The sequence below is a fragment of the Schistocerca nitens genome, chromosome 4 (genome assembly GCF_023898315.1).
Source record: "Schistocerca nitens isolate TAMUIC-IGC-003100 chromosome 4, iqSchNite1.1, whole genome shotgun sequence".
Classification (NCBI taxonomy): domain Eukaryota; kingdom Metazoa; phylum Arthropoda; class Insecta; order Orthoptera; family Acrididae; genus Schistocerca; species Schistocerca nitens.
This window is the reverse complement of record NC_064617.1, coordinates 867,237,041-867,813,756: the sequence shown is the minus strand read 5'-3', so window position 1 is coordinate 867,813,756 and position 576,716 is coordinate 867,237,041. Positions and strand designations below refer to the sequence as shown.

General features: G+C 43.2%; 2 protein-coding genes and 3 non-coding genes across 5 annotated transcripts in view; 3 read left to right on the top strand and 2 right to left on the bottom strand.

Moving 5' to 3' along the window:
* LOC126253339 (sensory neuron membrane protein 2-like) overlaps positions 1-17,325 on the top strand; it is a 379,467-nt gene extending 362,142 nt beyond the window's left edge. The window contains exons 8-10 of the mRNA XM_049954605.1: positions 4,593-4,718; positions 6,456-6,635; positions 14,739-17,325. Coding sequence (XP_049810562.1) covers positions 4,593-4,718; positions 6,456-6,635; positions 14,739-14,873 — 441 coding nt within the window. The 3' untranslated portion in view covers positions 14,874-17,325. The remainder of the gene's footprint in view (positions 1-4,592; positions 4,719-6,455; positions 6,636-14,738) is intronic.
* Positions 17,326-62,911: 45,586 nt separating this feature from the next.
* On the bottom strand, positions 62,912-62,986 carry Trnap-cgg (transfer RNA proline (anticodon CGG)). The gene has a single exon. It is a non-coding gene; the product is annotated as a tRNA-Pro (tRNA).
* Positions 62,987-63,275: 289 nt separating this feature from the next.
* On the top strand, positions 63,276-63,350 carry Trnap-cgg (transfer RNA proline (anticodon CGG)). Its single transcript has one exon. It is a non-coding gene; the product is annotated as a tRNA-Pro (tRNA).
* Positions 63,351-137,748: 74,398 nt separating this feature from the next.
* LOC126251946 (corticotropin-releasing factor receptor 1-like) lies at positions 137,749-556,679 on the top strand. Its single transcript, XM_049952707.1, has 11 exons — positions 137,749-137,835; positions 364,798-365,016; positions 391,209-391,356; positions 397,174-397,293; positions 427,976-428,144; positions 439,014-439,128; positions 474,165-474,321; positions 494,740-494,876; positions 505,756-505,841; positions 551,677-551,857; positions 554,974-556,679. Exons 1-11 carry the CDS (start codon positions 137,815-137,817, stop codon positions 555,106-555,108), a joined length of 1,488 nt encoding a protein of 495 aa, XP_049808664.1. The 5' UTR covers positions 137,749-137,814; the 3' UTR covers positions 555,109-556,679.
* Trnaw-cca (transfer RNA tryptophan (anticodon CCA)) lies at positions 546,328-546,402 on the bottom strand. Its single transcript has one exon. It is a non-coding gene; the product is annotated as a tRNA-Trp (tRNA).
* Positions 556,680-576,716: the final 20,037 nt, after the last annotated feature.

Sequence of the window (576,716 nt, the reverse complement as noted above, 5' to 3'; positions counted from 1 at the left end):
GAAATAGCCCTCTTCTTGTTGTAGGTTTATGCTTACCAATTAATAGTACTACCTCTGATCGGCGTATCCACCTACAACATCTTGACCGTGTCCGTGTTGCGTCAATCGGATCTTCGTGAATTTTCCGAAGTACACACCTGGGCTTCAGTTCCTTTTATTACAGTACTACTTGAAATAATAACTCATACACTCTATCAGTTGATAAAAAATGCTATATTCTTCTGTTCGATGCACACTGAAAATACAAACTCTTCACTTATTCTCATCGCCCAAAATGGCTACCTCCGTTCACTAGCAGAGAGCAAGTCCTTCCTCCTACTGAGGGACGGGAAAAACATCTTATGTTTTTTAACATTTGAAAATAAAAAATACATGACGGTAGGCACTGGCTCTACGCTGGGCTACCGCTTCACCTTTTCTCTTTGCCTTTACAGAAAACGAAAATATAAAAGAAAGAAATGCAAAAGGTTCATCATAAATGCCAGGATAGTTTTGGCCCCGCTGATTGTAAGAAACACGGTATTCTCCAAGACACAAAATGATCCAAACACACCGTCGCGATCAAGAACTCGTCAGCGACGATGTAGCCACAAGACTGAAGCCGTAAACAAGAAGATAGTCCACATCATCCCACATACCGACACGTGCTGGAGTGATGGCGTACTGCAAGGCATAAACTTTTCTCAATATCACCATATAAGTGAGTGTACATTGTCAGAATCAAAATATACTTTATCAACACCAATCAAAATCACTGACTGCCTGACTGTACTTGATTACAAACCATAGAGCTGGAACTGCAGACCGGCGCATGTCCAACCTCTTCCAGCGCCCAGAGCGTTCTCTCTGAGCAATGGCTCACTGCTAACTTTTCTGACCTGAAGTGACATCAAACAATCCACTTCAGGATGGTTAATCCTTCTCGTAATCTAATGGACTAACTCTGTTCCAGTGGAGGCGCTCTCAGAAAACTACTGGAAGTAATTTTTGCTATCTCTTAACTCTGACAATACGTAATTTTATGGTGGGCTGTTTTTCCTTTGTCTGCTGCACGGCCTTGGACTATACCACCTGGTCGTAGCTGAATGGGTGTCAGCCCCTGCTAACTGCTCCAGATTTTTATTTTTGCCCCTGCTGGTATTCATCCGCCCGTCCTCCAAACTTCCCAGCGCCACAATCAGAGCTTCCGCCGCGATGATTTGCGCTTTTGGTGCGCGCCTTCTCCCTACTTCATGACAATGGCTTCTCACTGCTGCCAACTACTGTCAATTCTGATCACAAAGCTCAAACAAAATTAAAATATCTCATGATCCCAAGATCGGATCACGATGCAGTTACTGCCAATCTCACATTAATAAAAATTTACATCCACCCACGTAGGTTGATTCCTCATCTCAATCATTACTTACTCTCCAAATTAAGTAACTCTGAAATGAGCGTCCGCAGTGAGGTTGCATACCAGTGTAAAGTCATTGTTAGCAGAGATTTATACGAACATCTGTGTTGTTGCCATAGTACACAGTAGCTTTTCTTGTTTGAATATGTCTCGCCAGCCTGCAGTGGCAGAAGATGTTTCGCGTTATATATGAAGGGCTTATTTCAATAGTGGTACAAGTCCATTTTTGTTCATTGTGAGATACAGAGTCCTAAAGTGAAATGAGCTCTGAAAAATCTGCAGTTGAGATGCCAGAAATAGTCAAGCATATGGCTTCTTGCTAGAAATGACCCTTTCTTTCTGTTTGTTTGGATGATTAATTTCAGAAGCATTATAGGCAGAAAAGTGGAGGTAATGGTCTTGTACCACTATTGAAATAAGCCCTTCATATAGAATATGACCTACCACTGAACTTATAGATTAAATTTTTCTATTTTGGCGCAAGTCACAAGAGGTGATAGGAATTTTCGGTGACCAAACGGACGCATTCGTGTCGTGATCCACCCGGTACTGCTCTGCAAACAGAAATATATGGAAGCGTGAGTAGTGCTTTAAAATGGTTCAGATTGTATTTAAGAGATAGAAGGCAAATGATTGTTGTAACACAACGTACAAGAAATTATTGCTTAGTATAAAAATTATTTCGCAGGACTCACAGAAGTTTCCATTTTAGGTCTAATCCATTTTCATTATTCACTGAAGCTCCAAAGAAACTGGTATAGTCATGCGTATTCTAATACAGAGATATGTAAGCAGACATAACTGCCTTGCGCAGTTGTTACATCGGTTACTGCTGCTACAATTGCAGGTTATCGAGACTTAAGTGGGTTTGAACGTGGTGTTATAGTTGGCGCACGAGCGATGGGATACTGTATCTCGAAGGAAGCGATGAAGTGAAGATTTTCCCGTACGACCATTTCACGGGTGTACCGTGAATAACAGGAATACAGTAAAACATGAAATTTCCGACATCGCTGCAGCCGGAAAAGATCCTGCAACGACGGGACCAACGACGACTGAAGAGAGTCGTTCAACGTTACACAAGTGCAACCCTTCCGTAAATTGTTGCAAATTTCAGTGCTGGGCCATCAACAAGTGTCAGCGTGCGAACCATTCAACGAAACATCATCGAAATGGGCTTTGAGATCCGAAGGCCCACTCGTGTAACCTTGATGACTGCACGACACAAAGCTTTACTCCTCGACTGGGCCCGTCATGCCCACATTGGACTGTTGATGACTGGAAATATATTGCCCGTACGGACGAGTCTCGTTTCAAATTGTATCGAGCGGCTGGACGTGTACGGATATGGAGACAACTTCATGAATCCATGAACCCTGAATGTCAGCAGGGGACTGTTCAGAGTGAGGGACGCTCTGTAATGGTGTAGGACGTGTGCAGCTGGAGTGATATGGGTCCAGTGATAAGTCTAGACACGGCTCTGACAGGTGACAGGTACGTAAGCATCCTGTCTGATCACCTGCATCCATTCATCTCCATTGCGCATTCCGACGGACTTGGGCAATTCCCGCAGAACAATGCGACACGCCACACGTGCAGAATTGCTACAAAGTGGCTCCAGGAACACTCTTCTGTGTGTAAACGCATCCACTGGCCACCACACTTCCCAGACATGAACATTATTGAGCATATCTGGGATGCCTTGCTACGTGCTGCTCAGAAGAGATCTCCACCCCCACGTACTGTTACGAATTTATGGACAGCCCTGCAGAATTCATTGCGTCAGTTCGATTCAGCACTACTTCAGACATTAGTCGAGTCCGTGCCTTGATGTGTTGCGGAACATCTGCGTGCTTGCGGGGGCCCTACACGATTTCAGGCTGGTGTAGCAGTTTCCATGGCTCTTCAGTGTATGTAAGATACACTACTGGCCATTAAAATTGCTACACCACGAAGATGACGTGCTACAGACGCGAAATTTAATCAACAGGAAGAAGATGCTGTGATATGCAAATGATTAGCTTTTCAGAGCATTCACACAAGGTTGGCGCCGGTGGCGACATCTACAACGTGCAGACATGAGGAAAGTTTCCAACCGATTTCTCATACACAAACAGCAGTTGACCGGCGTTCCCTGGTGAAACGTTGTTGTGATGCCTCGTGTAAGGAGAAGAAATGCGTACCATCACGTTTCCGACTGTTGATAAAAGTCCGATTGTAGCCTACCACGATAGCCGTTTATCGTATCGAGACATTGCTGCTCGTGTTGGTCGATATCCAATGACTGTTAGCAGAATATGGAATCGGTGGGTTCAGGAGGGTAATACGGAACGCCGTGCTGGATCCCAACGGCCTCGTATCACTAGCAGTCGAGATGACAGGTATCTTACCCGCATGGCTGTGACGCATCGTGCAGCCACGTCTCGATCCCTGAGACAACAGATGGGGACGTTTGTAAGACAACAACCATCTGTACGACCAGTTCGACAACTTTTTCAGCAGCAGAGAGTATCAGCTCGGAGACCACGGCTGTGATTACCCTTGACGCTGCATCACAGATAGGAGCGCCTACGATGGTGTACTCAACGACGAACCTGGGTGCACGAATGACAAAACGTCATTTTTTCGAATAAATCGAGGTTCTGTTTACAGCATCATGATGGTCGCATCCGTGTTTGGCGACACCGCGGTGAACGCACATTGGAAGCGTGTATTCGTCATCGCCATACTGGCGTATCACCCGGCGTGATGGTAGGGGTTGCCATTGGTTACACGTCTCGGTCACCTCTTGTTCGCATTGACGGCGCTTTGAACAATGGACGTTACATTTCAGATGTGTTAATGCTGCATGGGCAGCTGTACCTGTACACGCCATCCGAGCTCTGTTTGACTCAATGCCCAGGCGTATCAAGGCCGTTATTACGACCAGAGGTGGCTGTTCTCGGTACCGATTTCTCAGGATCTATGCACTCAGACTGCGTGAAAATGTAATCACATGTCAGTTCTAGTGTAATATATTTGTCCAATGAATACCCGATTATCATCTGCATTTCTTCTTGGTGTAGCAATTTTAATGGGCTGTAGTCTATTTGACCCTAAATGGATCTTACCATTCGGTTTTATTTCAAGATAATAAATATGCAGTTACTGAAAGTGAAACAGCAGAATACATTCCGTGTGGTGTTCGATGTTTCAGGAGACTGGCACGCCGCTGGTGGGGGCGAAGCGGCTGCAGTTCAGCATGAAGGCGGCGCGGGTGGCGCAGGTGCCGGCCCTCCGCAACGTCAGTGAGGGCCTGTTCCCACTGCTCTGGGTCGAGGAGGTCAGTAGCCACAATCGTTTCTTGCCCTTCAGAGATTTGTCCCGCACACTTTGGTTGGCAAACAAAAACATCTACACTTGGACGCTTGCCACAACTTCATTTAAGTGCAAAACGTGGACAAATTCCTTTGTGGAAAGAGTCATCATGAGTGACGAGTCTTACTGTTATCAATTGAAACCAGCCGCAAAGCGACAAAGTGCGAAAATTCGCATGAAGGTTCAGTGCTTTAACGACATAACATTCAAACCATTTTGTCGCGTGGGTCGGAAAACATCCCAGTGAGGGACTTCTACGATTGCTTCACTTGGTTATATGAACGTTCTGTGGGTTGTACTCAAGTGGTGGAGACTATGTAAAACACGTCAAAGCATTAAAGCCACCATCTTAACTTCTCTATTTTTTTATGAATGCAGTCATCGAATGTTTCTGGACTCACAAGGTATGTATTCACTAACAAAGATGAATGAAAATTTAAAAAGAACAATCACAGAAAGACAGATAAAAATTAATGGTACGAAGCATTTTATGGAGCTGAAACAAGAGACTGTGGTGATGCTGGGTCCTGGGATCTAAGTAATGCTCAAGGTGTTCCACTGGATTCGGGCTGGGAATATGGGCAAATCAGTTCATTTCTGGAAATTTAATGTTCGCAAACCGTTGCATCCAAATGCAGCTTGATGACAAAGTGGACTGTCATGCTGATACGAGCAGTCATCGTCTCCGAACTCTTCTTAAACGCACTGGAAGACCAACCCTAACCACTAAAAACATCCTATTACTATAATACCACCTCCACGCACTTCCCTGTTGGTGCTGTATGTGATGACAGCTCACGTTCTCCAGACATTCGCCGAACCCAAAGCCTTTCATGTGATCGCCGCAGGGCATAGCGTGAGTCATCGCTCCAAATCATACATTTGCAATCATCCAGCATACAGTGACGTCGCTCTTTACACCACCCGAAGTGACGTTTAGCACTGGACTGCAGAAGTATGTGCCTTATGAAGAACTGGTTCACTCCCAACACACAGTCAATGTGGCTAGCTACACTGTTGGTAGCACATTGGAATTCACGAGCCGTTCTTTCCACTGATTCCAAGCGACTGTTTGCAACCATCCACTACAGTTCTCGACGGTCTCTGTCCATCAACATATTAGGTCTGCCTTGTCTCGGTTTTACTCTGGTTGTTCGTTCATGATTCCACTTCAGTCACATCACCAGCAGTCGACTTGGGCAGCTCCAGGAGGGCTGAAAAGTCACTGACGTACTCGTTACGCAGATGACAACCAGTGATTAGTCCACATTCGTAGTCACTTAGCGGTCCTGACCGATCAATTCTATTGTTACTGAATCTCTACTGACAACACAACACTCCTCGACTTCTTTAAAACAGATGGGTCGCCTCTCGTAACGTCAAGTGGTCAGCTCCGCGTTACAAAAATTGGTTCGAGTGGCTCTAAGCACTATGGGACTTAACATTTGAGGTCATCGTTCCCCTAGACTTAGAACTACTTAAACCTAACTAACCTATGGACAACACACACATCCATGCCCGAGGCAGGATTCGAACCTGCACCGTAACAGCAGCGGGGTTCCGGACTGAAGTGCTTAGAACCACTCGGCCAAAGCGGCCGTCAGCTCCGCGTTACACAGGGGTGTCTGGACACTTTTGATCAGGTAGTGTAAACACTGAGAATATAGTTGATGTTGCTTACGCAATGTGGGTGTGTTTTCAGGGCGTGGAGCTGGAGGAGAAGCAGCTATCGCAGGTGCGCGCGCTGTACGTGGCGCGGGCGTCGATGGGGGGCGTGGCGTGGGCGGTGCTCGCGGTGGGCGTGGCCGCGCTCCTCTTCTGCGCCGTCCGGCTGGCCAAGGCCAGAGTAGCTGAGCGCAACAGGTCGCTCTCCCTGGACAAGGTGCGTACGAACGCTGTCTGCTGGGGAGAGCTCTTGCACTGGAGCACCAAACCAAAGTGTCTTCACAAGTCAACGGCCAATGGCACGAGCTGTCTAGCTGACCAAGGCCAGGGTGGTCGAGCGCAACAGGTCGCTCTCCCTGGACAAGGTGCGTACATCCGCTGTCTGCCAGGGACGGCTCTTACACTGGGGCAGCAAACCAAAGTGTCTTCACAAGCCATTGGCACGAGCAACTAATCATTTGGTGCGCCGAAGATCAGGGTCCATTCAGGTTCTGTGGATGGTGTACAACGAGGTACAATCAGGTCAACTCCCTCGGAGTCTCAGTTAGTGTTCAGAATGTCCACCGAGGGTACCACCGTGGGTACTGCAGGGAACGACTTGATGTGGTAGAATCAAGGAGTCTTTGTGTTTGGGAGGGTCAATGTCATATTTATGACGAATTCATGAGTATCAATACCCCAGAAAGTATCACGGCAATACCGTGCAACAGCTCCTGTAGGCTTGATAAAACTAAACTTAACTAAACTAACCTCCTCCCAAACACATCATGTAGGCCCAATGGTATCTACAGGCTGCCATGTGATCCTCAGCTCACAGACGTCACTGGATGCGTATATGGATGGGCATGTGGTCAGCACACCGCTCTTCCGGCCGTAAGTCAGTTTAGGAGACCGAAGCCGCTACTTCTCAATCAAGTAGACCCTCAGTTTGCCTCACAAGGTCTGTGTGCACCCCACTTGCCAACAGTGCTCGGCAGACCGGATGGTCACCCATCCAAGTGGTCCTGTAGGCTTGATAACGGCACCAAATCGTCGAGAAAGACCGTCCATATGTTTCTTCATGTATGCCACATTTCAACGACCTTGCCGCAATGGTAAGACCGGTTCCCGTCCGATCACCAAAGTTACGCGCTGTCGATGTATCAAATTCCTGATGTTTTCAAAATCAGTCCTAGCACCTACCATGGAAGTCAATCCACGAGTCTCTACTAATGGCGTTTTGCACTCGTTATAGAGGTGACTGTCGATATCCGCTTAGGATATGCAGCGATATTACAGTATCCTTAAAGCTTTTCTAACCCACATCTGGCCACCCAGCTCTAGGTTTTGCGTGGTTGCTGAAAGTCGTTTACGTTGACTGCCCAAATGGTCCGCTTCTGTAGCTCAGTGTGTCTGGCTGGTATGCGGAGGAAGAGCAGCTGGGTTCGATTTCCGATACTGCCAACGAATTTTTCTCTTTAGGAGGATTGGAATTGGGTGTACTTAACCTTTTGATAACAACTGAGGAACTATTTGATCGTATAGATCTTATAATTAAATTTTCCTTAAGACATTTAGGTCTCATCTTTATCTACGATAATTGTGTGAGCTGAAGAAATGAATGAAAATTTCTTCAACAGCCGGGACTTGAACCCGGGTCTCCTTGCTTAGTGGGCAAGAATGCTGACCATTACACCACCGCAGCTCTATGGCTGATATCACTGCACGCACTACACGAGTCCAGTGCCCTCCCCACCACAATCTTCTATTCATATCTTCAGCTCATTTTCCCCCTAAGTCGTTACTATTGCCAGTGCTCTCCAGCATTGGACATAATGGGGAAATCTTGATGAGTAGTGACTCCGAGGTCTGCAAAGCCGACAACGGCCGGGAAAGTGGTGTGATGTCTCCCACGCCCTTCCATACCGCATCCAACATGGCCTTTGGCAGATGATGACACGGCTGTCGGCCGGTCTCGACTGGCCCTTCGAGGGCCGGAGCGCGGAGCTTTGCTTGAGGAATATCAAGACGGTTTCCCTGAAAGGGCGCGGCGGATTTCCTTTCTCATACTTTTATAACCGGAATTTATGCTACGTCTCTAATGACCTCATCGCCGATTGGACTTTAAACCCTGTTCTTCTGTCCTCCCTTCCGTCCTTTCTTTAGAATGTGCGCAAAATCTATTTTTTATTCATAACTGCTGTTTTTAAGCAACTTTGGTACATTTTTCAGCATAAAATCAGTCGTCAGTTGCAAACACAATTTTATTTCGCTTTGCCAGTGCTTACAAAGAAACCTAGAGAAGCCTACAAAATTAGGGATTTTAAAAATCTTTAGACCTTGACTATACAGAAAGTTACTTACTATTCTTTTAGCAGATGTCAATATCTTCTCCAAACTCTGTCCGATCAGGCCTCCATCTCTAATGGTCGTAATTTTTGAGAACATTTCGTTTGCAGAACATCGTTTTTTTTATTACTTATAAATGCACAGGAACCATCACAATCGCAAGAAACTTCTTTTTTATGAGGTTATCGGTTTCGGTCTGTTTTAGACCATCTTCGGACCTACCACCATAATGGTAGACGTTAGCAGTAAACGGTGCAGGCCAAGTGCGCTAACTGAGCAGTTACCTACCATCATGGTGGTAGGTCTGAAAATGGTTTGAAACAGGCCTAAACCGATAACCACATAATAAAGAAGTTTCTTGCGGTTGTGACTGTTCCTGTGAATTTTTATCTAATGATCGCGCTATCGACGGGACGTTAAACACTAATCTCAGAGTCACCACAAGGCGGTGATGTTCCAGAGAGCATTCTGATCGGACGAGACTGTTACTGTCCAACGTGAATCCACACTACGTCCTGAGCACGGGACCACCTCACCTGCCACATCTACCAAAACAAAGTCATTCATCTCCGCTCCAGAAGCCGTTAAGGCCTTCATTCGTAACCGTGTTCTGGAGTCCTTACCAGGTAATATAGACAGCAAATGCACTTGCCTCTGATATCTAGTTCGCTGAAGCACACCTGGACACTGGCGCTCGATTTGGAGGTACGCGGTTCGAATCATACTTATGCCAGAAAGTTTCAATGTTAGTGTTTGTCTACTACGGGGGGAGGGGGGGGCAGGTAACGGTTTAAAGTTGCCTATCACCAGACTTTGCGTCAGAGTACTAGGTTAAATTACCCACTCCTCCAAGGTGTCTCCTGGGTTGAAGGCATGTTACGCTGGTGATGGTGATCCGTTCGACAGATGGATAACGGTCCTCTTGGTACTAATCGAGAAGAGTTGATTATATGATGCCACTGAGTTCATCATTTCCTGTGTCTCATATGGTAGATACGTGTCACCACACTCAACACACATCCATTAGACTCACCTAACACTAAGACACAATCCTCACATACTGCAACGAGAGGGGCCATTATGCGCAGTGAAACGAAGAATTTTCTGAGTAGGTGAACTGCAACAGCTCCGCGGTTTCTCTCAGTTATCGCTGCCATACATTTCCTCTTTGCCTGGGACGCGTGTAGGCACGGCAGCAATCCCTGGGCAGTGCTGCTTCTGTACAGGACTTCACTTTCTGCTTGCTAATAGGGTAGTACATATAGAATCTTGGAAAGAAAGGCGTAGTAATTGAGTTAATACCAATAAAATGTTTCTGTTGGAAAAACGTCACATTTTTCATACGCTGCTCTTGAATAAAATCTGTTTAATGACCACCAGTTCCGTCAGACAGATAGTCATGAGGTCCATAAAACCAAGCCAGTGTGAGAAGAATAGATAATAGTACGACATCAGCAATAACCTGTAATCTTGGTAGCTCGCGTGTAATCACATCCTCTTAACGTTGCCTAATGTTATAAGGGTCAGTCAAATGAAAACGAGACTGGTGGAAAAACGCAAGTAAACTGTTTATTATTTCAAAAATAGTCGCCATAATGCTAAATAAATTTATCCCACTGTGAGACAAGACGGTTAATGCCTTCAAGGAAAATTGTGTGCAGTTGCCTACGGAGCCACGATTGTACCCATCAAAGTTCTTCTTCGTCCGAAGCAAATTGACAGCAACGAATCTCTATTCTTCAGGGCTCCAAAAATATGGGAACCGCCCGGGGAGAGATCGGTAAGGTATGGAGGACGTGCAAGGGCTTCCCAGCGAAACGTCTGCAGCTTAGTTGAAACAACTGTGCCAACATGTGGGGTGGGGGAGGGGGGGGGAGGGAGGGAGGGTGAAATAAACTCACAGCAGAATGATGCCGTTTGTCAACATTTCGGGGCCTTTGAACTTCATGGCACGCTTCAATTTTTTCAAAGTCTCCACGTTCTGCTGTGAAAGACATTCGTGGTCGTCGATTTGCTTCGGACGAAGAGGTACCCGCTTGGGTACAGTGATGGGTCCATAGGCAGCCACAAACATTTTCGCATACAACCATTGACCGTCTTCTCTCACAATGAGATAATCGTATTAACAGTTATGGTGATTACTTGCGAAATAATGAATAGTTTACTTCCTTTTTTCTATCAGTTTTGTTTGACTGCCCCTTATAATAATAACACCCTGTTTAATGTTGAGAGTCATCTTCGATACCAAATTTTACACGCTGCAGCGGAGTGGCCGCTGTTTTGAAACTTCCTGGCCAATTAAAACTACGCGGGACAGGGTCTTACGAGGGTAGTTCAGTAAGTAATGCCCCACATTTTTTTAAAGAGCCATTAATATACACAGACAAACGTCTGTTTTGGTGCTTCACATCTGATGTTTATTCTGTGCGCCGGTGAAGTTTCGAACCGTCCTGGCAGGTGGCAGAGCCGTAGTACAGCGTCAAAATGGCGTCAACATACGACTCGCGTTACAAGCAGCGTGCTGTTATTGAATTCGTGTGTGCAGAAAAAGACACCGTGGTGAACGCCCATAAATGTTTGTATGCAACGTATTGAGATGCTGCAGTTGATAGGAAAACAGTTGGACGATGGGTAAAGAAAGTTACAGCCTCAGGAAATGCAGAAACAGAGCTCCATGATCAGCCACACTCGGGACGTCCTGTCACAGCCACTGCTCCAGACATCCTGAATCGTGCAGACGCCATTATTCGTGCAGACCGGCGCATCACAACTAGACAGTTGTCGGTCAATATTGGAACGAGGTGCACACGATGGGTTCCACGAATGTTCACAGCGGACCACAAGATTCAAAGAAAGGTCGTTTTGTCTGAATTGTTGGTGCGTTTTGAGACCGACGGAGAGGTCTTTTCGTCACGGATCGTTACGGGGGACGAAAGCTGGGTGCACCACTTTGCGCCGGAAACAAAAAGCCCATGGAGTGATAACATCCTCATTCACCACAAAAGAAAAAATTCAAGACAACCCCCTCTGCCGGAAAAGTCATGGTGACAGTCTTCTGGGATTGTGATGGTGTCATTCTCATGGATTTGATGCTAAGAGGACCAACCAGCAATTCAGAGGCATACTTGAATACTCTGAATAAACTCGAGAACCGTTTTCGACGTGTTAGATCGGACAGGAATCCAGCAGAAATCTTGCTCCAACACGATAATGCACTCCCACACACAAGTCAGAGAATCCGGGAACTCATCGCCAAATTGGTTTGGACATCATTGCCTCATCGACTCTACAGTCCAGACCTGGCACCCTCGGACTTCCATCTCTTTGGGTCACTTAGAGATTCTCCATGGGGAACACACTTTGAAGATGACGAGAATGTCAGTCATGCAATGAAAACATAGCTACGCCTACAGAAGAAGAGCGTTTACCAGCACGGAATACATGCTCACCCACAACGTTTTCGTACGGCCATAGAACGTGATGGAGACTACGTAGAAAAATAGGACATGGACAAGACATGCTGATATACATTGACACCATATTCTGACTCTTAACAATAAAGATATTGTGAGAAAAAAAATGTGGGGCATCACTTATTGAACGACCCTCGTAAATTTGGAACCTTGCCTTTCGCAGAGAATACCAGCAAGATTTAACACTCTGGCTTCTTTCTGCCCTATTTAGTCATACTCACAACGTACAGGAGGGTGCTTCTGATTAACATCACATTCTGTTAAAATGCATTAAGTCTTCTACACGTGCACGTACACGTGTACTCTGCAAGCACCGTATGGTGAATAGTAGAGGGTACTTTGTACCATTAATAGTCATTTCCTTTCCTGCCCCCCTTGTAAACAGAGTGAGAGGAGGACGGATTGTCTATACGCCTCCGTACGAGGCATCCCATCCATAGTACTCCAGCAGTCCTTACGCGAAATGTATGTTGGCGGCAGTAGGCTCGCTGCGGTCTGATTCAAATGACTGGTCTCGAAATTTTCTCACTGGTGTTTCGCGTGAAGAAAGTCGCCTTCTCTCCAGGAATTTCCACTTGATTTCCCTAAATATTTCTGTAATACTCGTGTGTTCATTGGATATGCCGATAAGAAACCTAACAGCACGCCTCTGAATTGCTTCGATCTCTTCCTTCAATCTGACCTGTTGGGGGGTTCCAAACACACGAGCAGTACTCAAGAATGGGTGCCACAGTGTTTTATATGCGGTCTGCTTTATAGACGAGTTAGTTTCCCAGAATTCTCCCAGTAAACCAAATTCGACTTGCACTAACGCCGTTGCGAGCTCGCTCTATTTCAAACTGCTTTACAGCAATTTGATTGTGAAAGAGTACTAGAGACTGACTTTTATTATTGATATTATACTAAATATTTGGCCCAAATACCTTCCCCGCTCCTAATTTCGTCCCTCTAGGAATTTTCGGTTTCCGCACTTAGTAACAATAGCTGTATGTACTTGCGTGACCCCTGTCGATTGTATCGTTGGGAGGGGTTGTTGTGTGGAGCACGTGTAGCTAGCGTGTACGAAGGAATCAATTTTTTTTTCACGCTGAGGTGAATTAGTGCTGCAGTGAAATTAACAGCCTGCAGTTCCTGCATTGATCACTGATTTGTGTTCAAATACTGGGTTGTATTTCAGTCGTGTTTTCTAGTTTCTGGTATGTAATCGCTATAGCCAAGAGTGTAGTCTATGTTGCTCTAGCGGCCAATATACTAAATCTGGTGATGTTCGTGCTTTTATCCCCTGGGCATTTCTATTTTCGTTCCTTTGAAATTTGGAAATGTTATTAAACACTGATTTTATTTGCTATCTTTAAAGATTACTTTACTTTTTTGATATAGAAGAAAGCAGGGGGAGAGAAATGAATTAGTTGCACGATATGTTTAGTTTTTTTTATCACGAAACATGCTGTTTATCTACACGGACATACAAACTCTTATCGTACACATCTTTGCAAGGCTCAAAAAACTTGAAAAGATCGTTCATTCATGACATCAAAGCGATTCGTAGTAGTGAAACTGCGTGGCAGTGTTAGACAGCAAAAATACGTTTAAATTAATTGTACTTTAGAGAATTTTTCTGGGGGACGATATAACGAACACTATTTTTGTAATTCTGCTTTTTACTGTTAATATTTATGTCAAATACTGGCTTCAGTATCTTACAGCAATTTGTTTGTTAACTTGCCTTTAAGTGGAGCATGAATCCTGGAATATACGTAGCTGTTTGTAGCCTTTTCCGTAACATTTCAGGAATTATAGAGGTTCTAACGTGTTAAGGTGGCGGAATTTGGACCCCATACCGTATTATATATGCCGAGGAGTTGTCGTTTTGTGGCATCTGCACGTGCATTTTCCAATTATACTGCTCGATTTTTATGGGAGAGCCTTTTCAAAACATGTATTATATTGTTGTTTTGCCAAGCAGCTACTTATTCTGGTGATCACGAGATGTTTTAATATGCAGAAGCTGTGAGGCGCTACATAATTGAAAGGTTTTGTTAGAATTTTTCTACTTTTAAAGTTTGAGTACGTGGTTATTCGTAAGGGGTTTCTGATGACGATTGCCTGAAATCTACAAGGCATATACAAAATAGATACTTGTCAGTGGATGGAGCAACTCTTCAAGTTTGTAACTCAAACTAAAGATTCTCAGTACGGCCACTGTCTGTAATGCGCCAAAGGCCAGTACGTGCATGCAGTCCATTGGAGTCACTGATAAGGATTGTCTAAGCAACGGTGACAGCAATACAATGCGGCAGCGTGGACAGGCTGACTTGTCTACATGTTCTGACAGCTGTCTTCCGCTGCAACTACGCCTCTTCCGAAACCCCAGAGGAACATTTTTTTGTACTTTCCTATTGACTAAGTAGGAGAAACGTACGAATAACCCTGTGTTTTTATGCCGCTATGACTTATTGTAACGGCGAACTGTAGCCTGTGGTAGCGTCGGTGAACAAACCAGTGGCTGTTTGTGGCAGGGTGTGACTGCCGGGGGTAAGCTGTCGGTTCCGACGCTGGGCGCCGCCTACCCGGAGTCCGCGACCAAACGGCCGTCGCCTCCCGCCGCCGCCCCCGCCGCCCCCACCGGCCCTGTGGACGCGACGCATTTCTGACGCCGCCCCCAGCTCCCGGCAGAGGCGGTAATCATCGGGGGACCGATCTGGTGCGGCCCCCACCCACAACGTGACGTCACGGCGTCCACTCCGACATGCGTCCCGTCTTGCCTCCCTGGTCACCACGGCTGGACAAACCGCGGCGGCGTACGTCACAGTGCCAGGACTAGCTGTCTGAGTGCCGAGTTGTGGACGAAAACAGTATTGCGGCACGTGGAATCTGCCGACGCTGTATGAACTCTAATCAAACCATCTGTTGTGTTTAACTCTTTTGGGTACCTTGGCAGTCCTGTAAGTAAGGTACACATTGTGAGTGTTCAGGCTACGCCAGCGGGTCTGTTCAGTATATGCCAACTGCTCTACATCGTCTGCTGCTTACTTCTGGCAAGTAGTAACTTCTGTTGTCTGCACTTTGTCTTTTTGTGAAGACTCGTTCGAAACTCGTGCGTGCATGACCGCGTTGATCCCAGACAGTTGATGATAGCGTGTCCAGAGCCTCCTATCGGGAATTGAGTAGAAGGCTCTGAACCCCTTTAGCGTCACCCGTCTGGTGGCAATTTGGTCGCGCACCCTCGACCTTAGTACGAGGCCTCCGTAAGCAGTGTGGGCACCGGCAATTGCGCGTTGCTGGGAGTAACCACCATCCATCACGTGACGATGTCGAGAACACGCCTCGAAGAAATTTTGTGGGTTTTGCACTACATGATCCACCGGCAAACGAAGGGCCATACATTGAATATACAACACTGTTTACTATCGATGTGAAAAATCTGATGCACGTAACATGAACACCGCGCATTAGAGGTTATTGTGTACTCACATACGTCCCAAAGATATGGTTTTTAGGGGAGTGATATCGTCTTTAGCGGAGATCAATACGTTATACGTTTCCCGGTGTCCAACCAGATTTATCTTCTTTTTTTTCACAATTCTTCTCAAGTCTGACCCAATCGTCAGCGATTGGTCTTGATGACCATATTATTAGACATTCTCGCCACACAGATAGCGAAATATTACACAGACGAATGAAACTGTTAATCCAACTGAACATCCAGATTTATAAGCCGCATCATAAAAGACGTAATACACTGTAATTTCCTGATATCCAAACGAGGATTTTGGCAAATGATACGCGGCCAACTACTTAATTTTGTATGAACCTAGATATTCCAACAACATTTTTACCCTTAGTGTAACGCTATGCTTTTTAAATGGCATTCGAGAGGTCTTTTAAGACCATGACACTGGTTGACCGCTTGTTAATGCACGCGCTAAAATATTTTGCAAAAGTGTTCGAGGAATGTACTCAAATTCAGGAGCAAAGTACCCAGAATCCTCTGTTGTGGAGTAAACATCATCAACAGTGGCCCACATGCCTTTATATGCTGCAAGGAGGGGAGAAGTGTTTACATCGCATAGCGGATTCCAGCCACCTTACCTATCAATTTCAGCACATTTCCAAGACACAGCTGAAACATTTTTCGGCGCAATCATTAACAAGCGTAAATAACAGTAGTGGTATTTTCAATACCTTTCGAATTCCATTCAAGGAAAAGCCATCGTTCTGTTTTAAAGAAATAGCGTCTACATTTCGTATGATAAAAGCGATCTTCTACCGTTCAAGAAATGAAATGGTGTATTAGTGTTCTATCTCTTTTTTCTTGTAAAATAGGCGATATGTGGTCTTCAGACACAGGAAAATGACTTGTCTGCGGTGCATAAAGATATATGACAATGAATTCGCAAAATTCTTCGTGACGTCAAACTTGCGGAAGATTATTTGTACAGCTAATCATCGACCCGAAGCATTCTGCGGAAATCTGCACCCTACCGTGCCTTCGTTCACCTTCATATATTTCCATAGCTTACATACTTCCTCCTCGTCGTTCATACTCTGGATGAACTCCAAAGGTATCTAACCAAGCACCACACAAGTAGCAACGAACCACCGAACGAAGCCCTTGTTCAAAAAATACGTAGCCGGACATGACACAAGGTGGTGTGCGTTCTATGCCAAAGACATTCATAGAAATTCTGCACAACAGAGGTATTCATATAAACTGTTAACAGACTTTTTTATTGAGAGTTTTGTGGACTTCGCTGGACGTTTATGCCCAGACCTGAAGCGTATCATAGATAGAGTGCAGCCACTTGCTGCTCCACTTTTCTGTACTGAGACGGCGTTATTTTCAAAGGAATCACACAAAGAGGGTCTACCCATGCAGTAAACTATTTTATGAAGTTAAACACTTTTTACAGGAAATGTATTGCAAAGTCGGTCATGCAACACACACAGGGAGAACGAGTGTGCATCACATGAACATATCTACTACGAAATATGTAATATAGTGTTGTTGAGTTATGTGCTCGTAATGTGTTGCTCCATACGACACTGCGAGTCAGTGACAATTTTAAAACACTGTTGAAATAAAAATCAAATATTCTGAACTTATTTACTTGTGTTTTCCTGTGTTGATGTTCCCTATGTTTCTGCCTTTGCAGACTTTGGCTTTGCTGAATTTAATGAATTTATTTTAAAATGTTATTAATAAAGTTCAAAGGTGTGTTGGCGATGATGAGTGGTAAGATGATGTTCTTCATGGGTAGATGAAGCGATGATGATGGTGTTCCGCTCATTGTGGTTGTGTTGACGATTCTGATGACTTGATATAAATGCAGGGTTATTATGAAGATGAAACTAATTTAATTAATTCTGTTGCATGAAATGTAAATTGGATATGAATAGCCTATATACACACGAGTACACTGGTTATGAATGTTCAGTGTGAACCTCTCCATCCACAAGACTAAGATCTAATCGGCAGACGAGCCCGTTCCACAAGCTGTCTTACCGTGGATGTGATGCGCTTCCACAGGTAGGAGACAACTTCTGGCAGAGGTGGAACGTAAACTGCCTCTTTCGCAAAGTCCTGCAAGAAAGACACAAGCTGTAAGATCTGGACATCTAAGCGACAGAAGAGGAAGACCCAGGTCTTCTTTTCCCATGGTTGAAGAAGGGATCGATTCTAAAACGCTCGTACATCAGCTAGCCGAGGCTGTGCTCCATTCTGTTGGAAAACAAGTCTTATGAGTCTTTGACAAGTGAAGGAAAAGGCCATTGCTCTGTTACCTCTACATACATTTTTAAAGTAACAGTGTCCTCTGCAAAAAAGAATAGCCCATAAACATGGTTTTTCGTTGAGGGACAAAACAAGTTTAGCTTCGCTGATATAACTATAAATGGTCTTTTTCGTATCTGAACTTAACACACACAGAAGAGAGATAACAGTCCTTAATATTAATTATATTTGACATTTTACAAATTTTGCTTTTTTATGTGCTTGGGCAAGGAATCTTTGTCCGTTATGTTAATTATGACCGCGCTTTTGCAGATTCACCTTTTATCTTTTATATACATATATATATCGGACTTCGTGTTTGAGATCAGCACCCGAAGACGTTGATGGTTCGTGCTGGACGACTATCTTTTCAAATTACGGATCCTTTCTTTGCCAAGCCCAGACATTCGACAATCTTACAAATAACTAGTGACACAAAATAAAACATACAGGGATTAGTAATAATTATATTCTGAGATAGAAACATAGTTTAAAAACACACTTACATCATGTGATTACGAGTGCCGGTGATTGCAACTCGTGAATAACATATTGAAATATGTTGTTGCTGTGGTCTTCGGTCCTGAGACTGGTTTGATGCAGCTCTCCATGCTACTCTATCCTGTGCAAGCTTCTTCATCTCCCAGTACCTACTGCAGCCTACATCCTTCTGAATCTGCTTAGTGTATTCATCTCTTGGTCTCCCTCTACGATTTTTACCCTCCACGCTGCCCTCCAATACTAAATTGGTGATCCCTTGATGCCTCAGAACATGTCCTACCAACCGATCCCTTCTTCTAGTCAAGTTGTGCCACAAACTCCTCTTCTCCCCAATTCTATTCAATACCTCCTCATTAGTTATGTGATCAACCCATCTAATCTTCAGCATTCTTCTGTAGCACCACATTTCGAAAGCTTCTATTCTCTTCTTGTCCAAGCTATTTATCGTCCACGTTTCACTTCCATACATGGCTACACTCCATACAAATACTTTCAGAAACGACTTCCTGACATTTAAATCTATACTCGATGTTAACAAATTTTTCTTCTTCAGAAACGCTTTCCTTGCCATTGCCAGTTTACATTTTATATCCTCTCTACTTCGACCATCATCAGTTATTTTGCTCCCCAAATAGCAAACCTCCTTTACTACTTTAAGTGTCTCATTTCCTAATCTAATTCCCTCAGCATCACCCGAGTTAACTCGACTACATTCCATTATCCTCGTTTTGCTTTTGTTGATGTTCATCTTATATCCTCCTTTCAAGACACTATCCATTCCATTCAACTGCTCTTCCAAGTCCTTTGCTGTTTCTGACAGAATTACAATGTCATCGGCGAACCTCAAAGTTTTTATTTCTTCTCCATGGATTTTAATACCTACTCCAAACTTTTCATTTATTTCCTTTACTGCTTGCTCAATATACACATTGAATAACATCGGGGATAGGCTACAACTCTTTCTCACTCCCTTCCCAACCACTGCTTTCCTTTCATACCCCTCGACTCTTATAACTGCCATCTGCTTTCTGTACAAATTGTAAATAGCCTTTCGCTCTCTGTATTTTACCCCTGCCACCTTTAGAATTTGAAAGAGAGTATTCCAATCTACATTGTCAAGAGCTTTCTCTAAGTCTACAAATGCTAGAAACGTAGGTTTGCCTTTCCTTCATCTTTCTTCTAAGATAAGTCGTAGGGTCAGTATTGCCTCACGTGTTCCAACATTTCTACGGAATCCAAACTGATATCCCCCGAGGTCGGCTTCTATCAGTTTTTCCATTCGTATGTAAAGAATTCGCGTTAGTATTTTGCAGCTGTGACTTATTAAACTGATAGTTCGGTAATTTTCACATCTGTTAACACCTGCTTTCTTTGGGATTGGAATTATTATATTCTTCTTGAAGTCAGAGGGTATTTCGCCTGTCTCATACATCTTGTTCACCAGATGGTAGAGTTTCGTCAGGACTGGCTCTCCCAAGGTTGTCAGTAGTTCTAATGGAATGTTGTCTACTCCGGGGGCCTTGTTTCGACTCAGGTCTTTCAGTGCTCTGTCAAACTCTTCACGCAATATCATATCTTCCATTTCATCATCTACATCCTCTTCCATTTCCATAATATTGTCCTCAAGTACATCGCCCTTGTATAGGCCCTCTATATACTCCTTCCACCTTTCTGCTTTCCCTTCTTTGCTTAGAACTGGGTTTCCATCAAAGCTCTTGATATTCATGCAAGTGGTTCTCCTTTCTCCAAAGTTCACTTTAATTTTCCTGTAGGCAGTATCTATCTTACCTCTAGTGAGATAAGCCTCTACATCCTTACATTTGTCCTCTAGCCATCCATGCTTAGCCATTTTGCGCTTCCTATCGAAATCATTTTTGAGACGTTTGTATTCCTTTTTGCCTGCTTCATTTACTGCATTTTTATATTTTCTCCTTTCATGAATTAAATTCAATATTTCTTCTGTTACCCAAGGGTTTCTACTAGCCCTCGTCTTTTTACCTACTTGATCCTCTGCTGCCTTCACTATTTCATCCCTCAAAGCTACCCATTCTTCTTCTACTGTATTTTTTTCCCCCATTCCTGTCAATTGTTCCCTTATGCTCTCCCTGAAACTCTGTACAATCTCTGGTTCTTTCAGTTTATCCAGGTCCCATCTCCTTAAATTCCCACCGTTTTGCAGTTTCTTCAGTTTTAATCTACAGTTCATAACGAATAGATTGTGGTCAGAGTCCACATCTGCCCCTGGAAATGTCTTACAATTTAAAACCTGGTTCCTAAATCTCTGTCTTACCATTATATAATCTATCTGATACCTTTTAGTATCTCCAGGGTTCTTCCATGTATACAGCCTTCTTTCATGATTCTTAAACCAAGTATTAGCTATGATTAAGTTATGCTCTGCGCGAAATTCTACCAGGTGGCTTCCTCTTTCATTTCTTAGCCCCAATCTATATTCACCTACTATGTTTCCTTCTCTCCCTTTTCCTACTGACGAATTTCAGTCACCCATGACTATTAAATTTTCGTCTCCCTTCACTACCTGAATAATTTCTTTTATCTCATCATACATTTCATTAATTTCTTCATCATCTGCAGAGCTAGTTGGCATATAAACTTGTACCACTGTAATAAGCGTGTGCTTCGTGTCTATCTTGGCCACAATAATGCGTTCACTATGCTGTTTGTAGTAGCTTATCCGTACACCTATTTTTTTATTCATTATTAAACCTACTCCTGCATTACCCCTATTTGATTTTGTTTTTATAACCCTGTATTCACCTGACTAGAAGTCTTGTTCCTCCTGCCACCGAACTTCACTAATTCCCACTATATCTAACTTTAACCTACCCATTTCCCTTTTTAAATTTTCTAACCTACCTGCCCGATTAAGGGATCTGACATTCCACGTATATTGAAATAATACAATGTTAATGGCGGTCTGCCACACACGTACGATCTGTACAGGACCTATCCAACAAAAATTAACCTATACTTTCGTCATATGGCGATCGTAATTCTTACTCTGTTTTCCAGCGGCTGCAGGCAGTGCTTTCACAGCCGTGGATTTCATCTGTGGTTTTTTAATATATCTTTATTTTTCATCTTATAACTACGACTTTTTCCTAAATAACCGCTCAGTGTGCAAATGTGCCTTTAAACTGAGTCTGTCTTACATTACAATGTTTCATAGGACTTCGTAACCCCATATGCGAACGTTACTGAAGATAGTAGGGCTAAAATACAAGAAGCGAAAGGTTGTTTACTACTTGTACAGAAACCAGACATCATTTATAAAGAGTCGAACGGCATGAAAAGGAAGCAGTGGTTGATAAGGGAGTGAGACATGGTTGTAGCCTATCCCTGAAGTTATTCAGTCTGTTCATTCAGCAAGCAGTAAAGGAAACCGAAGAAAAATTTGGGGCAGGACTTTAAGTGCAGGAAGAAGAAACAAAAGCTTTCAGATTTTTCGATGACATTGTAATTCTGTCTGAGACACCAAAGGAGTTGGAAGAGCAGAATAACGGAATATACAGTGTCTTGAAAAAAGGATGTAATGTGAAGTTTAACAAAAACAAAGGATATTGGATTGTAGTTGAATCATATCAGACGATGCTGGGGGAATTAGATTAGGAAATGGGACACTCGGAGTAGTAAATGGGGCAGTAAAGTAACGGATGGTAGTCGAAGTAGAGAGGATATAAAACGTAGAACGGCAACTGCAAGAAAAACTTTTCGGAAGAAGAGAAATTTGTAAACGTCGAATATAAATTTAAGTGTTAGGCAAGCTGTTCTGTAGGTATTTGTCTGATATGTAGCCTTTTATGGAAGCGAAACGTGTGCGATAAATAGTTTAGACGAGAAGAGAATAGAAGTTCTCGAAATGTGGTGCTGGAGAGGGATGCTGAAGATAAGATGCGTAAATCATGTAACTAATGAGAAGGTACTGAACAGAATTGGGGAGAAAAGAAATTTCTGGCACAACCCGACTAGAAGAAGGGCTCGATTGATAGGACCCATTCTGAGACACCAGGAAATCGTCAGTTTAGCACTGAAAGGAAGTGTAGGGGTTAAAAATTGCAGAGGCGGACCAAGAGACAAGTACAGTAAATATGTTGAATGTATGTGGGTTGCAGAAGTTGTTCGGAGCTTTGTCTTCACAGAGTACAGTAGCACAACAGCCGCATCAAACCAGGCTTTGGACTGAAGGGTAAACAATAATAACCTGCAAACTTTCGGTCTATTCGACTTGGATGTTGTGTGCTAAAGATCACTTTCATTTTTACCTGCAATTGTGATTTTCTTTGAATCACGAAACAGTCTTTGTAGTATTGGGCACAGATATCTTCTTTGAGGATAACACAGAATGAGGTCATGTTTCGTAATCAGGAAGCTGATTACAGGATCGATGCATTATGCACTCAGTTTTATCAACCTCTCCTGCACTTAAACAGTCTATTGCTTTACAGCAAGACGTTTAGAGAGAACATTCAGCTCTTGGCTGTAATAGAGCATCGATTCATGTCAAGTGTACTAAGAACCATTTGCAGTCTACATTATACGTTTAGTTAATTTGAAGTCAACATAGAATCTGAACCATTCACTAATTCATGCACGCAAAATAGCCGCTCGCTTTAAGTGAAGTCATACTGTCACCGGTCCTCCTTTGTCTCTTCGATGATTATACACTGTTACGTACAGCCAAACAGTTAACCGTATATAACTCTCCCATTTCACTAATAAAAAAATATCTCGCTCTTTGCACGAGTGATTCCAGATACAGAAAGGTAAGTTTGAATCCAGTTTTTGGAATGCAGACTGCTGTGGCAGATTTTACAGTGTAGTTATTCAAATGATGACTAGATGTTTTGTCTAGCGCATGGTGGTGATGCGATCTCCCATTTTCAGTCTCATGTGCAGAGTTGGTCTTTGAACTACGTACTGATTGTAGGTTAGACATGGTGCTGCTGTGATGGTCTGCCTCTACTTTTTCGAACCCCAATTCCGTAATTACAGTCAGCAAGATCCATCGTTATTGTGTAGTGTTCGGCTACAACGTGAACCTATGTACACTATACAGGGTGTTACAAAAAGGTACGGCCAAACTTTCAGGAAACATTCCTCACACACAAAGAAAGAAAATATGTTATGTGGACCTGCGTCCGGAAATGCTTACTTTCCATGTTAGAGCTCATTTTATTACTTCTCTTCAAACCACATTAATCATGGAATGGAAACACACAGCAACAGAACGTACCAGCGTGACTTCAAACACTTTGTTACAGGAAATGTTCAAAATGTCCTCCGTTAGCGAGGATACATGCATCCACCCTCCGTCGCATGGAATCCCTGATGCGCTGATGCAGCCCTGGGGATTGTCGTATTGTATCACAGCCGTCCACAATACGAGCACGAAGAGTCTCTACATTTGGTACCGGGGTTGCGTAGACATGAGCTTTCAAATGCCCCCATAAATGAAAGTCAAGAGGGTTGAGGTCAGGAGAGCGTGGAGGCCATGGAATTGGTCCGCCTCTACCAATCCATCGGTCACCGAATCTGTTGTTGAGAAGCGTACGAACACTTCGACTGAAATGTGCAGGAGCTCCATCGTGCATGAACCACATGTTGTGTCGTACTTGTAAAGGCACATGTTCTAGCAGCACAGGTAGAGCATCCCTTATGAAATCATGGCGGTGAATCGAGGAAGTACAGTACATACTGACGAAACCAAAATGATCTCTAACATGGAAATTAAGCGTTTCCGGACACATGTCCACATAACACCTTTTCTTTATTTGTGTGTGAGGAATGTTTCCTGACAGTTTGGCCGTACCTTTTTGTAACACCCTGTATAATTTAGGTAGGATATTGTGATTACCTGCTGATTGATGTACAATTACGTAAGCGACACATATCTGTTTTCCTTTACATAGATTTACATAAGTGAGTATTTACTGTGAAATTCCTTTACTTACTTGTGGTCAGATAGTGTTTACAAATCGAATAATGCGTCATGCACGTTCATATAATAGAGCTTCATAGATTAGGACTTACACTAACTATTTCTGACAGTATATCAGTTCTCACCCCAGTACATGCCACTTACAAACTGTCCACTAAGATGAAATGTCTCTTCTAGATACTTAACAGTTGAGGGGCTGGGACAAAAGTACTTGAATTATATACGTAACAAGTTACGCTCTCTCCAAAGACCGTATTTCTTACGCTTTCCCTGATGAAACAATGAATTAAATTCTTGTTGTTTCTTCAAGTGTTAGCCATTTTCCAGTTTGATCTGTTGTTCTGTGTTTGTTTTGTCTGTGATTAGGTACTACGTGAACTCTCCACCTCATTCTTCGTCTACATATTGATCTTTTCGCTATAGATCGATAATTAATTACAATTTTAGGCATTCTGTTTACATTCATTCTTTGGTATAATGTCTCCATATACACTATTGGCCATTAAAATTGCTACATCAAGAAGAAATGCAGATGATAAACGGGTATTCATTGGTCAAATATATTATACTAGAACTGACATGTGATTACATTTTCTCGCAGTTTGAGTGCATAGATCCTGAGAAATCAGTACCCAGAACAACCACCTCTGGCCGTAATAACGGCCTTGATACGCCTGGGCATTGAGTCAAACAGAGCTTGGATGGCGTGTACAGGTACAGCTGCCCATGCAGCTTCAATACGATACGACAGTTGATCAAGAGTAGTGACTGGCGTATTGTGACAAGCCAGTTGCTCGGCCACCATTGACCAGACGTTTTCAATTGGTGAGAGATCTGGAGAAGTGCTGGCTAGGGCAGCAGTCGAACATTTTCTGTATCCAGAAAGGCCCGCACAGGACCTGCAAAATGCGGACGTGCATTATATTACTGAAATGTATGGTTTCGCAGGGCTCGAATGAAGGGTAGAGCCATGGGTCGTAACACTTCTCAAATGTAACGTCCACTTTTCAAAGTGCCGTCAATGCGAACAAGAGGTGACCGAGACATGTAACCGATGGCACCCCATACCATCACGCCGGGTGATACGCCAGTATGGCGATGACGAATACGTGTATTCAATGTGCGTTCACCGCGATGTCGCCAAACACGGATGCGACCATCATGATGCTGTAAACAGAACCTTCATTCATCCAAAAAAAAAATGACGTTCTCCTGTTCGTGCACCCAGGTTCGTCGCTGAGTAAACCATCGCAGGCGCTCCTGTCTGTGATGCAGCATCAAGGGTAACCACACCCGTGGTCTCCGAGCTGATAGTCCATGCTGCTGCAAACGTCGTCGAACTGTTCGTACAGATGGTTGTTGTCTGTCAAACTTCCCCATCTGCTGACTCTGGGATCGAGACGTGGCTGCACGATCCGCTACAGCCATGCGGATAAGTTGCCTGTCATCTTGACTGCTAGTGATACGAGGCTCTTGGGATCCAGCACGGCGTTCCGTACTATCCTCGTGAACCCACCGATTCCATATTCTGCTAACAGTCATTGGATCTCGATCAATGCGAGCAGCAATGTCGCGATACGATAAACAGCAATGGCGATAGGCTACAATCCCACCTTTATCAAAGTCGGAAACGTGATGGTACGCATTTCTCCTCCTTACACGAGGCATCACAACAACGTTTCACCAGGCAACGCTGGTCAACTGCTGTTTGTGTATGAGAAATCGGTTGGTAACTTTCCTCATGTCAGCACGTTGTAGGTGTCGCCACCGGCGTCATCTTTGTGTGAATACTCCGAAAAGCTAATCATTTGCATATCACAGCAACTTCTTCCTGTCAGTTAAATTTCGCGTCTGTAGCACCTAATCTTCCTGGTGTAGCAATTTTAATGGCCAGTAGTGTATTTCTATCCTCGTAGATTTGTTCATTTATGCTTTCGAGTCCTAGAGTCCTGTCTCATATCAGATAGTCCATATCCAGCTGCTCTTCTTAAAAACCTCTTTTCCATAGATTGTAATCTTCGTTCATTTCCAGCAATTATTGCCCATGTGCGACTGCCATAAAGTATAAATAGTATTGCCATTGCTTTGAAGAACTTTATTAGTGTTACTGTCCTCACTTTTTTATTCAGTGTTTTGTGTATGTTCTCATTATTGTAACTGAAACTACAGAAAACATAATATAAATCTTTCAATTTTTTCTCTGGTAAGTATTTTTCTTTTGTGAAGGAGATGACATTAACCATTTCTGGTCGTTTATAACAACTTTGCATGTGCTCGGGTTTTGACCTTCCAAGGCCATGACTTTTATTTCTTGGATCGAAGCTGCTAACTTATTGCTACTGGCAGTAATATTTTATTTTCAAATGGCTCTTTGAAAGGTGTCCTCCCTATCATATGTAAGTCCAAAATGGTTCAAATGGCTCTGAGCACTATGGGACTTAACTTCTGAGGTCATCAGTCCCCTAGAACTTAGAACTACTTAAACCTAACTAACCCAAGGACATCACACACATCCATGCCCGAGCCACGAGTCGAACCTGCGACCGTAGCGGTCGCGCGGTTCCAGACTGTAGCGCCCAGAACCGCTCGGCCACTACGGCTAGCCATATGTAAGAAATTGGTAATCAGCAGACAGTGTTGTCATTGGATAATTTTGTTAGTTGAAATTACGGGTCTAAAACTCTGATTCTTTTAGACATTATGTCAACATTATTATCAACATAGATACTAAAAACTGTCGGAAACAAACTACATCATTGTCACAACCGTTAATTTACAAGAAATGTATTCACACTTGTGAATACGATGAAATTCCAGCTGCACAATTTATTTGCTTCGTATGAAAACTTGTGGCGGACCAGTAATCGAACCTCGGATTTCCCACTTTACATGAGCAGTGGTCTTAACTATTTCCTTAAGTGGTTAAGGCGATTGCTTGCGTAAGTGGGTAATCCGGGTTCGACTGCCGGTTCGGTACAAATTTTCATGTGGCGCAAATAAATTGAGCAGCTGGAGTCTAATCTTAATTGCAATTGCAAATACATTTCTTGTACTTCGTACAGCTGTAGATCGCAGCAGTGTCTGTTTCTAAAGGACGTTTCATAGTAGGTCATTAAACACACACTGAAAATATCACAGAATCCTAAACTTGCTGTAACTTTTATATTCTCCTTCGCGGCAATGGCTGTTTCGTAGTCTTGGTACATTTGCTGGATTTCTCTTAGTAAGTGGTATACTATGCCTCTCTGGCCTGTTATTTGCCACCTCATTCTCCTACCTACATTGTCAAAGACTTTCATGCTGTCAATAAATAGAATGCTTGTTTCACGATTGAATTCCATATTACAGTATTATCATGTGTCTGGTGAGAAACGTGTTATCTGAACATGACCTGAAAAAAATTTCTTCCGCCAGTAAGATGTTTTCTAAAATAACTGCGAGTCACACTTATTATTTTGAAAAATGTTTTATATTCAGTATTGTGTAAAGAAATGCCTGTGTAATCCTACCTCCTTCCTTAAATATACGTGTCACTAGGGTTGATTTCCAGCTGTTCGGAATTTTCTTCGTTGTCCAGCATTTGTTGATGAAGAGAAGAAACCTAGATTTCATAAGACGAGACGTATACTTGATCAGTTCAGTGTTTATGTTGTTGCTTCCTGGTGTATTCCTATTTTTCATTTTTCGTAACACATTCTCTAATTCTGTTATTTCTATTGTCTTCATCTAAATCTTGTTTTTCTTCAGGTGTTACAAATTGATCTACTAAGTTCCCATTTGCTTCATACTCTTGTCCACAGCTTCTTATAATAATCTTACACCTACATCTATATTATACTCCTCAAGCCACCTAAAAGTGTGTGGCAGAGCGTACTTCTGGTACCGCTAACTGATCCCCCTCTTTCCTGTTCCACTCGCGAATCTCGTGTTCGCAGAATGATTGTCGATAAGTTTCTATATTAGCTCTAATTTCTCGCACTTCCTCTTTGGGCTCATTTCGTGAGACGTACGTGGGAGCAAGTAATATGTTGTCCGACCCTTTCCGGAAACTATTCTCTCGAAATTTCGTTAGTAAACGTCCCTGTGATGCACAAAGTTTTTTTGACGAAACGCGCCCCTTTCGTTGGATCTTATCTGTCTCCTCTATAAGTCCTACCTGGTAGGGATTCCAGATGATGAACAGTACTCAACTATCTGTCGACAAAGCGCTTTTTATGCCACTTGCTTCCTGGATTAGTTACATTTCCTTAAGATTCTTGCTCTGAATCTGTCTGGCATCTGCATTCCCCACTATTTGTTTTATGTTGCCATTCCACTTGTGGTCGCTCTTGATAGTTAGATATTTAGTTAGGTATTTTACATTAGACACTGTTTTCAGAAATTTGTTATCAATAGTGTAGCTGTGCAGTAGAGGATTTCTTTTCCTACGTATGCTCAATATGTTGCATTTATTTACGTTCGGACTCAACTGCCAAGTCATTCTGCAAATCTGTACTGTTTTCTGGCGTTGCTACGTTCCTATAGGCAACGGAATGACCAGCAAACAGTCTCAAAGAGCTTTCGACGCTTCCTAATATTTTATTTATATACATTGTAAACAGTAACGGTCCTATCACATTTCCTTGGGGTACTCCCGAAATAATCTTTACATCTGTCGATTTTGTTGCGTTGAGAGCTACCTGTTGAATTCTGTCTGCAAGGAAGTCTGGAATCCTGTCGCAGACCTCGTCCGATATTCGATAAGCTCGTATTTCTTTCACCAACCGGCAGTGCAGGAAGGTGTCAAATGCCTTCCTGAAGTCAAGGAACACGGCATCAACCAGAGCGCCATTGTCTACGGCACTGGGGATATCACGGAAAAACAGAGCGTGCTGAGTTTCGCAGGATCCATGTTGTTTTGTTATAGAGGAGATTTATCTTCTCCAAGAACGTCATAATTCATGACCACAAAACGTGTTCCGTAATCCTACAACAGACCGACTGACGTCAGTGATACAGGCTGATTATTATGTGAATCTATCCTAAAACCTTTCTCGAAAACGGGAATGACCTGCGCTTTCTTCCAGTCGTTAAGCAGCGTTCGTGGTTCCAGCGATCTACGATAAATTACAGCTATAAGAAGAGCAAGTTCTTTCGAAAAATCTTTCTACCACCTTATAGGTATCTCATCTGGTTCTGAAACCTATCCACTACTAAGCAACTGTCGTTTTTTTATTCCACTGTCCGCTGTCTCAGTATCTGTCATTTCGGCAGTCATACGATGACTGAAAAGAGTGCCCGTTTTACGATATTCCGCAGTTTCGAAGCACCGGATTCAGTATTTTGGCCTTCTCTCTGTTGTCTTTTGTTTCGGTACCTGTATGGTCACTGAGTGAATGAATAGAGGATTTCGAGCTGCTCGCTGCTTTTACGTAAGACCAACCCCTCTTAGGACTTTTACTCATGTCGGATGACAAAATTCTTTCAAAGTAACTGAATATTTCCTATTGCTCTCCTTTACTCTCATTTTCGCTTCGTTCAACTTTTGTTTTTCAACTAGGATTTAACTTCTCTTGAAGCTGCGATGAACATCTATTTGTTTACGTAGCAGCTTTCTAACAACGCTATTAAAACAAGGGGTCCTTACCATACCTTAAGACTTTGCTCGGAATATTATTGTGTAAGGCATATTGGGCGATGCTTCAGAATTTTTCCCATTTTTGCCTCACATCCTCGGTTCTGAATATCCGATACTCACTATTCAGACACACTGAAATTTATATCCTGTCACTGTTCGAAGTAAAAATACGTTCCTGCCTTTCTTAATATTCCTCTTCCTCTACGTTAAGTGATTCGATAAGTTAAGGTCTGTTTGTTGCTAGGAGGTATAAGACGTTTCTTTCATGAGTTAGTTCTCTAATCATTTCTTCAAAGCAATTTTGGCACAAAACTTTTGAGTTAATGTCACATGAATCCCTGTCTCTGGCAGAAGTTTTGATGGGAAGACTCTCCCAATCAATACCTGGCAAGTTGAAGTCACATCGAATTACGACGGCATGATCAGGAACAGTATGACAGAGCACGTGGCCACGTCCCCTATTCGCGATTTCCTATAGATCAGAGAAGCGGACCCACCCATTATATTGGACTCCGGCTGTTTTAGTCTATGAAATATCACCTTTCCCGCTTTAATGTTTTAGTCATACGTTCACCTGAAAATGTGTCTTTAGTGCCACGAAACCAGTAGGACTAAATACATCTGAAGCGGTTTTTAATACCCCCTAAGCTACTCAAGATTATTAACATGCTCTGCGACTTCTCTCTGAAGCGGTCTACCACTGCAGCTCTTGGCCCAGGCGGTCTATAAAAGCATCCGACGACCATTTTTTATGGACCTTTGACGCTTAATCAATTATTCAAAATGACAGTCACAATTGCATTATTTATTTTGACGCCAACCGGTTTCAACCCGTGATGGGGCCATTCAAATGGTTAAAATGGCTCTGAGCACTACGGGACTTAACTTCTCAGGTCATCAGTCCCCTGGAACTTAGAACTACTTAAACCTAACTAACCTAAGGACATCACACACATCACTGCCCGATGCAGGATTTGAATCTGCGACCATAGCGGTCACGCGGTTCCAGACTGTAGCGCCTAGAACCGCTCGGCCACTCCGGCCAGCGATGGGGTCATCTTCAGGGCAATTTACACTATTTCGTCGCTCGCTGGAGTCGTCACCCTGCCTGTGCACGGTTACCAACCGGTTGGCGGCAAAATAAACAAAGCAATTGTGACTGTCATTTTGAATAATTGATTGTAAGTAAATTAATCGCTGTTTATCTCCATACAACTATGTTGTCAAAAAATTTGACGCTTAACTTGAGCCAGATTAATTCACATTCGGAATACATGATAACCTCGCTACATAGCAAAGCACTCCGTCGTCAGGCCACGAGAGGCCTACCGGGATCATCCGACCGCCGTGTCATCGTCAGAAGAGGATGCGGATAGGAGGGGCGTGGGGTCAGCACACCGCTCTCCCGGTCGTTATGATGGTATTCCTAACCAAAGCCGCCACTATTCGGTCGAGTAACTCTTCAATTGGCGTCACGAGGCTGAGTGCACCCCGAAAAATGGCAACAGCGCATGGCGGCTGGATGGTCACCCAACAGCGCTTAACTTCGGTGATCTCACGGGAATCGATCTATCCACTGCGGCAAGGCCGTTGCCAACCTCACTACACGGTATCTAATTTTTTTTCTGCAATAAATACGCCGCCGCCATTGGCGACTGACCTACCCTTGTTATAAATATTCACTAACGGTTTCAACTAACTTTCTATTCCTAATAATATGTGGGCGATTCTAATCCTGGCATCTTCCCTTAGACGCTCCTGCAGTCCACTAATATCATATTACCCTCGTGGCTGATGTAACTTAGATTTTGACAGGAAATTCGTCCCTGATCCCAAGGAGGGGTTTCTCTAACTTAAAAAACCTCCATGTGTTTGCCGCAAGTATTCCGCTAACCTTGTAGTCGCTTAGGGGAGCCATACAGTTCTACACCTGTCAGCGGAGGTGGAGACATTCGCTTGCAATAAAGTCGAAGAGTTGTCTGTGCCTCTGGTTTAACCCTTCCACTCTGCTCCAAACCAGAGGCTCTCGAGCAAATACGAACTGCTCAGACGTTGCGTATCATAAGACGCACGCTAACCATGGGATCCCAGCGGCAGTAAGCGCGTCGCACGGCTCGCTACAGGCGCCCTCATGGAGCCAGAAGCTTCTCAACTCTGACCAGCGCAGAATCCAGCTGATTACAGACAGTAGCCAGTTCTCCTTGTATCCACTCACAACAGGCACAGTCCTCACCCATATAGTTGTGTGTAAATAAAAAGTAGACAAAATATAAAAGAGAGGATAAAGAAAAACTGAAATCTGCTGTGCACAGTTCTCACTATAGCCTAAGATTGAAATATCCTCTTGTTTTACAACAGAAATAAATTTCTCCACTGAAAATGGGTGTGTCAACAGTTACATTTTACTAGAAACTCCGCTCACATAGGCTCTGCAGTCATGGACTGTGCGGCTGGTCCCGGCGGAGGTTCGAGTCCTCCCTCGGGCATGGGTGTGTGTGTTTGTCCTTAGGATAATTTAGGTTAAGTAGTATGTAGGCTTAGGGACTAATGACCTTAGCAGTTAAGTCCCATAAGATTTCACACACATTTGAACATTTTTACCGCTCACACGAAAGCTACTGCAAGAAATAAATACATTAACTCTAAAAACTGACCTAAAGTATACACTGCGTACTAATACGAGATTTCCAGGTAGTCACGTGACATGCCTCAGACAGCAAATCGGCTCACACAGATATGCACTAAGATTTAGCGAAAACCCCTAGTCTACACAGTACCATAAACAAGTAAAAATCACTTCGTTGCTGAAATACGTGCGAAAGAGAAACTAAATTACTATTATCAGACAGGTTGCACGGCTATATGGGTCCTTTCTGTTTTGCGACTGCGGCAACATTGAGCACTGTATGCAATGCACACGAGAGTTAAGCGGGGTCAAATGACCATTGGAAATTACTTATCGCTTCGATTCACACTTTTTTAGCCTTATTGACGTACTTCACTATTTTATATGCAAATTGTTGTCTTAAATGAATATAGTTTTATACTTCTGAAATGAATTTGTACAAGCTCTCCTGTTTAACTGACCTACAGAGTGGCTTCACTTTTATTGTTAGTCTCTTGTATTCATCTTTCCTTTCTTTTATCATGTTTTGTGACCATTTAAGGTATGCAACTTTCTTCTCTTTAACCAGTCTCTCTATATCATCATTTTAGTATTCTATTTTATTTTCATCCTTTGAGTACTGCAGCCAGTAGTTAGGGAGGAGACTTTCCTGTTACACTTTTGATGTTATGGCGTTATCTTTACAAATCTTTACTCTGCGTTACTTGGCCATAATATTTCTTCACCCGAATGTCGTTCAATTTTCTTTGAGGTACAACTCAGTGACGAAATGCATAAGCGAAAGCGTAAGTGTTCTCTCTTTTCCATTCAGAGAAATGTGAACCATGTTTTCAGTTGCCTCTGTACAGATAAACAGTCCAACCGTGAAAAGACTTCATTAAATATTTGGCTTACTCATGTAATGTTCAGAATGCTGAATCCTAAAATGATAACAAAAAATATTACCACTTATCATTTTATACAATAAACACTCAGTTTTTAAAAACGCATTTTCATTTGAAGTCAGAGAATCAGATTTCGTAAAGAAATTATACTTTTCATATCTTGAAACTAAAGTTGGTGATTATAGTAGGTCGTGGCCTCCAGTAAGGTGTGTTCCATGCGTGTTTAAGATCTTATAAAATGGTCAAAAAAGGAAAAGAAAACAATCCTTATGGTTTGATGTTGAAAATGTTTTTAACATCTTCTCGAGAATTTTTCCCAGTTACCGTAAGAGACAGCACGAATTCGGGAAAAATGAGAAGGAAGAATGAGAGAAGAGCAACATGGCTTCAGAACAGGAAGGTCCACGGTGGATCTAATTTTTGCTGTACGACAACTGCAGGAACAGCACTATGAATCTGGAATAGATCTACTAATCACCTTCCTGGACACTGAAAAAGGGTATGATATGATAGTGTACATAGAAGCAAAGTGTGGAAACCCCTGAAGAACAGAGGAGTAACAAAACAAATTATTTGAAGGATAAGGGAAATGTGCCATGGAAGTGTTAGATGTGAAAGTGGGAGGAGAGAGCTCAGCTTGGCTTGAACAGAAGAATGGCTTGAGGCAGGGAAGTGCACATTCACCATTACTCTTCATTGTAGTGATGGATGATATAATGAGTACAGTAGCACAAGTAATTGGTGAAAGGAAGATGAAAGTTATGGTGTTTGCAGATGATCTGATGATCTGGAGGAATAAGGAGAACGAAGTACAAGAGCAGATGGACGTATGGGAACGAAAAGTCCAAGAATATCGGATGAAATTTAGTATATGTAAGAGTGAGATGATTATCACAACAAGAAAGAAGGAGAGAGGAACAACGGGAATAACAATTGTGGACAACGATTGAGGAGAGTGGAGAGCTTGAAGTACCTAGGAAGCCTGATACAGGAAGATGGAACAAATGACAGAAATAAACGAGCGGGGGAGAAAAGCAGAAGCATTTCGGAAAAGTGTCAGAAGCCTGATATGGAGTAAGGATATACCCCAATATCAGATAAAAGGTTATATACAAGTCATACTATGTCCCGATCCTAACATATGCATCATAATCCTGGGTTATGAAAGGAAGAGAGAAAAGCAAAGTACAAGTTAGTGAGATGAAATTCTTGAGAAACAGTATTGGAGCGACAAAGATAGGTTAAGAAATGAGAGGATCAGAGAGTTAATGAAGGTGGAACCATTACAGGAGGAGATAGAGAAATCAATGCTGAGTTGATGTGCTCATGGTAAGAGAATGGCAGAGAAGTGGATACCCAGGAGGATACACGCGATGAAACTGGAAGGAAAGAGATCAAGAGGAAGACCGAGATACAGACGGCTGAAAGAGTAGAGGAATGCGTCCAGAAGAAAGGAGAAGACTGGACCAAGGTGAAGATGGAGAGATGGTGGCAAGACAGAAGACAGTGAAGAGGCCTATGTTCCATACAGACCCGGCCAGAGGCTGGAAACTGTCCAAGATGATGATGATGATGATGATGATCGTAAGGGATGTTTATCAGACCGGACACTCGAAAGATGATGTTCGATTCCTACTTAGAATGTGAGTGAGGAGGCTTGGGTATTATCAAAGAGGTTTCCAGAATGAGAGTTTCACACTGCAGTGGAGTGTGCGCTGATATGAAACTTCCTGGCAAATAAAACTATGTGCTGGACCGAGACTCGAAATCGGGACCTTTGCCTTTCGCGGGCAAGTGCTCTACCAACTTTTATTGTTTTTGTTCGTTGTTGATCGTTGTGTTTGGTCGTGACGGACGTCACGTGACATCCGTTCAAGTTCGTTGTTGATCCTTTCACTCAGCTTTTTTATTACAGAGGCCAACCAGCTCCCTGACCGAACACGCTGAGCTACCGTGCCGGCATCAGCTGAGCTACCCAAGCACGACTCACGCCCCGTCCTCACAGCTTCACTTCTGCCAGTACCTCGTCTCCTACCTTCCAAACTTTACATAAGCTCATTGCGAACCTTGCAGAACTAGGACTCCTGAAAGAAAGGATACTGCGGAGACATGGCTTAGCCACAGTCTGGAGGATGTTTACAGAATGAGATTTTCACTTTGCAGCGGAGTGTGTGCTGATATGAAACGCCAACCAGCTCCCTGACCGAACACGCTGAGCTACCGTGCCGGCATCAGCTGAGCTACCCAAGCACGACTCACGCCCCGTCCTCACAGCTTCACTTCTGCCAGTACCTCGTCTCCTACCTTCCAAACTTTACATAAGCTCTCTTGCGAACCTTGCAGAACTAGGACTCCTGAAAGAAAGGATACTGCGGAGACATGGCTTAGCCACAGTCTGGAGGATGTTTACAGAATGAGATTTTCACTTTGCAGCGGAGTGTGTGCTGATATGAAACAACCTTGCAGATTAAAACTGTGTGCCGGACTGATACTCGAACTCGGGACCTTTGCCTTTCGCGGGCAAAAATATTGGAAATTTGTGGTTAGTTCTATGGGACCAAACAGCTGAGGTGATCGGTCCCTAGGCTTACACACTACTTAATCTAACTTCAACTAACTTACGCTAAGGACAACACACGCACCCATGCCCAAGGGAGGACTCAAGCCTCCGACGGAGGGAGCCGCGCGAACCGTGGCAAGGCGCCTGAGACCGCACAGCTACCCAGCGCGGCTTGCCATTCGGCCATGCATGCATGCATGCATAGGAATTTTGCTTCGTAATTCAGAATAACGCAGTCACTGCAATATTGTATTTATCCGCCGACACCAGGCAAGGGGCTTTCATGTAAAATGTCTCATCTGTACGGGAATATACATAATGGATGTACGGGTACAGGTTGTAGACGCATGATTGACGTCATATGTGAGTTTGGGTCTAGCCGCAAGTCGTGCACGGATAGCCAAATGGAAGCCGGCACGGTAGCTCAGCATGTTCGGTCAGAGGGTTAGCTGCCCTCTGTAATAAAAAGAACTGATCAACGATGAACTTTTAACGTGTGTCATGGGACGTCCGTCCCGAACATACACAACGAACAGTTACGAACAAAATGAGATGAGAGAAAAAAATGGTAAGACGACCGATCACGATAAATTTAAGTCCGGGTTCGAGTTCTTACCCGGTACTAGTTGTCATTTTGGTAAACCTTCCGGGATGTAAGGTCGTGGTCCATGAAACTTCATGGACCACGACCTTACATCCCGGAAGGTTTACCAGAAGATATGTCATCCGGTCGTGAAAGCCTTCATACTATGACTAGTTGTCATTGTTGTTATTCCATTCTACAGCGGATGGTTTTCCATATTCGCAACTGCGAATACATTTAATGCATTTCATAATAGCTGTAGTCACCGCAGTGCATATCCAAGGGAACTTTGCATCTTAATTCAGAATAGCGCAGGCACTGAAATATCGTATGTAATTCATGAAGCCCTCACACATGAACACACAGTAATCAATAGTTTGTGTTTCTACGTTTTTCGCTGGGCTTCTGTGCTTTTGATCTTTATCTGTCTGGAGGTTTAAAAGGACCTCAAGTAACATCCAAAAAACGATGAACTTTTAACAGGTGTCATGGGACGTCCGTCCCGAACATATACAACGATCAATTACGAACAAAATGAGATGAGAGAAAAAATGGTAAGACGACCGATCGAGGTAAACGTTAAGTCCGGGTTCGAGTTCTTGCCCATCCACAAATTAAACAACCGTTTAAAAACACCCAGAATGCTCTGGACATAATAGTATTCAGGACAATATTGGTATAGCTACCTATTATACAGCACACTTTGTTTAATTTGTGACGTCATGTGTGCAGTGAGTCTCCTTCCCATTAAATTTCAAGGCATGGCACCATTTGCTATGGTGACATTATGACATCAAAAACCACCCCACTTTCTGCAATGTTTTAGTGGTATTACACCTTCCATAAAAACGAAACAGCCTATCACAGCCCGATATTGCACCAGGCATTAATGTGACACAGGCCACTCAGTAAATAGCTGTAATCTTTGTCATAATCAGAAGTATCCGAACCATCTGAAATATGTAACAAGATTAACAATACTGGTATAAGTTGGCACTAGTGACGTAACTTGCAGGTTAAGCAGACCTGTCATCGAATGTAGTTTGATCATTATACCATACTTGGTGTAAGATACAATGAATCCCCAAATGAAATATTTCCACATCCACATTATCTATATTATTCATCAAAAGTATATAGGCACATGCACATGTGCGCACGCACGCACACACACACACACACACACACACACACACACACACACACACACAATGTTCGTAACAAGTGTCATGATGTTAATTCCAGGTCTAAAACGTCTGGGAAAAAAGGTGTGTTCCAGTCTTACTATCAGGAGTTCATTAGTGGATGTTCTTACACTGCCTGTCTACTTTCACACACCAGATCCTGAAAACACAAAAATATTAATTCCAATCCAGGTGAGACCACCCACAATAATGTCCTGGTATAAACGCCAGTGAATGCACCATTGTTTACTAAAATGATGGCCCTGACAGATGATCTCCGTCTGACTATGTTATATTAAAGTTCATCCATCCCTGTAGACAATGTAAAAGTTGTAATTCTATAAGTGTTTCTGTGAAATCCAAAGAGTAACTGACACTCACTTTTTCTTGTAATTATTTTCAATTTAAATAAAATGTTCAATATATTAACTTCAAATCAGTAATCACACTGAAATACTTTCACACCAAACTACTTATTAAAACCAAAGGATATCTGCTGTAATGCATTTTTGATATATTCTTAATAAATCAGTATTATCCTCACTAAATGTGAATAATTCATTTCAGTTTAACACAAGACAATACGATTTTAGGCCTTGCACATAATTAAATAAATACATCAACCAATTAAGGACATATAATAGTGACTGACTGCACATCATTCTATATTATATCTCATGTTCAGCAACAGTGGCATCCCAAAGTACTTTGGTCGCCCTACTGTCATTATTCATGCAGCTGAATATCAGACACTTTCGCCTCCCCTGCACTTCCAAATATTGTGTGGCTCATTATAATATATAGCTTTCTGAAACATATTTTCACAAATATTAGCATGACATAGATCCCCCACTTCTAGCTCAGAAGTACTGACTGGTATGTGGGCATGTGTAAGAACTCCTTCCAGGCCACTGGACCTAAGTGGACCGAATCTGACACACAAACTCCTTGTCCTGAAAGGATCTACATAGTGGGTTTTATAACACTCTAGCTCTAATATTTATGGAGATGTTGACATGCATGTTTTCAAGTCCCTGAGATACAGGCTGCCCTGCATGACAGGTGTGATGTGTGGCAACAGTATCAACCTGTTTTAAAGAGCATGCTCATGAAAGGCGAGAAGCGGTGTTCCACCCTCTAAGGAGCACGCTGCCCAGCACAAAAGGCAGGATTTATTGAAGTAGATTCCTGCTTCATCAGCCTACATTGCGTGGCAGCCTAAACTTTATAGGAAAAAAAAAAGATTTCCTAGACTTTTGTGTGCTGCCCAAGAGGTGGGTTGTAGGAGTACTAAATTCAGCTTCATTAATCTCTTTTGCAGGGCCTACATGTGCAGCTGGACAAACCTGTGAGGAGGTTGAGATGGATAGAGGAGGAGGTGGATGTGTAAGAACTCCTCCCAGATCCTACCAAAGTGGCCCAAATCTGACACACAAACTCCTTGCCCCGAGAGTGCCAACATAGGGGGTTTACAGTGCTCTAGCTCTAATGGAGCTACAGACATTTGTGTTTTGCAAGCCCCTCCTGTACAGGCTGTCCTGCATAACAGGTGTGTTATGTGGGAACTATCGATCCGAGTTATCAACACACTTTGCAAAGCAGAGTACATGTCAAGGGCAAGAAAAAGTGTTACAGATCCTGTTGTGTAGGCTGAATGGCATAACAGGTGTGTTGTGGTGGAGTAGTATTGGCCTGCTTTATTAACCTGCTTTCCATGGCGGCCTACATGTGAAGGGAAAAAAGGGGTTTCCAAGCCCTTGTCATATAGGATGTGTTGCATGAGAGGTGCATTGTGGGAGCAGTAACAACCTGCCAGGTTGAGCTCTTTTGCAGGGGCATTGTGCATAGATGGGAATGCCTGGGGGATGATGGTTTATATGGAAAGAGGAAGGGATGGGCACTGAGAGGGGAGCAGGGGATGGTTGCAGACAGAGAGAGGCACAAGTGTATGGATAGTAAGGAAAGGTGCAGGAGAGGTGTACAGAGAGGGACAGGAAGGAGGCGAATAGAGAGAGAGAGAGAGAGAGAGAGAGAGAAAGAGAGAGTGGAGAAGATAGAGAGAGATGGAAGGAGGAGAGGCACCAGGAGATGTGCGCATTACATGTGACATACGTGTACACAGGTGAAACTGTGGTTTAGTATGTACATGAAGCTGAGCATAGATATGTATGCATAAGAACTCTACCAAGGCCAAATCTGACAAACAAACTAGCCCAAAGACGAGTAGCGAAGTGGCTTTTATAACGCTGTAGCTCTAATATTTACAGAGATAGAGATATGCGTGTTTCAGACCCCTACCATACATGCTGTTGCGGCGGCGCGGTTCCTTCCATCCCTTTACGACGAACCTGCACCTGCCTGTGAACATTGTCTCAGCATATCATCAGTAGGAAAGCCGAGTGAAACCTACTGTACTTCGACGTGAACCAGGTTGCAATTGAAGTCACTAATATACGTTTCGGGAGAAAGTTATCACACAAATGAAAGGTTGCAAATTTTTTCCTCAGTTAATATATTCTGAAACTTAGGTGAACAAGTATCACTGCCAAGCCCGTGCTAGTCTTAACAGAGTCACTCATAATCCCTTTCACTCACGTTAGCAAGTTTATGGTGTTGCATTTCCCGAAAACGTAATAACTACAAAAATACTGATTGTTTTAGATTGAGAATACTCGCCAGATATTAAGTCTGTCGGTACCAAATGCAGTCACAGTTTGTAGCCACCGACCTGCTCAATACGCCAAGTGGAATTTATGTCTTATCTCGTCACAAAATTCACTCAGAAATTCCGAAATTTCTACACACCCATCGGAATAATTATGCCGTCACTTTACAACACTTTTGATGTATGAAACACTGCTAGATCCGGCAACTTTTCGTTTCCATCGGAACTCCTACTACACACGTCCGAACTGTTTCATGCTAGGATCCCACTCCTCTCTAGAATACTCTAAGTCTTCTCTACCAGCAGAGAAATGCGCGCGAAGAATACTGCTTTACCATTGGTCAGTTTATTCAACAGCCAATACCAAACAACACTCTCCCGAGTCAATCCGCGCTTTTCATCAATAACCAATCGCAAAATAGTAAACCTAACGACTGCAGTTTTTACCGACATAATTATCTAATATGCTGAAGTTTTGATTATGCATAAAGTTATTTACTATTGTTATTTATACCTGAATTAACTTTCCCTTTACCATAAACTTACTTTACAAATCTATTCTACTAAAATCCCCTTTGTCCATGTCCATACTACTTCTAAATGTTCCCACACCAAATCCCATTATATAACTCGTTAAACAGTTACCTTCATATTAACCTTAAACCACACTCACGCATCATTCATACTGATAAAACACATTTATACACAAAAAGACATAATAACACTTTATGAAAATACTAGAACAGTTTATAAAAAACATTATATTACTTTAGTGCACTCTAGCGGGCACAATCGAAACTAAAATCACAGTCCCGCTATCCAATATTGTCCTGTATCGGATGATACATAAACTACGTGCGCGCCCAGTCTCGCGTCATCATCTGTCACTATCCAGCTCTGAGACACATCTCCCACTTAACCGCCTCCAAGGCAGGATCGGTATACGGCGCTACGCCTCACTGTCCTACAAGACAGGTGAGTAATGTGGGAGTAGTGATAGTACAAAAACAGACAGAGCAAGTACTATTTTTTGGAAAGAGGATAATGTATCAAGAAAATAATAAATAACTTTGTTTACTGACTAACATAACTTTATTTTTATTACTTTTGATGTTAAACATTCCTGTGGCTACATGATTACCCACTGACATTACACATCCTTTCACTTTAACGCAACAAACCAAACTAAAATGGTGAATTTTGACAAGATCTGTAATGCACTGTACTACTTAAAGTGTGTATGTTCGTAACGCAATGCTCCAAATACAAAATGTAAACACAACTTGATCAAAGACAATGGTGGATCAGGTTACACACAGAGAGGAGAGTTCAATACCTTATATATACGATATTTGCACAAAATAAAATTAATTATTAGAATAGATAAAAAGTTAGAGCATAGAACAGACATACGTTGCTTATTTTAATATGCAAGTAAAACGACAGGTCTTTGATCATAAATGAATATCCGACATTTGCAATAAAATGAATTGTCTGCAATATTTATCAAAGTACGTAAAGATTTCGGGGACAAAACACACATGGCACACTGTTATAGGTTAACTGTTTTGTAACATAAAAAATTACACATGGCTTACGTATTAGAACCAATAATATCACTTGCTAGTTAAAGCTGCACCTGTGACGGATGTTTTCTCCACTGTTAATTAATGCAGTATATGTTTAGTAACAGCACTTGCCCGCGAAAGGCAGAGGTCCCGAGTTAGAGTCTCGGTCCGACACACAGTTTTAATATGCCAGGAAGTTTCATTGTATCTAACATTGAATTAATATAACATTTGTCTCACTGACATTTTTTCCTATATATTGACGCGAATGTGAAGGTAATGTAATGTAAGTGTATGTACGTACGTATGTCATGTTTTATCTGATATGTGTGTGACGTCTGCGTTAAAGAAATTGCTTTAGTCTGAGAGGTGAAATTTAATATTTATAATTTTATTGCAACGAAATGGATAGCTGAAGGCAATGGGCTGAAGTGAAATGAGGGACTGGGAGGACATGTCAGGTTATTAGAGGAAAAAGGACCAAGGAATCGTTTTATAATCCATGCCATGTAGAACCGGTGCTGTATTGCGTTCGAATACGCTATTAAGAAGAAAGTGGTACAGTGTTCTCGCTGATCGATATATTTTTCTTGTATAGCAATGCTATTTATACAAATCCGAATGTTGTTTCCCCCTACCAGAACGTGTTCTCTTCAATCAAACGGACATTTCTATGTCTATACTTATACCGCTCGAGACACTGCTTGTGTACCAATTTTATACATCCCAGCCATGTACCCCTCTCTAGTGAAATAGGTAAGAACGACAGTTCAAATTCTCTGACTGGTTTTTTGGTCCCTCCTTATTGCGTGCTACATAGACGCTCTGCGTCACTTCACGGATCATGACATTCATTCTATACAGAAACTTTGTGACAGATGAAACTGTTCGTGTAGAGCATATTAAGAAATACTGCAGAATAGAATTCTCATTTGCGGCAACGTCACTCTGCGCCATAATGCACTGAGCCAATACGTATTAGGACCTAGAGTCGACGTTTTAACAGCAGCCAGATTTGCTGCTGACATTCATTACAACAGAATCTCTGACTGATGTGCTAGCCGATACAATCTGGCGTGTTTGCTTCACCAGTTATTCTAGTTAAAATTTTAATATTACAAAAAGTTTTCTTCTGTTGAGAACAATGATACTAATGCATCTTCTTTTCTTTTGTTTTCAAACATTTGACGCATTTGCAGAATAATTGGTGGCCACTGCCACTGATTAAAATGTCTGTCGGAAATTGTTGCATAAAACAATTCGCACATAGGAGTAACGATAAACTACACCAGTACTTCGTCAATATGCAAGATGCGGGAAGACCTGCAAGAGATCGACGATTAGTTCAGAGACTGGAAATTGAATCTCATCGTAATATATGTAGCGTACTCCTCACAAACAGGGGAAAAGATTCAACACTGTTCTATTGTCAGAGGGCGGAAGAGCTGTAACAAATATGTTTCAAAAGACCGTGCGCCAAATCGCGGTTTGGCTTTTTTTTTCTTTTTTGGCGTTCGATTCGTATTTAAGTTAGGGACACGGAGGAAAAAGGTTTGTGGTTTAGCCCGGACCAGTGGTCCTATGTGTAGGCATTCGGACATCTGTCTTACTTTATCCATGTTACGGTACATTAAGCAAGGTTTGAACGACGAACTGGAGCTGGTGCCCAGGTAAATTGAGCGAATGGATTAATTCCTTTTGCGAAAGATCTTAATTGAGCTGAAATCAATGCTCACTTATGTGCACTGTTCGGATTTTACATGCAAATACGTGCAAGAAAGCGTTTTTCTGGCAGGTTTTTGAAGCACTCCATATCTCAACTTCAAATTTGTACGAACAGGCTCAAACTTTGCATTAAGGTAATAAATGAGTGAACTCAAAAATATACTTTTTTTATCCAGTAATATTAATCCGTTGTCGAGATTCGATGGTTTAAATTCGGGGTAAAGTAATAAGTAAACATCATTCGTACGTGAATTCGATGCGCAGGAAGGGTTTAAAGTGATTCAGACAAATAAAAAGTGCATTCTTACGATAAAATTGAAAACTTGTTTTCAAATACCTAAATCCATTCGAATGTTACTTGCAAAAAACATGTTTTTTTGTGAGTTTTTTATGTACGCCACTTCTGTGTTTCAGACTTGTGCGAATCGATTCAAATTTTGTAAGAAGGCAGAGCAATGGTCGTCCTGTGGTTTTGTAAAACTTGTATTCGTTGCCGAGGCAACAAAAATCTACTTCGGCTGCCAAACTATGGTGGTCTTATGTCACAATCACGGTAGAGCAAGAGTTGAGAAACAGAATGAAGAATTACATCAGAATGAAAAATGCTCCTATTATAGCACAAAAAAGACGAATATGACCTGGACAGGGTTAGCGCTGTGAAAGAAGGAAACTAGCTTTTCGATTTATCTGGTATCTTCAACGACACTTAAATCGAAACATCTTGCAAAATTCGTGCAGTGAGCTCTTAGCTACAAGGTGTTGGCACACTTGAATCTTGCGATTTATAGCCTAAAGTCTCTGATTCTGTGTCCAAAACCTAGAAGATTTGCCAAACATGGTAAACAATAAACAAAATCGAAACTTCCTGGCAGATTAAAACTGTGTGCCCGACCGAGACTCGAACTCGGGACCTTTGCCTTTCGCGGGCAAGTGCTCTACCATCTGAGCTACCGAAGCACGACTCACACCCGGTACTCACAGCTTTACTTCTGCCAGTACCTCGTCTCCTACCTTCCAAACTTTACAGAAGCTCTCCTGCGAACCATGGTAGAGCACTTGCCCGCGAAAGGCAAAGGTCCCGAGTTCGAGTCTCGGTCGGGCACACAGTTTTAATCTGCCAGGAAGTTTCATATCAGCGCACACTCCGCTGCAGAGTGAAAATCTCATTCTGGAAACATCCCCCAGGCTGTGGCTAAGCCATGTCTCCGCTATATCCTTTCTTTCAGGAGTGCTAGTTCTGCAAGGTTCGCAGAAGAGCTTCTGTAAAGTTTGGAAGGTAGGAGACGAGATACTGGCAGAAGTAAAGCTGTGAGTACCGGGCGTGAGTCGTGCTTCGGTAGCTCAGATGGTAGAGCACTTGCCCGCGAAAGGCAAAGGTCCCGAGTTCGAGTCTCGGTCGGGCACACAGTTTTAATCTGCCAGGAAGTTTCATATCAGCGCACACTCCGCTGCAGAGTGAAAATCTCATTCTGGAAACATCCCCCAGGCTGTGGCTAAGCCATGTCTCCGCTATATCCTTTCTTTCAGGAGTGCTAGTTCTGCAAGGTTCGCAGAAGAGCTTCTGTAAAGTTTGGAAGGTAGGAGACGAGATACTGGCAGAAGTAAAGCTGTGAGTACCGGGCGTGAGTCGTGCTTCGGTAGCTCAGATGGTAGAGCACTTGCCCGCGAAAGGCAAAGGTCCCGAGTTCGAGTCTCGGTCGGGCACACAGTTTTAATCTGCCAGGAAGTTTCATATCAGCGCACACTCCGCTGCAGAGTGAAAATCTCATTCTGGAAACATCCCCCAGGCTGTGGCTAAGCCATGTCTCCGCTATATCCTTTCTTTCAGGAGTGCTAGTTCTGCAAGGTTCGCAGAAGAGCTTCTGTAAAGTTTGGAAGGTAGGAGACGAGATACTGGCAGAAGTAAAGCTGTGAGTACCGGGCGTGAGTCGTGCTTCGGTAGCTCAGATGGTAGAGCACTTGCCCGCGAAAGGCAAAGGTCCCGAGTTCGAGTCTCGGTCGGGCACACAGTTTTAATCTGCCAGGAAGTTTCATATCAGCGCACACTCCGCTGCAGAGTGAAAATCTCATTCTGGAAACATCCCCCAGGCTGTGGCTAAGCCATGTCTCCGCTATATCCTTTCTTTCAGGAGTGCTAGTTCTGCAAGGTTCGCAGAAGAGCTTCTGTAAAGTTTGGAAGGTAGGAGACGAGATACTGGCAGAAGTAAAGCTGTGAGTACCGGGCGTGAGTCGTGCTTCGGTAGCTCAGATGGTAGAGCACTTGCCCGCGAAAGGCAAAGGTCCCGAGTTCGAGTCTCGGTCGGGCACACAGTTTTAATCTGCCAGGAAGTTTCATATCAGCGCACACTCCGCTGCAGAGTGAAAATCTCATTCTGGAAACATCCCCCAGGCTGTGGCTAAGCCATGTCTCCGCTATATCCTTTCTTTCAGGAGTGCTAGTTCTGCAAGGTTCGCAGAAGAGCTTCTGTAAAGTTTGGAAGGTAGGAGACGAGATACTGGCAGAAGTAAAGCTGTGAGTACCGGGCGTGAGTCGTGCTTCGGTAGCTCAGATGGTAGAGCACTTGCCCGCGAAAGGCAAAGGTCCCGAGTTCGAGTCTCGGTCGGGCACACAGTTTTAATCTGCCAGGAAGTTTCATATCAGCGCACACTCCGCTGCAGAGTGAAAATCTCATTCTGGAAACATCCCCCAGGCTGTGGCTAAGCCATGTCTCCGCTATATCCTTTCTTTCAGGAGTGCTAGTTCTGCAAGGTTCGCAGAAGAGCTTCTGTAAAGTTTGGAAGGTAGGAGACGAGATACTGGCAGAAGTAAAGCTGTGAGTACCGGGCGTGAGTCGTGCTTCGGTAGCTCAGATGGTAGAGCACTTGCCCGCGAAAGGCAAAGGTCCCGAGTTCGAGTCTCGGTCGGGCACACAGTTTTAATCTGCCAGGAAGTTTCATATCAGCGCACACTCCGCTGCAGAGTGAAAATCTCATTCTGGAAACATCCCCCAGGCTGTGGCTAAGCCATGTCTCCGCTATATCCTTTCTTTCAGGAGTGCTAGTTCTGCAAGGTTCGCAGAAGAGCTTCTGTAAAGTTTGGAAGGTAGGAGACGAGATACTGGCAGAAGTAAAGCTGTGAGTACCGGGCGTGAGTCGTGCTTCGGTAGCTCAGATGGTAGAGCACTTGCCCGCGAAAGGCAAAGGTCCCGAGTTCGAGTCTCGGTCGGGCACACAGTTTTAATCTGCCAGGAAGTTTCATATCAGCGCACACTCCGCTGCAGAGTGAAAATCTCATTCTGGAAACATCCCCCAGGCTGTGGCTAAGCCATGTCTCCGCTATATCCTTTCTTTCAGGAGTGCTAGTTCTGCAAGGTTCGCAGAAGAGCTTCTGTAAAGTTTGGAAGGTAGGAGACGAGATACTGGCAGAAGTAAAGCTGTGAGTACCGGGCGTGAGTCGTGCTTCGGTAGCTCAGATGGTAGAGCACTTGCCCGCGAAAGGCAAAGGTCCCGAGTTCGAGTCTCGGTCGGGCACACAGTTTTAATCTGCCAGGAAGTTTCATATCAGCGCACACTCCGCTGCAGAGTGAAAATCTCATTCTGGAAACATCCCCCAGGCTGTGGCTAAGCCATGTCTCCGCTATATCCTTTCTTTCAGGAGTGCTAGTTCTGCAAGGTTCGCAGAAGAGCTTCTGTAAAGTTTGGAAGGTAGGAGACGAGATACTGGCAGAAGTAAAGCTGTGAGTACCGGGCGTGAGTCGTGCTTCGGTAGCTCAGATGGTAGAGCACTTGCCCGCGAAAGGCAAAGGTCCCGAGTTCGAGTCTCGGTCGGGCACACAGTTTTAATCTGCCAGGAAGTTTCATATCAGCGCACACTCCGCTGCAGAGTGAAAATCTCATTCTGGAAACATCCCCCAGGCTGTGGCTAAGCCATGTCTCCGCTATATCCTTTCTTTCAGGAGTGCTAGTTCTGCAAGGTTCGCAGAAGAGCTTCTGTAAAGTTTGGAAGGTAGGAGACGAGATACTGGCAGAAGTAAAGCTGTGAGTACCGGGCGTGAGTCGTGCTTCGGTAGCTCAGATGGTAGAGCACTTGCCCGCGAAAGGCAAAGGTCCCGAGTTCGAGTCTCGGTCGGGCACACAGTTTTAATCTGCCAGGAAGTTTCATATCAGCGCACACTCCGCTGCAGAGTGAAAATCTCATTCTGGAAACCACCCCCAGGCTGTGGCTAAGCCATGTCTCCGCTATATCCTTTCTTTCAGGAGTGCTAGTTCTGCAAGGTTCGCAGAAGAGCTTCTGTAAAGTTTGGAAGGTAGGAGACGAGATACTGGCAGAAGTAAAGCTGTGAGTACCGGGCGTGAGTCGTGCTTCGGTAGCTCAGATGGTAGAGCACTTGCCCGCGAAAGGCAAAGGTCCCGAGTTCGAGTCTCGGTCGGGCACACAGTTTTAATCTGCCAGGAAGTTTCATATCAGCGCACACTCCGCTGCAGAGTGAAAATCTCATTCTGGAAACATCCCCCAGGCTGTGGCTAAGCCATGTCTCCGCTATATCCTTTCTTTCAGGAGTGCTAGTTCTGCAAGGTTCGCAGAAGAGCTTCTGTAAAGTTTGGAAGGTAGGAGACGAGATACTGGCAGAAGTAAAGCTGTGAGTACCGGGCGTGAGTCGTGCTTCGGTAGCTCAGATGGTAGAGCACTTGCCCGCGAAAGGCAAAGGTCCCGAGTTCGAGTCTCGGTCGGGCACACAGTTTTAATCTGCCAGGAAGTTTCATATCAGCGCACACTCCGCTGCAGAGTGAAAATCTCATTCTGGAAACATCCCCCAGGCTGTGGCTAAGCCATGTCTCCGCTATATCCTTTCTTTCAGGAGTGCTAGTTCTGCAAGGTTCGCAGAAGAGCTTCTGTAAAGTTTGGAAGGTAGGAGACGAGATACTGGCAGAAGTAAAGCTGTGAGTACCGGGCGTGAGTCGTGCTTCGGTAGCTCAGATGGTAGAGCACTTGCCCGCGAAAGGCAAAGGTCCCGAGTTCGAGTCTCGGTCGGGCACACAGTTTTAATCTGCCAGGAAGTTTCATATCAGCGCACACTCCGCTGCAGAGTGAAAATCTCATTCTGGAAACATCCCCCAGGCTGTGGCTAAGCCATGTCTCCGCTATATCCTTTCTTTCAGGAGTGCTAGTTCTGCAAGGTTCGCAGAAGAGCTTCTGTAAAGTTTGGAAGGTAGGAGACGAGATACTGGCAGAAGTAAAGCTGTGAGTACCGGGCGTGAGTCGTGCTTCGGTAGCTCAGATGGTAGAGCACTTGCCCGCGAAAGGCAAAGGTCCCGAGTTCGAGTCTCGGTCGGGCACACAGTTTTAATCTGCCAGGAAGTTTCATATCAGCGCACACTCCGCTGCAGAGTGAAAATCTCATTCTGGAAACATCCCCCAGGCTGTGGCTAAGCCATGTCTCCGCTATATCCTTTCTTTCAGGAGTGCTAGTTCTGCAAGGTTCGCAGAAGAGCTTCTGTAAAGTTTGGAAGGTAGGAGACGAGATACTGGCAGAAGTAAAGCTGTGAGTACCGGGCGTGAGTCGTGCTTCGGTAGCTCAGATGGTAGAGCACTTGCCCGCGAAAGGCAAAGGTCCCGAGTTCGAGTCTCGGTCGGGCACACAGTTTTAATCTGCCAGGAAGTTTCATATCAGCGCACACTCCGCTGCAGAGTGAAAATCTCATTCTGGAAACATCCCCCAGGCTGTGGCTAAGCCATGTCTCCGCTATATCCTTTCTTTCAGGAGTGCTAGTTCTGCAAGGTTCGCAGAAGAGCTTCTGTAAAGTTTGGAAGGTAGGAGACGAGATACTGGCAGAAGTAAAGCTGTGAGTACCGGGCGTGAGTCGTGCTTCGGTAGCTCAGATGGTAGAGCACTTGCCCGCGAAAGGCAAAGGTCCCGAGTTCGAGTCTCGGTCGGGCACACAGTTTTAATCTGCCAGGAAGTTTCATATCAGCGCACACTCCGCTGCAGAGTGAAAATCTCATTCTGGAAACATCCCCCAGGCTGTGGCTAAGCCATGTCTCCGCTATATCCTTTCTTTCAGGAGTGCTAGTTCTGCAAGGTTCGCAGAAGAGCTTCTGTAAAGTTTGGAAGGTAGGAGACGAGATACTGGCAGAAGTAAAGCTGTGAGTACCGGGCGTGAGTCGTGCTTCGGTAGCTCAGATGGTAGAGCACTTGCCCGCGAAAGGCAAAGGTCCCGAGTTCGAGTCTCGGTCGGGCACACAGTTTTAATCTGCCAGGAAGTTTCATATCAGCGCACACTCCGCTGCAGAGTGAAAATCTCATTCTGGAAACATCCCCCAGGCTGTGGCTAAGCCATGTCTCCGCTATATCCTTTCTTTCAGGAGTGCTAGTTCTGCAAGGTTCGCAGAAGAGCTTCTGTAAAGTTTGGAAGGTAGGAGACGAGATACTGGCAGAAGTAAAGCTGTGAGTACCGGGCGTGAGTCGTGCTTCGGTAGCTCAGATGGTAGAGCACTTGCCCGCGAAAGGCAAAGGTCCCGAGTTCGAGTCTCGGTCGGGCACACAGTTTTAATCTGCCAGGAAGTTTCATATCAGCGCACACTCCGCTGCAGAGTGAAAATCTCATTCTGGAAACATCCCCCAGGCTGTGGCTAAGCCATGTCTCCGCTATATCCTTTCTTTCAGGAGTGCTAGTTCTGCAAGGTTCGCAGAAGAGCTTCTGTAAAGTTTGGAAGGTAGGAGACGAGATACTGGCAGAAGTAAAGCTGTGAGTACCGGGCGTGAGTCGTGCTTCGGTAGCTCAGATGGTAGAGCACTTGCCCGCGAAAGGCAAAGGTCCCGAGTTCGAGTCTCGGTCGGGCACACAGTTTTAATCTGCCAGGAAGTTTCATATCAGCGCACACTCCGCTGCAGAGTGAAAATCTCATTCTGGAAACATCCCCCAGGCTGTGGCTAAGCCATGTCTCCGCTATATCCTTTCTTTCAGGAGTGCTAGTTCTGCAAGGTTCGCAGAAGAGCTTCTGTAAAGTTTGGAAGGTAGGAGACGAGATACTGGCAGAAGTAAAGCTGTGAGTACCGGGCGTGAGTCGTGCTTCGGTAGCTCAGATGGTAGAGCACTTGCCCGCGAAAGGCAAATGGTCCCGAGTTCGAGTCTCGGTCGGGCACACAGTTTTAATCTGCCAGGAAGTTTCATATCAGCGCACACTCCGCTGCAGAGTGAAAATCTCATTCTGGAAACATCCCCCAGGCTGTGGCTAAGCCATGTCTCCGCTATATCCTTTCTTTCAGGAGTGCTAGTTCTGCAAGGTTCGCAGAAGAGCTTCTGTAAAGTTTGGAAGGTAGGAGACGAGATACTGGCAGAAGTAAAGCTGTGAGTACCGGGCGTGAGTCGTGCTTCGGTAGCTCAGATGGTAGAGCACTTGCCCGCGAAAGGCAAAGGTCCCGAGTTCGAGTCTCGGTCGGGCACACAGTTTTAATCTGCCAGGAAGTTTCATATCAGCGCACACTCCGCTGCAGAGTGAAAATCTCATTCTCAATAAACAAAATCGTATGGCTGAAGAGCATACATGTAATAGCTAGAAGTTTTCTTGATGGGATAAATTTCTAGGGTTGGATTTTTTCCTGGGCGGGTGATATCATGTATCATCTTACTTTACTTGACAAGAACCATTATATTGCATGACTAATACTAACACATCAAAAAGCTCGAATATTTCAAGAAGTGTTAGTTTAAATGTCTTTGAAGCTGTCAGGTAAGTCAAAAAGGTGGTTCCCTTCTTTTACATCACTAACGTTACCCAGGACATATTCGCCTTTTTTGTGCTGTGATAGGAACATTTTTCATTCTGGTTACACTATTGGCGAGAAATCACGGCAAGCAGTAACAACCGTAGCTATGAATAACCTTCCGGAGCAAATTAAAGTGGACTGATCACAAAAAAATTAACTGTAGAAAGAGCAGACGCCACGGTGAGATTCACTATACCACTGCTTACTATTATTGCGAACGAGGTTTCTTCCACTATTTAATTACGAAGTCAGTTTGTTGGAACTCTAACATTGATTACTCCTATATACATCCACTTCCCCATAAAAGAGTATTTCGAAACATTCATTTGTTACTAATAATGTGTGACACTAACTGACTCTGTAAACACGCGAAACGTTTTAGCGTCGTAACTCGACCATAGCTCTTCGAAGTCAGGTGCGTACTACTCTGATTGGTGAGCTTGCTACACAGCACTGGTGGCGTCGGCGATAATGGTAAGACTCATTTTTGAGTATTACTCGGTACTCTTGAACCATTACCAGGTTGAACCAATAGAAGACATTGGGAAGATCCAATGAAAAGCAGCGCGTTTCGTCACGGGATCATTTAGTAAGCACACATATTGAAGTGGCAGACGCTGGCGTAGAGACATCATGTGTCACTCAGAAGTCCAGTGTTGAAATTCCGAGAACATACGTTCGAAGTAGGGTCCGGTAACATATACTTCCAGGATGTCTCGCGAAATGACCACTTCAAGAAAATCAGAGAAATTAGAGCTCATGGGGTGATTCATCGACTGTTCTTCTTCCCACACACTATTCGCGAATGGAAGAAAGAAGAGAGTAAATAATGGTACCAGAAGTACCCTTCGCCACACACCATACTGATTGTGGAGTATACATGAAGATATGAATTGCAGGTGGATTATGGCTATACACGTTAGTGTTTATTTAATGCAGGGTTTCAGCCAACAGCTTTTGACTACTTGCGCGAAAAAATAAACGAAGAAGTGAATTTTCGTTCCACAGTTAAGGTTGCTTTAAAATTACCAAAATTTCACCAACAGATTTTTGAGACTAAGTTAATAGTTTAAGAGGTTGAAGCTAAGAAGTAATATCATTACTAAGCAGAAGCAAATGGTCTTCTCTTTATGAATATTTAATTGTGCCTAAATATTGCGAATTTATTGATAAATATTGTTATATATTGGTCTCACAACAGTACGACTACGTGCGGAAATTTATTGAATATAATCAGCAATATCTTGCTTTCTTTTACTGTCCATGATACGAACCACGACACTTCTCTTTAAGTAATTTCTAGAATAAAATCTGCTGTTATCAGAGAGTTAATAGTCAGTACACTTAGTTTAAAACTTCATTAACAGTATGTGATGTATAAACCTATAGATATTACGAGCTACAGTCAACTGGTATTGAAAATTAATGTACAAACCTGAAATTTATGTCCGTCTTCAGAGTCAAAACGCGATGAATGGTTTTCAACCAATAGAATGCTAATATTGCGAAATTTCGCCGAAATTACGTTAATTGTAATACTGTGTTAAACGTTAAACTAAAACACTAGGATCTTCAAACTATGGTGGTGAATGAAAACCTGTACCAAGACTGGGATTCGAACCTGGGTCTTCTGCTCACTAGGCAGATGCACTAACCACTACACCACCCTGGCACAGTGGCTTTGCACAACTGCAGGGACTACCCTAGCACACCTTCCTCCTCAATCTAAACCTCCATTCACGCTTCACGCCACTCGGTAATCCCCCACAACTTGAACAGCATTGCAGAGGCCCCCCAACTGTATTGGAATAGCACCTCAGCATCGGAAAAAAAACGGGGGATCCTGCCTGAAACACAGCTGTAGGTGCTTCAATCAAATGAAACTATATGGTTCCAGAGACCTTTTCAAGTCTCAGACATCTATGATCTATGTATGCAGACTGAAGCGATGAATGAAAATTTGTACCAAGGTACGACAGCTAACTCATTATTACTTGATTTGAACTATAAATGAGAAAATTTGTGACTGTCAGCTCCATTTCGTACTGCAATTAACGACAGGGATTAGGAAATTTTATTTTATCTGTCACGTGACTTTGATTTCGGTTTCAGTCAAAGATTCAACACTGTGTGAGGCAGAGATAGGGCCATATGCAGTCTACATTTATCTATGAGAGACCACGGTATTAAACTACAGAACGTTTCGTTCGATTTGCTCTTGTGGTCCAAATTGCGTCGTCAGGAAGTAATTATATTGCTTCATCCTTAGTCATTGCGTAGTATTAAAAAAAAAACGGACGAATTTCACTTAAATTTAAATGTGATCCGACAATTAGAGTATTAGTTTAAATTTTTTCCATTACTTTTTAGCAGCCATACAGGTTTACAGAGTGTACTATTCTTTTTCTTTCTTACTGCCAAGAAAAGATATAAATTCGTGGTTTATTAGCTACTTTCAGTAGTACTTTGAGCATAATTTCCTTACCTGAGATTTTTCTTTTGTACCCTATATTTATCTTAATTTGCACTTGGTCATGTGCTCCATTTTATGAGTGAAAATGCCCAGATAGTTCCATTTATTGTTAAGAATACTTTTTCGGTAACTAACTAAATACTAAAGATGTTTAATCAGGTGTTATTAAATTCTGAAAATATTAAGTTGTCGATTATTCATTTCGACCACTATTAGATGTTTCATGCTTTAGTTGTTACTGCTTTAGTCTTAGTACATACCTGTCTGAAATAACCAAGACAGATGGTCGTTCTTAGATTAATTATCCGATCACGTTTCAGTTAATTATACTGATACAAAAAATTAATTTAAATGATCCTAAGTAAAGTTATTTTACTGAAAGTGTGAATTTTATCCAGATTTGACTTCTTACAATTACTCGTCATTAATGATATTTTTTTCTTTGGTCGTTGAATCAGTAGATTTATTTACATACAAACTTTATGTTTGGACTGACCAATAGGAGATGTCTTAAGCTACTCAGCGTAAACTTCAAAACATTTCACCTTGATTATCCACAATTTTTACCATTTCAGGAAAACATAAAGAAATTAAGAGCTACAGCTGCCTCGACGATATCGATAAACTTGTTTTATTGATGCATATGTGATTAACAGAATGCGACTAACATTTTTTTTCAGATGTGTAACGGACTGACTCTTTGAATGTGATTATCAAATTTTCTAATGTGTTTCAGGGAAGAAGGTCTAAGTGTATTCTGGAGCGGATTTCCCTTGCACGTCTTTGATTTACATGTAGTGCTGGTGACTTATTTAAGAAAGTACAGAATGTATAGCACATTTCGTTTCTCGTTGCTGAGCGGACATTGCTTGGATGAGTTGCACAGTTAACATTGAAACAAGACACTGTGTACACACACATCTGAATACTAGCGATTATCAATACCTCAGTCAGTAGTATTTTGTCTAACGTATATAAGTGATCCACTACATGACTGACATTTACAGTCTTAGTGGCAGAGAGATACAATTATACATCTTGACTGAAACGGCTCTTTTATTCTCACAATGTTTGTGGTGGGCGGACAGCATGCTGTATGCGTTGTTCAATAATCATCATGCGGTTCTGACACACACGCGCAGATAAACATACACACACACAGACACACACAAACGGGCACACACAGTGCGAAGTTTCGACCGAATACCCAACAGGGACATTGTGCACTAATGGCCATTAAAATTGCTACACTACGAAGATGATGTGCTACAGACGCGACATTTCACCGACAGGAAGAAGATGCTATGGTATGGAAATGATTAGCTTTTCAAAGCATTCACACAAGGTTGGTGCCGGTGGCGACACCTACAACGTGCTGACATGAGGAAAGTATCCAACCGATTTCTCGTACACAAACAGCAGTTGTGCGGCGTTGCCTGGAGAAACGTTGTTGTGATGCCTCGTGTAAGGAGGGGCAATGCGTACCATCACGTTTCCGACTTTGATTAGGGGTGAATTGTAGCCTATCGCAATTGCGCTTTACCGTATCGTGGCATTGCTGCTCGCGTTGGTTGAGATCCAATGACTGTTAGCAGAATATGGAATCGGTGGGTTCAGGAAGGTAATACGGAACGCCGTGCTGGATCCCAACGGCCTCGTATCACTAGCAGTCGAGATGACAGGCATCTTATCCGCATGGCTGTAACGGAACCTGCATACATGTCTTGATCCCTGAGTCAACAGATGGGGGCGCTTGCAAGACAACAACCATCTGCACGAAAAGTTCGACGACGTTTGCAGCAGCATGGACTATCAGCTCGGAGACCATGTCTGCGCTTACCCTTGACGCTGCATCACAGACAGGAGCGCCTGCGATGGTGTACTCAACGACGAACCTGGGTGCACGAATGGCAAAACGTCATTTTTTCGGATGAGTCCAGGTTCTGTTTACAGCATCATGATGGTCGCATCCGTGTTTGGCTACGTCGCGGTGAAGGCACATTGGAAGCGTGTATTCGTCATCGCCACACTGGCGTATCACCCGGCGTGATGGTATGGGTTGCCATTGGTTACACGTCTCGGTTACCTCTTGTACGCATTGACGGCACTTTGAACAGTGGACGTTACATTTCAGATGTTTTACGACCCGTGGCTCTACTCTTCATTCGATCCCTCCCAAACCCTACATTTCAGCAGGATAATGCACGACCGCATGTTGCAGGTCCTGTACGGGCCTTTGTGGATACAGAAAATGTTCGACTGATGCCCTGGCCAGCACATTCTTCAGATCTCTCACCAATTGAAAACGTCTGTTCAATGGTGTCCGAGCAACTGGCTCGTCACAATACGCCAGTCTTGATGAACTGTGGTAACGTGTTGAAGCTGCATGGGCAGCTGTACCTGTACACACCATCCAAGCTCTGTTTGACTCAATTCTCAGGCGTATCAAGGCCGTTATTACGGCCAGAGGTGGTTGTTCTGGGTACTGATTTCTCAGGATGTATGCACCCAAACTGGGTGAAAATGTAATCACATGTCAGTTGTAGTATAATATATTTGTCCAATGAATACCCGTTTATGATCTGCATTTCTTCTTGGTGTAGCAATTTTAATGTCCAGTAGTGTATATTACCATGGAATGTGGCGAAGTGTTTGGCACACTGGACTGGTATTCGGGAGGATGACGGTTAAAATCCACGTCTGGCCATCCAGTTCCATGATTTTCCTAAATCTCTCCGAGCAAATGCCGGGATGGTTCCTTCGAAAAGGGCACGGCCGATTTCCTTCCTCATCGCTAGATAATCCGAAATTGTGCTCCGTCTCTAACGCTCACGCTGTCGGCGGGACGTTAACCTTTAATCTTCCTGCATTCCTTCATTGCAGTATCCAGAGTCCGAGAAGCAGTAGTCCAGAAAAGTGTGCTCCTGAGAAGTTTGCAAGAGATGGAAAGAAGTTCTGGCAAATTAAATTTGCGTTATGTTGAATGGCTAGACTGGAAAGACGGTTGGTGCAGGAAAGCAAATACGTGAGACATGGTTTTGATCCGTTACAAAAGTTCAGCATCGAGTATATTATCTTTTCAAGATATCTTCACTGAGACGAAATCAGATGCTTTGCATCTCCCATCATCATAAAGGCTCATCCTCGGCACAAGGTTTGTACAAATGTTTGTTCGGCAACCATTTACCGCGCCTCTTATTGTCCTCATTACCATCCTGTATGAGTTTTGTATGCGACCCACTTGAAAAATCTGGATCGCTTCGTATCAGAAGGATTTTTTCCGCCTATAGTCCTGGGTACGTTCAAATGGCTCTGAGCACTATGGGACTCAACTGCTGTGGTCATAAGTCCCGTAGAACTTAGAACTACTTAAACCTAACTAACCTAAGGACATCACACACATCCATGCCCGAGGCAGGATTCGAACCTGCGACCGTAGCGATCGCGCGGTTTCAGACTGAAGCGCCTAGAACCGCTCGGCCACACCGGCCGGCATAAGAGAAGTCAATTAAACTATAACATATCTACGAGATAAATCTACAGGTCACGTTATAATGTTTCTATGCCCACAAATCAATGGTAGAAAAATCTCAAAATACCAAAACCAACACCTAGAAGAGAACTGGAAATTGAACTAACGACCTTCTTAAAGATTCATTTTCATCCATTTGTTATTGAATAACATGCACCAACTAATAACTTCTTTGTTTTAACCATTTTTTGTTAGTTTTCCATGCATGAAGTTCAGGGGTTTGTAGTTCCACACATGTTGATCGTTGAGTACTTAAACTTTTATTTCAAGTATTTACCATTATTTCTGAAATACAACGTATGTGCAAGAAAGTGATTTGTGAATGTAAGCTTCTTTTTACACGAGAAGCACGACATCTTACTTACAATGTTTCTTGAGCGGAACCATTAATCATAGGTACAATATTAAAAAGCAACCTAAATAAATCCATCGTGAATTACGCACTCTTCCTGAGCAACTTCCTCTTTTGGTCAACTATTACAGATTGCATCCCTGGATTTCTTTTTGCCAGTTTCTGGTCTCTGCGTATGGCAGGCTTACCCTTCATTCTTTGTAATCACTTGAACGGATGGTATGGTCTATCATTCGTCCAGTCTATCTTTTTTTCATCTACAATGTTTCTGGACACTTCGGGATATTCGAAATTTATGTGTAGCCAATGTTCTCGTATGCATAGTGTAAAACAGAATACCGTCTACAAGTAATAACTCATAAAAAATTTTGAACTTATATGAATACGTGGTTCCTGATACGCCCATTTAGTTTCAAAAGGGAATCTTAGCCTTTAAATTTATTTATTTAAAAAAATGTGCGTAAGCTACAACACGTATGGGGAAAACGTAGGTTTCGTTATAGCTGGCGTCAGTACGTCATCCTCGGTTTTTCGTAATGACTTGAAGACTTATGCCCATTACTAAACACTAAAATAAAGATATTATATGCTGATAATTTTTTTTTCTTTGTTGTATTTCAATTCCCCATCGGGGCGGGCTGGCAGCAGCATATGCGCTGCTCTTCAGCCGAAAGACATAGAACAAACAATAGAAGACATTTAAAAATAACAGAGGAGAGAATATGGTGAACATAGATATAAAAAAGGGGAACATCATGGAAGGCAATAGACAAAAAACGGGGTGAGTGTAAAATGGAGATAAAAAAACTGTTTAAAGTAGCACACACAAAAAGCCACACACTGCGACAATTAAAAGAACACAAGGCACAGTATGACTGGAGCATAAAAGGTATCGACGGATGGCGTAGCACAGAACAAACACTGACGGCGAACCTCAAGGCAGTACACAATTAAAATCACACCTCTTGACGCACAGGAGAAACAGCACTAAACACAACACTGATGTGGCACACTGACGATGATCAAAACAGAGGATCTGCCAGGTGCAAGGAGATGAGGGAGACCGGAAGTAGGGAGGGAGGGGAAGAGATGGGGGAGAGGAGCGGGGGACGCGCTGAGGAGGGCCAGGTAGGGAGGGATGTGGGAAGGAAAGAGGCAAGTATGGGGTGCAAGGTCTCAGGGGAGGGGGCGAACGGAGGAAAATCCGCTCTGGGAGAAGGAGGAAAGAGGAAAAAGGGGGCCCTGGGGAGGGGGGGGGGAACAAGGCAAGTACGCTGATAAAATAATAAAGCTTATATCTGAAAGTATATTATTAGTTCACCGACGAGATTTTTTTCTGCGTAAACTACAATGAATCTTTTTCTTTTTGCAGTGCAGTACTCCGTTGTATATAGAGGAAGTAACGGTATTAACAAGACTACTTCTCATATCCAATCACAAAGCAAAATGAAAAATTCATAGGAATCTATGTAGCACGAAACTAAAACGTTTTTGACGGAGACAGTAATAAGACGAATAACAGAACGCGCTGGTGGTTCATTGCCCTGAGAACATCAGCTCTAAGTAGTTCCAGATTTTTCCGCCAGGGAGCAGCTCGGCGAGCTCCCGCTTCACGTACTAGATGGTGCCACTCGGCGTTCTCTTCGCAAGTGATGACAAACAGTGATGAGTGGGGCTTAGTGCACATCACAGGAAAGTAAGCAATCTGAGAGCCGTAATTTTAATGACATCAAGCTACTTTTCATTTAAAATTAACATTTTAATTACTAAGTAGCTAATGTTCTCCTCTTGGCGATCATTATTATCGCACAAGATTACATTGTATGTTTCTGTTTGTCTTCATATTACAAATACTTAAAACTTGTAGAATTTGTCTAGGTGTAACTACGTCCCATATTTCTATGGAGCGGAGGTTCATGTTGGTAAATTACACTTCGGTGTGTGTGTGTGTGTGTGTGTGTGTGTGTGTGTGTGTGTGTGGAGGGGGGGGAGGGGTGCTCTACATTGTATTCATATTTATACACGAAACATGTGATTTATACAATATTTAATATTTCGTGAACATGAGCAGTCAACAGTGTAACACAATGACAGGAATTTCGAAGTAAGTTACTTTATATTAATCCATTTCTAGCTTATAGACTTGATAGAGTTGTTTACATTGTTTTCATTCGTTATTAGACATATTTACTGTTAAACAGCCCATTTATCACATTATTTTTTGGTGTAGGGCGCCTCAACCCAAGGAATTTTCCCCGCTAGTGAAGAATAACAACTGGCAACTAACGTGAACAACAACAAATGTAATCTAAATGAGAACAGGCATCTGAAGACGAAGCTGTCGGCTCGAAACCGTTAACAGCACTGTTCGTCTAAATAAATAGCATTATTAACAGTGGCTGGTTGTCTTTTCCTTGCAAGAATCAACATGTATTCCACACTGGTATCTGGATCATCACACGCTGACAAATGAAAGTATGGAACGTATTTTTTGTGTGATGCTGCTTGATAATGTCCAAGGGGTCTAAATTAGCTAACCTCTCACGAAATGGTGTTTATTCAAACTTATTTCAGGAAATTTAAAACGGCTGTGGACTCAAGCATGTAGAAGTTGGCAGTCAGCTGGCTGTTTAAAAATACGCCATAAACTTGTGTTAAATAGAGATTTAGCAACAAAAATTAATTTGCATTTCGATTTAGGTATTATGTTACACAGATTTAGGCTTTATGAGTTTACACTTTTGTGAACTGTATTTTGCTGGATGACAAAATACGGTTTGTTACACTTTAAACTTTTACATTTTAAATGAATTAAACTTTGCAGGATGACAAAATACGATTTGTTACACCATTCTGACGGAGTATAATATTGCTAAATTGATGTGAATCGGAAGTCAACGTTCTCGTTCGTATAGGCAATTACGTTTTGTATTTTTCTGTTCTTAATGTACTCTAAACAGTACATTTTGGACGGGAAAAAATCCACAATAATTGCTACCAGCGGATAAATGTTGTTATTGGGCCACAAAAGAGGCGAATATGCTCCTGTTTATTAAGAGTCTGACTAAAAATTGTGGTTTAATAAGACACCTACAAAAACTATATATCATTTATCTTTCATCATTTAAGCACTAAAAGTGTTCAAAGAAAATTCTTCTTCATTCTACCTTCCTCAGCATCTTTAAAAATTATTCAAAAATTTTGGCATGCGAATATATTCACGCTCTTTTTAACATGTAACTCACCTCTCACTCCCACGAGCCCCCTAACTGAAATTCGCTCACACTTACTAGTCCGTCGCTCTAAGTCACTCATACTCATCCACTCCCACGTATCCATTCTCACTCACTCAGCCAAACTCGTTGTCATTATCTCTTTGTGTATCTCCAACTGTAACTAGGTCCTCTCACACAGCCACAGTCTCCTTCTTTCTGTCCCATTAAAGCTGTCTCTTCTCACTGCCTCCCTCTTGCTCTCTCTGACTGCTGCTGTCTCATTCATTCCTTACCGCTGCTGCAGTTTCTTCTCTGTCACTATCTCTCTCTTCCTCATTATCATTGACTCAGACTCTGTCTGTCATTATCACTGGCACTCATCCACTTCAATTTCCTCCTTCTCTTTGTTTCTCTCTTGCAGGCGTTGTCTCCTTCACTCTTTTCCAAGTAATTTTTTGTCACTGTCCACTATGTTTTACTGCCACTATGCTCCTCTCTTTCTGTTACACTGTCACTGTCTCCTTCGCTCTTTCTACACTACAACGACATCTACTGTCTTCCAGTATTTATTATTTTTCCGTCTGTTTCCCACTGCCGTTGTCTCCCTCACTCTTAACCAGTGGTTCTCAACCTTTCTGAGACTATTACCATTTAGTGCAATCAGATACTGGCTATTGTCCACCCCCCCCCCCCCCCCCATTCCACTACCATCGTCAAAATTACCGCCTAACTGAACCTTAGAATGAAAAACAATTTTCTTTGAACACTTTTAGTGTTTAAATGATGAAGATAAATGATATATAGTTTTCATAGGTGTCTTATTAAACCACAAAGTAATCAGTCATATTCCTGGTCTTTTCTCATCCCTTGGAATTCAGCAAAAAATTTCATTAGTGGAACTACCGTCCATTCGCTTGACTACATGTCCCAACATTTCATTATAGTAGTGATTGTTTTCTGCTCCAGTTTCTCGTGTTTTCCTGTTTTTACCGGTAATGGACACCATACACACCTTTATTGCTCACTGATCAACCCTCAGGTTTTCAGTCGTTTTCGCATTTAAAGTCGATATCATACTACCTTAATTCGAAACTGGTAATATGCAGTGATTTAAACTTTGATTTTCAGTCACACTGGAAAGTACGAGTTCAGCCTTTTAAAATTTTATTTTTATTATTTAACGCGTAGTGGAAAAAAATATTTTTGGGTGCGAGAGTTAATCCGAAAGTAAGGTCCGAATCTCTGTAGCTAATGGAACGTGGTGGGAACACTGAACGCACATGCGCACCGACTCCAAGCATGACTTGCTCGTCAAACGACGTCATTTGCATGGGTACTGTCGTAGTGTGCTATTTACAGTCTCAATTCAAATCGTTTAAAAAAATTGATCAGCCCGCCGACTGTGAAATAGGTCAGTTATTCGGTTTTTGAGAGTAAGGAAAAGTTGCAGTAGCGGAAATTCATCAACTAAGTGAGGTGTATGGCCTCAACGAGATGAGTGACAGCAGAAATGCATAATTGGGTGAGAGATTTCAAGGATGGAGTGGAAAATGCCCGTGGTGAATCGCGATCAGGCCGACTATCACTCATCTCAGAAGATTTCGTCAAAGTTGTGGACGAAAAGCTTCGCGAAAGCCGGCGACTGACAATGTCGTCTTTAGCGCTGGAATTTCCGACAATGTGTCAAACAACTTTGCATAAGAAACTTCCTGGCAGATTAAAACTGTGTGCCGGACCGAGACTCGAACTCGGGACCTTTGCCTTCCGCGGGCAAGTGCTCTACCAACTGAGCTACCCAAGCACGACTCACGCCCCGTCCTCACAGCCCTACTTCTGCCAGTATCTCGTCTCCTACCTTCCAAACTTTACAGAAGCTCTCCTGCGAACCCTGCAGAACAAGCACTCCTGAAAGAGAAAGGATACTGCAGAGACATGGCTTAGCCACAGCCTGGGGGATGTTTCCAGAATGAGATTTTCACTCTGCAGCGGAGTGCTTGTTCTGCAGGGTTCGCAGGAGAGCTTCTGTAAAGTTTGGAAGGTAGGAGATGAGATACTGGCAGAAGTATGGCTGTGAGGACGGGGCGTGAGTCGTGCTTGGGTAGCTCAGTTGGTAGAGCACTTGCCCGCGGAAGGCAAAGGTCCCGAGTTCGAGTCTCGGTCCGGCACACAGTTTTAATCTGCCAGGAAGTTTCATATCAGCGCACACTCCGCTGCAGAGTGAAAATCTCATTCTGGAAACTTTGCATAAAATTGTCTTTAAAAAGTTGATGTTTCGCTAATTGTGTGCATGTTGGTTTCCCAAGCTGCTTACTGAGAAACACGAAATGGAAAGAATGCATTGAACTCCAGGTTATTTGGACCGATATCATAAGGAATGTGATCAATTTTAGGAGAACATTGCCATAATGGGCGAAATGTGGGTTTCTCATATGCTTTCAGAGGCCAAACTTCAGGTATGAAATGGCGTCAAGTGACATCGCCATCAAAGCCAAGGCCAAGCAGATTGTCCCAACACGAGAGGTTTTGGCAAAACTTTGAGTCTTGTTAGTCGAGTTTATTCAGCAAGACACAACAATAAACGCAGCCCTTATTGCGCTACCTTAACTAAACTTCGACATGCAATACAGAATAAGCAAAGTGGTCTTCTGACATCTGGGATTTCGTTGCTGCATGATAATGCCAGACCCCATTGTGTCATTCTCACCCGAAATCTAATAACACTTTTTGGATGGAAACAGACTGTCCACCCACGATACAGTCTAGACTTGGCACCAAGCCATTTTCACTTATTCTGCTTCCTGAAGGAGTTTCTCGGCGGAAAGCCCTTCGCAACAGACGTCGAGATGAAAGAAGCAATTGAAGAATGGTTATCATCACAAGCGGCAGGCAAGGCATCTATGACTTATGTAAATAAAAGCTTGTAGAGCGTTATCACGTATGTTTAAATAAATATGGAAACTATGTAGAAAAATGGAGAAACGTCAAAAGAATTACCCAAAATGTTTTCAGAAAAAACTGTGATGTTTTATACCGGGTGCTTATAGTTAAACATTCCCTATTTAACACGTTATAACACGAAAAATATTTACTGTACCAGTACCAAAGTTGGTAGCATTAATGTCCAGAGTATGTGGCGCATGATTTTCATGTGTCACAGCGCCACCGTCCCGTTGCAACTATGGCCACCAGGCGCTGTGATCAGTCATCGAGATTCATAGTCTCACACTCCTGACCAGTCGCAATGCGCTAGTTGACGTGTCAACATAAGCTTGGACGAAAGGAGCAGGGTATTATAGGTTAAGCTCTATTATCAATACGACAGTAATGCTGCAGCTGCACTTCGATAATATCGGCAGCTGAAAGGATTACGGAAGGGTCCTCTTTCTCCACCTGCTGTGCGGAGCATGATGAAGAAGTTCGAATCAACTGGAGAACTGGGCGTCGCTCCGGGAAGAGGCCGATGACCGGGGGCACTACAGATGAGGAGCCATTGGTTGTGACGTGCGGTCATGGCCTGTAGTGATTCAGGAACTCTGACAGCATAACAGGCGTTCTCCACATGAGTTACCTCTCAAGCGACAGTATCTTGGTGTCACTTTTCACTGCTCATCTGTTACCTCCCGTGACGGTATAGTGGTGTCATTTTTCAGTGGTACAATGCTCCTCATTATGCTTCTCCTCATGAGTTACCTCAAGCAACAGTATTGTGGCGTCATTTTGGAATAGCACAATTCTTCTCCTCATGTTTCTCCTCACGAGTTACCTCTCATTACGCAGTATCGTGGTGTCATTTTTCATTAGGACAATGCTTGTCCACACACGACACGTGTTTCTGTGACCTGTTTGTGCAATGTTGAAATACTCACGTTGGCAGCAGCTTCCTCAGATCTGTTCCCGAAAGAACACATGTGGGACCAGTTCGGGTGTTAACACCACCGCATTGCCAGGGACCCACGATGTTCAAGATCAGTTTGAACCAGGGCCAGCCTTAGGCATGTGCAAATGGTGCAACTGCACAGGGTCCCGCGCTCCTAGAGGCCCTGCACAAAACGTTAGAAGGTAATTTGGAAACTGTCAGCCATAACTTTTTTACTGTAGATGAATTGAAAAAAAAGTAACCTGTTTCTGGAGCTACTTTTAATGCAATGTAATTCAATTATATACCCATTGTGACACGACTATGGCCACTGGAGTACGCCTCAGAAAATTATGCCCACATCAGAGTTGTGGGAACGCAGGGTAATGATGCTGTTGAGCTATAGGAATATCTATTGTCAACAGATGACTATCGCTCGTGCGTAAATTAATAGGTACGCGATTCATTGTTTCTCAGCGCTTCTCCGCGCCATTTCTACTCATTGTTGTGGCTTACAATCAAGAATTACTTTCTTCCATCATCAGGTGTCTCCCACAGAATAATTTGTTCATTGTTGTCAGTTTAAACATACCTTATTTTTCGAGTTGACGCCGTTTCAAGTGCTGCGTTTGCATTCTGTGTGAAGACAGTGTTTCTGTCTGTGCTGTGAAGTTCAAAGTGTCGACAGGGAAATGTCTCGTGAAAGGGACAGATTTAGAAAATGCGGTTCAGGTGCTCAAAAGATCAAGAGAAAGCTACAACATGAACAGTTTTTGAACTCACAAAAAGGCGCTTTCCAAAACATTTCTTCGGCCAACCATTTCAGACAGCGAGACTAAAGTATAGTTAAAGGACGATGGTATTACCAATAGCCTCTCATCCTGTAGTGCTTTAGATGCAAGTGAACTTGAAGCATTGGAATGCGGACCTCCTGCTATCTAACATTGAGGTGGGCCTAGTAGTAGCAGTTGTGAAGTAATCACAAATTCGGACGCAGGCACTTGGCCTAATACGTTAACATCCTCCAAGATAAATGAAATTGTACAGAAAGGCCCGACTAACATTGTAAATTTTGAAAATACCTTAAATGAGAACAGAAGAAAATTTTCAACTCATTTTTACATAAGAACTTTACCAAGTGGAGAGAAAGGGATAGTAAATGGCTTGTGTATTAGAAATCTACAGACGAAATTTTTTGTTTTTTTCATAAATATGCTGTCAAGTGATGGACTACGATTGGGTTCACTTAGGAAATCGGCTTCAAGAGCACGAACAATCATTTAACCAAATAAACTGTACACAAAATGGATAGAATGTCAGATACGTTTGAAAAAAAAGGTGTTATTTATCAAATTAACCTTGAACTACTGGAAAAAGGTGGAAGATTGGCGTCAGTCACCATCAGGTAATATCTCAACATAATATGACCCTGGAAACCAGCGACAAGCCCTATTAAAAAAAAAAAAAAAAAAAAAAAAAAAAAAAAAAAAAAGTAATTTTCCTGGTTTTGTCGAAATGACAGCAGAATTTGATCCTGTTTTGCAGGAACATTTAACTCAGGAAAAAACTCAAGAAATTCATGATCATTATCTAGAGAAAAACATTCAAAATAAACTCATAAATTTGCTTGTCAACAAAGTAAAACCCAGCGTTGTTAATGTTGTAAAAGAAAGTAAATATTTTTCTGTCATACTTGATTGTACTCCTGATACAATACACAATGAACAAATGACATTGACTGTTAGGTTTTAAATTTATCAGATGCAGTGACTGTGGATGAACACTTCCTCGACTTTCTGAACATCACTTCAACAACAGGAGAAAATTTGGCTGCAATCCTTTTGTCAAAACTACATCAACTAGGACTCAATATTCATGATTGCGGAGGCCAAAGTTACGGTAATAGCGAAAATATGAAAGGTTTTCGAAATGGTGTTCAAGCCAAAATCCAAGAGCATTTTATATGACATGTACAGATGCGGCAAAATCTACAGCAAAAGCACTCAAACTTTTTGAAGTAATTGAGAGAATAATTACTGGTTCAAATGGTTCAGAGCACTATGGGACTTAACATCTGCGGTCATCAGTCCCATAGACTTAGAACTACTTAAACCTAAGGACATCACACACATCCATGCCCGAGGCAGGATTCGAACCTGCGACCGTAGTGGTCGCGCGGTTCCGGACTGAAGCGCCTAGAACCGCTCGACCACCGTGGCCGGCAATAATTACTGTTTTCAGTGCATACACTCAGAGATGGGAAATCTTATGGAATAGAGTACCAAGTTTAACAGTTAAGAAGATTTAAATTACTCGATGAGAAACTAGGGTGGGGAGTGTGAAAGTTACAAGATTCCAGGCAAGAGAAGTCAGAGATGCCCTTCTTGAGGTGAGCAACGACACTGTTGAATAAAAAAAAGAGCGAAGCACACTCGCTTGCTGTGAACGAATTAGAAAGCTTTCAGTTGAAGGCGTTGTCACTAGGTATGACCTTCTTTTACCATTAACTCTGCAATTAAGGCAATTCAAGTAGAAAACAGGGATGTGAAAGTAGCAACTAAATCCCTCAAAAGTGTAGTGAGGCTTATTGAAAATTTCCGCGAAGAAGATTTTGTTAATGTTCAGATAACAGCGAAAGAGATAGCTGAAAGTTTACAGATTAAAGCAAACTTTGGAGAAAAGAGAAGCGGCAAGAAGGGGAAGCAATTTGATTATGAAGGTGACGCCATGGTTTGCAGAGCTCAACCTTCAGAGGAGAAACACAAATCGAGTTTTTATACCTTGTAATTGACGCAGTATTAAATAGTTTGAAAGAAACTTTCGGCCAGCTGACTAAGTATTACGAAATATTCGGCGTTTTGCTTTCTCCAGAAAGTTTAAATTTCATTCATGGCGAATAACTGAAAATGCTATGTAAAAATTTGTTGCATCAGACCTTTTGACAGAAATTAAAGTGTTAAGAGAAATGGTTTCCGAGAATGTAAAAACTATTCTGTAATACTGAAATACTTGTATGACATACTTTCTCTGCATAATTTTGCTAATCGTGCTAGTGACCGTCGCCTCCGCTGAAAGGAGCTTCTCGCGTTTAACGCTTATCAAGAGTTATTTCAAAATGTTGAAATATGTGTGAAACCTTATGGAACTTAACTGCTAAGGTCATCAGTCCCTAAGCTTACACACTACTTAACCTAAATTATCCTAACCATGCCCGAGGGGGGACTCGAACCTCCGCCGGGACCCAGCCGCACAGTCCATTAGTGCAAGGCCTCAGACCGCTCGGCTAATCCCGCGCGGCAGGTATTTCAGAAGAAGCATCTAACAAGAACGCCAGCTTTCGCCATGCTGTCAGTGGAACACGACGTAGTTTCAGAATTGAAACTCGAAAATATTATTGATGAATTTTGTCGTAAAAAAGCAAGGAATAGATTGTTTGGGCAACGTATGTAAAGCAGAAAACATTAGTGTTTATAACCCACAAGCCAATTCATTGTTTGTAAATATAGAGCACAGTCAAGTGATGAAAACCTTAACGTGTACATCGTGAACAACACTTGTGAAACTTATTTGATTTTGGATTTCATTAAATAGGAAGGATTCCCATAGCTAAGTTAGTTTTTATTACACTACTGGCCATTACAATTGCTACACCAAGAAGAAATGCAGATGATAAACGGGTATTCATTGGACAAATATATTATACTACAACTGACATGTGATTACATTTTCACGCAGTTTGGGTGCATAGATCCTGAGAAATCAGTACCCAGGACAACCACCTCTGGCCATAATAACGGCCTTGATACGCCTGGGAATTGAGTCAAACAGAGCTTGGATGGCGTGTACAGTTACAGCTGCCCATGCAGCTTCAACACGATACCACAGTTCATCAAGAGTAGTGACTGGCGTATTGTAACGAGCCAGTTGCTCGACCACCATTGACCAGACGTTTTCAGTTGGTGAGAGATCTGAAGAATGTGCTGGCCAGGGCAGCAGTCGAACATTTTCTGTATCCACAAAGGCCCGTACAGGACCTGCAACATGCGGTCGTGCATTATCCTGCTGAAATGTAGGGTTTTGGAGGGATCGAATGAAGAGTAGAGCCACAGGTCGTAACACATCTGAAATGTAACGTGCACTGTTCAAAGTGCCGTCAATGCGTACAAGAGGTAACCGAGACGTGTAACCAATGGCACCCCATACCATCAAGCCGGGTGACACGCCTATATGGCGATGACGAATACACGCTTCCAATGTGCGTTCACCGCTATGTCGCCAAACACGGATGCGACCATCATGATGCTCTAAACAGAACCTGGATTCATCCGAAAATATGACGTTTTGCCATTCGTGCACCCAGGTTCGTCGTTGAGTACACCATCACAGGCGCTCCTGTCTGTGATGCAACGTCAAGGGTAACCGCAGCCTTGGTCTCCGAGCTGATACTCCATGCTCCTGCAAACGTCGTCGAACTGTTCGTACAGATGGTTGTTGTCTTGCAAACGTCCCCATCTGTTGTCTCAGGGATCGAGACGTGGCTGCACGATCCGTTACAGCCATGCGGATAAGATGCCTGTCATCTCGACTGCTAGTGATACGAGGCCGTTGGGATCCAGCACGACGTTCCGTATTACCCTCCTGAACTCATGGATTCCATATTCTGCTAACAGTCATTGGATCTCGACCAACGCGAGCTGCAATGCCACGATACGATAAACCACAATCGCGATAGGCTTCAATCCGACCTTTATCAAAGTCGGAAACGTGATGGTACGCATTTCTCCTCCTTACACGAGGCATCACAACAACGTTTCACCAGGTAACGCCGATCAACTGCTTTTTGTGTATGAGAAATCGGTTGGAAACTTTCCTCATGTCAGCACGTTGTAGGTGTCGTCACCGGCGCGAACCTTGTGTGAATGCTGTGAAAAGCTAATCATTTGCATATAACTGCATCTTCTTCCTGTCGGTTAAATTTCGCGTCTGTAGCTCGTCATCTTCGTGGTGTAGCAATTTTAATTGCCAGTAGTGTATTAACATTTTGGTAGTTATCATACCTACTAAGATTCCCTCTTTGATTAATTATTTTCTTATTACAACTGTAGGTCTGCTATAGTAACAGTCTTTTGATGTATTGGTTGTAAGTCCATGACGAAACTTAGAATTCTGTTGAACGTGACGGCAGTGTATAATATATGTTGGAGGAGGGGCGGATGGACGGATTCGGGAAAGTCCCGGGCGGAAATTTTGCACATGGCTCCGCGCCAGCTAAGGGCGGCCTTGGTTACAATAGTTGTAGGACAGCTTACCTCAAGGGAGCATACAACGACTTTATGAGAACGTTCCCATACTAAACGGTGCATGCACCCAGGGCAGAGCGGGAGCGATGTTATCCTTATAAGTGGAGTCATAGCGGCATGGTCTTTGTAAATTTGACTCCGTTTTGTGATCACTCAAATAATCTGAGATACTCCCTCAAACAGTGAGGTTTAATTTTTTTCCTCCTCCCCTCTGGGTACTTCAACTTTTTTCAGGAAACATGTTTTCAGGCAATAAATCATGTCACAATGAACACTGATTGGAGTAACTCAATGCTTTTCTCTGACAAGTAGTCAACTATTTGGTGTGCACCGTGACAGGTGGCATTGTTCTAATAAAGAAAGCTGCAACGTTTCCCGCTGTTCTTACTTATATCATCGATGACTTGTGGTGAACAATTTGCTGTGAACTTTAACAGAAAAACCACGACGCACCACGGTGGAATTCCCGAATGGGACTGAAATCGGTAGAAATGATGTACGTAGACAGACTAGTAAACGATTACATCTTCAGAAAAATTGGAGGATTTATTCAAGAGAAAGAGCTTCACAAATTGAGCTACTCAGTAATGCGGTGGTAAACCTCTGGTACTTGTGCAGGCAATTATTCGGCTGCGCATTGATTGATATCCTGAGGGATATCGTGCCGAATTCTATCCAACTGGCATGTTAGATCGTCAAAATTCCGAGATGGTTGGAGGTCGCTGCCCATAATGCTCAAAACGTTATCAGTGGGGGAAGAGATCTGGTGATCTCCCTGATCAAGGTTGGGTTTGGCAAGCACAAGACAACGAGTAGAAACTTTAGTCGTCAGTGGGCAGGCATTATCTTGTTGAAACGCAAACCCAGGATGACTTGCTACGAAGAACGAAACTGGACGCAGAATATCGTCGACGTACAGCTGTGCTTTGAGGGTGCCACGGATGGCAACCAGAGGAGTCCTGCTATGAGGAGAAATGGCATACCAGCCTATCACTCCTGATTTTCGGGCAGTTTGGTGGGCGGCAGCCGTTTTGGTTCCCCATCGCTGTCCGAGGCGTCTCCAGAGACGTCTTTCCTGGTCCTCGGAGCTCGATTCAAAGCAGGTCTGATCACTGAATACAGTTCTACTCCGGTCAGTGAGATTGCAGGCCGAAACGTTACAGAAACGTTTTCGAAAATTATTCGCACTAAGCCCCCTCACAAAATAATTAAAGGAAGAAAGTTCATGGCTTATTAGGTTTTCGCTGTTGGCGCAGTAAAATTTCAGGATCAGGGCACGACGACTTAATTTATTACTTCTTTCCTACTAACTCTATTCGCATGACGGCAGACAGTACCCACATATGCCACTGAATATAACTGTAAACTCGTCATTGTACGACTCATAGTTCACTAGATATGACTTCATAAATGAGGTTGGAGTTTTGGCGGTTTTTCGTGTTCAAACGTATAGAAATTGCCTGCTTAACATGATGTATTTGACACATAAACTTATCTGTAAGGTAATGAGAAACTTGAAGCTGTTTTATACATGGTTTTCGATTCTTAAAAGAATCAGGGATGTGGTTAGTGGTTGAATGCTACTGTGTGCAAAATTTCTTGCCACTATTGCTTTCTTATTATACAGAGGGGTCCAAAAATGTATCCACTGTTTAAAAGTCCATAACTTGCAGACTAATTGACGGAGTTGTCTCATTTTTGGTGAAAGTGTGTCTTAAAGTCCAACTTAAAGATATAACTATAGGTGTTCGAAATGGTCACCATTAACATCCACACACAAACGATGCCGCCGAACTGCAGCACGAACTACTGAGTGAAACGTGTTCAGTTGAATATTTGCACGTGAATGTACGATGGATTCTCGAACTTCATCCAATGTGCGTGGCTTTTATCGATAAACGACGTCCTTTAGTGTTCCCCACAGGTCCAGAGGAGTTAGGTCTGGGGAACGTGGTGGATACTACACGGCACCTCTACGGCCTATTCATTTTCCTGGCAGATTTTCGTCGAGTAACGACCTAACACGATTTTGGTAGTGGGCTGGGGCACCATATTGTTGAAAGTAAACTCTTCCGTCTCCATACAAGTCTCAGATGGCAGGTAAAATGGATGTCTGAAGCTTCTGAAGGTACACCTCACCGGTAACTATGCCGTCAAAGAAGAATGGCCCAATCAAGCCCCGATAAGACAACCCACACCACACATTTACTCCTGGCAAATTCACAGGTTTGTCTACATGGACGTTCGGATTTTCGGCGGCCCAGTAGATGCAATTGTGGCGATTTACTGTACCATTGAGTTTGAACTGTGCCTCATCAGACCACACAATCATATCTGCAAACTCTTCATCGTTGCGCACCATGTTAGTAAACCACTCGCAGTACTCCATTCTACGAACTGGATCGTCCTCGTTCATTGCGTGTAGCAATCGTGGGATGTAGCACTTCCACTTTGCTTTCTTCAAAATTCGCCGAACACTTGAGCAATTCTCCCCAGTTTCACGGGCACCCTGTCTCACAGACCGCTGTGATGAGCGAGTGAATTGCTGTAACACACGACGGGAGTTAGCTGGACTTGTTACCGTTACAGGTCGTTCAGATCGTTGTTTGTGTACATCTTTAACACAGCCATCGGCTTCAAATTTGTCTCGAATGCGACGAATCGTTAAACGTGTCGATGGCTCTGTTTGATACTCATTTCGCCATTGCCATTGAACCTCATTAATGTTTTCGTACTTAAAATACCACTTCAAAACTGACTTCCTTTCATCAAATGTAAGCCTTGCGCCAACCATGTTTACTTGCGTAACTAGGCGCAACTAAGAGCAAAACACTGACTATCTGGCGGCTGTCATCTGACAAAACAAAACAATGCAATACAACGCTTGTGTGGCGATTGCCGGAACTACAAACTACTACACTACCAAAGATGAGACAACACCATCAATCAGTTTGCCAGTTATGGACTTTTAAACAGTGGATACATTTTTCTGGACCCCTCTGTATAAACATTCCAACATACTGTTACGAAATTTTAGTATCGTTTGTTGTTTATGTTCGGCTCTTTGGATACTGTTAATGTGTTTTTGTAGCTTTCTCTCCTTCTCTTGTGTCCCTTCATGTGTGTTTAATGACGCACACGCCAGAAATGAGGTAACTCAGCGTCGTGGCCAAACAGACCGCAGGCGTGCATACGCCACCACGGCCGCCTCTCCCCCCCCCCGTACAGGGAGTGGGCCCACCTGGCGCCTAAAACAACACGGTGCGCTACACAGTGTTGCAAACGTGTGTGTGCGTACGTGAGTGGGCGTGGTTACACAGAGGCCGCCCAGGATATCGCTTGTTTGCGTTGCGGCCTCACCGGCAGGGTCACGACGTGTCTACAGCCTCCTGCCTAAAGAGAAGGGCTTTGGGCGATGCAGTTAGCAGAGATCCGAAACGGAGCGAGTCCGAGTCCGATGTTGCGGGCTGCATACTTCACAAATCAAGGCGTCGCTCTTACATCGATGATAACGGGCTTCGTTCCCGCTGTAGTTCCGCTGGGTATGACAAGCCTGAGAACTTACTGAACGCCGGCATGGTAGCTCAGCGTGTTCGGTCAGAGGGTTAGCTGCCCTCTGTAATAAAAAAAAAAACTGAGTCAATCGATCAACAACGAACTTAAACGGATGTCTTACGACGTCCGCCCCGAGCAGATGCAACGAACGAAACCGAAAAAAATGAGATTAAAAAAAAATGTGTGCTGGAGTGTGAGGCTAGTCGTGACTTAATTTAGTAGGCAAAGTGGGTAGAAGACCTTGCTGCCGAAGGTAACACTGACAATGCGAAATTACCGACTGTCGGGATGAGATGGCCTTCAACGAAGCTATGTTGTGTGAGACTGTGAAGGGTGTAAGACGAAAATTAATTACAAAATTACACAATTGCGAATGCGTTCCATCACGGGAGGAGTAATATCTGGAATAAGGTTCGCGCTTTACTCCATTCTTCGGACGAAAAACGTTCAAATTTCGTTGAATGCAAACTAAAGGATTCTATTCTTGTTTATTTCAACTGCTCCACGAAAAAACATATAGGCTGCGTAAAACGTAAACTGGACACAGAGCAATATCATTGATATCTCCCTGCCGGGCGGAGTGGCCGAGGTGTTCTAGGCGCTGTAGTCTGGAACCGCGCGACCGCTACGGTCGCAGGTTCGAATCCTGCCTCGGGCATGGATGTGTGTGATGTCCTTAGGTTAGGTTTAAGTAGTTCTAAGTTCTAGGGGACTGATGACCTCAGAAGTTAAGTCCCATAGTGTTCAGAGCAATTTTGATATCTCCCTATGACAAAAAAGGCGAGCTATTTCTGTATTCATTTGGTAATGGCCACTTGCGTTTATGGGCTAAGAGCGAGTCGCGTAACTTACCATGCACCAGTGTAATTTATTTTAATAACTAATCACTTAGACGCTGCTCTTCATCCACATATAACGTTTCCTGGTACTCTCCCTACACACTTGATATCGCCTCGAAAGTGTGTATATCTGAAAGTAATAAAGTTGAGAGTTGGCAATACCCTCTTAGCATGTAAAGGTTGGCTATAGCGCGCGTACACAAGCTCTGGAATCTAAGATATTGTTGTCGCGCCTCGCAGCGCACGGATTAACTAGTGGCAGTTTGGAAACTGATATTTTTTATAATTTACAGCGCGCTTATTAATTTAAAGAAAAGGGTTTGTGTATGTGCGTAGCAGCAGACGGTAATTTTTATAATGATAGGAGTCGAATTCTTAAGGGAAACCATTGTTAGATTAAGTATTGATTTTTGTCATTGATTTCTTTTGTAATTGTCAGGGAATTGTTTCACTATGTATTCAATTGAGAAGTATTTCAGTCTGTCTTAAGAGTTTGATTAATTTGTAATATTGCTTTAATGCCACTTGAGGCAGATTTATGTACGAAGCGATTGTTCAAAGAGCTTCTAGCGTTTTGTTAACTGAATGAGAAAGAATCGCTTTCAGAATATCGTTTTTTGTTTGGGTTATCATTTATCGAGTTTAGATTTGACCAAACCCTTTCTCTTGAATTATTTGTAGTTGTAGTAAGCAGCAGCAGCCGCAGCAACAGCAGGAGCCGCCATACAGAACATGCATTGCACTCAGCATGAATAATAGGTTTCTTTCATATTTTTGTTAAATAACGGAATGCAGCAGCTCAAGCAGTGGCAGCAGAAAGATCAAGTACGTTATTTGTTTCTCACAGGACCAGTAAAAAAAAGTTTAGGCGATCTCTGCAATAGTAAAGTTAACAAGAGTACAAGCATGAGATTTTCAGTAGAAAACACGAGATAAGATGATAGAGCTCGCGACTATTACAGAGATCACCTAAACTTTTTTTTTATTGGTCCTGTGAGCAACAAATAACTTACTTGGTCTTTCTGCTGCCACTGTTTGATCTGCTGCATTCCATTATTTAACAAAAAACATAATAAAACCTATTATTCATGCTGAGTGCAATGCATGTTCTGTGTGGCGGCTCCTGCTGTTGGTGCGGCTGCTGCTACTTACTGCAACTACATATAATTCAAGAGAAAGGGTTTGGTCAAATCTAAACTCGATAGATGATAATCCAAACAAGTAATAAACTATATTCTGAAAGCGATTCTTTCTCATTCAATTAACAAAACGCTAGAAGCTCTTTGAACAATCGCTTCGTTTGCAAATCTGCCTCCAGTGGTATTAAAGCAATATTACAAATTAATCAAACTCTTGAGACAGACTGAAATACTTCTCAATTGAATACAGAGTGAAACAATTCCCTGACAATTACAAAAGAAATCAATGACAAAAATCAATACTTAATCTAACAATGGTTTCCCCTTAAGAATTAAACTCCTATCATTATCAAAATTACCGTCTGCTGCTACGCACATACACAAACCCTTTTCTTTAAATTAACAAGCGCGCTGCAAATTATAAAAAATATCAGCTAAATACCAAATCCTGTGTCGCTGCTGGCGGACACGGCGGTACGGCAGCTCGGCGACGACCCCTCGCCCAACACACGTGCGCACCCAGCAGGCGGGCTCCTACACTGGCTTCCAAACTGCCACTAGTTAATCCGTGCGCTGCGAGGCGCGACAACAATATCTTAGATTCCAGAGCTTGTGTAGCCAACCTTTACATCCTAAGAGAGTATTGCCAACTCTCACAGTGAAGCGCCAAATAAACTGACATAGGCATGCATATGCAGATACAGAGATATGTAAACAGGCAGAACACGGTGCTGCGGTCGGCTACGCCTATATAAGACAAGTGTCCAGCGCAGTTGCTAGATCGCTTACCGCTGCTACAATAGCAGGTTATCGTGATTTAAGTGAGTTTGAACGTGGTGTTGTAGTCTGCGACGAGCGATGGGACACAGCATCTCCTAAGTAGCGATGAAGTGGGGATTTTCCCGTACGACCATTTCACGAGTGTACCGTGAATATTAGGAATCCGGTAAAACATCAAATCTCTGACATCGCTGCGGCCGGAAAAAGATCCTGCAGGAACGGGACCGACGACGACCGAAGATAATTGTCCAACGTGACACAAGAGCAGCCCTTCCTCAGATTGCTGCAGATTTCAATGTTGGGACATCAACAAGTGTCAGCGTGCGAACCAAACAACGAAACTTCATCGATATCGGCTTTCGGAGCCGAAGGCGCACTCGTGTACCATTGATGACTGGACGACACAAAGCTTTACGCCTCGTCTGGGACCGTCACCACCGGTATTGGGCTGCTGGTGACTGGAAACAAGTTGCCTGGTCGGACGAGTCTCGTTTCAAATTCTGTTGAGCGGATAGATGTGTACGGCTATGGAGACACCTCATTACTCTATGGACCCTGCATGGCAGTAGGGTGCGGTTAAAGCTGGTGGAGGCTCTGTAGTGATGTGGGGCGCGTGTAGTTGGAGCGATATCGGACCCCTGATAAGTGTAGATACGACTCTGACAGGGGACACGTATGTAAGCATCCTATCTGATCACCTGCATCCATTCATCTCCATTCTGAATACCGACGTACTTGGGCAATTCCAGCAGGACCATGCGACACCCTATACGTCCAGAATTGCTACAGAGTGGCTCCAGCAGCAACACTCTTCTGACTTTAAACACTTCCTCTGGCCACCAAACTCCCCAGACATGAACATTATAGAGTACATCTGGGATGCCTTGCAACGTGCTGTTCAGAAGAGATCTGCACCCTGTCGTACTCTTACGTATTTATGGAAAGCCCTTCAGGATTCAAGGTGTCAGTTCCCTCCAGTACTACTTCAGACATTAGTCGAGTCCATGCCACATTGTGTTCCGACACTTATGCGTGCTCGTGGAGGCCCTACACGATATTAGGCAGGTGTACCAGCTTCTTTTGCTCTTCAGTTTATACACTATCCTGTGACCTGATTGCATTAGTGAGCATATGTGTTATGAAACAGCTGGTTGGTCTAAGTGATTTGATATTAGTAACTTTCCCACGTTGTACTGTTATCTTAGCATTAGCTGGCTCTTATTTAGTACGGAGTTCATATTTCAGAACTATCAGTTACTACTGTTGTTACCTTACTTTAGGTATTTTGCGCTTTACAGAGAGTTACTTTTAATCGACCATTACGTAAAGATTATCTGGGTGGATGATTACGGAATTGCTCATACTTCTAGTACTATTAAGTGGACTTACCCAGTTCCTTCTTGTAAGCCGAGGTCTTTGTGAACTAGCTGTTGACTTACTGAGTGCGTGTGGAGTACGAATAACTAGCTTAAACCGTTTTCATTGGTCAAATAGTTGCTTCTTACTTGCTGTGTTGCTTTGTTAAGTATCTATGAGAAGGAGCAATCATCCATTGGCTTAATTAACAGACGGCTAAATTAAAGGATTACAATTAAATTTATTTGTCGTGGTTAATGCCAAGGCCTTTGGAGAAAAGAGAACCACTTGTATGAATATCAAGAGCTCAGATGGAAACCCAGTTCTATGCAAAGAAGGGAAAGCAGATAGATGGAAGGTGTATATAGAGGGTCTATACAAGGGCGATGTTCTTGAGGATAATATTATGGAAATGGAAGAGGATGTAGATGAAGATGAAAAGGGAGATATGATACTGCGTGAAGAGTTTGACAGAGCACTGAAAGACCTAAGTCGAAACAAGGCCCCGGGAGTAGACAACATTCCATTAGAAGTACTAATAGCCTTGGGAGAGCCAGGCCTGACAAAACTACCATCTGGTGAGCAAGATGTATGAGACAGGCGAAATACCCTCAGACTTCAAGAAGAATATAATAATTACAATCCCAAAGAAAGCAGTTGTTGACAGATGTGAAAATTACCAACTATCAGTTTAATAAGCCATGACTGCAAAATACTAACACGAATTCTTTACAGACAATTGGAAAAACTGGTAGTAGCCGACCTCGGGGAACATCAGTTTGGATTCCGTAGAAATGTTGGAACACGTGAGCAATTTGACCCTACGATTTATCTTAGAAAATACACTCCTGGAAATTGAAATAAGAACACCGTGAATTCATTGTCCCAGGAAGGGGAAACTTTATTGACACATTCCTGGGGTCAGATACATCACATGATCACACTGACAGAACCACAGGCACATAGACACAGGCAACAGAGCATGCACAATGTCGGCACTAGTACAGTGTATATCCACCTTTCGCAGCAATGCAGGCTGCTATTCTCCCATGGAGACGATCGTAGAGATGCTGGATGTAGTCCTGTGGAACGGCTTGCCATGCCATTTCCACCTGGCGCCTCACTTGGACCAGCGTTCGTGCTGGACGTGCAGACCGCGTGAGACGACGCTTCATCCAGTCCCAAACATGCTCAATGGGGGACAGATCCGGAGATCTTGCTGGCCAGGGTAGTTGACTTACACCTTCTAGAGCACGTTGGGTGGCACGGGATACATGCGGACGTGCATTGTCCTGTTGGAACAGCAAGTTCCCTTGCCGGTCTAGGAATGGTAGAACGATAGGTTCGATGACGGTTTGGATGTACCGTGCACTATTCAGTGTCCCCTCTACGATCACCAGTGGTGTACGGCCAGTGTAGGAGATCGCTCCCCACACCATGATGCCGGGTGTTGGCCCTGTGTGCCTCGGTCGTATGCAGTCCTGATTGTGGCGCTCACCTGCACGGCGCCAAACACGCATACGACCATCATTGGCACCAAGGCAGAAGCGACTATCATCGCTGAAGACGACACGTCTCCATTCGTCCCTCCATTCACGCCTGTCGCGACACCACTGGAGGCGGGCTGCACGATGTTGGGGCGTGAGCGGAAGACGGCCTAACGGTGTGTGGGACCGTAGCCCAGCTTCATGGAGACGGTTGCGAATGGTCCTCGCCGATACCCCAGGAGCAACAGTGTCCCTAATTTGCTGGGAAGTGGCGGTGCGGTCCCCTACGGCACTGCGTAGGATCCTACGGTCTTGGCGTGCATCCGTGCGTCGCTGCAGTCCGGTCCCAGGTCGACGGGCACGTGCACCTTCCGCCGACCACTGGCGACAACATCGATGTACTGTGGAGACCTCACGCCCCACGTGTTGAGCAATTCGGCGGTACGTCCACCCGGCCTCCCGCATGCCCACTATACGCCCTCGCTCAAAGTCCGTCAACTGCACATACGGTTCACGTCCACGCTGTCGCGGCATGCTACCAGTGTTAAAGCCTGCGATGGAGCTCCGTATGCCACGGCAAACTGGCTGACACTGACGGCGGCGGTGCACAAATGCTGCGCAGCTAGCGCCATTCGACGGCCAACACCGCGGTTCCTGGTGTGTCCGCTGTGCAGTGTGTGTGATCATTGCTTGTACAGCCCTCTCGCAGTTTTCGGAGCAAGTATGGTGGGTCTGACACACCGGTGTCAATGTGTTCTTTTTTCCATTTCCAGGAGTGTAGATTAAGGTTGGTTGGTTGGTTGGTTTGGGGGATTAAAGATACCAGACTGCTACGGTCATCGGTCCCTATAGATTAAAGAAAGGCAAACCTACGTTTCTAGCATTTGTAGACTTAGAGAAAGCTTTTGACAATGTTGACTGGAACACTCTCTTTGAAATTCTGAAGGTGGCAGGGCTAAAATACAGGGAGCGAAAGGCTATTTACAATTTGTACAGAAACCAGATGACAGTTATAAGAGTCGAGGGGTATGAAAGGGAAGCAGTGGTTGGGAAGGGAGTGAGGCAGGGTTGTAGTCTAACCCCGATGTTATTGAATCTGTATATTGAGGAAGCAGTAAAGGAAAGAAAAGAAAAAATCGGAGTAGGAAATAAAATCCATGGAGAAGAAATAAAATCTTTGAGGTTCGCTGATGACATTGTAATTCTGTCAGAGACAGCAAAGGACTTGGAAGAGCAGTTGAACGGAATGGACACTGTCTTGAAGGGAGGATGTAAGATGAAGATCAACAAAAGCAAAACGAGGATAATGGAATGTAGTCGAGTTAAAACGGGTGATGCTGATGGAATAAGATTAGGAAATGAGACGTTTAAAGTAATAAATGAGTTTTGCTATTTGGGGAGCAAAGTAACTGATGATGGTCGAAGTAGAGAGGATATGAAATGTACACTGGCAATGGTAAAGAAAGCGTTTCTGAACAAGAGGAATTTGGTAAAAGCAAGTATAGATTTAAGTTTCAGGAAGTCGTTTCTGGAAAGTATGGCAACCACAACAACAAAAATGCCAAGGGATGCTTCTAATATTTGTAATTACTTTTCATTGAATATTTCGCGTGTGCGTGTGCTTGGGGCTACATATGTTTGTTGCCGTTTTCAAACATCTAAATTAAGGCTGTGACTTCTTGTCTATGTCTGGTGCTAACAGGTTAATGCTATAGGTATCATAAGTTATGATAACCAGAAAGGCCAAGATGTGGACTACTGTAAAGAGAAAGGTCAACAAGTACACTGAAGGACCTACCATTTGGTAAAACTAATACCAGTATTGTATCGCGTAATAGGAGAGATAGTGCCACAGACATGACACGTGAATTGGAGTGGCAATCATTAAAACAAAGGCGTTTTTCGTTGACAGCATCTTCTCATGAAATTTAAATCACCAGTTTTGTCCTCCGATTTCGAAAACATTCTATTGACATCTATTTACACAGGGAGAAATGATCATTACGACCATTTAAAAATTTAAGTGCTCGTTTTACCCGCGCACCGTTCGAGAGTGGAACGGTAGAGAGACAGTTTGATGGTGGTCCACTGAACCCTGTTCCACGCACAGTGTTGTGTATGTCTTGGTTGTCAATAGATTGCGACTGTAACTGTTGTTTAATCGATTGTCTTGATTGATTTCTGGACTCAGCCATTTGTGAAACTATGGGTTGTAATTATTTATTTTAAGCAGAACGGTCATACTTGCATATTGTTTATTGTCAATTTTATTTTACTGTCGGCATTCAGAGTTGTAAAGTTAATAATGTTCTTTAATGCGGGTTATTGCAGTTTGTTTAAAGTTCTCTGAAATGATTATCCGTGTTCAAGTGTTTAAAGTTTTGAAGAGATTAACAACAAATCTGTTTTTGAGGTACGTTTGTAAAGCGGGTTGGCACCTTACCACTCCTCTCCCGCTCCTACCATTCCACACACTACTCCTGTCAGCTCTCTTCTGGACTACTGCTGTGTGACCCGTATCAGATAGGACTGATGGGAGGACATCGAAGATGTTCAAAGGAGAGCAGCTGGATTTGTATTATGATGAAATAAGGGAGAGAGTGCCACGGATGTGATATACGAATTGGAGTGGCAGTCATTAAAGCTGCGGCAGAACCTTCTCGTGAAATTTCTATCACCAACTTTCTCCTGAGAGTGTGAAAATATTTCGTTGGTGCCCACCCACATAGAGAGAACTGATCATCGTGATGAAATAAGAGAAATCAGATCTCTCACGGAAAGATTTAAGTGTTCGGTTTTCCTGTCCGCTATTAGAGAGCGGAACGGTAGAGAAGTAACATGAAGGTGGTTTGATGAACCGTCTACCAGGCACTTAGTTGTGAATTGCAGAGTAATCATGTAGGTATAGATGTAGGTATCACTGACAAACAAGGTGAACTATAGTGGCACACTTGAAAGAAAATCGGATAACGAACTGAACAAAACATAATTATATTACTTCTCTGCAACTAAGCACTGGAGAACTCTGGTCCCTTACAGTAAAACTACGCACGAGGAGAGCACGCGGAGTGCCATAATACGACTTCCCAGAAACTGTACTCGTTGGAAGAGGGGTTCAAAATAAGCGAACACGTCGACTTATCCGTAGACACTATACCGGCCATGCAAAACGACGGTCAAAGTTTCCACGTAGTTTAGATGTCTTTTAACGCGGGATTTTTTTTTCATTAATCTGTCCATGAACGTTACAATAAGAACTTTTCTTGTCAAGTTAGGTGATACAAGGACGTTAATTAATTATAAAATTACATCTTGGTAGCAGAATGCCGGCCGAAGTGGCCGTGCGGTTAAAGGCGCTGCAGTCTGGAACCGCAAGACCGCTACGGTCGCAGGTTCGAATCCTGCCTCGGGCATGGATGTTTGTGATGTCCTTAGGTTAGTTAGGTTTAACTAGTTCTAAGTTCTAGGGGACTAATGACCTCAGCAGTTGAGTCCCATAGTGCTCAGAGCCATTTGAACCATTTGGTAGCAGAATAAGTGTCAAACATTTTTTTTCTATTTCTTATGTTTATTATTTTGGAAGGTTTGGTGCATTCTTTGAACGATAACGATCGTAGAAACATTCTAAACAGAAATTGCGAACACCATGAGCATCACACAAAGGCGGATTTGCCACAATCACGTTTCTTCGTATGAATCTCACTCGGGAAAGAATGTCGTGAGCATTATTCAAGATTTCATGCGTTGGCTATAATTTCGCTGAAAATCACGAATAACCGATCAATTTTCGAAAAGTAATGCTTGCAAATGATTGTGAATTAACGCATGGAGTTCTACTACGTCGCGTCAGTTGTGATATCCATTTGCTGTGCAATGAGCGTAGAACAGTTCTGCAGTTTTCGAATGAATTTGCGGTAAAAGTGTGCGACACGGGGTTGAGAGAGCGGTGTACACTTCGGAGGAATTACTTTCACAAACGGGTCGGCATTCCATCTCCATCCATGAATTTCTCGTCGTATCTTTTGTCAGCTTCCCGGATTTTGTGGCAGTTGCGTGCAAGTTTGGATGTTGTTCCAATCTGTTGGTTCACCTCGAGCATCGAATTGTCCGCTAACTTTCTTGAAGACAGGTGAAGACTTTTGGCAGGCGTTTCCAGGACGACATTATACTGTATTGGGCGATATATGAATGGTCATGTTGCGAGATAACGTCCCAAAGATGTTCGGGCTCACATACGTTTCCTCTTCGTCAAAATACCTTGGCTCAAATTCGTCTAGGGGTTGAACCGCACGTGTCGCATTACATGCCCTAAGTTAGACACTTGTGACCCTATGGTTAAATTTGTCTGGCTGATGGCAAGTTTTCGAAATACAAAGTTAACATAACATATAACAACAGTAATAATAAGAGCGGGAGCAAAATTATCGACCCGTAAATTATGTAGGCCACACAATTACCATTTGGCTAGAATAATGTTTATTCAGAAAGCAAACTAATAGCTAAAGTGGACGTATTTAGAGTAACTATTACACTCCAGCGCATATCCATTCGATCATTCACAATCTTATCGCAAAACCCAAGTGCAATACTCCACACCAGGCGCGCTGCTGCTCACCGATCAGAGACTAAGTCCCGCGATACCACACAACGCGAAATTTTCTACGTCGTTTCTCTTCCTAGCTGCCTAAAGACCGACTGTCCGCTTTCGCGTCTCAATCCGAACTGTCCCCTTTGGTGTCTCGACCAGAACTGCCCTCTGCCCGTCTCCGACCGCGTTTCCCGCGCGCCGAACATCTTCACTCAACTTACTAGCGCTGTTCCTTTTCTAAAGCCGTCCATCTGTTTGGCTACAGCTTATTTCACATTATTTAACATTTTAACATATTTAAATAATTAAAGATTGACCACTTTTACGTTCTAAATAAAATAACAATAATATTCATTACATAATAAACGTTAAATTCTTATACATAAAACCAATACAATTTCTTTCTTAACTTTGAATGTCACGTCCAGTTGCCTTGCACCAATGTGCTTTCTGATAAATAAATAAAGAACAAAAGTAACTATTATGCACTAAACTTTACAACAAATATTCTGTTATCTAATGATTCAATAAGGTGTCATGCTGTCATCCTTCAACGTGTTTTGTGTGGAGGAAATGATTCCAAGGTTCAAATGGCTCTGAGCACTATGGGACTTAACATCTTAGGTCATCAGTCCCCTAGAACTTAGAACTACTTAAACCTAACTAACCTAAGGACGTCACGCACATCCATGCCCGAGGCAGGATTCGAACCTGCGACCGTAGCGGTCGCGCGCTTCCAACTGAAGCGCCCAGAACCGCTCGGCCACAGCGGCCGGCGCTTTCCAAGGCCGATGCGACGAAACACGAAATGAGACTTTATTAGGTGGTGTTTGTTGGTAGTAGCGGGGAGGTGATGGTACGCTTGGGATCGCTCGGAGGTGGGTGTAATTACGTCTATCCGTCTGGCCGCCGCGGGGTGAGTGCCCCGGCCCAGCAGGTAGCGGTCGATGGCGGCAGGTAAACACGGCGCTGAGTGCTCGCTGCCCCTCCCTCAGCTCAAAGACCACGGCCTAATGCAGTCTAGGGTGCGGTGCTCTCGTACTGTGATAACAGGGAGGCACGTCCAGAAACCACTGCATCTAATGAAAGCTGCGCTATTGCTGGGCAATCTGCGAGCTCAAAACCGAGCAGACAGATTTCAACGTGTTCTCAGTGCGACAAGAGAACTGACGCATTGTTCGAATACCACAAGTCAATCCGGTTCACGTTCTGGATCGGTTCGTGTCAGCAGCACGCAGGTAGATGGGGGTGCGGTAACGGGTCTGTTTATTACACGACCGACAATCTGCTGCAAGGTCTGTCTACGTGACTTTCAGGTGTTTATAATCAAGTACTATTTTTACACTACTGGCCATTAAAATTGCTACACCACGAAGATGACATGCTACAGACGCGAAATTTAACCGACAGGAAGAAGATGCTGTGATATGCAAAAGGTTCGCGCCGGTGGCGACACCTACAATGTGCTGACACGAGGAAAGTTTCCAACCGATCTCTCATACACAAACAGCAATTGACCGGCTTTGCCAGGTGAAACGTTGTTGTGATGCCTCGTGTAGGGAGGAGAAACGCGTACCATCACGTTTCCGACTTTAATAAAGGTCGGATTGTACCCTATCGCGATTGCTGTATATCGTATCACGACATTGCTGCTCGCGTTGGTCGAGAACCAATGACTGTTAGCAGAATATGGAATCGGTGGGTTCAGGAGGGAAATACGGAACGCCGTGCTGGATCCCAACGGCCTCGTATCACTAGCAGTCGACAGGCATCTTATCTGCATGGCTCAAACGGATCGTGCAGCCACGTCTCGAACCCTGAGTCAACAGATGGGGACGTTTGCAAGACAACAACTGTGGTGTCACAGCCAGACACCACACTTGCTAGGTGGTAGCTTAAATCGGCCGCGGTCCATTAGTACATGTCGGACCCGCGTGTCGCCACTGTGTGATCGCAGACCGAGCGCCACCACACGGCAGGTCTCGAGAGACTTACGAGAACTCGCCCCAGTTGTACGACGACGTTGCTAGCGACTATACGGACGAAGCCTTTGCTCTCATTTGCCGAGAGACAGCTACGATTTAGCAAGGCGCCAATTGTATCAGTGCATGTATCTTACGAGTCTCATTTGTATAGTCAAGAGAGATGTACCAAAGGAAGCATTAAAAGTTAAGTATATTCCAAAGATACGTATTTTCTTTATCGTATTCAATACGTATCCTGTTCCAGACTTGACGCCAGTCGGCGTGTGTGTACGCGTGCCTTTCGGCTTCCTCCTCAGTGTGGCGTGACTAGCTTGTTACGCCACAACAACAACCATGTACACGAACAGATCGACGACGTTTGCAGCAGCATGGACTATCAGCTCGGAGACCAAGGCTGCGGTTACCCTTGACGCTGCTTCACAGACAGGAGCGCCTGCGATGGTGTACTCAACGACGAACCTGGGTGCACGAATGGCAAAACGTCATTTTTTCGGATGAATCCAGGTTGTGTTTACAGCATCATGATGGTCGCGCCCGTGTTTGGCGACATCGCGGTGCACGCACATTCGAGGCGTGTATTCGTCATCGCCATACTGGCGTATCACCCGGCGTGATGGTATGGGGTGCCATTGGTTACACGTCTCGGTCACCTCTTGTTCGCATTGACGGCACTTTGAACAGTGGACGTTACATTTCAGATGTGTTACGATCCGTGGCTCTACCCTTCATTCGAGCCCTGCGAAACCCTACATTTCAGCGGGATAATGCACGATCACATGTTGCAGGTCCTGTACGGGCCTTTGCGGATACAGAAAATGTTCCACTGCTGCCCTGGCCAGCATATTCTCCAGATCTCTCACCAATTGAAAACGTCTGGTCAACGGTGGCCGAGCAACTGGCTCGTGACAATACACCGGTCACTCCTCTTGATGAACTGTGGTATCGTGCTGAAGCTGCATGGGAAGCTGTACCTGTACACGCCATCCAAGCTGTGTGACTGAATGGCCAGGCGTATCAAGGCCGTTATTACGGCCAGATGTGGTTGTTCTGGGTACTGATTTCTCAGGATCTATGCACCCAAATTGCGAGAAAATGTAATAAAAAAATGGTTCAAATGGCTCTGAGCACTATGGGACTCAACTGCTGAGGTCATTAGTCCCCTAGAACTTAGAACTAGTTAAACCTAACTAACCTAAGGACATCACAAACATCCATGCCCGAGGCAGGATTCGAACCTGCGACCGTAGCGGTGAAAATGTAATCACATGTCAGATGTAATATAATATATCTGTCCAATGAATACCCGTTTATTATCTGCATTTCTTCTTGGTGCAGCAATTTTAATGGCCAGTAGTGTATTTCACTTGGTGCATTTATATAATGCAAACTGTAAGATAGGCACAGTTTTGAGTATAGTGTTAATATTTTTCTGCTTGCGTCTTTTATATTTGTATATTGTTCAACTTTTTACTTTTTAAAGTGCGCTACCAACACACTCTCGAAAACGGCATGTACTGTACGTTTTCTCACACTCCTCCATTTTCCTGCATTTTTCGTTTCTGTTTATCTTAGTGATATTGTTAAGTTCCTCACATATTCTGTAGTTACACTGATAATTCTTTCTTCTTGTGACTGATTTGTGTATAAGTCTCATCTTTTATATCTCCTGAAGTAACGCTGACAGGTTGTAACGCCGGAAATGCATATCCTCCTGTTTCCATCTACTGTACTATAATTTTTTTTCCTTATTTTATTACCTGAAGATGTGACATTTCTGTGTCTTTATATATTGTAACTGTTTTGCTATTTGTATACATATGCATTTATGTCGATGTATAATTGGTTTCTTTTGTAAATATTATTTGCATTTTTACGCTGGGTCTGGCCTACGGAAAACTATGCTATCGAACGATTACATCGATAGGTCGTGTGGAGAACCAAAGTGTTTAGGATCTTTGGTAGTGTGAACTCTGCCGCGCGGGCTGTCAGAGTCTGGCTGGAGTAGGGCGGCGGAGCAGGTGTGTTGTGTGACGCTCCCGCGAGTTGCCGCGCTTTCGGGGTTTGGCAGCATGTAATTGCGCTCGACTTGCTATGATAGTTTCTGACACGGTGTAGCGGACGGGAAGCATTAGCTGGCGCACATCAAGAGCCCGTTTCGCCTGGTGACCGTGTCGAGAAGAAGGCGCGCCAACATCCAGCTTCTGCAACAGCGTCGGCCGACAATGAGTGACTGTCGCCACCTCGTCGATCGACGACTTCAAATCTTCTATCAACCAACAAGGAAGACTGGAAGCACGTAAAGTTTTAGAACTGTATGGCAGAACTCAGCTTTTCAAACTGTTCAATTTGTCTCACAAAATTACAGCAATGTAGCATGAACCTTTGTTGCTCATTGTCCCAATTGAAATACCAAGCAGGGTCTCTTCCTTTTCCGGAATGAACCCGAGTGTCGTTGAAATTCAAACGCCAGCATTAAAGTAATATCATTCCATTTCACTGCTTTAATTTCAAAGTTCAGTTAAAGTATTCATAGCTGGCTACAATATTTAGATTACACAAGCAGAAATTAAGAGTGCGAGTTTTGTTACCATATTTTAGCTTACCTGTGACTGCAGCTCAGGTTGGTACGTACTATATTTTACTATTGTTAATTGTTCAGAATTATTTAATTCAAGTTCAAAGTTAAATCTCTTATTTCTAAATCGCGTAGATTCAAGTAGCTTTTGAAATGATTGTTGAGGTAGTCCAAGACTAACCTTATTTCATTGAATTTCGTAGTGCTTCAGAAACAAAGTTCACTATTAATTTCAGTCATTAAATTAACATTCAATTTTCCGGTTTTATTAATTATTTTGCTAAATTAAGTCAGAGTGTAGCGAAATTTATTACTTCTGACAAACATTCAGTTTTCACACAACACGTGTCAACCTTCAGTTGCTACGCTTTTAGTGTTAATTATATGTGCATTCATCTTTCATTTTCAGTTATTATAGTAGTTGTCCATAGGACTGGCGACCGCAATTTTCCCCAAATCTCAAATATCTAATTAACGCCAATTGATTGTTAACGTAACAACCGCACATTTACTTTCTTTATTAATTTTACCCTTTTCTCAAAATTAATTTCCACCAATTTCATTTGCATTTTTACTTTCATTTAGATGTAACCCTTTCCTCCCTCTTTACCGACAAATTAACTTCGGTGACGATTACTTTTCCAAAATTTCCATTAGGTGCACGTGGTTTAATTTTTCACTGTCATTGAGGTCGATAAGTGAGGGGGAGGTTATAAGGTACTAATTTTATTTTATTTTACTGATACTGTTTATTAATGTAAGGTATTTAGTAGGCTGGCTGCTCCAGTTTTGTATTAAAGTTTTTCCCTGTTCACTCCTTTTATACAGGTATTTATTTACTGTTCAACTTTCTACATTGCATTACCATCACACCGTCAAAGCTGTTATTTACCGTACGTTTCTTCTTCAGTATAGATTTGTAACTTCTTTTCCAACGTCGTTTAGAAAGACTGTAACTTCTTTGGCGTTTTTAGAACGCTTACTGCTGCTACAATGGCAGGTTATTGAGATGTAAGGGAGTTTGAACGTGGTGTTATAGTCGGCGCAGCAGCGATGGGATACAGGATCTCAGAGGTAGCGATGATGTGGTGATTTTCCCGTACGACTATTTCACGAGTGTACCGTGAATGATGACTGGGTGTTGTGTGATGTCCTTAGGTTAGTTAGGTTTAAGTAGTTCTAAGTTCTAGGGGACTGATGACCATAGATGTTAAGTCCCATAGTGCTCAGAGCCATTTAAACCATTTTTTTGTACCGTGAATATCAGGAATCCGGTAAAACATCACATTTCCGACATCGCTGCTGCCGGAAAAAGATCCTGCAAGAACGAGACCAACGACGACCGAAGAGAATCGTTCAATGTGTCAGAACTACTAACCTTCTGCAAATTGCTGCCGATTTCAATACTGGGCCATCAACAAGTGTCAGCGTGCGAAGCATTCAACGAAACGTCATCGATGTGGGATTTCGAAGGCCCAATCGTTTACTCTTAATGACTGCACGACACAAAGGTTTATACCTAGCCTGGGCCCGTCAACACCGACATTGGACTATTGATGACTAAAAACATGTTGCATGGTCGGACGAGTCTCGTTTAAAATTGCATCGATCAGATGTACGTTTTCTGCTATGGAGACCACCTCATGAATCCATGGATCCTGGATGTCAGCAGGGGAGTGTTGAAGGTGGTGGAGGCTCTGAAATAGTATGGGGAGTGTGCAGTTGGAATGATGTGGGACTCCTGATATGTCTAGATGCTACCCTGACAGGTGATAGGTACATCAGGATCCTGTCTGATCACCTGAATCCATTCATGTCCATTGTACATTCCGACGGACTTGGGCAATTGCAGTAGGACAGTGCGACACCCAACACGTCCAGAATTGTTAGAGAGTGGCTCCAGGAACACTCTTCTGAGTTTAAACACTTCCGCTAGCCACCAAACTCACCAGACATGAACATATGCTCAATAGAGCATATGTGGGATAATTTGCAACGTGCTGTTCACAAGAGATCTCCACCCCTTCGTACTCTTACGGATTTATGGACAGCCCTAAAGGATTCAATTCCCTCCAGCACTACTTCAGACGTTAGTCGAGTGCATGCCACGTAATGGTTCGGCACTTCTGCGTGCTCGGGGGGCCTTACACGATATTATGCATGTTACAAGTCTGTTTGGCTCTTGAGTGTAATTTCGGCTAAATAAACCGTGATGATCATCAATAAACATTTGTACTGTGTACAGCAATGATGTAGTTGATAGGAGTCCTGCCGGAGGGTAGGAGAAGAGAGTTAAAGTGTCAGGGAGGCCACAGATAGCCTCTTGATCGGCCATGTTCGGGACGTGCTGTCACATCTAATGCTCTCAACGCAATGCACCGCGCGACTGCCGTTATTCATACAGGCCGGTGCATCGCAACTCGGCAATTGGATCTGCAGGTATTGTTGAACATTGGATGCGCGTGTGCAGTTACTCAGACTCACGGATATTCAAAGATTTATTTAAGAAGTATGTTCACAACAGATGAGAAGATTCAAAGAGAAGCCATTTATCTGATCTGTTGGAGCAGTTTGAGTCCAATGAAGAGGCATTTCTATCGCGGATCGTTACAGATGGAAACAAAAGCAGTCACTCCAGTGAGAGCGTAACCACATTCACCAAAAATGAAGACATTCAAGGCAGCTCCAGCGTTTGTGAAAGTCATGATAACAGTCTTTTAGGATTCGCCAAAACGGCAAACCATTAAATCAGATGCGTATCTGAAGACTCTGAACAAACTCAACTACCGAAACTTCCTGGCAGATTGAAACTGTGTGGTGGAGCGAGACTCGAATCCTGGACCTTTGCCTTTCGCCGCCAACTGTTCTACTGGCTGAACTACACAATCCCGACTTATGACCTATGAGCTCAGCACTTACTGCAAAAGGGAGAGATCCCGAGTTCCAGTCTCTGTCCGGCACACAGTTTTAATCTGTCAGAAAGTTTTGTTATCAGCGCACACGTCAGTGTAGAGAGGATATTTCATTCTAGAAACACAATAAGCGTTTCCGACATGTTCTGTCTGACAGGAATCCAAAAGAAAACTTACTCCGACAACTCCGGCCACGAAATGCACACTCATACACAAGATTCAGATCTCGGGAACACATCGCCAAACTGTTGGACACCACTGCCTCATCCATTCTATGGCCCAGACTTGGGCCCCTCATGCTCGTAGTAGCATGTGTTTGGGCCACTTAAGGATGTAGGATGCTGCCAGCGTAATTCATACAGTGAAACTGGGGCTACTAACACAGGACAAAAGCTACATACAGGGACTACATGCTATTGAACAACGCTGGAGTAAGGCCACAATTCTGCTGTAGACTGCGTAGAAAAATGGTATATGTGAAAGCAATATTGCCAATATGCTCCAATTAAGGCTTGCTGGCTAATTTCAAGAGAGAATCACCGTGTTGACAATCGGAGTTTTGTGTAGCACAAGAAGAAGCCACTAGACTTCATTATTACATATTATGGTCATTTCATTTGAGAATGCCTACAACTCTTTGCTTCTTTTTTCACACTTTCAACATCCCTCTTTACAGCTTCATAAAAGTGTGCGTGAATAAAGTATGAATGTTTGGGTGACAGAAGGATGAGAATAACCAGGGATTGTTAGAAAATTGTTGTTTTGATAAAGGAAATCCGTGGGCAGCGCTAAGCATAGAGGTTATTTTGACAAATTATGTGATTGTAGTAAGTGTGTCATAACCGTTAGAACTTGGTCATTAGCTTAGCACCTCTGCATGTGAATATTAGTAATTAGAATCTGGTCATCTGAGAGAACGGACGATACAATGTATCGCAATGTACGGTTTTTGTGGATTTCATTTAATTTTTATGGTCGTTTCTGTGTGTCTTGGTGTAAAGCACACATTTGCGCCAAAGGTGTAACTGAGCCTTAAACAAATTGAAAATTTTGCGAGCATTTATCGATGTGATTGCTATAAGTAATAGACAATTTCTTAGGATGTTTTAATGGGATCATTTTCGGAATGCTGCGACATTCCTTTGTGGGTTGGTGATGAATACGACTTCGCGCCAATTGTGTAAGTGAGGTTTAACTCTCAGAAATTCATTATATTATGCGGAATTATCACTCTTGCTATAGGAAAAAATAGACGTGTCAAACTAATTTATTCGTGGCGTTTTGTGTATTTAGTGCCATTTCCTTTGTGCTTTCTCTGTGACCACATGTTTTGTGTCAGTTTCCGGAAGTAGCACTTAGAGATTAGTAATCAGACTTTGGCTTATGTTTTCTTAACGTAAAACAATTGCCAACGGAAACAGAGGTTCAATGAGCGTGGGTTTATTGATTTGTAATGAATATTTCAGTTGATTCCCTTGTGACTGATGGTGGAACCGCATGGCCTATCACGTGGGAATATGATTTCCTTGTACGTCCCTGAGAAGACGTGATAAATTGACTCAATGAATTTTAGAATGGCTGTAGTTGACTACGAAATCATTTGTGAGAGGATTTTTCCCTAATTTTAATTGGACAGGGGCTCAGTAAAATTTGATGATGTGGTGACACTTTGTGATTTGAATTGAAACATGAGTTTGTGCTAATTAATTTGGCAGGGCACTACAATAAATTCTTAACGGCCATCAGCCAGATTTGACTTAATAATTTTGATAATTTCAATCAATAGTAGTAAGAAAATGATCATACTTCATGACACCGATCGTACAACCATCATCCATATTAAAATGACTGATTTCACGTGTTTGCTTGAGAGTTAATTCATTCAGCTGTTCCTAATCCCAATGTGTAAAGTTTTCTATTGACTAACGCCTTCTATTTTTTCTTTATTTGAATGCTAACTGGCACACTAGCTGCTGAGTATGGCAAAGGTTTCATTAGACACCAGTCAGCGCATGGTTTTTACAGCCTCCTGCGTGTCCCTGCTAGGCTTTGCTTTGCTACAAGTAATCCAATATTCTTACAATGCAGCGGTTATCACGATCAGTGAGTACTTTGGCATGCTAGTGTGAATGCAATGTTATTTGCTGATATGAAGTCACATGCAATTAAACTTTCCATCTACCTTATAGTGTGACATGATTTGTTATGCCCGTGGGAGACCGAAAGTAATCCCAACTGGGAATCAGTACGGGTAATTATGCAGATTTATATGAATCATCAGAAAGTGTAAATGAACCTGATACAGAAATTGATAACTGTGTAATAAAAAAAAATTGTTAGGCTAAAGAGTCAAGTTCTGCTATCGAAATGGCAGAATAGTTTTCCCCTGGCCCAGTCAATGTATAAATTTTCAGTAACTAATATTAGGATAGAAAAAAAATTAACAGGTTAAAGAAAGCTAATTCAGAGTAATAATGGTACTTGCGTTGTTAGTAGTTAGCTTGCGGACTTGAACAAACCCCTACCCCCTCCGTAATGATAGCGATGGTCCATAACAACTTCAGAGAGTGTCATCCATTGCGTGTTTATTTGACAGATTATGAAACTAATTTTGTATCAGTAATTAATTAGTTCAAATCGGGCAAATTTTAATAAAATGCCCTGTTATCAAGGGCCCAGCAAGCAGTAAGAGGTTATCTTAAACAACAAAAGTTAACAATCATCATAAATTAGAAGGTAACTTGCTCAGAAAGAGTTGAGCCCGCTCATGCACCATAATCCCAACCAGACAATCAAGTAAGAGGCGGGGTTGCAATGTAAAAGAAATGTTGAACAATATCAACAAATTATATTTAACAATAAACGCGTTCTGAGAATAAAATCGTGTCTCATTATTTATCGAATGACCCTTGTAGGTGCTTCATTCACATATTTACTATCCGAACACCCTTCGTATTTATATCTAACGTAAATCTGGATCCCTTTTTGATAAATACACAGCGGTGCCCCCGCACCGTGATCAGCTGCAGTGACCAGGATGTAGGTCCACAGGCAGCGTGTTAAGCTGGACACTAGCTTCGATTTATTACACAGTTTGGCAGCTGCGAGCACATTATTTACTTTACCCATCCGGTGCCCGTTTATTAAACAGGCAGAGAATTTATAGAAACGGATGAGAGACCACGTCACGCCTAGATCCCTGCAATCCTCATCTCCCCGGCAGTCCCTCCTAGGAGTATAAACGGACACAGCAGCCTGCTAAGTTTCATGAAAGGATATCGCAAATGGATCGTTTAGAAGCCGTTGTCGAAGCCGTAGAACGGAGAAATGAGTTTGATTTATCTCTGTGACTAGAATCTACAGATACTGAAAAACTTTTTGACTCACTTTCTATGAAACATGTGTTGAGTGCTCTTGAGAAAGAAGCTACTGATTCACCCTCTGTTGGCATAGTGAAGAAAATACCAGGTATTTTTTCAAAAGAAAATATCCCATATTCTTACCGGATTTAGTAATGACCAAAATAGAAAATAATATATGTCCGGAATGGTCAGTGCTCTGCATACGGTCTGTCTTCCTGTTGAAGTCTATTCCTTAGGGGTTGTGTTTTACTCTGTACTTACTAGGTGTACAAGTATGAAACCGGAACTTCCCTATAGATGGTGCTAGCCGTCGGTGTAGGGCTTCGACCATAGATACTAGTTGCCTGGCCTTGCTGTGCAGAAGCTATAGGGCTGGTGTGGCTCCAACATAAACCATGGACTGTTGGCAAAACGTAGCGGGATTTCAAATCAGCGGTGTGTCATCCTATGTTTGTATCATATTTTCCCCATATTTCTCAATTGACTGCCAAACGCTTCCAACAAAAATTACTTTTTTATTTGCAAAAAATTATGCCAGAACTACATTTGACCTGGATTTATTCACAGTACCATTTATAAAATCTAACAAATACATCGAACGCCACTCTGGTGGGGAGCGGGACGAAATTACTATAAACTATCAATTAAAGTAAAATGTCGTTAAAATTCTTTTAAACAGTAAGAGTGGGCTCGTGTCAAAACTTTAAACATTGGATTCGCCGCGTTTTGAGCTCTAGTCACTTATAACAGAAAATGGGGTATGGGAATTATGTCAACTATAGGCGCCAAAATTGTCGACTTTAGGAGCAGGTCCATTTTAGAGTATCAATTTTAGGTGCACTTCAAAGGTTCAGTTCCCACTATTTTTACAAAAGTTTAAACCATCAGTTTAAAAAAAAAAACATAGCGTGCCACAGTTCTATTCTAATACAATATTTTAGTAACTCGCAGTTATCACACACATTCTAACAACATTCAGACTTACAGACATTGGAAGCACAATTTTCAGAAGACGAGGCATCATCTAACGAACGCCCTCTAGTGTGTGATTTACGGAGCTTATGCCTCTTCGATTTCATATGCTCCGGAAAATCAAAAAGTGGTGGGATAGCATCACTACTTAGCCAATTCCCTCCAGTCTTATCCCTATAAAAACATCAGGATTAAAATTGACAGGCTCTGTAAATATAAATTATAAATATAAATTGTAAATAATAACTAACCTATCAAAACACTTCTCCTCGAAGTGCTTCGAGCAAAGGCGCGTATGTGCAGATGGCTTAAAGTTGTTCCGTTTCAGGGCCTGTATCCAAAGCTGCCTTCGGTTTTCATCCTTAGGGAAACTATGAGTAGGAACGAGAAACAGTTATACTTACTTCTGTAACCGAATTATCATAGATACTTTCCAAAATGTAATATGAGTCTGACTTTACAGGCATCACTTTCAACACTTTAATTTACGTGATACTCTATTTCAAGTGTAAAAAAATATAAAAGTCACTTCTGCAGATTTCAATAAACACATCTGCACTACACAGAAACACTTACACGTGAAATATAATGCCATTTCCATCGACAAAACGCTGAGCACAGCCATAAGCGCAACACGAAACAGCCATATTTTGCCAACATTCACGTTACTTCAGCCCAGAGATGTTGGAGCCACGAAAATGACGTCAGGGCCAGTCTATTATATTTATGGTCGAAGGTGTAGGGTCTGTGAGATTGCGTCTCCAGCGCCATCTGCTTCCTGTAACGGCTGAAGAACGCCAACACACAGTAACCCAAGTTCCATACATCGGTATGTGTTTCAAACCCGTAAACATGTCGAGTTTTGCGCCTACGAACTACGATTTGCGGGCAGCATAGGTTTTCTGTTATCATTTGAAGAAAACTACTGCAGAATTGCATCGAATGCTCGTCAAAGCTTTCAGTGGACATGCTCTTGGGAAAACACAGTGTTTCGAGTAGTTCAAAAAATTCAAAAGTGGTGATTTTGACGTGAGAAATGACAAGCGCGGGAAACCACTGAAAATATTCGAAGACAACGAATTGCAGGTCTTATTGCATGAAGATGATACAACAACTCAACAGGAACTCGCGGAAAAATTGGATGTGTCGCAGAAAGCCGTTTCTCTTCGGTCGGAAGCTATTGGAAAGGTACAGAAAGTGCGAAAATGTCTTCCGCATGAACTGAATGAATGACAGCAAGCAAACCGAAAGGCCACTTGTGAAATGCTGCTCGCCAGATACAAAAGAACGTCTTTTTCCCATCGAATAGTGACAGGTGATGAAAAGTGGATATATTTTGAGAATCCTACGAGTCGTAAATCAAGAGTGAATCCAGGCAAACCATCAACATCCACTGCAAGATCAAATCCCTTTGGAAAGAAAACAATGCTTTGTGTTTGGTAGGATCAGAAGGGTGTCATCAATTATCAGCTGCTAAAACCTGGTGAAACAGTTAACACTGATCGCTACCAACAGAAAATGATCGATTTAAATCGATCATTGCGTGTAAAATGACCGGAATATGGAAAAAGGCAACACAGCCACATTGCTCCATGATAACGCCCCATCTCACTCTGCAAAACGGGTCATGGAAACTATAGAGGCGTTCATTTGGGAAATACCAGGGCATGTGGCTTATTCTCCAGACTTATCATCTATTTGCAGTACTGGGACACGATCTCGCTGAACAACGCACCAATTCGTATGAAAATGTACGAAAATGGCTCGCTGACTGGTTCGCTTCAAAAGAAGAACTGTGTTTTTGGCTTGGCATTCATAGTCTGCCGGAGAGATAGGAGAAATGTAGGAATAGCAATGGAGATTATTTGAATAAAATATTTTTATCAGTTTCAAAGACAGACGTATAATTATTGCCACGAAATTCCAGTTTCACTCTTCTAGACATGGTAGACGGCTGACTGTGATAGTTTTGTCAGATACAGCACTCTCAGATACTAAGGGAAGTAGCATCTAAACGAGTTTTAAGTTTTATTTGTAGAGCATAAGAGATTAGGGACGTACCATCAACTTCCGAAAAAAATATCGTCCACGCAATTCCGAACATTGCAGGCAGATACGTTCGAGAACTATTGCACATTCAGCTTAAAAGCTTATGCATCAAAGTTGGTGACAATGGTAATACGTAAAAGAACGAAAAACGAAATGAAAGGATCACTTATAAGACGATAAATTGACTTTCCGGAAGGTAAAGGCAAAGAGAGATAGTTCTGATGTTGCACCTGATAATACAAACAAGCCTGAAGAAAAATCAAGTCACTTTCATAGGACTTGTCGAACTGGAAAAAGCATTCGACAATGTAAATTGGTGCAATACGTTCGAAATTCTACAAACAATAGGAGGGAGGTGTAGGGACAGACTGTCAGACTGTCAATATACGATATGTACAAGAACCAACAGGGAAAAATAGGAATGGGAGACCAAGAACGATGTCCTCGCTTTACAAATTGTGTAAGGCAAGGGTGAAGACTTTCACACGTATTGTTCAGTGTACACACTGAAGAAGCAATGACGGAATTAAAAGAAAGGTTTAGGACTGGGATTAAAATTAATGGTGAAAGGAAATCATTGATGAGGTTCTCTGATGACATTGCTGTCCTCAATGAAATTGTAGATGAATTACAGGATCTGTTGAATGGAGTGAACAGTCTAATGAGTAAGTAATATCGATTTATAGTAAACCAGAAAAGGCAAAAGTAATGAGAAGTATTAGAAACCAGATTAGCGATAAACTTAATATAAAAATTAGAGACCACGAATTTTTCTACCTAGGAAGCAAAATAACACGTGACGGACGCAGCAACGAAGACATTAAAAGTGGAGTAGGACAGGCAAAGAGGGTATCACTGGTCAAGAGAAGTTTCCAAGTATCAGATGTCGGCCTTCATGTGAGGAAGAAATTTCTGAGAATGTACGTCTGTGTATTGTACAGTAGTGAATCATGGACTGTAGTAAAACTGGAGAAGAAGAGAATCGAGGCGTCTGGAATGTGGTGCTATAGAAGTATGTTGAAAATAAGGTGAACTGGTAATATAGGGAATCAGGTGGCCTTAGGCAGGATCGGCGAAGAAAAGAACATATGGAAAACACTGAGAAGAAGAAGAGGCTGGATGGTAGGACAGGTGTTAGGACTTGAGGGAATGATTTCCATGGTACTAGAGGGAGCTGTAGAGGGCAAAAATTGTAGAGGAAGACAGAGGCTGGAATACATCCAGCAAACAATTGAGGACGTAGGTTGCAAGTGCTACTCTGACATGAAGAGGTTGGAGCAGGAGAGGAATTCATTGCGGACCTCATAGACCCAGTCAGAAGACTAAGTACTTAATTCTGTCGCCAACATCAGTTATTGTGTACGTATCGTTTTGACCTTGTGTTGGCATCAGAACAAGATTAGCGTTTGCGTCGTGTATGAACGACGTTGACAAAGATATTGAGTCCCAAAATTCCGTACAAGAAGCGGCAATCATGGTATTCTGCTATGGTTTAGACAGAGGCTTTAATCTGCAGGTACATATGATGTACGCCGAACGACATCCTCAACAATCCTCAAACTCTAAGAACTAAACAGCAGGCTATGCTGGTGAGCTGCAGGCGGCGGGTCATTCAGAACAAGGGTTAGAGTGCACGGTAGAAGTATTCCTTTTCCCTGATGACAAAAAATTTATTTCTAAGGAACTATGCTGAGTACAGCTGGGCGATTTGTTGCAGATGATAGCTTAACTCAAAGATTTTTATGGGTACACTTCCACATGTTCCCCGTTTGTTGGCCGCAGGACGTCTAAGCGATACTCAACTTCTCTTCATGTCTTTGCCAACATTTCTTCATTCACTGCCAGTACAGCATCTTGTATTCCCGTGGTAAGAGTTTGCAGATCAGGGAAAGGTGAAATGAACACTTTATCCCCGAAAGAGTCAGAAGTGGTTATGTATGGTGAACGTGGTTACCATGATGCTGGGTCGTCTCTACCGACAGACCTGTCCAATAAGGTTTCATCCAAGAACTGACAAAAAAATAACCCCCAGTGTGGCGGTGTACTATCTTCTTGAAACACAACCCGTTATTGAAATTTCTGTGAATGAGGCGCAACGTGGAGTTCAAACATGTCCAGGTACTCGTAAACTGTAGCCATAATGGTAGGCTTAGTAAAAAAGAGCGGTCCACTAATTGTGTTGTGTTTGAAGCTACACCAAACGTTCACTTTCGGGCTATCCCTCATCTGTTGTTCCACGACATGGGGGTTCTCCGAAGCGCACATCCGGAAATTAGGCCGGGTATTTTCCTGGAGATATGGAAAGTCCCTTCATTGGAGAAAAACGTAATTGGAAATTGACCCTGAATATCGAAAAGGGTGACAACATCCACAAGAGTGCTAAAAGAAATCCGTTAAATTTAGATTACACGATAAATCAGTAAAATCCAAGGGCCATAAACTAAATAGCTAGGAATTACAATTACGAATAACTTAAATTGGAAGGAACACGTAGAAAATGTTGTGGGGAAGGTTAATCAAAGAGTGCATTTTATTGGCGGGACAATTTAGATTACACGATAAATCAGTATAATCCAAGGGCCATAAACTAAATAGCTAGGAATTACAATTACGAATAACTTAAATTGGAAGGAACACGTAGAAAATGTTGTGGGGAAGGTTAATCAAAGAGTGCATTTTATTGGGGGGACACTAAGAAAATAAAACAAATCTACTAAAGAGACTGCCTACACTACGCTTTTCCGTCCTGTTTTCGAATACTGCTGCGCGCTGTGGGATCCTTACCAGAGAGGATTGACGGAGTACACCGAGAAAGTTCATAGAAGGGCAGCACGTTTCGTATTACCGCGAAATAGGGGACAGAGTATCACTGAAATGATACTGGATTTGGGGTGTAAATCATTAAAACAAACGCGTTTCTGTTGTGGCGGAATCGTCTCACAAAATTTCTATCACCAACTTTCTCCTCCGAACGCGAAAATATTTTGTTGACGCCGACCTATGTAGGGAGAAACCATCATCATAATAAAATAAGGGAAATCAGAGAAATCAGAGCTCGCGCACACACACACACAAACAAACACACACACACACACACACACACACACACACACACACACACACACACATATATATATATATATATATATATATATATATATATATATATATGTGTGTGTGTGTGTGTGTGTGTGTGTGTGTGTGTGTGTGTTCCTTCCATCCGTTCGCTGTGCGGGAGTGGAATAACAGAATTATTGTGAAGGTCGTTCAACGAACCCTCTGCCAGGCACTTAAATTTGATTTGCATGGTATAGATGTAGAAGAGGCCTGGTTGATTCAGCAGCGGTTGACAAGTGGATGTTGCTGCTGCTGATGAAGATGGTCTTTCATTTATGAATAACCCTCGTACTAGTACTGTCAGTACATTAAAACTCGGAAGCGAATGAATTTTTTTATGATTTTAGACGTGAGCCTTCTGACTGGTTCGATGCAGCACGGCACGAATTTCTCTCTTGTGCCAACTTCAACATCTCAGGGTAGCACTTGCATCCAGCATTCTCAATTACTTGCTGGATCTGTTCCAGTCTCTGTCTTCCCTTACAGTTTTTACCCACAACAGCCTCCCTACTACCATGGAAGTTATCCCTGATGTCTTAACACATTCGCATCATCCTGTCCCTTATTCTGGTCAGTGTTTTACATATACTCCTTTCTTCGTCGAGACAGTGGAGAACCTCCTCATTGCTTACCTTACCGTCTACCTAATTGTCAACATCCGTATCTAGCAGTACATCAAAAGGCTTCGGTCCTCTTCTTTTCCAGTTTTCCCACAGCTCATGATACACTATTATACCATATGCTACGCTCAGGAATTTCGTCGTCATATTAACCCTTTGTTTCCTGACATAAGATAAAATTTACTTTTTAACATTTTCTTTGCAGAATTTATGCTATTGTGGCCTCAAATGATGGTAGGATTTTTTGTAAAATTTTATTTTATTTTTCACAACTTTTTTCTCTCCTGGTACTCAGAAGTACCGTCAGACTCCATGGACAGAATCACAACATGCGCAGAAAAATGCTCCAATTTTTATAACTTGAACTTTATGCCACATAAATATTAAATATTTTTACATTAGAAAATTAATTAACAGAAATATGATATTTCTGAATTTTTTTTTAAATTTCGCATAAATTTATTCTAGAGCAACTTCACAATACATAGTAACTTAGCTATACATTTTTGACAGTATATACGTATCACATATTTAGTGATACCTCATGAAATTGTAGGAAACTGTTCTTTTTCTCATTGCAGCACAAATACACTTTAGATGTACTACATTGAGAATTTGATCTCGACTGAATTTTATTTTTCTCACACATTTCGCATCGTCCTCTTTTACAACTGAACACTACAAAATGGTTCCCTCGGTTGCCAAGACGTACATCCTTCGGAACAGAAAAGCTATCCTTCCTTCTCTTTGGGAGAGTTATTTCATCTTTATCAGAGTTTCTCTTTTTGAGATTTGGCACTTGCTGTTCATTCATTAGCCCTAGTGCCACAGCACGCCTGAATTCCAGCAGTGGCAGTGCCCCATGTAGATCACTGAAAATGACGTAAGCATTGACAAAAGCAATTTCTATTACTCCCCAGAAGAGACGGTGCCACCATTTCTTTGATCGCTTGTCAAGACCATAAGTTGAACGTAATCTGTCTGCATGATCCACACCACCCATGTTCTTATTGTAATCACATACAATAACTGGACATGGTATAGTCATACTAGTTCCATCTTTCTGTTTTCTTGTCACTACGCTCTGTTCAGTGCCATGGAAGTTTGACGCAAAATACACTACTTTATTTTCCTTCCATTGAAATACTGTTAGGTCTAAAGATGACTCTCTGTGATTTGATTTAGACATTTTTCTTTAGGTAAATTCCCTGGCAAACCTTTCCTGTTTGTTCTAATTGTTCCACAGGCAAATGTATTTACGGATTTCTGTATGAGAAAAAGTGGACAGAACAACTAGTGAGAGGTAACGCATTGTTGTTACAATAAAGTGTTCGCACAACCTGACGGTACTAATAAGTCCGCCTTATATTTTCCACTTTATCTCATTCACTTGTAACGTAATGCTTCAAACTACACTCCTGGAAATTGAAATAAGAACACCGTGAATTCATTGTCCCAGGAAGGGGAAACTTTATTGACACATTCCTGGGGTCAGATACATCACATGATCACACTGACAGAACCACAGGCACATATACACAGGCAACAGAGCATGCACAATGTCGGCACTAGTACAGTGTATATCCACCTTTCGCAGCAATGCAGGCTGCTATTCTCCCATGGAGACGATCGTAGAGATGCTGGATGTAGTCCTGTGGAACGGCTTGCCATGCCATTTCCACCTGGCGCCTCAGTTGGACCAGCGTACGTGCTGGACGTGCAGACCGCGTGAGACGACGCTTCATCCAGTCCCAAACATGCTCAATGGAGGACAGATCCGGAGATCTTGCTGGCCAGGGTAGTTGACTTACACCTTCTAGAGCACGTTGGGTGGCACGGGATACATGCGGACGTGCATTGTCCTGTTGGAACAGCAAGTTCCCTTGCCGGTCTAGGAATGGTAGAACGATGGGTTCGATGACGGTTTGGATGTACCGTGCACTATTCAGTGTCCCCTCGACGATCACCAGTGGTGTACGGCCAGTGTAGGAGATCGCTCCCCACACCATGATGCCGGGTGTTGGCCCTGTGTGCCTCGGTCGTATGCAGTCCAGATTGTGGCGCTCACCTGCACGGCGCCAAACACGCATACGACCATCATTGGCACCAAGGCAGAAGCGACTCTCATCGCTGAAGACGACACGTCTCCATTCGTCCCTCCATTCACGCCTGTCGCGACACCACTGGAGGCGGGCTGCACGATGTTGGGGCGTGAGCGGAAGACGGCCTAACGGTGTGCGGGACCGTAGCCCAGCTTCATGGAGACGGTTGCGAATGGTCCTCGCCGATACCCCAGGAGCAACAGTGTCCCTAATTTGCTGGGAAGTGGCGGTGCGGTCCCCTACGGCACTGCGTAGGATCCTACGGTCTTGGCGTGCATCCGTGCGTCGCTGCGGTCCGGTCCCAGGTCGACGGGCACGTGCACCTTCCGCCGACCACTGGCGACAACATCGATGTACTGTGGAGACCTCACGCCCCACGTGTTGAGCAATTCGGCGGTACGTCCTCCCGGCCTCCCGCATGCCCACTATACGCCCTCGCTCAAAGTCCGTCAACTGCACATACGGTTCACGTCCACGCTGTCGCGGCATGCTACCAGTGTTAAAGACTGCGATGGAGCTCCGTGTGCCACGGCAAACTGGCTGACACTGACGGCGGCGGTGCACAAATGCTGCGCAGCTAGCGCCATTCGACGGCCAACACCGCGGTTCCTGGTGTGTCCGCTGTGCCGTGCGTGTGATCATTGCTTGTACAGCCCTCTCGCAGTGTCCGGAGCAAGTATGGTGGGTCTGACACACCGGTGTCAATGTGTTCTTTTTTGCATTTCCAGGAGTGAATTATAAGAAAACAAAGAAGGCAAGTACGTACAATGGAAAACTCAACGGAAGTTTCAATAAATTGCGCACAAATTCAGGCAACAACATGGAAACAAGCACATACAATCTTGTGTTTTCACAGCAGCGCGCGAAAAACAATTTCAAGCTCTGACCGCCAGAGAGGTCTATGTATTGTACAATAACATCTATGAAACAATAGAGCAGAGTTACTGTTACGTACCGACAGGCTCTCAGATCACGAAACTGCACCACGAGAAAATAATGAGAGTCAAAACTTACTGTTACTTTTAAGTACCGTCAGGCAACAAAGGGTTAAGGCCGATGTTTGATACTAGCAGACTGCGCTAATCTGCTTTTTATATCCTCCTTCCCCCAAGCGACAAATTGTGTTATTTTGCAACGTAATCAGCAGCGTAGGCAGTAAAAATATTCTCAGGTAATATAATAGGTAACTGGATTTTGAGGTTAAGAAAGAAAATGTCAAAAACTGTTCCGTGTGTTGGAGCAGTTGCCAAAGAGCGCCAGATTGAACAAGGAGATACGTAGCATACTCACGACGTAGCTTTTTATGAATATAGTACTCAAACATAACAATTTTGTCAATGCTTCTAGAATGAAATTTTCACTCTACAGCGGAGTGTGCGCTGATATGAAACTTCCTAGCAGATCCCGAGTTCGAGTCTCGGTCCGGCACACAGTTTTGATCTGCCAGGAAGTTTCAATTTTGTCAATGGTTTATATAAACGAGAGGTCAGTTCGCACACGTTAAACCGTAACTACATTGCAGCACAAAGGTTGTGTACTAGCATTTTCGACTAACAGTGACAGTGAACTCTCGTTTTCAGAGATAAGAATGCAGAATTTCGTCACTTACTGCTTATGGCGTGCTATTGCACCCGTATATGCACTAGCTGCCGGCCGTGACGTCACTGATGACCATGGTACCAACATATGCCGGCAAACGTTAACTCCGCATTCGACTTAAGGGCCTCCGGAACGCCCTATACTTGCAATGTTAAAACAACGCTTATAAATTACATCTTTCCTCACAAAGTATTTGAGGTAGGAAGTTGAACTTTTTACAGATTATTTATTCGAATATGGGCTACAACTTAACACAGGGATTTTACAAAATTTTAGTTCAGTTATTAAAGATGATTTTTTTTCAATTGTAATGAAAATTCACAACATTTTTTTGCAATTTTTTATTTATATATTCAAAAATATGCAGTTTTTTGGAAAAAGGCTGTGTTAAATTATGCAGAAGGTACTGTGTAACATTTACTGAAAGTTTGAAACAAATATGTTTGGAAGATCCTTAGAAAACATGTAATTAGTATGAGAAAATAAAAGTTTTGGGAATCGAGCGACAAAGATTGGATTAACTTTTTAGTGCATTCCAGGTCCATAGGATGGATTATCTTCATCCTCTGCAAACTCCTCCTCCAGCTTCGTCTTGTTCCTCCTCCTGTTTCCTCTTGCTTGTATTTCTAGACTCTTTACAGCCCTGTCTGCAGCCCGAAGGCGTTCCTTGTCTAAAGCAAGCATCGCTCGTACCATGTTAGAACCTATCTTCATTCCCATATTTCTAAATACCTTTGGCTTTCCAACATTTCTCCTTTTCTTAAAAGCCTTCAGAGGATTTCTAATAACTTTACTTTTACTCATTATTATACTTCAACAAAACAGAGACTCAAGAAACAGAATTAATTACGAATATTTTCGAGATAACGACAGAGTAAATAAACATGAAACAATCGACAATCACACCAGCGATATATATTGAACCATCACAGGTTAGCCACAACACATACTTTATCTCACATCACTAAAATGTACCTGATGAACACGGACGTTAATAATAACACCATTTGACAGCAGTTTAACAGCGCCACAGTGGGTCACGCCTATGTAGAACACATTTCAAAAAAAATTTAAAAATAGTTGTAGTCTTCGGAATTGAATAAATTATATATCTATTAAAAGGTAATAGTCTGCAGATTCAGAAAACGCAAAAAAGTAAAAATTGAACTTTTCATGATTTTGAGCCTTTCCGGAGCCCCTTAATTACTTATCGCAGTCGGGAACCGAAGAACACTTTCGTTTTGATAGTTTTAGCACACATTGCTCTTAAATTATAAGAGAACCTGACAGCACACTGTTGGTAGGTGCAACTCTGTTTCTCTGACATCCTGGCTCGGAATTCAGTTGAGATTCATAGTAATCGTTTCGCAGCGGTAGCATGACCCTTCGTTTCTTGAACAGCAGAAGAAAGGATCTGTTGCCAGGTAGAAATGAAGGTATCGATCAAGACTGCAGTGAAAATTTGAGGAATATAAACTGGTGTTGGCAGAAAGAGTAATGTTTAAACAAGTTCGAACTAGCGGAATTCCAACTTCTTGACGGTACTGGGGTAGTGCAACTGGTCACAGTCGAGCGTCATCGTTTAGAAAGCGGTAAACTGCGGGCCGTGAATGCGACCAGAGCCTAGAGCCATGCTTAAAGCTTTGATATTTCTGCAGAGGTCACTGAAGTGTGAGGACATAACGTCCGGTAGCGTTAATTAGAAACCACAACAGCTGTAAAAATCCAACAGCTAAGGTAATCGTTCACAGCGTATTCCAGATGAAGAGAAAACATCGAAAAATTGCAATACGAGGGCTATTCGGAAACTAAGGTCCGATCGAGCACGAAATTGAAACCACAGTGAAAATCCGATGAAGCTTTGCACAGATGTGTTGGGGAGTGTCTCTAACATGCCCGTCGATCGCGTCACGTCGCTCTTTTCAGTTCTGAGCGGACAGTGAGCACGTAAGGATGCCTGGAAAACAATATCTCTGGCCAAGTATGAGACCTGGTGAGAGATTACGCCTGATTTCATGCAACCCACATGACATAACTGTCATGCTGTTCCTTCCTCATGACAATTCTCGGCTGCACAATGCAGGGCCACTGAAGGGGCTTTTGGAGCGTTTTCGATGGGAAGTGTTTGATTACCCACCATACAGCCCGGACTTGGCTCCCCATGAGTTTTATCTCTCTCACATGGACTACTGGATATGAAGACAATATTTTGTCATAGACAACGAGATGACTACAAGCATGGAGAATTGGCAGAAAAGACAGGTGGCTGCCTTCTATAACGAGGATATTGGAAAGATGTCTATATCAGAGGGGTTACTATGTAGAGAAGTAACTGGACGGTGTAGCTAAAGGTCGCAAATAAAACATTTTCTTTATTTTCACAGTAGTTTTCATTTCCCAATCGATCAGACCTTACTTTCCGAATAGTCTTCGTAGTTTCGATGAATGGCGACTCTGGAATAGAAATGTAAAAGTAGAGGACCAAGCTAAGCAGGGATCTGCAAGAGAAACTCTTAAATATCAGAAAATGCAAGCAACTTTTATGATTCCCATACTCAGAAAGCAGCTGACTTCGAAGTGGCAAGGCGACTGGTCAAGAACATCTAAAAATCAAAGGCAGCCATTCCGCGTTAATTCATGCAATAATTTCAGCGATAACGCGGTTTCATAACATAAAAACATTGTGGACTTCTGGAACAGTTCAGCCACTGGAACTTCAAGAAACAACTTCATCAGATCAACCTCGGTAGCCCCTTCTGTATGTGGCGAGTAAGATGACCCAAACATTACTTTTGTAGCATATAAAAATAATTGCAAGAAATCTTGGAGAACTGAGCCTTTCAGATTCCAACTAGCCTACGAACTTCATTATCTTCTAACGATGCAGCAAGTTATAGACTGTGTTATGAGTTTGTAATTTACCCAAAAGTTTCAGTGTAGAACACTAATAAAACTTGATATGATATCCGCATTTTTAACATCTTTGAAGGAACAAGTATAATACTTTCCTGTAATTTTAGGCCGTCTATAATATACCATACTGGCCATTAAAATTGCTACTCCACGAAGATGACGTGCTACAGACGCGAAATTTAACCGACAGAAAGAAGATGCTGTGATATGCAAATGATTATCTTTTCAGAGCATTCACACAAGCTTGGCCCCGGTGGCGACACCTACAACGTGCTGACACGAGGAAAGTTTCCAACCGATTTCTCATACACAAACAGCAGTCGACCGGCGTTGCCTGGTGAAACGTTGTTGTGATGCCTCGTGTAAGGAGGAGAAATGCGTACCATCACGTTTCCGACTTTGATAAAGGTCGGATTGTAGCCTATCGCGATTGCGGTTTATCGTATCGCGACACGGCTGTTCGCGTTGGTCGAGATCCTATGACTGTTAGCAGAATATGGAATCGGTGGGTTCAGGAGGGTAATACGGAACGCCGTGCTGGATCCCAACGGCCTCGTATCAAGCAATCGAGATGACAGGCATCTTATCCGCATGGCTGTGACGCATCGTGCAGCCACGTCTCGAACCCTGAGTCAACAGATGGGGACGTTTCCAAGACAACCATCTGCACGAACACTTCGACGACGTTTGCAGCAGAATGGACTATCAGCTCGGAGACCATGGCTGCGGTTACCCTTGACGCTGCATCACAGACAGGAGCATCTGCGATGGTGTACTCGACGACGAACCTGGGTGCACGAATGGCAATATGTAATTTTTTCGGATGCATCCAGGTTCTGTTTACAGCGTCATGATGGTCGCATCCCTGTTTTGCGACATCATGGTGAACGCACATTGGAAGCGTGTATTCGTCATCGCCATACTGGCGTATCACCCGGCGTGATGGTATGGGGTGCCATTGGTTACACGTCTCGGTCACCTCTTGTTCACATTGACGGCACTTTGAACAGTGGACGTTACATTTCAGATGTGTTACGACCCGTGGCTCTACCCTTCATTCGATCCCTGCGAAACCATACATTTCAGCAGGATAATACACGACCGCATGTTGCAGGTCCTGTATGGGCCTTTCTGGATACAGAAAATGTCCGACTGCTGCCCTGGCCACAGCACATTCTCCAGATCTCTCACCAATTGAAAACTTCTGGTCAATGGTGGCCGAGCAAGTGGATTGTCACAATACGCCAGTCACTATTCTTGATGAACTGTTGTATCGTGTTGAAGCTACGTGGGCAGCTGTACCTGTACAGGCCATCCAAGCTCTGTTTGACTCAATGCCCAGGCGTATCAAGGCCGTTATTACGGCCAGAGGTGGTTGTTCTGGGTACTGATTTCTCAGGATCTATGCACCCAAATTGCGTGAAAATGTAATCACACGTCAGTTCTAGTATAATATATTTGTCCAATGAATACCCGTTGATCATCTGCATTTCTTCTTGGTATAGCAATTTTAATGGCCATTAGTATAGCCGGAGGGGGAAAAACTTGTAGCTGAGATTTTCTGTCCGAAGAGTGGACTGATGCAGCTATCCGAACTAATTTACTCTGTGCAAGCCTCTTCAATTCTTTATAATGACTAACGTGCTTGCTATAGTCAATTTTTGGTCTTCATCCAAAATTTATACCCCCCCCCCCACTTCCCTCCGTTATCAAACTGACAATTCCTTACAGGCTCTGGATGTGTCCAAGAAACCGATACCTTCTGTTAGTCAAGTTGTGACATAAGTATTGTCACTCTCCAATTCTATCCTCTGCGTCTCTATTATGAGAGGCGTTCAGTAAGTAATGCAACACTTTTCTTCTCGGCTAGTTTCAATTGGAAAAATGCGGAATTCGTTATGGGACATCGTGGAATATTCTCTCTTCAGCCCATATAGTATCATGACGTTTCCATAGATGGCGGCGTCTGTAATGGCGTCTGTAATGGAAGCGCGTTCCAAGCCGAGAGCTGTCTCTGAGTTTCGTCCAGGGGAAACCAGTGGATCGTAGATCTTTGTTGGCGCTTGCAGAATGTCTACGGAGACCTGGCATTGAACAAAAGCACGGTGAGTTGATGGACGAGGCGTCCGTCATCATCGCAACAAGATCGCGCCAACCTGTTCGATCTCCCGCGTGCTGCACGCCGCACACAGTTGTGACTCCTGGGAACGTGTGGACACTCTCATTTGAGGTGATCGACGAATCACAATCAGACACCTCGATCCTTAGCTGGACGTGTCTGTTGATAGCGCGGAGACAATCGGCCACCAGTTGGGCTACTCAAAAGAGTGTGCCCGCCTAACGGAAGACCACAAAGAGCAGCAAAGGACCATGTGTGCGGAACTGCTTGCGTGTTACGAGGCTGATTGTGACAATGTTTTGTCGAACATGGTCGCAGGCGATGATACATGGGTTCATGACTTCGAACTGTAAACAGAATGACAGTCCATGGAGTGGCACCAAGTCAAGTGTCCTCGGGAGTGAAAGTTCAGAGCAGCACCCCAGCCGTAGTCATGGGGACGGTCTTCAGGGGTTCTGAAGGGGTTGTTCTGTTTGATGTCCTCCCTCATGGTAAGATCAACTCGGAGTCGTATTGTACTACCCTCAAAAAAATGGCTCTGAGCACTATGGGACTTAACTTCTGAGTTCATCAGTCCCCTAGAACTTAGAACTACTTAAACCTAACTAACCTAAAGACATCACACACATCCATGCCCGAGGCAGGACTCGAACCTGCGACCGTAGCGGTCGTGCGGTTCCAGACTGTAGCGCCTAGAACGGCTCGGCCACTCCGTCCGGCCGCACTACCCTCTGGAAACAACTTCAGTGTGTTCGTATCTTGTTTGAACTCGCGGGAATTGCACCCCCCCCCCCCCCCCCCCCCCGACATCTGCCGAGAGGTAGCAGCAAAAAGTGAGAACAAAAAAAAAATCAGAAACTTCTGAAGCTCACTCCCTATATGGCTATCAACCAGCAAACCCACGACTAAAATCTGATTAAGAGCTTCCTCAGATCAACCGAGGCTCTAGCTGGGGCAACACAGCAATGCCGAATTGTAGTATGGCGTGCAAGGCTAACCAGTACTGTGGGATGGATTACACCAAGCGAAAGTCTACCACCCGGCTACACAGAGAATTGGAGTTCATGGAGATCCCTCAACAGACTACTCTCGGGTGTCACGAAATGTAAGAGCAATTTGCCTAAATAGGGTTTCCTAGAGAAGCCGCCACTCTGTGAGTGTGGAGCAACGCAGACGACCTTCCACCTGCTCCAGAGTACCCAATGTCGGGCAAGATGCGCAACAGAAGGCCTGCTACATGCAACACCAAATGCAATAGAGGTCACTAAGTTCTGGGCGGCAAAAGTGTAAAGAATTGTCTTGTAAATAGATAAACACACGACATGTAAATAATGTAAATTATTTTGTACATTGTAAATGCTTCTGACACAAATAAATAGTGTGCTAGTCGTAACAAAAATACATACAAATTTCTCCTTCTGAATGATAGTGCAGGGTGTCACAAATCTGCACACCCAAGAGGAGGTCCCAAAACTTCATTAGACTCTTTTTTCCTAATCCACCACGCCTTGCCACAGTTCGTCGGCTCTCCCCGTCGGAAGTTCGAGTCCTCTCTCTGGCATGGGTGTGTGTGTGTTGTCCTTAGCGTAAGTTTGACTAAGTAGTGTGTAAGCCTGGGGACCAATGACCTTAGCAGTTTGGTACCATAGGAGCTTAGCACCACCTCATACACTCTATAGCACGAATCTCGTACCTTCCTACTTCCGTCTGTCTGGCCCAATGAAATTTGCGTTTTGCGTGATGCAGTACATGGTTGTTGGGGAGGTTACTGGCGCAGCAAGACGTTGTGTAGGGAAGCAGCCTACTCACGCCGTAGTAAATTCACATCAGTCTTTTCATTGTGTGCCAGCCAGTCCGCTGTAACTAGCTCTGACGTCATAAATGTTGCGCAATACTTTTAAAATCAAGTAAATAACCTGAAACGGTTATAGCACGTCAGGAGTAATACTAAATTAATATGTGTTGAATATCAATTCGATAACTTTAACCATTTTCGAAATTTGGATGTTTTTCTGTAAAAATCATTGGCGCAACAGAAAAGAACTAGAGACTTAAAAATTTATATTTAGTTTCCTTTTTCATAATAATTTAATAGAAACAGTACTTTGGATCTCACAAGTTACGATTTTTGATGAAATTCATAATTTACTGGTTTTTGTCTTAAAAATTAAGGAAGCAAGATAGATTAAGTAGGCTAATAAATAAGGCTAGGATGTTTATATTTAAGTAGAATGGAGATCCGCTATAACCATAAAGATGTGAGAAGTTTCAACTGAATAACTATAAAACTATAGCGATAGCGTATCTCCAAAGGGCAAGTTCAGAGCTCGTCTACTGCGTGTAGTGTAATTAAATTAATTCTCTCGCCCAAAATATTTAACTTAGCCACGTCAAACTTTTATTATGATTACTTACCTGTGTGCTGAATGCACATTTAAATTGAGAGCTTCATCGGCCATCAGCAAAAGAAGCTATGATTTATTCGGTAACTTAAAGTGGTGCATTACTAGCCCAGCGGCTAGTTGGGAGAGCCGATTTGATCAGGCGTTCCCTTAGCCATCCGCACCGCGGCTTTATATATAAGAACGCTGCGCGAGGAAAAAAGGCCCCTGTTCTCTCCAGACGCTGAATAGCACAGCATCTGTGTCGGGAGTCGCGTCGCGTCGGTATCATTGCTATAAACAGCCTCGGATGCCGTATTAAGTTACTCGGGATACACGTAACCATGAGATCATTTTCGAGTGAAGTGTTAATTCTGGGATGACTTTAATTATCTATCTTCAGTTTGCGTATGTCGTATTTTCACGTGCCGTCGCGGGACAGACATTCTACCATTATTTAGCGTGGCGTTTGATGAACATTATCATCAAATTATGGCGAGCATTCACTTAAACATTTAATTTGGACAGTTATAGTTGCATCAGCGCATTAGACTCTGAACTGCTCTGTTAGTCAGATTGTGTGGATTCCTTTTTTTCATCTGTGACTTTCAGAATATAGCGAACGTTTTTTTTTTCACGATCGTTTTTGATTATGAATCCCAGACAATCTCCTAATTCCTCAGAGCAATAAGTTGTAGCTATAAGTGTATTTCTCAGATGAAGTGGGCACTAGGAATTCTAATTACAGGCTTCACGTTTTGCTAATCACTTTCTGGTTGCCAATATTGTAGTTAGAGGGCCAGTGTTGAGAACGGCAAAAGACAGCATAAATAATAGGAACATTTATATAAACAATAATTATACCCGCCACCCCACATATGGTTAAACGGCAGGGAAATGTTTCTACATTCAACATTACAATAAATAAACAACATCAATTTCAACCCGCCGCCCCACATATGGTGCATCGGCCGGGAAATGCATCTTTTCTACATCACAAAACATTTTATAAACAAATATTCCACCCGCCGCCCCACAGTTGGCTCCGATGTCGACCAGTAGAGTGGCACCACATGAGCATACAGGCCCTCAGGCCCTCCCAGTAAGGAGGCGTAAGGCTGTCGAATTGTTCGGAGGTTATGTTGAAAAATAGTGTATTGGAAACCTGACTAAAGCCATCCTGCTTACCGAAAAAAAAAAAAGCCAACCTGCTTCCAGGGTGGCTTGCGATGAAGTACAACAAAACGGGTCGTAGAATATCGTCGACGTACCGATGTGCTGTAAACAGGTCCTGTTACGAAAAGAAATATCGCCCCAGCCCATCATTCCTTGTTGTCGAAGAGTACGGCAAGCGAAAGTCAGGTTGGTATCCCACTGCACCGCTGTCTGAGGCATCTCCAGACATATCTTCGGGTTAGAATCTCATTAACTGGAGTAGAGCTGCATCCCGTGATGAGTCCCACTTCGAACTGATCCCCAGTGACCAGCGAAAACGTGACTGGATGTAACCTCCCCTTCCTAATCGGCCTATTGGACTGCCACATGAAGGACGGTGATCGCGTATGCCCAATTAAATTTTACAGTGAGTAAGGTTGTCGTTACCAAAGGAAAATAATACCGATTAGTACGAAGAAAGTGTACAACAGACCCCTGTGAGCGAAGAATCGATTCTACACCTCATCTTTTTCTTTTGGCTCATCAGTCTTCTGACTGATTGGATGGGAGTCCACCATGAATTCCTCTCCTGTGCCAACCTCTTCATCTCAGAGTAGCACTTGCAACCAACATCCTCAATTATTTACTGGATATATCCCTATCTCTGTCTTCCTCTACGGTTTTTGCCCTCTACAGCTCCCTCTAATATCATGGAAGTCATTCCCTGATGTCTTAACAGATGTCCCATCATCCTGTCATTTCTCCTAGTCAGCGTTTTCCACATATTCCTTTTCTCCCCGATTCTGAGCAGAACATCCTCATTCCTTACCTTATCAGTCCACCTAATTTGCAGCAGTCGTGTGTAGCACCACGTCTCAAATGCTCCGATTCTCTTCTGTTCCGGTTTTCCCACAGTCCATGTTTCACTACCATACGATGCTGTTCCCCAGACGTACATTCTCAGACATTTTTCTTCCTCAAATTAAGGCCTTTGTTTAATACTACTAGACTTCTCTTACCCAGAAATGTCTTTTTTGCCAGTTCTAGTCTGCTTCTGACGCCCTCCTTGCTCCGTTCGTCATTGGTTATTTTGTTGTCTGGGTAAAAGAATTTCTTAACTTCATCAACTTTGTGACCATCAATCCTGATGTTAATTTTATCGCTGTTCTCATTTCTGCCATTTCTCATTACTTTCGTCTTTCTTCGATTTACTCTCAGTCCATTCTCTGTACTCATTAGATTGTTCATTCCATTCAGCATATCATGTAATTCTTCGTCACTTTCACTCAGGATAGCAAATTCATCAGCGAATCGTGTCATTGATATCCTTTTACCCTGAATTTTAATTCCATTCCTGAAACTTCCTTTTATTTCCATCAGTACTTATTCGATGTACAGACTGAACAGTACGGGTGAAAGAATACACCCCTGTCTTACACCCTTTTTAATTCGAGGGCTTAGCTCTTGGTAGACCACTCTTATTATTCCCTATTGACTCTTGTACATACTGTGTATTACTCGTCCCTCCCCACAGCTTACCCCTATTTTTTCTCAGAATTTCGAAAATCTTGCACCATTTCACATTGTCGAACGCTTTTTCCAGTTGGACAAATCGTATGAACGTATCTTGATATTTCTTTAATCTTGCTTCCATTATCAACAGTAATGTCAGAATTACCTCTCATGTGCCTTTACCTTTCCCAAAGCCAAACTGGTCGTCATCTAGCACATCCTCAATTTTCTTTCCATTATTCTGTATATTATCCATGTTAGCAACTTGGATGCATGAGCTACTGAGTTGACTGTTTGATAATTCTCGCACTTGTCAGCTTTTGCACTCTTCGGAATTGTGTGGAAGATACATTTCCGAAATTCAGATGGTTTATTGCCAGATTCATACATTCTAAACACCAACGTGAAGAGTCATTTTGTTTCCACCCCTAATGAGTTTAGTAAGTCTGATGGAATGTTATCTACCCCTTCTCCCCTATTTGATCTTAATTTCTCCAATACCTCTTCTAAATCGACTCCCGTTTCTTCTTCTATTACGTCAAACAAATCTTACCCCTCATACAGGCCTTCAATGTACTCTTTCCACACATCCGCCCTTTCCTCTGCATTTAACAGTGGAGTCCCCGTTGCACTCTTCATTCTACCACCCTTGCTTTTAATGTCACCAAAAGTTGTTGTGACTTTTCTATAATCTGAGTCAGTCATTCATATAATCATCTCTTTTTCGATTTCTTCACATTTTTCATGCAGCCATTTCGTTCTCTGCACTTCCGATTTATTTCATTCCTCAGCGACTTATATTTCTGTATTCCTGAATATCCTTAAACATTTTTGCCTACATGCTTTTCGTATCGAATGAGAGGAGTGTTGCTGTGTCTGGGATTTTTATATATTTTATTTATTTTATTATCTGTGTAGTGTTTTTGATGGTTCTGTCTTGTACTTTGAAATTTTCAGACAATAATTTTAACATGTATCCTGCAAGCTTTTAGGTGGAGGATTTTCTAAAATCCAGTATTGGCCTCACAGGAGGATTCGGTTTGTGGATTTTTGGTTGGCTTCGGAGGATAGGTGCAGTGGGACTGATCTGTGTCAACTTTCTTTTCTCTGTGTTATCCGGTACGATATCTATATTTTTTCAGAGTGTTTTTTACTGTTGTCTGGAATCTGTTGGGTCTGATTGTAATTTTGTAATTTATTTTATGAGATGAATTCTTGTGTTTTGTCAATGTATTATTATTTATCTACCGGTACTAAAGTGATTTCCTTGTCTGCTTTTGAAATGATAGTACTTGCGTTTTCATATTTCCTCCTAAGTTTTGCGAGTATTGCAGATCCTGTCTTTTTGTTGTCTTTGTGTTGTTGTGTCTTTATACTGGTTATTATATTATGGATTTCTTTTTTTACTAGTTCTCTAGTTAGTCCAATGTTGACACTGCTGTTTTCATTCATATCTTCCCTTGTCAAAACACTTTCTATGTAATCTTCTATTTCCAAATTTACGTTGTATTTTAATCCTTTCTCCACCAACTGTCTTTCTTTACTATTTAACTATGTGTCTGCGAGGTTCACTACTCTTGGGTAGAATATGTGTGTTTTTCTTGGTTACGTGTAAGGTACTGCGTTGTGACTGTAGTTTTTGAGTTGCTTGATCTTGCTTCTACGAACTGTTTGCGTTCTTTGTACAGCAATTTTTGTGTACTTTTTGACCTTGTTGACCAGATGGTGGTTGATTATGTGTCCAAGTTGTATACGTGTCTTACATAACCCATTATTTAGCTCTTGTTTTTTAGAGAATAGGGATTTGATTTCGTATTTTAATCTCATTTTCTGAGCAACATGCATAGCTTTTTGGGCTCTGGGTGAACAATTTTTAATTTTTATATTGATATATTTAGGTAAAAGTTCGTTAAATTTCCATATGTTGTTGAATTTTACGTGTTGTATGGTTTTATGGACGTTCAGGTGAAATCTTCTGAATATCTTGTGTAGAACTCATGGAAATGCCTGGCTTGGCGTGAATAACAAGTGTGTTTGTGTGGGCATACACCACAGCAAGCACAGAAATACTTTCTTTGGTAAATAAAACCGCCTTTTCTTGCTGCAACTCAATTTATTTTTCCCGGACGCGTTCTGCCTTTTTCTTGCTGTAATGCATCGTCAGTGGGATCAACAGCGATGCAGTTTTGTTATTTTTAGATTATAGAACGGTTCAAAACGTGATTTTTTATGTAAACAAGTAATTACTGGAGTTTGCTGTGATCTGCGTTTTCTCTCATCTAGTCTGGAGGTTGCACTACCTCTTTATTACCGACACATAAGCACTATTTTGTATTCCGAACTTTTTGTCACTATTTACCATGTATCTCCTTTTTTGTGGTGCACTATTATCATTTTGCTACTCGATATAGCTATTTTTTCGGACGCCGTGCTTTTAACCACGCAAATATTGTAACTTCATTACGTGTTTCCTCTACTTTGGTTTGTTTACCTACATGTGGCCAACCTAACGAAGTGTATGTTCAAAACCAACTTGTATTCATGATTCCAGAATGAGATTTTCACTCTGCAGCGGAGTGTACGCTGATATGAAACTTCCTGGAAGATTAAAACTATGTGCCGGACCGAGACTCGAACTCGACACCTTTGCCTTTCGCAGGCAAGTGCTCTACCAATTGACCTACCCAAGCACGACAAACGCCCCGTCCTTACAGCTTTACTTCCGCCAGTATCTCGTCTCCTACCTTCCCAACTTTACAGAAGCTCTCCTGCGAACCTTGCAGAACTAGCACTCCTGAAAGAAAGGATATTGCGGAGACATGGCTTAGCCACAGCCTGGGGATGTTTTCAGAATGAGATTTTCACTCTGCAGCGGAGTTCTGCAAGGTTCGCAGGAGAGCTTCTGTAAAGTTTGGAAGGTAGGAGACGAGATACTGGCGGAAGTGAAGCTATGAGGACGGAGCGTGAGTCGTGCTTGGGTAGCTCAGTTGGTAGAGCACTTGCCCGCGAAAGGCAAAAGTCCCGAGTTCGAGTCTCGGTCCGGCACACAGTTTTAATCTGCCAGGAAGATTTATTCATGATGTTTATATTGGTGTGTGTGTGTTGGTGTGTGTGTGTGTGTGTGTGTGTGTGTGCTGGGGAGAGGGGGATGGTGGTTTGAGTTGTAATGTGTTGAGTATGATTGTACTAGCTGTTAACGAGTGGTTGAAAGCTTTGGTGATGACAGCTGATCTGACTTTTCGTTTCATTTTCTGTGGAGGGGTTCATGGATAAGCGAGGGTAAAGATGATGATTTTATTATTATTATTATTATTATTACAATAGGTGGTATTACTATATTAATCAACTTTGGGAGCATTCTTCTGTTTCTTTATCTATTAGTGTAAACAATAGATTGCTTGGCATGTGTACTTGATCATTCAACAGGGTTTTCCTTTCTGCTTTGGTTTTCTGTATGTAGTAATTTTCTTGCAGAGTTAGGAGGTGTTTTTTATTGTTGCTTCTAATTATTTTCATGTCTTCTTCTCTAGTGATCGGTTTGTGGTCATTTTCTCTTCGGTGTTCTGCAAATATGGAATGGTTTGTCCCATATTTCCAGTCTCTCATGTGTTCTTTGTATCTGACATCAAATGTTCTGCTTGTAGACAAAAGTAACAAACACTCTGAAAAATGTAGATACTGTACTGAATAACACAGAGAAAAGAAAGTTGACATGGTTCGATCACGCTGCACCTGTCCCCTGAAGCCAACGAAAGATGCAAAAACCAAATCTTCCTGTGAGACCAATGCTGGATTTCAGAAAATCTCCCACTTACAAGCTTGCAGGATACAAGTTAAAATTACTGTCTGAAAATTTCAAAGTGCAAGAAGACAGAGCCATTAAAAATATTACATAGCTAATACAATAAATAAAAGACAAAAATCCCAGATACAGCAACACTCCTCTTATTTGATACAAAAAGCATGTATCCCAAATACCAGTACCTGAAACAATAGAATTCGTAGATAAGAACCTGAAAACCTATATTCAACTCCCAGATGAACAGATTAAAGAAATATGCACATTAATGAAGCTCGTAACAGAAAAAATTACTTCCAATCTATAATTAATTTTATTTACAAGAAGATGGATTACCAATGGGGTCCCCAGTGTCAGGAGCCTTACCAAATATTTTTGTAAACCACATTGAACAGAAACTTCCTGGCAGATTAAGACTGTGTGCCGGACCGAGACTAGCACTCGGGACCTTTGCCTTTCGCGGCCAAGTTCTCTACCAAGGTTCGCAGGAGAGCGTCTAACACTGCAACTGCATTTACGTAGCTTATACAATCAAATACCAAGTTTGGCTTATTACGTACTATGCCCTAACAGAACAGACTAGTCCTGTCACGGAAAAGCCACGTATAACACTACCGTCTGCTACTGCTATACCATAACCTTAAAGTAGGAGGCAGGTCGTGGATGCAATTATGGTATAAGCAACAGAACAGTGTTATCCTCTGAGAGGAATTTTGCTAGGTTGACCGTGTTGTACCTAACGGAAATGGCTTATCGGAAATGAAAGTCAGAATTACGTAAATATTCAAACAGTAACAAACAATAATTTACTAATCCACACTGTTCGAAGAGTAAGGAAAACTTTCGCCAGCCTAATTAGGGAAGAGGATGATTGACTATCTTGTTCAAGAAATTAAGAATGAGTAACCTTAACCGACAAACACAACCTATATTTTACCACACGCGAGTGCAATGAACTCTGACACCTGCATATGTTAACGTTAAGGTTGGAACTAACACCTAGAGAAACACAAAATATTTGCATAAATATAACAAATAACGAAACACACTATTACTTTCAGTGCTTATTCAAACTGAATGGTCTTTGTAACATTATTATTACTATTCACTGCAGAATCATTAATTGGACATAGGTTCAGTACTATTGTTGAATTACTTTCCTAGCTAACATAAAATTATAAATGTAGTTCACTGCAAAATTATGAACTGGTCACAGGTTAAATATCTCTCAACTAAATATTATGCTATTTAGATTGAAAGTTAAATGGGATTCACTAACATATTATATTTCATTGTCTTTTGATTAAAGAAGTTACTGTTTTCATAAATAATGGTAAAGGATAACCTGTGGATCTTATTACACTATTAATATGCATTTTCAATACCCAAAAGAAACAAGTGCTTAGCAAGCAAATATAACTTTCCACAACTGCAATTCACGATTTTTGCTGCAGTGAGACACAATGTTGACAAATTTACAAGAAACTGACTCACCTTTTAAAATTTACTACAGGCAGCACTATGATCATTAACTAAGCAAAACTTTATAAGCCTCAGTTTTAAGAATTTTAATTTTTAAAAGAAACAGCAAATTGTCTTTATTACCAAAGTCTTCTACCTTCAAGTAAATGATTAAATAGGTGACTTTGAAACTTCGCAAAACCACATTTACTGCCTCCCACAATTTCACTAAATCCACAGTAAATCTGAATATTCTCTTCTCATCAAAGATCAAACAACATTATGTAATTAACTGTCTAACTTTGAGGCTTTCATTTTTTCCACAAAATAGGACACTCGGTAATCATAGTTCAAAAGGAGAGGAACCTGAGAGGTGTTGTGATAGGGAAAAAATCAAGGTAGGTAAATAAATTCAGTTATAAGTTACCTTATATTTGTGCACACTAAATCACCCAATAAGCTGATCCTTCACTGAACATTATTATAGTACTCCTTTACAGTGATAGCGCAATGTGGTGGCAACTGCATGTTGGTAGGCGGATTTGCAGACAGAATTGCTGGACTCTGGCCCCTCTTGGTGGCGATGATGAATACCAATTCCAGAATTATTCCAGCTATTTATCCATCCACCCGAGGCACTGGAAAGTAGCAGAAAAAGCCTCTCTCGGAACCAGCACAATATACAACTTTTACATGGCAGTGCTCAGTTTGGTAGCTCGTCCCCGACTGACTCTTGATCCACCTTTTCTACCTAGGCCAACCACAATTTGTGCGCGCTACACAGTTCCGTTCCCGAGGGGAACCACACTGTCTCTTACACGCAAGATAATTAAGAATTCTAAGTGAAGGTCAGCAGTTTACATAACAGCAGAAAATCATTTTACACAAAACATATCATTTGCACATATAGGTATTTCTAAACAAAATTATTTCAACAAACTGCAAATAGATACAGTAAGTTTTGTCTCCCTCCAATTGGGACAAAGAATTTAAATAACAGATATACTACATTGTACAGAATCAAACCATGACATCAGAGTTTTTACAAAGAAAGGAGTATACAATTTTGTGTTATCTATTCAATTAAACACATTTATAGAAGCTCAACGATGGAAAACAAAAGGCAAAATAAATCAGTAGAGCGTTAGAGCTGTGGTGCTACAAGCTTCTGTAAAGTTTGGAAGGTAGGAGACGAGGTACTGGCAGAAGTAAAGCTGTGAGGACAGGGCGTGAGTGGTGATTGGGTAGCTCACTTGGTAGAGCACTTGCCCGCGAAAGGCAAATGTCCCGAGTTCGAGTCTCGGTCCGGCACACAGTTTTAATCTCCCAGGAAGTTTCATATCAGCGCACACTCCGCAGCAGAGTAAAAATTTCATTCTGAAAACATCCCCCAAGCTGTGGCTAAGCTATGTCTCCGCAGGATCCTTTCTTTCAGGAGTGCTAGTTCTGCAAGGTTCGCAGGAGAGCTTCTGTAAAGTTTGGAAGGTAGGAGACGAGGTACTGGCAGAAGTAAAGCTGTAAGGACGGGGCGTGTGTCGTGCTTGGGTAGGTCAATTGGTAGAGCACTTGCCCGCGAAAGGCAAAGGTGTCGAGTTCGAGTCTCAGTCCGGCACACAGTTTTAATCTGCCAGGAAGTTTCATATCAGCGCACACTCCGCTGCAGAATGAAAATCTCATTCTGGGCACATTGAACAGATCATTTTCGCAAAAATAACGGCAAAATAATACAACATATTATATTGTTTCACGTATAAGGATGATATCCTTTGCTTAATAGATGAACCACAAACAAAAATTGGAAAACTACAAACTGACATCAACAATGTACGGAAAAACATAAAATTCACAAATGAAAGAGAACAGAATAACAAAATTAACTTTAGGGACATAATAATAAAAACAAAACAATAAGCATATGTTTAAAATTTACCATAAACCCACAGCAACAGATATTATCATTCCCCCAATCCACAAACCAACCACATTCACAAAAAAATGGCTCTGAGCACTATGGGACTTAACCTCTGAGGTCATCAGTCCCCTAGAAGTTAGAACTACTTAAACCTAACTAACCTAAGGACATCACACACATCCATGCCCGAGGCAGGATTCGAACCTGCGACCGTAGCAGTCGCGCGGTTCCGGACTGCGCGCCTAGAACCGCTAGACCACCGCAGCCGGCCACTCACAAAAGCAAGCAGCACTTTGACACATGCTTCATAGACTCAACACAGTGCCGCTCACCAAAGAAAGCTACCAAAAAACTGGATATAATCATTCAGATAGCACAAAACAATGGTTACAGTAGTAACATAGTCACAAAGATAAAAAAATTAAAAGAAAATAAAAGCAGAAAGTATCAAACCACAGACAACACCACAATGGAACCAAACACAAACACGCAGTCCCATAACAACTACACAGAATAATCAAAAAAGATGAAGGAAAACATAAGATGGTACACAATTGCATACAAACTGACACACAAAAATATCAACATTTTCAAAACACAGGGAATAAACATAGCATGCACAGCAGACAATTATATACAAAAATACAGCCCAGAACTGAAAAAAAACAGAGATATATACCAGAAAGTAGAAATATATCAAGTACAGGTAGAAAATTTGATGTCAGATACAGAGAACACATGAAAGCCTGGAAATGTGAGGCAAACCATTCAACATTTGCAGAACACCTAAGAGAAGAAGACACGAAAATAATTAGAAGCAACAATATAAAACACCTCCTAACCCTGCAGGAAAATTACCACATATAGAAAACCAAAGCAGAAAGGAAAACCCTGTTGAATGATCAAGTACACAAGCCAAGCAATTTAATGTTTACACTAATAGATAAAGTAATAGAAGAATGCTCCCAAAGAGGATTAATATAATAATAGCACCCAATGTAATAATACTAATAATAATAATACTCAACATTTTTACCCTCACTTATCCATGAACCCCTGCACAGAACACTGAAACGAAAAGTCAAATCAGCTGTCACCAAAGCTTTCAACCACTTCTTAACAGCTAGTATATTCATATTCAACACACTACAGCTCAAATCACCATTCCCCTCTCCCCAACACAAACATACACACTAAAAATCATATACACACTCTTCAACTATCTCTCTCTCTCTCTCTCTCTCTCTCTCTCTCCCTCTCTCCCTTCCTCCCTCCCTCTCTCGTACACACACACACACACACACACACACACACAATGTAAACATCATGAATAAAAGTTGGTTTTGAACATATACTTCGGTAGGTTGGCCACATGTAGGTAAACAAACCAAGGTGGAGGAAACATGTAATGAAGTTACAATATTTACGTTGTTAAAAGCACGTTGTCCGAAGAAAGTTATATCGAGTAGCAAAATGATAACAGTACACGACAACAAAGGTAGAGAAACGTGGTTAACAATGTGAACATTTTCGGAATACAAAATTGTGCTTATGTGTCGGTAATAAAGTGGCAGTGCAACCTCCAGACTAGATGAGAGAAAACGCAGATCACAGCAAACCGTAAGTAATTACTTATTTACATAAAAAATCGCGACGTGAACTGTCCCATAATTTAAAAATAACAACTGTATCCTTATGTCACAGATGATGCCTCAGTGCAAGAAAAAAGCGAAATGCGCCCGTGAAAAAGAAATAAAGTTGCAGCAAGAAGAGGTTTTATTTACAAAACAATTATTTCTGTGCTTGCTGCAGAGGATGGCCACGCAAACAAACTTGTTGCTGGTTAAATAAGTGACTGGCTGTAACTACACCTATTTTTCGTAAAAAAATGACTTTCAGTAGCCTCAGTGTAAAGTAATGCAAAATTAGGAAAAAGGCAAGTAATTCACTTTAATTATTGAAAGATTCAATCGAATTTACTTTATGCGAATGAGCAACTGATTCACTTTTAACGTAAGAACAATAAGATACGTAACAAGACAGGAGAAGTCACTCACTAAGCTAAAAACAGAATAAATGGAAGGGCGCACTGTTAATCTGTGCTGTATAGTACATTATTAGCTTTTCCAGTGAAATTTTACGTTAGTTTAAGTGACAAGTTAATACTCAAAATTGTAAATTAATTAAGGCTGTGTTATGCAGTACAAGATTGAACAGTTACTGAGGCAGCAAAATTTAAAGTGAAACTGGTCATTAGCAAACAAACAAAACTGGCAGTAAATAGTTAATCAACTTTCATAATTTTACGACGCTTGGTGGTTGCATGGAAAGGAAAGAGACCTTGCTTGCTAGTAATATCTGAAGACAGTGACAACAAAGGTACCCTACAAGTTCGAACTATTGCAGGTTATTATTCAAGAAAGTTAGGCGAAGCTTGTGAGAGTAATACCACTGGGTAATGCCTGTACAATATTAGCTATACTCTGTCAGTTAATAGCCTTACAATGTTGCAGCTGTGCGGACGACGAAGAATGTAACCGACGACAATGAAGAGCTGTTGCTTCTGCTGGTTGAGAACCCCGAGTCGTCTCCAGAGCCAAGGATAATTACGGGACAGGCAACAGTTGAAACTGTAGCTTCCTCCGCCTGTCCACTCCTGCCATGCTCCCAATACTCGCGGGTTAACGAGAATAGCTGCACACCGCTTCGGCTGGAGCGCCCAGCAAACACTTCCGCACTCTTTCATCACCCAAGCTGCTCTGCTTCCCCTCTGCTCCATCGCAAAGGTAAACAACGGCACATCTACCCTTTGTTTCGGAAAGATTCAAAGAATTTTTGGGCTCAGTGGAGTCACTGATATGTTAACTTGAAGTCCACATGAGAGTCAGTGGCTCATATGACACTTCAGCGTTGTGTGGTATGCATTTAATTAGTAATAAGGTAAGCGATGTTAAAGTAAAGATGTTAAATATTTTCTTATTTTTTTCTGCTGTTCTTTCTAATTTACGTTGTAGTACGCCGTTAGACAGTGACTTTTCGTAGCCCGCCCCGGTGCGTATCTTTATATTATGACATTAGTTTGAGAATTTTCTCTTGTAAATAATTTTCGCGAGACGCTTAGATTAGGTAGATAAAGATTTCACAGGCGACATTCACAAGGTCATCCTTACAAGCCTACAGCTGCTTGTAACCATCATGTACATGTCAAATCAATGTCAATGTTAGCTAAGGCTATACACATGGACAATATGGTCTATGGCTGTACAGACATCCAGAGGCACCTCCACCTGTTTTAAAAAGTAAATTTATTCTTATTTATGGTTCATCAGTCTTCTGATTGCTTTGAAAGGGCCCAAAACGACTTCCCCTCCTGTGTGAAACTCTAAATCTCAGAGTATCAATTATACCCAATGAATCCATTTAAAACTAAAGTAAATGATGTTCCGTTGCTACTTCCAGCGCCTTGGATATTTTCCAGTTTCTTTCCTCCCCCACAATATTATACCTCGCTTTAATACCATGGAAGCTACTTCCCGAGGTCTTAGCAGACCGCTTCATGTTACTGTTCCTTACTGTAGTGTGCGTTTTCTATACATTCATTTTCTCGCCGACTCTGCGGAGAACCTCCTAACTAATTAATTTATCCATTCACTTAATTTACAGCAACCTTACGTAACAACACATCTCATACGCTTCAGTTCCATTTTTGTCGGAATAATTATTAATAAGTTGTAACTATAACTAATAACATTGACTGATTTTTCCATCGGCGTTTATTAGAACATAATAATATGAAACAGGAAACACTACCTAATGGACTGTAAAATTAAAATGATGTGTGACTAACACATATTATTTACACAGAAGATACAGAAATGATGACGTGTAGAGTGTTTACACACGAAAGTATTACAATTTTTGTTATGCATAAATAATTACATTAACTATAAAACTTACAAAGTTTTTCACGTGCAGCTAAATTTACCAAATCATGAAAAATGAAGTTCAATTTACAATTTAAATTTAATATTTGTATCTAAAACTTTTTCTCGCCCGTTAAATTAAGATTTCGTTACAAACACTACTTTGAAATTCTAAAATCAAAATTATTTTTCCATCAGTTCTGAAATGTAGCTCCACATTAGAAACTTCCTTCCTTTTATAGTTACTTTAGCTGTTTCTGCGTTACTAAAACTGTAATACCCAAACACTCTACACGTCATGATTTTTGAATTTATTGTGTCTTCAGCGTAAATAAAATTCGTGTAAGTTGCACTTCGTTTTATCTGTCTCTTCTACATTCAATTGTAATCTGAAGATGGCCTAGAAGACACTATTCGGTTTATGACCAAATAAATATAATTATCAGTGCATTAGGACTTATTTCCTGTTTAATATTAAACACAATTAAAAATTTCTGCAAAAGTCATTTGGAATAGTTAAGCATAATGCTGATTCCTGATTATTAGTAACAAACAGTTTATATAGAAGAAGGAAATATATTAGCGTACATTGGAGGACAGTTGAGCTTCTGAAAAGAAGAAATTACTGGCGTCCCATGAGAATCGGCGCTGGACGGGGTAGGGTCTGGCAACATCATTAGTGGAGAGACAACTTCTGGTCTTAGCAGAAACGGACGAGCTCTGTCAAGAGACTGTAGCCATAAAACAGAAGGAAACCAGGTCCACAAAAAGAAATAGGTGGCTAAACGGAAGACAGTACAAGCTATGGGATTCGTTTTCCAGTAAGAAAGGGAAGAAATATAGTTCAATAAATAAAGAGCTAAGAATTTCAGTGAAGTATATATATTTATAGTTAGGGAACGGATTTTTATGTGCTAAAATCTTCAAAAAATTTTATTTTTTATGTATGAAATATATAAAAATATGCATAAAAATGTAAAAATATTTTGTTTCAGTATTACAAAACTGTAAACACGTCACAAATCATTCACTAATAATGAGGCAGTGGTGGTTTGAAAAAACTCGTTGTCGCAGTGAATCACGAAAACTTTCTCCATGTTTACCATCACAAACCGATGTTGGTTATACCGAAACAATGCACGATACCGGGAGAAGGACATTTCAATATCACATCATGACAGTATTGCGTAATTCATCACAGGAATGTCACTGGCATACACATTTTGAATTTCATCAACGTCTACTCCCTTTCCAAAACCTTTTGAATTTTACACATAGTGTGAAATCCACCCTTTTTTCGAACACATTTTTAAATTTCCGTTTAATAGCTCCCAGTTTTGGACATCTGAGTAAATTAATTTTTTTATCAATGTCATGCACCTCATCAACTATCTCAGTTAACACACTGATTGATGTTTCTAGTTTCTCGATAGAATTAAACAAAAAATCTAATTTACAGTTATGTGAGAAAGTTCATTTGTAGTGTACTGTTGTTGAGTAAGTTCTGAAGAATTTCATCTGAAGAAGTGTCATTCTTACTCAGTTCATCAAGCACCACTTTGAAACTTTCAAAATTGTTTGCTTAATACACTGCTGGTTCCAGCCATGTCGCCCAACGAGTAAATATAGGTCTAGGTGAAAGTGAACGATCTGGATTTTTTACTCTGAACAAATCAGTTCTTGTTGGCGCTTTCACACACACTTTTTTGCCATTTGAGATTAATTTGCCCACTTCAGGATACAATGTACGTATCTGCTCACATATTGTTTGTAATTCAGGTGAGAAACTTACAAAACGCCTTCGGCTGCCTTCATATATGGAGCGGCGTCCGTGAGTGAGAGTAAAACACCCCATTTGGCCATAACAACTGTAGAGATTCAGTGAACGAGCGAGCCATTATTATTTCATTTGATGCTGGTATTTCTTTACATGCTAGTTGAAAACACCAGTTGTAAACTATTTCCTCATTTTCTAGCACACCTATCACAACATTTACCACTTTCATATCGCTAGACTTTGGCTATTCGTCATGTTCAGTCAATTTTTTTTTCATTTCCACATTCTGCTCTGATATTTCTAAGCATTTCTTCGTAGCAGCCAGGCACATACGATTTTCTTAATGTTGGTTCTTCTGTTGTTTCAAAATTTGTGTATTTCGTAGACAGATCTCTGAGTGCTGAGCTTCTCAATTTATATAAATGAATATCACACGAAAGAGAAGTGTTGCAAAAATCGGCACAATATTCAGAACTCTTTGAAACTTGGGTCTGCGAAGAGGAAGTTGCTCCACCTAAAAGAACTTCTCTAGACGTTCAATGTGACGCGGCCATTCTATGTTTACTATCGGCTAAATGTTACAATATTTGAAACTGCTGGTCTGCATTTACTGTTATTACTCAAAATACGAAAATGCAAGCGAATTTTTGTTAAATTTAAAAACAATAAGAAAGAAAAGTGACAAATTATTTGTTCTAGCAAAGTTATTTAAAATATTTATTTTCAAAAAATTCTACTCGGGTTTCCGATATCAGTGCGTCTGGATAATTCAGCTCATAAATGTGCCTGAAATTTTACTTACGGACGTCGATCGTCCTATTATCTCCTCTGTAAAATTAGGTCTTGACTTGAGGTTTTTTTTAACCCTGTCCCTTCTTTTTGTCACTTTTTACCATTACTTCCTTCCCTCGCCGATTCTATCATTGATATCCTTTCACTATGAATTTTAATCCCGCTCTTGAACCTGTCTTTTATTTCTCGCATTACGTCTTCGATGTACAGATTGAATGTTGTTGTTGTTGTTGTTGTCTTCAGTCCTGAGACTGGTTTGATGCAGCTCTCCATGCTACTCTATCCTGTGCAAGCTTCTTCACCTCCCAGTAACTACTGCAACCTACATCCTTCTGAATCTGCTTAGTGTATGCATCTCTTGGTCTCCCTCTACGATGTTTACCCTCCACGCTGCCCTCCAATACTAAATTGTTGATCCCTTGATGCCTCAGAACATGTCCTACCAAACGATCCCTTCTTCTAGTCAAGTTGTGCCACAAATTTATCTTCTCCCTAATCCTATTCAATACCTCCTCATTAGTTATGAGATCTACCCATCTAATCTTCAGCATTCTTCTGTAGCACCACATTTCAAAAGCTTCTATTCTCTTCTTGTCCAAACTATTCATTATCCATGCTTCACTTCCAAACATTGCTACACTCCATACTTTCAGAAACGACTTCCTGACACTTAAATCTATACTCGATGTTAACAAATTTCTCTTCTTCAGAAACGCTTTCCTTGCCATTGCCAGTCTACATTTCATATCCTCTCTACTTCTACCATCATCAGTTAGTATGCTCCCCAAATAGCAAAACTCCTTTACTACTTTAAGTGTCTTATTTCCTAATCTAATTCCCTCAGCATCACCCGACTTAATTCGACTACATTCCATTATCCTCGTTTTGCTTTTGTTGATGTTCATCTTATATCCTCCTTTCAAGACACTGTCCATTCCGTTCAACTGCTCTTCCAAGTCCTTTGCTGTCTCTGACAGAATTACAATGTCATCGGCGAACCTAAGGTTTTTATTTGTTCTCCATGGATTTTAATACCTACTCCGAATTTTTCTTTTGTTTCCTTTACTGCTTGCTCAATATACAGATTGAATAACATCTGGGAGAGGCTACAACTCTGTCCCACTCCCTTCCCAACCACTGCTTCCCTTTCGTGTTCCTCGACTCTTATAACTGTCATCTGGTTTCTGTACAAATTATAAATAGCCTTTCGCTCCCTGTATTTTACCCCTGCCACCTTCAGAATTTGAAAGAGAGTATTCCAGTCAACATTGTCAAAAGCTTTCTCTAAGTCTACAAATGCTAGAAACGTATGTTTGCCTTTCCTTAATCTTTCTTCTAAGATAAGTCGTAAGGTCAGTATTGCCTCACGTGTTCCAACATTTCTACGGAATCCAAACTGATCTTCCCCGAGGTCGGCTTCTACCAGTTTTTCCATTCGTCTGTAAATAATTCGAGTTAGTATTTTGCAGCTGTGGCTTATTAAACTGATAGTTCGGTAATTTTCACATCTGTCGACACCGGCTTTCTTTGGGATTGGAATTATTATATTCTTCTTGAAATCTGAGGGTACTTCGCCTGTCTCGTACACCTTGCTCACCAGATGGTAGAGTTTTGTCAGGACTGGCTCTCCCAAGGCCGTCAGTAGTCCTAATGGAATGTTGTCTACTCCTGGGGACTTGTTTCGACTCAGGTCTTTCAGTGCTCTGTCAAACTCTTCCCGCAGTATCATATCTCCCATTTCATCTTCATCTACACCCTCTTCCATTTCAATAATATTGTCCTCAAGTACATCGCCCTTATATAGACCCTGTATTTTCCCCTTCCATCTTTCTGCTTTCCCTTCTTTGCTTAGAACTGGGTTTCCATCTGAGCTCTTGATATTCATACAAGTGGTTCTCCTTTCTCCAAAGGTCTCTTTAATTTTCCTGTAGGCAGTATCTATCTTACTCCTTGTGTGACAAGCCTCTACATCCCTACATTTGTCCTCTAGTCATGCCTGCTTAGCCATTTTGCACTTCCTGTCGATCTCATTTTTGAGACATTTGTATTCCTTTTTACCTACTTCATTTACTGCATTTTTATATTTTCTCCTTTCATCAATTAAGTTCAATATTTCTTCTGTTACCCAAGGATTTCTATTAGCCCTCGTCTTTTCACCTACTTGATCCTCTGCTGCCTTCACTACTTCATACCTCAAAGCTACCCAATCTTCTTCTACAGTTTCCAGAATGAAATTTTCACACTGCAGGAGAGCTTCTGTAAAGTTTGGAAGGTAGGAGACGAGATACTGGCAGAAGTAAAGCTGTGAGTACCGGGCGTAGTCGTGCTTCGGTAGCTCAGATGGTAGAGCACTTGCCCGCGAAAGGCAAAGGTCCCGAGTTCGAGTCTCGGTCGGGCACACAGTTTTAATCTGCCAGGAAGTTTCTTCTACAGTGTTTCTTTCCCCCATTTCTGTCAATTGTTCCCTTATGCTCTCCTTGAAACTCTGTACAACGTCTGGTTCTTTCTATTTCTCCAGGTCCCATCTCCTTAAATTCCCACCTTTTTGCAGTTACTTCAGTTGTAATCTACAGTTCATAACCAATAGATTGTGGTCAGAGTCCTCTTCTGCCCCTGGAAATGTCTTACAATTTAAAACGTTGTTCCTAAATCTCTGTCTTACAATTATATAATCTATCTGAAACCTGTCAGTATCTCCAGGCTTCTTCCATGTATACAACCCTTTTATGATTCTTGAAGCAAGTGTTAGCTATGATTAAGTTGTGCTCTGTGCAAAATTCTATCAGGCGGCTTCCTCTTTCATTTCTTCCCCCCAATCCATATTCACCTACTGCGTTTCCTTCTCTCCCTTTTCCTACTACCGAATTCCAGTTACCCATGTCTATTAAATTTTCGTCTTCCTTCACTATCTGAATAATTTCTTTTATTTCATCACACATTTCTTCAATTTCTTCGTCATCTGCAGAGCTAGCTGGCATATAAACTTGTACTACTGTGGTAGACATGGGCCTCGTGTCTATCTTGGCCACAATAATGCGTTCACTATGCTGTTTGTAGTAGCTTACCCGCACTCCTATTTTTTTATTAATTATTAAACCTACTCCTGGATTACCCCTATTTGATTTTGTATTTATAACCCTGTATTCGCCTGACCAAAAGTCTTGTTCCTCCTGCCACCGAACTTCACTAATTCCCACTATATCTAACTTTAACCTATCCATTTTCCTTTTTAAATTTTCTAACCTACCTGCCCGATTAAGGGATCTGACATTCCACGCTCCGATCCGTAGAACGCCAGTTTTCTTTCTCCTGATAACGGCTTCCTCCTGAGTAGTCCTCGCCCGGAGATCCGAATGGGGGACTATTTTACCTCCGTAATATTTTACCCAAGAGGATGCCATCATCATTTAACAATACAGTAAAGCTGCATGCCCTCGGGGAAAATTATGGCCGTAGTTTCCCCTTGCTTTCAGCCGTTCGCACTACCAGCACAGCAGGGCTATTTTGATTAATGTTACAAGGCCAGATCAGTCAATCATCCAGACTGTTGCCCCTGCAACTACTGAAAAGGCTGCTGCCCCTCTTCAGGAACCACATGTTTGTCTGGCCTCTCAACAGATACCCCTCCGTTGTGGTTGCACCTACGGTACGGCTATCTGTATCGCTGAGGCACGCAAGAGATTGAATAGTAAACGCGAAAGACTGCATCCCTGTCTTAGACCATTCTAAATCCGAGCTCTTCGTTCTTGGCATTCTACTCTTATTTCCTCTCTTGGTTCTTGTAAATACTGTATATTGTCCGCCTTTCCCCATAGCTTACCCCTATTTTTCTCAGAATTTCGAACATCTTGTACCATTTGCCAGTGCTGAACGCTTTTTCCAGGTACACAAATCCTGTGAACGTGTCTTGATTTTCCCTTAGTCTTGCTTCCATTATCAACCGCAACGTCAGAATTCCCTCTCTGGTATCTTTACTTTTCCTAAAGCCGGACTGATCCTCTAACACTTCCTGAATTTTCTTTTCCATTCTTCTGTACATTATTCTTGTCAGAAACTTGAATGCATGAGCTATTAAGCCGACTATGCGATAATTCTCGCACTTGTCGGCTCTTACTATCTTCGGAATTGTATGAATGATGTTCTTCCTAAAGTCTGATGGTATATCGCCCATCTCACACGTTCTACTCACGAACGTGAATTGTCGTTTTGTTGCAAGTTGCCTCAATTATTTTCGGAATTTCGATGGAACGCTATCTTTCACTTTTGATTTGTTTGTTCCTACGTCCTTCAAAGGTCTTTTAAATTCTTTTTCTAATATTCCCTATTTCTTCTCTGTCGACTTCTGTTTCTTCTTCTAAGACGTCTTCAGAAAAATCTTCCCGTCATAGAAGGCTTCAATGTACTCTTTCCTCCTATCCGCTCTCTCTTCTGCCTTTAACAGTGGAGTTCCTATTGAGCTCTTAACGTTACCGCTATTGCTTTTAATTTCACCGAGGGTTATTTCGACTTTCTTATATGCTGAATCCGTCCTTCCGACAATCATTCCTTTTTAGATTTCTTCACAGTTTTTTCATAAAGCTATTTTGTCTTAGCTTCCCCGCAGTTACTGCTTATTTCGTTCCTAAGTGACTTGTATTTCTGTGTTCCTGAACTTCCCAGGCGATTTTTTTGTTTCCTCCTTTCGTCGATCAGGTGAAGTATTTCATCTATTATCCATGGTTTCTTCACAGTTGTCTTCTTTGTTCCTACCGTTCTCCTACCAGCTTCTTTGATTGCACTCTTTCGATATGTCCAGTTCTCTTCAACTGTGCCGGCAACTGAGCTTGTCATTCTCGCAGTGTCTATAGCCTCAGAGGACTTCAAAAGTATCTCTTCATTTCTTAGTACTTCGCTATTCGACCTCTTGGCGAAGTAATTCTTCCTGACTAGTCTCTTAATTTCAGCCTTCTCTTCATCATTACTAAATTGTGATCTGAGCCTATATCTGCTTCTGGGCACGCTTTACAATCCAATATCTGATTTCGCAATCTCTGCCTGACATAGTATAATCTAGCTGAAATCTTCCCGTATCTCCCGGCCGTTCCAAGTGTACCACCTCCTCTTGTGATTCTTGAACAAAGTATTACCTAGCGATTTGGCACAGTGCTTAGCACGTTAGACTCGCATTAGGGAGGAGGATGGTTCAAACTCGCGTCCTGATTTAGGTTTCCCATGATTTCCCTAAATCGCTTCAGGCGAGGATTGTTCCTTTGAAATTTACGTATTATCCTGATCCTTGCAGATGTAATTTTTGTTCATAGTAGGGATTAACAAAAAATGGCGAAATTATAGGTATTTGAAAAGAAGATCATTTTTGGACCCCTGTTTTTAGGCCCAAAAAAATACTAAATATCAACATACAGAAAATCGGCTACGATGAACTGAAGAGAATTCAGTTTGCTTCAAGGGTCACCAAAAAGCATTAAAATCGGATGGAAATTGTAGCGTGGGCGACGACAACCATGCGGAAAGGTGGTTGTGAGAAGAACCCGTTTAAAGTTTGACAATATTTTTATACAATAAAAGAGAGACAAAATTTTAAACTTACGGGATATCATCGATCGCTGGTCCATAATAACTATCGCTCCGGCTAGCGGATGGCCGCTTTCAGCTACTTTGACCTGACGGGCCCTAATTTTCGTCTTCAAAGCCCTTTTCGTCTCTATCTTCACAGAATCGGTGTATTTCATCGCCGATTTTGATTTGAAGGGTATCTGCCACGTGAATTAATGCCGTGCAGCCTATATTGAATAAGCATAGGCCAAATTTGATGTTGACAATTTCGTTTCGGTTGGATGTTATTTCTGGAGCGTATTTCCGAATGAGCAACTGAAACTTCCGTTCACATTCTGAGTAAAGCCGGCCAAGCAACGCTCCAGCAAATCAGGCTTACTCATGACCGTAAGCACCTCGCGGACGCAACGAGTGGAGCGTGAGAGCGGGACCGGTTGTCTAACGCCGAGGCCTGCCGTGCACGCTCGGCTTCAAACGCTCACAGAATCGTTACTTTTTGGAGTTCGCGCATCATATTTTGGGGAACAATTCCTCAATATGTACACTGTAGTTCCATAATAAATAAAGTTTCGAGTTTTTCCGACCGTCACCCTGTCGTTCCCCTTTAAGAGCGCAGTTGCAGACGAAGCGACATTACCGTCATTAAAGGTTATCTCAGCGTCACAAACAACCAGAGATTTCATTCCTACAAGACTCATTCGGGTTTTGCGTTCGATCATGGAGACATTTGGCAAAATGGCCAGGATGAGCCAACACTCTTTTTATCGGTCTAATAGCTTCCATGGCCGGCCGCGGTGGTCTAGCGGTTCTGGCGCTGCAGTCCGGAACCGCGGGACTGCTACGGTCGCAGGTTCGAATCCTGCCTCGGGCATGGGTGTGTGTGATGTCCTTAGGTTAGTTAGGTTTAAGTAGTTCTAAGTTCTAGGGGACTTATGACCTAAGATGTTGAGTCCCATAGTGCTCAGAGCCATTTGAACCATTTTTTTGAACAGCTTCCATCACTGTAAATGGCACGGTACTTTTGTGTGTAAATTGTTCGTTAGCACCCTCTGCCTAAGCTATGCACTACTCGCACCATAAATCAGCACCAGGTGGGCGAATGCAAGTATAGATGTACACTACTGGCTGTTAAAATTGCTACACCACGAACATGACGTGCTACAGAAGCGAAATTTAAAAGACAGGAAGAAGATGCTGTGATATGCAAATGATTAGCTTTTCAGAGCATTCACACAAGGTTGACGCCAGTGGTGACACCTACAACGTGCTGACATGAGGAGGTTTCCAACCGATTTCTCATACAAAAACAGCAGTTGATCGGCGTATCGTGGCATTGCTGCTCGCGTTGGTCGAGATCCAATGACTGTTAGCAGAATATGGAATCGGTGGGTTCAGGATGGTAATACAGAACACCGTTCTGGATCCAAAAGGCCTCGTATCACTAGCAGTCGATGTGACAGACATCTTATCCGCATGGCTGTAACAGATCGTGCAGCCACGTCTCGATCTCTGAGATCGATGGGGACGTTACTAAGACAACAAATATCTGCACGAACAGTTCGACGACGTTTGCAACAGCACGGGCTATCAGCTCGGAGACCATGGCTGCGGTTACCCTTGACGCTGCATCACAGACAGGAGCGCCTGCGATGGTGTACTCAACGACGAACCTGGGTGCACGAATGACTAAACGTCATTTTTTCGGATGAATCCGGGTTCTGTTTACAGTATCATGGTGGTCGCATCCGTGTTTGGCGACATCGCGGTGAACGCACATTGGGAGCGTGTATTCGTCATCACCATACTGGCGTATCACTAGGCGTGATGGTATGGGGTGCCATTGGTTACACGTCTCGGTCACCTCTTGTTCGCACTGACGGCGCTTTGAACAGTGGACGTTACATTTCAGATGTGTTACGACCCGTGGCTCTACCCTTCATTAGATCCCTGCGAAACCCTACATTTCGGCAGGATAATGCACGACCGCATGTTGCAGGTCCTCTGTACGGGCCTTTCTGGATACAGAAAATGTTAGACTGCTGCCCTGGCCAGCACATTCTCCAGACCTCTCACCAATTGAAAACGTCTGGTGAATGGTGGCCGAGCAACTGGCTCGTCACAATACGCCAGTCACTACTGTTGTTGAACTGTGGTATCGTGTTGAAGCTGCATGGGCAGCTGTATCTGTACGCACCATCCAAGCTCTGTTTGACTCAATGTCCAGGCGTATCAAGGCCGTTATTACGGCCAGAGGTGGTTGTTCTGGGTACTGATTTTTCAGGATATATGCACCCAAATTGCGTGAAAATGTAATCACATGGCAGTTGTAGTATAATATATATGTCCAATGAATACCCGTTTATCATCTGCATTTCTTCTTGGTGTAGCAATTTTAATGGCCAGTAGTGTATCATCAGTGGATAATTCGTAGAAGAATGTAGCCCACACTGCTCTTTTTCATCCCTTGCAGGTCATCTGTATTGTTTCTTATTGCCATTCGATAATATTGCTGGAGCTCACCAGTGTTTTGTATGTAAGTCTTCCTTTGCCATTTATAGTCTTCACAAAATTAATGTGGAATAAAGCTGTTTCAGTTCTCACACACTGGACCCAGCCTCTTTATACAAGCATTGACATGAATCCAAGGAATAAACAGCAGAGAGCCACTGCCTTCTAGATTGAGTAGTTCCGGAGAGAGAGAGATTCTTAAGGAACTCAGTGCAGAATGCCTGGATTTTTTTTACACTTGCACTTAACTTTGAAATGATGAAAACACACTTCCAATTAGAATTAATCGATAAGTGGTGCATCAAATTATTCAGGAGAGATCAAATATTATTAAGGGATAATAACCGGAAAATGTCACTTTTCGACCAATTTCACCATACGTCCTCACCTGAAGATCGCAGCTGTTACACGAAATGAAAGCTCGCTGCGCGTTGGCGGGTTACAAGCATCAACCCGTGCGTCCATATGAGCGTCGCGGTGCGTGCGTCACTGCGCATGCGCGGCGCTGCTCAGCTCAGTTCCCTCCCCAAGCTGTTGGGCCGCCGTTAGACTACGGGCAGTCGGCGCCTGACTGCAGGAGCTACGGGTAGCCACCAGCAGCTGCTCCCGCTGACATCGCTGCTGACACGGACATGTCTCGGATGCTGACCGCGGTGAGTCGCAACGCCGGTCACGCCTCTCTGCGCTCACTGCTCCAGCCTTCTCTCTTTCATTCTTTCCTTCAAATGTTTGAGCGGATCGAAAGCAAGAGTCTCTACATACCGGGTGATCAAAAAGACAGAATAAATTTGAAAACTGAATAAATCACGGAATAATGTGAACAGAGAGGTACAAATTGACACACATGCTTGGAATGACATGGGGTTTTATTAGAACCAAAAAAATACAAACGTTCAAAAAATGTCCGACAGATAGCGCTTCATATGATCAGAACAGCAATAATTAGCATAACAAAGCAAAAAAGAAAAGATATTCTTTACACGAAATGCTCAATATGTCCACCATCATTCCTCAACAATAGCTGTAGTCGAGGAATAATGTTGTGAACAGCACTGTAAAGCATGTCCGGAGTTATGGTGAGGCATTGGCGTCGGATGTTGTCTTTCAGCATCCCTAGAGATATCGGTCGATCACGATACACTTGCGACCTCAGGTAACCCCAAAGCCAATAATCGCACGGATTGAGGTCTGGGGAATGGGAGGCCAAGCATGACGAAAGTGGCGGCTGAGCACACGATCATCACCAAACGACACGCGCAAGAGATCTTTCACGCGTCTAGCAATTTTTTTTGGTTCTAATAAAACCCCATGTCATTCCAAGCATGTGTGTCCATTTTTAACTCTCTATCTACATTATTCCGTGGTTTTATTATTATTATTTATTTTATGGCCTTCATTGGACCACTCTAGTCAAAAATACAAAGTTGTAAACAAGTTGTTACACAGGGATACAATTTGGCTCAACAGTAACTTAATATGATATTTAGGTAATATAATTAAGAGTCTATTCTTGCATGAAAGGTGTTTTGCTCTTCTTTCTGCCCAATATTTCTTCATTCTTTCAGATATTTTCTTTCTTTCTTCATCTGAGATCCCTCTTACTGTACTCCTTTTACTGATTTTCATTTGTAGTCTGGTTTGCGGGTCTTGCAGTATTCTGGTTTTCTCTGTCTTGTTTATTAGGTCATCTACTGTAATTTGGAGTTCTTTTATATCTTCCTTAATTTCTGTGATCCATTTAATGTCGCTCTTGCTATTCCACAAATTTTGTATTATTTTTTTACTAATTCTGTTTTCTGGAGTTCTCATCAGATGTCCAAAGAATGAGATGCGTTTCTTCCTGATCGTGCTCATGACTGGTTCTATTTTCTTATTTACTGTTTCATTTTATTCCGTGGTTTATTAAGTGTCCAAATTTATACTGACATTTTGATCACCCGGTATTACAGAATTGGTATGCGTCTGAATTTACAGAGCCAAACAAAGAGTGCGAAATGGACAAATGGGTTATCAAATTGATCAGGTTGAGGTCTGGTTTTGGCAAAGAAACAAAAGATTTATTTGCTTCAAAATAATTTTAGTAAATATGAAAAAGGTAGTGATTTGAGGAAATGTGAAGTATTTCACTAACAGCTGGTGCAGTCTACGTAAATGGAATGTCAAAAAGTTCATCTCTTCAGCATCTAGCTATTTTGTGCATAAAAAGTTACCTTGCTGTCTTATTTGAATATATTATATTTCCTCATTTCTGAACAAAACTGGACAAAAAAAAACTTCGTCAAATGTTACATGAAGTGAGTTGTCTGAAAGTAAGAAATAAAATAAGTTAGCCAAACACTATTTCTTTCAAAAGCTTTTTATGATACAATCGTAACCGGTTTCGGTATGCAAAGACCATTTTCAGACGCTAGGGGGAGTATTTGACGAACAAGTGTTCACGCATTGTCAACTCATGAACACTTGTTCACCAAATGTGGCCCATAGCATCTGGAGATGGCCTTTGAAGGCCGCAACCGATTATGACTGTATCATACGAAATAAGTCAACCATCGTCTGCGCAAGCTCTGAAATGGCTCTGAGTACTATGGGACTTAACTTCTGAGGTCATCAGTCCCCTAGAACTTAGAACTACTTAAACCTAACCAACCTAAGGATATCAAACACATCCATGCCCGAGGCAGAATTCGAACCTGCGACCGTAGCAGTCTCGCGGTTCCGGAATGAAGCGCCTAGAACTGCTCGGCCACAGCTGCCGACTCTCCGCAAATGGAATGTCGTTTCTGCCAATATTGTTACATAGTGCCATTTTGTACATTTTATGCACAATACACGTACACAATACGCACTACAATACTCTTCGTAGATATGTTTATTATGCCTTGAGTTTTTGGAGCTGCAATCCACTCCTCATGATTTCAAGCATGATGCAAAGGCGCGTCAAATGACCACAATCAAGATGCCGCACTCACTTACTCTGAAATGTCTAGTTTCAATTAAACGAATATCTTCAGTATGCCTATACAGATGCAGAAATATAATGGTCAACATTATCTTAAACGCTGTAGATGTAAGGTTTCGATGAAAGAACGTTCACGAAAGTTATAGTCACAGTAAACGACTATATGGAAGGTTACTCGGTGCAAAAAATAATTTAAAAAGAAATATAATTTTGTGTATTACGGAAGTTTGTCTTGTCTTCAGCGTGTTTGTTCGGCGTAGCAGAGTGAGCAGCTGCGAACGATGTCTCAGCAAACGTGTTCTTAGACTGCCCAGAACAGCATCGAAACTAACGGTAGGATCAGTCGACATCTGTCTACATAAAGAAGATCAGCGATTTTTCTCTGATCTTGTCGCTTGCGTAGTACGAGAAGATATGAGAACGTGATAAAGTAAATATTTTGTTGAGCAGAATAAAGACTATATCTTTCTATTTTGTTGAAATTTTAAACATTGTTATAGGCTGAAGACCAGCAACCGTTCGTTAACTTAATTACAGAATGTACGTATAGCCACCTCGGCTGCATAAAACTGTTGTCAAATTGACCATGGTTTCGACAGCGCTAAGGTGGTCTTCATCAGAATACAAATTATATAGGATTGCCTAGAGAATATAATGACATGGCTAAAAATTACAATATAATTAATAGGATTACTTCCATATACTGTACAAGCAGTGTACTTACATGTAATTACACCATAGGTGAAAAACATCTGAGCAAAACAGCTCGTGTCACAATGAAATAATCACAAGAATAAAAATTAAACTGTAAAAATATAACATATTTGTCAATTGGAATAAAATGTTCCATCAAAATACAATGGCAGACACGCGGTCGCTTAGAGCCAAACAACTGCACCAAACCGCCGCTACTTTCAGATTAGACTGCTAACAGGCCAAGGCAGCCACGAGTTGGACATGAAAACAGATTCGTGCCACCTAGCAATAAGTGATCGAATTACAGACAAGAGCAAATGAGGCACTGTATAGACAGTTTAACATTACAGGCATTAACAGAAATCAGCTGTTAAGTCCCATAGTGCTCAGAGCCATTTGAACCATTTTTTGAATAACAGAAATCAGTACATGAAAATTACAGCATACCATAACGGTCTTATTTTATAAATGAAATATAGTTCAAATGTATATAAAAAATGTAAAACTGGAAAGGAAAACGATGTTTAAGAGACTACATTGAGGAAAGTATCGCCACTCAGACCATTTTTAATTAGCGGCTCTATACCTTGAAAGAAGTTTTGCGTAATTGCAACTGTTCGTTCAGAATGAGACCGTCCTTCAGAGATAGGTGTTTAAAAATCTCTAACTCTTCTAACATGTTAAGCCTAAAGCCTTTTTTTTCTCCGACTGCAAGATCTGGACGTCTTTTACATCTTTAGGAGTATGCCGTGTGATTAACAAATGGTCAGCGAAAGTTGAATTGTGAACATTGGTGCCTTTTCTTTTTTGGCGACAAGGTTTTCATTAAATCTTGTCGCAATAGCTTGGTCAGTTTGGCCTATGTAATAGGCAGGACAATTGCCGCAAGTAATTTTATAGACACGAGAATTATGCAGAGGGGAAAGCGTAGGTTTCAAGTTATGTATGATATTACTTTTTAAAGAATTATTAGTGGAGAAGGCTACTCTACAGCTATATTTTTTTCGAAGTGATCGCTGTATTCTGTAGGAAAATGGACCCAGAAATGGTATGGAGAAAATTTTTTTCTTTTCATTAGGTTCGTTATTAGAAAGGCCTAGGGTAGTGACTCTCTTATTGGTTTTCCTACTAAAAATAGTATCTACTATAGAAGAATCATAGCCATTATTGGCAGCCACAGTTTTAACCAGATTGCTTTCAGATTTGAGATTTTCAGAAGAAAGGGGTGTGGAGGTGGCTCTATGAATAGCTGAATGAAAAAAGGCCGTCTTATGAGAATGCGGGTGTACTGAGGTGAATGGAATAATTTGATCAGAACTGGTTTCTTTGCGGAAGATATTGAAGCTAACTTTGTCATCTACTATCGTAAGAGTGAGATCTAAAAAATTCAATTGCCGGAACTCTTTTTGGCTTTCACAGCTGAAAGAAATATTTTCATGAAACTGGTTAGCCGGCCGTAGTGGCCGTGCGGTTCTAGGCGCTACATTCTGGAGCCGAGCGACCGCTACGGTCGCAGGTTCGAATCCTGCCTCGGGCATGGATGTATGTGATGTCCTTAGGTTAGTTAGGTTTAATTAGTTCTAAGTTCTAGGCGACTGATGACCTCAGAAGTTAAGTCGCATAGTGCTCAGAGCCATTTGAACCATTTTTGAAACTCGTTGAACATATTAAAAAGTTTATCAACACCTTTATTCGGCTTTTTGTATATGATAAAAATGTCATCGACGTACTTAGCATATGAAAGAATGCTTACAGTTGATGCTGAAAAAATACTGAAAAATTTTACTTCTAAAAAATTAAGACATCTGCAGGGAGTCCTGCTAAGGCGTTCCCCATTGCAAGGCCATTTAATTGCTGATATAGTTTTCCATTAAATTCAAAATAATTGTATTTTACTACAAGACGAAGTAAGTTCGTGAAGTCGGTGATTTGTTCATCAGGTAAATCTTTTTTGATAGAACGTAAGTTATTTTCTACTATGTCAATTGTACCGGCACATTTGTGTAAATATTTTTAATGTCAAAGGAAATTAATTTCCTATCTCTGTCAGAGTGAACGTCTTTAATTTTATTAACTAAATCTTAACTATTGGAAACAGAATAATTGCTATGGAAAACCAACGATTTTTCCAATATATCTTCAAATAATTTGGTTAAGCCGTGGTAAGCACTATTCATACTATTGGAAATTGGGCGGATCGGGTGGTGTTTGTTATGGATTTTAAAGTGAGTTCGTAACTTAGGCGGCTGCGGATTCATGTTGATTAATTGCTTTTTATGGAAAGGTTTAAGAAGATTTTTGGCATCGTTAATAGCAGTTCTGACTTTTTTCTGCAAAGTTGGCGTGGGGTCCTCATGAGAATGTCCTGTCTATAGCTCATTAGACATGAAAAGAAAGTAAGCAAAATGCAATGCCTTCTACCTGTAAAATCACGTAAACCAACTAGTTTTAAAAACGTGATAGTATATTCTATGACAGAGTTTTAAATAAGACTGGCATTAACTTTACAAAAGCGGAGATGTTGCTACTAGAGAAAGATTTAAGTATAATGTCATGCCTCAGGTATCCAGACAAAATGTAGTTGAAAAGTTTTTTGTTGATTTAAAATCAGGCCTAGACAGCGTAAAAATGGACAGTTTCCGTCAGACTAGAGTAGCACATGATGTTTGTAATATTGTGAGCAAAAACCTAACCAATTCTCGTAATATTGTTAATTCTGATAAAAACTAATTAACACCATAAATACCAAGCTTGTAGGAAAAGACGCTTTGGTAACGAAGGCTGATAAGGATAATACCATTGTCATTGCTAGTAAACAAGAATATGTTGCAAAAACTCTACAGTTCTTTCAGGAAAACGATATTTCCGAGCTACATGAGGACCCCAACTAAGTGAAGGGCAGTTTGTTTCTTACCATCGAGCTTCACTTCTTTTATTTGTAAAAGATCTTCAGTGGCCTGTAGTTCATGTTTCTTTTTATACATGGAATAAATGCATTATATAGTAGTTACAATAGGATACATTTTGATATACTTTTCTTTTGTTTTTCACATTAGAATTAACTTTTTAGCGCAAATTTTGTGAAGTGTTACGATTTCCAGTGCTGTTAGCCGATATGTGCGGTCCCGGAGACATGTTCACTAGCCCCCATGCTCCAGTAGGGTGAAACACAAGCATCAGTGTGCATCACAGTTTCAGGCAGTCAACACGGGTCCGGACAAGGTGAGCAGGGCTTTACTCGTAAAGCTGTTTTATTAAAACAGCAGTAGTGCTCCAGCCACATTAAAGAGTAAGGAGAGATCCTCTTTCCACACTGGGGTTGAAGAACATGTTTCGAATGTTGGAATTGGCTGGCTATTTGTGAACTGAGTCTGGGAGAGGCCAACGGCCAATAGTAACACAAATTATTGAAGAAGTCACTGTTACCATGGTTGAGAATGCTGAGCGCAACGTGCGGTGTTGAAGCACTGCACGAACTGTGTCACGACAGCTGAATATTCCATGGTGCACCGTTCGAAAAATGCTGCTACAGATTGTGAAATGGTGTCTAGTGCGGTTCCAGGCGCATGTGGATGCAGATGGTCGTCACACTGATGCAAAGTTTGCAACCTGGAAAGTAAACATGGCAGGCAATTAACAAGTGTGACCCCCTTATATGAAAATTAAAATGTGTTTCTTTCAACTGTTAATTCGTTATTTCTCTTTCGCATGTCCTAACAAACGTCTCCACAAAGCTTCGTTGACGTACGAACACTCGTTTTTCCTGGGGGTTCTCTCAAGTAGCGAAAGTTTAATTGTAACCACACTATACACGAGCGTCCTTGCCTGGCCTCTCCTGAGACCGTACCTCAACACTACCGAGTACATCTGGGACGGCATGGAGTGAGGTGTGTCCATCTCGGACGCACCGCTGACCAGTCTTAGTGAGCTATGGGCGGTAGTATAGATGTTTGCGCATCAGGTCGTCTCCGCAAAGCTTTCTACATCTACATCCATAATCCGCAAGCCACCTGACGGTGTGTGGCGGAGGGTACTTTGAGTACCTCTATCGGTTCTCCCTTTTATTCCAGTCTCGTATTGTCCGTGGAAAGAAAGATTGTCGGTATGCCTCTGTGTGGGCTCTAATCTTTCTGATTTTATCCTCATGGACTCTTCGCGAGATATACGTCGGAGGGAGCAATATACTGCTTGACTCCTCGGTGTAGGCATGTTCTCGAAACTTCAACGAAAGCCCGTACCGAGCTACTGAGCGTCTCTCCTGCAGAGTCTTCCAGTGGAGTTTATCTGTCATCTGTGTAACGCTTTCGCGATTACTAAATGATCCTGTAACGAAGCGCGCTGCTCTCCGTTGGATCTTCTCTATCTCTTCTATCAACCCTATCTGGTACGGATCCCACGCTGGTGAGCAATATTCAACCAGTGGGCGAACAAGTGTACTGTAACCTACTTTCTTTGTTTTCAGACTGTATTTCCTTAGGATTCTTCCAATGAATCTGTCTAGCATCTGCTTTACCGACGATCAGCTTTATATGATCATTCCTTTATAAATCACCCCAAACCCGTACTCCTACATAATTTATGGAATTAATTGCTTCCAGTTGTTGACCTGCTATATTGTAGCTAAATGATAAGGGATCTTTCTTTCTATGTATTCGCAGCACATTACACTTTTCTACATTGAGATTCAATTGTCATTCCCTGCACCATTGGTGTTTCGTGCAGCATTGGTATTACTCGCTGCCGCCAATAGAGCGAAAGGGGCTGCTAAAAGTTTGTAGACAGGTATCAGGTGCTGACATTTATCACAAAATGTTGTTCCTTATGCGTCGTCATAGTCTGTCGCACTCTGAAAGAAAGTAGAATAAGCGCCAAATATAATATAGTTTACTTTAGAACTTATCCGTTTATTTTTCAGTCTCAGTTGCACATTTTATGCAATATGATCTCCCTGGATCATCTTCAGATCTGTGTAGTTGCGTAAGCAACCCGTCTTATCTGTTTGGAACTACACATAAGATAACAGTATTCTGAAATGTAGTTCCATATAAACCTGAGGATTTCAGCTTTTCACGTCATAAAAATAAATATGCGACTGAGACGAGAAAATAAACGTCGAATTTTAAAAGCCAACAGTTGCGGAACCTCTTCCGACGAATGTGTCAGCATTAGGAGTAGTAACATACAGTAGTTTACCCTTGCTTCATAAAATACGTCGAGGAAATGTGTTTCTTATCTCGAAAATGACCAGACAAGAAATAGTAGAGTTTTGAGGGGAATTCAATGTTTTGAAAACGTTTTAGTAAATCCAGGACTATGCTTGAGTCTGTTCGTCATACATAGCAAAAGTTTGCGAATTACCCGCCTGACGGACGGTATTTCTCAGTTTTACTAGACAGAATGAATCACCTTAAACCCAAACTCTCTCCGTCCAAAAAGGCCTTGGAAGACCCAACGGCACCGACCGACCGCCGTATCAACCTCAGCCAATAGGTTTGCTGAATGAACATCTGGAGGGGGCATGTGGTCAGCACATCGCTCTTCTGGCCGTTACTAGTTTTCGTGACCGGAGCCGATACTTCTAAGTCAAGCAGCTCCTCAGTTGGCCTCACAGGGTATGAGCGCACCCCGCTTGCCAATGGCGCTCGACAGAGCCACACGGTCTCCCATCTAAGTGCTAACCAAGCCCGCCAACGCTTAACTTCGGTGATCTGACGGGAACCGGTTTCACAACTGCGGCAAGGTCGTAACCTAAAAGCTAGACACCTTTTCTTTCGTGACGAGTTCAAGATACCGAAACGAGACGCTCGCCCTGCGATAGTACGAGATGGATATGTAATTTTTTTTTTGCGCGCGTTTAGTCCACCAAACTCTTCCAACAACCAAGGTATTGAGTCTGGTACCGTTTTTTTTTAAACATGCAACGCTGTACTTATTTAACGGCATAGGAAAGAGCTTGAAAAGAAGAGTTTTATTTTTATTTATTGTATTTGCTGCCATTTACAGATGAGCTGATTATTACGACAGGTCGTATTTTCACAATGTTAAACTTATTTGATTATTATTATTTTTGATGAGGTTTAGCAATTTTGCAGCTTTAAATAATTTTAGACTTAAGAGTAACTAAGAAACGGAAAATCTTAAAATTAGCGATTTATGTGTGTAAGATAGAATTTTATGGAGATAGAAAAGAGGCTATGGCATATTATAACTTAATGAGATATTATCAGTTCGAAAAAATTTTCTAAAATAACCAGGTTCTTGCAGTTAAGTAGGAGAAATGAAACAAAATAGGAAAGTAAATTCATTTGTAATAGGAAGCCCATCACCTAGCTATCTGGGGTGTGAGGGCGGATGAAATAAGAGCCTGACATATTCTAGATGGCGTACAAAATATATCTTTATATTCACCTGAAAAATGTATGTGCACAGGCGTGTATTTGTTTAGTATTTGTGTTACTCTTTTATTACATACGTTAAAAGTTGTATGAGCATTTCACAGGGCATAATCGGTACATTATTTGTGTGTCTTTTAATTCTTTATTTCTACGTGTTGCGTGCATGGTGTTTGGGTTGTGGGTAACGTAAACTTTATATGAGCTTAATAACCAATCATATCAGTTTAATTGCAGATATTATGTTGTCTAAGCTAAACAAACAAAGATGAGTACAGAGATGTAACTCTTGTTACTGTTTATGCTGAAACTTTTCGAAAAAATATCGGAGAAATGCGCTAAACTTGAAAGGAAAGACAACCGAAATAGGCTGTCGCTATGTATACGCTGCGTAATGGGTCTCCCATCCAGGCACGGTTGCTGTATGCAGCAAGAAGGCGGGCCCACGCTGGTGAGGTTAAACGTATTTCCTCTGGGATCTTCCTCATACGACAAAGATACACTGTCACACAGGTCGTTGTAACTCGAACTTTATGATAACTTCTAGCATATCGCCACTATGGATCTGTTTCAAATGTGTAACACGTTCTCGCGGGCACCCGGAATTGTGTTTCTCGCTTTCGGGCGGTGCGCATATTCGTGGTTTCGTTCGTCTGACGGCGCTGCTTTTCCTGTTTCTCACTGTGCAGTAGCGGTCGTTAACGTCCTAGACCACTATTTTAATATACTGACGTTATATTTTGAAAATGGTGTGCATCCATTCTTTTAAAACACCGAGATATCGCAATTTTACTCTAAATTAACCACAAATAATGAGATATCTCATTTATTCAGAAAGATCTCTCTTTGATGGCCCACAAAAATCACATCGATTAGCCACAACGCTATGACCAGTTCCCACCGCGACAGTGGATGCCGCCTTGTGGCTTGGCGGGCACGTGACGCCGTAACGAAAGTATGTAACCGGAGCAGACACGGTCGGGGCTGAAAATGGGAAAATCCGCTGAAATAAGCGACTTTGACAAGGGGCACATTATTATTACGCAGAGCCAGTGAAAGAGTATCTAGAAAGTGGCGAAGTTGGTCGAATGTTCATATGCTACTGTCATCAGCATCTACTGAAAGAGGTAGGACAGTGAAACTACCACTAGGAGCTAAATGGTTGGACGTCCACGACTCTTCACAGAACGCGGGGTTCGGAGGCTCGTCTGCTCTGAAAAGTAGGATAGATGGTGGTCTGTGGCATTTGTACCGAAAAAGCACTATGCTGATGCACGCACAAGTGTTTCGGAGCACACCGCTCATCGTACCTTGTTAAGCAGTGAGCTCCACAGCAGACCACCCCTACGTGCTCGCTTGTTGACCCAACGACGTCGTCAACTACGATTGCAGTAGGCACGGCACCATCGGGATTCGACCGTCGATCAATGGAAGCGTGTCGGACCTTCGGATGAATCTCAGTTTTGCTACACTTGGTCGGTGGTCGTCTCGCCCTCATCGAAGTGAGTGGCAGCTCGAAACACGCAGCACGCCACGGACGCAGATTGGTGGGAGCAGTATGTTATCTGAGACATTATCCTGCGTTTGCATGGGAGCTGTGGAAGCAATCGAAGACACGCTGAAAGCTGCAAACCACCTGCATCCCTTCATGCTTGATGTCTTCTCCGACAGCCTATGTCACCTTTCAGTAGTTCAAAATGGTTCAAATGGCTCTGAGGACTATGGGACTTAACATCTGACGTCATCAGTCCGCTAGAACTTAGAACTACTTAAACCTAACCAACCTAAGGACATCACACACATCCATGCCCGAGGCAGGATTCGAACCTGCGACCGTAGAGGTCACGCGGTTCCAGACTGTAGCGACTAGAACTGCTCGGCCACCCCGGCCGGCCCTTTCAGTAGTATATCAATCTGTGTCTCGGAGGCAGAACCGTGCCACTGTGGTTCGAGAAGGGTTACAGTGAACTCACGTTGATGTCTGGGCGAGCAAATAGGCCTTGGTGCTAATCCACGGAACCCACTTGGGTAGCTATCGGGCGCCGTTATCACATATGCAAATCAGCGGCCCGTTATTTACGCGAATTACGTGAGCTGTGCGTTGACATCTAATGGTACATCTCTCCACAAACCTAGCAGCAAAGTGTCGGATCCTCGATACCCAGAAGATGTATTCCGTTCCAAAGGCGGACGAACAAGCTATTAAGCTGGTGATAATAATGTTTTGGCTCATCAGGTGTATGAACAGCTGTTTATTGCGCCTGGCTGATATGTAATACATCATACGATATTGTGTTGATGGTAGCATAACTTGTAGAGTCGAACGTGAGCCACAGGTGGTACACGCCACCCGATGGGAAGATCTAGCGCGAGCCACCGCTGGTACACGTCAGCATGAAAGTCTTGAATGAACAGCTTTAGGAAACCGGTAAAAGGTTGAAAGCTTTGATGCAACGATGGAGTCTAGCTTAAGACCACCACTTGGCGGTGTTTATACTCAGCTTTCAACTTTAGCACGCTTCTTGGATATTTTTTCGAAACTTTTCTAAGGCATCACTGAACTATTCAAATGATTTTGAATGCCGTACATAATAAAAGAATAAAGAAATAAAAATGAAAAAGCAGTGAACACACAGTGTGTAGTGGGGTAATCAATCTTTTGTATTCCCACGCCCGGGTTCCCGGATTCGATTCCCTGCGGGGTGAGGGATTTTCTCTGCCTCGTGATGACTGAGTGTTGTGTGATGTCCTTAGGTTAGTTAGGTTTAAGTAGTTCTAAGTTCTAGGGGACTGATGACCATAGATGTTAAGTCCCATAGTGCTCAGAGCCATTTTGAACTCTTTTGTAGAAATAATTCAAAAGCCAAGATCGCTTAAATACTGTTTGCTGGATAACCGGTTTCAACACGCTAAATGGGCCATCATCGGCTCTGAATGTAGCTTAACATTTATAAACTATTTTGATATAACGATACATGAAGTTGATATAAAATCATTGTCACAAAAATAAAAAACAACGACATTCTGTCAATAGAGTGCGTGATTGATTATTTTGTAAAAATTTATTTATAGACGCAATCAAATTCTTATGACACAGTCATAACCGGTTTCGGCCATACAATGACCATCTTCAGATTCTAAAACAATACAAAAGAAAATTTATATTAAAACCTAAAAATAAGAGCAATATTTAACCAATAATATTGGTAACATCGACGAACAGCTTCAAATTCTAGATGAAGTTACAAAAAGTAAACGATTAGACATTTTAGAACAACTGGAGATTTTTGTTACGAGACGCAGAGAACCTGACAAACTCCTCAATGAACAGAATGAATTTGCAACAGGCGCATACTTCAACATTTACGACGATCTGTTCAGCTGAGCGAATCGTTTTTACTACGTACGTGCTTCAGCTGAGGCTGGAGCCTTCCGGCGGTCGAGTATTGCACTGGCTAGTGCGCGCCGCAGCGTCAGATGCCATCCACCTGCAGCAGAGCACACACTCGTCGTCCTGCCCGGGTCGTCCGTGCCGTATCAATGGACAACGGCATAAACAGCTAATAGCCACAAATATAACGCCATCGGGCGTCAGAAATACACTCTACAATGTTTTCTATAGCAATGTTTTCTCCTTGTTCTGAAATGTTATTTCACTGCTTTAACGATCTGTTCTGTAATTTTAAATTTTATATACACTTGACCTAAATCTTAATACTAAATTTCTCATATTTTAGGCTTTTGAAAAATAAAGACTATCTTTTAGAGAACGCCCTCAGCTAGTGCAAAGAGGGTGACGAGGTACTGGCAGAAGTAAAGCTATGAGGACGGGGCGTGACTCGTGCTTGGGTATCTCAGTTGGTAGAGCACTTGCCCGTGAAAGGCAAAGGTCCCAAGTTCGAGTCTCGGACCGGCACACAGTTTCAATCTGCCAGGAAGTTTCAGTCCTCCCTTTGGTATTCACATTCATCAGCTGAAAAAGCTGTACTCATTGAGTATCGTCTCCTACCTTCCAAACTCCTGTAAAGTTGGGAAGTTAGAAGACGAGGTACTGGAGGAAGTAAAGCTGTGAGGACGGGGCGTGAGTCGTGATTGGGTAGCTCAGTTGGTAGAGCACTTGCCCGCGAAAGGCAAAGGTCCCAAGTTCGAGTCTCGGTCCGACACACAGTTTTAATCTGTCAGGAAGTTTCAAAATCTAACAAAATTTTTACATCTATATAATACCGGTGTTTCATATTTTATAGCTAGTTTGACAACGCATGAACCTGTGTTCAGTGTATGCCGCCTTTAGGTATGAACTAAATGTATTTCGCGCAAATTCAGTTAGATTATTAATAAACCTGGATAAATATTGCACTTATTTTTCGGTTTTAATATAAATTTTCTTTTGCATTGTTTTAGAATCTGATGATGGTCATTGTATGGCCGAAACCGGTTATGACTGTGTCATAAGAATGTGATTGCATCTATAAATAAACAAAAATGTTTTATAAAAAGAACTGCTCTCATGGTCATTCTTTCCCATCAGGTATGTAAAACCGAAGTCACAAGATAAAACTATTTGGTACGTGACCGCTGCTCGATTAACACCGGTCGGCATCACACTGCAATGTGAGGACTTCTGACAGGACGGTTCTAAAATATTTTAGGAGTGGCAGTCAGTCATTAACTGCAGGGTAGTTCCTAAATATCGTGAGACTTTACAAATATATTGGACGACAAAGGACTAAGTTCTACCTCACCTGCGCAAGGCATACGATGGTGACATTAGAAAATTCGCACAGTCGCCTTCGAATACCCAATTCTCCTAATCACCCAACAGTGTATCGAAATAACAGTGTCACCATTCTTCCAAATATTCTCATCCAACTCCCTCGAGCATGTCTGCCGTACTTTCGTATGGCCTGTACCGACCTTTTGCCGTAAAAGCAGCGCATCTCGTGTCCTTGTTGAGCCTTCTCAACGCTGGAGCATCACTCTGAAATTGGCAGCATTAGCATCTCGAATGCTATTTAATTTACAAATGCACCGCACTCTCCCAGAATTCCTCCAGTGAATCCAGTTCTTCTATCTTCCCTACCACTGATTTAACGTGTTCGTTTATTGTCGTACCGCTTCTTAGTTCCTAAATTCTCGAATGATTTGACTCACTCCAGATCTCACGGCTCATCTCGTAATCTGATACGATGCTGTTGTATGCCTCAGTTACCGCCATTATCTTGTATTAATCATCATTCAAAGAGAGCTATCATTCTTTACACCGAATGGAAATTTCGTGCAGTTTTTCCTGTATTTACGCACGATCGACCAACAGCAATATTTCCTTGTAGACCACAGCTTCGTCAGCGAACCGCCTGATTTTTCTTTTCTTTTTGGTCTTCAGTCTTCTGACTTAGCAGATGTCCTATCATCCTGTCCCTTCTTCTTGTCAGTGTTTTCCACACACTCCTTTCCTCTCCGATTCTGTGCAAAACCTCTTCATTCCTTACCTTATGAATCCACCCAATATTTAACATTCGTCTGTAGCATCACATCTCAAATGATTCGATTCTTTCCTGTTGCGGTTTTCCCACAGTGTATGTTTCACTATCATACAATGCTGCGCTCCAGTCGTACATTCTCAGAAATTTCTTCCTCAAATTAAGGTCTATGTTTGATACTAGTAGAGTTCTCTTGGCCAGGAATGGCCTTTTTTCCAGTGCTAGCCTTCTTTTGGTGTCCTCTTTGCTCGTTCCGTCAATGGCTATTTTGCTGCCCAGGTGGCAGAATTCCTTAACTTCATCTACTTCGTGACCATCAATCCCGGTGTTAAGTTTCTTGCTATTCTCATTTCTGCTACTTCTCATTACTTTCGTCTTTCTTTGATTTACTCTCAGTCCATATTCTGTACTCATTAGATTTTTCATTCCATTCATCAGAACATGTTATTCTTCTTCACTTTCACTCAGGATAGCTATGTCATCAGCGAATCTTATCATTGACACCCTACACCTTGAGTTTTAATTCTACTCCTGAAGCTTTCTTTTATTTCCATAATTGCTTCTTCGATTTACAGACTGAACAGTGGGGCGAAAGACTACATCCCTGTCTTACACCCTTTTTAATCCGAGCACTTCGTTTTGGGTCGTCCACTCTTATTATTCCCTCTTGGCTGTTGTGCATATTTTATATTATCCGTCTCTCCCTATAGCTTACCCCTATTTTTCTCAGAATTTCGAACATCTTGCGCCATTTTACATTGTCGAAGGCTTTTTCCAGGTCGACAAATCCAATGAACGTGTCTTTATTTTTCTTTAGTGTTACTTCCATTATCAACCGCAACGTAAGAATTGCCCCTGTGGTGCCTTTACCTTTCGTAAAACCAAACTGATCGCCCTCTTACAGCACCTTATGTTGCTGCTGATCCTATCCGGTGAATCGTGTGTGTGTATTTTGGAAGTTAAAACTGCCGTTAGACTGCCTAGGGTTATACCCAATTATCCTTCAGTCTCCATTGCACGCTCGCTGCCAACGCCGCTGTCATTATACATGGCCCGCCACTGTACGCCGTGGTAAAACGGCGATAACCGCGAAAACACGACAGCTTAGCCGCTCCAGCTTCCGAGCCACGCTGAGTAGCGGGAACTGTAAATACACTCCTGGAAATGGAAAAAAGAACACATTAACACCGGTGTGTCAGACCCACCATACTTGCTCCGGACACTGCGAGAGGGCTGTACAAGCAATGATCACACGCACGGCACAGCGGACACACCAGGAACCGCGGTGTTGGCCGTCGAATGGCGCTAGCTGCGCAACATTTGTGCACCGCCGCCGTCAGTGCAGCCAGTTTGACGTGGCATACGGAGCTCCATCGCAGTCTTTAACACTGGTAGCATGCCGCGACAGCGTGGACGTGAACCGTATGTGCAGTTGACGGACTTTGAGCGAGGGCGTATAGTAGGCATGCGGGAGGCCGGGTGGACGTACCGCCGAATTGCTCAACACGTGGGGCGTGAGGTCTCCACAGTACATCGATGTTGTCGCCAGTGGTCGGCGGAAGGTGCACGTGCCCGTCGACCTGGGACCGGACCGCAGCGACGCACAGATGCACGCCAAGACCGTAGGATCCTACGCAGTGCCGTAGGGGACCGCACCGCCACTTCCCAGCAAATTAGGGACACTGTTGCTCCTGGGGTATCGGCGAGGACCTTTCGCAACCGTCTCCATGAAACTGGGCTACGGTCCCGCACACCGTTAGGCCGTCTTCCGCTCACGCCCCAACATCGTGCAGTCCGCCTCCAGTGGTGTCGCGACAGGCGTGAATGGAGGGACGAATGGAGACGTGTCGTCTTCAGCGATGAGAGTCGCTTCGGCCTTGGTGCCAATGATGGTCGTATGCGTGTTTGGCGCCGTGCAGGTGAGCGCCACAATCAGGACTGCATACGACCGAGGCACACAGGGCCAACACCCGGCATCATGGTGTGGGGAGCGATCTCCTACACTGGCCGTACACCACTGGTGATCGTCGAGGGGACACTGAATAGTGCACGGTACATCCAAACCGTCATCGAACCCATCGTTCTACCATTCCTAGACCGGCAAGGGAACTTGCTGTTCCAACAGGACAATGCACGTCCGCATGTATCCCGTGCCACCCAACGTGCTCTAGAAGGTGTAAGTCAACTACCCTGGCCAGCAAGATCTCCGGATCTGTCCCCCATTGAGCATGTTTGGGACTGGATGAAGCGTCGTCTCACGCGGTCTGCACGTCCAGCACGAACGCTGGTCCAACTGAGGCGCCAGGTGGAAATGGCATGGCAAGCCGTTCCACAGGACTACATCCAGCATCTCTACGATCGTCTCCATGAGAGAATAGCAGCCTGCATTGCTGCGAAAGGTGGATATACACTGTACTAGTGCCGACATTGTGCATGCTCTGTTGCCTGTGTCTGTGTGCCTGTGGTTCTGTCAGTGTGATCATGTGATGTATCTGACCCCAGGAATGTGTCAATAAAGTTTCCCCTTCCTGGGACAATGAATTCACGGTGTTCTTATTTCAATTTCCAGGAGTGTAGTATGCCATCACTGTCAGACGGCAGCTGGTTACTGTCAGCGCCGAAACCGCCGTTTAACTGCCTGTCGAATAACAGGCGTGCGTCATGGGTGCAGAACTTGTGCCACGAAGCGATAATCGTGCTGAACCAAGTGGCAGGGTGAAGGATCTTCAAGCCTCTTTCTTGTCCAGATACCCACTGCGTATGACAAATTTAATGGGTCTACAGAGTTTCACTGTAGAAGAAGAAAGTGTGCAAATAATGTGTAGGTCATTTTACAACGATATTGTACATTTATTGGTGCTACAAGCGGAAAACAGCAACAAGAAAAGAAGTAATTTACATTCTTCCAGGTCTAGTCTCACAAGGATAGAACAGGTAGTCGGCCGCGGTCTCATGATGGAAACCATCCCAGTAGTCTATTCGCCGGAAGTAATTTAGACAAACCACGGGAAACCTAAATTAATTAGAATGACAGATGAGGCCTTGTGCATCCACCCTCCGGAATACATGGCCTGTTTGTTTAAAACATTGCTATCTCTTCCGGTTTATGCTTAGTGTGGAATACTGTTTTTGCAAATAAGTTATTTGATAAGATACGCACGCACACACACACACATTATATATAAATATGTATTGGAAATGGCTATGTCAAAGCTGAGCTGGGAAGGTAAGGGAATTAGAATTAATGGAAGAAGGCTTACCAACTTGAGATTTGCTGATTATATTGGCTTACTGGCCAAAGACTTCGCAGAGCTCCAAAACTTAGTTACAGATCTTGCATCGGAATGTCAGCTGGTTGGCTTGAACATGAACCTTTCCAAAACAAAAGTAATATACAACAAATGGGTCCCAGCTGGAGATGTGAAAGTCAAGGACAGTCTACTAGAAGAGGTCAGTGAATATGTCTACCTTGGCCAGATTATAAATATGAAGGGAGACATAAGGCCAGAAATCTATCGACGCATCAAGCTTGGCTGGCAAGCATTTGGGAAGAATTCAAAAGTATTCAGATCAAAAATGCCAGTAAATCTGAAGAAAGCAGTATTTGATCAATGCATTCTTCCTGTGATGACGTATGGCTGCGAGACATGGACACTGAACTCATTCACAAAAGGGAAACTTAGGACAGCACAGAGAACCATGGAGAGATCAATGCTGGGCTATACAAGAAAGGACAGGAAAAGGGCAGATGACATCCGGTCTGTGACGAAGGTTAATGACATCTTAGAGAGAGTAGGTTCCTTGAAATGGCAGTGGGCTGGCCACGTTGCAAGAAGAAAAGACAACAGATGGACGAAGCTAGTACTGGAGTGGAGTCCGAGAGAGCACCGGAGGCCTAGAGGAAGACCACCAGACAGATGGGACAAAGACATCAAGAAGTTCGCTGGTAACACCTGGCAGAGAACTGCACAAGACCGTCCCACTTGGAGAAGACTTCTGAAAGCCTACCTCAATCCACAACTCGAAGAGGCCACATCATCTAATGATTGAATTGGCTGATATATATATATATATACCAAATAACGCCAGGACCACAGCGGTGACCTCTGTTTTCCATTTTGTGCCTTCACTATATAGAATGTACTGCTGAATAGGTACTTTTAACTGCCATGTTAAGTAAGTTAGTTTTAGTAATATGTTTAATCACGTTATACAGCTTACTGTACAGTTTTATTTCTATGTAGCAAATGCTGCTTCGAGTTTTATGTTCATTCTTTTTTGATAAACGCTGCTCAAAAAGCATATCATCGCATTTAATCAGATGCGTGTTAAATAGGCTGAACAGGATCCCCCTAAACACTTGTAATTACCAGAAAGAGTTAGCCATTATAAAACAAATAGCATTAAAATGGACACAAAGACACTATGGTAAACAAACTAAACAAAAAAATGACAAATAACGAAAAAACTATTCAAACCACACTAACTTGTACAACTTGCACTACAACAAAAAATGGCATATAATGACATACCACAACAAATTCACACATAGAATAGGAAACAATTCAAAAAACAAGGCATAAACATTGCTTACAAAACATACAATTCCGTACAAAAGCACATCCCAAAACTGAAATCAAAAATAGACAGATACCAACAATGTGGTATCTATCAGCTCAGTTGCAGAGAGTGTGAGAATATATACATCGGAATGACTGGCTGGACATTCGACACAAGATATGAAGAACAAATCAGATCATTTAAATACGGTACAAATCATTCAACATTTGCAGATCATCTAAAGCAAGAAAACCATAGACCAAGCAATATTGAAAACGATATGAATTTTATATAAATCAGTAAAGATAGACACCTCCTCCCTTTCCAAGAAAATTTCCACACGCAAAAAGCATTAACACAAAATTAACAGTTGCTCAATGAGTAAATAAATATTGGAAACCAGATTCTATATATAGAATAATTGATGAAATTAGATGAGAAAGAAAAGAGCCTTTTCCATCCTTCACCACTTCCCACTTCCACTCCCACTCACAGTTTCATTTCACTTCCCACACTCCTCACCTTCTCCTCTAACTCACACTCCATTCCCCTGCTATATACTTATGTCCACTCATCAAGGTTTCCGCCTCCCCTAAAAAAATCCTCCCATCGCTATTCCTTCTCTAATATTACACAGTACATAAATACACAGAAACATAATTAAATAGAATTAGACACATACAATAAGCTAATTAAAAAATAAAAATGTTGTAGGTCAAAGACAAAGTAGTGGAGAGGTTATGTTGGCAACACTACAAAATAAAAACAACAACTCATACTTGAAGTATAAAAACAAACAGAATACAGTGGTGTGCATAAAAGTGTGTTGTGAAAAACATAAGAAATGCATAGCGCTGCAGAACATCTGAAAATTAGACCAAAAATTATCAGTGTCTAACACAGAAAAACAACGATGTGCTAGCAGACGGCATTTCCTGATGTAAGCGAGAAATCAACAGTAAATCACCGTACGTACAAATCAAAATGTAAATAAGTTAATTACAGACCACTGATGATGCTTTACCTCAATAAAGAGAAACGCGTCTGGTGAAAAAAAATCACATCACTGTGGCAGGCAGTATTACTTTTCTTATCTTCGAGAACAAATGAAATCTGTTTATATCTATAATGTCAGGTTTACACAAAATAAGCGTTTATATTTTATGACTTGCTTAATGCAGTACAAATACTGAAAAAATATGAAAAAACTTAGATTATAGTGAAAACTCTTGTTCTCTTAAAACCTCTAGTCTTTCACATGGTTTTAGGTCTTAAGACCAACATGCATCCTAAATTTATAACTCTCCGATGTATCTCAGCAAGAATTGTGAAATAGTACACTTTCACTACTGAGATTTTTGTCAGTTTGCCTAATCCGTATGGCGGTAATCAATACTCCTCGGAGCATGTAGTCTATGGAGGTAACTACTTCTTTCTCAAGTAAAAAGCACAAAATCTGATCTGAGGCTAAACTCATCAGTAAGGAGAACCTTCAGGGATGTAGAAAGACTCAAGATTTACATGAACGAAAGACAATCAAATATTAGACCTTACATCATATTAACATTAATCTACCGACCACAGCATTGCTTAGCCTAAATCAGCTAAATTTATTATTAAGAAATTAAAGAAAAGAAAATTGCTACTTTGAAACCAAGATGCTGCCTACACATTTAGTTGCTGTTTATCTCCAACTGGTAGCTTCTTAATACACTAATCAGCCATAACATAATGACCACCTACCTAATAGCCGGCATGTCCACCTTTGGCACGGATAACAGCGGTGACGCGTCGTGGCATGGAAGCAATGATGCGTTGGTAAGTCGCTGGAACGCGCTGGCACTACATCTGCACACACAAGTCACCTAATTCTCGTAAATATCCGGGAGAGGGCGATGAGCTCTGACGCCCCGTTCAATCACATTCCAGGTGTGTTCGATCGGGTTCAGATCTGGAGATCTGGATGGCCAGCACATCAACTGGAACTCGCCACCGCATTCCTAAAACCACTCAATCACACTGCTGGCTTTGTGACATGGTGCATTATCTTGTTAAAAAATGCCACTACCGTCGGGAAACATCGTCATGAAGGTCTGCAACCAGTGTACAATACACTTGCTACTTCGTGGTGTCTTGTACAAAGTCCACTGGACCAATGGATACCCACATGAATGTTCCCCAGAGCATAATGGAGCCACCACCACCTTGTCTCCGTCCTGCAGTATAGGTATCAAGGAGCCGCCCCCTGGAAGGCGACGGATTCGCACCCTCCCATCGGCTTGATGAAGAAGGCGTTCATCAGCCATTGCTCCAACGTCCAGTGCCGATGGTCACGTGGCCAGTTCATTCACAGTTGCCGATGTCGTGATGTTAACATTGGAACATGCATGGGTCATCGGCTGCGAAGACCCTTCGTTAAGAGTGTTCGGTGCACTGTGTGTTCAGACGCACTTGTACTCTGCCCAACATTGAAGTCTGATGTTAGTTCCGCCACAGTTCGGTGCCTATCCTGTTTTACCAGTCTGCCTAGCCTGCGACGTCCGAAATCTGTAATGAGAGGCGGCCGCCCAGCCCCACGACGTCTGGACGAGGTTTCACCCTGGTTTCGCCACGTGTTGAAAACACTCACCACAGCACTCGTTGAACACCCGACAAGTGCAACGTTTCCGAAATCTACACTCCTGGAAATTGAAATAAGAACACCGTGAATTCATTGTCCCAGGAAGGGGAAACTTTATTGACACATTCCTGGGGTCAGATACATCACATGATCACACTGACAGAACCACAGGCACATAGACACAGGCAACAGAGCATGCACAATGTCGGCACTAGTAAGTGTATATCCACCTTTCGCAGCAATGCAGGCTGCTATTCTCCCATGGAGACGATCGTAGAGATGCGGGATGTAGTCCTGTGGAACGGCTTGTCATGCCATTTCCATCTGGCGCCTCAGTTGGACCAGCGTTCGTGCAGGACGTACAGACCGCGTGAGACGACGCTTCATCCAGTCCCAAACATGCTCAATGGGGGACAGATCCGGAGATCTTGCTGGCCAGGGTAGTTGACTTACACCTTCTAGAGCACGTTGGGTGGCACGGGATACATGCGGACGTGCATTGTCCTGTTGGAACAGCAAGTTCCCTTGCCGGTCTAGGAATGGTAGAACGATGGGTTCGATGACGGTTTGGATGTACCGTGCACTATTCAGTGTCCCCTCGACGATCACCAGTGGTGTACGGCCAGTGTAGGAGATCGCTCCCCACTCCATGATGCCGGGTGTTGGCCCTGTGTGCCTCGGTCGTATGCAGTCCTGATTGTGGCGCTCACCTGCACGGCGCCAAACACGCATACGACCATCATTGGCACCAAGGCAGAAGCGACTCTCATCGCTGAAGACGACACGTCTCCATTCGTCCCTCCATTCACGCCTGTCGCGACACCACTGGAGGCGGGCTGCACGATGTTGGGGCGTGAGCGGAAGACGGCCTAACGGTGTGCGGGACCGTAGCCCAGCTTCATGGAGACGGTTGCGAATGGTCCTCGCCGATACCCCAGGAGCAACAGTGTCCCTAATTTGCTGGGAAGTCGCGGTGCGGTCCCCTACGGCACTGCGTAGGATCCTACGGTCTTGGCGTGCATCCGTGCGTCGCTGCGGTCCGGTCCCAGGTCGACGGGCACGTGCACCTTCCGCCGACCACTGGCGACAACATCGATGTACTGTGGAGACCTCACGCCCCACGTGTTGAGCAATTCGGCGGTACGTCCACCCGGCCTCCCGCATGCCCACTATACGCCCTCGCTCAAAGTCCGTCAACTGCACATACGGTTCACGTCCACGCTGTCGCGGCATGCTACCAGTGTTAAAGACTGCGATGGAGCTCCGTATGCCACGGCAAACTGGCTGACACTGACGGCGGCGGTGCACAAATGCTGCGCAGCTAGCGCCATTCGACGGCCAACACCGCGGTTCCTGGTGTGTCCGCTGTGCCGTGCGTGTGATCATTGCTTGTACAGCCCTCTCGCAGTGTCCGGAGCAAGTATGGTGGGTCTGACACACCGGTGTCAATGTGTTCTTTTTTCCATTTCCAGGAGTGTATTTTAGGCGGAACTCAGATAGATCGCGCGCCTTCCCCATTCTAAACACGGACAGCACGCTCACTGATACTACAAGCACCGTGCATGTGTCTGACTAGCAGCCATTCTTCGCCAAGTGACGCTGCTATTGCGTGGACGGGTTTATATCGATAGTAGTTGGGTGGTCATAATGTCACGACTGATCAGTGTATTTTCTCCACTACACACGTGTTATCAAACAAATAGTCTTCCATCTGTAAATGATGACTGCTGCTTACAATACATGACTACTTGACAAAGATTTACACTGAACACTCTTACCTACTAGAAATTTTTAATCCTTGAATCCAGATGCTCGGATACGTTTTAGATGCAGTGCCTAATTGAGCGAACTTTTTGTTTGAGTTGATAGGAATTCTCAATTTCTTGCTGTATATTAAATGAGAGCTCACTGGATATCGTGTCTTCGTAGCAGAATCAATAACTCCACTCTGAACCCTGGACAAAAAGGCAAAGAGTACATGAGGTATTTGGAATGTGATTGTGTATATCCCATTTCATCTGAAGCTTGCTTATCTTTGTCGTAACGAGAACTATTAAGGAGTACATGTATTGGAAAGTGACTGCAAAATTCCAAGGAGTTAAAAAGCATTCTGCCCATTTTATGGTTATCTGCTTTACACAATAATCTTGCTGTTCACTTCTGGTGAATATACACTATATTCATTTCAAGTACCCTGCCTCAAAAGATAACTGATCACCAGCCAAACAGCCTTCGTTTAACCTGTTTCATAGAAATGCATTAACTTCTTTATGATCTACAATAAACTATATGATTTGTGTCAGAGGATAAAAGCAGCTTCCTGTTCTGGTAAATTGTCAAGAGAAGTGGTTTCTGGTGACTGAAACTTTACAATTCCCGGCCTATTGCCAAAAAGTTAGAGAGATTCCTTAGATTAAAAAAGCTAATGGTAATAATACAAGCACTTAATTTATCAATATTTCTAACACAGAAAAACAGAATATATGCCAATCTTCATTCATGTAAGGTGGAAATTTATTACTGTACCACATAGTAACCGAAGTCTTTTAGAAACAGCTTCATTTAATCCAACCTTATGAAGCTGAGAAAACACTGCATGATGGGGAAGAAGGACAAGTAGTTCATTCGTCTTAAAAATTAAGATAACATAATTTTAACGCATAGAATTCTTAGAAAGTGATATTTTGAGTTACACAGTGAAACAAATATAAGGCATTCCTTTCTCTCATGTTTAGCAATTGAGTCTAAGAAAAATACAGAGGATGTTCAACGAATGGTACTCAAGTTTATTAATTTATTTCACAAAAAGTACTGTTCAGCTGTAAGTGTCTTGACTTCTGCAGTGTCGTCATATCTGTATGTAATTCTATTTTCAAACCAAACACAAAATTACTGGTTATTGAAAAAACTGTTTTTGATTGGAAACTACTAATCAGAGCGTGATACAGCTTCTCAATGTGCAGTCTCACTTCCTGATGCACCCTTACTTTAAGATACTTAATGAGTACAGCTTTTTCAGCTGATGAATGTGAATACCAAAGGGAGGAATGTTTGAAACACGTTCATTCAGCTGAAGCAAACTATCATTCCCTATGCACTGCAAAACAGATGAATTTCTTTAAAGGGGTTTTCGGTCTAAGGCGCTGCAGTCATGGACTGTGCGGCTGGTCCCGGCGGAGGTTCGAGTCCTCCCTCGGGCATGGGTGTGTGTTTGTCCTTAGGATAATTCAGATTAAGTAGTGTGTAAGCTTAGGGACTGATGACCTTAGCAGTTAAGTCCCATAAGACTTCACACACATTTGAACATTTTTAAAGGGGTTTTCACATTAAAAACGGAGATTTGTCTAATGGTTGCTGGCTCATTTTGCACAGGCAAACATTTTCACTGTATGTAGTTGACAAGATGCCTCTACTCTTTTCTGTTAAAATACCAATATTAGAACCATAAGAATATGGTACAATTTGCCAAAAGTGTCACCTCATTTTTCTGCTCAGTTTCTTAGCCAAATACGAAGTGAAAGAAACTGGATGAGCTATGCAATCAAAATCGTGGTATATTACAGTGGCAGTAATTATACCAGCCTGTATGTGTAAAAAAATCTCTTGAAAGCAGCTTCTCACTGCTGGATTTTCTGCTCCCCCCTACTCCCACGACTTCTCATAGCACTGAAAAACACTTGTAACTCACCTTGGCTGAGTTCATATGTCAGTACGAAAGTCATTCCTTGGGCAAATCTGTCTGTGAAAACGTCATACACAGCTAAATATAAATATCTTCGTACATCCATATTTAAAATGGATGATGGTGGGACATCAGCTGGTATAATTTTTATTAGAAATGGAACTCCTCCATCTGTACTTAAGTAACTGCCCGCCTTCCTTGTGGAGCACTTATTGGTCTCACCGCGGACTTCTAGTACTCAGCCACACACAATTGCTATCATCAAAGTGTACGGGCCTGAACATGGCGTTGACGCAACGTCGAAATTAGTAGCCAAATAAAAATGAAATCTTAAGTACTTCTGGAGGAGTTTCATTTTTAATTAAAAATATAAATATAGACTGTACCAATAAAACCAGCTCTTGTGGACTGAATCAGTAACGTTTCCCCCAACAGATTATTTTAATTTAAATAAACTATCGTTTGCTTCGTTTAGACATCAGTATCACTATATGTGACAACAGTCATAAAATAGAAATGTTTATTTTGTGTAATACGTGGATATTGTCGATACAGATGGGTTTCATTTGTTGTAAAAGCACAACAAATCTTTTCACACGTATTGTTGGGGAATCGTCAGAAAAGTACTGCTGCCTGTTGTTTCGTCTTCTACTCCAGTGGGAGTAGTGAACTTGAGGACTGGCAGTGGAACAAAAACAGGTATTCGCTGAAGAGCTGTTATTCTGTAGCTTGTAAAAAGAACTATCAGTACGTTTCACCTGGCCACAAGTAAAAACCGTGGCATTAATATTAGGAATTGTGTTTCACTGTGTGTAAGTCAACACTTCCTACGACAAGAGCCTTAGATCATGGGCTACTACACTTGACCTTTAATCTTCACACATGAAATGCTACGTTGCTACAGTCTTAAGCTATGATTGTGATTTTTTGTTCTTAAGATGAAAGTCTCATATGACAAGGGCCGATAGGTTTTATTCAGCGTACTTTATCACTTTTGGTGTAACAAGTGAGTACGCTTCTACACTTGTTGCTTCTTTGTATCGTTTAAAAAAATTTGTAACTACTAACGTAATCTTCAGGGTCTGCTACACCTTCTAAAGAAGGTAATTTTATTATTCTCCAAACCTAGGTCAGGGATGCTAATATACCTATATTTGCAAGTGGATAGCTGTTTTCTTTTTCAAACTCTCCGTGTTTACTGTCGTTGCTGAATTACAGCCATGTTTAAGATTTTAAAATGCCGCACGAGTTAATGTTTTCCTTTCCTGTCTGTGAAAGTATATTCCGATTTTAAAGTAGCAGGCGGCTATAATTCAACTACTCACAGAGTTCCAGTGAGAACTTTAACTATCATATGGAAGTTAAACTTGGTAGATATTGTATTGCGTTAATGCAGAACCGGTTTATACTGGAAAAATATTCAAAATGTTCAAATTTGTGTGAATTTCTAAGGGACCAAACTGCTGAGGTCATCGGTCCCTAAACTTACATGCTAGTTAAGCTAACTTATGTTAAGAACGACACACACACCCATGCTCGAGGGAGGACTCGCAATCCGTGACACGGCGCCTCAAACCACGAGGTCACTCTACGCGGGAGACAAATATTAGTTGCATTTTTGGCCATCAGGTGGAAATCTGGCGCTGTGAACGCACGGAAGATATACAGAAGTGTTTCCATATGAAATAGGAGCAGAACATAGGCAGAAAAGGTCGAACACGAGAGAAACCCATAATGTTGATTTTACACAACTGGCCATTAAAATTGCTACACTACGAAGATGATGTGCTACAGACACGAAATTTAACCGACAGGAAGAAGATGCTGTGATATGCAAATTATTAGCTTTTCAGAGCATTCACACAAGGTTGGCGCCGGTGGCGACACCTACAACGTGCTGACATGAGGAAAGTTTCCAACCGATTTCTCATACACAAACAGCAGTTGACCGACGTTGCCTGGTGAAACGTTGTAGTGATGCCTCGTGTAAGGAGGAGAAATGCGTACCATCACGTTTCCGACTTTGATGAAGATCGGATTTTAGCCTGTCACGATTGCGGTTTATCGTATCGCGACATTGCTGCTCGCGTTGGTCGAGATCCAATGACTGTTAGCAGAATATGGAATCGGTGGGTTCGGGAGGGTAATACGGAACGTCGCGCTGGATCCCAACGGCCTCGTATGACTAGCGGTCGAGATGACAGACATCTTATCAGCATGGCTGTAACGGATCGTGCAGCCACGTCTCGAATCCTGAGTCAACAAATGGGGACGTTTGCAAGACAACAACTATCTGCACGAACAGTTCGACGACGTTTGCAGCAGCATGGATTATCAGCTCGGATACCATGGCTGGGGTTACCCTTGACGCTGCATCACAGAGAGGAGCGCCTGCGATGGTGTACTCAATGGCGAACCTGGGTGCACGAATGGAAAACGTCATTTTTTCGGATGAATCCGTGTTCTGTTTACAGCACCATGATGGTCGCATCCGTATTTGGCGTCATCGCGGGGAACGCGCATACTGGAGTATCAACCGGCGTGACGGTATGGGGTGCCATTGGTTACACGTCTCTGTCATCTCTTGTTCGCACTGACGGCACTTTGAACAGTGGACGTTACATTTCAGATGTGTTACGACCCGTGGCTCTACCCTTCATTCGATCCCTGCGAAACCCTACATTTCAGCAGGATAATGCACGACCGCATGTTGCAGGTCCTGTACAGGCCTTTCTGGATAAAGAAAATGTTCGACTGCTGCCCTGGCCAGCACATTCTCCAGATCTCTCACCAATTGAAAACGTGTGGTCAACGGTGGCCGAGCAATTGGCACGTCACAATACGCCAGTCACTACTCTTGATGAACTGTGGTATCGTGTTGAAGCTGCATGGGCATCTGTACCTGTAGACGCCATCCAAGCTCTGTTTGACTCAATACCCAGGCGCATCAAGGCCGTTATTACGGCCAGAGGTGGTTGTTCAGAGTAGTGGTTTCTCAGGATCTATGCACCCAAATTTGCGTGAAAATGTAATCACACGTCAGTTCTAGTATAATATTTGTGCAATGAATACCCGTATATCATCTGCATCTCTTCTTGGTGTAGCAATTTTAATGGCCAGTAGTGTATTATTAACCACCGCTTACACAGTTTGTTCAGTAAGCGTAGAGGCGACTTCGACGAGATGCATTACAGCGCCAGATTTGCACTTGTGGGTAAAAATGGACCTAAACTTTTCCAGCGCAAATCGGTTCCTTATTAACACATTAGCGTATCTGGCAAGTTTCGCTGCCCATTTGATAATTACAGCCCCAGAATGGACCTCCGTCAGTAGCTGCACTTTAATTATAACAAGCTAGTATGTATACATCTGGCTTTTAGTAAAACGCAGTGAAACGACCTAAAAGGCGAGTGCTAGTTGACGACAGTCATTTACTGTATCACAGTACTTAAATAAGGGAAACGTTAGTTAAGTTCTATCACGAATTTGGTAAAAATTAACGTTTGCTTGATAAAAAATATTCCGTTTTCTATGTCACAGTATTTTTAAATAAATTTTATGACTGCACGAAGAAGAAGATTAATCACACATATGGTTATCGGAAGACGTTCGAGCCCATGGTAACAGGTGGCCTATCACAGATCACGTTTGTGACTGAATGATGGACGAGACGAAGTGACAGAGCGCCGTGGCAGCGAGGTGGGCTGTGGGATGGGCGATATTTGTGGCAGTCGCCGCGGAATTATAGCGAGCCCCGGCCGCCATGATGGATGGGCCGGATTCCAGCCGTCGGCGGAACTGGACGTGACGACACGGCGTTCCTCCTGGTCGCCAAGGGCGCGGAGAGCCCCACAAGTGCGCAGTACGCCCGGCCCGTGTGTACTCCGAGCCATTCATATCTCCGGATGACGTCACTGTTATACCAGCGAGCTGAGATCACCGTTTCCCTCGTAGATGAAGACCGTTATATAGACACTCTGTGACCAAAATGGTACTGAAACAGAGGATGACAAAGGCCGAAATACTAAATGTCTTTTTCCAAAGCTGTTTCACAGAGTAAGACTGCACTGTAGTTCCTTCTCTAGATTGTCGCACAGATGACAAAATGGTAGATATCGAAATAGACGACAGATGGATAGAGAAACAATTAAAATCGCTCAAAAGAGGAAACGCCGCTGGACCTGATGGGATACCAGTTCGATTTTACACAGAGTACGCGAAGGAAGTTGCCCCCCTTCTTGCATCGGTGTACCGTAGGTCTCTAGAAGAGCGTAGCGTTCCAAAGGACTGGAAAAGGGTACAGGTCATCCCAGTTTTCAAGAAGGGACGTCGAACAGATGTGCAGAACTATAGACCTATATCTCTAACATCGATCAGTTGTAGAATTTTGGAACACGTATTATGTTCTAGTATAATGACTTTTCTGGAGACTAGAAATCTACTGTGTAGGAATCAGCATGGGTTTCGAAAAAGACGGTCGTGTGAAACCCAGCTCGCGCTATTCGTCCACGATAGTCAGAGGGCCATAGACACGGGTTCCCAGGTAGAATTGTTTCTTGACTTCCGCAAGGCGTTCGATACAGTTCCCCACAGTCGTTTAATGAACAAAGTAAGAGCATATGGACTATCAGACTAATTGTGTGATTGGATTGAAGAGTTCCTAGATAACAGAACGCAGCATGTCATTCTCAATGGAGAGAAGTCTTCCGAAGTAAGAGTGATTTCAGGTGTACCGCAGGGGAGTGTGGTAGGACTGTTGCTATTCACAATATACATAAATTACCTCCTGGATGACATTCACTGAGACTTTTTGCGGATGATGCTGTGGTATATCGAGAGGATGTAACAAAGGAAAATTGTGCTGAATTGCAGGAGGATCTGCAGCCAATTGACGCATGGTGCAGGGAATGGCAATTGAATCTCAATGTAGACAAGTGTAATGTGCTGCGAATACATAGAAAGAAATATCCTTTATCATTTATCTACAATATAGCAGGTCAGCAACTGGAAGCAGTTAATTCCATAAATTATCTGGGAGTACGCATTAGGAGTGATTTAAAATGGAATGATCATATAAAGTTGATCGTCGGTAAAGCCCGCATCTCGTGGTCGTGCGGTAGCGTTCTCGCTTCCCACGCCCGGGTTCCCGGGTTCGATTCCCGGCGGGGTCAGGGATTTTCTCTGCCTCGTGATGGCTGGGTGTTGTGTGCTGTCCTTAGGTTAGTTAGGTTTAAGTAGTTCTAAGTTCTAGGGGACTGATGACCATAGATGTTAAGTCCCATAGTGCTCAGAGCCATTTGATCGTCGGTAAAGCAGATGCCAGACTGAGATTCAGTGGAAGAATCCTTAGGAAATGCAATCCGAAAACAAAGGAAGTAGGTTACAGTACGCTTGTTCGCCCACTGCTTGAATACTGCTCACCAGTGTGGGATCCGTACCAGATAGGGTTGATAGAAGAGATAGAGAAGATCCAACGGAGAGCAGTGCGCTTTATTACAGGATCATTTAGTAATCGCGAAAGCGTTACGGAGATGATAGATAAACTGCAGTGGAAGACTCTGCAAGAGAGACGCTCAGTAGTTCGATACGGGGTTTTGTTGAAGTTTCGAGAACATACCTTCACCGAGGAGTCAAGCAGTATATTGCTCCCTCCTACGTCTATCTCGTGAAGAGACCATGAGGATAAAATCAGAGAGATTAGAGCCCACACAGAGGCATCCCGACAATCCTTCTTTCCACGAACAATACGAGACTGGAATAGAAGGGAGAACCGATAGAGGTACTCAAGATATCCTCCGCCACACACTGTCAGGTGGCTTGCGGAGTATGGATGTAGATGTAGATGTAGACATGCAGGTCACTGTAGGCGCTTCTCTGCATTTACATCTATGTTTATGTCGATACTCTACAAACCAGTGTGAAGTGCGTGGCAGAGGGTATGTCCCATGAAGGGTGATACTGTGACTGCCTCTGTGGGTGCTGAAATTACCCTGCTTTGTCCTCATGATCCCTATGGGAGCTGTATACAGTGGGTTGCAGTATATTCTTAGAGTCATCATTCAAAACCGATTATTGAAACTTTGTAAGCAGGCTTTCTCTGGATAATTTCCGTCTATCTTCAAGAGCCTGCCCTTTCACTTTCTTCACCACCCCTGTGACACTCTCCAGAAGGTCAAACGAATCTGTCGCCATTCGTGCTGCCCTTCTCTGTACACATTCAACATGTTAGTCCTATTTGGTAGGAATCCCACACACTTGAGCGATATCTTAGGATGATTTGTAAGCAGTCTAGTTTCTAGACTGATATCATTTCCCTAGTATTCTAACAATAAACTGAAGTCTTCTACCCGCTCTATCCACAATGAAATCTACGCGATCACCCAATTTTAAATCTCTACAAAGTGTATTCGTATGGGTTGGCTGATTCCAACTGTGACTCATTGACGTTAAAATCACAGAATGCTAAGATTTTTTTGTTTTTTGAAGTGCATAATTTTACATTTCTGAACATTTAAAGCAGGTTGCCACTCTTTTAACGACTTCGCAAAATTATCAAGATCTGTCTGGATATTTGTGCAGTTTCTTCCAGACTGTTCTTCATTATGGATATGTGCATAATTTCCGAAAAGTCCGAGGTTACTATTAATATTGTCCACAAGGTCATTACAGTAGAACGTGAATAACAAGGGTCGCAACACATGTCCCTGGAGTACACCCGAAGTTACCCCAACATTTGTCGACGATTCTCCATCCAAGATAACTTGCTGCTTGCTCCATGCGCTACACGATCGTACTTTTGACAATAAGTGTAGGTGTGGTACCGATTAAAATACTTTTCGGAAACCGAGAAATAGTGCATCATCTCTCTGACTCCCTTCATCGATGTCTTTCAGGCAGCACGAAAAGCTAATGCTAAAAGACTACTACATACGGAGTTATCTGTAGATAATGTTTCTCAAAAATATTTTTCAGTATTTGATGAAAGTCATGTTGAAAAACGCAGTGACAGCTGCTAATTGCATCTCTCTACCGTGATCCGCACAACTCTACTTAACACACACCTGTACCATCACCATCAATTCAGTAATGTCTTCCTGTCTCAAGTTCAAAATAGGCAAGGTCAAACCTGATCCTCAATTTCTATATCTGAACTGTCAGACATGACCAAAACTACAGACTGAATGCTGTACTAAGCACCAGAGTGTGCGTTGCTCTAAAAATTCCTGGCAGATTAACGCCGTATGCTGGAGTGGTAATCGAACCCATAACTCAGCCACTGTAGAGTGAAAGTTTAATCCTGGAAACCGCCCCTTAGTCTTTGTGTAGTCCTAGTGCTTCGAATGAATCAATAGTATAACGACCCATCTATGGCACTATATGACGTTTCCGTTTATTCGGAGAGATGCGTATGGGGCCTGAAGATGCCATAGTGAAATGCTGAACCTGGTATCCTTCAAAATAAAATAAAATAACATCTTACGTTACACGGCTCTTGCAGAATTTCATTGACATTGACAGTTACTTAACCAGCCATGTGTCCTGTTCACGCACACTCCTTCATGACGATCATGTTTCCTGGCGGCAGTGGCAACTGGTGTCATGGTGCCACGTACGAGCTTCACTCGACCCATGGATGCCCACGTGAATGTTCCCCAGAGCATATTGGAGCCGCCGCCAGTTTGTCTCCGTCTCGCAGTACAGGCGTCGAGGAACTGCTCCCGTGGAAGACGACGGAACGCGCCCTCCCATCGGCATGATGAGGAAGGTATCCGGATTCATCAGACAACGCAACACTCTGCCATTGCGCCATAGTCCAGTGGCGATGGTCACGTGCCCATTTCAGTCGTAGTTGCCTATGTCGTGGTGTTAACATTTGCACATGTGTGGGTCGATAGCTGCCGAGACTCATCGTTAGGAGTGTTCGGTGCGCTGTGTGTTGAGACACACTCGTGTTCTGCCCAGCACTAAAGTCTGATGTCGGTTCCTCCACAGTTCGTCGCCTGTCCTGTTTTACCAGTCTGCCCTGCCTACGACGTACGACATCTGTAATGAGGGCTGGCCACCAAACCCCACGACGTGTGGACGTGTTTTCTCCTCCGTTTCCCCACGTGTTGAAGACAGTGACCACAGCATTCCTCGAACACCAAACAAGTCCTGCAATTTCCGAAATGCTCGTGCCGAGCTTCCGTGCCATCACAATCTGCTCTCGGTGAAACTCAGACAAATCGCGCGCCTTCCCCATTCTACACACGTACAGCACTTTCACCGATGCTACGTATTTCGCTACCGTACCACTCTTCAATAGCACGTGGGGAAAAACGAACACTTAAACCTTTCCGTGCGAGATCCGACTCTCTTATTTTATTACAATGATCATTTTTCCCTGTGTAGATGGGAGTCATAAAATATTTTCTGATTCAGAAGTGAAAGTTAGTGATTAAAATTAGGTGAAAAGAACTCGACGCAATGAGAAATGCCTTTGTTTTAATGATTGCCACCCCAACTCACACATCATATTCGCAACACTCTCTGCTTATTTCTGCATAACACAAAATGAGCTGCCCTTCTATGAATATTTCCGAATTTTTAATCATATCAAGGGTAGATTGCAGTGATCACCAACTATAACTATATGAGCCGGGGGACGAACACGTAAAATCCGTAGGAGGGCAGTTGAACTGAAGACACAGATTTCTTGGAACGGTTTCAGGAAAGAACAGTGTATTTTTTAAAGCAGATCGTTTACAGTTCACCAGTGCGATCAATTATACTGCTCGCAGATACTTAGGAACTTAAATAGGAATATTTAAGTCTATTTAACTCTATTGGTTAAATGTGGAGAAGACACATTAAAAGAATACAGTGTGACAATTCTGTTATCACCATCATACTTTGTGGGGCGGCGGATAGGAAAATATGTTGTTTATATAAAAATATGTTTGAATGGAGAAACACGACATTTCCCGGCCGATTAACCATATGTGGGGCGGCGGATAGAATTATTGTTATTAAATGTTCCTAGAATGTTACTTATGCTGTCTTTCGCCGTTCTCAACACTGGATCTCTAACTACAATATTGGCAACCAGAAAGTGATTAGCAAAACGTGAAGCCTGTAATTAGAATTGCTAGTGCCCACTTCGTCTGAGAATACACTTATAGTTATAGCTTATAGCTCTGAGGAATTTAGGAGATTGTCCGGGATTTATAATCAAAAACGATTTTCTAAAATAGTTGAGCATATTCTGAAAGTCACAGATGAAAAACAAAAGAGTCCACACAACCTAACTAACAGAGCAGTTCAGAGTCTAATGCGCTGATGCAACTATAACTGTCCAACTTAAAAGTTCAAATAAATGCTCGCCATAATTTGATGATAAGGTTCATCAAACGCCACGCTAAATAATTGGTAGAATGTCTGTCCCGCGGCGGCACGTGAAAATACGACAATACGCATACTGAAGATCGATAATTAAAGTCAACCCAGAATTAACCTTCACTCGAAAATGATTTCATGGTTACGCGTATTCCTAGTAACTTAATACGGCATCCGAGGCTGTTTGTAGCAATGATACCGACGCGACGCGACGCGACGCGACGCGACGCGACGCGACGCGACGCGACGCGACGCGACGCGACTCCCGACACAGATGACGTGCTATTCAGCGTCTGGAGAGAACTGGGGCCTTGCTTCCTCGCGCAGCGTTCTTATATATAAAGCCGCGGTGCGGACGGCTAAGGGAACGCCTGATCAAATCGGCTCTCCCGACTAGCCGCTGGGCTAGTAATGCACCACATTAAGTTACCGAATAAATCATAGCTTCTTAGCTTCTTTTGCTGATGGCCGATGAAGCTCTCAATTTAAATGTGCATTCAGCACGCAGGTAAGTATTGATAATAAAATTTTGACGTGGCTAAGTTAAATATTTTGGGCGAGAGAATTAATTTAATTACACTGCACGCAGTAGACGAGCTCTGAACTGGCCCTTTGGAGATACACTATCGCTATAGTTTTATAGGTATTCAAATGAAACTTCTCACATCCTTATGGTGATACCGGATCTCCATTCTACTTAAATATAAATATCCTAGGCTTATTTATTAGCCTACTTAATCTATCTTGCTTCCTTAAGTTTTAAGATGAAAACCAGAAAATATTGAATTTCAACTAAAATCTTAAATTGTGAGATCCAAAGTACCGTTTTTATTAAATTATTAAGAAAAATGAATCTAATTATAAAATTTTATTTCTCTAGCTCTTTTCTGTTGCGCCAATGATTACAGAAAAACGTCCAAATTCGAAAATGGTTAAAGTTATCGAACTGATATTCCACACATTAATTTAGTATTACTCCTGGCATGCTAGAAACATTTTAGGTTATTTGCTTGATTTTTAAAGTATTGCGCAACATTTATGACGTCAGAGCTAGTTACAACGGACTGGCTGGCACACAATTGAAAGACTGATGTGAATTTACTACGGCGTGAGTAGGCTGCTTCCCTACAACTTCTCGAGCAGAAATCAAGAGAGTGACTTAAGAGAAACTGGATTACGTAAACAGGGATACAAATGTTTTCCCTCTCTCTTCATGTGGGTCTGAAATACAACAGTAATGGACTGGCCTGCACAGGGTCCTGACCTGAATCCTACAGAACACATTTGGGATGTTTTTGAACGCCGACTTCGTGCCAGGCCTCACCGACCGACATCGATACATCTCCTCAGTGCAGCACTCCGTGAAGAATGGGCTGCCAGTCCCCAAGTAGCGGGGTCAGGGATTTTCTCTGCCTCGTGATGAAGGTGTTGTGTGATGTCCTTAGATTAGTTAGGTTTAAGTAGTTCTAAGTTCTAGGGGACTGATGACCATAGATGTTAAGTCCCATAGTGCTCAGAGCCATTTGAACCATTTGAGTCCCCAAGAAACTTTCCAGCACCTGACTGGACGCATGCCTGCGAGAGTGGAAACTCATCAAGGCTAAGGGTGGGCCAACACCATATTGAATTCCAGCATTACCGATGGAGGGCGTCACGAACTTGTAAGTCATATGCAGCCAGGTGTCTGGACACTTTTGATCACATAGTGTATGTGCACCGTGCGTTTTTCTGACTGGCAGTCATTCAGAGCCAGGCGATTTTTCTATCGGCTGGACGGTTTTATGTCGATAATAAGTGTGGCTGATCATTGTATACGGAGGGTGCGTCCAACACCAGTTCATACAAAACCTGACAATGGCTACTCGTCACATTGCAAAGGGAAAAAAGAAACAAATTTAGTCATCGCGGTATCAGTCTCTTTTGGAAAGCTTTCAGCGAACATTAAAATAAGTAGCTCCATCGGAGCACAAAAAACGAATATACTGCTCCTTAAAAGACTCTGACAGAAAAGTGGGGAACCAGCTGCCTAAATTCTCGAACATATTCGCTCTCTTTTAAGACAGAACATCCTAATTCCTTTTACCGAGTCTCTCTTTGTAGTGAAACCCTAATACTCAGGATCTGCCACTATCTATAAATGTCCCATTGATTTACAGTACATCCTAATGCCGCTATTCCTCTCTCACTTACACTGTCTTCTTTTGTCTTTCTGTCTCATTGCTACGGTGTCCACCGTACCTTGGCAGCTCAAAGCATTGGGGTCAATCTTATTTTCCCACTGTACACACGTGTTTAATAATTTCGGTCCAAATGCGCACTCCCATGTACCTACGTGCTAAATTTCGTCGATTTGAGGGGGGAGGAGGATGTTTCAGATCACCCAATGGTGTGTATGGTCTCCTGCCACCTCAGTTTTTCCTTCCCAGTGTCTTCTCTCACTTTTGCTCCCACTATTACCATCTCCATTTTTGTTTGACAAAATGCTGACTAAAAACAGTTTGGTGACCTCAGAGACTTTAGATGATGCAAGTGTTCACAACCTTAGTTTAAACTATTATACATTTACGTCTAAGACCACGTATTATGTGCACATTTTACTTACGTAACTTCGATAACTTTGAACCCCTGGCTCTCGGTACTGGATAACGATATCCAAAAAAATTTCAAGGCTCCCTGAAAACATCATATAAGAACGTATGGTTAAAATTTCTACCATTTGCCATCAATATAAACTACAGCCCCCCCCCCCAACCCATGAACCATGGATCGTGCCGTTGGTGGGGAGGCTTGCGTGCCTCAGCGATACAGATGGCCGTACCGTAGGTGCAACCACAACGGAGGGTATCTGTTGATAGGCCAGACAAACGTGTGGTTCCTGAAGAGGGGCAGCAGCCTTTTCAGTAGTTGCAGGGGCAACAGTCTGGATGATTGACTGATCTGGCCTTGTAACAAAACCAAAACGGCCTTGCTGTGATGGTACTGCGAACGGCTGAAAGGTCAGGTGAATACAGGGTTATAAATACAAAATCAAATAGGGGTAATGCTGGAGTAGGTTTAATAAAAATAGGAGTGCGGGTAAGCTACTACAACAAACATAGTGAACGCATTATTGTCGCCAAGATAGACACGAAACCCACGCCTTCTACAGTAGTACAAGTTTATATGTCAACTAGCTCTGCAGATGATGAAGAAATTGATGAAATGTATGATGAGATAAAAGAAATTATTCAGGTAGAGAAGGGAGATGAAAATTTAATAGTCATGGGTGACTGGAATTTCGACAGTAGGAAAAGGAAGAGAAGGAAACGTAGTAGGTGAATATGGATTGGGGCGAAGAAATGAAAGTGGAAGTCGCCTGGTAGAATTTTGCACAGAGCATAACTTAATCATAGCTAACACTTGCTTCAAGAATCGTGAAAGAAAGTTGTATACATGGAAGAACCCTGGAGATACTAAAAAGGTTTCAGATAGATTATATAATGGTAAGACAGAGATATAGGGACCAGATTTTACATTGTAAGACATATCCAGGGCAGATGTGGACTCTGACCTCAATGTATTGGTTATGAAACTGCAAAAAGGTGGGAATTTAAAGAGATGGGACCTGGACAAACTGAAAGAACCAGAGGTTGTACAGAGTTTCAGGGAGAGCATAAGGGAACAATTGACAGGAATGGGGGAAAGAAATACAGTAGAAGAAGAATGGGTAGCTTTGAGGAATGAAGTAGTGAAGGCAGCAGAGGATCAAGTAGGTAAAAAGACGAAGGCTAATAGAAATCCTTGGGTAACAGAAGAAATATTGAACTTAATTGATGAAAGGAGAAAATATAAAAATGCAGTAAATGAAGCAGGCAAAAAGGAATACGAAGGTCTCAAAAATGAGATCGACAGGAAGTGAAAAATGGCTAAGAGGGATGGCAAGAGGACAAATGTAAGGATGTAGAGGCGTATCTCACTAGGGGTAAGATAGATACTGCCTACAGAAAAATTAAAGAGACCTTTGGAAAAAAGAGAGCCACTTGTATGAATATCAAGAGCTCAGATGGAAACCCAGTTCTAAGCAAAGAAGGGAAAGCAGAAAAGTGGAAGGATTATATAGAGGTTCTTTACAAGGGCGATGTTCTTGAGGACAATATTATGGAAATGGAAGAGGATGTAGATGAAGATGAAATGGGAGATATGATACTGCGTGAAGAGTTTGACAGTGCACTGAAAGACCTAAGTCGAAACAAGGCCCCGGGAGTAGACAACATCCCATTAGAACTACTAATGGCTTTGGGTGAGCCACTCCTGACAAAACTATACCATCTTGTGAGCAGGATGTATGAGACAGGCGAAATACCCTCAGACTTCAAGAAGAATATAATAATTCCAATCCCAAAGAAAGCAGGTGTTGACAGATGTGAAAATTACCGAACTATCAGTTTAATAAGTCACGGCTGTAAAATACTAACGCGAATTCTTTACAGACGAATGGAAAAACTGGTAGAAGCCGACCTAGGGGAAGATCAGTTTGGATTCCGTAGAAATACTGGAACACGTGAGGCAATACTGACCCTACGACTTATCTTGGAAGCTAGATTAAGGAAAGGCAAACCTACGTTTCTAGCATTTGTAGACTTAGAGAAAGCTTTTGACAATGTTGACTGGAATATTCTCAAATTCTAAAGGTGGTAGGGGTAAAATACTGGGGGCGATAGGCTATTTACAATTTGTGCAGAAACCAGATGGCAGTTATAAGTGCCAAGAGGCATAAAAGGGAAGCAGTGTTTGGGAAGGGAGTGTGACAGGGTTGTAGCCTCTCCCCGATGTTATTCAATCTGTATATTGAGCAAGCAGTGAAGGAAACAAAAGACAAATTGGGAATAGGTATTAAAATCCATGGAGAAGAAATAAAAACTTTGAGGTTCACCGATGACATTGTAATTCTGTCAAAGACAACAAAGGACTTGGAAGAGTAGTTGAACGGATTGGATAGTGTCTTGAAAGGAGGATATAAAATGAACATCAACAAAAGCAAAACGAGGATAATGGAATGTAGGCGAGTTAAGTCAAGTGATGCTGAGGGAATTAGATTAGGAAATGAGACGTTTACAGTGGTAGATGAGTTTTGCTATTAGGGGAGCAAAATAACTGATGATGGTCGAAGTAAAGAGGATATAAAATGTAGACTGGCAATGGCAAGGAAAGCGTTTCAGAAGAAGAGAAATTTGTTAACATCGAGTATAGATTTAAGTGTAAGAAAGTCGTTTCTGAAAGTATTTGTATGGAGTGTAGCCATGTATGGAAGTGAAACATTGACGATAAATAGTTTGGACAAGAAGAGAATAGAAGCTTTCGAAATGTGGTGCTACAGAAGAATGCTGAAGATTAGATGGGTAGATCACATAACTAATGAGAAGGTATTGAATAGAATTGGGGAGAAGAGGAGTTTGTGGCACAACTTGACAAGAAGAAGGGACCGGTTGGTAGGACATGTTCTGAGGCATCAAGGGATCACCAAGTTAGCATTGGAGGGTAGCGTGGAGGGTAAAAATCGAAGGGGGAGACCAAGAGATGAATACACTAAGCAGATTGAGAAGGATGTAGGTTGCAGTAAGTACTGGGAGATGATGAAGCTTGCACAGGACAGAGTAGCATGGAGAGCTGCATCAAACCAGTCTCAGGACTGAAGACCACAACAAAAACATAAACTACAGAAGTGGCCAACCCCACAATTGGTACTTCCCATGACAAAAAACGATGTTTTTTTGCAATTTTCTCAGGAACCTACCATGAAAAAAATTATTATGCTTTTAGAAGGCGCCTAGACCACATCTAATGCATAAGAAGCAACCGTTTTCTCAATTTTTCAGAACTGCAGGAAGTTAGTGCTGTTTAAGTTTGGAGCCTGTACTGTAGGATAGCTACAGTATGCTTGTTCTTCCGATAGATATATAAATGAATCTTAGACCTAGGGCGCTCCGAAACACTTGACCGCATATTTCTGAGACCAATAGAACCAGAGATATGATACCCTGAAAAAGTGCGTTTTCGAGCGCAGCTTTTAGATCTTGGTGGCACAGTGCACTGTCATGCCCGAACCGATATTAAGTTTTTCTGTTCGTTATTAGCATCGTTTGTAACGTCATTGAAATGAAAATAGTTGAGTGTCCAGTGGATTTCGACCACATACCGCAAGTAGCAGCGGATGTAAACTTCTGGTTGTCTTGAGCTATATAGGAGGTGACCTGAGGTCGCTAATTTGGCCGGGGTAAGTCGTGAAGCAAGAGACACGCTTATTGCTGAGCCAATATTTACAGCGGATATCTGTTGCCCTTGCTACTGCTTACTGCTGTGTACCGTCTGAATGCGACCTAAGTACGTTTACTGTACTTCTGCGTAGTGGTACGCTTAAAGGCCAAAGAATATGACCTATATATAGTGTGCCGCAGCGGTTCTGTGCGAGCAAATCACTTCTCAGGCCTTCTATCCTGTTAACCGAGAAGGAGGAGGAGCAGGAGGAGAAATGTGTGTGAAATCTTATGGGACTTAACTGCTAAGGTCATCAGTCCCTAAGCTTACACGATACTTAACCTAAATTATCCCAAGGACAAACACACACACCCATGCCCGAGGGAGGACTCTAACCTCCGCCGGGACCAGCCGCACAGTCCATGACTGCAGCGCCCGAGACCGCTCGGCTGATCCAGTGCGGCCAGCAGGAGGAGAGTAATGTTCAACTTCTCATCGACAACGAGGTCATTAGAGACGGAGCACAAGCTCGGATTAGGGAAGGATGGGGAAGGAAATCAGCCGTGCCCTTTCAAAGGAACCCTCCCGGTATTTGCCTGAAGTAATCTAGGGAAATTACGGAAAACCTAAATCAGGATGGCCGGACGCGGGATTGAACCGTCGTCCTCCCTCTGTTAACCGAGGGAACAGTGTTTAAATAAACAGCGTTTGTTTGTCTCTGATGATGGTCTTCTTGAACTCCATAGCAAGATGGTTTGGTTTTTTGACAGCTATCCCTTGGTTTGATGTATGGTGGAACCGATGCGGAAGTCTCTGGAGATTGTAACACCCAACAACTACCCCTGCACATCCAGTTTAGCAAACACGTCAATTACCTCCCACCAGATTCAGTGGATTTTTATCAAGTCTTGGAACGCGGACATTAGTACATAAGAAATGTGTCCTGTAGCGCTATTGGAACATAGCGCCTTAGGTTTCGCGGTCACAATATCTTCATAGATCAACTAACGGGACAATTCAGATATCTGATTATGGTTTGAGTCAGATCCGAAAATTCCTGCATTTCCATCGTGGGTGAGGTCTTAGTGATCTATTATGAAGTGTTAAGTGTGTACCTGTGTCTTGTGGATTAGTAATGACTGCTTGTACGGTCTGGTGTTTCGAATGTCAGCAATGGGACCACCGAACACAACCTTTCTATGGAAGGGCGATCATCAACAGTGCCAACTATCCTCTCTCCAAGAGACACTGTGGAGGTGTTTGAATGTTAGCCCAGGACATGGCAACAAAGTCTGATGATGAAGTCCTGCATGCCGCCAAATCTCCTTCTCTCGCCTGCCAAAGATACTGTTAGTATTAGGTTTAGAACTGAGAGTAAAGTGTCACCCACAGACGTGCGTTAACGACCTCGCCTACGAAAGTTGGTCGGAGTTGATATAAAATATAATGAGACAAAAACGTTTAACTGATACAATACATCTACAGAAACTTTCAAAAGTAGTTCTCCAAAAAAAGGAAATGAATTTATTACTACTCGTAGGACTATAACATCATTTGTTAGAGACAAAATGTTTAGTCATGCTCCTCATTGACGATAGGTGTCATTTAGTATCCACTGGTCCTGAGGTGACGAGATTTCACTGAACTGGCAGGGCCTACTAACCTAGCCACACAGTATACTATCTACCCCATCAAACTGATGAATGATTTTCAACAAGGAAAGAATAAGAAGAGGAAGATATTTTAAATGCGATTCAGGAGCTTCACTTTTGCTGGACGTATCGTCTTTCAAACGGATCAGATGACTGAATGTTAGGGAACACACATTACGAACGACGCAGCGTGCCTACACCCTGTCGCCTCTCAGGGGCACGACCAGTCTTAAATGACGCTTGACGTCGCCAGGAAACATAGTGATCATTTGTCTCCCACAAAAGCTGTTTCCCAAGAAATGTGATCTATCATCCCTACATGGATGTCGCAAAGAATTTGAAACAACTTGTATATACTTTCTGATCAAAAGTTGCCAACCCAGTGAAGAAACGGTAAAAGGCAAAAGAAGTAGTTGAAGACGAAGAAAAAGAAGAAGAAGAGATTGTCTGCTCAAAAGTATCCGAACACCCCTGTGTAATGTGGAACTGAACACTACGTCTACATCCATACTCTGCAAGCCACCTGGCGGTGTGTGGCGGAGGGTACCTGGAGTACCTGTATCGGTTCGCCCTTCTATTCCAGTCTCGTATTGTTCGTGGAAAGAAAGATTGTCGGTATGCCTCTGTGTGGGCTCCAATCTCTCTGATTTTATCCTCATGGTCTCTTCGCGAGATAGACATAGGAGGGAGAAATATACTGCTTGAATCCTCGGTGAAGGTGTGTTCTCGAAACTTCAACAAAAGCCCGTACTGAGCTACTGAGCGTCTCTCTTGCAGAGTCTTCCACTGGAGTTTATCATCTCCGTAACGCTTTCGCGATTACTAAATGATCCTGTAACGAAGCGCGCTGCTGTCCGTTGGATCTTCTCTATCTCTTCCACCAACACTATCTGGTACGGATACCACACTGGTGAGCAGTATTCAAGCAGTGGGCGAACAAGCGTACTGTAACCGACTTTCTTTGTTTTCGGATTGCATTTCCTTAGGATTCTTCCAATGAATCTCAGTCTGGCATCTGCTTTACCGACGATTAATTTTATATGGTCATTCCATTTTAAATCACTCCTAATGCCTACTCCCAGATAATTTATGGAATTAACTGCTTCCAGTTGCTGACCTGCTATATTGTAGCTAAATGATAAAGGATCTTTCTTTCAATGTATTCGCAGCACATTACACTTGTCTACATTGAGATTCAACTGCCATTCCCTGCACCATGCGTCAATTCGTTGCAGATCCTCCTGCATTTCAGCACAATTTTCCATTGTTACAACCTCTCCATATACTACAGCATCATCCGCAAAAAGCCTCAGTGAACTTCCAATGTTATCCACAAGGTCATTTATATATAGTGAGAATAACAACGGTCCTACGACACTCCCCTGCGGCACACCTGAAATCAATCTTACTTCGGAAGACTTCTCTCCATTAAGAATGACATGCTGCGTTCTGTTATCTAGGACCTCTTCAGTCACACAATTGGTTTGATAGTCCATATTCTCCTACTTTGTTCATTAAACGACTGTGGGGAAGCGTATCAAACGGCATCTACTTGGGAACCCGTGCCTATGGCCCTCTAAGTCTCGTGGACGAATAGCGCGAGCTGGGGTTCACATGATCGTCTGTTTCGAAACCCATGCTGATTCATACAGAGTAGATTTCTAGTCTCTAGAAAAGTCATTATACTAGAACATAATACGTGTTCCAAAATTCTACAACAGATCGACGTTAGAGATATAGGTCTGTAGTTCTGCACATCTATTCGACGTACCTTCTTGAAAACGGGGATGACCTGTGCCCTTTTCCAATCCTTTGGAACGCTACGCTCTTCTAGAGACCTACGGTACACCGCTGCAAGAAGGGGGACAAGTTCGTTCGCGTACTCTTGTAAAATCGAACTGGTGCCCCATCAGGTCCAGTGGCATTTCCTCTTTTGAACGCTTTTAATTGTTTTTCTATCCCTCTGTCATGTATTTCGATATCTACCATTTTGCCATCTGTGTGACAATGTAGAGAAGGAACTACAGTGCAGTCTTCCTCTGTGAAACAGCTTTGGATGAAGACATTTAGTATTTCGGCCTTTAGTCTGCCATCCTCTGTTTCAGTACCATTTTGGTCACAGAGTGTCTGGACATTTTGTTTTGATCAACCTACCGCTTTGACATAAGACCAAAATTTCTTAGGATTTTCTGCCAAGTCAGTACATAGAACTTTACTTTCGAATTCACTTTCACTAGATGACAAGAGATGCAGACCTGCCAGTATAGAAGGAGGTGAGGAGTATTGTCTTGCAGTAGAGAATCAGCAGCAGCAATAATTGTCACTCACGACATCAGAGTTACTTCGAGCATCGATTGGTCATTAGGTGGCACCTGAGTAATATCAGGGACATTTCAACTTTTATAAAGCCCAAATTGGAGGAAGGGCAGCAGTCAGTGGAAAAATACGTAATTTATTGCAGATCTAGATTTCAACTATAGCGTATTCATCACTGGTACATTACCAAGATTTATGTCAGTTCCAACGAGTCAGAGCATAGCATATGACATCAGCGTTTATATGACAGACTCAAAACTTTTTAAAGCTGTCGAAGTCGAGTGCTGGTGATGTGATTATGAAATAGAAACGCGAAGGGGCAACCACAGCTATATCAAGACCAGCCAGGCCCCACGTATTGACAGGGTCGTTTTAGAAAATCGCATGAAATCAGCGGAAATCAGTCTTGAGTTTCATGGTGACACCAGCAGTCAAGAAAACACAATGCGTGTGCGTAGGGAATTAAAGAGATTGGGAATTCTCACACACCACACATTTCTGTAGAGAGTGTTAAGCGACACGGTATACCTTTTGGCAATGCGATGGAAGTGTCTGGGTTTGCCGAATGCATTGGGAACATTAGCAACCTCCATGTGAAGTACGAAGGAGGTGGCGTTAAGGTATGAGGGCGTTTTCCGTGTTTGGGGAGTGGTCTCCTTATTATCCCAAAACCGGACGAATATGAGCACGTTTACGGTATTATGTACTACGTGTAGTAGGGGAACAGTTTGAAGATGATGGTTGTGTATGCCAGCATGACAGTTATCCAAATCACAAAGCAACATCTGTCAGGCACTGGTTTGTGGAAAGTGACATTCCTGGACTGAAATGGCTTGCCCAGAGTCCATACTTGAACCCAATCGAACACTCTTTGGACGAGTTATGTTGAATTTGCTCCAGACCCTATCGATCATCACCACCACCTTCACTGTTTTCAGATCTTGATGTGCTGCTGTTCCTGCACAGACATCCTGACACCTCATTGAAAGTGCAGTAAGCAGAATTCAAGATGTCAAAGGTGGAAGGTGGACACACTGCATATCAATTTCCACTAATAGATGTCCGGATATTTTTAAACAGATGGTGCAACTGTGCACCTCAAAAGAAAGAGACGGGATACCCACTCCCCTATTTATTTATTTATTTATTTATTTACACATTTAGTTCCGTAGAACCAGATTGAGGAGCAAATCTCCAAGGTCTTGGAACGTGTCAGTACATGAAATTACAACATAAAAGTAATAACAGATAAAAAAATGTTTGTGAGCGCAAGAAGGACAAGCCATAAGTTTGTGTAAACTCAGTCAGCAGTATAACATAGAAATCAGCTTAATTTTTCAATGAACTCCTTGACAGAATAGGAGTGACCCATGGGGAAACTCCTTCAGCTTCGATTTGAATGCGCGTGGATTACTGCTCAGATTTTTGTAATCTTGTTGTAGCTTATTTAAAACGGATGCAGCGATGTGTACAAGATCAAGGAAGTGAGATCCAAATGCAGATTGGATTTATGCCAAAAATTAACTGAGTAAAATCTGCTAAATCTTAGGAATAAGCTGATATTGTTAATAAGAAACGACAGTAAAGAATATGTGTATTGAGAGGCCAATGTCGCAATAGCCAGACTAATGAACAGGGGTCAACAAGAGTTTCGCGAACTTACACCACCTAGTGGCCGAACCGCTTGTTTCTGATCCAAAAATATCCTTTGACAATAGGAGAGTTACCCCAAAATATAATACCATGTGACATAACCAAATGAAAGTATGTAAAGTGGACTACTTTCCATGTTGAACTATCGCTTATCGAATAGTACAAATGGCTGGTTCAGTCTTTGAACAAGGTCCTGAACATGGGCTTTTCACGACAGTTTACTATCTGAACACCAACAAATCTGAACTGTTCAGTTTCACTAATCATATGCCCATTCTGTGAAATTAAAACGTCGGGTTTTGCTGAAGTGTGTGTTAGACAATATAAAAACTGAGTCTTACTGTGACTTAGCGTTATTTTGTTTTAAACAAGCCTTGAATTTATGTCATCAACTCCACTATTTGAAACAGTGCCAGTGTTTCACACAACATCCTTTATTACCAAGCCAGTGTCATCAGCAAACAGAAATATTTTGGAATTACTTATAATACTAGAGAGCAAGTCAATTATATACACTCCTGGAAATGGAAAAAAGAACACATTGACACCGGTGTGTCAGACCCACCATACTTGCTCCGGACACTGCGAGAGGGCTGTACAAGCAATGATCACACGCACGGCACAGCGGACACACCAGGAACCGCGGTGTTGGCCGTCGAATGGCGCTAGCTGCGCAGCATTTGTGCACCGCCGCCGTCAGTGTCAGCCAGTTTGCCGTGGCATACGGAGCTCCATCGCAGTCTTTAACACTGGTAGCATGCCGCGACAGCGTGGACGTGAACCGTATGTGCAGTTGACGGACTTTGAGCGAGGGCGTATAGTGGGCATGCGGGAGGCCGGGTGGACGTACCGCCGAATTGCTCAACACGTGGGGCGTGAGGTCTCCACAGTACATCGATGTTGTCGCCAGTGGTCGGCGGAAGGTGCACGTGCCCGTCGACCTGGGACCGGACCGCAGCGACGCACGGATGCACGCCAAGACCATAGGATCCTACGCAGTGCCGTAGGGGACCGCACCGCCACTTCCCAGCAAATTAGGGACACTGTTGCTCCTGGGGTATCGGCGAGGACCATTCGCAACCGTCTCCATGAAGCTGGGCTACGGTCCCCACACCGTTAGGCCGTCTTCCGCTCACGCCCCAACATCGTGCAGCCCGCCTCCAGTGGTGTCGCGACAGGCGTGAATGGAGGGACGAATGGAGACGTGTCGTCTTCAGCGATGAGAGTCGCTTCTGCCTTGGTGCCAATGATGGTCGTATGCGTGTTTGGCGCCGTGCAGGTGAGCGCCACAGTCAGGACTGCATACGACCGAGGCACACAGGGCCAACACCCGGCATCATGGTGTGGGGAGCGATCTCCTACACTGGCCGTACACCACTGGTGATCGTCGAGGGGACACTGAATAGTGCACGGTACATCCAAACCGTCATCGAACCCATCGTTCTACCATTCCTAGACCGGCAAGGGAACTTGCTGTTCCAACAGGACAATGCACGTCCGCATGTATCCCGTGCCACCCAACGTGCTCTAGAAGGTGTAAGTCAACTACCCTGGCCAGCAAGATCTCCGGATCTGTCCCCCATTGAGTATGTTTGGGACTGGATGAAGCGTCGTCTCACGCGGTCTGCACGTCCAGCACGAACGCTGGTCCAACTGAGGCGCCAGGTGGAAATGGCATGGCAAGCCGTTCCACAGGACTACATCCAGCATCTCTACGATCGTCTCCATGGGAGAATAGCAGCCTGCATTACTGCGAAAGGTGGATATACACTGTACTAGTGCCGACATTGTGCATGCTCTCTTGCCTGTGTCTATGTGCCTGTGGTTCTGTCAGTGTGATCATGTGATGTATCTGACCCCAGGAATGTGTCAATAAAGTTTCCCCTTCCTGGGACAATGAATTCACGGTGTTCTTATTTCAATTTCCAGGAGTGTATATGTAAGGAACAGGAGTGGACCCAGCATTGATCCCTGGGGCACTCCCCATTTGACCATGCTCCACTCAGATTCCACATCACCGCCACTCTCTACACTATGGATAATGATCTTTTGCTGTTTGTTGTTAAAGTAAAAGCTGAACCAATTATGAGCTATTCCCTGTATTCCATAATGGTCCAACGTCTGGTTAAAATGGCTCTGAGCACTATGCGACTTAACTTCTGAGGTCATCAGTCGCCTAGAACTTAGAACTACTTAAACCTAACTAACCTAAGGACATCACACACATCCATGCCCGAGGCAGGATTCGAATCTGCGACTGTAGCGGTCGCTCGGTACCAGACTGTAGCGCCTAGAACCGCACGCCAACTTCTGGAGCAATATTTTGTGATCAACACAATCAAACGCCCTAGTTAAATCAAAAGAGATGTCTAGCATTCGAAATCTTTTGTTCAATCCATCCAGTACCTCAAAGAGAAAAAGAGAATATAACATTCAGTTGTTAAACCACTTCTAAAATTAAACTGTACATTTGTCAGCAAATTATTTGAAATGAAGTGATGAATTTTTCTTACATACACCTCTTTTCCCATAACTTTAGCAAACACCGATGATGTAGAAATTGATCTAAAATTAGTATCCCTTCTCCCTTGTTATGAAGCAGCTTTACTACTGAGTATTTTCATCCTTCAGGAAACTGACCTTACCTGAAAGAAAAATTACAAATATGGCTAAGTACAGAACTAACATGTTCAGCACAGTAATCTAATAGTCTGCTAGGCACTCCTTTATATCCATGAGAATGCTTAATGTTATTGACTCAATCTCTCCATTGTACCGAGCGAGGTGGCGCAGTGGTTAGACACTGGACTCGCATTCGGGAGGACGACGGTTCAATCCCGCGTTCGGCCATCCTGATTTAGGTTTTCCGTGATTTCCCTAAATCACTCCAGGCAAATGCCGGGATGGTTCCTCTGAAAGGGCACGGCCGACTTCCTTCCCCTTCCTTCCCTAATCCGATGAGACCGATGACCACGCTGTCTGGTCTCCTTCCCCAAAACCAACCATCTCCATTGTAAGTACCATAGAGGAGTATTTCAGACATCTGTCTCGGAAAGGCATTTTCCAAGAGAGTTATATGGTTCCCTGTGGAAAATAAGTTTTTATTTAATTCACCAGCAATTCTCAGAAAGTGATTGTTACATACTGTACATATATCTCACTTATCAGTAACAGAAATATTGTTACTACGAACTGACTTTATATCGTCGACCATATGCTGCTGACCAGACACTTCCTTCACGACTGGCCATATGGTTTTAATTTTGTTCTGTGAATTAGCTATTCTACTTTCGGACCATGTACTCTTTGCCTTCCTAATAACAGTTTTAAGCACATTACAATAGTGTTTGTAATGGGCTGCGGCAGCTTGATTGTGACTACTTCTAAGAATTTAGAATAGTTCCTGTTTTGTTCTAAATGATATTCTTATACCATTAGTCAGCCACCCAGGCTGCCTTTTACTGTTAGTACCCTGTGTGGAACTTTCTAATGGAAGGGAACTTCCAAAGATGATGAGAAATGTGTTAAGGAAGCTTTATATTTGTCATCTATGTTATCGGCACTGTAAACATCCCGCCACTCTTCTTCCTTAACGAGGTTTAAAAAATTCTCTATTACCGTTTGGATTACTACGTAGTTTGTAATTACCTGCCTGCAGGAACCTTCGCACTTGACTATCGCACGCTGTAGGAAAGCCGATAAATAAATTGGTAGCATTCCGCATATCTTTTAGTTACAACAGTTAATATGTAATTTATTTAGAAAGTAAGAGGGCAATAGTGGAATCTTTACTGATACTGACGTTACATATCTGCAACTGTATTTATGAAAAATTAACTTTCGGAAGGTAACAAGTGAACTTGACTAATGTAACGATTATCGGCAGAGTTAGAATCTGTTAGAGGTGGTAAGCAGGCAGTTTAGTTCGATTCTCAGTCATGTGAGCACTTAACTCGTTACTGTGTAACCTCCCACTATATTTGCTTCTGTCTGAAATTCAGCCCAGCTTCACAGAACCTAATACAGGGGATAGGCAAAACAATGTGAACAGTGGTTGTGTTTGATGGTCAACAACGCAGGTAAGGAACGTGTCGCAGTGGACTGTGCGTGTTCAGTACGGACTGAGCATCAGTGCAGGTTGTTTACGAGTAGTGCACACTTCGTATTTGGAGAGGCTGAAGTCGACGTGCAATGAAAGACCTAAGCGAGTTCCAAAGAGGGGAGATTGTGGGGGCCAGATTAACTGGAGCATCAGTAACCAAGACAGCCAACTTACTGAATGTTTAGAGAGCAATTGTTTCAACAGCCTACGCAAAACATGGAAAAACATCATCGTGTAAACGTAATAGTGGGCGCAAATCAAAACTGAATGACAGATCGTCGTACGCTAGCACGAATTGTGTCAAATCAAGACAAAGCTATGGCGGCTAAATTGACGGCAGAGATCAATAGCCATCTTCGAGACCCCGTATCTATCAACATTGTTCGCCGAGAACTCCATAAAGCGAATATTCATGAATGAGTTGCTGTACCGAAACCATTAGTGACGACAACCTACGCAAAGAAGCGTAAAACATGGTGTCAGAAGCATAAATCTTGGACGGCTGATCAGTGGAAACACGTCATATGGTCCGCCGAGTCAACATTTTCGTTATTTCCAACATCGTGCTGGGTTTACGTCCGGAGAACGCCAAAAGAAGCCTACAATCCTGACTGCTTGATTTTAGTGTTTAAGCATGGAGGTAACATGGTATTGTGATTGTCCCAACATTACTCTCATAGTCTGTGCTATAGCCAACAACTATGTGAATATTTTAGGTAACAGGTGCACCCCATGATTCAAGTGTTGTTCCCCATCAATGATGCCATATTTCAGGACGATAATGCATCCCTTCACACAGCCAGGACAATACAATCGTGGTACCAGGAGCCTTCAACTGAACTGCATTGTCTTCCCTGGCCAGCACAGTCCCCGGACTTGAACATTACGGAACCCTTGTGGGCGGCATTGGAGCGCAGACCCCGGAGCAGATTTCCACCTCCCCCATCACTACAGGAGTTAGAAGAGGTTCTGATCGAAGAGTGGCATAACATTCCACTGGATACTATACAACCATTATATGCCAGTATTCCAAGAAAAATCGCAGCTGTATTACGGGCAATTGGGGGTCCAATCCCTTATTAACGATCCATTCCTATGTAAGTACAGTGTTCACATTATTTTGCCTATCCCATGTTTGAACTGACTGTAACTGATCTGAATGCACCTTGACTTTGTATCAAGTGCGAAACGAAAGTAAAAAAAAATTCTTTGGCTCTAATCAAAATTTCCCCATACCTCCGGTCTTGACAACATTGTTGCAGATTTACCGAAAGCGCAACAGCAAACAGGAAGCAGGTAGCTGCTAAACTAGATTTTTGTTTCTAAATACATATTCCAACTATTGCATGTGGTAATGCGCAATGATACACAGTCGTGTGGGGAGAGTAACTATTCCTATGAAGTGACATTCCAAGAGAATGATTTTAGAATGAAATATATACATTCAAAAAGACAGAGTGAAACTTCGCGTTATCTTCAAGCATAACATGGATCTGAACAGGACTATGCTTAACAAAGTGAACAATGCAGAATGAGATTTTCACTCTGCAGCAGAGTGTGCGCTGATATGAAACTTCCTGGCAGATTAAAACTGTGTGCCCGACCGAGACTCGAACTCGGGACCTTTGCCTTTCGCGGGCAAGTGCTCCACCAACTGAGCTACCGAAGCACGACTCACGCCCGGTACTCACAGCTTTACTTCTGCCAGTACCTCGTCTCCTACCTTCCAAACTTTACAGAAGCTCTCCTGCGAACCTTGCAGAAGTAGCACCCCTGAAAGAAAGGATACAGCGGAGACATGGCTTAGCCACAGCCTGTGGGATGTTTCCAGAATGAGATTTTCACTCTGCAGCGGAGTGTGCGCTGATATGAAACTTCCTGGCAGATTAAAACTGTGTGCCCGACCGAGACTCGAACTCGGGACCTTTGCCTTTCGCGGGCAAGTGCTCTACCAACTGAGCTACCGAAGCACGACTCACGCCCGGTACTCACAGCTTTACTTCTGCCAGTACCTCGTCTCCCACCTTCCAATCTTTACAGAAGCTCTCCTGCGAACCCTGCAGAACAAGCACTCCGCTGCAGAGTGAAAATCTCATTCTGGAAACATCCCCCAGGCTGTGGCTAAGCCATGTCTCCGCTGTATCCTTTCTTTCAGGAGTGCTAGTTCTGCAAGGTTCGCAGGAGAGCTTCTGTAATGTTTGGAAGGTAGGAGACGAGGTACTGGCAGAAGTAAAGCTGTGAGTACCGGGCGTGAGTCGTGCTTCGGTACCTCAGTTGGTAGAGCACTTGCCCGCGAAAGGCAAAGGTCCCGAGTTCGAGTCTCGGTCGGGCACACAGTTTTAATCTGCCAGGAAGTTTCAAAGTGAACAATGTTTTAAAAAGGGTGCAATGTTAACAGAGAATTTCTATAAAAATCAAACAGCTTAATCAGTTAATGTGTTAATCCATGATTCTGGGAAGTGAGGTAGTCTTTCTCTCTGCTCTGAGCAAGTTAACTTGTTGACAATAATTATTACGACAAATTATGTGCGCTGTGCTGCAGTCTTACCTCAAACTTCTTCTCTTCAAAAAATAATAATTTCATTCAAAATATGGGGTCTAGTGAAGCAGGGGATACAACCCATCGGCTTTGACATAGATGAAAGAGCTGACAAGACTGTTCAGAAACAAAGGAATACGACAGACGAAAAATATAGTTGACATATATCAAGACAAGTAGTATTTTCACGTTAAGGATATCGCGTGTTTGTATTATTTCTGTGGAAAATGAAGGGGAAAAATGGATGGAAATATTGGTCCCATAGAATACGTACCTCACGTCACATATACAGGGTGTTTCAAAAATGACCGGTATATTTGAAACGGCAATAAAAACTAAACGAGCAGCGATAGAAATACACCGTTTGTTGCAATATGCTTGGGACAACAGTACATTTTCAGGCGGACAAACTTTCGAAATTACAGTAGTTACAATTTTCAACAACAGATGGCGCTGCAAGTGATGTGAAAGATATAGAAGACAACGCAGTCTGTGGGTGCGCCATTCTGTACGTCGTCTTTCTGCTGTAAGCGTGTGCTGTTCACAACGTGCAAGTGTGCTGTAGACAACATGGTTTATTCCTTAGAACAGAGGATTTTTCTGGTGTTGGAATTCCACCGCCTAGAACACAGTGTTGTTGCAACAAGACGAAGTTTTCAACGGAGGTTTAATGTAACCAAAGGACCGAAAAGCGATACAATAAAGGATCTGTTTGAAAAATTTCAACGGACTGGGAACGTGACGGATGAACGTGCTGGAAAGGTAGGGCAACCGCGTATGGCAACCACAGAGGGCAACGCGCAGCTAGTGCAGCAGGTGATCCAACAGCGGCCTCGGGTTTCCGTTCGCCGTGTTGCGGTCCAAATGACGCCAACGTCCACGTATCGTCTCATGCGCCAGAGTTTACACCTCTATCCATACAAAATTCAAACGCGGCAAACCCTCAGCACCGCTACCATTGCTGCACGAGAGACATTCGCTAACGATATAGTGCACAGGATTGATGACGGCGATATGCATGTGGGCAGCATTTGGTTTACTGACGAAGCTTATTTTTACCTGGACGGCTTCGTCAATAAACAGAACTGGCGCATATGGGGAACCGAAAAGCTCCATGTTGCAGTCCCATCGTCCCTGCCTCCTGAAAAAGTACTGGTCTGGGCCGCCATTTCCTCCAAAGGAATCATTGGTCCATTTTTCAGATCCGAAACGATTACTGCATCACGCTATCTGGACATTCTTCGTGAATTTGTGGCGGTACAAACTGCCTTAGACGACACTGCGAACACCTAGTGATTTATGCAAGATGGTGCCCGGCCACATCGCACGGCCGACGTCTTTAATTTCCTGAATGAATGTTTCGATGATCGTGTGATTGCTTTGGGCTATCCGAAACATACAGGAGGCGGCGTGGATTGGCCTCCCTATTCGCCAGACATGAACCCCTGTGACTTCTTTCTGTGGGGACACTGTGTACCGCCAGAATCCAGAAACAATTGAACAGCTGAAGCAGTATATCTCATCTGCATGTGAAGCCATTCCGCCAGACACGTTGTCAAAGGTTTCGGGTAATTTCATTCAGAGACTACGCCATATTATTGCTACGCATGGTGGATATGTGGAAAATATCGTACTATAGAGTTTCCCAGACCGCAGCGCCATCTGTTGTTGAAAATTGTAACTACTGTAATTTCGAAAGTTTGTCTGCCTGAAAATGTACTGTTGTCTCAAGCATATTGCAACAAACGGTGTATTTCTATCGCTGCTCGTTTAGTTTTTATTGCCGTTTCAAATATACCGGTCATTTTTGAAACACCCTGTATATGGGTTGTATCTCGAACCTCATTCGAACTGTCTTGGTTAACTGTAGTACGGGATACAAGTTTAGCGTACGTCGATTTCTTCGTTTTCGTTAGCATTAATTCTGTTGTTCAGTTAAACTATATAGGTCAACTGAAGCACGGGATACAAATTTTACATGTGTTGTTTATTTCGCCTCTGCTACCACTAATAGTCTGTTCTTACGCAGATAGTCGTATTACCGATGGCAGAAGGAGCTACGTACATAATATTTGTGACCCATACTACCGTTGACCTATATATATGTACACTGCTAACGAAAACGTGGAAATGGACGTACGTTACATTTTCAACCTGTACCTCAGTTGAACTACACGAAGAGGCAATAAGACGACACATACACAATTTGTATCCCGTACTTCACTATGCGGTACGGTTTTTTTCGCCTTTGATGGTAATAGTATCGACTGAAAGTTATAGTTTTGATGACAGCAGTGACAATAGTATCCCATTCTTTAGTTGAGCTGTATAGCTATACACAACATTTGTATCCTGCTCTTCCAGTTGACACGTATAGGTAAACCTCATCAATGTTATGTCGTTCTTTTCGAATAGGTAGTGTCAGTGTAAAGGTCAACTGAAGGACGGGCTACAAATTTTAGTTGTGTCGGGTGTTTCGCCTTTAATATTGCTAGTACAGATCAAGAAAAATCGTACTGATACTAGTGCTGGTAAACGAAAGAAGAACGACAGCTGCGAAATTTCTATTACGTACTGGAGTACACGAAAACATACGTAATTGCGTAATACAAAAATGAAATACGTCAAAATAGTCAAATGCAGTAAAAGAAAAAAATGGAAAACTGAACTTACCACACGGGAACTTCTTAAAAGAACCGAAGCTCGGCTCGCCTAGAAAGACGTCAACAAAAATGACATACTCACATACACAACAAGCAAAACATTACGAAAAAACACACACATACACACACACACAGGCATACACACACATTCACCCCACCCCCCATCCTAATGTGAAATTAGCTAACACATTTCGGGCGGTACATTTGCCCATCACGTTTAACAAAACATTTAAACGGGCAATATGTTTGGGGAATACTACACCTCCATGAATATTCGTCTAAGTGACTTTGAAGTGTGGAAATCCGGCGTTTCCCTTCCCTACAAGAGATTTCACAGCTGACCACTAACCCTCTATGCTATTTGTGCAAGCCCCTGTGGATAATGATCTGAACTCAATATTGTGATTAACTACGAGATGCTGATAACCCCTTTCCCCTAAATCCCTATAAGAAGAAAAACCATCTGAAATTACAGTGGAACTCTCTGCAACGTGATCTTAAATGAAGCTTACCAAAACTTCCTTCCTTCGATTGGGTACTACTTTAAACACTACATCGTCACATTCTTGACAAACTACAGCCCCTCAAACCCATAATCCCACCAGAGGTTCCCCCCTGCTGTACTTCCTTTTGCCAAAATGCGACTCGTCATTTTCGACCATAACACGCGCCCCCTCCCCCTCCCCCCCTCAACGGCCCCCTATATCTCGAGTATTCCCTGCAAAAAGAGTACCAATCCACAACTGTACGCTTACTCACACGACATTCATGGACACACCGCCACACAGGATATCTCAGACATCATCAGTAGGTAATTTTCATAACGTCTCTCAAGGCGCGCTTAGATTTTTCTAACCACGTCCCTCGTCTAATGGACCGCCACAACCGATCCTTCCTGTAGCGCCATACGAATAAGCCGTGAGTACGGCGACGAGATACACTTGTGAGAGGCATATGTTCGCCGCACTCATGACATCAAACATACTCGGCAACGAGACCACACATTTGTAAAAAACAAATCGTGGCCAACTTGTCTACGCCCATAGCCTCTCTCAAATTATCTATGTTCATCGGAACAGATAAATCAATGCCTACAACCGAAAATGAGATATTAAAAATAGTCCTAAAATAATAAACTAATATTCCAAATTACCTCAATATCACTAAGAATGAAATTAAGAACGGAATGAATTGCAAACAACCAATTATTTAAATAAATGCACACGAAGACTATTTTGAGCAATATGGAGTGATATCTTTTAAAAGCACATTCAATTATTTTAATGTACAATGATAGCGCTTATCCGGAACACAGAACTGTTTTATTATCTATGGCCGAAAGTGAAGACATTATTATCTATGAGTAATGTATGACGTCATTGGTCAAAGCCGACGGGTTGTATCCCCTGCTTCACTAGACCCAAAATATGTATTCCTTTCACCTTTCAATGTACATCATATTCATACTTGCTGTCCTTCCTTCACCTAACACACACAATAACAAGTCCACACAGCGCTACTGAATACATCCGTGACCTACCACACTTCAACTAAGAATGTATCAGACTGCGCAGAGGCAAAGACTGTACGACGACAAGACCAAAGATTGTTTAACAGTAACATAACTCGCTTTTCTCTCTGACGTGCATATCTATGACACACAAAAATAAAAATGACATGACCACATTACAACTGTAGGAATCGGTTGTAGGTGAGCTTTTGAAAGTGATGTAATAGTTAAAAGTGCCTCAACAACTTTTGAATCTATACCAAATTATTCTAAAGAAAATAGTTTTGGTGTTATGTGTCACGATCAGACTTCGTGATCGTTACATTGATTTATGGACTTCAGTTGGCCCTCACGCAGCATTTATTTTACCGTACCCATAGATATAAACGTTCCTTATTTCACTTAAACAGATAAATGACGTGGCATCGCTTTTTCGTAAGTTGAGCCATTCGCGTATGATTTTCAGCGAATAGATTTGTGACAGGAATATGAATTCTTTTACCGAATATCTTTGTTTCTCACATGTAAATGATTATTTACGAAACAAGAAATATTTGCTTGTCTCAAGAATTATAACAATATAATAATTCGTATACAGTTCAATTAATAATAGTACGCCATAAACTGTTTCTCAGTAATTAAAAATATTCTGGCTCAATTTAGTTGTGTTGTAAGGTATATCGTGAAATATTTCTCTACACAAAGAGAAACTTTGCATAACTGGTTTCCCTTACGATGCCCTAGTTCATGAACGTTACGCCTTCTTAACAGAGCATTTTTTTCAGAGTTGGCGTTATTTTCACTGGAAAATATCCCAGGCTTCTGGCTTTTTGCCTTACAAGAGTTTCTTTTTCTTACACTGGTCTCCAAAAACTGATTTGCTATAAATTCATTCACGACTTGACATTCTGTAGGATTTTGTCCCAGATGCTGTAGAACCGTTGCCTCTATTACAGATATTGCAGTGCAAGTACTAGTTTTAGGATGATTACGTACGTTGCCACAGTCCGGATAAATTGCATAGGAACATTCCATAGCATGCTTTGTTCTCGCACCGACACAGATTTCTTGCGTCTCTACTCTTTGTCGTGTACTTCCAGTTTCCCTGTCGTAGGAGCGCAACTGTTTCCAGCAGTTGATTATGTTTCACTTGCATTATGGTAGTCTGCATCATTACCCGAAACACTAAAATTGCTTTTTTTCCAATAAACACCGAATTCGTACGGTTCAGACACTTTGTCACTCGTTGAGCTTACGGAACACAGACTAAATGCATGTGAACTTGACTTCATGCCTCAATTACACGAACGCACAACTCGTGCCCTCTAAACACATGACTGCAGAAGTATAGACATCAAAAAAAAGCTTTGCATCACCTCGGTTCGGAGAGTTCAGGAACCTGTGCAGAAAATTGGAATAGAGATTAACATAAACATCATTTTCGCCCTTTTTATTGCTCATGAAAACCACACATTGCATGTTGTACCACCATACAGCGATACCTTCAGAGGTGGTGGTCCAGAATGCAGTACACACCGGTACCTCTAATACCCAGTAGGAAGTACTCATTCATTGATGCATGCTTGTATTCGTCGTGGCATATTATCCACAAGTTCATCAAGGCACTGTTGTTTCAGATTGTCCCACTCCCCAACGGCGATTCGACGTAGAAACCTCAGAGTGGTTGGTGGGTCACGTCGTCCATAAACAGACATTTTCAATCCATCCCAGGCATGTTCGATAGGGTTCATGTCTGGAGAACATGCTGGCCTTTCTAGTCGAGCGATGTTGTTATCCCGAAGGAAGTCATTCACAGGATGTGCACGATGGGGTGGCGAATTATCGTCCATGAAGACGAATGCCTCGCCAATATGCTGCCGATATGGTTGCACTATCCGTCGGAGGATGGCATTCACGTATCGTACAGCCTACTTTGCACAGTTTGAGTCGTAACACGACGTCCTGTGGCTGGCTCAACTTCATGGCATTGCTGTCAGTGTTCCTCCGAGTCATTATCCGTAAGTAGCCGTCATCCACTGAAGTAGTAGCTCTTGGGCGGCCTGAGTGAGACATGTCATCGACAGTTCCTGTCTCTCTGTATCTCCTCCACCTCCGAACAACATCGCTTTCGTCCACTCCGAGATGTCTGGACACTGCTGTTGCTGAGAGCCCTTCCTGGCACAAGGTAACAACGCGGACGCGATCGAAGCGCGGTATTTGAACTACAGACAATACAAGCCGTGTACCCCCTTCCTGATGGAATGACTGGAACTGATTGGCTGTCAGACCCCCTCCGTCTAATAGGCGCTGCTCATGCATGGTTGTTTACAATGCATGGTTGTTTACATCTCTAGACGGGTTTAGTGACACCTCTGAACGGTCAAAGGGACTGTGTCTGTGATACAGTATCCGGTGTGCGGACATTTGCTACGCCGGACATTTGCCACGGCGGACATTTGCCACGATTTTACCTGCTCCAAAAGGTTGGGTCCCTTGTCTCCCCCTCCTCCTGCACCTCCTCCTCCTCCTCCTCCTCCTCCTCACTCGCCACCCGACCAGCAGTAAAGGTACTTACTGAGGCTTTCCGTTGGTTTTCTTAACATAGGACCGGAATCTCTATGGATTTTCCGCCACATTTCTAGAGAGAGTTTCGTTGTGGAAACCATTAAATTCATCTCGCATTGAAATCCGCACCAAATTTCGAGCCACAGTAAAGCTTCGCCAATCTTGGAGATTTTACTGTCGTCTAAATTATACGTGCCTTTATCGGTGCTCCTGCAGCGACTTTCTGTCGTGTTTTGTGTACCATGGGAGATCAATTCCGTCTGATATTAATTTATTTGGTATGAATCCCTCGAGTGCTGTTGATACTATTTCTTCGCACTCTTAGAAGGACGTCAACCGAATTTTTAGTTGCTTTTATATATATATATATATATATATATATATATATATATATATATATATATATATCTCGTTTAGTTTTGGTGAATTTCTTTGTTACGGAATTGAGCCTCACTACGACTGTGTGTTCACTAATTCCTGTACCCATCGTGATGCTCAGGATTACTTGTGGCTAAGAGGTCAAGTGTGTTTTCGTAACCATTTACAATTTGAATGGCCTCGTGAACTAGTTGTTCAAAATAATTTTATAAAAAGCATTTAGAACAATTATGAAAGTTGTTTTCTATCTACAGTAGGGTCTGAAATATGTATTTTTGTCAACATACGGAATGCAGATTGAAGTCACTGCCAACTATAATTGTATGAGTTGGGTACCTATTTGTGATGAGACTCGAGTTTTCTTTGAAATCTTCAGCAACAGTTTCATCTGAGACCGGGGTTGGTAAAAGGAGCCAGTTATCAATTTATTCCGGTTGTCGAATATAACCTCTATCCATACTAAGTCACAGGAACTACCTGCTTCAATGTCGCAAGTGAGCTGGAACACACATTACATAATTTTTCCTTAAGTCGTGCTTCTTGTTTCTGTTGTAGTGGAGATCATTACAATTACGGCTTTTCCCTCCAAAACCTAGGATGCTTTCTCTGTGACCCTGTATAACAACAACGTACGGTGCAAGCATAGCATTCTGTATTACTTCATTTCCTTATTTCTAACATTTTAAAATTGTACATCGACTTTAGATGACATGGCAATCATAAATGTTCTTATCTCTGTTTATGAACGTACTTTCAGTGATGTTTTGAACATTGTCCCGCTACACTTTATTAACTAATGTTTCGCCGAAAGGGATATCGGATTTTAGAGAGTAAATTAATATGGAGTATGTCGTTCTTCTTTTCAAACACGCACATACCCATTTCTTCTTTCCTTATTACCTTTGGGCATGCAGTTGTAGTAATTAAAGTAGGCGCATATGCAGCGATCAAGAAGAAATGATTAGCGTACATTCGCATTCTGTTTACAGCTTTCCTTTCTTGTTGCTCCCATGGCGATGGACTGTTTCTGTCGCAATCAGTAAGCGTGAAAGGAAGCTACCGTACAGACAGAGGGATCTATATTTATACTTCGCAGAACTAATTACATTCTGACATAATCGTCGGAATTGCTTTCTTTTCCCAAAAGATACAAATATCTCGATTTCGGAAGAGAAGCTCTGTATTTCGCCAAGATGTCGAAGAAGAAGGTCCCTTACGTACTGGTTGTACCAAGTGAGATGTGGAGACGGTGGTTTTAAAGCAGACAGAAGAAGTACGAGGAAGGGCGTCCCTTACCTGGGGGATCGCTACCTGGCGAAGGGGAAAGTGTGGCAAATGTCCGGCGTGGCAAATGTCCGGCGTGGCAAATGTCCGGCGTGGCAAATGTCCGGCGTGGCAAATGTCAGGCATTCCAATATCCACAGTCAACGTCTATCCTCAGGAATTTTGGGAACAGGGGGCTGATGCAAAACTTTTTTTGACGTGTGTATTATGGAAGCCAGCGAGCTACAGAAGAGTCGCATGTTGCGTCTACATGGAGTGCGACTGGTGTACCCGTGTAAGTAGCGTGAATAAAAGGACGCTATGTGCAAGAAGCATGAAGCGCCCTTTGAATGTATCCTGATAGCTAAAAGAGCCACGCGCACTTTGAATAAGAAAATGCTATTTGACACTGAAATCAATATAAAAGATAGGGTCGCCACCAACTCTAGCCACACGACAAAGAAGAGATAGCACTGAGTCGGAAAATTACTTAATTTATTAATAAGGAAAACTCACAAAAGAACATTCATTGTAAAGTCATTGATAAAGAATGGGACGTAGTTATTAATATGATCCAGGCATTCTTCCCGTGAATCAAATATTGAGTAAAGTAAAGAGGGCGTGAACACCATGCGTAAGTGCAGCCTGCAGCAAGATTCGTGAAAACACGATCTAATCCAGAGCATTTGTTTCAGATAAAAAAGGGACACTAATCACTACACCTGTGCACATGGAAACGCTATAGGTGGGCCAACAAGGAAAACTACAAGGTAAATGGCGAAGGTAACGGCGACGTAACATCGGTACACAAGATAAGATTGAAGGCAAAATTATTTATTCCTTAAAACATTGATGTAGTGTATCTATAGACTGCTGTTGCATGCTAACTATGTACAATTGCTTGTGAAATACTATACGTTTCATAACAGACTCGCGTGCCCACTCGGTCCGCGGAGACAATTTCTATGGACCGTGGCCAAATTTTAATCACATGAGACAAAGAAAATTCACAAATACACAAAAATTACCAAGATCCGGAGAAGATTAGAAGCATACACACACAGTTGTAGGCACATAAACATTCACACTGAACCGAGGGCACTTCAACATATGCAACTCCTTTGTGCTGCGTTCCTCTCACGGATCAAAGTCAAGACTGCATTGGGAATCAAACTGAAAGTCTAAAAAAGCCTTGCATTCCCTGCTGCAACCCAGCAAATAAATCTTTATAAGACGAAATTCGAGACCAAAAGCTAAAAGCTCCCCTCTCTATGTGACAACGCGCCACGCGGTCGTCCAACTCACCCTTCTTCGACTGGAGCACAGCTGTGTACGCTTCCCGTACCGGCGGCAGACTGCCTCCCGCTTCTCCAGCCTCTTCCACGCTCCGCGTGGACCGGAAAACCCCAGGATGCCATTTCCGCCACCAACCTAACGCAGGTGGATTTGTCACAAGTAGCGGAAACCTCTTTGCCGACTTGACCACTACGAGAGTTGGCAATGAAAGGTGGCTACAGGACCCTTTCATCACCCCAAACGTCCCGGAGAAGACTGTGCCGCGAATTTTCTCGCCATGCTAGGAGATTCGCCAACAGTCTTCGAAACAAACTTACCATAACGAGTAACAATTGCAACATTAAACAGCAGCACAAAGGAGTTGATTAATCTCTTATATCCAAGTGAGCTTTATCTGACCTTAGTCAATAATTGTGACCTCATGCGGTCCGCAAAGCAAACAGAACAAATTAAATTAAGCGTGATATACTACGCTAACATCATGTCATCTGACCTACTACGACCACAACCATGAGATATTATTTTAAAATTGCTTTAACCAACTATCAAAAGTTAACATAGAGACATAGGTGAACAGGTACATAATATATATAAATATATAAACAAATACAATGATGCAAAATCATTATCACGAACCAAAGCAGTATCATCTGGTGCTGACATATATAAAAACATGCAAGTGAAAGTGCAAAATACAATATTCACAACAAATACAGTGATACAAAATCATTAATGAACCCAATGGTATGACAGCTGGTAAATAATCACCTATGGAAAATAAGACATGAGTACAAAAACACATCCAGAAATCAACTCGTTGACACGCTGTCATTTTTCAGTTTCGCCACATGGTTGTTTCACTGGGTATTCTCTTTAGGTGCTGGGGTGGGCGTCTCTTCCAAAGGCGACTTGGAGGATAAGCTACTAGGGGACCACAACACTGAACTGGGGAGTTCGCAGCGGCGTTGATTGTAACGTCCGTTGTAACCCAGGTTGTTCATCCTAGACAGCACCCCGCGACGTTGCCTCGTGCCCGTTTCCACCCTCTGCGTCCATACTGTGGGATGGTTCGGCGTTGCAGATTTGCAGGACATCGCCACTTGTGGGCCCTGCCTCATCATCGAGAAGGCGGCTTGGCGGTCGTCGTCCGTGTGTTGTGGAGGAATGTGTTTTACCGACACACGCCCCCGTCTCCTGTCGTGTCAATGGGGAGACACGCGCTCTTCTGCGTCGCATCGAGGTCGACGTAAACTCGTGCGGGTGTCGGGCTTGAGACCCGCTTATCACCTCTTTGCACCGTCTCAGCTGATGCGTCAGTGGTGGGACCCGCGTCCCTCCGGGCAGTGGGCGTTACCTCACCGCAGCAGCCGTCTGGACTAGCGGCGCTCAGGGATCGGCGGCCTCGCCTGGTGTGCGACATACTTTCCCTTTCGCTTGTCAGATGACTAGCGCATGGGGTGGAACGCCGGCCATCGGCTGGCGCTGCCGTGGTGACACGCCTGCGGGCTCCGGTGTGAGCCTGCGCCTGGGGGAAGACCAGCATCCCCTCCCCTCTGACGGGGAAACAGCTGTGACCGCTCGCCGCATCACTGCTTCACCGTTGATACCAGGGTTCGGCAACGCCTGCCGGTGGACCAAGCCTTGTGCTTTCTGATGCGGAGGCTCCCTAGGCGGCCTTGCACCCACTTAAGAACTGCGCTCACAGGGATCGTTACAAAATGTGTACAGATTACCACAAAATCTTCGGAGTTTCTCACTCCTGATCAATACATGGAATAGTGCCCAAAATTAACTTGACAAAAAGGGCCTTCTTAACATTACTAATTAAAAAAACAGTGAAGAAAATTAAATAACCAATATTCAAACAAACAAAAAATCCTTTTTATGAAATATATTTCCAGCATTACATCTGCTGTCAATCATTCAGGGTAGATCTTGTACAAGGTTTGGTCAGGATTTGGATAGGATTTGGCGCCGCTGCTAGCTACAGACACAAAACTCTACCTGCTCCTAACTACGCTCTCACACACAATCTACACAGCTCGTACTAGTCACCATCACCATATAGCCCGACTACAATTCCCACATCTAAACAAAATATTCCTTTCAACACCAATACCCATATCGTTGTTCATTGACTGCTCCTCCAAGGTTTGCAGAACATGTTTGCTGATCTGTGAAAAATTTCCGAGACTTCTTTTCTATGGACATTGCATAATAAAAGTTATGATTAATGAGACACAGAAGGTTCATTCAAGTCACATCTGGAATGGTAAATGTTTCAACATCTATTCATCAGACTAATGCAAAAGGTCAGTGGGCATAAAAATGAAAATAAAAATCATCCTATCCTATTAGCAAACACATAAACACTTCGTCCTATAAGTACATAAAAAAATACTGTCAAAAGAAATCCATTGTCCAGGGCCATGAGTACCCAACTTACTGCTATCATAAGATACTCATAATGATTACACACTTACTCACCACACGTCCCCAGGGGTCCTCACCTACCGTCATGTTATTTTAGCTTGGAGGTAGTCGCATTGATTCTCTATTAAATATCAAGCTGCTTGAGTTTATAAGCTGTTTCCATATACATCTTCTGGGGTTTCACACCCTGGTGTCCTCAACCGTACCTAGTAGTATGTGACGGCAAGTTACACTTTCCAAATATCTTATAAGATGGCAACTCTGAAAATCAAACACTATTAATCTCCCTTCATACACAAGTCCTTCACCTACAAGTCACCAAGTTGCTTCATTAACATCGCAGTACATTTGAAAAATCTCACTGAATCATGCTCACCTAAGGGGAATAAGAACACTAAAACTGTAATTTATCATCAAGAATTACCTTACGACCATTGACTCGCCACGCCAACACACCCGATACCTTTTTAGTCATCAAAGAACGAAAGCCATCTTACTGTAATAGGAAACGCTTCATATGAGCCTCATAATCATTCACATTCAGATGTTTTGAAACTGCACAACACTACTCCTTTCTGCTGACAAGAAGAAATAACTACACACATATTGGGGGACCCTTTACAATACACAGAAAATATACACTTTAATTTTAATCACACCAGTGTGAATCAAAACATTGGAAAATATGCACTGTAATTTTACTCACAAAAGAATGAGTGCGAAAAAGCATATGGGCAATACGTCATTCCGACCTCCGAGGGGCAAGAGCTTCTGCTTCTTATTCAATGTAAGGTTTTACGTTGGAGATGTGGTGCAGGCCCTTCGACTTTCGAGAGCGGAGTGTTTCTACTTCAAGCGCATTCGGATGTGGAATCCGCTTGATTCTGTACGGCCCGTTGAATAAGAAGAAGAACTTCTTTGACAACCCAGCCCGTTTATTAGAGAGCTTGTGCGAGCGTACAAGTACTTTCTGGCCCACGTGAAAAGTTATATTCCGCACCTTCTTTTTGTAGGTTCTTATCCGAGCCTCGGCGGCACTCTTTATATTTTTCAGGGCAAGCTCCACAATTGCAGATCTTCGTAACCTGGGTTCTACTGGCCAGGGAACCACCTCTTTTATTTTACTCGGAGGCTCCTTGTTTTTCAGGACCAGAATCGGTGGCAACGTCGTCGAGGAATTTGGCAACTCATTTAGTATGTTCTGGAAACCGGCTAGTTTCGTGTCCCACGTCCGGTGGTCACGGTGGCAGTATAACCTACACCATTTTCCAATCTCCTTCATCCACCTTTCACAAGGATTTGCTGAAGGGCAGAAAAGGGAGATAAAGATCGGTTTCACTCGCTTTCTCCGAAGCATATGCTCCCAGTGACGGACCTGAATTGTGGCCCGTTGTCCGAAATCACACGCTTCACAGTGCCAACCTCCCGTAAGAAGTGATTTGCGAACGCGGCAGCTACTGCCTTCCCGGTGGCCCTACGCAGCGGGGTGAGGCAGACGAATTTTGACGTCAGCTCTACTGCCACAAAAATGTACGCAAATCCGTTCCTAGAACGCACTAGCGGACCGAATAGATCTACTGCTGCGAGATCCCTGAGTTTATTGGGAACGATCGGGTGTATTAGTGCGGCAAACGACACAGTGGGCGGCTTGGCTTGCTGACAGGGCTTGCATACCCTAATTACTTTACGTATACGCCGAAGCATATTATTAAAGTAACAGGTTTCCCGCAGCTTCTCCAAGCATTTCCTCGCACCAAAGTGACCGTAGCTCAAATGCACGTACCACACGAGCTTGTTCACCAGTTCCTCCGGAATCGCTAACAGCCACCTGGAGTCATCCAGAGCTCGCCTCTTAAATAGGATGCCATTCCGGATAATATAATACTGCCTGATGGCCGCGTGGGATTTATCATGCCATTTCTCTTTGATGTCACGCAAGACTTCGTCCTTGTCTTGTTCCGCCCCGATATTGCCTAGTGACGTAGTGACATAATTCTCGAATGCCACATTTTGAAGGTATAACACACTGAAATTGTTTTCATCAATAGCGTTATCCTCAGCATGGGTGAGCCCGATAGGCATCCGAGATAGAGCATCAGCAATGCTGTTCTTGTGCCCCGGAATGTACTCTATCGTGAAGTGGTATTCCTGGAGGAACACCGTCCACCGTCCGAGTCTACCGTGATTGATTTTGGCGCTCATTAGGAATTGTAGTGCTCGGTGGTCACTGTACACCCTGGTCGTGCGCCCGAACAAATAGTAACGGAATTTCTTGAATGCCCAGACAATCGCCAGGGCTTCAAGCTCCGTGACAGAGTAGTTCCGTTCACTCCGCGAGAGCACACGGCTGGCGAACGAGATAGTTTTCCAGGTGGACGGGTCCTTTCCACCATCCGTCTGGAACAACACCGCTCCCAGCCCCGTCAGTGAACTATCTGTCATCAGGCAAAACTCCTGATTCAAATCCGGATGGGCGAGCAATGGAGCGTTAACGAGTGCATTCTTTAATTCGTCAAATTCGCTCTGTGCTTGTTCGTCCCACATCCAAACGGTGTTCTTACCCGTCAGTGCACATAAACGAGGGGTGGACAAAACATTGAGGTTTATAAATCTCTTGTAGAAATTGCAAAGCCCCAAATAACCCCTGAGCTGACGCTTTGACGTGGGCGTTGCGCACTCCGCAATTGCTGAAATTTTTTCGGGATCCGGATGAATTCCATCCGCCGACACAATATGATCCCGAACTGGGATTTGTCCAGATTCACGGTCACCCCCGCTTTCTCGAATACTTCGAGCAATCGATTTAGAACCCGGTTGTGTTCCTCCCATGACTTCTCTGCAATTAGAATGTCGTCCACATACACAGTTACGCGCGCTCTTAGGTCGTCAGGTAGTATGCTATTCAGGCCTCTTATGAAGGCGGCTGAAGAAACATTCAACCCGAAAGGGAGACGTTTAAACTGGTAGCAGCTCCCATAGCAGAGGAAGGCAGTGTATTGCCTGCAAGACGAATCGAGCATAATTTGCCAATAGCTGTTTCGGAGGTCAACGGATGACAAAACTTTCACGCCATGAAACCTTTGCAGCAGTTCCTCCAATCCTTCTGGCCTATCTGTCTCAGAGATGATTACCGTATTTATTTGTCGCGAGTCCAACACCAAACGCACGGACTTGTCCCGCTTTGGCACAACGAGTAATGGCGAGTTGTATGAACTCCTAGCTCGCTCTATTATACCCTGCTCCAGCATCCTACTTATGTCGGCTTCCACACTGTTCTTGTGCACCAGTGGGATGGGGTAGGGCCTAACAAAGAAAGGAAGATGCTCGCGCACCGTAAAGCGGTACAGAAATCCATCAATTGCCCCCGGTGAATCCGAAAATACTCGGGAATGGCTTCTCAGAACGCGACACAGTTCCATACGATTCGCTTCCGAGGCTCCCGCACCAGCAATACACCTTTTCACCGCGCTCGTGAAAACATCGTTCCTACCATACTCATTAGGTTGTGAATCTAGGTCACTAATCAGATTGACCAAAACCTCCTGCCCAGGTCGCGACTCAGTCCTAACGTGAAATTTCAGACAGCTCACCTCAGACTCCTTGCGCAAAACACATTCCTCGAAAATTAGACGGACAGGGTTGCTCCCGGCAATGATAGTCATAACACCGCCAGCCACGTCGATTACGGCGCGGTGGGCATTCATGAAGTCAGTCCCCAATATCATCGCCACGCTCATCAGCGGCATCACAAAAAAATTGAATTCAAACTCATGTCCTTGACAGACGAAGTTTACTCGAGTCTGAACTTTAATTTTAACACTTTTTCCATATATCGCGCCCCTGACTGTAGTTCCTCTCACCTGGAAAGTTGGCCAACTCCCCGTTTCCTCAGACTTCCGAAACGCCGCCTCACTAATCAGCGAAAAGGGGCTGCCTGTATCGAGTACACATCTAAGACTGACTCCCCGAATGTAAACAGACACGACTGGGTTTACCGCGGGCACACCAATACTGTGGTCCTCCCTCAACAAATCTTCCCTAATATCGTCTTCCTCTATCAAATGCACATCAATATCACTGGTCCTCATTAAGTTGTCGCCAACCGAGTCAGCCGCTAGTCATTGATCCCTTTGATTAGGGTCATGTGGCGGATTGTGACGCGGGTTTGCGGGACGAATTTCAACACCCAATGGCGGACCACCCGTACTGTTTACAGCACCCCTGTTGTTGCTTGTTCGATAATTATTCTGTGGTCGGTCACGACTACCGTTCCTAGGTCCGCTATAATTACTCCAATATCTCTGCTCATTACCATATCTTCTAAACTCCCGGGGGTGTCTTTGATTTACTCTCGGCGAATGATGACGATTGGCATCGTTCGTTCTGCCCGCGTTCCGTGAGGAATCGCGACGCTGCCAACGCTCGCGCGCCCTGTAACTCTGAGGCGACCCGTTACGTCTGGAGTGCCACCTGTCTCTATGGCTGCGGCTTCGCTCGCGCGGCCGCTGCTCGTAGGCGCTCTGACCGTAATTCTGCGTGGTGCCATTCGCATCGCACTCAAGCTCTAAAAGGAAATTGCGAAACCCCTCTACGTCATCCTTACATCGTCCTGCAAGGATAACGTGCCGCAACTGCATTGGAAACTTTCCCAGGCAAATACGAATAATTTCTGCAGGTCCATAAGGATCGTCAACATGTTCATTCGCCTGCAGCATGTGCTCGAACATCTGCACAGGGCTGGAGAATTTTGACCTGTTTAACTCTGGTAGCATAATGAGTCCGTGTTTTACACGACTTTGCGCTGCCACTGACCAATATATCGACAGGAAGTGTTGACGAAACTCCCCAACAGTGTAGCAATTGCGTGCAATTGACCTCATCCGCGCCGCTGGCTCACCTTCGAGGTAGCCGCACATATACTCTATTTTGTGCGCACTGGGCCACGTAGGAGGGAGGGAGAACTCAAACTGCTGTAACCAGGCCCGCGGTTGAATCCCCGAAGCCGAGTTAGGGAAGACCTCAAACTTCCTCACGGTCAGAAAATGTTTAAAGTCAAATTCGTGAGTTTCCCTTGGCGAACGTTCCTGAGGGGATCCGCGCCGTTCCCACCTGGTACGAGATCCATGATCATGACGATGATCAAATTCGCCATCGTTCCCGGAATCATCGTCGGAATAATGGCCCTTTCGTTCATTTCTTTCAACTTCATGGGCCTTTAACCCTTTCAGGTGAAGTTCTAAACGGGCCATGCGCTCACATATTCCCTCGGTAACACCTCTTTGTTGTATTTTTATTTCACACTGTCCACGCGGACATTTCGTTATCGACCGTATTTCGTCTGTATCCGCTGATGACGAGGTAATCGTTTCCCTATTATTGTCAGACTTACGCGCCACTGCGTCTGAGATCCTGGCTATTTCTTCTCGCATCTCTCGGTGGGCCGTGTCTTGTTTTGTTTGCGTAAGCCCTTGCTCTCGCTCGAGAGCTATTATCGCCTGGCTGAGGGTTTCTACCTGCGCGCTAAGGTGGACCGGGCACTTAGTCGCAGTGTCCTCTATTCGGGACACAAGAGCCGCGTGGTCACTCTGGCATTGTTCTGCTAACACGCGGAGATCCCTGGCGGAATTTCGTCCTACTCGGGACTCAAGAGCCGCTTGTTCACTCTGGCATTGTTCTGCTAGTATACGTATATTCCCAGCGAACCTTTCTTCTTGCTCCATCACCTGCTTGCTAATGACTTGGTGCCCCTCTTCTAAGGCGGAGATGAGTTGGTCAATGATCGCCAGTTTCTCCCCAACACCCTGTACTATTTCACTAGTCAATCTTTTATTCGCTTCCTCGATATGCCTCCTATTTTCTTCTGCTTGTTTTTTATTCACTTCCTCGATATGTCTCCTATTACTGTCTAGTAATTGTCGTAGCATAGCCTGTAATGAATTTGCATCCATCGAATGATTCGAAATCACTATGGCGGGCTCAGGATGGACAACACTTGTACTTGCGTTTTCCGCGTTTCGTTCCTGGTCGGACTCGACGTTTTGACCTCGTCCTTGTTCAGGGTTATTGTCTGGCAGGTTTTTCCGATCGCAGCTCCCTGAACAGCTACGCGTCTCCATCATAAGGATAGTTACTCTGCCGGCCGCGGTGGTCTCGGGGTTCTAGGCGTGCAGTCCGGAACCGTGGGACTTCTACGGTCGCAGGTTCGAATCCTGCCTCGGGCATGGATGTGTGTGATGTCCTTAGGTTAGTTAGGTTTAAGTAGTTCTAAGTTCTAGGGGACTGATAACCACAGCAGTTGAGTCCCATAGTGCTCAGAGCCATTTGAACCATTTTTGATAGTTACTCCGTGCTCCAAAATACAACAAGAATAATGCCAAAGTCTCCTAATGGACTCACAGTCCCCACAAAGCACCCAAGATTTACTATATGACACCGATACACGCCACAGGACAAGAGTCAACCCACACTTGTAACACAATTGAATACTAAATCACAATATCTGTACAGTAATACATATACAAGATAAAACATGTAAGAAAATGCACACCTATATCATAAATTCACGTAAATTCTGTATCACAGAAAGACAATATACCAATTAGCACATCCAACCGAAAATAACTAATCCTCACTGCGCATCAGAAGATCTCTGGTTTACCGCAATCCGTGAGCAGGGTAAGCCATGTGTAAGTAGCGTGAATAAAAGGACGCTATGTGCAAGAAGCATGAAGCGCCCTTTGAATGTATCCTGATAGCTAAAAGAGCCACGCGCACTTTGAATAAGAAAATGCTATTTGACACTGAAATGAATATAAGAGATAGGGTCGCCACCAACTCTAGCCACACGACAAAGAAGAGATAGCACTGAGTCGGAAAATTACTTAATTTATTAATAAGAAAAACTCACAAAAGAACATTCATTGTAAAGTCATTGATAGAGAAAGGGACGTAGTTATTAATATGATCCAGGCATTCTTCCCGTGAATCAAATATTGAGTAAAGTAAAGAGGGCGTGAACACCATGCGTAAGTGCAGCCTGCAGCAAGATTCGTGAAAACACGATCTATTCCAGAGCATTTGTTTCAGATAAAAAAAGGGACACTAATCACTGCACCTGTGCACATGGAAACGCTATAGGTGGGCCAACAAGGAAAACTACAAGGTAAATGGCGAAGGTAACGGCGACGTAACATCGGTACACAAGATAAGATTGAAGGCAAAATTATTTATTCCTTAAAACATTGATGTAGTGTATCTATAGACTGCTGTTGCATGCTAACTATGTACAATTGCTTGTGAAATACTATACGTTTCATAACAGACTCGCGTGCCCACTCGGTCCGCGGAGACAATTTCTATGGACCGTGGCCAAATTTTAATCACATGAGACAAAGAAAATTCACAAATACACAAAAATTACCAAGATCCGGAGAAGATTAGAAGCATACACACACAGTTGTAGGCACATAAACATTCACACTGAACCGAGGGCACTTCAACATATGCAACTCCTTTGTGCTGCGTTCCTCTCACGGATCAAAGTCAAGACTGCATTGGGAATCAAACTGAAAGTCTACAAAAGCCTTGCATTCCCTGCTGCAACCCAGCAAATAAATCTTTATAAGACGAAATTCGAGACCAAAAGCTAAAAGCTCCCCTCTCTATGTGACAACGCGCCACGCGGTCGTCCAACTCACCCTTCTTCGACTGGAGCACAGCTGTGTGCGCTTCCCGTACCGGCGGCAGACTGCCTCCCGCTTCTCCAGCCTCTTCCACGCTCCGCGTGGACCTGAAAACCCCAGGATGCCATTTCCGCCACCAACCTAACGCAGGTGGATTTGTCACAAGTAGCGGAAACCTCTTTGCCGACTTGACCACTACGAGAGTTGGCAATGAAAGGTGGCTACAGGACCCTTTCACCCGTCATTGAACCACAATACGCTGAGCTGAAATGAAAGCTGTAGCAGTCATTGTACGTGAATGGGTTAAAGTGTTTGAACATTATTGTAGTGACAAGTAATAGCGATCCCAACGACCACACCAAATTTTGCTGTTGCAACAAGTGTGTTGGAGAAATGTTGCAGACCCCTCGGGTCAGTGTTTCGGGTAATGGTGCAGACTATGACAATGCAATATACTATATTGCAGCACTTGTATTATTCTGTTATGTCCAAAGGAACAGATATTGTGGCAATCGCAGCGGTTACGAAACACGTCAAATGAACTCGCAATTGCGAATAAGGACTACCATCATCTGTAGAATGGAATGACGACAGTGAAAATTTGTGCCGGACCGGGGCTCGAACCCGGATTTATCGCGGGAAATCGGGGTTCGAGTCCCTGTCTGGCACGAAGTTTCGTCGTCATTCCATTCTACTGCGAAGTCATTTGATGTATGCAAGCGATACATAACCAAATGACGAAAACAGTAGCGTTCCGACAACAGGGGAAGTAGAAGTACACAGCAAAGAGTAGGGACGCAAGAAATGTGCGGCAGCGCGAGAACAAAAGGTGCTACGGACTATTCAAAGCCGATTCTTTGGGGCTGTGACAATGTAGGTAATCATCCAAAAACTAGTATTTGCATTGCGACATCTGAAATAGACGCAACGGCTCTGCAGCATCTGGAACAAAATCTTACAGAACTTCAAGTCGTGAATGAATTTCTAGCAAGACAGTTTTTTAAGTGCACTGCAAGAGAAACAAACTCTTGTGCAGCAAATAGCCAGAATCTAGGTAGATTTTCCAGCCAAAATAACACTGACTTCGAAGAAAACTGTTGCCTTGAGAAAGCGTAAAGTTTTTTTATGATATGGGGCGTCATGGAAAGCCAGTTTTGAATTTAACATAGTTATATGAAGTTGTCCTTTGCGTGGATAAATATTTCACAATATACCTAAGTTATACAACCAAACGGAACCAGAATATTTTTGACTAATGTAAAATACACTCCTGGAAATTGAAATAAGAACGCCGTGGATTCATTGGCCCAGGAAGGCGAAACTTTATTGACACATTCCTGGGGTCAGATACATCACATGATCACACTGACAGAACCACAGGCACATAGACACAGGCAACAGAGCATGCACAATGTCGGCACTAGTACAGTGTATATCCACCTTTCGCAGCAATGCAGGCTGCTATTCTCCTATGGAGACGATCGTAGAGATGCTGGATGTAGTCCTGTGGAACGGCTTGCCATGCCATTTCCACCTGGCGCCTCAGTTGGACCAGCGTTCGTGCCGGACGTGCAGACCGCGTGAGACGACGCTTCATCCAGTCCCAAACATGCTCAATGGGGGACAGATCCGGAGATCTTGCTGGCCAGGGTAGTTGACTTACACCTTCTAGAGCACGTTGGGTGGCACGGGATACATGCGGACGTGCATTGTCCTGTTGGAACAGCAAGTTCCCTTGCCGGTCTAGGAATGGTGGAACGATGGGTTCGATGACGGTTTGGATGTACCGTGCACTATTCAGTGTCCCCTCGACGATCACCAGTGGTGTACGGCCAGTGTAGGAGATCGCTCCCCACACCATGATGCCGGGTGTTGGCCCTGTGTGCCTCGGTCGTATGCAGTCCTGATTGTGGCGCTCACCTGCACGGCGCCAAACACGCATACGACCATCATTGGCACCAAGGCAGAAGCGACTCTCATCGCTGAAGACGACACGTCTCCATTCGTCCCTCCTTTCACGCCTGTCGCGACACCACTGGAGGCGGGCTGCACGATGTTGGGGCGTGAGCGGAAGACGGCCTAACGGTGTGCGGGACCGTAGCCCAGCTTCATGGAGACGGTTGCGAATGGTCCTCGCCGATACCCCAGGAGCAACAGTGTCCCTAATTTGCTGGGAAGTGGCGGTGCGGTCCCCTACGGCACTGCGTAGGATCCTACGGTCTTGGCGTGCATCCGTGCGTCGCTGGGGTCCGGTCCCAGGTCGACGGGCACGTGCACCTTCCGCCGACCACTGGCGACAACATCGATGTACTGTGGAGACCTCACGCCCCACGTGTTGAGCAATTCGGCGGTACGTCCACCCGGCCTCCCGCATGCCCACTATACGCCCTCGCTCAAAGTCCGTCAACTGCACATACGGTTCACGTCAACGCTGTCGCGGCATGCTACCAGTGTTAAAGACTGCGATGGAGCTCCGTATGCCACGGCAAACTGGCTGACACTGACGGCGGCGGTGCACAAATGCTGCGCAGCTAGCGCCATTCGACGGCCAACACCGCGGTTCCTGGTGTGTCCGCTGTGCCGTGCGTGTGATCAGTGCTTGTACAGCCCTCTCGCAGTGTCCGGAGCAAGTATGGTGGGTCTGACACACCGGTGTCAATGTGTTCTTTTTTCCATTTCCAGGAGTGTAGTTTGTTGTGTACCATAAGTAATAGAATTGTATGCGAATGATAATATTGTTAGAATTCTTTAGACGCGTATATTTATCTAGTTTCGTAAATAATCTACGAGAGATCTTCAGAACACGTACGGTAAGGATGCGTCTCCTCAATCAGCGAACCATCGAGACTTAAGATTTACTCTCGCAGTTTACCCAGCGTAGCCGTTCCATATGCTACGTCATATGAAGGACAAATTGCGGTGTTGGCTTTTTTAGATGCAGTAATGTATTGCGGCAGGAGGATTCCGCATTTCCTTTTAACACTCTTGTTACAGCGAGTAGCGACCACACACCTCGCCCCTATGGTCGCCTCCCTCATTATACAGAGTGTAGACGCGGAGATGGGCCAACACCTTTTGACGTCACGCTCCGTTGTCTGGCCAGTGGGAGGGGTGAAGCTGTTTACGGCTGTTCGGCGAGCAGCGCTGTAAAAAGGCCGCCCCCATCACGGCGGGGATCGTAAAGGGCTCCTCCTGCTACGCCTTGTCCCCTCCCGGTCACTTTCTTGGGAGGCGCGTTGTCAGTCCTGTCTCCCACACGTCGTGTTTGCAGTTTTATGTTCGTGCTCACGGACGACTCTGATAAAAGCCGATGTGGCAGTTTAATGTCGTGGGTAGCCTGAGATTAGGACTGGTGCTTATGGTCCTCCAGTCATTCAGAAGATCTGAAACGTAGCAGCAGGAAAAGATAAATCCTAAAACAGGGCGACGTATTATACTTCATGAACATCCATACATCATACTACGTGTGACCGCAGTAATTTTGATACAACTTTCTGAATAAAAGAGACAGATCAAGTGCGATGAGCGTGTGTAGCGCAGTATTATAGCCTAACACATACGCACAAAAAACCTGTTATCTAAATACGTATAACGATCATGTCGAACGTAATCTGATATGCAGCAAGTAGTCTCGGAGTCTCACCTTCTAAGCATCCAAAGAACAGGAAAAGATTTCTGCTGATAGCAGTTTTTTGAAAAGCTTCCATTTATTGCAGTTTTGCTTCGCATTGATCAATGTTCCAGCCGAAGGCAGAATTAGAAGTGAAGTTTGTGTTAGGATTAAGTGCACATTAGAAACTGAATATCAAGGCACGCATGCTGTCGCGTATTTGGACATGAATTTCGTAAATTACTCGGGAGTGAAAATAAATCGTAGAGGCTTTAGTTAAATTATTTATCATTAACACTGAATCCAAAGGCATTAATGCATGGAAGTTTATACTTGTGCTGTGATGGACCACGTGGCATATATGAAAGTACTGAAAAAAGAGATTCTGAACCCATTTAAGTTAGCGAGCGTCTGACGTAACCAGTTCACCTACTGTGCGGATGACAGAGTGAAAGAATGATACTGTACAATGGCTCTAAGCACTATGGGACTTACACTACCGGCCATTAAACTTGCTACACCAAGAAGAAATGCAGATGATAAACGGGTATTCATTGGACGAATATATTATACTAGAACTGACATGTGATTACATTTTCACGCAATTTGGGTGCATAGATCCTGAGAAATCAGTACCCAGAACAACCACCTCTGGCCGTAGTAACGGCCTCGATACGCCTGGGGTCCGCAGCTCTTGGTCGTGCAGTAGCGTTGTCGCTTCCCGTGCCCGGGTTCCCAGGTTCGATTCCCGGCGGGGTCAGGGATTTTCTCTGCCTCGTGATGATTGGGTGTTGTGTGCTGTCCTTAGGTTAGTTAGGTTTAAGTAGTTCTAAGTTCTAGGGGACTGATGACCATAGATGTTCAGTCCCATAGTGCTCAGAGCCATTTGAACCATTTGATACGCCTGGGCTGTGAGTCAGAGCTTTGCTGGCGAGTACAGTTACAGCTGCCCATGCAGATTCAACATGATACCACAGTTCATGAAGATTAGTGACTGGTGTATTGTCACGAGCCAGTTGCTCGGCCACCATTGACCAGACGTTTTCAGTTGGCGAGAGACCTGCGGAATGTGCTGGCCAGGGCACCAGTCGAACGTTTTCTGTATCCACAGGACCTGAAACATGCGGTCGTGCATTATCCTGCTGAAACGCAGGGTTTCGCTGGGATAGAATGAAGGGTAGAGCCACAGGTCGTAACACATCTGAAATGTAACGTCCACTGTTCAAAGTGCCGTCATTGTGAACAAGAGGTGACCGAGACGTGTAACCAATGGCACCCCATACCATCATGCCGGGTGATACGCCAGTATGGCGATGACGAAAACACGCTTCAAAGTGCGTTCACCGCGATGTCGCCAAACACGGATGTGACCATCATGATGCTGTAAACATAACCTGGATTCATCCGAAAAAATGACGTTTTGCCTTTCGTGCACCCAGGTGCACCCAGGCGCTCCTGTCTGTGATGCAGCGTCAAGGGTAACTGCAGCCACTGTCTCCGAGCTGATAGTCCAACTACTTCAAACGTCGTCGAACTGTTCGTGGAGATGGTTGTTGTCTTGCAAACGTCCCCATCTGTTGACTCAGTTCGCCAAGGAACGCCGGTCAACTGCTGTTTGTGTATGAGAAATCGGTTGGAAACTTTCCTCATGTCAGCACTTTGTAGGTGTCACCACCGGCGCCAACCTTGTGTGAATGCTCTGAAAAGCTAATCATTTGCATATGACAGCATCCTGTCGCTTAAATTTCGCGTCTGTGGCACGTCATCTTCGTGGTGTAGAAATTTTAATGGCCAGTAGTGTAACATCTGAGGTCATCAGTCCGCTAGACTTAGAACTACTTAAACCTAACTAACCTAGACACACCACACACACCCATTCCCGAGGCAGGATTCGAACCTGCGACCATAGCAGTCGCGTGGTTCCGGACTGAAGCGCCTAGAACCGCTCGGCCACAGTGGCCGCCTATACTGTACAACGTGCATTGACAGTTATGTACCTCTCTGAGGAACGGAAGTTTAGTCTGAACACAAGGTTGGTCTGAAGTAAAGACACATCTGAAGACCTGCAAATACGGCTGACAAATACTACGCCAAGCTGCAGAATGCATGCCGGAACCTCATCGTTCTTCTGATAGCTTGTTGCGAGAGAATAACCGGCAGAAAGTAACCACGACGCAGGTTACCACCGCACGTGTCGTTCGCAGCAAAAAGGCGGGAGGAGGATCCAAGAACACAGACGGAATCAGGGCAGCACACCAAAAGCGGGAAGGGAAGGCAGTGCGGAATCGCTTCATTCCTTGTTCAACGGTGCTCACAAACAATCTACTCTGCCCGTGCAGGCCTGTGGTTGGATCGCACTTACTACCTCCAAAGTACGTCCTAGTGCAAGTACTTCCACTCGACTTGTCAAAGACTGAAGTGTCTAAACCAATCGATCACCAACTGCAGAAAACCTTTGCAATGTGGCTACGATTAAGAAATCGCGGAATAATGAATAATTTGGAAATTGGCATTTTAAGGAAGAACTTCCATGCTGCCGTTGTGCTAACTTCCTCTTTCATTCGCGAATGGTGAGATGGAAGGAACGACTGTGAGTGAACCTCTATGTAGACTCTAAAGTCTCTCATTGTCCCATCATAATCATTTCACGAGTTATATATGGGAGGAAGCAATACGTTGCCTCTTTCTGCGTGGGACTTACGCTCTCGGATATTAAACTGTGATCTTCTCTTTGATACACAACGCCTCTCTTGCAGTGTCTGTCACTGGAGTTTGATGGCGTTGTTGGCAGGGGCACCCCATTTGCGGTTGCTCAATCCACCTGGTGCCAGTCTTTCAACACTATTGGCCATTAAAATTGCTGCACCAAGAAGAAATGCAGTTGATAAATGGGTATTCATTGGACAAATATATTATGCTAGAACTGACATGTGATTACATTTTCACGCAATTTGGGTGCATAGATCCTGAGAAATCAGTACCCAGAACCACCACCTCTGGCCGTAATAACGACCTTGATACGCCTGGACATTGAGTCAAACTGAGCTTGGATGTCGTGTACAGGTACAGCTGCCCATGCAGCTTCAATACGATACCACAGTTCATCAAGAGTAGTGATTGGCGTATTGTGACGAGCCAGTTGCTCGGCCACCATTGACCAGAGGTTTTCAATTGGTGAGAGATCTGAAGAATCTGCTGGCCAGAGCAGCAGTCGAACATTTTCTGTATCCAGAAAGGCACGTACAGGACTTGCAACATGCGGTCGTGCATTATCCTGCTGAAATGTAGGGTTTCACAGGGATCGAATGAAGGGTAGAGCCACGGGTCGTAACACATCTGAAATGTAACGTCCACTGTTCAAAGTGCCCTCAATGCGAGCAAGACGTGACCGAGACGTGTAACCAATGGCACCCCATACCATCACGCCGGGCGATACGCCAGTATGGCGATGACGAATACACGCTTCCAATGTGCGTTCACCGCGATGTCGCCAAACACGGATGCGACCATCATGATGCTGTAAACAGAACCTGGATTCATCCGAAAAACTGACGTTTTGCCATTCGTGCACCCAGGTTCGTCGTTGAGTACACCATCGTAGGCGCTCGTGTCTGTGATGCAGCGTCAAGGGTAACCGCAGCCATGGTCTCCGAGCTGATAGTCCATCCTGCTGCAAAATTCGTCGAACTGATCGTGCAGATGGTTGTTGTCTTGCCAACGTCCCCATCTGTTGACTCAGAGATCGAGAGGTGGCTGCACGATCCGTTTGAGCCATGCGGATAAGACTGCTAGTGATACGAGGCCGTTGGGATCCAGCACGGCGTTCCTTATTACCCTCCTGAACCCACCGATTCCGTACTATGCTAACAGTCATAGGATTTCGACGAACGCGAGCAGCAATGTCGTGATACGATAAACCGCAATCGCGATAGACTACAATCCGACCTTTATCAAAGTCGGAAACGTGATGGTACGCATTTCTCCTCCTTACACGAGGCATCACAACAAGGTTTCACCAGGCAACGCCGGTCAACTGCTGTTTGTGTACGAGAAATCGGTTGGAAACGTTCCTCGTGTTGGCACTTTGTAGGTGTCACCACCGGCGCCAACCTTGTGTGAATGCTCTGAAAAGCTAATCATTTGCATATCACAGCATTTTCTTCCTGTCGCTTAAATTTCGCGTCTGTAGCACGTCATTTTCGTGGTGTAGCAATTTTAATGTCCAGTAGTGTATTTGATGTTGCTTCTGCAAGTTTCGACTCTTTGTGATGAAGATGAGATTGAATGATTAGAACAACACAAACTCCTAGCGCCCAAGCGAGGAAACACCCATATCCGGCCGAGAACTGTACTCACGACCCTGTGATCTAGAGACGGCGACGCAACTGCTTGAAGCGGACACTGCATTTGATGAACAGCTACGGTGCTTAATAAACGAGCCTGGATATTTGGTGTCTCATCCATTAATCCTACCGTGTGCAAGTAGCCTCCTTGTATGTGTGTATGTTGGCACCGCGATAGACTGCATTAATAACTCTGACAGCGCTGTGGCCTTCTGTAAGAGACTTTGTGGCTGGATGGACTCGCAGTTTGGAGAGAATAGCCAGTAGCGATGGAGTTTGGAAGTTTATAGTTAGCAGAGATGGAGGTTAGAAGTCTGAAGAGTTAAAGGGAGAGGACGGCCTAGACGTGGTCGTCATAGAGATTTAAAATTATTGACGATTATATAATTTTTTGGAACTGGATGTCACGGACGATTATATAATTTTTTGAACTGGATGTCACACTATTACGGTAAAATTTGCTAAATACACTGTTTTCTCTGCAACAAAATCTTCCCTTTGCTAACCACATGGCTCTTAGTAGTTAGAGCCTACAGTAGTTAGAACCTTTTATTTAGCTGGTTTTATTGGTGCTTGCTGTATCCATGTAGTTAGCATAATGAAGATTTTTTGTGAGGTAAGTTTCTTAGGAAACGTATAGGTTATTGTTAGGATTTCTTCTAATTCACGGCCATTGTTTTGTGTTAATTATTTGAGCAGTCACATTGAGTTTGAGTTGTATTTGTCAGGAATAATTTTGTAGGTCAGATATGAAATGATAAAGACAAGCAAAGTGACTGTACGTTCAGTTTCTCTCAGCAAATTCAGAATTAAATTAAGAAGTTTCGCTGGTAAGGGTTCCAAACCGACCAACGATACTTAGGAATCTGTATAACGAGTGCTTTGTAAGCGTTCCTTGGACGAATTGTATGTCCTTCTGTTTCACTGGATCTGTCTGGCTTCTATTTTTCTAGGATTATTTTTATGTAATGATTGCACCTAAGATCGCTCTTGGTTGGTACTCCTCGATGTTTTATAGTTTCTTTCAGCCTGTTTACGCACAACATTTGTTTACGTTGAGTGCTGAACCAGTCTTCTGCAGTTCTTCTTGACGTTTGGTGCAAGTTACTTTACAGACAGGCGCGTGGTTCTACACTACTGGCCATTAAAATTGCTACACCACGAAGATGACGTGCTACAGACGCGAAATTTAACCGACAGGGAGAAGATGCTGTCATATGCAAATGATTAGTTTTTAAGAGCATTCACACAAGGCTGCCGCCGGTGGCGACACCTACAACGTGCTGACATGAGGAAAGTTTCCAACCGATTTCTCATACACAAACAGCAGTTGACCGGCGTTGCCTGGTGAAACGTTGTCGTGATGCCTCGTGTAAGGAGGATAAATGCGTACCATCACGATTCCGACTTTGATAAAGGTCGGAATGTAGCCTATCGCGATTGCGGTTTCTCGTATCGCGACATTGCTGCTGGCGTTCGTCGAGATCCAATGACTGTTAGCAGAATATGGAATCAGTGGGTTCAAGAGGGTAATACGGAACGCCGTGCTGGATCCCAAGGGCCTCGTATCACTAGCAGTCGAGATGACATAATGGAAGTGGGCTACTACATAACATGTATCATGTAATACAATGTCAAGTGATAAATTTGCTAATACTAATCCTGTTAATCCACCAATTGTGAACAGGAAAATAAATCCTAGAGCTCATAATAATGGTGGATTGATTGTGATTATTGCGTCTACTGAATCATCAAGTAAGTATAATAGTCGTAATGATGGAAGGGCAATAAAAATTAGGTTAATTGCTGGTAATGCTGTTCAGATTGTTTCAATTAAGTGTCCATGAAGTATGTTTTGGTTTGTATAGGCAATAAATAATATATAACTTAGGGCATAACCTACAATTACTGTAATTAATAGTAATACGACCATAGTATGATCATGAATTGCTCCATTAATGGTGAAGCTCCATCTTGAAGGGATAAATTTGATCATGTTGCCATTATGGATATTTTCTAATAAAAGGTCAAACCTTTATTTGTAGAGCTTAAATCTACTGCACTAATCTGCCATATTAGAATCTAGAAGTTAATGGTAATTCTGAGTGACTGTGTTCTGCAGGTGGATTATTTTGTAGCCATTCTGTTGATCTTCTTATATTAGCTCTAAATATAATTGCTCGGTTTGTAACCATTCTTTCTTATATAATTACAATGAATATAATAATTCATACAATAGAAATTGTAGTTCCAATTCTTGATACTACATTTCATGATGTATATGCATCTGGGTAGTCTGAATATCGTCGTGGTATTCCTGCTAATCCTAAGAAGTGTTGATTGAAGAATGTTAAGTTTACTCCAATGAATATAATTGTAAATCGAGTTTTTAATCATGTATTGTTTATAGTTAATCCTGTTAATAGTGGGTATCATTGAATAACACCTCCTATAATTGCGAATACTGCTCCTATAGATAGTACATAATGGAACTGGGTTACTACATAATATGTATAATGTAATACAATATCAAGTGATGAATTTGCTAATACTAATCCTGTTAATCCACCAATTGTGAATAGGAAAATAAATCCTAGAGCTCATAATAATGATGGATTAAACTTGAATTTAGTTCCATATAGTGTAGCTAGTCATCTGAATACCTTAATTCCTGTAGGTACGGCAATAATTATTGTTGCTGATGTAAAGTATGCCCGTGTGTCAACATCCATTCCTACTGTAAATATGTGATGTGCTCATACAATAAATCCTATTAATCCAATTGATAACATAGCATCAATTATACGTAATGTTTCAAATGATTCAATTTTTCCTCTTTCTTGACATACAATGTGTGAAATAATCCCAAATCCGGGTAGAATTAAAATGTAAACTTCTGGGTGCCCAAAGAATCAGAATAGGTGTTGATATAAAATTGGGTCCCCTCCTCCTGCAGCGTCAAAGAATGATGTATTTAAATTTCGGTCTGTTAATAGTATAGTAATAGCTCCTCCTAAAACTGGAAGTGAAAGAAGGAGGAGAAGGGCTGTAATGGCTACAGATCAAACAAATAAAGGTGTTTGATCTAATGTTATACTTTCTGATCGTATATAAATTGCTGTTGTAATGAAGTTTACTGCACCAAGAATAGATGATACGCCTGCTAAGTGGAGTGAAAAAATAGCCAGATCTACAGATGCACCCCCGTGTGCAATAGCTCCTGCTAGAGGAGGGTAAACTGTTCATCCTGTACCAGCACCGTTATCTACTATAGAAGATGTAAGAAGATGGGTTAATGAGGGTGTTAGTAATCAAAAACATATGTTATTTATTCGTGGGAATGCTATATCTGGTGTACCAATTATTAATGGTACAAGTCAATTACCAACTCCAACAATTATAATAGGTATTACTATAAAGAAAGTTATTACAAATGTGTGGGCTGTAATAATAACATTATAAATCTGGTCATCTCCAATTAGAGAGCCTGGTTGACCAAGTTCAGCACGAATAAGTATTCTTATTGATGTTCCTACTATTCCTGCTCATGCTCCAAATAGGAAGTATAAAGTACCAATGTCCTTATGGTTTGTTGAGAATAATCATTTTTGTGGTAAGATGGCTGAATTTTAGGTTGTAGACTGTAAATCTACTTATGAGATGTTTTCTCTCTTACCATATTTTGGTCTTATATTCAATTATGATTCTAGACTGCAATTCTAGAGGTGTAAAATTTGACTAAGGCCTAAAAGATTATTCTTGTGATTATAACTTTGAAGGTTATTAGTTTAATTAACTTAAGTATAATGAAATTAAGGTTGATGTTGAAATCAATCCTATTGTCGAAATTATCACTGTTATAGGAAGGATAATTCTTGATTTTTGAGACTTTATCTTTATAGATCATGAATTTTCTGTGTATGACATAATTAAGGCTGAGAATCTAATACGTATGTAATAATAAAGTGTAATTGTAGTTAATACAACTATAATGGTTATAATAGTTGTTATGTTGTTTTCTATTAATGATTGTATTACAATTCATTTTGGTACAAATCCAAGAAATGGCGGTAAACCACCTAGAGATAGGAGAGATAGAAATATTATGAATTTAATTACAGTTTTTATATTTCTGGCTGAATAAATTTGGTTTATGAAAAATAGATTTATTTGCTTAGATAATAAAACCATGATTAATCTTAGTAGTGAGTAAATAATAAAATATAGTTCTCAGATGTTTCCTCTGACTGTTAGTGATCTAATTATTCACCCTAAATGTCTAATTGAAGAGTATGCTAAAAGTTGGCATAGAGATGTTTGATTTAAACCTCCTATTGCTCCAATAATGATTCTTAAAATGATAATTGTTCAAATGAAAGTTCTTAGTTGAATATAATAGGATAATACCATTATTGGGGCAATTTTTGGTCATGTTATTAATGTTAGACAATTATTTCATCTCGAAGCTCCTATTACTTCTGGAAATCAGAAATGGAAAGGTGCAGCTCCAATCTTTAATAATAATCTAGATCTGATTATTATTGATGGAATAAACTCTGTTTCTCATCCTATTGGATACTTTATTTGAATCAACAAAATTGAAAATAATAGTATTGTTGATGCTATTGCTTGGACAATAAAATATTTAATTGATGACTCATTTATTATTATATTTTTATTTCTTCTTAGGAGTGGAATAAATGAAAGTAAGTTGATCTCAAGTCCTATTCAAACTCAAAATCAGGAATTTGATGAAATTGACAGGATCGTTCCTATCATTAATGTTGATAGGAAGAGAAGTTTTGTAGAGTTGTTGGTCATTAAAAAGGAGAGGATTGATACCTCTATACGTGGGGTATGAACCCATTAGATTGTTTAGCTTACCTTTTTACATTAAGGTGTATGATGCACGTTAGTTTTTGATACTAAAGGAGGTAGTTTAATTCTATCTTATGTAATTTTTTAATGAAGGTAATTTTTATTTACTTGATTTACCCTATCAAGGTAACCCTTTAATCAGGCACTTCATTTATTTAATATATAAATTAAAAGTTTTTTTTGAAATTTGGTTATGTATTATTTTGTTTATTCCTAATTGATTTATCTCGATTAGGTTAATTTATATATATATATATATATATATATATATATATATATATATATATATATATTTCATCTAATTAAATTTAAATACCTATAAGTTTATTTTATTATTATTAAGTGATTATTTTAATACATTTATTTACCATGGATTATAGCTACTTATGTTTTTAGCTTAAAATAGGTTATTATATTAAATATATAATAATATGTAAATTAATATTAAATATTATTATAATTGGATATAATAAATAAAATTAATAACTTTAAATATAAAATATTATATTAATATAATTAATTATATTAATTATAATAATATAATTTTAAAATTATCTATAATTAGATCATTTAACTATTAAATATTTAAGTTAACTTAATATAAACTGAATTTTGTAATAAAAACATATCACATTAATTTACACAATTGTGTAAAATATATTTATTATATTATTTAATCTTTCTTTATTATTAGTGAAAAGAAAGATTAAATAAGAAAGAGTATAATACATTTATTGGTATACATATTCCATATTAATCTTTATTTATATACAATAGAGAAGTTGTTGTGTTCATACGGGTGTGCGTTTCTTATTTTTGTTAGTGTTTGTGATTTTTTTCTTTTTCTTTCTTTGAATATTTGAATCTTTTATTTTTTCTTGATATGATAAATTTTCAAATTTCTTATTTTTTTGTTCTTAAAAGTTTTATTCTTGCTTGTTTATTCACTTTCTCTTTGTATTATATGTAAGTTTTGTTAAACTAAATGTTCTTTTTGCAGTAATTTGATATAATTATCAAGTGATTTTGGATTTAGCAATTGATTTAGTATCGGCATAATTCATGCCAGCAGCCGCGGTTATACGATTGATACAAGTGAATATTATTGGTTAAAACAGTTGTTTATATTATTAGGGTTAAAATATAAATTTGTAAGGTGAAATGTTAAAATTTATTTGTAGCTCTTCTTATGAATCTGTGAAATTTAAATAATAAACTAGGATTAGGTGCAGTATTATTTTAAATGTTAATTATATTTACCAGGGTACTATTAGTTAAGGTTTTTAAAACCAAAGAATTTGGTGGTATCTCATTCAATTCAGAGGAACCTACCCCATGATTGATAATACATGATTTACTCTACTTAATTTATTTGTTTGTATATCTCCGTTATCAGAGAATCATTTTAGAGATATAATTCTCAAGATTTATAATTATAAAATATTTCAGGTCAAGGTGCAGCTTATAGTTAAGAAGAGGTGGGTTACAATAGATTTTTGTTTACAACGGATTTGATGGTGAAATACTGTTAATGAAGGTGGATTTGATAGTAATTTAATTTATGTAATTTAACTGATATTGGCTCTGAGGTGTGTACACATCACCTGTCGCTCTCATTATTGATTATTCTATTTTATTATTTTAAAGTAGCTTCAATTTAGATGGGATAAGTCATAACATAGTAGATGTACTGGAAAGTGTATCTAGGAAGAGCTTCAAGATATAACTTATTAGTAAAGTGTTTCACTTACACTGAAAATTTTTCTGTGCAAATCAGGATATCTTGATTTTTTATTTTATTATATTTATTTTTTGTTTATTTAATTATTTAATATAAATAATTTTGTTGAATTTTGTCTTAGTATATTTTATAGAATTGATTTTTTAAATTATAGTTTATTGGAAATGTAAGTGTTTTATGAAATATTATTTTAAATTTTTTAAAGTAGATTTTATTTATTGTACCTTTTGTATCAGGGTTTATAAAAATTCTAGTATTTAATTTAATTGTCTTGATTTGGGTTGATTTATAAATAATTTATAGTTAATGTATCATAATTATTATTAAATTATTTATAGAAATGAGATGTTAATCGTTTCCTAAGATATCTAGTTCCTTAAGAAAAAATTTAATTTTTTGAAGTTAATTAATTTTATTTAATTTCTTAATTATAAGTATTAACTTATTTATTCTTTAAGGGATAAGCTTTCAAGTTAATAACCTATAATTTGTTTTATAAAAATGTAATAGTAAACTTTAAACTAGCTATTTTTAAGATTTCGTTTCAGTTCATTATTTTTTATTTTGATTTTATAAATATTTTAGGTTTTTATTAAGATTATTAATTTAATTTTAAAATTTTTGTAATAATGATAGAATTAGTATATTTATTTGTATAACATTTTTACCTTGTAAACTTATTATAAGGAACTAGACAAAATAGATTTCCGCCTGTTTATCAAAAACATGTCCTCTTGAAAATACTTTGAGGTCTGGCCTGCTCACTGAGCGGCATTTTAAAGAGCCACGGTATTTTGACCGTGCAAAGGTAGCATTATCATTAGTCTCTTAATTAGTAGCTGGAATGAATGGCTTGACGAGAAATCAACTGTCTCTTAATAAATTTTTGAATTTAACTTTTGAGTCAAAAGGCTTAAATTCTTCTTTAGGCTGTAACGGATCGTGCAGCCATGTCTCGATCCCTGGGCCAACAGATGGGGACGTTTGCAAGACAACAACCATCTCCACAAACAGTTCGACGACGTTGGCAGCAGCATGGACTATCATCTCGGAGACCATGGCTGCTGTTACCCTGCATCACAGACAGGAGCGCCTACGATGGTGTACTCGACGATGAACCTGGGTGCACGAATGGCAAAACGTGATTTTTCCGGATGAATCCAAGTTCTGTGTACAGCATCATGATGGTCGCATCCGTATTTGGCGACATCGCGGTGAACGCACATTGGAAGCGTGTATTCGTCATCGCCATACTGGTGTATCACCCGGTATGATGGTATGGGGTGCCATTGGTTACACGTCTCGGTCACCTCTTGTTCGCAATGACGGCACTTTGAACAGTGGACGTTACATTTCAGATGTGTTACGACCCAAGTCTCTACCCTTTATTCGATCCCTGTGAAACCCTACATTTCAGCTAGATAGTGCACGACCGCATGTTGCAGGTCCTGTACGGGCCTTTCTGGATACAGAAAATGTTCGACTGCTGCCCTGGCCAGCACATTCTCCAGATCTCTCATCAATTGAAAACGTTTGGTCATTGGTGGCCGAGCAATTGGCTCGTCACAATACGCCAGTCAGTACTCTTGATGAACTGTGGTCTCGTGTTGAAGCTCCATGGGCAGCTGTGCTTGTACACGCCATCCAAGCTCTGTTTGACTCACAGCCCAGGCGTATCAAGACCGTTATTACGGCCAGAGGTGGTTGTTCTGGGTACTGATTTCTCAGGATCTATGCACCCAAATTGCGTGAAAATGTAATCACATGTCAGTTCTAGTATAATATATTTGCCCAATGAATACCGTTTATCATCTGCATTTCTTCTTGGTGTAGCAATTTTAATGGCCAGTAGTGTACTTTCACCTGGGGCAGCCTTTCTCCTGGCGCCACCCAGTGACATATTCTGCCGGCTGAGCAGAAGGCAGCTGGGGGCGCTACGTCGGCGCACGCTCTCGCATGGCCGCTATCTGTCATCGCTCCCGCCAGTGTGTGCTGTGTGTCCCAAGGTCGCCCCTACTCTAAGGCGACGCCGCTGCTTTCAGCGGTGCGTGATACACTAGGGTTGAGCGGATGAGCAGGGTCTGATCATACACCAGCACACCTGCTGTAATAGGGGAAGGTGAAAAAGAGTTTGTTTCTTAAGTAAAAAGTTCACTACTTGTTTTTTATGTAGAAGTTTTTACAGGTCGATGAACTTTGAGACTGTTATCCTCCGTCTCCATCATACTGAAAGTTTCCACCAGGAGTGATGTACTTAGAAAACTGGTTGGATCACAGGGGGTAGTCAAGCCTAAACAATTCAAATTCCTGCAATGGAACTGTCTTATTCCGCTGAAGAATACGCCCATCCTGTGTCATATAACTCGTGTCACGCTATACTAGTGCATGTTGCTCTCAGTCACACATACAGACCTACAACAGGTTTTTGTTTCTCAGTTTGCTGGCTTTTTGGCCGATGTCCTTGTTTGTAAAATCTTGTGGGTTGTTGGGGCTGCGTCATATTTCTTCTATACGAACGTGATTTCTGCCCCTCATCGCTCCCGCCAGTGTGTGCCGGAAAAATCCCTTTCTATCCAATGACGATGGCTCACCAATGGTAGCCACAGGAAGTTTAGCCAATAACCCCATTTCTTCAGCATTAAAAAATGGATCTAAGCACAATGAGACTTAACATCTGAGATTATCAGTCCCCTAGACTTAGAACTAAAACCTAACTAACCTAAGGATATGACACATATCCATGCCCCAGGCAGGATTCGAACCTGCGACCGTAGCAGCAGCGCGGTTCAGGACTGAAGTGCCTACAACCGCTCGGCCATCTTCAGCATTATCGCGGGAAAACTTTACTGACTATCCAACGACAGTGCCCCGCCAATAGTAGCCACAGGAATCTTATCCAATAATACCATTTCTCCAGCATAAGCGCAAGTAAACTCCCTTTCACAAGAGAGCGCGATACTGGGCTTTGACAGTGTTCAGTCAACCGTGGACACCACTTCTGATGAAGATCCTAGCAGAGGCGTCGAAACGTCGATCGTATTGAAGAAATATGACGCGGCCTAACGATACAAAAGAATTTACCTTCAATTTATGACAAACTCCTTAAAATCTGTGCCAGCCATGTGAGTTTACGACTTGGCGGGAATAGCTTATAACGGGACATCCTCCTCTAGCGTTACGTTTCTTCAACAGTAGTTGTCGATACCAGTATTATTTTTCGATTTTTGGACAGGTCAGTATTATCTCAGTTGACTTTTTGAAAATTTTCATATAATTTTATACACAGCGTGTTATATTTGAAGATAAAATTTATGAAAATGAGTTACTTTATAAAATGTTTTAGTCTTGTTGTAATAATCGATAAGTACTAGTTCTGAATGTACATTTAAAATTATTTGTTTTGAAACATTCAAAATTACAATCTACTGGCACATTTAAAATTTCTATTATTATTTACACAATCCTGTACTGTTCGCTATGTTTATATCTGGATTCGTTTATGATATAATAATCGAAATAATTAATGCAACGGAAACTGTTAGAAATTCACTTGTTAAGAAAAATTGTAAACCCTTTGGAGCATTGTTGTTTCCGCGGATTGTGAGAGTCGTAAGCTTGCCTCTGATGTGATCGGACGCATTTTTGTATTTTTGTGCGAACTATGTACTTTTGGCTTTATTAAAGTGAAAAAACAAACTACTGTATGATATACTAAAAAGTGAGGAAATATATTTACGTGAAAAGAATTCTGCAACAACAATCTTCAAATTTATTTAGATCAAACTAACCGTGAGAACGTGATGCAAGATTTTCAGCTCCAAGAAGCAGACACATAGACAAGAAGAAGTGGAGCCGTCTCAACGTGACAAGCTAAGTGAACTAGAAAGTTCACTGTAATTTTCGCTCCTCTCAAATCTTCATAAAAGACTATGCTTATAAATTACTTGGATTGGACTTTGTTTAATGTGGATGATAGACAGAATTAGAAAGGACGGATGACATTACAAGCTCCACCTTATGTTCGAAGAGAATTTGCTGCCACCGAGGAAAGGAAGAGAATGAAACAGGAGCTAACTCTACCATTACACGGACATGAAATGCATGTGCAGCGACTGATATCCAGTGAGAGCTTTTTCAGAACATCAGACATAGTCACAATCACAGCTGAAACAGCCAGGTTACAATTGTGGAGCCCCTTTCCCTCGTTATAAAAGAATGTCTGAAACTCTACCGACCGTTTCTGACGGGGGATTCCTGACAGGGAGGTCGTTGAACAGATTCAGATCAAGAGTGGACAGATCGATGTTTAATATGGCAAGATGGGGCTGGGAGAAGGGAGACAATGTCAAGTGTGTGCAGAAGGACAGTTAAGTATATGCTTCAGTGTCTACTGTGCTCAAACGTCTGCGCGGAAAATTAATGCTATCGCGTCTCGGAGAACGCACTACAAGTGTTCAAGTTTTGGCAAACCTTATACAATGTAATTTCCTTTAAATGTGTAGATTTCTGACACGAGGGTAAAAATAACAATAATTAATTTTGAAAACCAGCTCAGACCGATGGCCTTTGTAGTCTGGCTCCTTCAGCTCCAAAACAAATCAAGCAAAACCAGCTCAAATCCTCAGTACCCCTTTATTTTCAATCCTTCACTCACACCAATGTGAACACTTATCTCTAACGTTCTTGGCTGCAGTCCGTGTTATCCAGCTACCGAACTGATGTAGAGTGGGGTCGGTAAAGATATTGCACAGGGAGTTACATTTTGAAATGAAATTGCACATAAGATATAAAGCACTTTAAATCAGAGAACTTTAGCTGTTCAATATATTGTCGACTGAAGATCCACAACACGATATGGTCACGTTTTGCCAATTTCATATCAAGCGTTTAATTCATAATTGTTTTCCATCACTCTACGCACATATGGATTAGTATAGAATGTGACTAATAATCTTACAGAGCACCTTCCGTCAAGCACTGTTTAGGGGTTTGCGTAGTGTATATGTAAAGGGTGTGAATAAAGTACCACTGTCATTTCAAAAAACATTAACATGGAAGTTATTAGAGATAGAGCATCATGATTTGTCGTAAAACATATGGAAATTATGAATGTTTTTTTCCTGTTTCGCCAGAACTTCACTGTGTGCCCCATTCGTTACTCGTAGAACGCCTAGGCGATATTCGACTTATACCCATGTATGGCCCCTTGACATAAACCTACAAAAAAGGTCTCGTGCTGTGACCCCGTGAGAATGCGGAGGTGATGCGATAGGACCATCCGCTACCCGTCCACTTCTCAGGAAATATCATTCGGCACATGCTGCAAGTTCAAACTCCCATGTACGGGTGCATCACTATGCTGGACGACGATCGATGGCTGCAAGTCTTCAATCTGTGGTAGCAAGAATTCTCGAACATGTCCATTTAAACAGTTCCTGTTATAGTTTTCTCTCCAAAGAAAGATGGGCCTATCACATTATCGTGCATTAACGCACATCGTAAATTAAGCTTCAGGCTACTCGGCAGTACCCGTTGTCACAGAATGGGATTCTGCATACCAGATGATACGTTGCACCTTCTCCTGGTTTGCCATAGTTCTGGCAAACTTCAAGCCAAATCTGCAACAAAGGACAAGAATTTGACAGTTACTAAAGGTTCTACAAGAAACCACCATGAAATGATAATTAAATGGACACCATAGCTGCAAATAGGCGTTGATATACTTCGTTGGGGACATGCTGAAAATGTGTGCCCCGACCGAGACTCGAACCCGGGATCTCCTACTTACATGGCAGACGCTCTGTCCATCTTTTTTTTTTTTGGTGTGCTCTGGCTGAAAGTATGTAGTGACGATCCTCGAGGCATAAGCGTATGTCGTAATCACAACGCGCTCTGTCCATGGGAAAGACATTGCATTGTGAAACACGGTTGTGAACATGAAGTAAAAAGATTTCCGTTGTCTTCTCATTTTCGGGTGCTCTACAATGGTTAATGATGTGGTTGCCTAGAATCCAAAAGTTGTAAGTAAGAAGATAGTAACAAATACAAATTAAAATTTATTGTAAACTGATTACCTTGCTCTTAAAAAAGTAATATATCGTGAGTTAGCTATCAAGTTAAGACACAAATCTGGTACATGGAACTCAGTTGTCTCACTGCAGGTTTTCGTAAAAATTGCTGTATTTTGGCTCCACGTATTTCGTCATGTTCAGTAGATCGCTTTTCTTCTCCATCGAAAACTGCTGCAACTGTCACAGGAATAATAGCTGCGACTTGAGAAATCTGCTGCTTGTACTTCCAATAGCTTCAAGTGCTGCATGCCTGTACATGTAGCACCAAGTGCCTCTTGATGCACGAAACAATAAATCGTAAAAATGAAATGAAATGTCATGTGACGAGGGCCTCCCGTCGGGTAGACCATTCGCCTGGTGCAAGTCTTTCGATTTGACGCCACTTCGACGACTTGCGCGTCGATGGGGATGAAATGATGATGATTAGGACAACACAACACCCAGTCCCTGAGCGGAGAAAATCTCCGATACAGCCGGGAATCGAACCCGGGCCCTTTGGATTGACAGTCTGTCGCGCTGACCACTTTTTTTTTTAACCTTTGCCTTTCGTGGGCAAGTGATCTACCAACTTTTTTTAAGTGCTCTACCATCTTGTTTTTCTTTTTTCAAGGGAACCACTTTTTTATTTTTTTATTTTATTTTATTTTATTTTATTTGATTTTTTTTTGTAACCAATGTCAGGCTTACCACCTTTGCTGACATACATTTTGTTGTACTATCGCACAAATAGTGTCTACAAAGTCCATATGTTAACAAATAGTGGCTAATTAGAAAATTAATTAATTAAGGAAATTAATAAAACTGAAAATGTCCAAATGAAAGACATGAAGACATTGCGGATAGTACAAATACAAAAAAAAAAAACATGCTCCTGTAGCAATGAAATGAAATTCATGTCGGGAGCGACACCTGCTCACGACCCGACGTTCGATAGAGCAAGAGAGCCATCTATCGACTCGTTCTCCAGACGTTGGTGTTAGACTGGGTCGTCTTCTCGAAATTAACTAAGGGTCCGTAAGTGTGATCGATGTCTATCTCGGCTTCTTCGTCTATCTCATCTCTCACCCGTCACACCCCATCTGGCCGGCGGGTCGGTAAATGTAAGTCGCAAGTAATTAGCGAAGTCTTGCCTAGATTTATTATGCTGTTGCAGCTTCGTGTGTCCATCCAGGAGAAAATGCCAAAAATCAATTTTGTCCTTTTCCGATTCGTTATACACGTAGCCCACCACCATTCCCCGCACCCATGTCACTGCATTGGTTTTTTGGACCGGGAAATAAGATTCTTGGGGGAAAAAAAGTGTGTCTGATGAAATTGTGTGAGGGGCGGAGCGTAACAGGAACGCCAATATCTGTTGTGCCAAGTGCCACACTGGAGCCGTCCCACTACATGCTAAACGATTTTCATCAGTGTCCACTGTTGCGCAGCCTAAACATAGTGGAGTGTCTGCCAAATGAATCGCGTGCCGCCGTTGATTCCTTGCGAACTTCCTATTTATCACCACATACCATGTTGAGCGTACCGACGTTGGGAGGTAAACGTTCCGTATAACGCGCCATATCTGTCGCCAGTTCTTGTCTGGGTACTTCTTTTCCAGGGTATTACTGGGGCACCGGCGCAGTAAGAGTTGGTACACGTCTCGCGTCGTCGGTAGTCGTGTTGTTGGGAAGGAATCTCTGACATAGCTAAGCTCCAAAAAAAAAAAAAAAAAAAAAAAAAACTTGAAATGTGACAGCTTCGGTGAAATATGGCCCACATTGACTGGGGGCAGCATTGAAGTGGGCGCTAGTACATCGGCCAACGCACCCGAGATGTTGCGAAATTGACCGCGCCACTGTCGGAAAATCGTACTGACGAATAACGCCCGTGCCTTTTCATATACGTTCACTAGACCAAGTCCACCCTCTCCAGGTGGTAGCGTAAGCGTTGTGTATCGGATCTTAAACAGGTGTCCCACACTCACGTAGGTTCCGAAAGTTGCTTGTATCCGTGATGCCATTGTGCGCGTTAAAGGCAGGACATGCGCTACGTGAGTGAGTCTCGGTGCTAGGTATACGTTAACATAGGTCACCCTCTGAATCATATCCAACGCTCTTAACTTCTTTAACAGCACCATTGTCCGCATCAGCTTCAATATGCGTCGGTAGTTATCCGCTGCTGTCCGCTGCACATCCGTGTGGAACGTAATACCTAGGCATTTTATGGTCTTAACTAAGATGAGCGGGCCTTCCTCCCCCGGTTGTAATCCTCGACCGACATTCATGCAGCGTGATTTTTGTAGATTAAGCACGCTTCCTGCCGCCATCCCGTATCGCTGTATCCATGCCAACGCCGTACGTACTTCTTCGCCTGTCCGTGCCACCAGCATCACATCGTCAGCATAAGCGCGGCAATGAAAGGTCAGTTGTGGCAACGGCACTCCCTCCAACCGTCTTCGGAGACCATATAGACAGGGTTCCAAAGCCATTGCATACAAAAATATCGAAAGGGGGCAACCTTGACGAACTGACCTTGAAATAACAATGTAGTCAGTGCCCCGCCCATTCACCGAGACCTTTGATTGTACGCCGTGTAACAGTCGCATGAGCACTAGGATGAAGGCCTGTGGGTTTCCCAATCTGCCAATCACCGCATGCAAAAAGGTATGATCCACTCTGTCGAACGCATGATCGAAGTCAGTAGCGACGAGTGCCCCACGCACTCGGCATGCCTCTGCTAATGCGATGATATCTCGGTAGTCACCGAGCGCCGTATGTACGTTACTCTTACCGCCGAGGCAAGTTTGATCTACGAGGAGTCTATCAGAAAGTGAAGACCGCAGGCGTGCCCCAAGGATGCGCGCGAAAATCTTATAGTCGCAGTTCAAGAGAGTGAGTGGTCTATAATCTCCTGGATTTCTGCCACCGCGTGGTTTGGGTATTGGGATGATGATACCCTCCGTGAATTCGGCAGGTATCGCAGTCTGCGGTAACAGGAGTTCGTTGTACATCTGAATCCAGGTCCGTCCCATGAGGTATGCAAAGGCGCGGTAAAATTCAATTGGGAAGCCGTCCTGGGGACTTATTCGGAGCCCCCCTGGCAATTGCGTCTGTCAGCTCGTCCTCTGTTATCGTTGTGATGAAAGTCTCTGCATCCAGTGGTGGTCCTCTATCTGGCATTTCCGAGATGACATCATGTAGTGTCTCGTGGTTCACATGTACAGGTCCATATAACTGGCGGAAATAGTCGGTAAACACATGCGCAATATCACGCTGGTGCACAACTTGCTGGCCAGTTTCAGAGATTAGTTCCCTGATCAATGTCCTGCGTCGTCGTTGGCGTTCACGTACCACGTGGTGCATGGAGGGGGTTTCGGCAGCAACTGTGTCCGCCAATCTCGCCCGGACCATTATACCTTCCTTTCTTAGTCTCGTCAGCTGTAATAACTTGGCTTTTATCCTGCGCATGGCCGTGTGCCTTTCCGGCGATGGTTGTTGGGTCATCAGCTCCCTCAGGGCTGTAAAATAAAAATCAGCCGTCGTGCGGTTCCACTGCGATTTGTCCTGCCCGTATCGTATCAACGTTCTCCGTAACGTTGGTTTTGCGCATTTAATCCACCACTGGAGAACCGAGGTGTATGCTCGTTGGCGGCGAACGCAGGTCTCCCAGGCCGCCTCTATCGACCGGTGACATTCAGTGTCACGTAAAAGTGCACAATTCATTTTCCAGTGACCCTTACTCCGCCATATCTTCTGACGCGTTAGTGAAATCGTACAGACGTACGCCATATGATCCGTAAAAGCCGCTGGCCAAATTTCGGCAACCAGTATCGCCGTCCGTAGAGCTCGTGTCACATACACTCTATCAAGTCTACTCGCCGAGTGTCCCGTGACAAACGTATAACCCGGTCTGTCACCATGCTGCAGTTCCCAGGTATCCAGAAGCGCCATTTTGGTAATCAACGCACGCAGTTGCATGCATGGCACATAATGAGGTACTTGGTCCTTTTTGTCGACGACACAATTAAAGTCGCCGCCCACTATATAGTTATAATAGCGTCCAGCGAACAACGGTGCCATCTCTTCGGTGTAAAAAGTCGCCCTTTCTCTTCGTTTTGTGGAGCCAGATGGTGCGTATAAATTGATGAAACGAACGCCGTCGACAGTGATCGCTATGCCATGTGCCGAAGGGAGAGACACGACGTCCTCCAGTCCTATTCCTTCCCTGGTGAGAATCGCCACACCGCATCCACTTTCATCTTGCACTGAATAATGTGCCTCGTAACCGTAGAACTCTGGCGGCGATGTGAAACGCACTTCTTGTAGGAGTACAATATCCACGTCCGCAGCGCGTAACATATCTTTCAGCATTTGAATTTTAAGCGGTGTCCGTATGCCATTAATGTTTATCGTGGCAATGCGGTACGCCTGGCTTGTGTTCATCAGTCTTAGGGCGGTGTCATTAAGCGTCTATCTGCACCCCCGGCGCTCCTCAACACACTAAGTTGTTCAACATTTCCCGACCCCTCCCGGCCTCTGGCCAGGACTATCCTCAATCGTCGCGTTCGTATTTTCATCCTGTTCCTGTTGGTCCATTTCTTGCGCCCAGTCCCCCAGCATATTTCCGGAACTGGTCGAAGGATGGGAGGCAACGTTGTCATCGCTCTGATGTTGGACAGTTGTCATCTCCACTTCCGCCTTCCGGTCACCAGAAGGAGAGTTCAAGTTATCGTCACTGTGTAGTTCCTGCATCGTCATCTCGGTATCGTTGAATCCACTGGTCTCAGGTCGATACTGTCGTTGTCGTCCACTGTCCCCTCGGGACTATGGCTATCGTCAGCAGAAGTCAGTCGACGCTTCTTTCTTCTCTTCGACGTTCGACGAACGCTGTTTCCGTTGCCTTGCTTCCGCATCGGCTGTTTGGGTTGCGTATCCTCCGTCTTGGTCCTGGCCTATCACGCTCTCGGTGGAAGCACTGGCAGCCACCACGGATGAGCCTGGAGCGGCCGTCAGCTGCATCTCTTGTGTGGTGTCCTGTGTCTGCTGTGGTGGAACCGGTGGTCGGAGTTCCAGTCCGTTGGTGTCCATGTTCTCTATAGGGGGCAGCTGCTGGTGCCCATCGGAAATCTCCCTCACGTCGCCTCTCAGGGCTTCCACAAAGGTCAACGGTAAGACAGTCTGTTGTGGCGCCTGAACGTCATCCCGTGGAGTTTGCACTAAACGACACTGGAGGCATTCCCATCGGACGTGACCTTCTTTCCCGCACCCCGAGCAAGTGCGAGGTTGCCCATCATAGATTATAATCGCTCGACAACCTCCTATATACAAATAAGAGGGGACGTGCTTTCGCAGTTCTATCCGTATTTGTCTCACCCCATTTAAAACGGGGTACGTGGTAAAACTCGTCCATTTTTCGGCCACATGGGATAGAACTGTACCGTATGGTCGAAAGGCGTCGGTAACAAGTTCAGACGGGACCTCAACGGGAGTTCGAAGACTCGTATAGTGCGGATCCCCATTCCCGCGTGATCGACTGTAACCGCACCAACATTCCCGTCGGCATGACAGAAACGATACCCGTTCGGTGATCGTTGTAGAAGTCTTTCGCAAGCAGCCTCGTCAACAAGCTTGACATAGACGACGCTTGAAACGAGCGATAAATTGATTCCCACGATTTCCTGTGGATCGATTTTTACCTCTTCTCTGAAGAAACGTTCAATCTCGTGTGCCTTTGGTCGTGTATAGTCGTTCGCAAAACTGAACTTCAAAGTCGTTTTTCTGTACGAGTGTGCCATCTCGTTCTAGACTCACAACACCACACACGCGAAGCTGCTCCGGCGTAAACAAACAGGCGCGCGCACCACAGCGCGGCCGGCAGGCAACACGGTCCGCACTGTGTCACTGCCGAAGGCAGACTGACTCCATCTGAGCCACCGAGGGCACAGAGGATAGTGCGCCTGTAGGGACTTCTCCCTTGCACGCTCCCCGTGAGACCCACATTCCCAACACGTCCACACCGTTACATTCGTAGTGCGCCTAATAGATGTTTGCCCATCACACTCATACGCACACGCTGTGCCCGAACTCGTACGGGACTTGGTAAATTAATCTTCCACGAGTAATGAGTCCGTTTTTCAACCTGCACCACGCAAGTAACGAGCAGCCCTTAGTGGCTCACCATCACAGTTTTCTTTATCTTAAATATCTTTGAGACTAATGATCTTTTGGCATATTTATTATTTTATAAATGACATATAAGTACTGTCAGTCTTTTACGATGATTCCGTACTTATACCCTATCATACGCGTTTAGTCATTATTCTGGGACCATGTTATAGAATATAGACCATTCTTTGTTTTAAATTCTGAAGAAGACACTCCTAGCGGTGTTGAAACCAGGTTAATTTGTTAAAAATAGTGACCGAGGACTGTTTTTCTTTCAATTGAATTTCAAGAAATATTCTAAAACTGAAAGCATGTCCACCGGCATCGGCCATTGCTTTATAAACACGCTGATGCTAGGCCGCGTCGTTGTATCAGGCCTTTCGGCTGTTTACTTGTCTGCATTGCAGAACTAGCAGAAACTGTGTCGTCTATCAAGAAGTCATTTCTGCTTCAACGTTCGCTGTATGCATCAATCAGGAGGTGTTAGATATGCTAATTTTGTACCGCGAATGTCCAACGAATGCTGTCGAATATGGTGTCATCCGAAAAACGAGGCTCCACGTCAGAGCTGGTACCTCACGAGGGCATCACAAGCAAGTCACTGCCTGACGCAGATATGGAAGAAAGACGTCGGTGTAAGACACGCCGTAAAGAGGTTCCATACACCCCCGCTGCCGGAAGATTACTTACGTCAAAGAGCAGCGCTGCTCAGCCTGCGGTCTGCAGTCATCGCTTACTACGAAGAGCATCGCCTTACTGCAGCTGCAGCGGCGCGAAAGTTGTATTAGCAGCGAGGATTGTATAGCCGCTTGTACACTACTGGCCATTAAAATTGCTACACCAACAAGAAATGCAGATGATAAACGGGTATTCAATGGACAAATATATTATACTAGAACTGACATGTGATTACATTTTCACGCAATTTTGGTGCATAGATCCTGAGAAATCAGTACCCAGAACAACCACCTCTGGCCGTAATAACGACCTTGATACGCCTGGGCATTGAGTCAAACAGAGCTTGGAAAGCGTGTACAGCTACAGCCACCCATGCAGCTTCAACACCATACCACGGTTCATCAAAAGTAGTGACTGGCGTATTGTGACGAGCCAGTTGCTCGGCCACCATTGACCAGACGTGTTCAATTGGTGAGGGATTTGGAGAATGTGCTGGCCAGGGCAGCAGTCGAACATTTTCTCTATCCAGAAAGGCCCGTACAAGACCTGCAACATGCGGTCGTGCATTATCGTGTGAAATGTAGGGTTTCGCAGGGATCGAATGAAGGGTAGAGCCACGGGTCGTAACACATCTGAAATGTAACGTCCAATGTTCAAAGTGCCGTCAATGCGAACAAGAGGTGACCGAGACGTGTAACCAATGACACCCCATACCATCCCACCGGGTGATACGCCAGTATGGCGATGACGAATACACGCTTCCAATGTGCATTCACCGCGATGTCGCCAAACACGGATGCGACCATCATGATGCTGTAAACAGAACCTGGATTCATCCGGAAAAATGACGTTTTGCATTCGTGCACCCAGGTTCGTCGTTGACTATACCAACGCAGGCGCTCCTGTCTGTGATGCAGCGTCAAGGGTAACCGCAGCCATGGTCTCCGAGCTAATGGTCCATGCTGCTGCAAACGTCGTCGAACTGTTCGTGGAGATGGTAGTTGTCTTGCAAACGTTCCCATCTGTTGACTCAGGGATCGAGACGTGGCTGCACGAACCGGTACAGCTATGCCGATAAGATGCCTGTCATCTCGACTGCTAGTGATACGGGGCCGTTGTGATCCAGCACGGCGTTCCGTATTACCCTCCTGAACCCACCGATTCTGCTAACAGTGATTGGATCTCGACCAACGCGTGCAGCAATGTCGCGATACGATAAACCGCAATCGTGATAGACTACAATCCGACCTTGATCAATGTCGGAAACGTGATTGTACGCATTTCTCCTGCTTACACGAGGCATCACAACAACGTTTCAGCAGGCAACGCCGGTCAACTGCTGTTTGTGTATGAGAAATCGGTTGGAAACTTTCCTCATGTCAGCACGTTGTAGGTGTCGCCACCGGCGCCAACCTTGTGTGAATGCTTTGAAAAGATAATCATTTGCATATCACAGCATTTTCCTCCTGTCGGTTAAACTTCACGCCTGTAGCACATCTTCGTTGTGTAGCAATTTTAATGAGCAGTAGTGTAAATTGAGATAAAACTACCATTCTGTTCTGTATGATGTGATAAGTTACAGTGTTCAGCGCTAGTAACAAATACAGACATTCCTGTGGACATGGATTGTTTCCAAGTTACGTATCTCAGATTATTAAAGTTTTAATAAAGTGAACTAATATTTTCTATGTATTGTAGTATATGCCTGACTACCTCCAGAAACAAATCTAGGCTTGCTAGGTCCAACTGCAGTGCCGACGCGAATGTCTCAAGTGTTTGTTCGTTCGGCGCTACATTGAAACGATAGGTCGGTATAGGAATGTCTGTCCTGATTGTCGCTGTTCGTCGCGTCAGGCTTTTTCACGAATTATTAGGTCATCACTGTGAACATGGATTATAGGAAAACGGGAACAGAAGAGAATCGAAGCATTTGAGATGTGGTGCTACAGACGAATGTTGAAAATTAGGGGGACTGATAAGGTAAGGAATGAGGAGGTTCCGGGCAGAATCGGAGAAGAAAAGAATATGAGGAAAACACTGGCAAGGAGATGGAACATTATGACAGAACATGTTTTACGACATCAGGGAATGACTTGCATGGTACTAGAGGGAGCTGCAGAGGGCGAAAATTGTGGAGGAAGACTGAGATCGGTATGCATCCAGCAAATAATTCAGAACATAGGTTGCAAGTGCTACTCAGAGATGGTTCAAATGGCTCTGAGCACTATGGGACTTAACATCTTAGGACATCACACACATCCATGCCCGAGGCAGGATTCGAACCTGCGACCGTAGCAGTCCCGCGGTTCCGGACTGCAGCGCCTAGAATACTCAGAGATGAAGAGGTTGGCAAGGAGAGGAATTCGTGGCGGGCCGCATCAAACCAGTCACAAGGCTGATGACCTCCCAAAAAAAGTGCGAACAAACAGCTTCAACGTCAAGCAGACGACGAGGAGGAAGACTGCAACCTACAGAACACATGAAGAAGCTGTTCTGGCCCCGACGGTTATCGATCAGCGTGTCGCAAGAGATATGTTGCCGAGGACTGTGAGATCAGCCAAACGAGTGTGACTCGCATCTTGCATCGACATAAATTCCACTCTTAGAGTCTGTCGCTACATCAGGCACTGTGAAGACGTGATTTGGAATGTCATGTAGAATTTTGTCAGTTTGCACTGTAGCGCCTGGGACACGACAGCACGTTTTCCCATCATGTGCTCTTCACCGACGAAGCAATGTTTACGAACCACGACAATGTAAATTTACGTAACATGGGCTACTGAGCAGCTGAAAATCCACGCTGACTTCGTCAGTACAACACCAACGACCATGGAGCGTAAAAATATGTTGCGGCGGCGTAGGAAATTACATTATGGTACCTTACTTCACCCCAGGAGTGTTAAATGGAAATTCATATGCGCACTTAATTATGATTCTTCTGTGTTTTTTTCTAGAAGAGATACCACCGGATAAGCGACAGTGTATGTGGTTCCAACACTACGGCTGTCCAGATCTCTCTTTCCGTGTTGCAAGGCAAATACTGAGTGAGAAGTTTCCTGGACGTTGAATTGGACGGAATGCTGCAGTACAGTGGCTGGCCAGGTCCCCTGATCTGGCTCCTCTTGATTTCTTTCCATGGGAAGGTGTGAAAGATGCAATCTGTCACGGAGATACAACTACATCAGACGATACACGCCGTCGAATCGCCACAGTATGCAGCGGCATACAATCCAAAGTACTTTCATCTGTTTCTCTATCGGCGATAGCAGATGTGCCTTGCGCTCGATGGAAAACAATTTGAGCACATGACTGAGTAAAGTGTGACACTACGTTTCGTTAAGAAAATAATTTATTTTGTGGGCGAAATGTAGTCAGTCTTTCTGAATAAAACGTTTAGATTAAATGAAGTGCGCTCCGTCTAATTACTATTTCGAGTAGTACCTGATGCCACATTTGTCCGACAGCAGGTATTTTGCCTTTGAGAAGCATTCGGCTATTTCCTGGAAAAGACAGGTCAGGTATCTTTTATTTCAGTTTATTTTGTTTTTCAAATCTTGGAAAGTTAATACGTTGGTCTCTTTTTCTGCGTGAGCAGTTCTGTTTATCATTATGAATGACCAGGGTTTATGTTTTGGTTTTGACAAGTACAGGGTGACAATTATTGAACTATATGTAACAAAATCGTCACAACTTCTGAATGGTTTGCATCAGGACGTTCAAACTGTACGGTTGGCCGCGGCGCATGAGGGGAATTAGTATGCGCATTGTGGTTTGGTTTAGCGACGAAGCCTACCTTCATTTGAATGGGTTCGTCAATAAACAAAATTGGCGCATTTGGGGGACTGAGAATCCGCATTTCGCGATCGAGAAGTCTCTTCATCCTCAACGGGTGACTGTGTGGTGTGCAATGTCCAGTAACGGAGTAATCTGTGCGATATTCCTTGATGCCACGGTGACTACCGAACGGTAAGTGAACGTTTTGGAAGATGGTTTCATCCCCATTATCCAAAGTGACCCTGATTTCGACAAGATGTGTTTCATGTAAGGCGGAGCCCGACCCTATTGAAGCAGGAGAGAGTTTTATATCATGGAGTAGCACTTTTGGGACCGCATTGTCGCTCTGCGTTACCGAGAGGTCACTGGCATGGCCTCGATTGGCCGCCATATTCTCCGGATCTAAACACATGCGACTCCTTTTTGTGGAGCTATATTTAAAGGCCACAATAACTCCAAAACCATTGCTGAGCTGAAAACAGCCATTCAGGAGGTCATCGACAGCATCGATGTTCCGACACTTCAGCGGGTCATGCAGAATTTCGCTATTCGTCTGCACCACATCATTGTCAATGATGGTAGGGACATCGAACACGTCATAACCTAAATACAAATATCTGTACTGCCGTTTACATGTTTAATAAAATGTTTACACGCCGTAGTTTGTAACTAACTTACGTTTCTTTTCATATAGTTCAATAATTGTCACCCAGTAAACAGTAACGATGTGCGTTTGAACTGAAAACTGACAAAACAGTAGTTGTGTCCAGAAAAACCTGGAAACGTTTAAGCATTTGTCCTAAGCCCCATTTTCTGCCCCAGAAGCTAGTAAATATATAAAAAATTACAGATGGCCCTGTCTGTACATCGTATAGGAGATGAGGTTTCATCTTAGTAGCACAGGTCTGTCTTGCTGCTTATAACGAAGGAGATTTCATGAGAGCACTGTTTGGCTCTGTTTGGCAGTGTTTATACCGCAGTATCCTAGCATGGTGGCGTTGCTTGCCAATATTTGTGCATACCTGCGATTCGTTTGCGGAAGGTTTCAACGTTGATATTAACAAGCGCTGTATCACAATACCTGTATTCCCGAGAGCTACTGACTGTAGGTATGAAAAGTACACTGGTCCATTTAAGGGGCTCCGGAACGCCCTATACTTGCAATGTTAAAATAACGCTTATAAATTACCTCTTTCCTCACAAAGTATTTGAGGTAGGAAGTTGAACTTTTTACAGATTATTTATTGGAATATGGGCTACAACTTAACACAGGGATTTTACAAAATTTTAGTTCAGTTATTAAAGATGATTTTTTTCAATTGTAATGAAAATTCACAACATTTTTTTGCAATTTTTTATTTATATATTCAAAAATATACAGTTTTTTGGAAAAAGGCTGTGTTAAATTATGCAGAAGGTACTGTGTAACATTTACTGAAAGTTTGAAACAAATATGTTTGGAAGATCCTTAGAAAAAATGTAATTAGTATGAGAAAATAAAAGTTTTGGGATTCGAGCGACAAAGATTGGATTAACTTTTTAGTGCATTCCAGGTCCATAGGATGGATTATCTTCATCCTCTGCAAACTCCTCCTCCAGCTTCCTCTTGTTCCTCCTCCTGTTTACTCTTGCTTGTATTTCTAGACTCTTTACAGCCCTGTCTGCAGCCCGAAGGCGTTCCTTGTCTAAAGCAAGCATCGCTCGTACCATGTTAGAACCTATCTTCATTCCCATATTTCTAAATACCTCGCACCTTACAATGTTGCCATCATTGAAAGTCGCAACAGCATCATACACACCAAAAATGGTTCAAATGGCTCTGAGCACAATGCGACTTAACTTCTGAGGTCATCAGTCGCCTAGAACTTAGAACTAATTAAACCTAACTAACCTAAGGACATCACACACATCCATGCCCGAGGCAGGATTCGAACCTGCGACCGTAGCGGTCACGCGGTTCCAGACTGCAGCGCCTTTAACCGCACGGCCACTCCGGCCGGCCATACACACCAAAGTGAAGTGTTTCTATTCCAACAAATACAGTCTTGGGGATTCTCGACCATATAACACTATTTACACTTTCATTGGGGTTTTGAGTTTTTCCGTGAATACACTTTTTCAACAGTTCAGGTGCTGCTAAGTCTCTGAAAATAGGTTTTATCACCTCCATTATTGCATGAGGCAGACTATGCTTATGAGTGTACACTTCACCAGTTAGCAATCCTTTGTTATATTTACACCAACTGTCTTCTTCTTTGGGACACAAGCTATGTTGGGCATTTTCATCGTCTTTATTGTTTACAGTAATAACACATACCTTTGGCTTTCCAACATTTCTCCTTTTCTTAAAAGCCTTCAGAGGATTTCTAATAACTTTACTTACTCATTATTATACTTCAACAAAACAGAGACTCAAGAAACAGAATTAATTACGAATATTTTCGAGATAACGACAGAGTAAATAAACATGAAACAATCGACAATCACACCAGCGATATATATTGAACCATCACAGGTTAGCCACAACACATACTTTATCTCACATCACTAAAATGTACCTGATGAACACGGACGTTAATTATAACACCATTTGACAGCAGTTTAACAGCGCCACAGTGGGTCACGCCCATGTAGAACACATTTCAAAAAAAATTTAAAAATATTTGTAGTCTTCGGAATTGAATAAATTATATATCTGCAGATTCAGAAAACGCAAAAAAGTAAAAATTGAACTTTTCATGATTTTGAGCCTTTCCGGAGCCCCTTAAAAAACTATACTTGTTTTAATATCCCGGTTGATTCCAAAGTTAGAGCATTATCAATAGAAAATATTACGTGCCCCTCAGCATGCTATCAATTGCGGAAAACCTCGCTTCGGTATCTGTAACCGTTCACGACATAAAATGGGTGTAGCGTCTTACGCAACTGTCACTTTCCCTCACTTGTATATGCTGAGATCAGTATTTAATTGTTAAAATACCTTCAGCGTGATAGCACAAAATGTACCCTTGTAGTACATAAACATTATTGCAGTTATGTGAAACCATGTTACGAGTCCAGCTGGTCAACCTGAGAGTTCCGACGTAAACGTTTGGGTCCAGCAGCCCTCTCCTGTTCAGTACAGAATAGCTTGGCAGAAGAAAATGCTAACCTCCAGTAGTGATTTTGAGTTCTTGGATGTTACGTGTATGGTTAAATTCAAAGAAAAGAACATACATACAATAACACAATGAAAAATGTGGGCAGTATTTGCCATGGCTACATACGGAGTTACGTATCATCATGAGGAGCATTCGAAAACCCAAGAGATAACGCTGATGAGACAAATCGTTATTAAATTACACCGACCTCTTCAGTTCTCTGGTTGAATCAATACAAAAGCCCATATTTTAGAATCTTTCGTATGCTCATGGCGTGGTACTGATATCGAAAGAGAGACAAGGAATTAAGTAGATCATGGAGCGTTTTAGAGAGGCGTTACAGAATTATGACTTATATGTAGAACCAAGACAGCATTCCTGCTGCGAAATTTCCACTTTGCTGAACAAAGACTGCAGTATATCCAGCTAAACGGAACCAAATATCTGGGTTCAGTAATACCAGGTGACGGAGCTGTAGACAGTTGTTATCCATCATATAAGCACACTTTAGTGCAGATAGTGAATGCACCTTGGAGTTCTGTGTGACGGGATAGTTCCTTTCGAACCTAAGGTAAATTACACAAAGTAGCCACTGAATCAGCTGTTCCCTACGACGATGAGTTATGGGCTGTGAATCAGACACACGAAAATAAAAAAAAAATTGCATTTGTGCGTATTTCGATAGTAATGTGGACTCACCCTTACTCGGAAAGAACGGAAGCGATGTAATCGGAAAGTAATGTATTCTGTAGATAACAGAATCCTTACTGAGATGGTAATCCCTCTCTTTTGCTGTCCAGATGACTATATCACGGGGAAAATTCTTTGTTTCGCAACAGATCAGATAGGAAAAAGTGGTCTTGAAGATGGATCTCGTCGTACAAGATACCTGCCAACGAAGCAAACAGCGCATTATTCTTAGGAAAGCTAACACTGTGTACGGTAACAGAAGTGTACAGGAGACGCACATGAAACCTCCCTGATTTGCAGGTGAAATTAAAAGAAAAAAACAGCTTTGAGACATGTTGTAGTTGTGGTCTTCAGTCCTGAGACTGGTTTGATGCAGCTCTCCATGCTACTCTATCCTGTGCAAGCTTCTTCATCTCCCAGTACCTACTGCAACCTACATCCTTCTGAATCTGCTTGGTGTATTCATCTCTTGGTCTCCCTCCATGATTTAACCCTCCACGCTGCCCTCCAATGCTAAATTGGTGATCCCTTGATGCCTCAGAACATGTTCTACCCATCGATCCCTTCTTCTAGTCAAGTTGTGCCACAAACTTCTCTTCTCCCCAATCCTGTTCAATATCTCCTCATTAGTTATGTGATCTACCCATCTAATCTTCAGCATTCTTCTGTAGCGCCACATATCGAAAGCTCCTATTCTCTTCTTGTCCAAACTATTTATCGTCCATGTTTCGCTTCCATACATGGCTACACTCCATACAAATACTTTCAGAAATGACTTCCTGACACTTAAATCTATACTCGATGTTAACAAATTTCTCTACTTCAGAAACGCTTTCCTTGCCATTGCCAGTCTACATTTTATATCATCTCTACTTCGACCATCATCAGTTATTTTGCTCCCCAAATAGCAAAACTCCTTTACTACTTTAAGTGTATCATTTCCTAATCTAATACCCTCAGCATCTCCCGACTTAATTCGACTACATTCCATGATGCTCGTTTTGCTTTTGTTGATGTTCATCTTATATCCTCCTTTCAAGACAATGTCCATTCCGTTCAACTGCTCTTCCAAGTCCTTTGCTGTCTCTGACAGAATTACAATGTCATCGGCGAACCTAAGGTTTTTATTTGTTCTCCATGGATTTTGATACCTACTCCGAATTTTTCTTTTGTTTCCTTCACCGCTTGCTCAATATACAGATTGAATAACATCGGGGAGAGACTACAACCCTGCCTCACTCCCTTCCCCACCACTGCTTCCCTTTCATGCCCACCGACTCTTGTAACTGCCATTTGGTTTTTGTACAAATTGTAAATAGCCTTTAGTTCCCTGTATTTTACCCCTGCCACCTTCAGAATCTGAAAGAGAGTATTCCAGTCAACATTGTCAAAAGCTTTCTCTAAGTCTACAAATGCTAGAAACGTAGGTTTGCCTTTCCTTAATCTAGCTTCCAAGATAAGTCGTAGGGTCAGTATTGCCTCACGTGTTCCAGTATTTCTACGGAATCCAAACTGATCTTCCCCTAGGTCGGCTTCTACCAGTTTTTCCATTCGTCTTATTAAACTGATAGTTCGGTAATTTTCACATCTGTCAACACCTGCTTTCTTTGGGATTGGAATTATTATATTCTTCTTGAAGTCTGAGGGTATTTCGCCTGTCTCATACATCTTGCTCACCAGATGGTAGAGTTTTGTCAGGACTGGCTCTCCCAAGGCCGTCAGTAGTTCCAATGGAATGTTGTCTACTCCCGGGGCCTTGTTTCGAATCATGTCTTTCAGTGCTCTGTCAAACTCTTCACGCAGTATCGTATCTCCCATTTCATCTTTATCTACATCCTCTTCCGTTTCCATAACATTGTCCTCAAGTAGATCGTCCTTGTATAGACCCTCCATATACTCCTTCCACCTTTCTGCTTTCCCTTCTATGCTCAGAACTGGGTTTCCATCTGAGCTCTTGATATTCGTACAAGTGGCTCTCTTTTCTCCAAAGGTCTCTTTAATTTTTCTGTAGGCAGTATCTATCTTACCCCTAGTGAGATAAGCCTCTACATCCTTACATTTGTCCTCTAGCCATCCCTGCTTAGCCATTTTGCACTTCCTGTCGATCTCATTTTTAAGACGTTTGTATTCCCTTTTGCCTGCTTCATTTACTGCGTTTTTATATTTTCTCCTTTCATCAATTAAATTTTTTCTGTTACCCAAGGATTTCTACTAGCCCTTGTCTTTTTAGCTACTTGATCCTCTGCTGCCTTCACTACTTCATCCCTCAGAGCTACCCATTCTTCTTCTACTGTATTTCTTTCCCCCATTCCTGTCAATTGTTCCCTTATGCTCTCCCTGAACCTCTGTACAACCTCTGGTTCTTTCAGTTTGTCCAGGTCCCATCTCTTTAAATTCCCACCTTTTTGCAGTTTCTTCAGTTTTAATCTACAGTTCATAACCAATACATTGTGGTCAGAGTTCACATCTGCCCTGGATATATCTTACAATTTAAAAGCTGGTTCCTAAATCTCTGTCTTACCTTTGTATAATCTATCTGAAACCTGTCAGTATCTCCCGTCTTCTTCCATGTATACAACCTTCTTTTATGATTCTTGAACCAAGTGTTAGCTATGATTAAGTTGTGCTCTGTGCAAAATTCTACCAGGCGGCTTCCTCTTTCATTTCTTACTCCCAATCCATATTCACCTACTCAGTTACCTTTTCTCCCTTTTCCTACTACCGAATTCCAGTCACCCATGACTATTAAATTTTCGTCTCCCTTCACTATCTGAATAATTTCTTTTATTTCATCATACATTTCTTCAATTTCTTCGTCATCTGCAGAGCTAGTTGGCATATAAACTTGTACTGCTGTAGTAGGCGTGGGCCTCGTGTCTATCTTGGCCACAATAATGCGTTCACTATTCTTGTTGTAGTAGCTTACCCGCATTCCTATTTTTTTATTCATTATTAAACCTACTCCTGCATTACCCCTATTTGACTTTGTATTTATAACCCTGTATTCACCTGACCAAAAGTCTTGTTCCTCCTGCCACCGAACGTCACTAATTCCCACTATATCTAACTTTAACCTATCCATTTCCCTTTTTAAATTTTCTAACTTACCTGCCCGATGAAGGGATCTGACATTCCACGCTCCGATCCGTAGAACGCCAGTTTTCTTTCTCATGATAACGACGTCCTCTTGAGTAGTCCCCGCCCGGAGATCCGAATGGGGGACTATTTTACCTCCGGAATATTTTACCCAAGAGAATGCCATCATCATTAACCATACAGTAGAGCTGCATGCCTTCGGGAAAAATTACGGCTGTAGTTTCCTCTTGCTTTCAACCGTTCGCAGTACCATCACAGCAAGGCCGTTTTGGTTATTGTTACAAGGCCAGATCAGTCAATCATCCAGACTGTTGCCCCTGCAACTACTGAAAAGGCTGCTGTCTCTCTTCAGGGACCACACGTTTGTCTGGCCTCTCAACAGATACCCCTCCGTTGTGGTTGCACCTACGGTACGGCTATCTGTATCGCTGAGGCACGCGAGCCTCCCCACCAACGGCAAGGTCCATGGTTCATGGGTGGCGGGCCGGATATTTGCTGTTGGCGACGTCATGTGAAATAACTTAGAAAGTTTTTTAGAAAAAAATAATGCACTTCTACATGGGCTGCTTTCGTAACCGGTGAAATGTCTACACGATACTGTATCTCTATCCTTTACCCATGTGCGCACAAGCATGTCTGGGGTGATGGGGACTATGTCGTCCACAATTACTCTGCGGACATCGCAGGAAGGTCATCACCTGCAGGCGAGAAACATACATTTCTTTCACATAACCCCCCAGGAAGAAGTACAGAGGGGTTATGTCCAGATATCGCAGTTGCCACTTTGTGATCCATCATGTCCTACGCATTGCTGTTGGAATGTTCGGTCCAGGAAGACACTAACGTGTAAACGCCTGTGTGGTGGTCCACTATCCTGCTGGAAGATCACGTTTGGCTGAAAGGGAAGAAGCTGAGCGACAGGAAACTGGTCAGATATATCTAGACAAATGGTTGCTGTTACTGTTTGCTTAATGAAGAAAAATAGTTAAACTGCGGTGTCTTTTGCCAGCGCACACCACACATCACCTTTTCACTGTGTGATATGTTCCCGAAAACAGGGGATTTTTTGAACCCCAGATGCGAATGTTGTGTCGATTAACCTTCCCACATGCGTAGAACATTGCTTCGTCAGAGAAAACGACATTTTGTATGTAGCTGGCACTTTACCCGAAACTGATCCAACATCTCAATAGTACATTCGTGACTTGGCAGTATGTCGTTTCGCTTCCATGCTCGCGCAATTTGCAAATTGTAGGCGTGCAAGCAAAGTCGATTATGCAGCTCTTTGGGAACTATTTAGGAGAGATACTGAACTCCCGTTATTCTCGGTGACCTGACTTTCTGCCAGTACGAGACTGCCTGTTTCCACTTCCAGTGGCTAGCATCTTGTCACCAAGCGTTAAATGTCTTAACGTCAACCGTCTTAATGTCTCGTGACTTCCTTCCAAATTCACGTCGAAACTTTTCTTAGAACAGAAATGGGGGTTTAACTTCTGCATACCATACGACACATTGGGCTCTCTCGTTATTGATTATCATTCCTGATAATTATTTAGCGCTAAAAAAACAAAAACAAAAAAACAAACAAAAGGACTCATTTAGAAAAAAATAAACACAAAACTTTGGGTTGCTTTACATGATGCCGCAAACTGCAAGTATCAGTGTCTCATAATTTCTTTAATTGCATTTGGAAATCATGGACGTTTTATGTGAACGCCCTGTTCTACAAAGAGAGAGAGAGAGAGAGAGAGAGAGAGAGAGAGAGAGAGAGAGTGAGAGTGAGATAGAGAGAAAAGATTATCTGCTCAGAAGGGTTATGAATGTACTGTTTTGATAGACTGAAAGCGTTTCTGCTGGTCGTGGCAAGTGAGAGTGCCCATAGTACTGCGTTTATTTCGCGATTAAAGTCCCTCCCCCGGGGCAAGTACGTTGTTTTCTCTTTCAAAGCCAAGCGTAAACAATAAATACGGACGAGATAACGGGTTACCGTAGCTGCATGTTATAAATTATAGAGCGAGAAGATTTGACTGTGCAGATTTGGAAATTCACGTTCATGTGTCTGACAGTGCTTTGCAGTATAGTGAGAGAGACTAACGGAAAAAGATAGCGTCAATATTTTGTCTGTGAACTCTAGTGGCGTGCGGAGAAAGTGAGGGTCAAAGTGCGCCCACTGAGGACATCCACAGAAATCTACCAAGAGGTGGCAAGATTCTAAAATTGCGGAGTTTCATACAACTGATGCAGTGATTTCGAGTGCGTGTCTAGAGCAGATAACTAAATTTCATAGGAGGCAGACCCAACGTATTGTATCTCAGTGAGAACATTGATAGTTGCGCAGGCACGCTACCAGGAAGCAGAATTTGTAATTCTATAACTGCTTGTTGAACTGTGTTTAACCTCGTGTGGATCGAAAAGGTGTCTATGTGTTGTCAAGACAATTTTCCGTCCTTTAAATCACACACTTCCTATTACCACCTCAGTGCTCCCGTCCCTTCGACAGCGAAAAATGAATTTTTTTCTTTCCGACTGATGTCTTTTGTTCAGAAAGAACAGTACACTTGTAGAGTAACATGGACGTAATTTTCAGTCTACTGCAATTTAACTGGTGTGCTAAGCTAAATGTAGTCTCAGCTAGCTGCCACAACTGTTGTTTGCGGCCAGACAGAACTGTTGTGTTGAGTGCCTTCTGCATACACACTTCAGCCAGGTACGCTGCAGCCACTTTTGTTGTAATAGTGAGAGAGGAATACGGAGGGAACTTGAATTGCTCTCCGTGCAACTGGGTGCTAGTCTGGTCCTTTTTATACAGCGAGATAACGCTCTGCACGACGAAACGTGACTTAAAAGTTTCGAAACGTACTCTTGGAATGTTGTGTTGCGGCGCACATATACCTTGGCTGCAGCGCATAGGCGAAACTGCCGTAGGGTGTCAAGAGACACGACACAATTTCCAGTCAAGTGTGTGTCAAACAAACAAAACTATTTACACAGTGATTGGTGACGCACCTGTGTTTCCGTCGCAGAAACCCTACATCTTTAGTTTAGTAACATAATGATCGTTTCTAGAAATGAGTAATCGGTTAAGTCTGTACACAACACATTCGTAGAGGGAGGTGGACGACGGGGGGAGGAGAAGAACCCATCATGCTGACGCCTACGACAAAGGAAACTGTTCGTTCATATGCGCTGTATTTGCACGGCAGTTGATGGATCGTTCGCACACTTTTCTGGAGGGTAGTTTCTCTACATGCGTTCATTTTCAGTGTTCGTGGGCAATGTCGTTACTGAGTTTGTGAGGTGCAGACAAGTGAAACAACTCGTAGAACTTTACTGAGAAAGGGAAGCCCTTAAGCCATTAACTGTCACGTAAAACAACCGAAGTAGGAACTTTGGCAAGTGGTATGGGTTGCAAAATGGACGAATTAAAAGACTAGACCACCTCGTTATTGTCTTATTTGGGTTCTGGCGAAGAGATGTGCACGTGTTCACAGCAACATACATTAGGCTGTGCAAGTGTTTCTGCCACCTGTCTTTCCCCATAATCCAGGTCGTTTCTGTCAGACCCCATGAAACTCCGTCATTTATTTATTCTCCCTCTGCAAAAAGCTCCCCATCTATCTTCCCCTTGTAATCCACCCCCTCCTTCCTAGTTGTAGCTATTGTCCAGTAAAGTCTATTCTGAAGATCTGAGAAGAGTAAGATTACAACTAACTTTTTAGTTTACTTATCTGTCCTTGTAGAGCTGGCTCCAGTTCTTCTTGTCTAGAGGTCTGATTCTTGAACCTGAAATTCTCACATTTTAGGTCCTCATAGTTGAATTGATCTAAATAATTTTGAACATTGCTGTTGCAGAATTTTTGTCTTTAAGTTAATTCATTTTGTCATGTTTTAGTATATCACACAGTCCTTTGAATTTTCACGTTTACAAAGCCGAAATTACATTGTTCGCCCAAAATACAAAAATACGTCCGATCACATCAGAGGCATGCATACTACTACCTCACTCTCCGGTAATAACAATATTCCAAAGGGTTTACAGTTTTTCTGAACAAATGAATTGCTATTGGTTTCGATTATTATTTCATAAATAAATCCAGAAATAAACATGACAAACAGTATTAGATTCCACAATTAATAATCAAACTTTAAGTGTGCCAAATAATTAGTAATTTCAGATGTTTCTACAAAAAATAATTTTAAATGTACATTCAGAACTACTATTTATGGGCTATAACATCCAAAATAATAATTCCTATTAAAAATTATTGCTTGAAGTACAACATTTTGTGTTTAAAATTGTACGAAATTTTTTGAGAAAAGCAGCTGAGATAATATTGACTTGTCCAAAATTCGAAAAATATTACTGGTATCGACTAATACTGTTGAGGAAAAGTAATGCTAGGGGAGGATGTCCCGTTACACCCTGTTGCCTATACTCAAAGACGTAGTATTACCCAGTCAGTCACACAGAACTCAGCTCCATTCTCATCAATGAAACCAAGAACCTATTCATCTCTATTATTTTGCAATATCTTTTTAATAATTTTGCACCTAACACAAGAACATATCGGGGTCAACAGCACCAACGTGTTTCGAGAATGAAAATATGGTCCAAGTAGACTGTATTCTTTTTCTTATCTGTGCGATCGGCCAATTTCAACGTCGGGTCATTTTCAAGCACGTATCTTAAGCTTTATTTAACTAACGTTTAAAGTCTTCCCATGATACCTGAATAATAAGGCTTCAACAAGTATCTAGTCTATTTTATGATGACGTATAGGGAGTGATGATTTTTCTCTTACTAATGGTGTAAATACAATGTAAATATCTATGTAATGAAAACGAAAATAAAACTTAAAAAAAAAACATATTTGTAAATACTAGTCCTGCAGGCAATGCTTTCCGTCTGTCAGAAGGATTTCTTCAAGATGCTTTACCTCAGAGACTTTATAGCTACTGGCGTCCAGTGATCATGTGCTAATGTGCTGCAGCCCACTGCACGCTCTTGGAATGCAAGCCGGAAATAGCACTAAAATTACACCACTTCTCTTTGAATGCAAGCCGGAAATCGCACGACGATTACGCCATTTCTCTTCGAACGCCTGGTGGTATGCAAATAAAACGGATGAAAACATGTTTCATAGTACTTTCTCTGCGATACCTAGAAACCAGTGTCGAGTGCTGAAATGATGGTCAGCCGCGCTCTGATCAACCCAGAGAAGGAACACAGCTGCTCGACCGTGCATGCTCTGATTGATGTGACATCGCCCCTAATGCGCTGATGGTGCTACGTGGCTCAGAATTCCAGCGCAGTATTTTTCTTAGAAAGTGTGTGTTAGGTATTGGCTCTGAGCACTATGGGAATTAACATCTTAGGTCATCAGTCCCCTAGAACTTAGAACTACTTAAACCTAACTAACCTAAGGACATCACACACATCCATTCCCGAGGCAGGATTCGAACCTGCGACCGTAGCGGTCGCATGGCTCCAGACTGTAGCGAATATAACCGCTCGGCCACCCTGGCCGGCTGTGTTAAGTATTGTGAGAGCATAGAGTATAACGGATTTTAGAGAAGAAGCCGAAATATTTATGTTTTTTCCCGGTGGTTCCGACACTGTACCTCTCCGTGTTCGGTCAGAGGGCTGGGCGTCCTCTGTGATAAAAAAAAAAATCACTGAGTGAAGTGTTCAACGAAGAGGTTGAGAGGGTGTCATGCGGCGTCCACTCAGACCAAATGACGAGAACAATAACGAACAAAATGAGGAAAAAGGTGGTCAGACACTCCGACTGGCAATTTATCGGCTTGGGTTCGACTCCCTCTCGTAGCGATCACTAGAGCATGCTGAAATATACTAATACCAGTATTGCTGGACTCAGTTTTGATCAGAACTTAAAAAAAAAAATGGTTCAAATGGCTCTGAGCACTATGGGACTCAACATCTTAGGTCATAAGTACCCTAGAACTTAGAACTACTTAAACCTAACTAACCTAAGGACATCACACACACCCATGCCCGAGGCAGGATTCGAACCTGCGACCGTAGCAGTCCCGCGGTTCCGGACTGCAGCGCCAGAACCGCACGGCCACCGCGGCCGGCGATCAGAACTTAGGTGGAATCTTCCTACATCTCGGTGAGATGCCTGCAGATAGCGCAGTAAATCGACGAAACTGGTAGCCAAATAAAATAAGTTTGGAAACTAGACGGCTGAAAGGTGTTTAATTTGACATCCTGTTGATATTCACTAGCAGGATCTTTACAACGTGTGAAATACGAAAATTGAGACGAAAAAGTGCAAAATATCTCGCTGCAAGTAGTGCAAACTGTGTTGTAGATGAAGCCAATCGAACAAACTCACTTCTCAGAAAGAGCGCACTTATATTTGAATAAAATCGTATATTATAGAACATTCGTCTATTGAACTAATAAGGTAGAAAAATGGCTCTGAGCACTATGGGACTCAACATCTTAGGTCATAAGTCCCCTAGAACTTAGAACTACTTAAACCTAACTAACCTAAGGACATCACACACACCCATGCCCGAGGCAGGATTCGAACCTGCGACCGTAGCAGTCGCGCGGTTCCGGACTGCGCGCCTAGAACCGCGAGACCACCGCGGCCGGCTAATAAGGTAGTACAGGAATCTATAAGGAAAGTGAAGGTTAGTAAAATAAATAAATAATTAGGGTCCCGTGGGACGCGAACCAGCAACACATAATATTTAATAAACTGTGGGTGAAGCCCGATCAGCAGGGACTCATATGCATTGAGCGAAAATAATAGTGCATTGAGAATTGCTAGCTTCTAGCCGAAATCTAGATCTGCATAACAAAATTTAAAAAGGACGACTGATTACTGCAAGCTATAATTTACAACACATAGTGTGTTACGAGGGCTATTCCGAAAGTAAGGTCCGATCGGTCACGAAATGGAAACGACTATGAAAATCCGATAAAGCTTTGCACAGATGTGTTGGGTAGTGTCTCTAGTATAACCCCAGTTAGCATCACGTCGCTCTTCTCATTTCTGAGCTCGCAGTGAGTGCGTAAAGATGTCTAGAAAATAGTGTCTGCCGCCAAGTACGGGGGCCTGGTGAGAAATTTCCCCTGAAGCTATGCAGCTAACATTACATAACTGTCGTGCTGTTTCGTCTTCAAGACAATTCTCAGCCGCATTCTGCAGGGGCAATGAAGATGCTCCTGCATCGTTTTCAAATGGAAAGAGAGTACCCACAATGCAGCCCGTAATTGTCTCCCTCTGAGTGTCAGCTCAGGTCACATGAACCGCTGGTTATGAAGACAACATTTCGGCACAAGACAACGAGCCGTAGGCCAGCGTAGAGAATTGGCGGAGAGCACTGGCGGCTGCCTTCTATAGCGAGGGTATGGGAAAGTTGGTACAACGCTACGATACACGTCTAAGTCGGGTCGGCGACTATGGAGATAAGTAGCTGCAAGGTGTATCTAACTGTTGCAAATAAAACATTTTTGATTTTTACCGTGGTTTCCATTTCGCGACCTATCGGACCTTACTTTCGGAATAGCCCTCGTACATTACGAGTCTGCATCTCTGCTCGTAACACTACACAAGCTATTGTTGATTTTGACCGTACTTTGCATCTTACCATGTCCTGAAAACTTTAATCGTAGGTATGTTATTAACTGATATTATATCAAATTGTACCAAGAACGACACGTTTTTGATTGATTGGCAATATTCTGTCGCCTAGAAACGCCATACTTTCACAACTTGAAACTTACAATAATTCTTTAAACACCAATCTGACGTTCCCGTCGTTTTATTTCAACAAATCGTGCAATTAACGACAGGTTTTCGAGAGGTCCGCTTTTTGATGGTGCTTAGAAATGGCATATGCACATGGGCCTCAATTGAAAGCCAAAATGTCGTCTCGTATGCCTGTACTGCAGAGAGATAGCCTCATATGACGGAGTCGGCGTTCTTCCATCTCATTGGTCTACGTCCGAACGCACGTTCACAATATCTGACATGCTAGATATTTCCCTGCACGGTCGTAAAGACTCCCCAACGTGCTTTTTACACGCTATGACGTCAGAAACTCGGCACGCTCAACGTTGAGATGCACGGCCCATGTACCGACGGCTTTAAGTGTCTGCGCAGCACGTTTGGTGCGTACGCACTATGAGACGGAAGTAAGTCTGTAGCCGCTCTCAGTAATGAAAGAGTAAGAAATGCTGGGATATCATTATTACTATGTAGCCTAGAGAAAACATTCGCCAACGTAAGACGAATTAAGCTGTAAGAAACATCCTGGTAGATTAAAACTACATGACGTACCGAAATTCGAAGGCGGGACCTTTGTCTTTCGAGAGCATATGCTGTAGCAGCTGGGCTATTCATGCAATACTGACAGTTCTCGCTCACGGATTTACTTGCGTTAGTTGCCCTACTTTCCAAACTTCCCTGAAGCTCTCCTGCGTGCCTTGCCGAGCCAGTAATCCTAGAAGAATGGATAGTGTGGAGAAGTGGTCAGCCACTGCATAGGGGATTGTTTCCAGAATAAATCTGCCAGGTAGTTTCAAATCAGCCCATGTCTTGTTGCAGAGTGAAATATTCATTCTGCAAAATTACAAGAAATCCTGAGAAGAACGAAAGAACAGACAAGTGACGTACAACATTTGTAAAAACTCTGTGGGAGTGATGGTAATGAAATAACAAGAAAAATAAGTTCATCTTAGATAAGCGTTAACACAGGAAAAATTAGTTTTGAAGATTTGGTTAGTACTTCAGAGTGCATTCGCAAAATATTTTTCACGTGCGTAATAGACAGATAGTCAAACATTATATTGATAGTTCGTGGTCCGGACCTTGTCAGACAAGCAAAGCGCGCTAAATTGGACATTTACTGTACTCGTGTGGATCAAATGGTCTTATCTGGTCCAATACATACTTTTACCAAATATGAAACTTGTGATTTTTTATGTGATTTATGTGGTTTTAAGACCCATAGCTTAAAATCAGAAACATGTTTTCTATTTCTTATTGGCTTCGTACGTTCAGTATTATTCCAAATATCAGTACGTATAGTAATAAACATTGACATCAGAGGCTTAATCTATTCATTCTTATTTAGAAACTGGCGTTGGATGTGATTCGATGAAAAGTTGTGGAACATGTTGTGAAAGCGTACAAGTCAGTCGGAATGTAATTTAGAGATTTATTTTCATAAAATCTTCTATTTAGTTGAACAGACGCAATATTTAAATGTGTCCTTCAATCGTAAGTTATATTGCAATTCAGTCTTCAGCAAAGGAACGTGTAAAATGTTAACTGTGAAGTTTAGAGAAACGAAAAATTTATTATACTCAGATACTGTGTGATCTTACAGTTAAATAAACGTAGATTTATGTATTGTTAACATTGTAATGTACTCTCTTTCAAACACACATTGATTTTGTATTCAAGTATAAAGGTAAGTTTTTTTATATGTGGGGTAGATATCGATGTGATCGAAGCTGATTATAACGAACAGCAGTTTCACCAAACTACGTGGTAAATATTGCTTTCTACAAATTCTGAAAAACTGTTTCGCATCGTCTCTTCAAAGTTTTAAACTTGGGTTGCAGCTTGTGGTTACTGTAGTCTACATTGTTCGTCAGTCAAGCAGTCGAGAAAGTGAACGAAATTTTAGAACAGAAATGGAAGCTGAAAGTGTGCAGACAGTGGTGATAAGATTCCGAGAAGACATTACGAAGAGATGAAGATTTGGAAGAAGTGTTGAACTGAATGAGCAACTCTCGCAGCACAGAATTAGGGCCATTGTTAAACAAAATACAGGTGATAGTGATGCAAAATGGTACGGTGAAAATACTACTGTCTACAAAGTGAAGGAAACTGCATTATTATTCGGAGATAATCAAGGGCACTCTTGCGGAATAGCACGAACACCGTCGTAAGTCTTTGGATGAACCATACTATAAATTGATTATGAGATGAGGTCGTTCAGAAGCCGAACAGCAGCTATTCAACATGTACAGAAAAATGTTGAAACAAATTCCACATTGAGAGTATGAAAATTTTGTGGAAAATCTTCCTCGATATTTAGGAAGAAAAGAAGTATTTAGGTTTAAGTTCACGTCCACAATGATGTCATTAGAAACGGAGCATAAGCGTGTGGTCAGAAGATCGGACGTCGTGACTCTAGAGAACCCTACTCGCTGTATGGATGCTAGGTCTGGAAAGAATAGTAAGGTATCTCCGAAGAAGTGGAGCTAGGAAGAGTAAAAATCACTACATGACTGTGATAACAGCCAATGAAGACTGTGACGAGTGGAACAAATATACCTGCAAAAGATTTGGCCGGAAGGCATAAAAAAAAGGAAACCATCAAAAGATGAATATGGGTAGTCAATTTATCAGATAAATCATATGTGAAGTAAGTAAAAATAGGGAGAAGACATTACGGCTGAAATAGTTATCTACCATGCACAATACAAAACAAAGGAATTTCGGCTTTTCAGAACGGCGCTGGTTCAAATGGCTCAGAGCGCTATGGGACTTAACATCGGAGGTCATCAGTCCCCTAGAACTTAGAACTACTTAAACCTAATTAACCTAAGGACATCACACACATCCATGCCCGAGGCAGGATTCGAACCTGCGACCGTAGCGGTCGCGCGGTTCCAGACTAGCGCCTAGAACCGCTCGGCCACAACGGCATTGGGCAATGTATGGACTTAACTGGGCTTTTCAGCTCAATATCATTTGGCCCCATTGCTTTTACACGTAGTTTGTGATATTCATGAAACAGATGTTATTCTATCAAATTGGATCTACTCTATACAGTGTAGTCTTCGAAGTGTGAATTACACAGTCAAGTCGAGGGGTGCTTATTGTCTGTATCTTCTCCTACACCATCAATACCTTCTCCTTAAATTCTATCGTGCTAACACTTCTTTCTTCTATGTTACTAGAACGACCATTCTTGCCAATCTGCGTCCTCTCCAGTATATTTCTTCCAGTTAGGATGCAATTTTTACTAAACTTTCTTCTGTACTTTCGGCTGGCTTTCCGACTACTTGACCGACCTCCAACATACCTTAAATACTAAGTGGGAAAAATGAAACCAACCTAAAAAATATATCTTACACCGTAATGCAGGCAACCCAACTTTCATTGTCTGCTCGTGAGACTGATGATGTAAATGAGATTGCCTGTCTCAAGGTGCACGAAATATTTTTCGGGCCAGTTTTATTCTGCCGATCCTGTACATTTTTGTAAGCTCTTCTAATGAGCAATGCTTCATCTTCAACAAGCAGTCATGAACTCTGATCAGTAGTGAAATCCACTGCAGACATCTTACAGACGATTGTCTATTGATTTTGAAGGTAGCAGCCCGAATGTCAAAGCAGCAAGTAGTTGTTTGTTTTGAATCATAACAACATATTCAAAAAACATAAAGCAATTTACGAAAATGTATCGCAAATGCATAGTTCATTGAAGACAACGTACCGGATGACATATTTATTTCCAACCATTAGTTCCTAATCTCAAAATACTCATTTTAGTCTCCTGTGCAATTTTCAGCGTTAAGGTTTGGGACACCCTGTTCATGCTTCTTCTAATTTCAAAACTATCTGAAATAGTGTGCCTGACATACCTGTATCATTGGCAAAACCACGAAAGGAGGCTGTCACTATTGCGTTACCTTTCTTTGAAGAACTTTGATAGATAAGTGCTGTCATTTCCTTCTCTGCAGTTATGATTGATACTGTTATTGCTTTACTTTCGCCTTTTAATTTAATGCCAATCTTTATTGTTTTCAAGGGGGGGAACACATTAAGTTGGCTTTTACTACACTGTAAACTGGATTTCCTCCAACTTGCTGAGACTGGTTGAGGGAGACCGCATCCAGCTACAAACGTTTCTTAAAAAAGAAATACATTTCGTTCCCATTATCGGTTTCAGGCCGCAATGTCCATATTCAGGTGACACGAAACTAGCCATCAAATGAAATACGGCATTAAAAAAAAAAGTATGTGTCACCGTTGCTGTCGTCCTTGTAAGCATCCTTCCTACTTACCATCCACAGCACACCCAGCACGTGTAGCTTTCAGGGACCCTTGGAAGGGAAGGGAGTGCACGGGTGGACAAGCAAGCAGGAAGTGAAAGTGAAAGTTTTTATGGACGTTTGGGGTATGGACAGCATATGGATTCCATTTCGTTTTTCTAATTATGTGAAAAGAGCAACCAGACGAACCCACTGCCAATCAAACTGCTTTAAAATCGTTATTAACTGTCAACGTTTCTTAAACAATTTTATTAACTTATTTTCCACACTATCTGTCTGTATGGTAAAAAATATGATCGATTTTAAATTAACTTCCTGGTGGGCCAGAGCCTTGGAATATTAAGCATAGATCATAAAAATGCAACGTTAATCAGTATCTTCTCTGCCTGTTTTGTCGTGGTGGCAGTGAAAGAGGTAGGTAACATGTGACATACAGGCTACCCTGCATGTCTGTTGTGTTGTGTAAGTAGTATTGGAATGCAATTAAGGTGTTACACAAATGGACAGGCACAGCTGAGTAGAGACTTGGGAGAGGAAGAGATAGATAGTGAAAGGGGAAGGAACAGATAGAGAGAGGGACAAGAACTATATGGAAAGAGAGGAACAAAGATGTGGACAGTGAGAGGGGTGAGCTGAGATGGACACAGAGAGTTGTGAGCAGAGATGGACAGAGAGAGGGGCAAGCATTGGTGAACAGAGAGATAGGCAAACAGAAGTGGACAGAGAGAGGGTCGAAGAGTCATAGACAGAAGTGGGAGTAAGGTATGGAGAGACAGTGGTGGGAGGATGAGATGGGCGGACAGAGGTTGGAGGACGATGTGAACAGCTAGAGGTGGGAGGAGGGTATTGATAGATACATGCAGGAGGGGGAGATGGATAGAGGAAGGTGGGAGAAGAGATGTACAGATGGAGGTTGGTGGAAGATGTGGAAAGAGAGGAGGAGGACGAGGAGCAGATGAGGAGTAGATGGACACAGAGACAGAGAGAGAGAAGGAGAAGATAGATGGAGAGAGCGAGGAGGAGTAGATGGATGAAGAGAGTGAGGTGGAGTAGATGAATGGAGAGAGTGAGGAGGACTACACAGATGGAGGGAGGGACAAGAAGTAAGCGAATGGAGAGAGGAAGGAGGAGCAGCTCAACAGAGAATGAGGAATAGAGCAGCTGGACAGAGAGAGGGAGGAGATGCAGATGGTCAGGAGAGGGGCAAGGAGAAGGTGAGCAGAAAGAGGGGTGAGGAGGTGATGGACAGAGAGAGCGGCAAGGAAAATGTGGTCAGAGTGAGAGAGGGGGAGGGGGAAATATGTGCAATATGTGTGACATACGCATACAAGGTTGTGGTTGTGGCTATAAATCTAGTATTGGAATAAAGTATCGAGTATCGTATGAAATTCATTTTGTTTGCTTCTTTATTTTATTTTTTAGAATAACAATTAAATAAACTGATATATTGTTGCTTGGTAGTTATTACACTCTTCTGTTTCAGTAACAATCATGAGAAACGATAAATATACTGAAATAAAGCTGAAATTTAATGCGTCTCTTTCTTATAGTCTCATCAATATTTTTAAAATTCATTGAAAAATTTGACTCTCACAAGAGTAATAATCTGAAAATAATTATTTAAATGAAAAAAAATTTTTAATGCGCCACGTTTTAGATGGGACTACTAAGTATAGAATATTTTCTCCTAGACTCATAGAGAGTCCTAAGCCCATACTGATAGTCCCCAAAGTTTGTGAGTGTGAATTTTAATAGCTATGAAAGTATTTGCAATATTTGAAAGGAAAAAGGTGGGGTGCATGCCTAGAAAATATTAAAGTGAACTATTCATTCATCGCCGGCCCGTGTGGCCGTGCGGTTCTAGGCGCTACAGTCTGGAACCGCGTGACCGCTACGGTCGCAGGTTCGAATCCTGCCTCGGGCATGGATGTTTGTGATGTCCTTAGGTTAGTTAGGTTTAAGTAGTTCTAAGTTCTAGGGGACTAATTACCACAGCAGTTGAGTCCCATAGTGCTCAGAGCCATTTGAACCATTTTGAACCCATAGTGCTCAGAGCCATTTGAACCATTTTTATTCATTCATCAATTATGTATTGTAATGTTAGAAGTATTTTATAGCTTTTAAAAATTGATAATTACATATTTTGAGCATTATCTGCATGAGGTTATGAATCTGTATGGGGCTAGGAGACGTTCTACATCTACATCTACATCCATACTCCGCAAGCCACCTGACGGTGTGTGGCGGAGCGTACCCTGAGTACCTCTATCGGTTCTCCCTTCTATTCCAGTCTCGCATTGTTCGTGGAAAGAAGGATTGTCGGTATACTTCTGTGTGGGCTCTAATATCTCTGATTTTATCCTCATGGTCTCTTCGCGAGATATACGTAGGATGTAGCAATATACTGCTTGACTCTTCGGTGAAGGTATGTTCTCGAAACTTTAACAAAGGCCCATACCGAGCTACTGAGCGTCTCTCCTGCAGAGTCTTCCACTGGAGTTTATCTATCATCTCCGTAACGCTTTCGCGATTACTAAATGATCCTGTAACGAAGCGCGCTGCTCTCCGTTGGATCTTCTCTATCTCTTCTATCAACCTTATATGGTACGGATCCCACACTGGTGAGCAGTATTCAAGCAGTGGGCGAACAAGCGTACTGTAACCTACTTCCTTTGTTTTCGGATTGCATTTCCTTAGGATTCTTCCAATGAATCTCAGTCTGGCATCTGCTTTACCGACGATCAACTTTATATGATCATTCCATTTTAAATCACTCCTAATGCGTACTCCCAGATAATTTATGGAATTAACTGTTTCCAGTTGCTGACCTGCTATTTTGTAGCTAAATGATAAGGGATCTATCTTTATATGTATTCGCAGCACATTACACTTGTCTACATTGAGATTCAATTGCCATTCCCTGCACCATGCGTCAATCCGCTGCAGATTCTCCTGCATTTCAGTACAATTTTCCATTGTTACAACCTCTCGATACACCACAGCATCATCCGCAAAAAGCCTCAGTGAACTTCCGATGTCATCCACCAGGTCATTTACGAGGGCTATTCCGAAAGTAAGGTCCGATAGGTCGCGAAATGGAAACCACGGTAAAAATCAAAAATGTTTTATTTGCAACAGTTAGATACACCTTGCAGCTACTTATCTCCATAGTCGCCGACCCGACTTAGACGTGTATCGTAGCGTTGTACCAACTTTCCGATACCCTCGCTATAGAAGGCAGCCGCCAGTGCTCTCCGCCAATTCTCTACGCTGGCCTACGGCTCGTTGTCTTGTGCCGAAATGTTGTCTTCATAACCAGCGGTTCATGTGACCAGAGCTGAAACTCAGAGGGAGACAATTACGGGCTGTATTGTGGGTACTCTCACATTTACATTTGAAAACGATGCAGGAGCATCTTCATTGCCCCTGCAGAATGCGGCTGAGAATTGTCTTGAAGACGAAACAGCACGACAGTTATGTAATGTTAGCTGCATAGCTTCAGGGGAAATTTCTCACCAGGCCCCCGTACTTGGCGGCAGACACAATTTTCTAGACATCTTTACGCACTCACTGCGAGCTCAGAAATGAGAAGAGCGACGTGATGCTAACTGGGGTTATACTAGAGACACTACCCAACACATCTGTGCAAAGCTTTATCGGATTTTCATAGTCGTTTCCATTTCGTGACCGATCGGACCTTACTTTCGGAATAGCCCTCGTATGTATATTGTGAATAGCAACGGTCCTATGACACTCCCCTGCGGCACACCTGAAATCACTCTTACTTCGGAAGACTTCTCTCCATTGAGAATGACGTGCTGCGTTCTGTTATCTAGGAACTCCTCAATCCAATCACACAATTGGTCTGATAGTCCATATGCTCTTACTTTGTTCATTAAACGACTGTGGGGAACTGTATCGAACGCCTTGCGGAAGTCAAGAAACACGGCATATACCTGTGAGCCCGTGTCTATGGCCCTCTGAGTCTCGTGGGCGAATAGCGAGAGCTGGGTTTCACACGACCGTCTTTTTCGAAACCCATGCTGATTCCTACAGAGTAGATTTCTAGTCTCCAGAAATGTCATTATACTCGAACATAATACGTGTTCCAAAATTCTACAACTGATTGATGTTAGAGATATAGGTCTATAGTTTTGCAGATCTGTTCGACGTCCCTTCTTGAAAACGGGGATGACCTGTGCTCTTCTAGAGACCTACGGTACACCACTGCAAGAAGGGGGGGCAAGTTCCTTCGCGTACTCTGTGTAAAATCGAACTGGTATCCCATCAGGTCCAGCGGCCTTTCCTCTTTTGAGCGATTTTAATTGTTTCTCTATCCCTCTGTCGTCTATTTCGATATCTACCATTTTGTCATCTGTGCGACAATCTAGAGAAGGAACTACAGTACAGTCTTCGTCTGTGAAACAGCTTTGGAAAAAGACATTTAGTATTTCGGCGTTTAATATGTCATCCTCTGTTTCAGTACCATTTTGGTCACAGAGTGTCTGGACATTTTGTTTTGATCCACCTACCGCTTTGACATAAGACCAAAATTTCTTAGCATTTTCTGCCAAGTCAGTACATAGAACTTTACTTTCGAATTCATTGAACGCCTCTCGCATAGCCCTCCTCACACTACATTTCGCTTCGCGTAATTTTTGTTTGTCTGCAAGGCTTTGGCTATGTTTATATTTGCTGTGAAGTTCCCTTTGCTTCTGCAGCAGTTTTCTAACTCGGTTGTTGTACCACAGTGGCTCTTTTCCATCTCTTACGATCTTGCTTGGCACATACTCATCTAACGCATATTGCACGATGGTTTTGAACTTTGTCCACTGATCCTCAACACTATCTGCACTTGAGACAAAACTTTTGTGTTGAGCCGTCAGGTACTATGTAATCTGCTTTTTGTCACTTTTGGTAAACAGAAAAATCTTCCTACCTTTTTTAATATTTTTATTTACGGCTGAAATCATCGATGCCGTAACCGCTTTATGATCGCTGATTCCCTGTTCTGCGTTAACTGTTTCAAATAGTTCGGGTCTGTTTGTCACCAGAAGGTTCTAAGTTGTTATACTTTCCAGTCTAGTTTAAAAACATTGTATACTACAAATTTATCTTTATTTAAATAATTATTGTTTGTGCGATATTCTTCACGCTACTGCGTGTAACTGACGACTGTGAGTGGCAGAACTGCACCATCATCATCATTTTCTAATTCCAGTTTCCCGGGTGTGGTGCTCAAGCGCTCGCCATCTTGTTCTGTCTTCATAGATCTTCTGTTACAGGACAGCTTCCCCTCCACATCTGATATTACAGTCTGTATCCAGCGTTTTCTTGGTCTTCCTCTTGGTCTTCTTCCAACGAGGCTCAGATTGAAATACCTTTTGGCAAGTCTTTAGTCGTTCTTTTTCATTATGTACCCATACCACTGAAGCCTGCGTTTCTTTATGACACGTAACAGGTACCTCAATACCCGCTTCTTTTCTGTTCACCTCATTCCTGATTTTGTCCTTCCTAGTTGTTTGATTCATAGTTCTTATGAATCTTATTTCTGTTGCCTGAATTCTGCTGAGGTCTTTGTTTAGCAGGGTACATATTTCTAAACCATATGTTAGGATTGGTGCAAAATGGGTGTGGTACATGATCGCTTCTTTTTTGTGGCGTTTTAACATCCCAGAGAAGATTGCTGATTTAACTGTAAAAATTTGACTCTTTTTGTGTCTTTCTGAGTATTCCCTGCTTAATGGTGTTGTCTTTCCAGACCATGCTTCCTAGGTACTTGAAATATTAAACGGATTCTACTTTGACTGCTTCTAGAAATATATTTGAAGTTGTTCCTTGCCTGTTGATGGTCATTTCTACTGTTTTTGTTTTACTTATTTTTAGTCCGAAATTTTTGAATGTTTTGTTCCAATCATTAAGTTTCTTCTGTGCTTCTGTCTCTCCCCATACTATCAAATCACCAGCAAAAACCAGGACATTTGGTTCACTGTCTATTTTCTTGATAGATTTCATGATCTTGTCCATTGGTATTACGAACAGGAGTGATCATAGGGCACTTCCTTGTCGGACACCTCTCTTTGTTTCAAACAATTATGATCGTCCGTTGCCTATCTAGACACAGCTGTAACAGTTCTGGTATAGCATCTTGAATGTATCAGTCAGTTAGGTACTTTGGCACCTTTACGTCTTCCAGGCATTCCCATATCTTATTTCGAGGAACACTGTGATATGCTTTTTCAACGATCTCCAACTTCTCCCGGCGTATTTCTTGCTCGAACAGTCCACGGGTGTACTGCCGATCCATAGTGTCCAACGGGCACAATATTTCGGCGATCAGACATGTCGCCGTCGTCAGGCGCCCGTTGGACACTATGGACCGGCAGTACACCCGTGGACTGTCCGCTTTTTCAATGCTCACAAATACAATCACAAGATTTCTTCCACATTCCCAGTAGTTTTCTGTCAATATTCTTACTGCAAAAATAAGATCCATAGTACCTCGGTCTTTCCTGAATCCATGTTGTTTTTCGTTAAGCGAAGGTTCTACTGTCTTTCTAATTCTCATTTCTATGATCTTTTCTTATAGCTTGAAGATGTGTGACAGCAGCATGATGCTTCTGTAATTTTCATATTTTCTTCGACTGCCCTTTTTGAACAAGGGATGATTACTATTGTAATCCAGTCTTCTGGGATTTTGTTTTCTTTCCAAGCCACTGGTAACACTCTACATAGTCAATTTAAGCCTAATATACCAGCTGCCTTTATCGTGTCTGAGCTGCGCCAGTGAATCTAAATATGGGTGTACGTTGTGGCACAGAAAACACGTGGGTAAGTGCTGAGCATCTGTTGAATAGGGGAAGGAGGAAGTGGGAAGAGAGGGATGGTGGAGATGAACAGAGAGGGTGAAGACAAGATGGACAGAAGGAAGGGAGGAGGAGAGAAACAGGAGTTGAGGGAAGAGGGGCTGAGAAGTGAGAGGAGGAGGTTTACGGATAGGAAGGTGAGGAGGTGATGGGCAGGAAGGGTGAGGAGTCGATGGACCAAGAGCTATGCATATTACATTAGACACATGTGTATGCAGCGAAGTCATGGGGAATAGGCCAGTAATGATATAAAATGTACTAACTTGAGACGTAACTGATGTATTTACTGGCAGTGCTTCTAGAGTATGGCCACTCAAATTATTTACTGTGTTAGCCTGGGACAGTTATTACCACGCGCACGCACATGTAACTGCTTTGTTCACGTGAAAGAGCGTCAGTAGCCACATGACTTCACAGCAGAAGGTGTTCTGTGTAATTTCTCTCCCGGAGCTTAAGTCTGATACACTCGTAGAACGTCGTTTTCGACGTGAATATGGACAGAGACCAACTGAGAGTGTTCCCACTTACGTAAAATCAAGAAATGGCACAAGCGGATTCTGGAACGGAGAGTTTGCTTCCTATGTCGGGCCAGATCGCTGCATCGAGAGAGGCAGTCCATCGACTGCTTGACTTCCTACAAGCCTCGGCAATACGCCACTTTCTTTTGTGCGGGAACTTATCAAGAATCAAGTGTATCAGACGCCAGTTCACGATCTGACAGATCTGCGTCATTGCGTTTGTGCAGCTATCACATATACTACGCAAGCACTGCTGCAAAATACAGGTAAGATATCTGTCGCGCCGCTAATGCTGCGTATATCGAGGTGTATTAGGTGTGTAACAAACATTTTGAGTTACCATACTTTTTAGTAACATACCGTCAATAAATATCTCAATTACTTCTCAAGTTACTACATGTTATGTTTAATCCGGACATCCTGTATGCCAGCTATCGAGAGATGCGAGATGCGAATTTTCATCAATCTCAATCTAATTTCTTACATCGTAGGTCAACTATTAATAGTATTGCAACGAGTCTAATTTGCTCCCCAGATATAGACCACGTATGACCGTTATATTTGAAGAAGGATTCTGCAAGGCGGAGGGAAACTCTGTTCCATTGAGACGTGTCCTTTACCTTACTGTAGCAAACAATAAAATCAAACGGTCCTCACATGGTGACTAAAGACTGTCCGTTGCTGTTCTGCACTGCTGCAAGACGGTTGTTCCCGTCAACTGCGGTGTCGGCATCTACATATGCTTTCCTTGAGACACTGTAAAGTGCATGGCGGAGATTACTTTCTATTTTAGTTACCTTATTCCTGTTGCACTCCAGTGCTGAGCGGACGAAAATGACTGTCTGAAAGCATCTTTGGCCGGCCGGGGTGGCAGAGCGGTTCTAGGGCCTACAGTCTGGAACCGCGCGACCGCTACGGTCGCAAGTTCGAATCCTGCCTCGCATGTGTGTGATGTCTTTGGGTTAGTTAAGTTTAATTAGTTCTAAGTTCTAGGGGACTGATGACCTCAGAAGTTGAGCCCCATAGTACTTAGAGCCATTTGAAGATAATTTGAGAAATCTGATGAAATGTGAGTTAACTGAAGAAATTGTACGCTCCTGCACTATTTCGTACGTTATTTTATGCACGGTGTATCTTGAATTCCGTGGCTGTTATTCGACTGAAAATTATTTATGGTGTAAGGGGAAGGTGGCCTACTTATGGGTTTATTCGATGTCTTCTTCGTCAATGGCGACTAAAGACGATAATTTGGCATCCGTTACTGACAGAGGCCAATGGCGTTGCCGCAGTGGTTAACCTCAGTTCCCGTCATATTGCCGAAGCTAAGCACTGTCGGGCTGGGCTAGCACTCGGATGGGTGACCATCCGGTCTGCCGAGCGCTGTTGGCAAGCGGGGTGCACTCAGCCCTTGTGAGTCAAACTGAGGAGCTACTTGATCGAGAAGTAGCGGCTCCGGTCTCGTAAGCTGACATACGGCCGGGAGAGCGGTGTGCTGACCACATGCCCCTCTATATCTGCATCCAGTGACGCCTGTGTGCTTGGGACTGATGATCTCAGTAGTTAAGTCCCATAGTGCTCAGAGCCATATGAGCCTGTGTGCTGAGGATGACGCGGCGGTCGGTCGATACTGCTACACCATCAAAGCCTGTTCGGAGTAAAGTTTAGTTTTTATTACTGACATTTATTATTGCTCAGGCCTACAGGGAAATCTCCTAACTCATGAAATAAATGTATCCGAACAGTGTGTGAGGGGACTGTGGCTGCTGACTTTCCAATTTTAAGAGCCTTTGAGATGTACTGCTACAAAGGAATATTGAAGATTAGATGGGTAAATGGAATAAGAAAATAGGCAGTTCTGAACCGATTTAAGGAAATAAAAAAATATAGCACAACTTGACTGAAAAGGATCATTTAATAGGACATGTTTTTAGAATCAAGGAAGCGTCAATTTGATAGTGAAGGGTAATTGGGAGAAAAACTGTTTAGGGCGACAAAGACTCAAATACAATATGAAAGTTCTAAGACATGTAGGTCGCAGTAGTTATGCAGAGATGAAGAGGCTTTCACAGGATAGGTTAGCGTGGACAGTTGCATCAAGTCTTTGGACTGAAGACCACAATGACAATCTGTGATGCAGACAGAAAACTTTTAGACTGGCATTGCCTACAGCCCTGGTTTGTGGACAGTAGGGGCAGAAGTCTGTTGTGTGCGTAAAACACTTGCCTCTATAAACTTCACTTGTTTCATGCGCTGTTTCATGGCTCCCATGCAGTAAATATGGAAATGCAGTTTTATAACATGAGATCTCTGTTTTATTTCATTGTGATATTGATTGAAAGAGACATGATTCTCTACACTCCTTGATCAAACGTATCGAGAAACCTATTAGTGGATATTATTATGGAGTATCGACCCTTTATGATGGCGTGAACTCTAATGGAGTTACTTCAGATGAGGTGTCGTATGTCTGTGGAGGAATGGGAGCCCTTTCTTTCTCTACAGCTTAAACCAAAGGCGGTAGTGAAGCTTGACGCTGGGTCTGAAGTGGAGTTGACATTCTCACACAACCGAATGTTTTTCCAGTGGGTTCAGATTGGGACTCCTGTTTGTGTTCCAGGTAGCGCAGCTCGGGGGAACAAATGTTGTGGAATTTTTTTCCTTTTTACTCTTTTGACACAGAACCTGTGGGCCCATGACAACAATGGAGTGAGTATGACCTCAGCTGATTAAGTGATTTTATCTTTTACACCAGGTGATGGAACTGTAACTGTTACAAAACTGGCCATATACCCAATAAAATACTGTGGATTAAGCAACTGTGCTGCGGTTTTCTTCATTTTTCAAAACAGAATATAAATTGCCTTCTATAAGTAATAAAAGTAGTTGATTGCGTAACATCTGTGCGTTAATGCAACCAAAGCAATTACTTGTGATGCAAGTGGAGCTTACATGCACGAACATGATTGTTATTTTGTACTCAGCAGAACGTTCTACACCATGATCAAAGCCAAGAGTTTCCCATTATTCTTGATAAACGCGAGAGTCGTTTATGAATAACAGGAACACGTTTTATGTAAGTTCGGCGAAGTATTGAAGTGGTTTGATTTTTTTGTCGATTATTTTTTTATTAACCTTTTTGTTTAAGAGACTGCATTTTCTGGTGCTACATGATAAATCTGTATTGTTTTCTTTATTTTTACTATAATATCGCTCTGTTCCACGTTACAGATCAATAATTTTCGAATAAAACCTGAATTAAACACTGACAATTTCAATTTTGTTATAAATATTGTTTACTTTTAAATAACAGGTAGCAGAACAATGTAGAACAAAAATGTTCTGTACGTTACATATCCCTTTATACGAGGATTCGAACTTAACTTATTCACAACCGATACAAAAGAGTTACATGTTTGCACCTGTTACTGTTCAAAGTGGTCACCAGCGTTGTGTAGAACCCGTTGCCAGCGATGTGGAACGCGTAGTATACCGTTACCAGAGCCTGTTCTGTTGATGGTGCGAATGAAGCGGTCTACTGCCTGTCGAATCTCTGGAACAGTTCTGAAGCGAATGCTCGAACTGGTTCCTTCACCTTCGGAGTCAAATCAAAGTCACAAGGATTTAAGTCTGGGGAGTATGGTGGATGGTATAGTACTTCCCAGTCTCATCGACCGAACAGAGCAGCCACAGCTTGCACTGTATGAGCCCGCGCATTGTCGTGCAAAATGATGGGTGGGTCATGCAGAAAGTGTCGCCGCTTCTTTAGCAAAGATGGTCGCAGGTGACGTTCCAAAAACGAACAGTAAGACTGTGAACTGGCGGTCTGCCGTAGAGAAACGTAATCCGTTAGGATAACACCATCACAGTCGTGCACGAGAATCACCATAATTTTAGACCGCTTCATTCGCACCATCAACAGAACAGGCTCGCTAACGGTATACTACGCCCTCCACGTCGCTGGGAACGGGTTCTACACGACGCTGGTGATTATTTTGAAGGATAGTAACAGGTGCAAACATGTAACTCTTTTGTATTGGTTGTGAAAAAATAGTTGCCACTATTTAAGTTCCAGCGCTTGTATATTCTCATTCAGCTCGTAGATGGTTCAGTGCTTCCTGGTTTTAGGGGACTCTAGTTAGATACTGATCACATAAGCAAAGAAAGGAATCCTTATGAAGTAGCGCCAGATAGGTATGCAACACACCTAACATATAGGTATCACGGGTACAACGTTGACTGACCAAAGCTAATAGGAAAACTGCTGTACTCTACCCTTACTTACGGGAGTCTGTCGTGGCCTATGATAGTTTTACAACTATAGATCTTTTTGTTATGGAATTTATTTTACATTTAAAGAGAGATGTCATTCATTAGACTAAGTGCATTTCGTTATTATCGACCAGCGACGGTACGTGAGGGCTTATTACTTACTGAAGGCCCATGTTGTTGGTTTATTTGGCCGTAAGTCCAGCAGCTGCCGCTCAAAATACTGCCATGCGTAAACGTGGCAGGCGCCGAATTAAACTGGAAAATAAACGCCTCGGGTCACCCGGCGTGAGTATGATAAACTCTGGGCGGAGGTGACGGCCGGTGTGGAACACGGCGCGCCCACAAACCGCGTTTCTTACGAGCCGGCGTCTGCGTTAAGGCGACGTTAAGCCGCCGTATCTCACGCGAAACGGCAAGTGGATTGGGAGGCCGGGTGCTGGGCGCAAGTGCTGCGTAAGATTACCGGCGGCCCGGCGGCGATTCGGCGCATCTGCGAGAACACTTGGGGCTAACGTACTCGTCGTCGTAAAAAACTGTTAAACACCAGGTAGACGAGCCGGATGCTTACATTGATTGGTGGCAAGGTCGAGGTTGCAGCGTGGCTGTCCGATCAGTTTTAATTTAATTCGGGCCTTAGGTGAGTAACATGCAAATATACAACGGCCTATTCTGAGGCAGCTACTTGCTGCATGAGCAGGATATCTGATCTCTCAAGTGGGCCTTAAGCACTTGCCCAGTAAGGTTTTCTTTATATTTACTGGATTTGAAAGTCAATTCCTAGACATCAGTTTCCTAAAGGAAACCCTTGAAAAAGTCACATTTGAAAAGTTAAAGATTTCGAGGGACTCGCAAGTACAAATTATTTCTAGTAGAGTTGAGGGAAACTGAGTGTCGATGTTCCAATATTCTAAGCTATAATCTTAGTCACTGGATTTTTATGAAATAATATATACTGCAACAGCCACTTTTTACTAATATTTTATTAGCACGACTCGTTTCGGCAACATGCTGCCATCATCAGGTGCATTTACAGTTAGTTTTACATTTTAATTAACATGAAGCAAGGTTAGTTTCCCTTGTTGTGTGTGTCAGTGAGGTTATGTGTCAAAAAAAGATGCCTGTTCAGGATGATAAATATGTTATAGCGTGTTTATTATGTGATAAGCATGATTAGTCATTTTGTTAGTGCATTTAATTGTATTTTTGTTGATAATATTGTTGTCTGGCACACAGAGCACAGTATCAAGCACATAACAACTTAATACTTTCACAATCATTTGGTTACATCAGTTCAGAGAGTTTTGGAAGCTATGATAAACTAGTTTTTATAGCCTCTGTATACGTCTTTTAACAATATAAACTAGTTTATTTTACCTTTTAAGACTCTTTCGATTGATGTAAACAATTGATTATGAAAGTGTTAAGTAGTGATGTACTTATTACTGTGCTATGTGTGCCAGCAACGATATTACCAACAAAAATATAAGTAAATGCACTAACAAAATGAATAATCATGCTTATCAGGTAATGTACACATTATAACACGTTTATCTTTTTGGACAGGCGTCTATTTTGAAACATAATCTCACTGGCAGACACAGCAGAGTCAACTAACCGCACTCCATATTAATCACAATGAAAGGTAACTGCAAATGCACGTGATGATCGCAGCATGTTTCCAAAACGCGTGGTGCTAACAAAATGTTAGTAACAAGCCACTGTTGCAGTATATATTCGTTCACAAAAATCACACAGTGCAGTCGTACCCCTCAAATAACACCCATATAACATGGGGAAATGTAAGTTTAGTCATTGTCTCGACTTTCAGTGGTATGCTACTACATACAGTGGTCAAAATATATGTTGCATAGTGTTTTATTGTGAACACTAGACTTAACAAAAACAAAACTGGTTGTATTCTGTCAGATACAGTTCAAGAATACCAAAATAAAGAAGATAAATACATTTCCACTCGATATATACAAAAAAAGCAGAAACTAAACTTTGCAAAAGATTCCACTGCAGACACTGCAGGTTCTCTTCAGTGTCATCTAGTATACGACATTGTTTATGAACCAATTCGACCGCCTCGTAACTGAGAAGCTTTTGAACGCAGTTAGGCATACTACTTACCAAATTGTCCAGCAAAGCTGGTGGTGTACTACTCCATTCCTAAACAGTGACCTCTATGTGACCTCTGGTGGGACAGGACGATGGCCAACTACTCGTTTTAGCATAGACCATATATTCTCAATGCAGTTGAGATCTGGAGAACGTAGAGACCATTTCTACCGACTTATTACGTGCTACACTAGGAAGGTGTTCACAAGATTGTAACGAAGAGGGTGTGCATTGTCGCCCTTCAGCGTGAGCCCCGCTCCAGAATGTTCACCGAAGGAACCACAGTGCATGCAAGGATGTCGTCCCGATACTTCTCACAAGTCGTCCTGCCATTCATTGTCATAAGGGATGTCCTGCGGACATACACGATTTCAGCCCTAAATGTGACCGAACTGCCTTGACAAGGCCGGCAGTCTAACAAACAGTTGGAGTGTAAACTTTATCCTCGTTGCCGACTAACACGAATCTCAATACCGTCATGGTGGAGACTGATACAGATCTCATCAAAGACGAGAGTTGTGGCCCACTGCTGCCTAACACACAAAGAGCTGTTTCATTCCCATGTGACATGAACCTGTTTACAGGAGGAGCCCTGAGAGGTCTTCTAGCATGTGATGCCTGCTCACGGAGCCCATTTCGTATCCTTTGTGTTGACACCTGCACTCGTATATCTGTTTGGAACTGCCGCCTTAGAAATGTCGAAGGTGTCTACTTGCTGTTATACGCAAATATCGGTCCTACACAGCCGCTCTTTTTTCTACCGCTGCCACTACTCTCATGATCCACACCTGATCCTGTAGCTAAGGACTTGTTCCAGATTCTAGAGACATCACTTTGACTCACAGTGACATTCACCGAGAAGCCCGCCTGTTTCATTCACTGCCACATTAGACTGACTACGCGGAGCCTCTGATCGAACGTTATTGTTGTCCAAACCGTCGTGAAGCAACACAACTCTCGTAATGACACAGCACAAGTACTGCAGTGTTTACTGGTGACGCGGTTGCCATAGACTACACATACTGCCTCCTTGCGGTAGAAACGTAGAATGTTTTGGCTAGAGTTATATTGCAAACAAACTGTAGTATTGATATCATAACGTGTTTCTGGATTAAAATGTTCAGTTTTAAAATTTCGGCAGTATGCAACAATTACTTTAACCACTGTATAGAGGGGTAAGAGCGTGCAAAAATGTAACAGGTCATAGAGAATGCTCCCCTGAATAATTTGAGGTAGGGAACCTGGCGTCGGAGAAGCCAACTGAAGGAGATATGGAAGTAAACTTGTCTACCGCTTTGTCTAACAGTACTGTTTTCCACATTGTTTACAACTAACAGCCGGCCGTAGTGACCGAGCGGTTCTAGGCGCTACAGTCTGGAACCGCGCGACCGCTACGGTCGCAGGTTCGAATCCTGCCTCGGGCATGGATGTGTGTGATGTCCTTAGGTTAGTTAGGTTTAAATAGTTCTACGTTGTAGGGGACTGATGACCTCAGATGTTAAGTCCCATAGTGCTCAGAGCCATTTGAACCATACAACTAAGACGAGTACAAGTTTACACGTACTGTGGTGTTTATTTACATGTACATTCTTAACGTCCTGCAAGGAAACAAGGAGGACGAGCCTGATAATTAGAAAGTTATGATGCAGGTTTTGATGGCTTGAGGTTCGTGGAAAGAGTCCTACCTGAGTTGTTGGAGAACGTACCCTTGGTTGTTCGTGAGAGGATGTGCACATGACATAACGGTGCACCGCCTCACTTCAGTGTGGATGCCTGCAGCCATCTCACTGCGTATTTCCTGGTCGATGGATTGGAAGGGGAGGTCCTATTCCATGGCCTGTGAGGTCACCTCACCCGAATTCCCTTTTTTGTTTATTTTCTATGGAGATATCTAAAGTAACTTGTATATGAGACCCTAGTGGTTACGGAGATGGAACTAGTTGCCAGAATTGAAGCTGCCTCTGATGTGATTCGAAACACACCATGGATCCAGAATGAAATTTTCACTTTGCAGTGGTGTGTGCGCTGATATGAAACTTCCTGTCAGATTAAAACTGTGTGCCGAACCGAGACTCGAACGCGTGACCTTTGCCGTTTGCAGGCAAGTGCTCTAGCATCTGAGCTATCCAAGCACGACTCACGCCCCGTCCCCACAGCCTCACTTCTGCCAGTACCTCGTCTTCTACCTTCCAAACTTCACAGAAGCATCACACCAGGGATATCTGACAGGGTGCGTCGGAAACGTGTTCGCCGATGTCATGCTAGCATTGAGGTTGATGGACGTCAGTTTCAGCACATTTTGTAAGATTCAGTATAAATAACACGTTCATTATATCAGTCATGGTACTTGCAGTTAACTAATATAAATAAAAAAATACACAGTACTGTGATTTTATTCCTATTATCTCCTTAAGGTGACTTATCGGAGCCCAGGTTCTCTACGTCGAATTCCTATATGTCCTGTTAAATTTTTGTACGCTGTAACCGAAACGCCCTATATAAACGATGTAATGGAAAGCGAGTTAAGCTTCATTAGGCTGTATGCAGATGATGCTGTTGTCTATAAGAAGGTTGCCATACTAGAAGACAGCAGCGGTTTGCAGGAAGATCTGTAAATGTGTGAATTCCTAAGGGACCAAACTGCTGAGGTCATCGGTCCCTAGACTTACACACTACTTTACTTTAACATAAACTAACTTATGCTAAGAACGACATACACATCCACGCCCGAGGGAGGACTCTAACCTCCGGCGGGAGAGGCCGCGCAATCCGTGACATGGCGCCTCAAACCGCGCGGCCACTCCGCGTGGCGGAAGATCTGTAGAGGACTGGATTCGTGCACTGACTGGCAGTTTACCCTGAACATAAATAAAAGTAACATATTACCTATACCTGTGCAATTACGCTGTCGATGCCAATTCGCTGGAAACAATAACTGCCGTAAAATAGGTAAGGGTAATCATCCGATGCGACCGCAAGTGGAACGACCACGTAAAACAAATACTAGGAAAAGCAGATGCTACACAGATGTATAGCCAAACTCGTAAGGAGATTTTAATTCATCTTCGGAGTAAATGACTTACAAAACACTTGGGCAGATTCTGGACTACTGCTCATCAGTCTCGGACTCTAACGAGTATGTATTAATAGAAACGATTGACAAGGTCAAACTAAGAGAGGCGCGTTTGTCGCGCGGGATTAGCCGAGCGGTCTGGGGGGCTGCAGTCATGGACTGTGCTGCTAGTCCCGGCGGAGGTTCGAGTCCTCTCTCGGGCATGGGTGCGTGTGTTTGTCCATAGAATAATTTAGGTTAAGTAGTGTGTAAGCTTAGGGACTGATGACCTTAGCGGTTAAGTCCCGTAAGACTTCACACACACACACACGAGGCGCGTTTCGTCACTGGATCGTTTAGTCGGCCCGAGAGCGTTACGCGGCTGCTCAACAGGCTCCAGTGTCAGACGCTACAAGAGAGGTGTCCTGCTTCACGGGGAGGTCTGCTGTTGAAATTCCGAGAGGATAAGTTCCGGCAAGAGTCAGGCAACATGTTACTTCCTCCCACATGCGTCACGTAAAACTATCACGACGAGAACATTCGAGAAATTAGAGCTAATACGGAGATTTACCGACTGTCATTCTTTCCACGCGCCGTTTTCTAATGGGACGTGGAAGAAGATATCAGTTAGCAGTGCCAGAAGTGCCTTCCGCCACACAGCACCAGGTGGTTTGCGGAGAGCAGATACAGATGTAGATGTAGATAATATTCTTTTTCTTTTATTTGAATTTCCATATCGAATATCAGAAGAAAAAGCTGTTTAACAAATATAGAAGCATAATTTTTAATAAAAACATCTTTCCGTTTTTAATTACTGATAACATTAAAATTCGAGTGTTAATAGTAAGTTAAAATTTGATACCGCAATGTGAAATATCTTATTGTTAAATGAAAAAAATCTCTTAGAAGAGAAAGTTTGCAATATCCCGGAAGAAGATTGACGAGGCGATTCCCGACATGTCACACACAGTGCTCAACATCACTGAACGTCAAATGACCGAAGAGGAAGTGTTCGTCCTTCAAATACGAGGGAATTTCGCTATCATCCCGTGAATTAAAAACTACTGGCCATTAAAATTGCTACACCGCAAAGATGACGTGCTACAGACGCGAAATTTGACAGGAAGAAGATACTGTGATATGCAAATGATTAGCTTTTCAGAGCATTCACACAAGGTAGGCGCCGGTGGCGACACCTACAACGTGCTGACAGGAGGAAAGTTTCCAACCGATTTCTCATACACAAACAGCAGTTGACCGGCGTTGCCTGGTGAAACGTTGTTGTGATGCCTCGTGTAAGGAGGATAAATCCCTACCATCACGTTTCCGACTTCGATAAAGGTCGGATTGTAACTCATCGCGATTGCGGTTTATCGTAGAGATCCAATGACTGTTAGCAGAATATTGAATCCGTGGGTTCAGGAGGGCAATACGGAACGCCGTGCCGGATCCCAACGGCCTCGTATCACTAGCAGTCGAGATGAAAGGCATCTTATCCGCATGACTGTAACGGATCGTGCAGCCACGTCTCGATCCCTGAGTCAACAGATGGGGACGTTTGCAAGACAACAACCATCTGCACGAACAGTTCGACGACGTTTGCAGCAGCATGGACTATCAGCTCGGAGACCATGACTGCGGTTACCCTTGACGCTGCATCACGGACAGGAGCGCCTTCGATGGTGTACTCAACGACGAACAAAACGTCATTTTTTCTGATGAATCCAGGTTCTGTTTACAGCATCATGATGGTCGCATCCGTGTTTGGCGACATCGCGGTGAACGCACATGTGTATTCGTCATCGCCATACTGTCATATCACCCGGCGTGATGGTATGGGGTGCCATTGGTTACACGTCTCGGTCACCTCTTGTTCCCATTGACGGCACTTTGAACATTGGACGTTACATTTCAGATGTGTTACGACCCGTGACTCTACCCTTCATTCGATCCCTGCGAAACCCTACATTTCAGCAGGATAATGCACGACCGCATGTTGCAGGTCCTGTAGTGGCCTTTCTGGATACAGAAAATGTTCGACTGCTGCCCTGGCCAGCACAATCTCCAGATCTCTCACCAATTGAAGACGTCTGGTCAATGGTGGCCGAGCAACTGGCTCTTCACAATACGCCAGTGACTACTGTTGATGAACCGTGGTATCGTGTTGAAGCTGCATGGGCAGCTGTACCTGTACACCCCATACAAGCACTGTTTGACTCAATGCTCAGGAGTATCAAGGCCGTTATTACGGCCAGAGGTAGTTGTCCTGGGTACTGATTTCTCAGGATCTATGCACCCAAATTACGTGGAAATATAATCACATATCAGTTCTAGTATAATATATTTGTCCGTTGAATACCCGTTAATCGTCTGCATTTCTTCTTGGTGTAGCAATTTTAATGGCCAGTAGTGAGTAGTGTACCAATGGAGGACGTCATTGCTAATACCGAAGCGGCCTTTCGGACCCTTCCTTGTGAAAGAGCACAGGAAATACACGCTGAAACTTCCAGGATACTGAGCCGAGAAAAACCACCAGCTTGCAACCTGAAGAAAGAAGATGTACAAGCCATTATGAACTTTAACACCGGCAAGAGTATATTGGTACTGCCTGCGATCGTCGTAACGAAGACCGAAGATTGTGAGTAGAAGATCCGGGACCTATTAGATCCGACGACATACCGTAAACTAAGCTCAGATCCGACGCAGCGTATCACACGGAATACGAATCGGTTAATCATGAATTCTTTTTCTGCCGACGGATATACAGAGGAACCTGCGCAACACAGGAGTCCTACCACCTTGGCTGTATGGACTGACACATACATTAAGGACTGTGGACATTTCATTGAGAAGCTGAAAATACTAAAACTTGCGCAAAATGGCATCCTGGACATTGTTTACAAATGTGTCACTCAGGGACTCTGGAGCAAATCGGTTCCATCTTCCGGCAAGACATCACAAAGCTCTTTCATTCACGTCTCATCACGAGCTATTTCACGTGGAAGGGCAACTTCTACGAACAGCTGGGAGGCGTCGCCATGGGTAGTGTTCTTAGTCCAGTGGTGGCCAACTTCTTCATGGAACATTTCGAAGCACAGGCAATGGACTTGGCACCTTGTACACCTAAAGTGTGATACCTTCGTTGTGTGGATCCATGGTGAAGAGCATCTCGGTGACTTAATAAGACACCTGATCTTTTCTAGATGCGTTGGTCACAATGGATGGTGAAAATCTGGGACACAGTGTGTATCGAAAACCTACACACACGGACCGATACCTGCACAAACTATGAAATCACCACCCGAACCAGAAAAGGGGCATGATTAAGACGCTCGTAATGCAGGCAAGACGAATATGTGAGCCACAGCACCTCAAACGCGAAATACAACACTTGGAAAGTGTACTGAGGAGGAACGGGTACTCCACAAGTGATATTAGAAGTATAACAGAGCTTAACACTCAGAGAAGTGAGAAATCAGAAAAAGAAATGTTTGGTACGGCATGTCTGCCATACATTCCCAGAATGACGAACAGAATCGGCCGTATATTGCGCAAACACGGCCTAAAGACTATTTAGAAACCGACAAAGAAGATCAAAGAGTGTCTCAGATAGGCAAAGAAGAAAAGGGACCCACTTACAATCCCAGGAGTATACCGCATGCCATGCACGTGCGGAAAAAAAAGTTTATAATGGAATGACTGGACGATCGATGAACACCAGGGTTACAGAACATAAACGACATTGCAGGTTGGGGCAGGTGGAGAAATCGGCCGTGGCAGAGCACGCACTGAGTGAGACCGACCACGTAATAAAATTCGCCGATACGGAAGTTTTGGCGGTAGAGAACAACTATCACACCCGCTTGTTCAGAGAAGCTGTAGAAATACAAAGACACGAGAACAGCTTCAACAAGAAAGAGAAAAGCCTCAAGGTGAACGGATCCTGGCTTCCTGTGCTGAAGCGAACGACCGTCGCAGGTAGCAAGAGAACCGCGCCGGAAATGCCTGCGAAGAAGCCCTTGGATGTTGGCGCGCCAGGTACATATAGTCTGCGGCCACGAGCTCGGCTCCAGTTCACCACCAGCAGTAAAGGGTGAAACTTTGAAAACGCTGGCGAAACGTCAGAAAATTATCAGACGAACATCGCCCGAAGAACCCGAGACAGAAGCCAACAGGCAATTAGTCAACAAGTGGCCACGATAGCCTTAACAATTTTGAATATACCAGTGGTTTGCCATGAACAACACATAAGGAATATTAAAACGTTATGGGAATAACTGGCTCATAGTAATGTTATCTGTATATTAAAGAGAAAGTTAATGATTGCCACAGGTAAATGATTGCTAATGGTAGAGCACTACTAACTTGAAATTACTAACATTGTACTCTGTACTGATTAGTATTTGTATTCGTAGTGAACACTGACATCTTTATATTAGCTAGAGCACAAATGAAATATGTGGTGTCTGAGACGATTATAGTGTAAACAGTGTTAGCCAGTTATTTGCTACAGCACACAAATATTATAAAATGATAATTGAACTTCGTTAGTCCTATTACTGTAGCATGGAAAAGGCTGGCTCAGCACCTAGCATGACGCCCAGAAATTATCCTGTAAGTTGACTCAGATCAAGGCTTCGCCAAGACACAACAAGATATACTTTTAACCACAAGCACATGAAAATAAAAATATTATTACAAAGCTGTGCAGTAATTATTCTTTATGTAGGCGCTTCAAGTTAACTAGTGATTAATTATTCTGAATAATCACAGTTTTATGCATGCAACTTAAAAGCTGTACTGATATTTCAATAAGAGTGGCATTTAAGCAAAGTGCTTTGGATCTTTTCTTTGTAATTACTTTGATAAAACTTTAATTATCCTTCTATAAGATACACATGGAGCATTTCAGGAACAAGACTCACTGAATATTTAAGAGCTTTACTACTCCACAAAATTTGTTACAGAAGCCAATTACTTTTCAGTTGAATAAAATGGGATACTCGGAAACACTGCAGCACTTGGAAAAGGACCCTGCCTAGGTAAATGATTAAGGATGAAACATAGGCCTCAAAACAAAAAATTCCAACAAAACGGTATTATTATCTGAATAGGAAAGCAAATAACTTGTCCATGCAATTTTTCAGTACTCAACTGATAATTTGATACTAAGGTTGTGACTGTAGCGATCTTCTGTGGCTACAAAAAAGGCAGCAAAGTCATCATGACTGTTGCTATACAACAAGCTCTGAAAATTATCTTCTTAGCGTCGGGTTTTCGTAGTACAGAGTTAACTAATGAATGCCAGGAAAAATGAGCCAAATTTGTTCCACGTCCGAGGTTATATTAAATAATCTTGCAGGTCTACTTGTCTCGTTCGGCGCACAAGTAGCGAACCCTTTGTCTGCTAGCCACCGACTAACTCTTACCACAAAGGAGACTCAGTTCGACCTCCAAGTTCACCTTTCCTATTCCCACCAAGCGAGTTTCCTTATAGAGGGACTTCAAGTTTTACTTGATTACAGTTCTAAGTTTCTTATGCATGAAAAAGTACTACAAGAATAGTTTTATCATTCCAATATTTTTGCAGGACACTGCTTCTGAAATTGCGTACATACAATATGTCATCTTGTGGATAAGCAGATAAAAAATAAAAATGAGCTTATGGCATCGTTGGTTGGGAGGCCCCTATTCGGGAAAGTTCGGTCGCCAATGGAAGTCTTATTTCATTCGACGCCACATTGGGCGATTAGCGAGCCGGTGATGAGGATGAAATGATGATGATGATGACAACACAACACCCAGTCCCCAAGTGGAGAAAATCTCCAACCCAGCCGGGAATCGAACCCGGGCTCGCTTGCATGGGAGGAGAGCATGTTACCACCCAGCTAAGCGGATAAACAAATAAAGAAGTTATATAAGTATAGGTAATATCGATGCTACCGTTACATGTCGTCCAGGATACAGATTCACAGCTTCATAGGAGTATCGGAGGCGATGTTTTAGGTTCATAAATAACAAACAAACACTTCGAATAATCTTGGTTGGTTATTGTTCTTTCCGCAAACAACATGACATTGATGCATTGAACCAATGAATTATGCTGCTGCCCCTGTGAGTCAGTGTTGCCAATTTCAGCCTAAGCAAAAACGATGAAGCGTCATCTTGTAAACACAGACACATCTTTCGGTTGCTAAGTCTCTGCCAAGACTCTCACTGCGACAATCCCCGCCTCGCAAGTTCTACTGCCAAAAAATGACTCCCCCTTCTGGGAGGCTGCAGCTTTTGTACTATGAACTTGTGACGTCATTCGCACGGCGTCAGACGAGCCCTGCACAAGGATTACGTCAGAATCTGACAATGTTATCATGATGCATCCCAAACAATTCGATTTGCTGAGAATGTTACAAAACTGTAACAAGATTTCGTCTAGGCAAAGTGTTAAGAAACTTACTAATATATCTTCATCGATGTTTTAGATTCTTAATACAATTTGAAATATCGCATTTTAAGTGGAAATACGAGTTGTCGGGAACGAGGTACTTTGACGTCCCGTTCCGAATGAAATACATCGGTTGCTGCAAAAGGTTTTTCTAGAAAGGAGTCAAAGTTAAGACCAGCGGTGTTTCATATTACACTTCGTAGGATTAGCTGATGGAAGCCATCCACCACGAAATCTATGAAGGGCAGCCAAGTGAAAACCAGACAGAGTGTAAAAAGAAGTAAAATGTTTATTATTTCAAATGTAATCCCCATGACCGTTAACAAATGTATTCTACTCTGAGAAAAGACCGTTAATGACCTCGTCGGAGGAATCGTGACTGTACCGAGGCGCGCACTTCTTCGTCCGAAGCAAATCGACAACCAAAAATGTGTTCCTTCAGGGTTCCAAAAATATGAAAATCGCTAGGGGACAGATCGGAACTGTGTGGAGGAAGTGTAAGGGCTTCTCAGCGAGACGTCAAAAGCGTGCTCGAAACAACCTAGGGATCATATTGACGGGCATTATCCTGCAACAGAATGATGTCATCCGTCAAGATTCCTGGGCGTCGTTGGGACTTGATAGCCCACTTCAATTTTTGGAATGTGTTCGCGTAGCACTCTGCGTTAATTGTGCTACCATGTTCCAGAAGCTCAATCAGCATCGGGCCTTTGCGGTAAAAAAAAGGTCATCAAGACTTTCCAGGAGCTGACGCGACGTCTTGTTTCGACTACTCGCAAACACTTGATGTATACAGTCCCGACCTTTCCCCATTGGTTTACATATTTTTGGAGCCCTGAAGAAAGAAATTCGTGCTCGTCTATATGCTTCAAGTGAAGACATACACATGGTACAATCATGGTTCCATAGGCAACCGTAAACACTTTTCCATAAAGGGATTGACCGTCTAGTCTCACAGTGGAATTAATGTATCAGTCGTTTCGGTGATTACTTTTGAAATTATAAGCAGTTTACTTACTTTTTTCTTCTGTCTCGTTTTCATTTGGCTGCCACTTATAGTATATTAATGTCATTAAGATGTGGTTCTGACTCCCAGTTCATGTTAGTAAATCTGGGGATAATTTCTAAAAGAGGAACCAGCTCCGTAAACTTCAACCTCACGAAGTAAGCCGATAAGGATAGTGAAGCAATCGATGTGGAATGTATCGATCAGTCACAATCGATCTGGGATTCATGAAAAGCGCGGCGAGTGGAACAGAATTGTACCATAATGCCGCGGAATAAGAGTCGGCTTAAGGCTGCAAAATGGTCGGTAAAGCTTCACCATACAAGCGAGGGTCCTTTCAGAAGACTGACTGAAGCTACTGTTTTTTTACTGTTGAGTCACCAGGCACGCAAGCGCAAATGCGTAAAAAATGTAAACTGACACTGACCCGAAGGTTTTCTTCCCACCACAGTGTTATACTATTCATGATCGTGTAGGAGGAGGTGTACGCGTGCCTTGAAGGTAGTAGAGGGAATATAGTAGGTGGTGGTGGTAGTAGCAGCAGTGGTGATGGTGGTGGTGGTAGTAGCAGCAGTAGTAGTAATAAGTGGTGGTGGTGGTGTTGGTGGTGGTGGTAGCAGCAGTAGTGGTAGCTGTTGGTGTTGGTGATGGTGATGGTGGTGGTGGTGGTGGTCCAATAGTCACCATCATCTCTATATATAAAAGGCAATGTCCTACCTGACTGACTCATCACCGCCTAGCCCGAACCGCTAAGGGTAGAAACTTGAAATTTGGAGAGGGCGTTGATCTTATACTGAAGGCGTCGTTTAAGAAGGGATTTTTCGAAATTCCAACCCTAAGGGAATAAAATAGGGATAAAGAGACATTTTGAAAGTGTCGCTATTAAGGGAATTTTGAAGCTAGACCTACGGAGACTGGTATTTGGGTTCTCGGTCAGAAATAAAGAAATACGTGTCACAGCATTTTTGGAAATGTAATCCTTTGGATGTGAAAGAGTGGATGAAAGCTTTTTCTGATAATATGTAATTATTAAAGGACTACTAAAGTATTTTTAAGCCTACAACTATGAACATTGCTATTTGACTTCTCGGTTACAAATAAAGAAATACTTCTTTCAGTGTTTTTGGAAACTGAACCTCTAAGGGGTGAAATAGGGGATGAGATTTTTATGAAAATATTTTATTATGAAAGTATTTTTAAAGCTAAACTATGAAAATTTAAATTTCGCTTCTCAATTAGACATGTTTCACTGGTTCTGGAAATTCAACCCGTAAGAGGGCGAACCGAGGGCTGACTCGTCATCGCCCAGCTAAAACCGCTATGTATAAAAACTGTGGTTTGGAGGGGGTGCGTATCTTACACTGTAGACATCGTTTAAGATGGGATTGTCCGAAAATCCCCTCCTCAGGGGTGAAATAGGGTATGAAATCTTTTTGAAAGTATGTCGCTCGCTATTAAGGGAATTTTGAAGCCAGAACTACGAAAACTCGGTTTGGTTTCTCGGTCAGAAAATGAGAAATACGTCTGTGAGTGATTTGGAAGTTCACCCACTAAGTGGGTAAAATAGTGGATGAACGTATTTTTTAAAAATAAATCGTTGCTAAAAATTTACTAAAGAATTTGTAAGGCTACATCTATGACAATTGGTACTTGACTGCACAGTTAGAAATAAAAAAATTCTTGTTTATGTGTTCCTGGAAACTGAACTCCTAAAGAAGTCCAATAGGGGGTGAAAATTTTTAAGAAAATATTTCGTTACATTAAAAAAAATTTAAAGCTAAATTTATGAAACATGGTATTTCACTTCTCGGTTAGATATAAAGAAATATTTGTTAGCTGTTATGAAAATAGACAAGAACGCAAAAACCATTAACAAACACTTTGAATTCTAGCTACCGGAATCGCGTTTTTTCCGAAGTACATTTGGAAAAGACAGTGCTTATATGCCCTTAATCAGTGTGAAAAGTTGAGAAAGTGTTGGAATTTGTGTACAACATAAAAATTCGATTAAATGAAAAGAAATCTCTGCAGGCCATAGAGCAAAGCATCGGGCGCTAAGCTAGTCGTAAATACACTCCTGGAAATGGAAAAAAGAACACATTGACACCGGTGTGTCAGACCCACCATACTTGCTCCGGACACTACGAGAGGGCTGTACAAGCAATGATCACACGCACGGCACAGCGGACACACCAGGAACCGCGGTGTTGGCCGTCGAATGGCGCTAGCTGCGCAGCATTTGTGCACCGCCGCCGTCAGTGTCAGCCAGTTTGCCGTGGCATACGGAGCTCCATCGCAGTCTTTAACACTGGTAGCATGCCGCGACAGCGTGGACGTGACCCGTATGTGCAGTTGACGGACTTTGAGCGAGGGCGTATAGTGGGCATGCGGGAGGCCGGGTGGACGTACCGCCGAATTGCTCAACACGTGGGGCGTGAGGTCTCCACAGTACATCGATGTTGTCGCCAGTGGTCGGCGGAAGGTGCACGTGCCCGTCGACCTGGGACCGGACCGCAGCGACGCACGGATGCACGCCAAGACCGTGGGATCCTACGCAGTGCCGTAGGGGACCGCACCGCCACTTCCCAGCAAATTAGGGACACTGTTGCTCCTGGGGTATCGGCGAGGACCATTCGTAACCGTCTCCATGAAGCTGGGCTACGGTCCCGCACACCGTTAGGCCGTCTTCCGCTCACGCCCCAACATCGTGCAGCCCGCCTCCAGTGGTGTCGCGACAGGCGTGAATGGAGGGACGAATGGAGACGTGTCGTCTTCAGCGATGAGAGTCGCTTCTGCCTTGGTGCCAATGATGGTCGTATGCGTGTTTGGCGCCGTGCAGGTGAGCGCCACAATCAGGACTGCATACGACCGAGGCACACAGGGCCAACACCCGGCATCATGGTGTGGGGAGCGATCTCCTACACTGGCCGTACACCACTGGTGATCGTCGAGGGGACACTGAATAGTGCACGGTACATCCAAACCGTCATCGAACCCATCGTTCTACCATTCCTAGACCGGCAAGGGAACTTGCTGTTCCAACAGGACAATGCACGTCCGCATATATCCCGTGCCACCCAACGTGCTCTAGAAGGGGTAAGTCAACTACCCTGGCCAGCAAGATCTCCGGATCTGTCCCCCATTGAGAATGTTTGGGACTGGATGAAGCGTCGTCTCACGCGGTCTGCACGTCCAGCACGAACGCTGGTCCAACTGAGGCGCCAGGTGGAAATGGCATGGCAAGCCGTTCCACAGGACTACATCCAGCATCTCTACGATCGTCTCCATGGGAGAATAGCAGCCTGCATTGCTGCGAAAGGTGGATATACACTGTACTAGTGCCGACATTGTGCATGCTCTGTTGCCTGTGTCTATGTGCCTGTGGTTCTGTCAGTGTGATCATGTGATGTATCTGACCCCAGGAATGTGTCAATAAAGTTTCCCCTTCCTGGGACAATGAATTCACGGTGTTCTTATTTCAATTTCCAGGAGTGTAAATGTGATGTCTCGGGCATTGCGAGCAAGTGTCGCCTGACATACGTAAACCACAAAAATCCTATCATTATATGATGTCAGGTTAAGTATGAAAAGAATAATAGGAACCAGACAATGAAGTAGGAATGATCATACGGGAATTTGTGCAGATTTGATGCAGCGAAATTCAACGTGTGACGGCACTAAGACTAACAGTGAGCTCATACGTTGCAAATAGGGGAGTTTTACAGATACTTATGAGATTTTGGACAGTAATATGCTACTGGATCCATTTAGCTCACAATAGCATTGGTCGTAGCAGAAATTATTCTAAGTAGATCAAATTGTTATCTGTACATCTACGATAGCAAGGCTCCGACAAGAAACTATGCATCGCCTAACAGGGAGAGTGTTACAGTCTACAGACCGTATAACAATTAGGTTCTTTTCTGAGTATGCTGATGCAATACTTAACAATCATATACAACCGTTCGTTCGACGAAAGATCCGTACCCAAAGACTGGTCAGTTGCCCAGGTCACACCAATATTCAAGAAAGGTAGTAGGAGTAATCCACTAAATTACAGGCCTATATCATTAACGTCGACGTGGAGCAGGATTTTAGAACATATATTGTGTCAGAACATTATGAATTACGTGGAATAAAACGGTCTATTGACACACAGTCAACACAGATTTAGAAAACATCGTTCTTGTGAAACACAACTAGCTCTTTACTCGCATGAAGTGTTGACTGCTATCGACAAGGGATCTCAAATTGATTCCGTATTTCTTGATTTCCGGAGGGCTTTTAACACTGTACCACACAAGAGACTTGTAGTGAAATTGTGTGCTTATGGAATATCGTCTCGGTTGTGTGACTGGATTTCTGAATTCCTGTCAGAGAGGTTACAATTCGGAAAGTCATTGAGTAAAACAGAAGTGATTTCTGGCGTTTCCCAAGGTAGTGCTATAGACACTTTGCTATTCCTTATCTATAGTATATAAACGATTTGGGAAACAATCTGAGCAGCCGTCTTAGGTTGTTTGCAGATGACGCTCTCGTTTATCAAATAGTAAAGTTATCAGAAAATCAAAACAAATTGCAAAAAGGTTATAAGAGATATCTGCATGGTGCGAAAATTGGCAATTGACCCTAAATAACGAAATATGTGAGATCATCTACATGAGTTCTAAAAGGAATCCGTTAAACTTCGGTTACAAGATAAATCACGATAAGCCAGTAAATGCCTCGTGATGACTGGGTGTTGTGTGATGTCCTTAGGTTGGTTAGGTTTAAGTAGTTCTAAGTTCTAGGGGACTGATGACCATAGATGTTAAGTCTCATACAGCTCGGAGCCATTTGAACCATTTGAAATTGGATGGTTCAAATGGTTCAAATGGCTCTGAGCACTATGGGACTCAACTGCTGAGGTCATTAGTCCCCTAGAACTTAGAACTAGTTAAACCTAACTAACCTAAGGACATCAGAAACATCCACGCCCGAAGCAGGATTCGAACCTGCGACCGTAGCGGTCTTGCGGTTCCAGACTGCAGCGCCTTTAACCGCACGGCCACTTCGGCCGGCCCCGAAATTGGATGGAACACATAGAAATCGGTGTGGGGAAGGCTAACCAAAGACTGCGTTTTATTGGCAGGACACTTTGAAAATGTAACAGATGTAGTAAGGAACTGCCTACACTACGCTAACCCGTCCTGTTTTAGAATACCGTTGCGCGATGTGTGATCGTTACCAGAAAGGAGCGACGGTGTACATCGAAAAAGTTCATAGAAGGATAGCACATTTTGTATAATCGCGAAATAGGGGAAGGAGTGTCACTGAAATGATGGAGGGTTTGTGGTGGACATAATTAAAACGAAGGCGTTTTTCGTTGTGGAGGAATCTTCTCACGAAATTCTAATCACCATCTTTACTTTGTTTACGCTGACTTACATAGGGAGAAACGATCACCATGATAAAATAAGGGAAATCAGAGCTCGCACGGAAAGGTATAGTTGTTCGTTTCTCCGCGCGCTTTACGAGATTCGAATAATAGAGAATTGTTAAGGTGGTTTGATGAACCCTCTACCAGGCACTTAAATGGGATTTTCAGACTATGCATGTAGATATAGATGTATACCGGTAAAGCTGTAGAGGGTATCTTCAACTGTTGGAGAAGTGTTTGAGGTTGACATTTGGTATCACGCACTTCGTATATAACAGCTACGACTGTTGATATTTTTTAATCATGCGCACATTTTTTAGCAAATACATTATCTTGATATGAATCTTTGTACGTTATTTAAGATGTCTGACAATTATTCAAAAATGGTTCAAATGGCTCTAAGCACTAAACATCTGAGGTCATCAGTCCCCTAGACTCAGGACTACTTAAACCGTACTAACCTAAGGACATCACACACATCCATGCCCGAGGCAGAATTCGAACCTGCGACCGTAGCAGCAACGCGGTTCCAGACTGTAGCGCCTAGAACCGATCGGCCGCAGAAGCCGACGATAATTGTTCCAAACGGTAGCATATAGACATGACACATGCTAATATTCGTGGTGAATAGTTTCGTAAAAATAGCTGAGAAGGTGTCGAAATGGAGCCGTCTCGGATACATTGCTTTGTAAACAACTCTTAAGAGGGCCAGAATTGGTCTGTGTTGGCAGACATTTTGCACACTGCCCAGCTATTTTTACGGAACGGTTCGCTGCAGACGTGGCCCATGATGTCATTGTACCAGTACCATTTCCAACGTTTCCTGTGTCATCTACGAAATGCGAGTGAAAAGTATTCGTTAAACCTGCATATGAGGTCTGATTTCTGTGATTTTCCCGCGCGATGTGTATTGTACGTTACCTTACAATTATTGGCAGGGAAGTTCTCGGAATTTCAACAATAAAGCCCTCCGTGGCACACTCGCCTTTTTGTGTCGTCTTCCACAGGAGTTTGTTGAGCTTCTCCGTAAGATTCTCACATACAATAAACGAAGTCGTGACCGCTCTTCTGATGATATTACCTGTCTCCTCTGTTAATACTACCTAGTAAAGGTGCTAGAATAACAATCAGTATCCAAGGATAGATTGGGCGAGTGTACTGTTGGTCTCTTCTTTCGTGTATGATTTACGTTTCATTGGGACTCTTCCGACGAATCTAATGTTGTCATCTCGTTTCCCTACATTTTCTTGCATTGTAGTTGCACTGAGATTTCTCTGGTTGGTTTCGATTAATACTGCTTCCAGAGATAACAAGAAACGGTGTAAATGAAGAGTAATCGTTCTTTCCACATACGTACCTGAAATTAGTAAAATATATTTATTTTTAAGGTCAGTTTACTGCATCGTTATTAAGCGTCGATCTTACATAGCTGAAAATTCATTTCGCTACAATTCCATGACAGTGCAGCTTTTCCACATTGAACAGAACTGTCCATGAGCAGTCTTGCGCAGCTTTTGACGTCTTACACCAGATAGTTTGCGAACATACTGTTGTACTTACCAAATACGTTTGGCACCCAACGTAAATGTAATAGGAAGCCAACCTCTCACGACAGAAAGTAAATACTATACTGATGTTATGTTCTTTATCTTGAAACTGTCTGGGCAAAGGACAATGTTAGACTATAACAAAAATAGTGTTGGCAACACTAGGAAAACTATTAAGTCATTTATTAAGAGAGTGTACATAATAAATACTGAAATTTAGTTTATCATGCAGATATGGCACTGAAGTAAAAGATCTGAATGATGGTTTAGCCTTAATCTGTAAACGATGGCCGGTCGTTGTGACCGAGCGGTTCTAGGCGCTACAGTCTGGAACCGTGCGACCGCTACGGTCGCAGGTTCGAATCTTGCCTCGGGCATGGATGTGTGTGATGTCCTTAGGTTAGTTAGGTTTAAGTAGTTCTAAGTTCTAGGGGACTGATGACCTCAGAAGTTAAGTCCCATAGTGCTCAGAGCCATTTTGCAGGATCTCCGTATGCGGAATCCACGATGAATTTTGTAGAGGCGATGATAGCTGCAACGTGTTCATAGCTGCTGCTAACTTGTGCGTAAGTCCAACTGGAATTGACCTAATGAATCTGTGCGGCCTCTTGAACCTATCGTCAGAGGAAGAAAGTTCATTTACTAACTATTTGGTGGATGAAAGATGTAGTTCTTAGTATCAGCACCCTCTGTGGCGTCACACATAGTTGTCGACGGATGGATCATACTGTGTGACTCGTTGTGTGGGTCGTCTATGTGGCGAGTGATCACAACTATCTGACGTCGTATGGCACACTGCGTCTAGGTATCGCTGTGTACCGTGCCTTGCAGCGGACACAGGGATATATCACAAACAGTAATGGCAATGTACCAAGTAAGGGTGCTACAATACTCCCTTGAGATATTCCCAAATTCACTCTTAGAACCGTTAGTTTTGTCCCCTTAAGAACGACTTGTTGCATGTGGTATGAATTTCTGAAGCCAGTCACAAGTCTGCAGCGATGCTCCAGAAGCTCGTATTTCATTCTATAAGCGACATCTACGTCTAAAGGGTATACCAAAAATGTTGCGACAAACATCGAGGGATTGCAGAGGGCGTGTTGAACAAATCGATTATAGGGATCCATGTCCGGAAACATAATCCAATGCCGCTACAGAGCGTCGAAGTTATAGGCGCTGGCGCCTGCCATTAGACCACCCCTTCAGCAGCAAACGTGACTCTACACACAGACCATAGGCGAAACGTCTCGCAATGTTGTTTATTAGTCAGTGATGGTGACTCATTGCCGCTATCGCCAGCAAAGAAGATGGAGCTATCTGCTGCAGACAGGCCTTGTCTCCTATGAGTGCGATGCTCCGTTTCCTCGGTGGATGACGGTTGCAGACACAAGTATCCATCCACAGTTTATTTTTCTCGAAGTCTCCAAAATCTCCAATATTTTTCGCCATATAGGAGAAAAATAAACTGCAAATGGAAAGCCGTGCACAAAACTGTCATTCACAGAGCCAACAGAGCAACAAATTCATAGGTGACAAGGCCTGTCTACGCGGCAGCTCTTCTCCACTGCTTATCATGGCCCCCAGTCGGGATCACTGAATGACAAACAACACTGTGAGACGTCAGCGTACAAAGTCACGTTTGCTGCCGAAGGGGCAGCTTAGTGGCAGGCGCCACCGCCTGTAACTTCTACACTCTGTGGCCTCGTTGGATGACATTTCTGGACACGGGTTCTGATCCTCGATTTGTTCCTCAAGGCACCCTCTTCGACCCCTCGAAGTTTCTACTAACATTTCTGCGACATCCTGTATACTTCGGAAGTGACACTGAGATGTGTGGCGGAGAGTACTTTTTGTTAACATTATTGTTTCCCCCTCCCCTCTTCTATTTGCAACTAATTTGTACAAGAAAGACTGCCAGTAAACCAGAGTATAGTATCGAACTTCATAATTTTTCTCATCGTTGTCATTCAGCGAGACGTATCATGGCCCCCAGTCGGGATCACTGAATGACAAACAACATTATTTTTCTCATCGTTGTCATTCAACGAGACGTATGTGGGAGGAATCAGTATATCGCCCGATTTTTCATGTAAGGCAGGTTCTTGGGATTTAAGTAATAAACCTACCTATGATGCGCAATGCCTGTGTTATACCATATGCCTCTAGAGTTTATTGAGCATGTCTGTAATAGTCTCGTGATTATTAAAAGAACCAATGAGGATAGGCGGCCTTCTTCCTTGAATCTTGTGTCTGCTGAGTTAATCCTACCTTCTAAGCGTCCGACACTGACGAGCATTAGTCAGCATATGGAGCTTAAATGTGGACAAATTTCAATTTGAATTACCCGCCATATCGTAGTTCCGCCGGAGGTCGCGATTGCAGTTCTTGAAAGCCAGAGGCATCTACTTAACAGACAGGACCTCAAAATGGCCGAGGTGTTACGGACAAGTGCAGAGTACAATCGAAGAGCCGCGATTATCAAAAGTCTTCTAGCGGGGCGTTCGGCCACTTAAATATCCCGATTCTTCATGTGCCCGAGATCAACTGTTTACTATATAGTGGCCAAGTTTAATGCTTCGGAGAAGTCTGGGGTTCACGTCCTAGGTGTTGCGTCCAGTGAGGGTGACATCATGTCGCCAAATTTCTTCGAAAATTAAGAAACTGTCACAAAAGAAGTTTATCTGCAAGTTGTTACGAATGCCGTGTAACCTTGGATGGTAACTGTGGCCTCGGAGACACAATATGTCTTTCAACAGGACGGCGCACCGGGTCATACGAGCCACTTAGTCCAAAACTGGCTGTCGGATAACGTCCATATTTCTGGTCAAAGGAGTTCTGGCCCCAGAATAGCCCGGATTTGAACCTCCGTGACTGCTTTGTTTGGAGCGTAGTCAAAAGAGTTACCAATAAGACGAGGCACGCTAATACCGCATCTCTGCGCACCGCTGTCGAAGCAGTATTCGCGAATATGGACAGCGCTGTTTTGAAGAGTGTGTGCGATCGCTTCAGGACAAGATTGGAGGCGGTCATTGCGACTGAACGGGGTTACACCGAGTAATATTGATCTTAAAAGACACCTTACTTACATGAAAAAGGATTTACATTTTAATTTGTATTTTGTTTTAATATTTATTTTTAAGTTTCAATTGTCCAGATTTAAGCACCACACCCTGTATTACTTCGTTCGTAGATGAAGTACACTTCCTTAGAATACTTCCAACGAATCTCAGCCAAGTATCTGCTTTTTGCTTTTCTACAACCAGTTATAGAGAGTCGTTAACTTTATGTAACTGAAGATGGATCTTTCCGGATACTTTGCTGCTGTTAGCTTTACAGTTATTTATCGCCAACGTTGTAACTGAAGAGCAATGTTACTTTCCTTCTGTTTATGTTATTTTATGTTATGTTATGCTTATACATTAGTGTTCAACTGCCACCTGCCAGTTCTGTACTAATCTTGGATCCTGTTCAGGTCTACAGCTACTGGCTCAGTAACTTCGCCATGTTCAGCATTACTGTTTGTCGGCGTCACCAACGGTGAACACCAACGTTCCTAAAACACTACCTTGGGGAACTCTGGATCTAATTTTTTTTTAGATAGGCTGTTTCCGTCCTGTTACGAACGACGTAAAACCATGTCCAGAGAAAAAAAAAACAGTACGTCTTGTATGCTAGAGGTAGGATATTCATGTTCACAGGATATGTATATTAGTATGTTCTGCAGAAATCATTACCGTTTGAACCATGTCAACCCGCGGGTTCAAGATCAACTTCAATATCGCGGCACAACACCACCTACCGGTTAAATGTACCATGTGCTTGCAGCTCTCGTTGTCGCTATAAGCCGAAGGTAATGGATCAGTGTGACTTGATAAGACGTGTAGGGTGCCTCGCAGAAGTATGCGCGAACCGTACTGTCAAATCAGTGAGTTTGAAATACGACGCATTATTGGCATGAAAGAATGTGGTGCAGTCATCCGCGGAAATGCTGCTAGTATGGGACAAAGTGTTACGGCTGTACAGTTCATGGAAGGACGTAGAACATGACGAGGTAGATCATGTCCCACCACTCAGAGCATCCGTTGAGAAGATCGAGACCTCATCCGAATATGAGCTGCAGCATAGATCTGCTTCCTCCTCGGCTGTGGCGCAACAGTGGAACAGTGTAACACATCGTACACTGTAAGGATTGATAGTCCGTGGCCCTTTATTAAGGCACGGGTGACGTGCGCGTCATACACTTCTCGGCTACCTTTGACGAACGTGCAGAAACGTGTTAGACGCCAATGGTGTATGGATCGACGTCACTGGGTACAGAAATGGCATCGGGTAGTGTTTTCGGACGAATCCAGGTTCTGTCTATTAAAATGATAGCTGCATTTTGGTTCGACACAGCGAGAATGAGCGGCATCACAGGGACTGCATTTGCACAAGACGTACAGCGCCAACTCGAGGTCTTAAAGTGTTGTATGCTATTGGGCACAACCGCAAATCACATCCGGTGTGTGTCCAGGGCACAGTGACCAGTGTGACTTAAGTGAATGACGTCCTGAAACCCATAGCCATACCTTTCCTGCACAACACCCCAAACGCCATTTTTCAGCAAGATAATGGACGACCACATGTTGTTGCATAAATACGTGCCTTCTTGGTGTCGCAGGATATCGGCCTTTTGTCCTGGCCACCCAGATCACCAGACTTGTCGCCAATCGAAAGTGTGTGGGATATGGTGGAACGAAGGTGCAACATGGTGACTCAATGCCAACCATCACAGATGAACTTTGGAACCAAGTGACTGCAGCATGGATGGCTATACCACAGGATTCCATTCGCGCCGTATTCGCTTCGATGTCATCACGCAAGGAACTCGTTATCAGGCCCCATGGCGGACCCTGTGCCTACTGGGCAACAGGACGCATCCTGAACCGGGATGACTCAAATGCTAATCATTTCTGGAGAACATACTAATGTAAATGTCCTATGAAAATGAAAGCCCCATCTCTAGTCGTTCAAGGTGTTATGTTTCCTCTGAACATGAGTGTTTGTTCTGTTTTCTCTGAACATGTGTGTATTTTCTAACAAGACCAGGGTGCCCGTGGTCTAGGGGTAGCGTCTTTGATTCATAATCAAAACGTTTTCGGTCCCGGGTTCGATCCCCGCCACTGCCTAAATTTTGATAAATAATCAGCATTGGCGGCCGAAGACATCCGGCATAAGAGGTCAGCCTCATTCTGCCAACTGCATTGTCAAAGAGGGCGGAGGAGCGGATAGAGGTTCAGGGCACTCTCTTGTCCTAGGGGTCGGAAATTGCCCCTAAAGGCAGAAGAATCAGCAATGATCAACGACATGAGGATGCAGAAGGCAATGGAAACCACTGCATTAAAGACACGTAACGTGTATCCACAGGACATGTGGCCTGTAATTGAAGAAGTGTCATGATGATCTCTCCATTGGCAAAAGATTCCGGAATAGTCCCCCATTCGGATCTCCGGGAGGGGACTGCCAAGGGGGAGGTTACCATCAGAAAAAGATTGAATAATCAACGAAAGGATAACGTTCTACGAGTCGGGCCGTGGAATGTCAGAAGCGTGATCGTGGTAGGGAAACTAGAAAATCTGAAAAGGGAAATACAAAGGCTCAATCTAGATATAGTAGGGGTCAGTGAAGTGAAGTGGAAAGAAGACAAGGATTTCTGGTCAGATGAGTATCGGGTAATATCAACAGCAGCAGAAAATGGTATAACAGGTGTAGGATTCGTTATGAATAGGAAGGTAGGGCAGAGGGTGTGTTACTGTGAACAGTTCAGTGACCGGGTTGTTCTAATCAGAATCGACAGCAGACCAACACCGACAACGATAGTTCAGGTATAGATGCCGACGACGCAAGCTGAAGATGAACATATAGAGAAAGTGTATGAGGATATTGAAATGGTAATGCAGTATGTAAAGGGGGACGAAAATCTAATAGTCATGGGCGACTGGAATGCAGTTGTAGGGGAAGGAGTAGAAGAAAAGGTTACAGGAGAATATGGGCTTGGGACAAGGAATGAAAGAGGAGAAAGACTAATTGAGTTCTGTAACAAGTTTCAGGTAGTAATAGCGAATACCCTGTTCAAGAATCACAAGAGGAGGAGGTATACTTGGAAAAGGCCGGGAGATACGGGAAGATTTCAATTAGATTACATCATGGTCAGCCAGAGATTCCGAAATCAGATACTGGTTTGTAAGGCGTACCCAGGAGCAGATATAGACTCAGATCACAATATAGTAGTGATGAAGAGTAGGCTGAAGTTCAAGACATTAGTCAGGAAGAATCAATACGCAAAGAAGTGGGATACGGAAGTACTAAGGAATGACGAGATACGTTTGAAGTTCTCTAACGCTATACATACAGCAATAAGGAATAGGGCAGTAGGCAGTACAGTTGAAGAGGAATGGACATCTCTAAAAAGGGTCATCACAGAAGTTGGGAAGGAAAACATATGTACAAAGAAGGTAGCTGCGAAGAAACCATGGGTAACAGAAGAAATACTTCAGTTGATTGATGAAAGGGGGAAGTACAAACATGTTCCGGGAAAATCAGGAATACAGAAGTACAAGTCGCTGAGGAATGAAATAAATAGGAAGTGCAGGGAAGCTAAGACTAAATGGGTGCAGGAAATATGTGAAGACATCGAAAAAGATATGATTGTAGGAAGGACAGACTCAGCATACAGGAAAGTCTAAACAACCTTTGGTGACATTAAAAGCAACGGTGATAACATTAAGAGTGCAGCGGGAATTCCACTGTTAAATGCAGAGGAGAGAGCAGAAAGGTGGAAAGAATACATTGAAAGCCTCTATGAGGGTGAAGATTTGTCTGATGTGATAGAAGAAGAAACAGGAGTCGATTTAGAAGAGATAGGGGATCCAGTATTAGAATCGGAATTTAAAAGAGCTTTGGAGGACTTACGGTCAAATAATGCAGAAGGGATAAATAACATTCCATCAGAATTTCTAAAATCATAGGGGGAAGTGGCAACAAAACGACTATTCACGTTGGTGTGTAGAATATATGAGTCTGGCGACATACCATCTGAATTTCGGAAAAGCATCATCCACACAATTCCGAAGACGCAAGAGCTGACAAGTGCGAGAATTATCGCACAATCAGCTTAACAGCTCATGCATAGAAGCCGCTAACAAGAATAATATACAGAAGAATGGAAAAGAAAATTGAGAATGTGCTAGGTGACGATCAGTTTGGCTTTAGGAAAAGTAAAGGGACAAGAGAGGCAATTCTGACGTTACGGCTAATAATGGAAGCAAGGCTAAAGAAAAATCAAGGCACTTTCATAGGATTTGTCGACCTGGAAAAAGCGTTCGACAATATAAAATGGTGCAAGCTGTTCGAGATTCTGAAAAAAGTAGGGGTAAGCTATAGGGAGAGACGTGTCATATACAATATGTACAACAACCAAGAGGGAATAATGAGAGTGGACGATCAAGAACGAAGTGCTCGTATTGAGAAGGGTGTAAGACAAGGCTGTAGCCTTTCGCCCCTACTCTTCGATCTGTACATCGAGGAAGCAATGATGGAAATAAAAGAAAGGTTCAGGAGTGGAATTAAAATACAAGGTGAAAGGATATCAATGATACGATTCGCTGATGACATTGCTATTCTGAGTGAAAGTGAAGAAGAATTAGATGATCTGCTGAACGGAATGAACAGTCTAATGAGTACACAGTGTGGTTTGAGAGTAAATCGGAGAAAGACGAAGGTAATGAGAAGTAGTAGAAATGAGAACAGCGAGAAACTTAACATCAGGATTGATGGTCACGAAGTCAATGAAGTTACGGAATTCTGCTACCTAGGCAGTAAAATAACCAATGACGGACGGAGCAAGGAGGACATCAAAAGCAGACTCGCTATGGCAAAAAAGGCATTTCTGGCCAAGAGAAGTCTACTAATATGAAATACCGGCCTTAATTTGAGGAAGAAATTTCTGAGGATGTACGTCTGGAGTACAGCATTGTATGGTAGTGAAACATGGACTGTGGGAAAACCGGAACAGAAGAGAATCGAAGCATTTGAGATGTGGTGCTATAGACGAATGTTGAAAATTAGGTGGACTGATAAGGTAAGGAATGAGGAGGTTCTACGCAGAATCGGAGAGGAAAGGAATATGTGGAAAACACTGATAAGGAGAAGGGACAGGATGATGGGACATCTGCTAAGACATGAGGGAATGACTTCCGGGGTACTAGAGGGAGCTGTAGAGGGCAAAAACTGTAGAGGAGGACAGAGATTGGAATACGTCAAGCAAATAATTGAGGACGTAGGTTGGAAGTGCTACTCTGAGATGGTTAGCTCAGGAAAGGAATTCGTGGCGGGCCGCATCAAACCAGTCAGTAGACTGATGACCAAAAAAAGAAGACCTGCGTCGTTACAGAATTCTGGTCCGATGCTCGGTAAGGTCGTTTCTTATTCACTCAACGACAGTACTGAATTGCATTGACTGCCCTTGGATTGTAACCTTCTTATTAATGAATCTAAACTTTATATAATTTGCCAATTCATTGTACTGATATGGCGAATTGTTAATTGAAAATCGTAGATGTTCACATTACAAGCTACATCTCGCACACAGAATCTGAGCTACTCCATTGTTTTACCAGTACTTACATACGAGGGGTGATCAGAAACTGAGATTACAAAGCCTGCAGTGAAACGAGTACATTTTGCTTCAAACAACCAATACAGCGAACTGATCTTGTGTCGTTTGTCTTCTGAGTGGTTTCGTACGGCCCCGCCACGAGTTCCTCTCCTGTGCCAATCTCCTCATCCCAGAGTAGCACTTGCAACCTACGCCCTCAATTATTTGCTGGATGTATTCCAATCTGTATCTCCCTCGACAATTTTTGCCCTCTACAGCTTCCTCTAGTATCATAGAAGTCAGTCCCTGATGTTTCAACAGATGTCCTGTCATCCTACCCATTCTCCTTATTAGTGTCTTGCATATGCCTCTTTCCTCCTCGATTCTGCAACGAACCTCCTCATTTCTTGCCTTATCAGTCCACGTAATTTTCAGCATTCTGCTGTAACACTACATCTTCTGCTCCGGTTTTACCACAGTCCATGTCTCACTATCATACAATGCTTTGCTCCAAATGTACATTCTCAGAAATTTCTTCCTGAAATTAGGACTTATGTTTGATAATAGCAAGCTTCACTCGGCCAGGAATGTCCTTTTTGACATTCACAGTCTGCTTTTTATGTTCTCTTTGCTTTGCCCGTGACTGGTAATTTTATTTCTAAGATAGTAGAATTCCTTAACTTCGTCTACTTCTTGATCACCAGTTTTCATGTTAAGTTTCTCGCTACTGTCATTCCTGCTACATCTCATTACCATTGTCTCTTCCGATTTACTCTCAGTCCATATTCTATACTCACTAGACTGTTCATTCCATTCAACAGATCCTGTGGTTCTTCGTCACTTTCATTGAGGATAGAATGTCTTCAGCGAGTCTCATCATTTCCATCCTCTCGCGTTGAACTTTCGTCCTGCTCTTGTACCTTTCTTTTGTTTCCGTCATTACTTCTTTAATTTATAGATTGAATAGTAGGGGTGATAAACTGCATCCCTGTCTTAGACGCCTTTTAATCCCAGCACTTCGTTCCTGGTCTACTGCTCTTATTATTCCTTCTTGGCTCTTGTTCATACTGTATATTACCCATCTCTCCCTACAGCTTACCCCTATGTTTCTCAGGTTTTCGAACATGTTACACCATTCTACGATGTCTAACGCTTTTTGTAGGTCGACGAATCCTGTTCTTCAGCCTTACTTCTATTATAAAGTGCAACTTTAGAACTGCTTGTCTGATGCCTCTACCTTTCCTAAAGCTAAAGTGATCATCATCTAACAGATGATCAGTTTCATTTTGCAATGTTCTGTGTATTATTCTTGTTAGCAGTTTGAATGCATGAGCTGTTAAGTTGGTTGTGGATAGTTTTCACACTTATCTACCCTCTCTATCTTCAGAATTACGTTAATGATATTTTTCCGAAAGTGTGATGGTACGTTGCCAGTTTCATAGATTCTGCACACCAATTTGAATAATCGTTTCGTTGCCATTTGTCCCACCGACTGTAAAAATTCCGATGGAGTGTTATCTACCCTTTCTGCCTTATTTGATCTGAGATCTTCAGGAGCTCTTTCAAATTCTGGGTCTAATACTGGATCCCCTATAGCACCCATATCGACTATAATTTCTTCTTCTGTCATGTCATCAGAGTATTCTTCCACTTCATAGAGTCCCAAAATGTACTCTTTCCTCCTATCCGCCCTCTTTTCTGCGTTTACCATTGGATCCCCCAGTACACTCATAATGTTAGAACTCTTGCTTTTAATTCCGCTGAAGGTTGTTTTGACTTTCCTACATGAAGGGTCAGTCCTTATTTCATTCTAAGTGATTCATATTGCTGCATTCCTTTTTTTCCCTGATCATATTTGTATTACATTCTTTCATCGATCAATGGAAGAATTTCATCTGTTAGCCAATGTTTCTCCACAGCTAACGTTCTTGTACCAATCTTATCGCGACACAGCATTCACTTCGGTGGAGAGAGAACGATGTAACGGGACATGCTCCTCTAGCATTAACTTTCTCAACAGCAGTTGTCGATACCAGCATTATTTTTCGAATTTTCGACGGACCAGTATTATCTCAGTTGGTTTTCTGAAAACTTTCATGTAATTTTATACACAGTATTTTATGTTTAAAGCTAAAATATATCAAAAGGATTTACTTTATAAAGTATTTTAGTTTCGATGTAATAATCGATAAGAAATAGTTCTGAATGTACATTTATTTTTTTTAGAAACATTTGAAATAACGAAATATTTGCACACTTAAAATTTCTGTTATTAATTACGCTATCCTGCATTGTTTACTGTGTTTATTTCTGGATTTATTTATGAAATAATAATAGAAATTAATAATGTAACAAAAACCAGAAGGAATTCATTTGTTAAGAAAACTTTTAAACCCTTTGGAATATTGTTATTTCCGCAGAGTGGGAGAGTCGCACGCATGCCTCCGATGTGATCGGACGTAATTTTGTATTTTTGTGCGAACAATGTAATTTCGGCTTTATTTAGTTGAATCGAACCGTGAAGATCTAAAATGTGACATTTTCAGCTTCAAGTATCACATCCATAGAGAAGAAGAATTGGAGCCAATTCAACATGACATGCTAAGTAAAATAGAAAATTTATTGTAATCTTCGCTCCTTTGAAATATTCACAAAAGATTATAGGGAGATGCGTGGAAGAGACAGGTAGAGAGACGAGGAGCAGTCGCTGCGATACGGCGTGCAGTGAATCAGAATGGGGTGACGACCTGCCCATCTGAGAGGGGAGGGGGAGAGCAACTGTATAATGAGAGGCGGGGCAGGCACATAAAGGCAGGCCTGCTTCAGGCCATGCGGAAGCGGCGCCGCGGCTCGGGTTCCGGACCCGTCGTCGGGGTGAGCGACCCGCTGACGTCACGAGCGCTGTTAAGCTTTACTGCGCCGGCGACGAGGCGCGCCAACGAGTCTCTTCCGCGAGGAGGCCGTCCGTCCAAGGAGCCGGGGAGCGGGGCACAGGGAAGAAGTACGTCCTCTGGCGTGTGTACCTGAGGCGCAAGCGGTTATCTCGTTTAGAGTGACCACGCCGACAGCGGCCAAGTCAGTTCCAGCATCGCACAACGAGATGGGTACACAAGGAGCGGCAGCTAGGACAAACGTGGGAGAATTGGAAAGAAACGGACAAGAATTTTTTCCCTGTGTTTGCACTGGAATGTTCAAATTTCACGATTGTGTGCGAGGTGAACATTAATAAAACTGACGAACTGGAGGGGTGCATTCCTAACTGGAAATGGAGGAAAAATGTCCTATGAACAAGTGTCCGGAAATACATCGTTGACGAATGGCAGCCACATGCCATGTTTTACTTTTGTGTTGCATACTGGGTATGTACTGTACAAAAACGAGACAGCAGTTATTTGTGGACGGACAAAACAAGAAGAGGTGGAGATACGGAAAGGTGTCCGACAAGGTTACGCACTATCCCCTTATTCCGTCTCCCTTACTCCTCCTCTCACTTTTTTACTACTGGAGTTAATTTTATTCGGCTTGTGGTTTTATTTATTTAGATATGATTATATATGTGTAGCAGCAAGTAAGTTAGTACATGGTAACTAGTAACTTTGCTTTACGATACTGAAGTTTGGATTTGCAATGTAAGACTGATATAAAACTGAAACTGAGAGCTGATGGCAGTACACAAAATTATATGTAACAAGTTGCTATGGTTTTGCTTCAGTGTTATTACATTGTCTTTACTTGGTAATTCTTTCTTCATAAAAGCAAGTAACTTTGAGTAATGTTGAGTAAATATTTCACTTTGGCTGTATGAGTCACACTAGCATACATATGTTAAGTTCAGACATGGAGTGGGAGAGGGAATAAACACTTTTATCATAAATGTGGCACACCGTGGATCAAATTATTGCTTTTCCACATCTGCTCTGGATAATCATGTAAGAAACATTCACTTGCTACTGTAACACAATCACGAAAGAAAGAAAACTGTATCTGAACTCACTACCTTGCATCGTAATCAGAAAAGTCAGTAATGAAATTCAAATGATCGTCACAGCACTGAATGTTGGTTACGTTATGCAGTGGATTTTTGAATACTGTTAATTAGAACAGGCGCTTGGCTAGCCCACGTTCTCTTAATCTCAGGGAAAAAATGTAAAATATTGCTTTAGTTTCACAGAGCAGACCTTGCCACAAAATGTGAAAATGATAAAATCATAACACTGTTATTCGTTATATTTTTGTGATCGCATAGAACATATTGCACAATACCTTCCAAATCGAACTGAGAAATGCACTGAATAATATAATATAGTCTGCCGGCACTGCTGGAAGCTTTAAGAAAATGTTAAATATTACTACGTTACCTCGCTTTACCGGCGAGACGACTGCGATGCCTGACATAAATATTTTTTAAAATGTGCCGCGTCTGCGGCCGTTGCCCTCGCAGATTGGTACAGCGGCTTCCGCTAAATTAAATGCTGAAAATGTCAGAATTATTTACGGGACGAATGGCTGGCAACTTTACAAATTATTTTAAAAACATATTTGCTGAAACTCTATATATTCAAACAAAAATGCATTAATTTTACACAACTTTTTACAACAACTCGCCTAATGGCGGATCTCAAGCTTCATAAACAAAAGACTCACGGCCAGCATATACATTTGCTTGAACACGCAAGTGTTACTCGTAACGTAACCCAAAGAGAACGGAGAAATTATTACAATGCTTTTTACTATTTATTCATGTACTGAATTGTCGTTTTTATTTGAGGCACAGATCATAATCACTAATTCATTTAACAAGAATACGATTGTCAAAGATAATAATATGTAATCGATTCAAACTTAAAAAATGCATAAAACGTCAAATAATTATGAATGTTCTACATACATACATAATATATTCGTGAAATATTTACACAGTCTTGCTATGTTGCTTCAATTGGTCATGTTTATTCGTGTTTAAATTATTTCTCTTTCGCCGTGTGCGTGGCACTATATCGATACATGTTAACTGGTCTTACGCACACGGAAAAAATTCTGTCACACGCTTCTTATGACGATTGGCCAGGAGACGCTATACCCTGTTATCTTTAACCTATACATTGAAGAGGCGCTGAAAAAAGTAAGGGAAAATTCACAGATAGCGGTAGTAATTCACGGCCAACGAATAGATGTGATAAGATATGCCGATGATATAGCTGTCCTGGCTGAAAGTGAAGAAGATCTTGTAGTCCTACTGAACAGAATGGATAAAGTTATGGGGGAAGAATATAATACGAGAATTAATAAAGCAAAAACAAAAGTTATGGCATGCGACAAAAAAGATCAAGTGAAAGTCCAAGTTCATGTAGGCAATGAACTGCTTGAACAAGTTGATAAATTTACTTAACTGGGCAGTAATATTACCAGGGATGGAAGGAGCAAGGCAGAAATGAGAAGTAGAATTGCTCAAGCAAAGGCTGCTTTTAACAAGAAGAAAAACATCTTAACATCTAAGAGCATCAGCCTTGAAATCAGGAAAATATTTTTGAAATCATATGTATGGAGTGTTGCATGCTATGGCTGTGAAACATGGACTCTCGGGACAGAGGAAGACCAGAAGCTAAATTCTTTTGGAATGTGGTGCTGTAGACGCATGCTCAAAATAAAACGTATCGACAAGGTCGCAAACGAAGTGGTTCTGGAAAGAGCAGGTGAGAAGAGAAGCTTCTGGAGTTTCATTGTTAAAAGAAGACTGCAATTTACAGGCCATCTATTAAGGCATAAAGGACTCATGAACACAATCATAGAGGGATATGTCGAGGGAAAAAGACCAAGAAGAAGACCACGGCTGATGTACATGGATCAAATCGTGAAAGATGTGGGATGTAACACCTATAAAGAAAGGAAGAGAAAAGCTAAAAGACGCACATAATGAGGACAAGCTGCCATTGTAGCTGTTGCAAACCAATCCTTGGATTGACCACTACAGAAGAAGACTGGGTGATTGACGCAGCGTGCTGTAAGCAGCAGAATGGTCCGTTATTCATGTCGGGAACAAGCCGAGATGGCGTTTGTGTACGTCACGCACCAAAGCTATACCAAAACAAGTACCCTCACAGGCACCAACAACATCACGCAACACTTCAAGCCCCTTTTCGGCGATTCAGACACACGAATGTACAGCGAGGCAATGGACTGTGCGTGCACCAGATTTGGAGGACCGGTTTCTACAGGATACTGAGACGAACCTCTGTGCAGGCACCAGGCAAGTGGCTCGCCAACATGGTGCAAGACAAAGTACGGTTATGTGTATCCTACACGACAACCGCTATCATGCTTATCACCTCCAACGACTGCAAGGATTATCAGCAGGTGATTTCCCTCTACAGGAAGGATTTTGTCGATGGTTTTCGCACTAGATCATCACAGTCATGGGATTTCTGTCATCAGCCCTCTTTGCCGACCAACCATTCAGCTGCTTGCAGTTATGCTGCGTCAATCACACAGCCTGCAACACACAAGGAACACACGACACGTGGTCAGAGGGACGTTCATTCGTCAGAGCCATCTACCGCGGCAACCATGCATTTGCGGACACATGTTCATAGGACCTTCTTTCCCCAATTTGCAGTCAGGAATCCGTCCCTGCAGTTTGTTAGTTTTATTAATGTTCACCCTGTAGTTTGAAGTTTGCCCTACGGAGGGTATTTTCTTTTCATGTGCATCTCCAGCGAGATAAGCCTAAACTACGAAATAAACATGACGCGCATGTTAGTGTCGGCAACCTGAGAAGAGAGGCGAAGTGTAGACAGATGTTTGTGGGCCAGAGGACATAAACCGAGTGAAATTCTGGGTGACATGCAGGCCTCTATGCGGACGACTTCACGAACTAGGGCTATTAAAGTAATATCGATACATCGATACTTCCCACAGAAAATACCTATACAGAGTGGTCCGTTGAAAGTGAGCGGGCCAAATATCTCACGAAATAAGCATCAAACGAAAAAACTACAAAGAACGAAACTTGTCTAGCATGAAGGGGGAAACCTGATGGCGCTATGGTTGGCCCCCTAGATGGCGCTGCCATAGGTCAAACGGATATCAACTGCGTTTTTTTAAAATAGGAACCTTGCAAAATTTCCGTTTTTTGTTTCATTTTGAACACCAGTCTAGTTGTCAATACTTGTGCATAAAAATAGGATATTATCGCGCATACTGAAATTTAGTTGTAGCTCGTCGTCGGGTAGTCCGACGTCTTCATGGTCACATTTTCGATGAACTGACGTCTTTTTGTAGTAAAACCGCGACGGCCACTTTGCTTGGTGCACGTACCATTCGCGTACTAATTGTTCAAATGGCTCTGAGCACTATGGGACTCAACTGCTGAGGTCATAAGTCCCCTAGAACTTAGAACTACTTAAACCTAACTAACCTAAGGACAACACACACATCCATGCCCGAGGCAGGATTCGAACCTGCGACCGTAGCGGTCGCGCGGTTCCAGACTGTAGCGCCAGAACCGCTCGGCCACCAGCGGCCGGCCGTACTAATTGTTCTGACTCTCGTATCCAGTACTCAATGTTTGAGTGATTACGTAGAGATAATACTGCTAGATGAATTTCATGCAGACTTACCACAGTTGCTTTCTTGAAAGGCATTATCTGTCACCAAGAGTAAAAAAAAAGAAAAAAAAAGGTTCAAATGGCTCTGAGCACTATGGGACTTAACAGCTGAGGGCATCAGTCCCCTAGAACTACTTAAACCTAACTAACCTAAGAACATCACACACATCCATGCCCGAGGCAGGATTCGAACCTGCTACCGTAGCGGTCGCGCGGTTCCAGACTGGGGCGCCTAGAACCGCTCGGCCACTCCGGCCAGCCATCAAGAGTCGTCAATGTCTTCCTGTAGACCTTTTTTTGTGTTTTTATCTGTCGAGAAAATTAAAAGGTATTAACTCTGATTAACGTGCAATTCATTCATTTATGCAGGAGTTTTTGACTGCCAGCACTAACAACAGACGTCAATTCTGTGCTGATCTTTCTGTATGTTGCCAGTTTTCTGGCGTTGGGACTTCTCTATACCCATTATGCACTAGTACCTTCAGGGAGCTTCCTATGGCATCCTGTAGATACACTCCTGGAAATGGAAAAAAGAACACATTGACACCGGTGTGTCAGACCCACCATACTTGCTCCGGACACTGCGAGAGGGCTGTACAAGCAATGATCACACGCACGGCACAGCGCACACACCAGGAACCGCGGTGTTGGCCGTCGAATGGCGCTAGCTGCGCAGCATTTGTGCACCGCCGCCGTCAGTGTCAGCCAGTTTGCCGTGGCATACGGAGCTCCATCGCAGTCTTTAACACTGGTAGCATGCCGCGACAACGTGGACGTGAACCGTATGCGCAGTTGACGGACTTTGAGCGAGGGCGTATAGTGGGCATGCGGGAGGCCGGGTGGACGTACCGCCGAATTGCTCAACACGTGGGGCGTGAGGTCTCCACAGTACATCGATGTTGTCGCCAGTGGTCGGCGGAAGGTGCACGTGCCCGTCGACCTGGGACCGGACCGCAGCGACGCACGGATGCACGCCAAGACCGTAGGATCCTACGCAGTGCCGTAGGGGACCGCACCGCCACTTCCCAGCAAATTAGGGACACTGTTGCTCCTGGGGTATCGGCGAGGACCATTCGCAACCGTCTCCATGAAGCTGGGCTACGGTCCCGCACACCGTTAGGCCGTCTTCCGCTCACGCCCCAACATCGTGCAGCCCGCCTCCAGTGGTGTCGCGACAGGCGTGAATGGAGGGACGAATGGAGACGTGTCGTCTTCAGCGATGAGAGTCGCTTCTGCCTTGGTGCCAATGATGGTCGTATGCGTGTTTGGCGCCGTGCAGGTGAGTGCCACAATCAGGACTGCATACGACCGAGGCACACAGGGCCAACACCCGGCATCATGGTGTGGGGAGCGATCTCCTACACTGGCCGTACACCTCTGGTGATCGTCGAGTGCACGGTACATCCAAACCGTCATCGAACCCATCGTTCTACCATTCCTAGACCGGCAAGGGAACTTGCTGTTCCAACAGGACAATGCCTGTCCGCATGTATCCCGTGCCACCCAACGTGCTCTAGAAGGTGTAAGTCAACTACCCTGGCCAACAAGATCTCCGGATCTGTCCCCCATTGAGCATGTTTGGGACTGGATGAAGCGTCGTCTCAGGCGGTCTGCACGCCCAGCACGAACGCTGGTCCAACTGAGGCGCCAGGTGGAAATGGCATGGCAAGCCGTTCCACAGGACTACATCCAGCATCTCTACGATCGTCTCCATGGGAGAATAGCAGCCTGCATTGCTGCGAAAGGTGGATATACACTGTACTAGTGCCGACATTGTGCATGCTCTGTTGCCTGTGTCTATGTGCCTGTGGTTCTGTCAGTGTGATCATGTGATGTATCTGACCCCAGGAATGTGTCAATAAAGTTTCCCCTTCCTGGGACAATGAATTCACGGTGTTCTTATTTCAATTTCCAGGAGTGTAGTTCATAGGGAACAGTATTAGTTCTATAACAGTAATAGTCACTAAGTTACTTTTACAACTTTCGTCGTTTTGGCGTCACTGGGACTTCAGTAACTCAGGACCAGCTACCACGACTATGACACGAATTGGAGTATCGGTTTGATTCAGGCAAGATACAGTGGCGTTAATATTCGAAACACTGAGAGATTTTTACTTTGCAGCATCATGACATTATTCTTAGCAAAACAAGCAAAAAATACAACCAAGTATTATTTTGTCAAAAACTGACATTCTGAGCCCGTGGCTGTGTACAAAATATAGGCTGACTCTTATACAGAAGATTACAGCAACCAGACACTTTTCACAATGCTATTTATTTATTTAAACAGTGCCGCTACTGGCTTAGAATTAATAGATTCATCTTCATACGGCTAGTTTACGTTTTACATTATTTTTCGTGTTTTGTTTCCCCACTTGACGAAACTTCCTTGGTGTGATGATGCACTTGAAGAATGCTCGATACCAAAAATTCTCAATAGTAAAAAGAATGTAGTAGCATACACATTGGCACAGATAATGCTCGGAAATGGATTATTCTGAAGAAAATTTCTTTAATAATACGATTTAAATAAAATTCTGTCTTATTTTCACGTTACTTTAGTATTCTGTCACTTTTCATAAAAATTATTTCAAGATTGATTTATGTGACAAATAAATGTTTCAATATCTTATTGGCTAGCCATTCTGTTGTATCACTATATTCAAACGCTGTGGCATATTGCCAACAGTCAGTACATAGACCGTCCCATTCTTCTTTCAACCGACGCTTCAAAGGTGCTTTGGAAGATAATGGTGTTTCTTTAATACGTCGCTCTAGTTCTTCCCACACACTCTCAGTAGGTCTGAGGTTTGGAGATTGACGTGTTGGTCGTAAGAATGTGGTGCAACTGTACAACAAACATTCCAGCATTATGCGAGCATTATGTTTCGAGTGATTGTCCTGGTAAAACTTGAACGTGTTTTGATATCCACATTTTTCAGCACTTTTGTGTAAACTGTTTTTCAATGTGTATTTTCCATAACACTGTCGATCAAGAAATGTGGATGTACAGACCCCAACAAGAACACTGTTACTTCCATGGATTACAGGCGGATTGACATTTGAGACTAAATTATTCTGTCACACCATTCTTCGTCCACCCAAAACAGAAACGATAAATTAACCTTCGTTGATAGAGATGACGTCGTTCCACAATGTTCCTTCCTTCGTAATAAGCTCTTCAGCAAAGTCCTACCTCTTCTTTCAGTTCTGCTCATCCACTTCCTAACCACTCCTCCATTGCAGCTACTATAGTTCAATGCTTTGCGAATCTTTTGAGGATGCCCCTTCTTTCTTCTCTCGTTCAGAAGCTCACTTGATAACCTGGGTGAACTGACTGTAAGATCCTTCTTTATTTTTCGTATTGGATTCCTCTTGTCAGTGCCATGCAATTTCTTTGGTTGGCCCTTCCGAGTGTAGAGTCTATACAGTCCTCGTTTTTGATTCGTCTGACGATATCTGCCACACTACTCTTACTCATGATGAGGACGGCAGATGCAATTTGCCTACATGATTTACATTTCGCGTTACGAAAAATTAATCACAAGCAGTAGTTTATCCAAACTGGTTTTAGTTTTGCAAGGCACTGGGGTGGGTTGGGTTGTTTGGGGGAAGAGACCAAACAGCGAGATCATCGGTCTCATCTCATTATGGAAGGATGGGGAAGGAAGTCGGCCATGCCCTTTCAAAGGAACCATCCCGGCATTTGCCTGGAACGATTTAGGGAAATTACGGAAAACCTAAATCAGGATGGCCGGACGCGGGATTGAACCGTCGTCCTCCCAATTGCGGGTCCAGTGCGCTAACCACTGCGCCACCTCGCTCCGTGCAAGGCACTGTATCGTCTGGATAGTCGACTGCGCTTGTAATCTAACTCTGCCTTCTAACTCTGAGTATATAACTTGGCGTGAACGATCAAAATAAGCACTACATTGCAACTTCCTGAATGTTAAAGTAACATGAACGTCGAACATTTGTTTAAATCCTATTATTTAATAACTGTTATAAATTGTATAAAAAAGTTCATTCTATTATTTACTGGACATCTACAATAATATGCCAACAGCCTTGCCACAGTGGTAACACCGATTCACGTCAGATTACCGCAGTTAGGCTCTGTCAGGCTTGGCTAGCACTTGGATGGGTCGCTGTCCGGTTCTGCCGAGTGCTGTTGCAATTGGGGTGCACTCAGCCCTTGTGAGGCCAATTGAGGAGCCACTTGACCGGGAACTAACGGCTCCTTTCACGAAAACTGTCAATGGCCGGAAGAGCGGTATCGTGACCACGTGTCCCTCCATATCCACATCCAGTGACGTCATAGTTGAGGATGACACGGCGGTCGGTCGGTACCGTTGGACCTTCCAAGGCCAGTTCTGAAGGAGCTACCTTAACATAATACTTTATATATTATTTATGTTTTGTTAAGAATAAAATTATGATGCTACCTAGAAAACATCATAGTCTCCGAATATTAACACTATTCGCTGCTCACATGACTCTCGTAAACAATCTATAGATTCACAATACGTCCAAAACAGCATCTCTGTTCCTGTGAATGTATGCGGAACTTACCACATAATCGTGTATACTGCGTTCAGAGTAAAATTTTAAAATCTGCCCTTTGCTTCTGATCTTCTGCTAGCGGGTAATGAATGTGTTCTGAGAAAGCAGCGGGCGGGTTTATAGCAGAGTAGAGGCTACAATAGCAGAGGCCCTCTCCCCTCTCCCCCAGCTCCCTCCCGCGTCACTGCGCCTTGTTTGCCGCGGCTGTTTTTCACAGCTCGTGTAAACTGTTTACGCGCGCCTTCTTTGAGTAAGCCCCGGGCGCTGCACTCGCGACGGCAGATTCTGTCTAACGTAAGACTAAGTGGTCCCACGGCTGCTGCGTATTTCGTTCTGCGTCTGAATAAGTGTGATTCACCCCCACTTGTTGACATCCGGCCAATGATTCCACTGTAACGAAAAACTTTATAACTTAATCCGTTTTGCTGTGTTCGCAAATGTGACGAATGAGGGTGCAGTGCACACCCGATAAAAAAAATCAAACTGGCTATTTTCCTCCTTGAGGCGTCTGCGATTTTCAGCACTCGTCTTAAGTTATATTTGTATTGAGAATCCACACGGCTGTATTGTCCATAAAAAGGAGAAACGACAGAACAGAGTCCTTCTGAGAGCAAAATAGTAACAAAATTTCTTTATTGAACCTGTCAGTTCAGCCGGCCGCGGATGCCGAGAGGTTCTAGGCGCTTCAGTCCGGAACCGCGCGACTGCTACGGTCGCAGGTTCGAATCCTGCCTCGGGCATGGATGTGTGGGATGTCCTTAGGTTAGTTAGGTTTAAGTAGTTCTAAGTTATAAAAATGGCTCTGAGCACTATGGGACTTAACAGCTATGGTCATCAGTCCCCTAGAACTTAGAACTACTTAAACCTAACTAACCGAAGGACATCACACAACACCCAGCCATCACGAGGCAGAGAAAATCCCTGACCCCGCCGGGAATCGAACCCGGGAACCCGGTCTAAGTTATAGGGGACTGATGACCTCAGATGTTAAGTCCCATAGTGCTCAGAACCATTTGAACCATTTGAACCTGTCAGTTCACATGGTATGATCAGTAGTTGCGTAGAACATATATGCACATACTTTTGGTTTACATAGTGTGGCAAGGTCAGTATATTTAGCAATGTATAACCCTTTTCAGCTTCATGCAGTAATATTAACTTGCTTTATTTTAAGTACCTGCTTCAGAAACGTTCAATCGATTTAAATAAGAGCTTCGCAACGAAGCTGAATTGAGCGTAGTGATCTTTTTAGCATTCCATGTGTATAAGTAATGTGTGAACTAACCCAAACGTTATATATATATATATATATATATATATATATATATATAGGGTGAGTCACCTAGCATTACCGCTGGATATATTTCGTAAACCACATCAAATACTCGATTCCACAGACCGAACGTGAGGAGAGGGCTAGAGTAATTGGTTAATACAAACCATAAAAAAATGCACGGAAGTATGTTTTTTAACACAAACCTACGTTTTTTTTAAATGGAACCACGTTAGTTTTGTTAGCACATCTGAACATATAAACAAATACGTAATCAGTGCCGTTTGTTGCATTGTAAAATGTTAATTATATCCGGAGATATTGTAACCTAAAGTTGACGCTTGAGTACCACTCCTCCGCTGTTCGATCGTGTGTATCGCAGAGCACCGAATTACGTAGGGATCCAAAGGGAACGGTGATGGACCTTAGGTACAGAAGAGACTGGAACAGCACATTATATCCACATGCTAACACGTTGTTATTGGTCTTTTTCACTGACACACATGTACATTACCATGAGGGGTGAGGTACACGTACACACGTGATTTCCGTTTTCAATTACGGAGTGGAATAGAGTGTGTCCCGACATGTCAGGCCAATAGATGTTCAATGTGGTGGCCATCATTTGCTGCACACAATTGCAATCTCTGGCGTAATGAATGTCGGACACGCCGCAGTACATCTGATGTAATGTCCCGCAGGCTGCCACAATATGTTGTTTCATATCCTCTGGGGTTGTAGGCACATCACAGTACACATTGTCCTTTAACGTACCCCACAGAAAGAAGTCCAGAGGTGTAAGATCAGGAGAACGGGCTGGCCAATTTATGCGTCCTCCACGTCCTATGAAACGCCCGTCGAAAATCCTGTCAAGGGTCAGTCTAGTGTTAATCGCGGAATGTGCAGGTGCACCATCATGCTGATTCCACATTCGTCGACGCGTTTCCAGTGGGACATTTTCGAGCAACGTTGGCAGATCATTCTGTAGAAACGCGATGTATGTTGCAGCTGTTTGGGCCCCTGCAATGAAGTGAGGACCAATGAGGTGGTCGCCAATGATTCCGCACCATACATTTACAGTCCACGGTCGCTGTCGCTCTACCTGTCTGAGCCAGCGAGTATTGTCCACGGACCAGTAATGCATGTTCACTGCCCCGTGGTTTGTGAAACCCGCTTCATCGGTAAACAGGTAGAACTGCAACGCATTCTCTGTTAATGCCCATTGACAGAATTGCACTCGATGATTAAAGTCATCACCATGTAATTGCTGATGTAGCGACACATGAAACGGGTGAAAGCGGTGACGATGCAGTATGCGCATGACACTACTTTTACTCAGTCCACCGACTCTCGCAATGTCCCGTGTACTCATGTGTGGATTCATGGCAACAGCAGCTAACACACCAACGGCACCTGCTTCTCCTGTGACGGGCCTGTTACGGACCCGTTTGCGTGCTACGACCATACCTGTTGCATACAGTTGGCGGTAGACGTTTTGCAATGTGCGGCACGTTGGATGCTCTCTGTCCGGGTACCGTTCTGCATACACCCTGCAGGCTTCAGCTGCATTTCGTCGACACTCGCCATAGATATCATCTCCGCCTTTCCAGAGTTCGAATACACCATGGTCACAGTTCCTACAACACTACACTATCACAGGCGTCTGGTAACACGGTGTACTACAGTTGGTCTGCGTGCGGAGACGAATGCAGAATAACAATAGCAGCAAGCGCTACATGCGGACACTGCGACAGCTAGACCAAACCACAACAGTGCACTACAGCCACACTCGTAAACACGGTCGTCATCGTAAACATGTCCCTGCAGATGCTGCTCGCCGACCGTGGCCCGTGTTTGTTACAACACGCAACTGAACGTCGGAGGTTTCAAGCGTCAACTTTAGGTTACAATATCTCCGGATGTAATTAACATTTTACAATGCAACAAATGGCACTGATTACGTATCTGTTTATATGTTCAAAAAAATGGTTCAAATGGCTCTGAGCACTATGGGACTCAACTGCTGTGGTCATAAGTCCCCTAGAACTTAGAACTACTTAAACCTAACTAACCTAAGGACAGCACACAACACCCAGCCATCACGAGGCAGAGAAAATCCCTGACCCCGCCGTTTATATGTCCAGATGTGCTAACGAAACTAACGTGGTTCCATTTAAAAAAACGTAGGTTTGTGTTAAAAAACATACTTCCGTGCATTTTTGTGTGGTTTGTATTAACCAATTACACTAGCCCCTCTCCTCACGTTCGGTCTGTGGAATCGGTTCGTCAGTATTTGATGTGGTTTACGAAATATATCCAGCGGTAACGTTAGGTGACTCACCCTGTATATATATACGAGGCCTGTTCAGAAAGTAAGCTCCGATTGATTGCCAAATTGAAACCACAGTGAACATCAGAAATGTTTTACTTGTAACAATTAGCTACACCTTTCAGCTACTTCTCTACGTAGTCGCCGTTCTGACTTAGACTTTTGTCATAGCGTTGTACCAACTTTTCAATAGCCTCATCATAGAAGGCAGCCGCCAGTGCTTTCCGCCAATTCTCCACGCTGGCCTACACCTCGTTGTCTGTGTCAAAATGTTGTCTTCAAAGACAGCGGTTCATGTGACCAGAGATGAAACTCAGGGGGAGACAATTGCGGACTGTATTGTGGGTAATCTCACATTTCCATTTGAAAACGATGCAGGAGCATCTTCATTGCCCCTGCAGAATGCGGCTGAGAATTGTCTTGAAGAAGAAACAGCACGACAGTTATGTAATGTTAGCTGCATAGCTTCAGGCGAAATTTCTCACCAGGCCCTCGTACTTGGCGGCAGACACTATTTTCTAGACATCTTTACGCACTCACTGCGAGCTCAGAAATGAGAAGAGCGACGTGATGCTAACTGGGGTTATACTACAGACACTACCCAACACATCTGTGCAAAGCTTTATCGGATTTTCATAGTCGTTTCCATTTCGCGACCGATCGGAGCTTACTTTATATATACCAAAATTACTAATGTTGCGTAGCTCGACAACTCATAATTTTTAAACTACGGAAATGCGCTCCGATTGGCCGCGGGATTGCCGTTGCCGGATGCTCTGGACAAGGCATGACGGTGAATGCTTAAACTACCGGAGATCGCGATGCATCCAAGGCGGCGCGCACACTCGGTGGTAGCACGCCAGCCTTCCAATCAGATGGTAACCCACAATGCCTGCCCAAACGTTGAGCGAAAATCTTTCCTGTGTCCGTGGACGTACGTGACGTGAGGATTTCCCCTTCCCCAGTGATGAACGTTTCGAGTGTTGTAAAGGCTATCCCGATGGAAGGTGCACTCGTCGGTAAACAGCACAATGGCGGGAAGTCGGAATCTCGTGCAACACGTCGCAGAAACCACCATCAAAGCCCTAGCCTTTGTTCATAGTCCGCCACAGGACTTAGGCCTTGGACTGGATGGAAACAAAATAGATACTGGCTGTCATCCGACAAAACCTCCCAGACTAACCGATGAGTGACTTCCATGTCGTATTCAACCGCTCCAGTACTTGTCTTAGGTGCTTCCTCGAAGCGTTCGAGAACAGTCTCTTCAAATGCAGGATCACGTCGTGTTCGAGGTCTTCCAGTATCATCACGATATCCCGCTAATGAACCTGTTTCGCCAAGTCGCCGGTGAATTACTGTACACATTTGCGGGTTTGGGTGGTGTTTTGCTGGGTACCGTTCCTCATACAATCGTCGAGCTCCATCCGCATTACCGTCGGCTAGTCCATAAACAAAAAACATATCTCGTTGTTCTTCAAACGAATACTGTGCCGCCATTCTGACTAAATCGCAGGTGATGTGTGTGTACTCCGAAGCGAATCTTAGGTGTGAATGCCTCTGACGTGAGGTGGAGACAAACAGCAATGCCTATTCGACACATGTGCGTATCACGTTGGGGCAGTGATAGGGCGAGGGACGTTTGTATGTGTGAACCGACAACCATAGCACTGCCCGTCAACGGACGAAAGGCAACAGGGTAATCCCACGACCAAACGGAGCGTGTGGTGCCAAGTTCCGTAGTTTAAAAATAGTGCGTTGTCGACCTACACAACATCAATAATTTTGGTTTCTACTGGCATCAGCTACCCAGTGTTAAAATTTCCTGACACAATTTTTCCCCTCCCTATATATATACGCACGCACGCACGGACACACACACACACACACACACACACACAAGTTTGTGTGCGCTCTTGCGCGTGCATGCGCCTGTGCGCACGTCCGTGTGTGGGTATAATGGATATAAGTGCAGATATTTCTACTGGTGAGTGATAACAGCGTACTGAACGACATTACAGCAGTATTTACGTCATGTGGAGACTAATATTAATACAAGTCGCATGTTTTTAGGTTGATTAGTGTCTCAAAATGCATCTAGCTTGAGTAAGCCGTTAACAGGTATTTTACCCTGGGCAGAAGATCAAGTATTGTAGACGCTTGGACGCAAAACAGCTGTACGGACAGGCATAGTCCACTTAGTGGTGCGTTACGACCACGCAGGAAACATTAGGTCGTGAAGTTTTTAACGTGTTTGTGGGAAGACTGTTCAACATAGAGAGAAAACAAATAGTACACTGATGTGAGTTCGTATTATGGTACCACACATAATTTTATCTCCACTTATCACTGTTTCACGACATATATTTGTAAATCCTGGGGAGAACTGTCAGTTAACGAAGAGGAACACCGGCATTCAGGCAAAGAAGCACTGGAGAAACCACACACGTGCAATGAGCGACATTGATAGGTGATGAGCTTCACCTTTTTTCCTATGTGAGCAGCACCTTTGAGTCCTTCGGTCACCCCCTCCCCCTTTCCACCCTCCTTTCTGTACTTCATGGGCAACATCAAATTTCGTGCCACTAGTTACGAGTAACACGTTATTCCGTCGACGTTGGAAGCTGTTGCTGTTGACTAAAGTTCACACTTTACCCCACTTAAGCAGCTATTCTCTTCTTCTTACAGAAGTTTATTAGATTTCATCTTTCTCTCTAAAATGACATTCTATGCTATTTTTATGGGTTACCAGGCATTGTACACCTCCTGTAGGAAGCATACGTTGCGTCCAGAGACAAGCTTTGATTCCATTCCGCGGTGTCTGTTGTGCTGAGATCCACTCTCACTGAAGAGAACCGAAAAAGGAATGAAAAATGCGGCATATGGCCCTTGCTTCCACAAGTCTTAGGAATAAGCTGATATCGACGAAAAACTGTTGGTGGATAATGACTTCATGGCTGCCTTGTCGTAGGTAAATGTCTTCATTTACCGGACGTTTCAGGAGGAAAAAAAAATATTTAGGGTTGGTTAGTTAGTTAGTTTGCTGTACCACGGACCATTTGCACGATAAATCGTAATGATGTGGAATACGTCATTTTACATTCATATCACAAATTAATTTATTAATTAACAGGGAGCGAAAGGCTGTTTACAATTTGTACAGAAACCAGATGGCAGTTATAAGAGTCGAGGGGCATGAAAGGGAAGCAGTGGTTGGGAAAGGAGTGAGACAGGGTTGTAGCCTCTCCCCGATGTTATTCAATCTGTATATTGAGCAAGCAGTAAAGGAAACAAAAGAAAAATTCGGAGTAGGTATTCATGGAGAAGAAGTAAAAACTTTGAGGTTCGCCGATGACATTGTAATTCTATCAGAGACAGCAAAGGACTTGGAAGAGCAGTTGAACGGAATGGACAGTGTCTTGAAAGGAGGATATAAGATGAACATCAACAAAAGCAAAACGAGGATAATGGAATGTAGTCAAATTAAATCGGGTGATGCTGAGGGGATTAGATTAGGAAATGAGACACTTAAAGTAGTAAAGGAGTTTTGCTATTTAGGGAGTAAAATAACTGATGATGGTCGAAGTAGAGAGGATATAAAATGTAGACTGGCAATGGCAAGGAAATCGTTTCTGAAGAAGAGAAATTTATTAACATCGAGTATAGATTTAAGTGTCAGGAAGTCGTTTCTGAAAGTATTTGTACAGAGTGTAGCCATGTATGGAAGTGAAACATGGACGATAAATAGTTTGGACAAGAAGAGAATAGAAGCTTTCGAAATGTGGTGCTACAGTAGAATGCTGAAGATAAGGTGGGTAGATCACGTAACTAATGAGGAGGTATTGAATAGGATTGGGGAGAAGAGAAGTTTGTGGCACAACTTGACTAGAAGAAGGGATCGGTTGGTAGGACATGTTTTGAGGCAACAAGGGATCACAAATTTAGCATTGGAGGGCAGCGTGGAGGGTAAAAATCGTAGAGGGAGACCAAGAGATGAATACACTAAGCAGATTCAGAAGGATGTAGGTTGCAGTAGGTACTGGGAGATGAAGAAGCTTGCACAGGATAGAGTGGCATGGAGAGCTGCATCAAACCAGTCTCAGGACTGAAGACCACAACAACAACAACAACAACAATTAATTTGGTTGCATGCTGAACTTTTACAAGATACATTTGTTTGTTTATGTCACCACATTTCGCAGCAGCTACTACCATCACGTATTAGTGATTCTCCATTTTAAGTTTATGGTAATTAAAGAGAATTTTACACTGAAGCATTAAGCTTTTATTTATAAAGCATCTTCTTTGGTCATTGCTGTTTCTGCCTCATGTTCACATACATTCTATACCATCTCTACACATTATGTTGATCTAATGAAACAGTTTGTGGAGCGAGACTCTGAGAAGGAGGATGTTTCAAGTACCTCTGTAGAATTTTTCCTCACCTGTCAAAAACAAAACTGAAAACAAGGCGTGTTTGCTGGATCTGACATTTGGAAAAAAGATGTTTAATTGCCACTCTGAATAAATTTGACTGTTAGAGAGAAGCAGAAATCAGTGTCATTTAAGGAGGCGTCATTAAGTTTCTAGGTAACAAATTATATTTCTGTTGTTGTCCGTTGATTGAAGAATTAAAGACATTTGGGTGGATCAGCATGTAATTCACTTTGTGAACAATCATCTCGAACTTCTTCCTGGAAATGCGGGTGACACCAGCGAACCGAATGTGAGCACTACCACCACCGCATCAAAGTGCTGGGAAGATAGTATCGCAGCCGCCGGAAAAGCAACACAGTTGATCACTTTACCAAGACATAAAACAGGCAATTAATGCTACGTACTACGTTATATTAGACCCTTTTGTGGGAAAGGAAATATAAATCAATTGTCATTTAATTCTTATCTAATACAGACCGACTTCAATGAAACGTTTGTCCATATTGATAAACTAATTTACTTTTCATTATAGTTACATGTGTTTCGCAAATTTTTTAGTTTATAACGAAGTGAAACTGGGAAAAAACTGTACGTGATAAAATACACTAAGATCAGATATAGGTTTACGGCAACAAAAAACTATATGTTTAAGCTGTTTCCTAACAAAAAGCAACTAAAAAATACAATGGTTTGTTCACCAGCGTAGTTTTGGTGTTACTGTCTTACTGCTTTAGTGCTTTAGTCTCGAATTTCTCAAACTGCTCTGCTCTGAGCACTATGGGACTTCACATCCGAGGTCATCAGTCACCTAGAACTTAGAACTACTTAAACCTAACTAACCTAAGAACATCACACACATCCATGCCCGAGGCAGGATTGGAGCCTGCGACCGTAGCGGTCGCGCGGTTCCAGACTGAAGCGCCTAGAACGGCTCGTCCACAGCGGCCGGCTCGAATTTCTCACTGTCATAATAAAAAATAATTGAAGCTGTAGCATTATTTTATATATTGATTAGTTTAAATCAGTTTATATCAATAACATGTTCCTCAACAGTACTTTTAGTACTGCCTGCACGTATAATAACAAATTTTCAGATATAAACAGCAGTACATCTCGTTGTGTTACACTGGAACGTTCAACTTCATGTACGTTTTCTGTGAAGCTATCGTTAAAGACTTTGTTTACCATTTCACTCTCACTCAGTTCCATTACTGGACTCGAACGGCTCATCTGAACGTTCACTAGAGATATGAATGATGTCTGGAAATAAAACAATGCCATCAGAAAATCTCAAGCATCATTTTTAACTTGGTAACATTAATGTCATATTTTTCGTAACAGTGAATGCCTTGTAACCTGTTTTCTGTCAGAGAGATAAAAAGCTAAGGACAAACAGAATCACCATGGCAGATTCCTCTTTGAGTTTTAAAAAAGCATCGAAAATGACTAAAGTTGGATAGTTTTGCTGTTGTGCTGAAAAATTTGAATGAAGTACTTCCACACTCCCTGTTTTGTTGTAGTGTTCAACATAGACAAATGGCCTGGTATAAAAGACGCAACTCGCATAAAACTGCTTAGTGTACTCACCGTGAGTCAAAATATCTCACTTTATGAATTTATGTGAACTTCATAGTGGTCCTTTGTGTAATAAGGTCCTTGCCCACGCAAAAGCAACTGTTGTAAAAGTTAAAATTCATCTACAAACGTACCCAGCTTCTTACGTAGTGTAGATGAGTAAACATGTGTGACGTTCAGCAGAGAATTTGACACATACTTCGTGTTCCATGTATGAATTTTGGTTTTGATTATTGGAATTGTTTGGAATACTGCTGCAATGCCTCAAGCTTGCAGCGGCCACGTGGGGGGTTCTTTAAGAGGAGCGCGCTTTTTGAGTCTTTGACCTTCGTTACCAAACCATAAACATGGCGGCAGCGCTTCCACCGCGCAAAAGCTCCTGTAAATATTTCCGCCTGTCGCGGTGATTTAGCTGTATGTGGGAGCTAGCTGCTACGACAAGCGTGTGAGTCACCGCTATTCCTTATCCACGAATTTTGTCTTTTCGGTGTGGCCTCTGAGATGGCTGGGCGGTTGACACACTGGACTTCATCTACATGGATACTATGGAAATCACATTTAAGTGCCTGGCAGAGGGTTCATCGAACCAACTTTACAATTCTCTATCATTCAAATCTCGTACAGCCCACGGAAAGAATGAACACCTATATCTTTCCGTACTTGCTCTGATTTCCCTTATTTTATCATGGTGATCGTTTCTCCCTATGTAGATCGGCGTCAACAAAATACTTTTGAATTCTGAGGAGAACGTTGTTGATTGGATTTTCGACAGAAGATTCCTCTGCAATGAAAAACGCCTTTGTTTTAAGGATGTCCATCCCAAATCCTGTATCATTTCAGTGACACTCTCTCCCTTGTTTCGCGATATACAGAACGTGCTGCCCTTCTTTGAAATTTTTCGATGTACTTCGTCAACCCTATCTGGTAAGGATCCCACACGGCGCAGCAGTATTCTAAAAGAAGACGGACAAGCGTACTGTAGGAAGTCTCCTTAACAGATCTCCTACATTCACTAAGTTTCCTGCCAATGAAACGTAGTCTTTGGTTAGTCTTCCCCATAACATTTTCTATGTGTTTCTACCAATTTAAGTTGTTCGTAATTGTCATTATTAGGTATTTAGTTCAATTTACGGCCCTTAGATTTGACTGATTTATTGTGTAACCGAAGTTTAACGGATTCCTTTTAGCACTCATGTGGAAGACCTCACACTTTTCGTTATTTAGAGTCAATTGCCAATTTAAGCACCATAGAGATATCTTTTCTAAATCGTTTTGCAATTTGTTTTGATCTTCTGATGACTTTACCAGTCGATAAATGACAGTATCATCCGCAAACAGGCTAAGACGGCCGCTCAGATTGTCTCTCAAATCGCTTATATAGATAAGGAACAGCAAGGGGTCTACAAAACTATCTTGGGGAACGCCATAAATCACTTCTGTTTTGCTCCATGTCTTTCTGTCAATTATTACGAACTGTGACCTCTCTCGCAGGAAATCACGAATCCAGTCACATATTCTACAAGCACGTAATTTCACTACATGTCGCTTGTGTGGTAGAGTCAAAAGCCTTCCGTAAATCCGGAAATACGGAATCAATTTGAGATCCCTTGTCGATAGCACTCAACACTTCATGCGAGTAAAGAGCTAGTTGTGTTTCACAAGAACGATGTTTTCTAAATCCGCGTTGACTGTGTGTCAGTAGACAGTATTCTTCGAGGTAATTCATAATGTTTGAACACAATATATGTTCCGAAATCCTGTTGCATATCGACATTAGTGATATGGGCCTGTAATTTAGTGGATTACTCTTACTACCTTTCTTGAATACTGGTGTGACCTGTGCAACTTTCCAGTCTTTGGGCACGGATCTTTCGTCGGGCGAACGGTTGTATATGATTGTTAAGTATGGTGCTATTGCATCAGCATTCTGTGAAAGGAACCTAATTGGTATACAGTCTGAAGCAGAAGACTTGCTTTTATTAAGTGACTTAAGTTGCTTCACTACTCCGAGGATATCTACTCCTACGTTACTCATGCTAGCAGTTGTTCTTGATTCGAATTCTGGAATACTTACTTTGTCTTCTTTTGTGAATGCATTTCAGAAGGCTGTGTGATTTAAGTTGCTTCACTACTCCGAGGATATCTACTCCTACGTTACTCATGCTAGCAGCTGTTCTTGATTCGAATTCTGGAATACTTACTTTGTCTTCTTTTGTGAATGCATTTCAGAAGGCTGTGTTTAGTAACTCTGCTTTAGCAGCACTGTCTTCGATAGTATCTCCATAGCTACCGCGCAGAGAAGGCTTTGATTGTGTCTTGCCGTTAAAATACTTTACATACGACCAGAATCTGTTTGGATTTTCTGCCAGGTTTCGAAACAAAGTTTCGTTGTGGAAACTATTATAAACATCTCGCATTGAAGTGAACGCTAAATTTCGAGATTCTGTAAAATACCGCCATTCTTGGAGATTATGCGTCTGTTTAAATTTGGCATGTTTTTTTTCGTTGTTTCTGCAACAGTGTTCAGTCCCGTTTTGTGTACCAAGGAGGATCAGCTCCGTCGTTTGTTAATTTATTTGGTATAAATCTCTCAATTGCTGCCGATACTATTTCTTTGAATTCAAGCCACATCTGATCTGCACGTATATTGTTAATTTGGAAGGAGTGGAGAATTAATTTTGAGAGAATGCCTTTAGAACAATTTCGGATAATCTTTTTTGCATACCTCAGGAATTAAACATGTATTTTCGCCAACATATCGAGGGTAAATTAAAGTTTAATTATATGTGTCGGGCACATGTTTGAAATCAAACTCACGTTTTCTTTGAACCTTTCAACAATTGCATCGTCTGAACTGGGAGGCCGCTAAAAGGATCCAACTTTTATTTTATTCTGGTCGCCGACAACGACATCTGCGCATACTACCCCAAAGGAACTATCTACTTCAATTTCGCGACAAGATGAACTACTTCTAACAGCAACAAACACGCCACCGACAACCGTGTTTAGCCTATCTTTTCGGAACACCAATAGGTTCTTCGCAAAAATTTCGGCTGAGCTTCGGCTTTAGCCAGCTTTCAGTGCCTATAACGATTTGAGCATCAGTGCTTTCTATTAGCGCTTGCAACTGTTATACCGATGGTTCCTGTATCTACGTTGTTCCCGTGTTGGGCCTGCACTCTTTGTGAATGAAGGCCTTTTTGTGTTTTCCCAAGACTCTATAACCTAAAAAACCGCCCAGTCCATGCCACACAGCCCCTGCTACCTGTGTAATCGCCTCGTGCTTATAGTGGACTCCTGTCCTATTCAGTGGAACCCTATGGCGCAAGTCGAGGAATCTGTAGCCTACACGGTCGCAGAACCGTCTGAGCCTCTGATTCAGACCCTCCACTCGAATGACAGTTTCTACACGTTTGGACACTTCATTATCTACACACGCAATTACGTAGATTGCTGAATGATATTCACAGTTTCTGCTCTGACATACGTTTCTTATAGTTTTGTAAGCAGGTTATGGCGAGATTTATGAGGTGTTTCTTCGACTGTATAGCAGTTTTTTCAACATTTCTGATTTCTGTTAAACTCTCTCGCCATTCAAACAGATCTATGGCTATTCTAAACGCTCTTCTTTCAACAGTATCTGATGAACAGTATCTGTACACCTATTAGTGAACATTAGTATGGGGTGTGTCGACCGTTGGAGACTGAATGAGGTGTCTGAGTGTCTGTGGAGAAATGACAGTGCATTCGTCGCCAAGACCCATAACCAGAGTAGGTAGAGATGTTGGAAGCTGGAATCTGGGGCGAAGACGGCATTCTAAGTCAAAGTTATTCCATTGGATTCAGGGCAGGACTGTGGGTGTGCTGGCCCGGTCCACAAACCATTGTCTCGCATATGCTGCCTGATGATAGGGTGCTTTGTCGTGCTGATACAATCAGTCAGCGTCTCTGAACTGTTCCTCTGCTGTACTCAGTACTCATTGCTACAAATGTTTTCAGATCCTTCTGAGTGTACTGTTTTGTTTACCGCAATAACTAGACCACTCCCGAACCACGGCTAATACCTACATATTGTAACACCACCTCCTCCATGTTTCACTGGTGACATTACACATAAGGCAGGAAATGTTTCCCACGCACTCATCAAATATAAACTCTTCCATCGGATTGCCGGCCGGAGTGGCCGAGCGGTTCTAGGCGCTTGAGTCTGGAACCGCGCTACCGCCAAGGTCGCAGGTTCGAATCCTGCCTCGGGCATGGATGTGTGTGATGTCCTTAGGTTAGTTAGGTTTAAGTAGTTCTAAGTTCTAGGGGACTGATGACCTCAGATGTTAAGTCCCATAGTGCTCAGAGCCATTTGAACCCTCCATCGGATTGCCGCAGGGTATAGCGCTATTAATCACTCCCAATCACTCCTTTGCAGTCATACACTGTCCACTGATGTCGCTGTTTACACCTCCTCAAGCGCCACTTATCACTGACAATGTGGAGCTTATGATGAGCTGCCCAACCATTATACCCAATTCTTTTTAACTCCCAACATACATTCGTTGTGTTAGCAGGCCTGCCGGAAGCATTTTGGAACGCACGACTGATTTGTTCCCCTGATTTCATGCGATTTTTTGCAAGCACCTTCTATCATGCCCGATAACCCCTGTTTGTCAGTTCGTGAGGTCAGCTCCATCTTTGTTAGGCTGTGGTTTTTCCTTCATTTTCCACTTCACAATCACATCAGTCATCGACTTGCTCAGCTTTAGAAGGGTTGAAAGGTCGCTGATGGATTTCTTGTTGGGCAGACATCAATGAGTAGTTCACATTGGAAATCACTGTTCTAGCGCAACTTTACTCTAGCACAGGAAAGGTTCAGTTAATGAAAGGACTACGCCACAATTCTCAAACGTTATTGACAAAAACATTACTCTAATTAAATATAGAAATATCAAAAACAAATTCAAGCTGACAAGTAAATGACTTTAGAGTTAACAGGATCATTAAACAACATTAAACAAACTCGTGGTTTTAAAATTAAGCCACCACTCACGCAACTACAAATGCATCAAGAGATAATGGTTATAAATGGACATGTACGAGGTGTGGCTAGAAAAAAACCGGACTAGTACTGGTGAAACAATAAAACGAATGCAATAAGGCTGAAAGTCGCGTGGCCTGTCACGTGACTCTCGCTCCGCCTACTGATCGAGTTTCATCTGCCTCCTGCACTCAGTCTGCCCGTGGCGTCTGTTTTAAGTAGTTGACGTTTTGTCTGTGCGTCGGAAAATGTTGAGTGTACAGAAAGAACAGCGTGTTAACATCAAATTTTGTTTCAAACTAGGAAAATCTGCAAGTGAAACGTTTGTAATGTTACAACAAGTGTACGGCGATGATTGTTTATCGCGAACACAAGTGTTTGAGTGGTTTAAACGATTTAAAGATGGCCGCGAAGACACCAGTGATGACACTCGCACTGGCAGACCATTGTCAGCAAAAACTGATGCAAACATTGAAAAAATCGGTAAACTTGTTCGACAAGATCGCCGTTTAACAATCAGAGCAGTGTCTGAGTTAACAGGAGTTGACAAGGAAAGTGTTAGGCAGATTCTTCATGAAAGTTTCAACATGAACAAAGTGTGTTCAAAAATGGTTCCAAAGTGTCTCACAATTGAACAGAAGGAACGCCGAAGAATGATTTGTTCTGCCATCCTGGAAAACATTGAAAGTGATCCCACCTTCTTACAAAATGTTATTACTTGCGATGAATCGTGGTTTTTTACTTACGATCCCGAAACTAAACGCCAATCGATGCATTGGAAAACTCCTGGTTCTCCACGACAAAAAAAAAAGCACGAATGTAAAAATCGAAATTCAAGGCAATGATGATTGTTTTTTTTTGACATCAAAGGGATTGTGCAGATTGATTGGGTACCAGAGGGACAAACAGTGAATCAGCATTACTACATTAGCGTCCTGGCTACCCTACGTGAGCGAGTACGGAGAAAACGGAACGATTTGTGGAGAAAAAAGTCATGGATCCTTCACCAAGACAATTCCCCAGCTCACAGTGCGTTGTCAGTGAAGACGTTTTTGGCAAAACGCAACATTCCCATCTTAGATCATCCACCCTACTCACCTGATTTGGCCCTGTGTGACTTTTTTCTTTTCCCTAAAGTCAAGTCAGCTTTGAAAGGAACTAGATTTGAGACTGTTGAAGCAGTAAAAGAAAAAGCGACGGAAGTAATGTATGGACTTACCGAAAATAATCTGCAGCATTGCTATGAACAGTGAAAAATTCGTATGGAGCGGTGTAGAGACCGAGGAGGAGAGTACATTGAAGGAGATAACATGAAATTGTAAATAATTGTAAATAAATGTTTTTTCCAGCATCAGTCCGGTTTTTTTCTAGCCGCACCTCGTATACTTAAAGCAGGATTACACAGCTTTCCTTTCATTACACATGAACTGCCGCTCGTGGTACGAGCCCTTTTACTCTCCAGCATCAACAGGCCCAGCTCGCCCGTCACCTCGGGCAGCTCGTTGTACACACGGCAGAGAATACAAAGTAACGAGACAAGCTTTTAAAACACACAAACAGATGATGCTAATTCAACAAGCCTCAAAAACATATTCATACGTGCTTCAGGGAATACAGGCCAGACAATAATGACAATTTAAACTATGGCCTGGAAAACTTCAAGCAACCAATTGGTCCAGTAAACAAAATAAAAAAAAATTAACCACACTTGATAAACCATCAAAACACGGGTATTCCATTACTAAGGAAATCGTCCAGGACTGGCATTTGGCAATACCCATAGCACACATTGAAGTAGCTGACGAGAATTTCGACGAATGAGGCAACAAGACTCAGCAGCACATTAAATCACGTTCTTACCTCAGTTCACGTGCTGGAAGAAAAAAAAAAAAAAACTATCCATGGTTCCAATGACGTCGTGAGCAGGAACAGTGAACCAGTGAACGTCAGAAATCACCAACGCCAGTACCAACAGTCTCAGTTCTACGCGTTGCCAGCTTATACTGCCGCCCAGCGTGCATGCGCGACTCACGCCTCCTAACGGCTCCGTTTTCACTCTCTCTTCACGTGCCTCCTCTCAGGCGCGCTATATGGGCAAACTTTACTCCAGACGGGATCGATAACCGCTAGGTCGATGTGCACACATCAACTGTGCCGTATTGTCCAGAGACTGCGGTGCCACAGCGGAGTCGGCAGCACATATCGATACCAAAGACGTTAGTGAGGTCTCTCTGCAATCCACAGCGGCGTATGGGACTCGGCTCTGCACAGCAGCCCCCTCACTGTGAGGTCAACATAGTGTTGAGCACGGAAGCTCTCTGTCCAGTCTGTGACCTGACGTAAAGCAGTCAACATCATCGAGTAGGACACCAGTCGTTCTCAGTTTCAGATGGACATGTACTGCCGTTAATATGAAACATTGCACTTCAAGAGAACAGTTTGTTAATTAGACTATAAAAGTGTGCTTTGCTAGTCAGTGACAGTTGTAAATTATACGACAATCCTGTGGCAGACAAGTACATCACAGTTAAGTAAATCTTTTATTGATTTATGTGATAAAGTGGACTCATATTTCACGTGTTCTGTGTATCACCTCACCGAGCAATCAAAGAACCCACAGCCGTGGCCAGACGGTTGTAGTTTCCTCTGGAAACAACGCAGTGAGCTCTCGTCACCGTCCCGTTCTGCTCTTACTGCTTCTCTACTGACAACGCAGTACTCCCCTCCTCCTTTTGTTCTGGCGGGTCGGCCGCTCGTTGCATCTAGTGGTCAATTCCGCATTACGTAGAGGTGTCCGGGTAACTTTTGATCAAATAGTGAACACGCATGACGTTGCGTGCTAGTCCGACCTAACGTGGGTCTGAAATACATGAGAAGTATTAACGCTGGAACGTACAGGGGTTTATATGCACTCTCTTACACAGACGACATGCTGTTTTCCAGTATTCAACCATCGATTGGTATATTGACATTTGATTTACGTACGACTGAGCCTATGCAATCTTTCGATGTCACTTTTCTTACACGCTGTGGAGTTACGCGTATTTTGGAGGATGGTTATCTACTGACGCTTACTGTACCAGCTACTTTATTACGTTACCACTTCCATTTCAATACCATGCTATCCTGGAGCTTCTTACATTACAGTGTGAGTAAGCCTCTTTCTCAAGTCATCTGTTAGGTCTGAAACATGACAAAGGCAAATTAAATTTTGTATAACAGGTTCGCCACAATATTTATTTATTTATTTAACCTAATCATATTAGGGCCATCAGGCCCTCTCTTACATCGGACCAGTGTTCCACACATGCAGCATTTCACACATCAGAGTTACATCATGACAATAGTTTAAATAAGAAAATTAGATTACTCTAGTGACAATATGAATAAAGAGTAATGACTAAGACCTAATAAAGTAAATACTGGCATTATTTTTACAACAGGTGCTATACATACAAATTATGATAAAAGCAATAATAATAACAGTAAAAAATCAATTAATAATGATAAACACGAGAAAAATTGGCAATAGTAATGAAGATTTGTGCAGATGTACATTAATATCTTGGTGTGCAAGGTAGATGTTTACTAGTATAGCGAGTTTTGGGGAAAGGAGACTTAAGGAGGGGGAAAGAGGGAAATAATGAGGTGAAGTGCATTCATGTACAGAGGAAGGCATTACTGTTGCTTAAGTAGATACGTCATTGACTGTTTTTGGAAGCCGGACATGTTTTCTAGTTCTATAACATAACGAGGGATGTTATTCCAGCGTCGAGTTCCCGCTACTGTAAAGGACTTGGAGTAGGTGACTGAGCGATGCAGTGGAACAGAGAAGATTTTATTATGATGGGAACGTGTGTATCTGTCATGTTGTTCCGACATAAGCGTTAAGGACGAGGAGAGATATGAGGGACAGTGTACATTTATAAGGCAGTAGATGAGACAGAGTGTATGGAAATCTCTGCGTTTGTCTACACGCAGCCAGGACAATTTAGCATGTGCTGGTGAAATGTGATCAAAAAGTCGAACGTCACAGATAAATCGTACACAGGCATTCATGACCAGTTCCAGACGTCGCGAATTTTCCTAAGAGAGACCTTGTAGGATAATATCGCTGTAGTACTACTTATAAAAGAAGGAAATAAGTTCTGCTGCTCTGGATGTCTACGTCAGAGAAAGGAATCAACTTTCTTATTCATAAACTATCAACAGTAGGAGTTTACAAGTTGTAATGGTACTTTCGTAGCATGAGGCAGTAATCACTTGTTAACATTTGATTTAAATAAATTAATTACTTTAAATAAATTAATTATTGTGAATTCGGTTAATACAGGTTGTGAGCCTTAATTAATGTTAATGTGGAGTCAATTTCTCTAGCGGTATATCACTGTACATATGATACACCGGGTTGGTAAAAGTCGTGGGATACCTCCTAATGTCGTGTGGGATCTCCTTTTGCCCGAAGTTGTGCAGCATCTCGACGTTTTGTCTACTGAGCAAGTCGTTGAAATCCCCGACAGAAATAATGAGCCACGCTGCCTGTATAGCCGTCCATAAACGCGAAAGTGTTGCCAGTGCAGGATTTTGTGCACGAACTGACCTCTAGATTACGTCCCACATATGTTCTTCGCGATTCATGTAGGGGGAGCTAGGTGGCCAAATCATTCGCTCAAATTGTCCAAAACAATTGTTATCCTGTGCCATGGGGCATTGTTATCCATGAAAGTTCCATCGTTGTTTGGCTGTAAATGGCCTCCCAATAGCCGAAAATAGCCATTTACAATCACTAGACTGACCCAGTCCATTCCATGTGAACACAGCCCACGCCATTATGGAGCCACCACCAGCTTGCTCAGTGCCTCGTTGACAATTTGGGTCCATGGTTTCGTGGGGTCCTCGCCACACTTGAGACCTATAATCAGCTCTTACCAACTGAAATCGGGACTCGTCTGACCAGATCACGGTTTTCCAGTCGTCTAGGATCCAACCGATATGATCACGATCCCAGGAGAGGCGTTTCAGACCATGTCGTGCTGTTATCAAAGGCATTCGCGTCGGTCGTCTGCTGCCACAGCCCATTAACGCCACGTTTCGCCGCACTGTCCTAACGGATACGTTCGTCCCAAATCCCAAATCGATTTCTCCCGTTATTTAGTGCGACGTTGCTTGTCTGTTAGCATTGACACCTCTACGGAAACGCCGCTGCTCTCGGTCGCTAAGTGAATGCTGTCTGCCACTGCGTTGTCCTTGGAGAGAGGCAATGCCCGAAATCTGTTATTCCCGGTACACTTTTGACATTGTGGATATCGGAATATTGAATTCCATAATTATTTCCGAAACTGAATGTCCCATGCTTCTAGCTGAAACTACCTTCCGCGTTCGAAGCCTGTTAGTTCCCGTCGTGGTGCCATAATCACCCCTGAAAACTTTTTCATCACGAATCAGCTGAGTACAAATGGCAGCTCTATCAGTGCACAGTCCTTTAATACCTTGTGTGCTAGATACTATCGCCATCTGTATATGTGCATATCGCTATCCTATGACTTTTGTCACCTCAGTGTAAACTGTAGCTTTGTACTGTTAGAGGGCTACGAACAACACATTGCCTTTACCAGATAGGACTGACGGAGTACATCGAAAAAATTCAAAGAAGGTCAGCACGTTTTTTACTATCGCGAAATATGGGAGAGAGTGTTGCAGAAATGATACAGGATTTGGACTGGACATCATTAAAAGAAAGGCGGTTTTCGTTGCGACGGAATCTTCTCACGAAATTCCAATCACCAAGTTTCTCCTTGGAATGCGAAAATATTTTGTTGACACCGACCTATGTAGGGAGGAACGATCACCACGATAAAATAATGGAAATCAGAGCTCGTACGGAAAGATATAGGGGTTCATTCTTTCCGCGCGCTATACGAGATTGGAATAATAGAGAATTGTGAAGGTGGCTCCATGAAACCGCTGCCAGGCACTTAAACGTGATTTGCAGAGTATCCATGTAGATGTAGATGTAGACTGCCTAAATAGGATAGCAATCGTACATTTACTGATATTCTTCCTTGCAGCTTTTTACTCTATTTATTTTCTTATTTTATTTTATTTACAATTGCTGAGATCTTAGCTTGTTGTAATTTCAAAAATTCTGTTCTGCTCGTCATTTATACACAAGTGTCGTGAATTTCTCACGGTAAAAATTGCGATGGATCTCCACATGCGTGTGGTTTTTAAACTGACTGATGTGACTGCGTACACATCCGACGGTCAGTTAATAAACACATTAGAGCCGTTGCATTGCACGCTTTTTTTTTTACTTTATTGTTATTTTAAAACCTGTACAAATCAGGTAGGCTGGCAGCGGCACACTACGCCGCTCTTCACCCATAGTGTTTACAATAGTATAAGAACGGAGAATGATAATGAACATAGTGACGGGCAAAAGAGAGAGGTCACAGAGACAAAAAAAAAAAAAAAACACGGAGTCGTTCACACGTGACGATAACAACACTGAAAACACGTTGGCACGGCGCACAGAACACTGATGAATCCGATGGCACAAGTGAACGTAGTAGTGGGACGGCGGACTCCAAAAACACTAAACGACGTCACACACACGAGACACAGAAGGCGATGATCTCCGGCGCGCGAATGTTTACTATGCGTGTGCCAGTCCGGGGACCTGCCAAGAGAGGAGGAGGAGGAAGGGGAGTGGGAGAGCGAGAGGGGAGAGCAGAGATGCCACGGGCAGGGGAGATAGGGGGAGGGAGGAAGGGGGAGAGGAAGCCTGGGGGAAGAGGGGGGAGGGAGGGGACGGGGAAAAGGAAAAAGAAGGGAAGAGAAGAGAAGGGAGGGAGGGTGCTGAAAGGAAAGGACACCGGAAGTGGGCGGGGCAGGGTCAAAGTTGATAGGAGGGGTAGATGGAGGGGACGAGGACATCATCAGGGAGAGGGAGCTGGCGGAAGCCACCTTGGGAGAGGGTAAGGAGGGTGGAGAGATGGAGACCGGGCGGGATGTGGGAATACAGGCGTGGCAGCGGGCGGGGGTGGGAGAGGATCGGGGATACGAGCGGGTGAGGAGGGTCAAGTTTACGGGAGGTGTACAGGATCTGTATCCTTTCAAGGAAAAGGAGGAGGTGGGGGAAGGGGATGAGATCATACAGGATCCGCGTGGGGGAGGGGAGACGGATGCGATAGGCAAGGCGGAGAGCATGGCGTTCAAGGATTTGGAGGGATTTATAAAAGGTAGGGGGGCCGGAGATCCAGGCTGGATGGGCGTAACAAAGGATAGGGCGGATGAGGGATTTATAGGTGTGGAGGATGGTGGAGGTGTCCAGACCCCACGTACGGCCGGAAAGGAGCTTGAGGAGATGGAGTCGGGAACGTGCCTTGGCGCGTTGCACGCCCAATCTGCATAGCTAAATATACCGCGGCACATCGTACTGATTACGGAAGCAAGAGCAAGAGCAACGATGATTGACACGAAGAGCCAGAATATTTAGCGTGGTCCACTTACTAAAATGATGTGTGGATGTATGCGAGTAGGAAGGAAATAGGAGAGCGGGTCTTCGTCGTCTTCCTGCTTATCAGGGAATGGATGAGGACAGTGTTCCTAGGTACACATGACGTTTCCTGGTTGGTGCTACGATCTAGTAACCGATTTTAGAATCACGTGAAAGAATTTGCTCTAGTCAGCTCCTGAAGCAGTGTCCGAAATTTTCTGGTTAGTTTTTCAGGAAAGTAATATTGACACAAATTTACTGCGAAGTAAATTGAATTTGACACTTGCATCTCTTTCTCTTTTTTGTCAGGCTGTGTATTTATTCTGGGATGTATAACCAGGCTGTAAACTGATGCCTACCATAATATTTCGCTCAAAACAGAGCAAAATCCCTACGGAATATGTAAGTAACTAGTATTTGCTTTTCAACGTGTACTTTCAAATGTTCAAATGTGTGTGAATTCCTAAGGGACCAAGCTGCTGAGGTCATCGGTCCCTAGACTTACACAATACTTAAACTAACATAAACGAACTTATGCTAAGAACAACATACACACCCATTCCCGAGGAAGAACTTGAACCTCGGGCGGGAGGGGCCGCGCAATCCGGAACATCGCGCCCCAAACCGCACGGCCTCTCCGCGCGGCTATACTTGCTAATTAGTTAATAAACAATACGCCGACATTTTAATTCTCACATCGGACTGTATGATATTAAGTGGAAACCAATATCTCTTACAGCTAAGTGGACATGAGTGCGCAGCTAGAGGACACACCAGAGACAAACTAAACACGTAAACTATATGTCTCTCTGTTGGAAACGTGCAAAGGTTTCGCCGAAAAACTGATGTCTGTTCGTTACAAATATTTACGAGCCTCAGTCACTTCATCTCATCACTGCATTAATCTCTTCGCTCACTGCTCCGAAAAAAGTAGGAAATGTGTAGGTCAGATTAACGACTGTGACTCACTGTAAATCGAGACGACGTTGTGAAGCAATGCGCCAGGCCACCGCACCTCTTATGAGAGCTGACGCGGTCTAGAGAGGGAAATATTTGTGGATGGAGACTGATAAACACGGATAAGGTCTCGGTATTCCGTGCGTTGCTCTAGTAGGTCTTCGAACAGGAAAAGTAGTTCCACAGCGAACACACTACTAGCCTGATTCGTAAAGGAAAATCGGCGGTAACTGATGTGGTATTAAGAAAAAGAACTGCGAAATACTTGTATTTTATCCATTTATTAAACTTTATCTTCGGCTTTCATGGCCCGCTAGGCTTACTTCGTTCGCCTCCATAGCTGAAGGTCTTGTGAACCAGCCGGTTTCAGTTCCTGGTACTGACAGCGACTTTGCCATGGAACGGACTCTCCTCATCTTCGCAATGCCAGTTGAGGAGCAAACTGGATGAGATGTGGCGGATCGAAGGCCGAAAGAGCGGTGTGCTGACCCGATGCCTTCCATGCGGCATTCAAATGGCGCCATATGGCAGAGGATGACATGGCGGCCGGTCACCATCGCGAGTTCCTATGGCCCAGATATCAGAAATAAAAAAGTAAAAAAACCTAGTAGGTTTAAAGAAATATTCATTCAATTTCCTTCATTTGAAGCATAGTCCTGTTTATACTCAGCCTAAGGAGTTTATCCAGTCCCATTAAGACCATTTTACAAACTCGTACACTTCTTCTTTCTTGAGATACGGGCAACATAAATCCAAACATAAGTATAAATCTCTGTTGGTCCATCATGCACAGGTGACATCAGCTGGTTAAGTAATTGTCAATGTCAATGAAATTCACGAACAGCCGTGTAACTTAAGATGTTATTTTATTTTGAAGGCTACCAGTTTCAGCATTTCATTACGCCATCTTCAAGCTCCATATGGATCTCTCCAAATATACGAAAATGTCATGTAGAACCATAAATCTCTGGATGTCGTCAATTCAAGCGTTACACTAGTGTGGCACTAGAACTAGTGTAACGCTTGAATTCACGACATCCAGAGATTTATGGCTCTACATGAACTTTTCGTTTACTTGGAGAGATGCATATGGGGCCTGAAGATGGCATAATGAAATGCTGAAACTGGTAGCCTTCAAAACAAAATAAAATAACGTCTTATGTTACACGGCTGTTGGTGAATGTCATTGACATTGACAATAGGTATAAATGGCTTGAGCTAGCGACCCACTGGGGAGTGACACGGGTAACACCAAGTACAATCCAAGAATTAGAAAACGACGCTCCACGAAGGAATTATCCCAACAAAACGGAAATCGCTAGATGTAATGCACATGTACAGAGACACAAATGATTACAGTTTCAAGAAAATTGGGCGATTTATTCAAGAGTACAGCTGAACAAACTGAGGACGTCGATCACGTGTTGGTTCACATCTGACCCTCATGCAAGCAGGTTGCTATACTACTGCTGTCTGGAGCGTCTCCAGACACGTCTTCATCATGAATATCGTTGACTGCAGTAGAACTGTCTTCAGCGTCCCTCTTCAAATTGAAGCCCGATGAGCAGCGAAGACGACCGAGACAATAGTTCGATACCAATCCGGCTGCGGCTCACCGTACGGCCTGACAACCAGGATTGATGGTCTGAGGTGCCATTTCACTTCATAGCGTGATCCCTTTGTTTTTCAAATGGTTGAAATGGCTCTAAGTACTATGGGACGTAACATCTGAGGTTATCTGTCCCCTAGAACTTACAACTACGCAAACATAACTAACCTAAGGACATCACACACATCCATGCCCGAGGCAGGATTCGAACCTGCGACCGTAGCGGTCGCGCGGTTCCAGACTGAAGCGCCTAGAACCGCTCGGTCACCCCGGCCGGCCTCTTGTTTGTCATCCGCGGTAGCCTTACAGCACAGCAACGTTGCCGGATCTCTCCCCAGATAAGAACGTTTGGAGCATTATGAGCAGGACCTTCCAACCACCTCGGGATTTTGACGATCAAACGCATCAATTGGACAGTATCTGACACGATACCCCCCAGAGGCCATCCAACAACTCTGTCGATCAATGCCAAGTCGAGTAACTGCTTGCATAAAGGTCAGTGGTGGACCAACGAGTTATCCACTTCCTCAATTTCTTAGGCTGTTTATCTTGAATAAATCATCCAGCTTTTCTCCTACTGAGATCATTTGTTTTTCTGTACATGTACATCACATCTACCGATTTCCGTCCTATTTGGATAATTCTTAAATGGTGACTGCAGCTCTGATGATGAAGCTATGACTTCGAAAAACCTTGGCACAGTGAGAACTTAATTAAGAAGACAGCAAATGGATTCAGCTATTCGATTCCCACTGATATATGTCCTCATGTTTTGACTTCTTGCTTAGCGTCTGCTCTGGCCTAAGCACTTCAGTGTTTCCTTACCTCTGACCTCTGTACAAATCTCGTAGAGCTGTCGCCTGCGGCCCAGCAGTTTCAGCAAAAGCTCGAGTCAGTCCTAGGGGCGATGCCCAAATACCCTGATGTTATAACGATTATAGCACGGCGTACGTGGCTTCTTAAAGTTTGCCGACATGTGTGGCCGAGCGGTTCTAGGCGCTTCAGTCTGGAACCGCGTGACCACTACCGTCGCAGGTTCGAACCCTGTTTCGGGCATGGATGTGTGTGATGCCCTTAGGTTAGTTAGGTTTAGGTAGTTCTAAGTTCTAGGGGACTGATGACCTCAGATGTTAAGTCCGATAGTGCTCAGAGCCATTTGAACCATTTCTTAAAGTTTAAAGACACAAACAGCTCAGAATGCTTAAGGTGCAGATGGAAAAAAGTAAATAAACTGTTTGTTCTTTCAAAAGTAATAACCGTAACTGTCAACTCATTTATCCCACTGCGAGACAAGAAATTCTTTAATGAGGAAAGGTTTGCGGTTGTCTACGGAACCGTAGTTGTGCCCAGGCGTGTACTTCTTCGCCTGAAACAAATCGACGGCCACGAATGTCTCCAAAAATATGGCAATCGAGTAGGGAGATATCGGTGACATATGGAGGATGTGTAAGGGATTCCCAGCGAAACTTCTGCAGAGTGATCGAAACAACCTTCGTAACACGAGGGCTCGCCAACTTCTTCTGGATGGACACCGCAGCCTCAATAAATTTGAAGGAAGGCGTCGTTCCACCAAGTTGTATTTGAAGTTGTTCTTTATTTAAGCAATATTAGGTTCGAGCGTGGCTTATTCTCAAGTGCATGACAGATGTGAATTCATCAGTCACCCTCGGCAAACAGAAACCCTTTAACAGCTGTCCTGAGTACAACTACGAATGACACGTTTCTCTTTGTGGGAATAAGGAACCCACATCTGCGGTAATACGCTTGAGAATGGACCACGCTCGAAAGGAGTAACGCTTAATAACGTATAACTTCGAAATACAGCTTGGCAGAAAGATGCCTTCCTTCAGGGAATTAAAAAATAGAGAGACATTTTTATCGCTATTAACCAACAGTTTCAGTCGATAGGAAAAACTGAAAACTTCGTTGCAAATCCGCATCTTAATGTACATCTATGTCCAGTACGCTGCGTGGGGTACGTACGTGCACAAGTATTTTCTGTTGTATTCAGACCCATAAGAAGCAAGAGGGAAAACATGTGTATTCCTGTTTACGTAATCTTATCTCTCTTACGTCATTCTCTTGATTTCTGCTAGAGAAGTATGACGGTGATAGCAGAATTGTCACACTGGATTCTTTTAATATGTCTTCTCCACAATTAACCAATATTCCTACTTAAGTTCCCCAAGTATCTGCGAGCAGTATAATCGATCGCATTGGCGAACTGTAAACGATTTGCTTTAAAAACTGCACTGATATTTCCAGAAACCGTTCCAACAAATCTGTGTTATCAGTTCAACTGCCCTCATACGGATTTTACGTGTTCGTCCCCCGACTCATATAGTTATAGTTGGTGGTGGCTGCAGTCTACCCTTGATATGTTTAAAAATTCGGAAATGTTCATAGAAGGGCAGCTCATTATGTTTTATCTCGAAATAAGGAGAGAGTGTTGCGAATATGATGTCTCAGCTGGAGTGGCAATCATTAAAACAAAGGCATTTATTGTTGCGTCGAGATCTTTTCACAAAATTTCTATCACTAAATTTCACTTCTGAATCACAAAATATTTTATGACTCCCGTCTACACACGGAAAAATGATCATTGTAATAAAATAAGAGAGTCAGATCTCGCACGGAAAGGTTTAAGTGTTACTTTTCCCCACGTGCTATTCAAGAGTGGTACGGTAGCGAAATACACTACGTGATCAAAAGTATCCGATCACCTGGATGAAAAGGACTTACAAGTTCGTGGAGCCCTCCATAGGTAATGTTGGAATTCAACATGGTGTTGGTCCACCCTTAGTCTTGATGACAGCTTCCACTCTCGCAGGCATACGTTCAATCAGATGCTGGAAGGTTTCTTCGGGAATGGCAGCCCATTCTTCACGGAGTACTGCACTGAGGATATCGGTCGGTGAGGCCTGGTACGAAGTCGGCGTTCCAAAACATCCCAAAGGTATTCTATAGGAGAGGTTGAAAATACCGCATCAGTTGTAAATTTCTTTTATTTTCACGCGACCGGTTTCGAGCTATTATAAGCCCATCTTCAGGTGTAGTACTGGAAATAGCACGAGTCGGGAAATAATTTTCATACGCCGCAACACACATAAAAAACAAAAAAAATTCTAAAACAGTTTTAAAAACCTTTTAAAAGACATTTCGTAAGCGCTGGGCGGGCTAGGTGCTGTGAAATCTATGTCAATGCGAAAGTGACACGTGACAGTACTACGGACGACTACCTGGGTAGGGAAATATTGTATTGTATGTTAACCGGGAACCTAAAAACGACGGAGAGGCTCCGTCCCCTCCGCAGCCGCAGTGGTCCACAAGCCCACAACGACTACCGCAGTCCACTTCACCCCTCCGCCACCCCACACCGAACTCAGGGTTATTGTGCGGTTCGGTCCCCGGTGGACCCCCCAGGGAACTTCCCACGCCAGAGGAGTGTAACCACTATGTTTGCGTGGTAATGGTGGTGTACGCGTACGTGGAGAACTTGTTTGCGCAGCAATCGCCGACATAGTGTAACTGAGGCGGAATAAGGGGAACCAGCCCACATTCGCCGAGACAGATGGAAAACCGCCTAAAAACCATCCACAGACTGCCCGGTTCACCGGACCTCGACACAAGTCCGCCGGGCGGTTTCGTGCCGGGGACCAAGCGCTCCTTCCCGCCCGGGAAGCCGTGCGAGCTGTAGGGAAATATAAAAATAATATCAGGAACGTACGCTGTGCTGTGGCGCCCCGAGCGCCGCGGTGGACGTGTACTAGGCGCGATGTGCTACCCATGAGCGCAGAACAGGCAGTTGTTGTTGTTGTTGTGGTCTTCAGTCCTGAGACTGGTTTGATGCAGCTCTCCATGCTACTCTATCCTGTGCAAGCTTCTTCATCTCCCAGTACCTAGTAGTACAGGCAGTAGCGGATGCGAAAGAGGGATCAAATTGGTGAACCAGAGTGACAAAAGTGTTGCCATCTATTGACGGAGAGAAGAACGCGGGGCCACTAGCCTGGTAGTTCACAACTTGAATTAGGGGTTTACATTTAAAATGAAGAAAATAACAAAAAGTTATAATAAAATACACGAAATACGTTAAAGTGCATTATGCGTAGTAAAGGAGCGTATTGAACAGGTCGGTAGAGAACTGTGGTAAAACTGAGTGGAAGTGGGGCTATAAAATTATTATATAAACAGTAAAGTGCAATGAAACTTTCCTTTTACATGAGTGAAACACAAGTTTTAAACTTAGTGGAGATATATAAGTGCAATGTGGGAAAACGCGCCACAGTCATAAGTTAAAAGAACATACACATGTGCCACTCCTATTTACAATCTCTCGCTACTGATCAACAGGGAAAGTAGCGAAACCTTACAGCCTATACTTACAAAGTACACTACTGGCCATTAAAATTGCTACACCACGAAGATGACGTGCTACAGACGCGAAATTTAACCGACAGGAAGAAGATGCTGTGATATGCAAATGATTAGCTTTTCAGAGCATTCACACAAGGTTGGCGCCGGTGGCGACACCTACAACGCGATGACATGAGGAAAGTTTCCAACCGATTTCTCATACACAAACAGCAGTTGAGCGGCGTTGCCTGGTGAAACGTTGTTGTGATGCCTCGTGTAAGGAGGAGAAATGCGTACCATCACGTTTCCGACTTTGATAAACGTCGGATTGTAGCCTATCGCGATCGCGGTTTATCTTATCGCGACATTGCTGCTCGCTTTGGTCGATATCCAATGACTGTTAGCAGAATATAGAATCTGTGGGTTCAGGAGGGTAATACGGAACGTCATGCTGGATCCCAACGGCTTCGTATCACTATCAGTCGAGATGACAGACATCTTATCCGCATGGCTGTAACGGATCGTGCAGCCTCGTTTCGATCCCTGAGTCAACAGGTGGGGAAGTTTGCAAGACAACAACCATCTGCACGAACAGTTCGACGACGTTTGCAGCAGCATGGGCTATCAGCTCGGAGATCATGGCTGCGGTTACCCTTGACGCTGCATCACAGAGAGGAGCGCCTGTGATGGTGTACTCAACGACGAACCTGGGTCCACGAATGGCAAAACGTCATTTTTTCGGATGAATACAGGTTCTGTTGACAGCATCATGATGGTCATATCCGTGTTTGGCCCCATCGCGGTGAACGCAAATTGGAAGCCTGTATTCGTCATCGCCACACTGGCGTGATGGTATGGGGTGCCGTTGGTTATACGTCTCGGTCACCTCTTGTTCGCATTGACGTCACTTTGAACAGTGTACGTTACATTTCAGATGCGTTACGACCCGTGGTTCTACCCTTCATTCGATCCCTACGAAACCGTACATTTCAGCAGGATAATGTACGACCGCATGTTGCAGGTCGTGTACGGGCCTTTCTGGATACAGAAAATGTTCGACTGCTGCCCTGGCCAACACATTCTCCAGATCTCTCACCAATTGAAAACGTCTGGTCAATGGTGGCCGAACAACTGGCTCGTCACACTACGCCAGTGACTACTCTTGATGAACTGTGGTATCGTGTTGAAGCTGCATGGACAACTATACTTGTACACGCTATCCAAGCTCTGACTCAATGCCCAGACGTATGAAGGCTGTTATTACGGCCGGAGCTGGTTGTTCTGGGTACTGATTTCTCAGTATCTATGCACCCAAATTGCGTGAAAATGTAATCACACTTCAGTTCTAGTATAATATATTTGTCCAATGAATACCCGTTTATGGTCTGCATTTCTTTTCGGTGTAGCAATTTTAATGGCCATTAGTGTAATACGACAGTTAATAGCTAGCAGCAATAGCACTAAAAGGATACATTAAAAGTGGTGTCAATTTAAAACCTGCTAACCAACAGTCGACAACTAATTGAGGCTTACACGAGATATGACCTGAGACGCATTTTTCATTAGTGAGGGTACAGATAATGCCACAGTACTATAATGCGGTGTAATCATAGGAATAATGAACAACATTGAAACTTTTATTAAGAGAGGCCAATTTTTTACAGCTATGTAAAATGAACAGGGTGGACCTTGCGGTCCCCACTATAGGAACCAGGCATATGTCGTATATTCGTTAATGCTATTGATGGTCACAAAAATAATAGGAAAAAAAGAAAAAAAAAACACTGACCCGATTAAGAAGTATGCATCTATGGGTTACAGTAATCAGGGACCAGAAAGAGAAGGAAATGAGGTTGGACGCTGCTTCAGAACGGAAAAGTTATTCAGCAGGACTGCATGCTTAAGCGCAGTTCGCTCGTTCAAAATGCCAGACGGGTCACGGCAATTGCTGAAGAGCCGGCCGCGGTGGTCTAGCGGTTCTAGGCGCTCAGTCAGGAACCGCGCGACTGCTACGGTCGCAGGTTCGAATCTTGCCTCGGACATGGATGTGTGTGATGTCTTTAGGTTAGTTAGGTTTAAGTAGTTCTACGTTCTAGGGGATTGATGACCTCGGATGTTAAGTCCCATAGTGCTCAGAGCCATTTGAACCATTTTTGAATTGCTGAAGAAATAGAGGCAACAGACGAGAATGACTGTCGTATGGGAATACAGCTGATGAAATATGCTTCGGTTATCAACCGAGTCGTGGTGTCGTGTTGTGGCAATGGTTCGACGAGTTACTTATTCGTCATCTTTAGGCAATATGTCGGGGACATGAACCTGCAATTTTGTCACAACACTACGCTACGACTCGGCCGATAATCGAAGCAGATTTCATCAGTAAGTACCATATTTCCAGATTGAATCATTAACTCTGCAGTGAAGTATGCATTGTTTGGAACTTCCTAGCACAAATAACTTGTGTGGGTTAGAAGTTGGAAATGCTGTTGGAAGTGAACCTGTGTAGACCAGTCGCGAGCAGTGCCTCGAGAGCTCAGATGGTGAGTGAAGTTCCAGTTTCGAGCCCCGATATGGCACTCACTTTTAGTCTGATAAGATGTTTCAAGTGCCATATTGATTGTATGTGTATCGCTTAACTTTCAATGGCCGACTATTGAAAGATTTAAACGATAAGCATTATAATTTGGATGTTTTATTATGTTCACGAGACGCTATTGCAATTTAGGTTTTGTAGCCATTGCGAAATGATTCATTACTATCCTTTATAAATTAGTTACGGCGCATGTTGTGGTACAAGTTAAGATTATCATACTCATTAATTTATTATAGAGGAATCGCCATGTTAATGTCACGTATTATGAAATAGTCACACAGCGGACGAAATTTTTACAGTTAAACTCTTAGTTTCCCTATACAACTACTCTATCAGAGCGCATCATGTGACTTGTTCATAAAGCTACAATTAGGAGGAGGAGAGAGCAAAAGGCTCCACTCGACGGTGCGTGAGAGTGTGCGTGTTTTGGGCCCTTAGTGTAGTGTGTAGTGTAGATGTTAAAGTGCTTGCTGAACTCGCGTGGCTCCCGTGCGTTCCCCCGCTCTGCTTTACGACCAATAAAGATAAGCCAGGCCGCGGTCCGGCCAATTACAGAGCGCGCTGCTTCGGACGCCTGTTGCGTGGGAGGGAAGACACCCACAACGTCGGCGTGGGGCGATATATTGCTACATTGCTCTTGTAACAGCTAGAAATTCCTCTACCTGCCCTCAAAATACTCTGCCCACAAGAATTCCCTCAGGAATATAAACTACCGCTTTACATCTGTCGCCACGATACGTGAAGCGTACCGCGCTCACTTCGCAGACGTAAAGATACCATGGGCCCAGTGTGGTCCTCCTGTGTTAAGTAATATGCATTCTGCTCACAATTCTTAACCCAAAGATGAATCCACTGGTGAAGATGCTAGGAGGGCAAACTCTGCAGTTAATGTAGCGATAAAATGTTGCGTGATGCAGCATTTACCCAAGCACTTTCGAGATATGTGGTACTAAATAAAATTCGACATCTATATCTACGTGTATACTCTGCAAAACCCTTCGAATTTCGTGGCAGAGGGTACTTCCCACGATATCAGTTGTCACAGCCCCTCTCCATTTCATACGCGTGTGGAGCGCGGGTTGAATATGATGTGTCGGCAGCAGGGCCAACACCTTGTAGATCGAAGTGGCTGAAAGTGCACGCTAAACTAACGCAGACGGGCGCGAAGTACTGGAACATGAGACTTATTAATGAATAAGAAGAAAAGTACGTAGCTGGAATAAGATACTTAACTTTATTCTCTTGTTGGAATACATCTCTTGAATAGTAGTAAGCTATAAGCACTGATACAAATGGCGCCTTGCTAGGTAGTAGCTATGGAATAAGCTGAAGGCTATTCTATCAGTCTCTCGGCAAATGAGAGGAAGACTTGGTAGGTCTGGTCGCAAGCTATGTCGTCCGTACAACTGGGGCGAGGTCTAGTCCGTGTCTTGTGACCTGCCATGTGGTGGCGCTAGGTTTGCGATTACACAGTGGCGACACGCGGGTCCGACATGTACTACAGGACCGCGGCCGATTTAAGTTACCACCTAGCAAGTGTGGTGTCTAGCGGTGACACCACAGAATATTTGCTTAAATACCTCTGTGTCTGCTATAATTAGTCTAACCTTGCCTTCACTATCTATGTGATAGTCATACGTATGGGTTTGTAGTATATTCTTTTCTTAACGCGATTTCTTGAAACTTTAAGTATGCGTCTTCAGGATAGTTGGCTTCCGCTTTAAGACGTCTCCCAGTTCCGGATTTTCAGAAATTACGAGACGCTCTCCCACATATCAAGCAGACCTGTGACGATACTCGCTGCCCTTTTTTTGTATACGTTTGGTGTCCCCTGACAGTTGGTATGCGCTCCATTCAGTTGAGCAATATTCTACGATGGCTCTCATGAGTAATTTGTTAGCAGTCACCCTTGCGACCCGGCAAGAAAAATAAAAATTCACCTATAACGACGAAGAGGTTGGCTAAGCCATACTGTGTGATGTGGAAGAGACACGGTGGGGAGAGTCGCATCATATAAAAGCATTTTTGAGAACTAAATTAACGTAGCTCTCTCGTCTCGCAGTGGGCCACATTTGTCTGTGGGAAAGTAGTGAAGACGTTGAGACCTTTACGTCTGCGAAGTGACGGCAGTACGCTTCACGTATCGTGGCGACAGATGTAAAGCGGTAGTTCATATTCCAGAGGGAATTTTTGTGGGCAGAGTATTGTGCATGTTGTTCCACCTCGTAGCGATAGCCATTAATTCGACTAGGGAAAATTTAACGTTCTATGGAACTCAGGAAAGTTGAGACTGAATCAGTCAAGGCCAAAGTAGGGAATTAGCGTTTTTGATCCAGCATGGAGACAACGCCGCCGCAGTTCCCGATTGGTAATGTACCAATGAGCATTAGTCGGCATTAAATGTTGAGTCGAGAGTTTGCTCACTCCACGTGCGTACGCTTTGAATATAGAATTTCAAGAGTTGAATACTAACATACCCTCCATTGAGTACATGAGAGTTTGATTAGTTTAAAAGATAAAGATTCATTCTCCACCAGATTAGTCCACTGAACAACTACGACAACATAGATGTAAATTTCACTGATGAAGATTTAATTGTTTTGCTAGTTTTAACATTCTCATACATCGAGATAAAGATTTAATAATCACATATTTTCTGTCTAAATGTTAATTATTTTGTTGAGAGTTGAAAGTAATTGAACTTGCTTGTTATGTATCACTTGAACCCTGAAAGCAGTGATAAATTGAATGTAGAATGAAAAACGGAGAGGTTGTGTTGTCATTTTAGAAAAAAATCCCAAACCGCACCGGTTTTGCTTATTGATGAACCCATACAAATGAAAGTGGGCTTCATCGCTAAACCAAACCATATAGTGCATCCTAATTCTGTATCAGGCCCCACGGCCTACTGTGCAGTTTGAGCATCGTAACTCAAACCGTTCAGAAGATACGACAATTTCATTACATATAGTTCAATCATTGTCACCCTGTGCAACGTCTCACGCTCGCCGGGTATATCGTAACATCCAGCCTTGTAGAGCCTCAAGTTATCTTTGACAGAACCCAACATTGGTGCCATTTTTGGTGGAGGGCGAAACATCACTTTACCCTTGTGCTTGGTGAAGAACTTTTGACGATGGGCTTTCCACATATGGCAGGAAGGCCATGGATTTAAGTTTCTCTGTCTCTTCTTTCTCGTTCCTTATGCCCCCTAAGATTTTATTCGTAACGCGTTACGAATCTATTATGAAGAATACCCATTTGCTTCAAAAACCTCCTTTGAGTGTAGAACGTCATCCTACAGACTGCTTTTTTCAGCCATACTAAGTGCTCTGCGAATCAACATTCTGAAGACACGCGTCGTCGAGGAAGGATGTTGTGGCTATTTACATGTAAATCTAGTTGTGTTCAAAACTTGAGGACGAAAGTAACTTCCACACGATGTTTCACTGCCTTGTAAATAGCTCAATGAAACTTGGACCATGCATAGAAAGAACTACTACAGTATAGTGCAGAAGGTAACTGAAATAAGTACGTAATGGGACGAATAGAAACCTTTATTCAAAGATATAAATTACATAGAAGTACGTTCCCCCAACAAATCCCACACGTGCTGTACGGCATTTAAGTCGGGGGATCCGGCAGGCATTCCATTCACCGAATACCGTCTCGTTCCAAGAGCTCCTCTTACCTGCGCAAATGGATGTGGTCGTGCATTGTCATCCGTTGTTGTGCTCTTCATCCAGAGACTGGCTTGATGCAGCTCTCCACGCTACTCTATCCTGTGCAAGCTTCTTCATCTCCGAATAACTACAGAAACCTACATCCTTCTGAGTCAGCTTAGTGTATTCATCTCTTGCTCTCCCTCTGCGATTTTTACCCTCCACGCTGCCCCGCCAATACTGTTGGTGATCCCTTGATGCCTCAGAACGTGTGCCACCAACCCAACCGATCCCTTCTTCTAGTCAAGTTGTTCCACACATCCCTCTTCTCACCGATTCTATTCACTACGCCGGCCGTTATGGACGAGCGGTTCTAGGCGCTTCAGTCTGGAACCGCGCGACCGCTACGGTCGCAGGTTCGAATCCCGCCTCGGGCATGGATGTGTGTGATGTCCTTAGGTTACTTAGGTTTAACTAGTTCTAACTTCTAGGGGACTGATGACCTCAGATGTTAAGTCCCGTAGTGCTCAGAGCCATTTGAACCATTTTGAACTATTCAGTACTTCCTCATTACTTACGTGATCTACCCATTTAGTCTTCACCATTCTTCTGTAGCATCACATTTCGAAAGCTTCTATTCTCTTCTTGTCTACACTGTTTACCGCCCATGTTTCACTTCCATGCATGGCTACAGTCCATAGAAATACTTTCAGAAATACTTCCTGACACTTAAATCTATACTCGATGTTAACAAGTTTATCTTCTTAAGAAATGCTTTCCTTGCCATAGCCATTCTACATTTTATATCCTGTCTACTTCGACTATCATCAGTTATTTTGCTTCCCAAGTAGCACAACTCATTTACTACTTTCAGTGTCTCATTTCCTAATATAATTCCCTCAGCATCATCTGATTTAATTCGACTACATTCCATTGTCCCTGTTTAGCTTCTGTTTATGTTCATCTTATATCCTCCTTTCAAGACACTGTCCATTCCGCTCAACTTTTCTTTCAGGTCCTTTACTATCTCTGACGGATTTACAATGTCATAGCAAAGCTCAAAGTTTTTATTTCTTCTCCTTGGATTTTAATTACTACTCCATTTTTTTTTGTTTCCTTTACTGATTGCTCAATATGCATACTGAATAACGCGGGGATAGGTTGCAGCACTGTCTCACCCCCTTCTCAACCACTGCTTCCCTTTCATGCCCCTCGAACTCTTATAACTGCCATTTGGTTTCAGTACAAATTGTAAACAGTCTTTCGCTCCCTGTATTTTACCCCTGCCACCGTCAGAATTTGAAACAGAGCATTCCAATCAACATTGTCAAAAGCTTTCTGTAGGTCTACAAATGCTAGAAATGTAGGTTTGCTTTTCCTTAACCTATCTTCTAAGATACGTCGAAGGGTGAGTATTGCCTCGAGTGTTCCAACATTTCTACGGAATCCATAGTCATCTTCCCAGAGGTCAGCTTCTGCTAGTTTTTCGATTCGTTTGTAAAGAATTCGTGTTAGTATTTTGCAACCATGACTTATTAAACTGATAGTTCGGTAATATTCACACCTGTCAACACCTGCCTTCTTTGGGATTGGAATTATTATATTCTTCTTGAAGTCTGAGGGTATTTCACCTGTCTCATACATCATGATGACAAGATGGTAGAATTTTGTCATGGCTGTCTCTCCCGAGGCTGTCAGTAGTTCTAAATGAATTTTATCTACACCCTGGGCCTTGGTTCGACTTAGGTCTTTAAGTGCTCTCTCAAATTCTTCACACAGTATTTGTCATCCATAAAAATGAAATCAGGGACTCATGCAACCCTGAAAAGACGCACATTGGAAGGGAGTAAAGCACTCCATCTTCAGGCCACAAGTGACACATCGGGACCATCCGACTGCCGTGTCATCCTCAGCTGAGGATGTGGATAGGAGGGTCGTGTAGTTAGCACACCGCTAAATTGGCACGGGCTGAGTGCACCCCGAAAAAGGGCAACAGCGGAGGCGGCCCGGATGGTCATCCACCCAAGTGCCGGCTACTCCCGACAGCGCTTAACTCCGGTGATCTGACGGGAACCGCTGTATCCACCACTGCAAGGCCGTAGCGTACGTTGGAAAGGAGTACAGTCTTACAATAATGCTGACCGGTTGAATGTACCGTGTTCAAAGGTTTGGAGGTCAGTACTGCGATGCAACATTATGCCTCCCAACAGCACGGTAAAATCTGTACCACCAAAACGATCGTGTTTCTTTTCCTCGAGCGCATTACGTATTCCCACCTCTCGCCATATGAGGGTAAATATGCCACTGTCGAACATGATCGTAGAGGCCTTCAGTATTCTCTTTGAACTTCTCTGCAGTTTACAGTGGAATCCCATTGTACTCTTAATGTTGTCACTATTGCTTTTAATTTCACAGAAAGTTGTTTTGACTTTTTCATAGGCTGAATCACTTCCTCCGACGAACGTGTCTTGTTCTGTATTGCTGCCATAGTATATTCGTGGAGTGCCCTCGAAGAACCAGAAAATTCTGAGACATCAGAAGGAACTATTACCTCCCTAATGTACAAAAGTATTTTTTTCGGTCTTTCCATGTACTCCGAAACAATCTGCGTAATTAATGAAAAGACCACTAGAGATGTTATGTAGAACTTCATCTACTTCACGATCTGTTCAGATTTCATGTTAAGTCACAGGCAAATGGTTCTGAAACCCCCATAAATACGATATATACACATATATAACTGAAGTTAAAAAAGTAATACCTTTTGGACATTACATCTCTATTGTAAGTTTCATAATCTCTCTGTATATAGGTTGGTCAGAAACACTCTGAAAAGCTTCAAAGATATTGCGTTGAGAAGTAACTGTTAAGAAATAAATCGATATGTTGTGCCGTTTCCAAGTCGTTTAGCATTGAGGTTAGACAATAAGGTCTCTGCGCGCGCAAATTCAAACCCTTGCAAGCGTTGAAAGGCGGTAATACGTAGAAATCTCTGTGTCCTTGAGTTACCACTTGTTGAAAGGCTCATTGCAATTTAAAACGTTTGTTTTTCGTAAGTAATAAATTTAACCGAGGTGAGAAAAGGCAACATTTATTCGCTTTGAGGAAAAAAAACGCAGAACTAGTCTGGCGACATCGTCTCTGGCAGGCTGCTTGAATTTGCGCGCGCGTCGACGTGATTGGTTAACGTTAATGGTAAATAACTTGGCAATGACACTATGTATCGAATTTTTTTCTTAACAGCTACTTCCCAGCGCAACCTCCCTTGCAGTACTTTTACAAGCCTGTACACAGACAGATTATGAAACTTGCAGCAGAAAAATAATGTCCAAAAGATAAAAATTTTCTCGTGTATTTCATATTTATGACAGTTTCAGAACCACTTGACAATGGCGTAACATAAAAGTAGAAATCTGGAATGGATTAATTTAAGTTGTACAGAGCAACTGGAGTAGTCTTTTCATTAATGAAAGGTATTTTATAACTGTATGAAATCATAAAAGACTGCAACATATCAGGGCCAAATTGTGATCTGTAATCGTTGATTATTTCGACCAGTTAGCAAAGAATAGTGACACAAAAGGGACGCCTTTCTTGGTACATATAAATTATTCAGACACTTGCGATACAGTAAAGTGAAGGACTTAGGACGAATAGTAACGATTGTGAATAACGTACAACACTAGAGGAACGACCTTTTGCGAGGATGCAACCATTCTTTTTATAGAGCGTGCTATCCAGAGTCGAAACAGATTGCGAAATAACACGTCAGCCCTGTGCATCTCATAGGATCAAAGTTGTTACCTATCCATATTATGAAGATTAACTTTAGGAACTGCCAGATACAAATCACTTACTCATCTGCTGTACCCATTATGCCATAAGGCAATCGTCAGATTGGGAATTTCCCTAGCCACAAGTGCCACGAACCTTTCTCGAGACCCGAAAATCTTTTTACAGTCTGCGAAATGTGTAAGAAAACGAGACATTCGTTTGTAGATCCCACAATGGAAAGACACCTAACCACAATAGCAGCTTTCGATTGATTCCAAGAGACTTGCACACCGATCAGGTGGTGCCAGAAGTAGAAACTGCCCGCCGATTCTTCCTCATTAACGGGTTATCTGTCTCAACAGTCTTAATCCTAGTTCTGTACTGCGTATTTATCTCTTACATTGAATCTTAACAAACGTACTAACAGTACCACATCACTATCAATTATGGATGTTCGTTATTTTCAATCGTTAAAGAAAAAATAAGAAAGTTCATAAAATTACGTTTGTGTTATTCGGATTAGTATAAAAGAGGGCAGAAAATGATGAATTGAAAACTCACTATAAACACATCTTATGATAAGGTATCTCGCAAACATACTACGGGAAGGAACGAGTGGTGCGGCCTGTGTTGCTGGTTGCAGAACACAAAGGCGCTGGTCTCATCAGACGTCGAAGTATTGCCTCTCTCTCCCAAATGGCATGCTGCTGGATCACAGGAAGAGTGTAACGTAATAATCAAAATATGGCAGGTACTCGTTTCTACCAATGTCAATACCACTGTGTCGTGGATATTTGGCGACTCGTACTCGTGAAACACCGTAGCGCGAAGTTGTTGTAGAACTCGAGTAGTAATTAAGTAAATTGTGAACGTTGACTTGTGGCAGCAGAAGAAATCACGTATCGGTGCTTGTGACATCGATGTGCTGGTGGATCCTTCAATGGCGCAATGTCGCAAATGGTTGAACTCATAGGGAGTTGAAAAGTTGTGTACGTCGAAATGTAACGAGGGTGGTATTAGTGCAGAAAATAGGCCAACAACACAACGAGAGGGATGAGAGCTAGAACAACGTATTCGCGCTATCGAAAAATCATTCAGCACGTTCGAATGTACTGTGTATACCGTTCCATCCAGACATTTTGATAGAATTCTGTGGAATTCTCCACTCTAACATCAGTTGCAAACCATATATCTATAACCATATATCTATCTATTTCAGGCATAAGGCTCATAGTAAGCTAACTTTTCACGTAATAAATGTTGATCCTAGTGTAACACAAGACACTTTTTGAGTACACCACAAAATTGCTCCAAATTACCTACCAATTTACGTATAAGTGTGTTTAATGATGTTTAACTTAACAGTTCCTATCGTGTGATTCAAGTTTTTACTTTCGTATTCCTTCTTAGAAACTATGTCCACAGGTACCAACATTTCATTTAAAGTCAGAAATATCCTATTTTTCTCAGTGAAATAATATGTTTTCTTGGAGAAGAGTGCCATTAGCCTGATACGTATAAGGTGCATTCAAAAGAAACGAACATCTGGATAACTTTAGAGATACTTTTCCTGGATAAAATTCAATTCCAGAGCTGTGACGTATGTCAACAACATACTCTTCAACTTTTGTTTCGAAATTTCTGTAGTGACTTTGTTTTTGCATGTTTCAGCCCTTGTATCAATATGTCAGCCCAGTTCAATCACAATATTACAAAAATATTTCACATGTGAACAGAAGCGGCACTCCATGCGGTTTGCGAATTTTATTTCGTTACTCGGAACTATGTTTACAACTGGCCTTGAACGTAGTTTGAAACTGAATAAAAGTCAATTTAATTCCAATGGCATTTTGTAATCCTGACGTATGGCTTGGTTGACGCCACAGTAATGAGCAGAGTTAGGATTTTTAAGATAGGGCCCATATTTTTCGGTAATACTGACCTGTTCCTTAAATACATATACATGCTTGTTATGAAGAAACTAAACGAATTACTGTAATTTGTTAAGTCGTAAGTACGGATACAGGACCACTTCTCTCTGATAGAACATATCTTAGTTACATTGTTAGTTGGTAGAGCACTTGCCCGCGAAAGGCAAAGGTCCCGAGTTCGAGTCTCGGTCCAGCACACAGTTTTAATCTGCCAGGAAGTTTCATATCAGCGCACACTCCGCTGCAGAGTGAAAATCTCATTCTGGATACAATGTTATATTCTTCAGATTTTCGCTCTTTCAAGGAGTAAAGAACTTCTCTTACGCAATTTATTTCTGCGGTGTTACATTTATCAGGACTGACCATTTCAATTTTGTTTCTTAGGAAATAGAAAACATATCTTGCTCCCGTATTTCCTTCTAATTCTCAATATGTATTTCAGTCTTACGGAGCAGTGAGTTTGTGTAGTCTATTGCCACTCTATGAGCAGGCATTTGATTAAGACATCTCCGAGACTGGACTGCAGACAAGTGTCACTGTTTTATTCAACATTTTTGAAGGCGGAAATGTGTGTAATAATGTTCGGAAAAAAATCCCAAAGTGAACCAAAGTATTCAAGTGAAATTACAGCAGTTTGTGGCTCAGTATAGCGAGAAAGTACTTTCGGCTGATGGTAAAACACTGTATTGTAAACCGTGCTACGTAAGAGTAATTGCAGAGAAGTCATTTAACGTTCAGCTGCATGTGGCAACAGAAAAACACAAACGTGGAGCACGACGGATTGAAAACGTATAAACAATACAGCAAATACTCCTATGGGAATCTCGCTAATCTTATCCACCTTTCTGTCAAGAACTTGGTGCAGCTTTCCTTTGTGTTGGCATTCCCTTAAGTAAAGTGTACCATCCAAAATTTCGTGAATTTCGTGAAAAATACCCAGGCAAATCTGTTCTTCCTTCTTCCAACGTCAGCAAAAGCTACGAAAGACAGTGCAATAAATCAGACAACGTGTTGCAACTAAAAAAAAAGTAGGTATTATTTGGTGAAATAACGGATAAATTATAAATATCATTGTGAGAACTTTGGAAGAAGATGGTCCGGGAGAAAAGCTTCAAATACACTGTTAACATTTAGAAAAATTAAATTTTTCCGAAATGAGTAAATCATTCGACAGATCTATGGCTGCCATACGGTCTGAATGCATTAAGAATGACAACGTACTACTAATAATAACGGATCTACGCCTTGTGCGGTGAAAGCTGCGGATAAAGCATTATGGCATACGGTCAAATGGCGCTCGTGACTTGTTTAGCTAACGCCTTAAAAGAAATTCGTAGTAAATTCGTTATGTTGACAAATTTATACGGTGTGTCAAAAAGGTATTTTTGAGAGGCCTTCATGGGTTACAGCATTTAAGTTGTTGGCTCCAGACATTTCCTTATCTGCATCTCCCATTTTGACAAAATGGCGGTCCTGGATCGATGCCTGCAACTTCAACGTTGTGAAAAGCATAGCTATTTCATTCTGAAACAGTGAAGCCGCTTCGGTTGACTAGACCGAAAATTAATGTCTAATGCTGAAATTTTAGACCAAACTTCGTACATAAAATCAAATTTCGGATCTATTCCTCCTGCCATAACTAGTTTGGAGCAATGAATAATGCCCCTATGAAGCAGACAGAACAAGTGAAAAGTTGTGAATAAATTAAAAGCTGTTTGTGATAAAGTGGGAAAAGAAATGTGAAAAAAAAGATTCCATTTGGACGAAAAGTCCTCTGTTAATCATTCAGATTTAGGGTCAAATTATATCGTCTATTTTAAATATGCTGCTCTTGTATCAGCTCGAGTATACAAAAGTTTTTCGAGGGTCATGGACTTTTTATTTGAAAATTTGTACAAGGTATACATTGTACATTACAATTCTCAGCTCATAAATCGAAGTAAAAAGGAGGAAGGGAAAAAAAGCAAAAATCACATGTTTACCTGAAACACTACCAGCTCTTACCAAATTGGCAATAGCCGATAACGTTACCCTTCTGTGAAGGGATTTGCCTCACCATGACAGTAGCCAATGACAAGGAATCTAACTATAATTTGGTAATCGCGAAGTTAGTGGAACAGTAAGAACAGCAAAGCAACGCGTTTTGAACTGGCGTCCTACTGATACCAAAGTATCGTTGTAGTTATGTATACATGAGGTCGCCAGCCTAATGAGGCAATGACGTATCAAGTTTCATGACAAAGCGGAAATTAACTTCCCTAAGAAAACTAATCTCACTTGATACGCTAACTAATCTCTACTAACACGGTTACTATCAATATTGTATAGTAATTTGTCCTAGCAAACAACACATCAGCTAACTCTTAAGGAGAACATATAATGTCCAGTACATGCAGCAATTACACAGTATCACACAATAACACTTGCTACTGGCAAAAAAAAGCTACTGTGGAGTATAATGAACAAATGCAGAAAGAGATACGAAACTAATAATAAACTCTGACTGGTAATAGCATGAACTGCTATTATTTTAATTAACTATCACAAAAAAGATCATGATTTGATCATAAATTTGCACATGAAGTTACTCTATACAAATGTGCAGTACAATTATAATTTATAAGAAAAGTTTGGGTGCAGAATAAATGATTGTAGCGACTGTTGCAGTTGCTCAGAAAGAGCCTTTACTTTCATTTACCACGGAAGTTAAATAGGTTATGGAGTCCATTAAACTGCTGTGGTCTGCAGAACCGTCCACAATTATAACTGTAGTGACAAATTTAAGTACAATGAATACTTCCAAATTAATTCAACAGTTAACAGGGGGATCTAGCAAATAGTCTCTCATTGAACTCAAAGTCAAACTGCCTTTTTAAGTGACTGCACAAGTTGAAAAGCCACTTTAAAAAACACATACAAATAAACAAACAGTTACAAGTTTACAAACCTGTTCAAAGTGACACAATGCTCCTGTCTTTTTATAACTTTTTCTTACAGACAGCTATAAGCACTTCATATTTTCGTCATTGATCATTTTGATGGCAGATTCTTCTTTAATGAAAAGCTTTCTTTACGAACACACTTTAGAAAACTTTAAGACGAAAAAATATGTGGAGTAAACCATTTACTACTGTGCAGAAAACCAGCCAAACTTCAAACTGCACGAAGTAAATAAAAAATGTAAAATATTTTACTACCAAAGTTGCCAGTTTAATAAAACGAGTGTAACGGAATTATAGCGGCTATAAAACTGGCGGTAAAGCAACCATGGTTCGTGATGTTAGCCAGGCCCTGATATAACTCTGCTTCGCGTCGTAAATTTAACCAGGCAAGGCCAGTAACGATACCATGGACGATAGGCCACTTTACATTCCATCCGAGGCTAATTTATATGCACGCAACATCTTCTTGCCTTAATTTATACATCCGAATTGACCACAGTAGCTGACCAAGGCTTCCGCTGACCACTCAGTATCACATTCAGAACTCGAGTAAGCCACTCGCCACAAATGAATGAAGCACCTTGCGCGCCAAGTCCTCCTTTTCTAGTCCCGCCAAACTACTTCCGTAGCGGTGGGGCTTTACAACAGGTTTTATATTTCCGTTCCCTCCTTATGGACCAGTAAAATACACAGAGCTTTTACAAATTATTACATTCACGGAGTATTACATATCAAACCAGAGGTACAGTTACAATATAATTCCTTAAAACGCCAAAATAATTACTCCGTTTTTATACAATCAATGTGCTTGACTATGCAAGTATACTAGTGTACAGTGTTAGCAGAGAACTTATACCAGCCGGCCGAAGTGGCCGCGCGGTTCTGGCGCTGCAGTCTGGAACCGCGAGACCGCTACGGTCGCAGGTTCGAATCCTGCCTCGGGCATGGATGTGTGTGATGTCCTTAGGTTAGTTAGGTTTAACTAGTTCTAAGTTCTAGGGGACTAATGACCTCAGCAGTTGAGTCCCATAATGCTCAGAGCCATTTGAACCATTTTTGAACTTATACCAAATACACGTAAATCCAACTATTGTTGGTGTTACAAACTATGTTACGATAAAGTGAATAGAAAGATACAACAACATCAAATTCCACAGTTGGACCTCCTTGTCATATGAATTTTATTCTTAAATAAATACACTACTGGCCATTAAAATAGCTACACCACGAAGATGACGTACTACAGACGCGAAATTTAACCGACAGTAAGAAGATGCTGTGATATGCAAATGATCAGCTTTTCAGAGCATTCATACAAGGTTGGCACCGGTGGCGACACCTACCACGTGCTGACTTGAGGAAAATTTCCAACAGATTTCTCATACACAAACAGCAGTTGACCGGCGTTTCCTGGTGAAACTTTGTACTGATGCCTCGTGTAAGGAGAATAAATGCGTACTATCACGTTTCCGACTTTGATAAACGTCGGATTGTGGCCTATCGCCATCGCGATTTACCGTATAGTGACATTGCTGCTCGCGTTGGTCGAGATCCAATGTGTGTTAGCACAATATGGAATCGGTGGGTTCAGGAGGGTAATACGGAACGCCGTGCTGGATCCCAACGGCCTCGTATCACTAGCAGTCGAGATGACAGGCATCTTATCCGCATGGCTGTAACGGATCGTGCAGCCACGTCTCGATCTCTGAGTCAACAGATGGGGACGTTTGCAAGACAACAACCATCTGTCAGAACAGTTCGACGACGTTTGCAGCAGCATGGACTATCAGCTCGGAGACCATGGCTGCGGTTACCCTTGACGCTGCATCACAGACAGGAGCAGCCGGCCGGGGTGACCAAGCGGTGCTAGGAGCTAGAGTCTGGAACCGCGTGACCGCTACGGTCGCAGGTTCGAATCCTGCCTCGGTCATGGATGTGTGTGAAGTCCTTAGGTTAGTTAGGTTTAAGTAGTTCTACGTTGGGGGACCGATGACCTTAGCAGTTAAGTCCCATAGGTCTCAAAGCCATTTGAACCATTTGAACAGACAGGAGCGCCTGCGATGGTATACTCAACGACGAACCTGGGTGCACGAATGGCAAAACATCATTTTTTCGGATGAATCCAGGTTCTGTTTACAGCATCATGATGGTCGCATCCGTGTTTGGCGACATCGCGGTGAACGCACGTTGGAAGCGTGTATTGGTCATCGCCATACTGGCGTATCACTCGTCGTGATGGTATGGGGTGCCATTGGTTACATGTCTCCGTCACCTCTTGTTTGCATTGACGGCACTTTGAACAGTGACGCTACATTTCAGATGTGTTACGACCCGTGACTCTACCCTTCATTCGATCCCTGCGAAACTCAACATTTCAGCAGGATAATGCACGACCGCATGTTGCAGGTCCTGTACGGGCCTTTCTGGATACAGAAAATGTTCGACTGCTGCCCTGGCCAGCACATTCTCCAGATCTCTCACCAATTGAAAACGTCTGGTCAATGATGGCCGAGCAACTGGCTCGTCACAATACGCCAGTAATATATTTGTCGAATTAATACCCGTTTATCATCTGCATTTCTTCTTGTTGTAGAATTTTAATGGCCAGTAGTGTAGTTTATTACCATACACTGACTTACTGACTGCTTTTAAATAGAAGGATAAGGCAGGATAAAAAGCGGTGGCAACACTGCCGTAACATGAAGAATGTGGTCACAAGGCATGCGCTCTGTCTGTAACTAATAGGAGAATGTCAGCTCACGTAGTGCAGCGAGAGTCGGCGGCTGTATTTGAGTCAGTGTCTGAAAGTGCGGGAGGCCACTTCAAGCGCTCTAACAGTATTTTTAAGAAATACTAACAATAGGCGTGGATACAGACTTAAGTGTCACATGATTGGAACCCACAATGCACTTACAGAGAAATTGGTCAGTCGCTACCACAGGAGGGGGGGGGGGGGGGGGCGAAGAGTTCCTTGGAAGGATCGTCACTGTGTGCGAAACCTGGGCTCTGTCGTACGGTTGAAGCGGCAGTCGAACGAATGGAAACGCACTGTTTCTCCTCGCCCACAGAACGTGCGCCATAAATCAGCTAGTACGAAAGTGACAGTTATTGTGGCTTACGATGTCCATGGGTTAATCCTACGCCACGTCATACCGCAGGGGCAGGCGGTCACTGCAGCCTCCTGCGACGTCACCCTCGTCCCGCACCGAGAAGAAAGCGACAGCACCGTCTGGCACTGCATCCAATCATCCTTCATAACATCACCCGATTCTATATGGCGAACTCCGTGCAGGAGTTCCTGCGTACGTGGTGGTGGGAGATACTGGAACAGCCAGTGTCTCAGAAAAACGGCGAAACACTGTTGCAAACATTGAATGCTGTGGTTGTTGTCAGCAGGGATAGGCCTCGTGATACGACTTTGATGCCCGCCGCCCGTTGCCATTTGCCTTTCCGTAAGTAAACTCTATGTCGGCAAGCCCTCGATTAGAATGTGGAACCATTGTGTACAACACTGTATCACATCCAGTACAAGGTGAGTCAGCAAGAGAAGTGAATCGGATACCTCATTACCAATTACTATGGCAGGAGAGTGCACTAAACATGACTTATGAGGAACAGAACCAACCTCTAGGAGGAAACCATACATACCGTAATTGTGGCTGTATCTTACAGCGCGTGATAGACTGCAGTCCCTGTCATAATGTTTGATTGAATAAATGGTCACTAGCATGGAAACCATGCATTTCCGGACGTAAGTTCGTTAGACCTTTTTTGTTCCGTATCCTCTCATCGATCAATCCCTAGAGATTGTACAAGGTGGAAAAAATCACCTTGTACATTCAACTTTTATTTCGACATTTTTATAGTGATTTTCGTTTTTATATGTTTTTGCCCTTGTATCAAAATGTCAACCAAATTAAATCAAAATATTACAAACATGTTTCACATGTGAACAGAAGCGGCACTCCAAGAGTTTTTCCGAATTTCATTTCGTTACGTTGAACCTTGTTTAAAACTGGCCTCCAGCGTAGTTTGAAATTTCATAATTGTAAATTTTATTACAATGGCATGTTGTAAATCTGACGTAAGGCTTGGCTGACGCCATAGTAATGGCTAGAGTTAGGATTTTTAAGATAGGGCTCATATTTTCCGGTAATACTGTCCTGTTCCTTAATGCATATAAATACTGCCTCAGTAAAACGCTAAAAGAATTAGTGTAATTTGTTAAGTGATAGTTATGGATATATGATCACTTCTCTCTGATGGAGCATATCTTAATACTTAAATCGTTATGTTCTTTAGATCTTCACTCTTTCAAGGAGTAAAGAACTTTTCTCATGCAATTTATTTCTACCGTGTCACATTTCTGAGGGCTGAGCATACCAAACTGCTTCTTATAAAATAGAAAATACACCTCGCTCTCGTATTTCCTTCGAATTATCATTATGGATTTTACTCTTGCGGAACCGTGAGTTTGTGTAGCCTATTGTCACTCTACGAGTAGGCATTTGCTTAAGCCATCTTGTTGAAGGCGGAAGTGTGTGAAGTAAAGTTCAGAAAAAAATCCTAAAATGAAGCAAAGTACTCATATAAAATTATAGTAGTTTGTGGCTCGATGTGGTGAGAAGGTATTTTTGGCTGATGGTAAAACACTGTATTGTAAACCATGCGACGTAAGGGTAACTGCAGAGAAGCCATTTAACGTTGCCTCTGTGAACAGAAAAATACAAACGTGGAGCACGACGGATTGAAAACGTATAAACACTGCAGCGAATGCTCCTAGGGGAATGTCACTAATCCCATTCACATTTCTGTGAAGAACGTGGTACAACTTTCCTTAGCGCTGGCATTCCCTTAAGGAAACTGAACTATCCAAAATTTCATGAATTCCTAGAAAAATTGGCAGATAAATCTCTTCTTGCATCTTTCACGACGTCAGCAAAAGCTACGAAAAGCAGTGCAGGGCTGCTAGTAAAAAAATGTAGGTATGAATTGGTGAAGTAACGGATAAATTATAAATGTCACTGTGGGAACTTTGGAAAAAGGCAGTCCACGCGAAAAGTTTCTAATAAACTGTGAACATTTGAAAAATTTAAATTTTACCAAAAGCAGTAAATTATTCGACAGATATGTGGGTGCCGAAAGATGAGAAGGTATTAAACCTGCAACGTACTGCTATTAGTAAAGGATGCTGCGCCTTATACGGTGAAAGCTGCGTATAAAATACTACAGAATACAGTAAAGTGGTACATGTCACTTGTTTAGCTCACGACTTACAAGGAATTCATAGTAAATTAGTTAATGATGACAAATTTATTCGTTGTGTCAGAAAGGTATTTTTCAAAGCCTCTTCTCGTTTTAGAGCATTTATGTTGTTAGCTCCAGACATTTCGTTAGCAGTATCTCCCATTTTGACAAAATAGGGGTCCTGGATTGATGCCTGTAACTTCAGCGTTGTGAAAAGCATAATTGATTCTATCGGTAGCAGTGAATCCGCTTCGGTTGACTAACGCAATAATTAATGTATAATTCACAAATTTCAGGCAAAATTTCGTACATAAAATCAAATTTTGGATTTATTTGCGCTGCCATAACTTGTTTGTAGCAATTAGAGGTGCCACTAGTGAAACAGCAGAACACGTGTAAAAACTGTGAATAAATTAAAAGCTGTTTTGATAAAGTGGGAAAAGAAATTTAAAAATAAACATAAGAAAGGAACGAAGATTGTCGTACACTCTGTTCCAGTTCAGTGATTCTGTAACATGAAAAGTCCTGTCTTAACCATTTAGATTTAGATTCAATTGATACTCTCCATTTTAAAAATGCCGCTCTTGTGCCACATGAAGCAGAAAAAGTTTTTCGAAGTACATGGATTTGTCGCCTGACAATAGGAAATCTTTTTTATTTGAAAATTTGCACAAGGTATACGTTGTGTATTGCAACTCTGAGCTGATAAAATTAAGTAAAGATGAGTAAGGGAAAAAGAGAAAAAATCGTAGAGTAACTATGTTCTGATAGTGTGCACTGATTTGTTTAGCTCACAACTCACAAGGGATTTGTGAATAAAAAGCATACATCAGATTTCATAGTTAAGCTTCTCTCTCGTGTGAATTATATTGTTAAATAAACAGTTTATTATCATAACTGACTTACTAATTTTTACATGTGTGCTCGCACTGCTTAGCAGCCTTACAAATGTATATAAAAGAAAATGACAACGACATATAAATGTGTTAGCATGTATAAAGCACACATAGCTTAAAGCCAAAACATGTAAGTAAACATGGTTGCATAGCTGCATTTTTCATTTTGTGTAATGGGAAAAATGTCAAAATACACGATTTTTGTAAAATATTTTATAAACATTTTGTATTTCAGCTGTACTTGATAATGGCCGAAGGCCGAAATTGCAATAGTCGACATAAAATGTTTAACAGTCACTGGCGTAAACACGATGTCTTTCAATAAATTTCACATGACTGTGAGTCGCAGTTATGAAATGTGTTAATTTATTGGCCTACCAGTTTCGGCGATTTACTACGCCATCTTCAGGCCCGTACCCGACGTGTATGAAGACTCCAACGTCGGTTCTGGTCAAAAGAGGGGCCACTTTCAAAGACTGGAATCTGTAGATTTCTTCTTGATACTGTGTTTAATTCAAACATCATCTGCCGACTCATCTCTTGTTGATGTTGATCGTTGTTGTCTTTATAAGCTTGATTTTACTAGCAATGAATGTATTGTACATAAAGTCTCTGTATGTCCGCCTTTTCAGAGATGGTTGCAGGATCTCGGCTGTTCTTATAGAATGTCAAATGAAACACCTTTCATCTGTCTGATTTCCAAACTGTTATTTTATTGAGCTACTAGTTTCGGCGATATATTACGCCATCTTGAGTCTGTAGATGATGGTTGAAGTGATCACTGTGTCAAATAGATATCTACAGACACCAGTCTGAGTGCTCGCCCCTATTTTGATCGGAACAGAGGTTGGAATCTTGCTACACGTCGGCCAGGGGGCCTGAAGATGGCTTGAAATATCGCCGTAACTTGTAGCACAATAAAATAACAATTGGAAATTAGATGATTCAAAGATGTTTGATTTGATATTCTATACGACAAACCGAGGTCCCGCAACTATCTCTGGAAAGACGTACATACAGAACCATAGGTTGTCGATGGTGAGCGATGATTCAAAGATGTTTGATTTGATATTCTATACGAAAAACCGAGGTCCCGCAACTATCTCTGGAAAGACGTACATACAGAGCCATTGGTTGTCGGTGGTGAGCGAGCTTTTGGTGTAGCAGCAGTGGCGTTAAGTCGTGTGTTGCTTGCTGGTCCGGCAGGTGGCGTGTGCTGCGGCGTTGCTGAGTTGCACACCTGGAGCGTGGGCTGGCCTCTGCCTGCTGAGGGAGCTGCCGCTGGAGCCGGCCGCCTTCTCCGTGCAGGCGTGCGGCCGCTGCTACAACTACTCTCTGCCACACGCCTTCCGGGGCCGTCGCTGGCCGCTCCTGGCGGTGCCCGGGGACCCGGGGACACTCGTCCTCCAGCGCGGAAACCTTACCGTGAGTTCTCACAGGATATACACCCAAATACTTTCTGGCAGCTCTGTGGGCTCGGCGCCATTGCTGACGTTGTCGAACGCCACCTGCAGTAAAAGCTATATTTTAAATAGCAAGATGAATATCGATTCCAACCTATTAGATAATCTACAGGATTAATTTCATCATGTCCATTCCACCACAGCTTCGTTACTATGTTTGCGTCACTAATGTTTAAGTGTCTGCGCTTGTACAGATTCTGTATCTTTAAAAAACAATGTCCTTCCGCAATGCATGCACATCTGAATGAACAGACACTGTGACTGACGATTACTGCCGTGGTAATCATTGCGAAATACACTCCTGGAAATGGAAAAAAGAACACATTGACACCGGTGTGTCAGACCCACCATACTTGCTCCGGACACTGCTAGAGGGCTGTACAAGCAATGATCACACGCACGGCACAGCGGACACACCAGGAACCGCGGTGTTGGCCGTCGAATGGCGCTAGCTGCGCAGCATTTGTGCACCGCCGCCGTCAGTGCCAGCCAGTTTGCCGTGGCATACGGAGCTCCATCGCAGTCTTTAACACTGGTAGCATGCCGCGACAGCGTGGACGTGAACCGTATGTGCAGTTGACGGACTTTGAGCGAGGGTGTATGGTGGGCAAGCGGGAGGCCGGGTGGACGTACCGCCGAATTGCTCAACACGTGGGGCGTGAGGTCTCCACAGTAAATCGATGTTGTCGCCAGTGGTCGGCGGAAGGTGCACGTGCCCGTCGACCTGGGACCGGACCGCAGCGACGCACGGATGCACGCCAAGACCGTAGGATCCTACGCAGTACCGTAGGGGACCGCACTGCCACTTCCCAGCAAATTAGGGACACTGTTGCTCCTGGGGTATCGGCGAGGACCATTCGCAACCGTCTCCATGAAGCTGGGCTACGGTCCCGCACACCGTTAGGCCGTCTTCCGCTCACGCCCCAACATCGTGCAGCCCGCCTCCAGTGGTGTCGCGACAGGCGTGAATGGAGGGACGAATGGAGACGTGTCGTCTTCAGAGATGAGAGTCGCTTCTGCCTTGGTGCCAATGATGGTCGTATGCGTGTTTGGCGCCGTGCAGGTGAGCGCCACAATCAGGACTGCATACGACCGAGGCACACAGGGCCAACACCCGGCATCATGGTGTGGGGAGCGATCTCCTACACTGGCCGTACACCACTGGTGATCGTCGAGGGGACACTGAATAGTGCACGGTACATCCAAACCGTCATCGAACCCATCGTTCTACCATTCCTAGACCGGCAAGGGAACTTGCTGTTCCAACAGGACAATGCACGTCCGCATGTATCCCGTGCCACCCAACGTGCTCTAGAAGGTGTAAGTCAACTACCCTGGCCAGCAAGATCTCCGGATCTGTCCCCCATTGAGCATGTTTGGGACTGGATGAAGCGTCGTCTCACGCGGTCTGCACGTCCAGCACGAACGTTGGTCCAACTGAGGCGCCAGGTGGAAATGGCATGGCAAGCCGTTCCACAGGACTACATCCAGCATCTCTACGATCGTCTCCATGGGAGAATAGCAGCCTGCATTGCTGCGAAAGGTGGATATACACTGTACTAGTGCCGACATTGTGCATGCTCTGTTGCCTGTGTCTATGTGCCTGTGGTTGTGTCAGTGTGATCATGTGATGTATCTGACCCCAGGAATGTGTCAATAAAGTTTCCCCTTCCTGGGACAATGAATTCACGGTGTTCTTATTTCAATTTCCAGGAGTGTATATTCGGATTCTGCGACTATGCAATGACATCAGCTGCTTGTGAATTCTGTGCCAGACCGGGACCCTAAATCGTATTTCTCGCTTTTCGCGAACGGCCGTCTTAATAACTTCGGCTATCCGAGCACGCCTCCAGGACCGATCCAGTCTTCCATATGACAACCCTTATCCTCGCACATTTCGTGATTCCTGCTTAGGTATATGTTATATCGTCAATTTAGGCCATAAAGGCATGCATTCATTTCTGCAGGACATGGTATTGTGAAGATACAGACACTTTATAAATACTGATATGGTACCATTAATGATGTATCCATTCCTGAATGGGCTAAATAGACGATATAGTATTCGTCTTCCTGTGCGGGGATCACTAATTGTGCGAGCATAAGAGTTGAGGCTATGTTACATGTGGAAGTTTGGATCGGTCCTGGAAGTATGCTCTGACAGCCTAAGTGGTTCAGGCGACGGCTCACAATAAGCGGGAAAACCGAGTTCGAGTCTCGGTCTGGTACAGAATGCTCGGGTAGCGCAAACAGCTGAGGCAGAATGCAAATCCGTTTTGTAGTTTTTATGTTTAGGTGATCTGAAGTCTATGTTAACCTCTCCATGCTACTTCATATCATGCAGCCCTCAACTCTGCATAACTACTACAACATACATCCATCTGAAACTGCCTACTGCAATCATGCCATCACCTGCTTCTCCAATTTTACCTGTCCCCTCCCAGTTCCCATAAGAATTCTATCCCCCTTCCCAATAACCACCCTTCCTTATATTACCAAACTGATTATTCCTTAATGCCGCAGGATGTGTCCTGTCAAACGATATATTTTCTTACTCAGGTTGTGCCATACATTTCTTTTCTCTTGAGTTTCATTCAGAGTGCCTTCAGTAGTCACCTGACGCATCCATATAATGTGTAGCATTCTTCTGTAGCGTAACATTTCAAAAGTTTCTGATTTATCCTTGTCTGAATTGTTTATCGTCCCCGTTTCACTTTCGTAGAAGGCTACTCTCCAGATAAATACCTACAGAAAAGACTTTCTAACGATTTAATTTATATTTAATGTCCGCAAATATCACATTTTCAGAAACATTCTTCTTGACGGTCCATATTTTATATCCTCTCTGTTTCGGTTGTTGTGAGTTCTTTTGTTGCTCAGACAGCAAAACTCATAGACTAATGTCTCATTTCCTAATATAATTTCTCAGCAGCGATTGGTTTCATTCAACTACATTCCACTGCTCTAGTTTTATTTTTCTTACTATCCATATTATAGCCATTCAAGGGACTACCCATTCTGTTAAACTCCACGTTCATGATTCTATGTGCCTGGTAGGATTACGATGTTACCGGTAAACCTCAATGTTCTTATTTCTTCACCCTATTATTCTGCATTTCACTCTCAAGGGATTGACAGACGGTGCACAACATAATTGTTGTTTATCTCTACAGCCCTGATCTATAGCCGCACGTGGGAGAACTAACACCTAACCCATTCCGTGAAAGCTCTGATTTCTCTTATTTTATTGCTATCGAATGGGAGGAAAAGAAAAACACTTTTTCAATGTCTGAAGTCCGGATTCGTTTACTCACCCGTGATATTTTCATCCATGATGCTTGGTGGTCGTCATTAAATCCTTTTTGGTAGGCACCCCATCCTGTGCAGAAATACTGCAGAGTTGTGTAAGCAGCTTGACAAATACATTTGTTGTACCTTTTGATTGTTCTGCCAAACAAACACAGCTTGCTGTTAATTTTCGCAACAACATTTTCCCTACTATCGTTCCAATTTAAGTTGTTACTAACAGTAATTCCTAGATATCTAGTAAACTCAAGGGCCACAAGATTTGTCGTTTAACTTGTAACATAAAGTAAACAGAGTTCTCTTGGTACTTATTTGTTCAGACTTTTCGCGACATCCAAGATCTGTCTCGCTCCCTTGGAGAGTGCCAGATCTATCTCCTTTTGTCTACGAGACAAGGTTCCCATCAATTACTGCGTACATGACTGTTCTGCCAGAAAATCACGAATCTAGTTGCGAAGCTGAGACGATGCTCCATTGGAAGTAGAATTTGGGGAACGGTGGCAAAAACCTTCCGGAAATCTAAGAAAACTGAATCAAATCGAGATCATCTGTCGGTAGCACTCATAATTAGATGTTCGTTTTTCGCGCACTTTTAGAGAGTGGAACGGTAGAGAAATAGCTTGAAGATGGTTCGATAACCTTCAGCCAGGAACTTAATTTTGAATTCCAGAGTAATTACGTAGATGGAGATTACTTCGTGCAAATGAAGCCAGTTGTGTTTAGCGAATCACTGCTGGCTATGTGTCAATAGCCCGTTTTATTCGAAGTATGAGGGGCATTCAGCAAGTGATGCAACACATTCTTGTTCTAAAGATAGGTTGGTTTTATTCAGGATTTCAATACACCACCCTTTTTGCTTCAATGGGACGGCGTTACGCCACGTTACTGGGAAGGCCCGTATGTCCGCGTGGAACCACTCTACTGGTGGACATCGAAGGCAACGTCTTGTTGCAGCAGTAACCTCCCCATCATCCACGTACTGTTTGCCGTAGAGTGCGTCCTTCATTGGGCCAAAAGGATATAAATGATAGAAGTCGGAAGGTGCGAGATCCGGCCTATAAGGTGCATTAGGAAGAACACCGCAGTGACGTTTTGTGAGCTCCTCTTGGGTAGACAGACTTGTGTGTGGCCTTGCGTTGTCATGGAGAAGAAGTTCTTTTGCATTTTTTAGTATTTTATCGATCTTCTTCAGCAACTGTCCATTGCTTAAAATCATTCCGACCTCCACCCGTGTTGTTTCTCGAGGACAAAATCACCTTGGGTTACTGGCTACTCTTCCTTCCTGTTTTTGCTGTCGACTCCACGCACTTACTGGTTGCTGTGATGCGCCACAAAAAATGGCTCTGAGCACTATGGGACTTAACGTCTGAGGTCATCAGTCCCCTAGAACTTGGAACTACCTAAACCTAGCTAACCTAAGGACATCACACACATCCATGCCCGAGGGATGTGCCACAGTCTCTAGCAACGCCAGACTGCGACTATTCTTCTCCAAAGCACGCAAAACAGCTTATCAGCCGAGTACAATTTTTATTTTGCCATTCTTCTAGTTGTCTCTACAAATAAACAAATACCGTCTGAATTCCTAAGTAACAATAGTTAATAAATATCGTGCCACTAAGGCAAGCTACAAAGTACAGGGTGCTCAAATGGTTCAAATAGCACTAAGCACTATGGGACTTAACATCTGAGGTCATCAGTCCCCTAGACATAGAACTACTTAAACCTAACTAACCTAAGGACATCACACACATCCATGCCCGAGGCAGGATTCGAACCTGCGACCGTAGCAGTCGCGTGGTTCTGGACTTAAGTTCCTTGAACCGCTCGACCACAGCGGCCGGCAATACAGGGTGCATCAAAAAGAATCATCCGATTTGGCACGTCTATATTTTTGAAACTAATAAATAAATATCATTAATTGGGTTTTTTGATGAACTCAAAAAGATTTTTTTTTCATATGTGTACAGTATGCCCCCATGAGATGCTCGGTGTATGTCAATGCGGTATTCAAAATGTTCCCACACCACAGGGCGCATGTCTTCAGTTACAGCTTCCACAGCTGCGATGTCTCAGTTCATTCATTGTTGCTGGTAACGGAGGAACATAAACAGAGTCTTTTACAAACCCCCACAAGAAAGAATCATATACAGTCAGGCCCGGTGACCTTGGAGGCAAGTAATGTAAGGGTGAATCATTTGGTCCATTGTGACCAACCCATCGTTCAGTAATCCTTTGATTTAAAAATTCCCGCACTTCCAGATGCCAGTGTGCCGGGGCCCCATCCTGTTGGTAAACGAAGTCGTTCGAATTAGTCTGCAACTGTGGGAAAAGAAAGTTCTCAAGCATAATGAGATACGTGCTTCCTGTACCAGTGTTCTCGGCAAGGAAAAGTGCACCATACACCTTTGCCCGATAAACCACACAAAACTCATTGAATTTACAACATGAGAGTCATGTTGTAAAACTTCATGCGGTTGTTCCGTACCCCCTCACATTATGACGGTTCACCTTTTCATTTAAATGGAATGTTGCCGCGTCACTAAACACTAAGCGTGGAAGAAAACTGTCATCCTCCAGATTACCAAGAACGAAATTACAGAACTCCACACGCTGCTGTCTATCACCTTCACGACGAGCTTGTAGCAGCTGAATTTCGTATGGTTTCCTGTGTAAACGTCGACGCAACACACGCCAGACGGAATCGGGGGCATGTTGAGCTGTCGAGCTGCACGGCGAACGGATTTCTGCGGACTCTTTGTGAAACTGTGACGGATGCGTTCGACGTCTGTGTCAGACACTCGGGGACGGCCCGGCGATTTGCATTTACTCAAACAGCCTGTTTCTCGGAATTGTTAATGCCATCGTCTAATGCTCTGTGTTGTAGGAGGATCCACACCATACCTAGTACGAAAGTCACGCTGAACAGTCATTAGTGACCGGCACTGCGCAAAACGTAGCACACAAAAACTTTCCGTTGTCCCGACACCATTTTTAATAGAAGTGAAGTGGGTGCACACTGCTGCTACCTAGTGGGAACCATGTAAAAGTCGAGAGTCTGCTAGTTCCTACAGTTCGTTGTTCACGCACATATCTGAAATAACATGATAGTTATTATTATTTTTTAAATCGGATGATTCTGTATGACACACACCGTACTTCTGGGCTAAAACAGTATATGATTACGTTGTTATTGTATGACGTTACTTGCTTACTTTATAAATAACCACTGCGGCATGAAGGGTTGGGGTTGGGTTTTTTGGGGAATGACACCAGACAGCGAGGTCATCGGTCTCATCGGATTAGGGAAGGATGGGGAAGGAATTCGGCCATGCCCTTTCAAAGGAACCATCCCGGCATTTGCCTGGAGCGATAAGGAAAATCACGGAAAACCTAAATCAGGATGGCCGGACGCGGGATTGAACCGTCGTCCTCCCAAATGCGAGTCCAGTGTCTAACCACTGCACTGCGGCATGAAGCTCCTAAAGGAGGGACACTACAAAATACTTTTGACCACTACTGTAAGAGCAGCTGTTCCACAGCAATGCCGATTTCTTAGGATAGAGAAATACCGCCACAGTCCCTATAAGATGCGTTCTGAGTCCAGGCAAAGCAGCATTCGTCAGAGCAGATCGAAGGAAGAAAATTCTGACATAGTGTTAATTATCTGCAGGAGCTTCTGTGGGAAGGTCCGTAACTAGCCTCGGTTGTAAAGGGCGACAGTACTCACATAGTACCAGGGAGAGAAAGCTGGCTGAAACCAGATATCAGCAGCAACGACATTCTAAACTCCGACTGGAATGTATGTCGCAAAGATATGTTGGACGCTCGTGGTGGAACCGTTTTTATGACAGTAAAAATATACGTTGATATATAGTTAAATGAGCACAGATTCAGAATCGGAATAATTTGGGTGAAGGTTAGTGTTAAAGTGGGATCAAACATGATCATCGGATGCTTTTATAGACCCCTGTCCCAGCGAAAGTGGTGGCGAAAGAACTAAGGGAAAACTCGGAGAATATTTCTCGGAAATGTCATGATCATGTTATAGTTTTGGGTGGAGATTTAGAGTTACTAGTTATAGACCAGAAGACTCAGGTGATTGGGACCGTCAGAAGGGTCAGGAAACCGTGTGAAATAGTCGTAAGTCTGTGATCAGAAAATTACCTTGAGCCATTAATCAGAGAAACGACTCTTACAGGTAATATTTTATACCTGTTGGTGACAAACAGAACAGAAATTTTCGACTCAACGCAGAACAGGGAATCAGTGTCCATAAAGCCTTTACAGCATCACTGAATGCGGCTGTAAATAGGAATAAAAAGGAAGTTACGAAGATCGTTCTGTTTATGTAGAGCGATTTGAAACAGAATTAAGATTTTCTGACGGACCAACACGAAAATTTCATCTCCAATACTAACAGTGTTGAGCAGATGTGGACAAAGCTGAAGAGCATTTTACAATACGCGAAGAAAAGTTGTGAGGTATGGAAAAGACAACAGGTAGTTCGGCAATTGTATTACGAAGCTGCTACGAAAGCACAGTCAGCTTCACTGCGAATTGAAACGAAGCGAGAAACTAATAGACAAGCAAAAACCAGACGAAGTCAAAATTAGCATCATCCTGAAGCGTTCAACGAATTCGAAATAAATTCATTCTACCGAATTGACAGAAATTTTTAAGGAGTTTTGGTCTTATGTTACCAAACAGATTGAAGCCAGACACTCTGTGACTTAAATGGCCTTGAAACGGAGGGCGACACACAAAAGGCCACAATACTAAACGTCTATTTCCATAATTCTTTCACAGACGCAGATTACACTGTAGTTCCTCCTGTAAATCGTTGCACGAACAACAAAATGGTTGATATCGAAATAAGTGACAATGGGATAGAAAAGCAACTGACGAAAGTCCACGTGACCTGACGCGATACCAGTTCCATTCTACACAGAGTATGCAAAAGAATTTGCCCCCGCTTCTAGCAGCTGTGAACTGCAGATCTCTAGAGGATCGAAGGGTTCCTAATGGTTGAAAAAAAAAAAAAACCGCACACATATCATTTCCGTTTTCAAGAAGGGTCGTCGAGCAGATGCGTGAAACTATAGGCCCGTGTTTCTTACGTCGGTCTTTTGTAGAATTTTGGATCACGTTTAATGTTCGCGTATTATGACATCGCTGTAAATTTCCTCTGTATAAATCCATATGAGTTCCGAAAACAACGATTATGAGAAGACCAGCTCGCTCCATTAGTTCACGAAACCGAGAAAGCTTCAGGTAGATGCCATGTTCCTTGACTTCCTGGAGGCATCGCATGCTGTTCCGCATTGCCGCTTAATAAATAAAATACGAGCGTATGGGATATCAGACGAAGTGTGTGACTCGTTTGAAGACTTACTAGCACAAACAGCATCATGTAATTATCATTGGAGGCAAGTCTTCAGGTGTAAAAGTAACGCAAGGCATGTCCAAATACAGTGTCATAGGATGAATATTTTTAATAATATGTCGGTACACATGAGCCAGCATGCGGTACCCGTGTGTTCCAAAACGAAGCGGGAAAATCTAAGATTCTTCTCGGTCTCATATCTCGGCTTCTATGGGTGTCAGAAAGGTATGTTTAAGTGTTATGAACAGCTCTTGGCGTAGGGGTCATTTGTATACCCACCAGAAGAATCGTCTTTCTGTAGCTATCCTACAGTATAGGGTTAAAATTTGAGATTGAATATTGTACAGTACTTCCAGCTTCGGCAAATGGAGAAAATCGATTGGTTCTTTTTGCATTTGACGTGGCCTATGGTGTGCTTTAAGGGGATTATGGAGGCACCATTCAGTTCATGGGCCGCTCCTGAGGAAAACCCAACAAACCGTTTTTCTCCTTTTTTGCCGTCAGCAACGGATATCTAAAAACCTAGCCGTAGCAAAATGCTCAAACGTTAACGGTTCATTCTCTAGACGTTATCTAGAAGTACTATCTTCCTAATTTCAAAAATATTTGTCCGTTATCGAGAAACACCCGAAAACATTGTTGTTGGGTATCAAAACCGATCCGCAGATTCCAAAACTGCTGAGCACAGCAAACGGGCGTAATTTTTACGATACATAGATCCCGATCTGGAACAACCATGGAAATTTTAATGATATCTTTATCCGTTTCCGATATACATAGGCTCAAAGCACCTCCGTTACCGTGTGATGAGTTCTGGGAAACACATTTTCTAGGAGTGATTACATGCCAAATTTTTGTGCGCGTAAAAAATGATCTGCGGTATAACATTAGTTTTGTGTTATTTCATATCCACATAAGTAAACTATCAAAATTTTACAGAGCCATAAAGTTTTTCATGAGAGTGATTTTCCCTGTCGTGGCAGACAAGAGAAAGGAACCAACGGAGAAATGCTCCTCTCGGAGCACAGAAAGGGCGAATGTGTTACTGTCTATTTAAAAACATAGTGTGGTACCAGCTACCTCATTCTGCCTTCCTCAGCATTTTTAAAAATTTTCCCAAAAATATTGGCATGCGAACATATTCACGCTTTTGTATGTCGAGAGAGGAGCCGCGTGGGTTAGCTGCGCGGTCTAGGGCGCCTTGTCACGGTCCGTGCGGCTCCGCCTATCGGAGGTTCGAGTCCTCCCTCGGACATGCATATGTGTGTTGTCCTTAGCGTAAGTTAGTTTAAGTTAGATTAAGTGGTTTGTAAGCCTAGGGACCGATGATTTCAGCAGTTTGGTCCTATAGGAACTTACCACAAAAAAAGGAGAGAGTTGCAAAGGGAAAAAAAGACAGCAGACAGTGGTTGAGGTATAGAAAAAGTGAAGGAGACAATGGCGGTGCGTGATAGAGAGAAGGACACAGTGGCAGCGGAACATTGTTGGGAGTGACAGAACAGTGCTAGAAAAAGCGTGAGAAGCTCAGTGGGGAGAGGAATAAAGAGAAGGAAGTGGAATCGAGTAAGAGCCAGTGATAATGAGACACGGTAGCTGTGCCAGTCACAAAGAGGAAGAGAGAGATAGCGACTGATAGAAGAGACATAGCGACAGATAGAAGAGACAGTAGCAGTGGGAAGGAATGAATAAGATAACAACCGTAAGAGAGAGCAAGAGGGAGACAATGACAATGAGAAGAATAGTAGGACAGAACGGAGACCGTGACTGTGAGACAGCAGACTGTGACCGAGTGAGAGAAATGAGTTGGGCTGAATGAGTAAGTGAGAAAGAGCTAGTGCGAGTGGATGGGTGGGAGTGACTTACAGCGCTGGACTGGTGGGTGTCAGTGAGCTATACTTAGAGAAGCTTGTGATAATGTGAGCTGAGCTGCACTTAAAAAAAAAGAGCGCGAATATGTTCTCATGCCAAAATTTTTGGGAGAATTTGTGAAGGTGCCGAGGATGATTGACTGAAAAGTGGAGTACCACCTGCCCCATTCTGAGTTTTTTTAAACAGGAGCACATTCACCTCTTTTTGTGCCCCAATAGGAGCAGTTTTCAGCTGGTATAAATGACGCAGAGACAACGCCGGAAGTTTCAATTAGCGAATGATGCTGTTGTATACAGAGAAGCCGCAGCGTTAGAAAATTGTAATGAAGTGCAGCAAGACGATTCTTGCAGAGAGTGGAAATTGGCCTTCAGTATAAACGAATGTAGGGTATTGCGAATACATAGACTAAAACACCCATATCTGTATGAATACACGATCGCAGAACAATCACTGGAGACAATTACTTCCATAAAATATCTAAGACTATACGTACAGAGCGATTTGAAGTGGAACGAGAGCATAAAGTTAATCGCGGATAAGGCAGATGTCAGAATGTTATTCAGTGGTAGAATACTCAGGAAAGGTAGTCCAACAACAAACGAAGGAACTTACAAAACACTCTTTCGACCAATACTTCAGTGTTGCTCGTCAGTCAGGGATACGTACCAGGCAGGCTTGATAGAGGAAATAGAGAAGATCCAAAGTTACACTTTTGTATAGCAAGAGCGAATGTTCCACGGAGTTGCTCAGACAATTCCAGTGGCAAACGCTGCAAGAAGGCGTTCTGCATCGCGATTACTGTTAAAGTTCCGAGAGCATACGTCCCTAGAAGAGTCAATGGATAGATCGCTTTCTCCTACGTATAAATAGTCTTAGGATAGAAACCGACCTGGCTCACGCCGGTCTGAACTCAGATCATGTAAGAATTTAAAGGTCGAACAGACCTAATCATTGGGCTCCTGCATCCAAAATTTTTCTTAAACCAACATCGATGTCGCAATCTGTTTTGTCGATACGAGCTCTCGAAAAGGCCATGAAGATAAAATTAGTGAGATTCAAACTTACGTGGAGACTTTCCAGCGATCGTTCTTCCAGAGAACCATTCGTGACCCGAACACGAAAGGGGGTGAGTGGCTGTGGTGCACAAAGTACCCTCCGCCGTACACCGTAAGGTGGCTTGCGGAGTGTAGATATAGATGAAGATGTAGAAGTGAGCCCATCTCGTCCATACTTTCCTTTGCTCCATATTCCATACTCTCCGCATTGGTAGGGCCCTTGATAAATTATTTCTTCGGACGCCAGACTATGGAAAAGCAATGTCATCTTTCCATATTTTCTCTTGAAAATGTGTGTGTGTGTGTGTGTGTGTGTGTGTGTCTGTGCATGGGTAAGCGTGCATGCGTGTGCGCGAGAGACAATTTCAGCTATGTTTACACTGCGAATGGCATAAATAAACTCATTTGCTATTCTCTTTTAAATGTGACTGTTTAGTGACTGCGGAAGGAAGGAGATGACCTGTGCCTTATGAGTCACCGTAAATAGGAAATTCACGATCACCAAAGTACAGGACAAAAAGGGACTGATGACTCTGTAGGTTGGTCCCTTTATACCCCAAACCAGCTAATCAAACAAACAGGAGCACAAGGCTCGTCTCCTGTAAGTAGGTAAAGAAGTTTAGACTGCTTGTGCAAGGAAGAGGTCACATTGGAGCAGTTTAAACACAGAGCAACGTCTCACGGAAATTTATTCCTTCCCGGCTTCCAATTTCTCGTCTCCTCCTCTCGGATGGTTACTTTGAAAGGGCACCGCCGATTTCCTTCCCTATCCTATAAAATCTGAAAAAGAAAATTCTAGGGCTCAAACTAGATGTAGTGGGGGTCAGTGAAATAGAAACACTAGGATTTCTGGTCAGACAAGTATAGGGTAGTATCGGCAGCAGCAGAAAATGGTATAACGAGAGTAGGATTCGTTATGAGAGAGGTATTGTCAACAGTTTAACGATAGGGATGTTCTCATCAGAATCGACAGCTAACCAACGCAGATAACAACAGTACAGATATACGTGTCGACGTCGCAAGCAGAAGATGAAGAGATAGAAAGTGATAATACTGAACGGATAATTCAGTACGTAAAGGGAGATGAAATTCTAAAAAGAATTAGAAGAAAGGGTTACGGAAGGATCTGGGCTTGGTAGGAAGAATGAGAGAGGAGGAAGTCAAATTGGGTTCCGCTGTAAATTTCAGCTAGTAATAGCGAATAATCTATTCAGGCATCACAATAGGAGGTGGAAGTACGCTTGGAGAAGGCCGGGAGAAACGGGAAGATTTCAGTTAGATTATTACATCATGGTCAGACAGAGATTCCTAAATCAGATATTTGATTGTAAGTTGTACACAGGTAGTCTCAGGTCACAGTTTAGTAATGATGAAGAGTAGCCTTAAGTTTACGAGACAAGTCAGGAAGAATCTATGTGCAAAGAAATGGGATACAGAAATGCTACGGAATAAAAAAAAAAAGTATACTTGAAGCTCTATGGGGCTATCGATACTGCGATGATGAATAGTTCAGTAGGAAGTTCGTTTCAAGAGGAATGGACGTCTCTAAAAAGAGCAATCACAGACGTTGGAAAGAAAAACGTAGGTATAAGGAAGGTGGCAGAAGAAAAACCTCGGCTGATCGACGAAATTCAGAAATATAGAAATAAAAGTCATTTAGGGATGAAGTAAATAGGAAGTGCAGGGAAGCTAAGGCGAAATGGCTGCATAATAACTGTGAAAAAATCGAAAAAAATAGCTATCGGAATGACAGATTCAGCATCTAAATCTTCTGTGAGATTAAAAGCATTAAGAGTGCAGTGGGAAGTCCGCCGTTAAATGCAGAGGAGAGAGCGGATACAGGAGTCGGCAGAGACAGTACAAAAAAAGCGGGAGGGATAGATAAAATTCCATCGGAATTTCAAACATCATTGGGTGGAGTGGCAACAAAATGACTATTCATGTTGGTGTAGAATGTATGAGACTGGTGATATACCATCTGACTTTCGCGGAAGCATCATACATACATTTCTGAAGATAGCAGGAGCCGACAAGTGCGAGAACTATCTCACAATCAGCTTAATAGCTCATGCATCCAAGTTTCTGACAAGAATAATATACAGAAAAATGGGAAAGAAAACTGATGGTTTGTTAGATGACAATCAGTTTGGACTTGGAGAGGTAAGCACAGCAGAGAGGTAGTTCTGACGTTGTGATTGATAATGGAAGCAATACTGAAGAAATTTCAGGACACGTTCATAGAATTTTTCGACTTGGATTAAGCGTTCGACAATGTAAGGTGGTGCCAGATGTTCGAAATTCTGAGAAAAATAGGAGTAAGCTACAGGAAAAGGTGGGTAATATATAATACGTACAAGAACCAAGAAGAACATTTAGACTGGAACACTAAGAACGAAAGGGTGTAAGACAGGGATGTAGTCTTTCGCCCTCACCGTTCAATCTATACGTCGAAGAAGCAATGACAGAAATAAAACGAAGGTGCAAGAGTAGAATTAAAATTCAGTGTTAGAGGATATCAATAATAAGATTGCCGGCCGAAGTGGCCGTGCGGTTAAAGGCGCTGCAGTCTGGAACCGCAAGACCGCTACGGTCGCAGGTTCGAATCCTGCCTCGGGCATGGATGTTTGTGGTGTCCTTAGGTTAGTTAGGTTTAACTAGTTCTAAGTTCTGGGGGACTAATAACCTCAGCAGTTGAGTCCCATAGTGCTCAGAGCCATTTGAGCCAATAATAAGATTCGCTGATGGTGATGGTATCCTCAGTGAAAGTGGAGAAGAATTACAGGATCTGTTGAATGGAATGAGGAATGTAATGGGCACAGAATATGGACTGAGAATAAATCGAAGAAAGACAAAAGTAATGACAAGTAGCAAAAATGAAAACAGCGAGAAACTTAACATCAGATTTGATGATCACTAAGTAGATGAAGTTAAGGAATTCTGATACTTAGGCAGCAAAATAGCCCATGATTGACGGATGAAGGAGGACATAAAAAGCAGACCAGCATTGGCAAAAAGGGCTTTCCTATCGAAGAGAAGTCTATTAATATCAAACGTATCCCTTAATTTCAGGAAGAAATTTCGGAAAATGTACTTTCTGAGTACAGCATTCTATGGTAGGGAAACACATATTAGGGGAAAACCGGAACAGAAGAAAATCTAAGCATTTGAGATATGGTGATACAGAAGAATGTTGAACGTTGACTGGACTGATAAGACAAGGAATTAGAAGGTTCTGCGCAGAATTGGCGAGGAAAGCAGTATAGGGAGAATACGGACAAGAACAATGAACACTGTTATACGACATCTGTTAAGACTTCAGGGAATAACTTGCATGGTACTAGAGAGGGCTGTAGAAGATAAAAATTGTAAAGAAAGATAGAGATTGGGATACATTCATCAAATAATTCAGAATGTAGGTTGCAAGTAGCACGCTGATATGAAAATTAGCGCAAGAAATGGTGAAACATTCCGATTTTGGACTCGTCCCTAATCCGTTCGACTTTTTCTCCTCCTCATCTCTGCGTTATCATAATGGGAAAGAGTACTTTTGATGGTATTCAAGACTCTCCCGCAAATACTTATGTCCTCTCTTGTATGGATTATTTCCCATTACGTCCACTGAGTGTCCGCGCAGTAGCCTAAAACCCATGTGGTAACCTCAGGGCTGCTTCCAGGGGCGAAAAGTGTATCAAATTATTTCATTTACGTTGTGTCATGTATATTACGATGTGTCGTATTTCGATGCTGGCTGATCGGCAGCTAAAGCTTATACCGGAGGCTTGCTCTTGAAGATGCAGCTTACACGCACGCACTTCCGCTGGCGTTAATCCTGCCATCTTCCGTTCTGTTTGACTTTCGCACCTTTAACCACTTAGCGCTACATAGTGTAAACTTCACTTTCATGTTTCTGGAAGTATCCTGAAAATTTACTGATAATCCACGAACTCGGTTTATTTAGTTTCATGAATTTAACATGAAGCAGGCGAACGACTAAACAGACGAAAGATGAGTAAGTGCCTAATTAAACTGGAGTGTTTGCTGTTCAGGGGAAACTCAAGTCTTTCTATTTCACAGCAGCATCAAAGAACTCGCATCGCGTGATAACTTCAGTTTGTGTGCTAACAGGGAGGAATTTTCTTCAGTATTTTATTGCCTGTGAAACGTAAGCTTACTGAACTGCTGACATTCACATATTTCTGAAACAGTTTGCATTTCTGCGAAGGTATTTGTTAATTCGGAAACACAGCGCACTCTTTCGTTGACATTATCAGAATCATACTTCATGTATTAGTGTATCACTTAAGTAAGCGTTAACCCATAGCCTCCTTGATGCAACCTTGAAACATTTTCCGATTGAAACGATATTTAAAAATAGTACGATTTGATACTTTTAAACATTATTATGTATGTAGCATCAAATTTAGCATAACATGATTAAACTGATGTTAACAACGAAAGATCAATTCGGACATACTAACCGCATTCCTTCATTCACTAATGTGTTATTATTGGTGTTTGTTTTACCTGAATTGGTTTTTATCGCCAGTAACTTGTCAAAATTTTTGGTGAATTTATGAATTTTCTGCATAATGATTACTTTCCATTATGGACCAGATTATTTCTCCATACGTCCATTTTTCCAGAGATGGTTGCAGGACTCTGCTGTCCAGTAAAGAATGCCAAATGAAACATCTTTCAGCTGTCTAATATCCAAACTGTTATTTTATTGGGCTACCAGTATCGGCGATTTACTACGCCATCTTCAGGGCCCCTGATCGACGTGTAGGATCATTCCAACCTCGGTTCCGCTCAAAATAGGACTCGGCATTCAAACACTGGTATCCGCAGATTTCTGCTTGATACCAGTCTTTGAATGCTGTCCCCTATTTTGACGGAACCGAGATTGGAATATTCCTACACGTCGGTCAAGGGCCTGAAGATGGCCCAGTAAATCGCTGAAACTGGTAGCCCAATAAAATAACAGTTTGGATAATAGACGGTTGAAAGCTGCCTCATTTGACAAAGTTTCTTTCGGTTTACACTATAAAATCGGTTTTACAAACCTACACTGATCATGCAAAACATTTAGACCATTGCCCACGGTAAGAGTACAAGCTGCATGGTTGCGGAGAAGAGACGAATGAGGAATCACACTATCAGAGATATGATTGGTAGGTGGGGAAATGCTTCGACATAAGAAACATCCACATAGGGCAGATTTTTTATGACCCAACGCCTTGGAACGAGCATTTCGAAAGTGGCGAAGCTGTTCGGCTATTCGCGTGAAACACTCGTGAGCAGGCAGGGCAATGAAGATAAAACAGGCGACAAGATATTTTTTGGACAGCACGACTCATCACAGAGATTGGAGGTGTGCCCGCCCTCTCATGAAAGAAAGGCGGTGATCTGCTGTATATCTGACGACAGCGTACAATATTTTCTGCTCCACGCAGGTTTCGGATCACACCGCCCGGTGCACATCGTCCAACATGGCATTCAGCAGCATGCCCGAGGCAGGGTTCGAACCTGCGACTGTAGCGGTCGCGCGGTTCCAGATTGAAGCGCCTAGAACCGCACGGCCACAGGGACGGACCCAGTCCCTGAGCTGAGAAAATATCCGACCCAGTCGGGAATCGGACCCAGGCCGTTAGGTATGACATTCCGTCGCGCTGACCAGGTATCAGGGGCGGACTGCGGTAAACCGGCCGCTCGTGATTAGTGGGAAATCCGGGTTCGAGTCCTGGCCCGGCAAAACTTTTCACTGTCGTCATTCCGCTATGCAGCTGATGGTTGTCCATATTAGCAACTTCGAATATGTTTTATCCATTTCATAACAGCTGTAGTTGCCGCAGCGCCTGTTCCTCCGGACATGCATGCATGTCTGAAGGATCATTGCATGGGAATACGTAACAACACAAGCACTGCAACATCGTATATACGAACTGAGCGAGTGTCGGCGGTGCATTGGCTTTTGTACGTGTCGGCGGTAGGATTTCCATCCGCTGTGGTATTTCGCGGAAACAAAGTTGGTTGACAGCACTCTCAGAGAGAGCTGGTAACACTGTCGGCGAATGGATATGACGCGCTGATGGACGTGTTGCAGAAGCAGAAGACGGTCCAAGGTGGCAAGCGGCATCTGGAGGCGGCTGCCCTGAACTGAGGCCTCACCTGGCGAGTGATTTGCTTGTGTGGCGGCGCCTCTAGTCGTACTGCTGCGTTTGAAATCTAACAAGGAAAACTCTCCATCGCACCCCCCTCATATTTAGTGGTAAGATGGGCCAATGGATAGCCCGTCAAAAACTGAACACAGGTCAAGCATGAAAACAGGAAGAAGGTGCACTGTACTGTGAAAAAAGAAGCAAAATACAAACAGTGAACGGTCTAACAACAAGAAGTGCAGCAAAGAGCAGCCTGAAAAACGCGTCTTGGGGATGTAGCAATTTTTTTTTCTCTCCAGAACGTTAGGAACAGTCCGTCCGGTTAATGAAATATTTCTTCTCTTTCTGTAGTCTTGGCAGTTCTCATGCTAATGATGAGGTCCCATACTCCGAGGACGTAGGGAACGACGCTGGAGACCCGCACCGCCGTACTACATCTACATCTACATCTACATCTACATGATTGATCTGCAATTCACATTTAGGTGCTTGGCAGAGGGTTCATCGAACCACAATCATATTATCTCTCTACCATTCCACTCCCGAACAGCACGCGGGAAAAACGAACACCTAAACATTTCTGTTCGAGCTCTGATTTCTCTTATTTTATTTTGATGGCCATTCCTACCTATGTAGGTTGGGCCCAACAAAATATTTTCGCATTCGGAAGAGAAAGTTGGTGACTGAAATTTCGTAAATAGATCTCGCCGCGACGAAAAACGTCTTTGCTTTAATGACTTCCATCCCAATTCGCGTTTCATATCTGTCACACTCTGTCCCCTATTACGTGATAATACAAAACGAGCTGCCCTTTTTTGCACCCTTTCGATGTCCTCCGTCAATGCCACCTGGTAAGGATCCCACACCGCGCAGCAATATTCTAACAGAGGACGAACGAGTGTAGTGTAAGCTGTCTCTTTTGTGGACTTGTTGCATCTTCTAAGTGTCCTGCCAATGAAACGCAACCTTTGGCTCGCCTTCCCCACAGTATTATCTATGTGGTCTTTCCAACTGAATTTGTTCGTAATTTTAACACCCAGGTACTTAGTTGAATTGACAGTCTTGAGAATTGTAATATTTATCGAGTAATCGAATTCCAACGGATTTCTTTTCGTTATTTAGTGTCAACTGCCACCTGCCACACCATACAGCAACCTTCTCTAAATCTAGGCAAGGTCCTAGTGGAGGTGGTTTGCTATTGTCTTCCCCCGACCGTAATGGGGATGAATGATGATGATGATGATGATGATGAAGACGACACAATAACACCCAGTCATTTCGAGGCAAGAAAAATCCCTGACCCCGCCGAGAATCGAACCCGGGACCCCGGGCTCGGGAAGCGAGAACACTACTGGCAGACCACGAGCTGAGGACTACTCATGCTACATATTGGTTATAAGTAAGAGTAAAAGTCATGTGGTAAGAATACGTTACCGTCGTAAGTAAATGTGATGAATAGTAAGATACCCTATAGACGTCTCAAAGATGTGCAACAACAGATAAACGGGTATGAACCATGTTACAACAAAGGAATTCAAGAGTCAAGGCTTCCAAATCGGAATGCAACTTCAAAAACGTTAAAAGACACATGTTTTGACAGAGCACAGAGGAACTGTGATTGTGATACTTTTGCGTTCACTTGTTGCAGCTTATGTGAGAAACTATTATGTTTCCATCGTTTCCTTCGGAGCGATCAGATTCACATTCATACACACATTCATACAAACACCCAAATCGGGCAAAGAGTCATACTCACACACTTACAGATAGTACAAATTTGGTGCGTCGATAAGAGATTCCTATCATATGCCGTGTACGGAATTCCAGAAGTGTTTTCCGGTGGAGGATTCGGTTTGCTAGTCAGCTTGTCATCAAACGTCTGCGGTTCCCATTCGAAAGCCATCACTTCATTTCGGCTATTAATAGAGTAGTTGTGCAGAATCAACTGTCATTATAGGTCCCTACCTTACACCTCGCTATTGCAAACGGACGTTACTCTACGACATAGACGCAAATTTGAAAAATCTAACAGTGGAAAAAAAACTTGTATGAGCCCGCATCTCGTGGTCGTGCGGTAGCGTTCTCGCTTCCCACGCCCGGGTTCCCGGGTTAGATTCCCGGCGGGGTCAGGGATTTTCTCTGCCTCGTGATGGCTGGGTGTTGTGTGATGTCCTTAGGTTAGTTAGGTTTAAGTAGTTCTAAGTTCTAGGGGACTGATGACCATAGCTGTTAAGTCCCTTAATGCTCAGAGCCATTTGAACCATTTTTTGAACTTGTATGAGAGAGGTTTGAACACAGTTCGGCCGTATAGGAGTGCAACACCGGAACCACTTAACCACCAATGCATTTTTCGTCAGGGCTGCTCCACTAGACTCATGCCAGCACTCTGGGCAGGCCAGTCCATTTCAGGAATGTTACTGAGCACAAATCATTGCCCCACAGATGCTGCTTTATGGCAGGGTGCATTGTCAAGCTGATATAAACAATCATCTTCTCCGAACTGTTGCTCTACTGTACGCACTAAATAGCAGCGTAAAATCATATTCTTCCACATTATGATTTTCTTGAGCGTAAGAAGAGGACCCAATCCTTTAGGACTACACGTGATGGCAGGTAACTTCCTCCAGGCATCCGCCAAACCTAAACTTTTCCATCGGATTGCCACACAGTATATGGCGATCCATCACTCGTTTCCAGTCAGCCACTCTCCGCTGCATGCTGTTGATAAAATATCGATATATAATTTTTTTCCAAAAGACGTCTATAAATATCGGCGGTACTCTTTGCACGAAAGTATCGATGTATCGACATCGAAATGGCAATATCCAGTCCCGATATTTTTTATTTTCTATTATATTTTTCTCGAAATTTTCGACAAATAGTTGAAGCTGTTCTTTTGAAATTGTAGAAGAACATAATTTTACTTTCACTGTGTGAAGTAGCGTTACTACTTTTTGAGCTTTAATCACGCCCAATCTTTCTCTTTGACATTGTGAAGCAAGTATAGATGGCACAAAGAAGAAGTCCGATTGCCCACGGAGATGGCGGTCTGACTGGAATAACAAGATATTCGATGTGAAGAAATAACACAATCAGTTGCTCAAAAAAACAATTTTTAACGCACCTAGTGTGCTATTTCTTCACATCGCCATTCATCAAAAACTGTTCCTGAAACTCACGAACAATAATTTAAATTAAATGATTGGTCTTTGTGGTGGGCGGAGACGTGTGAGGCGAAATGCTGACGTAATCGGCGCTTGGCGCTACCAACAGAAATTGCAACGTTTTACTTCACCGCGCAATTTTCATAGAACAACTGCTAGGTTCTTGGCGTTGGCAGAAACGAGTCGATATGATGTGTTCCGGAAAAATTCGATATCTGACGAAACCGAGCGACGAACTCATTGGACACCTTTTGCTGTGCCACTTACCTGCAGTTACCACTGTTAGCAAAGTGGTTATCGCCATGCGTGAACTTGCGTTGTTTAGCTTTCAATTCTTCTTCTAAGGGGGATAAGCGGGCTGCTAGTTTGTTGATGTACAGAATATCTGATAATAAATCAATACTTAAATATACAGCTCTGAAACTGGCAGTGTATTTACAATTTGCATGCGATATTTTTCTTTGACAGTATGTCGATATTTCTTCCGTCGATATATCGATGAAATTTTCACCTGTGTCGAGAGCCAATAACAATATTTCCTAAAGTGTCGATGTGTCGCATTCCCAGTATTTTTAAAAATATCAAGTGTCCTACTTAACACTGACCTCAGAAATGTATGGCTTACGAGGACCTCTGCTCGACCATTGCACCCCACTATTTGTAACACCCTACGCGCAGTCACTACGCCAGCTGTACTGCTGGCGAAAGTTTGGAACTCACGAGTGATTCCTTCCGTAGATTTCACGCTCTTTTTACTAAGCTCGACTGTCCCTGTCCGTCGGTACTTGAGATCTATGGTCTTGAGGTTTCCACTTCGCACTCACATCACCGTCGGCTTGGGCAAGTTTAGAAGGCTTGAGATGTGTTGGATGGATCTATTAATCAGGTGAAGTCTAAGAAGTAATCCACGTTCGCTATTACTGAGCTCTCACTGCTTTTCTTTTGACAACACGGTACTCCGCTCCTCCTTTCACACGGGCTAACCGGCCGCGGTGGCCGTGCGGTTCTAGGCGCTTCAGTCCGGAACCGCGGGACTGCTACGGTCGCAGGTTCGAATCCTACCTCGGGCATGGATGTGTGTGATGTCCTTAGGTTAGTTAGGTTTAAGTAGTTCTATGTTCTAGGGGACTGATGACCTAAGATGTTAAGTCCCATAGTGCTCAGAGCCATTTTCACACGGGCTATTCCGCCTTTCTTAACTTCTGGCGGTCGATTCCGCATTATAAATGTGTGTCCGGACATTTTTTGATGGGCTAGTGTAAGACGTAATCTACATACAGGATGTTTCCCTAAGAGCGTGCAAAATTTCAACACGACATAGAGGATGCTCCTCTGAACAATTTGAGGTACGGAACCTAGAGACGGAGAAACCTGCTTAAGGAGATAATAGGAATAAAATCACATTATTATATACTTTATTATTTCATTAGTTAACAGCAAGTACCATCATTGACACACTGAACGTACCATTTATACTGTATCTTACAAAATGTGCTGAAACTGACGGCCATGAACCTCAATGCAAGCATGAAATCGGCGAGGAAGATTCTGACGCACCCTGACAGATGTCCCTGGTGTGCTTCGAATCACATCATAGGCAGCTACAATTGTGGCATCTAATTTCATCTCCGTATCCACTGGGGTGTCATACACAAGTGAAGTTAGATATCCCCGTAGGAAATATTCATGGGGATCTGGGTCAAGTGACCTCACAGGCCATAGAATAGTACCTCCCCTTCCAACCGAGCGACCAGGAAACACTGTACTGGTACTGCTCCATCGTACAGTACTGTACGTCTCTGAATAGCACTGATTAATGGGTCGGTCGTTGATTCATAGCACGTTCTGTAACCAGACAATGTAAATACGATCAAACAGTCACCTTATGGACAAGTAAAGTAAACAAAACCTCAGTCATAACTTCCTGGTAATCAATCTCGTCCTTGTTTCTTGCGAGAAATAAAGAATGTACATATAAACAAACAGCGCAGTACGTGTAAACTTGTACGCATTTTGGTTGTCAATAAGGTGGAAAACAGCACTGCTAGACAAAGCGGTAGACAAGTTTACGTCCATATCTCCTTAAACTAGCTTCTCCGACACCAGGTTCCCTACCTCAAATTGTTCAGTGGAGCATTCTGTAAGACCTGTTACATTTTTGCACGCTCTTACGGAAACACCCTGTGTAAGCACCGGCAAAAACTTATCTCTCACTTTATATGATTTCTAGCTGTTGAATTATAATGGTGATCACGAATAAAGTTTAGGGTTTAATTGGAACAAAAATATGGTTAAGCCGCACATTCTCTCAGGGAGCTTAGGACAAGTTTGACAAAAAAAGTGTGTTTAAACTTGCTCCGTGTTTGACTAAATATACCCCTCATGAACTGATATACCTCCATAATAATTTCGCACGTCTCATTACTTCCAGATGAGAACATAGTACCTATATGGAAAAGGATAAACAACGGAAACAAAAATATTGATACAAACGGAAAATTTTTGAGAAAATTTGCTGGAGTCTTTAGTTTCACTTTCAACAAAATCGCAGAGGACAAAGTGGATTCCACTAAAATGGCAGAATCATATCTGCTGAACGAAGGACTGTAATGATGATGGCAGTAGCTATAAACGGTGCCGCTGACAGTAATTGGCCTTCCACGGTGTGACCTTGAATGAATTTCGTTCTTGGAAATCCTGTGGAAAGTGAGGTGAGAATGAATGATACACGGAATGCTTCCAAAATCTGTCGAGCATTTTGGCCATAATGTTCGACGTTCACCTGCAAGGTCCTGACTATTACTATTCGACAAACACAACGCCAGACTATCAGTTGGGGTCCTTGACCGTTTCAAAGACAATACCGCTTCAGTTCTTGTCGTTTCTTCCTGCGATGTAATTGTTACAGTCGGTATAAAAAGTATACAACGCAGATTTCACCGTGTCAGCGAAAATGGAAGCACCACTATTCCCAGGTCTTGGAAAGATTGGGATGTGGGCCCAACTGTCGCAGTCAGTTCAGTTACTAAAATGGTTGATCTGAATCAGAAGAAACTGCACATGATAGGGTGACGTGGATAAGATGATGCATGTCACTGTGAAGAGCACAGGTAGTTCCAGTATTGAAGAAGAGTCGTCGAGCAGATGCGCAAAACTATAGGCCTATATCTCTGACATCGATCTGTTGTAGAATTTTAGAACATGTTTTTTGATCGCGTATCATGTCATTTCTGGAAACCCGGAATCAACATGGATTCCGGAAACAGCGATCGTGTGAGACCCAACTCGCTTTATTTGTTCATGAGACCCAGATACAGGCTCCCAGGTAGATGCCATTTTCCTTGACTTCCGGAAGGCGTTCGATACGGTTCCGCACAGTCGCCTGATAAACAAAGCAAGAGCCTACGGAATATCAGACCAGCTGTGTGGCTGGATTGAAGAGTTTTTAGCAAACAGAACACAGCATGTTGTTCTCAATGGAGAGACGTCTGCAGACGTTAAAGTAACCTCTGGCGTGCCACAGGGGAGTGTTATGGGACTATTGCTTTTCACAATAAATATAAATGATCTAGTAGATAGTATCGGAAGTTCCATGCGGCTTTTCGCGGATAATGCTGTAGTATACAGAGAAGTTGCAGCGTTAGAAAATTGCAGCGAAATGCAGGAAGATCTGCAGCGGATAGGCACTTAAGTGCAGGGAGTGGCAACTGACCATTAACATAGACAAATGTAATGTATTGCGAATACATAGAAAGAAGGATCCTTTATTGTATGATTATATGATAGCGGAACAAACACCGGTAGCAGTTACTTCTGTAAAATATCTGGGAGTATGCGTACGGAACGATTTGAAGTGGAATGATCATAAAAAAATTCTTGTTCAAAAAATGAGTGTGAAATCTTATGGGACTTAACTGCTAAGGTCATCAGTCCCTAAGCTTACACACTACTTAACCTAAATTATCCTAAGGACAAACACACACACCCATGCCCGATGGAGGACTCGAATCTCCGCCGGGAGCAGTCGAAAATTAATTGTTGGTAAGGCGGGTGCCAGTTTGAGATTCATTGGGAAAGACTTTAGAAAATGTAGCCCATCAACAAAGGAGGTGGCTTACAAAACACTCGTTCGACCTATACTTGAGTATTGCTCATCAGTGTGGGATCCGTACCAGGTCGGGTTGACACAGGAGATAGAGAAGATCCAAAGAAGAGCATCGCGTGATAGCGTTACGGAGATGTTTAGCAAACTCAAGTGGCAGACTCTGCAAGAGAGGCGCTCTGCATCGCGGTGTAGCTTGCTGTCCAGGTTTCGAGAGGCTGCGTTTCTGGATGAGGTATCGAATATATTGCTTCCCCCTACTTATACCTCCAGAGGAGATCACGAATGTAAAATTAGAGAGATTCGGGTGCGCACGGAGGCTTCCCGGCAGTCGTTCTTCCCGCGAACCATACACGACTGGAACAGGAAATGGAGGTAATGACAGTGGCACGTAAAGTGCCCCCCGCCACACACCGTTGGGTGGCTTGTGGAGTATAAATGTAGATGTAGATGTAGGTAAACAGATTGTGACAATAGAACTGATCGTCACACGTACTACTCACTGACGCTTACTATGAGCCTCGGAAGTGCTTTACATAACGCATCTCAACCATCAGCTGTTTATGTGTCCCGTTAGTCACCTAGCGGTTTCGGTTATTAGGCATCATCCAGGATATCTATCAATATCAACATTAAAATATTATGAAAGTGCATTGCATACAAAAATAGAAAAACTGAAAAAGTATGAGGGTGCAAAGTTCCATTTGTATACTTACAGAGTACAACAGATTAGTTAAAAAGCATCGCATGTGTCTTTGAAGCTGAACAATGTCGAAATTATCCAGTGAAATTGTAGAAATACCTGACATAACTTGTCTTAGATTAGTGAGAGTTATATCTCATGCCAAACAGAGAAACCTGACAGGAAAAATAATAATCTGCGCCTCGTTGAAGTCGATTATCTCAACGGATTTCCCAATTTGCAACCCATACCTGTCCACGTCTGCTTCAGTTATGTCCTTTTGTTACGGCGGCATGTGCCCACAGTGCCACCAGGTGGCTTGCAACGTGGGGGGAGGCAGTGTTCGTAATTATTGGCGAATTGGTGTATACGTAGACATGAAACACAAGTGTGAAAATTGAGAGCGGTGTGTGCGACGTGTCCGTGTTGCAGGAGGTGGTGGAGAGCCGCGACCAGCTGCGGCGGCTGGTGTGGGACAGCTTCAGGGAGGAGCAGCTGGCCAGCAGGTGGCTCTCCTGCTGCGACGAGGCCGACCGCTGCTGTGCCCTCATGGCCAACTCCTCCGGCCAGCCAGCGCCAGGTAGGGCGCGCGTCTATTACTACTACTGTAGCTTACCCAACCCGCTGCTTCTCCAGCGTTGCCTGTATAGTCCGCACCGACTTTCTTTTGGTTTTTCTTTAATCGAATTTCTATGTTGTCATGCCTATTGCTCAGTGGTAAATCACACTGTTAAAAGAGTTAGTGACTCTGTACATGGCTGCCAGACTTTGCATAACTGAAGTGCTCCCACCGGCTTAATTTAATTTCATATGGTGAATTATAAAAAAGGAGACACTAGATAAGTGGTTGTATAGGTATCAGAGCTAGTTTTACTACCGATACTGAATTCTCTCATCTCAAATCGATATCACTGTACGTGGAATAACATTTAAACGTGATATACATTTTGTCATCAGTAATCGTACGTTTCCGTAGTAATTACAACAAAAATTATTTTATAAACGTACATTACTCCTAATGAAAAATTAGTGTTTTAGACAATAGTTTCATTTTATGCAGTTTCGACGACAAAGCCGATTTGTCGTGATGGCTGTTACGTAGCTTTCTTTGATCTAGTTCACAAATTGCAGCACCTTCTAAACTTTTCGAGCTAAATAAGGGATGTTCTTTTCCAAATATACTTTTGACCAAGAAGCAATTCCACTTCCACAATTAAATATTTTTCTAAAACTTTTCATCCCCCGCCTCATCTTCTTAGACGTTTAATTTCCAAAACACTAACACACGTATTTCTCTTATTTCTTACCAAGAAGTCAAATACTAATTTTCATTGGTTTAGCTTTAAAAATGCTTCTAGTACTTAACTAACGATTTATTTTAAAGAAGTTGCTCATTATTTCACCAGTTGAGGGGCTGAATTTGTAAAAATACTGTAACAAGTATTTCTTCATGTCTGACCGAGATACCAAATATCAATTTTCGTAGTTCTTGCAGAAAAACTGCCTTAATAGCGACATATTTAAAAAAAAATGTTCATCCCCTTAGAGCAGTGGTTCCCAACTTGGGGTAACTACCCCCTGAAGGCTAAAGTGAAATTTTCTGACGGCTAAAAACTGAACGATTCGATTCTGCTTCAGCCACCAATATAAATTATTTTCGAAAGATCATTACTATTATCACAATTTAGTAAGCCTCTAATACCGGTTATATAAGTTATCCATAATTACTATTTCTCAACTTAGTAATATTAATGCGATGGAGGTTATAAGTTTCTCACATAGTCTACCCATGACACCCATATGTTGTGCTTTGTCCCGTATATCGCGCTGCTGATAAAAGTGAGACGTATACGGAACAAATGCGAAGTCTGCCATGTTATACACAGTACCTGCAGTAGTCCAGAAATTTCCCGTTACTCTCTTCGAAACAGATAAATAAATTAATTGGCCGCACGATATAGCAGTAACTACGTAAGGGCCTCTGTAATGCTGCACCAGTATTATTATCATTGTTACTATTACTAAAAGTGGGTATGGTCAGACACAAAGCATTAACAGTTTAAAGTCTTCCAATTTCTTCCAGTCCAGAAGTAAGGAGTGCAGCAATCAAGTGGTTTACGAACAGTAAGTATAGTGCACACATCTTAACCTGGTTGATCTTAAATGGGGTTACAGTGTGCCGGTCAAGCAAGTGTCGCAATGGAGAGGAGTAATGCAGGGGAAACATGTTTTGTAACAAGTGTCTACCCTCACTGTGGATAGTTAACTTTCTTATCTGATACGGAGTAGTGAGTAGCACTTGCGATGCACCACAAATTCCTTCGTCAGTCATTCTAACACACACACACACACACACACACACACACACACACACACACACACACACACTAAAAATCATTCATCTTTTACCATTTTAAAAATAAAAGTGTTCCAAGAAAAGTCGTTCATTCTACAATTTAGCTAAAGCTGGTAATAATGTGGGGAAGGGGAGGGGGCACAGAAAGTGGGGGAGGGGAAAGGGGGGGGGGTTAGAGCTAATGTCTGATTGCACTCAGGGGTAATGGCCTAAGAAAGCTTGGGAACCATTACCTTAGAGGTAGAATTTTGAAAAATTCGTTCTTAAACGATGCCCACAGTATAAGATTAAGAGCCTGTTCAGATTTCAAGATTATGTTCTTAGCATCTGAAGGATACTAAACTGTCACCCAGTCACCCAATTCCAATTACGGGTTGCCTATCTAAAGGCTTCGAGAGTCTGCAATAATTTGACTGTCAATAGTCCGCGTAATTATGGACCGAATTGAAAAATTTAAAAAGCTGCGGTATCTACTCTTTCATACTATAACTCACGTTTAATGGGAACGATGAGCTCGCTGTTTGGTCCCCTCTCCCAGAATCAACCAACCAACTTCACTTTAAAGGTATGACACAATAATTAAAACATTAAAGTTACAAACTGTAGATGGTTGGTTCATTGCTTTGAAGGGACCAGACAGCGAGGTCATCGGTCCCATCGGATTAAAGAAGGATGGGAAAGGAATTCAGGCGTGGCCTTTTAGAGGAACCATCCCGACATTTGCCTGCAGCGATTTAGGGGAATAACGTAGAACCTAGATCAGGATGGCCGGACGCGGGTTTGAACCGTCATCCTCCAGAATGCGAGCCCAGTGTGCTAACCACTGCGTCACCTCTTTCGGTAACTGTACATGACTAGAAGCAGCGTAACTGAGGCACGCAAATTACCCACATTATATTACTACAGTATTTGAGTCTGAGAACACTTAGGCAAAAAATGTATCAAATGGCTCTGAGCACTACGGGACTTAACATCTGAGGTCATCAGTCCCCTAGAACTTAGAACTACTTAAACCTAACTAACCTAAGGACATCACACACACCCATGCCCTAGGCAGGATTCGAACCTGCGACCGTAGCAGCAGCTCGGTTCCGGACTGAAGCGCCTAGAACCGCTCGGCCACTGCGGCCGGCAACACTTAGGCGACTGACAACAAACTTAACATATAATGTAAACAAATGAAACTATATGATTCCACAGACACTTCCAAATTTCAACCATGATGTCTGACACTTTGCCGTCGCATCCTATTGTGCAAATCCCACAATATTTCGTCGATACAGTGGTTTGACGCCTTGATGGCCATCAGTCGCGTCTTGCAGTAGCGACCACAGCAACTAGCGTCACCTGAAGACGTCCAACACATGTAGTGACGAAATGTTGTGCGATTTGCACGGTATGATCCGGCGGCAAACTCGAGAAGAGTATCTGCAGCAGATCCGTCGGTAAAGCCTGAAAAGTCACACCTGAAAAGAGTTTTATTTGATTAAAACACCTATGCCTTGGTTCCAGACAGGATCTCTCGTTTCGTTCAATGCTGAGGTGCTATTCCAATTAGGTTAGAGAGCCTCTGCATTGCTGTTCTAGTTTAGGGGGGATACCAAGTGGGTTGAGGCGTGAACGTGAATTTGGGATGAAGAGGAAGGCGTGCTAGGGTAGTCCATTCAGTTGTGCAAAGCCACTCTGCCGGGGTGATGTGGTTGTTAGCACATCTGCTTAGTGAGCAGGAGCCCTGGATTAGAATCCCGTCTTGGCCCAAATTTTCATTCTTCGCTTCAGTCTGCACATATACAACGTAATTTAAAACTTTTTCGAAACATCTCCTCACGTACAGTCGCACAAAGTAATGAAAGGAATACAGCTTATTCCTCACTGAAGGTTCTAGGCGCTTCAGTCCAGAACTGCGCTGCTGCTACGGTTGCAGGCTCGAACCCTGCCCCGGCCATGGATTTGTGTGATGTCCTTAGCTTAGTCAGGTTTAAGTAGTTCTAAGTCTAAGGAACTGATGACCTCAGATGTTAAGTCCCATAGTGCTTAGAGCCATTCGATTCCTCGCTGAATGTTCCTCACCCATCCAGTTTTGGAGTCCTAACATAAACGTTTTACGTGCTTAAAGTCAAATATTTAACACGTTAACTCATATGTAACGTAATCACACATTTGGAACTATTTTATACCTGGTTCCTTTGAAGAATCTCGAGTGGGACTGTGGAGGGAAGGGGGAATAACTGGGAGAATAATGTTAGCACTACAATGTAATTTTCACTACCAACGCATCAGGACGTGGTGATGGTAGCCAGCCACCGTGTTATACTCTGACAACAGCATCATTCCGATGCGGTATGGAGGGACCAAAGTGAAAGTGTGAAGAGTAGTTTAGTACATGAGGGGCGAAATATAACATTCAAGTAACTAATTAAGGAAGTTATGGGTGCTGTAGGAATGGTCAGAGAAGAGGCCAAAGAGCTGTGGATGGCTCAGGAAATATTCGACCTTATGAATGGACGAAGAATATTGCAGTGCCTGTGTTGTTAAACATACAAGCTTTACAATCGGCTGTATAATGAAATGACGACGGCTGAAATTTGTGCCGTACTTCTTAATGACACAGAAACTTCAATATCATATTCATCCGCCGATACCGGCAGATACTTTCAGTTACAATGTCCCCCATATACGAGACTTACATAATGTGTACGAGTACAAGTTGTGACCCAGCGACGACGACATGTGGAAGTTCGTGTCTGGCTATGAGTCGTGCACGGATAGCCGAAGCGGTAAGGCGATGGATCGCGTAGAACGGGAAATCCGTCTTCGAGTGCTATTCTGGCACAAATTTTCACTATCATCATTCCCTTTATACAGCTGATAGTTGTTCGTATTTGCAACTGCGAATGCATTTCATGTACAGCAACAACTAACCCAGCGGTATACATAATTTATGAATAAATTTAACAGGAAATGCAAAAAGACCAAGTCAAAATGAATGAGAGAAACTTATTGAGATATTATGAAATACACGAGTGTAGCAGAAATTAACGTGGCGCAAAGTTTTAAAAAACAATGAAAATTGGTTATTTTAGAGTAAAATAACGTATGATGGATGAATCTAGGGGACAATAGGAAGCAGACTAGCAGAGGCCTGGAAGGAAGGAAGATTAGAGTTTAATGTTCCTGCGGCATCGAAGTCATTATAGTCAGAGCACAACCTCGGATTGTTGCAAAGATGGTAAAGGAAATTGGCCGTGCCCTTTCAAAGGAACTATTGGGGCATTTGCCTGGAGCGATTTTGGGAAGCCACGGAAAACCTAAATATGGATAGTCGGACGCGGATTTGAACCGCCGTCCTCCCGAATGCGAGTCCAGAGCAACGACCAGTGGCGAAATCTCGCCGGGTCAGACGCTTGGAGAAGGAGAATTCTACTCACCAAGCCCGCTGGGTACTCTGTATACAACTGATACTTCCCCTTCTCCTGTTCCAGTCACGGGTAATGAGCCAAAAGAACGGTCGGTGCTAAGTCTCCGTTAATGTTAAACTCTGGATCTTTCGCGAGATACTCATTGAGTTTCTAAGCCTTTGCGTTTGCCAGGTAAGGAAAACTCATTATTTTTTCTCTAAGTTCATTAATCCGCTGATCGATTTGTTCAATTCTGTGGTTGTTAATGTGCTAGCTCTAGAACTAGAATGTGACATAATACCTTGAACACTACACATTATTCACAAGTGACCATTGGGGCGGGGAGAGGCAACGTGGCATCATTAGGTGATATCAGTTGCGAAGGGCACATTTGAAACGGCATCGAGCTAGATGTGCTAGCCTTAGATCCAGCGCTAACAAGTTTTTTTTTAGTCATGGGGGATGTCCCACATGTCATGTGAGTCCGTACCGTGATGAAATGTTGTTGATATTAACGTGAAAGGGGTACCCTACACTAGGAGGTAGTTATGTTTATCTCAGTTGAATGTGATTACATTATGGATATTTGTGTGTAAGGTATTTACTGACTGGAATGTACTACGTTTCACTGTGTGGTTTACAGATCAGTGTCCGATGTCATGGGATGGATGGACCTGCTGGCCTGAAGCCCCAGCCCCATCTGAGCAGCACCTGCCGTGTCCTCCACAGACCACTGTCAGCTCACAGTTGCCGCACTGCCCACGTGAGTACAGGGGGAGATAAACGCATGTGTGTGAAGTGTGTGTGAGAGTGGGTGAGAGCATGAGAGAGAGTGGGTGAGAGTTTGAGAAAGAGTGGGTGAGAGTGTGAGGGTGAGTGGGTGAGAGTGTGAGGGAGAGTAGGTGAGGGTGTGAGGAAGATTGGGTGAGAGTGTGAGGGAGGGTGAGAGAGAGAGTGCATGAGAGCATGAGAGAGAGTGGATGAGAATTTGAGAAAGAGTGGCTGAGAGTGTGAAGGAGAGTGGATGAGAGTGTGAGGGAGAGTGGATGAGAGTGTGAGGGAGAGTGGGTGAGAGTGTGAGGCAGAGTGGGTGAGAGTGTGAGGGAGAGTAGGTGAGGGCGTGAGAAAGAGTGGAGGGGTAGGAGCTGTTCCTACTGAGTGGTACTAGAAAGTGACACATTAGGAGCGAAATATCTTAGCAGACTAATGAAGTTATCCTGTGATGCATAACAGAGTATTAGAGGTGTATATGAGGGTGGCTGCAGTGCTGCTGGAAGTCTCGCATTATGTCAATCTTAACTCCTTACCAAAAGAACATGAGATCCGTTGAAATTCTAAATTTTATAAGACAGCAAAAAAGTAGTACACCTTTTCAAATAGAGAGAAATTTCAGTCTTATTTATATCATATACACATCGTATACAGAGAAACGGATTAGCGTGGTCGCATACTAATTTCGCTTTCAATAGCAATTTCTGAAAATAGACGTTTGAGGGATTACGTTAATAACACATGGATATAAACAAAAGAAAAAAAATTGTGTTTATAAGTGAAAGATATTTATCATCAAAGGAAATGGAACTCGAAACTTGATTCATGCTATCTTTCCCAGATGAGAAACAAACACGGAGACATTACAAAGCACATGACGTTTTCAATAGTTTCATTAAATCTCTTAAGATGTACAAAGCAACATACCGAAAATATATTACAACAAGACGAAGATACAGTAAATTATGTGAAATTGTAAATTTAAGAAAATCGTCATTTGTAGTGCGATTGACCACCTCAGTATTGGGACAATGCAAGGGATTTTCATACAATCTGCGGTAATCCTTTCATATACATATACAATTTCACATCCTCAAACTTTTTTTCCACATTAGCACAGTATCATAGAGAGCCGCGAAGCCCAATATTTAGTAGGACTTCTGGCTCCCTGAAATTTTTTTTAGTACGTTTTATTTTTGTACGCCCTGTTTCCAACTATTTCCTTAAAGTTTATCGGAGGCTGCTCACGCTTCTGCTTTTCTCTGATCCCATTTGTTCATAGGTTCTAGTTTCATGCTGAGTTTCCCCGCCCATCGCCTTTCGTGAAATTTCCTAAAAAGTTTGAGGACAGTGTTGCGATAGCATTGTAAAAGTGGCCTGACCACTTAATACAGATATTTGGTCTTCTCTATATTTCTTGTCAGTGTCGTGTGGTCCTGGCATAAAATTGTTTACGGTTTTTACAACAGTTGCAGCGGTTTTCATTCAGCTTGCAAAAATTTGGCTGTGGATGCCCATCCATTAAACTGAACTATAAATTATTAAAATTCATTCAACAGCCAAGATCGCATACAATATTTGTTTATTTAAGGCAACCGGTTTCAACAGACTTTGCTGTTACCTTCAGGTCTGTAAGAAAGTGCATGTACATGGAATATGTCTCATAAGTCAACATGTAACATTTTATATAACAGTTTTAGTTTGGTATTATGAAAGCCGGAAGCGGGCCTGTACGTTTACGCACCTTAAAAATTATTTTTTTGTAATAAGTGTTCGTTTTACGCTAAACATGTTCATTTTACGCTGAACATCAAGCAGAAGATGTCAAGTGGATAAAAATCAGGACATTATAAAAGGTCTGTCATGACTAAAGTATTTAAAGACATAAAGCATCTTTTGCAAAAGGCCATGTCCATAAAGATATTGTTCACAGATACTTGTTACATCACACTAACACGGTAGACAACAGCATGTCTGTTTGCATATGCTGGATATATTCTAGATAGTGCGAATCAACTTTAAACAGCTTATAAGGTACAATAGACAGGTGTTATTGCAAAGACAACATTTGTATAGTTTGTTGCAGCCACTAGATGGGTCTTACATCGGAACCATGTGACACATCGTAAATAATTCTCTTTTCATATTGTAATCTCCTGCTCCTTCCTAATTCCATCTATTGTCCTTATTAGTATTTTATGAAGATTTATAGGAGCGAAGATTACAATAAACTTTCTAGTTCACTTAGTTTTTCATGTTGAGTTGGTTCCAGTTCTTCTTGTCTAGGGGTCTGATTCTTGAACCTGAAAATGTCACATTTTAGGTTCTCACGGTTGCATTGATCTACATAAATTGTAAGTTTGTTGTTACAGAATTTTGTTTTTATGTTGATATATTTTCTCAAATTTTAATATATCATACACTCTTCTGATTTTTCACATTAACAAAGCCGAAATTACATTTTCGCACAAAATACAAAAATACATCAGAGGCACGCTTACTACTACTTCATTCTGCGGCAATAACAATATCAGAAAGTGTTTACAGCTTTTCTTAACAAATGAATTTCTACTAGTTTCTGTTACATTATTGCTTTCGACTGTTATTTCATAAATGAATCCGTAAATATTCATAGTAACCAGTATTATAACATCGAGACTAAAACATTTTATAAAGAAATTCATTTTCATAAATTTTAGCTTGAAAATAACATTCCGTGTATAAGATTATATGAAAGTTTTCAGAAAAGCAGCTGACCTGTCGAAAATTCGAAAAATAATAATGGTATCGACAACTACTGTTGAGGAAAAGTAATGCTAGAGGAGGATGTCCCCTTACAATATTTGAAATTAACTACCTTAGTGAGTGGCCTTTAAGAACAGTAAATATTACAAAGCTGTGCTTTACTGGCAACAGAAAAACATATTTAATTCTCACAATCCCCTTTACAGATTCTTATTATTGCACACATAATAGGAAAATTAAGGTACTTACTCTGCAATAGTTTATTTCGTACTTGTTGTGGCGCTTAGCCTATCTGCCACAATGTGGACAGGTGCACAAACACACAGCTGCAGGTGTACCGTGTTTGTGTGGTGTAACAAGAATCTGTGAGCAATACGTATATGGACATGGCCTTTTCCAGAAGGTGCTATACGTTTTTAAATATTTTGATGACATACCTTTTACAATGTGCTGATTTTTATCCGCTTCATATCTTGTTCGTGAGGTTCGGTGTAAAATGAACACGTTTTACAAAATAAAGATTTTTAAGTAATGTAAATGTACAGGTCCACTTCCGGTTTTTATAATACCAACAAAAACATTTATATCAAACGTTACATCTTAACATATGAGACACATTCCATGTATATGCACTTTGTTACGTACCCAAAGGTGACAGCAAAGTCTGTTGAAACCGGTTGTCTTAAATAAAGAAATACCTTATGCGATCTTGACTGTTGAACGGCTTTTAACAATTAAAACAGATCGCTATTCAATATTCTCAATAAGACAACATTCAAAGAACTGTGAATAACATGTTGCAAAAGAAATACAAACGTCCGGTAATTGTTTCCGATGAGTTTTCTTATAGGGACGTTTCCCTGTAGGCCTTTGCCTTTCTGGCAGTAGGGAGCATCCCTGATTTTATTTTGACTGTCCAGTACCAGATACACATGTTGGATCTCCCACCGTATAGTTATTATCGCCGACAGAATGTGGAAGCTACATCGACCGTCTCTCCGGTAATTTCCAAGAATGTTTGTCTGTCGAAGCCGGGGGGTCCAAACGAAAGATATAGAAGGTGTGATTCTATATTAATCCCGCGACTGTAATGGCGGGTGTTATGAGCAGTGCTTACAGTGGTCACTACAGCAACGACAAAAGAAGAGCGTTGGCTAAAATACTTGTAATTACGAAGGAAATGACTTACCTCACTCGTCGTCGACGTTTTCATCATGGGAAAGTCCATTTGATGTGAATGCTACAGGAAGCATTCCCTTTTTGCCGTAACCTGGGTAAACTCTGCCAATGCCACACAAAAACATGGATAGAGTGTCACATGCGTCAACTTTTCCTTGAAACCGCATGTTACGGAAGTACAGATACTGAAACAAGTAGAGTTCGTCCATTTCTCCTCGACGCTCTTCTCTTTTAATGGAAGATTTCGCTGATTTCCTCAGCCGCTCGATATTCTGCGTGTGCACACTGCTGCCATCCCAAGACGCGAACTCGACACAACGGTTCAAGAACATGTGGCTGAATCCTTCTGCTTTCGGTATCTTGTAGGATTGAAAGCCGTCATAATCACTTTTATACTGCGCAGTATAAAGTACTTTTATCAAACTGGCTAAAGTCACCTAACTTTCTTACCACAGAGTACTTCTGGTACTCTCGTTCTATACCTCCGAATACCCAAATGTGTTCGGTTTCATACTTTAAAGGTCATCCTCTCTGGTTTTCCCTTCTTGATATGTGCGACTCATCCGTATTATGTTGGAGTATAATGACTTTTCTGGAGACTAGAAATATACTCTGTAGGAATCAGCATGGGTTTCGAAAAAGACGATCGTGTGAAACCCAGCTCACGCTATTCGTCCACGAAACTCAGACGGGTTCCCAGGTAGATGCCGTGTTTCTTGACTTCCGCAAGGTGTTTGATACAGTTCCCCACAGTCGTTTAGTGAACAAAGTAAGAAGCTATGGACTATCAGACCAATTGTGTGACTGGATTGAACAGTTCCTAGGTAACTGGACGCAGCATGTCATTCTCAATGGAGACAAGTCTTCCGAAGTAAGAGTGATTTCAGGTGTGCCGTAGGGGAGTGTCGTAAGTCCGTTGCTATTCGCAATATATATAAATGACCTTGTGGATAACATCGGAGGTTCACTGAGGCTTTTTGCGGGTGATGCTGTAATATATAGAGAGGTTGTAACAATGGAAAATTGTACTGAAATGCAGGAGGATCTGCAACGAATGACGCATGGTGCAGGGAATGGAAATTGAATCACAATGTAGACAAGTGTAACGTGCTGCGAATACATAGAAAGAAAGATCCTTTATCATTTAGCTATAATATAGCAAGTCAGCTACTGGAAACAGTTAATTTCATAAATTATCTGGGAATAGGCATTATGAGTGATTTAAAATGGAATGGCCATATAAAATTAATCGTCGGCAAAGCAGATGCCAGACTGAGATTCATTGGAAGAATCCTAAGGAAATGCAGTCCGAAAACAAAGGAGGTAGGTTGCAGTGCACTTGTTCGCCCACTGCTTGAATACTTCTTACCGGTGTGGGATCCGTACCAGATAAATCGTTCAAATAGCTCTGAGCAATATGGGACTTAACATCTGAGGTCATCAGTCTCCTAGAACTTAGAACTACTTAAACCTAAGTAACCTAAGGACATCACACACATCCATGCCCGAGGCAGGATTCGAACCTGCGACCGTAGCGGTCGCGTGTACCAGATAGGGTTGGTAGAAGAGATAGAGAAGATCCAACGGACAGCAGCGCGCTTCATTAGAGGATCATTTAATAATCGCGAAAGCGTTACGGAGATGATCGGTAAACTCCAGTGGAAGGCTCTGCAAGAGAGACGCTCAGTAGCTCGGTACAGGCTTTTGTTGAAGTTTCGAGAATATACCTTCACCGAGGAGTCAAAAAGTATATTGCTCGCTCCTACGTATATCTCGCGAAGAGACCATGAGGGGGTTCTCAAGGTACCCTCCGCCACACACCGTCAGGTGGCTTACGGAGTATGGATGTAGATGTAGAAGAACTTTATTTGGTCCACAGATCGGTTCACTGTCGTTCGTCACTATTATATATTACACTTCTCTGCAAATTCACACGCGGTATTGGTAGCTAAGTCAGTTTCCGATGCTGTTGCTTGCAGAGTGTAATCTCTAATCCAGTCCATATTTCCGAAAAAAATTAAAACAATATTCTACGTTACATAAACATGGAATCAGATTCTCCCAAGTGAGCCAATCGGCCGAAGAAACGTCTACTACCACAGACACCCCAACTCACTACCGACATAAACCGTGCAGGTTTCCCTAGCGATTCACAAATAATTTATCATAACGCCCGCCACCACAGTCCCTTGATCGATTTAGAACATCACGTTCTATATCTATAGTTTGGAGCCCGCGGCCTCGATAGGCAAACATTCTTGGAAATTACCGCTTCTACACTGGAAACCTTCGCAGTCATGCATCCCCGAACGGATCGTAAATACCTCGGTGGTTTCGTCCTTCCACTTCTTCCACACGGCCTGACGTCAGCGGTGTCTGTTTTCGGCAGGGTTGCGGTCCAGCGTAAACCTCGTTTCCGCCATCGTGTTTAGCTCCGAGACACAGCGCAGCCGTCGGAAATGCGTGGAACGTGGTGCAAGCTGGAGACATCTGCGAACTCGTCCGACCCTGTGGTACTGGGGGGCGGCTGAGTCGCGGCAAAGCTGACAGTCATTCGGATTCAATTTCATCGCTACCGAGGACAACCTGTGTAAGAGCTACGCGCACGTTTTAGTTTGTAAGTAGCAATACCAACTATATTGATCAGGCAAAACGTTATGACTACTGCCCATCGTGAAACCGAATGCCACCGGGCAGCATTGCGGTCACGTGACGCGGTAAAAGACGTACGTAACAGTAACAAAGACGAATGGTGAATGGGACGATACAGGGCGCAAATGGGCAACACCACTGACATAAACGTCTCTGACAAAGGGCAGGTTGTGATGTCTCGGCCCTCAGGAACGACTGTCTCGAAAACCGCGAATCTGGTCGGCTGTTCGCGTACTACTGTTGTGGGCATCTACAGAAAGCGTTTCAAGGAAGTTTATGCCACGAGCAGGTGACATGGCGTTGGCTGTCTACGACTCATCAAAAAAGTGGAGATGAGATGGTTGCTCGCTCTCTGAAGCAGAATAGGTGGCTATAGATTCCTGACATTTTCAGTCTGGGAGTGATCTGCGATGGGCCGACCGGTGTGACAGTGCGGTTCTAGGCGCTTCAGTCTGGAACCGCGTGACCGCTAGGGTCGCAGGTTCGAATCCTGCCTCGGGCATGGATGTGTGTGATGTCCTTAGGTTGGTTAGGTGTAAGTAGTGCTACGTTGTAGGGGACTGATGACCACAGATGTTATGTCCCATACTGCTCAGAGCCATTTGAACCATATTTTTTTATCTGCGATGTTTGATAACTGAAGAAAATTTCAAAAGCCAAGATTGCTAAAAAAAGCATCTTGTTTTGGATGACTGGTTTCGACGGAGCCATGCTGTCATCATGGGGTCTTCATGGTATGATAAATGAATATGCAATGTGAAGCAAATTGAAACACTGGCAGACAATATGTAGTTAAAATTTTAAAGCATTATATCCGTTACACATAGCGCTCCCATAGTTACATAAAAATAGCGTCGTATTCGAATCCAACGTTTTGTCAAAAAAAAAAAAATAGAAAAAAAGCCTGTCGGAAAAGAAATTCCAAAAATTTAGGATTTTGAACAAACGAACGTTTATGTCTATCATAATATTAATACGTGGACACGAAAATTGAAGTACCGATTTTTAATATTAATTGTAGAAGGAGGCCACTGATCCTTATATAATTCGAAAGGAACTTTGCCATACATGTACACAAAAGAAAAAAACCTTTGTATACATAGACACAAATGAGAAAAGTTTTCCTTTGCCTCTGATGTTGCTACCAACTGCCGGCCGGTGTGGCCGAGCGGCTATAGGCGCTTCAGTGTGGAAGCGCACAAACGCTACGGTCGTAGGTTCGAATCCTGCCTCGGGCATGGATGTGTGTGATGTCCTTAGGTTACTTAGGTTTAAGTAGTTCTAAGTTCTAGGGGACTGATGACCTCAGGTGTTAAGTCCCATAGTGCTCAGAGCCATTTGAACCATTTTTGCTACCAACTTTTACCACGCGTAACGATCGGGTGATATGGTAGAATCGACACACGAAAGTAGCAACGTCTCGTGTAGTTCCATTCTCAGCACGTTCATGTTTGAATGACGCAGATAGTTCATTTGTAGTAACCCATGCTTACCATATAGCTAGAATGCCGCAACTGCTACAACGTTGATGTCGACAGTGGAAAACGAAAAGCAGTAACGAAGCCGTCGGGGACACAAACGTTATTAGCGTCGTTCTTTCACTAACTTTGGTCCAAAAGTAAGGGATCTACCTGTGTGTTCGTCACAACAAATTTTAGAGTATTCCTACTGTTCAGTATCTTCATTTTGAGTAGCTGTAGCGTCGCTTATTATAAGGAAACTATTTTGCTTCAGGCTATGCCTCAAAGAAGAACGTCAACGGGTCGGTCTGAAAGGCGAAAAGCTAGAGCGACACAATTTTTGTGTAGAGAAAGTAATAGGAACAATGCAGATGTTGATAACGATAATTCTATTGTCGTTCTGAAAGCTATATTTAAATGTGCACTGAACATAATTACAAATAATTTTCGTAACTGTAACTGCGGTTTGATGACTTTACAGTGCATATATTTTAATGCAAATCATTTCGCGTCTGAGGTGACTTTACGCGATACATCAACATTCACATTGTGTTGTCATAAGGGAAACGGTAATTTGCTGCCACCAACACAAATTTATTTTACAATGCAGTGTATCACAGACTCCCTTCAAGAAGACATGTAGCTACAATGCACCATATGTTTCGTATCAGCTCTGCGGCTAAAGTTTCAGACACGTTAATACACATGACATTTAGTATTACGGATCAGTTCCAGTGAGCAACTGGTCGAATTTCGACCACAGGCGATACTAGTATAAGCAGAATCTTAAAACTCCGAAAGTTCTTGTTCGATTGATTTCAAATTTTAACACAACTTTGTATTGAAATACGCGCGTTTTTTCATATAACGGTTTATATATAAAGGAGAATAGCTATTACTAAAAATCTTGAAAGAAAAAACCGATTTACTTCTAATTTGTACACGTTACTATAATAAATGTATGGAGACAAATTACATTTATTACAGTATTTACATTTATTACAGTATTTAGCAGTGAAATGTCATTAGCAAGTTTGCGAACGGCAAAGTTGTATGTATGGCTCATCGGCTTATGATCAGAATACTACTACGGAATTTGAATTTACAGTAATGAGCAAGGCACAAAGTTAGAGAGAGTATAGGAGAAAGATAGGGGGTGGAAGAAAATGGACCTAGCAGAAAGGAAGAGATGGGCGGAGAGAGGAGGAGATGGAGAGAGACGGGGTACGAGAAGATGGACATAGAAAGGGGGAAAGAGGGGATGAGAGAGGAGGCAGGTGCAGATGGAAAGAAAGGGAGGACAGGAAGAGGAAATGGACAAAAATGGAGATCAGATTCCAATACATATGAGGGTCACTCCAAAAGAAATGCACACTATTTTGTAAAAAATATAGTTTTCATTCTGCGTGTGTGAAAGTTTTACAGTGTGTAGGGACATCCTTCCCGCTTGTTTACAAACTTAGTTCAACCTGTTCCCGTGAGTGGCGCCGTCACAGCATGTCTTCAAGATGGCTGCTACACTTGACGTTCGTCAGAAGCAACGTGCTGTCATAGAATTCCTGTGCTGTGAAAACGAGACAGTGGGAAACATCCACAAGAGGTTGGAAAAGGTGTATGGAGATGCTGCTGTCGATCGCAGTACAGTTAGTCGGTGGGCAAGCAGGTTACGTGGTGAAAGCGGGCACGGCAATATTGAGGATTGTCCTCGCAGCGGCAGGCCTCGTACTGCAGACACTCCAGACAATGTGCAGAGAGTTAACGAATTGGTGACTGCTGACAGACGCATCACAGTGAACGAATTGTCACGCTACGTTGGGATAGGGGAAGGAAGTGTTTGCAGAATACTGAAAGTTTTGGCGTTAAAAAAGGTTTGTGCCAGGTGGGTTCCCAGGATGTTGACAGTGGCTCACAAAGAAACAAGAAAAACGGTATGCAGCGAAGTTTTGGAACAGTACGAGAATGGTGGAGATGAATTTCTTGGACGAATTGAGACAGGTAATGAAACATGGCTCCATCATTTTTCATCAGAGACGAAGAGGCAATCAAGTGAGTGACATCATGCAAATTCACCCAAGAAAAAAGATTCAAAACCACACCTTCTGCTGGAAAAGTTATGGCTACGGTGTTTTTCGATTCCGAAGGACTCTTGCTTGTGGACATCATGCCAAGTGGAACCACCATAAATTCTGATGCATATGTGACGACACTAAAGAAACTTCAAGCTCGACTGAGTCGTGTTCAACCACAACGGCAAAAGCAGGATGTTTTGCTTTTGCACGACAATGCACGGCCGGATGTGAGTCAAAAACCATGGAAGCAATCACAAAACGCGAATGGACAACACTGAAACACCCGCCTTACAGTCCTGACCTGGCTCCATGTGACTATCATCTCTTTGGGAAACTGAAAGACTCTCTTCGTGGAACAAGGTTTGAAGATGATGACTCCCTTGTGCACGCTGCCAAACAGTGGCTCCAACAGGTTGGTCCAGAATTTTACCGTGCGGGTATATAGGCGGTGGTTCCAAGATGGCGTAAGGCAGTTGAGAGGGATAGCTGTGGAGAAATGAAAATATTGTTCCTAAAGGATGTATTTACGCACTGTAAAACTTTCAAACATATAGAATAAAAGATGGATTTAAAAAAAAATTGTGGATTTCTTTTGGAGTGACCCTCGTATTAGGAACGTGTACTTTCCCTCTTCTTTCTTTCCATTTAACCAGACTGAGCCACAACAACGAGTGGCTGGAAATAAATAGTTTTTGAACGAAAATTTGTCACGCTGTCTGAGGTCCTTTATCTCTTCCTTTAGTGGTTGTGCCTCCCTTGGAACGCATTTCTAGCCATATGTCCATACGACCTTTTTTGCTCCCCATTTTCTCACGGGTCCTTGCCTACAGCTTGTCCCCATTTAGTAGAAGCACTCCTGTATAAGGCTTGTGATGACTGAGACTATGTTGTACTACACCGTAGTTATCACCGTCACAAGCGTGCGATCTATTTCGTTCAACATCCGAAAGTAAATTCGCGCGAGGCATAACAGTATTAACATGCATGAAGAGGGTAGGTTAATACGTAATGGAATACATTTTTTTTTTATGAAAGCAGGTTGGTGTTATTCAGGATTCCAATAAACCATATTATTCCCCACTCTTTTGGATACAAAACCTTACGCCACCTCTCTGGGCGGGCCTGTATGCCCACATGGTACCACTCTACTGCTCGACTTCGGCACCAACGTCTTGCTCCATCAATAACCTCCCATCATGCACGTACTGCTTCCCGCGGAGTGCATCTTCACTGGGTCATACAAATAAAAAAAGGAGGATGCAAGATCCGAGCTGAAGGGTGGATGAGGAAGAACAGTCCGGTGAAGTTTTTTCAGCTCCTTTGGGTCGGCAGACTTGTGTGAAGCTCTGCCTTGTCATGTAGACAACTTAGTTGTATGGAGATAAACAGCGTGGCGGAAATAAAGCTGTGAAGACGGGGCGTGAGTCGGGCTTGGGTAGCTCTGTTGCCGCCGGCACGGTAACTCAGCGTGTTCGGTCAGAGGGTTAGCTGCTCTCTGTAATAAAGAAACAGAGTTAATGGATCAACAACGAACTGAAACGGGTGTATTGCGACGTCCGCCCCGAGCAGATACAACGAATTAAAACGAACAAAATGAGATTTAAAAAAAAAAAAAAAAAGAAAAAAAGTTGGTAGAGCACTTGCCCGCGAAAGGCAAGGTCCCGAGTTCGAATCTCGGTCCGGCACACAGTTTTAATCTGCCAGGAAGTTTCAGCGATTAATTTACTTCTAATCAATTATTAAAAATGACAGTCACAACCACATTGTTTATTTTGCCCCCAACCGGTTTCAACCCGCAATTTACACCACTTGGTCGTTCGCTGGAGTTACCAACCGTGCACAGGCAGGGTGACGACTCCAGCGAGCGACCAAATGGTGTAAATTGCCCTGAAGATGACCCCATCGCATGTTGAAACCGGTTGGCGGCAAAATAAATAAAGCGATTTTGACTGTCATTTTGAATAATTGATAGATGTTCGTTTGCATTTTTGTGGCGACATACACGCTGATGTCAACTCTTCAGTTTCCTGAGGGTAGCAGCTCACTTCCAAGTGGGTCGTCGGACACAGAGGAAGGACATTAAAAGTGTCCCAGGAAACATCGCCATGCCTTTTCCGGCTGACGGTGCGCCGGAGAGGGATGGTACAGCGCCACTCCATCGACTTCCGTTTTCTTTCCGGTTCGAAGTGATGCACCTCTGTTTCTTCGCCTGCGACGATGGTCGCCAAAAAATTGTCACGATCAAGCACTTCCGCGCAGGTGGTCCTTCGTTGCTCTTTATGTCTTATGTCAGGCGGCAAGGAACCCAGCGGACACACAGCTTTCAGTGCCTCAACTCGCAGACGAGTGTTCCAGCATTACCGACAGAGACGTCCAGTTGAGTATCGAGGTGTCTGCTTGTGATCCGTCGATCACCTCGAATGATAGTGTCCGCACGCTCGAACATTGCAAGAATCACAACTAGCACGCGGGAGCTCGGACACGTTTGCGCGACCTTGTTGCGATGATGACAGACAACTCGCCCAATGATTCACCGTGCCTTTGTTCACTGCCAGGTCTCCGTAGACATTCTGCAAAGGCCTATGAATATCTGCGATGCTCTGGTTTTCCGCCAAAAGAAACGCAATGACAGATCCCTGCTTGGAGACCACGTCCTTCACAGACGTTATTCGTTATTTTGTAGGCTACGTATAGCGCTACCACCTATCGGAACTTATGAAACTATGTGGGCTGAAGTGGGAATATTTAACATTGCCCCTAATGCAGCACTGTCAACCAAAATTTTCCGAGAGAAAAAAAGAAAAAAAAAAGAAAAAGTGTTGCAGAAGTTGGGTGATGTACTCAGAACGGCTTCACTTTCAGAAAAGCGAAATCTTTTAGCATATTATGTATGTATCCTACGTTGGTTTTTGCAAAACAGAACAAAAGGATCTATTTCAAATATTGAAATTTTTCTCTAAAGAATTTTTCCCTCTGAACCTAGGAGTCGATTACTTCTTGCTTTTTTTTTACGATTAGGTATCGCTGAAAATTCCGAATCCCTAAAATGGCTGCTATATGTGCCGGGCTTAGATATAATGTCAAAAATCGGCACGAAATAATAAAATAATTATAAAATGATCAATTATGAATACAAGTATCGTTTCCACTTGAGACATAATTAAGATTCTGAGCATTATAGACATAAAACGTCCCTGGATTTTGGCGCACAAAATCATTAAAATCAATGCCTGATTCATCAAACAGTTTCACGTTTAAAGACAAAAGTCCTATTTTTCAGATTACTGTTCCTAATGCAAGAATATAACAATAATTACACCGTGTTTCTTAATAATGAAGTCTCAAAGTTCACTCACTAATATCTCACAAAATGGTTATGAGCAGAACACAATACACATCGCCTTTCAAAACGGCCCTGGGGAGAAGGGGAAATAAAGTCAAGGAAAGTTAATCATCTCCTTCTACGTATAAAATAATTTTCGTTGTTGATTACATATGTGGTTTTCGCCTTAAGAAAACACATGTTAGCAACATTAGCTTCTTTTCTTATTTCATTATCCTTTGAAGGATTAGGAACGAGATGTGAGCAGAAAAGATAAAAAGTGAGAAATGCAATATGTTTCTTTTATTATTAACCGCCATTTTCACAATTTATTTAATCTTAGTACCAGATACGTCGAATGAGATGCTGTATCTTTAAAAAGATGTGATAAACAGTCGCTCGTAGCAGTTCCGGTGGAATGTGAGCAGCGTGTTCCTGCATACTGGCCTTTAGATCAGGTCTGGACCGATCGTATCCTTAGTATATGACTTCTGTAAGTATCCCCAGAGCCAAAAGTGACACGGATTCCAATCAGGAGAGGTTGCGGGCCATTCCGTGGAAAACCTCTGGAGATAATACGTTCGTGGAAGGTTGTATTATTGCAGATGTTTCACTGGGCGAAAGGTGTTGCCCCGTGCTACACGTAAACAGTGGTTTCCACAGCGTTGTGCACTTCCAAAGCAGGAATCACGTGCTGTACAAGGAGGTCTCGATAATGCCAAGATATCGCGGTACGCCTGACACGATCTTTCCCTGTATTCTCTCCAAGGAAGAACGGACCGTGAATAAAGGTGCTTGTGGAACCACACCACAGAGTCACATACGGTGAGTACAATGGCTCTTCGTGCACAACACGCAGTTTACAATACGTCAAATTCGGCAGATTTGTGTATTCACTATACCCCTTAGTGTAAAATGTGCCTCGTCACTACATAGTATATTGCCCGGCCACATGTCATCAACTTCGATACACACCAGAAAGCGAAGAGCAAATTCAGAATTTTGTTGCGGATCATTAGATATGAGTTGCTTCACCGCCTGGATCTTGTATGGGTACCACAACGAAATAGACCGACGAACATTACGTACTGTTGACAATGTTGTTGTTGTGGTCTTCAGTCCTGAGACTGGTTTGATGCAGCTCTCCATGCTACTCTATCCTGTGCAAGCTTCTTCATCTCCCAGTACCTACTGCAACCTACATCCTTCTGAATCTGCTTAGTGTATTGATCTCTCGGTCTCCCTCTACGATTTTTACCCTCCACGCTGCCCTCCAATGCTAAATTTGTGATCCCTTGATGCCTCAAAACATGTCCTACCAACCGATCCCTTCTTCTAGTCAAGTTGTGCCACAAACTTCTCTTCTCCCCAATCCTATTCAATACCTCCTCATTAGTTACGTGATCTACTCACCTTATCCTCAGCATTCTTCTGTAGCACCACATTTCAAAAGCTTCTATTCTCTTCTTGTCCAAACTGGTTATCGTCCATGTTTCACTTCCATACATGGCTACACTCCATACAAATACCTTCAGAAACGACTTCCTGACGCTTAAATCTATACTCGATGTTAACAAATTTCTTTTCTTCAGAAACGCTTTCCTTCCCATTACCAGTCTACATTTTATATCCTCTCTACTTCGACCATCATCAGTTATTTTGCTCCCTAAATAGCAAAACTCCTTTACTACTTTAAGTGTCTCATTTCCTAATCTAATTCCCTCAGCATCACCTGATTTAATTTGACTACATTCCATTATCCTCGTTTTGCTTTTGTTGATGTTCATCTTATATCCTCCTTTCAAGACACTGTCCATTCCGTTAAACTGCTCTTCCAAGTCCTTTGCTGTCTCTGACAGAATTACAATGTCATCGGCGAACCTCAAAGTTTTTATTTCTTTTCCATGAATTTTAATACCTACTCCGAATTTTTCTTTTGTTTCCTTTACTGCTTGCTCAATATACAGATTGAATAACATCGGGGAGAGGCTACAACCCTGTCTCATTCCTTTCCCAACCACTGCTTCCCTTTCATGCCCCTCGACTCTTACAACTGCCATCTGGTCTCTGTACAAATTGTAAATAGCCTTTCGCTCCTTGTATTTTACCCCTGCCACCTTCAGAATTTGTAAGAGAGTATTCCAGTTGACGTTGTCAAAAGCTTTCTCTAAGTCTACAAATGCTAGAAACGTAGGTTTGCCTTTTCTTAATCTTTCTTCTAAGATAAGTCGTAAGGTTAGTATTGCCTCACGTGTTCCAACATTTCTACGGAATCCAAACTGATCTTCCCCGAGGTCCGCTTCTACCAGTTTTTCCATTCGTCTGTAAAGAATTCGCGTTAGTATTTTGCAGCTGTGACTTATTAAACTGATAGTTCGGTAATTTTCACATCTGTCAACACCTGCTTTCTTTGGGATTGGAATTATTATATTCTTCTTGAAGTCTGAGGGTATTTCGCCTGTCTCATACATCTTGCTCACCAGATGGTAGAGTTTTGTCATGACTGGCTCTCCCAGGGCCATCAGTAGTTCTAATGGAATGTTGTCTACTCCGGGGCCTTGTTTCGACTCAGGTCTTTCAGTGCTCTGTCAAACTCTTCACGCAGTATCTTATCTCCCATTTCATCTTCATCTACATCCTCTTCCATTTCCATAATATTGTCCTCAAGTACATCGCCCTTGTATAAACCCTGTATATACTTCTTCCACCTTTCTGCCTTCCCTTCTTTGCTTAGAACTGGGTTGCCATCTGAGCTCTTGATATTCATACAAGTGGTCCTCTTCTCTCCAAAGGTCTCTTTAATTTTCCTGTAGGCAGTATCTATCTTACCCCTAGTGAGACAAGCCTCTACATCCATACATTTGTCCTCTAGCCATCCCTGCTTAGCCATTTTGCACTTCCTGTCGATCTCATTTTTGAGACGTTTGTATTCCTTTTTGCCTGCTTCATTTACTGCATTTCTGTTGACCATGGGATGGACAATTCTCGTGACACTGCACGAACACTAGCAATACGCGGGACGAGTGTTTTATGGTGAGTAATAGCAACAGAAACCTCGCCAGTAACTTCCAGTGGGATAGGACGCCTTCCTCTTCCAGTTGCCACACCAAACTCACCCGTGTTTTCGAATCTCATCATCGTCTCCTTTAAGCCATTTGATGACGTCGTGCATCTCCTCATATTTTTCAGTCGGCGATACTCTCTCAATACAGCACTGTAATTGCTGCCGTTCACATAAAACATTTTCTCGATAACCGTACTGATCACTAAAGTTATGGCTTGTCAAGTGACAGCGTGTATGTCATATCGTCATACAAACGATGTACAGCGCAAGGTTTGCAGCAGATGGCTATAGTAGGAGTCGATGTGTATCCCACAGTAATCGGTTCCGTATTAGCGCATTGCAGTATCTATCAAGTCTCGCTGCCATGCGATAATATGCGAACTCCCCACTATATTTGTTTCTATTTGAAATTTAACCCAACTTTACCTCCCACTGTATGACGCACAAACTGCTATCCAACTTAACCTCGTATGCTACCTTTGACTAAGCCACTTTTATTTATATTAAATGCGCGAGTGACGTCAACAATTATCTGGCACTAATCAAAATATCCACTTACCTCGCGTCTTGACAACATTGTTGCAGATTTCTCGAAAACGCAACAGCAAACTGCAAGCAGACAGCGGCTAACCAAGATTTCTATTTGTAAATAAAATTTACAACTACTGCGTACCACATGTGGTAATGCGTAATGATAAACAATGGGGTGGGAAGAGAGTAACTATTCCCCCAAAATAATATTCCAAGACAACGATTTTAGAATAAAGTGTATATATTCAAAAAGACGGATTAATACTTCGCGTGATCTTCACACGTAACACAGGTCTGAACAATACTATGCTTGACAAAGAGAACAATGATTTAAAAGGAGTGTAATGTTACCAGAGAATTTCTATAAAAATCAAACAACTTAATCAATTAATATGTTAATGCATGAGTCAGGGAAGTGGGGCGGTCTTTCTCTCGGCTCTGAGAGCGTGAACAAAATTAACTAGCTGCCAATAATCATTTCTAAAATAAAGTCCGCAGTGCTGCAGTCTTACCTGAAACATCTTCCTAGAAAAATTAATACTCAAATTTTATAAACCTTTCGCTTTCCGATTTGTACATCATATTCATCCTTGCTGTCCTTTACAATAGATCTTTCTTTATCTAACAGATAGTATCACAAGTCAACACAGCAGTAAAGAATACGTCTATCACCTACCACACTCAACTAAGAATGGACTGTGCAGAGTAGTGGTCTGTATACTACCAGGATCCAGCTGTGTGGTCGTGCCAGCCATAGATTATCGCATTTATTTTCTTACCGAACTACAACATGGCTGTTAGGAAAGTCACAAGAACATGAAAAGAAAATACTTTTCGATTGCGCTCTCACATCAGCCAATTACATCACATGTTTACATAAAGTTCAAAACAAGAAATCAGTCTGCAATTCTTTGTCAAGTACAGACCGAATTTGTTTGCCAAATTACAACATGGCGGACGATGCAAAGCACATGAATTTGCAGACACGCTGCAGTTCTATACTCAGAGAGCAGACTTCTACATCCGGGTTGTAGAGAGATCACTGGTGCAGAGGCAAAGACTGTGCCACGACAAGACCAAAGATTGTTCAACAGTAACATAGCTTGCTCACTCTCTGACGTGCAAATCGATAATATACCAAAATCAAAATGTCATGACCAGCTTACAAATTACAGTCCACTCCGGCTGCTGTAAGGAGCTGCGCTTTAATTCTAACCACGCGGTACATCTGAAGTATAAGTTTATACACTACTGGTCATTAAAATTGCTACACCATGAAGATGACGTGCTACAGACGCGAAATTTAACCGACAGGAAGAAGATGCTGTGATATGCAAATGATTAGCTTTTCAGAGCATTCACACAAGGTTGGCGCCGGTGGCGACACCTACAACGCGATGACATGAGGAAAGTTTCCAACCGATTTCTCATACACAAACAGCAGTTGAGCGGCGTTGCCTGCTGAAACGTTGTTGTGATGCCTCGTGTAAGGAGGAGAAATGCGTACCATCACGTTTCCGACTTTAATAAGGGCAGATTGTAGTCTATCGCGATTGCGGTTTATCGTATCGCGACATTGCTTCTCGCGTTGTTCCGAGATCCAGTGACTGTTAGCAGAATATGAAATTGGTGGGTTCAGGAGGGTAATACGGATCGCCGTGCTGGATCCCAACGGCCTCGTATCACTAGCAGTCAAGATGACAGGCATCTTATCCGCATGCCTGTAACGGATCGTGCAGCCACGTCTCGATCCCTGATTCAGCAGATGGGGACGTTTGCAAGACACCAACCATCTGCACGAATAGTTCGACGACGTTTGCAGCAGCATGGACTATCAGCTCGGAGACCGTGTCTGCGGTTACTCTTGACGCTGCATCACAGACAGGAGCGCCTGCGATGGTGTACTCAACGACGAACCTAGCTGCACGAATGGCAAAATGTCATTTTTTTTTCGGATGAAACCAGGTTCTGTTTACAGCATCATGAAGGTCGCATCCGTGTTTGGCGACATCGCGGTGAACGCACATTGGAAGCGTGTATTCGTCATCGCCATACTGGCGTATCACCCGGCGTGATGGTATGGGGTACCATTGGTTACACGTCTCGGACACATCTTGTTCGTATTGACGGCACTTGGAACAGTGGACGTTACATTTCAGATGTATTACGACCCGTGGCTCTACCCTTCATTCGATCCCTTCGAAACCCTACGTTTCAGCAGGATAATGCACGACCGCATGTTGCAGGTTCTGTACGGGCCTTTATGGATGCAGAAAATGTTCGACTGCTGTCCTGACTAGCACATTCTCCAGATCTCTCACCAACTGAAAACGTCTGGTGAATGGTGTCCGAGCACCTGGCTCGTCACAATACGCCATTCACTACTCTTGATGAACTGTGGTATCGTGTTGAAGCTGCATGGGCAGCTGTACCTGTACATGCCATCCAAGCTCTGTTTGACTCAGTGCCCAGGCGTATCAAGGCCGTTATTACGGCCAGAGGTGGTTGCTCTGGGTACTGATTTCTTAGGATCTATGCACCCAAATTGCGTGAAAATGTAAACACATGTCAGTCCTAGTACAATATATTTGTCCAATGAATACCCGTTTATCATCTGCATTTCTTCTTGGTGTAGCAATTTTAATGACCAGCAGTGTAGTACCTGCTTCTCGTGGGAGGTGTTGGAATGATGAATCATTCTGGAGCCCGTTAGGCTTCTGCCACGTAGCATAAGAAGTTGGCAGCACAGAAAGGGATTTTTCTAGTAACGAATATGGATCGTCGTATTATTTAAGGTACTCATCGTTACGTTATGATTCTGCCTAAATAAAGCAATGAAACTGCCGTTATGAATTTGGAAGGGGACGTGGACAGAAAAGGTCAATATATGAGAAAGGCATAATGCTGATTTTATTATTAACTTCCGCTAACAGAATTTGTTCAATATGAGCAAGGGAAATGTCGACAAGTTTCTACATCCGTAGAACGACGAGATCAACAGTTTCTCGCAGCAGTTCCGGTGGAATATTTCTACGCATTCAAATATAATCGCTATCACTCGTAACAACGAAACGAAAATATAATTAACCATACAAAATTAATAACTATAAATATTGGTGAAACGTAAGGAATGAAATTGCAAATGTTCCCACACTGAAAATCTGATTGCTGCACTTGTTCGTTTCCATATAGGTTCAGTCGAGATGGAGAAGACAACGTATTTACATTTTCTTGTGCGACCGACTGTTTCATTAATAAATTATGTGTTTCGACACTGCACTGTGTAACTTTTGCTATCGTGGCAACCAGCCGCCTTTATAGCCAGGCGGCGAGGCTGCATTGCAAAATGAGTTTAGAGCAAAAAGTTAAGTAAGCTAATACTCTTAGTATTTTATAACAGAGTAAGGGAAGTATTCGATACATATATACGACTGTCGCTATGAAACTATCATTTGGTGTCGTCGGATCCGTGTGGATGACTATGCTGCAGTGCCTTGAAACACATAACACAAGGTGGTAAAACTGAGGTGCCCTCTGCAGCTTGTAAAGAATGCAAAAAAAAACTCTCGCAGAAACACACTTGCGAGCACACACTTTGTCGGTTAAACCGCAGAGAACGACTTACAAGCTGATTCACAGTGATGCGAAGCTCCGCACTATTTGTTCCGCGTGCTGTGTGACGTGAAATGTACGAGTACTTCCGCTCTGGTAGTGACCCCTGCACCAAGTCGCTAGAACTAGCTAGCGGACTCGCTTCGCCTGGTGAGTCGGCCGTCCTGCGTAGCTACCGTTGTTGGAGAGAAGTCTAACTTGCAGGAGTTGGATTCACGGTCACAACAAAGTTAGTTGTTCCGACAAAATCAACGAGTTTGCGAGATAATTGCGAATGAGAGGTTACGGCTAGCTGTCCAGTTGTTACTATCAGCTCTTTTACTTGCCTTCTTGACCAAGTTCATATTCAAATGGCTCGACGAACTATGGGACTTAACATCTGAGGTCATCAGTCTCCTAGACTTAGAACTATTTAAACCTAACCAACCTAAGGACATCACACACAGCCATGCCCGAGGCAGAATTCTACCTGCGACCGTAGCAGCAGCGCGGTTCCGGACTGAAGCGCCTAGAACCGCCCCGTCACAGCGGCCGGCGACTAAGTTCCCCGCTATTATTACGAGACACCAGAATGCTCGCATGTCTGTTCGTTCCACTGGCCACAGGGTTTAATAACTGTAGCGGTTTTTATGCAATGTACCATGAAACAGTTTAAGATAATTTTCATTCCGCTTTCGTTCTCGGAATTTTACGGCAATGATGCGGCACTTGAGAGGGAAATAACTACGCATATTTGGTTGTCCTTCCTTATTTTATACGAGGCCCAGAAGAACATTCATTTATCGGAATACAAGTTTACATATTCCTCGCTGTTTGAACCACACGTACATGTATACTCAACCTAAAGCTTCCTCATAACTCATCTCTTTTTAATAATGTTATATTCCAATCTTTGTCTTTCTCTATACCACTCCAGCATGCTCTCGACAATGCTCCTACACTGAAGGCGAATGTAAAACTGGTATTTACTCTTTGCTACACATATCTTAAAAGGTAACTCACGACAAAGATTTCACCGGGAACAGCCCCTTGTGACGTTTCATTACGAGCCACTCCTCACTTCAGTATGAAGGACTGTCCCCGTTTTTAGCGATGTACTTGAAATGTGAACGTGTAGGTTAAGTCCTCATACAATTGGGCTAAAAGTTCAATCACGTCCTTTCTAAACAAGAGAGAACGCACTACTTTAGCACGTTACGCGTTACTTTATACTACACACGCGTACCTGTTAATGAAAGTATGGCACATGTAATCGTCGAGTTTAGATACAATACCTCACTCTTATCTGCAGCCGACCGCAGTGGCCGAGCGGTTCTAGGCGCTTCAGTCCGGAACCGCGCGACTGCTATGGTCGCAGGTTCGAATCCTGCCTCGGGCATGGATGTGTGTAATGTCCTTAGGTTAGTTAGGTTTAAGTAGTTCTAAGTTTTAGGGGACTGATGACCTCATATGTTACGTCCCATAGTGCTCACAGCCATATGAACCATCTTATATGCAGTGAATCACTAATTCCTTCAAGCACCACTGCATTGTGCTGTAAATCTCGACAGTTCTTCAGCTGTGCCGCAGAGAGTGCTGTACACTTCATTTTTGAGGTAGTCCCAGACAGATAATTCCAGATGATTAACGCCAAGTGCTCTTGGGGTTCGAGGTAAAGACCCTAATCGACCATCTATGTTTGACCGCATTATGTAGCCTCATATCGGTAGCAAAGCGTGTCTGTTTCCCACAATGCATATATTCTATTTCCCAAATATAGACAGTTAGTGAAGCCTGAGTCAATTGGGGGTACAATCGAACAGCCTATATTTCAAGTACATTTGAACTAAGCACAACATTTCATACTAAAGTCAGCGACAGAAATCGCAACTATCCTGGAAACGTCCCGTTCCCCGACCTATGTTTACTGGAACGTTCTTGCATCCATTATGCTGCTCAACAACCATTTTTCATCTGGTGTGAGAGGTTTCTATTCCTATGTTGTTTTGGTTCTAGAATCAAAATGTACCCTTGGAAATATAGTATCATATTAAGTTTTTGAAACATATAAAAATTAACTATTATTTGTTTTGTGTTAGTTTTCTGTTGGTTTTATTAATTTGTTCCTTTTTATATTTAGAATATTGAAGTCAACACTATGAAGTCGCTTACTTTTGCGTTACGTACTGTTAGTTTTCAAAACTCTAGGTGACAGATAAGTTTTATTTCCCAGAACTTTACGGCTACATCAGTTTTTACGGAAAGACGTACTTCTAAACTAGTTGGATGCCCGTATGTTTGCCTTATTCAGAGGTTAAGAAGGAAACGTATCAAAGCACGGTCCTGCTACTGGAGGCCAGCGAATATGAAGCTCTGGTGTTATTTGAAAGTTTTTTCACTACTGGTTACAAGACTGATTTGATAAAACACTATTGTTTTCTTTTTCGTGGGTCGACCGAGTCGTTAACAATCATTACATTGTCAAGAAATATGTTGTAAGGGAGATGCGTATTGTATCAACGCAAAACGTTAAGATCAAACCATTACTTGTCCCATGTAACGTCATATCTTATCCGCTTTATATTAAGTTAGAAATTTGCGAAGGTTCTTAAAAAGTAGGGAATGGCTTTCAGTCATGTGAAGAAAGATTTTACCAAGATGAATGAGGCAAAGTGGAAACAAGGAGTCATTACTGGAACACGATTAAGAAAATTGTTGATTCTACATCTACATCAACATTTATACTCCGCAAGCCACCCAACGGTGTGTGGCGGAGGGCACTTTACGTACCACTGTCATTACTTCTCTTTTCTGTTCCAGTCGCGTATGGTTCGCGGGAAGAACGACTGTCTGAAAGCCTCCGTGCGCGCTCGAATCTCTCTAATTTTACATTCGTGATCTGCTCGTGAGGTATAAGTAGGGGGAAGCAATATATTCGATACCCCATCCAGAAACGCACCCTCTTGAAACCTGGCGAGCAAGCTACACCGCGATGCAGAGCGCCTCTCTTGCAGAGTCTGCCACTTGAGTTTGCTAAACATCTCCGTAACGCTATCACGCTTACCAAATAACCCTGTGACGAAACGCGCCGCTCTTCTTTGGATCTTCTCTATCTCCTCCGTCAACCCGATCTGGTACGGATACCACACTGATGAGCAATACTCAAGTACAGGTCGAACGAGTGTTTTGTAAGCCACCTCCTTTGTTGATGGACTACATTTTCTAAGGACTCTCCCAATGAATCTCAACCTGGTACCCGCCTTACCAACAATTAAATTTATATGATCATTCCACTTCAAATCGTTCCGCACGCATACTCCCAGATATTTTACAGAAGTAACTGCTACCAGTGTTTGTTCCGCTATCATATAATCATACAATAAAGGATCCTTCTTTCTATGTATTCGCAATACATTACATTTGTCTATGTTAAGGGTCAGTTGCCACTCCCTGCACCAAGTGCCTATCCGCTGCAGATCTTCCTGTATTTCGCTACAATTTTCTAATGCTGCAACTTCTCTGTATAATACAGCATCATCCGCGAAAAGCCGCATGGAACTTCAACACTATCTGCTATGTCATTTATATATATATTGTGAAAAGCAGTGGTCCCATAACACTCCCCTGTGGCACGCCAGAGGTTACTTTAACGTCTGTAGACGTCTCTCCATTGAGAACAACATGCTGTGTTCTGTTTGCTAAAAACTCTTCAATCCAGCCACACAGCTGGTCTGATATTCCGTAGGCTCTTATTTTGTTTATCAGGCGATAGTGCGGAACTGTATCGAACGCCTTCCGGAAGTCAAGGAAAATAGCATCTACCTGGGAGCCTGTATCTAATATTTTCTGGGTCTCATGAAGAAATAAAGCGAGTTGGGTCTCACACGATCGCTGTTTCCGGAATCCATGTTGATTCCTACAGAGTAGATTCTGGGTTTCCAAAAACGACATGATACACGAGCGAAAAACATGTTCTTAAATTCTACAACAGATCGACGTCAGAGATATAGGTCTATAGTTTTGTGCATCTGCTCGACGAGCCTTCTTGAGGACTGCGACTACCTGTGCTCTTTTCTAATCATTTGGAACCTTCCGTTCCTCTAGAGACCTTTGATGCTAAGTTCAATAATTTCGAGTTACATTCCTGGAAACATTTCAAAAGTATTTTTCATGGCTTGTTGGAGAAGGGAGGAAAATTATGTTTATTTAGTAATTGAATTGTTGAATAAAAACAAAACAACGGGGTGTAGAATGCTACTAAAACTGCACTTTTTAAATCCATATCTTCAGTTTTTCCGCAACAGATAGATACTGTTCATGATGATCAACGTGAATGCACCAAGACATTTCTTCGGTGGAACATCAAAGACAGTGGAACCCTTCAGTTACTGTTGATATTTCTTTAGAGAGACTGAATAGATATATCAAAAGAGGAAAGCACCCACATTTCATTTCTCCAAATAAATTCACATTAAACTTCGCAATACATTAATATTTATAATTATGATTACTGTTTTGATAGTATATATGACTCGCTCTATATAATATTATTGTCTTACGTAAAACTATGTATAATTTTCAGCTTATGTGCATCATACGTTGATTTCAATAACGTTCATTACATTTTCGATTTGAAATTTATATCATTTTATTGATATTTTCTATCTCAGAAATGTCATTTTGGCAGACGAAATTTAGTTGCACCTTTGAATTCACCACTTAGAAATAAGATGCACGAAAAAAATTACAATTTACAGACCATTTTTTTCGTAGACATTAAAACATGCAATATTTTGATATATTTCACGTAATACCTCGAAACTTGGTGGCAGGTTAAAAGTGTGTGCCGGACCGAGACTCTAACTCGGGACATTTGCCTTTCGTGGGCAGGGGCTCTACCAGCTGATCTACCAAAGCATGACTCACAACCTGTCCTCAAGTTTCAATTCTACCAGTACGTCATATCCTACCTTCCAAACTTCACAGAAGCTCTTCTAGGTCCTGAGTTCGATTCTCGGTCCGGCACACATTTTTAATCTGCCAGGAAATTTCATATCAGCGCACGCTGCACTGCAGAGTGAAAATCTCATTCTGCATAATATTTCGTTTATTTCGTGAACTATTACATACCACATATCTAAAAGATCGTTTCGGCAAATGATAGTAAGTTAAGGGGCACGTACCATCTTCACGTGATATCTTAACCCTTGCATTCATCAAGATATTGAAGCAAGTATAATTTCATGAACAGAATGATAGGCTTTTTTAACGTCACCCGAAAGCGCTTGAAATGGCGGCTACAGCGATGCTTGTTGATTTTGAGGTTGAAACTTTTCCCAAAAGAATACGAAAAATAATATAAAATTGAAACAAGTTGGCCAGAATTAGGTATTGCGTTGAAAAGACACTCATGACATTCTACGTCGTTGTATTAAGACTTTTGACTGTTTACTTGTCTGCACAGTAGATCTAGACGAACTGTGTCGACTATCGGCAGGCCTTTTCTGCTTGAACAGTCTTTGTAAGCAGACAAGTTCACAAATGGGCTTTGGCTTTGACAAGTAGGCAACAACGGGGCCGGTTTAAATGGGAAACTGGCTTACGTAACTGTAGTTGTTTCCACGAAAACATAGAAAGTACACACATTTGCAATAGTTTTCCTAAGCTCCATGTATTGCTCCAGAAGTTAGCAAATGTTGTAGTTCTATGAACAAAAATCCAAGCCGACCCTGTATGTATGTCCTATAGGAAATGAAATTTTATCGTAGTGGTGTAGGCTTGTCTTAGTGCTTGTAACGACGGAGCTTGGCATGCTTTCGACTTTTAGTACATTTCTGGGATTCATATGTGAAAGGTTTCAACTTCTGTATTAACAAGCCCTATCACAGTAACTGCCTTTCTAAGATTTATCCACTGCAGCTACTAAAAGTATACAGTTCCATTAAAAATTACCGTACTTGTTTAAATATATTGGTTGATGAGCTTAGACTATTATCCACACTAAACATTCTGTGCCACTGAGAACAGTATCAATTACAGAGAGCCTCGTTTCGATGTATGGAATCCTTTAGGAAATAGAAGGGGTGTTACGTTTTACGTAACTCACTCATGAGCACTTGCCAAGAGAGATTGAACAACACATGGTGGCAATATGTGGTAGCATTGTGGGCATATGCGCGGTAAGTATAAAATATGAGCCAAGCAGACATGAATGGGGAATCATTCTAGTGGCCAAAAAACAAGGAAATTTACTGGCTGAAGCTACTTTGACAAAGGGTAGATAGTTACGTCCGAGATCCAATGAAACAGTATCTCGGAAACTGTGTGGTCGGTTGACTCTTTGCGTGTGCTTCCGTCATGAGGATCAATGCAAAGTAGTTGAAGCACAGGAGTGGACAACAAGGTACTGGATGTCCATCCCTCATCACAGATGGTGGAGATTGGAGGCATGCCCGCTCTGCAGAGCGGGATAGGCGGCCATCGGGGGTAGATCGAGGTGAGCGTACAATACTGATGTAAGCTCAAATGTTTCAGAGTACTTTTTGAATATGTGGCTCTGCAGCAAATGCAACGCCATCATCGCCGGCCGGGGTGGCCGAGCGCTTCTATGATGTCCTTAGGTTAGTTCGGTTTAAGTAGTTCTACGTTCTAGGGGACTTATGACCTCAGCAGTTAAATCCCATAGTGCTCAGAGCCAGCCAGCGACATCATCAACAGCAATTGCAGTTTATATGGGATCATCGAGACTGGACTGTGAATCAGTGGAATGTGGCACCTGGTCGGATGAATCACGTTTCTTGTTACAACAGGTCGGTGGTCGTTTTTGTTTACAGTCACTAAGGCAAACGATTGCTCGAAACACGCGCAGCGTTACGTACGCAGGCCAGTGCAGGCTGTTTTATGCTATGGAGGACATTCACCTGTGATTCTATGGGACATACGGTAGTAACCGAAGCCATCGTGACAGCTGTGGACCGAAAGAGCATTTTGTGGACGACATGCAGACTTCGTACTTGAAGTGTTGCATGGAAGTGATGTCATCGTGTAGGTCTATAACTGTCCGTGTGCAAGTGTGACAGTGGTTTGACGATCGTGATAATGAACCCACGTTGACGTGTTGAACACAAAATTCTCGTGATATGAGGTCGACTGAACACAACTTCGATACTATCGGGCTCCAGCTTTGTGCTGTAAACAATCGGGCCTTAATTACAAGTCAATGACATGACTTCTGCATAGACATCTAGTGCCAAATACCTGTGGAAAACTACTAAGAACTTGCCAAATCCATGCTACATACTATCGGTGGTGTACCGTGTCCCTAAGGTGGATTGACATACTATTGATGGGCAAGTTTTGGGTCTTCTCCCTCTCTCTCTCTCTCTCTCTCTCTCTCTCTCTCTCTGTCTATGTGTGTGTGTGTGTATTTACGGCAGTAAAACAAAGGAACCATATTCCTTCCACAGGCTGCGAAGAGCAAAAATGACAGGAAAGTACAGGATGTTTCAGAAGTGATGGTCAATGGAAAGTACAGGCCAAAACTAGCTAAATACGCCAATGAACATGAGTCCACAAATCAACAGTTATCGAGATACAACACATTTTCTGTTACAGTTTATCAGCGTCTAGAAAAATGGTTCAAATGGCTCTGAGCCTTATGCGATTGAACTTCAGAGGTCATCAGTCGCCTAGAACTTAGAACTAATTCAACCTAACTAACCTAAGGACATCACACACGTCCATGCCCGAGGCAGGATTCCAACCTGCGACGGTAGCGGTCGCTCGGCTCCAGACTGTAGCGTCTAGAACCGCACGGCCACTCCGGCCGGCCAGCGTCTAGAAGCAGATGGCATCTCTAAACGTTAATGTAGGTGTTCGAAATGTTGTCCATGCGTCTGAATGCAACATTGAACACGTCTCTGAAATGACTTGCGAATCCTCTCAGGCATTATAGAGAATTCTGAAAATGCTGGAAGGCTGCTTCAATCCGCGAGCGTAATTCCTCAAGAGAGTTGACATCGGTAGCCTAGAGCAGGATTCATCACAAGGTTATTTGGTAACCGTGATAGCGTTACGGAGATGTTTAATAAACTCAAGTGGCAGACTCTGCAAGAGAGGCGCTCTGCATCGCGGTGTAGCTTGCTCGCCAGGTTTCGAATGGTTGCGTTTCTGGATGAGGTATCGAATATATTGCTTCCCCCTACTTATACCTCCCGAGGAGATCACGAATGTAAAATTAGAGACATTAGAGCGCGCACGGAGGCTTTCAGACAGTCGTTCCTCCTGCGAACCATACGCGACTGGAACAGGAAAGGGAGGTAATGACAGTGGCAAGTAAAGTACCCTCCGCCACACACCGTTGGGTGGCTTGCGTAGTATAAATGTAGATTTAGATGTAGGTTCTGATTTAAATCCAGAGACCTTGGATGCCATCCTTCTTCTATCTATCCAATGTTGACCATACGTCCGAGTTAGAAGCCGGCGTACTCGTAAATGAAAATGTGCTGGAGCACCGTCATGCATGAACTACATGTTCAGGTGTTGGTTCAGTGGTACATCATCATGTACATCTGGAAGTTCAGTCCGCAGAAACCGCGGTTACTCTCTGTAGTAGGAAGTGTCGTCCAATTATGCAGTCTCCGAGCAGTCCTGCCCAGACGTTCAACGAATAACGCTGCTAAGGTCGTGATACGTACGTTGCATCAGGATTGACATCGGCCCAAATTTGACAGTTTAGTTAAGAATACAGTCACGGGTAGATCCAGCCTCATCCATGAACAGAACATTGCTTACACAGTTGTTGCACCCATTGGCAGAAATTCTCTCTAGGAGGGAAGTCTGCATTGTTGAGGACTTGCACTTGCTGGAGACGATATGGACAGAGTACTTGTCGATGTAAGAACCGCCACACACTGCTGTGACTCATGACACGCTCTTGGATAGCAATTCTCCTTGTTGAAGTACTCAGACGTTCTTGTAGAATGCTGACACCCTATACTCAACATCGGGTGTTATGGATCTGGGACGGCCTCCTCATGGTGTGCGAAACTCCCGCTTTCTCTAAGGCGCTGATGTAACCGGCCAAATGCACGCCTGTCGGGCTGCCGGCGGAGAGGAAAAGCTTCCTTATACAATCATGCAGCCTCAAGGGCACTGCCATTCACCTTGCCATACGTGAAGTGCATGTCAGCGTACTGTTCATTGATTTAACTTCTGTCCATGATGACTTCACGTTCGTAATTGATTATGAGGCCGTTTCGGCACGGTGCACAGAGGGGGGAAGGGAAATAGTTGCGCATGCATAAACAGATAGTCGATTCCAGACCTTGAGATAGCAATGTAAATACAGCGGTATCTAGGAGCTGGTACCCAACTCGAATTATGGGATACCTCGGCAATGGTTTATTTGTGGACCGATGTTCATTGGAGCTTTTACGCAACTTTTGGACAGTACATTCCATTTGTGAATTATTGACAACCACTTCTGAAACACCCTTTATTTCTTACACCTTAAGATAAGCAACCTAAGTTACTTCTTCCACACCATGGGGCAGTCTGTCTTAAGGTACATGAAATATTTCACATGCCATTTTTACTTTACCCACACTGCACATTTTCATCTCTTCCTAGCATTGCGTCATCTACTGTGTGTGCTGAGGACCCCAGCACCTCAGTATAATTCACACTACAGAACCCCCTTTACCAGCACCTGCTCACCCATTTGTTGCGGGCTGCTTGCAGAGCAGTCCCGCAGAGAGTGCCTGGCTAGTGGCTCATGGCAGCTGCTCACCTGCTACTCGCTCTTACCAGCACTTGCCCACCCATTTGTTAACCGGCCGCTGTGGCCGAGCTGTTCTAGGCGCTTTAGTCCGGAACCGCGCTGCCTCTATGGTCGCAGGTTCGAATCCTGCCTCGGGCATGGATGTGTGTGATGCCCTAAGGTTAGTTAGGTTTAAGTAGTTCTATGTTATAGGGGACTGATGACCTCAGATGTTAAGTCCCATAGTGCTCAGAGCCATTTGAACCATTTGAATCACCCACTTGTTGCGGGCTGCTTGCAGAGCTGTCCCGCAGAGAGTGCCTGGCTGACGGCTCGTGGAGGCTGCCCACCGACTACTCGCCCTGCAGCCGGCTCCCTGGTGTAGTGCGCCGCCTCTGGGTCACCGTGGCAGCCCAGGCTGTGTCTGCTGCCTGCCTGGCGCCCGCCATCCTGCTCTTCTACTCCTATGGGTGAGCATATCAGCGACCACACACTGCTTCATCAGGTTGACACATCACACCAACATGAAAGCATCTAGTGCATCCAAAGGCTAAGCGTAATGAATCACGTACTGTAGTCTCCTACCAGCCATTTTAATGAATTCTGGGTTCCAGGTCATTGAAGGAAACTGACAACGATCATATTTATATGTTATTCACAGATAAGATGGACAAATCAGTGACTTTGAGCATGGACTAGTCTTTCGATGTCACCTAAGTAACAGGTACATCAAGGACATTTCAGCCCTTCTAAAGCTGTTCGTGACGTGATTGTAAACTGGAATCCAGAGCTAAAATAAAACCAAACAGACCTCTGCTACTGACAGAGAGTCACGGGCAAGCATTGCAGAGTGTGGTTGTGAAAAAGATAAAATTGCATGAAATCAGCGGAAGGAATCACTCGTGACTTCGAAAATACTACCATCCCCTCAGCTACCACAACCAGTGTGTGATAAAAAGAATGATGTACAGTGGTCAACCAGATCCTGAAAAGCCAGACATTTCTGTAGTCGGTGCTAAGCGGCGATCTGGGGGTTGGGGGATGTAAACAGCGCCACTGGGCAGTGGTTGACAGTAAACAATAGTGATGGCCCATGCTATACCCTGTGGCAGTGGGATGGAACGGTTTGGATTCGAAAACTGCCTGGAGAACATTACCTCTCGTGTTATGTAGCACCAACAGTGATAGGGTGTCGGGGGACCTTGTTCGTCATCAGGGTATGGTCCCCTTAGGGAGATTACCAAGACACTAATTTGAAAAGGATATGAACACATTTTACAGCGTTATGTGTCCCATAAAGTACAAATACAGTTCGAAGACAACGAATCAATTGTATCAGCGTGAGAGTGTAACATGTCACACAAAGCAGCATCCACGAGTCAATGGCGTGTGAACAATAACATTCCTGAAACGTAGTGGTCTGCTCAGAGTCCCAGTCTAAACCCAATCGGTGATCTTTTTTGCATCATTCTGGCCGTCGACTTCTCTTCACAACACCTGCATCCAACATCAAAACTTTCCCAGGTTTTGGCTTGATAGAGATAGTTAACATTTGATAACTATAGTATGAAACATTCTCGTTCTCATCTTACAACTGCTCAAGACCTAAATCCAAATATTTAAATTGAATTTTGGAAGTGACCTACAGAGAAAACATACACACACATACACACACACAAACACACACACACACACACACACACACACACACACACACACACAGGAGAGCCGCCACAGTGTGATTAAATTGTTCAACTTGTACAGGTCGTGGACTGTCAGGTGAAAAATACGCAATAAATGCTGAAATACGGGAGAAAATGAAGGACAGTGAGACAGAGTGGCTGAGTGAGCAGCGCAGGTGAGCCTTTCTGGGTTGAAGAAATATTAGAGAAAGAAATGTAAGACCTTAACTCGCAAGGTGACTTTTCTGTAACGTATACCACGAGGTGGTGTCTCTGGGAGGCCTATGCTTAAATCTATGAAATTTTCAGAATGAGATTTTTACTCTGCAGCGGAGTGTGCGCTAAAGTGAAACTTCCTGGCAGATTAAAACTGTGTGCCGGACAGAGACTCGAACTCGGGACCTTTACCTTTCGCGGGCAAGTGCTCTACCAAATTTTCTATTTGAGCTATATAACATTTGTTTTCACAATTATTTAAGTGTTGTTTAAATGCTCCCAGTTTATTTTATTGCACTAAACAAAGCCTGCAGCATTTTACTATTTATCACACAAAAGCACATAATTTTATGTGGTTATCTTAAATAGTACACATAAATGGACTGTTAGAATACTAAATTTTACATTTTGAAAAGTTATACGGTCTCTGTAGTAAATAAATTTCCATATAGAACTAAATTCCAGGGTTTAAATTTGCGCCTAAAGATTCCACCCGACAGCTACAAAAAGAAAATCTGTCAAATTCACATGTATTGCTGGGAACTACATTTTTCTTATCACCACTCAGAACACATTCGAGTTTAACAGGCACTTTTACTATTTCATTGAAGGAACAGACAGATCCCCATCACAACTTTCCTGGAGTTCTTCATCTGAATGGTACTTTTGTTCGATAGCAGAACTGTGATCACTGGCTAATGTAAAATCTTCGTCTTTTTCGTTTATTTTTTGATGTACATCACTGACACCTTCCTCCATAGACCGACTAACAATTTGATCAAACTCGGGAAAGTTAAAACTGACACATTCGTGCGAACACATTTTGAGCTATAGGGCACCGTGCTGAAGAAAACAAGTACGTAGTTCACGAGGCGCGATCTGGGCGACACCAACACCTATCAATAACACGTGTCAGCAATAAACACAGAAGGCGATAACGCACCCGACAGCAAAACATCGTAGGAGGGTAAGGAGAGCATAGAAGCATTCCACCACAACCGGTCTTGGAGAGCGAGTTCGAAAATTTTCGCTTGGTCTGAGAGACCACACCTCGTGAGTTAAGGTTTAAGAAACCGCCGGGAATCAGTTCAGTGAAATCTGATTATTGCACTCCATACGAAAGTATAACAAAGGTGACCAGAAAAGTCGTGAGAAGAAGGCGAAACTCTGGTGGTTAATTGTAGCGAGCCTGTGTTCTAGAACTGTGCGATCGTTATTCTGTCTCCACCATTTACCATTTATTCCGTGAAGTCATCCTGATAACAAAGTTAAGAGAGAGGTGGGCACATATGACGACATATGTAGGACGTTTCACTACTATACGTAGAAACAAAGGGAGCGAACAGATCTCAATGAACCAAGATAATAGTCATAATTTACATAGGTCTGGAAACCAATGGTTTTCCCCATACGACGTATTACGACTGAGTAAATTAACATTTTATAGCAGAGTCCCCGCGGATCCAAACTACAGTTAAGCTCTTGAGTGCAAATACATTACAAGTCTTCCATATGGCCAACGTTCATGTAAAGGCAGGCTTAAGCACCTATCCTAATCGATGTCTGCACACGTTAAAAAATCCCAGGTGTGTTCCGAATGCACTGATCACCATACACAATGCGTTCGTGGAGTTCATCTACATGTTGTGTTAGAGGTGCACCTTTTTTAGATTGAAGTCAGCTCATAGGTATACCTGCTTCAAGGAAGTCCCTCTAACTAAGGGCTCACCTTCCAAGAATGTAAGGAATTAGCATAGTTCATCAAAATAAAAGAGGTATTAGAGATAAAGTTAGTGAACTGCTTATAGAAGTTGACTATGAAATTATTGGTATATCAGAGCACCACTTAAATAATATGAAAATTCAGAGGCTTCCTTCACCAGACTAAGGACTCTCATGGTTATAATGGAGTGTCTAGCAGAGTACTGTGCTGCACAAGTTAGCCCTGAATTTAGCCATATTTGTAATTTTTCCTTTAGGAATGGTCAGTTTCCTGAGCGATTAAAGTACTCAGTAGTAAAGCCACTTTATAAAAAGGGAGCAAGGGATAATGTGGATAATTGTAGACCTATTTCTATGCCATCAGTGTTTGCAAAAGTTATTGAAAAGGCTCTATATCTAAGGATAATTGATCATTTTATATCACACGATTTGCTATCAAATGTACAGTTCGGCTTTAGAAGTCGTTTAACAACTCAAAATGCTATATTCTCTTTTCTCTGTGAGGTACTGGTTGGGTTAAACAAAAGGTTTCGAACGCTTCGCATATTTATTGATTTAACTAAGGCATTTGATTGTGTTGATCACAAAATATTGCTCCAGACGTTGGACCATTACGGAATATGGGGATTAGCTCACAATTGGTTCGCCTCTTACTTTATCAACAGGCAGCAAAAGGTCATTATTCACAATGGTGATAACGGCTGTGATGAGGAGTCTGAAGGGGTACTGTCAAGTGGGAGGTGCCCCAGGGATCAGTGTTGGGGCCACTCCTGATCCTTATTTATATAAATGATATGCCCTCTAGTATTATGGGCAACTCTAAAATATTTCCGTTTGCTGATGACACTAACTTGGTAGTAAAGGATGTTGTGTGCAACACTGGCTCGGTTTCAAATAGTGCAGTACATGACCTCAGTTCATGGCTTGTAGAAAATAAACTAACGCTAAATCACAGTAAGACTCAGTTTTTACAGTTTCTAACACACAATTAAACAAAACCTGACGTTTTAATTTCACACAATGGGCACATTATTAGTGAAACTGAACAGTTCAAATTCCTATGTGTTCAGATAGATAGTAAGCTGTCGTGGAAAGCCCACGTTCAGGATCTTGTTCATTTTTACTATTTGAACTGTATCAGAAGTGAGTGATCGTTCGACTTTGCTTTTATTCTTTCGCTATTGTCGTATGGTATTATATTTTGGGGTAACTCTTCCCATTAGAAAAGGATATTTTTGGCTCAGAAACTGGCGGTTCGGGCAATAAGTGGTGTTAGTTCACGAACCTCTTGTCGACCTCTGATTTTGACATTGGCCTCTCAATACGTATATTCCTTATTGTCGTTACTTGTTACCATTATTATTTTATTCCCAAGAATAAGCAGCATTCACTCGGTTAATACTCGGCAGAATTCAAAACTGCATTTGGATCGGACTTCCTTAACTCTTGTGTAAAAAGGTGTGCAGTATACTGCTGCATTCATTTTCAATAAACTGCCACTCGAATTCAAATATCTTAGCAGTAATCCACGCGCTTTCAGATCGAAACTGAAGAGTTTCCTCATGGGTCACTCCTTCTACACTGTCGAGGAGTTCCTTGAAAAATTAAGCTGATTTTTATTGTATTGCTGATAGCGTTTACTTACACTTATGGACTGTCTTTTTTAAGGTGAATGAACATTTATTTTTATCTGTTATTACGTTTATGTTGTAATTTCATGTACTGACACGTTCCATGACCTTGGAGATTTGCTCCTCAATGTGGTCCTACGGAACTTGACGAGTAAATAAAATAAAATAAACTACCAACACGCGATAATTCTTAAATATGGCTACAAAAGAAAACCCAACAGGGGAACCGGACAGGCCATGGTATTGGCGAGCCAATACACTCGTTTCCCAAAATTCGTGCTAAATTAAATTTATTTGGAACTGAGACTATGGACAACCATCAAGTGTATAATGGAATAACGAAATATAAATTTGTGCCGGTGTGGGACTCGAACCCGGATTTCCCACTTATCGGGAGCTGTCGTCTTACCATTTGGCTATCCGTGCACGACTAAGGCCAGCCCCAAAATTCTATGTCGTTAACCATGCGTCGACAACCTGTACTCGTACATCCATTATGTATATTCCCGTACAGATTAGTCATTTTAATTGAAAGTCTCTGTCCCAGTATTGGCGGATAAATACGATATTGCAGTACCTGTGCTATTCTGAATTATGAAGTAACGTTCCTTTGGACATGCATGTCCAAAGGAATTTTGTATCATAATTCAGAATGACGCAGGCAATTTCAGTATCAGATTTGTGCTACGTATTCCCGAACAGCCACCTGAAAGTGTGCCTGTGTACCATCATGCATGTACCATATACGCACCCTTTCACCATAAGAAGCATCATAGAAAAGAGTTGTTTAGTTTGTATTACTGGAAATAAATGTGCGCACGACAAGTAATTTGGGCAGGTAAGAAACGTGATACTATCAACCGATCACCAACGACACGACCCGGAAGGTCAACGGAAAATATCCGCTGATTTCAGTGGTAGCATGTGGGTTCTCATAAACCCTATCGTGTCTGTGGACGTTGGTAGTATAGCTGTCTGTAAATTACACGTTGACTAGGAACTGTGGAGCAATCAAATATTGTGTAAGGATCCGTTAGCAGGATCTGGGCTGGAAAACCAGATGCAGTCAAGGCTTACACACTTTGTACGGGATAAAGGTACAACTTCCCCTCGTATAGTATCCGCCGTACGGTGGAGGGGGAATACTTTCTGCTGCATCAATCCTTCTGATACTTGTGCCCAGTATCGCGTCCACTTGCTGCAGTACATGCTCCTGCACTCGTGGTGTCTACCTTTATGTCAGATGTGGAGATTAAATGAACCGGTCTCGGGGAGGCGCTGATGGGACATTGTGAACACACTACTGTCTTGCTGTCTAGTCTGGAAATATGTTTGATGATACAATATTGCTGCCTCAAGTGCTTTATCACTACCACATCTGTACTTGAAACAGATGTCAGATGTCATATGTAAAAGAATGTGGAGCTGTGGCAACCACTTCTAATGACACATGTGCACAGTATGTTTGCTGCTCACTTTGTGAACTCATACCTGGAACATAGGCCCAGACATAAACACCATTGCAGCATTGGCATAACTTCACATAGGTTTCCGAAGATATGTTTATTAGGATTTCTTGCTCGTTTCATTGTCCTCTACTCGTCCCTTTCGTTTGTATTTATAATACTCAGATACCCTGCATATTATACAACTATTCATCAGGTAGATGACTGTGGTTTCGTCCCCATCATCGGCACCTCAAGGTTCACTAAAAAAATGTTCAAATGTGTGTGAAATCTTATGGGACATAACTGCTAAGGTCATCAGTCCCTAAGCTTACACACTACTTAACCTAAATCATCCTAAGGACAAACACACACACCCATGCCCGAGGGAGGATTCGAACCTCCGCCGGGACCAGCCGCACAGTCCATGACTGCAGCGCCTGTGACCGCTCGGCTAATCCCGAGCGGCAAAGTTCACTCACCACATTGTAAAGCAACTAGGCAGCACATGGTCATAAACGGTGGTAGTTTTCTCGTACATGACCGTCAATGGACTATGTTGCACGGCTACATCCTAGAACCCTTTGCAGATCTACAACAGCTGACAGCACACTCGCAGCATTAACATCACTCCTTTTGCGAGCAGCCAGTCCTTACGTATCACCTGGATTGGATTGGATTGTTTGGGGGAGGAGACCAGACAGCGAGGTCATCGATCTCATCGGATTAGGGAGGGACAGGGAAGGAAGTCGGCCGTGCCCTTTCAAAGGAACCATCCCGGCATTTGTCTGGAGCGATTTAGGGAAATCACGGAAAACCTAAATCAGGGTGGCCGGACGCGGGATTGAACCGTCGTCCTCCCGAATGCGAGTCCAGTGTGAGTATCACCTGTTCTGCACAACCTGAGATACAAGTTTTACTCCACTTTCGGCATTGGTCAGAAGTAATCTTATGTCGTTCCACCAATAACTAAGCTTTGCAGTGAACACATAGTGCGTAGTGGGGCGCTCACTCTGTTGTGGAAATAATTAAAAAGCCAAGATCGCTTAAATACTGTTTACTGGATAACCGGTTTCAACACACTAAAGGTGCCATCATCGGATCTGAATGTAGCTTAACATTTGTAAACCACTTGGATATAACGATACATGAGGCAGACCAGCTGATATAAAACCACTGTCACAAAAATAAAAAACAACTGCTGTCATTGTCATTCTTTTCCATCAGATACGTAAAACTGAAGTCATAAGATAAAACTATTTGAGTCTCCACCCAGTAACGTTTACAGCAGGCGGGGCTTAAATTACCTCCACAGAGTTGTGTGTCAGCTGACACTGAAAGTAACTGAAAGCGGTGATAAAGGGAACGAGAAGTGCACGATGCTCTCTTTGGTTCAAGGAAGCCGTGCGGATGCGCAGAACGAAGAAATGTTGATATGATTTTATGGTTACATTGTTGAGGAAAGTATGGAAGAGTTTGTGGTTACATCACTAAAAGTACGCAACGTCCAACAAAGGAGGCGTCGTTGGAACAAGACACTACTTTCATAACGACACAAGCCATTGACTTGTAGCTAAATCTGGTCCATTTTCCTTATTATTTCCATTAGAGTTCATACTGTCTCAGAAATTTTCAGTGGTAAGCTATCGTTATGGTAGGAGTGAATATATCGTTACTGAGGTCCAGAAATGTGAAATTTTACCATTGCAGTGAATGTAGAATCCATTACCCCTATCCCGAAGCAAAAACACACTAATCCTTACCCCTTCATTTGTTTTAGTTGTCTTTTCTGTGCATCTAACAGTCTTCCCACAAACACATGACAGCTTACTACCTGATGTTCTCTCCACAGTCCTAACTGTGCTGTGAATTGAACTAGACCTGTCAGTGTAGACTGCCCATTTTGCGTCCATGTGTCCAAACTTCATCACCTTTCCTGCTGTCCAAGGTGAAATAAGCACTAATGTCTAGCTCTTGCCACGTGTACTTGGGGGTACTAACCAACCTAAAAACATACTTCTCTCAAGAGCTATAATTATTATTCTGAAAATGAAGTAGATACGGATTGAATGCTGTTCACAGTACTGTCCCTAGAGATCAATAGAATTATCTGTACGTCTAACCGCAACACTATATATATTCGCCTAGCAGGCAGAAGGGCGTGAGCACTCCGCATGCGTATGCAATGTGTGTCACCTGCCTCTCGTGAAAGGTGTAGGACTAGTTCCTGGTTAGTTTATAAAATATCTTTCTCCGTTTACACAAACTCATTCTTAATATTTTCTTGTTCAGTTTACTAGGGTAGGTAGTATGCAGCACACCGGTTTAGTAAATGCTACTAATCTGCTGAACTCTCTTTGCTCCAGGGCCGAAGAAATCAGTAAAAAGATGTCAAGCATCGCCGGGAAGCGTCATCGAACGTATGGCCTGTAACGAAAGTTGTTCCCCATTACATGATCTATCACACCTGGACGTTTGATGCGAAGACTCCGGGACCCCCTATAATCAAATGAAAAACAACCACCTTCTAGATTTATGTACAGCATACTTACATGAGTTGAAAGCCGCGCGGTCTCAGGCGCTGCAGTCATGGACTGTGCGGCTTATCCTGGCGGAGATTCGAGTCCTCACTCGGGCATGGGTGTGTGTGTTTGTCCTTAGGATAATTTAGTTAAGTAGTGTGTAAGCTTAGGCTCTGATGACCTTAGCAGTTAAGTCCCATAAGATTTCACACACACACATATGAGTTGAAATGTTTGGCCGTTTGTTGTAGTCAGATAGTTATCAAGTTGTAGTAATTTGCGCTGTCTGAACGTTGTGCAAATGACAAAAACTAGACCCCAATTTTCGTGAGCCATGCTACCTAATGATGAATTCTACAAGAAGTTGTGCATTGTTACTCCAAGACTGTTAGTACCAGAGACAAAATGTACGAATCGCAAACAAGTCGTGTTTCATGTTTCACACTAATTACTTCTTTGTGAGTTTCATTCAACGCTATAGAATTATCTGTATTACGTCTTCTTACGAAGTTAGCTTGTCCCTTTGCCTTGCTGAAATCTTCTTTTTATACAAATGTATTTTTTGTACGTTGTGAATGTTTCGCACACTGGGAAAGGAGATTGGTAGGTCCAATGCGTTTTACAACTTAATATTATCCTTTCGTGTAAAGTAGAATAATTCTAGAATCGTTCCGTTGTAGCGAACGGTCTTCATCCACTCATATTCTGTGAACATTTCTGCAAGTTGTTTGTGTGTAATTATTTCTGCAGCTTTCACTATTTCTATTGAAACATCACATTCAGGTGTCACTCATACCGTCATATCCCTACTGAATTTATGCACGTCGTCTGGCATTAGTAACACTTGTACAGATACGATTTGAAGAAAAGTAAAAGTTTTCGGTAGTTACTCTTTCTGCTTGAAATACCCAGTACATACACTGAAGAGCCAAAAACCTGGTACACCTGCCTAACATCGTGTGGGGCCCCGCGAACACGCAGAAGTGCCTGAACACGACGTGCCATGGGCTCGACTAATATCTAAAGTAGTGCTGGAGGGAATTGACACCATGATACCTCCAGGCCTGTTCATAAATCCATAAGAGTAAGAGGGGGTGGAGATCTCTTCTGAACAGCATGTCGCAAGGCATCCCAGATATGCTGAATAATGTTCATGTCTGGGGAGTTTGGTGGCCAGCGGAAGTGAGTTTGGTGGCTAGCGGAAATACTCAGAAGAGTGTTCGTAGAGCCACTCTGTAGCGATTCTGGACGTGTGGGGTGTCGCATTGTCTTGCTGGAATTTCCGAAGTCCATCGGAATGCACAATAGACAAGAATAGATTCAGGTGATCAGACAGGATGCTCACGTACGTGTCACCCGTCAGAGTCGTATCTAGATGTGTCAGGGGTCCCATATCACTCAAACTGCACACGCCCCACACCATTACAGAGCCTCCACCAGCTTGAACAGTCCCCTGCTGACATGCAGGTTCCATGGATTCATGAAGTTGCCTCCATACCTGTGCACGTCCATCCACTCGATACATTTTGAAACCATGCAACATCTTTCTATTCGTCGACAGCCCAATGTCGGTGTTGACGGGCCCAGGCGAGGCGTAAAGCTTTGTGTCGTGCAGTCATCAAGGGTACACGAGTGGGCTTTCGGCTGTGAAAGCCCATATTGATGACGCTTCGTTGAATGGTTTGCACGCTGACACTTGTTGACGTCCCAGCATTAAAATCTGCAGCAATTGGTGGAAAGATTGGTCCCGTCCTTGCAGATCTCTTTCCGGCCGTAACCATGTGGGAGATTTGATACTTGACGGGTTTCTGATATTCGCGGTACACTCTTGAAATGACCGTACGTGAAAATCCCCACTTTATCGCTACCTCGGAAATGCTGTGTCCCATCACTTGTACGCCGATTTTAACGCCATGTTCAAACTCACTTAAAACGGTGATAACCTGCCATTGTAGCAGCAGTAACCGGTCTAACAACTGCGCCAGACACTTGTCTCATATAGGCATTGCCGACCGCAGCGCCATATTCTTCCTGTTTATATATCACTGTATTTGAGTACACATGTCTATACCACTTTCTTTGGGACTTCAGTGTATATGTTTCTTAATTTTTTGGTTTCAGGCAGTTGCAGAGCCACCGCGTTTCGCTGCACAAGCACTTCTTCAGCTCACTGCTGCTCTACTCGTTGTTCGAGATCGCCTTCACCCTGGCCGTGATGCTGCCGTCCCGTTACCAGGTAGCAACTTCCAGCTATACACTGCGCGTGCCCATTACGCATCCGTGCGTGCGACTATTAGTATGAACGTCCCAACGCAGCACTACCACTACTTACACACACACACACACACACACACTGAATAGGGATCCACCTGCAAATAAATACAAGACCACACACACACACTCACACACACACACACACTGAATAGGGATCCACCTGCAAATAAATACAAGAGTAAAACTAATTGTTAACTTTATTTATAACATACGCACGTATTGTGAGAACTTTGTAATCTTCCATTAAGAAACATGTAGTGTGTGTACACGTGAAAAATAACCACATTTTCCTGAATGTGTTTCCTAATCAACAACGAGACAGCAGCAAAAAGGACGTGAAGACTGTTCAAAATAATGTAAAACTACCTGAGTAGGAGGATGAAAATTCTACATCATTTCTGATGCAAAGCTTTTGAGAACTGTGTTGTGGAACAGTGTGTAACAATACGACAGGTGTAAATAGCGGCAGTGCTGCGTTACTCCTCTCCACTTCTAACTGCCCACATACAGGTATTCCTTTGCTAGCATTTTAGAAAGCAGGCTGTTGTGTATTCCCCCAATAACAATTAATGCCGGCACACAGACTGCATGATTTATTATTGAAACTGTTGTTCCTTGCAAACCTGTTCAAACTACACTTCGCTTTAATAACATCCTGTGTGCGGTCATACACAATTAACTGCTTCACACTGAATCTTTTCATACAGTGAAAACGTGGTACGAATTGATAGCCTAAGCATATTATCGATTACCTCCAAACACACACGTTTCAACGCGTCTGCACCTAGCAAGCGCGGCCGACTAGCTCTCACTGACGTTCATGGTGACCCGAAAGTCCGTAAACATTTGAAAATGCGCTAATTTACGGAATAATGAAAGTAAAGAGGTAAAAATTGCCACATATGATTGAAATGTCATGGAGTTACAGGGTGTTTCAAAAATGACCGGTATATTTGAAACGGCAATAAAAACTAAACGAGCAGCGATAGAAATACACAGTTTGTTGCAATATGCTTGGGACAACAGTACATTTTCAGGCAGACAAACTTTCGAAATTACAGTACTTACAATTTTCAACAACAGATGGCGCTGCGGTCTGGGAAACTCTATAGTACGATATTTTCCACATATCCACCATGCGTAGCAATAATGTGGCGTAGTCTCTGAATGAAATTACCCGAAACCTTTGACAACGTGTCTGGCGGAATGGCTTCACATGCAGATGAGATGTACTGCTACAGCTGTTCAATTGTTTCTGGATTCTGGCGGTACACCTGGTCTTTCAAGTGTCCCCAAAGAAAGAAGTCACAGGAGTTCATGTCTGGCGAATAGGGAGGCCAATCCACGCCGCCTCCTGTATGTTTCGGATAGCCCAAAGCAATCACACGATCATCGAAATATTCATTCAGGAAATTAAAGACGTCGGCCGTGCGATGTGGCCGGGCACCATCTTGCATAAACCACGAGGTGTTCGCAGTGTCCTCTAAGGCAGTTTGTACCGCCACAAATTCACGAAGAATGTCCAGATAGCGTGATGTAGTAATCGTTTCGGATCTGAAAAATGGGCCAATGATTTCTTTGGAAGAAATGGCGGCCCAGACCAGTACTTTTTGAGGATGCAGGGACGATGGGACTGCAACATGGGGCTTTTCGGTTCCCCATATGCGCCAGTTCTGTTTATTGACGAAGCCGTCCAGGTAAAAATAAGCTTCGTCAGTAAACCAAATGCTGCCCACATGCATATCGCCGTCATCAATCCTGTGCAGTATATCGTTAGCGAATGTCTCTCGTGCAGCAATGGTAGCGGCGCTGAGGGGTTGCCGCGTTTGAATTTTGTATGGATAGAGGTGTAAACTCTGGCGCATGAGACGATACGTGGACGTTGGCGTCATTTGGACCGCAGCTGCAACACGGCGAACGGAAACCCGAGGCCGCTGTTGGATCACCTGCTGCACTAGCTGCGCGTTGCCCTCTGTGGTTGCCGTACGCGGTCGCCCTACCTTTCCAGCACGTTCATCCGTCACGTTCCCAGTCCGTTGAAATTTTTCAAACAGATCCTTTATTGTATCGCTTTTCGGTCCTTTGGTTACATTAAACCTCCGTTGAAAACTTCGTCTTGTTGCAACAACACTGTGTTCTAGGCGGTCGAATTCTAACACCAGAAAAATCCTCTGTTCTAAGGAATAAACCATGTTGTCTACAGCACACTTGCACGTTGTGAACAGCACACGCTTACAGCAGAAAGACGACGTACAGAATGGCGCACCCACAGACTGTGTTGTCTTCTATATCTTTCACATCACTTGCAGCGCCATCTGTTGTTGAAAATTGTAAGTACTGTAATTTCGAAAGTTTGTCTGCCTGAAAATGTACTGTTGTCCCAAGCATATTGCAACAATCGGTGTATTTCTATCGCTGCTCGTTTAGTTTTTATTGCCGTTTCAAATATACCGGTCATTTTTGAAACACCCTGTATATTGAAACCGAAAACGAGTGCAACAATTGGCCGACAGATGGCGCTGGACAGCAACACGTCAGTGACGCAGCATGAGAATACTGTCCAAAATGAGTTGTAGCGAGAGAGAGGCTCAGATGTGCCAGCAATCGCGACGTGTTGACTCCACCAGAAAAGATACTGCTCGTGAAGCTGTACTGTTAGAATGGAGAATTCGCTATTGCAGTTTTAAGATACTTTCGCCATAAGAAGTGTATTCGAACACGTAAAGGTCTTGACGGGACCTCTCACCGCAGTACGAACATGCTGAACAATGCTGTTCACAATATTTCCTCTCGGATATGGGTACTGTTGATGAAGGACGACCGACATGTTGAGGATTTTTTTATGAAGAACATTGTGTTTCTTAAATTATTGCTTTTGTGTCATATGAAGTGCCACCTGTTGGTCATTTTGTGCACTATTTTTGTTTTAGTAAAACCATATGTAATTCCAAATAAGTGTGTCAAATTTTACCTCTCTACCTAACATTATTCTGTGAAGAATCGAATTATCAGTTATTAACGGACTTTAGTGTCACCCTGTAGTACGCCAAGCGCGCCCACGATATAACAACAATAATAATTCACCGTCCATTCTCAGCGTGCAAAGGTTAATTGTAACCGCTGGAGACGGCATGACCAACTATTGCTGTACTCAATCAGGAGTAACGCTAAACAATAAACTTCAAAAAATGGCGAAAATTAAGACGAGTGAAGATATAAGATTCTCTCGATTGAACGCAAGAATCTCTTCAGTTTAGTTTAAGGTAACTTTAGATGTTTTATTCTCGTACTGAAAACTTAAGAAAACTTTTTGGCCGTTTTTGATTATTTTTAGAAGTGACAGGATTGCCTCAAGCCTACAGCATCGCTTTTTTTCTTGATGGCCATACGTGTTCTCAGTTTTCCTGAAATTTCTTCAACAGTTCCAGAACTAGCGTATAATACATGAAAAATTCACAAAAATGCATCAGCTTTTACAGATGACAGGGATCCTAAACTCTCGAGATGTACTAAAGAATACGTCACAAAAATGTTCTGCATGCGGTCTCCTTTATAGGTGGGCTACACTGTCCAAGAACTCTCCAGGGTGAACCCCAAATGGTTATTCACCTTTTTTGCAACTGACTTTATGAACTCCGTCTGCCGGCCGGAGTGGCCGAGCGGTTCTAGGCGCTTCAGTCTGGAACCGTGCGACCGCTACGGTCGCAGGTTCGAATCGTGCCTCGAGCATGGATGTGTGTAATGTCCTTAGGTTAGTTAGGTTTAAGTAGTTCTAAGTTTTAGGAGACTGATTCCCTCAGAAGTTAAGTCCCATAGTGCTCAGAGCCATTTGAACCATTTGAACTCCGTCTGTCACAGACCGTTCCTCGGTATTACTCTTATAAGTGCAGTCCACGTGAGTCAGTCAAGGAGCAGAGCTACTAGTACTGTGTTCGAAAGTTGGAGGAATGTTGCTCCTACTCATCGGGACTAACTTTTACCATTTTTAAGGCAAGTGCTATTATTACACCAAACAGAAATTTTGTCGAAGTCAACTTGAATTCCCCCACAAGACGACACTTTTCTCTACGCAACGGCGTCATCAGGAAACATTATTCTGTTGCTGTCCACCTTTTCCGTCAGATCATTTCTGTAGATGAACACCAGAAATAGTCCTACCACGTTGTCCTCGGGCACATCTGATGTTACCTCTGTATCTGATGAACACTCATCATCCTTGTATACTGGAACACATTCCGGATATGTCGGAATAAGAAAACTGCCTGTTGACCTGTATCCACGGTTCACAGGATATTCGTATGATTGTTGTTTTCTACGAATGGCCCATTCTGATTTGTGAACAGACGCTTTTACCTAAAAAAAAAATGGTTCAAATGGCTCTGAGCACTATGGGACTCAACATCTTAGGTCATAAGTCCCCTAGAACTTAGAACTACTTGAACCTAACTAACCTAAGGACATCACACACACCCATGCCCGAGGCAGGATTCGAACCTGCGACCGTAGCAGTCCCGCGGTTCCGGAATGCAGCGCCAGAACCGCACGGCCACCGCGGCCGGCGTTTTTACCTCTTTAGACAACTGAATATATCAGAGCTTAGACTATGCAACAGACTAATATTACAGAAATGGTCCATAATGTTTAGCATATACAGTCTATCTGTACTTTATCTCAGTTGCTTGGGAATGTTGCCTGTGCAAGGGATTCACGATAAACAGAAGCTAAGAGAGCGACAAATGCCGCAGCGACTCTTATAAAACCAAAGTGAAATTCAGTCAGCGCCTTTATACTCATTAGTTTTCAACTGTTTCAGTTCCTTCCCAAGATATGTATTGCATATTTGTAAATCATCTGTTTGAAAGTTTTTTCTGTAGTATAGTGATCCGTACGATTTTTGTGTGTTAATTACTCTGTAAATGCTACGTTTAACGTCTCTGACTTACTCTCGCACCAGACTGGTCGACAAGATGCGGCGGAGGATGTCGGCCTCTAACTATCCTTTAAACTATCGGTCCACCTACCTGGATAGGTTTCAGCTTATCTGCCCCTACATTCTGCAATGGTAGACGCTGGTTTAGCTGACAAAAGCAGAACTGACCAAAATTCGAGTAAATACCTACCACGCAAAGGCCAGATGTCTCCAGTCCATGGGTAGCAGCTGAAAGTTAAACTATCTAGCGTTCGGGATTCTTGCGTGAGTCGTTTGAAAAAATGTGAAAAAAATTGCTTTCCCTTGGTTTATTGTCTTCAAACAAGGAAAATGTCTATCAAGTCCATATTTAAAATCCCGACATCAATTTTGCAATGTTACTGGCTCTCTCTGTAACAAGTCCACATCCGAAAGCAGACAGAAGATATTTAGTCCGACCCAATATTTTAAACGTCCTAAACAGTCACTGACCCACGACTACTTGCGAATTAACACATTCAGTCGTTCAGTAGGCTTCCTGTAAAGGAGAGTTTGCTATAATGACTCGTTATCTGCACGAAACCCGCCACGCAGAATTTATGGACGACATGAGATGTTCACACGCGAATATTCCCTTAAGTAAACCATTCACAATGTTCTAAGTTTCACAAAATACTCAAAAGTGCAGTCGCTCTTCGTCAACGACACGAGAACGGATCACACGCGCGAATATCTTCATTTTGGTACAAATTCGATCAGCACGGTTTAACATAGGTGTTTACCGGAAGACGGCTCCAGAGCGACTACCTCTACTCATAGAGCTGAGACACAAAGCCGTACTAAAACGCGCGGGAAACGCTGAATTCCTATTGGCTAGTTTCTTAAGCAGCCAAGCAGATCATCTCGAGTACTTCTATATTGGTGGTACTTCTAATGTCAGCTAATCAGATTACCACAAGTAATTTACACAAGAAATATGGTAATTCCGAAACTAAATAAAATTAATGAAAACATAATACTATCTCTTTCGAAATATTAAATTACTAATAAATACGGGAATGCCACTGATTTATTGACTTGTGAAACAATTTAGAGGGTTTCATCAAAAGGTGAATTTTGCATTGAAAGATATATAAAAAACATTTAATATATTATACACTACTGACCATTAAAATTTCTACACTACGAAGATGACGTGCTACAGACGCGAATTTTAACCAACAGGAAGAAGATGCTGTGGTATGCAAATGATTAGCTTTTCAGAGCATTCACACAAGGTTGGCGCCGGTGGTGACACCTACAACGTGCTGACATGAGGAAAGTTTTCAACCGATTTCTCATACACAAACAGCAGTTGACCGGTGTTGCCTGGTGAAACGTTGTTGTGATGCCTCGTGTAAGGAGGAGAAATGCGTACCATCACGTTTCCGACTTTTATAAAGGTCGGATTGTAGCCTATCGCGATTGCGGCTTATCGTATCGCCACATTGCTGCTCGCGTTGGTCGAGATCCAATGACTGTTAGCAGAATATGGAATCGGTGCGTTCAGGAGGGTAATACGGAACGCCGTGCTGGATCCCAACGGCATCGTATCACTAGCAGTCGAGATGACAGGCATCTTATCCGCATGGCTGTAATGGATCGTGCAGCAACGTCTCGATCCCTGACTCAACAGATGGGGACGTTTGCAAGACATCAAATATCTGCACGAACACTTCCGCGACGTTTGCAGCAGCATGGACAATCAGCTCGGAGACCAAGGCTGCGGTTACCCTTGACGCTGCATCACAGACAGGAGCGCCTGCGATGGTGTACTCAACGACGAACTTGGGGGCACTAATGGGAAAACGTTATTTTTTCGGATGAATCCAGGTTCTGTTTACAGCATCATGATGGTCGCATCCGTTTTTGGCGACATCGCGGTGAACGCACATTTGAAGCGTGTATTCGTCGTCGCCATACTGGCGTATCACCTGGCGTGATGGTATGGGGTGCCATTGGTTACACGTCTCGGTCACCTCTTGTTCGTATTGACGGCACTTTGAACAGTGTACGTTACATTTCAGATGTATTACGACCCGTGGCTCTACCCTTCATTCGATCCCTGCGAAACCCTACGTTTCAGCAGGATAATGCACGACCGCATGTTGCAGGTCCTGCACGGGCCTTTCTGGATACAGTAAATGTTCGGCTGCTGCCCTGACCAGCACATTCTCCAGATCTCTCACCAATTGAAAACGTCTGGTCAATGGTGGCTGAGCAACTGGCTCGTCACAATACGCCAGTCACTACTCTTGATGAACTGTGGTACCGCGTTGAAGCTGCAAGGGCAGCTGTACCTGTACACGCCATCCAAGCTCTGTTTGACTCAATGCCCAGGCGTATGAAGGCCGTTATTACGGCCAGAGGTGGTTGTTCTGGGTACTGATTTCTTACAAGGGAACCTCCCCATCGCACCCCCCTCAGATTTAGTTATAAGTTGGCAGAGTGGATAGGTCTTGAAAAACTGAACACAGATCAATCGAGAAAACAGGAAGAAGTTGTGTGGAACTATGAAAAAAATTAGCAAAATATACGAACTGGGTAGTCCACGTACAACATATGCAACTTCAAGGGCGACGCGCAGCGAGGAGCGCCGTGGTCTTGTGGTTAGCGTGAGTAGCTGCGGAATTAGAGGTCCATGGTTCAAGTCTTCCTGCGGCTGAAAATTTTAATTTTTTGTTTTCAGAGAATTATTATCTGTCCGTCCAATGTGATCACTTTTTTGGGAGTGATAATCACATCCACAAGAAAACCTAAATCGGGCAAGGTAGAAGAATCTTTTTACCCATTCGCCAAGTGTGCAAGTTAGGTGGGTCGACAACATATTACTGTCATGTGACGCACATGCCGTCAACAGTATCGTATAGAATATGTCAGACGTGTTTTCCTGTGGAGGAATCGGTTGATCTATGACCTTGCGATGAAATGTTTTCAGTTCCCATTGGAGAAACACGTCCTTTCGTCTACTAATCGCACGGTTTTGCGGTACGGTCGCAAAACACAGATACTAAACTTATTACAGTGAACAGAGACGTCAATGAACGAACGGACAGATCATAACTTTGCGAAAATAAAGAAAGTAAATTTTTCACTCGGGGGAGGACTTGAACCGTGGACCTCTTATTCCACAGCTACCCACGCTAACCACAAGACTACGGCGCTTCTGGCTGCACGTCATCATTGAAGTTGCATATGTTGCACGTGGTCTACTCAGTTCGTATATTTTGATAATTTTTTTTATAGTTCCACACAACTTCTTCCTGTTTTCTCGATTGATCTGTGTTCAGTTTTTCAAGGCCTATCCACTGTTCCAACTTATAGCTAAATCTGAGGGGGGTGCGATGGGGACGTTCCCTTGTTAGGGTCTATGCACCCAAATTGCGTGAAAATGTAAACTCATGTCAGTCCTAGTACAATATATTTGTCCAATGAATACCCGTTTATCATCTGCATTTCTTCTTGGTGTAACAATTTTAATGGCCAGTAGTGTAGTTGTAATAACAAATACATACAATTCTCCTACGACCTGTTCCATCAACTATCAAAGAAATAATATGGAAATACAAAAGAACAAAAATTTTGAAAAAGCTTTTGATGAGAATAATGAAGTTGTCTAAAGACTAACGGTACGTGTGGGCCCCGAAAATGTAGCCAATTGCAGCAGGGAGCTTCATGGTGAATTAGTTGCTGCTTGGGCAGCAGACATCCGTGACCCGGGGTAGCATCGGTGACTAGCGCAACAGAGGTCACAGGTTCGAGTCCTGAGCTGCTACGAATTTTAATATGTGCCATTGCCGTACGGAGTACGTCTTCTCTATCGATGAGAATGATAGTGTCAGTCTAGTTCGGATTTCTGTTCTGTGTGTTGCTCATACGTGGAAAGAAATTATGACTGAAATAATGCATAATATGCGACATGTAATATCAGAATGTTGTGCAGATTCAGATGAAACTATGAATACGTGTTTCGTTGTGGCTGTGGAAGTCCTGGAGCACTATTAACCAAATTTACTGCACATCCTGTTTACTACATGGAACAAAATGCTGTCCGCATCTCGTGGTCGTGCGGTAGCGTTCTCGCTTCCCACGCCCGGGTTCCCGGGTTCGATTCCCGGCGGGGTCAGGGATTTTTCTCTGCCTCGTGATGACTGGGTGTTGTGTGCTGTCCTTAGCTTAGTTAGGTTTAAGTAGTTCTAAGTTCTAGGGGACTGATGACCATAGATGTTAAGTCCCATAGTGCTCAGAGCCATTTGAGCCAAAATGCTGTGAGAATTGGACTGTACTGCCACACATGTAAGTAGTGATGACAGCGAGAAGATGTGTATCGAAAACGATTGATTTTTCCGTAAAATCTACAGTCTTCGCCGGAGCCAGGCCAATTGATAGCACATAACGCGCCTGATGTCATTAATGTCAAAATTTAGTCGAACTGAAGCAGTGAGATATTTTAGGAAATTTTTAGCAAAGAAGACAACTCTTTAAAGTGTTCTTTAAGAAAATGTAATGTAAAAGCATTTTAACACCCCGTGATGCTTTGAGAAATCATTAATCTTCCTCAATATGCACCCCTATCAGTCCAAAGGATTCGAGATTCGATTAATAAAAACAAAAAAAATATTATATGAAGATGGTATCTGTTCTTTCCGACAGATACCATCGGTGACCATGCAGCGCTCTAGAATGAAATGATTATTATATAAAGACCCTACGCTGTCGACATGCGTTGATATATATCAAGCGGGACAGTCGAAAATGTGTGGGACTCGAACCCGGGATCTCCTGCTTACGTGGCAGACACTCTATCCATCTCCTTCTTCTTCTTCTTTTTTTTTTTTTTTCTTCCATTTTGTTCGGTACTGTTCGTTGCGGTTGGTCTGGGCGGACGTCACAAGACATCAGTTAAAGTTGATCGTTGATTCCTTTACTCAGTTTTTTTTTTTATTACAGGGGGCGAACAGCCCTCTGACGGAACACTTTTTTTTCGTTATGATTCGTTACTTTTGCTCGGCGCGGATGCCCAATGACACCCGTTGAAGTTCCTCGTTGACCCATTCACTCTGTTTTTTTGTTGCCGAGGGCAGCTAACCCTCTGGCCGAACACGCTGAGTTACCGTGCCATCTGAGCCACCGAGGACATAGAGAATAATGCCACTGGAGGGATTTATCCCTTGCACGCTCCCCGTGAGACCCACATTCCCAACTTAATGTCCACACACGACATTAATAGTGCCCCTGCCCACTACACTAATTACTCACTGCAGACAATCTTAACGAGTACCTAAGAGTTAGGGCAATACGTATGCATCCACACAGAAAAAGGTCAATGGCCGGTTAGCCTCAACTATATGAAGATGGCATCTGTTCTGCGTGCCGTCGATAAATCCCTGTAGTCGCACTATCCTCTGTGCCCTCGGTGGCTCAGATGGATTGAGCGTCTACAATGTAAGCAGGAGATCCCTGGTTCGAGTCCCGGTCAGGGCACACATTTTCAACTGTCCCCGTTGATGTATATCAACGCCTGTCGACAGCGTAGGGTCTCGATTTAATTATAAAAAAATGGTCTGTGCAACCAATATCTGTGTAAATAGAGCATCATGTTTATCTGTGTTTGCGACATTCAGTTGTCATTCGAAGATGACCTGAGAAACCGAAAGCCGGTTCGTGACAGAATAAATCAAACATTGCCCATTATTAGGAAGGGTTTTCCTTTTTAAAATTAAACAGGAAAACTTAATATGGCGATTTTAATGTTTCGGGCGTTCTGCATAGTCTCCGCACTCGAGTAAAACATGGAAGGTTCAGACGACCATATGAAACTGTCAGATAAGTTCCATCTTCGGCATGTTGTTCTACTCGTGCGTCACGTTTGCTTGAATGTCGCTAATGTCATCAAATCGGTTTATGTCAATTTCTGCACTTCCTCGTTTTGTGGCAGGTACACACTGTTAACACAAAGCCTTGTGATCAGTGATGATAATTTCCAGAAAAGAATTGTCCGTCTTTACCGTTTTAACCAAGTCGCGACAGGCGTGCGGGGCAAACGTTTTACACACTTTTATCTTCTTCAAACCATTCTCGAGAATCTTCACTTAAAACTTCCGGGCTGATAGGCCGTGGTCGAAGTATAAAACTGACTCCTGACGTTTCGTCTCCGACTGCGGGAGACATCCTCGGAGGTTACCTCCGAGGATGTCTCCCGCAGTCGGAGACGAAACGTCAGGAGACAGTTTTATACTTCGACCACGGCCTATCAGCCCGGAAGTTTTAAGTGAAGACAATACCGGTGGTAAAAGTTTACATTGTATGATTCTCGAGAATATCTTGAACGCTTGATTTAGAGAGTTGTTCCACTGCGATGTGTGACACAAGTCCGTTGATACATTACGTCAGTATGTCCACTACTTAACACTGCCTGTTCACAAGTGAGTAGTCAAATACATATATGTTATTGCAGTTGTTAGTTCAAGCTGCCAGTAAAGCTTTGTTGAGAAAGAACGCCTTCGTCAGCAGCTTTTCTTTTTAAATTGCGAAGCACTTCGAAAACGATATAGAGTGACTGTAGAGGAACTGACCCAGACGAATTACATTTTACCTTTCGGTGAACACTAGTTGTAATCTAGTAGGATTTCACCTTTGTTTATAGCACTACAATGGCTAGTTTGCTTGTAGAAGTTACAGGGTGACCCAAAACCGCTGATAGAAATTTTGTCTTCTACGACATAATAGGAGGTGATTGATTCTTTTCATTACATTTTTGCCGTAGCAGACAAGATGAAATTTAACACAGAAGTTTTTTGAAGTGCGTCCCTTCTACAGCAATGCGTGTGTAGAGCCTTGAACTGAATTCTGTGTTGACTTTCTGGAGAACATCATTTTAGACTGCATGAAGCTCTTTGGAAGTGTTGAAAATGCATCTTCGAAGACTCCATCCTTTAGCTAACCACGTGAGAAATAACCACACGCGTTGAGATCGGGGCTACAAGGGGGTCATTCCACATTTTTTCTAGTGAATGCTGAGGTGCTGAGGGCAACGATATGATCTCTGAACATCTCCGGAAGCAAATCAAACACATCTGCAATATGCGCAATATGGTGTGGACGTTTCCGTCCTAATTTTAGAGCATTTGGCAGCCGGTACAAATTCGTGTTCCAGTATCTATCTGCTTTTGCTTACCGTGACAGGTCTCTCTATAGAATTGGGCCCAATAATGCATTTTGAAATGATTTCGCACAAAACAGTGACTTTTTGCTGATGAAGACGAGGAGCAGCTTGACCGACTGGATTCTCAGTGAAGCCAGTTCTGTTTATTGACGAACCCACTGAGGTGGAAGTGTGCCTCATCACTAACCCAGATCTGGTCCCTATCGACTGTTGCTTTCTCTAAGGTCTTAATCACCTTATTTCCGAAAGAATATCGCCGCTCCACATTACTGTCCTTCGAAGGCTGGCAATATTTGTTGAGGGCAAAGATTAAGCTCTTTTTTTTTGTATTATTCCCTGAAGAGACCATCGTGACATTCTGAGTTGCTGTGCTGCAAATCTTGTTGTGAGCCTCTCAATGAATTACGTTCGCACATGTTCCACATTATCCAGGGTTACAACTGAGGCAGGTCGTCATGACTGGCCATTCCTGGAATGATTTAGGGATGCGTCTTTTCGAAACATTTAAACAATCTGGCAAAAAAGGAAGGAAAACTTTTCACAAAATGCTGGGATGCCCATACAAGTTTTGTCATCATAATTTGACATTAGTTCTGTACTGTAGTCTCACCGAGAAGTCGTCATTCCGAATAGTACAGTTAATAGGACCAAATGTGGTGCTAAATGCGTGTGTAGAATTTTCGTAACATATCTTTACGGGCCGGCCGGAGTGGCCGTGCGGTTCTAGGCGCTACAGTCTGGAGCCGAGCGACCGCTACGGTCGCAGGTTCGAATTCTGCCTCGGGCATGGATGTGTGTGATGCCCTTAGGTTAGTTAGGTTTAATTAGTTCTAAGTTCTAGGCGACTGATGACCTCAGAAGTTAAGTCGCATAGTGCTCAGAGCCATTTGAACCATTTTGTCTTTACGGTCAACAAAACGCCGTTCCTATATAAAATGTAAATTGAGACATCGTTGCGTGAGATACAGAATTTTCAGGGCTACAAGAGAACAATGCCACAAGAACTATCATTTACGGCACACTATTAAACCATAGCAGACAAATACTTAATAACACCTATTTGCGGCACCTTGTACTCATCCTTCTTTTAACTGTGCAAAGGGACACTGCAAGCGGATCACTGAAAGAATGGGACTAGTTGCTGTACTTATTGAGGTTCCCGGATGTGTGCTCGATTCCTCTTGGTTCGCGAGAAGAGAGTTCGCATTTCTTCCTATCTCTGGCAGGCTGCGTGCGTTTGTTAAAAAGTGGCCACGGTCGATCATCTGGAGTGGTGGCAGCCCTGTCAGGCACGGAGAATCTCTGCACTGTGAGGTCTCGAGATATCACGGTATGGCGCGCGCGCCTGCGACTCCGGTAATGGGGTTTGTGGGGCGCGGGTCATGGAGGGCCCAGCTGCTGACGGACGGCAGCTGTCAGGGGCGATTAGATAGCGGCTGTCTGCTCTCCTCTCTGGCTCTCCCTCTGAGCCCCTGCAAAGCCCGCCACTGCCTGGCCAGCCCCCCTGACCGCGATAACGCCACCAGACTCACCCACTTCTGTCTCCCTGCTAATCGAAGGCCAGCCTCCCACGTCCTCGTTCTTGTTTCATTACCAGCGACAGTTTACCACGATTAACAGCCCCAGTTGTAATCCAAAACACTGATGCCGCGTCCATAGTAGTGGCTTCTTTGCTCCCATATTTCGTTCTTTTCTATCTACCAATTTCTCAGCTTAAAACTTTGGCTGATTATAATTTTAATGGGATAGCTGCCCTCCATCACCGGAGTCTCTTGTTGACTGTCGCCTGTGAGGCGACACTCAACTCAGAGATAAGCATCTTCGAGTCCTCGTGGACGATGATATTTTTGTTGTCAGTATTTGGACAACAAGTGGAAAAGTGCTGGAAGAAACCTTCTGTCCACCAGACTCTGCCCGAATGCCCTGGCTTAAATTCCAAGCCTCTCCGCTCTGTCTCATGGACTGAGGCCATATGACGCTGTGGATGGTGATATGTCCATTGGATGGTTGAAGGTTATAGAAAACAAACTGCGGTCGCTCAAGTTGACCGCACAGGCATGACGGACTTCTTGTCAGCCTATTGGATATAGTCCTTTAACACATGGCTTCCTCCTCTGTTGTGAGGATCCACCGTTCCGTGAGATTGGTGGTGTGCCACTTTGAGTTCAGTATATTTTGGCAATGTGCGTTTATATACTGATGCCAGGGCAGCCCTAAGTCTCCATGGAGACCTACCCATCATTCTCATCGATACTGAATCCAGTATTACAATAGTGGTGAAATTTTGTTAAATGTCAGGCTTCATCCCTAAGTTGGTGGGGAAGGAAGGCAGACTTTAATGCATTATAAACTGCTCCACATGCAGGGGCAGGCTTCATCTCCAACCATGAGAATGGCTTCCTGACTTTTCGATAGGGTGCTGATGACCAAGATGTTGAGCACCCCTCACCTAAAATCAACATTAAGTCCGTCGGATGGGGACATTAAGCTCTGTGGCCACTTTGGTACTATTACAGAGACGTAGCCTGTGCGCAGGTTCTGGATTTCACTCTCTCCCTTCTCTGATCATCTTCACCATCATAGAACATGATCATGACACTACACACACACGCACACACGGAAACATACAAACGCACACACACTCACACACACTCGCACATCTTAAAGTTACCTACACTTAACAGGTACGTTTTAAGTCAGACCTTTCATATACTTTGAGGAAAAGTGCCAGCAGTGCTATGACTCTTTTGAACCTAACGGTATGTAGCAGAGGGTACTTATAGCACATCATTCCTCCTCTTTCCTATACAGTTGGCAAACGGTGTGTGTTGAGAACAACTGTATGGAATCCTCCGTACCAGTTGTCATTTTGTCGCGGGATTTATGAGTGGACGTAATATATTGCCCAACCATTGGGGCTCTGAGCACTATGGGACTTAACATCAATGGTCATCAGTCCCATAGAACTTAGAACTACTTAAACCTAACTAACCTAAGGACATCACACAACACCCAGTCATCACGAGGCAGAGAAAATCCCTGACCCCACCGGGACTCGAACCCGGGAACCCGGTCGCGGGAAGCGAGAACGCTACCGCACGACCACGAGCTGCGGACTGCCCAACCATTCTTGAAAGTTATGCTCATAGGTGTATGGCACACAGCGCCTTTCTTGTAGCGTCTGCCATTTTATTTTGATTAGGCTCTTGTGCTCACTGAATGGACACGCCACCAATATGGCCGCTCTTCCTAGATGTGGATGTAAGGTTTGCTCCGAAGGGGCAGGAGGGAGAGAGTCACACTTCATTACTACACCTTCTCCTTACCCACTCCTCTAATATTACTTGTCACTACCCTCAATTTTAACCAACCACAGATGTCTAAGGTTGTAAAAATAATAACTTCATAAGGTTATTGTTATTTCTATTATATAGTAACAGTTTATTCAGGCTAATTTAAGGTAATTAAATTTTGTGACTGGGATGCATAATCACTAGCGGCCGTAGTTTTCAAATTATTATCATTAAAAAAAAAAGAAATTGAACTCAAAATGCTTTTTTCTGAAACAACTCGAAAACCATGGCCTCCAGCGAAAACCCATCAGCGAAAATTTAAATACACTAAATTTGCTACAATAATGTCCTGTTCATTTTTGCTGTAGGATTAATCGTTTGGCCGTTGCGAGCGAGAGAATATGAGAATCTTGCGCATGGTATTTGAAGGCACTGCTTGTTACAGTGTACAACTGAGCACCCGGTATAATTTGTTGACATCGGTGTTTAGCACAATGCATTAGTAAAATTTCCAATACATTGCAACTGAGGTGTTCAAAAGCAAAGAGCTGTAAGTGACAAAATCACGACTGTGAGAAAATGAGCTTCAAAGTTAGTATGATATTTAAAATTATATGTTTATTTATGAATTGTCTATAGTAAGAGTCATATCGAGTGGTTATTAATGAAGCTATACATCAATCAATCAATTAAATTCATAATGTTGAGCTTAATAATGTTTTTACCAATAACCTAGTCAGCACTCACACCTCTGTGCCTCTAAGGATGTCACTTATATACGTTTGGCTCTCACGAATATCACGTTCGGAATGTCACGTAACAATGTAATACAGTATTTTGTCGCATTTGCACGTACTGTATTAATCCATACATATAAATTTTATTGATTATACGCACAATGGATCGGATAAGTCAAACAAATAAACAATGTTACATACAGAAACACAAATTTCCTAGCACGCTCTTAGCGCACACACACACATACCTATAACCGAATTTGTTTTTACTATGGGAAATGTCTATTCCGGGTCCAGCACGGCAGCATCACTAGCAGATTGTGCGCTTCTTCCTCCACTTGCTGGTGATGTCTTGTATGGCTTGGAAACAGATTTGTTTGTTTTGAGCTTGAGATTTGTGTTGAACGGATGGTAAATGGGATCCACAAATGGAAGGAACTTTTCCTGATTCTGCTATTTCTCTGTTGTACTAACACATTTACCTGTATGTTCGCTGAACTTCGGCGTCGTAGGTTTCATCGTCTTAAGTCAGTGGAATCAAAATTCACTTCGTTACTGAAGGTAACCTTATAAAACATTTCATGCAGGAGTGGCCCGAAATCAAGAACTTCAGGTTAGTTGAATGAGAATTTCACTCTGCAGCGGAGTGTGCGCTGATATGAAACTTCCTGGCAGATTAAAACTGTGTGTCCGACCGAGACTCGAACTCGCAGATACTGGCAGAAGTGAAGCTGTTGGTACCGGGCGTGAGTCGTGCTTCGGTAGCTCAGTTGGTAGAGCACTTGCCCGCGAAAGGCAAAGGTCCCGAGTTCGAGTCTCGGTCGGGCACACAGTTTTAATCTGCCAGGAAGTTTCGGGTTAGTTGTCTTCAGTGAGGTTTACTTTATGGTAGATATCCATAGCTTAATGGTGTTTTTGTTCTGGTTCTGACCTCTGCGTTGTGACTAACGGCAATGATGGTCTTTGAAGACAGAGGAAACTGTTTTACATGCCTCAGAAAACCATCACTATCAGCGTTTTCAATGCCTGTTTGTCCATTATCTCCATTCTTCTTAATATGTCCACATTCTTCCATTTCTCGGTTTTAATGTTTACAAAGCAAAAACAGCTTCTAATCTGGCTGACAAATTGCCTCTTGATATCTGTCTCGGGGTCTTCGGTCGACGTTTGAAAATTTTTGTGACGTTTCGTCCGCACGAGTTGCTGGCGTTACCAATGCTTTACCCTCCTTCGCCGATAGTGGAGTCGAGCTCGCGGCCGCAGATTGTATATACCTGGCTCAGCAATGTCCGAGGTCTTTTCGTCTAGTCATTTCAACATAAACTTTCCACGGTCATTTCCGGTGTGGTTCTCCTCTTGCTACCTGCAACAGTCGTTTGCTGCAGCACTGGAATACAGGATCGGTTGAGATTTTGTTCTCTCTTGTTTAAGCTGTTCCCATGTTTATGTATATTTATAGCTTCCATGCACAAACGGGTGTTATACCTCTCCTCTACAGCCAAACTTCCGTCTCGGGGACTTTTACTATGTCTTCGGCCTCTCAGAACTCGTGCTTTGCCACGGCCAATTTCTCCACCTGCCCCAGCCTGCAATGTCGCTTTTGTTCTGTGACCCTAATATTGATTGATCGTCTAGTCATTTCAACATAAACTTTTCGGCATTGGCATAGTACGTGGCATATTCTCGACATAGCAAGTGGGTACTCATTCTTCTTTACCCGAGACACTCTCGATATTCTTTGTCGGTTTATAAATAGTCTTTACGCTGTGTTTGCATAATATACTTGCGATTCTCCTAGGAAAATATGGCATAAAGGCCGTACACGAGATTTATTTTTTCGATGTTTCACTTCACCGAGTGTTTGACTCTGTTACACTTCTTATATAACTGGCGGAGTACGCATTCCTCCTCAGAACGCTTTCCAGGTGTTGCATCTGGCGTCTGAGGTGCTGCGTCTCACATATTCGTCTTGCTCGCGTAACGAGCGTATTAATCATGCCTCTTTTTTTGGCTAGGGTGGTGATTTGACAATTTGTGCAGGTATCGATCCATATGTGTCGGTTTTCGATACACGCTGTGCTCCAGGTTTTCACCATCTCTCACGACCAGCACATCTAGAAAGGGTAGCTGTTTGCCCTTTTCTACTTCCGTGGTAAATTTAATGATGGCATGGAGACTGTTCAGTGTCTCAGGAAGTCACAGAGCTGTCCTTCACAATGGCTCCTCAGAACGAAGTTGTCGTCGACATATCTGTACACATTGTAGGTGTATAAGGTGCCAAGTCCATCGCCTGGGCTTCGAAATGTTTCGTGAAGAAGCTGGCCACCATTGGACTTGGTGGCGACGCCTTCCAGCTCTTCGTAGAAGTTGTCATTCCACGCGAAATAGCTCATGGTGAGACATGCATGGAAGAGATTGGTGTGATCTTGCGAGAAAATGGAACCGAAATTTCAGAGAATGAGTGAATGGAATTTGGTAAACAAAGAAACAACATCAAATCTGAACGGCATATCGTTTGATCCAATTTTTATTTTCTTCAGCTTCTCAATGAAATGTCCTTTAAGTATGTGTCAGTCTTTCGCACGGTCGGCTGGAGCAGAGAAGCCAACTGTTTCACCAGTGTATACGTCGGTTAGGCAGGAGCGCTAATGATACATCTTAATGGAACATTATTCTTATGGATTTTCTGTAATCCACACAACCGAGGTGGTAGGACTTCAGTGACGCGCAGGTTCCTCTGTATGTCCGCCGACAGAGAAGACGCCTTGATTAACCGATTCGAATTCCTTGTGATCCACTGCGTCGGATTTGCGCTTAGTTTTCTGTACGTCGTTGGATCCAATAGGTCCCGGACCTTCTGCTCATAACCTTCGGTTGTCATTACGATGATTGCATTTCCCTTATCGGGAAGGAGTACCAATATACTCTTATCGGCGTTAAGCCTCTTGATAGCTTGTAACTCTTCTTTCTTCGGGTTGCAAGCACGTGATTTTGCTCGATGTAGTATCCCGGCGGTACGTATTTTCTCAGTTCTTTCACAAGGGACGTTCAGAATTGCCGCTTCGGTATTAACAGTGATAACGTCTATAGGTACAGTTCTCGGAATGAAAGCGAAATTCCTTCATTCTTTACGGGCAGACTGTTCCTGTTTGGTAAACTGTCATTCGGTGAGATTGACCACTGTGGGTGACAGCGTTCTAAGGAACAATTGGTACTCCACCAGTTCCACAGAATCAAACACTCGGCGAAGTGACACATTGGAAAAAAAAAGTCCGGTACGACTCTTCTGCCATAGATTCCCAGAATTACGGACAGAATCGCCAATATATTGCACAAACATGGTGTGTCGTGGTTCAAATGGCTCTGATCACTATGCGACTTAACTGCTGAGGTCATCTGTCGCCTAGAACTTAGAACTACTTAAACCTAACCAACCTATGGACATCACACACATCCATGTCCGAGGCAGGATTCGAACCTGCGACCGTAGCGGTCGCTCGGCTCCAGACTGTAGCGCCTAGAACCGCACGGTCACTCCTGCCGGCTGTGTCGTGAGGCGATCACTCTGTTTTTAAAATAATTGAAAAGCCACGATCGCTTCAATCGTTTATTAGATGACCGGTTTCAGCACTCTGAAGGTGCTATCATCAGATCTCAAAAAAATGTTCAGATGTGTGTGAAATCTTATGGGACTTAACTGCTAAGGTCATCAGTCCCTAAGCTTACACACTACTTAACCCAAATTATCCTAAGGACACACACACACACCCATGCCCGAGGGAGGACTCAGACCTCCGCCGGGACCAGCCGCACAGTCCGTGACTGCAGCGCCTTAGCCCTCTCGCATTACCATATCTGTGAAGGTATAACATAACAGGTTTGAGGGAGGGCTTACATGAGTTAACTATATACATTACAATTATTACAGAACCACATACCTGAAATGTGGATTAGCATTTATAAAACCATATGGACATCATGGCATATGTTAAGCGTTTACAATACCTAAGACCATAGTGCCTAGACAGGTAAAGCCCAGCATACAGGTTGTTATCGCTCGTCACATTGTACTTAAGTCGTGTTATGAACAGCTTTCTGTGTGCATATTCCTGTCGTCATTATATGAATAAAGGTAAATTATAATATGTAGTTTTGTAAGGCGCTAATGGATAATGTCTGTGCCTCAGATGCTTTTACTTTGTAATTGACGTACTTTATAGTGATTGTAGTATGTACAGGAAATGTATGCGCAAATGTGGGCTTTGCATGGGTATATGACAAGCAATTATAGTAAAGTTGTGTTTTAGTAGTAATGAGTGGTTATACCGTGGGACAGTGTCTGCGCTGCTTGGACAGCGCTATCTGGTGGCCGGTTGTGAACTGCTAGAATCACAGCAGGTAAGCCTGCGCGTAATGGGGCTGTGATGATGCCGACCGGTGTTAGGCGAGCAGTGGTAGTTTCATCTGGTGACTTCAGTTTTATATTTTATGGAAAGAACGACCATGAGAGCAGTTTTTTATTATTTTTATTGGTTGTGACAATGATCTGTATCAGATGGTCTGCCTCATGTGCCATGATGTCCATATGGTTTTATAAATGTTAATGCACGTTTCAGGTATGTGGTTCTGTAATAATTGTAATGGATATAGTTAACTCATGTAAGCCCTCCCTCAAACCTGTTATGTTATACCTTCACAGATCTGATGATGGCACCTTCAGAGTGCTGAAACCGGTCATCTAGTAAACGATTGAAGTGATCGTGGCTTTTCAATTATTTTAAAAATGGTGTAAAGACTATTTATAAATTAACAGAGAAGATCAAAGAGTATCTCAGACCGACAAAGGAGAAAAGGGATCTACTCGCAATGTCGGGAATATACCGCATACCATGCACATGCGGAAAAGTTTATGTTGGGATGACTGAATGATAAATCAACACTAGGATCACAGAACATAAGCGGCATTGCAGGGTAGGGTAGGTGGAGAAATCGGCCGTAGCAGAGCACGCGCTGTGTGAGGCCGGCCACGTAGTAAAATTCGCCGACACGGAAGTTCTGGCTGTAGAGAATAGCTATTACACCTGCTTGTTCAGGTGAGTTATAAAAATACACAAACATGAGAATTACTTAGACAAGAAAACAAAGCCTCAAGCTGAACGGATCCTGTATTCCAGTGCTACAGCGAACGGTCGTTGCAGGTAGCAAGAGCAGAACCGCAATGGAAATAACCAAGGGAAAGGCCTTTGACGTTGGCGCACCAGGTACATGTAGTCTGCGGCCGTGAGCTCGACTCCAGTACACCACCAGCAATGGAGGGTGAAGTTTTGTTAATACCAGCTACTCGTTCTGGCGAAACGTCAGTAAAATTATCGAACAAACGTTTTCCGAAGAACCTGAAAAACAAACCAACACGAAAATTGTCAAAAAGTGACAAGGAAAGCCTTAACAGTTTTATAGCTTCTAATCTACCAACTTGCAATGCATCAAATCAGCTGATCACAACAGTTTGCAAAACATTTGGAACGAAAGACATGTATGTGCACTTTCATCTCACTGGATCCAAAGAGAAAACATTTCTTACTAAGCAGTCCTTCAAGTAACCGTTACGAGGCAGGTCAAGTCACCCAGTATACCTACATCTCCTTATGACCGTATAGACTGGTTCTTCCACTACAATATTGTGCATATAATTATCTGGAAATGTTCGGTTTTGTCACTTTTTCACCCTTACTTGTAACCGCCTCAAGTCACATAAATACATCATCCTAAAAGCAGGTCTTTGAATATTTGAAAAATTCCTGATTTGAATTGATTTTTTTATTTGACCCTGTTGGTTACATATTGTACAAAGGGTGAACTAGTAATATAGGACAAGTCAAGTGAAATAATAGAAAATTGTGTGAGCATTTTGTACATCATACAAATACTGATTTTCTAAGACCGATTTATTGCGAACAATATTTTAACCTGCATGTTACTGGTATAAATTCAAGCGAATGCTTAAAATACCAGAATGAATGGAAGTACACGTTTTTATCCCATTGCCACATATAAATAATTAAATTTAAATTAAAATACAAAATTTTTATTTCCATCACATAAGTAAGTTCAAGTGAATACTTAATAGTGTAGAATAAATGGTGGTACACATTTTAACCTGTGGTATAAGTACATTTACATTTTATCACTACAATTTATGTTAGGAATACACAATTTTGTCTTCATGACATAAGTAAAGATGTTCTTTTAAAATCTTTTTTCTTTTTTTTTTTAATTTTAGTGGTCTCCTCTATTTTTAATCAAAAGGATGCCTTATTGCTCTACGAATTCATTCATTTTATAATAAGTTTGTTCTCTAAGGAAAGGTGTTATTAATTTGCTTTTCTATACTGATGGGGAGTTTGTTATATACTTCTGTTCCTGATACATTTACTCCCCTATGGAATTCTCTGAGAGTTGCAGAGCCTTGGTGGAAATTCTTCTCCTGTGTTGTGTAATGCTTGTGAATGTCACAGTTTTTTTCCTGACTACAAACATCGTCAGTGAGAATTTTTATTGATCTGTAACGGTAAATGTCCTGAGAGAATCTTATAGAGATCTCTGCGATATGTTCTGTTAAACACCCCACATATTAACCTCGCTGCTCGTTTTTGTAGTTTGAAGACTCAATTCCTGTAGCTTTTCCCCAGAAGACAGTACCATAGGAGAGTACAGAATGGAAATATGGAAAATGTAACAAAACCAATATTTCTTTGTTAACAAAGAGAGAAATAGGTCTCAGGGAACACATGCTGTGCTAAATGTAACTGAGTCATGCAGTTACTGCAAGGAGTGTAACAGCAACGACCGATCACTATTTTCATACCTTCGTTGTTTATACGGTATAAAATGGAAGTGATGACTCATCATCATTGCCGGTACTTGATTCAGCACTGCGACTGTGAACACTGGACCGACACCCGTGGCTAATACGAGAGTTGAATTAAAAGTAATGCCTCCACGTTTGTTAATTCGGTTTTGATAGCAATATTTTAATAACTCAGACACAGAAATAATCCTTAGAATGTGATCTTAAATTACCAGTATTAACCTTTTCACATAATCACCAGCCAATTGGATACATTTCTGCCCACTCTGTTTCCGAAACCACAGTCTTACAGTTGTCTCAACGTCTTCATCAGAAGCATAATGATGTCCACGCACATCGTCTTTCATTATCGGGAACAGATGGAAGTCAGACGGTGCTAAATCTGGACTGTATGGAGGATGCCGTTCGGTAGTGAGATTCAGTCTCCCATCGTGCACAGATCTTCCGATACGCCAGCAGAGAAATAATGTGACCCACATGTTGTTGTGAAATGCCGATTATGCTTGAAATTTCTCTCTGACTGATACAACCATCGTCCTGAATCAGTTTGTCAACATTTTGATTGTGAAACTCGGTGGCTGCTGTCACAGGCCGTTCAACCCTTTGTTTGTCAGGTAGGGCAACTGTTCCCGCCTCAACATCTTTAAACTTACTCGCCCAACGACGCACAGTACTCACATCAACACAATCATCATAAACTGCCTTCATTTTCTGATGAATCTCCTTTGGGGTGACACCTTCTGCTGTCAAGAATTCAATGACTGCACGTTGTTTAAATCGCCTTTACCGACCGTCTGCACAGGGTTCCATACTTTACACTTTAACGACACAGCTGTTCAATGCTAAGGCTTCCCGCCAACTGGAGCTGTAGAGAAGAGGCTACGGAACAAGCCAGTACCTGCCGCATACCAATGCTACCTGCCCGCATCTCGTGGTCGTGCGGTAGCGTTCTCGCTTCCCACGCCCGGGTTCCCGGGTTCGATTCCCTGTGGGGTCAGGGATTTTCTCTGCCTCGTGATGGCTGGGTGTTGTGTGCTGTCCTTAGATTAGTTAGATTTAAGTAGTTATAAGTTCTAGGGGACTTATGACCACAGCAGTTGAGTCCCATAGTGCTCAGAGCCATTTTTGAACCAATGCTGCCAACTGTTGAAGAGTTACGAAGGTGGAGGCATTACTTTTCAGTCAACCCTCGTAACATGAAACTAGGGGAGAAGCGGAGTGGGGGAGAGCTATACTGTATCTTCGTTTCGTTTCCACATTTATTTGGGAAAGTAAGTGCTTCTGTTCTCTTCTCTTAGAGGTGCGTCCTCGAACTACTGTCTTGCCTTCTCACAAACTGACATGGTTTGCCGGTTCCGCCCGTGATCTCACAAACCGCGACAGAACTGTTGTTGGCAGCATCCACTGTCAGCCTCAAAATGAGAGCTACATGTGGCTAGAATGTTTTCTACAGCCAGCCAGACAAAAACTAGTCGACCTTGGCTAAGTGTTAAACGAAGCTTCTAGTCTTCTAAAACCTCTTGCAGTTTTCGAGATTCATAGTTCTCAGGTTATTGTATTCTCCGAAAGTTGGCTGACAACAGTCGGAAATTAGTATGCACTGCCTGAGTGATTGAGGAAAAGCCATGAAACTTCACAGGTTGAAAGGGTATTTGACTTTATTCAGTGATTACACAAAAGTCAGATCTGCAAAGGACTTGTCAGTTTGAGTCCATTTACCAGTATGACGGTGCACCAGCTCTGGCTTGGATGCATGCACTGATTGCGGTGGTTGTGGTAAAGCTGTTGTATCTTCACCTAAGGCTGCTGTAATTGATACTGGGATACTGTATACTGACGCTGGGACACGGGGCTGCTCCATTGTACGGAGCGTCCGTTCTGACAGAACGTTTATACAGCATCTTTTGGCCACCCTGCATACCGTCTGATCAGAAGTATCCAGGCACACTTACGTAGTGAGCAATTGACCGCCAGATGTCACGAGGTGCGAACCCGCTAGTGTAAGAGAAGGCCGGGCGTATTTTGACGTAAGTAGAGAAGACAGCCTTCCGAAATGCCTTCATAAAAGAAGACGAACTAAATATTCGAGAATTCGAATCAAGAACAGCTGCTAACATGAGTAACATAGAAGTAAGTATTCTTGGAGTAGTGAAGCGATTTAAATCACTTAATAAAAGTGTCTTCCGGTCCACACTGTATACCAATTTGGTTCCTTTCAGAGTATGCTGATGCAATAGCTCCATACTTAACAATCATATACAACCGTTCGCTCGACGAAAGATCCGTACCCAAAGACTGGAAAGCAGCACAGGCCACACCAATATTCAAGAAAGGTAGTAGGAGTAATCCACTAAATTACAGGTCCACATCATTAACGTCGTTATGCAGCAGGATTTTGGAACATATATTGTGTTCGAACATTATGAATTACCTCGAAGAAAACGGTCTATTGACTCACAGTCAACATGAATTTGGAAAACATCGTTCTTGTGAATTACAACGAGCTCTTTACTCGCATGAAATGTTGAGTGCTATTGACAAGGGATTTCAAATGGATTCCGTATTCCTGGATTTCCGGAACGCTTTTGACACTGTACGAGACAAGCAGCTCGTAGTGAAACTGCGTGTTTATGGAATATCGTCTCAGTTATGTGACTGGAGTCGTGATTTCCTGTCAGAGAGATCACAGTTCGTAGTAACTGAAGGAAAGTCTGCGATTAAAACACAAACAATTTCTAGCGTTCCCCAAGGTAGTGTTATAGGCCCTTGGCTGTTCCTTATCTATATAAACAATTTGAGAGACAACCTGAGAAGCCACCTTATGTTGTTTGCAGATGATGCTGTCGTTTACCATTAGTAAAGTCATCAGAAAATCAAAACAAATTGCAAAACCGTTTAGAAAATTTATCTGTATGGTACGAAGATTGGAAATTGACCCTAAATAACGAAAAGTGTGAGGTCGTCCGCATGAGTGCTAAAAGGAATCCGTTAAACTTCGGTTACACGATAAATCAATCAAATCTGAAGGCCGTAAATTCAACTAAATACCTAGGATTTACAATTACGAACAACTTCAATTGGAAAGAACACATAGAAAATGTTATGGGGAAGGCTAACCAAAGAATGCGTTTTATTGAAAGTACACTTAGAAAATGCAACAGATCTACTAAAGAGACTGCCTAAACTACACTTGTCCGTCCTCTATTAAAGTACTGCTGCGAGGCGTGGGATCCTTACCAGATCTACCGAGCGAGGTGGCGCAGTGGTTAGCACACTGGACTCGCATTCGGGAGGACGACGGTTCAATCCCGTCTCCAGCCATCCTGATTTAGGTTTTCCGTGATTTCCCTAAATCGTTTCAGGCAAATGCCGGGATGGTTCCTTTGAAAGGGCACGGCCGATTTCCTTCCCAATCCTTCCCTAACCCGAGCTTGCGCTCCGTCTGTAATGACCTCGTTGTCGACGGGACGTTAAACACTAACCACCACCAACCACCACCACCACCTTACCAGATAGGATTGACGAAGTACATCGGGAAAGTTTAAAGAAGGGAAGCCCGTTTTGTATTATCGCGAAATAGGGGAGGGAGCGTCAGGGATACGATAAAGGATTTGAGGTGGACATCATTGGCGCTTTTCGCTGCGGCGGAATCTTCTGACGAAATTTCAATCACCAGCTTTCTCCTCCGAATGCGAAAATAGTTTTTTGACGCCAACTTCCATAGGGAGAAACGATCATCATAATAAAATAAGACAAATCAGAGCACACGCGGAAAGATATAGGTGCTCGGTTTTCCGCGCGCTGTTATTGTGAAGGTTGTTCGATGATCCCTCTGCCAGACACTTAAATGTGATTTGCAGAGTGTCCATGTAGATGTAGATGTTCCACCAGCAGTGCTGCTAGTACAATGACTGTGCGTACGGAGTTATAAAGAAAGAGGAGCAATTGTTTAGGGGATCAACGTTTGGCACGGATTTCTGTAACCAACATTAAGCGGCGCTTGAGATGGTGTACAGAGCAACGTTACTGGACAGCAGGTCATTGGAAAGGAGTCATTTGTACTGACGAATCATACTATACTCTGTGGCAATCCGGTGGAACGGTTTGGGAGTGGTGAATGCCCGCAGAACGTTACCTACCATCATGTGTAGTCGACAGTGAAGTGCGGAACAGGTGGTGTTATGGTATGCGGATGTTTTTCGTGATTAGAGTGTGGTCCCCTTATTGCGCTTCATAAAACGCTGAATGTGGATGCGGATGCATAGGAAGGCATTTTACCGCAGTTGTGTAATGCGCGTAGTAGAAGAATAGTTCAGAGACAATGATCGATTGTAACAGCATGGAAATCGAGAATGTCATAAAGCTGAGTCTATCAGTCAAGGGTCCGCAGACAATAACATTCCTGTAACGGAAAAACCTGTCCAGAATCCCGGAGATCAATGCAACGGAATGCCTTAGGGATGAGTTACAACGTCGTATTCGCTGGAGGTCTCAGCGATGATTATTACTATCGTCTTTGGTTTCGGCTCTTGTGGACGGGTGCGTGACTGTTCGTCCAAAGACACTCACATTCTTCTTTGAAAGTGTCACTAACAGAGTTTACACAGTCGTGAAGTCGAAGACTGCACACACCCCATATTAATGTTCACTAACAAGTGTACTGTTAGTTTGCATCTGGTAGCGTCTCCCTTCTCCTCGTAACTCCGATATACGATACTGTACGCTAAACAAACCATCTTATGTTCTCTCGTGCTGCCCTTTCATTTTTGCAGTTACGTTGGTTAGGGAGTATTTACATTTGCAACATCAGACCACATGACTAAAATGGTCCTCTTAGTAAGAATGCCATTTAAAACTTACAACAGATCCAATATTTCAACAACACACTAATGAGACAAAACACTGTAACTACCGCCCACAACGGAATGGAATGTCTCGTGGTGGTGTTAAGGCGGGCATGTGACATGGTAAGGAAAGTACATAAGAGGAGCAGAGGCGACTGGGGAATCACTGTAGGGACGATAAGGGCCGCAAATGGGAAAACTCACTACTAAGCTTTGATAAATTACAATGGCCCAGTGCCTGGTAAGGAGCATAACGGAAACGGCGAACGTGGTCAGCTATTGGCGTGCTGCTGTAGTGAGCGTCTGTGCAAAATGGGTGATCGACGGTGAAAATATACACTAGTGGCCTTTAAAATTGCTACACCACGAAGACGACGTGGTACAGACGCGAAATTTAACCGTGATTTGCAAAGGATTAGCTTTCAAGGGCATTCACACAAGGTTGGCGCCGGTGGCGACAGCTACAACGTGCTGACATGAGGGAAGTTTCCAACCGATTTCTTATACACCAACAGCAGTTCACCGGCGTTGCCTAATGAAAAGTTTGTTGTGATGTCTCGTGTAAGGAGGAGAAATGCGTACCATCACGTTTCCGACTTTGATAAAGGTCGGATTGTAGCCTATCGCGATTGCGGTTTATCGTATCACGACATTGCTGCTCGCGTTGGTCGAGATCCAATGACTGTTAGCAGAATATGGAATCGGTGGGTTCAGGAGGGTAATACGGGACGCCGTGCTGGGTCCCAACGGCGTCGTATCACTAGCAGCCGAGATGACAGGCATCTTATCCGCATGACTGCAACGGATCGTGCAGCCACGTCTCGATCGCTGAGTCAACCGATGGGGACGATTGCAAGATGACAACCATCTGCACGAACAATTCGACGACGTTTGCAGCAGCATGGACTATCAGCTCGGAGACCGTGGCTGCGGTTACCCTTGACGCTGCATCACAACAGGAGCGCCTGTGATGGTGTACTGCCGCGCGGGATTAGTCGAGCGGTCTAGGGCGCTGCAGTCATGGACTGTGCGGCTGGTCCCGGCGGAGGTTCGAGTCCTCCCTCGGGCATGGGTGTGTGTGTTTGTCCTTAGGATTATTTAGGTTAAGTAGTGTGTAAGCTTAGGGACTGATGACCTTAGCAGTTAAGTCCCATAAGATTTCACACACATTTGAACATTTTGATGGTGTACTCAACGACGAACCTGGGTGCACGAATGGTAAAATGTCATTTTTTCGGATGTTCCAGGTTCTGTTTACAGCATCATGATGGTCGCATGCGTGTTTGGCGACATCGCGGTGAACGCACATTGGAAGCGTGTATTCGTCATCACCATACTAGGGTATCACCTGGCGTGATGGTATGGGGTGCTATTGGTTACACGTCTCGGTCACCTCTTGTTCGCACTGACGGCACTTTGAACAGTGGACGTCACATTTCAGATGTGCTACGACCCGTGGCTCTACCCTTCATTCGATCCCTGCGAAACCCTACATTTCAGCCGACCGCATGTTACAGGTCCTGTACGGGCCTTCCTGGATACAGAAAATGTTCGACTGCTACCCTGGCCAGCACATTCTCCAGATCTCTCACCAACTGAAAACGTCTGGTCAATGGTGGCATAGCAACTGGCTCGTAACAATACGCCAGTCATTACTCTTGATGAACTGTGGTATCGTGTTGAACCCGCAAGGGTGGCTGTACCTGTACACGCCATGCAAGCTCTGTTTGACTCAATGCCCAGGCGTATGAAGGCCGTTATTACGGCCAGAGGTGGTTGTTCTGGGTACTGATTTCTCAGGATCTATGCACCCAAATTGCGTGAAAATGTAATCACATGTCAGTTCTAGTATAATATATTTGTTCAATGAATACCCGTTTATCATCTGCATTTCTTCTTGGTGTAGCAATTTTAATGGCCAGTAGTGTAAGGAGGCTGCAAGGTGTTTAAGACCCATGTGTAACGTAGCAAATTATTATGAGCTGCCGTACTGCACTGAAAGCGTAGCTTGCCGAGGAGGCGGGATGAGAGCAGATTTTGGTTCTCACGCTGGCACATCTGACGCTGTCTACTGGGCCGGGCGAGTCTTGTACTTAACTAACGCTATGGCTGGTATTACACTATCAAATTTCGTTGTCAAAGATTTGATAAAATATTCGTCATATATAATTGACAAAGATCTCTGACGTGGCGCTATAAAGGGGTATTACACTGTAATTATATTTTTCGTCAAAGTTCAAGATGGCTGACAACGACAACTTATTATTAACCGTAGCAGTTGCATGTACCTTAATTCCACTGTGTGCACATGTGGAAGAGAAGCGGGGGAAAAAAGGAAACGTACCTGGGCGAAGCCGTGGTTTTTACGACGACACGATAAAAACATTCAACAAAACTTGTTACGTGAGCTTGTAATGTAGGACGCCAAGTCTTACATCAAGAATGGATGAGCGTACATTGCTGTATGTGCTCAGTGAAGTATATACTCATATCACAAAGCACAATAATTACTTAAGAACTGCTGTATCTGCAGAAGACAGGCTCACTGTAATACTCCGATTCCTTGCTACAGGAGAGAGTTAGGTTAGGTTAGGTCATGTCTCCAATCTTCTTAAACTATTTTTGTATTCAGGGTGCTTCACGTTGTAAAGCGCCTCATCAGCTTCATAAATCTCTATTAATATTATAGTTGTCGGTACACACCAATTGTATTTACCGGCAATGTTTATAAAAACACTAAACATGACAGAAGGCTGCAGCGATGCTAGCACTACACGTGGTAACATGTCACATTGCCATGGACAGAAGACAAGCGACTTCTTTGATCAAATCTACAGCGAGGCCCTAGATTTGATCAAATTTATTTGACGACAGACGAGATTTGACAAAGTTCCCTATTATACCATCAAATTTCTTTGACAAAGATATTGGACAAAGATATATGACAAAGAAATTTGATAGTGTAATACCGGCCTAAGTGCAATACGTTATACATACTCTCCATGAATATGAAGAAGTACTATCAAATATCAGTCGATCCTTTTCATACTTAGTATACCAAATTCTATGGATAACTCAATCATACTGTTAAAATTTCAAATCAATAACTTCAATATTTTAGTAGGTAAATTTTTTTTACCTAAATTACATAAAAACAGTGCTGAAATTGTGAAACTTGGTTAGAGACTATGTTGTATACACCTGTAGCATCAGTCGAAAATACAGGCAAGACGGTAGTTTCATATAATCCAATTTTCTGAAATTTTTTTTGTGGCGTAGTTAAAAATACTTTGGAAAATTATTATTTCACAGTTTTTTGGTTGTGTGAGTGTTTTGGAGAGAGTGAGAGAGTGAATGGAGGACATAATTAAAGTGAAAATGTGATATTTTATAAAAACTATGTCAATGTATCTGTCAGAAAGTTGTTGCAATAGGTGAATTTGTGATGTATGACCAAGGGAGCTTGATTTTGGAAAAGTCAGTCAGAAGAAGTGTTGACTATTGGATTTATTAGTATTTTGTGGAAAGGAATCGTATTTTGTTTCCATTAAATTTAATTTGCTATTCGAATTACAAGATTTCTAATCTAAATTACTTGTAGCACTTTGGTTGGCTGACATTAGAAATCCAGCGAATATAGAAGGGCTCGAATTCATCTTATTGGCTGCTTAACACAATAGCCAATAGGAATTCAGTATTTCCAGCGCGTTTGAGTAGGACCTTGTGCTGCAGATCTATGACTCGACATAATCGCTCGGGAGCAGTCTCCTGGTAACATCGATGTTCAACCGCGGTGATCGAATATGTGCCACAATGAATAAATTTGCACGTTTGAACGGTTCTCGTGTTGTTGACGAAACGCGATTACAATATTCAGTAATTTGTGGAAATTTCAGCTTTGTGAGTGATTTATTTTAGGAGATATTCGCGTGTGAACATTTCATGTCGTACATGAACTCCGCGTGGAGTGTTTCGTTCAGATGGCGAGACAGTATGGAGAGCATTTCTTTACAAGGAGTCTGCTGAACGAGTGAATGCGTTAAGACGCAAGTAGTCGTGGGTCAGTGATTATGTAGGACGTTTAAAGTATCAAGTGGGACAGAATATCTTTTTGCTGATTTCGGGTATGAGCTTGTAACAGAGACGGTCAGCAAAATTGCGTAATAAAGTCGGGATATTAAATACGAACTTGATAGCCATTTACCGTGTTTTAAAGACAATAAACCAATATAAATAAAATTTTAGGCATTTTTTCTAACGAATCATGTAAGATTCCCGAACACTCGATAGTTTAACTAACTTTCATCAACTGCCCACTGCGTGGTAGGTGTTTAGTCGAATTTTCGTCAACGCTGCTTTTATTGGCTAAACCAGTATCTACCATCGCAGAGTTAAGGGACACACAACCTGAAACATATCGAGGTTCGTGGACTGATTTTTTAATGGATAGTGAGCGACCAACCCACCACGACACACTTGCTTCATCACGTAGACCTCTGTAAATCAGGATAGGTGGCTAACTGTGGCAGACCTGATGACGTCATGATTCATGTTTGCAGTGGGCGCGAGGTTATCGAGACTGGACCGTGGTTTATACTGCTCGGATGAACCACGTTTCTGATTATACCCGTTAGATGGTCGTGTCCAGATACGAATAGATGCTTCAATCGTGCACCGTCTGAAACTTGCAGGCCGGTGTGTGCAGTAGTTTGCTATGAGGGTCAATCACTGGGGCGTAGATGCGACCTCAGGTACTAATCGAATGACAGCTGTGGACTGCGTAAACATTACCTTCTCATGCTCGATGTATTCCCAACAGCGACATCATCTTCTGGCAGGCTAACTGTCCATGTTGCAAGGCCAGAATCGTGATACAGTGGTTGTAGGGGAACAATAATAAACTTATTTCGATGTCGTGGTAGCGAAATTCGCCTGATCTCAGCCCAGTGCAGCAAATGTAGGGCAGAAACCTAGCCGTCCGCGGTGGCCGAGCGGTTCTAGGCGCTTCAGTCCGGAACCACGCGGCTGCTGCGATCGCAGTTTCGAATCCTGCCTCGGGCATGGATGTGTGTGATGTCCTTAGGTTAGTTAGGTATAAGCAGTTCTAAGTCTAGGGGACGACCTCAGATGTTAGGTCCTACAGTGCTTGGAGCCATTTAAACCATTTTTTTTAGCAGAAACCTTCCAATAACTTGTCGATCTGCTGCCAAGTAGAATCGCTGGTGTATTGCGTTCCAAGGGTGGACCAACGTGCTGTTAGAGAGGTGACCGTAATGTGTAAATAAGCAGCGCGTATTAATAGTTTGTTTAAATTATGGATTACAGATTAAGAGGTAATGGAACAAATACACGTAGAATTCGCGTATCTTGTTAAATCTCCTGGCATGCCGGCCGTCAGAATCGACTTCACGGCACTTCATAACAGCAGCTTCCAAACCAACATCTACATCTACATATATATTCCGCTAGCCACCAAGCGGTGTTTGGCGGAGGTCACAATTCGCGCAAAAGTCGTATTTCCTCCCCCCTCTGTTCCACTCGCGGATCGCACGCAGGAAAAACGACTGTCTGAACGCCTCAGTACGAGCTCTTATTACCCTTATCTTAGAATGGTGGTCATTGCGCTATTTGAAAGTTGGTTGTAATAATATATACTCTACATCCTCGGCGAAGATCGGATTTCGGAATTTAGTGAGCAGCCCCTTCCGTTGAGCACGCCGTCTATCTCCAAGTGTGTCCCACTTCAAACTTTTATGAGATTTGTAACGCTCTCGCGATGGCTAAACGTACCAGTCACGAATCTTACCACTCTTCTTTCAACCTTCTCAATCTCTTGAATTAGACCCAACTGGTAAGGGTCCCATACAGTCGAACAATACTCTAAGACTGAACGAGCTAACGTATCGTAAGCGATTTCCTTTGTTGAAGGACTGCATCGCTTCAGGATTCTACCAGTAAACCGCAATCTAGAGTTCGCTTTGCCCGTTACTTGTGTAATCTGATCATTCCATTTGAGATCATTTCAAATAGTCAGACCCAGATACTTGACGGATGTTACCGCTTCTCAAGGCTGGGCATTTATTTTGTACTCGTAAATTAATGGGGATTTTCGCCTTGTTATACGCAGTAGGTTACACTTACTAATATTGAGAGATAACTGCCAGTCAGTACACCACGCATTTGTTGTCTGCAAATCTTCATTGATTTGTTCACAACTTTCGTGTGATACTACTTTCCTGTACACTACAGCATCATCGGCAAACAGTCTAATGCCGCTGTCAATACCATCAACCAGATCGTTTATGTAAATCGTAAAAAGCAGCGGACCTATTACGCTGCCCTGGGGCACACCTGAAGTTAGGCTTGTTTCTGTTGAAGTCACCATATTTAGGACGACATACAGCTCACTGTCTGTTAGAAAACTATCTATCCAACCGCATGTTATCTGATAAGCCGTAAGCGAGCACTTTTTGGAGCAAGCGACAGTGCGGCAATGAGTCCAACGCCTTTCGACAAATATGGCATCAACCTGTGAGCCGGTATCTAGAGCCTGTTACATATCATGCACAAAGAGAGCCAGCTGTGTTTCGCATGTCCGCTGTTTCCTAAAACCTTGCTGGTTTCTGCAGATGAGCTCCTCAGAGTCTAGAAAGGTCATTATGTCTGAGCACAAAATATATTCCATGATTCTACAACAAATCGATGTCAGTGAAATTGGCCGGTAATTATGTGCATCCAATTTTCTACCCTTTTTATAGATTGCTATGACCTGGACCTTTTTCCAGTCCCGTGGAACTTTCCGCTGTTCTAATGATCTCTGATAGGTGATGGATAAGAATGGTACTATATTTGTAGCACAGTCACATCTTACGGGGATACCAACTAGGCCAGATGCCTTCCTGCCGTTTAAGGATCTTAACTGTTTTACAATTCCAGATACATTAAACACTATGTCAGCCATCCTTGGGTTTGTTCGATGAATGAAAGGGGGAATTGTGCTGCAGTCCTCTACCGCAAACGAGTTTTTGAAAGCTAGGTTTAGACGAAAGGAACACAGCGCCTTGTTTACTGCTGAATGGAACAGAGATTAAGAGTGCTGGTGTGGCCAGGTGAGTGACGCTTGCTTTGCTGCGGTGCCCACAGGACGTGTGGCTGTGCAACGTGCTGCTACTGACCACCAAGTACTGGCGCTGCAGCAACTACCTGTGGATGTTCTGCGAGGGCTTCTACCTGCACCGCCTGCTCGCCGCCGCCTTCCAGCCCGAGAGGTCGCTCATCGTCTTCTACGTCATCGGCTGGGGTGAGCACGCCGCCCCACTTCACTCCGTGTGTTACTAACGCTGTGGGCCAGTCATTAAATCTCAGTCCTCGTTCAGTATAGCTCTAGTATTCCACAAATCCAACTTGTCGATTTCATCAATGAACTGCTATGAAATGTTTTTTATTCCAATCTTTAATCACAACATCAATTCTTTTGACGATTACCGGTTTCAGTCAGTAATGAGCATCCTCAGATATATAAAACTTTGAACATAGGTGCTAAGGTTCAGTGACAGTGTCAGAATTATATTAGAACAAATAAGCCCTCGGTCGCAAATATTAAGTAAAAATTGACCAGGTTTCGACGCTACTATGAGCGTCGTCGTCAGAGTTACACTAACTGTTCTAAAACATATTAGGTATATAGTACATTAATAAAATTAAAGTTTGTACTGACTGGAAAAGATGCAGTACTTACAAGTCACATATTAAAAAAGATCTAAGCCGGAAAGGCGACGTCATGAATAGTTGTGAGAAGGCGAGCAGCTAAGGGCTGCTCGTACTGTGAACAAGGGTTGCAACAAGACTGAGGTGCCCACTTTAGAACGTGTGGGCAAGTAAACATGGTGTTGCTACGAGCGCCATCTAGTAGCCGCAGAAACAACTAGGCTACTGTACATTCAAAATTAGACACATGAAATTGTGATGCAGCTGATTCAGGCATAACGTAAGCACTAATAATAACAGGATGAAGTTACGTATTTATATGCTTTAAAGCTTCATGACGTCGCCTTTCCGGCTTAGATCTTTTTTAATATGTGACTTGTAAGTACTGCATCTTTTCCAGTCAGTACAAACTTTAATTTTATTTATGTATTATATACCTAATGCTGTGTTGGCAGAAGAGCCAACACCGTGTTGCTAGAGGAGGCCGAAATGCACGCGTTTAATTACACGCAGACTGGCGTGAGGTCTGGAACAGTTAAAGGAGTCTAACAAGAAAAGAACGTAGTTCTTGGAATACTTAACTTTAATCCATAATTGCTGTACATCGCTCTTGACGGTACAGGTTTTATAATTTCAATATTAACTGGTAATGGCGCCTTGCTAGGTCGTAGCAAATGACGTAGCTGAAGGCTATGCTAACTATCGTCTCGGCAAATGAGAGCGTATTTGTCAGTGAACCTTTCCTAGCAAAGTCGGCTGTACAACTGGGGCGAGTGCTAGTAAGTCTCTCTAGACCTGCCGTGTGGCGGCGCTCGGTTTGCAATCACTGACAGTGGCGACACGCGGGTCCGACGTATACTAATGGACCGCGGCCGATTTAAAGGCTACCACCTAGCAAGTGTGGTGTCTGGCGGTGACACCACACCTAATATGTTTTAGAACAGTTAGTCTAATTCTGAAGACGACGCTCATAGTAGCGTCGAAACCTGGTCAATTTTGATTTAATATTTGTGACCGAGGGCTTATTTGTTCTAATATAATCCTCAGATATTTTCTACACCATGTCCTAAAGTGATAAGACTGTAATGATATCGTCAAAACATATAAATATACTCAGCAGAGCATCGTCACATAGATCTAAAATAAGGTGTAGAATAGGCCACATCGTCCACACCTTGACGATGCCATTACGGCCTTATCACTTTAGGACATGGTGTAGAAAAGATCTGAGGACGGGCATTATAGACTGAAACCGGTCATCGTCAAAAGAATTGATATTTCGATCAAAGACTGGAATAAAAAGACATTTGACAGTATTGGATCACTGTTCATATACGCGAATATGTGGCAGCTGGTGGAACTGCTATGACTTGAACTGCTGCAGTTAATTCCAGACCTCTGGTCTGAAAGTACACTCTTGTTGCCAGATGGCGAGAGGACATCAAAAAGTAAGCTATACAGTATAATGCCTTGCGAAGTGGCTTTTATTGAAGGTTGCACTACCGCTCAAAGTGACCCACTTTTCAACGTGGTCATCAAGTCTCTGCAACTCACTCGTGCTCCTGCGAAACTGAACTTGCTCTTTCCTCACATGACATACTGCGAACTATGGATGAAGGGCAACAGGTAGATTCCATATTTCTAGATTTCCGGAAAGCATTCGGCACGGTACCCCACTGCAGACCACGAAGGTACGTACGTATAGAATAGGCTCCTAGATATGTGAATGGCTCGAAGATTTCTTAACTAATAGAAGCCAGTATGTTGACCTCTACGCGAATGTTCCTCGGAGATAGGGGTAACACCAGGAGCGCCACAGGGAAGTGTGACAGGACCGTTGCTGTTTTCTGTATACATAAATGATCTGGCAGACAGGATGGGCAGCAATCTGCGGTTGTTTGGTGATGATACTGTGGTGTACAGGAAGGTGTTGAATATAAGTGACTGTAGATTGATACAAGATGACCTAAACAAAATTTCTAGTTGGTGTGATGAGCGACGGCTGCCACTTAATGTAGAAAAATGTAAGTTAATGCGGATGAGTAGGGAAAAAGACCCTGTAATGTGTCATGCTTGATACACTCACGTATGTTAAATATCTGGGCGTAGCGTTGCGATGCGATGTGAAATGGAATGAGCATGTGAGGATTGCCGTAGGGAAGGTGAATGGCCGACTTCGGTTTACTGGGAACATTTCAGGAAAGTGTTGTTCATCTGTGAAGGAGACCGCATATAGGACGCTAATGCGACCTATTCCTGAGTGCTGTTCTAGTGATTGGGATCCGCACCAGATCGAACTGAAAGAAAACATCGAAACAAATCAGTGGCGAACTGCTAGATTTACTGCCGGTGGATTCGATCAGTACGCTAGTGTTACGGATATGCTCCGGGAGCTCAAGTGGTAATCCTTGGAGGGAAGAAGATATTCATTTCGAAGAACACCACTGAGAAATTTTAGGGAACTGGCTCTTGAAGCTGACTGCCGAACGAGCCCACTGCCGGCAACGTACATTTCGCGCGGGGACCACGAAGATAAGACACGAGATAGTAGGGCTCATAGGGAGGCATATAGGCAGTCGCTTTTTCCTCGCTCTATCTGCGAGTGGAACAGGAAAGGAAACGACTAATTGTGGTAGAGGGTACCCTCCGCCACCCACCGTGCGGTGGCTTGCAGAGTATGTTTGTAGATGTAGATGCAGAAGGCCGGAACGTTCTACCAATCATTCAACTACTTGACTATAGAGACGTGCATATTGGTTATGCAGCCATTTGCGAACCGCTGTGCGTAAGTCCTCATCCCCCTCGGAAAAATCTGCTATTCCAGTGATTCAGTTTTTCGATTCCGTGGAATCTGTCGTCTGTGGTGGATGTGGATGACCTTCTTCCCCGATCAGCGTCACCCACGTCTGTACCGCTGTGGTCAGATGGTTGGCACCGTTTCACTACAACTGGACACGACATTGAATTTGGTCCATATCCCGGCAGAATTTCACCGTGAATCTGTGTGCAATTTAGACGTTTTGACCACAAGAATTGTTCTGTTCTGCGTCCTTCAACCTTGGAGTACGTTTCCAGTTGCCGCACCATTTCACTCGTACATCTACGTCTACATCTACATCTACATGGATAGTCTGCAAATCAGGCTTAAGTACCTGGCAGCGGGTTCATCGAACCAACTTTACAATAATTATCTATTATTCCAATCTCGAAGAGCGCGCGGAAACAACGAACACCTATACCTTTCCTTGTGAGCTCTTATTTTCCTTATTTTATTATGATTATCGTTTCTGCCTTTGTAGGTCGGCGTCAAAAAATATTTTTGCGTTCGAGGGAGAAAGTTGTGATTGTAATTTCGTGAGAAGATTCCGCTGCAACGAAAAACGCCTTTATTTTAATGTCACCCCAAATCCTGTATCATTTAATGACACTCTCTCCCCTAATTCGCGATAATACAAAATGTGCTGCTCTTCTTTGAACTTCGTTAATCCTGTCTAGTAAGTATCTCCGAAAGAGGACGGAGAAGCATAGTACAGGCAGTCTCTGTAGCAGATCTGTTAATATTTCTAAAGTGTTCTGCCAGTACAACGCAGTCTTCGGTTTGTTTTCCTGCCCAACATTTTTCTACGTGTTCTTTCCAATTTAAGTTTTTCGTAAATATAATTCCTAGGTATTTAACTGAGTTTACAGCGTTTAGAATTGACTGATTTATCGTGTAACCGAAGTGTAACGAATTACTTTTAGCACTCATCTGGATGACCTCTTACTTTTCATTATTTAAAGTCAACTAACAATTTTCGCACCATTCAGATATCTTTTCTAAATCGCTTTGCAATTTGTTTTGATCTTCTGATGACTTTATTAGTCGATAAACGACAGCATCACCTGCAGACAACCTAAGATGGCTGCTCAGATTCTCTGCTAAATCGTTTATATAGATAATGAACAACAGAGGGCTTATATCACTACCTTGGGAAATCCTAGACACTAATTCTGTTTTACTCGATGACTTTCCATCAATTACTACGAACTGTGACTTCTCTGACAGGAAACTACGTATCCAGTCACATAACTGAGACGTTATTTCATAAGCACGCAATTTCACTACAAGCTGCTTAAGTGGTACAGTGGCAAAAGCCTTCTGGAAATCTAGAACTATCTACTTCAAGTTCACTTCAAGATATACTACTTTTAAGAGCAACAAACACTCCACTGCCGACTGTGTTTAGCCTATTTTTTCCGAACACCGTTAGGTTCTTCGTAAAAATTTCGGCTTTCAGTGCCTGTGACGATTTGAGCATCAGTGCTTTCTATTAACTCTTGGAGCTCTGGTACTTTCCCAATACAGCTGCGGTTATTTACACCTGTTATACCGATGGTTCCTGTATCTACGTTCTTCCTGTGTTCAACCTGCACCCTTTCAGACTGAAGCCCTTTTTGTGTTTCCCTGAGACCCTCTAGCCAAAAAAATCAGCCCAGTCCACGCCACGCAGTCCCCGCAACCTGTGTAGCCACCTCCTACGTGTAGTGGACTCCTGACCTATTCAGTGGAAGCAAAGAGCCCATGAGCCCGCTCCAGAAATTTCTTGGACTGCCTGGAATACATTCTGCGTCAGTTTGTAAGCGTGCTGTAGTATCATTCCCTGTCTCATGCCACTACCGATTGTTTGAAAAACGCAAATTGCGATATATTGACGATTTAACTAAAGTCTTTACCACGGACGTTGTGTATAATACGTCACTGTTAACTGCTCTGTATTAATGGGTCATTCGATTGTCTCTTTTCGCGAGGCAACAATCACCATTGGTGCGACAGTCACGGGACAAAAATAACGCTGACTGACCTGAGTGAACATTTCAAGTGGAAGAAAGACATCAAATCAGAGTGAGTAAATCTCAGTCTCGTTTGACAATAAAGATACATCTTAAAACACCCGCATCGTCTAGCAAATAACTATTAACACCGCTGGGACAACTACGTCTACATGACTATTCTGCAGTTCAACTTAAGTGCCTGGCAGAGGATTCTTCGTACCACCTCCGGACGATTTCTCTGCCGTCCCATACTCTACTAGCGCGTTGGAAATTTGAATACTTAAATAAGTTATGTTAATTAATTAATGTTAAATGCAAGAACTGTGACATCAAAACTTACAGCAACCTATTTGAACAGGCGACTGTACTCTTTATAATTAAACTGTGTGTCTAACACTTCGACAATAGGCATCATTGTAGTTACAGCATACTGCGTGGCCGAGGATGCATTATACAGCCCTGGAGAAAATTGTCAAGCTCTATATTGTCTACCTAAGGACACAACAATCTATTACGTGGAAGATGTCACAGTTAGGGAAGCAGTAGAATACGGTAGATATTGCACACGAAGCAGTATGGTGATATTAATAGCTTCCAAAAGCCTACTAAAGAGCGTTAAAAAAGAAAAAGGACAAAAGTGCGTCGCCTATAATTATAGATGTCATAAAAGAGATCGTTACACATAAGCAAGAACGAATGGAAGAAATTTATTGTGGTTTCCAGGGCACAGTGGCATCTTCCATAATGAAATAGTAGACAGCTTAGCGAAGCGAGCAATGAGCTTAGGGAAAATCCTAAATGGTAGATTTCCTTTAGCAAGAAATGGAAAAGTGAGTGGCAATGGGAGTCGATAAAGATTTCAAAAGGAGTACAATATCGCCAGCTGCAACATAAAATAGAGTTATACCCTCGGTTTACCGACTGGAATAGAAGCAGACGATTGATAACAACGATTACGCACATGCGCTTAAATCATAGCAAATCCCCAACTCACCAGTTCCGAATAGAACTGAAGGAATTTACATTATGTGATTTACACAAAGAAGGAGACCTGAATCATCTACTATTCACATGTAGCAGACACGAGACACAACAAGAATCTTTATCAGCGCGTTGCATGACGCAATGATTCCTCTTCCAGCGTCGGCCGTAATGTTTTGAACCGAAAAGAGTTCACTAGTATTACATGTGATGATCAAACATTTAAATATGTCTTGCTTAACTGTCTAGGGACACTGTGTACATGATGTTTGGATTTTTGTATGTTAAGCTTTCTTTTTTATTATTGTTATGGTATTAGCACTTTATGAGTAGCTTACAGTGGTGACATGTCAATCATTCATACAGACCTATTTTTTTAAAATGGCTATTCACTTAGTTTATAGTAGAATAACCATTAACGGAGACAATTTATAACTGTGTAAATAATAATAATAAATGTTGACTGAGAAAGCAACAAAATTCATATGGTGATTGTAATTCGTTGTGAACAGTGAAGCTCGCCTTCTAAATTTAGGATATAATACAATTTAGTGTCTACAATTGCTTGTGACCATCATTGTGTGTTTCCCCAGCCTGACACAACTGCTCAACATTACAGGATTTTATCTTTATCTGACAGTGGGAGCAGGAAGAGAATAAATGCTAGGAAGAAGGTATGTGGGTTTAGGTATGCGGTCATAAAATACACAGTCCATGCGGCTGTTTTTACGCAACTCGGTGCACCAATCGCAAATTGAAGAGAACGTTTGTTATTTTTAACCCTCCCCCCCTCCTCGCCCCCCCCCCCCACCTCGCCCCCAAGGCGTTTCACAAGTTCACTGAGCGAGATGGCACAGTGGTTAGCACACTGGACTCGGATTTTGGAGGACGACGGTTCAAACACGTGTCCGGCCAACCTGATTTAGATTTTCTGTGATTTCCCTAAATCGCTTCGCACAAATGCTGGGATGGTTCCTTTGAAAGGGCACGGCCGACTTCCTTCCTCATCCTTCCCTAAGTAGATGGGTCCGCTCTCCCAAATCAGGTAACCAACCAACCATTTCACATGTTGATGAAGACTCCTGGCTGGAGGCGGTATGAAAGTGTATGTGTTCCGATCACATCCCACACATTCACTCTGGGTGTCAGATCAGGGAGGCAAGGCGGTCAGGGACGCACAGATTCCTGAAGGCGTTCGTAGAGTGAACAGCAATGTGCAGTCTTACATTATCCTGTTGGAATACGCCGTTTTGTACGCTGTAGTCTGCAGTATCAGCGGTGTAGCTGTGTCGACCACAGATGGCACGGCGCCCACATCTCACAAGGAAAACTCCCCATCGCACCCTCTCCCCCCCTCTCAGATTTAGTGGTAAGATGGCTCAGTGGGTAGCCCGTCAATAACTGAACACAAATCAAGCATGAAAACAGGAAGAAGGTGTGCTGAACTGTGAAGGAAGAAGCAAAATCGAAAAAGGGAACAGTACAAGTTCAAGGTGTGTAACATCGAGTGAATCTGACGGGTCCAGGCGTCATGATTGTGTGGTCATGGTTTTGGAATGCGACGTGGGAGATCCGCATTCGAATCTCCCTCGCAACCCCTCTTCTTTTCCTCATAAAATAGTGAACTGTCTGTTCGTTGTGTTCAAATTTGTGTCTGTGACGTGCTGTAACGTCCGTTTGCAATAGCGAGGAGTAAGGGAGGGACTTTCAGATGAACGTGCCTCCTATTTGTTTTACACAAGTATCACATCTTATGACTCACAGTTTTGACTCTTGAATTCCCTTGGTGCGCCATATAGTTCAACCGTTTATTTGTTGTTTACATTTCTGTGAGAGGTCTATGTGGCAACCCGCCTGCTGTCACTGTTCATCACATTTACTTGCCACGGTAATATGTTCTTAACACATGACTCATATTGCATAATCAATATACGGTATGACTTTTTCCATGACTACAAAAGGAGAACAAACACGTTTTTGACCGGACCGATAGTTCATAATTTCGTGGGAAAAGTGGTGCTAACACCTTGACCACACAGTCACGATGCTGTGGTTGTACATTTAAGCTCTGACAGTGCAGTGTTTCTATTTTGCTTCTTTTTTCACAGTTGAGTACACTTTCTTCCTCTTTTCATGCTTGATCGGTGTTCAGTTTTAGACGGGCTATATACTAGTCCATCCTACCACTAAATCTGAAGGGGGGGAGGGAGGTGCGATGGGGAACTTCCCTCGTCTGCAGAAGACGCGACTCACAGATCGGGCCGTTAGCTGTTGCCACCGCCACGCGGCTCACTGTATTCCTAGGGGTGGCGCTTCGCGTGCCATCATAAGACGCCGCCTTAGGCTGCGCTCACAGTAGCTCCGACGTCGGTGGATTCCGCCGACGACCGACATCGGCTGGAGACGGCCGATCTTCTCAAATCAGTGCGCTACTACGTGCGTGGTCACACTATAGCCGATCTTATCTCCCGAACTTACATACTTCAGACAACAGTCGAATAAGTTCAAATCAGTCTGTTTTCTTGGGCCAAATCGAGCGACGTTCTTGCATACGAATTATGGAACACGAGAAACTAATACGTTTAGTCCAAGAAATAGCGAGTTTGTGGCATGCTTAGGAAGAAAATATCATAATCGGGAAATAGTTCTGAATCTATCGACTGAAATTTCAGGTTTATTCGAAACTTCAAACAGGCAAAATCTTTATTGGAAAACATATGTTCAAGTGAAAAGGGTGGCGCATCTTATATGCTTGTAGCTACTATACTGGATCTTTTTTGTGGTAGATTGTCATTAGTTGTCTACAAATGATTATTACTACTTGGGGGCGTTTTATGCCAGTAGGGTGGTGATTCTGTTAACAGAACTGGTACACCAGCCTAATATCGTGTAAGGCCACCGCGAGCACGCAGAAGTGCCGCAAAGCGACGTGGCATGCACTCGACCAACGGCTGAATTAGTGCTGGAGGGGACACTGACACCGTGAATTCTGCGTGGCTGTCCATAAGCCCGTAAGAGTACCAGGGGGTAGAGATCTCTTCTGAACAGCACGTTCCAAATGCTCAGTAATGTTCATGTCTGAGAGGATTGGCGGCCAGGGGAAGTGTTTAAACTCAGAAGAGTGTTCCTATTCCTGGAGCCACTGTGTTGCAGTTCTTGACGTGTGGGGTGTCTCATTATCCTGCTGAAATTGCCCAAGTACGTCGGAATTCACAATGGACACGAATGGATTCAGGTGATCAGATAGGATGTTTACTTACTTTTCACCTGTCAGAGTCGTATCTAGACGTATGAGGGATTCCGTATCACTCCAACTGCACCCCCCTCCCACACCATTACAGAGTATCCACCAGATTGAACAGTCCCATGCTGTCAGGCAAGGTCCGTGGATTCATCAGGTTGTCTCCATACCCGTACACGTCCGTCCCCTCGATACAATCTGAAACAAGACTCGCCCAGAAAGGCAACATGTTTCTAGTGATTAACAGTCCAATGTCAGTTTTGGCGGGCCCAGGAGAGGCATAAAGCTTTGTGTCGTGCAGTCATCAAAGGTACACGAGTGGGCCTTCGGCTCTGAAAGCCCAAATAGATGATGTTTCATTGGATGGTTCGCACGCTGACACTGGTTGATGTTCCAACATTGATATCTGCAGCAATTTGCGGAAGGGCTATTCTGTCACGTTGAACGATACCCTTCAGTCGTTGTTGGTCCCGTTCTTTTACCGGTAGCAGTGATGTCGGTGATTTGATGTTTTACCGGATTCCAGATATTCACGTTACAATCTTTTCCTACGGGAAAATCCCCATTTCATATCTGCCTCGGAGATGCTGTGTCCCATTGCTCGTGCGCCGACTATAAAATCCCGTTCAGATTCACTTAAGTCTCGATGACCTAGCATTGTGGCAACAGTAACCGAGGAGGACATCAGACAAACGTTTCTCAGAAGCTCACGTAAGTCAATTCCTCAAGCATCTAGGCAACTTGATGTACCTGATCAACATTGCGTCGCGTAGCTCACCAGCGTCTTCGTACGTGTGCTTATAAAGTGCAGATTCTGCAACATCTGACGCCGAACGACGAACCATGCCGACAACAATGTGTTGCGGATATGCCGCAGCGTATTAATATGGATGCCAGCTTCCTGGAAAGATGTTCATTCTCAGATGAGGCTACCTTTCATCTATCAGGAAGGGTTAATAGGCATAATGTTCGGATTTGGGGTCCGCAAAATCAGCACGTTTTCATTGAACATGTTCGTGATAGCCCTAAACTAAATGTCTGGTGCGGGCTAATGCACGACCGGATTTTTGGACCGTTCTTCTTTGCGGTACAAACAGTGAATGGGACAGTGTATCTGGACATGTTGGAATAGTTTGTGTACCTTCAGATACAAGACTTGCAACCCAACATCATTTTTCAACAACATGGAGCTCCGCAGCATTGGTCAATGGCTGTTCACAAGTTCCTGGATAGGAAATTTCCCAGTCGTTGGATTAGACGCGGAAGACCCATCGCCTGGCCTCCACGTTAACCCATCATTACGCCGCTTGATTTCTTCATGTGGGGATTCGTGAAGGATCACGTGTATGCGACTAAAGTGGACGATATTCCTACGTTGCGACGTCGTATCACTAATGCGATTACAATAATAACAGAGGAAATGTTACAAATAACTTGCCAAGAAATTGAATATAGATTCGATATTCTTCGTGCAACAGATGGTTCACATGTAGAGGTGTACTGATGATAAATGAATACATTCTTTGAGATGCTCTACAATGTGGTGCATTTTTCACTGTCGTATCTACTATGGTTCTTTTCTCATGTTTCTTTGAAATCAAGGAGGTTTGAGTGGAACACCCTGTATTCTGCCTGTTTACATATCTCTCTATTTCAATATGCGTAACTATACCAATTTCTTTGGCGCTCCAGTGAATGAAGTGGTTGGCAAATGTATTTCCACGTTTAAGTGCTTTACGTTTTCATAGTATCTTATGCTACGCTTTATTCTTGTCTTTCACGCGTATGCTAAATGGCAGTCATTGAAGGTTAATTGACGTACGTTTTCACAACTTTGAATAAGTATCGCGAAACAGGATGTTTATAGCTTGCTTTTCAAGGTCACTACGAATTACCTCCAGTATATAACAGAATGTTTCTCCAGTCGTCTCATAATTCGCAAAACTTGTTTGGTTATTCCGATAACTGAGGACTGAGTGTGTGGTGCTCGCCAGGTTCTTTACCAGACATGAAAGTTCATTCACAATTCTTCGGCATCGCATTAGTAGCAGAAGCCGGTTCGCAGCACTCGTATCCAAGCACACAGGCGTCGTGGTATGCCTCCCCCCTCCGCCCTAAGAGGTTAAAATCTACCCTACTTCGAACATAGAATAGGTTCTAACCTAACCTCCTTGACCCCGCCAAGAACTCGTTAAGGAGATCGGACGCACTATGACCACACTGTCAGCCGATGCTTTGGGGTGACGTCAGGCGACGGTGTCTGACGACCGCTGTCAGTGCGACTGTGAACGCAGCCTCAGATTCCAGTCCGAGTGTATACATCCCCGCTTCTTCTGAAGACGCCGCTCACAGAACTTCAGCCACAGGTGACGGAAGCCTCGCAGTGAAATACAATGAACAGTGTACGGCGACAGTAACCTTCAAAGTACAATGTGTATCAAAAAGAATCAACCGATTTAAAAAAAATCGTAAATATTATGTTACTTGAGATATGTGCGTGAACAACGTGCTGCCACAGTCTAACATAACAGTCGCGACACTTCGCCTCGATTTTGTTGCCTTCAGCGCCAGCAGCGCTCCAAGCGGCCGGTAGGTTGAACTGTGAGTTCGGCGCGATCGTGAAAGCGAATAGTGATTGCTTATTTTGATTTATACAATGGTTTTTACCATCAGGAGCGTTTGTAGCGCAATAAATTGCAGCAGCAATAGGCAGAAGACACCACAGCCGTCTTTTTTAGGTTTCCTAAGGATCCTGAGAGGTATATACCATCATGTTACTAAACTGTATCGTCATGATTCACTTGCAAATGTATGTGTATAAATGATGAATGTTTCGTTTTAGGAGCAGAAAATGGCTAGTTAATAGCAGACGAGAACACCTTATGAAGAAAGACCCAGTTTGCCTGTATAATAATATTAGGTTTTGTTCGCTACATTTCGAACAAAACCAGTTCATGAACGCAGACAATAACAAACTCGCGTGAAATGCAGTACCCACACTGTTTGACATTCCAAATAAGCCACCTCAACTGACGATGAAGAAGAAACTGCCACAAAGATTCGACAGTCAATCTAAAGCTGTAAAACAGTCCGATGACACAGAAGCAGCCAGTTCAACTCTCCATGTATTAGTGCCAGATTCGTGAGAATCGTCAACACAGACCTGCTTTGACGATGATGTGGTTAGATTAAGTGCAGCTGTTCGTGTCTTACGAAAGCGTGTGAAGTGTCAGAATGTGCAGATCACTAGACTTCGAGCGAAACTATCATGGGACAAGGAAAGTGCCTACAGACAGATTGTTTGAAAATTATTCAAATATTTGATTTTTCGTGAAATGTAATGTAATCAGCTCATTATAATGTTTTCAGCATATTTCTCCCACTATTTGTAAGTTGCTTAGAATAATATAAAGATGAAGGTCGTACTTGTGGCAACAGGCGACAATGACAAACACAGTAGGCCTACAGAACGATAAACGAGCTGTCCATCGCTTTTGCATGTCTGTGCTTCTTACATGTGAATCTGTGTGTTTATATTCTTTTGGTATCAACGTGGTAAGCTGCAATTCTGTCCAATGTAACAAGTGTTTCTTCACGAATGTGTTGTAGCTTGCCACACTATTCATGGTTTTTGTCCACACTTGCGCTTATTTTAGAATCATTTTTAGAAACATATATGCCTTATGATACTACATAAACTCTTGAAGGCAAGAAACTAACTCGAATAATTCGGAAATTACGTAAAAATGGATGCAAACAACATTATGCTTACGACGCGTCTGACGTTCACCTTACCTGCCGCTTGGAGCGCTAGTGTCGCTCCATCTGTCAAACGGCAACAACTTTTACAGCAGTGAGTGTCGCGACTGTTATGTTACACTGTGGTGCTGCTGGAAAGAGAAAACTCTCAAGTTTTACATTGTTCCCGCTAGGTAGCAGCAGCGTGCGCCCACTTCAGTTCTGGTAAAAATGGTGTCGGTACAACAGACGCCGTTTTGTGTTCTACGTTTTGCGCAGTGCGGGTCAGTAACAACTGTTCAGAGTGACTTTCGTACTAGTAATGGTGTGGATTCTCTTACAGCATAGAGCATTAGACGATGGCATGAACAGTTCCGAGAAACAGGTTGTTTGTGTTAAAGGCAAATCGCCGGGCCGTCCACGAGTGTCTGACAAAGACGTCGAACGCATCCGCCATAGTTTCACAACGTGTCCGCAGATGCGTTCGTCGTGCAGCTCGACAGCTCATCATGACCCCGACGTCCCTCTGACGTACGTTGCGTCGACGTTTACAGGTGAAACCGTACACAATTCAGCTACTGCAAGCTCTTCGTGAAGGTGACAAACAACAACTTGTGAAGTTCTGCAGGTTTGTTCTTGGCAAGATGGAGAATGACGTTTGTTCCACGCCTAGTGTTTAGTGACGAGGCAATATTCCATTTAAATGGAAAGGTGGACTGTCATAATGTGAGAATATGGGGTACGGAACACTAACATAAAGTTGTATAACATAAGACGGACTCTCCAAAATTTAATGCGTTTTGTGCAGTTTCACAGGAAAAGTGTATGGTCCATTTTTCTTTGCTGAGAACACTGTTACAGGAATCACATATATCGATATGCTTGAGAACTTTCTTTTCCCCCAGTTGCACACTCATTCGAACGACTTCATTTAGTATCAGGATGAGACACCGCCACACTGGCATCTGGAAGTGCAGGAATTTTTAAATCACAGGGTTACTGAATGATGGACTAGTCGCAGCCTTACATTACTGGCCTCCAAGGGCATGGAACCTGACAGTATGTAGGTATTTCTTGTGGGGGTTTATAAAAGACTGTTTATGTGCCTCCGTTACCAACGACAATGAATGAACTGAGACATCACATAACAGCTGTGGATGCTGTAACTGAAGACATGCTCGTTGCAGTGTGGTAACAATTTGAATAGCGCATTGACATATGCCGTGCATCTCTAAGGAGGCATATTTAACAGCTATGAAAAGGTATGAAAAAAAAAATTCTTGAGTTTCCCGTCCGTCAAAAAACGAAATTCATTGTATATGTTTATTAGTTTCAGAATTATAGATGTGCCAAGTCGGATGATTCTTTTTGATACACCCTGTATTTCGGGAAATGACCATGATTGTAAAATTAGAGAAATTTTAGTTTACACACCACAGTGTGACATTCGGTGTATAGATGTAGATGACGAAGGAGGTAGAATTCTAAACGAATGGCATCCCAGGCGATGATAAATTTCCATTTCGATTTTAATGGGCATACACTGCACCACTAGTAGCTTTCCTAGCTTAGATTAATCGTGATGTTTTCGTACAGCAAAGGCACCCAAAATAGCGCACATTATTCCCGTATATAATGTATCCAATCTAACTCTAGCAAGTACAGTGTACATTTACATGTGCCAAGAAAACGGTTCGGACAAAGATTCTTTGATTCCGAAAACTCATTTTGCTTACTCTACCCAAAATTATTTGAATTACATATTCAGAATTACTTTAAGTAGGTCTGTGGTATTCATTTATGTAACTATTCGTGCGCCAGAACAGCACATCCGCACGATAAAAATTAAGCGGTACTGGAATACTGAAGTACGAATGCTTTTTTAATGACACTTTTTTGATACGCCCTGCGTATTCAGTATTATTATTCAGTGATCCAAGACAGGTATACGTTACAATGCCCTCTGTGGCATTGTAACGTGAAGGAAGCGACTCTGCCTTACTTCTCTGGTTTCTGTATCACTAACCTGGTGTCCTGCTGCTTCGGCAGTCCCTCGTCGCACAGTAGAGGCGCTCAGGCGCCAGGTTCAATGTTGGTTTGTGGTCCTGCTGAAGTGGGGTGTGTCGGGATGCCAGTTGTTAAGTGTTAACAACGTTTTTTGATATACTCGTTTTAATGAAGAATTCTTTGAAACACACGTCACCCACTTTCAAATATGGCGGCTCTTGGCTACGCCGTTATACTTAACCCTTTACAACACACATATTTATCGATACTGCCCACGACACGTGGCGTTCACTGATAACTAATACCTTCACTTTATATTTTGTTTATTACTGCTATATTTACTCGCGACCGTTCTTTTGGAGCCGCCTCGTTTTTGAGTGGCCCGTTACTAACTCGCCCTGTCTTCCCGGCGCACAAGAGAGACGCCACCTTCCTCCCTCGGCCAATAGGGACAGTCCGCTCGTCTCCTACTCATATATATACACTCCTGGAAATGGAAAAAAGAACACATTGACACCGGTGTGTCAGACCCACCATACTTGCTCCGGACACTGCGAGAGGGCTGTACAAGCAATGATCACACGCACGGCACAGCGGACACACCAGGAACCGCGGTGTTGGCCGTCGAATGGCGCTAGCTGCGCAGCATTTGTGCACCGCCGCCGTCAGTGTCAGCCAGTTTGCCGTGGCATACGGAGCTCCATCGCAGTCTTTAACACTGGTAGCATGCCGCGACAGCGTGGACGTGAACCGTATGTGCAGTTGACGGACTTTGAGCGAGGGCGTATAGTGGGCATGCGGGAGGCCGGGTGGACGTACCGCCGAATTGCTCAACACGTGGGGCGTGAGGTCTCCACAGTACATCGATGTTGTCGCCAGTGGTCGGCGGAAGGTGTACGTGCCCGTCGACCTGGGACCGGACCGCAGCGACGCACGGATGCACGCCAAGACCGTAGGATCCTACGCAGTGCCGTAGGGGACCGCACCGCCACTTCCCAGCAAATTAGGGACACTGTTGCTCCTGGGGTATCGGCGAGGACCATTCGCAACCGTCTCCATGAAGCTGGGCTACGGTCCCGCACACCGTTAGGCCGTCTTCCGCTCACGCCTCAACATCGTGCAGCCCGCCTCCAGTGGTGTCGCGACAGGCGTGAATGGAGGGACGAATGGAGACGTGTCGTCTTCAGCGATGAGAGTCGCTTCTGCCTTGGTGCCAATGATGGTCGTATGCGTGTTTGGCGCCGTGCAGGTGAGCGCCACAATCAGGACTGCATACGACCGAGGCACACAGGGCCAACACCCGGCATCATGGTGTGGGGAGCGATCTCCTACACTGGCCGTATACCACTGGTGATCGTCGAGGGGACACTGAATAGTGCACGGTACATCCAAACCGTCATCGAACCCATCGTTCTACCATTCGTAGACCGGCAAGGGAACTTGCTGTTCCAACAGGACAATGCACGTCCGCATGTATCCCGTGCCACCCAACGTGCTCTAGAAGGTGTAAGTCAACTACCCTGGCCAGCAAGATCTCCGGATCTGTCCCCCATTGAGCATGTTTGGGACTGGATGAAGCGTCGTCTCACGCGGTCTGCACGTCCAGCACGAACGCTGGTCCAACTGAGGCGCCAGGTGGAAATGGCATGGCAAGCCGTTCCACAGGACTACATCCAGCATCTCTACGATCGTCTCCATGGGAGAATAGCAGCCTGCATGCTGCGAAAGGTGGATATACACTGTACTAGTGCCGACATTGTGCATGCTCTGTTGCCTGTGTCTATGTGCCTGTGGTTCTGTCAGTGTGATCATGTGATGTATCTGACCCCAGGAATGTGTCAATAAAGTTTCCCCTTCCTGGGACAATGAATTCACGGTGTTCTTATTTCAATTTCCAGGAGTGTATATCAAAACTCTCAACCAATGGGCGTTTAGATCGCTGTTACCAGGAAGATCTGACGTCACGTTTGCGGACATTGTGACGGAAGTTTGTCTCGGAACACAGTCTCCGACTGTAAGATCCTACTGCCTAATAGTCGGATCTTGTCCCTACTAAGGTTGCACAACATTGCCTCCTACGATGTTATCGTTAATGCTTCTTACTGACGCATAATTGTTAGATGTGCATGTAACCTGGCTGCTACTGAGGTTTCCTGATCGCATAAATGTGCGTAAGAGTTAGCGTAAACACGTGAAAGGAATGCACGTTTGCATTACAAAGTTACAGGAACAGACTCAGATTTTCAAAGTTATGTATATTTAATATTCTGTACACACTGTAAATAAGACGTATGGTGCTGTATTCCAGTACTAAATGTCTCGAGTGTTCATAGTTAGCCAGGCCGCCACGTAATGTACACCCACACAACACAGTCCTTCTGCAAGGTCCAGTGCCTTTGCCACGCTGTTGTCCTGAGCCCTTTGCGTCATCACTGGTTCTGCATTACTGTGTCTCTGCAGCCTGTGGGTATGATGCTGTCATGTGCCTCACGCCAATGATTCGAACTTCCTCAGTGTCTGAGAGATGGCGATGAACTTCACGTGTAATTCCTCCGTATCTGCCGTGTTGCTATCTCCACCTGAAACGTACCTTAACATTACACACTCCCAGTAGCCATCACATACTGACATTGTTCATTACCTGTAGCTGTGCTGAAAATAAGCTCGCATAACATTTTGATCAACACATTCCCTCAGAATGGGTATTGTAAAATATCCTAACTTATTAAAAAAATTGTAAAGTATTTGATGAATAAAGGGGGCAAAAATTGTTGCACTTTAATTTCTCTATATCTGATGAAAAATATAAAGTTCTGTACGATTCATATGAGATTCATAGAAGCTGGATATAGTCAACATTGTTAAGAGATTTATGTCCATTGTATGTAATAGTACATGTAGTATTAGCGGACGTCTCACGACAATTACTGTTTGTTTAAAGATGTGACTAGCTTCATAGGAGTGTCATGACGACTATTCTCTTAAACAGCAGGTTAAATAGGAGAACATGAGCAATGTTATCTTTAGGACAAATGTGGTTTCCACATGTAGGGCTGCTGATAACCTAGTAAACATTTATAAGTAGCTCAAAATCGTAAATGATAATCAGCTACTTCGTTGTATTAACGTACGCGGCTGGCTGCGTCCTGGTGTACATGAAATAATTTAAAATTCTGTCCACATGTGCTTGCACTGCTTGCACATTTTCCTTCTCTTGATTAATGATGCCAGTTTTTAGCTAATATTTGGGCGCTGTGCCCAGCTTTAGGTGAATTTAGAGAGTGTTGCAGCAATGGCGGCCAGCATTTAACGCACATCTGCTGCTTTGAAAATGGCTATAACTTAGAGGAAAGGTGCACTACACGCCTATGAACATAAGGTAAAATCCATTATTTTATGTTAACGAACAATCGTTATATTTGGATATAGCAAACATAAATTACCACATCACAGACTTTTCCATCCATGTAACAAAATGTGAGTGTACAAGTTTGCCTCTTATTCCTCCAACGACTCCTACCGAAAAAAGTGTTTTACTCGTATCACAGTCTGTACACAACTAGTGTTAACACTGAGCGTTGTATTTTTTATTTTTTTATTTTATTTTATTTATTATTATTATTAAATTTTTTTATGACAGACAGGGCTATGTCTTAGTTTACTGGATTTTGTGCTTTTGTCGCTTCGTATCTTTTCGTCCGCAAGGAAATACGAGGGGGAGTTGGAAAATATGTTTCCCCTGTCGACTGTGGTGCAGAGTTGTGTGATATGGGCGAATGACGACACGGCAGGTGAGCGCGCACGTGCAAGACACCGATACACCATTGGGTAGAGGTCGACCGCAATCAAGCAGATGGCGCTGTCACAGTGCCTGCGCAAAGCGGAGGCCAGCCTTTCAGTATTTTCCTGTAGCTATGGAAAGAAGGTGCGTTTTAGAGTCGTGGTCACAGGCTAAGTGAGAGCTGTTATCCGCTATGAATGGATACGTGGAGTATCAGGCACAGAAATTCATAACCGCTTTGTTGAGGTGTACGGGTCAGGTGTGATGTCGAGGCAAATGGTGCAGAGATGGTGCCAGCAATTCAGTGATGGACGTCAGCAAGTGCAGGACATACCGAGACCTGGACGGACGCGCACGGCCACTACAGATGCAAATGTCAGGAAGGTGGATGACATGATTAAAGCGAACCGGCGTATCACCATCGATGGAGTAGCGGCAGAACTTGGAATCTGATGTGAGCGAGCTAGCAAGATCATCCACGACATTTTTCGGTACAAGAAGGTGTCAGCACGATGGGTGCACAGTCAACTGACCCCGACACACATGGAACAACGCATGACGTTCAGCCTGGAACACTTCGTGGGTTACCATGAATCTGGAAATGACCTTCTGTTTCGGATTGTGACGGGGGATGAAACGGGGCTCCACCATTACACGCCCGAATCGAAGGCCGCATCCATGGAGTGGAAACATCCGTCATCACCTGTCCGAAAGAAGTTCAAAACTACCCCGTCTGCAGGCAAAGTGCTACTCGCCGTTTTCTGGGACTCCAAAGGAGTTTTGCTGCTGGACTTTCTGGAGGATGCAGTCATCAATGCTGCGCAGTACTGTTCCACTCTGTCGAAATTGCAAGAGGTGATTTGGAAAAAGCGGCCTGGCCTTCTCAGATCTGGCGTTCTGCTGTTGGATAACAATGCGAAACCACACACGGCGACGGCAGCGCAAAACCATATTGCAGCTCTTGGTTGGGAGCGCCTACACCATCCGCCTTACAGTCCGGATCGCACACCAAGTGACTTCCATCTGTTTCCTGCTTTGAAGAAGACTCTCTGCGGAAGGCGCTTTGGCAGCAATGCTGACGTCAAACAAGCCATTCAACGCTTCTTCCGTATGCAACGCCCTGATTTTTTGAAGCTTATAAAGTGGTATGACAAATGTCTCAATGTACTTGGAAATTATGTAGAAAAATAAAGATATGTATTATCTTTAATGTCTCATTCTCTTTTTTTTCCTTTCACACACAACTCTGACCACAATCGACAGGGGAAACTTATTTTCCAGCTCCCCCTCGTATTTATTTAGCACTTTTTTCCATTTTCAGGCAACAATACAAAGTGCTGGAGTATCAGTTTGGTATCATTAGGTTAAGTCGCTATTGGTGTGACACTTTCTATTCCTGGCAGTGTACACCTCGAGCTACCAGACTGCCCCCACACTCGTCTCTTCTGCAGGTGTGCCGCTGCTGCCAGTGTCCGCGTACGCCCTGCTGCGCCACCTGCTGGCCCAGGGGGAGCCGGCCAGTTGCTGGGTGGAGCCGCACCACATGGTCGAGTGGGTCCTCTACGTGCCCAGTCTGGTCAGCCTGCTGGTCAGTATCACCCACTCGTCTCCCAGTCTGTCCCGAGGCTGTGCAACCTGAAATGTTGTAGAATCCGTCTGAAAATAGTACACCTCATTTTTTTGTTTGTTTGTTGACTTTGAGTCTCCAACCTACAATGCGCAAATCAATGTAAGGGTCATTTTTTCGAAAGCTCGTAAGTGTCTGACATTGCGAAGCAGAAGCTTGAAATTTTGCTCAAAGGTGCATACAGTCTTCCTCTGCAAGGATGCAAAAGTGAAGTGCCCTGTGAGGTCACCCTGATGCTCGGCGATGCGTCAAACAGCAAAGAGTCGATACATGCGAATAAAAGGCCAGCCCTTGCAAGTCCATGTGACCTGTATCGTGCTGACGTATCACGTGAAATGACCTGTAAGATGCGGTATTGATCTCACATTGGCACCAAATTTTTTCATAATTCTGCCCAACGCCTCTGTGGGAAGGTCATCAAACACCATTTTACACATATTTCACGCTTCGTTGTGAACCATCTGCGATGTAGGTCAGAAGTATGACACCCAGCTTTCAAACCACTCTGTTTCCTCATGGGTGGCCGAAGAAAATATTTAAGCTCAGGACTGAGACGCAAAGGCCCCGGGAGGTGGCATAAAAGGCGTCAATGTAAACACCCCTTCCTCTGGGGCGTTGATGCCCACATATTTTTCCATAGAAAAAGACAGTTCGCAATGTGATTAGCAACAGGATATCGTTCTTGGCAATGTTTGACAGTGCTAATATCCCCCCCCCTCCCACGCCCCCCCCCCCAGACGATTCAACCCTTCTCTGAAAAACATGTGCCTGCAGTCCCATTGAAGGTCATCGCTCATCTTTGGAGTGTAGTGCGACAGCAATTTTGTTCTGGTATACATGATGGAAGTACTACGGACCATTCAAAACCTCTCGACGAAATCTGAACGTAATGCGAAGCAGTGAAGGGAGTTTATGCTTTTTCAGCCCTTATAGGGTGATGATAGGGAGTGTGACATTATACAAGTGTGAACAGAACGATAGGGGGTCCCTCTGAGATCCCGCAGTTTGACAACACCCTCTGTGCCACCCGAACCTCTTTGTTCAGCATTTTATAAACGTACCCGTATGGAGAAAGCCAGCCACTCATTACTACGCGCCAGTGTCACAGTCAACCATTTAGACAGCCCTCCGCCGAGTGACGTTACGTCACTGAACTAGTGTTTGCTGGCTGCATACAAAGCCTACGGGATGTCGAAAGATATGCCTGTCTCGTCGGTGACTAGTAATTAGTGACTGGCCGTCCCTGCGGGGGTACATTTTTAAAGTGCTCAACAATGGTGCTCAGGTGGCACCAAGTGTGTTGCCGAATTATTGGATCTTAGAGGGACTATTGTTGTTTTGTCCACGCTTGTGTCAATATCGGCCCTACACCCAACACCACCCCATCAGCACGCCACAGGATGTTGCAAAACAAGAGGGCTGTAAAGCATCATCACATACCGCTGCTTCAAATTCCGTCGAATGTTTCTGAACAATTCGTAGCAGTTCCACCGAATATACCAGAGCAAAATTTGCGGTCGCAATGCTCTCCAAAGAGATGTTACCACGTTCAGTGTGGTTGCTGATCTATGATCTACTTACAGAGGGTCTGAATAGTCCAGGGCTTGTCAGGAATGTCAAATGTTACCAAGAACGTCGTCAGGTTATTGAACATACTGCGAATTGTTAGTCTCGACTGCAAAATGTGTGGGAATCAGTGAGACAAGGGAAGAGGTGTTTTCATTGCCGCTCTTTACACCACCTCTTGAGGCCTTTTGCTTGTCAATAGAGAGCGACGGTATGTCTCAAACGTTTCCCCCGCGACTCATACGAAAACAGCGTGATTTCAACGCTGGTTGTCGTGTTATTGACCTCCGTAGCAGAGGCCACAAAATATGTGGTGAAATGTAAGAGGGGCTGTGATGACGTTCGCATCGTGTGACAGGTTCACAATGGAGTTGGGCAGAATGTTGGTGAAATTTGGTGCCAATGTGACGTCATCAATTCACCTTACAGCTCACATGAACACCTGGAACATCTGAGCTTTGACCTTTTCTCGTATGCATTAAATGTATTCGCAATAGGGAATACGGACAGCCAACAGCTGTAGAACGGAATGACGACAGTAAAAATGTGTACTGGACCGGGACTTGTACCTGAATTTTCCGCTAATCGCGGGCGGTAGCCTTACTGTTTGGCTATCCGTGCACGACTCACGCTAGACCCAGTCTTCCATGTGCTGTCAACCATGCGTCTACAGCCTGAACCCGCATACCCATTATGTATATTCCATTAACACGTGAGGCACTTTACTTGCAAGTCGCTTGCCCGGTGTCGGCGGATAAATACGATATTGCAGTGCCTGTGTTATTCGGAATTACGAAGCAAAGTTCCTTTGGATATGCATGTGTGTCCAAGGGATCATCGGAATTCAGAATAACAAGGCACTCCAATATCGTATTTTCTCACATATGTCGACACTTACCGTTCGAAGTGAAGCCGAGTCCGACATTGACGTTGGAGAGCGCCACGCTTTTGTGCCATTACAGTGGAAGGTTGAGGTACCTTTGAGCCAAATTTCAAGGTTTTGCGTCGTCATGGGAGACAATTACCGGGTTTCGGAAAAGTTACCCTGTAATGGTGTAGCGGAATGTAGATTATGTCGGTGTAGTTTTATTTTTGAATCGTTCTGGTAATAACCTGTTGGTTTCGTTCTTCTGCGATAGATACTAGAGTCTTGGAAGCGCTCCAGTATGATGTATAGCCTCGAAGTCAGCATAAAACAGAACTGCATCATTCAGCTCCTCACTGCAGGAGAAATGGAGCCAACTGCAATCAATGGACGCTTTCTTAAGTAGTGTGGATATGATAAACTAGAGGTGATTAATGTGAAACAGTGTTTATTGCGTTTGAATAGCTATGGATAGGCTGTGCTCAGCAAGCCATGTCATGGTCGACTCTGCTCAACTACGGTTCCTTACAATGAGCAGTGTCTCGATCAAGTCATCGTGACGATGGTTCAATGAAAATCAAGGAATTGTGTGTGCACAGCTCGAATGTCGGCTAGGTCTTATGCAATCTTGGTTATCGGAAAATGTGTGTGATATTGTTACTGAAAGGCAATTCTGACGTTGAGGTTGATAATGGAAGCAAAAACAAAGAAGAATCAAGACACGTCCATAGGATTTGTCGACCTGGAAAAAGCGTTCGACAATGCAAAGTGGTTCGAAATTCTGAGAAAAATAAGTGTAATGTGTAGGGGGAGAGGGTGATATACAATATGCACAAGCATCGAGAGGGAATAGTAAGATTGGACGACCAAGAACGAAGTGCTCGGATTGAGAATGGTGTGAGAGTGGGATGTAATCTTGCGCCCCTACTGTTCAATCTGCACATCGAAGAAGCAATGATAGAAATAAAGGAAACGGTCAGGAGTGAGATTAATATTCAAGGTGAAAGGATATCAATGATTTGATTCGCTGATGGCATTGCTACCCTGAGTGAAAGTGAAGAAGAATTATATGATCTCCTGAATGGAATGAACAGTCTAATAGACTGGGAGTAAATCGAATGAAAACGAAAGTAATGAAAAGTAGCAGAAATTAGAACAGTGAGAAACTTAACAACAGGATTGGTTGTCACGAAGTAGATGAATTTAAGGAATTGTACTACCTAGGCAGCAAAATAACCAATTACGGACGGAGAAAGAAGAACATCGAAAGCAGAGTAGCACCGGCAAAAGGATATTCCTGGCCAAGAGAAGTCTGCTAGTATCAAACATAGGCCTTAATTTGAGGAAGACGTTTCTGAGAACGTACGTCTGGAGTACAGCATTGTAAGGTAGTGAAACATGGACTGTGGGAAAACCGGAACAGAAGAGAATCGAAGCATTTGAGATGTGGTGCTACAATTGAATACTGAAAATTAGGTAGATTGACAAGGTAAGGTATAAGGAGGTTCCACACAGAATTGGAGAGGAAAGGAATATGTGAAAAATACTGACAAGGAGGACAGGATGATAGGACATCTGTTAAGACGTCAGGGAATGACTTCCATGGTACTAGAGGGAGCTGTAGAGGGCAAAAACTGTAGAGGAAGACAGAGATTACATCCAGCGAATAAATGAAGATGTGGATTTGAAGTGCTACTCTGATGTGAAGAGGTGGCACAGGAGAGGAATACATGACGGGTGTCGCTTCCAACCAGTCAGAAGCCTGGTGAAAAAAAAAAAAATGATACTGTGGATGCTTACACAAGACCGAAACAAATCATCGAATGTAAATTTGGCGGAAGTCAACTGCATCAGTACGAGGCTCAAGGTGGCAGTTTTCTAAATACTGTTATCTGCAGAGACGCAAAGTACGGTGCATGGGTTTCTGGGATGGACAGGGTATGGATCGTTTTTATGTCTTAGAGCCTGAAACAATTGTCAGTTCAGCACACTACAGTACAAAAGTGACTAAGCTGAAAGCTCAAATTTCCAATGTGAGGGTAGAGATGAAGGCAAACTTCCGTTTGCAACATAATGCCACTCCCACGAGAGTTTGTGGCCGTGAAAGTCGTTACCAACATTAGCTGCGCTATCTCACTGCATTCACTTCGCGTCCCGCCCTACCTATGACAGATGGACTAAGCGGGCAAAGTTTCCCAGACTCAAATGCTGTCTTCAGACAGTGACTAGGTTCAGCTGTATCAGATTTTTAAGAACGTGTCATGCAGAATCTTGTTCATCATTGCCCATAGTGAATAACGAATCATGGTGAGTGCATGGAAAAATGACAGTTTGTAATTGAAATTTAGCTCTATTTAACTACTTTACTGTGCTCTTTGCATTTGTTTTAGTTAGATGAAAAAATATTGGAGGCATTATTTTCAAATTGATCGCATATGATCCTTGCCAATACTGCACGGTATACGGATTTTAACGTTGTCCTGAATAATCTCCTAGTACTGGATGACAGTTCATTGGATTTCAGGTCCAAAATAGAATCCCCTTTCTCGATGACCAGAAGATCATACAATTTATTGGATACACAGACCTATCTTTTGGTATGACTGTTGATTTGAAAGTGAAGTGAATCCACAGGACTATTCCACTGTAGGGTTTCCCACAAAACCAACATTCTGTATATCTTGCATCAGATACCAGCTTCAACATAATGAACATAGTGACCCACTCGAAAAAAACCTAACGTTCTCATGGCTATTGACACAGAAGTATCTGGTCATGGCATACCAAACACACACCCTTCATACGTGGTTTCCTATGAATCAAGAGTAGAGGTAAGTAGCTGCTTTCAGTCTTTGCCGGTTTCATAATAATCCTGTGTTCAGTGCTGCGCCGTAATACATAATGTTATCTTATGTATTACGCACTGAGTTTCATGACTGGATGGAGGACGTATTGTAAGGTATTACGTAGCCTGTTATTGTGGCTGGTGAGTCGTTTGTCGATATGGGAGTAATTTTAGGTATTTCCTAGCGTAGTGTGGGTTAGTAAACACTGTTAACAATGTTCTAGAAGTAAACCTCTGGGAGGTTGACTGGATCTTATAAAAAATAACGTACCCGTTGAACGTTGTATGTCTGCTATGTATTAGTCAATGTAACAGTTATCAAAGATTTGTACACTTGCTCGTCCTCCTGGTTGGTAGTAGCATACATATTCTTTGATACATCGATAGGCTCACCATATGAAACGGTGCACTGGTCAAGACATGGGACTCACTGTCTGGCTGACTAAGGTTTAGTTCATTTTGTCATCCAGATTAGGAGTTTCTGTAGTTTTCCTAAAATTCCCAAATTGAAAACGAAAAATCCAGTTTCGAGGCCATGTCGTACACAAATTTTTAGACCCTATGATATATTCATTATGTTGCATGTGCACCATATCGCAACGGTTTCCACTCAGATGAGATCATTGCATTTCCAATGATCCATTTCATCGTCACTTCATTTTAAATATTTATTTTGTCCTGTAAACAAGTATTCTGTCATATCTTTGACATCCACAGCGGTCAAGTAAGACGTTACTCACTCTGTAGCAATTTAAGCAGAAGTCTGAGGTTGCACCCGGAGTGTGACTGGTGCCACATGAATACCAGCTGGAATCTGGGCTCCTAACTGTCTCTGTGTTCGTCAGGCATTTTCTCGAACTCATCACCATGAAACCCGCTAACATTGATTTCAGTGGAGGGAAAATTGTGTTTGGTAGTGAGAGGAATGAACATCATGATGTGGGAAGACACAGCGAACAAAAACTTAATTTCTTTTATTGTTGTGGGAATTCTGAGCAGTAGAATTCAGCCTTTTCCTCTGCTATTTCTAAACGGTTTGTTGGTGCTTTTCCAAACAGCTACAGAATACATTACACAGCAATCACTCCAAAAGGAAGTCCAGTTTCTGTGGCCAGCTTTCGTTCCTAGCTTCCGTGCCCAGATTTCGTGCCCAGATTTCGTGGCCAACTTGCCTGCTCAACTTTCGTGGCCAACTTGCCTGCTCAACTTTCGTGGCCAACTTGTCCACTCAGTTCTCGTGATCAACTTGGCCGCACAGGTTTTGTGGACAACTTGCTCTCAAAGGTTTTGCGGCCAACTTTCCTTCTCAACGTGCCCGCTCAGTGTGCACGCTCTTCGTACCCACACAACCATCATGGCCACTTGCCTGAATCGTTTTCTTAATCAGTTTTTATGTCCACTTGCCTGAACCACTCTCTTAGTTCATTTTCATGTCGACTTGCCTGGATCATTTTCTTAGTTCACTTTCAGGTATACTTGCTTGGATCATTTTCTTAGTCAGCTTTCCCACTAAGTATTAGCGGCAAAGTGGAATCAAAAGTGATCTAGCCTGCTTCCCTTCATCAACTGAAACAACATTTGAAAATGAAGTATGTCCCTATGTTCATCTCTATACACAGTTTTAGGACTGTACTTATAGGAGGCTGCTCAAGGCATTGGAGCAGTTGTCCATGGCAAACTGTCGATTCTGGTATGATCCTATGGCCAATGCTAGGTTGAATTGGGCAAGGTGAAACTGTCCTATTTGCTGAACGGTTCAATATATTGAAACGAGGTTTTCAAAAAATAATAGCACGCAGAACAAAACGTAATTTAGTATCCCATTAATAATATTATTATTTTGAAATTGAAAGACAAGGGTGCTGGCAACCATTATTGAAACGTAAACACTGGTGACTGAGATTCTTATTACGAGTACATGCAGCATATATCTATCTTGAAGCCTTCCGCATAATGAAAACAACTTTTGTAATCTTATTCTGACATGCTGGATGTTAGCAATCTGCTCCAATTACAAAACTCATCACTGACACGGTATCTCTGTCGTATAAAGGGTGGGATCTTGTTGCTGCTTTCAGCAATGTAGCCAGATATAAAAGCCGCACTTAGGTTTGTTTATCCATACGCCGTAGGTATGTTCATTAACCGTTGCACTCGTGGAGTACGCTGAAAAAAATAATGGTTCCACATTGTGACACAAGCTGAAAATGTGGCGCTATAAGCACTCAGAATATGAAATGTTTTCCGTTTTTACGTCAGTATGATGATTGTCTCTTCGTGGTCCGCGTTGATTTCTTTTGTGGAAGTGACTGTTGGTGAAACGGATTAAGGAGGTTGAAGTTTTCCGTACGATGTACAGTGGCTATAGAGAAGAAAGGCAGCGCACTGCTGCTGAAGTTGTTTTATCGTAACAGCAGCAACAGCAGCGCTTGCAGGAATATCGCCGACAGAGACAGATGCAAACAGGCCCCGTGTCAACAAACGGGTTGAAGAATATGATAAAGAAATTAGAAGTAGCAGGTCAATTAGATGGTGTAGCGTGGAAAGGGAGGCGGCCCACTCCCATGGCAGTTATTGATGAAGTTGCTGTAGCTATAGCTGACCGCGCAGCACGTGCCTCAGATTCTGCAGCCACTTCTCGAGCTGTGTCACAGGAATTGTCTCTTCACTGGTCAACAGTTCAAAAGATTTTGCCGCACATTTTACACGAAATTCAGAATGTACACCAAGTGAAGCCCCAAGGTAGTCTACAACATCGTTACTTTGCCTTTCGTTTCTTGGCACGCATGGAAATGGATGACGCGCGGCTGGGTGATATTCATTGAACGGATGAGTCACATTTTACTCTGCACGGTGCCGTCAACTCACAGAACTCACATATGGGGTTCTACTTCGCAACACGTTGTGCAGGAACATCCACTGCACTCAGCTTGTGTGACTGTGTGGTGTGTTTTCACAGCCTCCTTTATTTTCCGTCCGTTTTTCTTCGAGGTGATGACATCACGCGTACCTGTTAGGCGTTATAAGGACCTACACGGGCACCATGTGATTCCAACTTTGCAAGAACGGAACTGTATCCACGTCGCTGTTTTCATGCAAAATGGGGCGACACCAAATGTTGCTTGCTAAGTGAAAAATTTGCTCCGAGAAACATTCTGTAAAGTCCGCATAATCCCAGAGCAATTTCAAGATGTGTGGCCTTCCAGGTCCCCCGACCTAAATTCATGTGTCTTCTTGCTGTGGGGATATCTGAAAGATCGTGTCCATCACGATTGTTTCTGGACTGTTCCTGAACAGAAGAATAGAATACGACGACATATATTTCTGATTATACCGGATATGCTGTTAGAACCTGTCGAACATACCATGTTAATGATGCAGCATGTTGCTGAGTCGAGAGAGCACATGCTGTAACTTGTGACCATATCCTAATAAGCGTGCCAGAACCACCGTTATCATATCTTTGAGCGTTGCTCCTCTTCTTTTGCGTCCACACCGCATTCTCACTGCTTACATCGCCATATTTTCACCTGGTCGCAGAAAGTATACTCCGTGAACGCACAGTTTAATGAACATACCGACGATGTTTCAGTGTTCTGCCACGCGCACAGCCCACACTGCAGCACTCGAACCACCGCCAGCTTAATTATAACCACCCAGTACAAATACATTGTATCTTTGTAACTTCAGACATAATAAAATTTAGGTATTACGTCCTGTTCTGCAAGAGCATAATGCATTTTATTCGTTTATGGGATGCTCTGTACTGTAGGACATAATTAAAACGGATGAGGGTGAATCGCGGTACAGGATTTTGGGCTTGATATTAAGCTTTCGAGGAGAGCCCAAACTGTACGATGAGATACTGTGCCAGGGAAAAATGAGGAATGTGAGCAACCAGACTAGATACGAGGGCCGTTCGGAAAGTAAGGTCCGATTGATCGCGAAATGAAAACCACAGCGAAAATCAAAAATATTTTATTCGCAACTGTTACCCACACCTTCCAGGTACCTCCCTAAATAGTCGCTGCTCCGACTTAGACATTTGTCGTGGCGTTATACAAACTTTCCAGTACCCTCTTCACAGAAAGCAGCCGCTTTCCGCCAATTCTCTACGCTGCTCTGCCTTTCGTTGTCTGTGACAAAATGTTGTCTTCATAGCCAGTGGTTCATGCGAGCAAAGATGAACTACGGAGTGAGCCAATAAAGGGCTGTGTTGTGGGTGATGAAACACTTCCCATCGAAAACGCTGCAGGTGCGTCTCCATTGCCCCTGCAAAATGCGGCTGAAAACTGCCTTAAAGAAAGAAACGCATGACATTTATGTTATGTGGGCTGCATAGCTTCAGGTGAAATCTCTCACCAGGTTTACGTATTTGGCTGGGGACACTTGTTTTAGATATTTCTACGTGATCACTCTGCGCTCTGAACTGAAAAGAGTGACGTGAAGCGATCGAAAGGCTCACTAAAGACACTGCCCAACACATCTGTGCAATTTTCAAACAACTTCAGGAATTCAGCCATGTAAAATTTACAGCGATCGCTGATATTTCGGTGGGAGTACACCCCGTCATTTTCAAAGCACAAGCTGCAACGGACAGGCGATGTGCAGACAAATTTAAAACCTTGAAAATGGCGGGGTGTACTCCCGCCGAAATATCGACGATCGCTGTAAATTTTACCGGGCTGAATTCCTGTAAGTTGTTTGAAAATTGTATACGCCAGAAGAAACTCTGGACTCACATCTGTGCAAAATTCCATCGGATTTTCACAGTGACTTCACGTCTAATTGGATCTTACTTCCCGAATAAGCCTCGTAATTGTCTCTAGTTATATAGGTGTACAGAAGTTCATGTAAGAAAGTGTTCCACCGGTTATGCTAGTATGTTCCACATCTTTGTGTTTCCCATAATTAATGGACTACAATGTCTTGTAGAAAATAAAGTCTGATGTGGAAAGAAAGCGATTCATGACTCAAATCCAAATACCATATTGTTTCTTCTTTGTATGATGACTGTCCTGAAAGTAAGGTCATACCTTTTACTTTCATCATGCATCAGTAAGTATTGACTGGATACCAGCAGTTACCTCTTTGTTTATTTCATTGTATGTTACATTTTGTTTGTAGATCTTATTTACTTTTGACAAATTCTTAGTCTCTAAATACATAAAAAGTAAATACATAAAAAGTACAAACTTAATAGCTGATATACATTTTGGGAGATACAGTAGTTAAGCAGCGGATACAGAAGGTACATTACAAAATATAGCGTAGAAAAGTTTACTTGATGCTTTCACTAAATCTGTTGAGCGACAGTCTGAGTGCCCTGCAATTAAATTTCCGACGTGCCCAGACTACCATCGAATTTCTTAGGAGTTTTTATACACTGACGAATGTGGATCATTGTGAACAAGTAGCTAATTTAAAAATACACGCATTATTTCGTCTATATGCTGATCATTTTAGTCAGCATTAGTTTCAATTCTGCTTAACATGTTTTCACATTCCTATGCAGTAATCAGATGCTTTGCTGGCTTGTGAACTACGCTGTTGGGTGTGTGCAGGTGAACTCTGTGTTCCTGGCACACATCGTATGCATCCTGGTGAGCAAGTTGCGAGCCAACCACTGCCGGGAGCCCAGCTTCTTCAGGTGAGTCACGGCGCCGTCGCCACTTCAGTTTGTGTGTTTTGTTGTAGGCCAGCCGTATAGTGAAGAAGAAGCCTTAGACAGCTGTTGAGGTTATGCGTTATGCTGTGCTCACTGATGGAATTAAAACAAGAAGTAACGTTGAGATTCAGTGTCCCATCGACAGGAAATTCATTAAAGACTGAAGAACATAAGCTCCGATTTGACAAACATAAAGCCAGAAATACTGTGGTGGGATATTGGAAACAACCATTTTAACATTCACCGTATTTAATTTACGAAAACCGCAGAAAATTTAGTTCACGATGTTTACAATCCGCTCAAATGTACTGTTTGCTGACTGTTTCCCTGTAGCTCTTGTACTAACATTTCTTTGTGTTTACACTGACAAAACGCATGCAATATGAGCATGGTATTACTCTGTTAACTCCTTTAGAAATCTAGATGCAACAAAGATACTTAGGGTTTTATGACAGGTGAGGACCTTGAAAGGTGCTACTACCGGTCCTAATTTAACTTGAATGCACAGAAAATTATGGGGTCCAGTATTAATGCCCTGAAATTCTCTCCCTTTGCATGAAATTGGATCCATAAATGAATAAAATCACGATCTGAACACACTGAATGTAATATTAGGTAGTAGGCAAACATTCACAGAGCAACGGGTCGTATAAAAGCGTCATTTAACGTAAATGAATGGAAGACCAGTTGCAACCACGTTTTTCAGCCATCCTAAAACAACCTGTCAACGTAAATGCCTCATTCCTTGTAGGAGAGACACGTGCTATGCAGTTGCACACCTAGGACCGAACAACAAAGAAGTTTTCATAGCAGTGTAAAGTTTCGATGCGTTCACTACTACAGCACATATACTGAAGTTCTCTGCAATTCGTATTTACCTTGCTCGACTGTGAAATTGAACATAATAGAACATACTGTTTCTGTTCAAGGTAGCTTATCGCTTTATTAGTTGTGGCAAAGACACTTCTTTATAAATGTTACATTCGCACATGGCACTCGCATGGACGAAGGTAAGTGAGCACATGTGCATAAAATCGCAGGACTGAAGCATTACTTGTACAGTGAAATAGTTAGCGAGGGATTTAAATTTAATTCCCAGTTATTATTCAGAAATCAGAAAAGAAAATTTATGAACAACACATACAAATGTGAAATTACAATGAAATCTAGACCTTATAGCTGCGACAGGCTATGATAAATATCAACGGGGACAGTTGAAAATGTGTGCCCCCTACCGGGACTCGAACCTGGGATCTCCTGCTTACATAGCAGACGCTCTCTCTGTCTGAGCCATCGAGGACACAGAGGACAGTGCGACTGCAGGGACTTATCTCTGGCATGCTCGCCGTGAGACCCACTTCCAACTTACTGTCCACACACTACATTTGCAGTGCCCCTGCCCACAATACTCATTACTCGCGGCACTCAATCTACCGATTCCCGATTTCCGATTCGGACATGTCCGAATCAACAGATACCATCTTCATTTAGATAAGGCTTACCAGCCAATAATCTTTTTCAGTGCGGATGCACTCACATTGCCCGAACTCTTACGGGAATCGATAGATTGAGTGCCGCAAGTAATGAGTATAGTGGGCAGAGGCACTGCAAATGTAGCGTGTGGACAGTAAGCTGGAATTGTGTGTCTCACGGGGTGCGTGCCAGAGATAAGTCTCTGCAGTCGCCCTGTCCACTGTCTCCTCGATGGATCAGACGGATAGAACGCCTGCCAGGTAAGCAGGAGATCCCGGGTTCGAATCCCGGTCGGGGCACACAGTTTGAACTGTCCCCCTTGTTATTTATCAACCCCTCTACGCAACTAAAGGTCTGGATTTCATTGTAATTTCATTCTTCGAGAGCCGCAAGTTCACCAATCGTATCTGTTCTTTCGGACATGTCCGAAAGAGCAGATACCATCTCCGTATTCATATAGAAGTGTCCCCTAACGGACCACACGAGCGTACGAAAATTCACAAAAACCAGAAAATAATCGTATATGGTTTACAGTACAAGTAACAGTGTTTAGACAGTGGTAAAGTGACGTGAAAATCAACCTATATCTTCGGCTGATTCACTAAAAAATAGCTATTAATTCTCGCATATTCAGACAAAGATGAAGTCTGCACAAAGAGCTGACCTTGCTCACATGGATTGTTGTTGTTGTGGTCTTCAGTCCTGAGACTGGTTTGATGCAGCTCTCCATGCCACTCTATCCTGTGCAAGCTTCTTCATCTCCCAGTAACCTACTGCAACCTACATCCTTCTGAATCTGTTTAGTGTATCGATCTCTTGGTCTCCCTCTACGATTTTTACCCTCCACGCTGCCCTCCAATGCTAAATTTGTGATCCCTTGATGCCTCAAAACATGTCCTACCAACCGATCCCTTCTTCTAGTCAAGTTGTGCCACAAACTTCTCTTCTCCCCAATCCTATTCAATACCTCCTCGTTAGTTACGTGATCTACCCACCTTACCTTCAGCATTGTTCTGTAGCACCACATTTCGAAAGCATCTATTCTCTTCTTGTCCAAACTATTTATCGTCCATGTTTCACTTCCATACATGGCTACACTCCATACAAATACTTTCAGAAACGACTTCCTGACACTTAAATCTATACTCGATGTTAACAAATTTCTCTTCTTCAGAAACGATTTCCTTGCCATTGCCAGTCTAAATTTTATATCCTCTCTACTTCGACCATCATCAGTTATTTTGCTCCCTAAATAGCAAAACTCCTTTACTACTTTAAGTGTCTCATTTCCTAATCTAATCCCCTCAGCATCACCCGATTTAATTTGACTACATTCCATTATCCTCGTTTTGCTTTTGTTGATGTTCATCTTATATCCTCCTTTCAAGACACTGTCCATTCCGTTAAACTGCTCTTCCAAGTCCTTTGCTGTCTCTGACAGAATTACAATGTCATCGGCGAACCTCAAAGTTTTTACTTCTTCTCCATGAATATTAATACCTAATCCGAATTTTTCTTTTGTTTCCTTTACTGCTTGCTCAATATACAGATTGAATAACATCGGGGAGAGGCTACAACCCTGTCTCACTCCTTTCCCAATCACTGCTTCCCTTTCATGCCCCTCGACTCTTATAACATGGATACACAATTGAAAATCACAGAAACACCTGAAAAAATCATGTAAAAATATGGAGTTTGGCCAATGCAGCGTGAGCGAGTAACGATCTAACGGACAATCCTGAACTCTGCAGCTTAGTAATGCTCATCTTAAGTAATTCGCAAATGGAAATTCTGAACTGTACAACTCGTCGACATCCGGTGAGATGTAAGGCCAAGAGAAACGGAAAACCGCCCAACCGTATTTCAAATCTGCACCAAGCAACCTGATTGGCTGACAGTGATTTGCTCAGAATGACTTACATGTAGACATGCTTCTCTCTACTCAGCTGAAGAGGAGACTTCTCTTTCAGACGAAAACATAGACTAGTAGGTCTTTGAATTATTAGAGTGACTTGCAACTCTCATATTGATACATAACGTCAAAGACGTTTATAACAGGTGACTTTCAACCTTACACTACAGAAAATATCGTTAACAGCAAATTTTACATCTTCATAAGTACTCCGAAGTCACCGTGCCTTGCGTGGCCATGTGCTTTTGGCAAAGGAAATATTATCCCATAGCATTTACCACTCTACCAACAATATGGCAGTCGACAACATCTCTTCTTCTTTCCCCACCTCACTAATTCTCTTTCGTTTTTACATTTCCTCGTCAAATACTTTCGATTTCCGTCGACTTCTACGTTATATTTATATTTAGAATCACCGCTTTTTTTAATTGCTGGTAATTCCCTAATGCTTCATTCATAAAAAGATTCACGGCTTCGGTATCACGTGACGAATGGTGGTGCCCTGTATAACACTTAAATTTAAGTATATATTCGAGTCATTCTACCGAAGGTGACTCCCGCAGGTAGGGACGAGAAGTTATTAAATAGTTTCTTATAAGGACCACGACCTCTCAGCACGAAAGTTTTAACACAAGCTTCACACAGTGCGCAAATGTATTCACTATATCATTCTGTATCATTCACAGGTTTGTGTACATTTGTTACCCACACTGAACCGAGTCGAATTTCGATAGCTGTGAACATTGGTAATTAATAGCTGTCTCAGAAAAATATATTTCAAGAGGAATATGCAGCATGAAGGTAGTTATTTTAGACAGTTATATCGAGAGTACCAATGCTGTTGAAAATTACTTGGTGTAGGTGAAATTCAACATGGGTATGAGACGCGACGACATTCCTCCTTTCCTTTCTGAATGAATTCTGTAGAAGAGTCATTCACACTTTTCCCTTTTATTTACTGCACATCCCTTAAAGACAATTGTTACTGTCAGTGACTGTAACGAACAATTGGTCGCATGGCCATCGGAAGCAGCAGAACTTCTAAATCGTTCTACTTGCGTACCTTTCTAACCTCGTCACTGCTTTTTAAGTTCAACATCTACATCTGTGCAAGCCATTATTTGATGTCTACCAGTCAAGAAAGTCAAAAGTTTCCTCTGCATCTTCAAATGGTATAAATGCAGGTTTCCCTATCTTCAGCTATCTTCTGAGAAAAGAATGCCATTATTACTGATTTAAGTGTTCTTATATTTCGCTAGAATCAAACCGACCTTCTCTGAGGACTGCTTCTACAGTCTTTCCATTCTTCTGAACTTATTTTGTGTCAGTGTTTTTCGACCCTCACTTATGGAAATGATGGCTCGGTAGAGCTAAAATCTTTGAGTGGAATTTGATGTATTACGTTGTTCTTGAAGCATGAAGGTGTTTCACCGGTCTCATACATCTTGCATACCAGGTGGAACAGTCTTGTCGTGGTACATTCTCCCAAGGATCCCAACAATCCTGAGAGAATGTCGTATACTCCACGGGCCTCGTTTAGAATTCGGGCTTTCAGTATCCTGTTAAATTCGTCTCGTAGTGTCGCATCCACCATTTCCTCTTCATTCACTTTCTCTTCTCAGTCCATAATATTGTGTCCAAGATTGTCCCCTTTGTGCAGCCCGTTTATATATTAGTTTCAGCTTTCCGTCGTTTACTATTACCGGCTTGTCCTCTGAGCTCTTAACACTCATACAAGTGCTTTTGCTTTCTTTAATTTTCCTACAACCACTACCTATCATTCACATAACCACACATGCTTCTACAACGTTTTTCTTGCACCAGTTCCTGCTTTGTCATTTCACAGAATTACTAAATGCTAAATAAAAATATTAAACAATTTTACTTTGTTTATTCAAACGAAGTTTTATTCAGTATTTGTACTTTCAAACTACTGTAGATTCTTCTCAATTATCACAAGGACGTGAGGTAGGGTGTGTTCGATCCCCCATTAGTCGTAGCCGTTGAACTATGGCTTACACTGGATCGTGTATGAGTCCCCCGCCTGACTGAGAAACTGATGAGGAATCTTCAATCTAGTGGTGGGTTTATCTACAGTTCCTTTAACGAAGGTTGATATTTCCTCAGAGACCGTATTCCAGGGCATAGGGCAGGAAGAGACAGGGAAAACCGTTTATAGTATCTCACCTTTTTATTTCACAAGCAAAGTTTTTTGTATTCTCGACCGTCTACCATCGATAAGAGCTTGAGAGATTACACATGGCATTCTGCAGTGAGACTGGGAGGAAATAGAACCGAAGTTCAGTGTTTACTGTATTACCAATGGAAATAGCGTTGAACTTAACGTGAAACGTAAAGTAAAATAATGTGGTAAATGGTATAAGAGGTTAGCATTCCTAATCAGCTGTGAGGATCGTCACAGTAAATTTATACACAACTACAATGCTATTGAAAAACCCCGCTGGCCAGAGTGGCCGAGCGGTTCTAGGCGCTATAGTTTGGAACCGCGCGACCGCTACGGTCGCAGATCCGAATCGTACCTTGGGCATGGATGTGTGTGATGTCCTTAGGTTTAAGTAGTTCTAAGTTGTAGGGGACTGATAACCTCAGCAGATAAGTCCCATAGTGCTCAGAGCCATTTGAACCATTTGAAAAACCCCCGTATTTTAATGCGATTTGCTTTCGATACTGGTCTGCATTATCGCGTCTTAAATATGTGCGTACTCAATATCCGAACAGATATGCTATTGAATAAAGAACTTGCTAGCAAACATATCTCAATACATCTTTTGTAAATGAACAGACATCTTCAGAAATCGATCTACGTACCTAGGGGTATTGTGATCGGTCCGCCATTGTTCCCACTCTATGTAAATGGCCTGAAGGATACCATACGTACCCCCACAAGACACAGACAACATAGATGTGCACACGGATGTGACACATTGGAAACTTGTTGTTACAAAATGAATGGTATTTTCATGGTGCAAAGATTGGCAAACCACTGTAAACATAGAAAAAACAACGTAACGTGCTAACACAGACATTTTAAGATCATTTGACTTTTTTATAGGTGATCAGTCAACACCTTGAAAGATCCCCTCATGGTATCAAAACTCGGTAAAAGTTTCTCACCTTAGCCACGAGTCCGCAGAAAGCGGTACAGGTGACGTACAGTACAACTGGTCGCTCCTTCCCACTCGAGACAGTTAACCCTCTCTTGGATTACCTTAATGTATTGGCGCGTAGGATTTCCTCCCACTTGTTCTCCGATGATTTCTCGTTGATGTTGTTCTTTACAACAGTACTTGCAACACACTGGATCAGTTCGAAGAGGCAAGCAGATGATCTGTGTCTATAAACTCAGAATGCGGGTAGCTAATCGTTTTGAAATAAGTCCCGGGATGCTATTACGGGGTATTTACGAGGGTTGCCCAGAAAATAATGCATGGCATTTATTTCTTCAACAGTTCTTTATTGAATATAACGAGAACTACACACACTAAAGAATGGTGTTTCATCTACACACCCTATTTCACCATCCCGTTCTATGGCCTACCTCCAGCGCAAAACAAGGCGTGTATGCCCTCTTGGTACCAATCTCTGTCCTCGTGGTGCAGCCAGCGCTGCACTGTGTGAACCACCTCCTCATCGTCCTCAAAAGGTCTTTCATGAATGGCATCCTGTAACGCCCTAAGCAAGTGGAAGTTCGATGGCGCTAGGTGAGGGGTGTAGGGTGAATGGGGAAACACTGTCTAACCCTGTTTTGCGATGTGTTCAGCAGTCCCCAGACATGTGTGGGGCCAAGCGTTATCGCGTTGCAGCAAAACATCTCCTTGGTTGCTGTGGCGCCGGAAGCACGTCTTAAAAAATGGTTCAAATGGCTCTGAGCACTATGGGACTTAACTTCTAAGGTCATCAGTCCCCTAGAACTTAGAACTACTTAAACCTAACTAACCTAAGGACAACACACACATCCATACCCGAGGCAGGATTCGAACCTGCGACCGTAGCGGTCACGCGGTTTCAGACTGTAGCGCCTTTAACCGCTTGGCCACAGCGGCCGGCGAAGCACGTCTTAAGATTTGGTAATGTGTTGAAGAAGCTTCTGAATTAACGGTATCGCCTCTTCGCATCATATTAATGAGAATCACACCTTCACAGTCCCAGAACACGGTGATCCTGACCTTACCGGCGGAAACAGTTGCTTTGAATTTTTTCTTCTGTGGGGAGTGGGAATGGTGCCATTTCACCGACTTTCGTTTTGTTTCGGCCTCAAAATGGTGAACCCAGCTTTCATCACCTGTCACAATCAGGGAAAAGAAGACCTCCCCCTCAGCTTCAAAACGTTGCAACAAATCAAGACAAATAAATGTTTTTCCTGTGCTATTTGTGATCCACCGTTAGACATCGCGAAACCCACCTTGCACACACTTTTGGATATCCAAGAGTGCGGATAATTGCATCCACACTTCCTTTGCTGATTGTCAGATGCAGTGCCAACTGCCGAGTAATGAGTCTGCCCTCGCGAATGTCAACATCAGCTCGCCGCAACATATCAGGTGTGAGAGCCGGGGACGGTCTTCCCGACCGCTGCAAATCGTGGAGCTCCATCGAACCGCCTTGTGATGACCTCACCCTCCATGCCCAGCGACTAACTGTACTTCTGTCGATAGCAGATGCTCCATTGACTTTGCACAAGCGTTTGTAAATATTCCCCGCGGGTTTCTTTCTTTGTACTGAGCAAGTTAATGACGACATATTGTTTGTAACGTACATCAACTACAGACGCCGTTTTGAAACTGTCCTGCACCTACACTATCTGTCGAAAGTGACGGAAACTTGGCGCGCTCACTCACGAGACTTCAAATAATACATACCTCGTACGTAACGATTCGCATTCGTAACATTGTTTCCGGCTGAGAAAAAATGCGGTGCATTACCTTCTTGTATTAGCGAACGCTGTAAAATAGTTTAAAGTTAAGCAGATGAAACAATTAAGCACTAAAGTTGCTGAAGACTGAGAGCGTGCTTAAGATGACTATTGTGGGGAACAGTCTCACATTACACCCTCTCGCCGACTGCCTAAGTTCGTATCTGTTCGTATGTTATCATAGCTGGACAATTTTCATTTATTTTTAGATTTAAAAAGTTTAATGCCTAATCATATTGTAGTATAAAAGCTTTAGTCACAATTAAACTCCTCGTAGCATTTACCATGTCAATTGTTGTCTCTAATAATTAATATTTATTAAAGGAAACTATCAGTTTCGTCCCTGAGTGTACGTGGCTCCTCTGCGTATAGATCGCGAAGCGTGATTCCTTCTCATGGCTCGCATACATCTTGTGACTCCAATCGGTCTGTGCACAACATTGCACGATACCAATATGTTCCAAAAACCGGGTGCGTAAATGTGATTCTTCAGGTGGTCCTATCTCAAATTCTATTGCTCACAGAGATAAGGGGTCAACTTTTTTGAGTAGCCCTTAGCCTAGCGATCGTCTGTATAAGTATCGGAAGAACAGGCATCCCGTAGACATCCTGCAGTGTAGAGTCAGAACTTAAACATTACAAACTCTCTCCAGCGCAGGCTAATTGAGCAAATCGGTTGGTTATTTTGCATCAGATGTGTTCTAGGGTCGACCTTACGCGGCTTTTAAAAGCGCCATCTGTTCATGGGCGGTTCCTGAGGAAACCCCGAAAAACCATGAATTTTGGGTTATGAAAAGTACCGAGTGTGGAGATGGCCACCTCTGTAAGACCGGCCAAATTTTTACCACATCTTCTTAAGCTAATATTCCCTGGAAACTTCAAATCTTGTTTTGATATTGTTATTTGTTATGTCGACGTCGGGGTTCGAAGTTACCGCACTTATGGACCTAAAATGTGCACGTAATATCCGGTTTGAGGCGTAAATGTAGTTTTAAATTACCTATTGAACGTATAGCAATGCTTCTGGGGTCATCACAAGGGTGCTGAGGCCACCAAAATCTGTTTGTAGCAGTCATTTCTTAATCAGTAAAAGTTTATGACGTGCTGTCTCTATACAAACGGCTCTTCACGGCAGTCTGGTCTCTCTTCGCCTGGAAAACTATTCGATGGTGCCACCTGCTGGCGTCAGCGCCTTATAAAAATTTTCTGTCATACAAAATTCCTTGGTATAGCCTAAAATTGTTGTGCATTTTTGTGTAAAGTCGTGTAAAATGAACCTGCATTGGATGGGAGACGCTTTTTGTTTACCCTTTTGTTATTTGTTGTTTACATGCGTCAAAGTATGTAAATGTGACGAAGTGTATAAATGAACTGTCAAAACATTACTGACTTACAGAATTCGTTTTACGTAAGCAGCACATCCTGCTGTAACAGGGAAATGAAGGGAACGGGCTGAAAAATGCTCCCGCCAAAGCACAAAAATGGTGAATATGTTCCTCTTCAAAAGACTTCGACAGATACGCGAGGAACCGGCTGCCTTAATCCTTACTCCGCCTTCGTCACCAAAAATTTTGGCATGCGGAGATATTCGTGCTTTCTTGTGCTGAAAAGGAGTAGCACACAGACAGTGAGGACGGAAGAGAGAGGAGACAGTGACAGTGAGAGATGGAGAGAGGAGATAGTGATGGTGGTAGAGGAGAAAGTAGTAGTGAAAGAGAAAGAGAGGTGCATGAAGACAATGTCAGTCTGAGCCAAAGAGGCAAGAGATAGTAATGGCCACAGTGGCAGTAAAAGGGATAGAGAGATGGGTGGAGATAGCAGTAGTGGGAGCAAAAGAGAGAGTGGAAATGAAATAAGAGATGATACATAGGCTTGAGGGTGGTCTGGACCTCCCCCCACCTCCATCCAGACCAGCATACTTTAACACGAAAATCATTTCCCAAGCCGGCCGAAGTGGCCGTGCGGTTAAAGGCGCTGCAGTCTGGAACCGCAAGACCGCTACGGTCGCAGGTTCGAATCCTGCCTCGGGCATGGATGTTTGTGATGTCCTTAGGTTAGCTAGGTTTAACTAGTTCTAAGTTCTAGGGGACTAATGACCTCAGCAGTTGAGTCCCATAGTGCTCAGAGCTATTTGAACCATTTTCATTTCCCAATTTGCTCCAATCCCCTACGTCCACACGTTAAAGTTTCCCAGTGCATGAGTCAAAACCTTGAGCAAACCATATCCAACGAACTGTAAGGAGGGGTGACAATGGTGGCTGAAAAAAATACAGCAGACTGTAAGCGAGAAAGAAAGAAACTGTGGCAATGGGAGTTTGGAACAAAGACAATGAGAATGAGAGAGAGAAGCAGTGGAAGATTCAAGGAGGGAGGGTGGTAACGAAGAGCGAGAGAAATGGCTGAAGGCTGGGACAGTTTAGGAGATAGACAGGAGAAAGTACCAATGGGAGAAAAAAGACATATACACTCCTGGAAATGGAAAAAAGAACACATTGACACCGGTGTGTCAGACCCACCATACTTGCTCCGGACACTGCGAGAGGGCTGTACAAGCAATGATCACACGCACGGCACAGCGGACACACCAGGACCCGCGGTGTTGGCCGTCGAATGGCGCTAGATGCGCAGCATTTGTGCACCGCCGCCGTCAGTGTCAGCCAGTTTGCCGTGGCATACGGAGCTCCATCGCAGTCTTGAACACTGGTAGCATGCCGCGACAGCGTGGACGTGAACCGTATGTGCAGTTGACGGACTTTGAGCGAGGGCGTATAGTGGGCATGCGGGAGGCCGGGTGGACGTACCGCCGAATTGCTCAACACGTGGGGCGTGAGGTCTCCACAGTACATCGATGTTGTCGCCAGTGGTCGGCGGAAGGTGCACGTGCCCGTCGACCTGGGACCGGACCGCAGCGACGCACGGATGCACGCCAAGACCGTAGGATCCTACGCAGTGCCGTAGGGGACCGCACCGCCACTTCCCAGCAAATTAGGGACACTGTTGCTCCTGGGGTATCGGCGAGGATCATTCGCAACCGTCTCCATGAAGCTGGGCTACGGTCCCGCACACCGTTAGGCCGTCTTCCGCTCACGCCCCAACATCGTGCAGCCCGCCTCCAGTGGTGTCGCGACAGGCGTGAATGGAGGGACGAATGGAGACGTGTCGTCTTCACCGATGAGAGTCGCTTCTGCCTTGGTGCCAATGATGGTCGTATGCGTGTTTGGCGCCGTGCAGGTGAGCGCCACAATCAGGACTGCATACGACCGAGGCACACAGGGCCAACACCCGGCATCATGGTGTGGGGAGCGATCTCCTACACTGGCCGTACACCACTGGTGATCGTCGAGGGGACACTGAATAGTGCACGGTACATCCAAACCGTCATCGAACCCATCGTTCTACCATTCCTAGACCGGCAAGGGAACTTGCTGTTCCAACAGGACAATGCACGTCCGCATGTATCCCGTGCCATCCAACGTGCTCTAGAAGGTGTAAGTCAACTACCCTGGCCAGCAAGATCTCCGGATCTGTCCCCCATTGAGCATGTTTGGGACTGGATGAAGCGTCGTCTCACGCGGTCTGCACGTCCAGCACGAACGTTGGTCCAACTGAGGCGCCAGGTGGAAATGGCATGGCAAGCCGTTCCACAGGACTACATCCAGCATCTCTACGATCGTCTCCATGGGAGAATAGCAGCCTGCATTGCTGCGAAAGGTGGATATACACTGTACTAGTGCCGACATTGTGCATGCTCTGTTGCCTGTGTCTATGTGCCTGTGGTTCTGTCAGTGTGATCATGTGATGTATCTGACCCCAGGAATGTGTCAATAAAGTTTCCCCTTCCTGGGACAATGAATTCACGGTGTTCTTATTTCAATTTCCAGGAGTGTATGGAGACAGTGGCAGTAAGAGGGAGATTCTGGATATGAAGGCTTCACTACAGAGAGAGATAACGGGGAAGGGATTTAGAATGTTCTGTGATAAAAGAGAGCGAAAAAGGCCGCATGCTAAAGTTTTTGGTGAGGAATGGGGGACAAGGCTTGAGATAGTTGGTACCCGCTTTCTGTGAGCCTTTTAAAGACGAGCCTACGCTCCTTTTTTGTGCTCCAACAGCAACATTTCTCAGCTGGTATCTTATTACTACGCCCTGTGGTACCACCGTTACCGATGCCTGTGTAGGAAACAGTTTATCGCTCGCTGCTGTTGTATTCTGCAGTATTGCTTAAGCGAGAATCTGCTAGCTGTAGCGTCCCAATAAAATGTAAAAATTAGAAACCAAAAGCGAGCCCGACATAAAAAATACTTACAGCATTCGTATATCTAGGAACTATCGCCAGGAGTGGTTTGAGGTGAAATGAATGCATGAACCTAGCCTTCGGGAAAGCATACGTACTAGGTGCCAATTTCCTGCAAGAATCGTAAGGAAACATAATTCAGACATGAAATATTTCTTACAAGAAAACTTCTTTCCAGAAATTCTATAGTATTGTTCTTTTTGGAGCTGGATTAACAGAAGAGAGAGTGTAGATTCAAGGAATAGCTGCATATTATATAATGGGGCCTGTTTCTTCAGCCCTTGGTTTGTAATTTTATCCGTAGACCTTCCCCTACGAAGAAGAGTTGCCTAATCAGGTTTCGTCACTGCATTACCCTTAACATTTACTATCTGTAACTATAATATAGCCTAATTAATTTAGAGTCTGCTTCACCCCCAGATATATTCCCGCAACTAATACACGACTTATTAACTCTGTCAGTTGGTAGTCGCTTGTGTATGACGTCCCATACTAGTGATGCTCAAATTTCTTCCACTGTCATGCTTGTAGATGAATGCCCCAATGAAGGTGTACCGTTGGCCTGCGCTGGAAGTCGACCTTCCAGGTCTCTTTGTCACTTTTACACTGAAGCGCCAAAGAAACTGGTATAGGCATGCGTATTCCAATACAGAGGGGCAGAATACGGTGCTGCGGTCGGCAACGCCTATATAAGAAAACAAGTGTCTGTCACAACTGTTAGATCGGTTACTGCTGCTACAATGCCAGGTTATCAAGACTGAAGTGAGTTTGAACGGCGCACGAGTGATGGGACACAGCATCTTTGAGGTAGCGATGAAGTGGGGGTTTTCCCATACGACCATTTCACGAGTGTACCGTGCATATCAAGAATCCGGTAAAACTTCAAATCTCCGACATCGCTGCTGCCGGAAAAAGATCCTGCAAGAACGGGATCAACAACGTCTGAAGAGAATCGTTCGACGTGACAGAAGTGTAGCCCTTCCGCAAATTGCTGCAGATTTCAATGCTGGGCCATTAACAAGTGTCAGCGTGCGAACCATTCAACGAAACATCATCGATATGGTCTTTCGGAGCCGAAGGCCCACCCGTGTACCCTTGATGACTGCACGATACAAAGCTTTACGCCTCCCATGGGCCTGTAGCCACCGACATTGGACTGTTGAGGACTGGAAACATATTGCCTGGTCGGACGAGTCTGGTATCAAGTTGTATCGAGTGGATGGACATGTATAGGTATGGAGACAATCCCATGAATCCATGGACCCTGCATGTGAGCAGGGGACAGTTGAAGCCTGAGGTGTGGGGCCCGCGCAGTTGGAGTGATATGGGACCCCTGATATGTCTAGATATGTCTAGATACGAGTCTGACAGGTGACACGTATGTACCTTCGTTCATTCATGTCCATTCTACATGCTGACGGACTTGGGCAAGTCCAGCAAGACAATGCGACACCCAACACGTGCAGATTTGTTACAGAGTGGCTCCAGGAACAGTCGTCTGAGCTTAAACATTTCCACTGGCCGCCCAAATCCCCAGTCATGAACATTATCCAGCGTATGTGGGATGCTTTGAAACGTGCTCTTCAGAAGACCTCCATCCTCGTACTCTTACGGATTTATGGACAGCTCCCACGACTCATGGTGTCAATCCCTCCAGCAGTACTTCAGACATTAGTCGAGTCCATTCCACGTCGTGTTGCGGCACTTCTGCTTGCTCGCGGGGGCCCTACTCGATATTAGGCAGGTGTATCAGTTTCTTTGGCTCTTCAGTGTAGTACCCTCTGTGTGTTCCCTTTCAGTGAGTGCCTCACAGAGTGACACCAGACCGAAGTGTCTTTGGGTTACAGCCTACTGTAATCAGAAATGCCTCAACCAGCGCAGTCAAGAAGGTTCGCCCGAGTCTAAGGAGCACTGAAGTTTGAACGTGACGAGAGCCCTCTCTACGACGATCGAGACAGACCTGCTGGTGGGAGGCTTGGACACACACTGACGCGCTCCCTGGGACGGCTGTTGCAGAGATTCGCCCTTGGAGCCGCCAGACCGCCCTCGGCGCCCACCGCTGGTGATCATCCCTCTAGAGATCCTCCCAGACCTGTCCTCCTCGAGGTCCATAGGCGCCCAGCTAGATCCCTGCCTAGTCTGGTGAGTCACTGCCTGCATTGCAGTATCGGGCCACTTCTCAAATAAACCAGGATAACACTACAATACACTGCTGACCGTTAAAATTGTAACAGCATGAAAACTGTATAAACACGCGTCAAATTGGCGTTTGGACAAGCAAAAGATTAACATTTCAGCACAACCGCACAAAGGCATGAAGCTTATTTTTTTAATGTCTTTTCGGTCACGAAATGGAAACCACAATGAAAATGGAAAATGTTTTACTTGCAGTACTCAGCTACACCTTCCAACTATTGCTCTACATAGTCGCCGCTCAGACTTTCGCATTGGTCGAAGCGTCGTAAGCCGGCCGTTGTGGCCGAGTGGTTCTAGGCGCATCGGTCTGGAACCGCGCGACCGCTACGTTCGCAGGTTCGAATCCTGCCTCGGGCATGGATGTGTGTGATGTCCTTAGGTTGGTTAGGTTTAAGTAGTTCTAAGTTCTAGGGGACTGATGACCTCAGATGTTAAGTCCCACAGTGCTCAGAGACATTTGAACCTTTTTTTTTTTTTGCGTCGTACCAACATTCCAATACTGTCGTTGTAGAAGAGAGTCGCCTTTACTCTCTGAAAATTCCCTGCTCCTTGTCTGTTAACAAACTGCTGTCCTCATAGCCAGCGGTTCATGTGAGCACAAAACATTTGCACAAATCGGATTTTCAATGTGGTTTTAATTGCGCGATCGAGTGGACTTCGGAAAAACAACATCGTATGTCGGCATCACACCATCTGTATTCTGTACGTAAAGAAGTATTACTCAGAAGGTTTCTATTTCATATTTCACGTTTGAGTGTTGGTTGTTCGTGAGACGTCTGGGTTCAAAGAACAAACTTCTACTAGCGTGTGTCCGAGTTGGACAGCTGCAGGATTGTAGCATATGGGGGGGGGTTATCGTTTCGCAATATTCGTGCTCGATTGGGTCGGGATACGACGGTTGTCACGCGAATATGAAATCAGAAAGTTCATGAGGGTCACACAGAATGCCATGAAAAAGGATCTGAATGCATCCATGCGACCAGTGACGGACAGACATACACTGAGGAGACAAAAGGTATTGCCGGCCGCGGTGACCGAGCGGTTCTAGGCGCTTCAGTGTGGAACCGCGACACTGCTACGGTCGCAGGTTCGAATCCTGCCTCGGGCATGGATGTGTGTGATGTACTTAAGTTAGTTAGGTTTCAGTAGTTCTAAGTTCTAGAGGACTGATGACCTCAGAAGTTAAGTCCCATAGTGCTCAGAGTCATTTGAACTACACTCCTGGAAATGGAAAAAAGAACACATTGACACCGGTGTGTCAGACCCACCATACTTGCTCCGGACACTGCGAGAGGGCTGTACAAGCAATGATCACACGCACGGCACAGCGGACACACCAGGAACCGCGGTGTTGGCCGTCGAATGGCGCTAGCTGCGCAGCATTTGTGCACCGCCGCCGTCAGTGTCAGCCAGTTTGCCGTGGCATACGGAGCTCCATCGCAGTCTTTAACACTGGTAGCATGCCGCGACAGCGTGGACGTGAACCGTATGTGCAGTTGACGGACTTTGAGCGAGGGCGTATAGTGGGCATGCGGGAGGCCGGGTGGACGTACCGCCGAATTGCTCAACACGTGGGGCGTGAGGTCTCCACAGTACATCGATGTTGTCGCCAGTGGTCGGCGGAAGGTGCACGTGCCCGTCGACCTGGGACCGGACCGCAGCGACGCACGGATGCACGCCAAGACCGTAGGATCCTACGCAGTGCCGTAGGGGACCGCACCGCCACTTCCCAGCAAATTAGGGACACTGTTGCTCCTGGGGTATCGGCGAGGGCCATTCGCAACCGTCTCCATGAAGCTGGGCTACGGTCCCGCACACCGTTAGGCCGTCTTCCGCTCACGCCCCAACATCGTGCAGCCCGCCTCCAGTGGTGTCGCGACAGGCGTGAATGGAGGGACGAATGGAGACGTGTCGTCTTCACCGATGACAGTCGCTTCTGCCTTGGTGCCAATGATGGTCGTATGCGTGTTTGGCGCCGTGCAGGTGAGCGCCACAATCAGGACTGCATACGACCGAGGCACACAGGGCCAACACCCGGCATCATGGTGTGGGGAGCGATCTCCTACACTGGCCGTACACCACTGGTGATCGTCGAGGGGACACTGAATAGTGCACGGTACATCCAAACCGTCATCGAACCCATCGTTCTACCATTCCTAGACCGGCAAGGGAACTTGCTGTTCCAACAGGACAATGCACGTCCGCATGTATCCCGTGCCACCCAACGTGCTCTAGAAGGTGTAAGTCAACTACCCTGGCCAGCAAGATCTCCGGATCTGTCCCCCATTGAGCATGTTTGGGACTGGATGAAGCGTCGTCTCACGCGGTCTGCACGTCCAGCACGAACGCTGGTCCAACTGAGGCGCCAGGTGGAAATGGCATGGCACGCCGTTCCACAGGACTACATCCAGCATCTCTACGATCGTCTCCATGGGAGAATAGCAGCCTGCATTGCTGCGAAAGGTGGATGTACACTGTACTAGTGCCGACATTGTGCATGCTCTGTTGCCTGTGTCTATGTGCCTGTGGTTCTGTCAGTGTGATCATGTGATGTATCTGACCCCAGGAATGTGTCAATAAAGTTCCCCTTCCTGGGACAATGAATTCACGGTGTTCTTATTTCAATTTCCAGGAGTGTATTTGAACAAAAGGCATTGGACAGTGATACGCGCGTATATAGGTGTTGGCAGCATCGTGTACACAAGGTATAAAAGGACTGTGCGTTGGCGGAGCTGTTATCTGTACGCAGGTGACAGATGTGAAAAGACTTCCGATGTGATTGTGCCCGCAACAGTCTTTGAACGCGGAATGGTACTTGGAGGTAGGCGCATGGAACAATCCATTTCGGAAATCGTTAGGGAATTCAATATTCTGAATTACACAGCGTCAAGAATGTGACGAGAATATAAATTTCAGGCATTACCTCTCACTACGGACGACGCAGGGCCAACGGCCTTCACTTAATTATGGAGAACAGCAGCGTGTGCGTACAGTTGTCAGTGCTAACAGACAAGCAACACTGCGTGAAATAACGACAGACATCAATATGGAACGTACGACGACCGTATCCGTTGGACAGTGGAGAGAAATTTGGCGTTAATGGGCTGTGGCAGCAGACGACCGACGCTAGTGGCTTTGCCAGCAGCACAACAGATTCAAATGGTTCAAATGGCTCTGAGCACTATGAGACTTAACATCTGTGGTCATCAGTCCCCTAGAACTTAGAACTACTTAAACCTAACTAACCTAAGGACATCACACAAATGGTTCAAATGGGTCTGTTCACTATGGGACTCAACTGCTGAGGTCATTAGTCCCCTAGAACTTACAACTAGTTAAACCTTACTAACCTAAGGACATCACACACATCCATGCCCAAGGCAGGATTCGAACCTGCGACCGTAGCAGTCGCTCGGTTCCGGACTGTGCGCCTTAACCGCGAGACCACCGCCGCCGGCCAGCACAACAGAGCTAATAGCACGACAGGGGCTATACTGGGCTTGTAACCATACCGGTTGGACCCTAGACAACCGTAAAATCATGCCCTGCTCAGATGAATTCTATTTTTAGCTGGTAAGAGCTGACGGTAGGGTTAGAATATGGCGCAGACTCCACGGAGTCATGGACGTAGGGTTCTCATCAAGGCAGTATGCAAGCTGTTGGTGGCTCCATTACGGTGTGGGCTGCGTTTACATGGAATGTACTGGGTCCTGTGCTCCAGTTGAACCGATTATTGACTGGAAATGGTAATACTGGAGGCCATAGCCTTCATATTCCCAAACAATTATGGAATTATTATGGATGACAAAGCGCATTTCACCGGGCTACAGTTGTTCGCGATTGATTTGAAGAACATTCCGGGCGATTCAGGCGAATAATTTGAGCATCCAAATGTTTCGACATGAATCCGAACGAAAATTTATGGGATATAATTGAGAGGTCAGTTCGCGTACAAAATCCTGCACTGGCAGCACTTTCGCAGTTATGGACGGCTATCGAGCCAGCACGGCTCAGTATTTGTGCAGGAGACTGAGGGCGACTTGCTCAATCAATGCCACCTCGAACTGCTGCACTGTGCTGGGTAAAAGGAGATGCGACACGGTGTTACGAGGTATCCGATGAGTTTTGTCACCTCAGCGTACTGTTCATGCAGGATTGTACAGTCACGTAACATACACTGAGTCAGAAAATGGGCCTGTTTGCAGCAAGAAAAGTACACTCCTGGAAATTGAAATAAGAACACCGTGAATTCATTGTCCCAGGAAGGGGAAACTTTATTGACACATTCCTGGGGTCCGATACATCACATGATCACACTGACAGAACCACAGGCACATAGACACAGGCAACAGAGCATGCACAATGTCGGCACTAGTACAGTGTATATCCACCTTTCGCAGCAATGCAGGCTGCTATTCTCCCATGGAGACGATCGTAGAGATGCTGGATGTAGTCCTGTGGAACGGCTTGCCATGCCATTTCCACCTGGCGCCTCAGTTGGACCAGCGTTCGTGCTGGACGTGCAGACTGCGTGAGACGACGCTTCATCCAGTCCCAAACATGCTCAATGGGGGACAGATCCGGAGATCTTGCTGGCCAGGGTAGTTGACTTACACCTTCTAGAGCACGTTGGGTGGCACGGGATACATGCGGACGTGCATTGTCCTGTTGGAACAGCAAGTTCCCTTGCCGGTCTAGGAATGGTAGAACGATGGGTTCGATGACGGTTTGGATGTACCGTGCACTATTCAGTGTCCCCTCGACGATCACCAGTGGTGTACGGCCAGTGTAGGAGATCGCTCCCCACACCATGATGCCGGGTGTTGGCCCTGTGTGCCTCGGTCGTATGCAGTCCTGATTGTGGCGCTCACCTGCACGGCGCCAAACACGCATACGACCATCATTGGCACCAAGGCAGAAGCGACTGTCATCGGTGAAGACGACACGTCTCCATTCGTCCCTCCATTCACGCCTGTCGCGACACCACTGGAGGCGGGCTGCACGATGTTGAGGCGTGAGCGGAAGACGGCCTAACGGTGTGCGGGACCGTAGCCCAGCTTCATGGAGACGGTTGCGAATGGTCCTCGCCGATACCCCAGGAGCAACAGTGTCCCTAATTTGCTGGGAAGTGGCGGTGCGGTCCCCTACGGCACTGCGTAGGATCCTACGGTCTTGGCGTGCATCCGTGCGTCGCTGCGGTCCGGTCCCAGGTCGACGGGCACGTGCACCTTCCGCCGACCACTGGCGACAACATCGATGTACTGTGGAGACCTCGCGCCCCACGTGTTGAGCAATTCGGCGGTACGTCCACCCGGCCTCCCGCATGCCCACTATACGCCCTCGCTCAAAGTCCGTCAACTGCACATACGGTTCACGTCCACGCTGTCGCGCATGCTACCAGTGTTCAAGACTGCGATGGAGCTCCGTATGCCACGGCAAACTGGCTGACACTGATGGCGGCGGTGCACAAATGCTGCGCAGCTAGCGCCATTCGACGGCCAACACCGCGGTTCCTGGTGTGTCCGCTGTGCCGTGCGTGTGATCATTGCTTGTACAGCCCTCTCGCAGGGTCCGGAGCAAGTATGGTGGGTCTGACACACCGGTGTCAATGTGTTATTTTTTCCATTTCCAGGAGTGTATTTGCAGGACGTCTGGAGCTTCACGGATTGCCAGCCTAGTGACCATTGTTGCGGCTTCTCCTGAAGCGGCAGCAGAAGGAGACGCGAACTTGTGGTCCTCTCAACGACATCAGAGAACGCACAGCGTTATCACGGTGTTTTTTCAGACGAGTCCCTGTGTTACGCACAGCATCACGATAGCCGTATCCCTGTGTCGAGGCTGAGAGAAGAAAAAGTGTTGCCAGATTCGACGAGTCGTCATCATGCGGGTCCAGCACCTTCTGCGATATTATCGTGTTACATTGGGTACAAAATGCGATTACCTCTGGTTTTGCACAGCGACCGTTACGTTTCAGTACGTAAAAGCCAGTTTCTGTGCTCTACCTTAGAGAACTCTCTGACATTGTATTTCAACAAGGTCACATGTCACCAAGCCGTACTCATGTACCTCGATACAGGTGGAGTTCGACTTCTGCCCCAACCATCGCGTCCTACAAATCTCCCGTCCACTGAAAACACCTGCGGATAAACTGGCACGCCATCACAGGCTAGCCACTAAGATTGGCATAGAGTTGAATCGGCATGGAATGATCCAATTTATAATCGAAACTCATTTCAGTTCAACGTCCAGCCTCGTTACATATATTGCCGCTAGATGTGACAGTTCTGTCTACTAAATTTAACACTCTGTATGCCCCAAAATCAGCTGAAAATGTTGCTTGTGCTCTACTGTATACGCAAAATGTCTGAAAATTCGCTATTTCCTATCCTTCCTAGTGTTTCGGTTTTAATCACCAGTAGACTATGAGCCGACTGACGATATGTCGAAGCGGCCAGCGGTGGCTACTATATTTCTGGAACATTCATAAGACCGTGACTCGGTCTGTCTGAAGCAGAAATGTTTCTATAAATACGGTAGTCACAAGCTGACTGAACAAAATCTTAGTCATGCGGGGAGGAGGTGCTAACATCAAGAATCGTTCAGCCACATTCTGCAAGTCCTCCTGAGTAGCAGGAAGCCGACTCCGAAACAGCTTTCTGCATTACATTAGAGAACTGAAGCACACCTCCAGCGTCAGAAGACAGGTACTGACGTATCTACTAAAGCAACAGTACCGATTACCATTGTCACTGTACACACTTTTGCTCTTGTACACTACTCTTTCCATTGTGAACTTCATCATTTCCCAGTATTTTTAGCCGATGTAATGTCCTTAAACTTCCTCTCCCCAGAATTCGGAGTACCAGAAAACGTCTATGTTGGCATAAATTCTTCCTGTATATGCCGCTATAATTATTGTCACTATTGCCACAATTACTGTCATTATTATTGTTATCATTATTACTGTTACTATTATTACTATTGGTGGCTGCAGCTGCAGCAGTACAAGTAAACCCAGTATTAACTTTCTTAGTTCATAGTTAGTTTAACCTACTCACATTTCCACTTAAGACACTCAAATTATTTTAATACTACTTCTCATACAACAATTGTTATTTCGTAGGTAACTATGATAAATGGATACTGTATGGCCGGCCGCGGTGGCCGTGCGGTTCTGGCGCTGCAGTCCGGAACCGCGGGACTGCTATGGTCGCAGGTTCGAATCCTGCCTCGGGCATGGCTGTGTGTGATGTCGTTAGGTTAGTTAGGTTTAAGTAGTTCTAAGTTCTAGGGGACTTATGACCTAAGATGTTGAGTCCCATAGTGCTCAGAGCCATTTGAACCATTTTTTTGATACTGTATGTGTGTAATCTTTGTCCAATGTAAGAGAAAGCCCAGTGGCCCTAATCAGATCAGGTTAAATAAAGAAAGAAACATTCTCTGCATCGTACGGAATGGGGTGGACTGCAGTGGAAACACTTTAGACAGTATAGACTCATATTCAGTAACTACAGACGGAAGACGTCTCGGAATTGATCTCATCTACGATGTGTAACATGCGGTGCGACTCCAGAGCGACAAACTGTCAAAATCAGATCTTTACCGACAGAAGTACCACATTTTGATGGCTGTAATATATTTCGCAAAACAATCGTGCCATACTATCCAGCTGGTATACCAGCAATGCATCATACCCCCACCATCAACGAATTCGCTTCGCAAACGGGCGATACGAAGTTCCCCGAACCGATATGATTCGCATTGACAGAGTGTGTAGGGGACAACTAGGACTTCATCGTGTGTAAATAGGAAGACGCAACTCTCAACTACCTTCGAGAGAAAAGAGTGTGAAAATTTCGGCGTGTTTACATACTTCGTATGGTCTCTAAAATCCAGGGAGACCGCAACCGAGCTAGTAAACGCTTAGTTGCACAAGCGTGATGTCTCTGTATCGAATCGCGCTGCTTCCTTGTGATTAGCTATACCAATAATCGGTGCTACGCTTCGATACACGTCGTACGCCGCGAAACTGTGTGGCGGCCAAGAAACATTTATCAATCTAAATCGAGTTTTTTTTTTGCAATAAACATATTGACAAAAACCATCGACAACAAAAATTCGGCATTTATTACATCTGCTGTATGTCGCAATAACTATTGTTTTCAATGCTTCTACGACCGGTATCATCCTGATACGTGTAGTGCTCCATAGGTTACATATTACACTTGTCACAAATGAAGATACAGTAATATAAACAAAATGACTATACTGATTTGATTGAAGGTTTCCGTATATCCTTTCTCTGGTTCCAGTCTCCTTAAAAAAAAAAAAACCAACTTTGTCTCCTTTTTTCATGTTTAAGATTAGGAAATTAGTAAATGAATGATTAAATATTGATGAATTCCACAACCATTAAAAAGCTATTGTTAGAATTACGTGGGAATGAAGATAAAAGCCGGCCGAAGTGACCGTGCGGTTAAAGGCACTGCAGTCTGGAACCGCAAGACCGCTACGGTCGCAGGTTCGAATCCTGCCTCGGGCATGGATGTTTGTGATGTCCTTAGGTTAGTTAGGTTTAACTAGTTCTAAGTTCTAGGGGACTAATGACCTCAGCAGTTGAGTCCCATAGTGCTCAGAGCCAAGCCCAATGAAGATAAAAACAAACTGCTGGCAATGAGATCCGTTCCACAGAACTAAGTGCTTACACACGTTTTTTTTTTGTTAGAAAATTGGCTTGGTACTTTCATGAACATTCATTATGTGATACGAGCAGCAAATTAAAAAAAAATAATAATTAGTAATAAAGCAAAATAAAAAGATCCTGAGTAATGAGGAAGCCAGCTCACAAACTGCTGTCTAATTTTTTATTTTTTTAAACGTTTCTCACTTATTATTTTTATTTTTTTATTTTTTTAGTGTGTAAGGAAGAAAGAAAGGCTTCACGTGACTGGTCACCAAAAACTGGGAGGAATCAAAGACTACAGGGGAACTCAGCTAATAGCCTGTCAACAAAAAGCACTCGAAAATGTTGCAAGACTACACCAGACTTGCGGTATGATTTGTACAGCTACAAGAGACTATGAGGTTACACCCTACCAGAAATCGCTTTAACTAGTAAATTTTCCACTTGACTACCTGGCCAATGTGTCTCCTGAACTGATTTTTCCCTTTAACTGTGTTTGTTGTTGTTAGCCTACATTACAGGTTATCACATTTAACAGAATCTAAATGAGCTTGAGTGCTGAAATAGTATTAATGAAATGGTGCCCCTGTCATCATTTTAGTCAGTTGTTGATGGTTGATTAGTATATCAACGTGAGATTGACCTTTTAAAAAGTTATGGCACAAGTTCATTGATTAAAAAATAGAAAGACAATACACTTAAGTTTGATGATAAATAAAACATGAACTATTGGCAACAGCCGGCCGTAGTGGTCGAGCGGCTCTAGGCGCTACAGTCTGCAACCGCGCGACCGCTACGGTCGCAGGTTCGAATCCTGCCTCGGACATGGATGTGTGTGACGTCCTTAGGTTAGTTATGTTTAAGTAGTTCTAAGTTCTAGGGGACTGATGACCTCAGAAGTTAAGACCCATAGTGATCAGAGCCATTTGAACCGTTGTTATTGGCTACAGAAACAGGCGAAACAAATAGTAATACGATGCTGGGTGCCAACTGGTCGGCAAAGACTAAGGTTTGCCTGATTGAACTAAGTACTCTGACTCATAACATGGTTGGCTGGTTGGTTTGTTGAACAAATGGACTAAACAGCAAATTTATCAGTCCCTTAACTCAACACATGGATAACACAGCGTGAAATTATCACACTGATTTTGATGGATTTATTCTACCCGGAAGTTACACTATGTTTCTGCAGCTGACAACAATTGACGAGGCTGTGATTCTGTTTGCCCTAACAAGCTGGAGCAGCAGCACTATACCTCTTTCTAGATGTGTAGCGCTGCCTCAGATGACGGTCATGGTACAAGTATCTGTGATGTGCGGCACCTGTAATTCATTATCACAGACACAAAATATGCAGTGTCGCAGATGGCGATCTCTTGGACGGATGGCTACTACTCTCTAATGCAACCCTGAAATCTCGGCAGGTTCCAACGTGTGACCCTCTCGTTCGCCGGTCATACCATGAACCAATTTGACTCACTTATACGGCCGTGCGCACAAGGAGATCAAACATGAAAGCTGCAAGCCTGTCATGAATAAGATCGCCCTCGGCACAGCGAGTTGACCGAGACGACTGAGGACTAAACCGTTGGTACAGCTAAGCCTCAACACAGGCTCCGCAGTCAAGACCAGTCCTTGTGTGAAGTTACGCCCAGGACAAGTGTCCAAAGTGCAGCCCACTCATAACAAAAGTCTAGACCAGAATCCTCTCCAGACCGGAATCTGAATCACAAGGCCAGGTTTCTCCTCTCCTGGCTTTCCATCAAACCTTGGTAAACTTCACCAAAGTGGTGCTCCAATTCCTTGGAAAAAAAAGCTGTTTAACCGTGTCTCAGCCGCTTCACTAGGTATCCTTTCTTACACAAGATACGTTGATGATATTCTAGTCATCTATAACGGACCCGCCGATAGAACTGATCATATATTTACTTTTTAACGACCTCCATGAAAAAATTTCTTTCACTATTGAACTCGAAAACGATAACAGCCAATTAAATTATTTAGACTTGACGCTTACAATAGAAGACAATAACATCACTTTTAATATTTTTCGAAAAGAAACGTATACTGACCAAATCGTGCCTGCTTCCTCTTTTCATCCACAGTCTCAAAAAATGGCCTTTTTTCACTCTGCCGTCCACCGAGCCACCTTCATACCACTTTCAACAGAAAAGTTTAATGAGGAGATTAATTTACTTAAAACCATAGCAGTCAATAATGAATATACGCCTAACATAGTGGACGATATCCTTAAAAAGAAAACTGCAAGAACTACCACGCTCAACACCTCATGCACTGAAATTAACCCAAAAAACGTTTTTCTATTCCTTTCATAGGACCCATTTCCTATCAGATTCAGCGCATGCTTCGCAACAAATACAACTGCAATGTTGCCTTCGCTACTAATAATAATAATCTAAAGAGAAACTTCATTCATAATTTGAAATCCATTCGCTCCCCTACAGAAAGTTCTGGCGTTTATAAGATCATCTGCGATACCTGCTCCTCCTATTATATAGGGCAAACCGGACGTGCTTTCACCATCAGATATAAAGAACATCTTTTGAGAAAGAAAGGCACCAGTCCCCTAAATTCATCCTTTTCCGATCATCTCTTAATTACTGGACACGTGCCTAAAGCCATAGGCGATAACAATATTCTGCATACCGAAAAGAAGGGGCGTAGGTTAGATGTCTTAGAGGAATTGGAGATTTTCAAACATCTCACTCGTCATGATGGCCTCATTCTGAACGAACAGCTGCAGCTGCGAAATAAAAACTTTTTTGTCTGTATAAAGCCATTGCTTGATCTTTGATTCAGATTTCCTCATGCAGTTTACCGAAATGTTGTTTTCCTGTCACGTCTTTGCTGTTTTCTTGTATGTCATAACTAACGTTTTTACGTTACAAAATGTATCTCTATTTAAAGCATATAAATATGTAACTTCATCCTGTTATTATTAATGCTTACGTTATGCCTGAATCAGCTGCATCACAATTTCATGTGTCTAATTTTGAATGTACAGTAGCCTAGTTGTTTCTGCGGCTACTAGATGGCGCTCGTAGCAACACCATGTTTACTTGCCCACACTTTCTAAAGTGGGCACCTCAGTCTTGTTGCAACCCTTGTTCACAGTACGAGCAGCCCTTAGCGGCTCGCCATATCACAAGTCTTCATGACGTCGCCTTTCCGGCATAGATCTTTTTTAATATGTGACTTGTAAGTACTGCATCTTTTCGAGTCAGTACAAACTTTAATTTTATTAATGTACTATGTACCTAATGTTTTAGTACAGTTACTATAATTCTGAAGACGACGCTCATAGTAGCGTCGAAACCAGGTCAATTTTAACTTAATATTTGTGACCGAGGGCTTATTTGTTGCAATATAATTCTGACACGGTCACTGAACCTTAGCAGCTATGTTCAATGTTTTAAATATCTATCTCTTTTCTGAAAAAGTAGCCCATACCTGAGTCACTAATTCCTATGCAGAGAGGAGAAGACGTTGTGCTCCAAACTCGTTTCTTTTTTTTTTATTCCACGGTCACTTCAGGCAACGTATTTTGGGTTTTCAATTAACTCTAACGTGAATAACCCATTTATCGTGTAGATCATTATCTGGATGGTCCAAACGTTATAGTGTGTCCAACTAGGGTCCTTGGTAAAACTAAATTGCGTGTACGTCCCAACATAGACCATTTCAGAGCCGGCATAAATGTTGCGTTCCATCTTGTTTCAAGGCCTGAGGCAGAAAATCTCTGCAAGCAGAGGGATGACACCACCTGATGGCTCGCTCAATAGTGTCCGGTCCATGATGAACATGGAAACTCGTGAATTTTTGTGGTTGCTATCCCTGTCACAAAGAGCATTTAAAACATTGTCGAAAGACATTGGCCGGGTGACCTAGATTTCTCTCGCACCCCTGACCCGTTCATGGCTACAGGCGCCTAACAGGTAGGCCCAGGTAGGCAGATTTTCCGCCTCTTCGGCCAAACGCATGTCTGCATACCTGTGCGAGAAGTTCTTGAGACCAGTATTCTGCTCCTGGTAAGTGCTTTGAGATTTTTGTATCCCTAATGTGGCGTCCTAGGCCCAAATGTCCACTGCAAGATTTATTGTTGAATTACCAAACTGCCTGCTTGTTGACGACTGCAGTAAAATACTATTCAAAGGAGAGCTACCATAATAATCCCTCCCATCAGTGGCTGCTCATGCTGATAACTTCTTGCCGTCTCACAAAAACGATGTCTTGGGTGTAAAATTGACATTAAAGAGTAGCCTTGAATATCGAAAATCGTGAGACAGTGACTTGTTCTGTGTCACTGCTCCCAACCACCGCTGATTTTCACATGTGAAGTGTCCCACTTCAAAATGTCATGACGTAACATGGAAGTGTTGTTGTGGTCTTCAGTCCTGAGACTGGTTTGATACAGTTCTCCATGCTAATCTATCCTGTGCAAGCTCCTTTATCTCCCAGTACCTACTGCAACCTATATCCTTCTGAATCTGCTTAGTGTATTCATCTCTTGGTCTTCCTCTACGATTTTTACCCTCCACACTGCCCTCTAATGCTAAATTTGTGATCCCTTGATGCCTCAGGACATGTCCTACCAACCGATCCCTTCTTCTAGTCAAGTTGTGCCACAAACTCCTCTTCTCCCCAATCCTATTCAATACCTCCTCGTTAGTTACGTGATCTACCCACCTAATCTTCAGCATTCTTCTGTAGCACCACATTTCGAAAGCTTCTATTCTCTTCTTGTCCAAACTATTTATTGTCCATGTTTCACTTCCATACATGGCTACACTCCATACAAATACTTTCAGAAACGACTTCCTGACACTTAAATCTATACTCGATGTTAACAAATTTCTCTTCTTCAGAAACGCTTTCCTCGCCATTGCCAGTCTACATTTTATATCCTCTCTACTTCGACCATCATCAGTTATTTTGCTCCCCAAATAGCAAAACTCCTTTACTACTTTAAGTGTCTCATTTCCTAATCTAATTCCCTCAGCGTAATTCGACTACATTCCATTATCCCCGTTTTGCTTTTGTTGATGTTCATCTTATATCCTCCTTTCAAGACACTGTCCATTCCGTTAAACTGCTCTTCCGAGTCCTTTGCTGTCTCTGACAGAATTACAATGTCATCGGCGAACCTCAAAGTTTTTATTTCTTCTCCGTGGATTTTAATACCTACTCCGAATTTTTCTTTTGTAACATGGAAGGAAATCATTAAATAGCTCTGAGTTATCACAATGAAGACATGAATGTCGTGCGTGACTTTGACAATCAAGACCGGACATAAAGACAACATCTTAACTTGACCTTATACTTTTCAGTGGACACACACTTATACAAAGCTGCAAGCCTGCAAGACTTACAGATGAACATGGTTGAGTGTAGTATGATTCATGTGGGCCCAAGGGTAGCTGCTACAACACAGCCTTCAGATAGATTATTGCTAAGTAGTTAAAAAGGCTTTGCGGTAGTATTTTTACTCACTCATACAGTTTCTGAGGTCATAGACGGCTTATGTCCCTAATCATATCAAAATGCCGTGGAATTTGCACAGTTCTGTGGCCCAGTGATTTACCCCTACCCAGTGATACAATAGGTCTGAATCATACATAATACACAAACAGAAAACAATTAAATCTTCAGAACCACACTCATTCTCAAAATCAAAACAAGCAAGTAACATGTACCATATGTTCTGCTTATTTCATAGGGCAGTGTAATGTTGTTTCAAATGGTTCAAATGGCTCTGAGCACTATGGGACTTAACTGCTGAGGTCATTAGTCCCCTAGAACTTAGAACTAGTTAAACCTAACTAACCTAAGGACATCACAAACATCCATGCCCGAGGCAGGATTCGAACCTGCGACCGTAGCGGTGTTGCGGTTCCAGACTGCAGCGCCTTTAACCGCACGGCCACTGCGGCCGGCTAATGTTGTTTATTGTAGTTACTAGACATATGAAATTCACAGTTTTCAAATAAAATTTACATAGACTCTTGACAAATTATCTTCACCCGAGCAGTTTTTCCAAAAATAAATCAGTTTCACAAGAAAATATACAGAATTAAATGAGAATCAGAGTCACAAAACATCCTATCTGTCCATCCACAAGGGTCACTGAGAAGACAATTTGCATTTACAAAGTGACACATGTAGAACATGGCGCTAAACATGCACACAAATGGTCTCCGCACAGGCTGAAGCATCAAGGTAGCCGGACGCTGTGGCCGAGCGGTTGTAGTTGCTTCAGTCAGGAGCCACACGGCTGCTACAGACATAGGTTCAAACCTGCCTCGGGCAGGGATGTGTGTGATGTCCTTAGTTAGGTTTAAGTAGTACTAACTCTAGGGGACTGATGACTTCAGATGTTAGGTCTCATAGTGCTTAGAGCCATTTGAACCATTTGAGCATCAAGGTACAGCGAGGCTGTGCCAGAGTGATGGCCGCCCTTTACTCAGCGCTTGATGTTGGAGCAGCAGCGGATGGCTATGGGCCCCTATCTGGTCCAGGGCAGCATCAGTAAGGCAGCTTTGTTGTTGGCATCATCTCGACCTGGCAGCAATTGGCCGTTTGGCGCGCTGTCTGGTGGGAGGGAATGCGAAACCAATGTGTTCACATGGCACTGAACAACTTCAACTCAGGTAGTGACGTCTGTGCCCCTGTCTTGTCTCTCTATTGGGTAGCTGAAAGAGTGGAAACTTCCCTTGGGTTAGGTGGCGAGACAGTTGGATCTGGTGTGCAGCCATTATCTGCCACTGTGACAGTGGGTAGCTTCTGATGTCTCCACCATCGGCAGTGCCTGTCAGCGTCATTGTGCAGGAATGCAGGGGCAACCCATTCAGATCGTGGCCACCTGGTTCTGCAGGCCGTCTGTAGAGGGAGTGTGCCTGCTTGGGGGTTCCCCCCTAGCCTCGTTGTGGTGCCGTCTCGTCTCTGGGTCTCTCTCGACGTCAGGGACTAGCCTCTAGTCTGGGGGTCCCATTCACAACCGCTTGGTAGGTGGTTGCTGTCAGCTGTCAATTACTCGGCGCCAGGCCGGCTGCCAGGCTGTCGACGAGGTGGCTTTCACTTTCGCTGGGCTGCAGAGGTGACAGGTATAAGTCGGTCGGTAAACTGAAGAGCGAACGAGCGAGTCCCCACCCTGTCAACCTAGGCGCTTCTACAGCCTGTTTCACAACGTAGTACCGGCCCTGCCGCGGTGCGCGCTTTAAATCTGTGGCGACGCCGTGTACAGATACCTCTCGGCTCCGTTCATTTTTAGACAAATGTATTAAGACCATAAGGAATACCAAACACGATAGCTTCTTCTGAAACAACATTATAGAGTAAATAATATTACGATAAGAATGAAAGTCAGGATTATACGCCGGCCGAAGTGGCCTTGCGGTTAAAGGCGCTGCAGTCTGGAACCGCAAGGCCGCTACGGTCGCAGGTTCGAATCCTGCCTCGGGCATGGATGTTTGTGATGTCCTTAGGTTAGTTAGGTTTAACTAGTTCTAAGTTCTAGGGGACTAATGACCTCAGCAGTTGAGTCCCATAGTGCTCAGAGCCATTTGAACCATTTTGAACCAGGATTATACTTGAAACATAGAACCGAATGCCTGTTCATGTGAATGTATTGCATGTTGCGCTATTGCTATTCGTAAAACGAACCCCATATAATGCAATTAATGTGTAGAATTTGAGGTTTGTTCTTAATCTGTGTTTCTACTAAAAGGTAGAAGTTTTCTCTGAAGGACTGCATTGAAACTTAACAATTTTTGCAACACGATAAGTGTTTAAAAAGTAAGCTTAAATTTATAATTTTACATGTTGTATTAGTCCGATTTGCACCACTTTTTTGTCACTGTCTTCGCAAACGTGTCTCAAAAGTATGTGTACAATGTTATGCATATTGGGTATTTACTCTGTTGTCAGCCGTCAAAAAGCTTACATGTGTTTTGGTAGCATCAACAATTATTTGTTTTGTATAAAAATAGATTAGGGAATCTGTATTAAATTTTGTTATAGGAATGAAATGATATGTATGAAATTTTTAAAAATGTTAAATATTGCATTTGGTGAGCCTGTTATAAGTGAACCAAAGGCATACAAGTGTCATAAACATTTCAAAGCAGGCCTTAAAGGACAGGCCGGCCGCGGTGGCCGTGCGGTTCTGGCGCTGCAGTCCGGAACCGCGGGACTGCTACGGTCGCAGGTTCGAATCCTGCCTCGGGCATGGGTGTGTGTGATGTACTTAGGTTAGTTAGGTTTAAGTAGTTCTAAGTTCTAGGGGACTTATGACCTAAGATGTTGAGTCCCATAGTGCTCAGAGCCATTTGAACCATTTTGAACCTTAAAGGACAGCGGTTTTACAAGCATGGATGAGATTAAAAATGCCCAGTTAAGAGACCTAAAACTACCCCGAAGAAACAGTTCCTAAAGAATTTCGGGAATTGCAAAAAGCACTGGCACAAGTATATATTATGTAATGGAATATATTTTGAAGAGGATAACGTTGCTGTAGATTAACAAATAAAGTTCTTACCAAAAAAATAAAAATTAATACGTGAACACACCTCGTGTGTCAAGCTTTTGCTTAGAAGTCCAGAATCCACGTACATGTTTCCAAGAAAATTTCAGCAGTGTTTAGAATAGCTATTGCGCACAAATTCAAGTAATATGTCTCAGAATCAGGTGAATAGTGACCGAGATAGAGATTTAGTGTTCCATAAGTATGAGCCGGATGGAACAGCGCGACCGCTACGGCCGCAGGTTCGAATCCTGCCTCGGGCATGGATGTGTGTGATGGTCTTAGGTTAGTTAGGTTTAAGTAGTTCTACGTTCTAGGGGACTGATGACCTCAGAAGTTAAGTCCCATAGTGCTCAGAGCCATTTGAACCATTTTTCGATAAGCATAAAAGGTTTAATGTGATTTTGTAACTGTCTATAACGATCAGTTTCCTGCCAAGATTATTAGTTTTCCTTCGTGGCGATTCCACTAAACCATGCGGCCTATTTTCACGTTCCTTCCTTAAGCGTCCTATTGGACGAGGCTGACGTTTGCTCGTTACTCCACAAATACGTCCTCTTCATCTTATTCTGCACATTTTCTTGCAATGCTAGACGATTGTCCATCACTTCCTGAAATCGAAGTATATCAGTAAGTATACACAGTTAACTGACCCTGGCAACTAAGATCATACGAACAGAAACGATGTACACTCCTGGAAATGGAAAAAAGAACACATTGACACCGGTGTGTCAGACCCACCATACTTGCTCCGGACACTGCGAGAGGGCTGTACAAGCAATGATCACACGCACGGCACAGCGGACACACCAGGAACCGCGGTGTTGGCCGTCGAATGGCGCTAGCTGCGCAGCATTTCTGCACCGCCGCCGTCAGTGTCAGCCAGTTTGCCGTGGCATACGGAGCTCCATCGCAGTCTTTAACACTGGTAGCATGCCGCGACAGCGTGGACGTGAACCGTATGTGCAGTTGACGGACTTTGAGCGAGGGCGTATAGTGGGCATGCGGGAGGCCGGGTGGACGTACCGCCGAATTGCTCAACACGTGGGGCGTGAGGTCTCCACAGTACATCGATTGTTGTCGCCAGTGGTCGGCGGAAGGTGCACGTGCCTGTCGGTCGACCTGGGACCGGACCGCAGCGACGCACGGATGCACGCCAAGACCGTAGGATCCTACGCAGTGCCGTAGGGGACCGCACCGCCACTTCCCAGCAAATTAGGGACACTGTTGCTCCTGGGGTATCGGCGAGGACCATTCGCAACCGTCTCCATGAAGCTGGGCTACGGTCCCGCACACCGTTAGGCCGTCTTCCGCTCACGCCCCAACATCGTGCAGCCCGCCTCCAGTGGTGTCGCGACAGGCGTGAATGGAGGGACGAATGGAGACGTGTCGTCTTCACCGATGAGAGTCGCTTCTGCCTTGGTGCCAATGATGGTCGTATGCGTGTTTGGCGCCGTGCAGGTGAGCGCCACAATCAGGACTGCATACGACCGAGGCACACAGGGCCAACACCCGGCATCATGGTGTGGGGAGCGATCTCCTACACTGGCCGTACACCACTGGTGATCGTCGAGGGGACACTGAATAGTGCACGGTACATCCAAACCGTCATCGAACCCATCGTTCTACCATTCCTAGACCGGCAAGGGAACTTGCTGTTCCAACAGGACAATGCACGTCCGCATGTATCCCGTGCCACCCAACGTGCTCTAGAAGGTGTAAGTCAACTACCCTGGCCAGCAAGATCTCCGGATCTGTCCCCCATTGAGCATGTTTGGGACTGGATGAAGCGTCGTCTCACGCGGTCTGCACGTCCAGCAGGAACGCTGGTCCATCTGAGGCGCCAGGTGGAAATGGCATGGCAAGCCGTTCCACAGGACTACATCCAGCATCTCTACGATCGTCTCCATGGGAGAATAGCAGCCTGCATTGCTGCGAAAGGTGGATATACACTGTACTAGTGCCGACATTGTGCATGCTCTGTTGCCTGTGTCTATGTGCCTGTGGTTCTGTCAGTGTGATCATGTGATGTATCTGACCCCAGGAATGTGTCAATAAAGTTTCCCCTTCCTGGGACAATGAATTCACGGTGTTCTTATTTCAATTTCCAGGAGTGTTTATCACTGCACGCCGATCTACACGGCTAGAGATGTAACGGGCAACAGATTTTGGGTGCCCCTGTAGTCCGGTGGCAGCCTTGTTCCGGGAAAGGGGACTTCCCCCACCAAAAGTGCTGCTCGCTCTTAAGGTTACTTACAGACTATGGACCCCGAGCTGTTCTGGCATTCTTTCGGCGCTGGTAACTGCCCCTCCACTCGGCACGTCTCTGAGGCGCCCACTGCAGGCGTTCTCCTTCAATCTGGCACGTGGTCGTTGTCGCCGTCCTCAGTGTGATGCCTTGTGACGCCCTACACCACGCATCCGTAGTGGGTTTGATAGGTCCTAAAATCTGCACAGTCCTCGTATTATGTTTCACTGCTAATGTTTTACATCGATTTTTGTACATAGCTTCTTATGAATAAAACAACAACCAAGAAGTAATGTCTTTGCATAAATACAGTATGATGACATATATAATTACCTGAGTGATTGCAATAAAAAATGAAAAGGAGAAATATGTTTTTCATATAGAATAAACATGACATGCTTAAAATTTACAGTCGTCTTAAATGTATGGTGTGAAGTGTCTCTGGTCTGTGTGTTAGTACCATTTCCCTCATGCATTACCCTATGATAGGCCGACACTGCATCCACCCTTCACCCAGCATGCTCTTTCCACACAGCACTTAAAATGGATCAAATGACGCAAAGCACTATGGAACTTAACACCTGAGGTCATCAGTCCCCTAGACTAAGAACTACTTAAACCTAACTAACCGAAGGACATCACACACATCCATACCCACGGCAGGACTCGAACCTGCGACCGTAGCAGCAGCGCGTTTCCGGACTGAAGCGCCTAGAGCCGCTCGGCTACAGCGGCCGGCGACACAACACTTAGTATTAACTTATTTCCTTTAGCCAGTACCTCTCAACTTTACCTCCAAGCACTCTCTTCTCTTAGATTATGGCTACACCACGTATACTCCTTCTGTTCTTGATACTCTCGGCGGCATTGTCACCCAATGCCGAACTATTCTGAAAACAGGCTTCCGTTTGTCTGCATCGATACTCTGTCTCACACCTGCTCCTACATTCGCACATCTAAAACTTACAGATGCCATCGGTTCCCGCTTATTTGTTGCCTTACATGTTACGAAAATAAGATTCCCTCTTGTTGGATCTCCGCTGGAATAAAATACAGAAACGCAAATTAGTTCTCCTCTGTCCTTATCCTCACCAGTGGTCCCGTTTTTATTGTTGCCCTCTTTTTCCTGAAACTGAGGTACGACACACCATAGTGACTCTCACTGTACGTGCTCATGTCCTATAGTGTATTTCGCTTACGGCTTTCTCAAGGCACCCGCAAAATAAAAAGACCTAGAGTAGACTGGCGATGGCCCGGAATCCCAACAGGAATAGTGTCTCCACCCACCTAATGAGTGGGCAGCTGATAACAAACACCCGAAAATCGAGACAAATTTGCGCAGTGGCATGACCACAATCTCGTAATCTCTAAACAGCAAAAAGCAAGGTACGCTCTCCTCTTGGGTCGTGCAGAAGGTACCGCGGAGAAGGGACAGAAATACTCTCACAGGCCATAGTGATATTATTACGAGACTATTCTGCTGAATTTGATGTTCATCATGCGATCGTTACGTGACTAGCATTCTTATGCTGCGTGGAGCGTGATAATGGACAACAACAGTGCGATACGGGGGCATAACGACCAATTGTCACAAAGGGAAATGCAGGCTGGATCCTGAGCTTAGTTCAGTCAATGTGCAGAGGTTATCATATCACCAAAAAGGTGTCAGTTAAAACGAGGAGCTATTCAATCCTGACTATTATTTTCAATCAGGCAATGAACGCGATGACACAATGATGTAACAACCATGCTACTCATTTGAACACGTTACTCAAGGAGCCATACCATAACCTAATAAATGACAGTTAAAAACACATCAATTACAGACATTCAACAAAAGGATAATGTAGACTGTGCCACGCATCATCATCTAGAATTTGCTAATCCATTGATGTTCTATGTACAAATTGATGCTAACCTAACTGAACACCTGTTTTATAAATGGTTTCAAGTGACAGATATGGTAATACCAAGAGATTTCCTTCATTTGAAGGTTTCGAATTCCAGCGTGTACATGTGAGAGATCTTGCGGATTCGGAGAAGTCCACTGTAGACAGGGTAAAATTTGTGGCACAGCTGTTTCTGGTTGCTAGACAGACAGGAAAGTTTGATCAACATCTTTTGACCAATGCAGAATTCTCTTACGCGTGATTTTCTATCGCAGATCTCTTTCCTCTTCAAACACGCCTCACGTAGCCTCCTGAGTGCCAGGTCAACAATTTGCTTCTGTTGCATTCAGGATCTCAGGGGGAAGTCCACGACTTTACGGGTTAGATCTATGGATTGGCTCTTCCTGAGAATTGTCACTTGTCCTATCTTAATGACTCCCTGTGGCAACTCGTTCACCACATCCTGGAAGTCGTGTAGGAATACATCCCGCGTAGCGTATCGTTTTGCACAGTATATAAGGCAAACAGTTCCCGGGCTTTTCGTTATCCTACGTAATGGGGACGATTGGGGATGCCCGAAGGATGCGTATCTCGGTATAATGGTTCAAATGGCTCTGAGCACTATGGGACTTAACTTATGAGGTCATCAGTCCCTTAGAACTAAGAACTACTTAAACCTAACCAGCCTAAGGACATCACACACATCCATGCCCGAGGCAGGATTCGAACCTGCGACCGTAGCGGTCACGCGGTTCCAAACTGAAGCACCTAGAACCGCACGGCCACACCGGCCGGCTATCTCGGTTTAATTCTGTGTTTTCCTAAAGCAGATTTTCATCTTTCTGCCCGGAACTGGGGTCCATAATCCTGTCGACATGACCTACCTGGTTGAGGAAATCTTTGCAGAAGGCTCTGCACACTGTCTGTGTGGTTGCCTCCTTCAGAGGGGGTAAGATGACATACTTAGATTTCAGCTCGCACTACCATCAGGATGTAATTACATTGAAGAGCCAAAAAACAGGCGCACCTATCTAATATCGTGTAGGACCCCAGCAGAAGTGCCACAGCACGGCGTGGCACGGACTCGACTAATGTCTGAAGTAGTGCTGGAGGGGATTGACACCATGAATGCTTCAGGGCTATCCATAAATCCGCAAGAGTACGAGGAGGGGGGGGGGGGGGATGGCGGGGTTGCAGATCTTTTCTGAAGAGCACGTTGCAAGCCATCCGAAATGTGCTAAATAATGTTCATGTCCAGGGGGTCCGGTGGCCAGAGGAAATGTTTAAACTCAGAAGCGTATTCCTGGAGCCACTCTGTAGCGATTCTAGACGTGTGGGGTGTCGCATTGTCCTACTGTAATCGCCCAAGTCCATCCGAATGCACAATGGACATGAATGGATGCAGGTGATCAGACAGGATATTTACGTACGTTTCACCTGTCGGAGTCGTATCAATACGTATCAGGGGTCCTTTACCAGTCCAACTGCACACGCCCCACACTATTACAGAGCCCCTACCAGCCTGAACAGTCTCCTGTTGACATGCAGGGTTTCGGCTCAGAAAGCCTATATCGATGATATTACGTTCAATGGTTCGCACGTTGACGCTTGTTTATGTCCCAGCATTGAAATCTGCAGCAATTTGCGGAAGATTTTGCACTTCTTTCACGTTGAACGATTCTCTTTAGTCGTGTTTGGTCCAGTTCTTGCAGGATCTTTTTCTGGCAGCAGCGATGTCGGAGATTTGTTGTTTTACCGGATTCCTGATATTCAAGGTACACTCGTGAAATGGTCGTACGGGAAAATCCCCACTTCATCCCTACCTCGGAGATGCTATGTCCCGTCGCTCGTGCGCCGACCATAACACCAAGTTCAAATTCACTTAAATCTTGATAACCTGCCATTGTAGCAGCAGTAACCGATCCTTGTTGTCTTATATAGGCGTTGCCGACCGCAGCGCTGTATTATGCCTGTTTACATATCTCTGTATTTGAATAGGCATGCCTATAACAGTTTCTTTGCACTTCAGTGTATATCTTCTACTTGTGTGCACAATACCATTACTTCGTTTACAGCGAAGTGCTTTAGTTTAGACGGAATTATGGGATGCAGAAGTGCCAGCATTGGCATAGTACCATGGTTTGATTTCGGACAGGCTGTACACTCTGCCAAGGCCTTCCTAATCCTTCTGTCCATATCTTTAATGTGGCACAGTGTGCGTAATTGCAGGTAGCATTTCCTGGCTCCAAATAGTGCGTAGCTAAGATGGGTGTTCCAGAGGCCCTTGTTTACGAGCTCATCTGTCATGTAAACACGATAGGGCGCTCCTTCTCCTTCACTGCGAAATAACAAGATTCACTTCTGCAGTAGGTAGAACTGCCTGAGCTTAGTTCCCGTACTGTCCTTTAACCTTTTCTTTGCAGCATACAGAGTTGGGTCCTTGTCTTGTTCCCTGATGATGCCCTTTATGCTCGTGGTGACGTGATTCTCAGTCGCCACTTTTTTAATACGAGGGCTATCCACGAAGTACATTACGTTTTGGAATTAAAAATAAATAAAGTATTGGGAATTTTTTTAATTATATACAGATGTAAGCCACACTTAAATACTACTTTTCTACATAGCTGCCATTTAAATTAAGGCACTTATCGTAGCGATGGACGAGCTTGGAAATTCCTTCGTCGTAAAATTTGGCCGCCTGCATCTTCAACCATGTGGTTGCCTCTTCTTGAAGCTGTGCGTCGTCATCAAAACGCTGCATAGCCAACCACTTCTTCATTGCTGGGAATAAGTGGAAGTCGCTCGGTGCCAGGGCGGGACTGTATGGCGGATGGGGAAACAACTCCCACTTAAAAGATTCGAGAACTTCACGAGTGGCATTTGCCGTGTGGGCCCGGGCGTTGTCGTGAATCAGCAAGATCTTTGAGCCCAACTTTCCCCTGCGCTTGTTTTGTATTGCTCTTCTGAGGTTGTGCAAAGTTTGGAAATACCTTTGACAGTTTATTGTAGTGCCTCTTTCCAGGTAATCCACAAAAATCACACCTTTTCTGTCACAAAAAGGTAACCACGTGGTTGAAGGAAGGCGCAGGCGGCCGAGTTTTACGACGAAGGAATTTCCAATCTCGTTCATCGGTACAATAAGTGCCTTAATTTAAATGGGAACTATATAGAAAAGTAGTATTTAAGTGTGGCTTTCATCTGTATATAATAAAAAAATTTCCAATACTTTATTTATTTTTATTCCAAAACGTTATGTACTTTGTGGATAGCCCTCGTATAATACAGGCTGTAGTGTTTTTCTAGTGTGTTTGCGCTAATTCTTTCCAATCCCACAGGTGAACGTGATAGCGCGTCCGCGATGATGTTCTCCTCTCCTAGTATGTGCGTAATTGTGAAATAGTACTCCTGTATCATGAGCTCCCATCTCATGAGTCTGTTGCGGAGCTTCGCCGTGTGCAAGAACTCCAAGGTTTTGTGATCAGTGAAGACTCTTCCAGAATGAGATTTTCACTCTGCAGCGGTGTGTGCGCTGATATGAAACTTCCTGACAGATTAAAACTGTGTGCCGGACCGAGACTCGAACTCGGGACCTTTGCCTTTCGCGGCAATTGCACTACCAACTGAGCTATACGAACACGATCCACGCCCCGTCCTCACAGCTTCACTTCTGCCAGTACCTCGTCTCCTACCTTCCAAACTTTACAGAAGCTCTCCTGCGAACCTTGCAGAACTAGCACCCCTGAAAGAAAAGATATTGCGGAGACATGGCTTAGCCACAGCCTGGGGGATGCTCCAGAATGAGATTTTCACTCTGCAGCGCAGTGTGCGCCAATAACTAACAAACAGTTCCATTGCTTTCTTAGTGTTGCAGATTTCTACAAGAGAATCATTCACTTCAAGGAACTAGCAACCCCGCGGTTATGCTAGGTCACCGGGAAGAAGCTGTCGTGGCACTGGGACGCTGTAGCGGAAGACGAATTCCAGACCCTCAAAACCGAGTTGGTTAATTCACCGATTTTGTCGCACCCGAACCTGACAGAGGAATTTTGCGTTGCAACGGACAGCTCATACTCTGGTCTGGGCACAGTCATCTTCCAGAGATCTGCAAGGGGGGTGGGGGAGGGGAACACGGAGTTTAAGAGCATCGCTTTTGGAAGCTATGTCCTAAGTGAATGCGAGAGAAACTACGCAGCAACCGATATGGAACATTGACGGTCTTGTTTGGCTTCGAAAAATTTCGATTCTTCCTTTATGGCAGAAATACAAGAGTCTTCACTGAAACTTCCTGACAGATTACAACTGTGTGCCGGACCGAGACTCGAACTCGGGACCTTTGCCTTTGGCGGGCAAGTGCTCTACCAACTGAGCTATCCGAGCACGACTCACGCCCCGTCCTCACAGCTTCACTTCTGCCAGTACCTCGTCTCCTACCTTCCAAACTTTGCAGAAGCTCTCCTGCGAACCTTGCAGAACTAGCAATCCTGAAAGAAAGGATATTGCGAAGACATGGCTTAGCCACAGCCTGGGGGAAGTTTCCAGAATGAGATTTTCACTTTCTTTCAGGAGTCTGTGCCCAGACCAGAGTATGAGCTGTCCGTTGCATCGCAAAATTCCTCTGTCAGGTTCTGGTGCGACAAAATCGGTGCATTAACCAACTCGGTTTTGAGGGTCTGGAATTCGTCTTCCGCTACAGCGTCCCAGTGCCACGACAGCTTCTTCCCGGTGACCTAGCATAACCGCGGGGTTGCTAGTTCCTTGAAGTGAATGATTCTCTTGTAGAAATCTGCAACACTAAGAAAGCAATGGAACTGTTTGTTAGCTATTGGCGTTGCAAATTTTGCTATCGCCACTATCTTACCCGGATTGGTGTGAATTATTCCGCGGTGATTATACGGCCAATGAATTTTACTCGTGAGATCCCAATACTGACTTCGTAATGTTGGCAATTACGCCGCATGCCTTGAAGGTCTATACTATTTCCCTTAAGATCAGATTGTGTCCTTCCTACGTCGGTTCCGAAATTAAGGGATAGTCTACATAAGAGGTGATTCTCTGTTTTACAGAATACTTTAAGATACAATCGAGTCCCCGACTGAAGGCAGCTGTGGACATATTTAACCCGAGGGGTAGCCGTTTGAATTGGTAACATCTATCGAGTCGAGGAATGCAGTGTATTTCCTGCAGCCCTAGTGGAATGTAATTTGCCAGAAAGTGGACCGCAAATCGATGGACGAGAATACTGTTACGCCATGGACGTTTTGTAGGAGCACCTCCAGCTTCTCGGGACGATGTGTTTCTGGTTCTATGATGCTGTTAATTTGGCGTGAATCCAGTACCAAACGAATAGAACAGTCGGACAAATCTACTACAGTGTGGGAGTTGGTATAGTTTGATGATGTCATCGTCTAGCATCCTCTTGACCTCTAAGAAAATTTTGTGACCGTAGGCCAGTGGAACCTGATAAGGTGGCACGAACAATTCTGTGTGCTCGTGCACTCTGAATGCATATTTGAAAATTCAATAAGCTCCAGTTTACGGCAGAAATACACTGAAGAGGCAAAGAAACTGGTACAACTGTAGTGTAGGGTCCCCGCGAGCACGAAGAAGTGTTGCAACACGACGTGGAATGGACTCGACTAATGCCTGAAGTAGTGCTGGAGGGAGTGGAAATCTCTTCTGAACAGCATGTTGCATGGCATCCCAGATATGCTCAATAATGTTCATGTCTAGGGAGTTTGGTGGCCAGCAGAAGTGTTTAAACTCAGAAGAGTGTTTCTGGAGCCACTCTGTAGTGATTCTGGACGTGTGCGGTGTCGCATTGTCCTGCTGGAATTTCCCAAGTCCGTCCGAATGCACAATGGACATGAATGGATGCAGGTGACCAGAAAGAATGTCTATGTGCGTGTCAATTGTCAGAGTCGTATCTACACGTATCAGGGGTCCCATATCACCCCAGCTGCACACAACCCACACCATTACAGAGCCTCTACCAGTTTTAACAATCCCCTGCTGACATACAGAGTCCATGGATTCATGAGGTTGTCTCCATAATCGTACACGTCCATCCGCTCGCACTTCTGTCACGTTGAAAGATTCTCTTTAGGCGTCGTTGTTCCCGTTCTTACAGGATCTTTCTCCGGCCGCACCGATGTTGGAGATTTGATGTTTTATCAGATTCCTGATAATGACGGTGCACCGTTGAAATGGTCGTACAGGAAAATCCCCACTCCATCGCTACCTCGGAGATGCAATGTCCCATCACTAGTGTACCGATTGTAACACCACGTTCAAGCTCATTTAAATCTTGATAACTTTCCATTGTAGCAGCAGTATCCGATCTTACAACTGCGCCAGACACTTGTTGTCTTATGTGGGCTTTGCCGACCGCAGCACAGTATTCTGCCTCTTTACATACCTCTGTAATTGAATGCGTCTGCCTATACCAGTTTCTTTTGCGTTTCAGTGTACATCCATATTTTCAAGTAAGGTTTCTTCCTCATCTTCCTTTTCATTCATTAGAATGTTTTCTAGATTCCCCAACATGTTATCAAGGCGCACCTCCCACCGAGTTTGTTCATCTTGTTGCGCGATGCGACAAGGCTCATGACACCACGACTGGATCCTATCTCCATCGCATTTTGTGGTGTAATTTAGGATGAGGTATTCGGCAGGAATATCCACACGTATTGCATGATCAGCCAATGTAATTCTGTGGACATATTTTTGCAATGTGAGCTGTCCTCATGCCACATACAACACGGCCTGATGTTGGTTCACGAACTTCGTCTGGCGTGATTTCGCAAGTGATGAGGAGGTGCCTTCTTGTCCTGAGGACAGGTCATTTTTAGTTATACTGTTGAACCGTGAATTTTTCTTTCAAAACCTTTTCTTAAGAATTTACTTTATTTACTAGCGATTCATCAAGAACATTAACACATTTAATCACACTATGTGAGCGTGAAAGTAGTTGCCAGTGGGTAACTGATGGAAACAAATTAAATTTCTTCCAACGAATGGAAATTTTTTTCCTAACGGCCTTTTTTTTATAAACAGATTTAAAATTATAATCAGAAAGCATCCTCTAAATATCAAGTTACAATTTATTCGGAGGCAGCAAAAACAAAATTTGACTGTATGAACTTTCGGTCGGAGAACCTTGCCGCTCCCTTTTGACACGGCCGTAGTCACGACCACTCACAACAACCTCTGAAAGACTACACTGGTGCAAGTCTGCAACACACCAGATTACTTTAAACTAAAAATTGTAACAACTCACACGAGCACATAAACTATGAACCCCGTACGATGGATGGAAATGGTACAAACACTAATATTAAAAAAAAAAAAAAAATTACTTGCCACCGAAGGTGCCACTTGATTTTAAAAGCTGGTCGGAGTGGCCGTGCGGTTCTGGGCGCTACAGTCTGGAACCGAGCGACCGGTACGGTCGCAGGTTCGAATCCTGCCTCGGGCATGGATGTGTGTGATGTCCTTAGGTTAGTTAGGTTTAATTAGTTCTAAGTTCTAGGCGACTGATGACCTCAGAAGTTAAGTCGCATAGTGTTCAGAGCCATTTGAATTTAAAAAGAAAACCTCTTATGTGGAAGAGTCGCAACTTTATATACTAAAATGACCATTTAAATGAAAAACCAATGAAATGCTGTCTTACATAAAATATACAAACATGCTCTACATTACACATATACAGCCTTTCAAGATGATAGACAAGATAAAAAACATATTTCAGGAATTCGGCCGTTACACTTCAAGCAATAAATTCGTTAACACCAAATCCGACAAACATGACAGAGGCAGCTATTAACGTATAGCAGATCGACAGACACTAACTGCCTAACAAATGCGGACGAGAGACAGACGAGCAAGCTGGGGACGAGAGACTGACCAAGAAAACAAGTAGAATTTAGCAAGTAAATGAAACAACATATCACGAATCACTTAACTTTTAATAAACTGCGATGTCTGGCGAAGACCTGGCGCAGCATTCCCAAAACGCTCTCCCGAACCCTCCGCTGCCAGCCGCTTCAACGGACCCAGGAAGGCGCGCCGATCTGCCGTCTCACGGCGTCGTAGCTCGCGCCGGCCAGACCGATGTCGTGGGTTGACTCCTGTTGCTCTCGTGTCGGCCGCGAAGCCACTACCCCTCACTATACGGCGCGGCCTACTGGACTGACGTGGCGACCTCACATGCACCGACGCTCAAGACGGACTAGGCATCTTGTGTCTCAGTGCGCGACCAACCAACCGATCGATCCAACCGCCAATGACCATTACCTGAAAAAACTCGAGCAGACTGGCGGCCTAACACATACTAGCACTCTGGACGACATACACTGACTGCCCCACACTGACTCGGCTGACCAACTGAACCTGGCGAGTTTTTTTTTCCTTTGTTGTTATTTCATTCCCCTGCCACATATGGGCAGGGGAGGGCTGTCAGCGGCACAATCCGCCGCTCTTGAACCGAGTGATATGACAACTAAAACAAGAATAAAATGTTACAAATATATGGCGATAAAAAAGGGGAACATAAAACAGAGTAAGGGGAGAAAATGGAGGTAAAAATACAATGACATGGAGACGTTCATGGGGGACAATTAAAAAAGTCACCAGAAAGTTAAAAGAACGCAGGTGGCGATTTGTAAAACACAAAGAAGACACTGAATGCACATGCACAGGTTAAAAGTCGGCCACAGTATTAAAAACATTCCAGAAGAGACACTTAAAACCTACTTGGAGCACACACGATGAAGAATAAAACTTCCAGGTGGGACCTGCCGAGGGAAAGGTCAGAGAGGATGGAAAAGGAGGGGAGAGCAAGGGGTAGCAGGGGAAGCGGTGGGATACTGAGAGTAGTGGCGTCAGCGGGTACACTGAGAGGCAGGAGACACATGGGGCAGGAGAGGAAGAGGGAAGACAAGGCAGGATGGAGTGCAGAGACACTGAAAGGGAGCACAAGAGAGGAAGGGGGAGTAGGAGGGGGAAGCTACTCAGGAGGAGGGAGGGGAGGAGAGGGAGCCGTGAGGAGGAGGCAGGAAGATGGGGTTAGAGTTGGTACGAAGGGTAGATGTCAGGGCGAAGCTCATCATCCGGGAGGGGTAGATGGTGGAAGTTGCGTTGGGAAAGGAGATGCAGGGTGTGGAGATGGAGAGAGGGTGGGACACAACGGTAAAGGCGCGGCAACGGGTTGGGTGTGGAGAGGAAGGGAGACACCAGGGGGTGAGGGGGATCAAGGCGGCGGACAGTATATAGTGTGCGGATGTGTTCAAGGAAAAGGAGAACCTGGCGAGCTCATAGCGCCCCTTAAATGCACGTGAACAGGCAACCTTTCCCACCAGAGGGAGACACCAACTCTGCGATTGCCACAGCGGCGCCACCGCCAGAAATGGAGGGCCACTGCTTCACACTGCGCTCTGCGGCGCGCTCTTCAAAACAGCAATTTTTACCACGGCTCAACTGTTAGTGTTTAAGCTTCATGAATACTCAACTTCCCTAGCAAAAAATTGCTCTAGCTCAACTAGACTACATAAAGGCGTGATGATGGGACTACAATGGCTCATACGTGATGATGGGAGTAAAAGTGCCTCTGGGGTGTGCAGTGGTGAGCAGGCGACTCGCCTGTTGTGTTTTACAGGAAGGCGGTGAGGGGGACGCTGGCTCTGCTGCCACTGTTCGGCCTGAACCTGCTGGTGTCCCTGTACCGGATGCCCAACCCATCCTGCACCTGGGAGCTGCTCTACGCCTACTTCGGGCTGCTGCTGGACGGACTGCAGGGGGCCTTCGTCGCTATCAGCTTCTGCTTCCTCAACAGAGAGGTACATTATTACCTGGCACTGCCCCGTGCATGTACTCTGTGTGGTGTCACCGCCAGACACCACACTTGCTAGGTGGTAGCCTTTAAATCGGCCGCGGTCCGGTAGTATACGTCGGACCCGCGTGTCGCCACTGTCAGTGATTGCAGCCCGAACGCCGCCACACGGCAGGTCTAGAGAGACGTCCTAGCACTCGCCCCAGTTGTACAGCCGACTTTGCTAGCGATGGTTCACTGACAAATTACGCTCTCATTAGCCGAGACGATAGTTAGCATAGCCGTCAGCTACGTCATTTGCTACGGCCTAGCAAGGTGCCATTATCATTTGTTATTTATCTTGGGATGCATGTACAGTCAGAGCGATGTTCTCCAATTATGGATTAAAGTTAAGTATTCCAGCAGCTACGTTCTTTTCTTGGTAGTATAATTACTTTACCTGTTCCAGACCTCACGCCAGCCTGCGTGAGCTTAAACACGTGCCTTTCGGCTTCCTCCAAAACCCGTGAATTGGCTCCTGCCAATTCACAACACTCTGTAGAACAAGTCTCGCCTGATGTCACCTTCGCAGCTGGCACCATTGGTCAGGGGAAGGGTGGGCCAAAGCCTACTTTGACCTGCTGGGAAGCCAGACAACTTCCCTTCTGTTATTTATATATCTTCACTTACTTTATAACTTAATAAATGGTTTTGTCTTGTACCACTTTATTGCTATCGTCCCTATAGTCTGTGTACTGATTACACTGAAAAATCATGAAATATGATAGGAATGTATGAAGTGGATGACAGTTCCACTTTTATGACAAGTTAATGATCCTCCCTGCGTTGGAGACCACAGTCATAAAGTACTTTTTGAGTGAAATTGTCACCGCTTGGCTGCAAGTTCTTTATTGTCACTTATTTCACACTGGCTTTATAGCCATTATTAGGTACAAAGATGAAATGAAACCAATAAAACCTGTGTATCATATTGTTCAACGCATACCATTTGGTAAGTTAGGAACAACATAAATTTTTAGGAAGTCATTAAATATCCGATGTATCTGAACGACATGTCGTCGGGATTTTACAGCACATAAAGTTCCGGAAAAAATGTAGTAGTCTCAAGGACAAGGTCATTTTATTGACAAATTGTAGGTGTGTACTATAACAAATTCAGTCCATACGAAACACACATGTCACAGTAAAGGGCGCCAAAAAATATAACATAAAGGTACCGAATGGCACTCAGTATTTCCCAAGCATCTTGCGCCTTTTGTTGCACACCAGCAGTGATTCTTACAGGCCCTTCAGGACGTGTAAGTTACTGCTTTATCCTGCCCTACAAGTGTTCAATTTGTGAGAGAAACTGCGACCTTGTTAGCCTGGGTAGGCGATGTACACTACGAAGAGGACGTCACGTCGCAGCAGCCGTACGTGGTCGTGCATTGTCCTGCTGAAAAAGGACATCACAATCCTGTTGAAGAAATGGCAGTAGTACAGGAATAACAGGCTGTGTAATATAACAGGCAACGGTTAATTTACCCTGCAGAAACACCATATGTGATTGCGAGTTGTAACTGACGGGCCACCACAACATGAGGCTTGGGATGGTACCAGTGTGTTGCAGACAAATGCACTCTGAAGCAGGCACCTTACCACGTCTCCGTCACTCGAATACATGGAGAACACACTATCATCACTGAAGAGAACAGTCCCCCATTAGACTTTCTAGTCAGTTCTTGCACGACAAGAGAGTAACCATGCTTGGTGGTGTAAGGTGTCAGTGGTAGCCTGGCCAGAGGGAGAAGTGATCTTAATCCTGCTGCAAGCACATCGGTCTCAGTTGTCCCAGACGACACAGTTCGTCGATTTTGACGGCGTCTGTACTACGTAGACGTTCAGAACTGGGTCTTCAGGTGTGGGAATATTCCACAGACCACTGTTGACATACTACTTAGACAATGTGCCCAAAATCCGTCGGTACATTCATCCAGCTTCCCGCATGGCCACAGTGTGATCACATTCAAATGGCTGAAACTGTTCAGCCGGAGTACATATCCGTCAGTAGAGCATTGTTGTACCCTACAATGAATGTTGTGAAAACTGTTCACTACTAAACTGAGCACCGTTACTGCCTTCAAAGTCAAAACAGCGCGCACAGAGAGGCCTCCCGACCGCCACCTAATCACCGATGGCTGTGACAAATCAATGAGTGACAATATAGTCCCTCAGAATGCAATCCCTGATGATGTTGCGTTCTATTCTAGTAGTTTGTAAGGTCAGGTACCCAAATTTTCAATTTGCACTAAGATCTTATAATGAAATAAGTGATGTGTATGACACCGTATGTGTTGTAGTATTCCAAGGACGACATGTCATTTAGAAATGTCAGATATTTGATGACTGTGTAAGAAATGCATCTTAAAATTTATGTTATTCTTATGTTACCACAATATGCCGTACACTATGTCTTCCACATGTTTTATTCGTTTCAGTTTATTTTTGCACTAGACTTACAGTCAAATGGCGGCAATTTCATTTTAGAAATTGCAAAAAAGTATGTTCATGTGTCTGTGTAGAGGGGGGGTTAGGGGAATGGGGTGAAGCTAGGTGGAAAGAGGGTCATTCAATGTGCATGGATAAGAGACTGTCCGTGAATGTGGAGGAGACCGCTTGCGAATGAGTGTAGATATGGGCAGGTCTGCGTTGGAAGTACACATGTTGATTTACATCACAGCATATCTCTTCCATATGTGTAGTAAGCTCTACAATATGTGGTAAACATGACACAAAAATGCGACAGCGAGGTGCCCAGTGCAGTCATAGGATAGTTGTGGAAATGGGAACACACAGAGCAATTTCAACAAATGTGGTATAAAATGACTTTGTAACTGTAAAAAATAATGCGTTTTGAAATGGAAGTGTAGCAGTAAATGGTACTGGCTTTTAGTTATTAGTATGTATGACATAAAACAGGAGGTATTATTTTTTTAGGTACAATAGCATTATTTTATGTGGCTGAGTTAGGATTTAGATATGAGGTAAGGGAGAGAACTGGCTATTGGAGGATTCAGACTTTTACATTATATTGCATATGAGACAATTGCAGGTATAGTAACGAAAGTGTGTTGTCTTTTGCAGGTACACAGCGCAGTGAGGCGGTCTTACAACCTGCTGTCTGACAAGTACCGCGGAGGTGGAGCTCGCTCACATTCCCGGAGCAGCGAAAGTTGTGGAGCTGCTCACACAACGCTGGCGAGTATGGATGGCTTCTGACAGCTGCAGAGGGCCTGCTGCTGTCTGCCACGGGCGTAGCCGCCACCTGCTGTCTGCCTCGGGGTAGCCAAAATCTGTTGTCTGCTACTGCATTGGTAGCCGACACCTGCTGTCTGCCACAGCTGTGGCCATCAGCTGCTGTGTGCCAACATAGCAGTAGCTGCCACCTGCTGTCTTACAAGGCACAGTGACATCTGCAGCATCCATCTGACCTGGTGACGTGGATCTCCTGAGACTACAGTGTTGCTAATTTTCTGTCTGCCACGTGTGTTCAGCGTCACCTACTGTCTCATGGCAGCTCAACAGTAACTGGGGTGTACTGCAAACACCGAACTGTTTGTGTGCACCTGTGGACATGCTGTCATCATTGTGGAGAACGTGTGGTATTCATCATACTTTATCTCCATAGTAGCCATCAGCAACAGTGGTACACTGATGGTACACATGCACTCTGCTTTAGTATGCTCACTGCAACCAACTGTGGAGATAGACAACTACTGTTGTCTCATAAGAACAGTTAGTATTGGTAGAATCAGGTGAGGCTACTGTCTTGGTGGAGAAGAACCACCTGCTGTCTCAAAAGGGCCAGTAGCAGCGATCCCACTGCACATAATGCAATGGCCAGCATGAAGTCTAATATTACACCCAACGCTCCGTAACAAAGATGTAGTTCTCACCTGCTGTCCTCATAGCACTACACAAGATCTCAAAATATCTGAAAGGGCATTTGCGACCCCTGTGAAATGCGTTCCACTGACTCTCAAGCACACAAGGGCCGAAGTGCTGTTTTGGAAGTTTGTAATACTAACAATGGTGCAGATGCCAACACTGCAGTTTCCAAGGGTTGCTGTGACTACTCAAACGTTCTGCAGACAGAATTTTTATCATCTTTTGCTTCATTCCAGCTTAGGCCATTATCGTGTTTGAAGTGGTCTAACTATTTCTGCTATCTCATGCTCTGCCTAGTGGACAGTTGCCTCCTGCCTTCTTATGACAGACTTCATCCTATTGCAGTAAACCATAAACTGACATAAAAGCTTATTGTTACTGAAGTAAACTAACTGCAGCGTGCTACGTGAATAGCCATAATTTGATGTGTGGTAGTGTTGGACGAGAGACAGAAGAAAGGACGGTTGTCTCTGAAACTGTAGGGTACACAGTTGTTGCCTAGCAGATACAAGAAAGAGAGAGGAAGGAGACACTGCAGCACTACTCTCATAGACATCAGGTACACCATATTAACTCAGCGTCCAACCTAAATAGCGATTTGCACATGGTTGAACTACATCATAGTTACTGTCCTCCTGGTGAAGTGAGATATCTGTAATAAGCCGTGATTAACCCTAGCAACACCAATGTATTTTCCGTAACGCTTACTACCGAAGGGGTGGGGGATACTTTATGCATTCCTCCACAAAAACGTTTAGAAAAAAATCGTTAAATGTTGTTACTCGTTATTAACAACACAGTTTTTAAATAGGTACTAACGTGTAAGTACATTTCAGAACCTGAAAATTTAATTTAGGACAATATTAGCAATACCCACTTGTTTTCCAAAACCGAGGGCAGTATTTTATGACAAATAAAAAAAAATAAAAAATACAGTTTTCGTTAATTCTCGTTAACTTTTATTCACAACACGCTTTTAAATATATACTGAAGTATAAAAGCGTCCTGAACATGAAAATATGATTATGAATTTTGTTGTGAATAGTCACATCCAATACTAACACTTAAATTTTCGGGTTAAGTTTTACTGAAAAATTAAAACAGTTGGAGGATGTGGTAGAAGATAGCATTAAAACAATAACAATTTTTCCAAATTTTAAAGTATAAGGTACACGACTAGATAGCAACATTCTGATAAGGTCGACATAAAGTGCTCCACATTGGTATTGCAATGGTTAATATTATAGTTTCTACTTCCTTCCTTCTACTGTTGATGCCTCTGGGTAAATGAAAGCAACACTCAGAATGGAACTTGATTGTAGTCTAAATTGTAATTACTTGACCCTGACTGCTATTGGGAAAACTGAACCATACGTACCTTGTAAACACATGCATACCTACATCATTGTCAAAACCAGCAAAGTAAACGGAGAACTGAACGTCATAAGAGACTGTCAGCGAAGTGTTTCCTTCGAACACACATCCATGCTCTGAGACTGTATAAGTTGCCACATATGTGCACCAGGACCGTCCGATGGCTCCAAGGCGCTGGAGGTGTTGGTGTTTAGTAGCTCTGCTTTCCCTACTAGTATAAAGAGATCTTTTGAGTGACTGCAAACTGAGTTTATACATTCTTGTGCAATGTGTTGTTTGGTGGACCTTCATATCAAAATGCTTTGTGGGGCATGCCACAATAGCTTACTGTTCCTGAATTTTTGCATGTAAGTCTTCATACATTTCCAGATAAAGACTGAAATTAAAAACTGGGAAATACGAGTGGCTTGTGATAATTGTAGATAGACTAAAATAAACATAGTCGTCACCATGTACCAATTGTCATTTATGTCTGGATGTCTAGTTATGTTGACAGCTGAAATCATGTGCACAATATATAGCCAGCTTACCTAGTTAACCCAGCTAATGACTGCGTGCAAACTATGGTTATTTACGTTTTCACTTCCTCGACTTGAAAAAGTCTGGTCGTCCCTACTCAGCACCTAATGGTTTATCCTGTGTGAACCACAACAGGAAAGGAAACACCACCACTAAAATAACATAATGAAGTTAAACGTATCCATTGTGATTATTGCTTAAACAATGTGACTGTGTATTAAATCAATTGGAACAAACCACATAAATAAATTCTGGTAATTTTCGTGACCATTTTCGAACTATTTCGGATTCATTTTTAGACAAGGCCTGTAGAATGATTACGTAATTATCGTAACGGTATCGTGGTGGGCATCGGAAGCAGCACGATGCCTTTAGCTAGTTGGATAATTCCATTGATAATTACAAGGGGATCACTCCTATTTGCCATTACCGATTTCGTCCAGATTTGTGGCATATTCAGGGCTTGGTCGAAATGAAACTGACAGAAGTGGGTACTCCAGATGATCAAGCGTTTCGAAGAAATCCCATTTTTGTGCTGGTCGGGAGAGACAGTAGCTGTTTGTCTTAGTGTAGAATCCAACCCGTGATTGGCATAGCGGAAAGAGTGCGAAACCGTAATCCAAGGGTCGTGACGTCGAGTCTCTATGTGGCAGCCGGCCAGAGTAGCCGAGGGGTTCTAGGCACTACAGTCTGGAACCGCGCGACCGCTATGGTCGCAGGTTCGAATCCTGCATCGGGCATGGATGTATGTGATGTCCTTAGGTTAGTTAGGTTTAAGTAGTTCTAAGTTCTAGGGGACTGATGACCTCAGAAGTTAAGTCCCATAGTGCTCAGAGCCATTTTTTCTATGTGGCAACTCTATTATTTACAACTTTTAGGATACTTACCCAAGAAATAAACCGAAATAATGCTCAATGTACACTGCCTAGGCGCATCAAAGTGACCACCTGTTACAAGCCTGAATAACCATCTCCTGCATCGTGGACCGGTGCGAGATCCCAGTGCCGTAACCAGCTGGGCTAGGTTTTTCGGTTGACGTCACAAGGCGCGAACGACCCGATTCGAGGTGGTCGCACAGTTTCTCCACTGGGTTTACATCCGCGGAGCCTGGTGACCGGGGAAGTACGGTAAAGTCATCTTGGTGCTCTTCGGACCACGGACGTACACTGAGAGCTGCGTGACACGTCGCATTGTCCTGCTCGTAGATGCTGTCGTGCCGAGGTAAAACAAACTGCATGTAGAGATGGACATGGTCGACAAGGATAGAGGCATAATTGTGTTGATCCATTGTGACTTTCAGAATGTCGAGATGATCCAGGGAATGCCACGAAAACATTCCCCAGACCGTAACAAAAATGATTCAAATGGCTCTGAGCACTATTGGACTTAACATCTGAGGTCATCAGTCCCCTAGAACTTAGAACTACTTAAACCTAACTAACCTAAGGACATCACACACATCCATGCCCGAAGCAGGATTCGAACCTGCGACCGTATCGGTCGCGCTGTTCCAGACTGTAGCGCCTAGAACCGCTCGGCCACTCCGGCCGGCCCATAACAAAATCTCCTTACTTGAATCACTTCAGTACTGCAATATGGCAATCCATCTCGAAAAATCTTGTAGAATGAGGGACATTCAATAAATAATGCAATATATAACTTTTTTTGAATGCAATCTGGTTTCATTCAGGATCCCAGTAAACCATATTATTCACCTCTCTTTTCGATACAAAATCATGTTTTTCAACATAATCTCCTTTCACTGCTATGGCCTTACGCGAACTTACTGGTAGGATCTGTGTGCCCGCATGGTAGCACGCTACTGTGTTGGAGTCGGGACAGAGTCTCCCAATCAGCCACGTACTGATTTCCACATAGTGCATCCTTCACTGGGTCGGACAAATGGAAATCGGAAGGTGCAAGATCTGGACTGTAGGATGGGTGAGGAAGGACAGTCCAAAGAATTATTATGGGCTACTCTTGGGTCGCAGTCTTCTGTGAGGCCTAGTGTTGTCATGGAGAAGTTATTTTGTATCTTTGTTGCGACATGCACGCTGAAGTCGTTTTTTCGATTTTTTTTAGGGGATAACAATACATTTCAGAATAGATGGTTGCACCTTGAGGGAGGGCATCAACAGAATAACCCCTTCAGAGTCCCAGAAAACAGTCGCCATGACTTTACCAGTTGAGGATGCGATTTTGAACTTTTTTTTCGGAGGAGAGGCGGTGTTGCAACTCTCCATGGATTGCCATTTTGTTTGCGGCTCGAAGTGATGAATCCATATTTTATCGCCTATGACGACGTCCAAAAAAAAAAAAATCGTAGAGGGAGACCAAGAGATGAATACACTAAGCAGATTCAGAAGGATGTAGGTTGCAGTAGGTGCTGGGAGATGAACCCGAGATGAAGAAGCTTGCACATGATAGAGTAGCATGGAGAGCTGCATCAAACCAGTCTCAGGACTGAAGACCACAACAACAACAACAATCAGCTTCGTAATGTGCAAGCAGTTTTGCAGAAATCGTGTTTCGTTGATATTTGTGGTCTTCCGTTAGGCAGCGAGTTACTGAGCGCTCACACGCCTGTGAGAACCCCAACTGGTGGAGAACTGTGTCAGCACTACCAACGGAGACGTCCAGTTGTGCAGCGAGGTGTTTGACCGTGATCCACCGATCACCTCGAATGAGAGTGTCTGCACGTTCAAACATAGCAGGAATTACAGCTGTATGCGGCCGGCAGGTACGCGGTAGATCGGACAGGTTTGAGCGATCGTTTGGAACGCGTCTCTGTTACAGACGCCATTTTGAAGGTGACGTACTGTCGGAACTTCACGAAACTATAGAGGCTGAAGCGGGAATGTTCCACGATGTACCACAACAAATTCCTCATTTTTTTATAGATGTCCTCTTTACCTCTTGCAAAAAAAAAAAATGTAGTAACAATAACTACATAGTAAAAAAATGCTTATTACACTATTACACGTATATTATATAATTAGAGGCTATTTACACCTTACCTTTGCCGATTAGTTCTTCTGAAACACCTATATCCACTGACAACGTTGAAGGGCCGTAGATGTAACTCACATATTTGCACGCGGTTGTCCCTGATTGTGCTTTACCGGTCTTTGAAATTACTGTAGCTGTCGAATGTACGTGTTTTTTGCACATGAGTCTTATCATGTTCTTGGTGCTTTCCTTGTATACTTGTAACGAACTGCACCCCTCTCTTTGGCACTCAACGTAGCCCACATAACCACAAATTTTCACGGACTTCCAGTATGCTGCAGTTGCTTGGGTCAGAAACCTCTGTTAATCAGTAGAAAAAAAAAAAAAAACAGTCCAAGCTGCAAGTTTCACTTTTTATTCATTCCATAAGTAATGTCGGGCCGAGAACCATTTTGAAATCATCATAACACAGTCGAAAATGGCATTTTACAAGATGTCAAAATTCGTGCACTAAACATTTACAGCTCATACAGATAACTGATACTAATACTGTTATCTGTATGCACTGTAAAAGATCATTGTACATTTTTGACAGCTTCAGACACGCCATTTTATGATGATTTGAAGATGTGACTCGGCCTGAAACTATCATCAAATGAATTAAAGTAAAGATTTGCAACTTGGTCTCGTTTTTCGTTCTACTCACTAGTTTTCACCCACTATATGGAATAAAAAATAGCAGTTATATACGTCTGTCCCCACCATGAACCATAGACCTTGCCGTTGGTGGGGAGGTTAGCGTGCCTCAGCGATACAGATAGGAGTAGCGTAGGTGCAACCACAACGGAGGGGTATCTGTTGAGAGGCCAAACAGACGTATGGTTCCTGAAGAGGGGCAGCAGCCTTTTCAGTAGTTCCAGGGGCAACAGTCTGGATGATTGACTGATCTGGCCTTGTAACACTAACCAAAACGGCCTTGCTGTGCTGGTACTGCTAACGGCTGAAAGCAAGGGGAAACTACAGCCGTAATTTTTCCCGAGGGCATGCAGCTTTACTGTATGAATAAATGATGATGGCGTCCTCTTGGGTAAAATATTCCGGAGGTAATATAGTACCCCATTCTGATCTCCGGGCGGGGACTACTCAAGAGGACGTCGTTATCAGGAGAAAGAAAACTGGCGTTATACGGATCGGAGCGTGGAATGTCAGATCCCTTAATCGGGCAGGTAGGTTAGAAAATTTAAAAAGGGAAATGGATAGGTTAAAGTTGGATATAGTGGGAATTAGTGAAGTTCGGTGGCAGGAGGAACAAGACTTTTGGTCAGGTGAATACAGGGTTATAAATACAAAATCAAATAGGGGTATTGCAGGAGTAGGTTTAATAATGAATCAAACAATAGGAATGCGGGTAAGCTACTACAAACAGCACAGCGAACGCATTGTTGTGGCCAAGATAGACACGAAGCCCACGCCTACGACAGTAGTACAAGTCTATATGCCAACTAGCTCTGCAGATGACGAAGAAATTGAAGAAATGTATGATGAAATAAAAGAAATTATTCAGGTAGTGAAGGGAGACGAAAATTTAATAGTCATGGGTGACTGGAATTCGGTAGTAGGAAAAGGGAGAGAAGGAAACGTAGTAGGAGAATATGGACTGGGGGTAAGAAATGAAAGAAGAAGCCGCCTGGTGGAATTTTGCACAGAGTATAAGTTAATCATAGCTAACACTTGGTTCAAGAATCATAAAAGAAGGTTGTATACATGGAAGAATCCCGGAGATACTAAAAGGTACCAGATAGATTATATAATGGTAAGACAGAGACTTAGGAACCAGGTTTTAAATTGTAAGACATATCCACGGGCAGATGTGGATTCTGACCACAATACACTGTAGATTAAAACTGAAGAAACTGCAAAAAGGTGGGAATTTAAGGAGATGGGACCTGGATAAACTGACTAAACCAGAGGTTGTACAGAGTTTCAGGGAGAGCATAAGGGAACAATTGACAGAAATGGGGGAATGAAATACAGTAGAAGAAGAATGGGTAGCTTTGAGGGATGAAGTAGTGAAGGCAGCAGAGGATCAAGTAGGTAAAAAGACGAGGGCTAATAGAAACTCTTGGGTGACAGAAGAAATATTGAATTTAATTGATGAAAGGAGAAAATATAAAAATGCAGTAAATGAAGCAAGCAAAAAGGAATACAAACGTCTCAAAAATGAGATCAACAGGGAGTGCAAAATGGCTAAGCAGGCATGGCTAGAGGACAAATGTAAGGATGTAGAGGCTTATCTCACTAGGGGTAAGATAGATATAGCCTACAGGAAAATTAAAGAGACCTTTGGAGAAAAGAGAACGACTTGTATGAATATCAAGAGCTCAGATGGAAACCCAGTTCTAAGCAAAGAAGGGAAAGCAGAAAGGTGGAAGGAGTATACAGAGGGTCTATACAAGGGCGATGAACTTGAGGATAATATTATGGAAATGGAAGAGGATTTAGATGAAGATGAAATGGGAGATATGATACTGCGTGAAGAGTTTGACATAGCACTGAAAGACCTGAGTCGAAACAAGGCCCCAGCAGTAAACAACATTTCATTAGAACTACTGACAGCCTTGGGAGGGCCAGTCCAGACAAAGCTCTACCATCTGGTGAGCAAAATGTATGAGACAGGCGAAATACCCTCAGACTTCAAGAAGAATGTAATAATTCCAATCCCAAAGAAAGCAGGCGTTGACAGATGTGCAAATTACCGAACTATCAGTTTAATAAGTCACAGCTGCAAAATACTAACGCGAATTCTTTACAGACGAGTGGAAAAACTGGTAGAAGCCGACCTTGTGGAAGATTAGTTTGGATTCCGTAGAAATATGGGAACACGTGAGGCAATACTGACCCTACGACTTATTTTAGAAGCAAGATTAAGAAAAGGCAAATCTACGTTTCTAGCGTTTGTAGACTTAGAGAAAGCTTTTGACAATGTTGACTGGAATACTCTCTTTCAAATTCCGAATGTGGCAGGAGTAAAATACAGGGAGCCAAAGGCTATTTAGAATTTGTACAGAAACCAGATGGCAGTTATAAGAGTCGAGGGACATGAAAGGGAAGCAGTGGTTGGGAAGGGATTGAGGCAGGGTTGTAGCCTCTCCCCGATGTTGTTCAATCTGTATATTGAGCAAGCAGTAATGGAAACAAAAGAAAAATTCGGAGATTAAAATCCATGGAGAAGAAATAAAAACTTTGAGGTTCGCCGATTAAATTGTAATTCTGTCAGAGACAGCAAAGGACTTGGAAGAGCAGTGGAACGGAATGGACAGTGTCTTAAAAGCAAAACGAGGATAATGGAATGTAGTCGAATTAAGTTGGATGATGCTGAGGGGATTAGGAAATGAGACACTTAAAGTAGTAAAGGACTTTTGCTATCTGGGGAGCAAAATAACTCATGATGGTCGAAGTAGAGAGGATATAAAATGTAGATTGGCAATGGCAAGGAAAGCGTTTCTGAAGAAGAGAAATTTGTTAACATCGAGTATAGATTTAAGTGTCAGGAAGTCGTTTCTGAAAGTATATGTATGGAGTGTAGCCATGTATAGAAGTGAAACATGGGCGATAACTAGTTTGGACAAGAAGAGAATAGAAGCTTTCGAAATGTGGTGCTACAAAAGAATGCTGAAGATTAGATGGGTAGATCAGATAACTAATGAGGAGGTACTGAATAGGATTGAGGAGAATAGGAGTTTGTGGCACAACTTGACTAGAAGAAGGGATCGGTTGGTAGGACATGTTCTGAGGCATCAAGGAATCACCAATTTAGTGTTGGAGGACAGCGTGGAGGGTAAAAATCGTAGAGGGAGACCAAGAGATGAATACACTAAGCAGATTCAGAAGGATGTAGGCTGCAGTACGTATTGGAAGATGAAGAAGCTTGCACAGGATAGAGTAGCATGGAGAGCTGCATCAAACCAGTCTCAGGACTGAAGACCACAACAACAACAACGTCTGTTGTGTCGAATACAATTCCAGCTCTTTCTCTTACCTCTTTAAAGTAATGATACATATTTTTCGAAACTAAGAAGCAACAAAAAAGGAAAGCGGAAAATATTATGATCATTGTTGCGAAGCTGAAACTTGGTGGCCTGTCCCTTGAACAAATAAGGCAAAACATTCGAATTTCGACGAAATCGAAGGAACATTTTCGAATTCCGTTCCCCAAAAATTACTTTTGGTTTTAATTCTTTTTAATTGTGACGTGTTATAATATTCGTAAACATTAGCCCGTGTCTCATCTTTATTCCATTATGTGGAATAGTTTACCTAAGACGACGAACGAAAGAAATGCGTTAGTTTTTATAATTTAGACCCACAACTGTTCATAAACTAAAAGAGGTGTGAAGATAAATCTTAAGTACTATTGCTTCACATGGTTGCAAGAGTAAACTTCAAGAAAATCCGATAGCATTATCGTGGGCACCTCGTTCATCGTTATTTTCCTAATAAAATTAAATTACAGTTCGATTGTCGCTACAATGTTTTCACATTGCCTTCCAGCTGCCACTCGGTTATAAGCGACACATAAGTGTGACGGATACTTCACAAGTGCTGCTACTTAACGTATAACTTGCAGCAATGTTGGAAGCGGTCGCCTTGAGGTGTGACAGCTGATCGTAAGTGACCAATGACTGAGCTGCGGAAGACGACGTGTTTTGGAGCCCCGAATTTAAACTCGTACCCTAAGTTGCAGACAACCTCGTGATTCGCGATGAATCCAGAAAACGGCGGTCAACAAACTGCGGCAGAACTGTTGACCACACTAACTTTGACCGTGACGATTAAGGCTAACATTTACGAGCAAACACAAAACACAGAAATTTTCAGTTTCAGCGCTAAAAGGAAACTTTATTTCTCGCTTTCATTGGTTACCTGAAACTGTCTTCACACTGGCTACACCAGCTGTCATGTTACCAATCGATAAGCAGTTCTATGTACAGGTTACAGGCGGCACATGCAGATTCCAAAAGAAGAAGAAGAAGAAGAAAAAAAGAGCATTAGGTAGAAAAATAAGAGCAAACACACGCACTTTTGGTAAGTCGCAATGAATTCATCAAACGTGTACTTTAATTGCATGATTTCATGAGACTCATATTATTACCACAGTAGTGTAAACATCTGTCGCGTCAAAATACTGGTGGGCTATGTACGTGTGAAAACAGCGGTTAGGTTGTTGAAGACCTGAAGAGTCGGCAAACCGCAATGCACTCTGCTACAGCGGGCGGTCTATAGACGAAGATGGAAGCTGCACAGGTTACAGGGGGCTTACCAAACGTGGAACGCTGTATTGAGGATTTTTTATGACGTGTTTGGTGCACAGTCAGAAACGAACCACCAATTCACACGATTCGTCCTGCATCGGTGATTATCGGGTACATATGACGTGCAAACCACCCCATTCCAATCTGGAAAACAGAAACACGGCATCAACATAAGCGTTCGCACCTACTGCCTTCTAGGCCTCGTGCACGAACAAAGCGAATTAGGTTTCAGGCTCTCGTTATTCGAAGAATCCATGTTGATTCCTGCAGAGAAGATTTTCTGTATGCAGACACATGCCCTTATATCGGGTGTGATCTGGCAAGTAAAGTTCCATCCCGTGAGGAGTTATGGGTTAAAATGGCTCTGAGCACTATGGGACTTAACATCTATGGTCATCAGTCCCCTAAGAACTACTTAAACCTAACTAACCTAAGGACATCACACAACACCCAGCCATCACGAGGCAGAGAAAATCCCTGACCCCGCCGGGAATCGAACCCGGGAACCCGGGTGTGGGAAGCGAGAACGCTACCGCACGACCACGAGATGCGGGCGTGAGGAGTTAATTTTGTGTTATTGTTCACGATTAGGACACAGATCCATGGTTTTCGCTCACTATCTTTGCATATGTTATGGATGGATTAAGAGCTCTAAATTTCCCTCGTTCCCTCCTAGGTGACCCCGCACTAAGTTACGACCACTATACATTACCAGTGTTAACTGACTAAGACATCCTGGGGTCACACCTGAAAGAATGGCGTTGTCTGTTGACTTTGGCATGTGGGAATTCCAAGTATCTTCTGTGCTACCTTCCACCCGCGATTCTGTTTCTATGGTGTCAGTGACCAACTAAAACAGTGTGCCAGTCTTAAAATTGCCGGCCGGAGTGGCCGTGCGGTTCTAGGCGCTGCAGTCTGGAACCGAGCGACCGCTACGGTCGCAGGTTCGAATCCTGCCTCGGGCATGGATGTGTGTGATGTCCTTAGGTTAGTTAGTTCTAAGTTCTAGGCGACTGATGACCTCCGAAGTTGAGTCGCATAGTGCTCAGAGCCATTTGAACCAATCTTATAATTGACAACATGACGGCCGAGGGCCCTGTTATCACCTTTAATACTGCAAGAAAACAGTTACCATCTGTGCCCCTTTTGACGTGTATTTATCTGGAAAATTGGTTTAGATCTTTGTTACAGGTCATCCAAAAATCAAATATCTAATTACTGCGAAAGGCAGATCGCCAGTGAGAGAAGACTTTGTTTCACAAAATCCTTGTTTGCATATTATATGTTGGTTCCTATAGAGAAGATTTTCGCTCTTGTGACGAGCTACGGTCGGATACTGTATCAGAAGGATGATCTATAACAAAGATCGAAACCTGTTATGCGAATAAATAAACATAAAAAGTGATCAAGACAGCGTCTACGTTTGTTCATTATGTAATTACGATAATGAAGTATCTCGTAACTTCTTATTGAACACTTTTTTATTTAAGTTTGGGAAGGAAAGTAAATGTGTTTTGATTCACTAATATTTGTTTATTACTAGTTTCCGGGTATCAGGCCATATTCGCTCTACAAATGGTTGGCGTCAACAAATACACTAATGTACAAGAAACCATCTTTCAAAATTAAGAAAGTTATCCATAAACAGAATCTTTGTTAGTGAGATAGGTAAGAAATGTCAGCTCGTGTCATATATGTGCTACAATTGTACACTACCCTAACCATTGAGAGAGATTAGGACGTTTAAGTTTCATTTTATTATTCTTATGCATATGTGCACTTCCTGACATCTTTCCTTGCTGTATCCTCATTCAGTAATTTAGTTTTGTTTAAATTTTTGCATATTGGGTCTATGTGAGTGAGCTCTCTGCTAGTGAGATGGGGTCCGACAAAGACGGTACAGGTGAAGTCGGAAGTTTACTAAGTCGCTACTCTGCTCCTTGGTGAAAGATACCAAAGATGTAGGTGGCGAGGTACCATCAGCCAGTGCTGTTTTGGCTGACCTTCCCACCACTGTTCGTGGGTGGAAAGAACTGGCAGTTGGCGCCATTGTGGATGGGAGTAGTATAACGGAGCAGATGTACTTCCCTTAGGGCTATGAAATGAGCAGCCATCCCAACACGTAAGCATGTGAAATATTTAAGTTGGAATAGTAATCAAAACTCTTCTTTTTGCAGATAATATTTTCTTTTAATTGATGGGGAGGGGGAGGGGAGGCAGGGATATTTCAGTTTATTCAGGTTTCAGGAATTAGTGGCCTGACAGCGTGTCTTCGATATAATTGAAACACGTGTTCTGGTGAGTATACTAGCGCCTACGTCTCTACGGGATATGTACAACATTTGCACTGACATGTCAGCAAGGGAAATATAACGCACCTGAGGCACATTATAAGTTGAGGAAATCCGAGTCTAGAAATTAATTTGAAATTACTGTAGAAGTAGTGAGTACATATCCGTTAATCGTCTCCATGCAATTTAGGGCTGAATTGCACAATGGTAACCGTAAAACGTGATGATGTCCATTGTTGGCAGCGACGTGTGTTAGAATTATTCAATGAACACCTCAAAACAGAAGAAAATTGCGTTCGCATTTTCAATATGTAGTTGGGGTCGATCCACGGTAAGTACATATGTCATCAATCCATCGTCCGATAAAGCCCTCATGGCCTAAAGGCAGTGAACGTTAATTATAATGCCAGTAATAAAATGTTAATAGTTAGATAAAAGAGTTACAAATAAATTTTTGGATGATTTGAAAACGAGAATTTGCCAGTATTAATAATTCAGTATTCAGTAGCACTCCCATTTTCCTATCATGTTTATTTGCAACTAAAGATCTCTAACAGTGACTCTGATATGGCCGAAGTAGATACACAGTGGTTCCAGGAACATTCCCATTCAAGGCTGAGAAGTACAAAATAATAGCGTGTATCCGGTGCGTGACAGACAATTAGAAACAAAATCAAAGTTGTTGATATAAAATTAACTTCTGAGTTACCGCATAAAGGGTCCATACTTGGACTTTAGTTTACCAATTTAACGTCACATCTGACCAGAAGATGGTGCGTGAACGCATCTCTAAGAGTTTAATATTATGGAGTAGGATACATTAGTTACAGAAGCCAGGTCACACATCTGAAGGGTCCCCCTCCAGATACTCTTGAGTAGGAGTACAGAGATATGGCCTGAATTCACTAGTCGAAGCCCATAACGCAGGGATAGGTAGCGGAAGCTTCTCCGAACGATTTTTCAGTGACTTAACAGGGCTGTTCTCAATATATAGGGGAAGAAATTCTGAGAGGATAAATTATAACGTAATTAGTTAACATAATTGTCAATAAAATGTCACATGGACCCTAGCAGCTAATGTTACGAGGGCGTGCTGAAAAGTAATGCTCCCAACTCTTAAAGCCTTTTGCATAAAACAAATGTTATTAACATTCTATACCTTTACTCTTCATGTCTCCGTTTTATGTCTCAACATTGTCACCCTGGCGACGGACACATTTCTCCCAACGAGGGACCAGTTTGTTGATACCGTCGCTGCAGAATGTTTGACTGTGTTGACGGTGTCACAGCTTCACCTCTGCTTGCACTGCTTCATCACTATCAAAGTGAAGGCCTCAAGGTGTACTTTAAGTTCTGGAAAGAGGTGAAAATCAGTTGGGGCCAAGTCGGCACTGTATGGAGGTTGATGGGTGGCAGTGAACCCAAGGTGTCAGATTGTTGCAGATGTCGCGGGGCTCGTATGTGATCTCGAATTGTCATTCTGAAGGAGAGGGTGCTCCGTGTGTGGTCGAACTCCTCGCATTCGAAGCTCGATTACAGCACTTTATTTCTCATGCACCGACTCAGGTATGTTACACACTGCCATGTTTCGTCCTACAATTTGGAGCCCTCTAGCAGCAGAGAGGATCAAATAAGTAGACATAAAGACTGAAGACGTAGAATGTTACTAACGTTTGTTTTACTTAAAAAGCTTTATGATTTTCACATAAAAAATATGAGCGTTACTTTTCATCCCGCCCTCGTGCATGCACTTTGACAAAAAATTAACAGTTCCCTTTTTACGCTAGGAATACATACCTTGCCATATAGTACGTAGAACGACAGTAAGCTGATGACTGCATATACACAACAATGCAGAAGGGACGTACACAGTATTAAAGTACACAGGGTGTGTGAGTGTAGTGTAAGCAAATTGAAGAATAATCTAACAGTGAAGAAAGGAACAAGAAACTTATGTTAGCCAGAAATACAAATCCCAATGCAAAGAGTAACGACCAGTGATTACAATATGCGCAACATACAAGTATTGTCGTATGAAAACTGAATTCTAGTACAAGTCTGGGTATACTATTAGAACGGAGAGTCAAAAGAAACTCACTCAAGAAACTCAGGACTGCATGGAAAACAAAGTAAGGTATAAATTATACTTAAATTGCAGTACAAATTTGTTCATGTAAAAAGGAATCGGCATCATTGTAATTGAGGTTACGGTGTGAATAGCTGTTGATGTAGTCAGATTAATATGAAGATTTATAATCACTTGTGAGATAAACAAGACTTAGCGTCATTTTGATTCAAAGAATAGACTGGTGTGAAAGACGTAATTACAACAACTGTCAAAAAGAAGTGAACGTAGATGGTAAATGCGAGCAAGCGAAAAGATGGCAAATAAATCATGAAATTTCATTACGGGAGCCCAGGAGGTAATTAAAGACGGTTGCGAGAGTCCAGGTGGTAAGTAAAGACGATCTAGCGGAAGGAGGGTGGATTAGGTTACGAACACCTGCAGGATTAGCGAGGGTGCGTACGGCTGAGGCGGTGTGTTGCTCTGACATGAAGAAACCGTGTCTTATAGTAATCCCAGTAATGAACTGTGTAATTCAACAATCAACGAAATTTTACAAACTCCATAATTGAAAGCTAACTGGACAGAATAGTAATGGCGCAACGTAAAAATGGCAGGAATAGTATCAGTAAATGAACATCAGTGAACATGAAATGATCATTTGTAAGATCCTAGGAAAGTAGAATATCCATAGCTCATCAGTATGTGCTGGAGAACAGCGCAAAATGTAGCAGATCGTGATTGGTTGTGAAGCACTGGATACAAACATTTCTGGTGACACATGTACTGCCAAAGTGGCACCACCTGCAGACTGATCATTTGAGGCAATAGGAGAACTAACGGGGCGAGGTACGAGGACTACAACCTTGGCAGTAGCGTCAGCGGCCTCGTTTCATGTCAGACTAACGTGACCAGGAACCCACATAAACATCACAGTGGCTCCATCAAGAATGAGCAAGTGAAAGCTTTTCTGAACCAGTTGCACTAAGGGATGCACGGTATACAGCACACAGGAGCTCTGAAAGGCACTCAGATTTCCAGAGGGCTTTCGATACCGTTCCTCACAAGCGTCTTCCAACCAAATTGCGTGCCTATGGAATATAGCCTCAGTTGTGCTACTGGATTTTCTGTCAGAAAGGTCACAGTTCATAGTAACAGACGGAAAGTCATCGAGTAAAACAGAAGTAATATCCGGCGTTACCCAAGGAAGTGTTATAGGCCCTCTATTGTTCCTGATCTATATTAACGACAGAGGAGACAATCTCAGCAGCCCTCTTAGATTATTTGCAGATGATGCTGTCATTTACCGTCTTGTAAAGTCATCATGGGAGAATTTGCTTCGGATGGCCATATGGTGTATTATTCTGGGCACAATAACAACAGAAGTAATGGAGTAGCCTTCATAGTTAGTGATAAAGTGAGAAAAGCTGCAATGGGATGCAAATATAATAATGATAGAATGATGTCCATCAGACTTCAAGGTCAGCCCCTCAACATCAGAAGTAATTCAAGTTTATGCACCAACAACCGATGCTTAAAAGGAAATTATTGACCAGTTCTATGGAGATTTACAAGAATTACTACTGTCAACACCAAAAAAGGATATCGTCTTCATAGTTGGAGATTGGAATGCTTGTGGGAAATGAAGCTGTAGAAGGTATAACAGGGAACAATGGGCTTGGTACAACAAATTAAGCTGGACAGAGACTCCTAGAATTCTGCCAAGAAAATTCATTGATAATTACTAATACACTGTTTCAACTACCAAAACGACGCCTATATACCTGGACTTCGCCAGATGGCCAACACCGGAACCAAATTGATTACATACTTTGTAATCAGAGGTGGAAGAGCGCGGTTCAGTCAGCTACAACAAGACCTGGGGCTGACTGCGGGTCAGATCACGAGCTCCTGATTGCAAAATTTCGGCTGAAACTTCAGAATGTAGTAAAAAGTATCCCAACTTGCAGATACGACCTTAACTCTATACCCTCCGACTATGCTGTAGAGGTACAAAACAGATTTAATGTATTACAGCTGGAGGAGAAAAGCTCGCAAGAGATGTGGACAGAAGTAGCTAATAATGTCAAGGAGGCCGCAGAGAAACACATTCCCAAGAAAAGGAACAGTAAGAAGGCTAGATGGCTATCAGTTGAGGCACTGAAAGTTGCAGAAGAACGAAGGAAAGCAAAAATCAAGGGAGATAGCTCAGCTATGTTTGAATTAAATAAAGATTTTCAGAAATTAGCTAGAAGAGATAAAAATATATTCTTTAATGAACAGTGCAAGGAAGTTGAAGATAGTAACGGAATGGGGAAGACAAGAGATCTTTCTAAGAAAATTAGAGAAATTAAAGGAAAATTCCAGGCAAAAATTGGAATGATAAAAGATAGAAACGGAAAAGATCTGAGTGAAGCAGAGGATGTTAAGGAAAGATGGGCAGAATATGTAGAAGACCTATACAAGAAAGAACTGCATCATGACAGGGCTCCTACTGCTGATGTTAATGTTAATTTAGAACTAGAGCCAGATATTGTGGAGAGCGAAATCCAGTGGGCCCTTGAAAATATGGCTGATAACAAAACTAGTGGACATGATGAAATACCAGCAGAATTGTTTAGTCACTGGAAAGGATGCAGTGAAAGTGCTGCACTCAATATGTCAAAAAATATGGATCACGCAGCAGTGGCCAGAAGACTGGAAAAAATCAGTATTCATCTCCATTCCAAAGAAGAGAAGTTCTAAAGAATGCTCAGATTACCGAACAATCGCACTTATTTCACATGCTAGCAAAGTTATGTTGAAAATCTTACAAAATAGACTTCGCCAATATCTAGATCGAGAGCTACCAGAAGAACAAGCTGGATTTAGGAAAGGAAGAGGAACTAGAGATCAAATTGCTAACATTCGGTGGATTATGGAAAAAGCGAGAGAATTCCAGAAAGATGTGTACCTCTGCTTTATTGACTACGCCAAAGCCTTTGACTGCGTCGATCACAACAAATTATGGAACGTACTGAAAAACATGGGTGTACCAGATCACCTCATTCATCTGATACGGAGTTTATACCTTGACCAAGAAGCCACGGTGAGAACTATGTATGGAACAACGAAATGGATAAAGATTCAGAAAGGGGTCCGGCAAGGCTGCATACTGTCACCGTACTTATTCAATCTGTATGCAGAACATGTTATGAGGAATGTGAGGCTAGATGAAGGAGAAACAGGAATTAAAATAGCTGGAATAAATGTAAACAACCTCAGGTACGCGGATGATACGATCCTGTTGGCAGAAAGTGAAGAAGAATTGAGAACAATCTTACTGAAGGTGAAAGACGAAAGTGAAAAGGCCGGTCTTATGCTGAATGTGAAGAAAACGAAAATTATGGCAACTACACCTACCAATTTGTGGGATATAGCAGGAGAAACCATGGAGGTAGTGACCACATTCAGTTATCTCGGTTCCCAGATCTCTGCTGATGGCGACTGCAGCCATGAAATCCGGAGACGCCTGTTGCTCGGTAGACAGGCGATGTCAAACCTTGACAAGGTTATAAGGTCCAGAGATATAACACTAGCAACAAAGATCCGTATTGTGAGGGCTATGGTCTTTCCAGTTGTGATGTATGGATGTGAGACCTGGACCATTAGAAAGGCTGAACGGCAAGAATTGACTCCTTCGAATTGTGGTGTTGGAGGAAACTTCTTAGAGTTCCATGGACTGAAAAGAGAACCAACAGATCAATATTGGAGCAAATTAAACCAGATTTCTCCCTGGAAGGTCTAATGTTAAAACAAAAGCTGACCTACTTTGGACACACAATGCGAAGGCATGCCTCGCTGGAAAAAACATTAATGCTGGGGAAGATTGAAGGAACTAGAAGAAGAGGACGTCAGAGAATGAGATGGATTGATGGCATCACAGAAGCAATGTGTTCCAACCTGGAAGGTCTACGGGAGAAAGTGCAAGACAGGAAAAAGTGGCGTGATTTGGTTCATGGGGTCACGAAGAGTCGGAACCGACTAAACGAATAGAGAGAGAGAGAAAGTCATCACATGACCAAATCGAATTTCAAAATGATTTGGATAAGATATCTGTGTGGTACGAAAGGTGGCAATTGACCCTAATAAAGGAAAGTGTGAAGTTATTCACATGAGTACTAAAAGAAATCCGCTAAATTTCGATTACGCCATAACTAACACAAATCTGAAGTCTGTAAATTCAACTAAATACTTAGATATTACAATTACAAGTAACCTAAACTGGAACGATCACACAGATAATGTTATGGATAGAGCAAATCAAAGACTGCGATTCATTGGCAGAATACTTAGAAGGTGCAACATGTCTACTAAAGAGACTGCATACACCACGCTTGTCCGCCCTATTCTGGAGTATTACTGTGCGGTGTGGGATCCGCATCAGGTGGGGCTGACGGATGACATCGAAAAAATTCAGAGAAGGGCGGCTCGTTTTGTATTACCGCGAAATAGCGGAGATAGTGCCACAGACATGAAACGTGAACTGCAGTGGCAAAGGCGTTTTTCGTTGCGACGGGATCTTCTCGAGAAATTTCAATCACGTTTTCTCTTCCGATTGCGAAAACATTCTGTTGCCACCCACCTACATAGGGAGAAACGATCATCACGATAAAATAAGAGAAATCAGGGCTCGCACAGAACAAATTAAGTGCTTGTTTTTCCCGCGCGCCGTTCGAGAGTGGAACGGTAAAGAGATAGCTTGAAGGTGGTTCATTGAACCATCTGCCAGGCACTTAATTGTGAATAGCAAAAATATCACGTAGATGTAGATGTAGAGAGTAGGAGCAGATGACACAACTGAAAAGCCTGTCTTGCCGGGTGTACTGCGTGGCTTGATACAGGGCGAAGAGCTCCGCTGTAAATACTGAGCAATGTTCCGGAAGCCGATACCGAATATCGTCGCTGACAAGGACGAAGGTGCCGCTGGGGAACCCAGGCAACTACACCTGTCAAATGCCTGCTGCAGCTTCGATCGACACTTCAGAGGCGGGATTCAAATCTGCTGACCTGCTACCTGTCTGCTTAGTGTGCAAGCGCATCGCCTGTGGCAGATGGCGGTCATGGAAGTTCTTCCTGGCACATACAACTACTTAATGGCTCGGCTTAACACTTCTCCAGTGAGTTACTGATCTGTAATTTTTTTAGAGAAAGTACTATGTCCTATGCCACGCCAAGATACCAGTGGGTTTTTACACTACATCAAGGATTTCTTGAACGAACTTTGTTGCCTCTACGCTTACTTTCACTTAGTCACTATATTTTTAACTGTAATAAGAGAAACATCTTCTTCTGCTCCAACGATTCCTATGACTTTTGCTCCATTTTGTTCATCTTATTTCTTCTTTCTGCTCTTCTTTTGCTCTACCTCTTTCTTTCCCTCACTTCTTCTCTGCTTCTCCCCCCTTCCCACATTTTCCCACTCTCCTTGCGTCCTTACATTCTCCTTTTCCATTTTCTTTTCCCTCTCTCCCCACCTCTCTTGTCTTTATCTCTCTCATTCTCCCCTTTCACGTGTTTTTTTTTCCTTTCAACGATTTATTCTTCCTCTTCAATCATTTATTCTTCCCCATCTTTCTCTCTCACTCTATCATTCCTTCTCCATCTCTCTTTTCATTTATTTTTTTGTAACTTCCTCTTTTTCTGTGTCTCCCCATGTAAAACATCGTCGATTCTTATCGCCCTTTCCCTTCATCATCTAATATTAGACTTTACACCACCTACATTTCACCTTGTATTTGTTTTCACACACAAATGATCGATGTTATTTGTACGTGGATACTAATTCTGTCGCTATACTTCTATCATGCAGGGACAACACGAATGATGCTCTGATAGTATCTGAGTATAGTGCTTATCTGACTTGCACAACTTTTCTATTTTCACACGTTCACAAAATTTCACAGGTTACATGTCGAAATTTGTACATTATCAATGAAAACAATCACTCTCATACTCTGGATGTTTGTCAGAATTTACCATATATCCTCTATTTTTGTGACACTTTACTGCTGTATTCGTCTCGAAGTTAATGACATCTCTTTCGGAAGTTTCATAGTGAAGTAATTGCAATATTGAACAAAGAAAAATACTTCCAATGAAACCCATTTGGGAAACCTACTGGTCTATTAGTTTTTAAATCTACAGAGATACTTCGAAAGCCACTGCCAGATGAATGGTGGATCCACAAAGACTTCTTCTTATGGGGCAGCCAAAATTGTACAAGTCCATATCGTAAACTGAGGGAACCGCACAACAGTTTCTGAATCAACAATATTTTTATTCCTTACACGACCGGTTTCGAAATACTAAAATTCCACCATCTGGTGTAAATTGTAAGGAATAAAAAAGTGTTATAAGACTAACCAAGCTGTCCTCATAAAATTAAAA

What these genes read in the sequence shown, in the direction of transcription:
- LOC126251946 (XM_049952707.1), top strand. Translation starts at nt 137,815, where the DNA reads ATGTCTCGGATGCTGACCGCG. An exon ending in TCCAGCGCGGAAACCTTACC is followed by an intron (nt 365,017 to 391,208) that starts GTGAGTTCTCAC and finishes TCCGTGTTGCAG; the next exon opens with GAGGTGGTGGAGAGCCGCGA. An exon ending in ACAGTTGCCGCACTGCCCAC is followed by an intron (nt 397,294 to 427,975) that starts GTGAGTACAGGG and finishes GGCTGCTTGCAG; the next exon opens with AGCTGTCCCGCAGAGAGTGC.